Source organism: Nomia melanderi, chromosome 8 (genome assembly GCF_051020985.1).
Source record: "Nomia melanderi isolate GNS246 chromosome 8, iyNomMela1, whole genome shotgun sequence".
NCBI lineage: Eukaryota > Metazoa > Arthropoda > Insecta > Hymenoptera > Halictidae > Nomia > Nomia melanderi.
The window spans coordinates 8,958,003-9,534,718 of NC_135006.1; the positions used below are offsets into that span (position 1 = coordinate 8,958,003).

The window sequence follows — 576,716 nt, forward strand, 5'->3', positions numbered from 1 at the left end:
TCCACGTGTCGTTTTGTTGCAAGCACGTCACGTTTACTTGTATTTTATAACTCTGTGATTTATCACGAATGAATTCCGATTTGTCGAGCAGGTTTCTCTTCGCACGGAACCGCGTTGCGTATCGATATAAGTGCTGAATTGTAAAGAAAGCGTTTTCATTTGGGGAGATTGAAAAGTGTTCGATCCAATAACTTATTATGCGTTATCATGAACAATGTTTTTTCGTTTTATTTATCAATTACCAAAGTCTATAAGCCTGCAAAAAGGGTTTATTGAAAAGGTTATTCGTGCGTGGACGGGTTTGACAATTACGTTGCACGAAAAGATTGTTCTAATGTAAGTGGGAAAATTTAAATACTAGTAAGTCTCTTGCACTTGAGTTGTCTTGAAATTATCTTTTATCTGTAGCAGTGTTTCAAAGTTATTAATTACATGTTAAATATGAAAAAAAATTCCAGTAGAAATTTGAAATCTAAATGAACTTTATTGGCCCATAGTTGATTAATGTTAATTAATGTTAATTAATTCCTAAACTCTCAGCGCATGTTAATTGACGTTGAAAATAAATTGAACAGGACTGTGGATTATTTTATTTTGACAATAACATTTTCTATGATACAATTTCCAAAGAAACGATAACTGATGGTAAAGTGAATGTAGCAGATAAGATATTTATAGAAGCCAACAAACTGTCGTATTCTCTGTTCTTAATTTGTTTGTGCCATGACATGTGTCTCAAAATTACAGCTGTCAGGCGGAGGATATTTCACGGCACACGACTTTCGCTTGTCGCTGCTGCTGTGTTACGCGAAATTTGACGGTTGACGTTGGCTGAAAGATGCGAACAGGAGTTTTTATGACCCTGCCATGGAAGGATTAACATGTGCATTTAATTTGTACTCGATTTGATGACAGAAAATAAACCGATCTCTTATCCGAGTGTCAGATACTGAACGAACAGTAGTACTGTTATAACACGGATCCTCCTAAATAGCTGAATAATCAACAAAAAGTAGATAAAATAATATAAACAGGTATTCAAATAAAATACATAATATTTTTCTACGTTATCAACCAGTTTCATAGAATGAGTAAAAATAACTTTTACTAGTTGTTTTGATTTCTAACGCTTTAATTTCCATATAAATTAAATCGAACGTTATTTCTGTAGATTAGTTTCTAAATGTCTCAGTACTACACTTTAATAAATTCAATTTGCTATAATACATGATATTAATAATAATTATAAAAAGGAAGTCGTATTCCACAACACATTCTTCGAAGAAAATATTCAATCAGACTGAAAATGTATTACAAAAATTATCTGTATGAGATAAAGGTATAAAATGTAGAAAATGTAAACTAATTAAACAGTCACTCTTATTTAAGTAAAACGTTAACATAGAAATGAACGTTTCAGTACCAAATACTAAAACCCAGTTTCCGATAGTGCGAAAATGTAATTGTTTCCCACGCATAATAAGAATAACAATTTATGCTGCTTCATTCCCGTTGGTCGAATAATGAAGATTATTCATCCCAGATGAAAAAGCACGTGTTTACCCTCTTTATTGCAAATATATATTCATTTTAATTTCCCCGTGAGTCTTCCATGAATATGATTAATTGAAGGTGCAGTATTACGATTGCCAGGCGTCAGAATGGTCTTTGTCAAGATAACGACTGGAAGCCATGAGCTTTTAATCATCCCGTAAAATACACGCTACCGGTTAAGGGTTAACACTTCGTTATCCGGCAGCTAGGGCCATCTATCTCGTGGCGCGGAGCACAAATGTCTTTCCCACTGGAGCGATACAAGAAACGGCAACACGGAGACGCGCGTGCAGATACGTGTGTATCTGAGTTTAAGTAGAAACACGCCGGGCGTCGTAATCGGCATAAGTATGGGAATTCGCGTATAGACCTATAAAAGTCTTCGCAACGTTTAACTGCGGCGTCCCAAGCATAAACTAAAGATTGTATTGCTTATATAGCGCAGAAATATACCGTAGCTAAGACGACGCAACGCTTTTATACGTCTCGACCTGGCGTGGCTTTCCTGTGCTAAAATTTCCATACCTTTTTCTTTGTTTTTCCCATTCCCCCCTGCTACACACCGTTTTTATTTACCCGGCTCGCGTGTTTCTCCTGCTCGCATTACATGATTGCTCTGAAAAGCTTACGTCCTACGTAAACTATTCCTAGGCACAATGTGCCAGGCCCTCGATGAGCAAAAGTAATCCATACCCGGCTCGTTCGATCTTCGTTTCGTCGATTGGGAAAAGATATTCGCATAAACGAGTCAGTAATTAAGAAGAGAAGTTTAACAACGGGTGACCGCGAAATAAACCTCTGCTCTCGAAAAGTAATTAGTTTCGACTCCTCATCAAATAACCCTGATTTTTGTGTTTGCTCGCATTAGTATTTTAATAAATAATTTTGCTAAAAGACGAATACCTTATTTTTGCGAACTGTGTATCTCTCGTTGTAAATTATCAATTTTTCGGAATTGTGAGTGATTCTCGCGTTATACATTATTATCGTTCTGAATTATTCTAATGCGAAATAATGTTGAAAATGAGGTATTTAACGTCTACCATTGCACAACATTTTATTATAAGTCAATTTTAAAAAACAATGGAAAACAAGCATATTTATTAATTATATTTAAATATGTTCTATATAAACTTGCATCAATGTTGTTCTTTTATGTAGATACTCAATGTAATAGCAGCGATGAGAAAATAAATCAAAATTGTAATCTTGTTCGTACGGATGTCTATCGTTTATTAATGTGAGAACTGTTTCTCAGTTGCGAACGATAAAATCAACACTTCTGTGACTGCTAGCCACAACATCCGTCAAAAACGACGTCCGTCGTGGCGTCTATTATGAAAACGCTCGTGTGACCGCGGCGTGTAATGGCGTTGATAATTGTATCATCATATATGTATGCAAAGAGAACTGAATTCATTTTCGAAACGTGAGCATCGTTCTATCTTGAAATTAAATATGTAATACAGATCACTTACGAATATCAGCTCACGTAACAAAATCACGTTGCAAGTCATACACGCTCAACGGGTATAATTGTTAAATCTTATGCGAGTACAATCTTAGAGCTTCATAAAAATGAGAAACATTTCAGATTGTTAAAGATTAATTGTTTTCAAATTTGAAAACAGATAGATTTATCGATTCTGTCTCTCGAAACAGCTTCCAAAAATTTAGATATTGGTACTTCATCAACAGTGCACTGACTAATTCATTTATACCATTCTTTCTTCCTCGTTGACTGTTACAATTTTTGTTATAATTTAAAATAGTATAATAATGTACATTATCCGAATAAGTTAATTAATGATGTTTGACCAAATAATTATTTATAATAATTCCGAAAAAAGGGTATCATTTTTTTCATTAAAATCCTAAGTAAATCCACAAATTTCCAAACCCTGGGAAACTTTTCAAAAAGATGCAGTAATTTTCTCCCTTTGTAAAATTTGAATTTTCCTCGTTAGAATCATTGGGTTGCAACACTCTTCGTTGCCCCACGATCGTTGCACCAACTATATCAAAAATTAAAAATGCTAGGTACATAGATTACCATTGCACACGCGGATGAGAGTGAGAGAGCAACGGCAACTATAGCAATTTGTTTGATCGCGAGGTTTCGAAGAAGGTTTATTCCATGTATCTGAGAGCAATCCCTAATGTCCGTTATCCAGAAAATAACTGTCTTCCGCGCGTATAGGAAGTGACCATCTGTATCCTCGGAAGGTGTAAACGGTCGTATATTCCGCGGAAGTGTAACATTTGTCTCTCGACGCGTGTAAACACAATGGAAAAAGAATCGAAAGCGTCCCGTTCAACAGCCTGTTGTTTCCCGATACACGCTATATCTGTTGCATGCATATCGCATAGACGGGTAGTTGTAGATCGACTGCGTAAACGGTGCATTGCTCTATTCGCGTTTGCTTATATTCCGCCACGGGGCTGGTCAAACATTTCCAACGTGCCACGTACGCATACGGGGCATAAACGTGTCAGAGAAGACACGCGTGTCAGTAAGAAGTCACTTGCGACCATGAGAGGGCTGAACGGGCCGCACGAGGGCTGAAAATAACCTGCGGTGTGGCTGACCTCTTGCGCTCCGCATACATCATATGTAACCGCAAATATTTATGCGGATATGATATGTAAACGCGAATTGCTATTAGGTCGTCGCAAGTGGAATAACATTTTTAGCTCATCAGTTAATTTTGCGTTAGCTTAATTGTACAGCACGACCTCGAGGGCAGAACGGGTCTGGAATGAATGAGAATGAGAAAATCTATCCCACATTTTGCGCGAGTTATTTCGGAAACAGCTACTACGAGTATTGTTCATTGTTCCGACTAAGCCATGGGCCTGAGAAGATTTGAATTAAAGTTGCGAATAACGTACAAGCTGCTCGGAGTTTGAACGTTGGAACTGGTTTGAATAATAATTTATATCTCTAACAGTTGGAACGAATCAAACTGTTCTGAGTACGAAACTTTAGGTGGCTTTAACTGCTCGAAGTGTTTGAAATTCGAAATCGAACACTGTTCATTATTTGGTCAGATTGAATTAGTTTGAATTCGAATTTAATATTCGAAATTCGTCGTGCTCTGAGCACTAAATGTTTGTTGATATTCGAATGTGATTCTCGTGAAAATCTGCGAAAGAGTCGTTTCTAATTCATTGATTTAAAATATTCATTTGCATTCTTTGTTAATCTTTTTTCATTATGTTGAAAGTATATTGTGTTGATATGAATTCTTATCAAGTTAATTCTCTTCCATTAGAGCACAAAAATTATTTCCCAACCTTGAAATTTAAAAAATAAAAGATTATAGATGTATCTCGTATAACAAATAAAGTAAGGTGCTATTTTGGTAAAGAAATGTGAGAAAAATCTTTCTTTTAAAATGTTCTAAAATATAAAGTTACTAAAATTTTTAAACAAAGGAGAAGGATACCTATATCTCGACAATTCAGCTATTTGTGGTTTCTCACAAATCTATTGTTATTGTGCTTATTATAACTCACATAACCGAAGGTAAATCTAATCTAGACTCGATATATGTAGACTTAACGTAGATCTGTTGAAGAAATACCTGTTTATTTAACACTAAGTTTACGAAATACGTTAGTTCGGCGGATATTCAATTTTATAAACATTATTTCGTAAATGTTTACATCGATTTTAATTGATACAATTACACGAATATGTATACTAATTATCTACTTTTGAACTTATAATTTCCAAGATTTAAATGAACGAACATCAATTTTTCTAGGAACAATGGTATAAACAGTACAGTAAATGTTCATAAACTTAGTGTTACGAGATTTATCTATGCTCCAACAGGCAGAATGGCCGTTTTAACTCCTGCGTGTGGAATCTTGTCCTCAAAGCAAGTTTTTTATAATAAAAAAGTGTTAGAGGTTATACGGCTGCCTGTTTATTTAACGAGTGCTTTAAATCCCCTTCAAAACAAATGGAGATTGTGGGTGTAACCATTAGACTACAAATAGAAGAGCTCGTGCGAAAACAAAATATATCACGCGTCATTACTCGCAACTTTCACGCTGCCAAAAAGTACAATGAAACTAGAAGACCGCGCATAAAAGAAATGTCAACAGTAAATAATGAATATGGACAAGTAGCAGATCTCTTTTCTAGAACCCACTTCTCTGTTGACGAAATACATTTCATATTGAAAAATTAAAATCCTCAAAATGACACATTCTTCTAGTAACGTCGGTGGAAAAACTGATCAATTAATAAAACAAGGAGGTTAATAAATATTTGAAGAAAACATTTACGTTAACTGAAGGGTGCAAGTTAAAGAAAAGTTATAACTAATGATATAATATGATAACACATTCTTAGGTTTAAAAGAACGCATGACAACAAGAATTTTAAGAAACTATTTATAGTGTTAGCAAAATTCTCAGATACATAGGAACAAGTGCTAAAAGAATATACATTTGTTATATGTGATAACGTACTCTAATTTTAGAACTTTTCAGAAAACTATAAATTATTTTTTATTATATATAATTCTGTTTACATTACATAATCACACAAAATTTGAAACGAAAAACATTTTGATTATTTCGCATAGGAAGCTTGCTTACTTGCTCACAAACCTTGTCATTCACTTTCCTCCTCAACCTCCTCAATCCAAGCGTTTATGTAATTAAAGTAAATCGACAGACAATGAAACCTGACATACCTCTATGTAATTGCACATTGCCGGAACCGAGAACCATGCAACTGTAAAGAACGATTGGTTATAACCTATGATTTTGTTGTAGAAATATAATTTCGGTATACACTGTATTTACTACAATTATGATAATTAATATATAGACAATCTCTAAGTTATCAGCTGCAACAAAATACCTCAGTGTCCAAGCATTTATTATTCGAATTCATTTTTATATTAATAAATTCTTCCGAATTTTCAATAAACAAGAAGACGGAAGATACACAAAACACACAAACGACTATAAAGGATTGATTCATTCTCCCGGTTAACAGATTCAATAAATGAAATTTCATATAAGAAAAGTGTCCGATCAATTATACATAAATTAATATAAATTTTTTTTGTCTATATACGTATATTCTTGTAGCAGTTCGGATACAAGAGTCTCTAATGTTCTACAACCTATCACGCTATGAACTCCTAGTAGCAGAAGCGAAAGCTTTCGGGACTATAGCACAGAGGAAAAAGGAGGAGTGCTGCGTTGTAGTACTTGAGAAAACGAAAAACATGATGGCGGCATATGGAACAGGTTTATCGAGGTAAAAAGCTTTTTCCCACAATCGAGTTTCGAAACAAAAATCTCCTAGATTATTGTGCGCGAACAAGAAGAAGGGATGGTAAGGGGCCACGTAGAAAAACGACGAAAGAAACAAAATCCTTGCGAGTATGAAATACACGCATAAGAGAAGCAAACCAATAAAGATTTTTTCGTCAATCGCCGGTAACGTTGCTCCCGAGCTATTCTGCGGCTCGATCGACCGAAGATTATCCTGCGGTGGAACCAGAAAGGGGGAAACCGGTGCATAATCCTGGTTAACTGATCGCAGCCAAGATAAAAGGGCAAATTGTGGTTACAATGTTGTACGTACAGTCGGGCTTAAGAGATCAATTTTCTGGCACTGATTGTGTTAGATTATCCTTACCTACTTACATACACTTGGAACTATATACTATGATAGCTACTTTCCTAGAACCGCGCTTTGTTTTACTTCAATTTTTACGGTGTATCAACCACAGTCGTAATAATATAATCAACAACTTGATTTTACTTTTATAGCATAGGGCAGATAGATCTAATTATAATCACTTTCAAGATTATCGCGATCCTTATCAAATTTTTATTTAATAAATTCAAGTAATGGTGGTATGTGACAATGAAAAGAAATTACTGTAAGAATTTCGTTAATTCTGTACATACAATTGTGCAAAGTGCGTTAAAAAGGCCATTATTTATCATTCAAGTGACATTTTTATCAAGCCACGTAATTAATTGTTATTTCACGACAAAATTACTCATCGGTAAATATGAATAAAAAGAAATTTATTGAATAGATAATTTGAGATATTTTCTCCGATTAATTGAACAATACTTACAGAATGTATTCTTCAGTTTACAAGAAAGAAAGGATTTATTCAAGAACAATTTAAATAACAGATACGATATTTATTAAAATTAATTTGTTCTTTAATATTTATATGTTAGAGTAGATACGATAAATCGGAAAGTCTTCTTTACAATTAGTCACATTTGATTACTATCGCTATCATTAAAAATGCTTGAAAGTATGTAAGAAATAGATTGAAATGTTTCGAAGAATAACGGGCACTGTGACGAAAATCGGCAGCATCTTTGAAACCACTTGAAGCAGTCCGCATTGCGTCGAACATAATACCCGAGCATTTCGTGGTTTTACGAAGACGAAGTGGCACGTAAGAAACTGCGGTTTCAAGATCGGCATGCAATGTGTCTGAAGAATGTCTTGAAGGTCTGAGCTTAAGATTTATTGCTTGGGTCACTGGAAACAAAGTACGGGTTATATAGGAGCAATTGCATAACGTTCTATTTTCTATGCATGAAACGGATTGTGCACATGGTTTACTTTATCTCACGGCAACATCTGCCAAACTTCACATTCCTAAAACACCGAAAATTTCCTCTACACAGTACTTTATCGCACTGTCAATAAATATCTGCACTGTTCACACTTCTCAAAATAATTAAAACGTAATGTAGTGGAATAATTTGATTGCACTGAAAGCATAACATTTTCTGAATGATATAGTACTTACAATGTTAAATAGCTTATATTTTCATTTATTTTTATCTTAAGTAACAATTAAATTTTTTTCATACGGTAATTACAATTGCTTTTTTCACATCGTTTATACATGGATTATACAATTACAGTATACAATGTATGATCTTTCGACAATGAAACATATCATTTACATAAAATTTAATTGCGTTATGTGTATTATATTTAAAATTACAATTAAAACGTTAAGACGCGAATACTAGTTTTCGCTTCTCAAAATGTTAATAAAACACAATACTCAGCTGCATATATTTAATATCTCGAAGTATTTATTATGAAACTTTCATACTAATGTACTTATATCATTCTATACATTTCAATAATATCGTGAGTACGGTTTGTTCTAAAATATAAAATTAAATTTATTAAGTAAGAGCTCCATGGTTATCTTAATCTCTAGCATTGATTAATATTTTACTAATAGTACAAACGTAGACTTCAGTACATGTATAAAGTAGGATTTGAAAAATAAATTGAATTTTAAATAAACTAGTTACAAAACCAAGAGAAAATATTTGTCATTTTCAAAATCAGATTGTACTCATACATTTTTTATTTTTACCTTCCCCCGCTGGCTTTAATAGTAAAAAGAATAATTAATAATTAAGAAGCTATAAATTATCAACAGAATTTTATATTCAAATTTACATCGAACAAAGAAACAACCTGAGAGATAATTTTATTAAGAATTCCAAATATGTTTAATCTCCTTTAAATAAAGTTGTGATATCTTTTCACAAATATAATTGATAAATATTATAATACTATAAAATTAAGAGTTTATGTTGAACTCGCTTAAAACCTTTAGTTGCGGTGCAATAAGATGTTCCCGTGCGATAAAGAAGATTAAAATATTGAACAAATCCTGTTGATGAGAATTGAAAAGCATAATTCATACGATCGAAATGTTCTTATATCAGCTTAAAGTTGTTTTATTTATGAGCCAACAGTTTATAACAATTTCGCGTTCGTATGCATTAACTTTTAAAAATGTTTGTACAATAATATCCGTTCGGTGCATACGGTACCATATTTTAAGTAAACATTCAGAATGAGGAAGACTTCAATAAGGGTATTTGCATTTTCGGCAATTATGAGTATTAACGTTTCTGATTATTTATGTTATTATTTAAAACATATATAATCATTTTAACAATAAAGAAACAAACGAAAGATCAAAGAATTTTACTATCGTGAAAAATTGTAAACACTAAAAAATATTAATTTCTTACGTTTAAATAAAATACTCTGATTTCAATTTAGTATTACAGAAAATAATCCGAATCTTTAATACATTACAAAAGTGACAGTATACTGAAAATATTTTGTCATCAGTAAGCAACATAAAAAATATACATTTATTAGATATTTACTTACAACATAAAACTCAGACAAATACTATTATATTAATGCTCTTATAAAAATATTCACGTAATGAAAATGATTTTTACCCATCTTATTACCCATCAACAATGTGTAATTAAGTATATCATCTTCTATTATATTTTATTTTATAATCATACCATACATTACTAAACTTTTCATTATTGAACATGCAAAATATGTTAATATTTTATCACTGTTTATATCACTGATAGTAACTAAGAAATTTAATACGAAAATAGAAATAAATTGACATTGTTAAAGGTGAACATTATAAACTGAAATATTTTTTGTTATGATGGAATATTCTTCGCGTCCGCCTCCGCTTGAAGTTAAAGCAAATTCTAATTCTTGTTGAGGGCGTAAAATGAACCAGGTGGTTCGTAAAAACCTGTTATTACTGGAGAAGTACTAATTGATTTACGCCTGCATCTCGAGATAATTACTACACGAGTCACTCAGTATATGACACAGAGATAAAAATACATTACCGAGAGTACCCTGACGTGATACAATTAAAAAATAATTGCCTGAAAATGCGAAAAGTATTGTTGACCTTTCCATAATATTAATTTGATTTTATTTTGTTATATTCTTTTTCTTTTCTTATCTTTTTTATAATAATCAACGATACTGTCAAATAAACGATTAGCTGTTGATAGCAAAGGAAGTATTAAAAGAAACGACGAATTTCTTCAGAAGCTATTACTTTTAAATACAATTGTCTGTCTTTGGAAACTGTAACGACGTAATAACACCTCGTGATCTAAGGCACCGCGATAACATTAAATGCAATAGAAGCGAAAAATCTTAGAAAACTCAAATAAACACAAGTAACATATTCACTCATTGCACACTGCCATTTCAAAAGTTCGCTGGTAGCGCGACTAACAAGATTTAATAATTGTGAAAACGGAACCGATAAAATTCTGGCAGCGCGACGCCACGGAATAAACCCGAGTAAAATCGGAATCGATCTTAAACGAGGTCAGTTATCTCGCGACTGGAAAGAAACCGGAAAAAGAAAACGTACGAATAGCAGAAGGATGTGGTATATTCATCGGTCCTTACGCCAATGGTCGATATCTTCGTCCAACTGTAATTTTGAATGGAGAGTTTAGCTCCAAGGAAGATGAATGGTGTGGAAGAAGACCGACTGCAACATTGCTACTTTGTCGGCGTGGAGACATACGATGTGGAAGCACTGGATGTGACTGCATGAGGGCGAATTAGGCTCAGTTCACACTATGCGGGTCTCTGGCAACGCGTCGCGTCGCGTCGCGGCCTCAGCGGCGAAGCACCTCTAGCGGGATCCGCTGGTCCCGAATCGATCTATGGTTTCCGGGAACGGGACAGCACACAGAATGGTCTTATCAGCTAATCCAGATGTTAAATGATATTTTAACATTATTTGGAAGTTTAGAAACATAGTATGCTAGGTCGTCGGATTCGTCTCAACACCAGCTAGAGTATTACGAATTCAAAACTATATATTAACTTTCGAGAGATCAAGGTAATTTTGATTTTTTAAAAATATTTTACATTGAAATTTATGTACGATTGAATATCGATTAACTTTTATTTGAAACCTCTTTTTGTCAGGTTATTGGGAGTACCTGAAAAATCGTGTAGGTTAACAATGAAAAATGCTGAAACTATTTTGGAATTGGTATAGTTGTCCCGAACTATAATTTAATTGTTCAAGTTTCAAATGAATGGTATACTTCGCAAGTTTTGAAGTAATGGATTTTACTACCTAGCAATTGTGATTATATTGCAATTAAATAACAAATATATCTTTTGCGGTTTCTGCGGCAGGTACGTTTTACAGTAATGACTTGTGAAGTGGGACGAAGTGAGAAATGATTCTTTCGTGGTTTTATAGAGAAAAGTGTGCTGAAAATATCGTACTTCAATTTCTTTAAATAAATTCAAAACATTAAGTTTTGGTACACAAGATATATTTTTAATAGACGCAAATACTATTAACTTGAAACAAACATGAACTCATTATATTAAACGGATTCGTTGAAAACTGGTATTCATAAAATGCTGGCCTTTAAATGTTTCTTCCAATCACAATTTCTAACAAATTTAATTATTTTTGTCATTCCCAACTGTGACAGATACCTAAAAAGCAACTTGCGTTTGAAAAATATCGAAATGAAAAAATTGATTTTACACCAAACGAACAATTATCTTCTTTAACTTTGACCACAGTGCGTCGCGCGGAAATGTTCATCCCCGTGGCGACTCATTTTAAGTGGCGTTTACAACATGGACAGTATGAAGCGACCTTAAATCGACTAGAGAAAACCACGACATAGGAGGGGGCAGAGCAACGAAGAAACGCGCAGCGACCGTCCGAGCATCGGCAGCACACCCATTGGCGTAAGGAACACCGAGGCGTTAATGTGGCCGACTCTCGAGGCACGGCGGCCACGAGTAAAAGGACCGGTGCCGGGTTTGATACATCGAATGGCAACGATTACCATTTACAACATATACAAGACAGCGATCTGCTAAAGGCAACCTTCAAACACTATGGGACTTATTGCCCTTTTTACTCGTGTTTCTCGTGCGGCCGCCTTCTTCGCCGGCGAGCTCTTTCTCCTTCCCTTACTCACTCCCTTTATCTCACTTCTGATCCGCCTCCCATCTTTTCCCCCCTCTCTTTATATTCTTTTCGTTTTTTTCTTCAACATGACAGAGTACGTATAAAGGGTCTTGCTCGAGTCCGTCGCTTTCCTTCCCCAAAACCCTCTCCTGCCTTATTAAAATCCCTGCGCCAAGTTGGTTTGCAAGTTGTCTTGCAGCGATGCCGTTGCTTCACTCACTCCGGGAAGCAGACAGTTCAGACGTGGCTCTTCAAAATCAGGCGGATAAAAATCTCTCGTTTCGCAGCGGCCGCTTGGCGCACGGGAAACCGAAGAAATTGCAGCGGCTATTGGCCGTGACGGCCGTCGATAATTGAACTCTCGACGCTCAATGTACGTTCGTTTTACCACGGTTCGTCGTTCTACCCGGTTTATTTGTCATTTATGTTCGACTGTAGAGTTAGGGGTGGCGGGTAGAGCGGGCTGAGGGTGGTTCGAATCGAATGCGTGACGATCAACGGTCGAACAGCTCTGGAGAAGGGGAATGGGTGGATAATGCGCAAACAGGCGGCCGACAAATGGAAAAAAAATGTCGCTGCGAGGCCGGAGGGGAAGAGATACCGGTGCAGAATTTGTAACCCAAGACGGTGGCAGCACCGGCAAAAACCTCGATGTAACAGCGACATGAACGCATAAACCGCAATACGGTATTTTGTTCCAGGGCACGAAGCAATTTACGATGTTGCATGCGTGTTAGTATTTACACGCGCGTAATCGCGAAATCGTGGCGTGGACGCCGATGCGCTTCGCGCAAGAATTTGCAGTGCATGTGTGCCGACTGCCGTCGGGATATGTGGCCGGCGTGAACCACTTCCGCGGGGATCATCCTGAACGATACAAACTGACGTGAATAAAGAAGCGTAAAAGAAGGGAAGAGACGTTCTTCCTCGGCGAAGCGTGGCGATCGGCTCGGGACTTTATCGTGGAGAAGCTGTGTGCGGGAAGTACGACATAAGAGATGCTATCGAGAGATTCTTTTAGTATAGCTGGATTTCTTGACTGAGCATTATGGAATATTAGAGGCGTGTGATTTTTGGAATATTTACAAAAGAATGTTTCTGTATAATTCGCCATTGGATTTGTATAACAGCTCGATAAAGAGAACGGTTACGGGATAATTATTATGGAAGTTGGACTTGTTCTGATGGTCCCTTTGGCATATCTGTGCCTTGTACGCATCGTTTTGGGTACCGGTTATATCTGTTAGTTACGCACTGCTTATTTCCAGCGAAAATATTAAATAATGAGAGCAATTAATTACATGAATGAAGTTAACAAATAAGTGTATCTCAAAAAAGGGAAGTATATACGAGTATATATGAGTACAAATCAAGTATTTGCTAAGTATTTTATTATTTCAAATAATACGTATAGATCGGATATTTTCGACAATTAATTGGTCTCACTGTGTAGGTCCTCGTTACATGTCACACAAACTTTATGTTAGGAATTTTGCTGTATTTAGAAAAACTGTTGGTTGTAAGAGTTATAACATATTTACTATAACAGAAAATATGCGTTTCTAACAGAAGATATGTCATTACGTTTTATATGATTACTACACGTCTTATCATAATTGTTGAGTTAATCCTCCAGAATAAATATTAAGCCGTGCACTATAAACTAGCGATAAACCTACCGCAAATAAACTGAAGTTCATTTTAAAATCGACTTTCATAGTATAAATAATAGGCACAAAAATGGAATTCAAAACTATCGTACCGGTTAGTGTTCTGTTGAGTTCAAAAAAAAGTTAATAAAAGAATTTTTTTATATTTAACAGTAGAGATCACATTTAAATTTAGAAGAGCATGTTTTGTAATAACGGAACCATGAAAGTTAATGATAAAACAATTGCTTATGAAATTATTATTAAATGACTATTACTTCACTAGTAAATCCAATAAAATAGTAAAACATAAGAATTACGTTTATAAAATTTGCTGTATTCTGCATGTTCGTAGGTACTATACGAAACTAAGAAATAGTTCAAAAAATAGGTTTAGGTACATAGATACTACATGCTACTGCATTATATTAATTTCATAATTGCATTGTAAAAACCGTATCTGTTAAAATAATAATACTTATGAACTTTCTTTACAGTATCATTATTTCTATGCTCAATGACTTTTAACAAGTCTATTGTTTTTATTTGCTTCTTTACTCTTAACAAATTTGATTAAATTACGTAATACAAACTAACATAGTTTTTTAAAATGTTGTTTTAAATGATCTCCTCCTTTTAAATAAAAATATTATATCACGACATTTTCATAATTGGGGAAAGGGGATGACTTTATACACAAAAATTAATCAAAAACATATAATAAAGTTTTGTTCATTTTATACGTACTGTTTAAAAAAATTTATCGAATCTATATCCGATAGACTAACCATTGTCAGAACACCTGCAAAATAACATGCACGTTCTCGAATACAAAATTTTGAATGAACAAAATTTATTTTAAATTTCGTACTTGTATCAACATAAATAATATAATATAATTTTATTAATATAAGTATACATAATCGTTTCTTTCTCGAAAACGAGGTCTGAAATGAACAAATGTTATTCTATGTTCTGGACATATTTTTTAATGTACAAATACACTGTTTCCATAGAATTGCTAGTACAGGACAGCCGACATAGCTGCGCCACATGAAAACCGTGTTATACGAGAATTGTCTGCACATTAAGAAACATTTCGAACGACACATTAAGATTATATGAAGAAAGTTTTGAAACAAAAGACAAGTTACTACCTGCGCTCAACATTCCGCACCACTTTTTCATGAACTAGAAATTCATACCACGGTCTAAAAAAACGATTGACCATAAAGCCCGTTTCTTATAGTACATGCTTGGGCAAGCCTACGGGTTCTGAAAATTTTTTTGACGAGAGCGAGTCGACGAGCCGTGATTATTCCCACCGTACGCGGATCGGCAAATCTTTAGGGTCATCGGAATCATCTGCCGAGCACGAATGAACTCTTTGCCGAACGAATTCAGCGGTTCGTGGAACAGAGTCCCCGAACACACAGGTGCTGAGTTAACAATAAGCCGAGATCCCTTTCATTTGAGCCGTGCTACATTTACCGAAAATGGTCCGGACATACGAGCCAAGCCTGCACGAATGCGAGTCAGTCGTACCATTCTACGCAGCAAGTGTGATGTTTTCTCTTTTTAAGCAGATATAATTGAACTTATATAATGATATAGGTGTATTAAAACATATTATAAATGTATGAATAAAACATCCATTTGGATTCTTGGAAAATCATCTTGGAAAAAGTGACATACGCGTAACAGAGAATGTAGGATAATGAAATACGTTCTCCACTTTGAATGACATGGAAAATGTTTAAAAGGAAATCTTTAAATTCTGTAGTTACTTGTAAAATCGAAGAAAATGTGATTTTAAGTGTAAAAAAGTAGAAAAATACGTTTGACTTCGTTTCATTTGAACACACGTGACTAGTATGTCTTTCTATTTCATACTACTTCTACTTGTGATAAATGCTTTCGTAGAGTAGCACAGTATTTGTATTTTGTTCTAAGAACATTAAGCAACGTAGAAATAATGAGTAATAAAGGATACACATTATTTTCAAATTCTGTTTTGTCGAATACAGAATTTCGTATATAAAATTTGATTAGGTACTTTCTTTTTTCATTCTTTTTATGTGTTCTCCTTTTTATAAGTACAATAATGTATTTACAAGAAACTCTTTTAACATAGATAATGGTCCTCCGCGTACTAAAAATATGTTTGAAAATGATATACAAGATATGTTCCAATTGCATGAAAATAAAAAGAAATTATGAAAGATAATACATTAAGATAATACATTAATGATTTATTATAAAAATGTCCATTCGTTTGGAAGAAATTCGAGTCCTTTTGGTTCTAGTTGATACCAGAATGAAAATTTTAAGTATCGAACGCGTAATAAGCCGTTTTTAGAGATGATGAATCCATGAATTATTGGAAGTGCTTACACACTGAAAAGGATGTAACCGCTCTCAAAGCACTAACATTATCAAGATTAAGAGTGATAATCATTATCGTTCCCGACGAGTTTGATAAGAAACGTTTGCATTTATATCCCCCGAAAGGTACGGCCAATATCGTTTAACCAAACCATTATGTAAAGCGTTTGCATTAAACCGAGCTGCAGGAAGAGCTTGTTCAGGACGTGATATTACTTTGTTGTGACTAAAAAAATGTCAAGCCAGTCGTGCAACCTGTACAGTAATTCTTGATTATCGTACCAGAAGAACTGGCTATAATTATAACATTTACCGGAGATCGAAAGCTACTGCGATAAAGAGTGCACGCTACATTTATGTAATTTTCGCATATTTTCCGTCGAACGATCATTTTATCAACAAAATTAAGTTTGTAGATGCACTCTATGGATCAGTGATAGAATAAATTAGATGTAAAGAATTCTTTATACTATTCTGTGCTAATTGTAGATTTCTACATGTTTATAGAAAACTTACGGTTTTAAACGGTACGTTATAGTGCAGAGATTAATTTATAAATTGGTTTCATTTTAAAGATATTACGTCTGAGAATAGTTATTATGAGAATAAGTTATTGCTTTTAATATAGTACTCAATAAAAATCATTTATTCCTTTTATTATGAAGTAACGGTATAATTTGTTCAATTATAACACATACAATATCCATTCACTTTATCGGAAGAAGGTTTGAATAAAATTATTATAATAATGTAAAAGATTGTACAATAAATTACACATATATGCAAAAGATAATAAAATCTACGATTTACATACGTGGAGTTTTTTAAACGTTTAAGGTTGTTATAAATATTTATATTGAACCCATATTTCTATATTAGCTCTACTACCGACTATTTCTAGTTATATTGATTTTTATAAATATTTACAGTGGGAGTGTTTTTTTCCTTTATAATTTAATTTCAATTCCTAAGTAGAAGAAAATAAAATAATACCTTTTAATACCTTAAAATAAGATAGGCCTTTTTTTTTTACTTTTACGTACATTCTAAGTAGAAAAAATAAGCAATAAACGAGCACACAAGACTCTGTAACTATGTGTTAAAAACAACAATATTTAATAATAAGAAGAATAAAAATAATAGAAAGAACAGTGATAGCTAGTAATATTATTATTATATTATAAAGAATTAAAATTTAATGAAAATTTATGTTTCACAAACCCTAATGACAACACTATTATAAGTGTTGTGTGTAGACATACTCGTATAATTGCTCTCCATGTTGATGATTTTAATAAATACTGAATCCTATCTAAATTACCATTTTAGTCGCTCAGTATCGTAAAATCATTCTTCACGCATACAATTCCATAACACTATTGTACTGGTATCACTACATAACGAATACACTAAAATGAAATTATTATTTCCTATGAGAAAGGTGTTAGAAAAATGTTTTTATCAATTAGATACTTTACGAAATATTACTACCAGTAGGGCAATAACATGAATTCAGAATAAATTTCTTCTTATTTTAACTTAACAATTAAAAGATGTTTAATCCTTTATAGGATTTTGTATATTAACTAATTTCTTATTATTGAACCAGTTATAAAACAGCATATAATTATTTTTAAAAAGTGAAACACCTTCTATATATGCTGAACGAAAGCAAGCACGCTGTTTGCGTTACAGCAACCGACTTCTACTATCTAACAAAAGCTACCACTTATTATATATTCACTAAATACATTAGCATCTAATTGATTGCATATTATTCCAATGAAACATTTAGATATTCCCTAATGTATGTATACCTCCACAAATATTTTAATAAGTATTCTTATTACTTATTTATGAAAAATTATTTACACTTTTATAATATTTCGCACTTGTAACCATTAGCATATAAGAGAACAATCTTTTTTCGCAAATATAATTATTCAATGGGTTATAATAATCGTCTGAAATAAAATAAATCTTTATAAAAGTAACTACTAGAATTCTTACTTTATACTCTTTGAAATAGTATCCGCTGTGCTTCTGCAATTCGGGTAAACTGTAAATGCGCGCCCATTCACGGATATTCAATGGCGGGTATTCAAAGTGTATTTTACGCTCTCGAAAATGCTAGAGGAGACCCGAAAGGTTGGTGTTTGCTGTACTATGTAATAATCTGAGCACGTTGCGTTTCTCGCGCAAGTGTGTATATGCTACGGTACAACGAAATCAGATACGATCCGATCAGGGACCCGCTATTTCTGCCCGGTACAGTCCTTGACAAAACGTTGCCAGGCGACCACGGAAAGCGATAGTGGCCAGTTCCACTCGATCACTGCGGCGATCTACTACTTTGTAGCCAAACGGTTGCTGATTCCGATCGATGATTCTGTTGCCAGCTGGTATTTACACGATTCAACATCCCGATTATGCAAACCGATTGTTTCCAATGTATTCCTGCGCCGCGGCCACCTAAGGTCACCCGTTCAATTTGTCAAGAATCCGCACGTGTTTATAACTGGCGGCGATTTGAATTGCGGAGAACGCGTGCGCGCGTGCGTTACGCGTTAAGGAAAAAAAAATAATGGCGGTCGAGAGTTATATTAGGCTGCAGCATAAGTGCTGGTGATTTCTCATTGAATACAAAGTAAGGGAAATTATGATACTCAAAGATTTTACGGAGAAGCTGTTTAAAAATTTGGAGATTGTTTGATACTTGAAAAATATTGGAATGCGAAACAGTTGCGATTCCTCTGTAATTTGTTTATTGAACTGTTTCATAATTTTTAACCAATTGCTCCAATAATGTATTTGTTTGTTCTAATACAGCTGTTCGTGAATGCGAAATGCTTTATATAAGAAGTTTCGAATGACGCGTGTAAATTCTACGAAGTGTAATTTTGTATAGACGAAACAATATGGCTGCGAGATGTCGTCAAGTAAGATTGGATACAAATAATTAAATATGACGCGACTATCTTCTCGCAACACCATTTATCGTTCTCTCTTTATAAATACAACCGTTGTAACCGGTGCCAAAATAATACAAAGATATAAATGATATAATTGATACAATTAAATGTAAAAACCGAGTGAATCCGTGCCAAATCCACTTGCCAAGCACAGGTTGTTCTCAAAGCGAACTTGAGACACTATATAAACTCGACTGGTGACATAGTTGCGAAATTAGATACCGTATCGACAGAATGCTAGCGATACTTTATTCATGACTACCAGCGCAAGCTTCTAATAATTACCTCCTGCGCTATCGAGTTCTCTTTCGTTACATGTTTCCACCGTGTCTGAATGTTTATACATTTCAACTATAAAACACAGAATTATGCGGATGCAATTTACATTGGTTTATGACAACCCGTATAAAAACTCGTTCCATTTTTAAAAAGTTTCCTATCAACTTACACTGTTGCGTAAAGTCGCAAATACTTTTTCTTATAAACGTCAAGTAACTACTAAGGAATAATTAAATGACTTATTAAACATAATCGATAATACGATTAAGCGAGTAAAAATTACTCACAGTGGCACTGGTTGGAAATGCTACTATATATTTATATTAAATTGTGAAATTTTATTGGTCGACACACATTCAAAGCAGGAGAACAGAAACTACTTACGACTTGATCCAATAGTTAATGGCCAACCTAAAAGTTGGTACATTTCATTTCACAAATGATGCTGTGTATGTTTTAGTTTTACGTATTCCGAATACACGAGAAGAATTTTTATGTAACAATGGTAAAACTCCAATAACGTTGGTGTACACAGTGAACTCTGCCAGTGCACAGGCGAAGTCGTAACTTTTTGCGATGAGTCCCTCTTCGGGATTTGGATGAACAACGTAAACCGTAAGCGGGTAGTAAACCAAGTTTTATCATAAAATTTCGTTGTTAGTACTCGACGGACCTCTTTATTTCGTTTTGCAGCCTCCCTCCCCCAATGTCTCCCACCGTCCGCTTCCGGCAAGCCACGATTTTCTGATTTATATCAGTGAATTGGTCAAGTAGCGCAGTAATTACAGTTTGAGATTAATCACTACTAACCGTTAAATGCCGTCAGGCTTATTAAAAACCAGTTTTGTAAAGTCGTTCAACTGTTATATATTTATTTCCATACGCTTAGGTAGAAGTCTTATTCATGTACTGATTCGCAGCTTTAATCAAAGAAGTTTATTCAGTGCACGAGTTATATATAATAGTATAGAAGTAATTAAAATTATTATCTAATTCATGTGACCCTGTTACTCAGCCTCGCGTATTTTGTACTTCTGTAATACTTTTTACTAGTACTAAAAACTAGTTAATTAATAATTACTGTAGAATGGCATGTCAATTATTTTATATTATACATCTTCAGAGAATCTCAGGATCGGATACGCCATTTTGAAATAAGCGTTCATTGCACACAGTTGGTTTGCACACACTTCTAGTACGCTGACTTTATTATGTTAAATATTCTCAAAAATACAATATTGTAGGATGAGTAGTCGTCGAAATAAAACAAAATCAAAAGAATTATCTTTGCGTTATGGAATTTTTGTATTTCTCAAATTGTTTAAATTATAATTTGTAATGTAATTGTACATATTCAAGAAATATTGGCGTCAATAAGTAATGTTATATTCAAAGCAAGATTTATAAATGATTTTACACTTCTTAAGATAGAAACAATAAATTTAAATATTTTGTTTCGAGGGTAATTAATATTTATAAAAAATGATTAATATACATCAATCGATATGTTTTTCAAATTTACAACGTTCTACATACAAAATTGACGTCTACCTCGAATAAAAATGGATATAAATATATTAGATTTGTGTTTTACAAAATGACTGTAATATATATTCATTTACTTACTTACGGGCTTTTATACTAGTGCATTAAAATAAATTCGACAAAATACGTTCATTATGTCGTATAAATGTGATGTATGCAAAGACTTCGGACAGTAATATATGCAATAAATTTTAATAACACATATAAAACTACGAAAATATAGATAAAAAAGGAAAGTACGGCTTGAATACCTCAGTATTTCTTCAAGATATCAAAACGAGTTCCTGATGTAACATGGTCTCGTCGTTACAAACGAAACACCTGTTCTTCATTATTCAAGCTATTGTGAAAGAAAAGTATGAAAAATATGAAAAATACGAAATGATTGCTTACAAAAATGTTTATATACAGTTTACATGTAAATTAAAATAATAAACAGGAGATATTATAAAAGTGTCATACTAAATTTTAGAAGTACGTCGCATCTGCCAAATTAAACAGAGAATTGTATAATAAACACAGATCGACAGATCACCAAGTTATGAAGCATTAAACTTCTTCAACCAATGTTAATACTAAGCTCAAATAATGAATAGAAAATATTTACTGTCAATTAGGTAAGTTACTTGAGGTTTTTTAACGAATTTGATAATACTGGAAGAACTGTGTTTATTTGTGATTTAATTTCCTGTCAATGATATGAACTACATAAAATTTCATCAACACTTTTATGATATAGAAACAATCACTTTCTTAATCTATGTTTATGAAACATATTTATTTTTATTATATCTTGTCAAGTGTAAAAATCATTACAAATTTGTTTCACACTTAAATTAATCCACTTACATTCTAACGTTTTATAATACTACAAACAGTAAAGAAATTTCACTAGAACTCGTTAATTCTAAATATTTATTCGCAATGTATAGTGCATTATATATTATTCACAAGTGATTTGTTTCTTATTTTACATTGATTACAACTGTACAATTAAATTATAATAAATATATAACCAATATACAGGGCGATCCACTTCAATATTTCTTTTATTTTTAACAATAATACAGCTTTTCACACATCATGCGTTTTTAGATGTTAAGAACACTATTGTTTTCTTAAATAAGATCATACATTTTTATTTATATAATGTCGTAATTAACATTAAGAGAACTTCAATAATGTACGAGAAAAAAATATTAGAGAAAAGACATAGTACACTAATGTACAAAACTTATTTTCGAACAATGTAAACAATATGAACAACCGTATGAAGTGTTTAATGGAATGGATATTGAAGCACTTGTTTAAAATTTTCAGATCGTAGAACTCCCACTAGCAAAGTTTAAACCTTCACTCGTTTTCAACTGTTTGATATTCACAGCTATTCTCCAGATCAATAAATGATTCGGATGCAGAACAGCGATTGCCTAAGAACTGTCACATTTGGAGTGCGTCTAGGAACGATAGGGAGAAGAAAAGTTGCGCAATTTCGTAACGTCAGTTACGACAAATCGGTTCTAGTGTATCGGACTTCGATTCGGATTTGTATAAATTATACTGAAACTGAGTGCTACTCAGACTATCTTTCAGGGTGTATCACATTCATTTTTCAAACGTGTCTAAGGGAATAAAACACGTCGATGTGTTGTCAAAAATATATATTTGCACGCGATGTACACGATTCTGAAAGAAAAAATTTCGTTGCACGCGCGATACTTGGTATTATTGCATCCGTGCATCGAGCGCAAATAAATCGTTTCGCTTGAAGTGACTATCACGAGGGAAAGGTCTCTCCCACTCGAGAGACGGCTGCTCCCCAGTAAGTAGGTACTCGATGACTTTATTCAACATCTCCAACTTCACTAAACGAGTTAATCGTGTGAACATCGAGTGGTACACATCTTCTGCTTTTCATATTTCCCTTCTCAGACAATTTGCAACATAACAATGCAATAATTTAATTTGGTTAATGCAATTAGAACGACAAGCCACTATTACGATATGTCTTCGGTGCCTATATGAACGAGTGAATGTGAGTGCTTGATTAATATGATCACGATTTCATTAATGCAGCTCCTTTATTATAGAGTAAATAATCCTAACAGCTAATCTTGAATGTTTCCTTCCCTATTCATTTTAATCTCTCACTGAGTTTTAATTTAAAAATTATAATTCTGTAATGAAACAATTTGCTTAACATGTCAGAACTGTAGTTACTTTATCATAAGAATTTTTTAACGTCAAAAATAATGTGAAATATATAAGTACATTATTTCCTTTTTTCCATGAAAGATTATAATAATAAAGATCTATACGGAGAGTAGGGATAGATTCTAAAAATTAAGAAAAGTAGCATAGTTAAAATTTGATATTATCATTTACATTATTCAACGTTACCCTTAATTTGAATACACTGTAGAAATTATTATTATTAAAATGGTATTAGTATTAAATAAACTACACCAATTTTCGTCTATTTCATAATTGCTAAGCACTTTTATATATCATTTTTGAATATCATTTTTCTATGCTTCCTTCTACATTTTCTTTATTTCAAGGTTACCATTTTCTTAAAGTATTTATCATTTCTTCTGTTTACTTCTTCTTGATAGATCTTTATAAATTTTCTAACATGGAGCGCCGTATTTGTAAAGTCCCTTTCGAAGTTTATAAATCTTTCCGTGGAAATATCGTGTTAGAGTAAACGTACTGAATATGAGATATGTACTACATATAAAACCCCAGAGAATCTCCATAAGGAAGTAGTGAAATGTCGTAGCAGCCTTTATATAAGATTGGTATTAACACGCAAGCAACTGTTTCGAAAAAACCTCGCTCAGTTTGTTTTTTTATTCTTTCGAGCTTTTACAGTCATATACACCGAACCTCTGCACACCATTAAAGACAAGTTATTCAATGAATTTCATCATTAACTTGGAGTTTTAATATTATCAACTAATTCTTTTACTATTCGCATGAAACATTAACAAGCTGTTTCCAGATTAATCTAAAAAGATGTTCAAAATATGAGATTTTAAGCTGTTCCTACTATGAGACACTGATCTATGAACGTTCAAAAAAAGATGTCAACTACCAACAAAAAGAAGAACTCATTTGTGATAATTTAGGATCAGATTTTGTAGAACAAGCGACATTGTAGAATATTTGTTTTATTTTTGTTATTGATATAATGATCACGTTGGTGGTAAATGAAAGAGGGGGGGGGCAATACATCAAATATTATAAATACGTTCATGAATATTGTAAAGCTACAAATACTAATTTTCTGCCTCCACATTGCTTTAACCCTTATGTTTTTCAGTGTACGTATTTAGAAGCAAATTTCGTTGAAACAACATCGAGCAACTTTTTTGTTAATATTACATATACCTTGAAAAATTCACCGCTTGTTGCTGAATTTTCCTGTAAGTTCCTTAGCTTTCATATGAAACAAAATTTGACATTATAGAGTGCTTTGTAAATAAGATGCTGGTTGGAAACGTCTTGGAACACGCAACAACAAGAGGCAACAAAATGTTCTCCGATGTTGTTTTAACGAGGACATAGTTAAAAGCGAAATTTCTATTACAAGCGACGTGTAACACCCTGATCACGCGCATTGTTTTTAAACTAATATAATTTCGGTGCAGTCTGAGAGGAAAACACGGGAGGATAGGTGGAACCTGATTTCAAACGCTTAGGTTTAATCGGTACTGTCTTAAGCCACGTAGGTACAGATTGCGTACAATCCAACAAAGCATAAAAGGAACCATTGATGGAGGGCGGGGGCGCACGTTGAGGGGGGGCCGATTGAAGATATGATACTTCCGAAACTCGTCTTCGGGGGCCGTGCATGCACATGCCGGCGTACGCGTGCTTAACACAAATACCATGCATAAACTCACAGCACAATGCAATGCGTGTACACCTAAGGTATTGCGTGCCAGTCGTTTGTGGTAAAGAAAACGCGATGGTAGAGAAAGGGGAGAGGCGACGCGAGGAGATGAAAGAAACGTGTAACGGCTAAGAATCGCAGAAGATACATGTAATAGCCTTTTTGTTAAACGATTTTCGCCGGGAATAATTAAAGGTTCCATCCTCCATTCGAAGCACAAAGTGATGAAACGTGTACCTTAGAGCACAAAAAACGCGCAGCGTTTGGAAGAATGAACATATAAAAAATGAGTTGATTCATTTATATATAACGATATAGTTGCGAGCAATATTTAGCTTTGGTACGGCACTAGTGACTTGACTATGGAAAACTGAATAAAATTGTTATAAAATGTTTGCATAAACTCCATGATAATTTAGGCAGAATAATAGCAAAGACATTGTTGGCCTGATGACTTCTTTAGAAAAAATTGTTGTATGTGCAAACAGTAATATTGAGTAGCCAGGAATACGGTTGAGAAAATAAGAAAAGAATATACGAGAACTTTAGAAGAAACGAAGAACATGCGAAATGGAAGAAGATGATTACAAGCACGAAAGCAAATGTAAAATTGAAGCAATTTAAGGTACGTTCATGAAAAATTCGAAAAGTTTTGGTAGCTAAGTGCACATGATTAAGACCATAGATAAAAAAAATAAAAGAATCTGCATTTTACCTAACTTTTCTCTTACTTTAGTTCTTCTGTGAGCAGGCATGACTTTCGTATTGTATACGTGTAATGGTAATTTAAGACATATTGGATAGATTCGACTAAAATGTAGAAATTACGAATCTGACTATAATTTAGCGCTCGAAAGAATTTGTAGCCATTAGCGAGAATTGCGCTTTAGAAAAAGAAACAATATGTTAGTGAAACTACTCAGTGCGTAGGAAGCAGTTGAAGTAATAATATACGTTGTAAAGTCTATGTAAAGTGAATGCTATTGATAACAGAATACCAGATTTGATAACAAGAATGTAACAAAATGACAAAGTTGTGTAATATTTATGTAGATTATTTTACGTGCACTAATTGGGTACACTACTCAGCCAACTTACATGTATATTTGTAAGTAAAATATTTCGAGTGTGCGTATGAATTATTATCTTTAAAGAATATTTTAATCACTTTTCTTTGTTAAATACATATATAAGTAATGACTGCAAAATCATATATTTATAGAATCCGTTTATATAAATAAGTTACCTTAATCCAGTATTTTTCCCACAAATATCGAAACATATATTTTTAAATAATTCAAATTCGATAAAATTATATATACAGTACAATCTAACAAATTAAAACAAGAATTTTGAAATTTTATAAAAGAGAAGATATGTATTTTTTCATCTTAAATATTTAATTCTATTATAATTGCTTCGAAACTTGTAATTAAATTCAAGAATAACATAATAAATAGATTAAAGAAGTACAGTATATTAGGAATATGAGTCCGTTAAAGATGAATAAAAAATTATAAAAAGGGATGGAAACAAATAATAGTGCATTTTATTATTTATATAAATGCTAACACACATTTATATTTTGAATTCTCAGTAACAATAAAAAACTAGGAATTAGTGAAATTCTGCATTAATTCAAAAGTGACAGAGCGAAACGATTTCGTTACGGTATAGATAACTCGGAATAGCAGTTAACTTCCAATTTTGCTTCATCCTAGAAAATTAGAAACTAAGTGAAATAAAATAAGATTGCTTTTTTTATAATCTAATGTCCATCTGATTCCAAATACGCTGTATTTTCTTCAAATATTCATTGTGAGTGCATACTTACACAAAATTATCTGTAAATGAAAACCATACTATTTCGATAGATCGTAAGATACGCTAAATTACAGTAAAGACGGTAGCACAATCGAAGATTTAAAAAATTTCGAACCAGTTATTCGGGTATTTCGAAATGGAAGATCGTTTCTTATCTGATAAGAATCCTTTTATATTTGTGACTCGAGTTTTGCCAAGCGATCAGCGTCCAATAGGAGTTGAAAATGAGAATCAACGACGCAAATGCGCGATACAATCTGAACAGTATTAGGCAGACTGTATTTTAAATAATGAATCGATCTTAAGTAAACAACAAATAATGATTTTATTAGTTTATTTTTTAAATGAAAATTATTCAAAATAAAATTTATTTCATGAACAGAATTTCAACAAAATTGTAAGAAATTATGGATAAATGATATGATTTTCGCTGCTTTTTTGTCTTTAAATACATGGAAAAATACGTCAAATTGTTTATGATATTTATATTAATTTGCTTCGTTACGACTACAAAAATAAAAATAATTATGAAGTTATCTTCTTTTCTGTAATACATTTTTGCAGTATTGGTAATATCAAACTGTTGACACTTGGTAGAACGGTGGAAACGCTGGTAAATAAATTCTTCATTGAATACTTATAGTCTTAATAAATACATTGTAATATCAAATACATGTATACGCCAAGTTATTGCACCAACATTTCATTAAATGTCAGCTCTTCATAGAGTAGATTAACAATTTTTAACATCTAGTCATTATACAGTTTTTTATTCGGAAATGTCAATTGCAACTTGAAAACCTGTTTTATATTTCTTCTCATATGAGATTCAGCATAATGTTTTGCAAAAATTAAATACACTTGCGATAGTTTTATATAAACATCTAATTGACTCGAACATAAATAAAATAATTATTATCGAAAAAGTGGATTTATCATAACTGACACACTAACGCATATATACGCGTTCTCTGAACTATAGTATTTAAAAGATAATGTAAAATTGTTTTGAAAGTATTATATATTTTTAACATTAACAAGATTAAGAAATATAAAGAATGGTTTGTTAAATCTCGTAATCAGAAAACTTTCTTGAATAATCGTAAACGGTATTTATCAGTTCACATACAATTTTCAAGAACTTTTAAATTCCAATATAAGATGTAATCTCTTAAGTAAGGGGAAAATTAGAGGGTTTCCTACATGATTTTCTTCTCACAGGTCTCCATGGAACTAGAGTGAATCGAATTTTCCAAACTCACGCGAACATTTGTCTTAATAAGCATCGTTCGGTTCGTGTACATACTTTTAAGAAACACCCTCTCCATGCGAAGTCGTGCTGTTTTCTTCTTACTGCGTGTTTCACACTCATTCGTTTCCAAGACACAAACGCAAACTACAATTCGTGTTTCTAATTGTATGCTTCGATACGTGAACGTCAATCGTTCCGCGACGGATGGGTTTTGGAAGTAGTAATTAGTTTGTGGTTCTTTTTTGCCATATGCTTTCATGTTATTACACATTATACAATACGTTGTGAAGCCGGCACTAACAATTCTAGCACTATAGTTACTTCAGTCGCAATTAAGTATTCCACGTAGACGGTATTCGATAAAACTGCATGCAGTATATTCACAATATAATATTATTAATACATCTAAATATACTACACTAAATATACTACATCCACGTAGGTGTGTACTTTTTCTATTAAACAAACAGGATTACAGAGTAGCAAGATATCTAGAATGGATGGTTATAATTATAGTTTATTATATTAATGACTGTGGTTGTAGAAGCTTCTGAAATTAATGAAATTGTACTCACTAATTGGCATACTCAATTATAGGTAACGCGTTAAACGATGAAATATTTTAATTGGATGTGACTAAATGGGAATATGTTGTCATCATATTTTGCGCAAATAAAGTACAAAATATAGTATTTTGAAAGAATATCAACATATATTAACCAACTGCAGCTGAATGAAAATCTGTATATGTACAAATACTCATATTATAATTAAATAAATAATATAATATACTGAATATTATGCATAAAATTATTATTTTACAAATAATTGTTATATAATATATACATTACTTAACGATAAATATTAATCAACGAGCTTTTTAATGTAAACAATAAACAGTAGCCGCACTATCCTTCGTACATGCCCAGTTTGAAATGTGAGTATTCATTAGCGATAATAATGTGATACCAGTGTCTGTGACGAGATCCTACTTATGTGTACGTATTTCAATGGAACACAGTGAGGCGCATTGATTGATACCGTGATAAAGTTAAAACTTGGACTCTCTTCGTAGTTGATTCAAGCAGAGCGCAGAATTGCAAAAACTCGTTCTGGGCCAGCGCTTGTGATTTTCATTAAAGTGTATGAACAGACAACAAGGCTGTACATGGCACATAATTAGGCAAAACAATGTGTACATGCACTTAGTTAACTTAATTGCTATTACCATTCGTAATGATATGTCTCGTTTCTTTTTAGGAATGCAACATCTCGTAATTGCGACTTCATAGAATCCAGTTTTTCACCTCTAACTCTATCCTTCTTTCATTGTCTCCCCTTTCTGGCTATCTGCTTCCATCTCTTATTCCGAAATCAGTAAATGATACAATTTATTCTCGCACACCTTTCCCGGTTTCTTTTATTCCCTCGTATTCCACTGTTCCCCTTCTCTTTTTCTCGACCTTCCTCCTCGTAACTGTAACGCTCGAGTTCTCTTTCGATCCCTTCATTTCTTTCTCTCATTCGCTTCTTTTCTCTCCACCTTGGTAAACCAAGAATAACTTAAACGCAAGACACGATACTCCGTGATATTAACCTTCGGAGAATTCCCGTGGAAAAGTCGACGATTCCTTGACCACTTGAGGCATTCTTCACACCAACCAAGTATTAGCTGCTAAATCAAACCCTCTTTCTCCCAAGCGGACGTCTTTACAGCCGGGTATCTCTCTGAAGTAGGGATGCGCGAGTACCCGGGATCACGATTTCGAGTGGGATCGGAAAAACTCGTGCGAGATCTGACGAGACCCAAAACTTTTGGGTAAATACTGACCTGAGAGAATTTAGACGGGTGTTTAAATTGCTGCATATTTTTAAATAAACGTTGAGACAATTGACTCTTTTGCGTAATTGTGTAATAGACGAACTTGTACGAAATTTTGATACTCAGAAAAGTTTTTGAAAAAATTCATTTTCACGGGAGTAAAATAATAAACGCAATAAATTTATTCAAAACGGACTTTATATACCACGAGCTTATTATTAGATTGCGAATCTTCATGCAGATTCGAATTTTTACGAATGCAGTTAAAATTACGTATATAAAAAGTAAAATTACGATACATAACGGTTTTCCCCAACAAATTTATAAACAGTATTATACTTTAAATATTTTATATATTTTCTCATATAGTGTGCATTTTGTGCAAGTTTCGACTTTTAAAGTCTATTTATTACGTTCACTTTTAAATGAGATTGTTGCTTTCATTTGAATTTTTATCCGACGTAGGCTTTATATTTATATTATCCTATATTTACGCACATGAGTTCAACGTCTATTCTAACAGAATTGGAAAAAGAATCAAATAAATGTATTAACACTTCATATGTGGGCAATAGAATATTCTGTTCTCAAGCGCCTGTGATAGAAAATGAATTGTGATTTTTCGTTTGCATTCGTACTTATACGGAATCTCCAGTGAGAGGTGAGCAGGAGTAGAAAATAATCATTTAAACCATCCAATGTGGGTTGAAGAAACTATAAATATTTTAGCGAAATCCTATTAAATTTCTTTGAAGCTCGAAAAAACACTTTGCATGCTCTGATTTATTTTCGGGCAATACTTTTTTTTCAATGTGTATACCGAAAAAACTGTGGAGATACTATTAGAGGAAAACGTTCATTATTGGAACTTATTATCCCGCATAAAAATTTATCGTCTGTATACCCATAATCTATTTCTTAGAGTGCTGCACTAATCGCGGCACTAAACCAGTAAATATAATAAAATAAATCGCAAAAAGGGTAATAGAGAACGAAATGAAGTTTTGTAGAGTAGAGAATTAATGGTAAAGAATAAGTCGTACATGTAAAAAGAGATTTATTTAATGAATATCTGTTAAGTAGAAAGGAATGTTTTACTTACTTAATTTCATATTATATGAAAAGCCAGGTGTAAAGTAATAAGAAGTCCATTTTGAGTTGACAAGTATTTTATACTATAATTTGATGAAAAATAAAAAAATCAATGAAACCATTATAGTCCTAACCTTCATGGACGTTGGTGCTGCCATTGTTTTTTGTTTTTTTTGCGAATAGCTAACATAGTCGGAGGCCATTTCAATGGGAGGGTTGCACCAAGATATTCCTACCGTTGCGAGTAACTGTTCCCTTGGTTCGATCCTGGCGATTGCACTGTTCCACATTCACATGAATACAATTATTAATAATAGACATTGGCATGCCCATTTAAAGTGTTTATGTCCGATGTTGCTGTCAAATGCTGCCATTGCTACCATTCTTGGGGAGGGACGTTCTATAGACTGTTAACACAGACACCAACGCCATAAGACATTCTTTTTCACCGCACGACTATTCACCTAGGATGATGAATCGCTGAGGGAACATGGTTACTCGATTCTTCGATATCTCTGCACTTTTCTGCTTGAACCTGAGTATCCAACCAATCACTGGTCAAAATTCTTTTTTTTCGTGAGCTCATCCGCTTTCTTGCCGCACGGAATGCGCTGCGCCATCATTACAAGCACGAAGAACTTTTACTCAGCTATACCCTCCCAACGAAGCCTGTCTTCGCACTTTAGCCGCAGGCAATTTATAATTTCGTGTCGCGATTTGTGGCAAAACGAAATTTACTTCGTATGCTGGAAAATATTAGTTGCAGCTGTTATATTTACATATCGCTGTTGAATATACAAGTAGAATTCGTGGATTTATTATAGAAGCAAATTACGAATACAGAGTTTTTCAGTTTACCTTGGATTCTGTTAGAATTATTAAAATTACGGTTTCTGAGGTTAAAATAATTTTTATTTTTCAAACGTACATTATTATTTTCTTGGTATAATTGGTCAGAACCATATTGTAGACGATAAAGACATAAACTAGAATGTTGTACAAGAATGATAATTTATCTACAACATTTTAACGCACTTGTATCTAAGCAAATGACCATACGTTACAGAATTCGAGTAAAGGTAAACAAATTCTGATAATACGTTACTACCACTTGGTGTCAGTATTGACTTTATGAAAAGTTACATTTTAGATAATTGTCGAAGTAAACTGGTTTATTTTTGTCAGATATTAGAAGGTAACAGTACTGTTTTTATTGATCTTTAATGATCGCCTTGTGTAACATGGTGCCACACTACACAGTGTTTAATTAGAAAGTAACTACTGTATTGGACGAGGGTTACCAGTACTTCTATCTGATTATTGCTTTTCTAACTGATAGAAATATCATATTATGATTTAGTTCCTTTAATAAAAAAGAATAAGTCTTGACTATTAGATCGAAGGATATTTGAAGACAAACTATAAAAAAATGAAAAGATCAATTTTATAATATACGATTCGGCACAGGAAGTTAAATAACACATAAAATACATCGTGGTAGTTTAGAGAACTCATGTATTAAACCACTATTACAATATGAAATAGTATTCATTATTCCTAACGATGTAAAAAATGTTTAATTACATTCTCCGCACACCATAAAACTGATATCATATACATATATTCCATTCATTTCATCTAACTGTAAGAAAATGATATACAGATCACTTGATAAAACAATAAATCTACAACATTTCTACGTTTCACTCATTGTAATTCGAGAATCATGTTACAACAAATTGATGTAGAGAACGGAATTGTTTAATGAAATCGAAAACCTCATGAAAAGTATGTAATACATTAATGTATTAGATCTTTTCACACATTTCTTCATAGTATGATTATATTCTTTTTATCGCAGAAAGACATTTCAATGAACTAATGACGTATCTAAAATATAATCATAAATTAAAAAAGGATTTGAATCTGATTAATAAGCAATGGTCGTAGGATTACACTGCTGATTTTAAAAGCCACTTTTGTGCATCATCGAGTTCGACTCTTCCCAAATTACAGTAGTCATCTAACATTACAGTGTTCATCTAAAACCAAGTCTTTATTGCCAACAATGTCATAATGGAAACGTGATCACTTAACTAAAAATGCTTTTCGATGAAACTCAACTTCAACATAGTATAAATTAGATAATAATGCAGATTAGATCAGTACCAACAAATTTTATGGAATATTTATTTTTGAAAACGAACTTTGTTCTTGAGGTTCTAGAAATACAAAATATTTTAAGTCGAATGAATAACCTGTTTTCTTTCGAACTAATTTTCACGCGTACGGTATTAGAATTCAGCGAGTACATTATAACAAACTATTTAAAGATTGTAGGTAGAATTTTCTTAATAACAAACTATAATTCTTATTGCATAACATACATTTTTATTCGTTTGAAAAATGTATTACGATTTTAGTAAAAATTGATGATCTGTACCTACAAACTATGTTATAAGTAAAAAGTATATTAAGTATTCCTATATCTAAATAGGTTAATAGCATGTTCAAAAAACTTACCACAGAATGTCTACGCTAAATAAATCAAAACATCTTTCATTATTTAATGATTCGCTCTAATTGTGATCTTTGAATTTTTTTGACAATTTTTAATAAATCCGCTCCGAATCTCCACGATTATTGTTGTCATATTACAATATACCATTCCTATCATCATGCTATATCTGCTTTCTTAAAATCGCATTGTTATGCCCACAATTTGATAGGATAAGCCAACACTTGACGGATCTTGCTTTAATCTCATCGGCATGGAAACAGGGGGATAATGATGAGTAAGTAAAAGGGAACAAGACAGAGGAACCGCCAGGTAATGAAACGATCGTTGACTCGTCTTCACTGTTTAATCCCGAGTGGTTCGACTATAAAGAGGAAATACTGTACTTCACATTTTTTCCAATTCTGGCAGAGCCCAAGTTGTTCGCGTTTAGTACCGTACAAGAATATTTTAATTAAATAAGATCTCTCTGATCTGTTTGAATATTGAGACGCTAAAATAGTATAATCTTCGGTGAACAGAGTTTTGGTGCAATAATAATTCATTATGTTAAGAATAAATTCCGATGAATATTAACTGAAGATAATTCATAAAATTCATTCGTCACAAGGACACAAACCGCGGCATTTGAATAAAATCATACCCGTTGAAAACGGAATACCGTTCGGACACGTCATCAGGTACGTATTAATCCTGTTATCGATATTCCGAAACTGCGAATCGTAAAAATTTTCGATTTCTAGTCACCTGTTTCAACTCCGATCAGTTCGAGGGATTTACGAGCTACCTCGAAACAATTCAGTGCAGCTGCCCCGCACAGGGGTTGCTGCCGTTGCTTGGCATCTCCGGAACGCGTAAAATCCGTTTCCACCGCAACGACGACAGTTGTCGTGGTTCAATCAGTAAATTCAGCCGCAAGTAAAGTACCTCCGGGATATCGCGTGTGCACACGTATCTGTCGCTGACTATCGCACGATGAATCCACTCCGAGGACGTTTTACGATCGTCCTTCCACCCCCGGCTCTCCTAAACCCAACAGCCTCCCCCACAACTCCCTGTTTTCCCTCGTCAACGACTCAGTGTACTTTCTGGCTTGTCTCAATTATACGTAAGCGACGACCGTCACAACGTTCACCGAAAAAAAGGTGTGCAGACCCTTCCGCAATTTAACCTTTTTTCCTGTACCAGGTAAAAATCATAATGAAACAGCGTGCACGTCGTACATTGTGAAGTCTATAATTATATTTGCAATTACGGCACGCGCAATCTAGGAAATATTAGATAGGAATGTATTTTGACCACAGTACAGTGGTATAGCATTCATTCGAATCTGTTGGAGCACCAGGAAATTTAGATAAAAGAATTGCTCAAATAAAAAAAAATCTACTTACTTCTCCTTCCACACGAATACATTAACGGATTCTTCTATCTTCAAGTAAACGTCATATTTATGAAAAGTAAATTAAACATGTTTAGAGACAACGAATCAAAACTGTCCGTCATTGAAAATCATACAAGTCAATAAAATTGTAATAGTTTATACCGCTAAACAATATAAACAAATAACGGAATACTGAAGTGTATAATTTTAAATTGCACTCACTACATATTATGTTCAAATACATCTTTTCGTCTATAACGTCGCCGGTCCACTCAATGAAATGTTTGGGAGTAGTACTATACATAGAAGTTCCCAAAAAAGAAAGTACAACATAATCACGAACACTTATATAACTGTGTAACCGCATGGATGTGCAGTATGCTGATATGTCTCAATTTATCGCTCGCGTGCCACGTTTTCTCTCTAACTGGCGCCCGACTTGCAAATGTAGTCGAACGAAACAGTACATTCGCCCTCCATATTGTCTCGCCGAACGCGCGCGGCGAACAAAGAGAACATGGCACGCAAAATATCAAAATGTATCAAAGAGACACGCCATGCTTTTATAATGATAGTCACACACAAGGTCATGCACTGTTGTCCTACCTAACTTACCAATCGCTATTTTTTTCTTAGAAAACTTGACTAGAACTAACGTAACGAAACGGTAACTAGCAATAGAAATGGACGCTAAATTGCGTTCGGTAAAGCGCGAAGTTACGTGGGGAACAACGGTGTGTCTTTAGTCTTGATGTTCTAGTATGAGACGAACACAGGAGTATACATAAGGTAAATACCATGCAGCGTAGCCTAAGTTCGGATAATAACTCAGCAAGGTGTTCGTTAAACCGAGTACTGTGAGAAAATTAGTTCGAGTAAACAGAGTACAGATATATGACGTTTTACTGTATCTTGAAAAATAAAAAGCCCTTGTTAAAAAGGAGCAAGCAAAACGGCCGCGCACATTAATTATGCAGGTTTTAGGATAAGGAGGACGATTTATGCAGAAACTTGTAACGATATTTATCTCGCGGTCGGCATAAAAACTTCGGGTTGCAGCTCCATAAACCGAGAGAGAGATGTGTAAAATATTTTATTTCCCATCAAACGATTACCAACGGCGCTTCGGTTATCTATAAAGCGAGGACGTTAGGTAGGATGCAAGGCACTGTTTATGTAAAATCAAGGAAAGGGAAATATTAAATATAAGGCTCGTATACATATATCAAATCGTTTTTGCGTAGCGAGATTCGTTTTACGACTTGCAGGCTGTTTGCACAGGCATTCGCACTTACACTCCTGTGGTTGCGTTCTCCACTTTGCAACTACGGTATAGTCGTTCGAGAATGCGTAAATCGAATTATCAAAATGCTCACCGTTTGTAGTTTAGTTAGTTTACATAAAGAATGTCAATCATTGTTTGGGATTCTCTATAAACGAAAGTGTAAAGCATGACGCGAATAATATTCCTGTGAATCGTTCGATTTCATTTCTAACTTATTCCGTGACGTTCTCCAAGAAGAAATATTAAAGAGCAAAAATCCTTTACTAATAAATACATGTATAGTTTCTAAATCGCGATATCGTTCCGTACATTTAAAGATACGTATTACTAAGAATACATAGCAAAATGTTTATTTATAATGTCAGTAAAAATCAAATATGATTAATTTTTGCAAATCTTCGATAAAATCGTTCCTTAAAAAATACAATACTGCAAATATCGTTTAGTCTTTTCTTTTCTTTACGTCTTTCTATAGACGTAGATAATTCTTCACGATTCAACTAAAATATTCCAAAACCGACCAAATCATTCAGAACGTCTCTTCATTTTAAATAACGTACAATTCAATGAATAATCTGCACATTCTAATTACATGATGCAATAAATTGAAAAACAAATTTGTAGACGCGAATGTACGATTATTCGAAGAATCAAAAATCATTGTTTTCGAAGAGTAGGGGCCGTTTGTTGCTTTGTAGCATTAAGCAGATTCATGTAACCACATATTTGGATACCTGACATAATTGCACTCGTCTTTGGCGCGGGTAAATGTGCACACCATTTCCGGTTGTGCACTTGGCGCATCACGTCTACTATCCGGCTAATTTTATGTTTCCTTCGGTAACAGCTAATATCTACGTTAATCTACTACATATAAGAGGAAACATGGGCTACAAATAATACCGGGACATCATAAAACTATAATTACCACTATCGTTCGTTGTGATGTCTATCGATGAGCCCGACGACTCGTCGAAAGCTAAACCCGTAAAATTGATTCGGCAGTTCTTACTATTCCCTTTAAGATTATCCCCGATGACGGCAAATGAACGGGTTAGTCATTGTGTAATAGTCAAATCCGGTCGAAATTTATGCCGGTGATGATTCAGGCGATCATCGCGGCCACCGATGAATGGTGCACTCGAAGGCGCGACAGTTCGCGCGGACAAGGTTCTCAATGACAACGCCGTGCATCGTCCACGTAGGTACTTTCTACACGGCGGTCGGATGGATTCAATCGTAAAACCTCGACGTCCGTCTAAACCAGCGTGCCACCTCCACCCGTCCAACCACCACTCTTCGGCGAAAAACCCCTCGCCCTCCCGATGCCAGACTGCTCGACGTGTCTCCTCCCCGCACCAGGGACGTGCCCCCTCCCAGCCAGTGCCCGCAGGCCACCATGCATCTCGTCGGTGTGCCGCTGCTACCAGCACTCTTAGTGAGTTACGGACCGCATGCAAGCGCGTGTCGAACGAGTCGTTGGTGTCGCGCTTTTCCACATTTCACCGTTTAGATTCTTCTGTATTTTGCCACGCTGCTACGCCAGTTCCGCCATCGATGAGGACACGGTAACAGATATCACCACCGATAACTCTCTTATTCCCCAACGGTCTCGTGCGTTTTTATCTGGTCCCGACGAGCGTTTTATCCGTTCAGCCTGGCTGTTGTTGTTTCGCGCATCCCGCGGTCTTCTCCGCCGCCGAAACCTGGGATTCCCCGAAGTGCGTCGAGACGAGCCGTCAAACTTCTCTCGGCACGAACTGTTTTACGCGCGATCTAGCGTGATCCGACGAGAACCCTGAGACACAAGAGGGGGCGAAAACAAGATTCAACGCACGAGTTGACGTACTCCGATGGAGAGAACTGTCGTACCGTGCTACGAGAGGGGGAAATTGAAGAGTAGGAGGGGGTTAGAGTGACACGCGGATACCAGCTAAGTCGAACGGGGAGAAGAGGACAATTGAAGTGCGCGTGTGCGAAAAGTGCGCGCCACGCGGCCTGAACTATGGGTTATGTTGTGTTGTGCTTTTTGCGGAATTGTACGCGTGATCTTTCTCTCTCTTGGTTCACTTGACGTAGACTTGCCCACGTTGTTCACTTCCCGGGATAATTGCGCGTGTTCACTGGTGAGTACGTGAATTCTGACTGAAACCTTCTTTTTCGGGATTCCACTGACTTACGGGTAAACCGACTGGTATACACGAACAATTGCAAAAAAAAGGTACGGACGGAACTTAACCAGAAACAAGGGAACGAGTAATGATGAAGTAAAGATAGTCGCTGAAACAGTGACTGTTACGTTTCGTTGGCTGAGTGTGTTAATCGTGATGTGCACGTGAGGGGAAAAAGACAACGACGAATACGAACTCGTTGAATTGACTGCGCGCGCGCGAGCGTGGTGCTTCTCGCGCGCAAATACGACACGAGGTTGGAACTCGTCGCGTGGTAGAGAGTAGTGTGCTGCATCCGGCTATAAGGCGCGCGTAACGCGATAATTTCCCGAAGAAACTGTGCAATCTGATAGACATGGAAAACTTCGATATAGTGTAATTGTGTGTTCGCCTGCGAAAATTGTGGCTTAATGCCGTGATTAACGGTTACGTGAGTTCACTGATCACTGGAATAGACTCTATGAAGTACATTGAACAGTCCCCGATAAGAAAACCCATATCTTGTTCTTCTAAATGTTTAGGTAACAACTAACTACATTTTCTATTTTCCGCTTTTACGGATCTTCTTCTTTATCGCGCTACAAGCTGATTACGATTTGCCTACGTGTTTATTTACTTTTCTGTTCAACCGGATGCCGTACATGTTCAATGCACAAACAACAATCTCTTCCGAGTGTTTTGTTTTATCGAAAGCATTGGACATGAAGGTAGAATGTTACAATGGCAACTAGTCACCCGTTATTTCAAAAACAGGCGCGGTGAATATTTTCTGAAAATTCCTTTTCGCTTACTCGATTAAAAAATAATGCATGTTCTAACAAATCGCGAATAGTCTGATTCTTTTGTTTTTCTATATTAAAGCGGTGAACTATTAGTTAAGACTACACGAAATTAACGGTAATAGGGGAAGTTGAATTAATGAATTAAATAATATTTAAAAATACGTAAACAATATTAATTAATCAGTTTTTAAGTAAAAATAGATTTGCTTATATATTTATAAATTATTGTTAATTAAATCAGCCTTGTAAAGTTTCCTCTTCTTTGTTTTTGATGAATAATTTGTTTCTCTGCAACGGATTAATTTACTTACTTGAAAAGGCTCGATTAGAGTAAAACTCCGTTTCTGTTTGATGATTTGTAGAATTCATCTAAATTTGTTGGCTTCTTAAGATTGATATATTTTCCGTGTAACATTATATTATTTTAATCGCACTGAGAAAATCATGATAAAATTATTGTATGTTTTTTACTTGGTTACCAACATTTCTTATAAGTGTACATAATTTATTTATACTTAGAATCGGTCTCAGATGCTGGAATTCACTTATTTAACGTTCCAGTATCTGCAAATAATAATATAATTTCATTTACCATCTTTTCAACCTTATGTAATTGATTTTGTATAATTAAAAGAAAATATTTCGTATTGTTTGAATACTAAGTCTTTTGTCAATTTCGATTCAAACATCATAGTGAATACGCTCAGTAATTTTGTGAGGATTATCCGTCAGAAATACATCAATTATTGTTTCATCAAAGTATGGAAGTTTTCTTCGTGCATTCTTAACTGAACAAATATTTCAAATTGTCTACTAATGAAGTAATAAAAAAGATTATTCTTTAAAAGAATAAACTATTTCTTGCAAGAATAAAAATAATCTTTATGTAGTTCCTGAACGTTGTAGTTGTCTGTTAGCGGGGCTGGTATTCATTTGAAAATAAATGTTTCAAGTAATTTCGTTTTTTAGTGATTTTGTCGCGTTTTTCTGAAGTAAATACTGTACAGTTGTATAACTGCACAATAAAAATAATTTTGTGCAACAATATCATTCTAAACGAAAGTGTTTTATTAAAAAAAGAGTATTTATGTAAACGAATGCACATAGACAAGTTAATAAGTTGAATTTTTTTAGTTATTTTACACGTTAATTTGCAAAAGAACCTAAAAAAAATTACATTTGAAGTTTAGGTTGTAAATACAAATATATATATATACTGAGAGTTGTGAAATCTCATGCAGCCATGTTGATTCTGTGAATTTCATTTTAACACTTCTGCATTAGATTTTTACGCAAACGAAATTGATTTTTCGTATTCTTTACCTCAAGTAATTATTTATATATTAAATGATTTAGAACAACTTTTTTAAATATTTATAATCTATTATTTGAAAAATATTAAGCTCCATTGATGTTAAATTATACAATATTCAATATACATTACATACTGATTTGCATATGTAAAAAGTAATCGGCTTCAAGATTTTATATTAAGTACGTATACTGCTGTGACGGTAGCAGAAAATGTTTAGGACTTTATGATATGACTTTTTTTTTAATTTGGCGATAACATTTACACGGAGACCATTTTTACGAATGCAACGAATATATTCACATTTGCACACAAAAATACTTGCGCGGTTCCATATATGTGCGTCGCACAAGCAATTAAATTTCAACATTTCTGTCTCGATCACACAATTCCAATATACCACTACGGAATCGTTCTTGATAATAGATACGCACATGCATTTTTTATTGAAATATTCATGGTCGGCGAATACACGTGTAATATGAAAATGATCTGTATTGCCGTAACAAGTTTTTACAGTGTCGCAGTACTACGGTATCAGTAGGAAAACTTTGTTATCATTCTTGTTAGTAATCGATGACCTGGATACGCTCCGGTAATTAGAGTTTCAATTAGCCTTTAACTTACGATTCCTTTTTACATTCTCCATTATTGATAGGTTTTGAGTCGATTTATCGACTGGTTACAAGCCGATTGCAATACTTTTCAAGATTTATGCGAATTCGTAGTCTTATCAATTCTGCTTGCTCTTTTACGAGAACAATAAAAGGGTTTAAACTGGTCAAATTGACGTTTCGAAGAAACATGATTTTCGTTAAATATACAATAGTCCAAGAAACTGATGTCGTCTCTTCGCACTCTTAAAACTATACCACGTTTCAATCTCATTTCGATATTCATAATGCGATAACAATACAGTTTTTTAATGAAAAAAATTATAATATGAATTTTGCATTATTTTAGTCTGCAATATTATTTTGTTTTGTACCTTGCATTGTCTTGAGACGCACCCTTTGTTTATCTTCAAGTTTTGAAGGTCATAACAATAGGCAATTTCCAACGAGTTTTTAGAATAAAACCATTCAGTTTTCTCTACGCTATTCGAAACGTAAATATGCTAAAAGTAACAAAATATTTGAACATTTGTCGAAGTAAAGGAATGTAGATTAATGCATTTTTATTTTCCCAAAATTCATTCAAAAACAATGAGAAAAAGTAGTGACAGTTTTATTTGTTAGTATTTCAATGGTCAAGTGATCATTTATTAATAAAGCGATTTTTTTATTTATGCCTTATTTTGTGTGGTTTTAAACTTTGAAGATGTTCAGGTACGTTAACATTTACCTAAACATTCACATTCACTTTTTTGGCAGTATGCTTTGGGCTGTTATCTTGCTAGAAGGCAAACGAATTCTCAAGATTTAACTTTCCCTATTTTTGTGTAAACATTTCTTGTAAAATGTTTAAATAAACATTTTGGTCCGCTCTGCTATTAATGTGCAAGTAAAAACTAATTTTCTTACTCCATTCCCACTTATACACACTCGTACTAAAGAATTGCTATCACCATGTTTCACAGCTGAATACAGATCTCATGTTTTTATTTGTTCATTAGTCTTTCTCAATACGATCGCCTGACCATCTGATTCGAACGCATTAAATTTACGTTTGTCGCTGAGTAGAACAGGTTCTCTGAAGCTAGATTCCTTATTTCTTACTTTAGTAAAGTAACTTCTCCTTTAGATTACTTATTTTACTAATATAGGGCTTTTTCCAAGTTACGCGCTCATTAAACCCAGCACTTTCAATAACATTCTGAATTGTTTGAAGTCCGAATACGTATTAACGTTGTAATCACTTTTCATTATTTCAAGTACTTAGCTGCGAGATCCTTCCTTTCCGTTCTTTCTCGATGTCGATGTATAATATATTCATGAAACGAAATTTCATAAACTTCTCTTTTTCTGACCAATAGCTTTCTTTGTATCAGCTTCAACTATTTTTCAAATTGCGATTGGCAAATATCCATTGAATTAAGTGTTCTCAAAATACCATTGCCTTTTAAATATAATGCATTTCAAGTTGATAACTTCGCATATTCGCAATACTTTAACTAAATTTCTCAAATTTCTTGAGTTTATTACGAAACTGACGAGGCTATTCATCTTTCCTTGGACCACTGCCGCGCACGAATAATGAAGATTATCACGCGAATATTCCACGATCAACATTTTATCACAAACATATTCGTCGAACACATTCGATTATCCGCGCTCATTCTATTAGCCATTAGTGCATCGAACAGAAAAATAAACGCGAATTAATACGTGCACATTAAAAACTGTCATGGCGGTACCCGGTCGTCGGTTGGTTCCCGCCGCCTAAAACTCTTATTCGACGCGAATGAAAGCGTGTGCAACAAGAGAAAAACCCCGATTGACCAGGGTCGTGTCGTCGAAACACGAGAACTTGCCGAACCGATCATCGACGATCGTGCAACGTTATTTCTTGTCGGCGAACACGATCTCCAATAAAGAGTTTGATCTTCACGGTGAAGACTCGCCGCCGAAAAAAAGATGAAATGCGGCTTGGGAAGGCCTTCGACTCACGTTTCGCTCGAAATTGCTCGATACGGTCTGATATTGCAGAAAGAAAGGACAGGGTATGGCGATAGGGGGGGGGGGCGACGATGTCGGCGTGCAGGGGCAAGGGGGAGGGCCGGGGAGGAGGCGGAGTCGATAAGAAGAGCGCGTCTCGCCGGTTTTGCGTGCAATTAGATGTGGTCGCTTTAGCGATTCACGGTGCAGCGCGAGACGCGAGGCCATAAGATAACGATACGCATATTCGCGGTGCTCCCGAGGGAGGTTTCCGTTTTATGAATAGTATCGTATAAGAGATACATTGTTGTCGGCCGAAGATACATTCTCTTCAGCGCGGCTGCTGGTCGACCGTGAGAAAGGTTGCTGTCTTTCACCGGATGAAACGTCGCGGCACCTTTGATGCCGATAAACGGGCATTACGCTTCAATTCTATGAAAATGAAAACGTTGTAACTGCGGGGAGAAACAACAGAAGCTTCGGTTTGAAGGCCTGTTTCGGCACCTTCGCGAAATGGAGAACTTTGTTTCTTTTTCCCCTGTTGCACATGTACGTATATCGCGAATCCGCGATGTTATTACAATCGTATTCGAATTTAAGGCGTTCGAGCGTGGTATCATCTCGTCGACCGACAGCTTCTCTTCCATATTCTTCTTTTGTTTCTGTTTCGTTCGATATATTTTTTTTCGGGTCTTCTCCGTTTCGTCTTGTACGCGTAATCGCTTCGTTGCACTTTCCGGTTCATTGTTTTTTTGATCGCAGTAATTGCGATGTATCGCATGTTGAGTGTGCGAAAGAGAAGTTAGCGCGAACCGCGGTGTTTGTAAAAACGGAAGGGAAAGAATTTTACGATTACACGTATTTGATTGTTATCTCATAGTATCGAGGGAAGTTCTATTTTTACTGACTTCATGTAATGAAGAATGTTCACCGTCTAATGCTTTACTGTAATATTTGATAATTTGATATTATGTTTTAACCCTTTTAATGCCAGGGAGTTGATCTATCGATCCTAGGTGTTCACGCGAAAACTGCCACGGGCTGATTGCCTACGTTTGTTTACGTTCAGGATATCGCCCCGTAGCATTCTTCGCGTGTATAGAATAGATCGACTTGGCACTGAAACGGTCCATTTAATCAAGCTGGAAAACATTTTTAACAAATTTGGCGTTCATTGAAAATTGTATGTTCTGAGTTTGATATTTTTAAAGACAATTCTGTCTTTTGAGACGGAGGGGGAAAGATTTTTTCCTCAAAAGAACAAAGGAAAATAAAAAATTTACACTTTAATCTATAAATACCCATTATATATTATTATGTTAAACAAAGAATAAATTATTTAAAATTCTAAGCATAATTTTGAATTTACATGAACCAAATATTTTTCTAGTGTTTAAGGAATCCTTTAGAAACTTCCATGAGATGAGTGATTTCTAAATATTAATTGTACTGCTGAAATGATAAGTATTCATATATGTACATACATCGCGTAAGCCGTAACTAACAACCATGCGTTTTGTTACTTTGTTCAATCCGTGATAAGATATCTTGCAGGAGCTTTTTCAAACGCGATTTCATCAGTGATAACAATTTTAATTGTAAGTATTATTTGTAGATAAGATGTTACAGTTGATTTACTTGGAAATAAAACTTTAATAAATGTGACTGGTTTTCAGAAAAATTAAATATTTTTTAAACAACTTTGTTATCATTTTTGAACGGAATAACCATTGCTAATGTTATAAAGAACGATTCAATTTTAGTGTGTTGAATTTTGGTAATTATTTGGAATCGTGTGGTGTCCATGATTCCAAATAATTGTCTAAAATTTTCTTAAAATCGAAATGTTATATTATGAATAAAGAATGATAGTTCTTTATGCTTTACGTTTTGCAAATAGGTATAATCGTTAAATTTCTGAAATGTTTCGAAGATTGATTTTCAATCTATTCTACTAAGATTATATAATCTTCTAGTATTTTATAAGAAAATGAATAGTTCCTTGTAACAGTATTTCTTATCAGTTAAGAGAAATGTGCAGCCCTGATAAATTGTGTGACCTTCTGCACATTATAAGTTATTATCTGACAGAAAAAAATTGTTAGTTTCCTCTAGATGTAAAAATTCTTTTGTAATTTAGAATCTATAGATGTAGATAAACGTAATGGATAGTTGTAATTTTTAATTTCGATTTTTCAGCGGAATTCCCACTTTTCTAGTAATAGTGCGCAGTTAATGGCGTAATATTATAGTGTTACTGTTAGTGACTGAAGAGTTCTTAAGCGTTTCTACGACTTACTAATAATTTCCTCAATTACACATGAAAAACAAAGCAGTATACTAAAGCGATAATAGCTATATTATTAGTAGTTTAGTAGATTGAACTACTCGTCGTTCGCATGAAGGTTAATAATATTGATCACAAATTTATTCATTGTATCTATGTTATATTTATTTCGTTGTAGTATAAAAACGTATTGCTGAACATGGAGCGTTTATTCGCAATTTTATAAATCATTTGACAAAAATTTAAGAAAAATCTGTTTTGTCAATTGTTCCATAATATTTTACTAACTTGCGAGCTTTGGATGCGTAAAATTCGTATTCAAATAACCGTAATGATCATAGGATAATTTGTACATACTTTTTGTATATAAAATTAATAAGTTTACACGAAATTGAGTATTAGTATGTCTTTACACGGAAATAATCCTAGTAAATATTTGCAATTGTCGGAGATAATAATTTTTCTATCTATATAGAATATCGGAACTTAGGTCGTAAGATACTATTTTATCTATTTTCGTATCAAGGATCGAAGGAATCCTACAGGTATACTTAATCTTGGAGAGATCTCCGATTGCAGCCGTTGATTTTGTTTAGTGAAGCGGTGGTCTATTCCATATTTAATATAATACTTTGTCCAGCCGGACGAGGTTGCCACTAATTTAATTTCCCACCGAATTCACCTAAATTAGTGTCCCCTGTTTCCATTAACTTGTCGTGTAAGGTCCAGTAACAGGTTTTTCATTATGCAAGCTTTGGGTCTGTTCCTTCCCATTTCTGCATCTTCGTTTTCATCACTTAGTACCTGTCCTTCCTGAATAAATTTGCTTCTCATATTTTTTCAAAGTCACCGACGCAGTGTACCGATTACTTTTTAGATACTGTCTTTTATTATGCTTTCCGACGCATTAGGTAATTCATTTTTACTGCCTATCGGACAATCATTGTACTAACAACTGTTAAATAACAAACTCTTCATACATTTTTCATGTCCGAAAACTTTTTATAGTTATTTATTAGTACTCTTTCAAATTGTTTTGTTTCACAGAAATTTTTTAGCACATACGACGTATATTTTTATATACTTTCATGTAATTATAAATTATCGCGTTTTATTCGTTTGGTTTAAATATCATTACGATTGTACAGAAATTGTACGAATGCACTGATATGAATGAAACAGAATGAAATATACATTCCTGTTTGCTTACATTGGCGAAGTATTTTTTCAGTAGAATGTATGTAATATTAAAAGTAGTTCTTTGGTAGTTCTGTGTTGTATTTTATACATTTCTAAAGAATATTTCGAAGGATGGTAGTTTCAGCTACTTTAACGATGGCAGGAATCTATATTTTAGTTAATTGGCTAGTTGATCCATGCGATCGAGCTATACTGACCTGCAATTCACGTTGACCTTCCTTCCGAGATCTCGCTGATTTACAGTCTTTAACTACATTGAATGATTTTATAGTGCTCATCATTGTGCGTCGTAACTAGCAACATCAAATTATGGATTTCATTGCATTTCGCGTAAGAAATTAAATCCATCTGAAAATTCCTTGTACAATTTCATGCACAAAAAAATCTTTGTCCTGCAAAATGCCTTACTCTGTACTAAATAACATTTATAATAACAATTTTGCTATATTTTCAACGATTTACGAGGTATTCCCACGTTTTCAGTTTAAAAAGACCTTTACGCGTGTTTGTATAATTCGGAGAATTCTCATTTTTAGTGACTGCATATGATATCACAATGCATTCCGAAAATGAAACCCATTTTGTGTGGGTATAAAAATTACTTCTGTTTGCGAAATGAAGTTAGGACAATTTTTCAAAAATCTTATCTGGAAGATCCGGTACTCCGAGAGTTAAGTAATGTCTCTAAACTATTGAGGTGTTCTTAATTATAAATGTAAATTCCAACCCACGATTATTCACGGTTGAGTTGATCTCTCGGTTGAATTGGTTAGTAAGCCTACTGAACAAAGTTGCAAAGAGCAACCGAGATGCAGCGAGAAATAATCAGTTGCCAACGACATGTAACAACGTAAGCTTGCATAATCAGTATCTTTATTATTGAAAGATTAATATTTTTCTATCTTCTTATATCATTATGAACCTATCACAGATAAACTGGTATTTTCTGTGATGAAATTGTTCTTTAACCGGAGACTGTTTAACAAAGGGCTAATTCGTTGATACTGTTCATCGCACCTTTAATATATTGAATCCAATTGTACTGTAATGTCTGCAGTGGGGCTATTTACGTCGCATGTACATTTAGTACGATATAATTTCTTCCAGAATATTATTATTCATCTTTCAACACGTCCGTGTGTGGTTTCATGGTGGAAAAATGGTCTAGTTAGGAGGTCGACCTCAAGGATAGTCCGCGACGATTATTAACATACTATATGCGATTAATTGACAAAATTCGTAGATGCAAAAAATACTGTGATTTTAGTACTAGAATTTAGTATCGCATTAAATGAACAATAGTGGTACTATTACTGTCGTGATAACTATATATACAACGATATTGTGAAAACATTTATTGATAATATACAGGGTAGGGCACGTAAATGAGAATAGCCATATATTTCCGTTATTTATAGGTATATAAAAAGATTGTTTAATGCAAAGTGAGCTTGAGGAGATCTCTCTTGTTACGATTTTGTTCACCTCTTCGAATAGGTTAACTTTACCTTAACAGCTTTTTCATATATCTATAAACAGCGAAGATATTTACGTGTTCCCATTTACGTGCTCCACCTTCTACAGCAAGATCCGGTTCATTAAAATATGTTAACGTATCACTCAATATTTATAATGAACAAATACGGTTTTCCACGTCACTTGTTTTTCCATGGATACACATGTACACGCAAAATTTATGAAAGGAAATAACTTGAAGAATGTCGACTATCGAATACAATTTTGTTGTATTGATTAGTGTAGCTTCCTTAGTATTGTGTATCTTATTATTACATAACTTTCCGTTTTACAATTTTCTCGGGACAGTTTACAAATAACGTAACGTAAACTCATTGTCGTTCGCGTAACGTATATCAAATTTTTATTTTAATAACACTCTGCATGTCATGTTGTTACTCGTTTTATTAGATATCAACGTAATCATTTTCATGTTAGTTTCACTATATTTCGCTATGTGATACGTTTCGTCGCAATTCGTACATAAACCTCGAATTTTCTAAATAATGTTACATTCAATATTGTCATCTTAAAAGAAATGTTAAGAAGTCACGAATATATTTATATAATTCTTTTCAGTGTTGGGCGATACCCTGCGCGATTACTTTGTTATACTTTGCCGTCGGTCGCCAACCTATCTTAAGGGACGTTCTCGTGGTGCACGGTTGGGCGGCAAATGAGCTCGCTTTCCTTTGATGATGCTAATTCTCGATTCTGCGTTCTTTAGAGGCAATAAGCCGTATGCGGCAAGTCGTATACCACAGGTTGGCGCCTTTAGTTAATCACTTTTTCGCACTGAAGTGTTTCTAGAAATAGTAAGGTGACATTGGAAAAGAAAGCAACGTAGTTTCAATAGCTGAAAGATTCACGTAATTATTGTATTCTGCCATTTTACTATTTATTTATATATCTTGTTTAATTTGTAGTAACCATTATTGGTTGCATGACATGTATCTTGTTCGTTTTGCCGTAGGTTCGAATTTTATGTCATGTTTACTATTTATGCTATTACTATAGTTTGTAGACGCAAGTAGCGAAAATGTACACTTCTCAATGAAAAATCATATACTACGAAGTGTAAGAATCAAGATAAAGGGTTAACTCCTTGATATACAATCACGGTCAGACTCGCGATGAAGATTTCTAGATTAATTTAATCAAAATCAGTATTATTCATTTTCCACGAAGCAATTATAAATATTCTGCGATTACCAATTTATTGTCTTCAAACTAAATTCGCACTTGCAGTGGAATGGAAATTTTTCTTGCATTTCTTTCAAATTGTCAATAGTAAAATGTTACATGAGATTAGTAGCAAAAGTAAATAATACGGCAAGGGATTCAACAGTATACTTTTAGATCTATCTTTTTATATTTGCCAATTTTTCTGTAGTAAAGTAACACGTGAATTTGTGAATAATTTTTAGGTTACATATTTCATTACATATTTTACACACATACATGGTTTCCTTCGCATGAATTATTTAACACTTATGTTAATAATTGAAACGCAGTAGTAACCACAAATGGCATATCTCGCCTATTTTCATTAAATTGACAAATATTGGTAGAAATGCATATTTTGAACAACTTTTTCCTCTGACAAAAATGTTGCCCCTATTTACTTTCCGAGATTATCGCAAATATTTTTGCTACCGCTATATTAAATTCTATATACGCGAGCAAGTTTGTAAAAAAACTACTATTACCAATAGTAATTTCCTTTTAATAATTTTTTTTCAATTCTCTTTTAGTTTTTTATGGCATAATTAGTAAATATCCACGATGAGTATAATGGTAAGAAAATTATTATATAAATAGTTTGAAAAAATGTTCTTATTGAATAAGATGCTCAAATCTATTCAAATTTTTGGGTTTTACACTCGTGTAACTATAATTCGAGATTAATGATACAATGTTCACATTTGTTTTTGTTATAACCAGAGGTCATATTAACTTCCTTATGAAAATAAGTGATCTGATAGTATTTTTTTTATGTAAAATGATGAAAAGAATCTAGTAAAATGGAGTACAAATTTTTATTTAAAAAAAATGTAAGTGCAAATTCCACATGGATCATTGCACTTCTGAAAAAATTAATTTCTCTCCTTTTACATTTCACTGCAATTGCAATGGTAACGACGTTATAGCCTAAAACAATTGCGTGAACGATTCTGTGTAAGTACAATGTTCCTGCCTTAATGTCGCGCTTTGATGACATCTATAACACCCCGTTTCTGTACTCACTGTTTTGTGAAGCTGTCTTGCAGTAGGTATATGCTCCAGAAAGAGAACTTGCGTGCAACTGTTCACACAACTTATCTGAGAACTTATGGGGGGCGAATGTGGTATTTCGTCGAGCTGGGCTCGAGAATCAAATGCGTGCGAAAGAGGTAGAGATAGAGAGAGATAGAGAGAGAGAGAGGGGGGGGGGGGCACAGACATTTAGACGATAGAAAGAAACTATGTATCTCATTTACAAAGCTCTAATCACACCGTTTCAATTAAATCTAAAAAATACTTACTATTTACTACTTGAAACCGAATAGAAAAATGCAAAATTAACTGACATTAATTATGCATTAGCGTCAGCAACAGGTACCTAATTTATTAAAATCGTTTCGTTCCTTCGCTCGTGTCTGTGGGTTTCGTGATCGCAGCGTATCCTCTTATTCGCTCAACACTCCGCCTCTTCATCTTTTGCCAAGAAGCAACAGCGAGTTGCGAGCCAGTTGGGGTGAGGACAAAATAACTTCCACGATTTCAATGCTAGATCTCTCGAGCCATACGATGTTACGGGGGCTAAACTGTAGTTTTATGTTTCTTTTCTGTGTTAGATCGAGTAGAATTACGAGTCACATAGTGGATGTCAAGAATATTGTCTCCGGGCACATTAGAAAACTTTTCGAATGACTTCATGAATGAAGAATTAACTTAAGTAACTGATTTACGTATCAAGTTTTGTACACATATGAATACTTTTAAATAAAAAAAAATGTAAATGATCGACGGGATTATGTGAATAATTATTATTTAATTGTATTTTATTCATTTATTCTGTTTAACTAAGAATATCTGTCGACAACATTTATCGTCTTGTTTCACTGTTCAGTCGATAAGATCATAACCGGATGTGGCCCCGCAGGTCACTAATTGAATGGCTCTGGTATAGGCCTAATGCGGCCCGACGATGACGGCAATGTGATGAATGAATTTCTCGTATAGATCGCGGTATGGATTGTACCAGATTACACTGATTAAGTGGTTGCACACTATACCCAATATGAAAGCCTCTATCGGAATCCAGCCGCATATTGGAATTTAATTGTACAATTTGTCGCTCATTCACGTCACTATAAATAAATATTTTCTTCTATATAGATCCTGCAGCAATTAGATGGTTTAAAACCTAGGTAAATGTGGAAGCAGCTTTATTGTAGCAATCAATATATCCGAGCATTTAAAACCCATGTAATTTTTGTTTTATCCTAAATTATTTATTTTACGAGTAAAAATAAGGATGATGCAGCTGAAATTGATATCATAATACATTGCTGCATTACGCTGTGGAAACTCGTATCGCGCTAAGAAGACTTCAGTCCTAACCGTATTACTTTATGAAACTTTCTTTCCTGACTCTTATTTTTTGCGTGTAATTCTTTAATACTTTACAGCGGACACAACTGTTTTATTGTAATTCTTTTTGAGCTGGACGTAGTACATACGAATGAAGTTATTACACTTCCGATGTAAATTTTCCGATTGCAATTCTGACGGATATAGTATGTTTGCAAGACCACATCTGTTTTTAATTACACATCGACAGTTCATAATCGACATTTATCCTCGTAACTATGCGTATGATTCATTGAATTTCATTTATCTTTATGACAACAAAAATTGTATCATATAAGTACTTATTACCACACTCTATAAGAAAGAAAACTATTTTATTGGTTGTGGCTTCTGTAAATATAATCTTTTTCAATTATTTATAATCTAATATAATATGAAAGAAATGTATACAACACGTTGTAACTTCTTATCAGTGTCATTAACTAAAGTTTAATTTTATTCATCCTATTCACGTTCCAGAAGGACAAGTCTGAATTCGATGAGCGAAATATGCTAAAGATTGGCTCCCTCACGTGGAAACGAGACACATAACACACAGTGGTTCCACGAGCGCACGTGGAAGGTGGAAGGATAAAGAAATTCCGAGGCGGACGTGTTCGCTGAAACAGCTTTCCCAAAATTTATCCCGACAAGGAAAACATGGAAAACGGGGACGAGACTCTCTCTACTCGGTCAGAAACGAACGCATCCTCGTCCTCGACTACGACTACGACTACGAGCACGCGGACGCCGCCTAAATGCGCGCGATGTCGCAATCATCAATTGATAATCAACGTGAAGGATCACAAGAGGTACTGTAAGTACCGCTACTGTATCTGTGAAAACTGTAAGCTCACTGCAGAGAGACAATGTGTGATGGCGAGGCAAACGGCGCAGAAAAGAGCCCTAGCGCAAGACGAGGTCAAAGTCAGAGCTGTGGGAGAGGTTAGTCGTTCCTTGTTCCTTAGGGGTTCTTTTCACAGACCCTGTTCAATATAATTCGCGGCTGCGAGCTAGTTTCGCGATTAGTTTTTTCGTAAAGGTACGCTTGCTTTCAGGATGCACTTTCGTGGAAATTATCCACAGGATAAATACAAATATACATATGTGGAATATATCTTTCTTAACCCATTGCCTTATAACAACGTGTCAGCCTCGCGGTGATGATTTTCAGTGTGATTTAACAAACATAAATATTACTCGATTCATTCGAATTCAAAGTAAATATTATTCTTATGTAATCAATTGTTATGCTTAACAGCGAACATAGACATTAAAATATGTCTAACAATTTTCTCTTTTTCCAATAATTTATTAATGACATCATAGTGGTATCGATCAGAGTCGAGAAAGAAATCATAGGGCAAAGGGTTAACAGTTTATTCGTTACAGATGACGCAGGCAATATACAAATAGACTATACGAGAACAATCATAGATATACAGAAACTTTAACATTCGGACACTGAGATTTTTACAATAGTATACATTTTATTTACATAATTTACAACTAGGCTAATTTTTGTAATAATATGTGTTTTAATATCTTGTTGCTAATGATTTGTTTTAAATGTTCAGTATTTATATTGTCCCATTTTTCTTTTAATCGACGTTTCAACATTTCTTTTGAAGATATTGTTTTTCTGATACGTTGCTGTAGTTCATCCTATAAATTTTTAAGAGTGTTGAGATCTGGCGATTGAGGTAGTGGTTGTAAAACTTTTGGGCAATTGTACAGCAAATATTCCTGCGCAATGCATGCATTATGTTTCGGGTCATTGTCCTGGTAGAATTTAAACGCGTTTAAAATTCCCATTTGTGTAGCACTTTCGTGTAAATTATTTTTTAATATGTTCAAATACACATTTTTGTCTATAATATTTACAATAAAAACTAATTTGCTCGGTCCAAATGTGGATGTACAGGTCCAGGCAACTACACTGCCACCTCCATGCTTTACAGTCGGCCTTAGATTTTTAAATTTAAATTCTTCATTTTTCTTTCGCCATACCATCCTTCGTCCATCTGACTCAAAAATGTTCGTTGGTAAAAATGACATCTTTCCACCATGTTTCTTCCTTCAAAAGAAATTCTTTAGCAAAATTCAATCTCTTCTTTCGATTCTGTTCATTCACATGCGGTTTCTTCCTAGCCACTCTTCCATTGTAGCCGCTATCTTTTAAGGCCTGCGGATCGTTTGGGGGTATACCTTCTTCCAAGCCTTGTTTAAGAGCTCAGCTGCTAATTTTGGTGCACTAAGTGTAGGATCCTTCTTTATTTTTCTGATTAGTTTCCTCTTATCACGTGCATCCAACTTTTTTGATTGGCTCTTTTGGGATATGGAGTCTATACGGTTCTCGTATTTGAGCAGTTTAACGATATCTGCCATTGTACTTTAACTCATGTTGAGCATGGCAGCAATTTGTCTACATGATTTGCCTTTTGTGTTGTGAAAAATCACAAGTTGTTGTATATTAAAACTGGTATTACTTGTACTGCTGGTATTACTTTGCGTGACATTGCAGACGTATACTTAACGATTATCGAAGAGTAACTGATGAAATAAGGCTTGCTAATATTATTTGAACAGTGGACCGTATTTGTAAACAAACATTGCGTTCTAACTAAAAGTGACGCGACGTAAGCACTCAGAAGGGGTACTATACTACCAAGTGTCCAAATATTAAAATAACCTGAAAATGAGACACTGTTTTATTTAAATCGTGTTATTTAACAACTGTTGTAAGTTATGTAAATAAAACTTATACTATTGTTTCCTAGACATATGCCTTAATATAATACTTGATTATGTGTTTTGTTTGTTTTGTTAGGAACTATGTTATGATGTAACAAAGTAAAACTCTCATAGTGTCCGAATATTAAAGTAGCTCACTGTACATATAATAGACTACACGACTGATAACGACCAACACGACTATTTCGACTTTTATGAAATTCGACAGCGATTTGCCTAACTATAGTGATTTGCGTAATAAAAAAATGTCGCCGACGCTCGTATGTCCGTTTTTATATTGCCTCGCGGACGTTGTCTTCGTGCGAATCGTGGCTAGGCGTCATCCACCTCTCGACCGGGGTACAGCAATTTTTCGGTGGTACGACGTTTTTCGCCTAAACGTCGCAAACCATGCCCGTACTCCATGTCGATGACCGCGTAGCGTAAACATTGTTCGACTTTACATGAACGCCGATTATTGACTCCTAAACATATTTTAGAGGTAGAGTACAATATGTTAGGTTGTAATAAGTACGTTCAGTTATACTCAATATTTCTGTTTTTCTTTATTAGTTTCACGAATTTAAAATGGTTTATTGTAAATCAGTACACTTTTTTCAATGATTCGTAACTATGTCCTTAGAATTGAAACTCTATATAGTTGTAAAGAAATTGATTTGTATTACTACTTAATACATTGTATTATTATGTTTGAATAAGTAATTAATGAAAAGGCTTGAAACTAATATTACCTATATACATGTATTAATTGAATTTTATAACGGTAAAATATCTGATGCTGGAATACTCAGCACAAGTTTTCGAGAATCAAAAACAGCAAAGGTATTTACAGGCTTGTTCTCTTGGTGTTTGGAGGTAATTCGCTAGTGATATTGCTGTTATATACACTTCTATAAAACTGTAAAAGTGTCTGGAAAAGATTTGTTATTTGCATTAGTTGTACATTTGATATTTAATAATAAAAGGGTGTAGTGCTAAAAACAGGAAGGAGCATCTTTTGAATCGTGCCACTTTTTGAAACGTGGGACATTCGGCAAACACTCTAATAATAAGAACTATTCTTCAGATAGAATGTTATAGACGCGTCCGCATACGCTTCGAGTTCGATAGCAGATTGTATAATACATATTAGTTTCATTAATATCGGTGCTACAAACTTTTAAAGTTGAAACTGTGATACTTATTTCAAACTTTTTATTAGAAACTGACTGTGAGAGTGACGAGGAGAATGAAAATTTGTAGAAACGTAGATCTTCGTGTAAAATAAAATTCCCTTGTTAAAATGTTTCAAAACTGAAGTTAATCACTAGTTTGCTTCCTGTGTTAATGATTATAATACAGAAACTTTGAAATTATGACAATATTAAGTACAATCGAATTTTCCATTTTACCGCGTTTCTCGCATTCACACAAAAACATAAATTGTCTCTAGTCGAGTTATTATCAAACTCTTCAGTCGTTCAATGTTGCCGAGCTAAACGGATAAATCATAGATAAAAGTGATCATCCAGCGCACTTTTCTTCAAGTGGCAACTTTACTCGTTGATCGTGTTGGGATTCAGATGATCTATTGCATGTGGCAAAGAAATTTCATCTCTATTTAGCCGTTTTCTCGGTACGACTACCGAATATTCTACCTGCAAGTAGCAGTAGAACATAGGATACGACACTGGGCAGGAACTGTCACTAGTGGAGGCGTGTCGAGTGGAGATACTTGTTGTAGTATCGTGGTTTCGATATGTATAAACGAGAAAGACCAGCATATAACGTTTACGAACGCGTAATGTCATTTAACTCGCCTACTACAGAACCGTTGCCTAAAGAGAAGAAGTTTTGTACATCGACGATCACTATACTTGTCTAGCCTATTCCAATCACTCTAGGCTTCCGACATTTAGGTGGTCAGAGTGGGATAGGCAAGTATTCTGACCGTCGGGTATTCATGGCTAGATGTCTACTTACCGCGAGTTGAAACTTGTCCTACGCTCAATCCAGTTGTACAGCTTTACGATAAAGGCTTAGTCATTTTAGCGCTAGAAACTTCGATGTTTGCGGCTTCGAAATATGCTATCAGTTGCTTCCTTTTTACATATGACTCTATTGTTATACGAAATACGCATGGTAACAAAAGTATTAAGGAGTCTATTAGTGTTTGATCAAGTTTCGAACCACTAGAGATCGTCGACAAACAATCCGCTTTGTTTGATTGTAAAACGTCTTATAACCTAAAAGAAACTGGATCTTCAAATCCTCTTAAAATTGTTTAGTCTTTTACCGTTGTTAGTTTCTTAGAACCTTTTCGATTTTTTCCACTTGGTTTTATTTAAAGTTTGAAATGGAAAGTTTGTTTGCCGTGGAAATTTGTTCTGTAAAATGAAGTTGTATTTTACTATATGCACTGTGTTAGAGTTTATCCTATTTTATATTATTTAGAGGAAATATGAAATGTAGAAACATGTAGTAAAATATCGTTTCGCTGAACGCATTAACTTATTTTTATGATAATTAAGTCGCCACTTATATGTTTATGAAAATTTTATATTTAATTTTAATTGTCATTCTCTGAGTAAGAAAAGTGTTGAGTGATAAAATAGAAAAGTTATTTCACATTGTTTTGCAATTATACCTATTTATTTTTTGGGAAAAACTTTTACAATTCATTTGTGCCTGAACGTTTATGTTTTTCCAATAGTAAGAGATTTCAATATTTTCTATAAATCGTACATTTGCGATTGATAGTTCTGCGATACTTCCTTAATCATTAAAAGTTACAAGTCGTCATACATAGTTCTTATTTTCTATGGCGAAGTTAAGATTATTTTGATAAGATAAGTAGAATGAAACGTACTGATATAATGTGCAACCTGTAGGTATGGTAGATATACGAATGTAGATATTGCAACAGGATTGATTCGAGTTACAAATAATTTTATATAATAAAGCATACAACTTTTGAGATTTCAGTAAATTTGATGACAACCTTTTTTTTGTATTATATTCGTATATTGAAAAATATTCATATTACTATGTTGTGTGCATGCAAAATATTGATAATACTAATTTTAACGATATACTGGAGTAATATAAATATAAAGTAACAAAATCCTTAAAGAATGTATTATTAACGTCAATGATAATATTGGTATCGCATACTCAATTGCATCAACATATGCGACGAAGTATTGAACAAAATTGAACAAAATTTAGAAAGCTTGATTTTTAAAAATTTAAAAGTCCTATTTTCTTTTGTTGTATTTTTATATGTAGAATCAACGTCTATCTGGCTGCAGCGGCTGCGCTATTAAACATTCTGCATATTTCGTTGCAACGTAGTATTCGTAGGATAAAGTTTAACTCATTTGCTCGAGAAGCTCAGACTTTAAACCGTTGAATAGTATCTCGAAATTATCATATTCGTTCTACTTCTGACTGAGTTTCTTCAATAATTAGTGTACGACATTTTCACATTTTGTTTCAATTACGCACCTAAAGCGGCTCTTATTAAATTCATTTCTTCCCTCTCAATATCATACACAGGAAGCATAAAAGTTCAGTAGGCCTAATAATTCAAGGTATTGTGAATCTAAGTAGTTACGCCATTCCTTGCAAACAATGACCAAACTGTTCTGATTTACATATTGCGCCGTGCAACTGCATTCTATAAATCGGATTGTGCGTATCAGCCACGTAAAGTGTGCGAGGTACGCACGTGTTCACCAGAAATAAATTGAAGCATTAACGCGCGCTCGCGTTGATCACCGCTGTCGATCGACTTCGGGACGTCGATCTGAAATCGGCTGATACTTTAATTACGCGTATAAAATCACGTGCCAGCTTTGATTATTTTTGTATTTTACACAGTTAACACCGGGTTACCGGCTACGTAATGCAAGGTTGATTGCTGCTGTGTGTTTCCTGCGCGCCTCGCAGCCGCGATGATTTCAAACAAGATTTTCATCTCGGCCTGTCTGCGATCGTAATTGATTTTTTCCTAGCAGGTGGATCCATCACCATTTGGGATGGAAGGTGATCGACTTCCTCCCGCTTCTCAATCAGCCAAAGCCCTCGAGGGTAGCTACGACAGTAGCAGTGGCGGCTCGCCCGTCAGCAATCACAGCACCAATGGTGTCCACACCAATGTAGGTGGTTTCATCAGTATTCCTACTTCCAGAAAATTACCCTCGTTGCAGGCTCATACTGGATCAACGGCCCACTTACCGCAGTCTCCATCCGGTGAGTGATAATCAACCCTTTTTTTCCTTCGCTTGTTCTTTCACACTTCGCGTGCAGGTTATCTGAATAATGACCTGAAACCCAGTTTTAGTATTAATAATAACTGCCGGTGTATAAAGTATTGGCGTTGACCAAGAAGTTTTCTCGCGGTTTTCAAGAAAATTGGAAAATCAATTTCATTTTATTAAATTTAGCTTTATACCAGCGTCTTTTGGTTTGTTTATTTACTTAAATATTTATTTCTGTACCATGATGTAAATACGGTATCATTCATTGCTTTGTTTAACAGTTTTTGAAACCGCGACGAAAGTCTCATTATAAATCGCATAAAATCATTATTATTCGCAACGTTAAAATCATATCTACTAATTGTTTCAACATGGTGAAACATTGCAGTCCTAGTGTACATAGTCACCTAAATATCGATACAACACAGAAATCTAAAGGTTGAAAGAATCGTTAAATGAAAATTAAATTTGAAGTTGATTTAGGGCCACGTAATGACTCTATATCCGTAATAAATAATAAAATTAACATTCTAACATATTTCTCTGCATTGATACTAATACTGATGAAAGTTAGGTGTTTTGTATTATTGCTTTTCATTTATCTTGCATATAATTAGTCATCCGAAACTAAAGATAATCAGTGTTTGTACATATCCACTGTAAAAAGAAGTTTTATATACTTAAATATAATACTATGATACCGTATAGTAAAAGCGTGAAGAAATATTTGAAACAGTTGCTGATTTTTTACTATTATTGGCGCGCCATATGTACTAGCGAATTTGAAAGGGTGAAAATGATGGAAGATTGTCAAATTGAATAGACATGACACTGTATTTTATAGAGCTTAATCGCCCAGTAGGTGTAAAACCAATAATTATTCCACATATATTTGTGTAATTGGGGCATTTGTCATTTTTGGTAGCTATTACTTTAGCGATTCCTTTAATTATCTATTTAATTTTCGTCGAGATTTGATCGGGGTTCATCGATAAATGTTGGCCTTTCTTGGATCACAAAATATACCTTGCCAATAAAAATTAAATACCCTTATTAGCGTGATAGTGGCGGCATTGAATCGTGGCTGTTTAATATGCATACCCGTCGCTCGTTTACCCGCGTGCACCTGCTTGTTGATGAATATACATGCAATGTGTTTGTATGTACACGTTGAAAACCAGGATTGCCTACCTGTTGCTTGCTCCGATTTCTAGTCATCTCTCTCTTCTTGAACGAAACTCACTCTAACTGCGAGAAGCATCATCATTCTCCGCTGATATTAAGGCGGGCAACTTCCGTGCTTTATAGTATAACGAAGGATATCGACGTTGAGCTTTTTATCGGTATCCTGTAAGTAAAAATTATTGAAAGATTTATTAATATGAGTTCCGTTATAAAATATATTAAAAGTTTATAATAACAACGTTCAACATAATAACAATAACGCGGAAGTTTGTCGTATTTCATATTTTGCTAAGTTTTGTATTTATGAAATTATTACCACTTGGAAGTCGATGTGTATTACATTCATTACTCCGCTGTGGATATCTATGAAAATTCCAAAAGTAGAATTATATTTTGTATTTTAAAGAATTTTATCAAATGACAAATAAAATAGATTTTATTTTCGCTTCATGTTCTTTACGATTGCATTAGTTTAGATAACATGTTTCGACACGTTTTCAGCGTGTTATACAAATTTAAACATGTTAGAACAGTTTTAAAGTGAGTAAGATATTCTTCACGCATCAATTTCTTCGGGTATTTTCAGTTTATTTCGAAAATTCAAGGCCAGGAACAAAATCTGACTACATCACGCGATAGAGCAGACTCTGTTCACGCGGAAACCATCAAAGAAAGCTACAATACGGGTTTTGTTTTCGGTTAGGAAAATAAAATAGTCTCGTCAGACTTACACATACACGCACACACACAAGATACCGTTAGTGATCCTCAACGCCAATGATCTACTCAGTTCAATATAAAATGTTTCACACTCGCAATTGCATTACGCATATTATAATGTTAATATTACTTGTTTCTCTATTAGTATATTTATTATTTACGAATTATTCGAAGTAAAAAATAATACTTTGAAAATATTTCATAAGGTGTGATAATGTAGTTTGTAAAATATTTCATTTTACTTGGAAAATTAAATTTGTCATTATATTGAATTAATATTTAAATGTCATTTATACGTAATATAGTTTACTTCAATTAAAGTATTAACTTAATGGGAAACACATTATTTTTATGAATACTGTACTAGTAATCTTGCAGACTGTTGAAACAACATATAGTATACAATTGCAACATATAAGTGTTAGTCAAGAAGAAAGTAATTTTAGGGGTACTCAAGTAAATCTCTCTAGTATTATTGGCGTTGAGAATCACTGCTGGCGCTCCGTGTCGCATAGAACTATTTTATTTTCTCAATCGGAAGTAAAACCTTATATTGTACCTTTTTTTTATAGTTCCCCGTGAACAGAGTTTGCTTTATCGTATGGCATAGTTAACTTTGTTCTCAACCATCACAACATTAAAACGAACTGGAGAAATCTGAAAAATTAGATTGCAAAAATTATTTCATTCGCATTAAACATCGATTAACTGTGTACAAATGTTTATCATGTTACAGGAAAGATAATAGAATAATAATATAAACTGGAAAATATTGAATTATTTCCTGTTAGAAACTTTTGCATGACCTTTATACTCAATTTAAAAATAATTTGTAGTGTAATAACATCTATATTGTATTACATATTTTATGTAATATGATCTTTTTTATAAATTACATTTCTCAAACAATTAATAATGATAGAGTAGGTCTGCTTTCGAATTCGTATTTGAGATGAGAATCTTTATGAAAATCCTCTAGTGAATATTGCAAATAAAAGTTCACGCTGGACTGTGTAATCGATAATTACACAAGATAAGTGACAGCTAGTACTTTGTTAACGTCTTCTCCAATTTACACTTGTTTTCTGTCATTTTCGGACCGGCTTTGAAACGGTATTTTAAGTCGCCGTATCAAGAAAAATAACTAAATACTGTTTTTCCAAAGTAATTCATAGACATCAGCAGCAATTTGCCTCATTTTAATAAAAGTTTATTATTTCATGCTCCTACAAGTAAGACTTTTCCATGTGATACGAAATATACCGTGTAAATTCATTAAGTTTCTGTTAATTATTCCTTTGCGCTCTTTAATTCTTTCGCGGTAGTTTAATTTGATGTCTTAATTGTACAGGATCTTGAAATTATCATTTAAAAATTTAGTGCTATTTTTATCCGAGTTTACCTACTATCCTTCGCTTTCTAAATTTATTTATTCTTTTCTCGTTTATGACCTATTATATACTTACTGACGATTAAATCTGCCTTTCTGCATTTTAACTGATTTTTACTGATTTGCTATATGAATTGATAAATACTTCCGTTATCAACATATTTTCTACTTACTTCAGTTTCGACAATTGGGCTATGGACATTATATATTCACTGTAAATGCAATATAATAAAACATTAATAATTGGAAACTTTTTTTATCGAATTCGAATACTTCATCCTCTCCTTAATCTAGCGAAATCATATATCGAAGTGACAGATTTTTACTTCGTTAACCCATTCGACACCGATTGCACACCGTGTGTGCAATAATAATAATAATGTCCTTATGTCCTTCGCTCCTGGGGACCGGTGTCCGAAAAAAATCGCCGTCTCGAATGGGTTAATATATTTTTGCGTTAAAATGAGAAATTGTAAATTTATTATTTGTTAACGCTGTTAGAATTATAAATATTTAAACATTCCCAGTTACGGTGTACTTTTAAAATCGCAGACGACAATTCGATCGTACGAAGATCATGTATGTACTTATTGCGCGCACAAACTGGATTCAGTTCCGAATAGCTAATAAAGGCCAATAATTATGAAAGAAATTATAATTACCAGATAAGTAGACCTCCCTTGTTGCATTAGCTAGAAACAAAGGCAGGCATTCACCGGTTTTAATCGGGAGGTTATTATTTAGACTTGTATGTTCCTGCATACGGTTATATCGTTTGCAATTACCATACAAAATGTTGTTTGATGAAGACCGATCAATGAAAGATCATTATTCTCCTAAAGAGACAATCGCAGTACTGTTCGCGAGTTTCTTTATTCCAATGTTTCTTACTCATTACCTATAGTTTTTGAGACTTATGATTCCAAGTAACGATTAAATCATACACGAATGTTTTTCCGTGGGAAAACGTAGATGTAATCTGAAAATGTTTCGGATTTTGCAAGATAAAGTACGGTTATTTTAAAGCTAGTTTGGTCTGAAATACCATGTGACTTGACGTTAAGGTATAGATATATGCTGTGTCTCCAAATTAAGAGATCAGAAATATTACATGAGGATTGCACATGTTCGTATCGTATATAAAGTTACACTCTATTACATCGTCGGTTGTTCATTTATATAATTCAAAATAATCATGAATATTAGAATAATCAAATTCAAATAACTTTCCTGGCCAGTTATTACATCACAATGTAATTGGCCAGTTATGTGTTTCATATTAAATATTTTTAATGAAAATTTATGTAACATTTTCACTAGGATATAACCCTTAGAATTCTTGAAATATTCTTTGTTTTATATCAGTTATATATACATTTATTTTTCAAATATTAATACTTATCGAGCGTGTCATTGAATATCAAAGCAAGACTAAATACATTATAAAGTACAAGGGTTCTGAATGTAAGTGGATAAATGATCAAAATATAGAATTATGAAAAGAATTCTCATTTTTAGAAACTATGAGAAATTGATTTTTACAACAGTATTATCTTTTGGAAAACACTGTTTTAAATAAATTGAAAAAAATTGATTCTTACGTATAATATATTACATCTTTGTATAAAATAAGTAATTTAAAATTTTCGATTGAATCAAAACGATGTTTCCAATCCGCATGTACAAGTACCGTAAATTATAGGTAACGTATTGCGTGGATGAATGAAATTATAGTTTTGCAGTGAGCATCCATATAAAACTTTTAAGATATCTATATATAGGGTGTCTTGTATTGATTGTACAATCGGTTTCAGGTGATTCTGCATACATACTAAAAGAATCCGAGAACATTAAGTAAATTTTATTTGAATTGTAGCTTCAACATTTATTAATAGAACACCTCCAATCTCGATTTTCTCGAGAACGATGTCTCAAATAATAAAATCTCATTTTATGTATTCGACTCAGTTTTTCATATAGAATTACATCTTTCCGCGTAAACCACCATTTTTATGGGACACGCTGTATGCATACAACGAATACAAGGTAAAAGTTCTTAACTCGTGAAGCGTGAAACATGTGGATTACAGTTTCATACGAGGACCAAAGTAAAATCATGTTATCGCAAATGAAACTCTTAATTGTTCAGATTTTCTGAAAGTAAACGGAGTTGGTGCTGTGCCTTTTGTCGTAACATTTTCTTCACCATGGTATTTTTACGTTTTTTTCCATTCGTGTCATGAGAAGAAGGTTTCGAAATGTTTAAAACACGAAAGGTATGTACTTACGCGGAGCGGTTAAGTTCGAATGGCGACAAGTTTAGAAAGTTTTCGGGTTGCCTCTGATTGGGAACGTTTCGCAAATTCGGTTTAGTCGATTGCTCTAATTTGAGCGAAAGCTTCGGAACGCCCGGTATAACCGAGCGAATGTACTTATAACGTCGTTCACAGTGATCCTAACGAAATTCAAGCCACTCTTTCACTTGACAACCCGACCGAATGTTAACCCTGGTTTTACGAGCGTCCCCATTGGCCAGCGAGTCGTTCGAACCCGGCTAATATAATACGAACTTATAACCAAAGCCGAAACCTAGGAGCTCGCTCTTGCTTTTATGACCTGGCTCGTTTTTAAAAGTTATCGTTATTTTGCTCGCTTTCGGATGAAATAGTTTGTTCACGGACGTAAACTGTTCGAAGGAGGCTAAAGTCCTGTGCGCGGGCTAACCACTAAAAGTTGAATTGACGCAGACCGGCCTGTCCCCGGTTCATTTGGCCGGGCAGTCTGGCCGAGTTCTCTGACGATTTCCCACCGGAATGTCGCACGAACGACGCTAAAATTTTTTACGAGTACAGGACTGAATTGTCTCCTTTCATTGTTGTGTGCCCATTCATCCGCGAATTTGGAAGGGAACGATGACAGATTCTTCTCTTCGTTCATAAAATTCTCTTTTACGCTTATGTACCGTCTTACTAATCTTTCTTCCTCTTCGATGTTCACACGATAATTCGTTTCACCTTGTTCGGCCTTATCAAGACAGAATTCATTGAAACTGCCGACACAGGCTTCTTCGATGATGCTTCAGGTCGACTGAGATTCGCGGAAACCAAATTCGATCGTCGCCTGTATTAATATTTTCAGTGCTTGCTACAGAAAAAGGGTATATTAAAACGATGTACAAGTTTTTTTAATTATTATTTATATCATGTGTGTGGATCACGAATTATGTTTATTAATTATGTATTTGTTATGAATATGTGAAATTCTTTGCATTGGACGGGAAAAGAATTATTGAGTTTCGGAATGGAAGGGTATAACGAATGCAACGTGTAAGTTTCTGTTTATAATTTTAATAGAATAAAGTTTAATAGAAATTCTATGGCATTTTTGAAATCTCAGTGAAATGAAAGTTTTATCTATGTTCCGAGTGGATTTAAAATGTATACGTTTCATTTTTCTTTTAGAATTTATTAACGTAACTTTTGATATAATATCATTTTATACTTTCCAATTACTATTGTACCTGTTCCATGAAATTGAGTTTAAGAAAGTAAGGAGTTAACGCAGTATGGGGCGTGTTTTATAAAATTGACTGACAGATTATTTTCGTTATCTGCGCAAGATCTTCATTCTGTCAAAAGTAGTATGTGCTTTTGACACTTAATCTGTCTGTATCGTTTTCTATGTCTTTTTAAGTATTTCAAGATATCGGCAATTGACATAATTTATTGATATAATTAGGACTTAAGTTTATTTACGTTAAACACAGATTCTTATAACTTAATTGTCTTTAAACTATATAGATACTTTATACGCAGCTGTTGCCAACTTCATACAACAATTTTCTTTAACGTTAATTCAGGTAGTATAAGAAAATTTTTCGCAGATCGGAAGCGGTTAAATTTCTTTTTTCGCAGTTACGCAAATATTAATCCGCGTCTTTTTATTCTCTTTATAGCAGAGTATAAAATACAGAACATAGTTTGTTATTCGAACCCACCTTTTCGAGTTCAACGGCATATTTTACTAATCCTACGTACATGCAAAGGGATTAGCATTCTTGTTGGTCAGAATTGCTTCAAATGAATTCTCTTCGATCGATACAATATCCACAAATGTATCGAAAATTTCAGTGTCACTTGTCAATAGTAGAACAGTGTGTCCGTGATAGAACGGAGATAAGGGACGATTTAGTTTCACTGATCCGATCGAAACAAGACTGATACATTGTTACCAATTAGCGAAGAACACGATCAGGTTCATAAACGGAAAAGAATACCATTTCATCAGTCGTTAACTCATTAATTGCGATGACTGGAAACATGTTCACGGTAGACCAGCGGCGCGCCGAAGCAATAGAATTACACTAATAAAGGATTCACGACGATTTCAAACTCCTCTAATAATTGGTAATAACATAATTTCTTGAGGCTTCTGTCGTTTCTTCCGTAGTCCTTTGATGGGACACAGCTGATCCGAGGTTTACGATAGCCTCTCGCGTAAAGAGCCATAAACTCTTTAATTGATTTACAGCCCGGCGCATTTCCACGGATCCGCGACGATGAAATTAACACGGAGGGCATCTCCGTATCATCGTTCGTAATGGAAAAGTGGCGTGGCCACGGAGAATCCTGACGGAAGTACACGGGCATAGGGAATCGTCGGTGAACCCGGGGGTGATTATAGTGGGTATATGGGGTTGTAAAGTTCGTCTTTACGAGCTTACATTTCGAGGCATTGAGCACAGGCTTTTAATAACGCGTCGCTTGTTGTTGTACCGATGGGGAACATGGACAACGAAAACGTAACACCGGTTCCGTCGTGTTTCTTCGAAAACCGGACGTCGCGTTGCGGTCATTTTGAAACCCGCGCATCTTGATCAGCCGACGCGTGGCATTCACGAAAAAACTCGCAAAGAATCGCATCGTCTTCGACGAAATCTTGGTAGAACTTAGTTCTTACGGAAAGGATTAAGTACTTACTATGTATCCCTTTCTACTACTGTATGTTCATTAATTGTTCAATGTATAACTTCACATAGCTTAAAATGTGATCTATTCTTAACCTAACTCAACACGTGGTTTGCTCTGCACAAGACTGGCACATGCTAGGGGAACAAAAACAAAAGAAAGTGTAAGCTCAGCATAAAACAAACGACGCACGAAAAGAAACGCACGCCACTGAACTCGTAGATGGAGCAATTCGTCCCACGCGGAAGTTATTCTACAATATTTCAACATTGACGTAAAAAGAATTTCGTCGCTTTTTTTTAATTGTATCGGGAGTTATTTGATGTCTGTATATATGTGTGTATATGTACAAAATTATTTGTTAATGTTACATATTATATATTATATTTTTATTTTATGGTGGCGGTTGCAGAAATGATGATAGTGAAAAAAAGTATGTCTAATGCATTGTGTTCACGAAGTATGTAGTGGTCTTAATGTGTTATTCGTATATTCAGTATATAAAAAAAAGAAGAAAATTAACATAATATAAGTTAAAAAAAGTGGAAAATTCGTTTATTTATCCTTTTCAATTCTATGCATATTCATTTCTCGTAATAAAAATGCGTTTTGTTTACAAATTACCTAGGAGTTCCATGTTAAGGGCCATTTTTTAGATCACTGTTTTCGACATTTTTTACCGTAATTTGAAGGGATCTAAATTTTTGCATTGTCATCGCTCAGCATATGAATGTTTATTAATTTCTTCGTGTTTTGATGGAGGTTTCATTGAAAGAAGTATATAGATTTTGTTTTGCCAAGCTTTTCAAATCAGAAGGTCCATATTAGGTGCCGTTACTCTATACACTTGTATTTGTATTCGTGTTACACTTATTGTTAGTCACTAAGTCTGTTGGCAACTCGCTATGATTCTAAACACGTCTTGCCTCGGCGATGGCTTCGCGTAAATTGACGGTGAAAATGATACACACATACAATGATACACATTATTCACCATAATTACGTGACCATCGTTTTCAGTGCTATATTCCAAAATGCAAAAAATGCGCAGATATAATTTCCATTTTCATGCACTGGGTTTTAAATAATTGCCGCTTATTTACATACGAAATAGAATAAAAAAATCAACATATCAGTTAATGCACGGTACGGTTTACATCGCCATTCGATGAAGTAAAATTGTAGCGTATTAAGTTCTTACTTAGGCGCATATAATGTTATAGTTACGGTATTTAACAACGTTATTATTAAACTTTAATTTTACCTTTATCGCTGTCTTATTATTTGTTTTATGATCAAGTTCGTCCAACTTGCTTTAATTTTTAATTTTTATTTTGAAAGAAGAGTTCTGATAGGGGCTGTTCTAACAAAATTACACCTTTTAAAATTTAAAGCAATTCCTTGAATATTTACAAGTTCATTAATAAAACATACTGACAGTCTTACTATTGATCATATGTTTTAACTATTTTAAAAGTTTTTTATTTATTTACTTAAAGATTTTTATTTGTGGTGTTATGTTATAAGCGTAAGTTTCAAGTTTCTAAAAAATATTGTTATAAAGTGACCCATTCTTTTTGATTATTTTAATTTTAAAATAAAGTTTATTATAAAGTGACAATTAATTGCATATGACCAATATCTTGTAATAGAATCATAATTAACCCTTTCCAAGTGAGATGTGATTCTCATTCCAGTCACCACTTGATTGGATTCGATGAAAGTATAAAGTGTAATATTTAATATTAAACTTTGTGTATTGCATCCCTATTTGAAATATTGAAATAAAATATTTTCGCTCTTTAACTAAATCTACTTAATATTCAACGAACATTTCTCTGTGGCTTTCTATATTGATATCTATAGCGTGAAAGTAGTCCTTAAAATATAGATGAAAAATCTAAAGAAGATTAAACAACATTTGTAAAGATTGAGGAAACAAATAAATATTATTTAAGTTCACTTCTTAACCAAACATGATTATTTTAAGATAATTAACTACAAAAACTATTTAGGAGTGATGTGTTGTGTTATATAAAAAAGAATCTAGATTTGAATATTTAAAGAGATTTATGCTAACAAAACCGTAAAGTCGCAAAGATTTTCCTGAAGTGGTTTCTAAGAGCAATATTCTCCTATGAAGTTACCAACACTGAACTGAATAAGAAAGGTAACACGTTCCATTGTGTAGAAAAGCGAGTAAAATGAGTTTTCACTATTGATTCTCCGGAACTGAAGCGTCGGACATGAAAAAAACTTTATTTGATATTTTCATTTGTATTTTTGAAGAATGAAGGTTGGAGTTTCTCCGGGGTGTAACAACCACATCAAGGCGGCCGGTCTATGTGAACTATAGGTATTTCCAAGGGAGTCGTGAAGGCTCAATTTACGTTTGTTCTTAGTAATGTTTTATGACGCAGATAATTTTTTCGGCAGGTAATTAGCGTTGCGCGTGCATGCAAAGACATTCGGTGTGAACCGCGGGCGAAAAAGATCTGAAAACGAAGGTAGAAAAGAGAGGACCGTAGGTATCTTGATGGGTAGTCCGGTCGATTTAAATCTTCTAATAAAGCTGGAACATGGTTTTTAGCGAGCAGCAGGCGTTTGATTGGTTGTAAAGATTAATTTTGATCGCGCGAGATCTCCCCGGTAGCCTGCCAAGAAATATTAATTCCCCAAATAACATGCACGACTTGCGAAGATAACAGGCACGATAACAGGATAGATTTAGTGCTTTTTTTTAATGCTTCCTCCGGCGAGTGAGTTTTCTTCGTTGTACAACCGCAGTTATGCAATTCTGTCGATCGTGCACGGTAGAGTGGCACAATTAGCTAGAATTTATATGTGCACTCGTTAATCCCGAAGGAAGTTACGGTGCCTGACTTCGTTCGGTACGCGTTAAAAAAAATGAAATAGACCTTCAACTGTTCCAAGAAAACGCATAATCGATCTTTTACATCCACGCTGCCGATCGTAAATCTGCGGAGGCTTGATGAAACATGAATTGCAAATTTGCGGAGTAATTACGTATTTATATTTTGGAAAAATGTAAAAGGTCCAATGCATTATGTATTGCGCCACATAAAATGAAGTTTTTGGTTCATCAGTATTCATTGATTCGTATATACATCGGTTTCGCATTTATTCGAAATTAATATGTCAACCACTTTTTTTCTTCTGTTTACAAGTTTTCTCCGTACATTCACTTTTCCGCGGACCCATGTAGATTTCATTCGCTTTAGGGGTTCTTAATATATTAAATGTTCTTACAATTAAGAATACCAATTCCTATTAACTTATTTTGTATCTATCGATAGACTGAAAAGTTCTGTGAGTAAAAGAAAATATTCTGGCACTCAAATCCTTATACGTGCCTGAATCACTTTTAGTGATAGAATTGTCTTATAACACTTTAACAATGCAGATGTGCATTTTTTAATAGTAAATGCTGTTGAATAAAATCAAGTAACATAAAAGAACTCTAGCAATATGAAGCACAGGTTTAAGTATTCTTCTATACCTGATTTATTCAAGGAAACCAAACAATTACATTAATGAAAATGGCAAACTGATGTATTTATAAATGTGGGGTGCGCAAGTCAATAACAAAATATTATTTCGAAAAGCTTGTGATTTGTTCGCTAAACGCATGATGGTTATAAATAATGATAGAAAGTAACAAAGAAGCACTTTAAACCTATACAAAGGGCAAAATAAAGTTTTGCACTTCCAAACATTAAATCATCATAGTTTCTTATTTTGATTCCTAACATTGATCTACTTTCGACAATTACAGATTATAGTTTCCCTTTTTATAGGGGCGAATTTCAGAACAGTGATGATTCCTTATAGTAACGGTGCGTACGATTGTGAAAAGTAGCACGTGTTTATACCTAGGTCCTAGACGATCATCGTTTCCGGAACGATAATCGAAAGGGAGCCGTGTCGCGGTCTAGCCGAAGGAGATTGTCCTCCTCTGTCACGGGACACTCGAAATTTTTACGACTCCGGATGACTTCTCTAGTACCGGCCTTCCTGAAATTTCGACTCGTAAATCTTCCGAGAAACCTGGTCGGCTTTTCTTTATTCTTTAACTACCGCAATGGATGACGTTCCCGCTGATAGGTTTTCCACTTACAAAATCTCATCAGTTGCCCTTTTATGGACCCTTCGCGCCCTGGACTAAACGATGTATAACCTTTCTGGTTACACGATACCGGCGGGTGCGCACTATTTTCAGGGATCGCGTGGCCTTGTTGGGTGGCGTTTACGACTCTCTTGAGTTACAGTTTCAGAATCGCGCGCTGTCACAAGTAAATATTAAATACATCTGAGGGTAGGTCGGCTCGTGAAAATCGACCCATGGGACCTTGTTTCTCTCGTGTTACTTGTTGAACAAATTAATCTTTATACCTAACTGGCAGTGTTTTAAAATTAACCCTTTTTTCGAATCGTTGTTTCGCCGAGTCTATTAGAGTCTATCAGTGTCGGTGCACTTTGTCCGATCACTTCGCAAAATTATTGAACTGATCATTACAGCTGACATATGATACGAGCAATGAAACTAGTAAGAAAACATTTAATGTTTAGTTCTTTTTACTTACGAGTATATTTTTACTTATATATACTTATAAATATATAAGTATATAATATATACATTTCGTTGCTGCAATTAAAAATAGTTTTGTCAAAAGTGGCGTTTGGTATATTTTAAACTGATTCTGTGTGAATATCGAGGAAAATGGGTGGATTTTATCAGAAGTGAACAAATAAGTGTCGATTCTTAATTTATCACTTAAATAGAATTTTTTATGTAGAAATTACACAATTTTGTTATAATTGATAAAATGATACAAAATACTAAATGTCTGTCTATCAATATTTCTTGCAAGAGACATCTACTATACAATGGAAGATTATTATATTTTTCATTGCATCTTTATGAAATTTTCTTCCTTCATTGTTAATAATTTCTTAGTAAGATTATTAGGTGTATGACATGTTAAGTTTGTACGTGTAATCTACCGCTAAGGCGACATATTCACAAGTTAAATTAAAGCTAGTAGTCGGCAGCACAATGAATAAAGGATCCACATGTATTCAATGTATTCATTCTATATTCAACCTAAATATTCTGTAGTAATTTTTTATGGAAAGTTAAATAAGGCTTTCTGGTAAGTATAAATATATTATATCATTAATATGCAAGTCAAACATGCACTGCTAGTAAGTGCTTATATAAAGTCCACAGTGCACTAATCGATGCTAGTCTATAATTATAATAATATATTTTATGTCTCCAATAAGTGTGAATGAAAAAATTGGTTAGCTCGATACATCTGCCAGTTCTATTATTAACTAAGAAATCTGAGGTCAGTTTAATTTACGATCTTCATAACTTTGATATTAAGGAATGATTTTATGTGCTAACATGAGACAAAAATCAAATGTGATGAATTTATGATTTTAGTAGCCTCATTTTTAATTTATTAACCGCCAGAAAAAGATACTTGAACTACAAGTCAATCCATCAGTAGGAACGCGTGTGGGGCAGGTTAGTATAAGCGCGAGCAGTATCCTATAGGAAAAACGAAGACAAGGATTTGAGTCACGTGCTACGATTGACGACTTTTTATATGATGTGAAAATAGTGTCGAAATCATAATTTTCTGATTCTTAATTTTTTCCTTATGTATTTCGATTACACACTGTACAATTTTATTTAATTACATGATTAACTTTGCAATGTTTCTGTTGTTACTGCCACTTCTATTGTTTCTAAACTAGTATGGTACGATCGTACGAAAAAAAAGAATCGATTGATCGTAAGTCTTGATATTGCCGCACACCGTATGTTCTCACTTGTTTAGTTCACACGTGTTCTCTCATGCTTACTCAGATTAAAATATCGATTCAAACTAATCGAACCTATATTGTCCGGTTAACGTACCGCAGTACCGTGAATCGATCGATTGGGAAAAGAACATTAATAACTGGCGAGCCTCCTGCAAACTATACACCGTTTAAATTACCTCTAGATAGTCACAGTTACCTTTATGGTAATGGTGCGAGAAGATCAACAGATGTTTCGTTGATTTTATAATTATCATCGATGGAAATGTTGCGAAATGTGTTCATTTATTATCAGGAATGCTTTTAATATATGATTTATTGTGTTGGAGTTTATATAATTTAGACGAAAATTATATTTGTGGATTGTACGTAAAAAATATGATATTACCGTAATTCAATAATTAACTAGTTAACTGCGTTTGACGAGTATACGCGTCATGTTAAAGTTTGAAATGATCCTACATAATTCTTTCAACGATGAATTATTTATTTTTTCACATAAACATGTGATTCTTCTTTGTTTTACTTTTGTTTTTCATTAAAGTATAATCTATGTAGTTGTTAAACACTTCATTTTTTTATTTTATTGCACGCAAAACGAGGGATTTTTCAAACTAAATCTCACAGTTAACAGGTTAACTAAAATTCTACTCAAAGTAAGCGCATGTTGCATTAAGTGGACTACCTTTCTATGTATTTACTACATAACTGTGTTTGTGCTTTAGTCAAAAATTTAATATTAAATTTCTTATAACCTAATGATGCGTGGCAGACAGAGCAAGGGTTGTTTTGAATTACAAAGACAGGTAGAACCACTGATAAAAAACTAATTTCCGACAACGCAGAATGAAATTTAAGTTCGTACGTTCAATTAATTTGTAATCAAGCAATGACACGAACTTAAAAGACATTCGATTCAGAATAAAAGAATTTCATATCACGAAGTCGTTTTCAGAAATGCTGTTATCATTCCATTTTATTTTGCCTTTATCTTCAACTTTGTTCCTTTCCATTCTTCGCTGCTAGATTAAAGATAAATAGGCTCTCATAATCGACTCGATTATTTTGTATGTACGTTCCTTCATAACAAAGCTATGAAGTTCTACCCTATGCATTTACGCGATAAGTATGAATCTGCATAATTTCATTCAAAGAATAGGGTTCCGTAATCGTAGTTCTACGAATTTTCACCAGGAACGTAACAAATTATCGAACACAAACTAACCGTGAATACCGCGGTACACCCAGGCTACCGGCGTAAGGGTTAATACAGGCTGCCTGTATAATCATCTTTAAAATCTGAGGAAACTGTTTACCGTCACGTATATCGCCATCTGCTGACGAACAGGTCGGGCAGAAAGATTTTTTCGCGTTTGTCGAAACTCACGGGTAAGTTTAGTGCTATGACTTCGTTTCGGTGCCGCCTCTTTTCTACCTTCTAGACGAATTTTAGTTCCCCCCATAGGGGAACTATAACTCGAACTTCTGGCCTAAGCTATCCCAAGAATTCAGTTTATAACCGCTGACTCCACTGAGTTTTATTACATCTTTCTTCCCCTTTTCTCTGGCCGCCGCTTCGCATTATCCTTCTGCTTTCCGTTTATACGACCCCCCACCCCTCTCCTTCTCCCTCCCGGCGTCACCCTGCTGTCTTCCCCATCGCTATAACGGGCTAACTATTGGATTCGCCTTATTTTATTCTAATCGTCGGCAACGTTTAACACTTAACCGCCGACTGTTTCCCCATGTGTACCTGTTAAACAGTTTCAATAAATTCGTTGCTTCCTTTCAGAAGGTCGTACGCGCGAAGTGACTCGATGAGAGTGAGTGAACGATTATTGTTTCTCACAATAGAGGATATAATTTTTCAGAAACCGTGCGCGCCCATGTAAACATTTATTCATAAAGACGTTCGAGACATCCGTTGATGATCATAAATGATATTAAACAAATTTATGCAACGTAATGCCTATGTAGATCCTTCATTAACCCCGTATTTTATGATTTCATTAGTAACGATGCTTACTAGGGTTGCCTCATTGTTAACAATTTCCCAGGGCATAAAAGGAATTACCAGTTCATTGTAAGTGCCAGCTTATTTTTTTTGGCTCATGTAAGTTGAGTAATATGCATGTTTGTTGAATTCGATGCATATCTTCGTCGTAAATCTAACTATGTATAAATGAAAGTTAAAGATGGAAGATGATCAGCGGGTTAACATTCATTAAGATGTCTTTTGTCTTTTCGGGGGGTCGATGTTATTAATATACGTTTGAAAATTTACTCTGGTGAAGAAATGTTATTCTATACGCTTTACTTGTTTTTCATACATCAATCACCTGATTGCTATAGAATTATTAATGGTAATTTGTTTACCTGGTCTCAATTTCGTTCCGTATTAATCTGATTATAAAGGAATATTCTGAACTGGCAAATATTTCGTGACATTTCTGTCCTATTTTTATTCGTTAACTATATTGGCACCATGTTTTGGAAATAATTGAAAAGGCTGTGCACGTCACTCGATAACCATGATCGTTTTCTACGTATTAACTCAACAAATCCTCCATTTGGTTTTGTCATTATCAAATAATTGCACGCGAAATCGGGCATTTTACAGTTACATAAATACCTTTGCGGTTATTTTGAATAAATATGTTTGCGCTACTGTTAATGCCCGAGAACCATGGCGCCCTTCAAAAGTGACCATTACCGTATCATGAATGTTTGAGAAAAGGCACGAAAGTATCGCGTAAACTGTATCGCTTCAGCTGATACAGTCGGATGGATTACGATCGTGATGCGTCCCTATCTACGTATCTTCCCGGCCCGGCTTTACGACTCGATTTGCATATTTGTTAGACGAATCTTGTGCGTGTTATTGAACCGAACGCCTTTCTTCCTCTAATCTTTCTTCTGACTGGGAGCCATTCTTTATGATCCAACGATCATCGCAATTCGTAGAGACGACGACGTCGGCATGTCACTGATGCGAAAGTTACGATTCTTCCCTCTCCTCCCGTTTGGTGAACCGATACAATGACAGAATAGAATTAGAGTTTTCAGTAGAACTCTTTATTTTGCGTGTTAACGCAGGCATAAATACATAATACCTATAATATAATTTTATACAATATAAATTTAATATTATTCAGGATGATTCAGGCAACTATAAAAATTCAGAACATTTTCTTCCCTGCAATTAGAGAAAATATACTAGTACGTACGTTTAACAGTTGCATTATTTCTTTTCTCTTTTTTTCTGGCAGAAGCGTGGAATGTAAAGTGTAATAAAATGCATAAAATGGATCGGATGCTCTTGCGATTCTTCCTGAGAAAGCGTTTGGTTGAAGTAAATAGAAAACGATCATACAGTATTAATAATATACAACGATACAACAACTTTGTCATTAAACATTTATGGAAAAAAAGAGAATAATTCTATGCATATTCTAAGCCCACCTTTACTCCAAAATGCAACAATTAATAAGGGAAATATAAGATTCAATTTGGATACACAGAAATTGAATAATATTTATGTTCATTAAATTCTGTTTAAAATCTTCACCACGAGTTTCGCACGTTATTATAAGGCAAAGGGTCTAAAATTGTGATAAAAGTTTTCAGATAATTCAGTAATTCCGATTATGTCGCAAAATTATTCATTTAGTTATGTAAGAAATATAACGAAGTGCATACACATTAATGTATGTATACGTTTTGATTGAGACATTTCTTATTTTTAAGATTTCAGTGTGTTCTTAACCCTCGAAACTACCTAATTATGTTTCACTTTCCTTTTAAAGTTCATGTGAACTACACCACATGATAGTTCATTAAAATATCTATTTAATATAAATATTGATTAACTTGACTTGGAATGATTACACATATCCGGTTACCAAATCTTTAACGTGTAACAAAAATTGCATCGTAAAAAGTTAATTCCGCAGTAATGATTGACGGGTACATGGAACTGGTGGCAGGAGAACTCGACCCAAGCAACTATCTTAAATGTAAACAAGAATGTAAACTAGGACAGTGTTAACCACGACAGTATTTGAACCTTGTTGCTCGCTTGCACGTGATACGTGTCGTGACTGCAATTACCTGAACACTTTCAACTGAGATATTGATTGCATGAGTTTTCGCGTTGGAGAAAGAACATTTGTACGGTGACGTAAAAAGTGACGTGAAATGAGCTAAGTGTTCAAGTTACCATACAGGCCTGCTAATTGTTGTATGCATAATGTGCGTAATCACGAAAATAAAGATTTGTATTTCCACTTTATTTAATTTTTATTCATTTTTTTTCGTTGTTAAGTTATCTTTTGATAAACATTTGGGCCAATGAAAATACGATAGGTACATACGTGCATGTTTACATCCTGGAAAAGTTACTTTAACTTTACAATGTTTTTATGTTTTTTTAATTTAATTTTTATATTTTCTTCATCTCCGAAACGGAAAAGAAAGTTAATGTAGTTTAAGGTAGATATATACTGCATTTAATGATCATGGAGATGACCATTGATGGTCAATTAAATTTACTGCTACTGCAGCAATAATCCTCCTACAGACTGAAGGTCGTAATTTTGTAAGATCTAATTGTCAATATTACTGAATTCAAACTTCGCTTGATTATCTTTATGAGACATTAAACATTTTCTAAACACAAGTTCAATGCCGGAATTTGAATATACATGCATACACCTTTTCCGCTGTGTGCTAGCGCTGTCGTTTAACTTTTCACAACTAACAAGCTTCTGCTGAATTTAACATAAATGCACTCAGAATGAAACCAAGTGGAACCGATGAGTCTGCAGCGTATGTTTAAGATTTTCTGAGATGTAGCATGTTGTGAATGTCTGATTCTTTTGTGATCGAAGGTAAACTTCTAATCCATGTTTCTCAAAATATAAAGCTTTATTTTCTACAAATAGTATTGTGTGATTCAGAAAAGTTTTTTTTTTATATTAATACTAAGCAATAACGAACAAATATATATTTATTTTTCATTTTAGAACAAGACAAGAAAAATAATGACCTATGCAATTTGTTTTTTATTTAAATCATCCCATATACATTTTGTTAACAATAGAAGTTTAAAACGAATTGACATATTTCTGTTCTCCTTTACGTATTATAAAGACACTTCAATTATCTTTACATTTTTTAATTTTCCATAGTGTATGGCGTATAGTTCCTATATGTTATTCAAACAGTTGGACACAAATAGGTACAATGAAAGAAAATACCTATATTGTATTACTTAATGTAGATTTTTTTTGCACAGTATAATTAGTTATAAAATTTACTTATAGAAATTCTAGGAAATATTAGTTTTGATAGTTTTATATGAAATGTATATTCATCGGTTTCGCAGTTTCGCAGTGTCTCCTAACATGCAGGTTGACCTTTGTAATGACAAAGTTAAAAAAATGTATTAACATCGGCAATGACAGACGCATCGGGTACAGAGAGACGTCATAAGATCGCCTCTTACAATGCAAAGTGTTCAACACGCTTAGCCGTCACAGCACGTAGACGTCTTCGAAGTTGCGTGCTTGGCCGGCAGAATCGATCGATTTAAAGGAAAGTACTTGGAAATCATCAAAGCTTAAGTGTTCTCAGACTTGCATGCCCGCAGACGCGCGTGATACTGATGGAATACCATGCATTCGTATGAAATATAGAGGACTTACAATGTAAAAAGTTGGCAACCCTTTCGATTTCCTCAATAGACTTGCCCATTTAATTTCATACGAGAAATGGAACGAGTTGTTTCACGTGGTATTAGTTCGCGTACGTGATTCCTTAGCGTAATCAATTCTCCACGTAGTCGAGGTAAAATCAAGTAAAAAATGACGATAAACAGAGTTTGACGCTTAAAAACGTTGACTTTCAGCAAATCATTAGTGATAAGAAAGGCTCATTAAAAGTTTTAAAAACCTGAAGGTTAAACGGAAAACTATTACATAGTAATGTTGAATGATTTGCAATGTTAATTTGTTGAATTCTTAATAGTGTAGCCCGGTTGCGACAAAACCGGTTAACTGTTCTAAGAAACATTTTAACGGAGTTATAAATGCTATGAAAATAGTTTATAAACTCGTGTAAAATAAAACTCTCCTGTAATTTTTTATATATTAACTATATTAGAATTTTGCTTCTTTTTTAAGTGTCTGTAGAGTTATAGCTGCTACTTTGAATACATTGTCGACACAGAACTTATATGATATCCCGACGTTTCGGTTTCAAATCGAACTTTGAAATCCGTAAGGAAATATGGCAATCGAACAATGATTACACAAAGTTTCGAGAATTCGTGACGAAACAATTTGCGAAATAGACAGATTCCCTATAAACGGAAGAAACTTTGAAACCAGTTGCTTTTCATGTTACTCAAATAATCATGGTGGTCGACGGAATCTTTCGCGAAATTTTCGCAGAAGCACCGATCAGCTAAACGATCAATCGATTCCTATTTGCGCTGATGGAAGTTCATCGCCTGATTATATGTTTACTTCGCGATTTCGGATGCCGAACAATTTCGTAAATCGCGATCTCAATCATTCTCGATTATCCGAGGAAGTTCACAAATAACTGTTTTACATGGTTCTGCGAACGAGACTATAATTCAATTATAAACGACTGAAAATTGGCAGTCCATTATCGAGAGCCTAAATATTACTTTTCAACGATATGCTTTCTAAGTACTTTGCTACCTTTTACTTTTTCCCCGCCAAGTGAACAAGTGTGATATTTACCTTAAAAACTTTTGTATAGATTTTTTTTTAATAGAACTATCTATGTATTTATTTATAACATAATAGAGAGTGTTGAGGCAAGTTCAACAATAATATTACATCATTATACGCGGTAATGCACACACGTAGAACACACTTACGTAAAATTGTACGATTCAAAAATTTCGATTTCTAAAACAATAATGTTGAAGTTGATTTTGTTCTTTTACCTAAAAAATATGAAAGTTGCAATATAGAATAATGTGTGTTTACGTATGAGATTGCCGTGGTTTATATTATCGACAGCTCTCGTTCAAAAAACAGAGAAACAAATGGAACAAAATGTAGTGGTGGATTTTAGCATGATATTGCAGAAGTTAGCATATAATGGACATGGTCTGTCTCAACATGAACTAACTCTCGGTTATTGTCTATGATTGCTCATGAATATCGAATACCCTAGATCGTATGAGGACGATTGATTGACAGAAACACAATGACATACGTCGGGACAGTTGAAAATAACTACATGTTGATCGATCTATAGATCAGACCGGACGGTTTAAGAAAGAGCACAGAAGGTGCAAAGGACACTCTGCGGCTGGAGTGGTTAATTTGTACGTCTTGGTATCCAACGAGATGTGTGAATGCGCACGTGAGATCAACAGCACTCGCTGTTACAGGATGTCGTGGGAGTTGGTGACAAAGACGAGTGCACTCATACACAGTGCTAATGCTAATCAGCGAGTGTGTGAATATTTGCTCACGTCGCAGGATTCAGGCGGCTACAGATAGCACTCTCGTACACCGTGGGACCTTGGAGAGTGCAGATAGTGTTTATATATGTCGTGGGATTTCAATGAGTGCAGTTAATAATCATGGGATTCTAGCGACTGCAGGCAGGAGTTGTTCAAATCGCGAGTCGGTGGCTACGGGTAGCTTCCCCGCAATTCTTTTGGGATATTGCCATGTGTAACCAGCGCTCGGGAGTAGGTAAATACGTATTTTTTCGCGGTTGCTCAATGCGGATGTAACTATACAGGTAGCTCTCTTGTGTGCACTATGACATGTTCCTAAGTACAAGTAGCACTTGTCAATGGCGAAAAGACGTTATCGATTACGAGATATATGTAATTATCGTCGTATGGTTATCAGACCTTGGTACGGCAGGAGAGACCCTAAGGCAATGATCTTTAAATAGACACATTACACGACGGGTACAGTTGTGACATAGGAAAGATGGAAACAGTAACAGGGGGTGACAAGCAGGATGAATTGCAGCGTCGTCTCAATTTATTTCGAGCGTTTAAACTGTTAAAACGGCACACACCTGACATTGTCTAACGCGGACGAACGAATTATGTTTTGTCTAATGAGAGGTTAGGCTGAGATCAAAGAACATTTTAAGTGACTTTTCAACAATAGAATGAATTATCATAAAATGTAAAACATTTTTGTACTTTAGATACACAATTATTCGTTGTTAGAATAAATGTTGAAGAACTTAATGCTGTCGGTAACTGCATTTCTCAGTAATATTCAAAGAATATTCGAATGGGGTGAAAGTTTTTCAATGGTAAAACAAGAATGCCATTTGATTAACCTTTTTTTATCATTTAATTATGCTGTTTCTCTTATGACGATGGCGAAGAAAATTTCTAAGGTAACGTTCACATGAAAAACTAATTACTAAAGATGATTAAGAGTTGATCCGATTGTGTTTCTTCTGCGAATGTATCTGCGGGGTTTATGGCCATATTGTTCCACAAGTCAACAGTAGGAAACGTGCACAGGACCTTGTTCCCCCGTGACGTCTAATATTCAATGCGAACTAATATGCCCACATACTATTGTCTATTGTCGAATGAATATTTAACCCGCGCCCATGAATTCTTAAGATGGTCCGATTTTGAAAGGACACTGATATGTTAGTCGACGAACATCGCATGAACAGATTTCTAAAATTTTAACAGTATATGATCGGTTTTTATTATTTCATGATGAATCGCCTAGTACAAAATAGAACGCATATTATATCTAAACAATACATTCAGTAATTATTTATTATAAGTCGGATTTTTACTTCATGCTTTTAGTTTGATATTATTAAAAAATTTATTATTTTTAAATTTCTTTAGAAATCCAATAAATAACACTTAATTAATGAATTATTAAGGGTTAAGAATATGAACTATCTAAATTTCAAGTAATAAAGCAACTTCTATTTGGAAAGGACTCAACGAGATTTATTATTGGTTTGTAATTGGGATGGGTTGCGCAAAATTGTGTTTCTTGTATTGCAGAAAGGGATTTTTGACTATTTATCATTACTCGTGCATCAGTTTTAAGGTAAGGGTGGTAGTATTGGTGCAGGGATTCGGCTACCCCGTCTCAAGCGAGGGTGGATAGTAAAGTTGGTCACAGTCTAGTGACTCAAACCGGGTCTCTTTTACGACGCAACGGGGTTAAATGACCTGTCACTTTCACCCTCACAGTATCTTCTCTACGTGGACCAGCCTACCACTATCATAAGAATGTCATAAAATATAATACTCGCGCTGACGCCAGTTTCGCGCTTGCACATCATACAGAAGCTTCTATATCTTTTCATTTTTCCCTTTTCGTACATTTACTTTCTTCACAATCGATATTTTACTTTTGTCGTTTGCTTTAACTTTCAAGTTCCAAATGATTAGATAATTGTCTGATTAATGATTTTATCCTCTACAATTCAACTTGTTATTATAAATACAGAACGACGCATTGGTTGTTGTATCAACGTATCCACTATTGTATACTTGCAGACAGAATTTGTCATTATTTAAATTACTTCCAGCAGACACTACTTTAAAACTATAAGTAGAATAAATTTTTGTTATTCGAATACTTCATTTAGATAATAATTGTTCGCTACTAGCGGCAAATTATTTTGTACCTTACCGGTTTTATCTCATTCATGATTTGAATGAAACTTTGGTCAACATTGATTACAGGAAACATAAGAATTTAAGTAATATACGCTCATAATTAATAATATTATATAATTAATAATAATTATAATTAATATTAATAATATCACGATCGATGTTTCGAGCCCACTATTTACAAACTGAATTTAAGTTTCTGTTAAAACGTATTATATAACTCTGATGTAAGATGCTTAAACGAAAGTATTTATTGCTTCCGTTTTAATATTGATATGGAACCGTTGTTTCTACTATATTAATCTTAAATCTAATATGAAAAGTATTAGTAATACCAAAAATATTTAAAGTGTATGATTATTTATACACATAAATAGTGAAATATTTTATTAGAGCTTTTCTATGTCTAATGAATAGGAACTTTACATTTTTAATGAAGTGTTTCTTATGAGGCTCTGATTCGCATTACTGTAGTGATTCTTTTGACCAAGTTGTGTCTTGAGAAAATAGGGAGTGCACTTGTGAACGTGCTTTAGGCACGCTTTAGGCACGCTTGGCGGCCACTTTCCTACGACGCTCTTCTCACTAAAATATACAATCTGTTGACATTTCTAGACGTCTCGCCAAACGACTGTGCGTCGAGACGTGTATATTACAGATTTAACGCTACCGTTATTAAGATTTTGCTTCGAGAACATATAACCATGTTTAAAGAATATCCCTAAACAGATATTTTTGTGTAATTAGCACGATTTTATGTGAATCATAAGTTGTAAAATATTAGAAATAATTGTTGATGTTAAATCTGTGCATACAAATTTTTTATATCTAGGTACTTATAATAATTAGTAGAAAATTGTACAAACTACTTCGTATTGTTCTTATGAAATAATCCAAAATTGTCCAAAAATTAAATAAGAGACATAGAGATATCGAAATTCAGTAGGAAATTAGTCGATAAATTTACCTAATTATGCGTATATTACAGTAGTTTAGCAATTTTAATATTGACTCCTCGTTTTACGTTTTTTCTTTTGTAGCTATCGCTGTCAGGAATTACTGTGCTTTACTTATGTTAATTTTCCACCAAGGAAATAAATTGTATGTTCACTGTAAATAAACATAAAGTTTAAATGTTTTAAACAAATTTAAATTATTTATTACAACGAATTTATAAGTTTCATAGTCAGTCTGGCTCTACATTATAAGTTAATGAGCTAATCATACGTTTATAGAAAATATAATCGTTATTTTCATTTATAATAGTGTACTTTCAATTTGAAGGTATTTTTATTGCATAACAATTAAATTTTTTGAGGGGGGGGTTATACATTATATTACAGTGATAGTAAAGAGAAAGTAACAAAGTGTTATCTTACTTAGTTACAATTTTTATACCATTTCGTATTTATAATCTTCAACTTCCATAAATCTTACTGAATATCCAATATGGTCAAAATCAACACGAAACATGGCTAGCACTAGAGTAGCCAAAAACGGTGAAATGTAAATTGTTTATTACCTCCTCACTTATGGATTACTGATTAATTTATGTAAAATCAAAATGTTCCTTAGTTTAGACACAGTACAATCTATTCAAATTTATAGTTTTCTCAAGTTGCAAATGGTAAAGAAATTCCTAATATGGGTAATTGCTTTTAGACAAATAAAGAAGATCTGTTTTTGTGTATCTTTATCCAAGAAAAGTACTAGGGACATTGAACTAAAAGGATCGATTATTATTCGTGATTTGCACTATGCATTGTAATTTTCTCTACAGTAAAATAGAGTATAGCTTTCCCGTGACGTGTACCGGAAGTAATCGCCGCTTCAATGTACTTACAAGACTTTTCTGCTTCAAAAGATCTGAAACAACAGTGTAGTAAAAAATCAATTACATAATAAATAGTCTGGAACACTATACAAGCTGACTGAATAACGCCAAAGTATAACAAAATGATACGTCAGAAACTCGCTTCTAGTTTTTTTCCAAGCATTATACTGTCTAAAACTTCTAAACTATAAGTGTCTCAAATGTTACAATTACAGATGTTTATATTTTTCTAAAACAAATACTACAAACTGCAGAATATCCGCGGATATATTTTCAATCGACAAGTCGCGAAAATCGAAGGAACCGGAATCCCGAAAATCCATAGTTCTACGAACGAAAATCTCATGAAAGTATCGAAAAACGTCTCGTTCACCTTGCCGAATATATTCTTCCGAATCCGGCGATACGAAACAACAGACGTTCACTCGCTACTCTGTCAGTGTTTACGGCCTCCTGTTATCACGTTGCAACAAGCACCATTTCCCAGTGTTATAGACACGGCCGACACTTATATCAGGAGGAAATCGTTGCAGAGAAAACTGCGGCGTGTACGCGGTCAAGCGGCTCGCTTCATTTTCATTCCCATGAAGCGGCGCGATGCCCTGTGCCAGGCCAGCATCGCATGTCCAAAGAGTCCTAAAATCTTTACGGCCTTCTACTTCTACTGTGTGCTGGGAGGGCAACGATCTTCACGGTATCTCGAGCAGTCTCCTCACCGAGGGTGTTTATGGGCTCTGGGTAGGATTGCATTGTGCCCTGGTTCGTTTGTACGCGTGTCTCTACTCGTCTATGTAGGTACCTACGTGTGCTCCTCTTTCGCGAATGTCAGGGTGTGCGTCGGTGTTGCGTCGCGACGCGGACGCGACCCACCGCGTCACGTCGGTCACGTCGGTCATGTCGCCGCGTCGCGCGTGACGTCATCATTTTCGTTTCAGGAGACCGTTAATCCGGTTGCGAAGGTGTATGGTTACTCATTGTTGAGCATTCTATCGCGCGTGAATTATTTGATGGAAACCGATCGATGCGTGTGCAGCAACGTGCCTGTGCACTCGATACGTCGCTGCACACGCCGGGACACGAGTGTTCTTGTCGGGTAGGTAGGTACGTATACCGTTTTAATAACTTCGGAGTTTGTTGCTGGAAGAAACCGCGGCGGTTGTGAAACGCCCAGGTAAACGGGGATCGTTCCGTTGCTCGGAAAATTGCTTTCCGAACGTGTTCCTTTTAGTTAGTTGCTTCCTCTGCGGACGATGGTATTTGTTTGCTCGAAGTATTCGCTATCAGCGATCGCTTTGGTTGCAGTCTTCATAGTTGCGATGCTTCGTTGATTATATATACGGTCGTGTGAGATGCTACATTTCAAAGAAAATCTTGCCAGTTTCTTTGTACGTTGTGTCGTTTGATAGAATTTTCGATGGGAACACTAGTAAAAATAATTGACATTTATTTACGCGAAATATAGTACGTTGAACGTTAGAAATATGTGTCGTTGGTGGCGAACGTGTTAACGCGGCTGCTGCAAGACGGAATATTATGCATTTTCTGCGAGATATTAGATTTAAGGACGTCGAATGTAGGTTTTATTGCGTCGTTTCTGGAAAGGTATGATGCATTACGTGCTGAAGTTTGAAATTAGAGTGTTAGAAGCGGAATGAATAAATATAATTTCTGGTACCTAAGTTGAAGTTATCGCAAATTTTTTAAGAGATAATATTTATGATTTTTGTAATATTACACATGAAATTTCGTTAATTTTAAGACGTATAATAAACGAATTCCGTGAGTGTATTAAATCGCTTTCTCCTTATTGTACCGCATATGTTGCATTAATTTTATCTTATTGGAAAATAAAGAATTGTTCCTCTGTATATGTCGGTAGAAAACGTTCATTTTCATATTTATTTGAGCATGTCGATTGTGACTATGAAAGGAATATGAAATGAGGTATTCAGTAAATAAATAAGTATTAATATAATTGGTTTTACTATTGTTGGCCAATGTCTCGTTTCTATTATCGGGATGGCATAATCATATACATTAGGTAAAAAAACCTGATTGTTTGAACTAAATAATTTTCAGAGTTTCAAGTTCAGTTTCGAGAAAATGTCCAGCAATATTTAATGTAACACAAAACTAACTGTGCGTGTAATGGCTTCTTCAGAATTAAATCAATCGATAAATCAATCGAAGGAGAATTTTGTTTGAATAAATATTGATTTATTATTCAGAATATTGGTTTTGACTACAACATATACATACTTATGTGAATTTTGTAAAATATTGCGGTAGAACCTCCTTCAAAGCAATTCACATTGTTATTTAAATAACTTATTCGACATAATTCGAATCTAATGTTTAATTCTGATTCCAAGACACTTTTCTATCCAAGCCTCATAATAAATAACTCTCAATTAGTGTGAAAGAATCATTGCCAAGGGTGAACTATATCTGTCTTATAATAATTATAATTTCCCAAATTGTTTTCCAATCTGCACACTTCTTTTTAAGTAAACCGTTTATTTTTAAGTACGTAGAAATTGTTATATATATAATTCGATTAACAGAAATTGAAATTAAATAAATATTTGGTTCTTCTATCACAATTTCTATTAGAACTAAAATAATTATTATTAACTCTAAAACTACCAGACGGGTGGAAGTGATCCATTCCTGATTTCTTCGTTTTGCAGTTATTAAAAAGATAACAGATGTTATACTGAAAAAAAATATTTTAGAAAAATTATTAAAGAAATTATGTTGGCAATACGCAAATGGAGTTGTAAATCAATTAAAGTTTCAACAGATGCACTCTTGGAGTTTCTACAGAGGAATTTCAAAAAGTCAGTTTAATTGCTCGGTAGTTTTAGTGTTAAACTGGCACACACACCTGTTTCACAGGAATGAAATTACAGCTATGCCTATCGAAAATTACGAAATTTACAAATTTCCTGGTCTTAGAAATGATTTGAAAACTGATTTTACCATTGATCATTTCGTTCGTATCGGTAAATAACCAGTCACCATAGATCAATTATGGATTCACGTCGTTCTGAATCTTCAGATTATTACAGAGGTTCGCCACTTCCATAGGTGTGTACCACGTCCTCAATTGGTACTTGTGAAGCATGTTTATGCTCATATTCATCATATAGCTAAGAGGTGTATGCTGAATTGCACATGGACATACGCGCCGCATTTCTGGCTATTATATTTTTTCATACGGGTACAATTTCACGTATTACGCAGGGCGTTTCACATAACTCGGTTTAGAGTGGTATTTTAAAAACTGAACTTGAGATTGGAAGGTGGTTATAAGAGAAAATTATGCGAATTAATATTTTTTTCTAGAAATAATTTTTCCGAATGCATCTCTGTGCATTGATACATTCATGAACTTACAACTGTATCTTTTTCTCTTTTTAAATGAAACTTTAAACATTTGTATACGATGAACTATGAACTTAAAGGTTACTCGAACGAATAATTTCTTTAACTACGTTCACTTGTCAGCAGATGTCGTATATTTATATTACAAGAGGTACTTGAATGATTTTCTATCGTATTCTAGCTTTGTTCTGTAAAGCATTGTTCTTAATAATGACAGAGAGGAAAATTCAGGCGTTTGTTCTACATTAGTCCACAAAAATATTAATATTTAATAATACATGTACATATGATGAAAATGTTGTATTCATCGGACAATAGCTGTTTTGAAATTTCCGTATGCGCGATATTAGGGGTACATGTGAGAATAATGTGTATACATTCAATTAAAATCGAATAACGAACGTCTGAGATCCCATATCCATTTCTATTGCTAATGTATTGATTTTAAATACTTTCGCGGAGCGGTGTATGTAAGTGTGAAATTAATCTCGACGTACCGTGAACGTACATATAGGTGTATATATACATTTTTCATGAATCAGAAGTATGCCCGTCCGTTCGCGCGGAGTGCTTGGGTACGAACGACTGAGGATCAGATACGAACGCTTGACAGGATAGGATTTTACTGCTTCCGAAATGTCGTGTCTCGTAAAAGCCGTCGCGTTCACGACCGTTTCTTCGTTCGGTTCTTTGCGCTGAAACTTATTGTGATTTCGCGTTGACCATTTTTATAGGCGGGGAAGAACTGCTGCAAAGGGTTTCGGTTATACCGTTTTTATTGAAATAGACGTTGAAACATTGAGCACGGCGGATCGCGGAGACGTTACGTCCGCAGCTTCGGGCTACCTCTGTTCCGCGTACATAAAACGCCGATGTATCCGTGGAAATTGATATTGAGAAAGTTCCGATACAAAAGGCTTCCATTAGAAATGGTGCTGGTATTGAATCCTACCCGTACTTATTAGAGATCGACGACGTTCGGATTTCGAGTCTCTGCGCAGCGAGAGAAAGTCTTGTAAAACTACAGGCAGCATTGTGTTTTCTAGTTGGTACTATATAGTTACGACCAAGTTATTATTAAGACTTCGGAATGCTTCGACTAGCTAAATTATCGAACGTTGCCGTTTTAAGATCGCATAACACAATCAATCTTCGTACAATAAAAAGAATTCTATCGAATAATCAACGTACTTGTTACCGACAGTTGTTTCGGTTATCTTGTGGGTACTATATTTTATTCAGTAAAGTTAATTGAATTGAGTTAATAAATTCAGTTCAATCATGAAATCGAATAAATTAGTACAGACTTGAGCCTTTCGTTTATATTTACCTGTAAAACATTGAAACTCTTCTGACAACTAGAAATGAATAAGGTTCTTCGCACAGAAATTGTCGCGTCATGATCGATTAATTCATACATGTAACAACAATAGATGACTGCCACGAATCGATGATTTCACGATTTCACCGCTACCACACTAACAGTAACGAGGCGTTGTCGAATCGTATTGCAAAATGTCTGCTATTACACTTCATGTTATTACTTGTATTATTTTTTATTTATCTTATTTTGTATACTCTACAATTAATATTTCTCGCAATATACGGACGTCACCAAAATATTCTTTCCTATCTTCCGCGTTGAATATAATTGAATGTCACGCGATATTTTTTAAATTAATAATATTACAACGACTACACGCTAATTACTCAACACCGCGAACAAAACATTCCAAATCATGCGCCAGGCATATGCGATCGTCAATTCAGCACACCACGCTGCCGCGTCTTTCACGCGATGCAACGAACATCAATGTCTTTATTCATTATAGATACGTGGCTGTGGTTCAAAGTAGACACATTAAAACGCGGAACACATTATGTACGAAACCCTGTGTTTACCACGAATTGGTGGTACCACAATTTATTTTATCGTACATTTATTTTAATGACACGTTGCTTGATGTTCATCGATTTGCCCAGGGGATCCATTTCGGCGTGCACCGGAAACGATAGGCGTTGCGCGGGGACCTGTTAAACAATATGTTTAATGACAGTTAGGAACCTGTTTTTTAAGGGTTAGCGAGCATCCAGCTGTGCCGTACGAGATAAAATATCGCGGCGTTTTGAAAAAAACACCGTCGACGTGTTCGTGCAGGTGTAAGTCCCGCAGTTTTTGTTGAGCCGGCCGTGAGAGCACCGAGCGTTGCAAGTGATACCCGGTGCGAGGACCTACCTCTTGTCATCGAAACGGTCCCTCTCGCCCCAACATCTACGCTTGGGGTTTCGATTACGTAGCGACACAACGGTATCATTGCTACAAAGCTTGTCTCTGACTCATCCCCCGTGAAAGCAATGTGCCGCGCGATACACACGCGTCCATCGGCGTTGACCAGTGGTCGAAAACTACGGGGTTGGGGGGCCCCGCGTTCCTCTATGTAATGCGAGACTCCCGCTCAGGCATCGTCGCGCTCGGAAATTCGCGAATTTATCCGCGTTTCCAAGTAAAATTAGCTCTCTCAACGTACTTGATGTTGTTCGCAAAGTGAAGTCGGATATTCCTATCGAAAGTGTTTCTTCTGAAAGTTTTTTACGAGCCTTTGCATCCTCCCTCTGTGTTTTTGTTCGCACGCCGGATTAACGAGATTGCGAGAAGAGATTCCTTCGATCTTTTCGGTTGGTAAAATGAAATGGTATTCATCATTGACGCGGCTGCGCGAGAGTTTTCGGTTGGTTATTTCGGATTGTTATGGAGGCGTTTTCCGTAGCCTATTAATTGAAGAGTTCTGATAGGGAATATTGTGAATGGCGAAACTGAAAAATTCTATTTTTTTAGTCTTATCTCGTAATATACGGTTTAAGTGGAATTTTCCTTTTGCCAGTAGTTGACGGTAATAGCAGCCGTCCGTAATACTGATAATATTGAACGATGTCGTTATTGTGACATGAATAACGTAATGTTAGGTAATTTTCTTCCCGAAGAATTTGATGATTGCATTTACAATCCTTTCTACGAATATTCTTTATTTTAGTTTTAGAAGTAATTATTTGCAGGCACTGGGAGCTTCGATTCTTTTTAAGAAATCTTATGACATTTGATATACAACCATAGTTTCTATTAGAATTAATACAATTATTTTATACTGTGTTTCTAAATATATTTTTAGAATTGGAAAACAGGACTTGTACGTTAGATCGATTTTTTACGTAACAAAACCTTCTGGCCTGTGAAATTTGCGGTGATAATAATTTCTTATTCTTTTATGCTTCAAGTATTTTGCTTCCAATTAGGAGTCCATGTTATGAATTTTTGCGTAATGTTAAGTAAGATATTATACTTTCAAAATTAATAATGCGAATCAGAGATATACGTAGAAATTATTTTTATTAGGCGAAATAAGAAAGCGATGGAGATTAGTTCAGTAATTTGGGCGTATTATCAGTATTCGACTATCGGTACTTTTAATTTTTTTGTGGGGTATTTCTTCATTGTAATGCAAAAATATTTGTGCCGTCAGTGCTTATATTCATGAGCGGAATTTCGTGACTATTTCCATCTACACTTCATATAAATAAAATAATTATACAATGCGGCAAACTGCGAAACTTTAGTACATACGTGTATAGACTTGAGAAAATGTTCGGTTTTTTTACAGTTATATTGTTCGAAGGAATAAAGTTGTACTTCGCGTATGACTTTAGTAATCATCGGAATATCATTAAAAGGAGAAAAAAATACTTGAAACAAAATTATAATAAGTCGTCAGTCGAGCCTTTTGTATTTATAATATTAGAAATAACTAAAAGAGAAACATTCGTAAAACTTGATTCAGCTTTATGACGGAATCGAACGACTAATCTATGATGACGAATAAGAAAATTGTGACTTGTAGAATACTTTTATTTTTAACATAGTATATTCGTAAAATTGTTATGTAATTTCTTTGTACTTGAAACACCTGCATAAACATTCGTAGCCCAAAGATAACTCCGTCGCACTTAACCACATTTTTCAGTGCTATCTTGAAAACTACTTAACCTAATGCCTAACGACAAGGATAACTGTTAACCGTAAACTGCCATGGGTCGAGTATGTCTATATATGTACATATATATATATATATATATATATATATATAAAATTTGTTACATATATATGTATGTATAACAAATTTTATTACAATAGATTTTGTCAAATTAAAGAGTAATATCTTATAATCGCATAATTTACATCACAGGAAGTTAAAGTAATAGGAAAAGAGGAATAGTAAATTTTTGTCTCCTTCTCAACAAACGTATAGTTCTAATAAAATTACACAATTATTGGATGAATTTTGTTCCAATTACGTGAATGTTAGAATTAATTGTTTTTACGCCTAAATAATTAGTTACTATGAAATATAATCCTTTTATCAGTAATAATAATGGCATATTTTAATGTTTTCAGATCTATATATTTACATTTATAAATTCTAGTCAATGTTTTATTCTTTACTGTTTATGACCGCCGGTTGGGAACAATTTTCGGTGGTCTGTGATTCGCTGTATTGTTTAGTTCATAGGACCATATCAGCGGCTCAGTTACCAGATATCGGTACCTGAGTCGTTCTTTCTTTATACTTCGTGCATTGCTTGTTCCTTATGTATCGAATACGTTTGCTGGTGCGTATAGTCGGAACACGAAGTACGATAATAAAATCGTTGGACTGATAAGGATGGAGGGTTATGCGTGTTGCTGCAACATTTCGCGATGCTTGAGCGAATTCGTAAGAACGAATGGGATTACGCGAATCTGGTATAGATTGTTGCATTTAATTTTCTGCAATTTATGTTTTTGTTTGCAACGAATTTTGACTTCGAAATATAGTCTCTATTGGTCCTATTGAGATGATTATTCGATTGATCAGACGTTAAAGTATTTTTTAACCAGTTTACATACTTATACAGTGCATAAAGATTTTTTTTTTAATTGAAATATAGAAGTAATATATTTTCTGTGATCTTTAGTTACTTTGCGATTTTTTTCTAATTGAACTCATAAGAGTTATAATATCATTAATAATTTTTCAGTAGAAAAAAATTATTCATTCACTATAAGAAAAATATTCACGAACGCGAACATTATTTTCCTTCAATTTTGATAAACAGAATAATATTCTTACTTTTAATTCCAATATAAAATCTTTATTATGAGTTTAGCTTGATGTTTAAGGTAAGTAGCAATAAAAGAATATTTTAAGTTCTCGATTGATTGAAATAAATCTAGGTTATTGTTCGTGTAAAAATTTCAACAGCTTTCGACAATAAAGGAAAATGGAATTTCTAGATGTCTTTGGAATTTCAGGTTTGAAAACAGTTCAGTATGAATTTATTGCGAGCGGATACAATGCGTTATCAACCCCAACTGTTTCATATTTTATACTTCATATGAAATCAGTACAAGGGATTCGAGACATTCGTTAATTTCCTGGTAGGCGAAGTGTTATAAATGTTTGTGATATCAGATACCTCGATGCTCATCTTTCATCAGTCCCAATGATCTCAGCAGCACAAGCTACTTCATATACAGGGTGTCTTCTAACTAAAGATACAACCAGGGAAAAGGTGATTCTATATAAAGAAAAGTCAGTTGGATACGCAGCAAAACTTTTACATTTGAGTCTCCTATTCAAAAAAAATTTTAATTGCGTAGGTTTTGAGTGCACGTGCTGGCACTAATTTCATTGGATGTTATAATCGACAGGAACATATTGCACATGGAAAAATAAGTCAAGACTGGAAAGTATAATCTTTTCGTTTAAACCTTTGTTTTCGACGAACTCCAAATTGAAATCGTGTTGAGCGTATCTACATTCCGCTGATTGTTAATAAAACACGTTGATACTCGATTCTTTTGGAAACTTGTGCGTGCAGCCTGATTTATAAAAAATGTATTTTGTATTTGTAGCCTAAATACAGTTTTTACTTATTTTTACATGTACAGTATCTTTCTGTTGACTGTACCATCTGTATTTGATAAGGAAGAGGCAAAGTGACCATATCTTCAATCTCGTATTTTATTTAAAGAATCGGGTTAAAACTGAAAATTTTCGTTGCACATTTTTACTAATTGTTGCGGGTGGAGTCTAACTTTTCCTGTTTGAGTATTCATTTGAAGAACACCCTGTATATCTATCCACGTCTCTTACAATTATGTAGTATGAACGTTCTTCGAGGATAGTATATCTTCAACGACACTTCTGTTTAATGAAACGAGTTTCAGGAAGACAATTGTCGTTATTCACCCTCACATGAGATTGCTATATCGAATGAAAACACAGTTTATACGATTGTATACGCAACATATGAAAAGTAATCAATGTCAAAGAATTCATGAAATATTAAACATTAAACACAAAATACTAAGTACGCTATATAAAATGTTAAATAATATACATTGGTTACTAAACACTAAAATCGAAGGTTGTCTTCGATTTCATATTATTCCAAACTGCGTCAGCAAATTTCAGCAAGATAGCAATTAATCTTTTGTGTTTTATAGAAGAATATTCCATTTTCATGTCCACAAATGAGATTTTAAAGCGATATCAGTAGATTGGGATCAAACCGAAAGTTTTGAATAAAATTGTATTTTAAATAATATTCTTTATTAACAGTTTCACTGAGTGAAAAACAATTTGAAACCATATAAATTGCAATTAATTATACACTTATTGAGTTGTAGTTTAATTATAATATTGTGAGTGTTTAAGTTCAACATATTTCTTTATTTCGTCATTTATCTTATTACAGGCAAGTTCATAATTATATCCAGTAATTTAAATTTGCTGTCACAATAACTAGAATTACATATTATTGTTAGTTGTTAAATTTTTGTCAGCTGTAAAGCAAAGTTACTTCTGTTATTCTTGTAATTATATTTACTACTCTATTATTTAAAAAATTTCAAGAAATACGGGTTGGTTAAAATTAACTTGTCAGCGTAATTTATTTGAAATTATTTGTAAATATCATTAATAATCATAGTAAAACTAACGAAAAAGATATGCCATAAGTATATTTCCGGAGCGTCGTCCTCGCTAGACTTCTCGATAGCGAAAATCAATTAGACTGCAATTATCTGATGAACTACTTAGCTTCGTACCAATGATAATCTCTCGCGTACCGCCTCTGCATGGTATAATCATCATACAGGTGAGACACGGCAGATTGAGATAGATTGCTCGCACGACCAACGTTCAAAATGAGTTACGCTTACATAATGATGTAATATGAACATTTATGAGAGCAAATAGTCACATAAAGTTACAGTTTGCGACTAAGTTTCCTTTCAAGACTGCGTGATGCCAAGGTCGCCAGTATTATCTTCGTGACTAGTACACGTGATTTCGCGCTGTCTAAGCACGTGCAGTACTAGCATGTGGAATGAATAAGAAGCATAGAAAACTTGTTTTTAAAGACAATTGGTGTAAGGTAGATAATAAGAAAATGTTAAAAATTGGGATTTGCGAGTAAAGTGTTCTGTAATTGATGCAACATCTATTTTGCAACATCTTTTCCTGTCACGATCGGAAAAGTGACAGCACAATTTTACATGTAAAAAAATGATTCGGTAATGGGCATAGAAAAAATTTCTTTACTTGAAACAACTCTTTGTTTATAACAGTTTCACTAAAATAAGATAAAAATGTTTGATTATTTATTTTTCATTTGTAATTGTTAATGTTAGTGTCTCTGCTAAGGAGAAGATATAATTATAAAAGTAGGAATGTTACTTGACTGTCTCGTTAGTATTACATCGAATAATCAGAAGTCACGTTTTCCTCGATCATAGAACAATGTTTAATGACTTGTTTCGTAATCAGTTTGCGTAATTGTTGTAGTTTTTATTACGCGTTATTGTATTGGCCTTTACTACCTACTTAATATTGCAAAAATATACTAAATTTTTCACTGTAATGTGTGAACAGAAAAATATTATAATTGTTGTATGAATATTCTAAAATACGATTAGATAATCCTATGTACATTTACGCTAATAATCAGTTTCTATGTCTCACCGCAGTAGCAGTAGTAACAACGTCGGTATTTCTAATTCTTACGTAGCAACGTAATTGCATATTTCTAATTCTTATGTAGTATAATTCGAAATATTATTAATTTGAACCAATTTTTTCTTACAATACTGTACTATTATTATTGTATTTTTCGTTTGTCTCCGTACAACTGATTATAGGTTTGCTTTCGTATATTCACGAGAGGAACGAAACAGCACCATGCTCAAGTAACTTGACGATTGACACGGAACAGTCTTGTAAACTTGGGTCTGCAGTTATCGAGGATGTTTATCCAACACTCTCAACTGCTGATACTGATTACAACAGGGAATTTTCATTAGGATTTCGCTCTCTGTTTCTGATTTGCCGATATTCATTTATCGTTTGATTCATAAATTTACTTGTAATCGGTGAAGTTGGAAACGTGACTGAGATTCTGACATGAAATATAAAACTAATTTACCTATATATCTGACATATTTCTATTCGATTGGTTTTCATGTAAATGCTGTTTTGGATGAAAATTTTGTATCATTGCAGTATGAATTTTCCCTATCAAATGTTAACTCGGAAAATATATTTCTTCCTAGACCTTTTGGCTACGGGTTTTATGCATTTATTGAATTTTTAATCTTCTAAAACTTGATATAATAAAATGTTCAAAATAGTTGAACGATATTTTTATCTCTTTCGAAATATGATGGAACTTTTAATAGGATCTACTTTTCGAATTCAATTTTCATAATGCAGTCCATAAAAATCTATGTCTGTATGAAAATCCACAGTCTACTTGTTACCATACAATTACTTGTAGTTGGTTTAATAAATTAAATGAATTCAAAACTTCAAATTGTTCAATTTTAGTTTGTTTTTCATAAATTCGTCTCACTTCTCCGTTGATGTATTTAATAAACGCTGTTACACGTGATTTTTCAAAACGTGCACTGTTCTTCCTACGACTGAATTGACACGTCGTTGTTTAAATTAATGCGCTAAGAGAAGAATCTGTTACTCTTGAACGATTAAGAACGATTAAACATTTTTTAAATGAGAATTAAAATCACATATAACAAAATGCCAATACAATTTAAAGATTCAAACGTTGCGTATAAACAAAGTGGATAGAACATTTTAACAGTACCACATATTAATTTTGCATAGTACTACCAAACGATCCGTTTGAAGTTATTTGCAGTAGGAATATTGGAAGAATCTTTTCCAGCCTCTAGCGAACATTATCCAGGTATGATTTCGCTGCGTTCGTGTCTATCAGACCAAATTAATTCGTTATCATACAGTTATTTTCCACAATGGTACTTATCAAACCAATTTTAATGAGTTTTGTAACTTGATAACTTATTTGAAGAGTAAGAAATTCTGCGTTCATTGTAAGTTTACGATTACCTAGAATTTTGAATAACACCAACGGAAAAATAATTTGCAATTTCAACTACAGAACAGTTAACAGCGTTCGTGTCCGCTAAATTTAGTTTGAAACCTTTTCAACGGTATTAAAAGGCAAAAGGTTCAGGTACCGTTTGACCAAAAATATTTCGCTTTTGTACACACGTGATGTAAAAGTTTGCAGGAAAATGTCGTCAGTAGGTGATAAATTTTACAACAAAATGCACGGCCGTCAAAGTGATAATAGAATCCGGTTTGTGTCGCTAAACTCTCACTGGCGTTGCGTTTAACGACTGTCACGGCAGTCACTGTTTTCAAATTTGCAATGGTTAATCAGTAAAGTAAATCGTGAAAAGTAAGCGTTTGATCCTTCTTCATTGATCCTCTACGTAACATCGTAATACGATACCGCTGAGATTCTTAGCACGATAGGTCATGTGATAAATAGTAACATGTGCTCGTCGCTTACGAGACCGGCAGAGGAGTATCCTCCACGCATTCGAAATTAAGTCATGAACCGAGCGTGTCTTGTTGCAAGGCGGTAATTTCGCCGGCATCGGGTTACCTATATGATAACCAACCGTTTCATATACGTTCACGTTGAATTCATAATAAAATCACGACAATTGTCGACACGGAGCGGTTCAGGGAGTCGATGTCAGGTGAAGATCATAATGTTGACGAACACATTATATTTTCACGATTTTGCATGTGCTGACGCGATAAAATCTATTCGTTCGATTGGAATGAATTTTAACCACCCTAACTCGGAATTTAATCATTGTCTCTGCGAGTTACTTAATCCCTTGTTTTATAATAACGTGTCAGACTCGTGAAGATTTTAAGGGGAATTTAACAAACATAAATATTACTCAAACCTTTTGAATTCAAATAAAATATTATTCTTCTATTATCAATTGTTATACTCTAGAGCGAACGTGGACATGCAATATGCTTGAAATGTTTCTGTTTTCAATAAATTATTAACGGCAAAGCAGTTGCATCGGCCACAGCTGCGAAATAAATCGTAAGGCACAGGGTTAAGCTTGTGATACTTATATTGATACAGGTATTGCAATATTATTATGCGATGGGTATAGTTAATACGACATTAACATAGTGATGAATCTATGCTGTTTTCGCAGGTGCAGTAAAATAATATTCCATTGGATAGAATAAAAGACTACTGATGGAAGATGTGTAATGGATTTTTCGTCCTTGTCCTCGATACTAATTATTTTTTGGTATTACTTTTTTAAAGACATTTACTAGTATTTTGAAACATTTCCACATGGACGATTGAATTTTATTTCGACAAAGTCCGCGTTTGAGACGTTTCGCACTTGGTTCTGTGAACGAAAGAACAGAATGTTTTTATACAGTTATAGTGAATTAAACAATTTGTTAATTTTGTTAGGAATCATGAATTAAATCAGGTAGCAGAAAAGTTCATGCGGATGTAAAAGAGAGTTACAAGCCGATCCGTCAAGTGTAAATAGTGTGCGGTGGAAACCGCAACTAATTTACGCACGAGAAACGTTAAATTACAAGGTGCTGGAAGTCGTTGAACCAATGTATAAAGAGCTGATTTCTGATAAATGGTTGAAAGAGTTATCACACGCGTACACTAAACAACAATGATTCCTTAAACTTCTTCATATGATTCTTCTTTGTGAATAATTTATACTGTGAAAAAAACACCTTTAATATTATATTATATTTGCAGGTAGATATTACTATTCAGTGACGAATTCATTTTAATACTGAAAATAATGCATGTAGTAAAAATAAAGATTAGCAGAAAAACGGAAGGATTTGTCAAACATAAAGATTTCAATTGTCAATAATTTGAAACCACCACAGCTGCAAAAGTAATTACTTTGATGAACAAGCTTTTCTTTAGGTCTGAATACAGCAGATTAGTATAAGTATAATATTGACTGTATGTTTTTAAATTATTCGTAAAATTTTAAACACATTTCTATTAAAGCATATGTTCTTAACGTTATTCTGTACTTTCTTCAGAAACTAGTAACGTTATTTTCAATATATCTTTTATACATAATACTATTTTTTCGACAAAGTAATGAAAAGCACGACATTTGTTTATAAATAATTGCAATTGAAATCAATTTCTTTAAAAGAAATAATTAAACCATGGCCACAGTTATAAGGAATGAAACTGTCAACAGTCAACACTTAGCTGCCCCTATATATTTCGTTAACAGTCTTTATAGGTACATTATTTTAAATAAATCAATATGTTACAAACTTTGCGACAAAGAAACTTCACGGATTTAGAATGTTACATAGAGCTTTAAGTGAAAACACGCGTAAAGTGTTTCGACTTTCTTCCTGTAAAATATGAAAAAATGATCGTCGGAAGTATTTGACACTGGTGGCGACTTTGTTAACAAGGTATGGATAGGTTGCTCGGACTAAATCAGAAGACCTCTACGAACGAGTAATTTGCCTTTCAACGTGCATTACCATATATTATAGGCTTCAAGATGAAGCTATTTCAACTGATAGAAGCCAAGAGAATATTTGGCAACTTACAGGAGCCGTAACTTGAAACCGCGATCATATGGAGCAACATTTATTTTCATTTAGCAGACGCTTTCGAATCTTGAACACAATTCCGCCATACATCCGGTTGCGTCGTCAAATGAAGCCCGCAGCCGAATCCCAGCAAACGATTTAAAGTGATTCGAACAGGAACAAAACATGTCGGCGGGTTTAATCGTTTCACGCGAGATCGGGCCGAAAACTGTGCGCTGCAATGGGAACCCTCCGCCAGCGCTCATCTCCGCTAATGAAATCGATCGGAATGCTATTCGGGCTATAAGTTACGAATACTTTTACGTATCCCCGGCTCGTCCGTGGTGCCACATATTGTAAATTTTGCGCGGTTTCCCGTGTGTACGGGTTGGTTCTTCGTTGTGTTCGCCTTGCTGAAACCGCGCGTCATTGACGTCACGGACAAAATGGCGGCGAACGGTGAAAGGTTCGCCGAAGATCGCGACGAAGAAAGAATACCGAGTTTACAACAACAGAGAGACCAGAGATCGAATGGCGCGGTGAACAGAGAGCAAAACAGTTGGAGAAAGGGAGAGCAGGGATCATTACTTGACCAAAAGGGAGAGGAGAAAAGAAAAAGAACGAGAAGGGGGAGAGAGAGTACTATACGTCGAACGGAACCGTCAACGACTGGAGAGGACAGTAGGATAGCATCGAAAGGAGCGACCTAGGTCGGTTGCTCTCTCCGTCTTTCCTTGTTCATGGCCCCCGGAATAGACCTCCCTCAGCCAGAAGGCAGCAGTGGGTCCCCTCCATGAAGGTTTCCCGTTCTCTCTTCTCGTCTCCTCACCTCTCCATCCTCGTGGAATTTCGTTTCTCTCCCACTCCCGTATTCGTATTCTCCTCCTCACCTCTCTTCGCTCTCGCACACGCTCGTGGAGATCGGCGACGGCGCCGGTTGCTAGAGCGAGCGAGCAAGCGAGCGAGCGAGCACATGCGCATGTTCGAAGCGGAGCACGTGGTTGGCCGGGTTCACCTGCACATGGAAAAGGAGGGAACCAACGCCGAGCGTCCCGGCGGCACCGCGGCACCTGCTCTCTGCGTCGTGTTGTCTATTCGATAGAATGGAAGAGGGGTGGTTACGGGTGAGGGAGAGGGAGTAACGCGGTGGTCCGCACCGCAGTTAGAGGGAACGAGAACGGAGAACATGGGAATGTGTGAACGTGCGCGCGAAGGGGAGGAGGAAGGGGAAAGTTATTTCCACCTTTTAAAAACCATCCAGAAGTTCTCTTATAGGCGGAGCTGCGCCGAGCGGACGCGCTTACTATTGGCTGCATTAATGTTCAATATATCATGTCATAACGGCTGAGAAAATATTGTCCCCGCGTCCATATCTGCGGATGGTAAACACCACGGCCTCGCGTACCCTGTCGCGGACCGACTACCCTGCCGTCACCCCTTCGCGCGTAGGTATTGGACAATAATAAGTATTACCGATTATTATTTGTAATTATCACGTAAAAATTGTTTTAAGGGACAACACGGGCTTGACACCAGCTGCCGGACAATTGCGTCGAACGCACTTAGAACCACTGATGTAATTGGCAGATGGGTTATTCTTTATGTGGATATAAAGCCGAATGGAGTAAACCGGAGTTTCTTCGGTTGACCGTCCGTTTTGAAGAAAATCGGGTTTCAAAATCGCGTTTGCCGGTGGAGCGTGTTGCATTTTGAGAAGAGTTGGCACGATGAACCGTGTTAGACGATTTTTGTTTTGGCGTACGCGTTATCGGTGGATTGTCGAACTTGATTTTTATTCTTCGATTCGCTCGTATGTTGCAATTTTGTTTCTTTGATTTGTGCAGACTTTTGGAACGCTTTTTTGGAACTTTCCCTTGTTTTTTTTTAATATTATTGTACAGCATTGGGAAATAAGTTTTTGAATTTTGAAAATTTTTGCTGTTTGTAAATACACGAAGGGATATCGTTCACATGACAACCTGAAAGCAGAAATTTCATCGATACCTTCTATGCATTTTGTTCCTAAACAAATTAATTTTATCGGTACCTTCTATGAATTTTGTTCCTAAACAAATTAATTTTATCGGTAGAATGTAAGGACAGTAGTTTTTTGTAGATTGACTAGAAGTAGAATATTTCGGACGCATACAAAATTATAACTCTTCCAGTTGAGTGCCGTCAATCTAAACAGTCAATTTATATTATTTGTAATGTGCCTGATAGAGACCAAATACTTATAAACGTAATGTATTTTTTTATAAACGTAATGATCAAAATATATCAGTAAAATTTTGTATAAAATTAGTTGAAACATTTTACATGCATCCATAGCAAAGAGATGCAAAAAGCTTGAAATATGTTTGGTGAGGTGACATTTAAAATGGAGATTGTTCGTGTCTTTTCGGCGTAATTATTGTCCAACATCAAATTTCAGTATGTATAGTTTAAGGGTTCAAAACACGAAGGTGTTAAGTTACAGGTGTAAAATTTCAAATAAATTGAATTTGAAGTTATTCTATGATACGTATAAATTCCGATAACAATTATCTTAAGTAACATTCGCCTTTCAACTGCACTTTACGATTTTACACTACGAAAGAAGGATGGGTTAAAATTGGGGACTTTAACAGTTATACTTTTTGTCTAGCAATGTTGCAGCTAAACTTGATCAGTTGTGTTATAAGTACCAAATACAGAAAAGTTGTCACACAACTACAGTTTGTTTAAAATTTCATATAAGTTCTAATACAGCACTTAAAAAATCTAATTTATGACTTATTATTTATGTTTTAAAAGGGAAAAAAAGGAAAATGTGAATTTTTGAAGTTCTATTGATATGCTCGTACCTATTACCATAAGTTTAGTGTTCACATGCATTACATTTGTCAGTAATATCTTGCATGGCAATACAATTTCTTTCACCGGCTTTCGGTTCAATGTCCGTCATAAACTATAACAGGTGTTAGAAAGTTGCGAGAAAGTCCAATTCAGTTACAAATAAGGGGATTAAGAGGTACATCAGTATAAATATGAAATCGGGGTAATTAGTGCCCTTTTTACAATTACAAAAATTAAGACATTTTGCTAATGGGAATATTCTATTGAGGATTGAAGAACTGAATTTTTATATTTATATTTTCTCAGAGAAGTTTCAGAAATCAGTTTGGAATATACATTCGAATTTTTTAATTTTTCCAATAACTTAATGAAGACCTCGAACGATAACGGAAAACAGATTCATCTCAGAACTTTTTGTTTAATATGACCGTCTGCTATCTGAATATCTCATCAACAATATATTACAAGACTTAATTGAGCTCCTCTCTTTCCTTATTTCTTAGTACCTGAAACGACTGAAAAAATGATGGATGTTATTTACCATCTGCAACAACCAAGCTCGTACTACTTAAAAATTCATTTGCTCTTATAATATGAGTCAAGTAGAATTAGCCGAAATTACGGAAGGTATATAAACAGTTGTTTTAAATGAATATGTTTAGGCGCTTACTAAATATTAATTTAATTGTTTTCAACTTTAAAAATTAATTTTTAATGCGGAAATATTCTATATTTTGCAGAAGAAAGTATTAAAGCTAGGTTAATAAACGTGCCGTCATTATCATAAAGTCTTACGAAGTAATAAATAAAATGGAACTTGATATAATACCAGCATATGAGTATGATTGATGCTATTAATCATCTCTTGTATGAATTTCTGCCTCTTGGATTATATCTTTTTGTACGGAAACTACTAATTTGACAATTTAGCTGGAATTAACATATGATCAGATAATCGATAATAAATGGGCGCAACCAGTTCGGTCCATTTTAACATGACAGAGGTGATATTATGATAAATTTAGGTGTTGGATGACTTTTATTGTACATTTTTTTACTAAATTGAGGGAGAAGTCAAGAAATATCCAAAAGATGAATTACAATTTATAATTTTTTAGTCATACCAATAAGTAAAATTATTATCATTAATATTTCGCTCGGTAAAATAATGATATTATAAATAATTCCTTAGGTAACAGTTGATAAAGGTAAAGAAATGAGAATAAAAACTGACCAGATTATTAAATATCTTTTATAAAACATTATATTTATAAAACGTTTCAAAATGAACAGGCTGCCCGCGTACGAATACAATGTTCCTCGTTTATTCGACTAACGTACCACCAATTAATTTGAATAATTATAAGGTTCTACTGTACTTTCTGATAAAGGACTGCATGTTTTATTTTAAATTCAATTTGGAAGAGATTTTATCTGATCCTTGCATACATTAAAAACACAAATATGCAGATTAAAGTTAATGTACGACTATTAAGCGTAACATATTCTGGCAATGTTTGCGCTGTAATAGCGTTTGGAACATTTTCAAATAGACTGTTACGTGCGCATTACCTAGGCATTTCATAAGTTACATAACATTTTTAACATTTAATATTTACACTATCCATTAAATGATACCGTTTTCAGTACTGAAAATAACAGTTGTTTTAGGCGAGATTATTTACGAAAAAATAAATACGTTTCAACGTTTTGTTATATACAAGAAATATAAATTTGGCTCGATTTGAAATCACCAATTTAAAAGTATTGTCAATTTATATGCCCTATAAGTAACTATAAAAATTTGTAAGTTAAGTGTCTAAAATAAAGAAGCAGAAGTAACAATATAATGGTCTTGAAAGATGTATAAAAATCCAAACAAGTTGATACTAAATTAAGCTTAACTTAAGAAATTCTCGAATTGAACCAATTATTTGTCTTTCAATGATTACTTGAAATTAAATTTGAATGAATACTTAATATTGCACAAAGGAGTAATTCTAAGATTCTAAGAATCCTAGAGATTTATTTTCATTCTAGATCTATCGTTAATACACTTTAACCATTGTTCTGTTTTTATGCTACAGATGAGAGTGTAGAAATCCTGCTGGCATACAGTACCAAGCTTCTAGAACTGTTCCAGTATCCTTGGGTATCGCTGCCTTTGATTTACGTGATTTTGAAGGATGCAAGCGGCAATCTCGAAGAGGCTGTGAGGCGTATAGTCGAAGGTGAAGTACCTATATTATTTCAAACTTTCTATTAATTAATACCGTAATTTATTACAGTAATATTTAAGTTCGAAACTATTCGAACATAAGTCGCCTTCACAAACTAGAATACGATTATTTTTCTTGAAATGATCAACGACATTAACAAATGATAGGTACAGAAGTATTAAATATTTCCGCTGCATGGCATGCTTTAAAAACATGCAATGTTAAACAAATGTAGAATAAATTTTGTTCGTAAAGAGTTTCTATTTTAACAACTGAGCTTCGTATCCTATTACAATAGAATATTCTGAAATACTTCTGGTATTTTGTATATTATTAGAATATGAAAAGAGAAACTATAGTTTTACTTCCAAAGAATACACAGAGCGTCTTATACTCTAGTGAAAAATAATATTCTTAAGATCTTTGGTATCATAAACTATTTTTCATTTTAATTAATCCATCTTTCCTTGGAGAAGTTCTTTACGAAAGAAATTTAGTCTACGTTTACAATTTACTTCATAATGCGTAAACACTATATTTATTAAAAAATTCAATCTGTTAGACTACGATGATATGAGAAATAAAGAAACTAATATGTAGTGTTTTATAGTCATTTATAGGATTGTCCGAGCTCCGAAAAATAATTCAGAATTTTCTGTTTCTTGATCCAGTTTGTTATTGCTTGGAGAGTTCTCTTTGGGATACCCTTCTGGACAAGATACTTTCGTTTATTCTGACCTTAATACCACAATGAAGATATTGAATTTTTCATATTTTTAAATGTTGATCTTCGCAGAAGTGACAATCGGCGTGGATGATTTTATCCACGGTTCAGTACACATTCTTATTGTTCGTAGGATGTTATTTTCTCGAATTCAGTTCAAAACAACAAGATTTTCTGTTTTATGGGAATGAAAGAAACGTCAACGACACATTTAATTACGACTGTTCAACGATCGGAAGATCATTTTCTTTTCTGGAGACTGCAACGCGATGAAATTGTCAAGACAATCTGGGTTCGCTAATAACGTTTTGGAGTAATCGAATAAGCGGTGTTATGCGATTATTATTTTATAGTTTCTCAGATTAAATAGCTATGGTACCGAATTGTTAGATACCTAATTGCCCAATTTGTACTGGTCATTGTTTGAAGAACAGTTTTGGCAGCATAGAGAGACCGCAATAGTATACAAATATTCAAATACTTTGGGGACCATTATTGGTAGAACGTCGTACAAAATGAGTACAACATTCCTTGTTGAAATCTACTGTAATAAAATCGGCAACACACGCGTTATAAATCGCTACATCAGAGAAATATTTCCGCTTTGGCGACAGTCTTGACGAATAACTGGCGTAGGTTTATCCTCGTGCCTCTCGATCTGCCAAAATTCCGTTACAGTTCCTGGAATGGTTCCAATTGCGTTGCGTTTGCGGTTCTCCATACTCTCTGACAGAAAAAAGATCAATCGTCTTCGACCTCAAAAGTCATCATACTTGAAGATACTCCGGAAAGTACGCGATGATCGTGGACACGTTTGTCTCAACACCTGAAGATCATAGTTTTTTGGGTCTACATCGCATTTCATCATCTGGAAGATAATATACTTGAAATTCTCAGAAAAATGGATCGCGCGTGGCGCTAATGAAAAGGTTAAAAAATTATTTTATCTTTACTAATGATCCTTTGCTAACACTAGATTTACGAGAACTATCGATTTAATGAACTTCAGACTAAATAATGAAAGTCACGGTGATCGTAAATATTATTTTTCAGTAATTATATATTAATTTTGGATTGATACGACGTAAATACATATCTTATTATTCATATTTCCGTCGAACTTTTTTTTCTGCGAACAGGTTCATTTAACGGGTTAACTAATTTCATAGCAAGTGGTAATAAGCAGGTTTATAAAACCAGATTTGTAAAATCGTAAGAGATGATGCTTGGAATCATTGCGAAATCTACCGAGGCACGTTTAAACAAATGTGTCACTGATTTAGAACAGTGTGCGAATAGAATATTCTAAATCGCTGGTATTTCATGCATTTGTCGATTTACTATCGAGTAACTTCTTTGCGTAATCTTTGCGTTCTCAATATTTGATTGGCGTGTCTTCTGTCGCCTACAGGGTATTATTTCGACATATCATTTCTGTCCAATCGAGCAGCATATATATTTATTGAAACTCTATTATTTGAATTAATGATTTCAGTTTTTTTTTTAGTAATTCGAACATATTTGTGTCATATACGTTTGTTAAAGGACATAACCAGTTTATTTCAAATTTCATGTCACTCCTCCAAATTCTGAAAAATAACCCAGAAATTATAGTTGATGTAATGATGCAAATTGAGTTTAAATGTATCTATCAGTATGAATGGTTTCAGTAAGAGCAGATACATATTAGTGTCCGTAAATCTAGTGTTAACGATTTCATTGGTAAGTACCCAATTATACCATATCACTTCCTATTTTTCCTTTGCTTCGTTTCAATGCGAAAAATCGATCACGTCTTGCCGATTTATTATGGTTTTGATATAGCACGAACTTCGAGATTTAATTAGATAAAACTGAAATAACACATGGTATTTAAATTTCATGGAGTCTGGAGAATATTGGTATACATCAGAAAATACAAAAGCATTATTTTTCAAACTTAGTCATTAAAATATCTCCAGCAATGACAGTATTTTGACATTTCAAATAAAAATTTGAATTTTGGCTAACAATTTGACTTCACATATTATATTTTCAGTATACGTTTAAAACACTTTCGGCAATAAAATCTCTTTACCCATTACAAGCAGTAATACGCTTTTTAGAGAATGAAAACGTTTCAGAATATAGCAGTCAAAAAATTGTTATATTCGTTCATTTTCGATCGTATTTTTGTAAATTCTCGAAGAGTCATTTTGAAAACTGAATAATTTTTTATTTATCCAGTTTGGATATATCTTCACGCGGATTTTAAATCAAAATAAAAACATCTAATAAAATCACATGATTTTTCAGAGCTTTCTCGAAATAATCCCTTCGAATCAAATTGTCCTACTTCCCGTAGATTTAATATGCTGACTAGATAACACGAAAGTAATTAATCACGTCATTCAAAGGATATCTATGTTTAACGTATACAAAATGGTGGTTATAAAAGCACAATTGCAAATAGTACATTTATACGTAGATATCACACATACAATTTTTGCTGTGTCCTCGTATTATAATCACATTATTCCGTTCCTATTTTCCTTAATAAAAATGAAAGTAGCAATGCAACTTCGATGCAGGATTGAGTGGTACAGAAAAGTTTAATATAAACGCAATATATTTATTCGTGTAAAGCCGTTATTTCTAATTACCTCCTTGGCTTGTGGGTGTCGTGTGAGTCAGTCGCGGATTCTCTGTATCGGAAGATCCTCGTTATTTTATGGATTTTGCGCAATACCATGTGTCACGTATCACGATAGTATCACCTGTTGTTTTATTTTGCAATTTCAGCGTATGTTCTTTGTGATAACAGCAAAAAGGGGAAATGAATATGCGAAATAGGGTAAGCACTGCGTTTATATGACATGAGCAGGAAATGACTATCGTATTGATATTTTTCACTGCCGGACAGGTGAATGCAATCCGTTGAAATGGATTATTAAATTCAACTTCATCGTACACTATCATCCATACATATCCGTACAATCGTTAGATTGATAGTAACAGTACATGCATTTTACTGTCTGGGTAGAGAAACAGCGTATGAAAAATTATAAACTGAACATTAAAAATAATCTTTAGCACTCTGTTCAAGAATTAGCTGATTGTAATTGCAAATTATTTGTTTAAACAAATTTAACAATGTGATATTAAAATTGAATTTTGACTCGTTGATGTACTGGATAGTTTTACATATTGTCTGCCATTAATCGCGTTCTTACGGAAGTGTTTCTGGCTATACTTGCTTGTTAATTAATTAATTTATTTCTATTTTTTGAAGAATTACTTTTGTCTAATCTGTACTTTGGAAATTAAGCTATTAATTGCAATTTTTTGATTATGAATATTTATCCTGTATATACAATAAAAAATGATTAATAAAAGTTTGAAGGTATAATTTTACGATAATTATAGTAATGGTAATTTATGGTACAGATAATATGATACAATTACATGCAAAAAGCTTTAAATAAATGACCAACATAGATTTTGAACTATAAGAACAAATTGTTAGGAGGAACCTACATAGAATTCGTACGTTGATCTGGTTCTTCTTCTTTTTTTCCCTTATTTTAGTAACATTAAGAGCGCATCACTTTAAATATTTTTGTTTAAATATTACAATCATATTCTACTAATCATACTTTTTACGGGATTCTGAAATTAACTAGAAGTTCGAAATGTAATTGAATATAATTAAAGAGGAAAACACTTTATTCAGACATTTTATTATGATATGCTCTCCTGGTAACCATTTGAAAGGACTGTCCTTGTTAAAATTTTATGAGTTTTTCAATAATACACATTAATTATTTCTACCTTTGAAAGTTACGCATAGAATTATTGATCATTTATTTTTTACATTTACATAATACATCCAACGCTTCGATAAAAAATATAGTTAATTGATTATGGAAGCTAATGGAAAGGGTGTCGAACATTACTCAACAAAATGGTAATGCTTATTAAAAACACGTATAAAATAAAGATAATTATATATTATGTTAACTGATCTTGCATGCTTCACAAATCAACTAGGCATAACAATTTATCGGTAACAATTGATAAGATTGTTCACCAATTTTTTATTTACCATTTAAATTGTTTCCTGTTAGAAAATAATTGGACACTCAGGTACGTAGTTTCAAATGGTGAAATATGCGCGTTTACTCCGATATTGATTTAATTTATAGAAACTGATATTTAATAACTTATATTTAGGGTAATTTGCACATTCTAATCTAATTATTATACATGTTGTAAACAAATATTTCGTTCGTATCATTATCAGAGTCAGAAGTGCTCACTTTGATAATAAAAATTAATTACATAAAATCTCAATTTCAATAACAAAGTAAATAGCTGTTGAGGAATACGTAGCGCATGATCCAGTTTTGAGTACGTAAGATTTTCCTAGGACCCAGAAAACACACATGCGAGGTAAAAACGGAATTTTCCGCCGCCTTCTTATAAAGTGTTGAAAGCTGCAATGGCTCCGCACAGTGAGTCATGCAAAATGGAGAATATGTTATTTCAGCAGAGCTGGCTAGACAAGATTGGAAAAAAGATCTGATGATATAACGAGATCTATTTTCTTATGACATTACATTTCGACATAGTTATAACAGCGAAAACAAGTTTAACATGTTCATTATCCGGTAAGCGATGTGACGCACTGTCTTTTTTCCTGCTATAAAATGTGTTTTACTATTAAACATATGCGAGGTTGAGCTAATGGATTATGAACAGATCCTTTCTCAGTGGAATATTGAATAATAAGTAACAAATGAAATATGTTGGAAGAAATATGGAGCTGTCACGTAATTGTTTCCTTTGCTTCATAATAACGAGTTAGATTCGCGGCAGAGCTTCCAAATTAAAGGGTGTAGTTGAAAAAAGAGGACAAAAATACTCCTGAGCCAAATTAAATCAATGATCACCTTTCGATAGCGCGCTAAGAAAAAGCATTCTGTATGTGTTATGTTTTAGTCATCTCCTTGATCGCTGAGGTAGTAATTGGGATGATAAGATTTTCTTTTGTTTCCTACGTTTAATCGCATACAAACGCTCTGAAAATAACTTTGCTGCTTGCAGCTACGGAAATTCGTGTTTGTTGTAATAGTAATTTATAATCTTTATTGTAAGAAGCTATAAAATGCGAGTAGATACTTTTATCGAAGAAATTAAAATTTTTTATTGAAAATTAGATGAAGATTAAAAGTGAGGTCATTCATATATTTATTGTGATAACGTATTATTATGACGATTGACGAGAAAACAAATTATGAGAATTGAATTTTTTAACGTTCTTTCTGCGAAAAAGCAACTAATATTGCTTTGAGTTAAATTTCTGTATTACCTTTATTTTGTCTGTGCATTAACCGATATTGAATATCTTTGTTTTCAGGCAAATAACATAAATTTAACGATAAATTCACCCAATGAAAACTATCGTGCGCTTATAATTAGAAGCTGCATTATGCTATCATATAGTTCCATTGCTGTGTTTTTTTATTAAATTATATGAATTAGCTTTGATAAACGCAGCTGCGCAAAAATTCTTACAAGAAAGGTTTAATAATTGATATTGTCGTTCTAGCGATTTCGAAGTTTGATTTTGTAGACAGATTTTTTTACGAAACTGAAAGACATTGTGTCTTGAAATTGTTATGAAAGTAGCAATGTGACAGAATAAGCAGCATCGACTAACTTCTTAGCTGTTTCATAAAAATGTATATCTACATTGTTTCAAAATACCTTGTTTTAATTTCTACAAAAACTTTAATTTAGGTAACAGATCGTAATTTTCTCGTGTGACGAATTATACTCGTCATTCCGTGAAAAATTGTTGTTTCTTCGTGACGAGTATACTCGTTATTACCCAAACAATTACCGTTTTTGCGTGGCCAATGTACCCATCATTCACGGCTAAGAGGTTAATGCTTGATACACAGAAGTATCATACAGGTAAATGCGTCGCATGTTTTTACATTGTGGATGCAATGTATCGTGGTGTACTGCAACGGTTCTCTATTAGATGGGTGCTAATATGGAGATTTACAGTTATAGCTGCGAGCTATACCTCAATTGTTTTAACCCTCCTCGAACCAATGCTTTTTATGGCTAAGCAACAGCCGTGACTGGGTCGATACAGACCCACGTATATGTTGAGAAATTGTTTTCTTATAATAACTATTATTATTATTTGATAACATAAAACATACTAAAGTACTATATATGCAATAGCATACATTTAGTTAGATCAGTATATATTTATGATAATTATATAAATAAACAGTAAAGTGTAAAAAAACAGAAACAGTTTTTATAATGTGTAGGTATACATTATAAATGATTTCCAGATACGAATTGTAATAATATCCTATGTTTTTGGAAACTATTATACCTAAATATACACTTGTAGCAATTCCTGGTGTATAAAGAACATATACCATGTAAGTAATTTTGTCATTGAGATAACTTAATGGAGTACACTCGTAAAGAGCAGTGGGCATTACGTAAATAATTGAATAGGATAAAAACACTATACTAAATCCATTAGTAGCTACAGAAAACCGATATTACTTTCACAGTAAACCAAAACATTTCATTATGTATGGTAGCTGTTTCCTAAACATAATGATTTTCATATTCAATGATAACAAATATATTATCGTCGATTATACTTTTCAAAAAGTAATTCGAGATATTTCCCTCTAATATCTCAAAACATTTAATAGCTACCTGTGGGACAGAAATAATCAAATAAATTCGTATAATAATATTACTATTAGATTTTACGAAGTATTAAATGCGTTACATACAACGCGATTGTAACAGTAGAAGCAAATATTTAATCAATTAAATAAAAAAAATTATACTTTTTTGTAAATAAAACATGCAACCGCTGTAAATTAAATTACACATTCAATCGGGATCATGAAGATGTGAGTCCGCGATGAGGTTAAAAGGCGACATAACTCCGCGCCGGGACACATCAATCATTGTCTTTCGCCTTGTCCGATGCGATTGAAATTTACGAAGGTGAAGCAGTCAAGTAGGCGTGAAAAAGGAGGAAGAGTAATTTGTTATGTAGCCGGCGTGCTGGGCTACTGTTTACACGAGCCGATCATTATAAATCGCTTAAGCAGGCTATGGTCTGTTCGTCGTATTAGCTCCTGTTGGCGCCCTCAGGCGCGTATCATCTCGATCTCGATCGCTCTTCTTATAGAGCTCCAAATGAACCGACCAAATTACTGTTTTATTGTTTATCAAGGTAATTTTCACGTTAGGATGGTGTTTAATCATTTCATTCACGTGTGTACCGTACCCGTTGAAAGGAGTATGATCGCCTGAAACATCAGAAAACATATTTTGCGTATCTTTACAGTGACTCATTAACAGTTTTTTTTTATTCTGCCACTATATTAACAGAATATGATAAATTACTTGAATAAAAACTTTCAGTTTGAAAACATTTTTTTCTTTTAAAAGTTAGAAGAGCGTTCTACGAGTTTCTTTCTATTTTCGAACGGCTGTACGATGAATTTGAAGACGACCGTATATTAAAAGGAAAATTGAGAGATCAAATTTAATTTTGTTAATCGTGTCAGCAGCTACTTGTGTCCCAGATTTTTCCTATAATTTTCAGAAACGCAGTGGTTACATTTACCAGAACTGTAGTTTCAGAAATAATTCATTCTCGCTTGTTGAAATTAAAACATGGCAAATGCATAGTCTTGGTAGGAACTCGTACACACACTTTGAAGTTAATTGTTATGATTCGTTTAAAGAGATTATTTCGATTTTTTATTTCATAAAATGTGATTATTTTGTTTATTTTCAATTAATGATTCTTGACTCTCACAATTAGTATTCTACTGCTGAAGTAATTCCTTTTGATCCTTAATTTTGGCAAATGCGTAACAGTTTTGGCACAATTGTCTATAGTAACTTTTCACACACTAACGTTAGCCCGTATACGCATGACTATGTAAGTATTTACGCATACGACACATTTTGTACGTATTGGAGTCGATTTTGACATTCAGAATGTTTAATATATCTGCAAAGATTTTGTACTTCCATTGCTTTCTGACACTGAATTCTGCAATGCCGATAACAATCGGTTTCTTAAATATTTTGAAATGTTGTTGCTATGCCGAGTCAAGCCTCTCGGACATCGATCTAGTCAATTATCGGTATTTATCTCTTTGTCGATGAAACCTATTGATTCAGCAAATTTGCTCGTTAAAACAGGTTTATGTTTGTACGCATTTAATTTTTTTTGTCAGCTTTCGCCTTTCGCCACGAACACCACGAAGTATTTCCCGCAGAATAATTTTAATGTTACCGTTTATTATTCGTCGAAATTTTGCGAGAAAGGGTTGCCTAAATTTTTGTATTCGTTATTGAATACAATTCTAGTTTCTCGTAATTACTCTTCCACGATGAATCGCGAGTTCATCGATTAATTTTCCGGTGTGCTCGTTGTATACTTTCTCGCTGCACAGGTACTCAATTGTACTACAAATGCTAAAAGAATTGGCTGGGTTTATAAATTGGCTTCTTATGCTGGACTAATTAACATACCAGTTGCGAAACTGAGCGGTCGAATTGGATCATTCCATTCAAAATCTTATAACTTCATTAATTGTACGAATTTCTATATTGGACTTACTGTAGAATAGTTTTAACATGTCAATATACGACAGTATGTTAATAATAATCGACTTTCAAACATATTCTAAACGTTGCATTCCATTAATGATGGAAGTATTAGAAGTGTTAGATGTCTTCAAGATGAAGTTAAGGGTTAGTTGTTAATATGGCAAATATGAGTTACCCAACAATAATCATAATACCATAATGATATAGATTTTGTAATTTTTATTTCTTTAGCGTAATGCGTTTCGATTCAATTATTACGTACTTTCGGAAATGAATATATTAAACTTTCGACATAATAATTTTCTGTTTTGTACTCAGAGAATCCTTGATTTTAAATTCTCCACTTCAGATTGTTATCTAGTCCCCGATCAAACTCCCAACAGGAAAGCCAGGCTTTAATACGACACGAATTTCAGTGAATTGGTATATAAGGATTCGTATTTGCATAAAAATCCGCATTATACCAACATTTGCGTTTTCAACGCATAAAATCGTCTCGTATAGAGAATTTTAGAAGCGAAATAATAATTTAGCAACGACCAGGAATTTCTATCATACTCGTAAAACTGCCGCTGAATGCTCCACTTAAGAATATTATATCTTCGACCAGTCTCCGACAGCGCTGGCAAAAAACACCGTGGAGAATTCATGAATAAGATCTCACACAGCGGGATACGTACTTTTACAAGAGGAGAGAAATGAACTGAGCGTTATCGTAACAGCGGATAGTTAGTGTAACACAAGCTATTAGCTGGGTCTGCGACCGGTGACTAGTAATTATGGCGAAGACGTCGTGTTTCACGCGTGCTAACACCGTTTCAGGATAAATTTGCTCGCAGTTATCCGAGCCAGTTCGCCCAGTTGAATACTTTTTAAGTCCATGTGGAAAGTCACGTTCGTGCTGATCTCGATCGAACAGGTGGACGATCAACGGTGTCAATTCGCTTCAGATGGATACAGTGTTTCAAACGAATTTCTTCTACTTCTTATTCGAATCTGTAGTTTGTCATAAAGTAACGAGATTGACTCGCCTCCAGCTCCTTGCCTCATAATAATGCGTGAGACTCGTGGTGAAGATTTCAAATTATTATTTCAAGACTTCAAATTAAATACTATTCTTCTGCTATCAATTATTATACTTCAAAGCAGGCATAGGCGTCGAATATATCTAAAATTTTTCTTTTATCAGTAAATCATTAATGGTGAAGTAGTTGCATCGATCATAGTAAATTATTAATGGTGAACTAGTTGCATGGTTCATAGGTGAAAAATAAATCGTGGGGCAGAGGGGTTAACCTTTTGCGTTGGAAATTAATTCAGAGATTTGGCAAAGTCTAACACGACGAATTTTATTTTTACCTATTTTATGCAGATATGTACATTAATTCTGATTAGTAATAATTTTGTATAGAGTGATATATTTAAAAATAATGTATATGTAATGCAATGAGACTATCGATGTGTTTGAAATGACATTGGCAATTTTGGAAGAAAAATATCTCGTCGTGCGTGGTACGTTTTTTCAGCGCAAGAGATTAACGCTAAGTTTACGGACATTTATTGTACAGTTCATTCTATTGTTCCTAGAGGAATCGTCGTTTTTTCATTTCGGAAATTGGAGGTTTAAACATAGACAATTAGCATACATGCTGGAGTGATTGCACCGGTTAAAATTAGAAATATTTGTGAAATAATGTTTGTAAAATGCAATACGTGTCAAACTAATATGTAGCCATGCGCAAACTAAATTGAAAATCAAGTAAAATCCGAATAGATGCACTCTCGGAGTTTCTATAGAGGAATTTCAAAAAGTTAATTTAACTGCTCGGTAGTTTTATTCTTAAGAAAATTTGTTCATACTGCGAAAGAAAGTTTTACGTCTTGTGGTGGTCATAATACTATTTTTCATTTTGCAAGTTTGATCTCTTTTCCGTTAATAGTTTTGATGTTAGAATTACTTTTGTAGTTGCAAATTTTTAGTGACGTTTATAGAAGAATGCAAACACCAGCAATATTATGTTACAGAATTTTGCTTTGAACTAGGAAACATTTAATAAACTGAAGGAGATTTATAAAGATGAATTTCGAATTCGGGTACAAGCATTGTTCGCAGTAAATCATTTATAGGAATCCAAAAAAATAGTGTAAGGGGGTTTCACTGTAGACGACCAGACAGTGCATGAAACGACAGTAACATAAAAAATGTCAGGTGGTATCGATCAGAAGAAGTTCGTGCCTAATGATGAAAAAAGTTCACCAAAACTTCGAAACTCCCGAACAACTTAAAAAAAAGAATCGATACTGTACTCTTGGAAAACAATATTCATATGACAACTCACTCTGTTTTTTCCCTCAATTGGGTTTTACATGACCAGTATCTTTTTCAAAGTTCAAAAACATTAATTTTGCAGTAGCTATATTAGAAGGCTGTACCCGATTAACTAAAAGTGCTTTCAATTGAAAACTTTTAAAAACATCAATTTATAGTCTATGAAGATAAAGATCAACTGATAAAGTTGATTTGTAGATAAGTTGACAATAGAAATGTCCACACTACTAGTCGTATTACTTTCGTGGCAGTCCAATGTATTTATCATTAGGCATGTACAGGTGAATGTTTTGAAAATGCAATTGGTAAACTCGAAGAAAATATTTGTCAATTTACTAGTAGACTCGTTGACGCACGTATGACATAAGTAGTAGCTTTTAACCTTTTGACTACGGTGCTTTAAAATGAGAGGCTATTGGTATTGTATTTAGACACGCCGTTATGCTCGTTCTCAGAAACTGAATTGCGTTGTCAAGAACGGAAAGAGGCCTTGGGAAAATGATTTGATTAGTTTCTATGTGACACGTAGGAATATGCCCATTACTGTATCAGTTTCTATATTACATTTACCATTCCAAATAGTAAATGTTTTGAATCGGGAATAATTTACTGGGCAATATATTATGGCTGTAAAGTCTGGCATCGTTTTTAGTATCCAACGTTTGATGGAAGACGATGGAAAAAAAAATAATATAATTCACTATTATTTGTTTTTAATGGATTTAGTAAAGATTGTGTTTATAGTATTGTATTATTCGTCTTTTATTTCAACACGCAATAATGTTTTACTGCTTTTTCTATTCAATTCCTACATCTCGAATGGTTTTACAAATCACTCAGTTTTTCTGTTTGAAGTTATGTTACTGCCCAGTAGGAGCTATAATTCTTTTTGTTCGTAGTTAAATATTGGCGTTCCAAGACAAAGAGACGTAAAATAGTCTGATGTAATCATTTTAATTGAATATATATAATATCAGGTCTATTATATAATAGATCTAACATTTGATATGTATATCGTCTTTTTCACATAGATAATCAGATCTTTTTACATTAGTAGATCTACGAAATCGCGTTTATGGTTTCTTTATATTAAAAATCTCTGAGAACAATTAATGATCTTACGTGATATAATTCTTTACTGTCGTCTTTCATAAAACACTAAACGTCTGTAACGTAACGGAATTTCACGAAATTTGCAATTAAAAAAGGGTCTCGTGTCTCGCATTAGTCCTGTACATTTATATATTTTTTTTAGTTCCTTTTAATTTCTATTTCTACTCTATTAATTATGTGCATTGTTACGGTAATCAAATAATAAAAGTGAAACCAAATAATGAAGACATTACTTAAACAAGTAATTAGAAATCTAGGCACGCATTCTAGTTACCTTCCATAGAAGCCATTTTTAAGTTGTTTAATTAAGACATTCTATCAATGGAAATGTTAAAATTCCGGTTTCCATCGTTTATCTCCTATTATCACGTTGTGCTAGACGATAATGAACGCAACACGTCTTGGCACATAAGGTAAGATACGAGATGTTACGGAGTGCCACATGTGTGTGAGGACGGACGCGCTTAGCTGCTTGATCGTTTTCGTTCTATTTCTTTCGTTCGCTGCTATTTCTCTTCCTTGGAAGCCAACTAACTGCCGGGTAATGTTACGAGATGGTGCAAATAGAAATGCAATGGTAAAAAGGTCGCCAAGACAACTCCAAAAAGGAAATACTGCATGCGTTAACAATTGAATGTTTAATTACTATATTAAGTTCAGGTTGTTGTTAATATTTCGCAAGTTAGCCGGTTAACTGTGGAATTTAGTTTCGAAAATCTCTTATTCTACGCATAATAAAATCAAACAATGAAGTGTATGTTCGTCAACTGCCAGACAAACTTATAATATATCCCAACGGAAAACTAAAGTAAAACGAACAAAAATTGCATGTTTATCTGAAAAAATAAATAACTTATCGTTGAAAGAGTTAGTGTCATTCTGAATTTTATAATGACGTGTATACTCGTCGAACGTAGTTAACAGGTTCGACTGGACCAAAGTTGATGCTCAATTTAGTTTTTTGTTTTAATACTCACATGTTCATTGTTTCTGCAAAACTGCTTTGAAATTAATATCAGGTTAATTATAGCACATAAGTATAATGAAATATACAAAATCTGAATAGGTATGTAAAATTTGTTTTAAATTTCTGTAGGTTAAACTATATTGAAATAACTGCATACGTACCCATAATAAATTATAAGTTACAAATTTATTCTTTAAATAAGAAAGTGTATCCCATTATTTTTTTTCTTTAATGCTGAAAGAGATCATTAAAATGTCATTCGAACAATGTTTCTACACTTGTAGGGAGATTATGGAGCAACCTTACGAATTTGCAACGTTCGAATAAAAAATTTTTGAATTATTAAATTATTATATATTTCACATATATTTCATTACTTTCACTCTTTAATTAGATTTCTAACTGAAGAATTTTAACACCGTGTTCTGTAAATCCCAATGTTTCAATAAACAGAGACTGGTTGTTGGAAAAGTGTATTTTATTGTGCGAAACAAATTAACAATTTCGTCAGAAACACTGCGGAATGTCTTTAGGGCCGCTGGCAGGAATACTGGCAGTTGCCGCGAACAGAGTAAAACGTAATCATAAATTTCATAACTACTGGAAGCACACGTCAGAAATATTAATACTCGTAATATACATAACATGGTTCCGGAAATACTTAATGATAGGACATTCAAATGCTTCATAAATAACTGCCGTCTAATTAATACTCATAAATAACTCTTACCTAATTAATAATTACAAATGTCTGGTAATTCTCTGTTTTATCAGAAACTGCTGCGCACGCTTTAAAAGTACCGTCTGTACGTCAGAATTTTTAGAAATGCATCTTCCTCAAAATACGGATATATTTCGTTTAGTTATTGTTTTAAAAATATTGCGGCATATAATTACTTTTCAACCTCTAACCGCTGGCGAGTTTTTGATTTTTCGGTATGAAATCTCGGGATAGTTTTATTTGTTATGTAGATCCTGAGAATTAGATAAAAGCCAACTAAGTAACAGAACCAATAAATGATAGGGTAGGTGATAACTGAGAATGACCTGATAAAATACTGAAGAGAGGTTGATTATTATTAATCATTATTATTAATAATAATAATTTACAAAATATTTAGAACGCGAATTCCACGTTGTACGTAGTAGGAGGCTTAATTTACGACACTTAGTCTGTTATCCAGTTTGCTTGCCTTATCCTGAGTACCATGGGATTCAAATGTAATACGAAGAATATGGTAATAGTACTTGGAGTTCTATATTCAATTAATGTCCACACCAAACTCCGCTCTGATAGCCGTAATAGGCTCAGGATTGCGAAATGAAGTAACTTATTTACTTTAAATACGTTATCAAGGTATTAGCAGCCGTCTAAAATTCTTTCATTTTAGTTTACTTTTGATTTTCTTTGAAACTGTGCTACGTAAGTATCTATTTTGTTTTTTTTTTAATTAAATGAAACGGTGAGGCTGATTACTTTGTGTCTAACAAATTTTCCTAAGACGACTTGCTAAGGAAAGAATTAGACTTTATATCTGTTTTTAAATTCAATCTTTTTGACATTGATAGTGTTTATCGAATTGAATAACATTTATTTGAAGCATTTTTTTATTGTTCATCTCCAGAGTTTAAATGTCCTATTATATTATAAATATATTATTTTGATCATTCCATGTATGAGGTAGTAGAATAACAAATGCACATGTATTGTGTATTCTCATTTTGATATATTTCTTTATTTTAAGTTTTATTCTATTGTAACTCTTTAACTACGCACAATAAAATGTACTAAGCATTTTATTTGGTTCAATAAAAGTTAAACGAAGAAATAGGATTAATCTACCATTCTATTTAGAGAAAACTAAGTGGCCTCCTTCGTGTTCTTAACAGTCGCCTGAGAAAAATTTGTTGCGCACTAAATAATCAACTCCACGTCTCATTCCACTTAACAGAAAGTAAAGCCGATACTTGCTGAGGTTATGGAGATATGGTGTTGCACATGGAGCTTATCACATTTTACTTATAAATTCAGTTCAACTTACGCACAAAATTAACAAAATAGAAACGTCTGTAACTGGATCATGTACGTTTTGTAAAAATAAAATAAAATTTAATACTGTACGAATGTCGACATATAAATGACAAAATTATTAGTATCAGAAATAAAATTCTACTGAATTTTCTTTCTTTCAAAAATTAGCATTCTAAAATGTGATTTTGCATAATCATCCCTATTTATTATTTAACAAAATTTCTCTTTCTTCCAAATGTAAACTGGTTCATATAATTAATCATTCCATTATTTCTGTTCCATTGCCGGGGCATTTTCACCTCATTGTATTATCTGAAACAACTTGATTATCTTTTATGCACGGCGTCAGTTATTTACTGTTTAAATGGTATATATTTCGTTGCCACTGAATTTTAATCATACCGTCGATAATAAATCAAAATGAATTTTTTCCATTTCTAAGCTGTGATAGATTGAAATACAAGTAATAAATTGGAGAAATCGTTAACATCTTCCAGAGTCCTACCCCTTTATTAGATGTAAATAAGAGAACCTGAAATTATTTTATTATGGATATATATATATATATGCCAACCACTTTTTTTCATAAACAGTAAATTACTAAGGTCTCTTGGCGACACTTGCGCACATGTTCCTTTTGTTGAAAAGTTTATCTTCGAAATGAGAATGCTCGTGACTCGTATGTCAACTGGCAAGGTGGACGTCAATGAAAGTGATCATAAATAGAGACCAGAAGCGTTATCGTTAATATGGGTGTTTACACTTAAGGGGGCCGGGCGCAGGATCGCATGGAAAACGAGTCCTCCCGCCGTATTGCGTTATTCAACGTTCCGAACGAACGTGAATTAACATTACTGGACGCGCTCGTCGCTGTACCTGCGCACGCATTGCGCGCGGCGAAGGCTGCTCCAATTAATCGCGTGATATTTTTACGCTATTTTTTATAGTCCGACACAGATCATTAATTTATTACAGTGCGCAACGTTTCACAGAATTTGATCGAATCAAAATAGTTCCTCCGATATAACACGAGACTTCTACTTTGCAATTAACCATATCTTCAACGATGATTGAAATCGTGATTCAGCTTAAAATAGAACCGATGGGGAAATGCGTATGCCGATGAAAGCTCCGAGACTTAAAAATAAATTTATTCTCGCGCGATGATTGTAAAGGATTGTTGCCATATGCGGTGAATGAATAATATCGCTGAACTGAAGATTTTTGTGATATTTCAATTCATTTTTAATAGAAACAACGATAAAAGGCATAAAATTTACGTAGAGCAACGGTGCCTGATATGGAACACCACAATATTTCGGAAAATGAATAGCTTGATGTGTCAGTTACCATGAGAAACACTTCATTGGTAATAGAAAACAATCATATTAATAGTTAGACGTTAATGAACGATTTGTCATTAAACGACACGAAGCATTATTGTGGTTCCGATGTGTTACTCATCTATTTAGTGTATAAAAGAAAAAGAATTAACATAATATAAGTTGAAAAAATGGAAAATTTGTGTGTTTATCCTTTTCAATTTCATAAATATTCATTTCTTGCGATAAAAATGAATTTTGTTTACAAATTACCTAGGTGTTCCATATTAAGAACAATCTTCTTATTTACATTCCTTGCCGTAGTTTGAGGGCAGTTAAATGTTTTCATTCTTATCGGTCAGTGTACGAATGTTTATTAATTTCTTTCTGTTCTGATGCAAGTTTCACTGCGAAAAATGCGTATCTCTCATTTTGGCAAACTTTTCAAATCAAGTGTTCCATATTAGACGCCATCACCCTGCTGCAATTGACCAATAACGATTGATTTGAATAGAAACTGACCCAGAGGTTACTGATAAGACCTCGACACACAGAAAGCAAAATCACTTTCCCAAACGGCAGCGAATATCAAAGTTTTTTACTCAACTCAATCGATCACATTCATCAACGAATCAAACATCATATCGACACATTTATCCGTTCAAATCATGATATTACAAAATTTAATTCTCCTCGATGTTTACGCTACGATTAAGCTGAAATTAATATTAGAACTATCTACTTTCGTCACGTTTCCCTTACAATACGAATGCCCCCGACAGCCGTCGCCTGTTACGTAAGAAATCTCAGAATAGTTAAATAAAACCTACGTTGTCTCGAGTTGTACAATATAGATGTAGATACTTATGAAATGATATATTGGAAACCCGTACGCCTACGCTTCTGGCATAACGCATTACGTAGCGTAATAAACTGTCTATTAATATTTATGATTAAATACAGTTACCTTCTCAACGAGTCCCGTGTATTTGTAACATTTTGCGCGTACCCGTGGAAAGGACAAACGCGAGGTAAGTGGCGAGTACTTGGTTCTTTCACGGCGGGGCTCTAAGAAATCGCGAGTAAGAATCCGAGCGGTTCGTTTCGCACGAAACAATTAGCTAAGAAAACCAAGTACAACCAATTTGACACGGTACGAGTTATTCCGCCGCATGCATCGTCGAAAGAGACGTGTGGTATAACCCACAATCCGCAGGTGTATCGCATCGAGGCGCTGGAGAACCGCTGCACTCTGCCGCGCAAGGTCGTAAGTACATTCTTCGGGTGAGATCGACATGCATAAGAGACTAGACTGGGGGCCTGACATTTGTAACAATGTAACCGCCCGTAACAGGCTGGCTCCGGGCCGATAATCGCTCGCCTCGCTTGATATTTTTAAACCTTGGCGGTATAATAGCCTGCAACGAGATCGCCGATCGTATGCAATTCCTCACAATGAAAATCGTAAGGTATACTGGTTTAGTGAAATTATAGGGTTGAAATGTTAGGCTCTAGCTCATACGGTTGATAATACTCGAGTATTACGTGTGGATGGAATCGGGAACTGCAGTGATTCACAATGAAAATTCTGTACAGCTCACGCGAGTATCTACGTTACATTTGGCAAAGGAGCTGGCAGACGACAAGTGAGGCAATTATCATATGAGTCAATTAATAATTTGAACGACAGATTTGAGAAGAAAGTCTACCTGTTTTGGGAAATTTATAAATTAGAAATAATTTAATCATTTTAATACGTAACTAATATTAATGCTAATAATAACTTAATACTAATAACAAAAGAGGTGTATCTTCTGCAGTATGAAAAAACAAGGTTACTGTAATTTTTATAAATTGTTTTAAAATTTATGTAAATAAGAAATTAGTATTCTGTTACATAGCTTCAATTATATTCTATTAGGTGCAGTGATTTTTATATGCGTTTTATCGACTTCTTCGACAACTCGATTTTCAGTGTGATTTTTCATTAAAATTCTGTTTCAATCACTTTTATTTTTTCTTCTGTTTGCACGGACTTTTAATCATCATTGAACCTTCGTATATTCAAATTTAATGGAGTCGTATGGCTTTACCTTCGCAATATGGATGCTTCAAAGACAAAGCCCACGCCCACGCATTGAAGCTTTCATTATTGTTTTATTGTTATTAGTTCATTGTTATTACTGCAGCATTTCTCGGAACTGGTTATTAGTGAAATGCCTACGCGACTAATGGTCCCTCGACGCAGCTTGAAGTTGAAAAAGTCGAAAGTACATATGCGCTCCGATTATGCACGGATGTTGCATATGCTTTAAACTCCGTTCCTTTCACAAGCCTTTATCTTTACCAATTTTTCGAGTATGTAATAACGCCTTTTGCATACCTTCTTATTCTCAAGATTGCAATCTCTCGCAAACTATATCGTAGAAAAACTTATTCTTTTGTTCTATCTTGTGTTTTTAAACATTTCTTTTCATTGACTTCGTATTACTTTTCAATTCTTTATCTTATGCTTCGGTATTTTATAGAGAATCATTTTTAAATTGTATCCAAGAGTGTGACAAATTTCTTGAAAGAATCCCAAGAATATTCAAATATAAGATTTTATGCGCAAAATCGATTTAACTTGTTTTGTAGTTATCATTTAATTTTTGCAATAAAGAATAGTATTTAATTTCTCATTTTATGCAGACGTAATATCCGAGTACTAAGCTACAGATTAGTAATACGTTTCCGACCAAAATTCTTGTTTCATAAGTATACCTATATAAGTGCCCTAACGATTTTCTCCTTAAATGAGTATATACTGCAATGAAAATAGCTAGGCGGAGTTCCCCTTTGGTAGGTGGAACTCCTTTTGTCGGCGCTGAACTACCACAGCATAAACGCACCCTTCGCTTTTTGTTCGACATATCTTTTTGCGGCTGTCATAACATCCATACGTTGAAAAATTAACACATTAAAACAGTATTATCTTCTGTTAAAAAGAAGAAAAATTATATTACAATATTACAGTGGTGGACGAAAGAAAGTTTAGAGCGACACGAGAAAAAAAGCATAATTTTACAACGCAGATTATAGTTCACTATGGCAATGAAGTTTTTCATAAATGTAAAGACGTAACTTCTCAAGCGTCTTTGGGATCCTCATCGTGTTGGATGATAAACTTTATACCATGTATCACCTTCCCCAAATGATAGTGGTCTCTTTATGAATTTTTTTACGATACAATTGTCAAATCTATTTTTATTTTTATTCTTTCATATACATATATTGTCAATATTTAAATTTCCTTTTACGTTTTCGGCCTGATATATTAATAATAATTATTATTTTTTGCTGAAATTTCATCTGCCAGATTCCATTAAATTATTGACTATATCACATATTTTATATTCGTCGTGTATTTTTTAGTTCCTATCATTGGAATTTCATATTTGTCTCCGTTTTCCTTAAATATTAATTTGTTTCTTTTATCTTTGATCATCAACCACTTAATTGTAAACTGCAAATACAGTCAGAATATCGGTTATAAAATTATTAATACATTATATAATTGCAAAGGTATTGGTGTTCGCTGTATACGAGGAAAATAGTTTATTTATATAGTAAGAAGAACAGATAAGTGTTACCAGCGTAATAAAGAATGTTTAATATAGGATTCATTGACTCTTGCACGCAGAAATAATAATTTCGATCTTCCTTGCTATGAAACAGTGAAAAATTTTCTCGTAGACTTTTATTTTTTATGATACAATTTATAGTATCGCGTGTAAGTTTAACTTGATTATGCTGAAAGCTTATCCTACCCACCGTTCACAGTCGTACAATCGCAAAAAATCCGAGTGGACATACTTTTGTTTACATTTACATCTATAATGCAATTTCATTTAATTGGAAATTATCCAAGGGATATACTCGAATAACTGTTAACGCGAATCGTATGTTAATCCGGACGTATCGTAATTTTATTCGGCGATATTTACATAGACACAAAATATACGATACCATGTATAACTATATAATGACCATCTAACACACTGTTGTGAAACGATTCCTTCTTTAACGAGTACTATCTATCCCAACAGCTTTAAATCTTTTCCTTAACGAGCCACCGTTGCCTTGCGTTCTGTAATTTTTACAAGGTCCGTGTACATCAGTGTCTTTAAATGCTTGAAAAAACGCGTAATTAAACAACTAGTGGCAGGCACTCGCTGTAAAGCTTAGACAGACGGTAGTTATGTGCTTGATAATTAACGTAACGGACGGGGTGGCTACGGTGGGGGAATTGTATATGATTGAAAAGCGTTAACGAAGTTGCATTTCGTCGGTATCTGGGCTTTATCATCGTTCCGTCGATCATCGGTGTGTACGCCTCGCGATGTATGGTAATGACCGTGAGCTCATTACCCGAAGAACGAGCACCGCCATATCTGGATTCCACTTGCTGGTAAATGTTACCCTTTTTACAGCTGCTGCTCTCGGTCGCTCGCCCGTTCAGAAAATTTTACGCATAACTTACTGTTGCAAACCTATAATTACGATGGACTATAAAACGTGACTGGGACGTTATGGCAAAAACGAACGGGAAGAACAGAGAAAGGGAAAGAGGCAAAGAGAGAGATTGCGGGAGAGTGGGGGAGGGGGGAAGAGAAAGAAGGTATACGCGTAAATGGCCATTACTAAGCGGGGGAAGAATTCTTGTCAAATCGAGGAAAAAGAAAATTATTGTAAGATGGGGGGAGTTTGGTGGGGATTAAAAAAAGGAGGGAGGAGTAACGACAGAAGAGTTTGCGCGCGGAATTTGAAAATCGGGCCGGGATTCTCACGTTTCATTCATGGGACCCGATAGGAACGGCAAAACTGTGAATTAGCTTAATAATCGGTTGTTGCCCTCCAAGGAGCATTTTACGTGTAAAAGGTAAGACTTGCACCTGCCCAGGGATACCAATTATACTGTCAACGTAACGACGATGAGGCTTAGCCGCGGGAACGTTTACTGTCCTGATCATATCCCCAGATAAAGCTTCGGGAGCGGTTTCTGTGGCCGAACCGGCGAGCGACTTCGAATTCTCGGGCACAAAGTAAATGTATCGTATAATTAAAGCTGTGTTCCGCGTGATAACCTTGCGTCGCCGCGTTCGGCGAAATCATGTGAAGTCGATCGGTGTGAGCCCGTTCACCTGTTCCGCCCAGCGCGTTTCTTCTTCTTCATCTCTGGTCTTCTTCTTCTTCTTTAGTCTTCTTCTTCTTCTTCTTCATCCTCTTCTTCTTCTTCTTCTTCTTCTTCTTCTTCTTCTTCTTCTTCTTCTTCTTCTTCTTCTTCTTCTTCTTCTTCTCCGGTCTTCTGCTTCTTCTCCGTCTTCTTGTACTTCTTCTTCTTCTCCTCCCTCTCCTTCTTCTTTTTCTTTCTCTACTTACTCTCTCTTTTTGTTTTGTTCGCCAAACGTGAATCCACCAGGAAAACAGATTTTTAGTCGACACGCGTTGCATGGTCGAATGGAAATCAGTTCAAATTCCACATTGGCGCGGGCAACAACGGAAACCTGTTTCGCCCCGCGACAGGTGTCCGTTTATGACTTATTGGGATCCCTCCGTTGCCTCCGCCGCGTACCTTAATTGCGCTACTTTTTATTCAGCGACCGCCGCAGCAAACTTGTTTTCTTTCTTTAATTAATCCTCATTCCGTTCGTGTTATAAGTAATTGAGCGGTTGGGTATACCGGCGAGGAACGCAGTGACTGATAGTACGTAGAAAAGTCGCCTGCCGGCGGATCACTCGAGCCAGGGGCGGGAGCCGGATAAAATGTTGCGTGGAGATTTTAATTGAACCTTGCTCAGAAGAAAAAAAGTCTTTAATTATTTCGCCCGTATTCACGCGTTTGCAAAGAGATATTGGGCATAAAACGTTCTATCTGATGATGAGATAGGAGTAAGGTGGATATACTGGTCGTGTTTGGTATGTGTACAGGTATATATTTGATATGTTTACGTGTCTTCGATACTATCGTGTTTTTCAAAATGTCTAATTCAATTTCGGTGTATAGCGTCTGAGACACCTTATTCAGTGAATTGATGGTACTTACTGATTTCTGAATACGCCGATATATTTATCATAAACGCATCACATTGCATTTAAAAAAGTTAAACTGAACTTAACGAGAAACTCTGTATAGTTTCCAATGTTTTCTCTCTGAATTGAGGAAAGGTTTCATAGTTTATATTAATTTTTGTATTTTATTTCGTAGATATGTTCGCGGATGGTAGTTGAACTAATATTCTAATATTATTTCAATAGCAATAATTTGATATGTTTCGTATACTTCGTTTATCACGTAACGCAACATGTTAATGTTTATGAAACTTAGTTATGATTGCTTTCGGCTAATAAACAAATCGTTCGAACAGGTGAATGGAATTATTCAAATGAAACTGGGATTTGTATGTAAAACAAAAAAACTATATTGGTTGTCGAATTCAAAGATAGAAGTTATGATGTAAAAATTGAATTAGTTCAATTCCTTAAATTAGCGATGTGTGTCTCTCTGTTATACAATTACGTTGATGCGCGCAGTAGAATGTGGACAGGCGCGTACAAAATATTTCTATGATCTTGTCGCGCTATACCGTCCAATTAAGAGAAGTGCACACGTACATTCACATCGGCATCAATTGACATTAAAATTGTCATCTTCATTAGCTTTCGTTTACACGTTAATACACCTTAATTATGGTGGTGTATAAAGTTTATTTATAATCCACCTACCGGAGAAAGTAAACATTCTCTTATCAAAAATTACATGCTAATGAAGTTCATTTACTTCCGTTAATGGAGATGTCTGTAACGAGCATCTGCACAAATTTGAATAAGTATCACGGAACACGAACACTTCTTAATCCGTGGAAATCAGGGGGATCTCGAATCATTTTACGTTGTAAATTGCACACGGTTCATTGAGATCTCGATCAAATATACACGCGGACAATGCAATAATTAGCAATACATATTAAATCGCAGTAGAAGATAGATTCCAGATGAAACAATAAGTAGGCTTCTCTCGATCCAAAGCCAGCAGTAAATCTCCTCGGGTTCTCCTAGAAACACAATTTAACGAAAAAAACATTAAATCGATTTGCACACTTAGATTGAACGGCAGATTGAATCCATAAAACGGGTATCCATTACCGTAGCGTATGTTTACATGTAAATTCGTATGTAAAGGGAACAATTACCGATGGGGAATTTGATTGTGCCGCCCTTGAAACGACCTAGCAGACGACCGGGAAATACGCTGTACGTGACGGCGTTGAAATCGGGTTTTCTCTTCTTGTTTCCGAGGTTTTTCGCCTTTCAACAACCTTTACAGTTAACGTTTGAATTTATGCATAATTTATACGGTTAGCCGTGATGCATGACGTTTCCATTAAATTTTAGCTTTCTTAAACCACTGATAGATGCAAGATTACTGTTCTCCTTCCATATAATGTGATAATTTACTAATCATTTCTTTATTTTCCTTTTTTGAATACGATTCTAGATAGTAGCTGGTTCTAAGTAGAGTGTTTCGAAAGTAATTACATTAAAATGATTTCCTTTCTTAATGCGAATACAAATTCGTGATAACCTAAAAAACAAATTCGAGTTTCATTCACCGGTAATCTTTTTCAGAAAACATTACATGGAAATTAATGAGAATATTTTTTTCAAATCGAAATGAAAACATACCGATACAGCGTATTTTCTTATGTTTGAGATGGAGTTCCCGCCTTTGCTGTCGAAGGCTTATCTGATAATGAGTCGGTTCGCCAAAATGTATATTACATTAAAACGGAACAATGACGCGTCTCAATATTAAGTTATGTATACCCTGTTGTATGATTATTTCCCACGCAGGTTGAATGCAAATCTTGAAAATGTATTCAACAAAAATTACAATAATTACTCTTTAAAGCATTTAAACGGTATTCAAACGCATGAGACTGCATTCTTTTCTTGATTCCATGAATTTTTATGAATACTCGCATTAATGAGGGACATGTAGCTTCGAAGAATTGTTACAAAATTTACTTCGTCTATTCCCCTTGTCAATCTACGTAAATAATTCATCATTTTTTTTATTATATGAACAACATGAATTTTGATAGGTAATTTATTAACGTTATCACAAAAGGATCGACAATAGTGCGAGTAACGTATCATAGAATGCGCTGCTTACGTGAGAAATTCATTTTTTGTTGCATGAGAAGGTACAAACAGTAATTGTATAAAAGTGAAGTAACTGAAGAGCAAAATCATTTACATACTTAACACCAACAAATTGTTGCCGTTAATTGAATGTATTCATGTTTCAATAATTTAGTATCTAATGCATCAGGTACATGAAATTTCTAAATTTTCCTTTCTATTGGACTATTTGTCATGCAGGCGTTCGAGTAAGAAAAATTTGAATAGGAAACGAACACTGGATATCCATTTCCTATGAGAAAATCGACAGCGATTTGCAAACAAACTATTCATTTTTGTCCGATGGTTTATTTCGGATTATTTACTTGCTCAATCAATGGAATATGTTGCAACAATAACAAATTTTAACATTTTCTTCAAGGTTAGAATGAATCTTGCGGACATTTGCTCGTATATTTTTCCACCGAAAGAAAGGTGTAGCATTACACTGTGGTGGTCGTGGCATGAACTTTTGAAACACCCTATACGTAATGCACGCTGCAATAGATTTAAAAAGACAGTATGCCTAACGCGTCGTTCCATTTGATACGAGAAGTGTGAATAATTTGCTGTATAAATATGTATGTCTATAAAATAATTCAAAGTTATATCATTTTACTGGTTAAATAATGGCGATAAAAATAGAAGACCCAGATTTCTTAATCCAAGGTTCTTTCAAAGTTATAGCGTATAAAGTTGTTAAACTTACCGTGGCACTATTACTATTACTTAGAACTAAAATCGGCGACCTTGAAAAAACCTTGCAAATAACGTTAAAGAGGAAGTCTTCAATCTTGTCAGAGAGATGTTCGAATGTTCTACTTCTTATGATTCACCCTGTATATTTCAACATATGTAAGTACATTAATACGTTTCTCTAATCCACCAATTCCGCCACTGTTTCGTAAGGACCGTATAAATGTAGCTATTGTGCGAACTGAAAATGAGGGTTAACGTTTCAATTGTATTTGTACTCTCTCGCTCTTGCTGCTGACGTGATTTATAGTTTTGAACTAACCGCGAACCAGTGACATTACCTGGTTCTAAACGCATTCAAAGACTAGAATGTCGCATTTATAGAAAGGCAAGACTGTACCTTCCGGGAAATTTACGATGTGTAAATTTCATTTGCAGTTTTGTTTATCATACAGGTCTATGCCGTAGATAAGATCTGAAAGTCAGTAGGAAACGGGCGTAATAATAAAGTGACATAGTTTATAATAACTATGTTATTAGTAGGAAGACTATTTCCTCATTCGAATGTCGAATTGATTTTAATGAATATTACAATTAGGTATTAAGTATTGCAAACGAAAGGTATAAATATGAAAAGAAATCAATATTCTAACAATAGATCTTCTTTCCTTTCATTTTATTATTCATAATCGCAGGATACTATTTTCTATAAGCTACTTGGAGAACTTTAGGTACAATCCGTAATATGAATTGTAACGTGATAAGAGATTCACTATTGACGACTCCTTTAAACATCTGTCAGCTCTGCCGACCAATATTTATCCCAGCAACAGATAATTCGATCGATCAAATTCTGATTGTAACGACTCAGTGTAAGACTTTGTAGATTTTGTACGTTGAAAAAATTGGTACAAATTAACGACTAGAATTACAGAAAACTTTCAAATACTCAAGACAACTATCATTCTTGATGATACCTACACAGATGTACAGTGTGATTTACGCAACCGTAACAAGCCACATCTTTTTCCTGCTAATGCTAGAGGAAAATGTTACAAGAAAAAAATAAGTAATGTAAGGTTCTGCATATATTCACAATCACAGATTCTTGATACACATAATAATGTAGGCACATGGATTTTGCAGTCACATTATTTTTTTAAATTATTTACATCTTTCTCTGTTTAAGTCGAATATTTTCCCCTTTCTACGTAAAAAAGAATTAAAATAACAAGGTCGAAAAATAATTATTGATTATAATTTAGATTCGTATTATACCTCAATAAATTTCACAGCGATCCAAACATTATCACTTAAAGTTTCGTGAATAAAACTTGATCAGCGTTCTACACTCAGTAATTAATTATCTCGTTACTTTAATACATTCATAATATTTATATCATTGCAACAATCAAAGTCAACACAGATAACTAAAAAATAATATTTACAAAATCACTACCATTCCGTTTTCTTAACATTAACGACCGAATATCTTCGATTCCGCGGTCTTATAAAAAAAAAATCTATACAACCACTGCACGCCACGCGGATGCTTGAAATTAGATGATCAATAGGAAAATGAGTTACATCAATCAAACTCAACGTATATCGTTAAAAAAAGCACAATTCATGATTTCTGTAGCTTCACGGATGAAACTCGAGATCCGTCCAATTGACGAGTTCCATAAATCCGACGTTGAAAAGCATATTTCACAAGCAGCCCGCGCCTATGAAGACGAAGCGAAAATCGCAATTTCGTCCGGAGTGCCGGCACACGCACGCCAACCTGCCATGCTTCGATAAATTCAGCAGGCTAATAAATCTAACGCCGGCCTACTCGTTCCTGAGACGTCGTTAATTAATCGTTCATTAAAGTTTCTTTGTACAATGCGAATCCGGTGTTCGGACTACGGAGAAAGAGCAAGCAAGAGAGAGAAAGACAGAGAGAGAGAGAGAGGTAGGGAGGAGATTACGTGCAAACGGGCCGCAGCTCGTGGCGGCCGCGCACATAGTTTTCCGCGATTCATTGCCGCAAGTTAAACTGACGTATCTTCTATCGTTTAAAAATAACTTACGTAACACAATGTCAAACTACTTTTTGTTTGTGTGTTGGAAGCGGTGATGCCGGCGAATACACGTTTCTCTATCAGCGGACACGTGGACGGCCACGGACGACGTGGCGCGGCTCGACGAATCGATCTGTCATGTATTTTCCACGATCCGCGTCGCACATTTTGAAATCTATCGCTCGAACCTCTTCGACGGATTTCCCGCTCGCATCTGTACTATCGATTCTTCTTTTCTCTCTCTCTCTCTCTCTCTCTCTCTTTCTATTTTTCTTTTCCCTTTCTCTTTAAATTTGTTTTTCTTTGATTCCCTTACAGCGTTCGACTTCCGTTAAGTGACATACCGAACGCATCGTATAAATTACCGCGACACATTCGCGTGTCTGTTTGCAACGCACAAAGTAACTGGTGTTGCGTGACTACAATACTGATACCGTCGTTATAAATGTATGTACAAGGCATTAAGAATCATTAGGACGGTCCCGTCCGTCGCGTTTTCTCCTCATTTCCTTTCCTTTTCCGGCTTCGAATTCGCGGAAAATACGACCGACACCGGTTATCTCGTGGGAATTATGGTACTTAACGCGGAACACCGTAAACGGTGATGATGTTAGAATTAATGGAAATTTAGGAGTGAATTAAATTTTGTTCTTTTTAGGTTCTACTTATATTAGGCGTCTGTTCGAAATGTTATATTGGAAGGATTTGTAGGTTTTTTCTTTTTTTATTTATCAGTCTTTTGGGTTGTTAACGGCAACGGAGGGAAGATGATTTATAAATCATTGTAAAGCATGGTTTGTTTCAAATATTGTAGCATGCTTGATATTTTTACACTGTTTTCATGGTTGTCTGTTAGTGTGCGTTTGACGTTAAGACAGTTTCTTGTGTATAATCCGCATTGCAGTGTAGTTTGACTTGTTATGAGCACGTTTCTGAGCTGATAATTATTTTCGGACGAATAAATATACGGTGGACACTACGGAAAAGAAAAACTTTTTATGGTTGAACCTGTGAATCGTGCAGTATTATTTGGTAAAGCTACGGATATATTGTTTGCAGGAAATATTTGAACGGTTTATTTATAACGATGACATTATTTGGAATATATCTTCCTATCTCCGTAACGTCGTTTACGTTAATCAGAAACTGTTGTCAGTATTGAAGACTGATACGATTCATAGTATTATTTGTGCAAAACTATGAAGCATTTTCCTCCTCTGTTTTCCCGAACAGGAGTCGTGTACGAGAACAACGTGAACACTTTGTATATAATTATCGACAAGAGCTAGAAAACGTACATTAGAGTGTTAATTTTGTAAAAGTTTTTTTATGTCCTTCTAGAGTAAATAGTATTCATATTTCGTATTCAGTTTGATTTCACGTATCAGAAATATGTAAAATATTGTATAATACGTGTAAATAGTGAAAACGAGTTCTTCAACAGTTATTTCCTTTTGTTTTCGAAGAATTACAGGTCATTCGTTGTTGCATAAGAGAGCAACGTTTTAAACTGTACTGTACAGATGAAGATATCAAACTGATTCTAGTGGGACGTCTGATCTAATGTATCGATACTTAGAGGTTCATTTCTTGTAATCATAAGACGCAAAATCTTTGTTTCCTGTTGAATATTTTTCCAAGATTATTTCCTTGTGTACGCAATGATCTTCAGACTACGTTTCTTACAATATTGTGAATGAGTAAAGCACGATACGAGTAAAGTACATTACACGATAATACACAATACTAATACACATTACACAATAATACATAATACCAATACACATTTCACAATAATATATAATACCAATACGCATTACACAATAATACATAATATATTTTAATAGAAAAACGTATTTGAACTCTACGTATTATAAATTACATAAATGTTAAATTGTTTAGGTTATTGTTTAGAAAGAATATTAAATTGTATGCATTTTCCAAAATCTCATTGATTCATGTAAATTTACTTTCACATGTCTCAACTCTTTCTTCCTATTTTGGCCATCAATGAGTACACTTTTTTGTTTTTGCAATGATTGAATAGTTTTGGCATAAAAATCCTCTTTAGATAGTGATGCAACATTAGTGAATGAACTGTTCACACTTTAAAACAGATCACTCGTTATACTGTTCTAAATATTTTATCGAGTCCAAGATTTTCACTTTGTTTCTGTTTTTAACCTTTGAATAGAGAATTATCAATGCTTTTGCGCGCAGTAAGTTTTAAAACAGTTGCATTAACATGCCGCGATTTTATACCGCGTTATCACGAAGGAACTGCGTGCTTACTGAAACTTTTTTCGCTCACTGTATTTCAATGTTGCAGTTTAGATTACGCGCTTATGTAACGTCGACCGTTTGCTGTCCTAATGTACATGATTAGTTCGTTCATTGCGTACGTTTAGTTGAGTCCACTGGAATAGCGATTTGTAACCCTGGTCGGCAACGACGAAATAATGACACACGATACGATCGCGTCGCAACTAATTAGAGTGCTCGCTGCCGTACAAGTAATCGTCCAAGTGTCAAGGGTTTACTGGATAAGGCGGGGAACGTGTGCAACTGGTGCGAACACGTGGACAAGAATGTTCACATTTTTCGTTTCCTTTCGCACAATTTGTAGTCACGTTGTGGTAGCTCCTTTTTGTTTGGAAGTCGGGAATAATGTAAATAAAACACCTAAGTATTTAATTAACAGTTCGAAAAGTCAGATGAGTTGATACTCGATTACATATGTGTCCAAAGAATACTTTTTACAACAATAGAAGAACTTGAGTTGAAAAATTTAATGATATAATACAAATTGTAATAGTAAATTAAAATCGGAGCGTAAAAATGATAAGAAGGTATTTGAAAACAAATTTTACACGATAGGATTTTATTACCTATATACATAAGAATGTTTTTTAATTTTTTTTTTCTTTAGAATAATGCTGGTAACTAGTTCTACGTTATTTTACATTTTTTAGAAGAATTCGGTCACATAATCCTCCGTCATTTCAAAATCTGTAGTTGAGTACTGACAACATAAATGTATTTCTTATATTCATGCAAATTTATTTACACAATTATATGCGATTGCGATTGTATTAATTCACAGTCATTTCGATTCTTGGAATTAATTAACAAGAACAACTGGTAACCGCTGAACAATGTCATGATGTGTTTAGACTTTCATTGCATAGAAAGAACATGCTGACACGTGAAGAATACGTAATATGACTTTGCATAGTTGCAAATCGTGCTCTTAACTAAGTTTAACATACATGCATATAAAAACAAGAATGCAATAGGTTCGCATGTGAGAACAGTGTTCACGATCAAATGAACCAATCTTTTTTTTCCAAAATTAATGATAAATATTTGAAGAAAATGACAAATGATGAAAGGTTTTTAATGCTTTTTATAGGTTGAAGAATAGCTTGCAGAAATTTGTTATATTTGCATTGTTTTTCGAACCTAGATCGAGCATTCATCAATCATGCAGCATCCTATAGACGTTAAGGTCACACAAGGCCAAGAGTAATCGAAATAATTTGCCTTTTTTATAATATCATGTATTATTAATGGGATTAAATACCTCAATAATGGCCTCAATGGCTGTTAATGTTATTATGTAGTACAAACGTGTTCCTTATTCTAACTTCTTAGTTTCAATATTTATTCTTTCATGAAACAGTGACGAATATCTGAATCTTACCATGCACTCTTATTTTGGACATACTAAATGGATGACGTGTTGTGAATTTTTTTTAGTATAATGCATATAAGAGACAGAGTAAACTAATGTACAAAGAAAAATATCTCAGTTTATACATTTATAAAAGTATTTTAATGAAAATGGATCTATGTCGAAATAACGTCACGAAGGAATGACTATACTAGATGGTAAACAATTATGCGTGGCCAGAAAAAATATTAAAACCTTTTTTCCTAGGACAATTTTTTCAAATATTTCAAAACTATCGCTTCTACCGCGAACACCTAGTATAAAGTTAGCATTAATTTATCTTGCTTCGATTCAAATTACGATTCCACGATGTTTTATTTTTAAAGAGTAATTTATATTTTAAACAAGAATTCAAGTGTAGAATGATATTTTTTCATAACCAATATTCTCTAATTATCTATAGTTTAATTGCTATTAACATTTTATGTTGAATAATATGAAATCAATAGCACACATTTCAGACCAATAAAATAATCATGATAAATCGATATTATATCGTAAAATATAATAATATTTCACAAAGCCAAATGTGTTTTTTGTTTAAATTATGGTTGTATGGCATTGTCGCATAACGAATGGCATTGCTTAACATTTAGATTGTTTATATTCTTATTTCGCAGCTGCACTGTCGAACGAGCGAAACTGAACAAAACTATTTTAATCTCAAACTACTAATATTTGTATTATCTTTCAAATAAAGTTTTCTTTTAAAATAATATTTCGTATATATATATATATATATACTGTTTACTAATTCGTAAAAATAATATTCTCACTCGTTTCTCATCACCTAGTGTATGGGTTTGGGTTATTACACATCCGTTCTCTAGATTGATCGGGCCCTGATGAATCTCAGATCGAATTTATAGTAATTTGGTTAACGACGGAGAAAGATAATCTTTTCATAGAATAAAAAATTAATCATACTCATTGTTTTATAGTTATACGTATACTACTAAATATATAACAAAACAAATAAGAATGTATTTGAATAATCAATTATTCATTGTTCGAAGTATTCGTAATGGCGGTTACATGTGTCATCAAATAGACACTCATTAAAAATTATTTGCACCGTCATTCGAATAAATCATTTACACCTATATAGAAACTAAACTGCAAATTATTGATTTGTTTTTTTATTGTTTATTATTGATTGATTTTTATTATTCAATAATGAAAATTAATTTCCATAAGAAAATGAGCTACGAAACATGTTTCATTGTACAAGGTTAAGTTTTGTTTTAAATACACAACATTTAATCCACAATATTTAATTGAGATGAACCACGCTCATTGGCATTGTAAATTGCTCGCGGACAATTCCCAAGTCAAAATTTTAATTACGTTCTAAGACGCGTCCAGTTAGCAGTCTAAGGATTAAATAATTCTCTAAACGAGTATCGCAAAGAAAAGAGTGGAAATGTAAAAGTCATTCGAAAAAAAGATGTAACGCAAATAGTGAACGCGGGTCTAGGAGTCTAGGAAGTACGCTCCTGGCCGTTCGCAATCTTCATCAGTGTTACTATCTACCGAGCGGCCTTTATCGCGCCCGCACGTGTCGTACGCACACAGGCTCGCGGCAGACATGGCGCGGTGCTTTTGCAACAGTGTGCAAAAGTTGCAAGTGCCACTCGTCAGTGGGCACTGCATAAGATACCGGGAGAATCCGGATAGGCAAACGCGATCTTGTACAGTCCATCGAGAAAGTTCGGGTCGGATCTAATTCTGTCAATGACGCGCAGCTAGACGGCTACCACGAAAAATGAGACATCCAGTTATGCGAGAAATCACACGAGGAATTCTAGGTTCGCCGGAGTCACGAATTTCAATTACCGGGAGCAATTACCGGGTAAACCTTCCGACGAGTTGAAAGTGTGACTCGATGGTTTTTGTTGTTATTCGATAGAACAGGCTGCTAAATAATTTGTTAATATCGTTAATAAATGCAATAATGGCTGCTAAATAATTTGTTAATATCGTTAATAAATGCAATAATGGCTGCTAAATAATTTGTTAATATCGCATTCACGAATCGTGTTCCTTGATATTAATCTTTTTTTCTGTCGACCAACAAAACGAGGAAGTTCTTGTCTTTAAAATTTTTCTTCTGTTTTATTATTTCGTACGTTATTATGTAAACTAGAAATTTATGCATCTAGTATTAATATATTTTGAGTATTTAATATTTAATATTTAAAATACTGATGACAGGAAGATTGTGTTGCAAACTTTATATATTTTTAAATTGTTGTATGATTGTTTATTTGATACATCAGTTTATTTTCATTTTTCTTAATTTCAAAATTTTGAAAATTTGTTACAAATTGTGAAATTAAGCGTACTCGTTATAAAATTTATTTGAACTTTACTGTCATCGAATTGTTTCTTATGTAGGAGGCATTTTGTTACAGTTAATAGCGCCGTATTATTAATACGTTGGTTTCGTATCATGAGTATTATTATATAATAAGGCGCGTTTAACGATGCGTGGTTCGCTAGACATGATAAATGTGCTACCGCACAACTCCCCGTTGGAAGGCGTCATTAGAATGTATTACTTTGTGTGTACACCTTTTATGGTAATTTCCTAGCTTGATATTCACTTGCAAGCAAGAATATCTCGAGGTTTTAATTACTTAGTTGAATCTCTAAAATGAACTGCGATAGAAAAATTACATTTTCATCATTCATATCCGAAGATACAATAAATTCATTATTTCATCATTATTATTATCGTGCTATTTCGTTATGGATAACCGTAAGAAAAGTGAGAATTGAAATACTCGGTTCTGTCTGTGGAACTCACCTGGTGCTTTCTTTCTAGAATACCTATCTGGCAAAGAATGCAGTCGGTGGTTCATTAAATGCTCATCGCTGGTAAAAAACCACAAGCATTTCATTCATGTGAATTAAATTAGGGGACGAAATAGGTTTTTAACGAATTGAGATGGTCAATTATAGTAAGATGAAGGCCCGTTCAGTTATTCGAAAGGCAAAGTTCAACGGTCATAGCCATATCGAAGTTTATTATATTTCCGAAGGCTCTGGGATTATTAAATAAGCCAAATTAAAATTAGCCAAATGTTAATATCCCCGACACATCTTCAAATTAAACTTTCTTGAAAATGGGGTTTCGAACGAAGAAAAATATTTATTCATCTTCATTTAAATACGTCTTTACATATTTACTTATGTGGAATATTAGCCTATGGATATCAGATGAAATTAATTAAAATAAAATTACTCATTACACGGATCGGAATCACTTTCGTCGAATTTTCTTAATGCGCGAATACTTTGTACGTGAATTTCCTTGTGAGGATGTAATCGATTTAATTTTTCATAGCGAGCTTCGAAGTCGTTCTAATTCCCCTGATCAGTGTAGATTCATCCTTATTGTCGGACAGATTGTCTTGAGTCTAATAACAGATTGAATTCGCTTAGACACTAACTGCGTGAGGTAAATGAACAGGGTCAAGTGAAAAGGGAATGAGAAACCATGCATGCGTTTCCCAAAGAGAAACAGATGGAATCTGGTTGCACAAATAGATACGAAGGTAGAAAGGAGTATGGACTGAGACAGTACAGAAATACAGAGACAAGGAACTATCATACCGCGGAAATCTGACTAAATTAACATCAGATCATGCCGAAGTCTTCATTGTTTATTTTCCTGAAACATTATTATTACAAAGTTACAATACCAAAAGGAAATGGATACATATCTTTTTATTAGCTGAAGATTGTATTTTGAAAGAGGGTCTCTAAAATTCTTAATGGAAAATTATCAGTTATGCAAATAAATTTCAGGAAACTCGGAAAAATTCATTTTTGGAATCATTTTATTATTTGCAAATAATAAATTTGCAAAACAACGTGTATCACATGTGGACAAATTGGATTTTTATTTTTTTGTCAGGCAAATAGAAATTCTTATAAGAAAGATCTTTTACACTTTATATCTTATTCTTTATGAGAAATAAAGGAGATGTGGATTGTTCAGTGTAGAAAGTCTAGATGTCGTTTATTTATCGTAAATATATTGCTATAAGAGACGGAAATGTAAAAAATTAACAAAGGAAAATCAGAAATACAGGTATATAATATGATTTTTAATGTATTATTAAAAAGAAACATTTCTCGAAACTATTTACATCAATTATAATATCAATTTTTGCCTGTATTAATATTATAGTATCTGAGGTATTTAATGAAATAAGTTTTGCTCCACTAACATTAAAAAGTATTGTCAACCCCACAGTGTTGACCTTGACTTATAACATAACACGTGACTCGTATTTCTCAGTGTTCTGTTTCTTTATCAAAATTGATGAACATTATTTCTAAACGCGTTCGTAGAAACGTTTAAATCTAGAAGGAATAAATAGATAAGCACAAACGACACTGAACTCATTTTTAAATCTTGAAAGTGTCGATGCCCTGCCCTTATTGATAAAGTATTACTAGTTCTCGCTGTCACAGTCTTTCAAGTTTTATTTAAAGTATACAACTTACAGCCAATGTAACACTCCCTTCAACTTATCAATTATTTAGCAACATTGAAAAGAATTTGAAAACAGTACTGACAATAAGTTACAATTTCTTCAAAGTGATCTCAGAGCATCGTTTTATCTTTGTAAATTGTAATCAAATCAAAACTGTTTCTTACATTTGCAACTATAATATAATTAATAGATTGGTTAAAGTTACGAAAATCCATGTTTCAACGACCATTGATAATTATGACTTCATTTAAAATATGTTTTCGAGTTAAGTTGATATAATTATATTCTATAAAGCAACTAAGTTTAGCAGTGCACTGGGTCACTGTCACTTGTAAAAGAACGGTATTCGATCATAGAGATTGTGACTAGACAAGTGCTGCAAAAAGTACTACGATTGTAATTAGATATACGTGGAGAGTTGTTGAACTAACCTGAGACTGGGTGTTAAAAACCAGTTTCTATGTTTGATAAATGACTTTCATTCGAATAAACGCTTGGTTCGTATCGATACGATCACAAATGCTGTTACCAAATTTATTATACTTTTTTTTAAAGATTTTGATACCACTGATGGTCTTTAAAACTCCAACTGCATGCTGCCGGTTTGTTATAACTGTGGACAGTGACTGAAGCCTCTCAGGCACCTATGCACGTCAGACGACACTCGCAGTGTAAGCCAGACGTCGAGGCTCGAAGCTCGCGCGAACGAATCCATGGCGTATAATCTGATTCGTAGATAAAGAGGAGCGAGCCGGCTTGATCCGAACGTCGACGTAAGTTGCATGCGATAACGCGATGAAGATCGCATGGACGAGCATGAGGAGTCCAGCTCACGGACGAAGATGGATGGTATGCAATCGCTGCGTGGATCTATGTTAGCGAGATAAATCGCCCATCCAAAACTGACGTTTCGCCGTTGCGAGAGCCCCGTGAATTGCAACCGGCCGCAACAAATTGATCTTCATTTCAATAAACCTTTCTTGGTCGATCGGAGTAAATGGAATTATTTGCACGTTATATCTTTATTAAGAGTACGTTTATTAATTCGTTTGTTAATGAAATATGATTATTTCAGTTTCCTTCGTTTGATGGTTCTGTCGGAGGAAAAGAATAAAAAACTCTGTAACATCGTTATAATTTTGTTAACGTTGTTCTAACTTGTTATTTCATTATTTCTTTTTTAATTAAGGTTTTGGTATTCTTACACAGTCTTTTACTAAAAAGACTAGAATTATAGTTTTTGCATTGGCAAGTTTCAAGAAATTGAAATTAAATGGAATCTTTATCTCTTTATCAATACCTTCGAGTAGATTATAGATAATATGAAATTTATAGGATCCCATCAATTTTGTACTGATCGTTTGCTTGAATTTCATTAAAATTATCGTTTTCATGATCTCTCATTAATGTATTAATTTACAATATTGATCAGTAGATCGTGTTAGTGATTGGCATTGCATTGTAATATTAACGGATTCCCACAGTTGTATTCTTTATACGGTTCTGTGCTAGTTTCTAATTAGAAATTTTAATCTCGTAATCAAATTTTCTGAAACATGTTTCCCGAGGCTTAGTGGAATCTTCTTTTTATAATGCTCGGAAGAGTTATTGTGTTATTAATAATTTCCCAATAGGAGTAGGAACTCTATATTCATTATATAAATTTACTATAAACGTTAAATATTCATGAGCATAAAACATTTTATTTTCCTATTAATATGAACTGAAGAATATTTGCGTTTGTTAAATTCAATTTGAAGTCTTCATTACAAATCTGATTTCATATTATAACTCGAAGAGTTTAGTATGTATACTTAAAAGTATAGGTCACAGTCATTAATACAACCACAAGTAAAATGCATCTACCCTATAACTGCAGCATTTAGTTACTTTCGTAGAAAATATTTGGTTACTGTGTTTTACAATTTTTCTTCATTCCAAATTTCTTTTTTACAAGACATTTCCTGTAAAACACACAGGCTTCTGGAACAGTTCGTGATGGCAGTCGAGAAGGCGCGAGACAGCGCATCGTGACTAGAACACGAGTCGTGACTAGACACTTCAGAGCAGTTTGAACGTACAATTTTTCGCAACGGGGTAACGTTCGAGGTATTTCGTTCGTTTAGACGCGAATCAGACGGGGGCGAAGTTTAGATGAGAAATATTAAAGCGATGGTCGTTGCGCAACGATAGCCGCGAATTGGTTCGAGTACTAAGCTGCAGATGTACTAGCAGGAAACTAACGACGTTTTTTCTCATGACGTACACATTAGCTATTCATTGGACAAATTGATTAAATAATCTTAAGATTCTTGAAGTAATTTCTATTACTATTGCAATTGTTACATGGCCAAAAGACTTTTCAAATCCACAATGAAATTTATTTTAAATGTGTACAGTTAAGAGCCAATGAAGCGCGTTGATGATAGAATCTTAAAAAATTCAAAAACTGGAGTTAATCGATTTGGACAATGAGTGGCTGATATGTAAACGAATTACCGGTGGTAGGTACAATTGACTTCCGATATTAACACGTCAAGTGCTACGAAAATGAGCGTTTTACTTACGTAACATTTATTTTTTCGTAGCACAGATAAATAGAAACAATTACGAATTATTTGACATCGCATTCCTCACATTACACTGCTGTCAACTGACTTATGTTATTAAACATTTTTATTCGACATTAGTCTATCTTACATATTATAATTGTTTTCAAGCAATTCAAAACCGTCGGCTATCATGTGAATTGCAAACACTTACCCAATCCACTATCGGGAATTAATACTGACCATTAATACTGACACTTCGAGAGAGACACGAAGTTGTCTTATTCCTGTTTCTACGGGACAGAGGCGTTCGGTTTTGTGTTCAACAAAATTATAACTGATTAAAAACCCAACAGGTTACAGGCTCAGATAATGACATTTCTATTTTGTAATAGTTAAAAATAATCAAAAGCAATGAAATTTTAATAAAATACTAGTTGCCTGTGAAAATGTGAATATGGCGTCGCTGGATCCGAATCAAATTCAGAAGCTTATAGAAAAGAATTACGAATTTTGGAAGATTCAAGTTATAAGAACTCACGCAGCGGAACACCATGTCTCTATTGTTCTAATAGAATCGCCGCTGCGACATTTCAGCAAATCGCTTGTTTGCGTTTGGCCTTCTACTTTATTTTATTTTATTGCTGCAGCAAACGAACCTAACCCGCCGCCAGCAATTTGAGATGCATTTACGCTCGACACGAAAGTGGCTATTAGAAAAAAAATGTCACAATTTCTTGCTAGTGCACCTGCACCTTTAAAGAGTTAAACGGCGAGGATAGTTGAAACAAAATGACGCCGCGGCCGACGAATGGACTCATTTTACTTCTATTTCTGGTCTGCCGGGGACGATATCACAGTGATCCCGATGGGCCTCGCATCTTTTAAGTGTCGCTGGTTATTAAGCTGATTACGTGACCGTGAAAATAATCGGCGATTCGGTAGCGCCGCGGTGCATCTATGTTAAAGGAACCAGCGCATACAACGTTCTAAAATAGACACTGTATAACGCGAGTTGCCGCCGGTTGTTAGCGGATCAAAGTACAACAGTCGCGTGTTGCCAGTTGCAAGTCATATTGCATAAGTGAAAATTCAAGTCGGCGTGTTGGTGTGTAATAACAAACCAGCTATAGTTCGCGCGTGCAGATGCCAACGGTCATGCTTCTTTCAACCTTTACACGTGAAAATCAACCGGCGGATGCTTGTGCAAGCGGCGAGCACATTTTAAATAAAGAGCATCAGCTAGCGATTTCGATATGATTACGAAAGCTGCACCTTAATCCGTTTCACAAGTTCGTAATTTTTGACACGAATTTTACTGCGATAATATATATGTTCATGCTTAAAAGTTGTTTTTATTTTGTTTTTCTTTGTATGTGGACTTTCATTGTTCTTGAAGCGTCGTGTACTATACACAAAGAAATATGTATTATACTTCACCACGTAAAGATTTATATTCATTTGTCTATAAATAATTCGCTTTCAATTTAGTAACACTTCTGTGTTTACTCTTCAACTCGCTTGATACTTTCGTTGCATTCATCTGTTGGATTACCCGGGAAGCTCGCTTAGTTTCTTATATACAGCGTTTAAATTAGTTTAAGAAAATGAAAATTGCAGTTATAGGAGAAGCCAGTTGGTGACTGAATGCATTTTAACGTTTAATTCTGTTTCAGAAGTTACTTCATGAGAAAAAGTAGTCTATATTGTATTTAGAAATTGAATGAAAGAAGGACTTTCTTATTAACTCAAAGAAGTTTCATTTAATAAAGTAAAATTTGTCATACTTCCTTTAACATGCTAAAACGTTTGTTAAGTAATTTCGTACTACTTGCATAGTCAATACAATGTTACAAATAATATTTAATAATAAATGAATCACATTAAATTTAACCATTCTTCAATCAGATTCGTCTGGTATATTCGAATTAACATGCTTATAATTCTGTCAAGCATGATTTTATAGCTATGTTGTTCATAGCTCGGCCATCTAAAAATAAATACAAAATTGTGATTTCGCGCACGAGCAGAAAACGTACACTTTGGATACATTTCCTGAAATATAAATCATCGTTCCTTAAATTATCCGTATAACAAAATCTATTTATGTGCTGTTAAGTTTGTGCCACATCCGACAATTATTCATGATGTGGATTATCCAAAGGTTGAACGAATATAACGTGTGTCCGAATAGAAATAGAACATCTTGAAACGATTACAGGCCTGCGACGTTAATTGATCTACGCTGGCAGGTGAGAATTTAAAATCTTACTGGCCAATTGGGATAGTACGGGAACAGAATTACAAATTGAAGTGGCGCTGTGTTGCGTTGAGGAACGAGGTGTCTGTCAACGATACATTAAGGTGGTTTTCTTGGTTTATTCGGGACGAGTTAAATGTAGAAACTTGCTCTGCGCGATTTTCCCAGATGCATCGTTCTAATGCACCGGAAGTCGTAAAGCTGAGTTTCGACTGAATCATCAAATAATGAAGAAACCCCCTAATTTATTACTTTCCTGACAAAATAATTATACTATGGTATAATTATATAATGGTCGGATGTATTTGACGAATCTGCAACATTGCAGAAATGGAGGCATGAAAAGCGAAATTACTTACGTTAACCGGTAATTAGTGCCTTTGTGTAAACACATATACTATAAAGTGGATACATAGTGTTATGAAGTTGTTACACTGCATGTATTCATTATTGTTTATTTACGTTTGTATTTTATAAATGAAAATGATTACTAATAATCGTCACCATTTTCGTGACAAGTTAACGCATAGATTCTATATTCTACACAACTTTAATTCTATAGTCGAAGTACTCAAGTTTGCTAGAGGCATACGTTGTATTAAATTATTCTGTACCTTTATACTCGATGATTTTTTTTACAAATTTGAAAGTTAATTAAAGAAAACTTGCGAATACTTCATATTTTGGCGATACTCGAGCAGAAAAATTTGTTCAAGATAGAAGATACTCCTGATAAGAATAAAATTTCCATTGCCAAGAATGCTTATGAGATCTTTTCTCATTTTGTATAGATCATCTTGCACTGTAACATTTTTGTTCGTGATACTGACATAATAGTAGCGAAAGAACATAAGGTTGAACATTAAATTTATAATATTCAAATATTTTTTATTTACGTAATGCCATGTAATATCAACGTTCAGCCTCGGTTTTTGGATACGCGTATATACGTCAAGACTGTTTTGCTACTTTAAAGTATTAAAATTAAATAGTTTATTTATTTACATTTTTTGTGTCAATGTTGTTGAGTCGTAAAGAAATTTCATATTGCCGTATTTACCCTTCACTGCCATCTTCTGTTCGACGTATGTATGCACGTAAATTAAATACACGCCCGGCATAAAGTTTCTAAATGATTCTCGCATCATGAAAAGTTTTATTCTTTGGACGGCCAACGTAAATTTCAAGTGATCTCGTCTCGAGGACAACTGCTAAGATGCCGTGTACGATATAAATTTAATCCGAGTGAGCGTGCAAAAATAAAGTACTTCACCGAGCCAGCAACATTATTACCTTTTTTTTCCTTTCCTTTTCACTTTTACACTGCCACGCCTTACTCCCATCGCTCCAAACCACGATATTCAGTTTACACCAGGTTGGAGTTGTTCAAGGCGTTCCGCCGATTTTCTGATTATACGGAATTGTTCGTTTAAAGACGGCCTGCATTACAAATACCTGAATATCGAGCATAATTGGTTCGTGTACACGGCTTTCTTTTTCTCGTGATATTAATTGCAACTACGATGAAACGGTATCTTGGTACACGGTCTGTTCAGTACTTAAAAATGTTTCCCCGTGCCCGGAATGCTTGTTTGAAACAAAGAAAAGGATACTAATACGTATTCGATTGTACCTTAAGCTTCCACGATCGAATTCCGTCAAATGTACAACATCAGATTTCGTCGTATAAAATCAAACTTACAGCGGAGAACGAATAATTTAATCGTTTAAATAAAAACAATGTATTCGTTACTTAGTTTCCATTTAATTTGAATGTTACAACGGAACAACTTCAATTCGACGTGGATGGCATTCCAGACATAGTAGTACTCAGTCTTACGTTTCGCAGAATTATTCAAATTAACGATCAGATAATGCTTTCGCACCTCGAGATCAAACTATGCAACAGCAATCTTTAGCACAGTATTGTGCAGTGCAAATAAAATTCCACTCGACGCCTATGAATAAATATTGAATCGAACAGTTTATTGCGAGCAACAATCGATTTCTATCTGGATAAATATCCGAATGGTTGAACTTCATCCGGTTGAATATTTTAAGTGAATATTCATTCAAACGATTTCGAACACTGTTCAACTCCAGTTCGAAGACAAAATTCTCTCACGCGTTTGCTCCGGAATGCATTAAAACAACTCCCATAAATCGTCGTTGAAAAATAAGAAAATCGCGCGAAGTAACTTCACGGTATTCGAAATTGCGGGACTGCGATTGACGCAAAGCGTTTCCCCTTTCGCACGGCATTGTACGCGCAATAACAGTGTTCCCTACCTCGCAGAGGTGAATCCTCAATCATTCATAAGTTGAACGCGGTGAGCTAGGAAAAAAACGGACCGAAGTATGTCGCCGGTTTTATAAGCGTTTCCGGAACGTCGGCACCGATCGCTTGGCGAATCTCATTAGAATTACAATATCACGTCCGAACCGTGGTGAATCGGCCGGGCAGAAGGATTCCCCTGGTACCACGCACCGCGGCGGTGGCTAGGAACCATTTTGTCATGGACATGCGAGTTCCGGCGCCGTTTGATCCTCGCCGAAAAGGGGACTGATCTTCGAAGGCTCGGAGGAACGGACAGCTAATTCCGTTTATTACTTTCTTCATCCGTGTCGTGACAGTAGAGGGCCGGGAGTGGGGTTGATTATCGGTCGTTCCACAGGTACGGCCGATCACGAATGCAAATAGCTCGATCACGCAAAATCCTGTCGCGCAGCAACTCGATTTCAGGTGCACCATAAAATGGTCGAAGGCCGATGGCGGGGGTTATCGGCTGAACAGATGGGGCCCGGATAAAAAATCTTTTAATTCCACCTCGGACTGTGAAAATCGACGATACGTTCGCGGCAGGCTTGACCCTGAACCGTGGCGTTTGCGTGGGACTGGGACGGCGGTGCGGTGTGTGTTTCTTCATAGAAAAGGAAGAAATAGGTGGAAATTACGCGCGGGAAAAAGAGGGCACGACCGCCGAGACACGCAGTGCGAGGAGGACAGATTGTCAACAGTTGCAGAATCGCGCGCGCGGTTGGAGGAACGGAAGCAGAACGAGAGAGAAGATTGCATGGTTGTATGCTGTATGGACGAGTTAATGTGTTTAACTCTTAGTTACGGATCTGCTCGAGCAAGAAAAAGAACAGTGCCTTTTTATTAGACGAAGATTGACGGTCAAGGAACGGTTCGAAGGGGACTGGTGGAAGAGTTGCTCTCGCACTGGTGGCGGTCAGGGGCGGGTAGAAGTGGCTCGTTCGAGAATTGGCAATGTTTGTTATGGACTTGCGTAACCGCGAGATCTCGACTGAACGGAGGGGAATCAACGAATCAGACAAGATAAAAGATATACTCGCTTCGCACCGGAAAAGGACGCGCTGCGACGCGTGTAGTAGCACCTAGCTACTAGCGATGGAACTGAGTTTCTGTCTTGTCGGTGGAACAAGTTTAGGTGACTCGCTAGGAATGATTGTAACGAGAGAATGCTTACCACTTTAGAAATCCGATAATTCGCAATATAAAAATTTGACTGACAAATGATTATTTGATTGTACTATACGTATAATATTTGTATTCATGTATAACGGTAATAATGATGGACTGGCAACATAAGCCTTCATGAATAATATTTTTCGTTCGTCGCGGTGAAAATGAATGTTCCCTTTACTGGGAACAACAAATAGATCATCAAATTAGCTCATTTTTAGTGTATAAATGTCCCCACGTAATGAAATATTTAGTGACGTAGTAGAAACAGTTCACTCATAAGCGTCTCTATTGAAATTAATCAACTGGCCGTTGTGCAATAAATAAATAAAACGAACAAAGAATTGGACATGAGGAATTAGTCTATTAGTTTGTAAGTCGTTTCAATCACATCGCTGGCGCATCGTTTGCCAGGGGCGATCGCGTCGCCTGATCCCTGGTATGCGCAGGTAGGTTACTTTCTTGCGAGCGCCTTGCATGTGTATGCACACTTGTGTTGGACGTTGCATGCGGGAGGCGCCAGTTAGTTTTCCTTGACATCAGCGGCTACAATGTACGTAACAACCGCTTATCTCGTATACGTTCAGGGCCGTCTACGAACGTGCACTGCCGTACACGTCGGGCAGAAGAGTCGATCGTTCTGTCAGATTCGAAGCTTCGAATGGTTTATCGGGCACGTTCATCGACACCCTTCCTATGATTAGAGTACCCTGCGCGATGCAAATTAATTTTTTACCATAATGACACTGCGCGGCTCTCGCATCCGTTGCATTTTGTTAACCTTTTATTTTCTGATCGGCGATTTCGATTTGCTCCGATATCGCAATGGAATGCTACTCGTCCTCTTTTGAAATTTTAGAGGAATAGTATCACTTCATTATGAATTTACAAAGTTCGATTAAAATTCTATATTTCCCTATGATACTACCAGCATGATGTTTAATACGTCAACTGTTACTTATATACGCTTTGATGTAAGGTGTAAGATGTTATACATTATATGCTTGAAATTTCCAACGTTTTGTTCTCCCAGTCTATTAGTTACATTAATTAATATAACTAATTAATATAACTAATGGACCAATACCTAACGAAGACTATAACTTCTGTTACTGAATATCATGTTACATAAAAATTTCATGCAGTTAAGTACGAGAATTAATGTATTTATTCACGTACGCAAAGCGTTGATGAACTTCCTTGTTCGTAATTGAACAATAGTGAACAATAGGAGTAATATGATTATTATGTACTCTAACCCCATTATTATTATCCTGAAGGTATCGCAACAGAACAAGACCAACATATTGAAACCAACAATTTGAAATACGATTTTGCATTGTTAATAATGACATTCTGGTTAATCAACTTCGAAATCGCAGTGTAGTAGCACGTGCAATTGAGTTCTAAAATAAATGTCAACATAGTATTCTTCAATACAGAAAATTATGTAAATTCATTCAAATGGTAAGTTACGTCGGTGTTTCTCACAACCTCGTAGCCCTTTCTCAGAGTTGGAACATTCAATTTTAGATTATGGTGTTACTCCATAGTACGGGTTAAATGAATATGTCATAACGAGATTAAAAAAGAAACGCCCCGACGTTGACGTGAATTAAATTCGTCTTGAGCAATCTTTCTTTCATCGTTATTTTATAATGGAACGACCTATAAACCTGCTTTGGATGTATCCATGTATGATAATCACATTGTAAGGAGTGTATTCATACGTTATTATGAATACTATATTTTTTATATTACTCATATTTCTTGTAAAAAGATGTCGTGGCATGTGGTAAATGGTATCGTATTCTGCATAGCTTATTTTAGTTGTGGTATATCGAATCTTATAGATAAAAAGAACATGTAACGTATATAATCAATCTTCGCAACAGTATATTTATTATAAAATTGTTCAGTCACTACACTTACGTATAATATATTTTACTGTACGTATATATAATTTGTTAAAAGGAAAACATTACTTAATTTGTTAAAATATATTGTACACATGGATGGTAAAATATTTTTGTGAATAATTGTAAACAATTTAAAATGCAAGGTAATTATAGTTTCCCCCCTGTAACGTCTTTTCATTTGGTAGGCTCAATTATGTATGTAGATACTCAGGAGTGATATATATTTATATGCACACTTGATGTTTTGAGAGTAATATAATATTAAGGGGAAAGTTTCATCTAGCTAAACTGCTGAACCCAGTTTTTCTTATTCGTTGTTATTACTTTTTCTCGAAGATTTGCGCACTGCTGGATGGCATCATTAGACCGTGATGATAAGGTTGAGACGTTAAAGTTGAATCTAACGCCGTATACTTAATTAAATAATATATTTACATTCTTCAGTAAACAAAAGACAGTAAATGCTTAGTAAATATTAACAGGAAAAAGCAATTTGTTTAGGAAATATTTACTATAGTACTGTTCTTAATAAGTGAATGGAATATGTACATTAAATCGTTTAAAAATAATATCATAAATGTTTCATGTTTGGTTATATTTGCAAACAAAAATTTATTATGAATTTTATTACCTAATTCAATTTCATTTTTGTCACCTATTTTCAAATTTATCATTGCATAGGTTATCGTAGACATAACTGTATTATGAAAAAGTACAAAAGTCATACAAGTAATGATTTATTAAATCTGTGGAAGGTGGAATATACAAATTACAATGAATTTTATTTTATAATTTTCTGTAAAATTTTTGTGAATACGTTTTATGTTAATAATACAATTTTTTGGAGCTCTCAACATTTCTACTGAAATTTTAAAATACGGGATCTTACATTGAATTTGAACGGTGTTGGTATTACTAGTGTTCTTTTTCCTTCGTTCCTACTAGTGTTCGTTTCCTTCGCGTGCGAAAGCTGGTGATTCAAACCAGGTATTCAATACACTGTTGTTTTCTCAAGACTATGTTCCACGCAATATCATAACTAATTACGTTCCATTTAGTAAATGGCACTACTTATTACACCTTGCATGGAGTGCGTCTGGTTTCGTGACTCCTAGAACACCGGTTGAACTTCAATTTGCCAGTAACAGATCGACATTCATACATCTTAGATAATACTTGTTGCATTATATTATGGAAATACGCCGGAAACTTCTAAATGCACCGCTAATAATGAAACCATTATTTTTGTTTAATGTGTAATCATACGTCTTGCATAATATTTCAATATTTATGAAACTGTATTCAAATTATCGCCGCGTTCATTTAAAAGTAAGGCATTAATCTTGGCAAAGTTATTCCGTTTTTGATCTTGAAATCAGTGAAATTTAGCAATTAAGTCTGTAATCATAGTATGCATTATGAAGCCATTAAGTTAATTCATTTTTAGATTAAGGTGTCGGAAAGAATTTATTCGGTCCCTTTCGTACGTGTGTGAGCAATATTTATGACAGTGGTCGTGTTTCGGTAGCATTGAACCTCCAACGTATTTTCCTTGAGATTTTTGCTCTCGAGAAAGCACAGAGACAGTGTGGATTGGCCTTTACTCCGAGCGTCGAATTATATGGTATCATACATAAATCAAATTCCCAGCCATTTTGCAGCAGCACGATTTCTCTTGCACTGTTATATCAGATATTAAATGATGTCTCAATAAATTCAGTATAATTAATACGTTCGTGATTGGACGCAAGATTTAGTTTATTACGTTCGATATAATTGCTGGGGTTTCAAAATTTTTTATATCATATTTATAGACGGAAAAATAAAATGAAAACAAATGTTATTTTATGTCGTGTACGTGTTTCAGAACTAGCTCCTCTTCGTTTTACTTGTTTAATATTACTTTGAAAATAATGTCAGGAGCGAAGCGTAGGAGATACGAAGAGTGATAGAGAGATCAGATGGGGAGATATTTATACTAATGTTTATAGAAAAAAACAAATTGTTTTAGTACTGTAGATTGGGTAATAAACATATTCTGTTCCACTGTTCCACTTTGTTGAAATCTCTAAAGCGAATAATTACTTATACAATAAAAATTCCTTAAACTATATAAATTAAAGGGAAAGCGTACAACGCAACATTAGTATATTACATTGTTATACGATACGTTTTTGTCTAATGTCGTGTTTGTTTAATGTTGCAGCCTGAAATTGTAACAACATTTATTTATATTTAGAACCATACAATCGTAATAAAGATTCTGAAAAATGTATAAGTTCTATCAAATTTGTTAAGCAGTTGAAATATCATAATTATATTGTGATTTTCAAGGCACTGTAAGTTGGTCAGCTTCTGATATTTGGTGGTTCCTTTTCTTTTGGTTTAATATTCACCCTCTTTTTCCGAAATGATTTGCACACACTCGAATACTCATAAATGACTGTTTAATTTGGCCAGACGTGGAAAGAAATCAATGATCGTAATCATTAGCAGTGGGAATAATTAAACAGGCTATCGTGATCCCAATTAATGAAGTTATTTCTCGCTCATTATAATTTCTTTTCATCGGCACCTGCACCGTGACTGTGCGCCTATTACGTTTTTACACGGCGATCATTTACATTCTCGATTTACTTATTTCAGTCATAGAATAAATAGCTAAATTTTTATGATGCTTGCTCTAAAATGAAGTCATGACTGTTCCCTGCGTAATAAGCAAATTTTCTCTATAGAATTTCTAATTTTGAAATAAACCTTAGATAACCGGAATCATCTGAATCCAAAAATGCCGCTTGAAATTACGAGGATATAATATTGAAATGTTTCTGCAAAATTATAATTATACAAATTCATTATATACATAGTGATATGAGTATAGAATGTGCTTAAACAAGATTGTATTGGTGTAAAGAACAACACGTCTTTTTATAGTGTGCGTATCGTCACTTTCTGAATAATTAACCAATGTTACTACACAAAACTTTTAGCATTTATAAATGTATTTTTGTTATTTCTCTTATAAAAAGTTAACAGTAACTATTTATTTCCTGCACAAATCACTTACTATTCAAATGATTTCTTGACTGTGAAATTCATTACATTTATTACGTTTAATTAATCTTCTTTTATAGAATACAAATTTCTTTTTCTTCGCCAATTTCTCTATATGGAAATTGACGTAAAAATAACATTCTGTTCAATTGTTATTTATATTTTATTGGATTTCTCACGTTTGTATTTAATATAATCTAATAGAAATATACAGTCTCAACGTGAAATACAAAGATGTATTAATTGCATTGCTGTGCAAATCGTTTCTGTGCAAAGTTATTACGAGAAAATTAAATGTACAAATACTTCATTGACCTACTGTAAGTGAAACGGTGTTTACATTTCAAAAAGGAAATAATTCCGGATTTATGCTTACGTGACCTTCTTCAATCTTGAAATGAAAGACTTTTCTTCGTTATCGTCGATATTTCTTCGGTCTTTCGTGCATTAGACTGCTTCGCAACGAGCGGCACTAATTAATCGATACTCCACTTCCTTATAGCTTCATATGGCTGTTTCAGCGCATCCTTAACGTTACGTGTTACCCACCTTCCGGTCTAGAACAATGTGCAATACACTCAGAAATAATTAACTGTTGCTACTGCTATGAGCATAATTATCGATATATAATTGCCATAATCTTGACGCCCATCGAATGGTAATTAATTTCATATATTGTGTCTATTGCTTTTAAGTAATGCTATTTGCAATTTCAAGATGCAAATCGGAGATAGGCTGGTACTTTTATTGTAACTAAAAGGATTATAAGAAACGGTGAACACTACACATTGTTAAGAGAAAGAATCATATATTTCCTCTCATGCTTGATCGTTATAATTAATTTTATTTATAATTAAAGTAAAGTAAATGAATTGCTAGGTAAAAGTAAGAGTATTGAAATAATAAAAAGAAAATCTTTTATTCCTCATGAAAATACTAACAGATATGTAAAATTTATTTAAACGAAGATCAAATATTTTCTAGCCGATTTAAGAAAATATCCCTTATAGTTCCACAGAGCATTAGAAACCGTTAAATTTTCAATGCACGATTTTTTAAGTATCTATTACATTTGTAAGTATACGCGGAGAAATAAAAACACCCTACAAGTTTTAAAGTATTTCTCCCTATCAGATACAACAGCCGACGGTTCCCAAGTGTTCCCATTGAATTAATTGCTAACCATGAATCATTGCGTTCTTCGGCCCTTGTTCACTTCCTCGAGAATGCTATAAGAAAATTCTCATTACATATTTCTACTTTTTCAGTAATAGTTCAAATTCATAGAAAAACTAAGCACCGTGGCAGGGTTGACACTAGGTTTACGAAATACGTTAATTCGACGCATATTGAATTTCATAAACACTACTTAGTAAATGTTTATATCCAACTTGATTGCAGCAATTATTCCATTACCTATGTATATACTCCAATGATCTATTTTGAAACCTCCAACTTCCAAAATCCTAATGAACAAACATGAATTTTTCTAGGAGTAGTAGAATGAACTGTACAACAAATGTTCGTGAACCTAGTGTTAAAATCGAAACAAATTGAAACAACTAATTCCCGTTGACGTATCACCACCAGGCCAACAAGCTGTCAATGAACGAAGGACATCTATCGGGCGCGAGGGGAATGACTTTAAAGATAAAACTTTAATCACGGCTATTCAAGGTAAGACCTTCTTAGTTCCCTCGACCCTGTCCTCGTTTCAAGATTCCAAGGAGAATCGGGGACTTCGCGAAGAGAAAAGGAACACTAGGAAAGGGAGAACGAGACGGGGGAAAGCTCAAACGCCCCAAGAGCATAAAATGGTAAACGGGCCTTTGCACGCGGGAGACATAACAGCAGGCAAGCCGATTTATATGCGCTCCTTAGCTCGTGCACGCACTTTACGATATGTAAAACCATTGTAGCCGGCATTGTGTGACCGTCGTAAAAGCGGCCGTTCGAACCGCCTCAACTTTGAAAAACTTTCAAATAATATTACAAGTTTTGCGCCGTGCACGCTCAGCTCCGCCTTTTCCCCTCCCCCGAGCAGTTGCACCTTCCACGAATGCGGGAAGGGTTGGTTTGCATGGCGCAACCAGTCACGGTTACTCCCTGGCCGTCCGTTTCCCTCCTTTCACCTTTCAGAGACTTCTGTCGAATGGAGACCAGTTGCGATGAAATTAGTGGTCAAATCAAGGTACGAAGGTATACCCGGCGCACTTGCTGTAACGATACCTCAGCCGTGTACTTTTACTTTGTGATACGTTACTTGCATTAATCATTCTCGCATGTTCAACCATGTGCGCGGAAAATATTTTCACGTAAATTGTCGCACGTTAAGTGGCTATTTTAGCCATGGAAAATTGAGTAGAGGAAAGGAGATAATTTACACAGGGTAACTGTGAGTCATGGAAGTATCTAAACGCTTTCAAGTGAAATATTTCTTTAGAAATGTCAGTTGCATTATGAATGTTCAAATGTTCTAATTTCGATAGACACGTGTACACTGCCAAAGTTTGGAACCACTTAATACGTGACGTTACAAATTAAAAATTATGTGCCTTATAGATATATAAAATAAAATAACCAAAATTATATATATCTTTATATTTGACTAATACATACATGTCCATGTCCCTTTGTCGTACAAGAAAATTCTCCAATAAAAGTTGTTTACAAGAAAATGGATGTTTCTCTTTTAACCGATGTATTGGCTCCAAACTTTTGACCGACAATGTAGGTGTCCCGATTGTAATTGTAAAAAATATCTATTCAGTTAAAGTTTCGATATTTTATTAAGTTACCGTGATCTCTTTGTTTATAATGACAAGAGAAATTTTCTAAATAGAGAACAATTCTATTTTAAGGGATAAATATTGCGATGTAAAGGATTTCTTCTCGAGATCTTGATTCCCGAAGATCAATTCGTCTTAGAATCTCAAAAATTACGAATTTGAGCAAATATAATAGCCTCCCTTTAAACAACCTCATACAGAATTATTCTTATAAGATCGCAATTTAATATACGTAGACGGTACGCATGACTACCGTACCCAAATACAGTTTTAATAGACGGTATGATTATGCAAACATTGGAATCACTTTCGTAGCCGAGAAACTATTTTTCATTGAATCGTACGAATCCGAAACTAATGTATCCACCAATCCAAAGCTATTTACGAGCAGGATGCATTAAGTGCACTATGTAAATACGCGCGCTCACAAAATTGATTTAAATTTTTAACAATTTATTCAATATTAACGTACGTATTTAGTAAGGCAAAAATCATGGTTCCAGTCTAGTACCGTTCGCGTTGTACCGTAATTGCAACTGGCGCCTGACGGTCGCCATTTGCGCAGCGAATGATTAATTCAAGGTTTAGTTAAGAACCCTAACCGCCCCCCCTCCCCTTCTCCCTCTCCTGCTTATGCCATAGTTTCGCCTGGCTTAATTATTTATTGAAATTAGAAGACAGCTGTCGAAAAAAGATTGCGAATGACCGGGAAGAATTTTCCTGACGTTGAGAGTGGTCCAATAATTAAATACGAGAGCGCGCATTCGATCGGGCAACGGAGAAATTAATAACGAGTATTCGAATATTTCCTGGCATGGCCGCCGATACTACAAATATTGACACTCGAAGCCTGCCTGTACGTGCATGAACTAATTTCCATCTAACCAGGCTGTCGGGTACGCTTCTATCTATATCTCCGTCTGGATATGCCTATCGCGGGTAATAACGTCGCTGGTAACATCAATGCGGGCATAATGCATACCTTTCTAGGCGCCATTTAGTAAATACTGCCGCCGCCATTGCTCGAATCTGTCGTAAGAGGGACAGCGAGCGCGAATCGCGCGAGAAAGCTTGGAAAACAGCGTGGGGAAAATTCGAGGAATTATATATCACTTTTCGAATGTGTTCACGACGGCCGTAAAACATACCGAATTTATAATATCGTAAATTGCTGTCGCATACGGACAATGAAAATTTTTAAGGGGATAGCAATGAATGTATATCTTCACCTTAACTGTGTTGGATAGTATCCTTTGTTTGAAAACTGAGTTGTCGATCGTTGCCGATCGTTCGATATTTTTGGTCCGTTCACTGTCGTTCTTTACTTGTTTCGGAGCACTGAAATTCTTCGAATAAAGAGATTTGGTACATGCGAGGTGTTGCTTTACTGTAGTGCCTAGCTTTGCCATGCGGAGATAGTCGAGGCTGCTAACATTCGATTATTCATCTTTGTATCGTGGATGAAGAGACTTTCGTTGTAAGGACTTTGAGAGTATCGGACTCATTCTTCTGATTTATCAGTGGTGGAAATGAGTTTATTTCAAGCGAGATTATTAGAAAATAGAACAACTGGAGCAACTCTGAAAATCCATATATAAATTATTTCGGTTAAATTGATTTTCGCTGATAATAAAGATGAACAGTGGTGAGTTGATATTGCAAAAGGATGTAACTGTTCGAAAAAAATGTATCGACAAGAACAATCATCGAAACGGTGATTCTGCAGTTTTTATACTTTCAAATATTACGGAAGAGGTGATGCGAAATAATTGAAAATTTTAAATATGAAAAATTTCGCTTTATTCGAAGAATGTAACAATGATCGAAGATAAAATTTTGTTAAGATCTGTACGAGGAGCTCTCTTTTTTTATAGAAAAGAAATCTTAAGTGTAGGATGATGTATAATATTGTAACATGCATGATTTAACAAATACGTAAAGTACCGGGAAGAGTGAATTATATAAAGTCGAACGTTTCTAAAGCAATTTCAAAGTCATGAATTTACGTAAGCATTCCTAGTTTAGTTCTTTGCAACATAATTAACGTCTATGTTACTCTTCTAACACCTTTCAATTGTTTAAATTTTAAGTAAATTTATATATTCAATACTTGGCATTGGTAACCAAATTTCCATTTTGTGCAAAGCGCAATTCATCATTTTGTGTGCCCATTATTTATACAAAAATATGCTGATCAATGTATTAGTTAAATAAAATGTTCTGTTTCTACAATGAGTTATGGTATGCCTTTTCTATGTAAATTATCAATTTTATTATTAAAGGAAAAATTTATTGCACTTTTTATCTCGACCTCGGTATTTTTGAAGTTTCTGCTATTTAAACTATTTTATGTGACTGATAAAGGGGAAGATTTCTTGGCGCCATATCTCAGAAACACGATGGACAAAGAACAAGTTCGTATTAAGGTTTAATCATTATCTTCGAAAATTTAGGACGTTCTTTCTATTTATAAGAGGCCATTTTTTATTTACAACTTTTACATACTTCGAGGGTTTCATTGATTATATATACACAAAAGTTCAATTAAATGCAAGAACGTATACAAATTCAACAAATAAAGCGAACAACTTTAACGATAGATAATACTGGAAGTTGATCATTCTAGAGTTGAAATTTCACACAACAAAAGAAAATATCTTTACTTTTGTAATGAAGTCAAATGAGAGGCGCATAAATTTGAAATAATGAACAAATGGAATAATAATGAATGGTAAGTTTTCACATACCAGATAGTAGACATTTTGAAACTTTCGTATTTATGATGCTCGAGGATACATTTTATTGAAATCGAATAACGAATGTTTGATATATCTATCTCTATTATAAATATCTCCATGCGGTATGCGGTTCGCGTTGTTTTTCGGAGCGGAGCACGTGACGATAACAAATGAGCATGGTAAACAATAAGGAGTACCGAAGAATCAGAGGGGTGGGGGGAGGAAACAGTCGTTTGACGATATTTTACATTTAGAATTCTACCGGTGCTCATGACAAATCGCAGAAAAGTGACGTCACGCGATTGTTAGCGGTGCCGGAAGTTATGGCAGTTTCAGTAAACCGTGGCGACTGCAAGCGCAGCTGCGAGTCCTATTTTTGACCACCCTTGGCGATTATTTCTGTCCTTTTTGAAAATGCAACAGCTCCCTTGTACTATGGTGAACAAAGTTTAATATTAATTATTTCATTACATGTATTTTTCTTGTAAAACGAATTTTCCCGAATGGAAATGGGAATTACATGTACTCACGTTATATACAAAAATGCACTGACCTCCAAAATTAAACGATCATGAAATTTTCATTGAAAAAATACTCATTCAGAGTGGTATAAATTTACGAAGAAACAGTTTGTCTAGACTCATTTTACAGTGTGGAACCTCTACTTTCAGAATCCATACTCGTTATTTTTGGTCACGTTTTTGCGATGAAAAAGTTGCAAATTTAAATATCTCTATAGACACTAAATAATATTTTTCCAAACTAATTCTGTCACAAACTTGAAGAATAGAGTTTCCCCTTTGCAACGACTCTTTAAAACCTAGTGTAAAATTTATTCCACTGTTCGTTACTGTTCATGAAACAATCCTTCGGTATTTCCATACTAAAGTATTTAAAAACGATGAATCAGTTGTCAATTCAGACGAGACGGTTAATATTTACGACGTCCACGTTACATGAGTCTTTCACACGGGAAGTCGTTATTGGGAATCAAGATCACCTGTAAATGCTACTGGCATCTCAGATTGCAGGTTGGCGTTCAGACTTGATTCCTGTAAATTCTTTTCATCGAAAGCGGTACCAATGACTTCAAGGAAACCCATTCATGCGAATGCTAGTTTCGATCACAATAAAAGCAAAGCTACCACAGAACAGTATCATACGTCATTTAGGAACTACCGGGAAACAGACGTTCGTGTTTCATTCCGTGAACGCCTAAAGAAAATTCCTAGACCCGTCGATGCGTCTGATAGCATAGCAATTTTCGCGGTTACCTTATTACACCTAAAATCGTCGGCAAGAAGATAATTGCACTGGAATGAAATCGATGTAAGTGGCTGAAGTTGAAACGCGGGTCGAGTAATCAAAATGAAGGCGGTGAAATTAAAAATTTTGCCGCTGACACTGAATCATGCGCACAATACGAACAAGATAATTCTTCAACGTGATCTAAATTATGAATTATCGGAAGGTACAGCAAGTGTTCGCTTCGAATCAAATTACCAGTGATGAACATGACAGTCGTGGCATCAGAAGCCAGCAATTGGCGAGGGCCCTGCAAAACCTGCGATCCGCCGGCGTGATGCGGCGGCAGAGCATGCGAAGCCACACCATTAAATATAATTTACGAGTCGTGCAGCGTTTTTACGTCCGGTTTTCGAGTATGCCCCGCTCTCCGGATTCATCTGCTCGATTTGAACCAGGAATAAATCATTTGGTATCGGTCGGTGTATTCAGCAACGTAATCGGAAAGTCGGTGCGGTTCCAAAATAAAAAACTAGCCCTTCGTTTTCCGCCGCTGGGATCGCTCTAGTTTCGCTTTACGCGGAATCTCCTTCACCATTCCTTGTGTCAATATAAACAGCAATAATGCTCACTAACCCTTTACCCTATGATTTCTTTCTTAACTACGATCAATACAACTACTTTATCATTAATAATAAAAATTAGGAAAAGAAAGAATTTTGATGCTTGTTCCTATGTCTATGTTTACTCCAAAGGCTAACGCTTGATAATAGAAAAGTAATATTTCATTTATATTTAAAGAAAATAAATGACACTTAGATTTATCAAATTCAGTGAACAATTTTCTTCAGGAGTCGGAACATGGTATTGTAGGTCAACGGGTTAATACTAGAACTACCGCGTCCGCCTGAACGATGGATTTCAATTTACTTATTGTGTAATTATTGATAATTTTGAAGTGTTAACTAACCGTACCGGCACTTTATATATAGTTGTTCCTATCGTAACCAGTCAAACAACTGGCTACAAAAAGATGTGGACAAGTTAGATTATACGTTGGTTTTAGTGGTAACGGAAACAAAAGGAAAAACAAAAAGTGAAGAACTGATTAATTGAACAATATAGAAATTAATATAAATCGACATGAACGAAAGAGAATGCAGAATTTTTAATCAAATTTTAGAACAGGTAGTTTGACTGGTTCACGGTGCGGTTAGCGTTAAATGTCCGAAATGATTTTCAAAATAAATAGTTTCATTCGAATATTGTAATGAATATATGAAGAAATCGAAAAAATCTATTGTTACAATTTTTATAAGAAGTAAGTATTAATTATATTAAATATTCGGTTATTCTAAAGTTGAACTGCGGATTTTCAAGGAAAGTCACGTTTTTGAGAACGTAATTGGGAAAGTAGCATTATCATGGAAAATAGTTTTTTTTTCAGCGAATACTGCGAGAAGCACTACGCTTTGGATATTTTATATATTTTTTCCGCAATTTTGCACATCTAAATGTTATATGAGGTTATAAAAATCGGCATTCTGCTTGTAACATTTGTTGTAAAATGTAATAATCACCGGTGCGAGTAGCATAAGGTTTAAGACAATCATATGCAAAGAAAATTGAATCTCAATATTTTTCACAGGAATATATTTTGTTTTGATAAATCGAGGGTATGCATTGAATGATTCTAAAGGACAAAACTATGAAATAAATGATACATGGTCACCGTGAGAATAGCAGCAAATATAAAAATAGAGGTGGAAATCCAACAGGCTGAATAATTGTATTAGTGATCAGTTATTTATTATATTCCATTGGCAGAGACGTGCAAAGTTATATATTTGTCAAGATGTTACAACATGAAAGATAAAAGCATTTTACAAATGACTTCGCGTACTGTTCCTGTATTACAGATACCTATGTACAAAGGTTTTCTAAGTAAAACTCAAGTATCCGATGACTTTACCCAGTAAAGTAATAAATTTTTACTACTAGAATTCATGCGTTAAATTGATGATGCAGGCACTCAAGTGTTCGGAAAATACTATTTGTGATCGGTGAATTTAATGAACAGTCGTTTAACTTGATTGATGACGGATAGTAAACGAACGTCGCGTTTAACGAATTTCCATCGAAGTATTGTAATAGGAAATTGAAACTTCGACATTTTTCATTAAACACCTAATTGATTGTTGGAAGGTTTTATTGAAGTTTCATGGGTAGAACAGATCCCGATAATAGAAATCCATGTATCGGTAATGATCCTAACAAGTTAACAAACTGCGTTGCAATTGACGAAGTATATTGATAATACACGCACTGAACGGAAAGTGTAAGATCATGTTATTTATTAAAGACATACATTAAAATGACAGTTTAAGGTGCTTCCTGCTTTCTCTCGCTATAAGCGACTCGAAATAAGACCTAATTACACTTACATTTGTCAAATTATCTTCGATGAAAGTATCTTTGGGATGTACGTGCGCTTTGGGGCTGCATAAATGATCAATTTATCGAAACGGTAGTTTGTTGTTTGGCGTGTAAAGAGTTGTTCGAAGATATATCGAACTTGCTGAGTTTTTCGAAAGCAGAATGATACGACGTCGATGGTAATTAATTTGAGTACGGCGAATTGCAGGTTGAGTTGTACGCAATGTATATTATTAATCTTCATTAAGCACGGCTTTAACAAAACTCAAAAGAATTATTATTTACCTATAAATGTTTTTTAGTAATAGTTTTATTAGGTATATAAATGATTAATCTACTGTGTTCTTCATAATTAATTTTCTTAATATCTCTCCACCGTTGCGGATAGGTACTTCATGAAATGATATGTTATTAACTATGTATATTTGATCTTTTTGGAAAGGAATATTAAATTTCGAAAAAAAGAATATAATTACGGGCATGCTAAGAGATAAGCATAATAAAATTAAACATTCTCTTTATGGGTCTGTAATAAAAGATTAGAATAACAGCTATAAATATTCGACTATTTGTTTCAAAATCATTTGCGGTACTTTAAACGCGTTTTTATCGAGGTTTAGTTTTCAATCTCGTCCCAGATTTTTCTCAGAAACTGTTGCAATCAGGTTTTTCTTTTAGACGTGTATTCTGTATGTTCGTCGTTATCTCTAAAGTTAAAATTATTTCAATATAATATAAATTTCTATCATTATTGATTAATTTTAGTAGGAAGGTGCGATCAAAATCACTTCATTTGTTTTTATACAATTACTTGCAATTCCAATAAATCGTTTTGAAAGCGGCAACGTCTATGTTATTTAGAAGCACATTTGTAACGAATGAAATCATCGGTGATTTATTGCTGCAACCGAAGGCGATAAATAACTTGGCGTTTTAAGTTCATTTTTGTGACATTAACGATATGTATAACTGTGGACAAGCATATATAAGTAGTTAAAATGTGCTTCTATTAGATTATTTGTGAATTGTAAAAGTTACTTCAAAAAATACTGTTTGCTCTTTAACGAATTAATTTTCACCAGAATTACGTGAAGAAAATTAAATATTCTCAAGTGGAATATAATGAAACAGGATCAATTTATAGCAAAAATAAGAGCATTTAATGAAAGAGAGGTGTACAAGTAAAAGACTTGACTGACAAGGAATGATGTGTAACCGATTTTTCGGAAACCAGGAACATAAATCGGAAAGTGCCGGGTACTAACCACAAACTATACAAAATTTAAGGCGAATTATTTCGTCCTTGCGCTGGCCACATTATGGGAAATATTTCATTTTAAATTGATCCTTTTGGTAACAACCACTCTGACAGCAGAATAATGATAGGTCTTAAAGTGCGAAAGAGTTGGGAGAGTAAATACCGCAGATATTTAAAAATAAGGTATTATAGAACACGTTCCGGTGCAGTTTACGTAAACGAGTGACATGTTCAGACAATTATGTGACGAATTCTTTATGGTTGTGAATATTGTTAGATTCTCGCTCTAAATATTATTTTGAAGTTCTCATTTCGAATATAACATGCTGTATTTATGAACACGATTATCTTATTTCCTAGATATTCGGTTGACCGAAATACTCTTGTATTTTGTCAGAAATTTTATTAAAAACACTTTTGCACTTTTTTCAACAGTTATATACTGCCTTAGAAAATGTTAATAATTTTCTTATAACTCTTGATAATAATCTTTTGGACTAGACAATAGACTTGATGCTGAATATAACTTAAAATAGCAACAAGATTCAATAAAAGTAGGTAATGCGTTTTAAATACTATTAATAACTTTGTTTGAAACTTAAAATACCACGATGAAGCAAAGTAGCGCATATAATTTCATGTTTTTCGTCTACACTTTGAAGACCGTTGCTCACATATTGATATTGCACCTACTTTTTTTTATGTAATAAAGCTCTTCTTTGTTCTTTAAGAATGTGTGATTTATTGATTATTGGGCTAAACCAGTCTTTGACCTACATACGATGCAGTCGACTAAGAATATTTAAGAATAGTCAGTGCATCGTGACGAAGAAGCAATATGTATCACACAACTACTACATTATACAGAACGCAGAAAATGTTTTTAACCCCTTGTCCTATGACTTCTTTTACAATTGTACTTGATGAAACTACTTTATTCTGAATAATTTATTAAGAAACGTTCACTCTATGGGTTAACGATTGTAATAATAAAAAAGAACAATATATAATTCCTATTAAAAAGAAGTAAATAGCATTTAAATTTGCCTAATTCAGTTTTCACGAGTCTGGCACGATATTGTAAAACAAGACGTTAATAACGATAAAGGAGATAATAGAAAAATTGTTTTTACAAAAATACATAAAATCTTTATTTTTGTTTGTGAAGACAGAGTAAGCGAATGAGCATTGATTTGAAGAAATGCTTGTTCATTTTTAGGGACTGAAAATAGTATTGGATGTTAATTAATTACCGCCGTCTGATTTATTTAATCTATTATAAGCGTTGTACTATTTTTTCATGCTGCTAGCATAATCTTTCTACTTTGCAAATTCCAGTGAACAAGCAATATTTTATGGTTCATAAAGGAACAAGTACATTTACTGTTTTCTAAATATATCCATTAAGTATCGTCAAATCTTCTGATCTAATTTTTAATATACTTTTTAATAGAATTTGTTTCGACGGAACACTTTCTACCAGAGTCAGTACTTTTAAGAAGTCACCTAAATGTTGGAGAATCAGAGTGTGTAAATGTACAGAGTTATTTCATTATATTACAAAAACTCAGATGTAGAATGGGGTTTATTCCTGATTGTTCAGTTTTATCGTCTAACATCATTTTTCTAATTCAAACCTTAATTTTCTGTTTTGCAATAAAAAAAAGAGAAAGCAGAAGCTACCGTTTTTCCCCTCGAGCATATCGTCCTGTGCATTAAACTTTCCTTTAGCACAAAAGTGGCAATTAGAGAAAATGAACGCTGATGAATAAATGGCAGAGGATCAAAGCTCGAACGACAACGAAACCCGTGGTTGTAGGTTACAACAGGGTGGCAGATCCAACTGGGTCTGCCGTTTATATGTATGTATGGTCTTGTGAAAACCACGCCTCGAGGGCTCGGCCATCTTGGTGCGTGAATGGGTGAATTTCTATTGGCTATAAACCACGTGAATTCTGGGTGCACTGTTCTCAGAATCCCCTACGATGATACTCGATTCGTGGTCGAATCCCCATTATGTCGAATGAAACCTCGAATCGTTATTAATGAGTCCAAATTAAATTCGTTTCAAACGAACCGCGGAGCAGCGGGGTTTCTAAACATGCAACACTCACTTCTCCTCGGAAATTTGGCAAGGCGAGTTTTTATTTCGAAGTGAAGTGAAAGAAATTCTCGAGTGCTCGAAATTTTCGTTATGTGGAACGAGATATAACAATTATCTCTCGGAATTTGTTTACTGCTAGATGTGCCAAAAACCATTTGACTGGTTTCATCGTAAATGGAAGCATAGTTCAAATTTTTATTTTTATTGTAGTCAATTAATTATATAATTCATCATTTTTAGAATAATTACATATAACATTTCGAAACTGAAATAAAAATACAATATAGGATGTTTGTTAATTATTAGAAAGATCAGTTGATTCAGTAACTGATAAGATTGATATTTTCCTATTCAAGGATCACTAGTATCCCGCTCGATAAGAACCTATACAGTTACAAAATTTCCATTTGTTGACGATGAATAGGTCCTTCCAATGTTATTTCGAATGCGATGTCAACGTCATCTTTATTTTCTTATATTAATTGTTAAAGAATCCAATATTATAATCAACATAAAGGGGAGTTCAATAATCTCTGACTTTATGACCTTTAAATAACCTTGGATAAAATGTGCTCCAGAATTTAATTAATACAATGCCTTGATACTTTGGAGCTTCGACGAACACAAATTACAATTCGATATTTTTTTTTTATTGCAGCTAACAATGACATTCGTACGATGCACTTTTGGAAAGAAGTCAGAATGATCCAGTCTGGTCGGACGTATTGCTGTCCCGGATATGCTACTGGTCCTACTGGGGCACCAACTTATGAGGGACAGGTGCCCTACATAGGACTTGCACCGCCACCAAGTTCTGTTCACGTAAGGCCCCCTCTTCATCCACTGAATTCTCATATACCTGCCACTAGAGTACCGTCCAGTCCTGACAGCCCTCCAGAACATTCAGCTACGTAGCCTTGGTGAGTCTCCGTGTACTTTACTTTTTACTGTTTCTACAACTTTGAAGAATTCTTATTGGTTTCATATTAATTTTTCATTGGGCATAAGTTCTGTGAAACGAGGAATTATACACACTACCGCGGTATAATTACAATCAAGAGCTAATCGTTCGATATTTAACAGCAGCAAGTTGAAGATATACTGTTTTTGGGAGCTTTCTGGAAAGAGTATGTCTCTGCAACTAAATATATTTTTCATGTCCTTATTATAAAAATATATTAACCCTTTGAGGAAGATGTTTGGATTTATTTGACTAAACTTACAAAAATTCCATTCACCTGTTGAATTATGTTAATTCTTTTAAAAATACCCACAATATTTCGAAGAAGTTGTATCTGAAAAGGTTTTACAATTAGCAAGAAAATCAAGTGGAAACAGATAGTCTGGATCGTAAAGCTTTTCGTACTGCACACTGATTTTGTACGCTTTAATCCATTATACTTTTCTGAAATATACTATAGAAAAATATCTTTATTTTCGTTATGCTATTAAAACAGTTTTCTAATCATTAAATTAGTCCCAATTCTTTACGATTAGTAACCAGTCTGGGATTTTCCTTGAACACTGAAATTTAGATACTTTCTGCAGTTGCATTAAGGCGTTGTTGACTCTTAGAGTAGCTAGTTTTTTTCATAGTTACACTTTTCCTCGAATCAGAAGATTAAAAAATCTGAACTTCTAAACTGGAATATTCTGTAGAGACAGTCTACGAGTTCAGCCTCATCAACGGCGCCGGTCTTTAGGGGGATAATTTTATGAGTTCCCTATATCTTGTCTACCAACTATATGTCCTGTGTTGTACCTTTGCTTGGAGCAATCCATATTTCATTGAACTTTCACTACGTAGATGCGTGCTCTTGCTTTGATTCATGCCCGCTGGCTAACTCTAGCCCCCAACTGTACATTCATTTAGCTCTAATTGAGCTACGAGAATACTTCCCTCCACTGTTTATCATACAAAACACTATTAACAAATTGACAACCAAACCTATTTACGTAACGATCCTCAAATAGGCAAAATTATGTTTTCAACAAACCAAAAATTATTTTGTAGACTCGAGCGTTAGTGTTTTAAAGTTCTCTTTTAATTTAACACGTACAAGTCTCACTCTAATGACTTGTTTGCAACGGATTCTTAATTGGTACTCTGACAGTTAGTAGATACTCAAATTCCAATTAGTACACGAGTACTCTACAATCACTGCTGTCGTCTGCACCTAATAATTATTCTCTTATTTTTGCACTCACACACTTCATTTCAGGTAGTTTTATCCAGCCATTTTAACAGATTAGTTGTCGTTTCACGCACATGTACAATCGTCGATGAAACCGGCGTTATTAGTTAGTTATTAGTTTAATAAATTATCAAGTAGACAATGTGGAATATTTGAAAAGACTTCTAAATGAAAGATTCAAACGTGGCAGAGGGTTGTTTCAGTTTTTCTCAAGAATTAGATATCTGTACGGTGAACTTGATTCTGATGTTACTTCAAAATGGTAGTTATGCGACTTGAATTACTTAATTTTTCAATCACATGAATACAGCCTAAGCCTGTGTTAAATCAAAATTTTCAACTTGCTTCCCCATATTTTATAACGTGAGAAATTATTTTATTGGCTGAAGTATCCTTACAGCTGGTTTCTCCCATTCGTTTGTCACGCAATCTGTTTTCGGCAAGCAAAGAGAGAGAAACGATTGGCAGCACGCAAGCCAGATTATTACAGAAGCAAAAGTCTTGTGATGAGGTAATCTGTGAACGTTTCCTGTGTATCGAGCTCGTTTAACAAACTTCACTCACACTAAACCATTTCCTCCGTCGTATTCTACAGTTTCTGTTCTCCGGATTGTTTAGTATGCAGTCCCGAAGAATGCTCTTGCTCGAAGTCGGATACCCTTTCCTTAGAAGCAAAACATAATTAATCGAAATTCGTCGTTTTAACGATAGAAACTCTGACATGTTTATGGAAAGGCAAATGCTACATGTTCTAGGGAAACTACTTGTTGGCATCTGTGTAACCACTGGAATTGTTAGCATTTCATGAGGTACATTAGGATAAGACATAGTAAGATAGAAATAATGTATACTCAGAAATGAATCGTGTGTATTTAATTATAGAGTTATATTTCGATATTATCGTTTATACTAATCGCATCAATCGTTTTTGTGATTTCTGGAATATGAGAAATATTGTTGTTGTTGTTGTTGTTGTTGTTGTTGTTGTTGTTGTTACTATTATTATTACTATTATTATTACTAGTATTAGTATTTCCCTTAAAACTATTGAAACTATTTCTAATATAACATTTTTTTTCAATTACAAGCTTTGCGTGATATTAGTAATTGGCAAGAATGATAATTTTCATTTAGTATATTAGTAAATTATAATGAAAGATTAAAGGTGGAATGTTAAATGAACGAGAAATAGTCACGAAGGGGAGAAGTTAATCTTATGTTACGTAAAAAGATCTATCAGATTTGGTCTGTAGTATATCTTGTAACCTCTAGTTATGTTATTTTTGAGTTCATGAATTTTAATTATATTTATTAACATCGACAATTTGATGATTGTATTATACATTGTATTTTCTGTGTGAAACGAATTTACACGTTGAAGATTGCTGTGCAGGCTGTATCATAATGAAATGCATTTGTAAATCTCATTGAAAAACCATTTTAAAAAACAAAATATTTCAAAGTTTGTGAAAAATTACTTTCATGAAAGCTACGCTGATATATTTCTCGTGGGTTGTTAATGTTTTAATTTTTAAGTTTAATTTTGACATTAAAATTATTCTAAATAATAATATTAAATTTAAAAATAATTTCTAATATGAATACTTTTATAAGTTTAGTAACTGCAAGATATAGAAACTGGAATCAATCACTTTGATTGATGCGATAGTTCCAGTATTAATAAAGATAATACTATAAAAATGTTAAGTTATGAATATGCACTGCGGCAATAATTACTGCATAGCTATTAAATTTACGTAACATGCAGAATTTTCGTGATAATATAATTCATGAAGTGTCTCATATGCAATAAATATTACATTTGACAAGCGGTGGGTTGCTAATAATATAAGACGGATAACTTACTATGCGTTAAAGAATTGTCTGACAGAGTAAATGTTAGCAATACTTCAATTTATATGCAGTTCGTTACAACACAGTGTGAATGAGAAATGAGGATAAATATGTTATTTTTACAAGGAAGTAATTATAAGTCATTCAGTAAAGATAAAGGAATGTTCACATTAGCTTTTCAAAACATGGCAGAATAAATATTTCTCTTACGATATTAAAATGATAATGTGAAAGGTTTGATCTAAAGATTTTATAATACTGTTTTCATTACACAGTTTGAAACTTGTAAATATATATAATGTTTTACAGAAACATCAGAAATTTACATTACTTAAACTGAAAATAATTTTCAATAATAATTAATGAAATGTAAGCCTTGGAGATTTATAGAACTTGTTGAAAGAGACAAAAAATATCTTGATAAATATTCATTTCGGTCTCCGTTATTAAAATCACTTTTCCATGAACTTCCTAAACCATTAATACTTCTTAACGTTTAAAACATTTCCATAAAGTTCGTTTATTGCTTCAGTAACACCCATAACTTTCACGACAGTGTTTAAATCATTATGACGTCGTCGACAACTTCCTTCTTCATTTCTATAAACGAAATAAATTTTATGGTGATACTCACGGCAATCACAACATATAAATAATAGTAGAGATCGTTAATTTTAATAGTAGTTATAAATAAAATATTAACGAATAATAAATAAAGTATAAGGGTTGTTCTTTTAGAAATATTGACATTCAGAATTATGTGCTCTTATTTTATGGCATATAATAGATATATTTTGTAGAAGAAATTGCTATTCGAAACTTTTTGTAGACAATGTTAAAAGAACCTATAAATAACATTTAATTTCTTTTCATAAATTTGTTTTCCCAAATAAAAGTGCGTACCAGTGTGTATTACATACGGTAATTTATCTATTAAAAGAATAATATTTAAAAAATTAAAAATATTCCATCATTTGAAATTAATTTCAATGTCAATTTAATTAATTTCGTGTTTGATTACAAAAGCTTCCGAATTTAAATCGGAAGTCAATTGTAAAACGAAACATAAATAATTCTTCAGAAGAATACGGGTGAAGGATTAGTTTTCGTTTTAGGACATAAAGCTCTCTCTAGACGCTCTTCTTTCGTCTGAAACGTTCGAAGTTGGGGTCGTAATAGGAAATCTGGCACACATAAAACAGATTCTAACCTATAAAATGCCCTTCCTTTCAAGAGCCAACCAGACCGTGCCATTTCGACTAGTGAACTGTTCCTCAACTTCCGTTTATTTCCTTCTTCCGTTTCTTTCTTTTCTGATTTCGACTTTACGGGTTTCCTTTTACAGCTTTCTTTTTTTTATTGTAACTATCATTATTATTGTCGCTGACGAGTATCGTATAATTTGTTTCATAATATATATTGTTTCATAGTAATCATTCAAGGCACACGGAGAATTTGGAGACATAAACTAACTGAAAAATAATAAAGAAATAGTAAATCTTTATTCGAATTAATAAAACAGGTTTGTGCGTGTAAAATATAATATTGGTATTGTAGATCACATTTAAGACATAGTTCGATTTTACTTTTTAATTTCTTATATTTATATTTTTTATTAGCAGTTTTATATAGGCACTATTCTTAGAGGCTTATAATTAAACATTTTTTAATAAAGCTTGTAATCCATAGTATATACAAAAATGAAAACAATTTAAATTACAGTTCTATCTAATGTTAATGTCCATGCATTACAAAGATGTATTCTTTTTAAACATTTCTTAATCAAAAAATTTATTTCATTAAAGTCTTGCAGCGTAAATTTAATTATTAGTATCAGTTTTAACTATTAACAGGAATGTACTCCGTATATTCATTTAATCGAAATAGAATTATTTCTCTTATTTTGTAAATTTAGAATTCATTCTGTGATGAATTATTGTTGTTATAAACACTTCAATTCTTTCACGTTAAAGGTATGTAAATTAGACTGAATTTCCAGCTGTATGCATGCTATTTTTCGAAGACTGAAAAATTCACCCTGGGCATATTTTACTGTTACCTCCTAAAAGTTCGATATATTGAAACAAAACATGTCTCCTTTGTGGCAAGGTATTCCGAATCACAACGATTTTCGCTACTAACTTCATCAAAGCAGCCGCTGGTGACGGAGTTGGTACACAAAGGAGCTTGAGGAGGTAAATACGATCTCGGCTTTAACGATGACAACGCCATAAAGAATCGAATTTACAAGTTGCTCGGCCACCCTTCGTTCTTGTTTTGTTTGCGTTCTTGGACGATTACTTTCTTCGTTGAGCTTTTCTGAGGATTCACGTCAATGAGAAAATAAAAGCTAGACCTTCAATTGTCGACAATTATTCGATTATGTGTATCATATGGTTGCATGTGCGGTTAAATACTTTCTTAATTGTCTTTCTTTTAATTATTTATAATAACAATACCACAATATATTAAAGAATACATCCTAATATATAATATTACATAGTATATTTTATTTCTGTTAAAGATAGATTTTTTATTTACAAAGAATTTAACACGATACTTTAATGCAGCTGATAATGCAAGTCCTGAACTGCTTTGCACCGAATTCATTAATGCATGCCTAGTTCATATTTTACCGAATTCCACAACAATACTTAACAATATTTCTAGACAAATTACTTTATAGGAACTATGATCTTAAAAATGTGCACTTTAAGAATTACAGAGTTTATTAAATGATATGTAAAATACATATTTATATTTCTATCATTTCTGTTAAAAATGCTTCATTAAATAGTTCTTGAAACCATCAAATGATCAATTTATTAATTATCCACTAAAAACATATTTATTTGAGTAATACATTTTATGAATTGTGGAACGCTCAGAAAAACAAGTAATATCAAAATAAAAATAAATATAATAAATCGGACCTATTCTAATAATGTTCTTTTTCAATAAAAAAATGAATTTCTTAAAAGTTAAAAATTAATAATATTCTGAATATATTATAAATTTCATTTTCTTCATACGTATTGTCGAGTCTTTATAATTTGTCATTACTATAAAATCTTCTACAAACGATAAAACATTAATAAAGTATAATTTTCAATTTAAAAAAGAATTCTTGTCATCGACATCAACAAGTGATCGATTCAACATGAAACTATCCTATCATGATACACTAGCGTTCCACTCGGGATCCATCGCTGAAAAATCGCTTTCCACACGAAGCGTAATAGAGCAGTAAATCGCGTTATCATAAACAGTCGCTAATGTGTCAGTTGTTTAACTGCAGGTATATTACGATGTGATCAAAAGATTGATGGGTGAAAGTATAAAATTCAATGTTCCTAGAGTTATCTCGTCAAAATAAAATTCCGTTTTAATATTCAAGACTAGCGAAAGATAAAATCATGTTTGCAACATACAATCATCCAATGTTTCTTTCTATTCATCTTTCGATTTCTTCGATCGTCAAAGAATATTCCATTAAGGATGTGCGTTTAACAGTAATTAGAAGACAGCTACCAGTGCATTACATTAGCACTAGTTTACTGCGTCTATATTAACCGGCTTTTAGGTACGGGTTACTCATGTGACGCTGTCTATTAGTAAGTTCGCGGGAACTTGCGACGACGATGTAACAGTGGAATCCGTATTAAGTATTTTCGCCTGAAATTATTTCTATCGTGTACGCCGGCCAGATTTGATTTACCCTTGCCTGCGGTTGGCGATCTTGATTCGACGCTTCATGCGAAAAGTCAGGACCCGTTTATTATTGGAACAAAAAAAGAAGCAATAATAGTGAGGATTCCGCTGAATGCATTTAGCGAGTATAATAACGTGTAAACTTTCACGTCTCTCTGTTGGTAATCACGGCTCGCGATTAAAAACATGACGATGAAACAATTATTCACGATAGGAACACTAAGATAATCAATAAAACTTTTGCAGCTGCTTTTTAAATCTGTATTTATTTAGATTTTATATCCATGGAACCCAACGTACTTGTTTTTTAGAACCTCACAAATGAACACTTCAATCGAGAAATACAAAGTTCACTTAATTTCGTTATTAAGAATTATTTTCTCTCGAACGCAGATTTTCAATAATAGAGACCAACTGAAATTTAATACTCTTTTGTATCCACTGAAATATTCATTGATATTCATATAAGCTTCTGCGTAGACTTTATTTTGTATTATATAAACTTACGCGATCTTGTTGTGACAGAATATACATGTTCTGAATGGGGCTGAAAATTAATTGCTTCAAAACAACTGACCGTTGCCAACAGAAAACGATGCTGGGTGTTGTATATCTTGCGGATTAAATGAAAAACTTTCGATTCAAGGTTCACAGTGACTTGGAAATATAAAATGAAATGCAAATCAATTGAATATTCTAGTCGTTTCCGTTAACGAGTTGGTCTCATTAAATTGAATCGCATTTTTAGTTGAACAGTTTAACATTTTCATACGTAAAAGTAAATTTCATTGTATCATGACTTTCCGTTACATGCGAAAGTAATTATAACAAATAATAAAGTTATTCTAAATACTCTCGGATTATTATTTCTCTGTACTCTAGTCATTCGGTTAAACGATTGATTAAAAATTGTAACTGGCAGAAAGCTGCATGTTAGAAGTTGAAATGCACATAGCGACAAGTTGACATCAACTTTAGAAACTAGTTTCATTACGAAATTGTTGATGAATTGCATTAAACGATTCCACCTGACATAAGGACGATGAATCATGTAAGTATGTATGCGTAGTACACGGAGGCATCGTTGGACTGCGGCCAAGTTTAAAACTCTAACAGTACTATTCTGCCGAAAGATTCTGCTGAGAGATACGATAGGTCAATCTCATCTCGTTTATAGACGACATTGATGTTCTGTTTAAAGAGGGAAAAGAGTCGGTAAATCTCCGGCCGTAAAGGATGTTGCCGCGTTGGCATTTTTCCTTCACGAGCTAGGTACGAGAGGAAACCATGGTACCGCAACCGTCTGTCGAAAGGGGTAAAGGTAATTTTCTTTAATCGTTTGCGGTTCTATCTACCGAGGAATATTGTTGCCATTTAAAAGCATTAGAGTATGAGTTACAGTTGCGATTACAACCATTAAATAATTTCACACAGGTTTTCCCTCGATAATTACATTGGAATCGAAATTAGAGCAATTAACTCATTGCCTTTCATCATTTTAATTGACTATGACATTTACTATTTTTTTGTTCTATGATGAAAAGTAGTAATGATTAATAGTGATACGTTATAGTTAAAAACGAATTCATGCTAGCAGAGTAGATTTATAAACGTGCGTTACCCCTTCATAATACAGTATAATAAAATGTTAAGCTTACAACGTAGACTGAGATAAGAGTTGAGAAGATTCTTAAATATGATTAAGTTAATCTGCAGATTAACCTAAATTCAGTTTAGAAAATCGGGAATTAGAAGATTACAAATTGCTTCGAGGTACTAGATATTAAGGAAACTGTCAATTTAAAAAATAATTCATGAATTTTAAATTCGTCCCCCAATCCAAACTAGTTATACTTAAAAACTGGGACGATCGGTTTAATTGAATAACTTCCTTGAAAGATATTTTTCCTCCAGTATTGAAAATATGATGTTGTAAATAATATGTTGAAGAATTGCTTTCCAGGTTTTGGAGTATTTCTGGTGTTCGTCCAATTAAAAATGTTGTGTCACTTTGGATGGTAATTACTTGTTTACTTGCGTGCCAAGGATATATGTGTATACATATATTCTATTTATGAGCTCATAACTTGGAGAAGTTTTAGAACTTCGAAGAATTCTGTTGTAGTTGTATTTCGCACTGATTAAAAATGTTAGAAACTTTGGAAACGTGAATTGAAATTTAACGTCGCTGTTAAATTGGAATTTCAGCAGAATCTAAATTTTATTCCAGCTTCCTAGTATTCTCCGTGGTCGTTTCCCCGAGATTAAAAATTCAACTTTCAATTAAATACAATTCCTTTAAATAATTCTTAATGCAACTTGCCAAGTGTATTATAAATATAAAAATGTCTAATTTTTTATATACTTTGTAACTTCTCTCGCGACTGTCCTCGACAGAACAGCGTTACAGCTAATTATTTGTCAAGTGAAAAAGCAGTTCTAGATTTATCGTACGTCTATCTTTATTTTACAAATGAAATATTAATACTAATCAAATAAAATGCAATTAGAACGATACCTATTTAATTAGAAAGTATCTATCAATGTTCTTTTATTACTTTTATTTCTATTAAGTAATCTTTTATTACTTCTGTATACTCAATCCATTACTAAAGTCATGTCTACGTACTGTGGTAACCTTTGTGTACTAGCATTATCTCCCACAGAAATAAAGGAGTACAATAAAATAACTTAACACGTTGACCGACACGTCAGTCAGGTATGTATGACACAATTCTGTGTTCAGTTTTCAATCAGATATACAAGCAGTTTACCAAAATTTCGTTAATATTTCTAAGATATAAAAAGGTTAAAGAATTAATCACCCCAATAATTTGAACTTTTCAATTTCTCTTTCAACATATGAAAAGTGTATTTATACGGGTTTATTAGTCTGATAGATTAACAACTAACAGTCTAGATAAATGGAGACTCAGAAGAAATCGCTCAAAACTAATTTTATAATTCCATCATAAATTTTAAGAAATATATATCTTAGGAGTTCCAACATAACCGCGACTTAAAACAACCTAGATCTTTGAAAATGATGACGATACACGGATACCGTAATATTTCAGACATTGTTACACAGATATTAACAAATGAAACAGGTAAATATAAAAAGTCAGTCTCAATTTTGTTCCCACCGTCGCACCGTCGAGTGCTTGAATCGTAAAGCAGTCCACAGTCGACGGGTTGACCCCTTGCCGTACGATTTACTTCTCAACTACAATAGACTTCATCATTAATAATTTACTGGAAAAAAGAGAACAACTCTGGGTATATTCTACGTCCACTTTTGCTTTGAAATGTAATAATCGTTAACAGAAGAACAACATTTCATTTGAATTCGCAGGAATTCACTAATATTTATGCTCCTCGACTTCTCTTTCAACTCTCTTCGAGTCTGACACGTTATTACAAGGTAAAGGGGGGTTAAACAAATTTACTCAGTTTCCACAGGATTTTTACGGTCCCCGGTTCAGTAGCCGAGCGGGTCAACAAAGTCACACGCGGCGTCCCCTGCAGCAACTCTAACCTTCGTATCGGCATAATAGGTTGTACGTCACGCGCGATTAGCATGCTGCATTGGAAAAGAAGCGGCAATAATGATAAAATTTCATCGCGGCGTACACCGGTAAATCCTTCATCGCGACAGCCAATATAGATCCGAGGAGATTAGGATTTATCGATCGGTTTTAATGGGCGCGATATATCCGCGTCCTTTCGTTTCGACAGTGTTTCTTCTTCCCGCACGGTATACGAAACGTTTACGACCAGGACAAAGATGAGCCCGCCAGTTCCGGCGTGTTCTCGTGGGATCACGGTCCGTGAGTCGTGAGACGGTTTTGACTTTGCTAGTGTCTGTCACATAAACTCTGCTAGTTTACTACGGTTGGAGTAAAATAAGCTAGAGTCTGGGGTGCGTCTCACTTACGACTTCGCGATGACGCCGGTTGCCGGCGAGCGGTCGAGTATGCCGGGGACACGGGGAGAAGGAGAACAGGAAGACGTGCAAAAGAACCGGGGAACGGTAGAACGCTGCCAGAGAAAGGGAGACAGAAAGAGAGAAAGAGTGAGAGGGAGTGAGAGAGAGAATGAGTGGGGGGAGGGTGAAAGAGAGGGAAGGGAGAGAAAAAAAATACCGCGAGCTGTAAAGCGAACCACGTTTACGATCGTCGTTAAGTCCGCTCTAAGCGACCTGCCTGATTACATTGATGTTGCTCACCGCGAAAAGCAAAACCAACCCTCCGTCCGATGTACCGGCTAGTTTGAGTGTATACTTTGATCGACCGGTTGTCTCTTTCTTCGTTGATCCTCCGCTTTATTCCCTTGAAATGGGTTAAGATAGACGGAATTAGGTAAACGTTTGCGGAGGCTTATCGTGTGTCGTACCCCTGAAAGGCAGGGGCACAGTCTGTTACTCGTCGTAGAGCCTCCCGATTAACCGGCTTAATTGGGAGCTCGGATATATCGAGACCCAACAAATGATCGAGACCCGTGAAGAAATGATCATAGGCATATTTAAAATGCGTGCACCGCCTGCATACGGCTTCCGAGGGAAAGGAATTCGTGTTTCAGATTGTGACAACGAGTCAGTTCGGTTGTAAGCATAAATACGATGTCATTCGAAGGGTTCCGATTTATCGCTGATCTTTGTTGCCGCGGTTAACAGGAAGCTGTGGACATACTGGCAGCCGATTTGAAGCTTCGTTACCGTTCGCAACACCTTTTTCTTGGAAAATCGGAACAATTCTACACGTCTGTAATTATTGGCTTCGGTCGATGTTTCCCTTCGACTGTGTACTGTAATTAGCAGTGCAACAGGAAAAGGGATGATTCTATGCGCATGTAATATTTTTTTTCATAGGAAACTACGTTTGCGAGGGAATCGAGCACAATTATTCGTCGAATACCCTCTCGCGCGGATATGTAACTCCCCTGATTGAACACGCGGTTATAGGATTCTTCGTTTATGTGAGTGAAATTGAAAGTCATTTACTAGAAACTGACCTATCATTTCGAATTGCGCCTTTAATAAGTAGTTTGGTGTACGCTTTGACTAATTATTGCGTTTTAGAAGAAACATCTGCGGTGCGAGCGTTGTCTCAGTCGTTGCGTGCAGATATCCCGTTTCATTACTTGTTTATTGTGTTAAAATTACACTTGTAAATGATTTATCTTGCTAATCATATACTATTAACAGTTTTTCTTGGTGCATGGTCGTATCGCATGAAATATCGATGGATACGATTTGAAATTTGACACATCTTTTTGTGAAAGATGCTTTCATTTTTGGCAATTTGCCCCTGCCCAGCTCATCTTAAACATATGTGTCTTGTTTACTAGCCAGAGAATCGTAAAACCCGATCGTAGGGGAGGGTAGAGTAAAATGGAACAGTAATGTTTTTCATAGATAAGCAGCTCACATTTAACTGGTATCACATGACATGGTTCTAATAAGCCCTCGATGTGCACGGAAGATCACTTGATGGCTGGGCTGAAGAATGCAGGTCTGAGTGGCCGGAATGCAAGGAAGCTCGTCTGTTGTCTCACGCATTTTCGGCTCTAGCGTGCGATTGGTCGAATCAGTCGCACACACTAAGTCCGTCGCGTCACACAACGCACACGGTGAAAGACCCCTCTTGCTCCTGTGCCGTCCCGCTAGACATCAAGCGATCTCCCAAAGTAGTTTTCGATTGACTGCAGAGCAGTGCAGCAGTTATTTTTCAATTAAGAGCGTTAACAAGATATTCAGTGAAAAACGTTGTGACCTCATGTAGCTGTTTGAAGCATTTCTTTTTAATTTTCGATGAGAAAAATTAAAGAAGTTACCAAATTCTACGTCCCTTAAGCTGTATTTTTAATAATTAAGTCATTTCTTTACTTCACACTGAAGTATAGATTTAAAATTTTTTCGGATATTACAATATCTTTAAAAAATCGTATTTTTCTTCGTAACTATGTATTTTTATCGAAACAATATTTTGTTTCTTTATAGTCTAAGAATTTGTATGTAAGAGTTCCAAATAAAATTCCATGCATCTATTACTCCAGAAACTTCGTTATTATAATTTTTAAAAAAGCGTTCCATTTTACTGAGACTCCGCACAGTCGGGACCTTACATAACTGAGATGTATGATCGAGTCAGTAAATAAACTCGATTTGTTTAATTGTAGTCCGATTACACGTAAAGAATTCTTATGTTTAAACGTTGGAATAATGTATTCGCTTCTGTCTCTTGGGAAATGAAGTGTTTAATTAAATAGTGATCATGTTAGATTGGTGCACTTTGATATTCATGAGTATATGAAAAAAAGCATCTAGCATGTTAAACAGTTTGTTTTATTTGCGTGATTACACTTACGTAACTACGTGTAGTTACATAATTGTATGCCATAAATGAAGCAATTCGCGAATTTTCAAACACTTACCTTATGTCAAATATTTATTGGTACATAAGGTAAGGTATATATATGCTTAATTCGAATTGTTTCTTACATCATTATTTATAGCTAAAATACAATAAAATTGAAGAAGATTATATAATACGGTTCCGTTGTGAATGTCAAGTAGAAATAGCACGTAACACACAGGCATCTTGACCAGCCACAATTGAAAGTAAATACGCCTATTTACCGTCAGACTTACTTGATAAACAGATCGTATATAAAAAAATTCTATGCTCTGAACAATTTCCCTAATCCGATTATTAATTGCAGTTCTATCCCTTTAATAAAAATAATGATTATGAAAAAGTACGTGTCACACTTGGTTGATGTACTTTGCACTAAACATATTCAAAACAGAAATTCTACTGCATGCTCCGTAGACAGACCGTTCCATCCAGTTACACAGTTATTTTTATCTTATCTTCTGGTACTTCGATAATTGTGTTAAACATCTTTTGTAGTTCTTAATAGTACAATTCAATTATTCAATTTCGGTAGAAATATTATTACATTGAAAGCAAAAGTGTTCATCATTCTTATTCGTAGTAGAGTTATAATTTCTTCAATACAGATATTAAATCATCAAATACCCCCAAGAATTTCAAGTAACATTTATTTAATCCACCGTCATTGTATCGATACGATTTACCTCAGAACAAATACAATAGTAATTCGATTTATATTCCTACAAGCACACTTCAATATAATTTTGCATTAACCATACCGTGAACCGGCCAATGACCTATTTCAAAATTCTACGTTATCCTTCGTTCATTTAACTTTACATCAATTCCTATATTGTCCGATTAATCAGTTTTTCCATTTTTCTCTTTCCTTCTGTCTCTGTTTCCATGAACAAAAGATGTATCATCCAACTTGTTCACCTTTACTTTATAGTCAGTTATTTGACTGGTCACGGTAGAAATGCCGTGCCAGTATGGTTAGTGTTAATACCAAAATCTCAATGGAAACAATCAAGAGAACTACAAAAATCAATGGAAAGGAAAAAACAAACACTCTCGACGAGCGTGATCGTCGTTCCCGGTTAAATGAAATTAATTGAATGTATGGTGTAAAGTGTTTCGCTTCACGAGAGTTTCACGGTGCAAAAAGGCTGCCGACGCTCCCCGTCCGAAATCTCGTCCGGGGAGGAACTAAATATAAAACTATTATATAGGAACCTAAAAATTTCGTTCAATTACTTGGGAATAATTATAATGACAGGGTGGAAAAAAAATCATGTACGAAAGTACGGCCGGCCTTGACGGCGAACGTCGCCCCTATTCTCTAAGAATGGAGGCGCAATTCTCAAGACAAAGCAATAATTAACAGCAGCGAAGTGCGTGAGCCGACGCCGGCTCCTCTTCATCCTCTCCTCATCATCATCGTGTCTTCCCCGTACGTAACCAAGAACCGGAGAGCGTTAAGCAGTGTAACAGATCCGGCTCTCCTGGCAAACGGAGTTTTACTACTTTCTAACCACAGTCGCGGGCTACAATTAAACCCCCATAAAACCTCGTCGTAACTTTTTTGAAAGCAACCGACCGCTCTCTCGCACGTAGCCAGTTCCCTTCATTTGCTCGGCAAAAACCGTGCCATATTGCATCTTTAATGAAGTCTCGGGACGTTACGGGTACCGACGTCTTCCGGTGGATTCTAAACCTTCTCCCGTTCTGACCTCGTTGCCCAGTGGGAACTGAATTTCTTGAAAACGCTTATTTTCGGCACCCCAAACGCGCTCTTTGTTCGCGCGGCCGAAATCCAAGACAATAATCGAGCCTCTTCTCATCTCCCTCTCGGCTTTGAATTTATAGACATATTCATGCTTTTGAATGTCTTTCAGAGGTGCATTATTGAACGCAAGTATTTTCGAATGGTCGTTAATTTGTTGCCCTACAATATCCTGTCAGACTCATGGTAAAGATATAGAATTTAACAAATAAAAGTATCGTTTCATTCTTCCAAGTCCGAATTGAATATTATTCTTCTATTATTACTTGTAATGCTTATCAGTAAATGTAGACATAGACTAAGTGTAAAATTTTTCTCTTTTTATAATGAATTATGAACAATAAAATATCTTTGTCGAGCGCAATTGGGAAAGAAGTCATAGGACAAGGGGTTTAGGGCATATTCAAAGTATATACATAGAATATAGAGATTCGATGGTTCGTCAAATCAATTATATAAATTTTGTAACACAGCTTTAATTTTCCTCACAGTATAGAATGTTATTTGGCATTGACAAATGACCATTGGCTAGCGGAGCCACTCGTAAATGATACCGGCCGTTGATGTGTAAACACTTATCTGCTGGCGGCTGTTTAATAGTCTGTTCTCCCCTTGTTTTATAATATCCAGTCATTCGCTCGCGGTGGAAGAGTTTACTTTAAACGTAAGAAATGTGTTTTATTATTCGTTTCACATTAATTAAAGAAAAATACAGTTCCCCACTTATAAATATGTAACTTGTACAGTAAATTTACTCGTACAGTGAAAGTTAGTTTCTTTTTCTGTTGGAACGTTATCGAGTATGAAGTAACTTAGTTGTGAGATTTATCAGGAAAAGTTGTAATATAAGGGGTTAATGATTAATGATTGACTGTGAGAAATTTATTGACGGATCTTTTTATAGTGACGACAATTACGATCGTGAAATAACTAACTCTGTTTTGAGTAACACAATAATTACTTTGCCGTTATTATTTCAAGGGATTATTAAAATTTTTTGTTTATATAATACACTGATCGAGAAATTTTTTAATAAGCTTATTAGAAAAGTGTTAATAAACTTAATTGCAGTTTTGATATGAATTATCGGGCTGATTGTTTTTAAAAATGAGCGTATAGATAAATATATAAATAAGGAAATTGAATGTTCATAATGTTTTAAAAACGTAATGTTTTCTTACCGTTTTTTTGTACTGCGAAGTATGATTTTCGAAACGACTTATTATGATAATATCCAATATGAAAAGTGTAAAATTTTAAGATATGGAATTTCGAAAATGGTCTTCCATAAAAACTGACGGATTAAACATGTTTTCAGAGATACGAATTAAGATATATTAATTGCATTTTCATGAGAATATAAAAGTTCATATTGTTATTAGCACGTGACTCGTTATGAATCCCTGTTTTGTTGTCCAGTTACTGATCGTGAGAAGCTCTGGAATGCTGAGAAAGGATTGCTTTATCTCGATTTCATAGACAGTTAACCGTAGCATTTTCTAAAGTACACGTGTACGGACGGTCTCAGTAATTAAAGGATTGTGGTGCTTATATCTCACAACTGCTAATATAAAAGTTGTTTTAATTTTACTACCTCAAGTGTGCTACTCCGTCTTTACCATATTTGTAAACATAAAAACTTTCATTCAATAAATTCTGAAATTAGTACTTCTAAGAAAAAAAGATTAAGCCACGATTTACTGGAAAGAGCGAGAGAGATGGGCGTGGGAGGTTATCGACCTACAAATTAGAGATTCGAATGAAAAATTATTTCTCGTCTATGTAAACAGCCTTCAAATATTTGTTCCATTTAATATTCTCAGCAGAAAACTATGCATAACTTTAAAAAAGAACTTTTCTACATTAAAAAAGTTTCTCAGGATAAGGATGAGCGCAAACTAAAATTCAAAGAATTATTTGCTTAAAATTTGCTCTTTGCAATAAAAGAATATATTTGCTTAAATATATTTTACTATAAAAATATTCGCCGCAGCATCTATCAATGTTTATCGTTACTTCGATGAAAAACACGATATTCGTTTAGCTGCATTCTTAGAAAATGCTATTGGTCTCGACGCGGCATGTCAAAAATAATTATTTTAATTTGATATTGTAGATTTGAGGATACCAAAATTACATTTGCGTGACACCGAGCTGTAATAGGAGACTGGGAGAAGTCACGCATACGTGACACTGGTCGTTGAGTGTTAACTGTTCCTCAGGTTTTTTTGAACTTGACACATATTATGCTTAAAATTCGTCTATCTGTTTACAATTACAACGATTTCGTTTAATGTAGATACAGATATATCGCTTTAATAAATTTTATTAAAATTGAAGGGTTCAGGTTTTGAGATATTTGTTGTTAATCGGTATCTATTTCTTTGCTCTTAGGTCCAGGATAAAATATCATAAACAATAGATTTACGACTATCGATAGTATATTTTACGATATTAATTAAAAACATGGATAAACAAAATACAGAGATTGAAAATAAGCTGATCGAGAAAAGTGAGCAGAATGCCTCGTATTCGCATAAGAACAGGAATGCAAAATCAAGACAAATTCCCAAAGGATAAAGCACTCAATTCCGTTTTCAAACAGAAAAATAGAGATTGCTTCCACACCTAAGAAATCAGTGAGATAATAAAAACAAACCCTAAGAAAATTCATATTCAAAAAAGTCAAAAAATTCTTTGACTTAAGTTAGGTGAAAATGAATAAACATAATTTTCTCCTCATTCCCGTCAAAATTAAACAAATCGTGTACAAAGGGAAAGAAATAATTCCCGTTTGGATAAAAGCGGTATCAGGCGTATTAATAAAGTTTCTTCGTGGAACGGTCATAAGAAAATCTCGCGAGATCGAGATACACGAAGGGCTGTGCGAACCGTGCGACACGTGACATTCACCGCAAAATCAGGCCCACGGAGCATATTGGTCGGAAACGAGTCGTTCCTCAGCCTACGGCCAGAGGCTAAAGTTTAGCCGCTAAACCATCGGACGATTCTTGGCATTGGCCAAGAGGTTCCCGAAGTAGACGAGGGAGAGACGGTGCAGGCAAAGGAGAGGAGAGGTTGAAGAAGGAACCTGACAAGCAGGCGTGCGGGGCTTTAGCCGGGGACTGACGTTTACGGCTCAGAGCGGTCGACCTAGCGCCAGTAAAACTTGAGAAGAAATACAAGCGAAGTCCGCATCGACAGTTAAAGTCATATGCGCGAAAATACAGTCGGCCCTCTATGAAATACGACGTCTGTCGAGCACCTACCTCTGCCGAGCTAAGCCACCGGGGTCCACCCAGGGTATGCGTCTCGTTAATGAAAAGAACCCCGCCTCCTACTGATCTCCTCCATGGACTATAATCGAGTTCCATGACCGACCAAAAAGAATGGCCACCCGCGTTCAAGGAATCGCCTCGATTTTCCTCGCTGTTGTTCAGCATGGCCTGCGACTCGGGCCGATGGCCCGCCGATCGAACGTGAGCCACGACGATAAATGAGGGAAACATAAACTAGAGGGAACGCACGCGATTCGCGGATCGGTCTTCTGCGGGATTGTTTCTTTCGTTCGCGAAGTTAAACTGGAAGTAAGGAGGATGAGCAAAATTAACTAGGGGACATTTATTGTTCTCCATCCAGCCCCCCCTCCCAGGTCCACCCTCTTTCTCCATTTTTTTTACAGCCGCGACCGTTTCTTACAATTGCCCAAAACGACTTCGTGCATGACTGTGCGCGCACGCAGTCCTCGCGTAATTTACTCTTTGTTCTTGAAATTCTTACCATTTTTCTTTTTATCGCATTTTCATGGGGGCATCGACGATGCGCAACGCTGGGCGTTTCTCCGTAAAAGCGGGTATAAATACGGCGTCGCGCCGAAAACTTTTAATTGGATGTACGTTCCGAATTGTCGTGTAATCACGTGTCGAGCATCGTTAATAATTGATGGGATTGTTACTCGAATGAGGGCGTAAGGTTACCCGTGTTCTTTTTTAAGGATATAAGGTTCTGCGTATATTTGTATAAAGTATATTTGTATAACACGTTCAGTGTCACGAAAATTTTGAATATTTTGCATAGTATTTGTTATTTCGTATAATATTATTTAATTCAATTATTAATGATTTGGTGTCGCAATTCTTATATTGGGCTTAAATAATAGTTACTTATGTTGCCAAATATTTATATCCAACATCAATTTGCTTAATGTATTTTTGGAGGCTCCGGTCAGTAGGGAACACGATGACAGTCTACGTGTCAACGTGTACTTTAATGTAGTTGAAATTGAAAGAAGTGCGAGATTTTGAATTATAGGTTCACTGCTGTTGAAGCTGACGATGTTTGTCGCACGTTATATTTTATATAACAACGTTCGATTTTATTATTATTGTTGTTATTTATTATTGTTGTTAGAATCAATTTCTTACAGCTAGTTTCTTATGGAATGTCGTGTTTGAATGAACGTGTCTCGTACTCATCGTAAAAGACTCTCTAACCTGTTGATAAAGTTTTCGAACAGATTCTATTAGAAATAAGAAAATTTATATCCTTGTTAGTGCTTGATATATGGGAATAACAGTGGACGGTCAGGTTTGAAATTTTAGGCAGTGCGCCAGATATGACTCTATCTCGTTTAGTTTCTGAAAATCTTGGTGAAATACCGAATGGCAGATAGAACATTGTAATTTTATTCAGTGTTACGGATTCTTATCTGTGCTCAATAAGTTAACAAATTGAATATCAATTTTTTGTACTTACATTGCAGTTTATAAATACTATATACTGGATTATTCTTGATCGTTATATTTATATTTTTAAGTTATTTCTAAGAAATATAGAACAAGTTTTATGTATTAAATGTAATAAACAGATATTAAGTTTTCCCAATTTTTATGCTTTCGGTTGAATGTACCATTATTTTTTGTACCTCAACAATGCTCGTGTTAGTCCATTTTAAATTATTCTCTATTAAATTATTTATCAAATTTCTTGTATTTACCAGCAATATACATCGGAATTTATATTGCATGTTACATTAAATCGTTCGGATGTAAATAACTATTTCCAGCAGTTCAGTGTTTACAACTTTTCATACTATAATCTTTTATCGTATCGTCTAGTGACGTCGCGTCTGTTATCTACGTTCATTTTATATAAGTTTACTCTAACAACATAACAATGGGAAAATGTCGTATGACAATCTTGTATAACAACGGCTTATATAAATTTCAATCGTGACATAAACCTTATTCAAAATGTCAATCATATATGCGTTTAAGATACAAAACTGTACAGTACAACATCGACTTCAACGATCTCCTAACAGTCATGACAATATCGACTAGAAAAAAGACTGAAGTCGATCTTTCACGAATTTATAAATTTCACAATTTCAGATTTCCAGAACACCAAGGAAACAGTAGGGATCAGAATGATCCTCATTTCGGCCGAGTAAATTTGTTCCAATTAAAGTTCGCGGTGTGCGACCGTTAATATCACACGCAGAAAACTGTAATTTATTCCCGGACAGGCCAGTATTACGCTAAAATAAACAGAGATAACGTGGAAAAGATAAAACCCCAGACCAAGTGACCTTACCTTTGCCTGACGTGCTCGGCAGATAGGTATTATTTGAAGTATTCGCAGTGATTTTATGGCCCTCCCACCCCCGAGTTGGGAACGCGGACGGGGTAGAAGTGAGAACCTGCGAAGCACTTACCAGCAGACGATAAACTTCCACCCACCATGTCCGCAACGACCGTGGCCGTTTCCATTTTAGCTACGTGCCTGAATGTGTCTTCTTCTCCTTAGACCTCCTTTTACGGCTTTTCGAGCTGTCTCGGGACCTGCCTAGATCATCCGCCGGATGAAAGTTTCTGTCGAGAAAGCGGTTGACCAGGTCTTCGTACGAAGCGTATGAGTGCTCTGATTTTTCCTTGTTGAATTAGAAAGCAAGCGGAGTCGTTTAGTAATGTGTCGCCTATATAGAGAGCATAAATGCAATTTATTTATTCGGTGTCGAACGGGTCGCGTCTGGAAAGGGGTGGCGACGCGTTGCAGATGCGAGATTGCCTATCGCGAGCGAATGTGCCTGTGACCGGCTACCTCCTTTATAAACCGCACGCGATACTTGCGTTTTTCTTAACCCCCTTGCTTTACAATTTCTATTACGACTGCTCGCTCGCCAGAATTATTTTATAGTTGGCTACACTGGGGTTGGGTACTCTACTTTTACTGTAAGCCTGCTCCTACTTTGAACATTGAGTATTGCCGATAGAAAGGTAGCATTGTGTTTGTGACTGTGGAGAAATGAATGATGCTCGAAGTTGTTAACTCTTTCTCTTATAATATCCAGTGAAACTCGTGATGACATTTGGAAACTGGGTCTAATCAATGTAAAGATTGTTTTACTTCCTTGAAGTCGAAATTAAATTTATCTTTCCTTTATGAAAATTTAAGTTTTTTAGTAAACGTAAACTTGCAATGAAGGTAGGATTTTTTGTTAGTTAATCATTAAGAATCATAGTTATCGTAGTACTGTTAGAAATGTGCTGTAAAAGTTGCTTTTTGTAATTTACAAAATCGTAAGTACAATCTGCTCTTATCTCTAGTACAAAGTAATCAAGTAGTTTGTATAAAGCTGTTGCAAATATTTTTAGAATACGTAATAGTGAACAAAAAATACTGGATAATTAGAAGAACAAGAGCTTTTAGGAAAGTTTATGAAACGAATTGACCAGTGTCCAAATTGATGGTAGTATCGATAACATATGAGCAGAAATGTTTAAATAAACAGATTATGAACTTACTAGAAATTACTACATTGTTATAGCGCCTTTTAGCATTTATTTTTTTAATTTCTTCATAAAGAAGGTCTTCTGAGATAGCAAATTAGGGTAAGTGTCATACATATGTAGTTGTGTGTCGTAAAATCGTTTACAAAACTTTAAATGCATTTTTCTCGGTGCTTAGTTGTTCAACCTTGTGCTACTTTTTTTCCCAGAAACTATTAGTTTGATCGGTTTGTTCGCTTAATCGTATAGTCAATATACAGGTATGTATATTGACGTTACGACAGATTTATTCAAGAAAGCAATGAATTCATGGGAATAATTAAAGCACGGCAATTTTAATATACCGATATATCACGTTTTTATACATAAAATAAAGTACTACTTTTGTGAGATGCATTTGGTAAACACGTTTTATGCATTTCAAACATTTTTAAGCATGCTTTTTGTTGTTACATTTCAAATGTAAGGAAGGCATAAGAATCAATCTGCTGTCACTCGAATGTTAATAATTTAAATGTTTCTGTAATATCTTTCTTTTTAAGCGGTCGTCAATAATGCATAGCGTCGAGGTTTCTTCGACTGAAACATCAAAAACGTAACAAAAAAATTGTGAGGTGTCATAATTGTAAATCACAATTTTATGAGACACGTCATGGTCAATCGCGAGAAGGCCGCTTTGAAAGAATAGAATATGAATTATGAATAGGTACATACTTGTGCCGCTTTTCCTTTTACTCAGCTTTAATCTTTCTAGAATATTGTCTGCTTTGGGTTCACTACTGTCTCCTGGATCCGACTATTTCATCTTAAAGCATGGACATCGCCTTTTTAAAATTTTCTAATAATAGATGCAGTGTTTCATTCATTATTGCACCTTTCAAATTTTTATATAAAGATTAAAACTAAAATGCATGTATCAATATGTACGTAAAGGTTCAGTCTTTAAAAATAAGAATGTTATCGCTTAGAAGTAATAATGAAGTTGAGAAATATTATTTCCATCCAGGGACTAAGAAAAAGATAAATAACAAATATATAATTAACTTTTTTACTAGAGATTGCTTTATCATCTTTCATCGGCCTATTATGATTTCGAAAAAAGCGAATACATTAACAACAAACATTTGATGTTTATGTAATCTTCATAGTCTATAAAGAAAGGAAAAGATTTTTCAATCTGTCGTGTCATTATTTTAACTTTATTATTTTTTGTTAGTTATTCGTCACAATTTTAATTATACACGATGACAAGCATCCATTGATATTTTCTTTTACTAAGGACGCTAACTTCATAACATATCTACAGAAGATAATAATAATTGTGGTAACTGATAAAGGTTTTAATTCGTATAAAATCAATATAAAAATTGATCCAGAATCGATACTCGATATATCGTTATAAACATTGATTCGGAATCGTTTCTATGAGGATGTGAGTGTTTCTTGTAAATTACTAATTGAATTATTAACTGCTTTCTAATGTGAATATCAGCGTACCATATTATTGCTCTTTACTCGGTTAGCAAGTGAAAATGACACGTGTTTGCGATTAAAGAACCTGAAATACTGCATTGATATTTAGTTTTATCTGTTATTGTCGACGGATCGACGTAGAAATATTGATTAGTAATCGGCTGTCAGTAATAACTTGTCTATAGCAAACCTCTCTTCGATGCATGTAATAACAATTACCGATAATTACTCTGCTCCTTCATTGGAGGACGAGATAAACTAGTGAAGACACGATGCTTGTCGCATATTAATTGGGTCGATCTGTATAATTAAATAATGTGTCATGTGTAATAGTATTTGTTATAAGGAAAATTATCTAAATTAATACACGTCAATATCAAATACGAAAAAAAAAATGTTTAAACTCTCTTTCGTATGCTAATAATTTTATTTGATATCTTACAAAAATAAACATTGTATTTACTTCATTATTGTTACAGTTTCCTTAAAATGTGGAAATTTAAGGAAAATGTATTTGTTTAAATATTGAGATATTTTTAAAAAACATTTTGCGCTTACAGTTCAACACTATTTTTATTATTTCACTCGTTGTTACGTAAATACGCGAGAGAACTGATTTGTTTTATGGTAATGCGTTTGCTATAGAAGCTTTGATGGTCTGAATAAATGCCTAAAAAGCTACTGTTACCAGTTGTTACATTATTTATCTTATTGAAACAAAATTTAAATACAGTGAAGTTTCATCCGTGATGGCCTCAAAGGATTAAATAGTAGTCTTTTGCCACGAGTCCAGATCTAAAATTCAAATGCTCCAGGTATTTAAATAACGATATAAATATACATGTAGGTAATGGGGGCATAATTACAATGTGATTACAATGGAAAATAATAAAACACCCATTTTAATAACATCGGGTAGAAGTAAAAACGAATCTGAGGTCTCATAAAAATCTTAACTCTACTTTTCTTTTTTATTGAATTTTAACGTTACTTTAATTTCATGGGTCAAGTAATTAAGAATGTCATTAAGGGACATGATACATTATATACTCATAAATACATAAATAAATAAATATATATACATATATTTACACTAATAACAATATCAATTATTATATATTGCAATTTTTGCAACACATAATTTTTTACTTCGAAATTTCGTGAGTATGATTTCTTAAGTAATTAATGCGAGAGAATTATTTTTATAAACAAAATATATTTTTGTAACGATAAAATCATATAGCATGTATCACACCAATGTCCTTTTCAAATTAAATTCATATAACATGATGACAAAACGAGAAACACAGTATTAAACATTGACTATTCAACATTTATCGCGGTCGATAATATAATTTATAATTTTCAATTTCTAATATCTGACGGGTCATAATAAAAACAGCAACCCCGCAGTTAACTTTATTGTTTCTTGTTACGCCGCCGAAAGAGGAGCGGCGAGCAAAGGAAAGGGGGTAGGGTGAGCGTCTTGTGACTCTCACGATGGTGGAAAGTCATGAAAACGGGACGAATCGTAAAGCCGCGAGACAAGTTGGTGAACCAGAACGGGATCCGAAGAATGCGCAATGTAAATATATATATTCCGGGACGAACGGGAGAAATAATACCAACAGCCTTCCTCCCTCTAAACGAAAGCGGCGTCAAAGTAACAGACGATCGTTCGACCGGTCCACTTTACGAGTGGAAATAATAATCCGAGCAACGTCGATGGGTTAAATATGTGTAACATTTGATGGGGTCGTCTCGCATAAGCGTTACGAGTCTCATTATGAGACCCATTAACCGGCTTCCTTTTCCCTCGATGTTTTCCTTTCTTTCATCCCCTGATTTCTATTGCCTAACTGGCGTTCTTTGTTCCACGATTTGTTCGGTACAGTAAGACCTCGATTAACTCTTTCCGGACGAGAATTTTACAAATCTTTGAAAGCTCTTTCCATAAAAAAATTGAATTATGTATCGAAATTTTGAATATCACAAAAATAAACCGCGTAGCTATCGATTTTAGATATAACAGCTCGAAGTCGTCATTACTTAATTGCATAAAAACAATTATAATACGTAAGATGACTAGTGTTGAACAAAAGTATTTAATAACGTAAGTAAGTTGATAGTAGTGTAACGTAATCGTTGTGGTTTTAAATAATTAACAATTCTTTATATTTATCTTCGTTACGAAAGAATAAGCGTTATGTAAAACCTTCGAGATTTTCGTGGCAGTTAACCAAGTCAACCGAGTCGTTATTTTTCGTGATCTAGATTGTCCAGTCTTGGTTAAATTGGAACTCGGTAACTCGGATTCTTAACTTATACTTTATCGTATGGAATATATAGAATAGAATTTTACATATATATTTTGAAAAATTTCTTTTGAAATCTTCATTTGGCTGGAGTGTTCGGTCCGATTAAATTGGACAATTGAAATTGTACTCTATTTTGTAAAATGTGATTTTGGGAAAGTACATTTTTCAAGGATAGAAAACCGAATTATTTAAATATTTGAAATCTGCTGAATATCTGAAAGGGGGATGCAACATTTTCTTTTTTAATTTTTGTGTAATGGTTGGAATATTTAATGTATTGACATTACATGTAATGTTATAATAAATTATAGTATACAGCAATTAAATAATAAATAGGATAGCTAGATTTGAAAATGCTGTACCTTTTTCAGTTTGGAATGGGCATGAAACTTTGAAGAGTTGTTTTGTTTTTAATACCATTTTAAATCACAAATAAGAATAACTATATTATCATGTTATCCTATCACATATTTTGTTTATACTGAATACTGTAAATTCAAGCTTACAAATATGTACTAACAAACGAGGTATATTTATAGAAAAGATTGCAGACAAAGAATTTTTCGGAAAAAGGAAGAAAGTGTAATAGTTCATTGAACGTTATGTCATTTTCCAATACTATCAGTATTATGGATAACTGCTATTATTAATGACTACTTACAACAGCCCCTGCGGTAAGTTTCCACTTAAATCGTATACTAGAGAATACGAATGAAAAGAAAATTCTTCAATTTTCTAAGCTTTCTACAAGAACACTTTGAATATCCACATCACAACAATTACGCGCCTAACAATCAATAAACAAAACAATTACATGAACAATTAAATTCACGTTCCAATAACAATACGTGATCCCTCGAGTCGAACGAGATAACCCGATTATTCCCCAAAATCCGTAGTTGTCGCGCGCCATTCTCCGTCCGAGCTGGGGAACTGAAGCTGTGAATACCGGTCGTACTCGCATAAGTTCGCCGATGGATGAATGAAAATTCAATTCGATATTCGTCTCGTCGCAGTTGAAGATCTCGAAGATCCCCTTGTTATTACGCGGCTCGAACGTATCGTAGCTTATTCATCGAGAGGTTCTAAAAGCGCGGAACAGGACACGAAACGGAGAGGGTGAAATCGCCCGGAAAGATCAGCAGCAAAGCGGACGAGCGGGTGAGCGGAGCACCGTGAAGAGGAACCGGTGCGTCTAGACTTTCGAAAAAGTCAGTGGCAACCCTCCCCGCTGTGGTGGAGCAGGAAACCGGGACCTGGTCTCGCCGGGTGAATGGGGGGTGGATGCACGTATGAAAACTAAGTCCCCGGGTTTCATTTGACTGGCTTTACGAGGGAGACATAAAATGGATTTTACTGTCGGCTAGTTCGCCAGTTCTCGAGTTGGTAACATTACTTTAGCGAGCATAATATACCCCCTCGGCTTTCTTCCCCTCTCCTACGTCTTTCTCCTTTCTCCTTCACCCCTTTCTTCTCCTTCCTACGAGCGTACCGCACCGTCGTATTCCGTACGTCCTCTCTTCCTCTATTCCACTTCCTCTTTCCCATCACCTTCTAACAGTTTTCGCCTTCCGCTTTCGCCGACCTGCTACAGGTCCTTAAACCAGCCCCTGCGGTAAGTTTCCACCCAGCCCGGTGTAAACTTTTCGCATGAGAAATGTCTTGCCGCTACCAGATTTAATATCCGCCGGATAAACCGGCACGCCAGCCGTTAATTTTCTTTCGGATTCGTTTCCTGCCGTTCTTTCTGATCGCAGTTTCAACCCCCTGCGACGCCTTACTCTTGATTCCACTGCTCTACTGATCTTTCCTCGCGTCACGCAATTACTCTGGGGATTTTGGTGTGAAATTGTCAATTCTTGGCGAATTATTTCGATGAATATCATTTCAACGAAATCATAAAATCTGTTCGTCCGAGGTTTTCTTCACCTTGTAACTCTTGTGGGAGTATCAGTATCGTTCATTGATGCAGAAACTTTTGTATTTAAAATTGTTTGCATGAATGTTTAGTTTGAAAATGTAAAACGATGCGATTATGCACAGGGAATGGATATTTGATGCTGTTTTTCGATAATTTTCCAAGAATTTACCGAAAGAATTAATATAAATGTGTATTTAAAAATTGAAATGTTGTGCTTCATGCGCAAACAATTTTGTGAGGGAATTCTAAGAAAATTGAATACTATATTTTATTATTAATACTACGTTTTATTTTGAAAGATTCAAGTTCTATTAGCGATGATAAATTAATACTATATAAATTAAATAAATCAATTACTCAATGCGTATTTTTTTCTTTTCTCAAAGACATAAGATTCTTGTACAACAGAACTTTGCAGCCCAAGCGAAAAATATAACGTAACCAACAAGAATATCAATTGATACGTATACTTAAATAATCAGTGTCAAGTTGAGTTGAAGTTTTGCATTTTAAGATTTACAAACTCATGCATTTCAATTCCTTAAATTTTTACAACAGTCTCATACACTTGTATCCGAATTTTTCAGCTTTTAATCAAATTTACTTTCGAATTTTCAGATTTATTAATTTATTTAAAAATTCCTTTTAAAATTGACAGAAAACAATATCGAATTCCTTGGAAACCTATACCTCCGATTCCTAACAATAACCTTTTACCAACCAAATCCAAACATTTCAATACCTCTTCATAAAAAGAATCCATCGTAGCGTAACGTTAAAATTTACTTTCGACACCGCTTCCTGTCTTTGAAAAAACAGTCATCCACGATAGTGGCAAGGTAAACACATACGAAACGGACCTCTTAACTTCCTTCGAAGCCACGCGAGTCTCATGAATATCATGTTCGAAAGAAACTCCGCCGAGACCCGATGCAAATTTAAATATATATTCTAAAAAGCTTGTTCCCATTTCGCACACGCAAGGCGCAATTGATTAAGACGTTCGTGTCACCAGCTCGATGGTCACCTGCCGCTCGATGTGCGTGGATCGCGTTTCGGGACCGCCTAAGAGACTCCTCCAAATCTGCGAGCGTCACAGCGCGCGATTCCCAAGAGCGATACGCCGAATGTAACAAATCGCTAACCGCAAACCAAACGTTTTTTCTGATTTCAGATCGATTACCGACCAGTCGGTGAAGTAAAGCGACTGGAAGAACAGGTCGAATCCAAAGAGAAACGACGCCGAGTTAGATCCAAGAGAGGTGGACCAGTCGGTGGAAACGGCGAATAGAGGAAAGCAACCTTCTCGACCGTTCCTCGGCCGTTCGTCTTGGTCATCGTTCTTCGAATGTTTTCCAATTGGCGCGCGCTACGGCGTCCAGCGAACGCGTGCGCGCATGGCCCGTCCTGTCCGACCGTACGAACGAACGAACGAACGAACGAACGAACGAACGACCGAATTTGCAATTAACCAGAAACGTTGTACTTCTCGGAAATCGCCTCGGGCAGAAACGGTCGCCCGGTACCCTGAGCGTCGGGGGTAGAATACCTGCCGGTGAAAGAATCCGCCGAGTTCTTGTAACGGGGGGCCAGGGGACCGTAGAAATCGATCGGATGCGAGGCTGCGACGAAACTCGCTACTTCATCTTCATCCCGCCGATCGAGATTGCCTCGGAAATGGTAGCCGGATCCGTTGCTCTCGCCCGTTTATGGATGGCCGGCGCGGCGCGGCGCGGCGTGACACGGCGTGGCGCAGCGCACAACACAGTGGATATAACGCTACGTCAAGGTTTCCCTCACGAAACAACGGCGCGACGCGATTCGAGTTCACGCCCGAGACACAAAGGGGAGATCCTCTAGCCGCCAACAAATTAAGAGTGTGTTGTGTGTTCCCGAAGACTATATTTTATTTTTCGTGTTTCTTTGTCTGCCGAGAGAACAAGAAAATCATGAACGCTTTTGTGAGCGGTTCCGTGGGATGCCGGAGTTCACGGACAATGTACACCTCGGGCATCCCTCGTCCTTGCGCGTCCTTCGGTTCGTTGATCGAATCCGCCCCGTCGTTCGCTTCGTGCCTCTCCCCCCCCCCGCCTTCTTCCCTCAACAGATCTGTCTTTTCTTTTCCCCTCCACTTTTCTTCCTCCCGTTTACCCTCTTCTTTCGTTTTCTGCTTAATCTTCTGTGTTCCTTTTTCATTTCTCTTTTCCCTCCTCCGCCTGCTCCTCCTCCTTTTCTCGGCTTTCTTCGCTCGTCCACCCCGCTCTTATTTTATTATTATCCTCCTTCCGTACGGGTTTTTTGTTAAACGTTCCCCCCTCGGGGCCGGAGAGAGTCGACATAAAGTTCAGGCGAAACGGGACACGCCCGTGCGATTATAAGAGATGACCGACGTTGTCGACCAGTTGCTAAAATCCAGTCGCCCGTGAATGTGATCGCTTGACGGTCCTCTCTCGATGATCAAGTGTCGTCGCATGCGGTAAACCTCGCATGCATGACCGCGCCAGTCTTCTGGCTTAGGTACTTTGTAAATCAGTTAGGCCCAGTACTACTCGTGGTTTCGCTCGTTCGCCGGAGACCTCTCGTCGCCCGACGCGGACGGCCGTGCACCTATGGCTACCTTAATAGGCGATAAAACGTGGCTCGATGGAACCCCCCTCCCTCCCCGCAACCCCGCCGTTCGCCATTTTTCGATCCTGACCGATTCGTCCGCGCAGAAGAAAAAAATAAGGAACGAAAGAAAAAGGAAAGCAGCAGCGGGCCGCGCAACGCGACATTCCGAATCGAGATACATCGATGACGATGCTGATGATGATAATCTGGTCGCTTCTGACGTCGTGTAATGAATCGGTCTCCCTCCACCCTATGGCCATTTAGCCGATACGTCTGATGAAACGCGCGCGAGTGTTACGACGAGCGGGCGATCAGTCGCACGGTAAAAGAAAAAAAGGAAGAGAACAGCGGGGAAAAAGAATGGTAAAAAGAAATTGAAAGAAACGGGTAGAAAACCGACGAACGATGGCACAGGCGTAAATGAGCGCATTAACGGCGTTAACGGAGAGGGAAAAGCAAAACGTCGAGCGCGGCGATCGAATCGGAACGGACACGAGCAACCGATGTAATGCTTTTGAATTTCACGAAGGTGTATAGGTGAGTTTATGACACGGGCTGACATATGGATGATCGGGAGTTCTCTCTTTGCGTGAACCGCTCGATTAACGGGCGCGTTTCAAGTTGGATACACGCTTTCCTCGGATCGATTTCTGTTTGTTGTGATCGCAGTTGCGATCCATGTCCTTCTAAACGGAATTAATTTCGCCATTTTCTTTTAATCGACTGTCCTTCCTTTCGAGTACATCTAGAAATGTTCACATTTGTTACTGGAAGAAGATGTTTTTCAATTGCGACACGCAATTCGTACGATTTCGTTTGATCTTATTTGGAAAATTCGGTTCCGCGGTTGTCTCAAATGTGTATACTGGATCTGCGACGATTTGTACTAGGATTAGCGTGTTCAAGTAATTCTTGGATACGGATATTTGAATTTCTTCTTCTTCGTTTATGATCGGAAGTTCCTGAGATGCCGTGAAATGTTGGACGATTTTTTGTTATTGGGTTCTTGTTTAACCCTTTATGTTCTGAAGGTATCTTCGAGTACTATTTTTATTAAAATGCTGCTATGAAGCAGGCATTATTAGATTGTTTATGGTTTGTTTAGTTGCATGCCTGTAAGAAATTGTTTGTCTATTATATAATAACGTGCGCGAGTGTTCATACAATTTATTTTCCTATGAAAACAATTATGTTTTCTAAACTATTTAGTTATATTTGAATGTATATAGTGATTTATTGTTTTTTGTTCCTGCGTATTTGTTATTACAATTTTTTTTTTAAGAATAAATTATAATGTAATAAATCAAATTAGCGTGTTAGAAAATATATCATATAATTATTTTCGCAATAAAAAATTAATAGTTTGCGGATTTTGTGCTTTTGTTGGATATGAACTAAAAAGAATGTATGAAAAGTTATTGGAGCATTTATGTCATGAAATAACTCAATAAATTTCGTTTCCAAAAAGAAGTGTCTGTAATAAAGATCCAAATAAATAATCAATGTTACATAATTCAGGACATAAAGGGTTGTTGTGTTACATCATTGTTGAAAAGTTTGACATCATGTTGTAAGATTAAGACAAAGGAAATACAGTCCTCATTTAATTAATTATAAGTCGCCAGTTTGAAAAGTATGAACATTTATTTTCGTGACTCCTACATCATTTTCATTATCTATCTCTTTTCAGTATAATAGCTTGTTTTCTTTAGTAAAATTGACAAATAATTATAAGAAGGTAATCATACTATTTTTAATCTAGTTACTTTTTACTTCAAATGTATAGCAAATTATTAAATTAGAAACGTTTATGCCAAATACTTATCGCGACGGACAAAGGTATTCATTTATTAAGAAAATTACCGAGTAAATGTGTAACTTTATTTTGTGAATTTTGTACAACCCTTAAACTAATATTTAACAAAACAAATGCAAACAAAATTTATCTTATATCTCGTACCTTATTATCCAGTTTAATTACTACCCCTAACTACTGAATGTGTTCGATCGATATCACGACTGTGCTCTCTGAAGAAATGATTTGTTAACATCCTAAGTATATCGCAGAAATAGAACAGATAAATTCGACGATATTTAAAAAGAATTAAAGTTCATTAAACTTAAAAGTATACTTATTAAAGGTTCTTAGATTCTTACTTAGCATTAGGTAATACAAATACTATTACGCTCGAAGAAGACGATGAAAGGCAAACCTGAGAAATTTCCTCAGCATCTAGAGATGGTCGGACGTATTCTTGCGGTGCTCTTCAACTCCAGTTTTTGCATTTTATAAAGAAAATATTAATATTATACTTATGTGTGTTATATATCATTGTCTTTATTTTCACCATTAACGCAAATATTTTTCGCATCCAGAAAGTGAATAATTATTACGGTAGATGTATAGTTTGTTCGATCGAATACTTTTTACTAAAGGTGGTAAAAATTCAAAACAATGTATGTGCAGGAATGACTTGTTTACGATGCACTAAAATAAAATTCATTTAACGAGACAATATCAGGTATGAAAATTTATTATTGTACATTGAACGGTGTGTTTATTAACAAATTTGATGATGTACGAATATATAACATACTATAATACATACTATGATTTTCTATAAAAATGACTCTCAATATTTTTCAATATAAACTTTATCTTTACATGTATATTTATGATGAATATTGGTGTACATTGTATACAATGTTTATTAGAATAAAGTTATTCATTTGCAGACTACAATTATTCCATTGTATACTTCTTTCAGAACGAATACTTTAAACTAGATAACTAAGCTGAGCTAAATAAATACTTGGACACTGTAAGGCGATTTCCAAAATTTTCAGTTGCATTCGCTTATGCATTTTCTGACATATTTTACTACGTCTAATTGTAAAGTCAAGGCGCGTGAGAAACTTCTCATTAAATTTGACTAATATTAACAATATTCAGATCACGGCAGTTAAAAAAAAATATGATCCTTTAACTTCTGCTGCTTCTATGATGAATATGCGGAGTATCCCACATATGTAAATTATCCTAAATACTTACGATAGTTTTGATGGCACTAAAAAAAGTTTCAAATCGCAGTTGTGAGATCCAAGAGGAGTAATTTTATTGCCATAAAAATGTTTGGAACGGGGTCACATTTTTGGGGATTTAAAGGTCAATATTGCTTTATTAAATAGGATTAGCACATTTCTATTTGCACTCCTTGATAGGTAACATTAAGGCAAATTCATTAATGTAATAGAATTTGATCCTTGGTTAATCTTGAAGCAAAAATACTACGATCGACTTAGGTCTTCCTCATGTCGTGGTTATACTACTTATTATTTTAAGTAACAGCTCATGAGTGCAAAGTATCATTTACGTTCACGTAGAATATGAAAGCTTATTAAATTACTTACGAAATATCAAATCGAATCAAATCAAGACTAAAATTGAACTATTAAATAAACTAATAATCGTCTAGAAATCTTTCAGAACATACGCCTTGATGTCAAAACGTTTTGACACCTATAAAAATACAAATCGTACAAATTCAATTTAAAACTCTTTTATATCATCAACGCAAACGAAAATACAGAGGTGTCGCCAAGATATACGAATTAAGTTCTTTCAGTCGCAAGATTACCAAGAAACAAAGTAATAAATCAAAAATAAGTAAATAAGTAATCGGGAAACGACCTTAATGACCTTAACACTTAACACGTTCGCGACCAGAATTTATTTCAGTAGCAATCTTCATATTCACAATATTTGATTAACACTAGATTTACAGGCGTTTATTATAGAGTTTATTATATTCCTAGCAAAACGCATATCCATTTCTTTAAACTTTGAAAATAGGGGTTTGAAAAATAGACGATCAGGACCTGCAACTGCATCAATCAAAATCGACGGTAAACATATAGAAAATAACGTTTATAAAATCCAATATCTCTCAAATTGACACGTTCCGTGAATCTAGCGTTATATGCAACTAATGGTTTTTATAGAAGCGAATGAAACTCAAGAAAAACGATCTCGCCAACTTCCTACTACAGTGTACCATGCGTCATAGTTCAGACGAACACGTACGTGTGTGCAATTTCATTTTCTTTATATGAAACACAAAATGTCGAGCCTCGTAAATACTTGACATCGATCACGAACATGATAATACCAACCATACCAGGAACCGGTCAAATGATGGGATTCGAAATTCCGCGTTTTCTTTCGTTCATTTAACTTCATATCGGTTCGTATATTGCCCGATTAACCAGTTCTTTATTCTTTATCTTCCCTTTTATTTCCATCCGTACTAAAAAAAATTGATTATCCGATTGTTTTCTTTTATTTTGAACCAAGTCAACTGACGATAGGAAAAGTGTCGATTAAAAACGCCAAGCCAATTGAAACAGGCGAAGTCGTGGGCAAACGCGGAACAATGGCTGGCCGTTCCCATGGAAGAATGTCTGATACAGGTTCGAATATTCGCAGCCTCGCGAGACGATCTGCATCGATGAACTGTGTGCGCTCGCGCGCGCAATCAAGAAGTCGACGGATGTGTCAGTTGCACAACACGATGCAATAAAATGCCCGCTCAAAAACTGGTCGTTCCATCTCGCGGCAAATTAATTTTCAAATAAGAACACCGAGGGCTGTCTCTTCGATATGCTGTTTCATTCTTTCGTCTTTTTTCCCCTTGCTCGCTGGCTCCTCCTCTTTTTTCTGTCATGGAACCCCGTCGCACCCCCCCTCCCGCCCTATACGTTGCTCCCCCGCCCGCCCCTCGTCATCGCTTCCCTTTTCTCTCTTTACCGCCCTGTCCATCTTTTTTCGTCGTTTTCTTACTGCGAGAACACGTTCCGAGTAACAATCTGATGCGAAGCTCGATTGGTTATTACCGTACAGAGCTTAATGACTCGTCCGGTTTAAATGGATTTGCATTTCGGTAACGAGCACCCCGGCCCTCGAATATTTATTGTTCGCATGCCCGAGCTTCCGGTGTCTAATTTGCAGTAACAAGAATTCACTTGACGTGCCGCGGAGGAGCCCTTTTGTCCCATATTTTCATCCATCTCCCACCCCGCGAGGAATTCTTCGGCGGTATCGTTTGCGCGGGACCTGCACGACTCGACCCAGCACACAACGTTCGATCGTATCGGTGACGGTGACCGGAAATTGTTCGGGGACAGTACGGTGAGGTGTACAATGACGGACGAAAGTGTTCACTAGGAAGCATGCGAAGAAGATAGATACGATCAATGGATGGATCGTTCGTTTCAATGAAATTTGTTGGATTTTTAACACTTAACCTACCGAGTTAAGTGTTAAACTACTATTTTTTATAAACTTTCTTTAATAATTTTTCAAAGAAATATCTGTTGTCTTTTTAATAATTAGAAGAAGAAGGAATCAGAAATGGGTGATTTTGACTCCTCTGGTAGTTTTAGTGTTAAAGCTGTAAGAGTACTGAGACTGAGGATTTCTTAGGTTTTGTAAACTATGTTTAAGTTGTTGGAAGGGGTTACATTTATTTAGATATTTGTCTTTTATTGTATTATGCTCAGGAGTATGTGGTTCAGTTTATTTAATAATTTCCTGTAGGTGTGCACTGATTTTTATACAGGTCATCTGTAATGGGAAAATAAACAAATTTGAAATCAGTCGTTTCGACCCACCACGTAGTTGTAGTGTTAAACTAATGTTCGTCATAAACAAATGTGAACGAACGAAGTTTGTAATTACACGAAATTACACGTAATTACATGAATGGTTGGTTTATGATACACCCAATGGAAATTAATTTAGTGAGACAGCAGTGATAAATGAAAGCTTATTATTTAACGTTGCTTGTTGCGTTTGCCGATAAATTCGGTAATATATCTGTAGTTTTCTTCGTTTCAAACATTACTCTGCTATAAAGTAGTTCTATTATAATTAGTACGTGAAAGGTTAGTCGAGTAAATCAAGCGACAAAGTTTTCGGGTGAAGTTGGACAAATTTCGGTGAGATCCAGCGAGATATCAAAACTATATTTCTGCGAATGAATGTTCCAATTCTAAAACTTTCGATTACCCAAGATTTAATTGAAACTTGTGTCTGAAATGGGTCATATCATTTCATAGTATGGTTGTCATTATATTCACTTAGTTAATCTGATATTTCACAGAGACGTGTGAAATTGTCTATCTCTGCAACCGTCTAAAATGAAAAGTAACAGTTTCTGTTCACAAAAAATAATATTTCTTCATATCTTCATTACATTTATACATTACAGAGAAGTATTTCTTACAATATCGAAACTATGCAATGAAAATAATTTAAACAAAATTATTCTGTTACCGAAATATATTTAAAAATTTTATAAAGTAACAATCGAACTCATACACTTTGTATACATGCAGTTTAGTCGGCGAAGAAATGAAACATTTATAGAATATGCAGTTAATTCTCAGTAAATTTGTTATAAATATTGTTTGTCATTCTTTCGTCTACATTTCAAATATTTGCCGAATTTCAACAACTATGTTGTAAACGTAATACGATTTATTTCGAACGTAAGCCAGTCGTTTAACTTATTTGTAATATTCCTCTGAATATTACATAAAATTCATAAAAATAAACTATTGGGTCATCTGATAAATAATGTAATCTTTTAATACTAACTCCTGGTATAAAAAATTGAAACTTACATTTTATTTCAACGTTGACGTATTTACCATCGTTTTGTGACGTTTTCCCATTATTCGATTAATTTCGAAAATTGCATTATTTATGGAATAATCCAATATAATTAGAACTACTTCTGCTAAATTTCTTTTACTATGCAAATACTTTTGTCTGTCACTGTATATAGAATATACACCGCCGGATTATACCATGTCAAATATTAGTACGGCAGACGATGCACTGTACATTAACCCCGTCCATCTGATAGTCAGAGAGCCGATACAGGGTCAGTTGTGACCAGTTCCAGACCTCTTATTACTTATATTGTGAAAGCAGTTCTTAACCCTTTGCGGTCGAATGCCGCCATAACGGAGACTTCATATCTAAATGATCTTTGATATTTAAATACGAAAGCTAGAAATGAATAACTTAATTATTCAAATAATGAGAATTCGATATGTAGTTTTCTTTTTCCAGTATTTAAGATTTCGATGCATAACTCAGATTTTTCAGAAAAAAGATTTTCAACGGTTTAAAAAATTCTCGTCCGCAAAGGGTTAAAGCGTAGAATTTCACCGCACAATATTTCCAATATTTGGAAATACAAAATATATTTAACCTTTAGAGTGCTGTCGTCGCTATGAGCGACTCTTTATTTTTGATAGCGTACAGCGTAATCGTCAATGAAATTTTTCATATTTTCTGTTGTATTTATCGCTATAAAAAATAGAGCCGCTGACGTTGGTGCTCTAAGGATTAAAACGTACGAATATTCCTTTTCGCTTTATTTACGTGAACTTCACGTCTAAAATGGTATATTCGTGCGCGGAATGCAATTTCTATTTGTCCTTCGTCTATTGCACACATTTCGCTATATGCTTACTAAAGTAGTATTTATGATGCACCAAAACCGGTCAGAAATGTCCTAGTATCGGCTGGTTGAAAGTTAGAAATGATTTTCTAATTATTTCTTATGTTTTCATTTCCTTCTTTCTTTTTAAGTATTTTTTGTTACCTTCCGTATTTTGAAGAAGGTCCTCTATTTCTGTTATGTACATTCGTCAATGGGATTATGTACTCGGGAAGAAACGAAGGTTATATTATTTTTTTGCGTAACAGGGTATATCTTCTTTTTTAGAACAATTAATCGCAGATGTTACGACATGTTTAACAAATAGATATGGTTCTGTCACCATTCAACAACTACAGGTGAGCGCAGAAAAAGATTCTATTGAGATATTGAAAATAAAGAAATCAAGTGTAGTAACCCGTTCCAAACACCAAATGTATGACAAACCGCGCTTTTCAGAACAAAAAATCGCTCGTAGAAATTTGTTTCATCTTACATATAAGTAGCATTCGAATTGCCGGAAGGAATTAACACATCGTGATTCCATTATTGGAACGGAAATGAGTCGGTGCCATGCACGGCAAAATAAACGAATCAATTATGCTTTTTCTTTTACGGTAAAAAGCAGAACAGCTGCGGATGACATGCTACTGTGTTTCAATTAATGAACAGAGTGTATCTAAAATGCAGTATATTTCCTTTCGAAGGTAAACGTTTTCGATGCACTACATTGCTCAATAAATTTTGGAATGCATTGAAATTTGAAAAAATACATAGTTGTTTGTAGTATTATATAGTAGTATTCTTCTGGACGAAATACTATATTAAACTATTGAAATGTCATAAAAGTAAAGAAATAGTCGAAACATGCGAATAAATCCCAGATCGTTCTACTCGATAGAAAAGTAGTTTTAGAATCAACTGATTTACCTAACGTTATGTTCGTAACAAAAAAATATATATAATAAAAAACTTCCTTATACGTTTTTCGTGTTTCGGTTAAAAAATATATAACATTTCTTTATGTACTACTGAATACGCATATAAAGTGTCTGCCACCAATAAGGATAGCTTAATCTTTTCTGATGTAATTACAGATTTGTTGAAGGTGAAGAACTGTGAGGTGTATTTAAGAGTAACCTACTGAATTGTTAATAATAGCATATATTTTTAAACGAATATGTATTATTAATTTCTTTCAAATACGAAAAGAATAATTTCGTACCGAGTGTTAACAGTTTACTTACCAAAAGCTTATTTATAAGCTTACTTATAGGCTATATATTGAAATGACTGTGCTATGTGAAAAAGGTGCTTATTAATTTTCTATTAAATAATGATCTCGAAAGAAATGTCTATTCCTCATATTGTTAGAAATAACCTATTGATTCACGATTCTAATTACTATTAAAGCAACTGATCACGAAAATCCTTGGCTGTTGATTTAGGGAATAACCGCTGGTAGGCAAACTGAATTTGTCCTGAGACATTTTCGATAAGTTCTCGAAAGAGTTTCCAAGAAAGCCTGGCAGGTTCACCGTAGATTAACGCCTTGCATGCCACTCTTCAATGTGCAACCTGCTATTTTGTCGTCCACGAAACATTTTCTATCTAGCTGCGTACCAGGTGTTCCGTATGTAACGGAACACGGTAGTAATGTTCAACGTACACAATTTTGCACACAACAAAGACATTAATGTCTTGCTATTTCACGTTTCTGACCACTACTTGCGCAAACCATCTGTCTTACGTAGTCTTCGACTTCGATGGGATTGTACATGGCCGAAAAGAGTACAATGATGAAAGGAAAATGTTCAGTTAGAAACAAATCGTTTCGCATTGAGCTGGAAAGCTAGGAAAATTGAAAAGGGACTAGGTACAATCTTCGAAAGGATCGGAAGTAAGACTTTGCTTTCAATTTTTTAGCTTCAAACGCGTTCTTACGGTCGATACAAATTCTTACCATAAAATGCAAAACAACATATACATATCCATTAAAAACACTATGGTGCATCATAAGGTAAAATGAATAAAACACTTTACCAATGTTATATTTAGTACATCATTGGAAATATAATATATATAATTTCGTGCTTTTTTCCCTTAAACACACGCAACACATCGTACTTTGATATTGAATCGTATACTCCTTGGAAAATGACATGTGCCACTTGCATTATTTCGCAGTTAACATGTATTTCTGGTTTAAACTTCAAACGCCGTAAATCGTGACATCTTTCACATTGTTCCTTAAATTCGCGCCGTCTTTCCTAAGAATTGTCAATCTGATGCAGACTTTAATAAACTTCTAACTTGAAGATCTTTGAAAAGGACAAAAGAAATTCCGTTGCTTTTTGTATTATTTTTCGCTCATCGAAATTTCAATACTTGGCTGAAAGCAAACTTGCACGTACGTTCACAGTGTATGATTACGAATTTTGTACGTAAAAGTCCAAAGAATTTAAGTTAAGCTATTGAGGCAGTGATGCTACTACTTACATACCTATTTCAGTGATACTGTGACTGTTTTACGAACGGAGGGTATGATTCATTTACATATCTGCATATAGTGTTTTCTGCATTAATGCGTAGATGTACTTGTTAAAGTAACCAGAAACATCGGGACTATTTTAAAGCGTCCAATATGCATTGTAAAAGTTACATTTCCGAAAAATTTCAGATCTGATTTATAACTACTGAAAAGGTTCTTATTATTATTCGTGTACAAATATTCGATTATTTAAATGTTTGGTTTGTTCTTTGTCCTATTAATTCATCCCTGGTGTATTATAAAAGTATTTAATCATATAAAAGTATATTATAAAGTCATTAGAAGTTGTTTCAATTGTTACGGACTACAAGGACACACCTTATATGCATATTCTCGTAAAATTTCATTTCTACACAATGAATAACAATCTATCGTTAATAATAATCTGTGGTTAAATTTGATCGTTTAACACATCTTCCGATCTTATATGCCCAGAAAACGATTTAATATCTTCAAAGAATAAAATTGATGTTTACATTCAACCTTTTAATTCTTGGGAAATTTCCCATTAGAAACGAATTACTTCGAAACATGTTACAGTGACTGTAAAAATCTGACTAACAAGAACATTACGCGAAACGTTCTATTCGTGGAAGTGTCATGCCTATTTCGCATGAAAAAGATTAATAAGCCCGCACACTAGTGTGCCGATATGAAGTCGCCCGACGAATGCTGTCAGCGATCCCGAAAGATTTCTCGAAATGAAAATAATGTAACGCACGATTGAACTTCTTGCTTGCCGAGAAATCGAATCTGTCGTTAAGCGGTCATTATCGCTCCGTGGCTTGTCCACCCTTAACCAAGACGGGTGTTATTGGTCTCGTTTAAATTTTTCTGTTAACCAAACGATTTTCAAAGGCTCCGCTTAATTGTTGTCGTAAATCATGCACGGTGTCGCAGCTGTGCACGCCGCCAGTGCCTATTTTCTCTTCTAAAATATGTGTCCGCTGCAATGGTCGCGCGCTCGTTTATGCATCGAAACACGTGCATTGTGCATCCGAGACGAACCTTGTTTCACAGAACGGGCCGGTGAACTACTGATGCGTACCGAGTAAATTTCTGCAGCGGTCATTGGGGTTCCGAATAAACTTCGTAAAAACCTACAGAAATATTTTCGTAATCTTGATCGATCGCGTCGCGGCCAATTTCACCGCGCCGCAAATGAAGAGTTCTCGTAGAAAACACCCGTAAGTGCCGAACCAAAAATTGCTCTTTTTCTATTCCGATTCTGTAGTATACAATTTAAATATAATTTTCCTTTTGCGAGCAGTCACCAAGAATTGCGGTTATATGCAATACTCTTAATACTGATGCATGACGTCAATACGATAACGTTTAACGTAATGTCGGGTAATATTCTTCTTGCTCCTAAAACATTCATGTTGGTACTTGCAACAATTTCTACGAACACTCTTCAAATGTAAAACTGAATTTTCCATGGTGAATTCGTGAATTCATGGAACGATCGTTACGTACATCTAAGGTTTAACAGAGTATATTAACAGAGTGTTAACGAAGAGTGCTTTCTAAATCGGTTGTTGTTAGGCTGTAAGATAAAAGTGCTTTTATTGGTATTCACTTTAATTTCTTGTCAATATGTTTTTTATTCGCCGATGGTGGGCGAACTTCTGTCTTCCGGTATTTGAGAATGAATGTAATTGAGTAATCAATTTGATTGATGCAGCTGGAGAGCTTCACCGTCGCTCAAGAGTTTGAAGACAATCATTTTGTAAAAAGAAAAATCGGATTTTTTCTTTTAGTGAGAAAAATACTTTGTTGTTATGTTATAATTAACCTGTATTTTGTTTGAACTTATATTTTGTATGTTATTATATTATAAAAGACTAAATAAAGGAAGTAATAAATTATTGTTGTTTCCAGGGTTAAAAATCAAACGGAGCGAAACAATAAGAAAAAAGCTCTAATGAATCTATTGTAGACAAGGAGTGGTGAACGACACTGTTTTATATTTTATTTCCTTTCATGAATCGTGGCTATTAAAAGTGATCGCAAGCTTTTGAGCAACAAGGTGATTAACATATTGTTGGCGAGAACACGACAGAAGCTTATTGCTAAATTTCGAAAAGTATTTAAGTGTATTCAAAATAAACATAATTGGTCGTTCGAATCAACTTTGATGAGTATAAAGCATGGGCGACACTTTTATGTGACATAAAAGTAAGACTCATGGTGTACGTTTTTGAGAGAGGAAAAACAGAGAGCGGCCAATTAAATTTGAATTGATAATTGCATACTTTCGTTTGCCGAATAAACTTATACTTTCTTCGTAATCCTCGTAATCCTGTATCATGACTTTGTGAACACCTTGTATATATACAGAGTATGTACTGTATGTAATGTTATTCGAAGTTTTCAGGTCTGAGTTGTGTCCACTTTCATATGACTACGGGAATTTGACATGCGTAATTGTCTTCATCAAAACAAATGATGTTTTATCGTCTGTACCAATTTGCTAGCCTGAACCCATACTTATCCTGCAAGGACACAATTTGCACTTGTAACGGTCATCAACATCTAAAACCGGTGCGGCGATGTTATAAAAAATGTGTTTCGATCGTTCGAAGATAAACCGTTTTCTTTTTGTATGACAAAGCGTAATCAAATTGATCGTTCTTAACTGTGCCGAGAAATATTGATCCGGTAGAAGAGGAATAAATTGGAGCTCTGGTTTTGTATATACGATTCAGCAGTGAATGTGTGTAACTTTGCCCTGGAAGATACCAGAAATTTCGCATAAACAAAATACATCCTGTTAACCACGCAGACTTACTTATCATCGCCATATCGTTGAATCTTTTTACACATCCTTATCTGTAATGTATTCTATTGTGTTAAGTGTATACGTTGAAGGGGATGGGGAGTTTTCAATAGATTAACAATAGGATTTGAATTCAAGCGGCGTTGGATTCAAAGTGAAATCGGGTTTTTGTAATGTGATCTGTTTTTGCGATGGGAAGCGAATTCGACAATTGTAATAAGAGAATGTTCCTAATATCGTACAGTTATATGAGAAGTTCGGGATTCCTCGAGACAAATCGTGAATGACAAGGTTGCTCGAATAATCTAGCTCTGCACTACGTTTCAACGAGCTGCGTCGCACGAATCGCAAATTTAACAAAGTAACCGTTCAAGTAGAGAATCGATGTTCATACTGCGCTGATCTGTCTCTTGGAATGGAAAATATGTATTTTTAAAATTGTTTAATTCATGCAAAATGTTAAATATTTGTATGGACGCAATTTTTTGTGTGAATAAAATACACGTATAATATGTATGAAGTTCGATGCATCGATGATTTCACCCGGCTCACCTTGGTTGCTTTTTGTATTTTTAGAATTTACAGCGGCATTTTCAAATTTTAGTTTATAAGTTACGAAAATTTTACGGTCATAATATTTCGTCTTTAATCAGAATTTCTATTACTGGCTTTCCAATATACATGCAATGTTACTTAATAATACTTATAATATAGAAGAGAAAAGAGTATGTTAACAAATATATAATTAATTTATATAGTATATCATTTACCAAGTACTCTATTGATTGAAAAAGTATCGTATTGCGAATCTAATATGATCCACTTCAAACGCAAATCAAATCTACTGCAAATATACCATAATCGAATTTCAAATATCCGAAAATTTTGTGATTTTTAGCAAGAGTTTTTCTACATAATGCAAATACCTAACTTTAAGTATCCCTTATTAATTACAAAAACTGATTAAAAATCAGCTCAATGCTGACAGAGCGAGGTTCAAGCTCATACAGACAATAGAAGATCGACACGAGTGAATAAAATGAACACTGACTATCGTTTAAATAGAACGAGTTTCTTCATAATACCACAATCGTCCTGTTATTTGTACGAAAACCAGTAGGACCTCGATTAACCGAATCGCTATTTCCGAGGTCCAGATTATCCCGAGTCTTGGTTAAATTTGGACTCAATAATTCAGATTCTTGGATAATAACTTGAAACAGATGCAACCGAACTTTACAATTATATTTACAATTATATTTAAGCATCATCGAGATTCTACTATGGTACGCAAGTTGTTACAAAAGTTTCAGGAATTTATGTTATTTTCGTAATGAAAATACATTCACATTTTTGGGGTTAGGAAGTGCCGACACGACACAATTGAAAGTGCATTAATGCCGAAGGAGGATGTTTGGAAAAACGATAAAACCATTATTTCAAACTTACTCCTGACTCTTGTCGCACTATCCCGAAACTTTTGCAGCAACCCGCGTGGAAGAATGTGATCCGAAAAATCTCCGGTCCGGTCTCTGCTAGGAAAACCGCTCTTGTTCCGACATCCAGTAATAGCAGTGTTGGAACATAATATGAATATATACGTTCACCCCTTATATATTCGAATATTTTGAGGGGTACCATAATTTTACCGGGTGTTGGAAGATGGCGAACGGGCGTCGATTCGATGTCGCGTCTGGTTTCCTTCCCCTCCGCCGCCTTTGCCCCGCTGTTCCCAGTATTTACGTGGATGTAAACGATGACATGTACGAGTGGATGCACATAACGAGGCTTTTACAACCCTGTGTTCGGTGATAGTTTCAGTTTTTACAGCTTGTAACGTCTCGCATAAAAGTGGCCCTAACGAGACCTCGAAAAGAAGACACAGAACGGAATGAAAATCAAAGCAAGAAACAAAACGAAAAGAAATGACAGAGTGAACCATGTTACCCTGGATTTATGCGATTTAACTACTTGTATCTATCAATTATGTTGTTGTTGTTGCTCTTGTTTATACAACGATAAATAAATAAAGTGCATGGCATGGTACAGACTCGCTGGTTAGAGGAAATGGTGTGGGCAAACCAATTATATTAAATGCGCTGATAAGTATTCCACTATATTCTGTTACGTTTCACCGTTAGATGCCGGGATGTTTGACAGTCAGATGAAAGGCGGAGCTGGGTCACTTTCGATGCATTAGTGAACGTATTGTCAGCGTACTGGACTGATTTGCTTCGTTATATTGTATTTTGGTACATTGGATTTTAGTTTTTAATAATATTCCTTTGAAAAATAGTAACATCGGCTAATCGATAACTCTGCTCTTTCACATTGGAAAGTACAACATTATTGATTACGTATTAGTTTAATTAAAATAGTAAACATGATACTCGGAATTCCTTGATTGCGTATTTAGTGAATTTAACACACTGTTAACTGTTAATGTATTATGTGAAAGCAAATACTGACAATGTGGATTATTTATAGTTCGAGTATTTCCCTGACTTAATTTGTTTTCATTGTGTTAAGTATGTTAACAAGCAAATGACTGTATGTCGCTTCAATAATGTTGGAACATAACAATCCTTTCTAATTCTCTTTACTAAATATGAAAATGAATATATTTATTTATATGTTCATTTATTCAAATGTTGGATCATGTACTTTTATAAATTTTATTTTTTCTGTAAAACACCCTTCTACTAAAAGTGATATATATTTTATATTTTTCTTTCAACATTTTTTCCAGATATTTCGTTTTATGTTTCAGATTGTTAACCTCCTCAGGACCAAATTTTTATTTCTAAAGAACAGAAACGATTTTAGTTCCCGTTTTATTGCGGTTTATGTTCAGTTGCTGTCAATTTGAATAATATAAAGACAAACAAAGACAATTACGAAAAACGTACAAAAGAAAACTACTTTAATCTTTTAAATCTTTCTTTCTTTTGACCTTAATCTTAAACCAAAATGAAATGTATACATATGTGGTAATATCTTTGAAGAGGTTAAAACAAAAATATTTTATTCGTTAAAATTTCGTTTCCTATTTATAGTAATGCAAGCCTATAATTTTATATTTTATAACACTCGGAATAAACTTTGAAATATTTTTCTATAATTTTTTCTAGCTCGGGCTACGAACTGTATGTCATCTGTTGGTGTACTGCATACACTTCAGTCTGATTATAATAACATTTTCTACTTCACACTGTATCCGCCATATTCGGACGAGTATTTATTTAAATTCTTTACCACGATACTATTTAAGTCAGTGGTATCTGCAAACTTATGAAGACAGCGTGTGGTATAATTAAACTATACATATTAAAAATATATAACAAAATAGAATTCTATGCAAGTTTGAGCTTATTTTTTCAAGATCTTTATAAGCAATGTGTACATATATACAAAAGTTTGTATCACTTCAAAAAGTTTAAATCACTTACTTATTACCAAAATAATGACCACTTAGATATAAATTTTTTTACCGTAATGTATCTGTACATTCTATAACAACTCTAAATACATATTTATTCATCTAATACTGAAAGATCATATTTTCCATAATGAATTCCCATTCGCGAATTTCGGTGCTCCAATGAAAGCAATTCGTTACGCTGACAATGCGAGTACTTAACAATTATGCCCACTCTCCTTGAAACGATTTCGAAAGTACACCTTGTAAGTGAGTATTCATACTCGGCCTGATCGTGCCCGAGGCTGTATTATCGGCGAAAATAATAATTCAGTTGTAGGGTACGATAAACTTATAATATTTGCACCATCTCCTGACATAAACCTAAAATTTATGAAACTAGGATTGTGTTTAAGGGTTTTCGTCGTGTGTAAAGGTTTGTTTTATGGACTGATTGTTGCCGAGGAAAGGGTTAAAGAGAAAGAGAAAGAAATAAAGGAGAAAAATGGGGAGCAAAAGTTATGCAATTATATTTTGTCACTGAAGCTGACGATTGATGCTCAGAAATTGGTAGAAATTAAATAAATCGTGATAATCGTGATCTTGAGAAAGCTGGGGATATGTCTTCCATCTTACGACCACTTGTTGGTCACTTATCAACTCTTTTTAACGCTTCGAAGGTCAAATGTTAAACATACTGTCGTAACGATACCTCTCTGCTTTCCAATGTTAATCAGTATGTAATATACAATATTTTGCAACAGTTTTAAGTAATGTAATGGAGATCAACTGTGCCGGGTACACATGTATTTATTTTAACATTATCTTGAAAATTAATGATTTTTTAAAATGTTTATTAAACTGAATCTGCATTTAATAATCTGATTGCAAAAAATGAAATACGTTGTGAATACAGGTCACACTTCTCTGTAAGTTACAATATAAAACCAACGCCAGGTTTTCTTCGTCGTATTATAAAAATAAATTACCGATATTTGTCAAATTTAAATTTTCTTGGAACATATGTTAGTACATGTTTCTATGAATGTTTTGTATGTTTTGAATTTTTTTAAATTTCACCTGTTCAATATACACATGCTATTTAATCATTCAACTGTCTCTTAAACGAATTTATGATCGTACATACCACAATTTTATTATGTCTAAATTTACTTTTTTGATTAATTCTCCGTCTAGCAATTTCAAATTTAAAGAAAGACTGTAGGAAAAAATATAATATGGAAGAACTATTCCTTTTTATTGTGATTTTAAGTGAGTAATCCACATTTGTTGTAATAATATAATTTTTCCACGCTTTACATGAAATTTTATTCTTGAGTATTGTATTAACACATTAAATGCCGCGTGATTTTACCGAGCAAAATACGCGAAATGGAAAAAGATATAATATTGAATTATTGAATTGAATTGTGTTATTGTTATTGAACGTTTACGTTGCTAAATATCGCTGCACTAGGTAACATTATTAATAATATAGAAATATTTTCAAATAGTCACCGTTTAATTGAGTAAATCATAGTAATTCGATTTGGTTGGGGGTCACCGATGACTCCTATGGCATTTAACGTGTAAATGAAGTTTGAATCTGCCCGAAAAATATATTTAATATAAGTAGGCCACGAACTTTGTGTATTTATAGCATTCGTAACGGTTCACAGTTCGTTCGTTCACATTTAATACAATTTAATAAAATTTTGTAAACTTTGACTAAAAAAAGAATAAGAACTGTCTTACCGAAATAATGTACTCTTCAAAACAAAACTTCAAAATTTATTGCAAACGTGGCATTACTTTCAAGTAAACCCAATTACTGTTTTCACTAGAGTGATCGTTTGTCTCAATTTATTTGATAGATTCATTATAAATAAAGTGTTATCCTGTTGCAAATCAAATGAAATAAAACGAACGCGTGTTGTACTACGCGTTTCACGCGGAACGTGTTAGTAGGAAAATGAAATGATTTCAAGTTCCGTTCACCCTGCATTACTGACATATTTTTTAGATTAGTGGCATTTCAAAGATTCATGCAACTGATCATGGAACGTTCTCACAAGCTAAACAACATAATTTCCCTGCGAGCATCGATGGTACCAGGACGCACCAGTTATTCCAGTTTTGCAGGTAGAATCTGTAGACGTTCTCATTTTCGGAATGAGTGGAGCCACGCTCGGGAATGACGCTGTAAGCTCCCGGACTCGTTCACCGTCAAGGGATCTCACCCGTTATTATGGCGAACGTGGACATTTCGTGCCGGGAAAGGTTTCATGCACGCGATCGATTCTTCTCGGTTCGTTTTCTTGAAAACAAAAGACCATTTCTCAAAACGTTGGGCCCGCCTTTTGCGTGCACGTGGACATCACGCGATTACTTGTGCATGTCCAGGCCCCTCTTCGTGCTATGATTTGTTTAAAAGTAACAGATTAGAAGCCGAAAGAGAACTCGACTATCCCGCAAAAAAACCTATCCCAAGTCCGGACTAAAAAGTCGGACCCACCTTTTCTGGTACCTATATAACTTAGTTGCTTGATCCTTTCGTCTATGGGAATCCTTTACTCGACTATGGACATGCTACACTGTGTTCTTATATTGGTTTCCGGTGCAAGTAACTAGTGGGAATTCGATGCAAATAATATGTAAAATAATTAACTTTATTTTGTCATTTACATCTAAAGCATCAATACAGACAAACTTTTATATACGATGATTGCAGAAAAATAAACAAAATCTCCTTATGTTACATTTTGAATAATATAATTATTTATCTTGAAGCGCTTTGAATTGTAAGATACGTTGGAAAATATAGGCACTTACAGAGGGAGTGGCTAAAAACTGTAATTTTATAAAAATTCATATGCGCAAAACTATAAAACATTACAATAACTATAATATTATGATTGCGAACCGTCTTGTTTTTAGAGAGATTGCATTTTTATGCAATTGTAAACTTTATTAAAAATTTTATGAATAAATATTCAGTAACATGTAGCTTATTACAATTTTAAACAGTAAGTGATTAATAAGTAATATTCGTTGTAAATAAACGTCAAATTTTCCATGTTTTATAAACAACGGAATAATATGCTAAACAATTATTGGTATTCAACATAATACTGTTCATATAATCTATATGATAACATCGATTCTTTAAGAATGTACATTCACTATTGAACTAAATTATATCAACATTCTAGAAAATACATTAACAAAGATATTATGTATGTAAATGTTTGAATCGCATTACGTAAATGCATGAAATTTGCACATATCAAACTAATGAGCTTTGGAAATGATTGAATTTGAATCACATTCAACGTATAAATAAATTTATAATGCCTTGCAATTTATAATTCATCATCGAGAATGTTCAAACATATCGTCTACATCTGTAACTCTATTTCACAGTGCACATTGTTCCATTCTTCGCATTACTCAAACACTTTAATGCAATTGCGCAAAAGCAAAATAAACGGAAGCATAAAATAGACGCGCAATATGTCTTCAGCATATTTCTTTAGGGCCACAACGGTAATACACAGTTTTGACGTTTAAATAAATTCTTGTGAAATTCTTCGTGTGAACTTGTAAGTGTTCATTTATATTTTACATTGCAGAAAGCATTCCAGTTTGCCTGTTCTAACTCGTAAAAACCGCGACAGGATGCACATTGATAATGGCGAGATAACAAAAAATGATAGGAATCAATTGGAGATCACCGATCCAAGATTACGAATACGCAATGAGTAGTAGTTTGAACGGTTGCAGGACAGAGGCCGAAAAAACCGGTTCCACCTGATGATGGAGTACCTACTTTGCAGCCGCGCTTGGCAGATTATAATGCAGATTGCTGGTTTCAATAACCCTACAACAGACGTTTCTATATAGTGCTCAGTTGCATCGAGGGGTGACTATTTTCCATTACGGCGTGAAGTTTTGTCTGTCAAACGTTGTGTCGCCAAAAATCCGTCTGACTCGACTTCAGGGTAACAGACGTAATAAACAAAACGGAGAGAGAGAGAGAAGAGTGGAGAGAGAAGAGAGGAGAGCGATGGGAGGAGAGTGATGAGAGGAAAGAGGATAGAGAAGAGAGGAGAGAGAAGAGAGGAGAGTGCTGAAAGGAAAGAGGAGAGAGAAGATAGGAGAGTGATGCGAGGAGAGAGGGGGTGGGGCAAATATATAAATGAAAATATCTCAACTTTCGTATAGGCATTTCATGTAAATTTTTGTGTAAACTTTTCGTACCACAGCAACCAGTTTCGACTAACCCAAAGCCAACTGACAAATTCTTGTTAGAGTCGTAAAGGTTCTGGTCGTTTTTTATCCGTCGAGGCCCCGATTCGATTTTATTTTTCGAAGTCGTCACCGAAGCGTTCCAGGCCTCCGATTAGAGATATCTTTTGTGTCTCGATTAACATTGATGTCGGAACTTCAGACGGTAATCGTAATAAATTTGGCGACATTATATTTGGTCCGATCGTAAAATGTGGAATGTAAACGAGAGCGGATGGCGTTTAAGATGTAAGAAACCGAATCTGGCCAACATTGTGATATTCGTCGGCTGATCGTAAAGAATGGAATGTAAAGAAACGACTTGTCCTCAAGTGACCTGAGAACTTCGCCAAGAAGCTGCTTCGTGGTGGGTTTACAATTTCCATATTCTACGAACATGAAACTGATTTTCGCCAAGTAAAAATTTTCATTTATTTACACTAAATATTCACGTAGATGTTCACGAAGAAAAATATTGCATGCTAACATTAAAAATAAATAGTGTGCGTCAGTTTTTAAGAAATATATTCCTGGAATATATGAAGATTAAGAAATGATTTCAAATATCCCGGTACTACTAGGACATTATACATAACGAATTGAAATTACATTACAAAGTAAAATGTCATATTGTTTTGTGTTAGCGTATAATATTCTTTCTAATAAAATTTTGATTCTAAAAGTAATGTATTTTTGTAACAGGAGTTAAAGAGTGATACTTCATTAAATATAGAGATATAGTATACATTTGCATAATTAATTTTAGATTAGATGTTTTATATACGGCATATAATTTTAATTGTTGGATAACTCTTTCTTTACATTGCATACTTTGGATACCACCTGACACTCATGTCCCACATATTACACAAATAAAATACATGATGCTACATTTTTGTATATATATAGTGTAATATTTATAACAGAAAAATATAGAAAAAATTATTGGATAGAAATAAATGGTACTTAAGCGCTCTCTATGTATTCCAGTGCAAACAGAACGTACGAGTCAGTCGATACAAGTTCTACTAACGTTTGTTGAATCTAATTTCTGTCATTTCTGTTTGCTTTGTCGGTAATGTAGTTTATACTCAAACTTCAATGCTTGATATTCTATTATCGAAAATAATTAATCGGAAATACTAATCACATGATACGTTGTATTTCAATTATATGATAAACGAAATTTAACATTCAGTGCAACTTTTTATATTATAATCTGAAATACCGACCTAGATGGTTTTCTCACGAATGCAGGGCCATCTGTGTTATAACAAAAGTAAATTTAAGTTCCAATATACTTGAATGTTCAAATTATCTACAGATTTAAATCACCATTACCATTTTTCATGTTAACTGAAATGTTATCAACAGAGTGTTAATAATTAAGAATAAATAAATGTATAAAAGTATAATTCAGAGTAAATAAAACTTTTACTCACTTTCGTACATGAACATTAACTTTTTCTGCACATAATTGTAATATTAAATATAATATAAGCAATATTAAACATACTACTAGATACATAAATTAAGTATTCAATCATATTTCTGAAAATTGTAATCATTGTAGCCATTACAAGAATTATCCGAACATGGAAGATTATTTAAACTATACTGAAATCAATTAATATGTCTTATTTTGACAGGTTATTAGCCTTTATTATTTTATTAAAATATAAGAAATTTAGATGATGGTATAAAAGCAGTTTTCATTTTAATAAATGTTAATCTCGATAAGAGGAAACGAAAGAAGAGAATAAAATTAAAAGATACACCGCATACACTTACAAATATTTGTATTTTATTAAAAACTTCCGGCATGTTTACTCATACAAACCTTGTCAATTCGATTGTCATGCAAGGTAGAATTTAGTTGAAAATATTTAATTTTTATATACAATTATTTTATAATTAGTACTAGAATTTTAATTGTACAAGCATTAGCTCAGTATCATTGTAGACTTATAATATTTGTTTCGCTACGTTAATTTTGCTGAATAGCAATCTACAGAGTCAAATGGAACGCAATGCCATGGAAGTACTCAAAGGTAAGTACACTGAGGAACACTAAATTAAATTTTTTCTCCTTTCTTAACCTTGTAATCTTATTACAGATAATCTTATTACTTACTAATATATTAAATACTAAATCACCCGAAGTATGTCTCTTTTAAAATCTATATTAAAATGGAAAACAATATTTCTTGGCCATTAATCCATATCTTATTTCCGAAGCCTACCTTAAAATATACTTAATTATAACTTAAATTTCACGTAAGATGTAGTTGCAAAACGATATAGATGAATGGAATTAAGGTGTCACTGATTTTCCTGCTTAAAATGTGCCAAGGTGTAATTTCAGGAAAAAAGAGAAAGAGGGAGGAATCAAGGAAAAACCCCATAACATTAGAGAGACATAAATCGAAGAGGAAATGGTGATTCCAAAAAGAGGGAGAAATACAACGCGCAGCATAGTTACGAGGACTAAGGACTTGTCTTGATTCCGAATGTCCTTATCAATAAGAAAGATCCAGCGTTCCTTTGGACAGGTTCCCAGCACTCCCATCTTGTCCTATCCTCAGGCTACAACAAGCGTAGAGGGGATTGCAGACGGATTACCAAGAATACGATTCTGAAATGGAGGCACATGGTATGAGCGATCGCACGATCATGAACCATTCCAACGCAAACCTTACCCTTTGATTTGGGCATCGGTTCATGGAACCGATCATCGACGATTGAGAACTACGGATATCTTACATACATAAAATGCTCATTCGTCAAAGTGATTAACTCCACAAAATAAAATGTACGAAAATTTTATGGAATTTTGTGGAAAAGATGCAAAGAATCAGCTAAGTGTTTTGAAACTAAAGTTTGTAAATATTCAAAAAGTACCGTTCATTACGTTGACCTGTGAACAACTCAAATGACAAAGCTATCAGAAAAAAGAAGCAAAATGTTCCATCTCATGAAACTAAGATGAAAATCTTCGGCATACTTTACATCTATTTGTAGCATTGGAATATAATTTTTGTCCATTTTTACAAAGTACATAATCAACGTGTATAATTTCAATAATAAAAATATAAATTATTACATTCTATGATAATGTATAAAATAATACTAATTTGTAATATCACATCTGATGGATACCACTTCTACCACTCAAATACACGCGCTGCAGGTATTTGTCATTGTCGAGTTAGTTTGAATATTTTAATGTTATATTAAGAATCTAAAAATGTATGAATAAAATATACAGCTAATTTAATTTCTTTGAACAATTCCAAAATCTTGGGTAAAAAATCGGTAATGTCGAGTGCTATACTGAAATGGTACAGAATTCCTAAGGACCACCGACGAGAGACAGGATGGACCGGACATACAGACTGAAGATACATACCATAAAACTGATGTGATACATATCTTCGGTCTGCGGTGGAATTTTGCAAATGATCGGTCCGTTCGGACAGAGTGCGTTGTAGGATAATTTTGTACAACATCGGTAATACAGATTTATACACGGTAAATTCTCCACTTCATGAAACGCTGGTAAGTATTTCGAGTTTGTGTTCACAACGATCGATCGGTCTGGCAGAATTTGTGTTTACCGACAAAACTACATTCCATGAATGGTTTCGAGCACTTGGCTGCAGGTTCGCGCGGAGAAAATAACTGATATGCACTCGGTTCTGTGGGTACACTCAAGCATCTTTCTGAGGGTGAATCCTACCCTTGTTTTCCTTTCGAGATGCGACCCCGAGGAGGGTAGGAGAACTAGAAGGACCTGACTGGCGGTGACGAAGATGCGGGGCAGTCTGGTGTGAAAACGAGTTCATTGGTTATATATTTCCCTGGGCGTCGGGGCGTTAAAGTGTTGAAATTTCATTAAGGGTCTAATGAAGCACATCGCGTAAGGTCTCACCGGCGCTCTCTCCAACTCTCGGACCGTCACTCTCGCACTGGATGTTTGTTCGAGGGTGGATGGCCCTTAGAGATGCGTAAGCGAATTTACATGCTTCAGGGTGGTTCTTCTGCGCGCCGTCACTTGGAAAATCGGAGCCGCGCTCCGGGGGCTTCAGTCAGATCCGTCCTTTTCGTCCCGCGCGGAAAGAGAAAGAGACCCTATTCATCCGTTTCATTAACTTTACGCCATTAACATATTCTCGAAATAACGATCTAAGATGTACTGCCGCTCTAATTACACTTTCAGAAGTTTTTGTATTGAGCTTTACGCATCGCTGCCCTCGTGAAAGGGCTCGGTTGTCGAGCGGTGCCGAATGAACGGCGCTTGCCACCGCGCCGTTTCCCTGGACGTCCGACGTCGATTTAGCGGACTTAGCAGGCGCGAGACTCTTCTCGTTCCCGGCGACTTTTCTAAGCATCGCCGCCCCGCTTTCGTCCGCCGCCGTTGACACCAGCCGACCCCAACCGCGGCTGGTAGAGGGGATGGGGAAAAAATGGAAATTTAATTTCGTCGAGTTCACGCGCCCCGAATGAGCGCGGGGAACTTAAGAACCCGGTCCGCGGTGAATAGAAGAATACGGACTTCAACACTAATGAACATTAATTGCTGCGAGACCTGAATAAGATTGTAACGCGATCGCGGTAAATAAACCTGCATTTCCTTTTTCCGGTCCACGCCACGCGAAACGTTTTCGAGTGTTTCCTCGGTTTACGGACCCGTATAATAATGATTCGTTCTGTTGTTGCAGTTTATTAGTTTCGGGAAATTCTTCGCTTCGCGGTACTTTTCAATGTTTTGTGCGTTAAGAAAGCAATTAACGCCGCTCTGGAACGCCGTTTGTGAAACGCTCGGCGAAAATGTAAAACTGGTTGCCTGATACGGCCGAAGGAAACGCACTGATTGGTTGCCGACACTTTGCAGGGTAGAATATATGAAACTGAGCAATATTCTTTCATGAGATGCAATTAAATAATTATACCGACGGTTTTATCGCTGCTTTCCAGCTTTTTTCTAACTTGAATGTGATCGTATTATTACTTCTCCAACAAAATAATAATTTATTCTTGTTGTTTCATCGAGTAGAGCACAATTCGATAATTCTATATGTTAATAATTTAAATGTTTTCTTAATTAACCTGAAATTTTTGTTCTTTTATTCATTTTATAACGAAAGGTCTCGTATGGGACTAACATATTTTACGTAACGATATAGTACAACGATTATAAGACGAAATCCATCGATGTTTGGTGTAAGTTAATATTTGTCAGATTCATACTTCCCTAACAGTATTTCAGTTTGAAACATATATATCTGAAATTTGTACTAATATACATGAGAAGGTTTCATACAAGCGAATATTTCTTTAATTTCTATAGTTTATATGATGAAGTCGTAAGAATCAATTTAGGATTATGATTAAACAATAATATTAAAATCATATCTATTTCCATATACATTATTTGAAATTTTAATTTTGAATACTATTAAATAAGAGTTTAAACCTAATGCGCAGCCGAATGCAGATAACCCGCTATGCGAGTGAGTAAAAATGGTAGTAGAGTCGAATAATAAACGAAACCTATTTACGATAGTGTAGCTTTATTAACAGATTTTAAAAAAACTTAACTTCTTCAAGTTATTAACATATTATTTTTCCATTTTATTTACAAATAAGTATAAGTAATTGTTTCAATATATTCTGAATACATTACCGTTAGTGAAATTTCCAATAAAAATTACTGTGTTAAATCTGCTTTTCTTAATACAAATGTCAATACTGTTAAAACTAAAATCGTGAACTATAAATACTATTGGCTGTGACGTTAAATAATAAGATGATTTTAAGATCAAGAAATAGAACCGCAGACAGAAAACACAAATGTGCTTTTCATTATTGAACTGTATATACACAGAAAGACATCGTTATTGGATTTGAACTAAACTGTTAGATTCAATTGTCGGCACTCAAGAAGGATTAATTTAACAATGAGATCATTCTTGAATTACGGACATGTATCATTTACGACTTTTAAAATGTAATATCCTACACTGCTCTATTGCGTTACTACTTTTGTTACAGCAAAAATAGCTAGTTACAGTGTGATTACTCATATATTGTCTAGCGATTATTTTGTAACAGGAAAAACGGCTTAAATAATTCAGAACGTAACTGAACAATGACGCACAATTGAATATGTACCTATGTACAAAATTTGTTTTTATTATTCGAACACAAAGAAATAAAATTTTAGAATATGTTCATACATTTCAGGATTCACCCCTTAGAAACCTATGCAGTTTGAACTATTCGAATATTTTTAACATCAGGCACTTACCTTTACATTAATCGTCTTCCTATTACCGCATAACTTCGTACAAACAAATATCCAGCATCCATATAAAAATAGTAAAAACTATAGAAATTAAACGTACTTTAATAAATTCGAATAAAATATATTGTTTCCGGGTATAGTTTATCTACATTTAAATAAACAGTTGGAATAAGAGGAACGGAGGAATAATTTATTACTCAATAATAAATAAAAAGAATCTTACTTGCAATGTCTCAGCTGAATTTTATCCATGATAAACACAAAAGTTTACTTTCAAGTGAAATTCGCCGTAACGAAGAATGAAGACCAACTCTTTCGTTACTAAATACGACCGCAACTAATTTTCAAAATTCGTTTTCACAGTTAATTCGAAACAACAAAAAGAAAGCAACAAACAAAGCAATTTACGCAACGCCTTCGAATAACCAGAGGCTCTGCCATAACGACACGGTCGATGAAAGGGTATAAGGATCGAGCGAAGGATAAATAAAGACATGTACCGCATGATGTATTTTTTTATTAAGTTTATTTTATATATCGACAACAACACGTCATACATTAGAAAACAGAAGGTTTCTTGAAGCAAACTTGAATGAAAAGTTTTGTGGAACAATCCGAGAGACACTATGTGAGTGTGCCGCGCCATCATCTATGGAGTCGTATATATATAATATTGCGTGTCCCTGTGGTGTCGTATGTCATGTAGATGTACGATGTCGGATGTACGAGTCCGTGCATGTAGATGTATATGGGCTGTATGTGTACGTATCACCATGGGTGTATGCAGTATGTTCATGTGTGTACGTGGGTGTGTATCTCCGTGTACTACAATACTCTTGTGTCTTCACTCTCGTCTACTTTCTTTCGCTCGTTCGCTCTGTTCTTCCTTACGATCTTTCTTTCGAACCTTTTGTCCAAGTTTTCTTTCGTTCTCCCTGTCTCTCTTGGCAACCGTACAATACTTTCGCGCCGTCTTTCGCTCACATTCTCGCATTCCGCGCGCGCAACTTCCACCGATCCGCGAAAATAAAACGTTCCGATGTCTTTTTTCGCGCGCCGTTCTTCGACACGCGAGTGTGCAAGATCTCGGTGAACACTCCGAAGAACCGGGGCACGCGATCGTTTCGGAAGCTGCGACCGCTTTTTTCGATCGGTTTCCGTTCGAATCGTCTCATTTGCCTCCGTTTTCTCTATCTTCTCACCACTCTTTCTCTCTTTTTCATTCGTACATTCACGCAAGCACACGCTCGCTCAGCTTTCGCACTGTTCCTTTCTCTCCCCATCTTTTCCGAAGTTCAACAGTCTCTCCTTCATTCGCATCGCCATTGACTCCCTTGTCGTGAATCGCCTCCGGAAAATATTTCACGTGGAATCCCGTGAAACGGAGAAAATAAAAAACGGAGAACGAAACGTACGTACTGTATACGAATAGATATATATATATAATATATTCTTTTTTTGTTTCTTTATCTATATAATCGCGATGTAACGTCTAGAGAAATAGGCGGCACTCGTCGTTCTACAACAAAACGTCCGAAGGTAACGGAAAAAGGGGCTGAACGGAAGAACACGGCCAACAACGTAAGAAAGTTCGTTCGGCGGACCGGTTGAAAAATCAAAAATGAAATGGAAATTTTTCGTCGGGAGTTGAAACGAAAGAGATATTCGCACGAGGCGCCCTCCGCGATTCAGCCAGCCGCACGGCGAAATTTCGCACGATTTCCGTTCTGCCATTTTTGGTGCCTCTATCTATCTATCTATCTATATATAATATATTTATATATTTATATATATTATTTTGTTTCTTTTACTTCAAAAAGCGGCAGTGCATCGTCGTCGAATTCACTCTCGGGCTATGAGAAGGGAGGGCGATCGTTATTCTTTTCGTTAGTCTTCCTTATCCTCTTTTCTTTCATTTCTTTAATCTTCCTTTTTTTCCGGTTTTCTCATTTCTTTTTTCTTCCTCTTTTTTTACTTATTTACCTTCGTTTCGCGACGAGACAGCCTAAATACACTCTCTGGATTTTCTTTAAAAATTTCATCCCTTTCTTTAAATTTTTCATCGTTTTCACCTTTTTTTCTCTTTCCCTCTGTCATACTATCTTTCTCTCTTTCTCTCTTTCTTTCTCTCTCTTTCTTTTTCTCTTCCTCTCACTCTCTTTCTCACTCTCTCTCTCTTTCTTTTTCCCTTCCTCTCTCTCTCTCTCTCTCCCTCTCTCACCCTCTCATTATCTCGCTCTTTCTCTTTCTTTTTCTCTCTCTCTCTCTTTTTCCCTTTCTTTTTTTCTCTCTCTCTCTCTCACTCTCTCTCTCATTCTTACTCCCTTTCTCGCTCACTTTCTTTCGCTCTCCCATGTTCTCATTTGTTCACTCTGCTTCTCCCATTTCTTTTTCACCCTCTTTTGCAGTGTCGTGACACACACTTTTAGGAACGTACGAGGTCTCTTCGAACGGCGACGGCGCGCGCGACGCTACTATCTCGGGAGACATGAATTTTGACTCCGGTGCCGAAAGAGCTGTCTCCTTAATCTACAATTCGCCCCGAAGAACACCATTCCCGTTGTCCCGACTATTACACACCCACCCGTCAACATTGTCCGCGTCGTCTCCCATTTGTTTTTTTTCTCTTTTTCTATACAGTGCCAAAGATATACATACATACATACATACATACATATATATGAGGAAAACTAGCCACGTGCCGCGGTGTCAGCGATGCAACCCTCTGCGCCTCCTCTTGCAATAATTTATGTACAATTTTACAACCTACGACGCCGCCGACGATATAATTTTTTTTATCCCCTTAATAGTTCGCCTTTAAATACACGAATAGGACCTAGACATCGTTAATTTTCTTTTTCCCCGTCATCATCTTTACACTATACTAACGAAATCTAAACGTTCAATTTTCATTTTCACCACACTAGGAATAATAAATTTTGCCGTATCGTTAGTATACTTTTATAGAAATATGCTTACAAAAATAGAATTTTGCGAGGCGCGGAAAGCGCGTCGCTGCCGGGTCCGGACGAGTTTATTAGGAATTTTTTCGCATTTTCGTCGCTTTCTTTTTCATTTTTCCTTTCTCTTTTCTCGTTTTTTCCTCCCCTCCTTCTTCTTCTTTTCCTTCTGTTGTTCTTTTATTCATTCCCTGTGCATATAGCGTACCCGAACGGTTCCGAAAGAAAGTATCTGCTGTCACGCGACCGCCCACCCCCGTTGTCTATCCGTTGCCGAAAACGTTTCTTCGCCACGATGCGGTATTTTTCTATTTGTCTGTGAATATTTGTCCCCTTTACTCCGTCTCGACCACGTCCCGACCCCCACCCTCCGTTCTCCGCTAACACCCACCCCTATTCTTCTTGCCAGAAACCGTGAAACGCCATTTTATTTTACTCCCACCGTTCATCGTCGCGCCGATCGCCGCTCGTTCTTGTCCCCGTGCAACGTAATTTAACGCGTGAATTTTCTCCCTCGTTAATCGTAAATCTCATCATCTGCGCGCACACCCCCTAACGGACTATCGTCTCTCTTTCTCTCACACACACTCTCTCTCTCCCTCTCTCTCTCTCTCTCTCTCTCTCTCTCTCTCTCTCTCTCTCTCTCTCACTCTCTTACACTCTCTCTCTCTCTTATACACATTCTTTCTCTCTCTCTCTCTCACTCTCTTACACTCTCTCTCTCTCTCTCTTTCTCTCTCTCCCTCGCTCTCTTACATGTATACATTGTCTATCCCACCGACTTTCTCTTACGTACGTTCAGATTCGTCATGCACCGCGCGCAAAATCACGTTCGCATCCGTTTACACTTACCGAGTCACGCTAATGAACCAATCAAACGATTCGCACGCTCTTATTCATTCGCACAAGAAACGTTCACACTGTAAGCGCTCGAGTCGATATCTCTTCTCTTTATTTCATTTTTTTTTGTTCTTTATTCCTTATACTTTTTTGCTAGGTTTTGTAGTTTTCTTCCTCGAAACGTATATATGTGTCTCAAAATTGTGAACAACTGATTCCGGTTCTCGCTGTCGTTTACAATCTACAGTACAACAATGATAATAGTGGCAATCAGGTATACCATTAATCGTCGTAGTGACAATCATCATAACGTCAATAATAAGGTGAACAATGACAATGATAAAGAACGTTTCGTAATAGTCGCACTTGTTTTACTCTTTCCTTTTTCTTTCATCGTTTCCGTTTTCGTTCGCGTTTGGTATATCGCAGGTTTTATCATTCATGTGAAACGAACTTTTATTAAAGGTTCTCTTATCGCTTTTTCTCCCTTCTTTTCGCGTTCTTTGTCGCAATAATGACAAGTGACGGGGACGACTGACAATCGTTAATTGCAATAATAATAGTAATCGTACCGATAATCGTTATAAAGATGCGATTTTGTCATTCATCTTATCTTCTCGCACGTTTTTTTATTTTTCGTATGCACAATAACTTCTTTTTTTGTCATCTCTCTCTCTCTCTCTCTCTTTCTTTCTCTCACACACACACGCGCACACGCTCTCTCTCTCTCTCTCTCTCTCTCTCTCTCTCTTTTACTCTTTCTCTTTCTCTTTCTCCCCGTTTCTCTCTTTCTCTAGCTCTCACATTCACTCTTATTCTCGTTCACACTCTTGCTTTCCCTTCTTCTCTTTTGTCTTCGCGTCTGTTAAATTTTCATTCACGTGCACAATTTCTCACGCGCGCTTCTAAACTTCAAGTTAACATCATCATTTAGACTCGTCATTATAATATTACATTATTAGATTACATTATATCATAATACGCTAGCGTTTATTCAATAAATTTTACATACTTTGATACGCAGTATGATGGTTTCAAAAACGGTCATCGGCCAACCAAATTTTGTTCACACATCAATACACCTACGCTCTGTAGTCGAAGTAATTTGTACTTGTAGCCATATACTATAAATATTTTTAGTAGTTCTCGGCCGTTCTCTCATTTTTTTTCAACTCGCTTCGCCAAGTTTAGTTTATCGTTTTCCGTTTTTTCCTCAAAACATCTTTTCATTTCCCATTTATCTCCCTTGTTACGTTCGGTCGCCAGTGTATTTTTTCCGAGGCTCTACAATATTTTTCTTTCTTTTTTGATACGAATAATTAAATATTACTTTACCATCGCTTTTTCTCTCCTTTTTGCACGCGTTTCTTTCCCTCGTTCTCGTTCTTTCTTTCTCTTCCTCTCTCGCTCTTTCTCAATCTCTCTCTCTCTCTCTCTCTCTCTCTCTCTCTCTCTCTCTCTCTCTCTCTCGCTCTCGTTTCGCATACAACGCGCTCCTCGTCTCGCGCTCAAAAAAATTCGCTCGCTTTCACGCGCGCACTTTATCTATCTGTTTCATCCCTTTCTCACACGCATACACGCACACGCACACGCGCACGCACACATTCGCACGGTATCATTGTTCTCTTTCGACCTGTCGAAAAACTTTTCCTCTTTTTTTTTTTTACAAAAAACACGACAGCGATGCGCCTTCGTCTCTGTCGACCTTCGCAAACGTATCAATCTCTCCCGCGATCCACCTCGTTTCTCCCCCCCATTTTTCTTTTTTTTTGTTCACTTTGTTTACGCTTATAACCTTAAATAGTATCGAGATATCGTTGCCAAAAATATATAAAAAACCCATAATCGATTTTCGAAATCGAAACAAGCGTGCTCCATTCGAAATAGGCAAGGACGCCGAATCGCATTGATCTCGGAAACGGTTTCATTCACATCTTTCTTTCATTTTTTATTTCTCTCCTCTTTAGGCTTGCGTCTTTACTTTTTTTTTCCTGCAATTTCTCGCATCTCGTCCGCACTGTTTAGAGCCGAAATCCGTCCAAAATATACATGTATATATATATATATATGTTATTTATATATATCGTTATTTTTGTTTGTTTTATGTTCTTAGTCGTTTCCTTCGGGAGCGTTTCCTTAGGGCCAGGAAGAAGGAAAGTTTTATTACAGTCATCGAACGCGATCGCGGACGAAAATATCGATAGAGAGAACTTCCCGTTTTCGTGTCGTCGTCGATACTTCCCTCCGCGTGCATCGTATCCGGCGCCCATGAAATTTCGAGCTCGTATCCAAATCGAGGCGCGGTCACCGGGCGACCAAATCACCCCCAAGAATTTACAATAAATTTCTTTTCTGACGCATTCTTTCATCACGAAGCACGCACACGTTCGTTTCGCGGTTTTTCGATCGTTGTCGCACGCAACTCCTATCGTTTACATACTTCTGTCGTTTACGCGGTTCCGCCTCGCGTACGCGTGACGCGTCCCACGAAGCCGAAACTACAATATAATAGATCTTTGCTCACTTACTCTCTTTCTCTCTAATCTCGCATTCTTCCACTTTCTCTCCGCCGACTTCTCTTCTCTTTATTTTTTTACAATAATCTCTTTAAATTATCCTAAAAACCAAAAGAGGATAAGATGAAATCGTTATCGCTTCATTTCTCTTCAGAGTTTTTCGTTCATTTTATACACCTAAAAGTTACTTGCACCCGTTTCGGACGGGGCCGCCGGTGACCAGGCCGACAATCGCGATTTCAGATGCAACCTTTGTCAAGGAGTCTCTCGTCTTTTCCATTTCGCGTTTATTAGTCTCTTTTGTGTTTTCGTTTGAAGTTACTTTTTTAGCGTTTTTCTTTTCGGTTTCTTGTACCTCGCGCTACCACTTACTCTCTTGCATTATTCGTATGCTCTCGCGCACTCGGATCGCTCTCCGACATACACACGCACTCTCTCGCTCGCGCTAACCTCTTTTTTCCTTCATCGACTCGCATACCATATTTTTCACTCTCTCTCTCTCTCTCTCTCTCTCTCTCTTTCTCTCTCGCTCGCTCGCTCACTCTTTCACTCTCTTTCTGTTATTTGTTTCTCAAATTATTCATTATTATTATCGTGGATTTGCCTCACGACGAATCTAGCTGCACAATCTATTCTTTCCTTCCATTCTTCCACACTTTTTTAGTTTTCGCTTTTGGGCTCGTCAAGCTTCCCGTTTACGTTCACATCTTACTCTGTTCCGAAGCATCGAAAGTAGTTTCATCGAAAATGCAATCGCGACCATTTACATCATCATCATCATCATCATCATTATCATCATCATCATCATCATCATCATCAATTTCATCATCATCAGCTTCATAATCGTCATCATCATCATTTCTTTTTCACTCTCCCGTATTTTTTTTTTATAAAAATGTACATTTGCTACACATAAAGTTGTCGTCAATTGTTCGTTTACGTTTTTTCACCATTTTTTGCTTTTCTTCTGTAATTTTAAGATACAATATAACATACTATACGTATATGGCTCTACAGATGTTCGCTTGCACTGCAACTCAAACTGTGTGTCATGAATGTATCGTGGTCCGCCGGCGGCGACGCGAACGCTCGATCGATCGCGAGACGATGATTTCCCCGTTCGCATCTTCTCCTTTTCGATTTTTTCTGTTTTTTAGGCCCATTCGTTTGCCATTTCCTTTTGTTCTTTCCCGTGCGATTCTCCCCATTTCCTCCGTTTCTCGCATGATCGAACGATGCTCGCGCGCGACCCACGGTCCACGAACGCGGATTTAGTGTTTAATTATTATTAAATTTTTATTTTCGGAAAATTAGGACCTTCCCGCGACTTGAATGACGGTTTTCTTGGTCCGGCACTCGAGCGCCACGGGAATTCTTGATTAGAAACTCCTACCCGCGTTATGCTTCTATCGGGGTACCCGCAAGCAACACGACCCCTCAAGAACGAACGAGAATCGCTCGTTCTCATCTGCGATCGTTCCCGTTGATCGCAGCTGACGACGGATCTCTGGGTGTTGTTCGCTCTACCATCGCTAATCTCATATCTCGCTCTGACCTTCATCATCTTCACCTTTTTTTTGTTGATTGTTTTCGTTTTTGGACACGAGTTTTAATGGAGCTCGGTGGGTATAACGGCCTAATGCGAAAATCAGGATGTTAATTTCCATGGTGTTTAAAACGTTTACGGGTGTTGATTTTCTCGCGAATTCGTTTGGCCAATTCAGTTCACCTTCGGTTTTCCGCCGTGACGGATTCCCTAACCATTTTCTGGTCGATCCGGGAGGAACGTCGATTCCACGTACGATCGTCGCGATCCTACCGCCTGTACGCTGATCACGCGTGAACATTTTGTTCTCAAACTATTTGACGCTTATTCTTTGTTCCATCGTTCGACGATCGTATTCTCGGAATCGACTCCACCGGACCTCGGTTCCTGACCGATAATCCGCGTCGTTGCGAGCGGGCAGCCCCAGTCTGCGTTTTTGACCATGGCGTGTTTTGTTTGAACCCCCGTGTTTGCGATACCCGGGCGGGCGATACCGTATACAAATATCATTAAGTTTTACATTACAATATATCGGTCATCTGTATCTTCCTCTTCATTCTTTCATTGTTCATCTCTTTTTTTCCTCTTTTCATCTTTGTTCACCTTCAGTTTAAAGATTTATGTGGCATGTATATACGCATTGTATTCGTGGGAAATGAGAACCAGTCTTATGGCGCCTGACTGTAGTGCAGGCATATTCTGTAACGTAAAAATATATACATCATCTGTGTGGTATGTATAGTGCTGCTCTGTAACTCAAGATTGTTTATATCCAGTTTATGTATCATCAGTTTAAATTCTGTACAAAAACGTTTAGCTACTTTGCTTTGAGGCAGATTTCACTTGTGTTTCTTTCTTCTGTTACTTTTTTTTTATCTTTTCATTTGTTTTCAGCCCCGGACGCGCGGAGCCATGAGCCGCGCGGTTTCGTTTTGTCTCGCCGGAATCGTCCACGGGAACCACAGAGATGTCGGTTCGCGTGACGTTCGGGAGGGACGCCGCCGAACAGTTTCAATAGTAACAAGCGGTGGCGGACGGTATCTATTCGTCAGCGAATACGATTTGGTTTCGGGAGAACGAAACCGGGTTCCGGCACCGCGTCTCCATGCGTTGTAGGAATCTGTTCGAATCCTCGGTCGCGCATGCACCTTTCGCGAGAACACGCGCGGCTCAGTCTCGCGGGGCAAGAACGAAGCGGACCCGCGGGTAGGTCGGTTGGTTATCATTACTGCATTACTTTTATTACGTTTTTTATGCTTTTTTTGTTCACAAACTGCACGGCAACTAGTGTTTCTTGTGATCAATTTCTTACGTTTTTAGTTTACGGTTTGTTTGTTTGTTTGTTTGTTTGTTTGTTTATTTGTTTGTTTGTTTGTTTCTGTGTTCGTTTGTTTGTTTGTTTGTTTGTTTGTTTGTTTGTCTTGTTTTGTTTTGTTTTGTTTTTCTGTTTACGTCTGTTTATATTACTGCTTTTGTTATCTGTAAATGTGCGTGGCCGTATGAGTGTGTATCAGCTGCGTGTGAGTAGATTCCTGTATCTTGATGTGTCCGTGTACTGTACGTGTGGCGAAAGTGTCGGTCGAGTGTGCGCTGTCTCGAAATCCCTGTGTGTACAACCTGTCTCGTAATCGGGCATATGCGTGTTCATTTGATCGTGTACTTGTGTCTGTATAATGCGCGTAAATATGTGTATGTATATATTTATATATATATATATATATATACGTATATACATATATATACATATATATAAATATATATGTGCAACGTATCCCATTGTGTTCACTGTAACCGAATAATACGAGTATCGTCGCTGTGTCGATCGGAATAGTCGTGTGAGGATGACGTAATCCGTGTTAGTGTCCTACGATTTCTTTTTTTTATTTTTTCTTTGTGTGTGACCAAACGTCTCCCATACCTTATCGTCGTCGTATTATCATTAAATATCATTAGTATACTATATATAATATTATATCGAAAATAACGGATAATACAACACGTAGGGAATCGAGGGTAGCGGAGTTTCATATTAGGGGGTGGATCGATAGATGGGGTTGGGGACATAAGGGTTTTTGGTGTCTTCGCAAATTGTTCGTTTCTCGGGGTTGGGGTTGCAGGAGGGTGGGCTGAAAGAGGATGGAGAACAGGATGACGAGGGACACTGGTTACTTGGGGAATCGAAAAGGGCGCTAGCTGCTAATATCAGCTGTGTTGTTTCGGGGCGATCGCGCATCCGCGCTCACGATCGCTTGGCCGTCACGCGGCCTACGTGGCCCGAGTCCCGAGCGTGGGATCGACTCGGACATCTGCTCGATCCTCCGAGAGCCGCGATCGCCAAAATCGGGACCCGGCGTGACCCATCTCGGCCCGCGTGCCCAGCATCTGATCGCGCCGCGCGGACGGCTCGATGAGCGGCGGAGCTAAAGTTACATGGTCTCCCCACACGTGTGCGTATAATCGTAAAACGAAGTCTTTGCTTTTTTTCTTCCCTGTCTTCTTTTCGTTCCCGTTCCATATTTAATCTCGTTCTCTCTCTTTCTCTCTCTCCCTTTTTCTCTTTCTCTCTTTCTCTCTTTCTTTCGCTCTCTCTCTTTCTCTCACTCTCTTTTTCTCTTTCTCTTTTTCTCTCTTTCTTTCGCTCTCTCTCTTTCTCTCTCTCGCGTCTCTCTTTCTTTTCACTGTTCTCTCTGTCTACGGAAAAAACGCTAATGGTAAATATCATGTATTTTTTGCTTTCGTTTAATTATTCCGGCGGATCGGTTACCACTCAATCCATCTTTTCTCCGGTTTTATCCATATTTCATACTCGGCTGGGTTATACTGCGCGGTGTATTTTACTCTGTGGATTGCCGTGGAGGTGAACGGAGGGTATCACGGATAGGGGATGCTCGGGGTTGCAGGGGTTGCGGGAGGGAACGGTGAGGGAACGTCGTACGGGGAGGACGCATTCTGTGGGTTACTTACGTCGAAGGAGACGGATAGATTGGTAATTAGGTCGGGACAATTATCGGAGGAACGAGTTAAGTAATTGGATGATCCGGTGAAGGGTGGCGAGTGGGATGCAGAGAGGGGTCTGAGCTGCCGGGTTGGGGGCGGAGTGCGTAGGAGCGGGCTCTGGCGGGGGATCGGTTGGCTCGGGTGTCGGAGGCTGACGGAAGGGGGATCATTAAAACCGGGCGTTGGGATACTTTTAATCGTTTGCTTATTAGAACTGGACTGGCTGATACAACTGGTAGAATACAAGTTTTTTTTCTTTCGTTTTACATACGGCTATTACTTCGATATACGGTAGGTAGTTAGTATGTAGTTGTCGACACACAATTCAATGATTACTGGGCATTTACTGTTTATACTGCTTGTTTAATTGTTAATAATTAAGTAAGTTTAATTGTAGTTAGTTAGTTAGTTAGCTTCTTACGTAGCTTCTTGTCATTCATAGTTAATGTGGTTAAATTCTATGCTTGTATTTTGCTGGGCCAAGGGGACAATATTCGTGGGGTTTCGGGGGTAAGTGGGTGACCGGTTACCGTGGGGAGGCGGGCGTGGAGGATCGGGCGGCGGGAAGATCGAGGAAACAGGTGTTCGGTGGCACGTCGGGAATCCCAGGGTCGTTGGAGAATTGTGGGTGGGCGCCGCGCGCCGTTCCAGGCGTTGACGGACGATCGTGATAAGACGCTTCTCTGCCGCGTCCCCCCAATCGTCGGTCAACGATTTCCATGGTTCGTGATCCGCGCGCGACGGCTTTTCTCGGGATTTTCTGACTGGAAAGTGGGAGAGACCATAGTACACATATATATTATGTAAGTATACTTATCGCATAGTAATTGCATTTAATCAATATACGTGTGTGTTATCGGTGCATAGCAGCGTTCCGAACTCCTTGCATCAACCAAAATTATGTTTCTTTGGGGTGTGGTTGGATAGATTTTTGAGCTTGTATGTGTGTAGGCGTGTAAGTGTGTTTCTGTTCGTTTTAATCCCTGCGCGCGGTTACATGTGTCCATATGTGTTCAATTCCGCGCATGTGCGCGACAGGGCATTTCTTCCTTTCGGAGCAACACCGGATATACGGGAGACGCCTCCCGGATACCTGCGTCCCCATCGACGTCGTTTACTCGTTTGATCGCATTTGACATTGAAAAGCTTTTGGTCGTGGGTCTGAATCTTGGTCTCGGAAGTGAGATGTTAAGCATACATGTCTGTAGAGCAAGGTAAATAGTATCCGAGAGATACTAGTAATCTTACGCTCAACCTTCGGTCGCATTAAAATATCGCGGTTCGTGGCATCGATCGAAAACTGTTTGATTGAATCGTAGGAAATCCTCCGTTAACAACTAATACCTTTTCCCCGATGGTAAATGCAAAGTGATAAAATGCAACTCCAGAGGATTATTGTGTTATTTGAATGACGCGCGATTTACAAAGTCCTTAATGCGACGACGTCTGCCGAATTGCACGTATGTTCCACACCAAAGCCTCGTTAACGGCAAATTTAATGCTACAGGAATATGTAACGTCTCTTTTACAAACGTGGTCCCAGATACGAGTACGATCCTAAATCATCGGTGACATGGAAAAGGGGAATAAACGTTTTGCGGTGCTTTGGATCGCGTTACCGAGGCAGTTTAATTAACTCGCGAGTATTCGAGCACCAGTCGTAAAAATTGATCGTTTCTTTGGCAACATGAACGCGATCCGGACATTTTCGAATGTTCGATGGCAATGGGAATTTTCAACGCGATATTGATCGAACGTCGACGTCTCGTGAAGACGCTGGCTCCAGGCTGTGTCCCTCGATGATTACTTTCGTGTGCGCGTGTTCCTGTTCCTGTAAATGTATGATTCAGACCGGTGCGGAATCAGAAAAGGGCATCGGGCGAGCGCCAGTCAGGCTTTGGGTGGGCGTTCGGTCTATGTCGGGCCCCTTTGTATAATTTTAGTATTTTTTTCGTATAAAATCAACACTGAAGGCACATTCTATCGGACGAGTCGGCCCAGTGTGTGCTGTGAGTGAGATTGGGCGCGGGACCCGTTTCCACGCGCTTACGTGGCCGCGGCTAACCTGGCGATTTTTTATCCGCGGGCCCGAAGGGCGGCCTTATGCACCTCCCCTTTCTAAACTACCGGGCTGCCGCGTCCTAATTAAATTATCTGGATATCCTCTTGGGGTTCTTAGCTCGCGGTTGCTCCTTTCGCGGAGCGGGAAGGGGGACGGGACGTGGGACAGGGAGAGTGACGAGAGAGGGGGTAGCAAGGATAACCTTAATTTTTTCATTTCTCCTAAAACAGAAATATCTGTCGGCAGCCGCGGCCGGGCCCCGCGCGAGAAACTGTTGATTCGTGTGGCGGTATTTTGATCCGGTTGCCTTCCTCTATTGCGTCGGGTTTTGGGGGTCTGTTCACTTTTTTCGCTTTTCATCGAAATGGCTATTTCAAAATTGAGAGCCGGCCCGACGCTCGCCTGACATTGCCCGGGGGCGAACTCAACCATCTTCGAGGTGGATGTGCTTCAAGTCACATGTGGTACGGCCTGCGTCCGCGATCGCAACGAAGACGACGGGTTGCAAGACGGTCCGGACTCTTAACGGAAAACCTAATCGATTTAGCTTCTCGGGATCGAGAGTACTATGGCGCTTCGTCGAATACCTTGACAGTTTCATCCAAAGACCGACAGCTTGAAATTCTGTCAACGAAACGGTAATCGTGTACTAATTCGCTCGGATCATTCGAGAAGAAACTGTTATTTCGATTTCGATGGAAGTAATATTTCAGTTTAAATCGGTGCGATCGACGGAGTATCAACGTCGGATCGCTGACTGCACTGCAAAGAAATTTCTGCAGCTGCACGGCCTTTGGATCGGTGAGATGTATTTCCGAACTGAATTGAGTAAAAACAGCGTGGTCTACGCTGGATCGCCGGAACAGGCCATTCTGACATGGACTTCGAGCACCGGGTTGATAACGAGAAGAGTCTGCGTGTGGATCGCGTGTGTGTAGCGAGCGCTGTGCCCGTGTGTAAAGTGTTCATTCGTTCTTTGAACTTGACAGAATTTCGTCGGAGAGGAAAACATTGCTCACGTGTGCGAAAGCACGTATAGAACCGACAGGAACCCTTCGATCGGTCTTTAAATCCAGGCTGCGTTGCGTACGGTCCCGCGTCACGAGGTGCGCGTGTCCACGAAACCAGCCACGTTACGATTAATCGTGATCAAGTCTCGTAACCGTGACCAAAGTGTCACTCATTTGTATCGGATCAATGAACAACAAGATCGGTGTAATAGCTGGCGCGTTGTCGAGGAGAACAAAACTCGCCGAAACCGTGAACGATCGACGCGTTCGCAAGACGGTTCCACGAATAACCTAGCGCGGCTCCTAGGAATGCCTAATTCAATTTCACGTCATCCCTAAACTGTGGTCACCCTCTGATAACGGTAAAAATCTACGTAATAACACCCGACTGGACTGTTCCCGTGAGGATCACTTCCAATCGGTGGTCAGCGCTATCGTTGCCCTCCACTTCCAGCGTGCGAGATCGACGTTTCGTAGAATGTAGGAAAGGGCCCTACGACTGAACCTCGCGTTCGTGTCGGTTTAACGAGTCAACAGACGAAATAATCGATCGAGGTAAGCAGCGGAACATAACTACTTTATCACATACGGAACTGAGGCTCGTCGCGTCTGGTATATTCCCACTAGGCACGTAGGAAGTGGGGGCGCAATGAACGTCTGAAGAGACTTATTAGCAATAAAACAGCATCAATAAGGAAAAACGTATTATCGTTCCGATTCATCAAAGTGGTAACATACTGGTTAATGTACAAAGAACCTTGCCGGCCGCAAGACCGATTGTGCTCACTTTTAGAGGACACGAAGAGCGCAACCTCTCGTTCGATGGGGTTGGGATCGCGTGGCCGAAAAGAATGCCTAAACTCGATCGCGCGGCCGGCGCAAAGAATTTACTTGCTAGAATAAAACGTAAACTCAACAATCCTATCGGTCGGAGACGTCGATCGAGAAGAATGAAACCGTGTCAGAACGGGGCTAGCCGTGCTCAAACGTTTCTCGTCGATGGACGTCACGTGGCAGGCGTGATTTACAAAACAGAGGCAGAGGGCTTGGAGGAGTTTCCCGCGGAATTTGCTTTTCTTATACGTTTCTAGGCCTCGCATTCTTCTGCTATCTTCTGGTTTCCACGTGATGCGGATTCTATTTAAATTGTACTAGTGTCGCGTTCGCTTTCAGCTGGTTTAGCCGCTAAGTCCAGACTACCACGTGGATGTGCTCTGCTCGAAGGCTATTGGCAGGGGGTGTCGTACGACAGTCCCGGTTTCTATTGCATGTTCGTGTATTATTTGCGTCGTCCAGTTCGATTCGAAACTTAAAACCAGTTGTCCTCGAGTAATATTTGTGCTGAGCGGAGGTATGGTGCGGTGCGATCGGGGATCGCTCCGAATCGGTAGAAAAAGATTGATAAACTGAAATCCGGTTGTAACGAAGTTGTGTGCCTTCTGCGCATCCTTCCATGAAACATTCGTACCCTCGGCGAGATCAATTGAAATTTTCTCCATTTTTACTTTCACATTGAATCATTTCCGATGTGGTCTCGAAGGGTTCGAGCATTATTTCATTCGCTAGAATTGAACGATCAAGAGTCCTCGCACTTGCGGCTGGCAGGCTCCAGCATCCCTTGTTCCGTCTAGGAAGACGGTAAGGTTATATTAAAATGATTTAATCGTATCGTTGATCGAACTTCCAATTCAATGTTCCATTTTTTTTTTTAATTTCCTGATTTCGATGAATTTAGAGGGTCCAATTGATTTCTACGGTGCCATGTCCAATTGGACGCAGTACCACCGTGCGGTGAGTGCAGTTTAGTCGACGAATTTTTCAAATGATACGCGGTTTTCAATTTTCAATTCCGTTTTCTTTTTGTTTTGTCGTTAGTGATAATTTGCGTGGCGTGAGGGGTGGGAGGGAGGGGGGGATCGTGAAGGAATCGTCGAGAAGGATTCTGGGTAGGTTTCGGATTAAGGGTGGAGGGGGTGGGAGCAAAGCAGGGTAGTTGCGGGGTGCTCGACGTGTAGCATAGAGTTCCAAACGCTCTGTGATCTACAGACATTCAATATTAAACAGATCAATCAACTATGTCGTCATATAATACCACTAGGATAGTTCATAATCGTAAGTTTATATCAATAATATAATTATATCGTTATGTATCATTAATGGTTGCAATATAATGTATGTGTGTGTTTTACGCGTGCGTGTATGTTCGGTGTGTAATCCTCGTGTATTTTCTCTTTCTTCTCTTTCTCTCGCTCTCGTTCTCTCTTTCACTCTTTCTCTCATTCTTTCTCTTTATCTCTCTTTCTCTCTCTCTCTTTCTCTCTCTCTCTCTCGCTCGCTCATGTCTTCTCTCTATCTTTGTCTCGTTCGCTCATATCTCTCATTATACTTAAATCTCAAAGTTACAAACTAGCGTATAAATGATGGGTAAGAAACGACCACCTTGACGTGAAGGAATCCGACGAACGGAATGCGACGCCGACATGCGTGGGAGGGCGTCGCGGGATTGGCCCTTTCGTCCTGAGAGCCGTGAACCGGACGCTCGAAGGAGGGAAAACTCGAGCGCGCACGCCGCGGAGGAATCGGAACGACGCGACACGCTCGATCGGCACCACCCCATTCAGGCAGCCAGAATGTTCTAGGCCGGATGTCATTCCGTCTCGGTGGATTATTTGTTAGCCGTCATGTTCATTTTTATCTCTTCCTCTTTCTCTCTCACCGGGTTGTCCTTGTTTCACCGTTAATAACTATATATCATTAATCGTATTATCGTTATATGCGTTATTAGTCATTAATTATTTTAATTAATCGTTAGGTATAATTCAATTACTCAATTACTCTTAACCGTTTTATCGTTTAATAATTATTGTTAGGTAGTTTATAGTTTTTTTATTTTTATTAGGTTTCGATAACGCGTATGGATTATTAGTTTTTATTATTAATATTAATTATTATTTTACTCTCTTTTCTCTGGAAGCAAACCTTATTCCTGTGCTTTTTTTCTTCTTGGGAAGGATTTTGTTTACCGAGGGGTTTGGAAGGTGGTGGTTGACTCTTATCTCTTATTTTTTTGTTTTGTTTCAGCGGTGGTTACGGGGGTAGGGGTGGGGGCAGGATGGGATCTCGGAGGGGACGCACCAGTTGTCCCGCGCGAAAATCTGCGAAAAATCAGAAAGTCGAATAACGAATCTCCAGTGATTCCATGAATTTTTCGTAGCGTTTTTTACTTTTATTCGTGTTTCCATTTTACTTTTACTTCTTTATGTCTTTTTTGTTTTTGGATCTTCCGTGTTTGCATTCAAGTTAGTCTGTTCGCAGTTTGTCTGTTCCTTTCATTTTTATTTTCGTTTTTATTTCGTGCTCCGAAAAATATCACTCATTCCGTTTCTTCATTTCTTTCTTTGCCCTTTCTCTTTACCACCTCGCTCGTTGACCACCTATCCAAAAAGAAAGCTCTCCTTCCCGTTCATTCAATCGTGTTCTTGTCGCCATATTACCTTTGATTTTGGATCGTTCGATCATTCTCTTTCGCTCTTCCTCTCTCTCTCTCTTTCTCTCCCTCTTTCTCTCCCGCTCTTTCTTTCCCGCTCTTTCTTTCCCTCTTGTTCTCCCGCTCTTTCTCTCCCTCTTTTTCTCCCGCTCTTTCTCTCTCTCTTTCTCTCCCAGTCTTTCAGTCTCTCTTTCTCTCCCTCTCTATCACTCCATTACTGTCTCTCACTCATTCTCTCTCCCTCTCTTAATCACTCGAAGCGAAGAAGCAAAGAAGCAGCACGATATTTTCCTCGAATCGGCAGACGACTCGAATGAAACTTGGTTGCGTGCTTCTTCCTTGCGTTTACTGTTTCGTATCTCTCGTTTCGTCATCCCGTTACACGATCTTCGTGGTTTTGCATGTGTCGCGGGGCGACACAAAATTCCCGGATTTGGATTCTTCTCCCGTGGTTTATGACTTCGTCGAGAGAATTCGGTTTTGTCGGTCTGCGTTACCCGCATCCGCGGGCCAACGATCGTCTTCTCCTCTTTCCGCGTGGCTCCACTCTTCGTACCAAGCGCTCGGCATTCGCGGGCGTTCTCGTTCAGCTTTCTCGGCTTCCCGATCGTGGACCGATCGCCTGGAAGTACGATACTCGCCGCTTCGATTCGTAATGCTTGTCCCGTTAGCGAGTCGTGAGAAATACTTATTGCTCCTTCCTCTTTTGCTCTGTTTTTCCTTCTACTTGTTTACATATCGCTGCGGTTACTGAGGGGGGAGGGGGGCCGTCTTGAAGATTAATGATCGTTTAAACGCTATCCTGTTGAAGTGCTGCTTCGATCATCTTAATCCCTGTCTATGATTGATCCGAATTTGATTAGTAACGTGTGAACATCGAATTACCGCGAAAGATTTTGCCCGATACGTTTCTCTCAAAAATAAGATTCCCGTTTATCGTTCAACTAAGTACGTAAGTCTTAAGGACTGATCCGGACCCTCCGTTCCAGAGGCATCTGAGAATCAGCGTTTGAGGTAGTTAAGGAAAACCGGTCGTCGAATGTCAGATTCGACATTTGTCTGTCTGTAAACGAGCTTATTTATTAAAAATAAATCGAGGTATGGTTGCGGGCAATTCGATGGCTCGATTGCGCGAAAGGAAAACCGGGCGTCGATTCGTTCGACGTTGTGTCTGCCTGTAAATGATACGATACGTATAGAGTTCCTCGCTGCGTAAATCAAGAAAGAAAACAACGTTCTCGATAACCGGTCATGGTATCGGCAAAATATTAAGCCATCTTGATTGACCAGTGTCTCGACCGGTACCGGTCGTGATCTTGGCTATCGTCGGTACGCCGTTATTATCGCTCCTTAGGACGGGCATTATCGAGTACCTGTCCGAATAATCGACGAATTGGACGAACGAGCAATAATTGTACCCAGTGATTATTGCTTGTTTGCATGATTATTATTTATTATCTATTGGTGATATCGTTACTCTATGTACACTGAAGACTAATTCGGGGAAGGACATCGTCCTCCCTTTTCCTCTATACAAGTTCGTTCCTGTTTGTTTCTCTCGAAAGCAGATATCCCGAAACGCTCTACGCTCTTTATTATCGGGGCATTACGCCTCGTTGTGGCTGATCGCATTTCTTCTTCTTCTCTTCTATTCTTTTTGTTCTCGTCCAATTCCTTCTTTAGAACGTTTTTGCATTGTCACGGTTGGATTGCGGCGCGTGTCTGTCTCGCTTGTGCGCACGTCAGTTACGATGAATGCGCGGTGCGTTGTTCGGTTGCGTTCCGTTGCGTTGCGTTGTCGCGTGTCGCCAATGTTCTCTGCTGCTGCGGTTTGTGTATATGTATCATATATTGTCTCATGTGTCCAGCGTTGGTTTGTTCGAACGGTTCTGTTTGCATACCTGTCGGATTGGACCGGTTCAGTTGGATCGTCGCGTGCTATTCGAAGGGGTTGAAAGCGGGTTAAACTATTGGGGGATTCTGTACGATCGGCGCCCGCGCGTCCGTCGATCGGCGCGTACGAATTGCATCCGTGACGAATTTTAAACGTTTTAGAAGGCTTGCCGAAACGATCGCTCCTTGACGCTGCTGCTTTTTTGCTGCAGTCTCTGGCCAGGCTGCTGTCGTTGACTTTCGCAAACAATTGATGGGTACGGTGAGGTAAACGAGTTGGCCCAATAGCGCGGGCAATATCGATGACGTCGGCCGAGCTCGTGACTGAATACAAATATGACGGAATATTTCATTCCTCTTGATTATAATAGAGAAGACTAAGATATAATTTTAATAATTTATGGGTTCACCCGATTTTAATTTGACGATTCTATACTGATTTAAAACAGGTTAAATTAACATTTATTGAATACGTAATTTTAGCAATTCGAGTAATTCATTTACTTTTTAATTCGCTTTTATTTAGAAGCTGTTAATATTTAAAAAACGCAAATCGATTTCTCAAAATTTTAAAGTGATCAGCGCTTTATTTTTCACAGCATTACGCTAACCAACAAATACCTCGAATTTAGCTAATACAAATAGCGTTATTAAAACGAGTATTTTGTCCCTAATGGAATGTTTAGTTTTTATGAGTTCACAAGCCTAGTCGTCCATCGCATCGCAGCGCTACGTTTTCGAATCATATTTCGGAGCGAGTACTGGTGACCCTCACCCTTCTTCGATATTTTTGTTCTTTTTCCTTTTACTTTTGAGTCCTAGTTGGGTCTCTCGGAGATACGTTAAAAAACGGATGGCAAATAATACCGCAGATCTACGTGACGAGATAATACGTGGTTAATCCCTCCTAAATATTCGTTCTCTCGTCTCTCTCTCTCTCTCTTTCTCTCTCTCTCTCTCTCGCTCTCTTTCATCCTTCCTTTCTCTCTAAGTTGCAAGTTTACCGATTCTCTCGGATTTTTGGCAAATTTTCCTTCGTCCCGGCCGCGGGAAACAGCGAGTCGACAGTCGAGTCCTATGCACTTCTTTCACATTTCATCCCCGTTCGCAATTATTCCACATCCTCGTCTTCCGACCTTCTTCCTCCTCATCTTCTTCTCATCCTCGAACCGCTCTAGCCTTCACTGATCCAACAGTCGCTGCCCGTCCGAAGACGAGCGTCGTCAGAATAATTCCGGGTGACCCGTCCACTCGCATTGTCGCTTTATAATTTGTTCACATGCAGGAAGTGTTTTTCTTCGCTGACGCGAGAAAGGAAACGCCTCTCGTTCCATCGCTTTCTCTCGCCTGACGGATGGGTGTTTAACTGTGTTTTCATATTTTTCTTATTTTTTAGTTTTCAATTCGTTCTAGATCTCTGGTCGCTCGTTGCTCTCGAGCGGATTGGGAATTTCTGGGTTGGGTTAGGGTTTGGGGTCAGGGGTCGGATTCGAGGGGCTGAAATCGCGGGGGTTGCGGGAGCAGAGTGTCGCGGGCCGCACGATGATCGACTGGAGACCTTCCGACGATCGAGATTTCGGGGCATTGAAAGACAGATCTCGCGTCCACGTCGCGACCGGTCGGGGAAACGACATTGCGTCGTCGCTTCCGGTGCATTGACACGGCGGCGCTACCGTTTCCCCTTTGCCCAACGTACCACGCAGACCATAAGAATTTTGAATCCAGCCGGACGCGGTGGGAACAGAAAAAATTGTTTCCTTCTTCGTTCCATTCTCTCCTATCTCCGCCCTTCCTCCCTTCGACGCACCCAACGCGAATTTTTCCTAAAATCTTTCGATGGTTCGGTGATTTGCTGAGCTAGCTGCGAGGTTTCGAAACTTCCCACCGCCGGCGGATACAACGCTATATGTATACATATATTTATAATATATCATTTTATACAATCTAGAGAAAAGAGATTTCTTTTCTTTTCATCTTCTCGAGGGAGCGGGGGTGGGGGGAGGGCAAAGGGTCAGGGGTTTCGCGATCGTGGAAGGTCGCGCGTCGTCTGTCACCGTTCGGCCCCGGAAAAGTATATACTAAGGCCGATTTTGGTTAAGAATACGCTTCGCATTATTTTTTTTTCTTCCTCTCATCTTCCACTCTTTTGATCAACTTTTATTTTTTAACATTAAGGCGCAACGTGATAAACTTGTACTTTTTTCCTTGATGTGTCTTTTAGATTCTGGCCGAAACTGCGTGTACCTGTGTTGAGTGTCCAGTGTGACCGTGTGTAAGTGTGCGTGTCCCGTGCGCAACACGTGTCCGGGCGGATCACGCGTGCACAGTCGTGCGTTAGTGTGTCGTTGTACGCGTGTGTGTGGGTGTGCTGCTAGGCGATTGATGCGTCTCGCCTTGCCGAGCACTCACTGTTGTGTATTCTGCTGACAAACGGGAATGGCGCCGCGCGGCTCGGCTCGGCGCGCCGCGACGCGCGCGCGCGCGTTCCCGCCCGCCATTCGAGCTGAGTTTTTTTTTCTTTTTGGTGTTTGCCGAAACACGGAATTTTTTCTTCAGTCTCTGTCGCGCGGGTACCGTCCCGTTCCCGTCGGCCGGTGAGCAGAACGATTAGGGACGGTACCCGCGCCGTGAACTTCTCTGTGTGTTGTATTGTGCGCAACCTAGGACAGCAATGAAATCGATCCGAAAAGTTCTCGTGTCGAAAGCGAACTCAGTAAAACGCCGGTAAAACGTACGAAAGGAATGTCCATGTGTTGAAAGTGGTATATAGTCATTAAATATTGTATTGCGTGAAAAGTAGCCAGGTTGACGAGCCTGGAACCTCTGTCCCGTGTGATAGGGATGGTCGCGGGGGTTGACAGCTGGTCGCGAGGCCGGAGTATGCACGAACCTCGCCGACGGCTATTGCAACGAAAACCGGTTGAAATATCGAGCGAGGCGATCGGAAATATTTCTACAATTCAAACGATACACCGACTACCACCTAAAGAGTATTGGTCGTTATCGGTAATATTGGCCACTGTACTTTCTAGAGGTCATTCAATTTTTTCGATATTTGGTCGGAAGTGGTGGAATAATTAAAAATAGAATTTTTTTTAGTTGATATAAAATTTCACCGCCATTGCTATAAAATCTAACGACGAATTTTTTTTCGATCGTATCGCTCGTTTATCGAGTGAGAACATTTGAACGGCTCCGGTACCAGGAGCCACGCATGTGTGCCGCTGTAACCAAAAGATTCATAGTCGATTGTGGATCCGTTCGAGTGATCTTCGGCGGAAATGGAGAGACAGAGGTGCCAAGTCGAAAATGTGCTTGCTTGTGTAGGTTGCCCCGAGTCCGGCTTGAAAACTCGAGCCGACCGGGGCGCAGAAAAACAATTCCCACAATATTCCTACAAGACGTTCCAGCTGACCGGGCAAAAGTTAGTACCATCGTTCGTCGCGCCGTGTCTTGTTTCCCTCTTCCTTCTTATCGGTATACCTTTCGAAAAAAATATTTCCGTTCGAAATCTTTGTATCCCCTGTACGAGCTGCACGACCCGTCGTCCACCACGAAATTTAACGACTAACATTTATTTTATTAAAGTATTGTCTGTCTTTTTGGCGTGATACTTCTTCTTGTTTTTGCCCCTTTCCTTTAAAAAACTATACAAAACCCTTGTGCACTTTTGTCCCGGCACGACGAAGATGGCCGACACGGTGCCCTGGCTCTCGCGTCTCGTCTTTCACCTCAATCTGCGGAGGGTCTGCGCTTGTATATTATCTCTGAGGACTTCATTGGACTCAACGTGGCGATCTAGCTCACATCCTCACACATCAACGTAGGTATTTTTGCTTTGTTTTATTTTCTGCATGTTTGCTGCTAAAACACTTGTTTCACACTTTTTAATTCTCTCTTTCTCTCTCTTTGTCACTCTCTCGCTCTCTCTCTCTCTCTCTCTCTCTCTCTCTCTCTCTCTCTCTCTCTCTCTCTCTCTCTCTCTCTCTCTCTCTCTCTCTCTCTCTCTCGCTCTCCCTCTCTCGCTCTCGCTCTCTCTCGCTCTCGCTCTCGCTCTCTCTCTCTCTCGCTCTCTCTCTCTCTCGCTCTCTCTCTCTCTCTCTCTCTCTCTCTCTCTCTCTCTCTCTCTCTCTCTCTCTCTCTCTCTCTCTCTCTCTCTCTCTCTCTCTCTCTCTCTCTCTCTCGCTCTCTCTCTCTCTCTCTCTCTCTCTCTCTCTCTTGCTCTCTTACACACACTCTCTCTCTCTCTCTCTCTCTCTCCTCCTCGTTTCACTAAATAAGTTATCTTTTTCTCTCGCTTCTTCCACAAGTTCCTTTGTTTTATCTCTTGTTTTATTTCTGTTAATGTATCGTTAAACCTTAATACACCTACGATTCCCTACATACGATAATAAGTGTATAATCTAGCACGAGTTTCGCTGGCTGAGACATATGCGCAAGAAATACATATCGGATATTTAAAACATCGTTCCCTATTCCCAAATATCTTGTGTGTGCTCTTCTCGGGTACACGCAAGTACATTCCTTGTTTCCATCGGGCTCCTCGACTCGCTCACAGACACCAGGAATTGCAATAAAAAAAAAATCGAAAAAGTTCTTTGCGAAGGACGCCAACCCGAGTTTCCTCGAGTTCTCACTTTCTCATTCTTCCGGTATCGTCCCTGCGGGGAGATCGCTAGATGAGAGTGATGAAAAATTGAGGGGTGGGGGGAGGAAGTCGCGAATATAATCGTTCGAGAATGAAATCTCGCAACGCAACGAATTACGCGAAGATTACGCGCGATTAACTATTTCTATTTGGAATCGGGCAGGAGATGCCGAATTTTGATATTATCTATACTAAACTGGGAACGGGGTGAGGACAAAATATGTTCCACTGACAAGCAGGTTCTTGTTCAGCTTTAAAGTTATCTATTTTTTCCGGCTGGGCATTCGTTGCTTTCACAATCGGTGGTTGGGGGGTTTGGGTAGATAGCGACACTTTTCAGCATGTGTCGTACTCTTTTGGTGCTTTGTGCGTATTGCCTGCCCTTCTGCAATCGATTCAAACGTGGGCCACTTAATTCCCGTCTTTTCTTTTTTCTTTCTCTTAATTTCTCTTCGTTTCCTCCAAACAAAATGAAAATCCTTCCTATATCTCGCACCTCCTTATTCTTCACGCTCACGATTCTTAATTCATACCGTCTAAGCATCGTCACGTACATAAAATCTCGCGCTTCAGCTTTTTCTCGGATGCATTCATACGTTCGCGAAAGATTTGCCAAAAGTATCGTGCACGAAAAGGTTTGGGGAGAAAATTCTTCGTTAACTTACATTTACAACTGGTCTAATAATTTCTCGATTCACTCTGTCGCGCGCAATCACTCCCTCCCTTTCACTCCCTCCCATTCTCTCGCTCACTCGTATCCGCTCTCGCTATCATTTGACTAGTCTTGTATCTTTACAATACATATATGCGGACCCCCCGGTAGGCAAGGAGGTCGGCTATCTCTGTATAATTTTTGCTCAATTTTTTTCAATCTTTTCAAATTTTTCCCTCAAAGCATTCGTTCGTTGTCCCTATCGCGCACAGCACACGTTCGATCAATCCTTTCAGCCGATTTCCGTCCGCTCGTCGCTCATTCACACCCTCTCTCTCTCTCCAGTCTTCACTCTTTCTCTCGACTAGGATCGGTTTGCGCCGAACGTCTATCGCCCGTGGCTCCGAACTCGGTTCCGAAATCACGATTCGCGTGGATTTCTTTTCAGTCGTGACTTTTTTTTCTCTTCACTTTTCTTTCCTTTCTCTCCTATGCCCTTCTACCTCTTTCTCTTTACCTCTTTCCCTTTTTCTTTCTTTATCTCTTTCTCTCTTTCTCACTTTCTCCCTCTATCTCTCTCTCACATTCTCTCTCTCTCTCTCGCTCGCTCTTTCTCTCTTTCTCACTTTCTCCCTCTATCTCTCTCTCACATTCTCTCCCTCTCTCTCCCCCCTCTCCTTCTCTCTTTCTCTCTCTCGTCATCGTTTCTCCTTGATGGTTCCATGCTTTCACTCTGTACAACTTGTTCGCCACTAACCCTACTACCGTATCGAACACCGTTCCCGATTATTCCTCCATCGAACCGAAAAAATCACCTGTTGAGATCGCGAGATTTCGTGGCTTCAACGACGGTCGCATCAAGGACACTTGGCTCCCTACACGCTCCACTATACCGTTCCCGATTTTTCTTCGTCGGTATCCACCCCTTAAACGTCCACCCACCCCGCAGACTTCCGACTTCGACGAGTCCTCGGCCGCGATTTATGGACTACGAGAGGCACCGTTCCTTCGGGACAATTCCGGGGAATGTCCCGACGTGGTGTGAAATCTTTCTTCCGCCGACCAAGTCCGATTCGAGGCGCACGAGGATCGTAGCCTTGGGATCGATAGAGGGATAATAGTGTTTTGAGAGCTCGAGTATCAAGAGACTCTCGTTCCGTAGTTGTAAAGATACGTAAAGGGTGCGAGTTTACACTTTGCAGGTTGGTTTTGGCGATTGTTGGCTGCCGTCATTGGTTTTTGTCTAATTCGAGGTAGTTAAACGGCGATCAATGTACTCATGCAGGAACTAGGGGTTGTTCGTTCGAAACTGGTCGCCGAAGTTCAGCTAGAAGGCTAAGCGATAGGAACTTTAATTTAGAATTTTCGCTACCTCTATTAAAGATTTCTTTTTCTTCTCATCTCACTCTCGCTTCCTCTCTCTCGCTTGATTCAACATTCACTCGTCCTTTGTCATTCTCTCCCTCTCTATCTTACTTTCGTCACGAAATAGACCTTGGAAAGCAGCCAAAGACGTTACTTAAACTAATTCTCTCGACTCTTAGTCCCTTCATTTTGCGAAATTTCAGACTGAATATTTTCTCTTTATTCTCGTTCCGAACAAACAATCCCTGTCGAAAAGGAACGTTAACTTTTCTGCGGTGAACGAAATCTATTGCATAACTCACGGCGAACGTATCAACGGAAAAGACGAAATTATCGTACGCGAAGATAAATTAATCCTGTCGGAACATCGCAGCCTGCAAAGGGTGAAGTCTGTGCTCGGGGCAGGAGTATCGACTGCCTGTTGTACTGTAAACGATACCGAGGAAAGCGTCTCGAACCTCGTGGTCGCGAATGAAAGATTTTTCAATACAACAAGACTACGTTTCACCTATAAAATAGAAAGAAATTAAATTCCCTACATTAATTCGACGGACTGGAGTAATCGACGATCTCGACGAGTTTCCTGTAACTGATTCATTCGCGAATTAAACGGTAAGACAAACGCGATGATATGTTGATAGACGATCGAGGGATGCTCTTCAAACATTATAAGAACGGGCACGCCTCTCGGAATCCAGGACCGAAGGATTCGAAAAATTTTCTCATTCACCCTACATCAATCTCTCCTTTCGTTCGTCTCGTTCTTTTCTCCTCCCTTTTTAAAAAGTTTAGTCGCTCTCACCTAAAAATCTCCTACCGAAACTTATTGTAGACTTAACGTGCTACGTGTACTACGAGATTATCACACAGAAAGTTTTTGCTCACTCGGTGTCAACAATCAGTAATACTCCCCGTATCTCTTTCTTCCTCTTCACCCCTAATCATCTGCTTTCATTTTTTTTTTCATTAAATATTCCCTTTTAGTTTCTTCGCATACGCACGCGCTCCCTCACATAAAAATGTAACTCCTCGTCATTCTACGTTGCATGCATCCTGTTTCTCTCTTCCGCATTCATTTCTCTCTCTCACTCTCTCACTCTCTCACTCTCTCACTCTCTCTCTCTCTCTCTCTCACTCTCTCTCTCTCTCTCTCTCTCTCTCTCTCTCTCTCTCTCTCTCTCTCTCTCTCTCTCTCTCTCTCTCTCTCTCTCTCTCTCTTCTCTCTCTTTCTCTCTTTTACTTTCTCTCTTCCGCTTTGTTTCGCTAGCATACTTGTTGCTCCTCGTCGCAGTCACACTGTAACCGAATCATACTCGAATTTCTTCTCCCTTGCGTCCCTATACTATAAAGACTAACGTCGCGTTGCGCGCACGCGTGCGCCCAATCCGAAAGGCGCGCGATTATTTTACTCGGTTCACGATGAGACTCTACGGAGAAAACGCGGAAAAAAACATCTGGAATCATTTACTATACATATCATCATCCCCCCTTGTTTTCTCTTTCAATTAACTTTCTCTATCGCGCGCGTTCGCGGTCGTATCGCGTCACGTTCCGTCCACCGTGATCGCATGGCGATTTCGTCATTAATATGTATAACCTAATTACATCTCTAATAGTTTGAGGAATGATTATTCTCGATGAACGTACTTCGAAGTATTCTCACCCTTCTTTTCTTGTTCTCTCTTTTACTCTTTCTCTCCCTTGCACTCTCTCCTCCACTCTCTCCCTTTCTCTCTTTCTCTCTTTTTCTACAACTGTCACACTGATCGCACAAAACACACGCAAGATTCTCGTTTATCCTCATTCTAACCTTGAGTAAATCCTGCACTCGCTCACCATCCTTAATTCCTATTCGTACGGCTTTTATCGATTTTTAATCCATTTTCATTTTTTTTATCACGACGATTCTCGAACTCGATAGTAATAATCGTAGCAATAATATATAATCGTACAGTAATAATTAGTTAATTAGTGTGTGTGTGTCTGTTTACTTCATTTCTCTGTATTCCATTTTCTCTGTTAAATTCCCGTATTTAAAACTTCACAGATATCGGGGTATCTTCCGTCGTCCATCTGCAGCGTGATACGACCTTCCGCTCGGTTTTCATTAAGTATTTATACTTTTTTTTTTTTGGTATGAATTACCTCGAGTTTAATCATTTATATAATAATTAATAGCTTGCAAGTGTTTAACGTTAAATACTATTAACTAATTCTGCTTACACGTGGTTCCTTAAGACTTACGCGTTTAGGTATGTTACGTAGTGTCGCCTATTTAGCTTCTTCATCGTTTTAATTACCAATTCTCGTGATCCTCGGTCTCTTTCGATTTCTCGCGTTTTTTTTCATCCACATTTCCGTTCGTCTGTGTGTGTCTGTTAATTATCAAAATCGTTTCGCTTCAAGTCCTATATACGTTACTTGTTCCCCGTGCCTCGGCCCCGCTGCACGAAACGTTATAACGGCGAGTCAATCGGCTTTCGTTCGTTCCTTTCCCTTCCAATTACTTTCCTTGTCTTTTCTTTCCCTTCCTTTCCTTTCCTTTTCTTTTTCCCATTCGCTTTCGCGACCATTCGTTTCTTCGTACTTCGAACAGCATCGCGCGGACTCGTGTTATCTCCGTGAGGTTACTCCCGGCACAGGAACAGAAATATGAAAAATCCCTTTCGTTCTCTCCGGCCTCACACCCCCGCCCCGACTCCCTCACCCTCGCCCATGCTTTTCAGCGAAACCCTCTCAGGACCGCCCGCGCCTTGTCCTTGCGCGACATCCCCGGACTACGGACTCTTTTGAGACCGTGCCGGTCCGTGGATTTCGCGTCGCTCAATCGTTTCCCTTATAGGATCCGATCAATCGATTGATTGCAGCTTCGGAAGCGGGACAAAAGGGAGCAGGATGCGGGTGAACCATCGTACGTCAGACTCGTCACCTCGATCCGTGGCGGTTCATCCTTCGCGTCAGGACCAGTGATCATTGATCCCTCGATCGACGGAGAAAGAAATCGAAAGTGTTCTCTTTTCTCTTGCGTATATGATCTTTTTCTCCTTACCCCTTTGGTTCCGTGCCCTCTCTCTCTCTCTCTCTCTCTCTCTCTCTCTCTCTCTCTCTCTCTCTCTCTCTCACTCTCACTCTCACTCTTTCTCTCTCTCTCTCTCCCTCTCTCTCTCTCTCTCTCTCTCTCTCTCTCTCTCTCTCTCTCTCTCTCTCTCTCTCTCTCTCTCTCTCTCTCTCTCTCTCTCTCTCACTCTCTCTCTCTCACTCTCTCTCACTCTCTCTCACTCTCTCTCGCTCTCTCTCTCTCTCTCTCTCTCTCTCTCTCTCTCTCTCTCTCTCTCTCTCTCTCTCTCTCTCTCTCTCTCTCTCTCTCTCTCTCCCTCTCTCTCTCTCTCTCGCTCTCTCCCTCTTTCTCTCTCTCGCACGTTCTCTCTCTTTCTCTCTCTCCTTCCCCCTCTCTCTTTCTTTCTCACGCGAGATTCATCGTACGCCCCGACGAATAGTTTTCCTCGGTTCACGGAAAATCAACGGCCGGTTCTTCTCCCAGTTTCAGCTAGAACGCTCGCGAGCCACGCTTTGCCTGCGATGAGAAGTATGACTCGGGATTTTTCTCAGTGATGGATCTCGATCGGACGTTCGTCGAACTGTGGAAACTGAAATTTTTTGTTGGCCATATTATGCTTGTTAAGCGAACGTGCGCGATGGAATCGTGTTTCGGTTCGGCTTGAGTCGCTTGAACGAATCGGCACTGTCGTTAATGGTTTCCATTTTATTCTTCACGGCTATTTATCTGTTGGCGTTTCTTTCAATTTCTCGATGGAATAGACGGTTCCTTCTATTCGTCGCTAGAATGATGAAGTTTATGGATGGATTTGTTTTTTCGTGGTTGTACGAGAATTTTGCTGTTTTTCTTCAATGGTTTCCGGTTAGGCTGTTCAATGGGTTTAAGGAGGGTTTTCAAATAGATGTTGACGCGTAAAGTGGTTCGAAAGTTCCGCGAAACGAGCGCTGTTTTAATCCACGAATGCGTTTCGTTTTCTTGTGTGTCCCGTTGAAATCAGGAAGATTGTTAATCGTTGATTCGAACGAGCGTGCTCATTAGAATATTAAACTTATTCACCAAAAATAACATTACTATCTCGTTGATACTAATTTCCTCGATCCATTGAGTAACTTATTCAAACATTGTTCCCCCCCGTAACGTCGCGCTTCGTCTTCGTTCGCGTGACGGTAAAGAATCAGTATGTGACCTGATTCTGTAGCGTCCCGTTTCCAAACCACAGCAGCGTTACGGACGGATAATTATATTTATAATCGACTGATTCCATGACATCGATAAATTCTTATTTTCGTCGAATATAACCTTACGATCACTTCCCGTCGATCGGTTGTTCAAAGTGCTTTTCGAACGATTGAGAAGTATTCAAACGTTTTTCGGGCCAGATATACAGAAACGTATGCGACAAGTGTTTGCGGCATAAATGAGCGCAATTTGTCGAAAGCGGCGAGAATGCTGATCGCATAGCGCATTGGTAGATTAAATTTCCTTCGAAGTTCGATGTTTCCATCGAATTTTTCCCCCCGGCGTGAAGTGTTTCTGGATTACGAATAACGTGGCGATTCAAGGACAAAAAAGAAGAACACGCGGCTATGGCGCGCGATCAGGCTAGAAATCGCGGTGTCGAATCGTCGAGCCTCGACGCGACCCCAGGTACGTACTTACGTTTCCCCCGAAAATTTCCTACGGTTTTTCCCCCTTTAAACAACGAATACATCGTATTTCTTATCTTCCTCTATTCCTCCCCGTAAAACGTTTAGACCAAAATCTTAGGCCAGCGCCGAAGGAGATACTAACGTTAGGCCACTGTCTAGTATCTAAGAGTTGAAATTTTTTCGAATTTTCCTACGTATTTCCGAAACGATAATTTCCTTTTTTTCTCAACCCTCCCACCCCCACACTATTTTAATAACTATCGTACGGGTGGACACGGAGGCTCTTTCGTGTCTTTCGAAACGCTGCGATTCGACTCGACGATACCCGGTTTCCAGTCAAGGAAGTCCTTGTCGCTTTCTTCGTTCATTTCGAATAGAAGGTAGGCCAGGTAGCTGATTGACGAATTTTGAACATGGTTCGCCGAATGTTACGATTTTTGTCCTCGCGAAAAAAAAGGTTTTACATTAAGGGAATGGCGTGTCGGGTAAAAAGGAGTGGTACGTATCAACGTAGGAGTAAGAAACAGAATGACCGAAAATGAATACAAACATAAGTCCAATGTCTCGCTTTTATTGTCGTAAATAATAAATAAAATAATAATCAATAAATTGATCGTTAAAATTAAAAAATAGTGACTCGTGACTAGGTTAAGACTCACCGCTTACAAAAAACGTGTGTGTTTCGTGTGGTATTTCTTTTTTGCTTTCCTCTGCCTGTGTACATTGCATAATACATGCTTAATAATAATAATAATAATAATAATAATAATAATAATAATAATAATAATAATAATAATAATAATAATAATCGTCGTCATAATAAAATAACTAAATACAATAATAACTAAATGCCAGAACGTGGACGAAACGTTGTCGAAGACGTCGAGGCAGGGGTTGAAAGGTTTGATCTTCAAAGAAAAAGGAAGCAATTATTTACATTAGCCATTCCTCGCCGATTTGGATGACCTTAAAATTCATAATTGAGTGCTCTATCCGAAATAACCTTTGTCCATATACCATATCGCCATTTGATTTTTGTTTCTGGGATATTCATAAACAATTTTAACGGTTATATTGAAATTTTGGTCACTGATTTACATGACCTTAAAATATATTATCAAGAACATTGTTTTGAACAACTGCTCTCTGTAAATGTAATCATATACTCCGCACTTTATACACCGGATTTGGGTTAGATTTGGGCTGGTCAATTTAATTCGAACTGCCGGGTACCCGTTACTCTGAAATTTCCCAATAATAAATTATAGTTATCATTTTACTTATTACTAAATTTAAATACACAAGCCAAACTCATCTACATTTAACTAAAATTTAACCCAAATTCCTTAAAAAATGCGAAACAGTAAATACACAAATGTTAAAAATGTTTTAGCGTATATCTGGAAAACCAGGCTTAAACGGCGGTAACATGTATAGATAATACTCGTTCGTAATAATGACTTCGCCGACAAATTACAAAGTCATGCGAATCGGTGAGAAATCGTCCACGCGAATAATTACCAGAAAACGAAAAGAGAAACAGAAATTGGGGAAGGATTTCCGGGACGAGGGACAGCATATATTTGGTGAATGATCCAATATTTCCACGAAAACTAAATCGATGACAGACACCAATTATGCCACTAGACGTACGCAATCGGTAATTATAACTCGAGTGAAATTTGTCACGTTTCCGCAGAATATTTAAAACATAATGGTAATAGCGCTAATAATAATAATTGTAATAATGATTCCGATAATATTTAATAATAATAATAATAATAATAATAATAATAATAATAATAATAATAATGGTAATAACTATTAATAATAATAGTGCACGTAATAGCGAGAATAATAGTGATAGTGATAATGAAAAAGGAATGCAGGTTAAGTTACAGGGACTGGGCTACCATCCAAGATATATTTATAATCATAATTATTATACCTTTTACGATAAATTATCTACAAACCGTCTAGCGGAAACGAAATCTTTTCGCGGTGTGATCGCATAGGCGTCAAACATTGCGCTTTCTTCCCCTGTACAATGTACGACCGCGGGTGGCTTCTACATCGTTCAAAGTGTGTCACGTAATGTGTACGTATGCGCGCTTGTGTCTCCAGTGACTCTGCGTACGTGTGTGTATATGTGTGTCCGTGTGTCTCCGAGTAATAGATCGGGTACAAGAGGAATGAGGGAGGCGTTTAACCCTTTTGTCACACATTCTTTACGCAATTTTAATCGCGCCAACATCCGTTTTCCTTATTTTTTCTTTTCTCTTCTTCTTCGTTTCATAAGTCTTTAACATATATATATACATATAATTTGATATGCAATTACATGTATATATACATCCTCAAAAATTTCTTCATATATATATTTCTATATATATGTGTATATATAAGTTTTTAAAATAATCTACTTTGTATATAGTTACGCACCGGCTCGCGGTTATTATTTTCACGTTTACTCTCCCCATCGTTACGTTAGTGAATTCATCTCTCGTTAATCTTATTATCATAATTTGTGTTATCCTTCCCCCTCATCATTAAAATCTTCTAACGCTTTAGAAAGCCGCCGATGCTCGATTCGTTCTCTAAATATCGTTTCTCTGTCTCTTCCTATTTCACTCTCTCTCTCTCTCTCTCACTCTCTCTCACTCTCTCACTCTCTCTCTTTCTCTCTCTCTCTCCCTCTCTCTCTCTCTCTCTCTCACACACACACACACTCCCTCTCTCTCGTTCTCTTTCTCTTCTGCCCATCCCTTTTGTCGTTCCTGCTACTAGAGTACTTCTGTCACCGCGACTAGCCTAACCTCTCTCGTGTCTATCAATTATTAACCATTAATAAAAAACATTTCTACGTAAATGTTACACGTGGTTTCACGATTCCGTTGCGCCGTATTCCCGTCTCAATCCAACACCACGAAACTTATTATTCGCCCGTTAAAAGAATTTCTTTTTTTCTTCCCCGGCATCGTCTCGTCTCATCTGGCCGCCGAGACGGACCTCGCGAAAATATAATTGGTTAAGCGACAAAGCGTAATTATTTGTCCACCGCGAAAAAAAATGCTAAATAGTCCTCGGGTGTTGCGCGTCTGCGATCGCAACGGTCGGATCGCGTCGCGCCGCGTTTCGCGCGAACGTGTCTCGACGCGTCGCTGTTTATCCACCGTTGGAATTCGCGGCACTCGCCGAAGCACCGCCGGGAATTGCCCGTACCGTGTCGACGCGCGCTCGTCGCGCGTCTATTTTCCGCATCGAATCGAGGCAAGTATCGTCGCATCGATCTTGAACCCACTTCCTTTTGACTTTCGATCGCTAAGAAACACAATTATCTATGTACAACTTAAGAGAAATAATCCCAGGACCGCGTTAGCCCTGTCAGACGACATTTATAATTGCCCGTTGCCGGTTGTCTGATATATTCCATTCTAATTTCACCGATAAATAATTTGCCGCTTTTCTCGTTACGCGGATAAAAGAAACGAACAGACGTTTATTATTATATATACTTTGGGTCCGATTCGTCGATTCGCCGTGAATCGCCATGTTCGCTCGGTTGTTGAACGAATCGGTCGGGGCTCGTTGCCGAGCAAGCGGTTGGTTGCAGCCGTGATCTAGAAAAAAGAAATCTCTGTCGGGACGACGATCGATGGGTGTGCGTCTGTGCGGTGCTCGATCGAAGCACACTGATGTCGGCTTGGAGAAAAACGAAAAGAAAAAACACACACACACACGAGGTACACAGCGTGGCGAATGATTACCGCGAGCGCGCGAACGCACCCGTGAAAACTGACTTGATCGTTGTTCCGACACGGTCGAAACGACGCGGGACGGAGGGCAACGCGTCCGTCCCCCGTCATTCCCGAAGATCCACGAGATGGGTTCCTCTTCTGCCTCTCAATCGGAAGCTTGCGGAGGATCCGTCCAGCGGATCTCGCTCCACGATTAGACAACAACGGTAAACATTGGCTATCTTTCGATTCGAAAAATTGAAAGAAAAAAATGGACGAAACGACGGTACTGTGTGCACCTCGTTGTAACTTTTTGGTCGAACGAAAGCCACGCCCACTCGCTCGTCGCCGTGGACAGAATGTTGCACGATTTGTTTTTTCTACATCTACTAAATCTGACCGGGAAACGAGTAGTGTCTTAAAATTAGGCGGTATGATCCGTGGACTGTACGCAACAAATATCGAAACAATTCGCTCGACGCTCGAAGCGGTGTAGTATACACGTGAATCCTTGCCGTTTCATTGACCACGCTCTCTCTCTCTCTCTCTCTTTTTCTCTTTCTCTCTTTCTCTCGCTCTCTCTCTTTCGCTCTCTCTCTCTCTCTCTCGCTCTCGCTCTCTCTCTCTCTCGTCCTTATTCTCTTCGGAATTCTCCCAAGTCCGTCGTGATTTTTGATATCGGTGTTGCGCCGCCGCGGCGAGAACAGGGCGGGGCGACGCGTCTCATGGCCTCGTTAATAACGTAACTCGAGGTGCACCAAGGATCCGTGAATAGGATCGCCTGGTCAGGAATCTGTTCTTTCTGCTTTTCGAACACACGAAGCTCAGAGAACAACATCTCCGACCTGTCTCGCGCGCGGATGTCGTCTCGTGATTAGGTCACAGCCTGATCCTCTGTCGGCACTCCTCATCGTTTCTCTTCTTTTCTCTCCCTTTCTTTCGTTCCGGTTTGATGATCGATGTCTCCGTACATCGCGTACCTTCATCTCTTATCCACCTTCGATACGCGGTACTTCGTCACACATCCGTAAACGCTGCGCTTCTCCTTCTTCCTTGCGTTATTATTCTCCCTAACGTTAAGCTCTCCCACATCTCTCGCAATCTCTCTTTCTCTCTACCTCACGTTCGTTCTGCGATATGTTAGTTTAAGGATACCTGAACGCGCTTTACGCGAAGGACGTGTACCTCCTGGCGGATGCGATCCTTCCTCGCTGGGCCGTTCCATCTTCTTCTCTTTACTTGTTTTCTTGGTATTTACCGGGAGCCGACGAGCGCTGACGAGCCCGTACAGCACGAAGAGTAAGAGCCACGCGACCTCCTGATTCATTCGAGTTGCTCCAGGAAGTTCGGGGTCTTGAAGTACTCCGGCACCGGATCGTCCAGCCTTGAGATCACCTTGTAGATTGACTTCTTCCAGCTCTGCTCGGTGTCCTTGCCGCCCTGAATCGCCTTGAAGAATTCTTTTAACGTCTGCTCGACGACATACCTGAAGCTACTCGGCACCTGGAATTGTTAACGAAATTGTTAGATCCAGTCCGGCGAACGCGAGGACTTTGAAACGTGTCTTTGATGCCCCCGGCTCGTTGACAGTGTTCACACTTGCATGATGAAATCTTTATTCGTCAACGATCAAGTAAATTAATCCTTATAGCGGATAAAGATTCGTTTAATTATAAATATTCGATTTCTAAATATTCATGTATTTTCTAACAGAAACTCGCGTTGCTATTTGAAAAGCAAAATTTTTAAACAATTGTCAGTAGATAAAGCGTGAAGGACTGCATCGCTTCGTGTACGAGGAAATTGCAACTTGATAATACGTGAAAATGAAGTCGAAACTATTTTCGTAAATAAAATGAAAATAATACGAAATCGTAAAGAACAATTATAATTCATTCTGATTTATAATTCTTTCAGATAATCATTATAATCATACTTGTTGTATTTAATTCATATAATACTAACAATTCATGTTGATCTGCAATAACATTCATATGTATTTTGTATATTATTCAACGAAAACGATAGGAGGAACTATTAAACACTAGCTCTACTAAATTACTTAGTTTAACAAATTTTTTAAACGTCCATTCTTACTCCACGTAAACTATAACGAAATTCCATTATATATAATTTCACAAATCCTGCCGGCAAGCATACACAAACTGTTTGCACAAAATTAATTAACATATTTTTACGACGAAAAATGTAATTAGTAATAACGATTTGCTTTTCACCTCTGACGGTGCACGAGGGTTGAAAGAAAGTTCGGCGATGGTCCGACATTGCGTGGCGCGGGAGAAAAAGGTCCAACGTTTAATCGACAGCCGGTTCGCCGACGAGAGAACGCGTAAATCCAGTGCACAAACGAGAAAGATTACTCCTCCGCGTTCATTACGGTTCAACGAAGGAGCCGTGAATCCGCAGAATTAAAAGCGATGTTACGTATCGCTTAACGAGAGACGCGAGCGCGCGCGCTAAGAGTTTCCACTTATAATTAGGACGTTTGGGTTATTAACGAACACGAGTAATTAATTACACGTCAAGCGGGTCGCAATTGTGACCGCGTACGAAAAGAATAGGGCCTCCAGGTTTCACCGGAGACTCGTTAAATAATATTAAATAGCTGTTCCGCATGTGCACGCACAGGCAGCGCGGCTGAAAATACAATCAGCGTCATTACCTGTGGCGAAAGTAAATTGCTCTGCACAATGGAAAACAGAGATGTACGAGTGATTTGCGAGGAAACGTAATCGGCCACCGGTGTGAAAACCGGATGCATTCGAATTCGCGGCAGTTCAACCGCTAGAAGAACGAGACGTGCGAGGACCGGTTTAGTTGGCGAGTAATTACGTGGATTTCGGCAGCAATCTCGTAATTTTCTCGTTATTGTCGACACTCGCGTTGGACCAGATTTTATTGGAACGTCAATTGTAAAACTTCGAAAATGAAAATGGAAAGATATCGTAAAATTCAAAAAAAGCAAAAATATTAAGAACGTTGCCTCTTATGACTCCTAGGTTTGTCGTTAACTTCTCAAGACACTGTTTATTCCGAAATCAGATTTTTTTTACAAATTCAATGGGAGAGTATATAATAGCTTTCAAATATCCATTTGTTCGTAATAATAAAAATTTAAAAAACGTTCTTACCTCGAGGTGGTTGTTTCGGTTGTAATGAAGGTTGAGAACCCGATAGATTTCCGAATCTCCACAGACCCGAAGTTCATCGACGTTCTTCAGTCCTTCCGAAACCGCTTGTCTCGCGTATTTCTCCATTTGGATATAGTAAAACTCTCTGCAAAGTAAAAGCGAATTAATGAGCGGGTTGTAAAGCCAGCTATTTTTCGCCGGGACATATCGAAATAGTCCGACGATCTCTTATAGAAATATCTCAGACGACAGCGGAACGTAAAGCACAAATAAAATGAACAAAACCGATTTTATACTACTTCGCCGCGAAATTTCGTGAACTAGACGTTAATTAGTACACACAGACGTAGACATCCGATCGCGCTCAAAGAATCCGTCCACGCGATGCCTGACGACATCCGAAACACCGAGCGAGCGTACACAAAAAGCTGAAGCTAGGGGGTAGGAACCGCGAAAAGGGCAAAAATAATTTTTCTCCTTCGGAGTTGTCCGCCAGGTATCCACCCCCGACGTTAATTCTCGCGGATCGGAGAATGCTAATGCACTGCCGATAATTAATTAAGGGTCGATATTGAAAGTGGTCTGACGCAGGCGGGAGAAGATGAAGAAGGAAGAAGGGGCGAGGGTCGCGAAGAGGTGTGTACATCTCCTCGTCGGGATGGCAAGCGACGCGGTTCAAAGAGACTATTAAGAACGTGTTACAGTGTATCGTCCAAGAAGATCTCGACGCCCTTCACCGGGGGAGCCTCGGCAACTTTTACAAGGTTGTGTAGAGTATGCGGGGAACGTGGATACAGGCTGCGCTCGAACATCGCGGAATCACGCTTTTTCTCCTTGCCTCGGCAAAGGAAAAAATCGAGGCTCCCCGCAAGTTTGCCGTTCGCGTTCATTAATTAACGCGGTTAAAACAAGCGCAAATCACTAATTGGCGGGTAATTTGTATAGTAATAGTGACCCGAGACTTCATACAGGCCGCCGAAAGGGGCCAGTGCGATGGGGTGGCTCCGCTCCGGTGGATCTCACCGAAAACTGAGGAAAGGAGCGCGCCGCGCCGTTAGAGGAACGAGGCACTTTGAACGTCGCGATTCTTTGTGCGTCGTCTTTGTGGGCGGGACTTCAATGCGACTGCCACTGATTAAGAAATTAATTGTTTCTCTTTTAATTGAAACGTTACAATTTTCGCGCGAGCTCCTGGCGAGATTTTCAATGAAACATAGCGGGAAAGATCATATAACGTTGTTATTGCGTTTCTACTGTCAGCTGAAAGGATTTCTGTTTCTGTAAGGTGGTGGAAACGAAGAATAAGCAATTTAGAGAAATTGAGAATCTTTCAGATGTTTGAATCCCAAAATTAATTGAAACGGCAGAAGCTCATGCAGTTATTTACAAAATTTTAGACATTTTCAGAAATTGTCGCGTGTAAGATACAGTGTGTTTATATAAACAAACGATTTCAAACCAATCTAGTCAAATGTTGTTCGTGAAACAAGTTGTCATGTAGAGATGTAAGTGAATTATGTAATTCGATCAAGTTGGTATAAAGATAATTAAATGTTAAGTAGTTCCCAAACAAATCAATTTGGCGGACAATGAAAGTAATTGTGTCTTAAATTTAAAACTTCTCTATCAAATTTAAAACTTAGAACCCTAAGAAGATTAAGAGACCACGTACGTAGCCATCCAGAACATTTTACTGTCCTCCAAATAATCCTTTACTAAACCGTAGACATCTCAGACAGACATATGAGTTTCAATTGCTTCTAGTATTGCGGTAAAACATAGTTTCCAAACATCCCTACAAAACGTGACCCACCACGTCTAGATGACGGTAAATATGCACACTACTCTAGACTAGTTTTCTTCGAGCACCGAACCTCTCTAGACAAAAAAGGGGTGGTAGGGGTAAAAGACGCGGAAAGACGACGACGAAGCAGAGGACCGTCCTTGTATTCTTCCGTGCCGCGAGCGAGCAAGTCGAGCGAAGTAAACACGCGAACGACTTAACGCGAAGCCGAGTATAACAGAGAGAAATCGAGACGGAGAGAGAAAGGGAAACTTAGAGCAAAATAGAGACTCGGTAAGCGGAGTCTGCTACATGCCCGGATATTTTTCCATTCTTCTCTTAATCTTTCGTTCCGGGGTCCCTATCCTGCTTACCCTTAAACGCACACCCACGCACAAACACACACATACAGAAAGTGAGGCTGACGTCGTGGTGGTGGAAGTATCCTAGAGTAGCAAGCCGGAATGGCAGTGAGAATGGCAGTCAGGTTGATCTTGCACTTTGGATCCCGGGGGGACGGAAAGAAGTACGGTTCAGCGGGAAACCGGTAGTGCCAGCGCGGCTTGTATAACCCGAGATCCCTGAATGCTCGACAATGTGAGGCAACCAGCTCAACCTTCGAGTCTTGGCCTTCGCTCGGTGCCGTTGGGAGCAATTTTTAAGATTGCTTCCGCCTGGCGGGCTAACGCGCGGCTCGTCGCAGAATCGACGAGCGTTTTCCATACTCATCCGTGATTTCCGGGTGAATCGAGATACGCCGTCGACGTCGGATCATTCTATTAAGAAGCCTCGTCTCCTCCCCTTTTCGCGCGGATGTTAGCCGCACGGTCGTTCGCGTCTCGTCACGGGATATAGGTCGCTGGGGATAATTGCCGACTGAAATTTCTTAACGAACTCGCTAAGGGCGGAAAATGTTCGTCGACCGCGGAGTAAGGATCGAACAGCGTTGTTCGGGTACCATCGATAGGTTCTAATAACGTATAAGATCCGCGGGATGGAGGGTCGCAGGGAAACAAGGTAGAAACCGGACGGATGGCACTCGTCGATCGAACGGCACTCGAGCCAACGGAAGAAAACAATGGGATCTTTCGTGCGTCGCGTACCGATCTATACGCGGCCACCGCGAAGAAAGGGCGAGAGGAGGAGTCAGGTGGCAGAAACGCGAGAGGCTCTTCTCATTCGATCACTCCAGATTGGCTCTCTCGCCAATTAAGACAATTTCACGTGCTCTTATCAGCAGTCAGTCAGAGAAGGTTATGCACACGAGAGAGGAGAATTGAAAGAGGAGTGTGTCTCTGCAGAATCGTGTCCCTCGCCCTTTCTCTCTCCCTCCCGCGGCGGGGCGCGCGTTCGCGTTCACTTTCTCCCTTTCTGGTTGCTCTCCCTTTCGCGCTTCCTCTCTCTCTTTTCGTCTCTCTATTTCAACGTCTCCTTGAACCGTCACCGGCACCCACCCATCAGGACCGTGCCACCCCCGACTTCAGCCTCTCGGAGGTAACGTGTATGTGTCACCTGCGTCTATAATCCTTACTCAACCACCCATCAACCGCATTCAAGCTCGTCGGATCGCCGAGTATAGGCGGAATATGGTAGGTAGACTGGGCTAGGTCTGGGCTGGGCTGCGCTCGGCTGGGTTATGTACCTACGTAATACTGCATGGTAGATACCGTATATATATCTGCGAAGTGCCTAATTAAAACAGACACCAGGAGACAGAGAGAAAACGGGCACGGAGAGACGAGGCCGGCCGCATAATAGGGTGCAAGGGCGCGAGGGAGATGGCGCTAGTTCCGTAGTCGGTTTGACAAAAAGCGCGCGAGTGCTAGAATTGCCACTCTTCGACCACCAAGTGCACCGGAGAAGAGCAACGGTGAACGAGAAGAAAGGAGAAGAGATCGGGAGAGGGAGAGAAACGAGGAAGGAGGAGAGGAGCCTGCCGGGAGGAAGATAGTGAGAGTAAGGGCTAGAGGGTGAGCCGCGAAGTCATTCATTATAGTATTGTATAATTAGGATAATAATAAGCTCTTCAGGGGCTTGGGATTTCTTGCGCCCCGTTGCAACGGGGCGACGTCGGGAGAGGAACAGAGAGAGCTTGGGGAAACAGAAAGAGAACGAGGAAGAGAGGAAACAGAGGAAGAGAAAGAGAGAGAGAGAGGGAGAAAGATGGAAGCAGAAACAGAGGAAAAGAGTGTGATCCTCCTGGAGGGTGCTGATTATTAGCATCTAATTACGACCTGCTTTTGCTACCGAAAAAAAAGAGAGACAGTGAGGGAGGTGGTGGTTAGAAAGGAAATGAAGATGCGGGGTGTCTTCGAGGAGGTAATAATTAGCCCTTCCTACGAACGGAAATCGTTAGCTCGCGTTTTTCGCGATCCTCACCACCGCCGGAGAGAATCTTTTTTCTGGGGAAGGAAAAAACGATGAATGACCAAGGTGCAGAAGTATCTTTCTTTCCCGCGACTTGTTCGATCTTAATGGAGCTGATGCCACTTGAACGGTCTTAAGCGGACCCCACCCCACTAAACGTTTCCCTCGATATTCAATCTCGCCCCCGTATCTTTTTTTCCTTTCCTCGTATATTTCTGAATTATCGTCGACAGAAGAATCATTCTGCTCGAGGCTTTCTTAAATTTTAATTCTTTCTCACTCTTGGATCCCCACGTCACAAAGGGTCCGCGGCACTCCCATTCGGCGGCGCCCGCGAATTCGTGAATTCCTCTTTTGTGACGGCGATGCGTATTGCGACGCAGGTGAGGTAACAATGCGGAGCTTTAGAGGTGCCGTGTATTGAAGCGTTTAATGGCAATGATGGTTGTCGACGTGACGCCTCCTTCATACGTGATCTTTATCGTCGCGAGTTGCTGTTTCGACGCGTCGCTTTTGTAACGGATTACACGCCGTATAGGCGAGAGTACCAATTAAAAGGGGGAACGTCAGTGCTTACTTGTGTGTGCGTGTTTTTCCTTTTTTTTTTAATTTTACTCCACTCCGTACTCACTCGGGTCGATTCTTGTTCGCCAAACAAAAAAGAAACTCCAAGAATGTGCCATCTTTACGATACCTGATAATTATCGATATCTTTCTTTTCCTTAGCTCCTCCTTCCCCTTCAAAGGTTTCGAGGTTGGTTTGCTAACTCTTTCTTTTAGTCCCACATTTGCATTTTGACTCGACAAACAAGGCGTATGCGAAACGTTTGGCGATGAGGAAAAGCACGATACGGATTCGTGCATTTCCAAGCCGCAGAGTGACTCTGGGCGTAACGACGTCTCGCGTCTTCTCGCCTTACACACTCCCCTACCACTGCTTCTTAAGCCAACGAACCGGCTCCCTTTTAACGGTTATACCAAGTCGGTCGACCTTCGACAATACAGAACACCTCGGTTCCCCAAGACCGGGGCTGACCCTTAAAATCTCAATCCCTCGCCCGGCTTTCTTGGAGAAACTTTCCCACGGACGACTCCATCGGGAAGGGGAGTAAACGCTTAAGGAACGGCCGACAATCTGCTAAGATTCGCAAAGTGTCGGCTCCGGTGTCGATCACCTTGAAAGCTTTGTCCCCCTTCTATGAAACAGCTGTGACTGAACCGGGAGCAAGCCTCTGCTTCCTTTAAATGTATCCCCCAGGGAAAGGCGTTCGTGTTTCCAAATTATGTAATCGATTTGTGGGATCTGCGGAGATTGACTTATGCTCAACGGTAAACCTTTTTTTATGTGATAGTATTTTGCATTGAGATGTCAAATATGATTATTCGTCACGGTTTGTTCATTTTTGTTTACCGATTGTATATTGTAACAGGACGAGCATATTGTTTCAATAATTTTTGGTATTACTGGTAGAATATTGTAAAGCTGATTGAGATTCAATCATACTTCAGTAAATTTTAGATTGGATTACACTTTCAGGATGAAAATTTATGTAAAAGATTTAGAATATTATGCTTTTAACAATTGTAAATATTTTAATCGCACAAGCAATAGTTAAAAGTTAATCAATGATAACGCGATCGGTAGTAAATGTAATTTCGATGCTTGAATATTTTAGCGCGTATCAGGATAATGTGGAGTTATGTGAATGTTAAAAATTAAGCATCAAATATAAATGTATGAATGAATAAAAGATTTGAATTTGAAAGTGACTGAAACTCGTCTAATTCAATAAATCTTGTGACGCAATAGTTTCCGGCAATTCTTAATTAAAAATAGTCTTGAATACCAGGTTTAAATATAATTACTTTCATCTGCTTGATAATTACTAAGAGAACAATAAGTCATTTTTTCTTAAAACCATTAATTTTAAAGATTCTTGTAGATTACAACAATAAGTAATTACCAATATAAAATATATCTCCCAAACTAATGGCACGTCAGGAATAATGAATATTCTTGAACAAGAAATAAAGTGCTGTATCGATTAATTTATAAACCAATGAACGATGCTGCACAAAAGAAAACCAAATTCAATTTCACATGTTCCCCACGCAGATATTTAAAGAAATCGTATACAACTCAAATTTCATTCTTTTCAAATCCATCCAATTTTCCCACGACATAATTTTCCACCCTGCAAATAATACGCAATAATAAATGACAATCGCACACCTCGCGCAGACCAGGAGAAGCAACAAATGTGAACCCGAGATTGCTCTGCGCGTCTGAATGCCGGGCGCCTCGCGTCTCCAGGAACGTTCAAGGAGCAGTTTAATTAGTACTGAAAGGAGAGCAACAACGGGAGTCGCGGGTTTCTTTCTTTCGGCGGGTTGTAATTACTGTTGGGCAGAAACAAGTCCACTCGGAGAATGGCAGTGCGCGTTCAGCGCGATTAACAGAAAGGCATCGCGCGGGCGACGTTTACTGGCGCATTCAGCCGCCATCAGCGGAGATAAATTCACGCGTAGGTCGCTTTGTGCGAGCGGCCGATGGCGTCATAGCCAGCTGGAAAAACCGTGGAGAGCGGTCGCGCGCGCGGGCGGAGCGGCCGCGACGAGGGTGCGCAAGAAGAAGCTAGCAAAGAATTCGAGAGGAACGTCGTGTCGCGCTCTACTTTATCCTCACGGGTAACGGGCACGAGGCGTGAAAGTGCATGTAACGAGAGAACATTAAGCAACCGCGCGAGCATGTTTACGTATTTGCGCGCGTGCACATCCCGGTGTCTCCCTTCCGTGCGCGGGTCATGCTGGCGTCGCGTCTCGTCTCGTCTCGTCTCGTCTCGTCTCGTCTGGTCGTGTCTCGCCTCATCCCTTCACGCCCACGTCTCGCGCGCGTGCAACCGAGTAGACTTTCCACAGACGCGCGTTGGGTGACTTCTCTCCGGGCGAATCGTGGCTCCACGCGGGGGTGTGTACGCGCGTGTGTCGCCTCATACATCCCTGGGAGAGGCGTGCGTGCCTCATAAGCGAGGATGGATGGGTGAGTACACGCGTTTGCCCGTCAGGGCGTAAACGTCCATTCAGAGGGCGCGTTCAAAAAGGTGTCGCGCAGGGTCTTGATGCTGCACCCTGTGCACCCTTCTTAATTGGTAATTAACACTTTAACGCCATCTGCACTCGGATTCGCAGGCGGCAAACGCAACGACGCTCGTCGTCGGCTCACCACTGCCGGTGTTGCCGTTGGTCGCCCCGGGTACGCGTCTCATATGTTCCTCGCCCGCCCGTTGTCGAGACCCGTGCAATGCGGTGGCGCGACCGCGGCCCGGAAAATCAAGTAATTAAAATACAAGTTAACAAGTGATTACTTCATTCTTTTCCGTCATGGCCACTCAGCCAAGTACGATGCATTCTGTGGGCGCGCCGGGTTCCGAGCTAGCTTAAGGGTTGCTCGCTCGCTCGCTCGTTCGCTCGTCGCGTCGACGGTGTTGTTGATTGCGACCGGCGAAGCGGTGCGTTGGGCTAAGGGCGTCACGAAGGTAGGAGGAGAGGGCGGGAGGAAACGGGGTGATATCCGGTGCCGCCTTTCGGTAGGGGTGACGGTTCGTAGCTCGTGAACGATGAACTTTTCCGCGGAACATCTGAGGGCATCCGACGAATGGGTACGCGAATTAGATCATTTTCTCGGGGATGCGCGTCACGCGGTTAAATTACCGGGGGAACGTAATTGGAATTTCTTTCAGGACACTGGGAAACCCGGGGTCGTCCGCGTCACGGCAGACGCCCTTCGCGGTGCATTTGGCGCTGTCGAGGACTCGAGATTTATCGAATCCGTTGGGGTGATATTAAATAAAATATTTCGTAAGATATATAATTAACGTATGAGGAATTTACGGATAACGTCAATTCGACGGATTTTAAATGGTCGACGCTATGGGAATTCGAAGTGTTACTTCTTACCAATGTTGACTTTAATCGACGTATTCTAATGAATTTACGTGCATCTTTTAAGTTAAGACATCTGCACACTTGTCCCTATAGAAACAAATGTTTGAAGAGTACAAAACCTTATTTTTACAGAAATACAAAAAGGAATTCCACAGACTTTAAGAACACTATAGGTGATGCACAAGAGGCCCAATTATTCGCAATGAAAGGACTCGCTTAACTATCATTTGAAATCTTCAGCCCGTTATCGATAAGACACCCAAACGAAACTCCCCAAAAATTGGCCGCGACAATGAAATATGCACGGGCGTTCGTTCAACCCACCGAAACGGGGGCCAAATTGACACTCAGATAACGATCCGGTAAAAGTTACTTCACCGGTTCGAAAACAGCCGTCCCTCTGGCCATCTTGACAAAAGGGACACGCGTGTCCATGTCTCGACCGGCGTGCTTCCTCGACCCGCCGGCTAAACTACCCTCTTTTCCACGAGCGAGTTTCCTAAGCTTGCGAGACAATCGTTCGGCAATCGCACAGCAGATGTGCCCCCGACAATGAACTCCTGGGCCCTCGCCCTTCATAATAGAGGGAACTCGAGAAACGGCGGCACGAAAAGGTAGAAGGGGACGAGGAGGGGCCCCGCCGGTTCGAACACGGGGCTTCCACGGCAGGGCACAGACTTAGCCAACGAAGGTTCCGTGCGCCGCACGCGCCGATCTTACAATACACACTTCGTGTGTCCCTTTACTTTTCGACTCCCCTTCGCCCCTCGCCTTCCTCTCCCCTTCTCTCTTTCCATTTTTTCCCTACATCTGGCTGCCTTAGACACACGTTCCCACCCCTTCGTTGATCCTCTCTTTTTCTCCCGGCTAACTCGTTTTCATTCTCCCGACCGTCAACTGGGTAGCATCGATGCTTTCAAGAGTCAGATAGACAAATAATTTCTGCGGCAGTGACGTACGCACGGCGGATGCAAATTGTGCCCAAATTTATTATGCAAAGAGCATTAGGGCCGAAACCGACTGAGAAAACTTGTCTGCGGGCAAGCCGGTGTTCATTGAAATCGAAAGGCATTTGCATACCTAGACTGACGCGACACTGTAAGCGATAGCGTGCGCACGCGGGCCTTGCTCGGCTAAAGAAACCCTTTTTGTCTCGAAGAACGGACACGTTTTGCGCGCGCCATTTTAAATACACGGACATGTTTTTAACTTTCCCGCTTCGACGATTACAGTCCTAAAATCACGTGTTTCTCGCGATTCGGAGACTCCTCGGTATCGAGAAACGTGTATCGAGACGCAGACCCGAGTAACACGTGACAGTAGGATCAATTGGAGAAACGTAACCTGGTATCTCCTCCGCAGCAGCATGGTAACCTCTTACCGCGGGATTTCCGGCTCCTTTAAGGGAGCGGGGCATACCGAGATGGAGAAAAGAAATCCCAGAAGGGAGGGGGGTAATGCAGGACTGCATGATACGTCCAAGTAGAGAGAGGGGTGGTTTTCAAAGCTACGAGGAGTAAGAGAGAGTCGAGGTTCTGGGCTCGGTGGGCGCGCACGCCGAAGCAGTGCGAGGATCACGGGGCAAGGGGTGAAAGGTTGGACGAAAGAGAGAGAGCGAGAGAGAGAGAGAGAGAGAAAGAGAGAAAGAGAGAAAGAGAGAGAGCGAGAGAGGGAGAGAGAGAGAGAGAGAGAGAGAGAGAGGGGGGGTGGGGGCAGCTGCTTTGAGCGGTTTCACTCTTCAATGGTCCCGGACTATCCCTCCTTCTGCTCCCAGTACTAAGCCCCCGTCCGCCTTCCACCCCTCCTTCAACCCCGCCGGCGTCCTCGTCCTCCTCCGCCACCGCCTATCGGTCGCGATTCGCGTCCTCGTCACACGTCGGCATCGGTCAAGCATTTTTTTATTCGATCGATTTTTTCCCCCGGCGCGCGGCGCGGCGCAGCGGCCGAGAGCCGGTGCACCGGCCGTGTTGCACTATGCATGTGCAACCTCGCGTGCATAAGGTGCGAAAGCTGGACTAGACTATTCGGGTGGTGTGGTGCTCCAAAAAGACCGAGGCTCTAACGTGGATGCACTTTCAACGGCGACAGCAGGCTGCTGCAACGCTAGATTGGGGCTCGGCGGTGTGGGAGAAGGGACGTCAGACGCGAGCGCCAAAGTGCCCGATCACTTTGCTTTTAAAGTATTCTTTGATTATGGCAGATCCGGTGGATCGGATGAATTTTTAATGGTTCAATTATCCGGGTTGCAGCGCGATGCACCGTGATACGGAGCGTCTTAACTTTGCCGACGACCCGCCGATCCCCTTTCGGAGCAAATTCGAATTTAAGGTCGATGACCCCTTTCGATCGATTGGTAAGGATGTTTTTCGAGAGCTAATTGGAATGCAGCGTGAAACCGTTGAGTTGTCGTTGCCTTTTACGTCAATCGTTTTGTTTCGTAGTACCGGCTCGCACGTACAACGGAGAATATAACTTGAATTCAGTAAATGTTGTAACTCCTAAATTGAATTTTCAGGTACGATTTCTTTCCTTGCTGGAAATTTATTAACAATCATCCTTAAACCAAGGATTTAATAGAAGAATTCTCATTTTCAGTCAATCCTATTTAAGTAAACTATCATTATCTTCCTGTACGAACCAAAGGTGATACCGCAAGATGCATTGTAATAATTAACCAAGGATTGGTACGCTTTCCGTCGAAACGATCCACACGTCCAAGTAAAATATCGAAGAATTTATCCCGGTCATTGAGCAATGCGGGACACGCAGCTGACGAAATTCTTCCGTAGTGTGTTTACCAATCGTATCGTAGGAAACGTCGCCGGTCATCGACTCCCCATTCATCCGGCGATGTGGCGGGAACCGTTAACCGCGAGGCTGCGATGAAAGAGGCTGAACGAGCCGGATCCCCGGGTCCCGGGTCCCGACGTCACCGACGATTTCTCCGGTACTCTAACCTTAAATTTTGCACATCTGTCCCGAAGCTCCGATGCCTGCTGGGACGACAATGAGGCAGTTAAGTCCTTGGTGCATCGGCTGAGTACACACGGTGTGGCACGGGCAGCCGGAGACGAAAAAAAGAGAGGGGCAAAGAGGACAGGCGAAAGGGAGAAAAAGAGGGAAAGAGCAGGACGAACCCACGGCGGGCGCGCACGTCGACGCGGGGGCAAGTACACCCACGGACTCCGGGGGTAGCTCACATTAACACGTACACAGGCCTGGAGACGCGTAGGAGAAGGGTTACCTAGGTTAGGGACTCGGAAAACATCCTTTGTCGAATACCCTACCGGGACCGCTCAACCGCCCAGCAACTCGTTCAACTCGCTCAGAAAAAATCAATAATTCTTTGTCGTCAAGTTTACCTCCTGTCATGCCACGCTAAACCACATTACGAGCGCAGCTTGCAGCTTAAAAGAGCTGCAAGGCGAAACAGAGACGCGGGTCTAGGTCGCTGTTTTTCAAGGGAGACTCGGCTTAGTCCGATACGTCGACCGTTTGCCACAGAATCTCATCGCATCTTAATTTCTTGCCGACCGAAACGAATGCCACAGTATTTGCCAAATATTCCTCTTGATGCTCATAAAAGATCATTTTCATTCACTACTAGAATCTAACGTCTCTCCCTCTTCGAGTAATGAGCTCAATAAGTCGACGGTGAACAAATTGAATCGTGATTTACGCCAGAAAACTGTCGAATCGTATTTCACATTTGCTGCAAGGATTTTTGTGGGGATTAGTGGTGGAATAGAAGGGGCGCGTTAAGTATGGGGAACGGTTTCCGTGGCACGGTAAACCTTGGAAATTGTCGTCGACCCCCAGAGTTCGTTCTATAGGAAACGAGAATCGTAGAATCATCGCGTGATCTGATCTACGAAGGGCCGTTACGCGTTTGATGAAGGATGGTGACGTGTTGCGGCGCGAGGGGGTAAGCGAAGAGAGGAAAAAAACACCAAGAGTTCAACTGCGGCACGTGAGAACGAGGGAGACGAAAAACATACGAAAGACCGTGAAAGAAAGAAAGATACGAGGGACTCTTTCAGGGGTGAGACTCATGCCAGTAGGGCAGTAGGTTAGCTAGGGGCGATAGGCATCCCCCAGCATCTCTAGCGCACATAGTCGGTTGGGTAACAGTAAATAGGATTTGCTAAACAACTGTCGACCGCTAGGGATGAACTGAAGCTGCCGTAAATATTCGACCGACTTACGCTTATGGTCGTCTAAAACGATCCCGTCCTATCGGGTGCAGGTATACAGGCCCTTTATTCCAAACGCCCAGAAAAGAACGTCTAACGACGACTGTTCGTGCTATTACATTATGAATCGTAGTTTCCGGGCTCGAATTAATTAGCCTTATGATTCGTAAACAAGATGAGTCAGCTGACTGAAGTGTTTCCGTTCCTGACCCTCGCACGTTAATCGAGTGAATTTGATTTCAACGAAGATCAAATGTGAATGTCCCTGTTTTTAATTATATATCTTTTTATTATATATTGCGATTAAATTTAGATTTAATTGAATTCAGAAAATATCAATGATTCTCTAGAATGATTAACATGATAGTGCTATTAAGAGAAAAAAGATATTCGTTTCAATTGGGCAATTGTTGTTGTGAAAAGAATCTTTCTACGTGGGTTATTTATTTATATTTCAGATTTATATTTAAGAATATATTTACATATATTCTTCGGATATCGTTACTTGTACACAAATCAAATGTCAATACCTATAAAATTTGTTTCTTGAGGAACTTTGTAAAAGTGACCTTCTTAATCATTTTACAACGACGAATGAAATTTAAATAAAAATTTGAAAGAAACAAGAGCAAAATTTTCTTTACATGAAGCGAGGGAAATTCATATTTCAATCAAATGCAAGTTGCCATTCGAATACTAGTGTTACTATAATGTTTACTATTGTTAATGTAAGCAAAGCCATATTTCTGCAGATTAACACGGCAATATATAACAACTTCGATCCTCTAGACGTCATAGAACATGATTATCGTGACACGAAAACAGTCTCTTACATTTTTCTCTGCGGACACGTTCGAGGTTGCTACTCCTTTAACGACGCCGGCCTACTTGTCGCCCGTATGTCGTGTCGTAAGATAGTCGTGCTTTGCGTACTTCGTTTGCCCGCATGCTTCCAGTATACTCAAGAGTCGGCTCAGCATATGGGCGATTTACATACGACGCCAATAAGAGTCCCGTTCGACGGCCATTGCCCAGGGTATGCGGCCTCTGCGCCCGTTCCAATGAGTTCTTTTGGAGGAGCGCCAAATTAAAAGTACATTAGACCAGCGTTTACGTTGCCCAGACGAATTTACTACATGTTCCCGCGCCGGATTCGGGGATACAGCGATAGACGAGTGAAATGTTCGGGCCGGCACCGAACGTTGGAAATCCTAGAAGCGCACGGTATCAATTCAACAATTCGAGACGGAGAAACGTGGTAGATTATTCGATAAATCTGAATCCCCGAGCGTCTGTGAATTTATTGTCCGGCCTCGCGCGCCCTTTCTAGCGTCGAAAGGCACTCGATCGACGCCCAACTGCCGGATAGGAACGAGAAAGTGCAGCCCGCGACCGGCGATGCCGGGAGAAGAGTAATATCCTAGGACGCATACCGTTTGATCTGGCTCCGAGCCACGGTGTAAAGGACAGATGCAATTTGCCTGATATCGTTTTACTGACAAAAATATCGAATGACGTGGCACCGGGACCAGTGACAACGACCCTCTCCTCCCTCATCTTTGAATGGGCGATGGACATTATCGGCCGCGTACCGGTAGTTGTTGAATCTCCTACAAATATATTTCCTCTCTTTTTTTTACTAGCCCTTTCATTTAATTTCTCGCACCGCTTGACGATCATCGGTTCATTTTGCTCCTATCGGCATCATCGAGTCATTCACGTCCATTGATTTCTCTTTGGTACATGTAAGGTTCATTGATTACCAGAGTCCACGGACGGTGGCTCGTTGAAGTTTGAACTAACCGTGTTGCCGTATTACAGAAAAGCTTGTCCGATCTGTTATTCGAATGTTCTGATATCTGAACAGAGAGTTTCCTAGCAACAGATGGTTTCACCAATAAATAGCGATTAGATTGATTCAGCATTTATCTACACCGTTGTTTAAAGGTTTCAGTTCCTTTCTAATATTCGTGGTTTACGAAGGAATGTTGTAAACTCCAGGATAAAATGATAGGACATCTCTAGATTTTTAGAGTTTCACAAATTCAGTACAATATGTAAGCATTTTGTATGTACTTATACAAGAGTTAACTTTGTCCAACAACATGTGATAAGACCAGCAGCTGTTTACTCTCGTTTCTCTGAATTGGAGCTGTTTATATGAAAAACGTGCGTGACAAAAAGATAGGACACTAGGTTTAAAGTATGATAACGAGAAATTTACGATAGTTAATAGACGAACATTGAAGTAGTAGGATCTGTGCGTGATTAGCTTATATATTGTAATGTTTGTTTAGAGTCATTTGGAATCTTAAGTCTAGTATTAATCGTAAAATGGGTCACGGAAAACAGTTGAATGAAACAGGGAAGAAAACCATTTTAAAATTAAAGAAAGAACAGTTGAATGTGGCTAAAATTGTAAAAATTATAAATCGAAGTAGAAATGTGACCATGAATTTTCTTAAAAAACTGCTTTTACTGCTTGAATAATTCGTAACATGTTAAGAATTGCATCCAATTTACAAATCGCAGAAGAAACTGGTGTAAATACAAATGTAAGAAAAATACAACGAATATTTAATAAAGCAAAACACATTCAAAGAAAAAATTTGAAAGGTGAACCGCTGTTAATACCACAGCATGTAGAGGATGGAATGAACTTCTCTCGTGACACATCAGATGGAGGAAAAAGTGGCGAAATGTCATCTTCGTTGATAAAAAGATATTTAATTTGGATGGGCCGGATGCCTGGTCTTATTACTTTCACGATTTGAGAAAAGAGTGAGGTTGTTAAAGTAAGACGACATGCAAATAGAAGAGGTATTACGTTATGGACAAAAATTAGATATCGTGGTAATACCAACATAAGGTTTATCGATAAAAAAATGAATAGTGCCACTTATGTAAAACTTATACATGAAGAAATTGAAACGCATATTGTCCGCATTGTTGGTGAAATATTCATTTTTCAACAGGACAATGCAGCTGCCCATACAGCAGAAATCGTTAAAGACTACTTTTTTATGAAATAACATAAATGTTTTACGATGACTGTTAAGATCTTATGATCTAAATATAATAAAAAATGTTTGGAGAGAATTATCACGGAATGTATATCGGCATGGCAGACAGTTTAATTCAATAGATGAGTTAAAAATAGTGATATACCAAGAATGGAGAATAATATCCAAAAAATTTATAAAATCTTTATATAAATTTTTACCTAAACGTATGTTAGAAGTCAATGAAAAGAAGGGAAAGTGGACGCGTATATTAAAGTTTTCATATAAATTACCAAACCTATTCTATCATTTTGTCGTACATGTTTTCATATAAACCGATAAAATTGAAAGAAAAGAGTGTAAACAACAGCTGACTCTTTCACAACTTACCGAAGAAAGGATATTCTTTACATTAGTGCATATAAAATTGTTGTATATTGCATTAAACTTATAAAACATAAAAAATCTGGAGGTGTCCTATCGTTTTGTCGCGGAGTGTATGTTTCAAGTTTTCAGATGGTTCTTTGACGTTCTACTCCACTGCGTTGTCGGTCTTTCACTTGAAAAAGCTGTAATATTTTATTATTTTTCTTTAATAAAACTTCCTCATTAAGCGATGTTATAGTTCAAAGGAATTTCCCGTTTGAAGTTGTCCTATTCAAGAAAGGAAGTTGCTTCCGTGGAAGTTATGTAAAGGAGTCCGAAGGGACTATTTAAAATAAATATAAACTAACGACTGCAATTTTACCTTTCTACACTATGAAAATACCAACTCGAAATCTTATATATATGTATACCTCTTATCACAAATATTCCAAATTTACTTTCAACTGTCAAATATCCTAATGCAATGTGCTTGGGAAACTCTGGGGCGTCCTCTACACCGTGGCCCCGCGGTTTCTAATTTTCCCCTCGAATCGCGAAAACAAACCAGCGTTTGCACACTGAAATCCAAGCACCATGTGAAAACGCGTATCATGTAACGGTGTACGCACGGGTTCAGCATCGCATAAGCCCGTTGTTTCGAATTTAGGAGTGTTTAGACAGCAACAGGGGACGCTTTCGGTGCCGAAAGGAGGAACGAGAGCGCGGGATGAAGCTCGGCCGCGACTACTCTAGCGACCGCGGGCACGCATTGTTCCGCGATCGGTGGCTAAATTGCAGAAATTTCGACGAGTCGCGGAGTCCCGGGTAAAGCGCACCGTTATTGATTGCGGAATCACTTTCGCCGTTCGCGTGTATCGCGTGTACATACGGAGTCGGCTAATGCGTTCATCGTTTTTCGCGTTTGAAACGCGGAACTCCGCGCCTCGATGTGACCGATAGAAAATGGCGCGGATTGAAATGCATTTTGCCCGGTCTGAACGTAGACGTTGCAGACCCGGACGAGATTTGAAAGCGGAGAGGGCGGTGAAAAAGAGGGCGAGAGCGCGAGAGAGGGACACGGCCGGGCAGAGGAGACCGGAGAGAAGAGAGGAGCAGAGAGAGAGAAAGAGAGAGAAAGAGAGAGAAAGAGAGAGAAAGAAAGGGAGAAAAAGAAAGAAAGAGAGATTGAGAGAAAGAAAGAGCAAGGAGAGGAGAGGAGAGGAGAGAAAGAGAGAGAGAGAGAGAGAGAGAGAGAGAGAGAGAGAGAGAGAGAGAGAGAGAGAGAGAGAGAGAGAGAGAGAGAGAGAGAGAAAGAGGAGAGGAGAGAATGCGATGGTGTAAGAGCGAGAGCAGAAAATCGAGGGTGGCGAACAACGATCCGGGGAAAGAGAGAGAGAGAGGGATGGATACAGGGAGTGAGGGAAAGGGAGAGAGAAGGAGGGTGAATAGCGGACACAGAGGAGGCGGGTGAGACGTCGGGGGGTGGAGGGGGGATGGGATTTCAAACGAAATCAATTCAGAGTCGCTGTCCAGTCGAACGTTACCCCCCCGAGTGCCAGGGTAAATGTTGGCCGAAACAGTAATTTTACGCTCGGTCCACGTCGATTTCGGATCCCGACGTTTTGCCGCGAAACGTCACAAGAGAAATCGAACCGATTCCCCGCGGGATTAGCGGGAAATTTAAAGTTACGCTCAACGAACCCGTCCCATGAACGTTTCACGCGTCACGGGTCACGCGCGAGCATTCTTCTCGCTTAAACGGTCCGCTTTTTTTCCCCCCAACCGGCCACTCACACGGCACGTCGAGAGCGCAAGGATCAGGCGGTTAGGTGAAAAGCGATGTCCGTCGACTGAAGAGACCTCGTCAGCGACGAATCAAGACGATCGCCGGATGCAACGAGTCCGAAGACAAAGGGAATGAAATAACAGGCGCGAACGGAGCGGCGTAAACGGAATAGTTGGTCATCCGACGAAATAATAAAGAGAACACCCCGGCGCGGCACAATGAACGGCGGAGGCGCGAGCGTTCGCACGAGCTAAGAGGTTTTATTAAAAAATACTTAAGTGTTTTTTCCTTTTTCCCGTTTTTTTTTTTTTTTTTGTAGGAGTGGCGAATAAATGATGCACCGCCGCAATAGAGGTAGAAGAATGGACATGCACAGCCGGGAGAAAGAGGGAAGTCGGAGGGCAGGAGGGGGGAGACTAATTCGAGGGTATAACGAAGTCGACGGTAATCCATGCACGGACAATTTCATTTCTGCCGTCGTGAACCCTCTTTCTATCCCTCGTCCCCCTTTCACTTCGGCATCTCGTTCTCCTCCATATCTTCCTCGTCCACCTCCCCACTACCTTTCTCTTTGTCCCTCTCTCTGTCTATCTATCTATGTATCTGCCTCTTTGCCGTCGGAGCCTGCGCAGTAACTTTTTTGATAAACTGTTTTCCGCGTTTTTCGCCGGTGGATGTAAATTAAATCCTCCATGGAGGCCGGAGGAGACTTGCATCTCCCAGCTGCCCCCAGGATCCGACACCGCCGTCCCTCCCCCACCTGGCCGGAGCGAGCCGCGTCCCGTCCTCCACCTCCCTCGCTACCCGGCGTCCTCTCTCGCTCGGTTTGTGCAGTCCCCCGGTCCAGCAGCCATCACGGCGGATACAAAGCCGATTAGGGCGGGATACCGAGTACATTATCATTTCACATTTTTCGTGCGGAGTCTCCGTTATCTCGCGGATAACGGGGGCCGTCCTCTGCCGCCGCGCCGCTCGTTCGTGTTCACGAGATTTCGCGCGGACCGAGGGATACACGTCAGTTAGCCGGGTGGCCGGTACCGCTTTTCCGCGGAAATCCTTCGAACCCGGATGAAAAATGACGGCCCACAGCTGGCCGCGCCGCTAACCACGCCAGAGACTCGCACGGGGAGAGGGGGACCGGCAGAGTTGCAATAATAGATTGCGCGGGACTATTATGGAATTAATTTGGAAACCTTTTGCTATGTATTTGTTTTTTGCAGCTGTGATTCGCGAGAGAAAATCTGGGAAGATATTGGCGGAACTAATATGTTTTAGCTCGATAAAAGATTTTTATTGTATTGAGCACTAAACGCGGTGGTTACCGACTCTACGGTGCTATCAAATTTTGTTCGAAGTGATTGAAACAAGACAAATACCGCCGGACATTTTTTGGTACGATAGTAGGATAAAGCAAATAGTGCACCATTGAATGATTAATGTAAGTAAATTAATTGAAGTTTGAGAAGAATGACAATTTACGTGGTAGTTCATGTTTTAATCGTGCCCGCTGGAGGAGCAACTGGAGTGCAGTTAGAAGGTAGATGTCATACCTACTTAGCAGTCTTTAAAATATGAATTACTCGAAACATCCAATAAGTTCGAGTTCAACGAAATTGGAAACTCGGAATAGATTGAAAATATCAATGAAACTTACTCCTAAGAAGTACGTATTATTTCGAATTCCGACAGTGTTATTAGTTTCTATAAGATATAGTTTACGTCGCTCCGCTTAGGAAACTCTATTCCTCGCGCTTCCAGAATTTCCTTTTTCCACGAGCGTCTGAAAAGTACAGACTCTCGGTTCCACGGGAAACAATTACTCAAAGCCGGCGAGTCCGCGTGTACTTAACAACGGAAAGAAAGGAAGCGAAGGGGTTCAAGGAGTGGAATCAGTGTCGCGAGAAAACCGAGCCCGGCCCCGCTAATAGCTGATGCTTTCGTCTTAAGGCAGAAAAGAAGATATTCGTGTCAGTTGGCCTCTCCCGTTGCAAATGAAACAAAGAGGATTGCAAAGGAGAACGATCAATATTTAGTTACCCGTGGAGCCCGTGGTCAATATAACATTTTAATTCCGTAACAGACAAGAGCAGCCGTTCCTTTTATGCCCGCGACGAAGGCGATCACGGTGCACGGGTGAACAGAACAAAAAAAAAGAAGAAGAAAAAAGCAGGAGGAAGAAGAAGGAAAAAAAAGAGAAAACGACGCGGAGACGGCGCGCATTCATCGGACGATGAATTTTCTGGGTCTCTCTCTGCCCGTGCTTGTACTTGCCGGGCTAAGTAATGCATCGCAAGTAGCACATCCAGAGTAAAGCCGACCGGCGAGAGAGAACTAGGCAGCTTGCCAACTGTTTCCTTCGCGGATCGACCAACTATTTCCAATATTTCTTAGGGAGAACCGGATATTGTACACTAGTCGGGAGATGTTTCGGTGTAATTTGTGTCTGGCAGGAATGCATTCGCTGAACAATGGATAGGACGGATAACGAGCCCTCGGACTCTGTTCATACGGCCAAGACAATGAAATTCTTTATAACGTCACCGGCATTTTTTCTCGGCATGTTAAATACCCGCGGTACGATGCAACTGCCGGGCTTTACGTAATCGGGACACGGTGCAATATTACCAGCGCGGCGAACCTAATCCATCTTCATCGCGACTTCTCTTATCCGTGCAATGGTACAGCATTAAGGTCTAATGGGAAAAGCCATTCTAGAGATTTCCCATTAAACGGTTAAGTTTCTTTCCCGCGGGATTATATTCCCCAAGTACACGAAGACTTCAATGGGCAACATCCACCACAGCTTGGCGTAGTCGAAATCACTCGAGATCCCCGAGCGCACCCTTTCGCTCGTGGAAAGAAAGGAGCGAAGAAGCAACATCTTCCTTCGTCCTTCGGCTTGCATTCTCTCTTGGCAGGGTCAACGAACCATTCCGTTCGACCAACAGGACGACCGGAAAGGAGACTCCCCGGAGGGCGAAGTGGGGGCGGGTGGGCGAGGAGGGGGTGGCAGGAAAAAGGTCTTTGGCAGGGAGTGTACCGTACTCATGCTGCAAGTAGCAGCTCATAGTGGCGGATTAGCCTTGCAGTGGTGATGCTTACATCCCCTATAAAGTCCCCTGGTATCACCCTCTGCTGCCCCCCTTTTGCCTCCCGTTCCTCCTCCTTCCAACTGTCTCACTCTCTCTCTCTCTCTTTCTCTTTTGCCGCGCGGAGACTCGCTCCCATCGAAACCCCGTCAGCCAGCCCCCGCCTCCTTCGTTGTTCCTCCCGCGATAACCCTGCGGCCACCGCATTGTCTGCCGCCCAGCCAATACCAGTCGTAGTTCTCGTACTTGTGTTCATTATCAAAAAATTCGAAAAGGAACGATGCTGCTGCCTGGCTGACTGGTTGCCTGCTGCAACACCAGCAGGAACCCCTTACGTTACGGCACTGACGTTTCACGAGGGGTGGTGAGGCCGAGGTTCCTCGCTTTCTTCATCGTCCGCTCGATCGAGACTCTTAGTCCCTTCGAACAAGTTCGAAGGTGTTGCGCGATGGCACTCGCGATTAGGATCGTCGCGACATACATGTCTTCACTACATGGGCGCGTAACCAAGTTTAGAATGAAACATCAACGATGAACGATCAACGAACATATAGAAATTGAAGAAATAGTTAATAACGAGGGTATTGTACTATAGGTAAATCAATACGTACATGAATCGTTAATATTACCGGATAGAAAAGAAGATGGATGATTTTTTGAACGCGTTGTACGCCAAGTCTTAAAGATGACTCCTGGATCGTACGCTCGGCAACAAAAGGGTAATCCTGACGGATGCGGCCGGAGGGATGGGGATGCAACGAAGGGATCGTCGGTGCGTGAAAACCAGGAAGAAAACCGAATTAAAAGAAAAATAACGTTAACCGGAAGTTTACGGCGCTTCGGGTAACTCGTTGCTAGTCTGACTTCCGGCGAGCAGGGAAAGAAAAGGGGAAGAGGGAGTAGGGCGGATTGTTGGCGATGGCGAGGAGTGTAAGGGGTTCGCGGCATTGCGGCGGCGGAAGAGAGAAGAAGAATGCAAACCAAGACAGAGATTTCGCTGCCGGCTGGTTGTGAACGGAGTGTAGAAGCGAAAGAGGGTGTAAGAGGAGATGAAGGAGGCAGCTAACGGACGAGGAGGGCAAGAGGGTTGAAGGAGGTCGTGGTGTGGGCGGGCCGAGAGAGAAAGAAGAGGTGGCAACGGTGCGCCTAGCCAGCCGAGGCGCACGGGCGAGAGAGAGCCAAGCGCCACTAATTAGTGCCAAGAACGTAATTAAGTAATTTTTAATTAAGTGACTGCCGTTTACGCGCACAACCACCACGTGGGGTAAGCTCGCTCGATGCAGGGTGCTTCATCCCGGTTGCACCGCCATAAGTCAGATTACCCTTCTTTCGAAAAAATTCGGTTTCTCGCGACTGCGCGCTCACCCATGCTCTCTTTCTCAATGCGCTTCGAAATGTTCCCGCCTGAGGCGGACAAAACTAAAGAACATTTCTTGTGTCCGTTCATCATACACGTTTCACGTGGTTCTGCATTCAGCGTGCAATATCGACAATTGATACGCTGGAGTTGTCGATGAAAATTATTTCTTTCCCGTTAAGAAATTAGATATACTGCTACTCGTGGTTTCCAAACGGGAAGAAACGTAAGAAACATCGATCGGCCATGCGGATTTAAAATAGAGATGAAATTTTCCTGATCACGCATTCTCAATAATCGATTCAGAATGAGGCAACCCGATCTCCTCGGGAAAGAAGTAAAAGTCTGCTGACACGATAGGTCGGTACTGTAGATGCCTGTCTGCGGAAGGCCACCGTCAGCAGCGTTGGTAGTTCCGTCCAGCAATAGCAGCGGCTGCTGTTGCGCAGCGAGTAGCGGGTACCCAAAGAGTTGCCACTCCATTGTGCCGTGCATTGAGTTTTTAATTAAGGAGCTTGCGCGAATTCCTCGAGACCTCGAGTTGGAGCTTAGCTGTACAGAGCCGCGGCTTTCGCCGTTTACGTACGCGCGTGTATGTCTTTGCACGTAACTCCCAGCGCGCGGGACAACCGCGTACAGACACGATGGAAGAACACGAAGGAGGGACCGCCTTTGTGAATTTCAAGGGTCTCGGTTGCGGCTGAAGAGATCACCGGCGTCTTCTTCTTTTCCGTTCCTTCGTTCCCTTCGAGGACCAGGTATAGCCGTCAGCAAGGCCGCGGCCCGAATGTCAAAGACCAAAGTTTCCTTCTTTTCATTAGAGGGTCCTGGCTACCGGCGAGCTACTGCGATACATTTCCTCCTGTTTCCCTTCTCATTCCTCTTCGTGCTGCCTCCCCCCTCTCTCGTCATCGTCTTCTGCTTTCCCTCCATGTTTTACTCTCTCTTCAGCTTCTTGCCAAGCATTCCAGCTATCCCCAACTCTTTTTCATGTTCGATGTATTACCTCTGGCTCCGCCAGCGACCATCCTCTTTCCGTCTCTCTACCGGGCTTTTGTCTCAAAGAACTCGTGCTTGCTCATTTCGCGCAGGATCCTTTCTTCCTTCCGAGGCCCAGACTATTCCGCGCGGAAGGAGAAGAAAATCGAAAGAGGACTTTTCTCGAACACGGCTACGGGCATTCAAGGCAAAAACTAACGAGACTGAGAAAACTTCGACGGAGACTTGTTTCCCTCGGAACTGGTAACAACTGCACCGAGAAATTGAAAATTTCCAGTCTTCAGTAAATACACCTAATTCCAAGACAATGCCGCTACAAAATAATGGTTCAACTCGTCGGTGACAAGGGAATTATCCGACCGATTATAACCGTCTGCCGCGAGAATGGACGTTCCGCGCGGCGATGTTTAATGCCCCACCCTCCTCAAACTCACATTACATTAGAAAACGACCCCAATTAGGACCGTGCACAACATCCGTATAGTTTCAGCACGCGGTTTCCCAAAAAAAGGAAGGAAAAACGAACAAAAAAAAGAAGAGAACGGGTACCGACCGCGTAAAGAGACGAACCGGGGAAGGGCGAGAGCAGCCCGGAGACTCGTGAAACAAGGGAACAGCGAGCAGAAACTAGTAAAAAACTGAAAGAAGAACAGGCCGGAAGAAGCGGTGGTAGGGGATAGAGAAGTAGAAAAGATTACGAGAGCATAGTAATTACAAGGTTCGCGTTCTTCCGGCTCTACCCCGGAAGCTCACATACTCCACGGGAGAACGGTCCGCTACCTATGAACGTAAGCACGCGTTCACATCTCCTCCACCTCCAGCCTCCACCTGCGGACGTTTGCATACGTGAAACTGCTGGTCTCTTTCCTCTTGTCAACGTTTCCCTCGCTCTCTCGGTTCCCCTATCTTCCTCCCTGTTCCTCTCGCGCGCTCGGGGTATCGTGTGTGCGCTACCTCAAGGCTCGAATTTTCTCCGACCACCCTCTCCCCCTTTCTTTTCCCTCGGTTGCAGTCAGCTTATTCCTCACAATAAGAGAAAACCGGGGCTCGGTCGTCATCGTTCCCGTATGGGTGCACGCTCACGTGGCCCATGTGCATATGTATGCACCGGAGCCGGGCACACGCGCGACGCTCGCGTCTAGCCTTCTCGCTAAATGGCCCTCGCCCGCTCGCCTGTATACTACGCAGTCGCCTACGCACGCCTTCCACTGCCAACCTACCCCTGGCCAACATCACCGGGCTCCTCTCTCTCTTCCTGCGAGGCGTACACAATCTTGTGGGATTAAAATACGAGCCGCCGACGCCGCCGCCACTGCGGAGAACCAAACACACGCGGTCCCATACGTGGAGATTGCCTGCAGCCCCTTCGGCCCGCACATAGTCAAGATTCACAACGAACCTCGGGTGACTACTAGTACCGAAACGACTTGGAACTTCGAGATAGGAAGATGAGATGCTTAAATTTTCTTATTCGGATTTTTGAAATTTTATTTAGTTAATTTTGCTTATAATTCCTTTTCGATCAAGGGGAACACTTAGAATCTTTTCTCCGGATAAGATGTTTACATCATTGAGAATATTTCATGAATATTCGTAAACTAATAAAGATGTTTTGGATTGTACGATAATTTGTAATCAATTATGATTGTAGTATATGAAAAAATTAACGTTGTGAATTAACACAATGTGAATTAGTAATTTCTTCATACAATTTAAAAAGATCATGAAACGAGAATCTAGTATTTTGCATTATTTCTAGGGGTTGAATAATGAGTGCAGGCCTAAGGACTTCACACGAAGCAAGCCATCAGGGATAGCAAGGAAGCGAAGGACAGCCGACGTTAACGATCGGTCACGTGCTCGACCGGTAGTTGGGGGTTGAGAAAGGAATTTCCAGTTTAGAAAATTACCACGTTATTACCCTAACCACCGAGGGCGAGCGGGAACAGAGTGGGGAGCCCGTAATGTCCACTATGATGTAGATCTGTCTTCTTGATAAGAACGAGGTAAAGAAGAAATTAGTTAGAAGAGGTCACCTTCATCGGAAAATTATCGAGAATTCCGAGACGATAAGTAAGCTGCTGGTTAATCCACTGCTGGCTTCATTATTCTGTCACTTAAGAGCATTCGATTTATCGTTAATATCGTACGCCAATTTTCATTATTATTTTATTATCGGTGGCCCCAAACACTTCCTACGGTCAGCCAATACCTTACGTTCATGTTCATCAAGCCACACTTCTGAACCTTTTTACGGGATACAACTGCCGCATCCGTCCCCGTCTTACTTCAACCCTCTCGATTACGCGGTGTGAATATTTTAAGCGAATAATGAGGGAGCAGTATTACCGGGTGGCCCACTGAAGTGTGCCTTCTACCATTAACCAGCGACCTACTCAATATAAATTATTAATGTCGCCGAATGAATACCTACTTCCTATTTATCGCTTCCATTTCTCTTCGAAAACGTTTTAAGAACCGTAAGAGTATTCGAATATTGAAATGGTACTGAGACCGATTTCATAAAGGCATTATTTTGCAATATAAATTATTATTTTGCTGTATCGGTTTCTCGTTAATAAATAATCGTTTATGAAAGTATTTTAACCATATTTTACAACGCACAACCTTTCGCAATAAGGATGATGCTGATTGAAACTGATTTGTAATATATCCTGATGTATTAATTAATTTATGCTACTCCAATTGCTACGATATTATTACACATATCACATAACAAAGAAGAAAACTGGGAATAATTAAAAGACTCATTTCATCCGGTCATCGGATAAAGAAACTTATTAATTCTACACTCTCAAATGTTCATCCCTCTTATAAGACGAAAAAGATTCCATCGCGTTGGGAGAAGTGCGCAAATGGCAACGAGAACTTCGTTTCATCGAAATAAACTTATTTCGAGCGAGGACCTCGAACATCGTACGCGGAAAAATTCATTCTCAGATGAGCCAACGAATCGAAGGTGGTAGCCGCGAAACGAAGCGTCGATGAATCGCAGCTGGATTTTCCCCGGTCACGAAGGAACCATTCCCGCGTAACGCGAATCCATCGTACGTGTCCTGCACACCAGGCTGTCCATTATACGACATAAAATTCCTTCCGTCCGCGCGATAAGATCGCGCTAGGCCGTGTCGCATGTCCTACCGTGAGATCTGATAACGAACTAACCCGAGTTCGCGCGCGCGATTCTCACCCTTTCTTTCTCTCTGTCGCCCTTTTTTCCCTTTTTTCGCGCACAAACGGATGGACGGAGGCGGAGATGCAGGCAGATAGAGAGACACGCACACACAACGCGGCAACGCTCGGCGGTGGCAGGCCGCGCACACAGGCGTCGCAACCCTGTCATCGACGACCCCAATCATTCCCCCCGGCGAGCTTCATCGAATGAAGGCTGTCAATATCGGCGTCGGTATAAGCAGATCGGATGATGTACGCTCGACGTCAACGAGAGCCTCCGTAAGATATCGGACGTGCTTTCGATTCGTCGTGCGCGTGAGAAAATAGGGTGCGAAGAATCGCTTTGTGAATGCTCGTCCCGCTCGCTCTCTCCCGCGCCCGGTCTCCTTTCGTTCTATGCCACCGCCTCGCCTCGCCTCACCTCGCCACGCTTCACCACCGCCCTCCCGCCAACCCCTTGCTGTACAGCCGCCGACGCTCATCGCCATCCCTTTTCTGTTGCGCGTTTTCACTTCGGGACCGATTTTCTTGCTGCCGAGGGACCAGGGGCAATTCGCGGCAGACAACGCGGAAACGATCCCACGATCTCTATACCATCGTGAATTATTATTTTGATGGGACGCTTGTTTTTCTTGCAACGGCCGCGTCTCGTCTTCGCGCGTTTTCTCGCGATTTTCTTCGATAGGTATCAACAATGCGGATATATCATTTTATACATATTATACATGTATACATATGTTTGTTATACGTATTATTTGTGGCATTGTAATGTTATTAATCTGAAGCTTTTTTATTACCCTGTACAGGTACGTTTTACAAAAATTATACTGATGGACAATGGTTCGTATTGCTGACAAAAAACGGGAGAAGCGCGATCGCGTTTAGTTCGAAAATGTTAGAAATAATGTTAGTTAGTTAGAACAAATGGTTAATTTGAAAATTGTTCTCGAAAGATTTCGGGCCTATAGATGAATTTTGATTTTTAGCGATGTTGTGGCAAATATCTCATACTTAATCGTATTTTCTTCGTATCAAATTGGATTATTGGTTGGAGTTTCAATTGTTGTAGAATTGTGTACGAGAAAGTGGATATGAATGTTTGAAAAGCTTGACATTTTAGATCTTTCGATAGAAAAATTGATATTTCGAGGATTTTGATAAGTAGAAATAAGAGACTATTTTTTTTTAAGTTTCTACAGGGAATGACAACAGTTATGTTTACGAGATGTTTAGTCATGGGTTAACCGAGTGCATCTGAAATTATTCTATATTTTCAGTTAGTTTTCTTGCCTAGAATGATACTCTTTTGAATTTATATTCGAAGTTTAATTATTTTAATGATCAATGATTCAGATCGAATATTTATAATCACTTCGTTGGTCCATGCATATTAAGTAAAACATGTATACACATTGCTATTAAAATATCAGGAATTTAAGTAGAATTTAACCGCATGTATTTCAATCGGTTTGATTAAATTGTCAATAATCTATTTTCATGAAACACCTCTTATTAAGGTAATAAAATATTGAAATACACAATGAAACGAAGAAACATTAATATTAACCGATAATTTTAATATTTTGATAATTTAAAGTGGCACGAAACGATAATACTGGTGCTAATCTCGAATTTTCTCGTAGTTTTCAAAGCTTTATCAGACATTATCAATCACAATTCTAACCCTCGGATGATTCCCTGTTATTTACCCGATCAATCCAAAAATTCGCTCCCCGCGTTTCCTTATCTTCATCTGGACTATAATTTACATCGTCGGTGGCGATTCGACGATTAAAGTAGGAAGAGCTCAATATTTTCGTATCATTTAATAATTCAAATATCTATATATCGCTTTTAATCTTCAACAAACATGGGAACATACGGTAATCCTCATTTTTGGACTGCTCAGGAACTCCGAAATCAAAAAAGTTAGAACTAAACATAACCGATAAGAAAAACTCGACGGGAACGATTAAATAATAATTTCTAACTGTACGAACAAATCCAGGAGTGTCGTAAAGATTAATAACAATGTTCAGCTATTGTCATAAAATTTCCATGAGAAACGCTTTTGTGCTTTCCTCTATGGCAGCAAAATTTCTAGCCCCGTACGTAAACCCTTTGAACGTTAAAGTAGATCTGGAGATCGATTCGGTTGAATCTTCTTTGGGTGGAAACCGTTCGGCACAGCGGAAGATTGGCAAAGCATTGGGCCGATGGTGACGGAGCACGACACCGCTCATGACAAAAGTACAACGACAGCCGTGTTCGGTCGGGAAGGCTGAAGGGTGTCCGGTGGGGTACACGGCCAGAGCGTAGAATAATGTAGCGAGGCATTTCCGCATAGGAAGCCGTGCATTAGGCTATCAGATCGAGCACGCTCGACAACGACTGCTGTAGAGCCAGGAGGAAAAAGTGTCCGGGGGTGGTAAACCCTTACGTGATTAGTCGTCAAAGGAGAGAGGGTCCCCGTGGGGTGAAAGTGTGCCTAATGAGGCACGTTATTGGCACCTTCGTGTCGTCCTTTAATCGCCATTTTACGGGAAACTTGTACGAAACTGATATGCAAGGATTGTCAAGAGGAAAGTTTCCGTTTCTCCCTTTCGCGACCGTTAAGGATGTCCCTCCCCGGCCACGGGGGAGAGAGAGGTGACAAATTATTTATGGACGCAACGCCAACTAGAAACATTGAGATTATAAGCGGACATCGCACGAAGGGAGATCTTTTTTCCCTGTGGTTCATTCTTCACGAACGGCCACGGATAACTGTTACGCAAAGTCCCCTTTGAACATGTTAATTTTACAATCGCCGCGACCTGAAGGGTGGTTTCAACCTAGGGTTTCGAAAAATCAAAATATCTTGCAGTTTTTTCAATCACTTACGCGTTTATACAGAGTGATAACGATTTTTTGATAGTCGAAAAATTGTTCAGGGTCAAGTAGTAAGTTAAAGGGTTGCGAATTGTCTTGTGTCTTGTAATAGTCCAGCTTTGCTCCCCATTTCAATTGTTGCGGAAGTAAACTCATTGTTGTAAAATGAAACTAAAAAAGAGAATTTATTTTTATAGTCTAAAGGAATGTAACGTATTTCTGGTGACTCTAAACCTGGTTATTTACTCATCTTCACAATTCAATTACGATTTCTTAATATTCCGAAAATATCGCAGACCCGCTTCGGATCTCTTTCCATTCCATAAACATTCACGTCAATTCATGTTTTCAAAATAAAGCTTCAGCAGCCACGAACATCTTACTTAGCCATGCCAAAAATTCATTCTTTATTCACATTGTTCAACAAAAGAAGCAAGTAAATCTCAAGAATAGTTACTTCAAGAAAAAAACTCTCTTAAAACTAATTATCATTTTAAAAAAGGCGATTACAAGAGCGAATCATTCGCTTGAAAACCGATCCCAACGAAAATTCGAGGAACACGGGGGGTGATCGCGTCGCTCGGGGTTTTAATCCTTGGAAGGAATTCCAGGTGAACTCCCATCGTGTTTCGGCGTTTTCGTCTGATTCGTCATCCGAGAGGACGAGCCCCGCAAGACCGCGGAAAAGGAAGAGAGAAGAAAGCACGGCCGGCGGTGGCTGCGCTCGGTGAAGAGAGACCGAAGACCCCTGCGGCCGACACGACGAAATGTAGCGAAATATATTCAGCCGGTAATTAGCTTTGTGCTTAACGACGGAAGCCGGCCTCCGATGCAATTTTTGCTGGACGTTTCAAACTTTTGCTAACACGCTCCGCTGTCGTTCTCTCTTATCAACCACTCTAACCGATTCTCTTTCTCGTCGACTACGGTGGAAAATGTTTCGAGAGAGAAAGAGAAATGAGTAATAGAGATAGGGGGGGGGGGGAGAGAGAGAAAGAGAGAGATGAAAAACGAAACAGCAGCGGGGGAAGAGGAGGAACCGTGTGGCAGAGCAACGGCCGAAGAGACAAGTTGCGAATAACTGATCTGTGTACCCTTTTCTTCTCCGTCGACATGTACAAGCTTGTGATATACATACATATATATATATATATATATATAGTATATATATATTTTTTCATGCCGCGCCTATTTTCGCCGCGAACTCCCTTCTAATCTCCCTAGCCTGGCTCCGCGGCTCCAATTCGAAACGATTCCGCGATTCTGATAATCCCGGCTCTGCCTCATTTCGCGCTACAAATTTTTGACCAGCACAGGATGCGGAGGGGACGAACGGACCGCCAACAAAATTTTAAGTGTGCTCTCTCCTACCTCATTTTTACCGCGCGACCATTTTTAATGGACCTTTCCCTGCGTTAATTAAATTTTTGCGGCTGGCTTTCCTGCCGGTCGCTCGAGTGCTTCGAATATTTCGTAGGAGATTCGCGTATGGTCCGGCATGATGAACGTATTGAAAATCGATGGTGAAATTTAGTATCGTATTCGAGGGTGTCAAGTTCGCGGTACATTTCGACGCTTCTAATGTGCGGAAGCTCCTCCTCCCTCGCGCGGACATTAAAATTGCGAGTTATTAATTGGCGCTATGCAATAATAGAGCGCCACTTTTTCTCTGTGAATATGACTCCACGTACGTGTTTTAGTATACTGAACATACGCGTATTCTAATTTTCGGCGTATGCGTTTTGCGTATCTATTTGTTCCGAATATAATGCAATAAAACATGCAATTAACGGGCTACAACGTTCACCGGCGAAGCAGAGGATAATGGGGAATGGGACTCTCGTCGAAATTTTGATTACACGAATACTAGGCACTTTAAAATGATAAAATACAATCTTTAATATAAACATCTCGATATTTACTTCCAGCAGCTAGACTGTGAAAGAACGGTAAGTCAACAGTTGCAGCTGAAATAATTTCAATCTCTCGCTCATTTCGCTGGTATTGCGTAAACGGAAGAATAAAATTGACTTGATAGTTTAGTAAGAAATTTTTATACGTCGCAAATACGACGAAATAGGGGTTGTCGGCACAACTGACGCTTAAGGCCGCTGCGAAGTTATAGTTTCCGGGAGGATGGGCGTCTCTCGCGATAAGAAAACGGCAATAATGTAACGGCGTGACCAAGTGCGGCCTCTTTGACCGCCTTATATCTCGGATCTGTACTGTACTCAGGCTAATTATAATCAGGCTAATGCCTGCCGAGCTGGTATGTGTCGGTACCCACCACCTCCTACGCTTTATACCTGGCGGCAATGTAGCCACGTTACTTATCCTCGGCCAAAGGGAGGGTAATTAAGATTCGGACACACCCATCGTGACTGTCGTCTCTTGGGTTCTGACCGTTTCTCTGCGTAGGGAGTGGCCGATCCCTTGGAAAGCTCGTTTTCGTTTGCATACACGGAATGGGATCGCACACCGGCAACGTCTTCCACATTGCTCTTGTCCTATTTTTCAATTCGCGCAACGAACAGTCGGAATCACGTCCGGTAACCGTTATCGACCGGACCAAGGAACTGGAGGATTTATCTGCTCGATCGAGATCTCTCTGATCAGCTAACTGTGTTCTTGGACGTTACACAGCCACGTCTTGTCAGCGACTATACTCGCGAACGTTAAATGCAAATTTTCGGGTGGCATTGTTATATTCCTTTGGAAATGATACGATGATTCGGACGAACGACGAACATGCATTTATTAATAGACAGCGGATTTTTGCGAATATAGATTTTCCGTGCTATAATTCACAGGAACTGGAGTCAGAAGGAAGTTCGTATACACTAGTTCGTATTGAAGATTCCATTAGAGTTTGAATGAGATAAAGAGCTTACCAGGTTTTTCAGTACACAGAATTTGAAAAACTTGTGATTATGCAATATGTCCGTGAAATCTGTAGATTATGTATTACAAGGCTGTGTACTTTTATGCGAATATTCACTTTTATACTATCATTCAAAGAAACGGGGACCGAAAGGAAATTTCGCACTCTATTGGAGATTCTATCGAGCTCCAAGTGGAATTAAAGGTCTAGTATGTTTTATAAAATTCTGAAGAATGCCGGATTTTAGAAAATTATGTGTGTAATAAGTGCATAGACTTTGCGAGTTAAATTAACACACTGGGCATCTTTATCCTTATTCAAATTTTTATATACAAATTTAAGAGAATAGAAAACATTTTAAGATAATAAGATAATATTATTAAAGTATTCCGATGTTATGAATATTTTGTGATATATAACGAAGTATACTATAAACGCATAAAGTCTGCTGTCAACTTATAAATAAGAAGACGATGACTGTTTCCATGGCTTGATAATTGTTTTATGATTTTGATAATCGTTTACCGTTTTAATACATAGGATATCTTATTCAAAACAGGTAATTTAATTGTGCCCTTAAATCTGAGAGGGAAATACCATATCCAAATCATCTCTATACATTCTTAATACATTTCAATTATAGCGACAATGTTTACAACAATTAAGTGGTAGAAGTTATAGTACTACATTAAAAAATTTTCATGAATTATACAAAAGAAAATAATAGTAACCTTAAAGACTTCAAAAAAAAAAAGAATTTCAGAAGCAAAATTGTAGCACTATCCAATTATATATGAAATATCATTACAAAATAAGAAAATAAGCAATCATTTTATGTGAGATATCCTGTACGATATATCTAGATTAATGATTACAAGCCTGAAACAGTCGTCGGTCAACTCCCAGAATAAACATGAATAGTTAATTTCATAGTACTCACCGGAAATTGCTGAACCATTTAACCAGCTGGGCTGTGTTGTTCTTATTGAACTTGATATCGGGGAAGTACATCTTGAGGATGGACGAAGACGGGTACCTGACCCAGAAGAACATTAGCTTCGCCTTCCTCAAATGCATCGGCGTCAGCGTTGACGAGTTCACCGTGGTTAAGGAAATACTCTTTTGCTGTGTAATCGTTAACTGACATTTAAATCTTAAGCATTTCTATCGAACGGACGCTTCAACGCGTTTTATCATATATTATTCCGTTACGAGAAGAGCATGGACCAGAATAACCTAAACGGAACCAGAGACAGTCGTAAGAGGGTCGGTTCAATGCGACAATCGGTTTCTGTGTACGTAAATATCTCAAACTTAATCGTGTTTTCTTCGTATCAAATTGGATTAGAAATCGTACAAGCTGTGGATGTCGCGAGGGTAATAGGGGGTCTAACGTTCTCGCCGAGGTTGACCCACGATTGGCCGTATCCTCAGCGGAAGCCTTACCGACTCCTTATCGGTAATGGGATCTCTTCATGTGGTTTCATCGCATTCTTATTTGGCTAATCCGTGTGTTCAATCTCTCGCGGATCGTCTGTACCTTCGATTGGCTTTCAAGTAACCCTTCTCTTCTCCAAGAATTCAACTCGAAGAACGAATGAACATAACCGCGACCCCTTTATTTAACCCTGCTGAACCGACACTCGTAACAATCCCATCAAATCGAAATGGCTTTTTCAATAAAACAGAAAAGTTTTTAAATATCCTGCGTGCCGGAGATCCTAATAAAATGGAATTCATTCGATGTATCACTATCGAGATTCATTTTTAAGTCGCGACACAGAATTGTAAAGCGATAAACTATTAGGACAATACTTTCGACCAAAGAAGAGATTGAAAAAAAATTGTATTACCGTCATTGTGCAACAGAGCAATTTTTGAACATTGTTACGATCCCGTGGGACTAGTACAGCGGGTCATTCAAACTGTTCCCCTCTGATTTACTCGTAACAACGAGATCAACGAATGATCGCGGAAAATCCAACGTGCAACGTTCTCCTAGACACTCGATCCGCGTAAAGCCATCTAATTCCAGCAGAGACGGGGAAAACGCGGGGCGTTTACAATTTTTCACGAACGCCTATCGTTATTGGTGTTACTGTCGGCGCGCGAACTCTCTCAGCGCACAAGCGAAGTTGTCGTTCACAAGCGAACGAGTCGACAAGTGTAGCCGTTCCCATCAAACGTGCGCGCACCCCCGCGTCGCATTTTGCGTCCGCGGTAACGTCGATGGATGATAACGAGATACCGGGCGGTAATAAGGATTATTCTGACGCGCGGTTGTCGAGCTGGTCCTTCCTCCTGCACTCATAATGCAGGGCTCGTAACGTCAGCCTTCCGCGTTTTATGAGCAAGAGGTGTACATCGGATGTCAAAAACGAGGCAACGATTTGTAAACACGATACCGTGATAATTACATGCCACCGGAGCCTCGAAAATTGCTTTGCAAATAAAAATATTTGCTGGAAACACGGAGATTCGTGTGCGCTCGCAACAAGTAAAATCCCTCGAAATCCACAGTTTTAACTATTTAGTTCATTCGTTTGATGTCTACAATTACGGAAGGATAGAAAAGTTGTTGAATTATTACATTGATAAAGTAAATCAAACGATTTGAAATTATTAAACGGACAGCTGGTGTAATTTGAAACCATGTAAATATTTTAATATTTCTACCTACGAACTTTATATTATAAAATTGATAGTTAATCGACGCTTTTACTCGTGACTTGAACGCTTTTATTTTGTGACAACGAAATAAATATTACTCATAATAGTTACTGTTAATTATTCATCAGTGTCGTTTAGTTTCATATTGTTATCTAGTTATTTACCAAACAAATGTTTATTCAATTTTTCATTCGCCAAATTTTAATAATTATGACCAAAATTTCAGTCCACAGTCCACGCGTCAAGAAGTATCTTTCGTCTTTTCGTATTAAAATCGACTATTTTAATTCACAATCACGTGACACCGGCTGACAACACAGCTAAGAAACCTCACCAGACATCGACCGTCAAAGTATATTCCCAAATAATATTCTATCGCGAAAGACCAGCTCGATATTCGTACCAAAGTGGACACCGTAATTTTTTTGGTACGACACCGTTCTATATTTACGGCAAGTATCGCAACTACCACATCGACGTGAGTTTACCGCGCTTACATCCGCAAAACCGGGAAGGAAACTCGGACAGCGTGAAAAGCATATTCGAATACGTCGAAGGCCCAGAACGCGCGAACATTGGGAGACAAGGGTGAATCCAGAGGAGAATGGTGAACAGCAGGTTGTGCCGCGGCCATGCGCTCGACCTACCTCAAGAGGAGGGAGTGAAAAAATGCGCCATTGATTTTACATCAAAGGCCGGCTAAAAAGGTGGTAAAGAACGCCGCGCGGCCGATCGAGCGACCCGAACCGACACACACCGTTGCAGTACCGACGCTGCACCGTTTCCGACGCGTTTACACGTCCGCTAAACGTCCCTCTGCTCCTCCCTTGCCGCGACATACGTCTTTTTTTCCAGGTTGTAAGCCCGATATTTGCTAGCGCTTTCGGTAAGTGAGAAGGCCGCTGCTGCGAACTGCCCACGGCCGGGTCATGCGTGATAATCGAGCTGCTGAACTTCTCGCACCCGTCCATTGCACAGACAGCGCGGGGACATCTAACCTTTCTCGGTTTCCGGTCGCTACTAGACGCGGATCTTCGAGCATTTATAACGTACAAAAATCTACGGAAGCTTCCGAAATTTAAAAATGAAATTTGGTTTCAATACTTGTTCACAATTCGTTTCCTTTTTTATTTGTGAGTATACGAAAGCATGTAATCAAAGTTGAATGGTCATCTTCAATTTTATCCAATTAATGTCTGACAATTTTAATTAATACTGATTGTTGAGAATTTTGATTTCGTCTGAAAGAAACAATTTCGAAGGATAGAGCGTCGCAACGAGAGAAGTGCAACGGAAGAGCGATGTATATAGAGACGTGAACCGACAAGTAGAAGGAATCAAGTTGGCGGGAAATTGACCCTGTAGAAAGGGAGTCTCGTGGATTCTCCGTGCATCCGTAGAAGTAATAGAAGTGACTTATCTGCGATAAGTCGAGTATACGGCCGTGATAGGAAGTTCAGAGACCACCTCCTCTCTCCTTTTCGCGGTTAAATTCCGAAATTGCGGGACAGATTATTGGCTTGCGAAGTTGGGTGAGACTCGAGGTCGAGGGTGGGCCGAGTAGGCAAAGAACTTTCGACCTCGCGCGTTGTTGCCGGACAAACTCTACTCGTAGGTGCAGCCAACATTAGCCTAACTCCGTGGCAAACTAATCTAACATTCGTCCGAGCTTCCTCCCGCCTCCTGGTATTCTCCCGACTTCCTTCTGCTTGTTGGCGAGCCGGCTTTTTCTCCCGGAGAACTCGACGTTGTTTTCGAAAGTTATCAAGCTTCGCGTTCCCTTCTACAGGAGAATACATTCCTAAGTATCGTCATCAACTCTTTCGCTTTTCTACCGTTTTTAACGCTCGATTTTGCTCATCGCTTTATCCCCGGCTCATCTAGACCGTCTGGTCCTGTACTCTTCGCAGCTTAATATCGAAACTTCAACGATACTTTTCCTTGGAGAACGTTCAGACTCTGTTTGTCCTCTCATAAAATTACTTAACAGATAGAGAACACCGATCACCGGCTCCTGACCAGTTCTCGGTCGACTCGGAACCGTAACTTGGACAATTCGGTAACTATTACACGGAACCCGTGTGCTCTGCTTGAGGAACAAGCTCCGTTCTGGACGTTCTCCAAGTTTCAACTGGCGGACTTTTTTCCTCTGAATGTAGCATTAGAAAAGGATATTGTAGGCTGCACTCCGTCGTAGCTGATGTCGCCATTGTTGCATTCGCTGCCCCGCTCATTGCTGTCCATCCTCAGATGTCCATAGTCTGGATTGCCGTGCTGGGCAGCCGCCAATAAGGCAGGATGCAGTATAGCCGGCGGATGTGGCAATGGCGGTGAATCCCTGAGTTCTACACTTCCATCTGGAGGACTTGCAGGTAGATGATGCGATGCCCGGGGTGGTACCTGGCCCGCATGACTCGTGTGGGGGTTGAAGAACGGCGAGTACGGCGAGAACACTTGACTCTCGTGGAGGCTTGGGTTTGGTATCGCTACGCTGGTTGGCAGAGACACTGGCAGCATCGGTGGCGGAGCGTGGTAAGGTCTCGGTGGGGGTGGGGGCGGCGGACTCTCGCTGCCTCCTTGAGAACAGCTACCCTCCTGCGCCAAGATCCTGGATACTGTCCTCGGTGTGATCCTCGTATCCGTCACCTGTGAAGGAAAATACTAATTGATACCTTGATTTACAATGTGAAATTGAGGTCCTTATTATATATTCTTATATATATGTATATATTTAATTTAAGATGTTCAAATACTTAAAATATACGTAAGTATTTTCAAGGAGAGTGTATTTCGCTTTTATAGATTTTTTAGAAATTTTTTGTCAGTGTCAACATTTTACACTGAAAATCAAATGTATAAAATGAATGAGGTTTACAATTAGTATTTGAAGCAATACGTATTTAAAGATATTTTAATGATTATGTGTAACGCGAGACAACGTTCGAGGAAGCAGGCAACGTAAATATTTGTATTATATTTATATTACAAACAATGCACAAAATTGATATAGTTCCCAAACCGAGCGTCACGTGTATGAGCTTTTTACGATTTTTAGACTAATTTGTACTCGGAAATTTTTGAAGGACTAATGTTACGATGTAAACTCATTCATTTTGTTCGTGATTCTAGTTTTTAGAATATTCTTTGGCACTTATGTATATTAAAAATAATTGTATACGAAAGAAATAATTACCTTATGGCGTTTCTTCTTCGGTGTCATGACAAGCGAAAGAGCCTCGTTCTGTTCCGAATCCCTGTTCTCTCTCTCGTCATTCCGCACGTTGCAGTACTGTTCGCGTTGTTGCTGTTCTCTCTGCTGGTGTTCGCGTTGCTGTTGGTGCTGCTGTTGTTGTTGCTGTTGCTGCGCTTGCATGGAGGTCATGGCGTATATCGTCGGTGGTTTCGGCGTTTGAAATAATCCGCTACTCGGCCTGGCATGCGGCGGCAATTGGTTCATTTGATTAAGATTGTTTTCCGTGGGGCCAGAATGAGGACCATGGGGCCCACCACTCATGAGTCCGATTTGAGGGAAACCCGTAGAGTGCGTAGGAGGGGGCCCTCCATTGTGGGGCCCCCGTGGCCCGTTTGGGCCACCGGGTGGTTGTGGCGCTCCTCTATCGACTACTTTCGTCCTAGGTGATTTTCTTTCGAGTACCTGGCTCGCCAACAGCAGGTCCTTGTTCAATTGTTCGGCGGCCATTTGCGCCGCCTCGCTCTGCTTTCCAAGAAACCTTTTCTGTTGCGAGAATCTCGTCACTATACTGTCGATCAGGTTCGTTAACGACGACGTGATCTCTGTTTTGAGGATGTCCGCCAGGCCTTCCAGGTCCGCACCAGTGATATGTGGAACCGACGAGCCGACCGCGGCGGCGGCACCTCTGAAAACACTTAACCTCTCTTGGAAGTCCTTGTGCTGAAGATGCGCACTCGCCGATTGCATTTGCGGCGTTTGCGGCGTGGACGGCCCGGTATTGCTTTGACTCTGTTGTTGTATTTGACTCGGAGGGGGTGGCGGAGGGGTTTGCCGTTGGAGCTGTTGCTGCTGTTGTTGTTGTTGTTGCTGCTGCTGCTGCTGTTGTTGCTGCCTCGCGGCAGCCTCCTGATGCTGTTTTATTCTCTCCAGAGCGGCGTGTTGCTGCTCGAGGTAGGCTTTGTGTCCCATGTGGTATATAGCTGCTGAAGCGTGCGTATGTTCGGGCGGTATGGCTGGGAGCCCATTGTACGCCGGTGGATGAGGTCGCGGTGGTCTAGGCGGTGGTGGTTGAGGTTGAGGTTGTTGCTGAGGACTCGCGGGTGCGTCGCCGCTCTCGCTTGTGTCCGGATCCATTTTGCTCGATAGCTCATTGTATTTTTGCTGCATCACCGCCAGCTGCTCGTGCAACAACTTCAGCTGACTCTTCAGATTGTCCTTTTCCCTCTCCTTCTGCCTGATCGTCGAAGGGTCCTCCTCCTCCTCGCTCTCCTCCTCGTCGTCTATCATGCTGTCGTTGACGGTGTGTTGGAGAACGTGGTGCACGGTCTGCTGCTGTGGCTGGTAGAGCTTGCGTTTCTTGCAACCGTTCACCGCGGGTGTTTGGAGGGCAGGACTACTGCGCATCGTGCTGACAATGTTCTCGACACGGGCGCGCTTGATCTCAGTCGTGGGCGAGCTGGTCTCTGTCTTCGGCACAATCGGGCAAGGGGAGTTACTCGGACTCCGTTTGATATTCAACGAGTCTTGTATCTCCTCCTTGACGGAAACTGATCCCGACCTTGGCTGCGTGGGACTAGGCGGTAAACTTTGTTCGCAGTCCGACCCGTCCAAATTGGCCCCGGGCTCCATGCCCGCTTCGGCGAACGCCTCCTCCATAGCACGTGCAGCCGCGGCTGCGTCCTCCGCGCTATCCTCAGCATCGCCCGGCATCACGGTATCACGATCACTGTGACTCGCGTTGTTCACGATATTATTACCGTCGACACTCTCCTCGCCGCCACTCTGCACTGTTCCACTACGCGCACTATCACAATTTTGCTGCTGAGGGCTGTGCTGGTGCTGTTGCTGCGATTTAAGTAGATCCGTGGTATTGTTGTTGTTATTGTTGCTGTGTATACTGTTATTGTTGTTCGGCTGTTCCTGTACCGAGAGCGCGCCGAGCTTGCGCCCTTGCAGTATGTCACGAAGCATGTGCTGCGTGAGCTCGGCGGTGGCGGGATCGTCGCAATTAACCACAGTACCCGATTGCAAATTCGCGGCGGAATCCATGCCGGCGCCAGTCATCCCGTGGCCGCCCTCTGGCGGTGAACCACCGGCGTCACTGGCCTGCTTGACTTGTCGTCCGAGCAGCTCGTTCAACATCTTGGCGGGGCCGTAACCCGGTGCCCCGAAGAAACCGAATGCCGCTTGGGCGGAATGCTGCTGAACGGTGGGACCCGTCGTAGCTGTGCCTAAGTGACCTTGACTGCCGGCCGCTCCAGCCTGTTGTTGCTGGAGCTGTTGTTGTTGCGACTGTGGCTGGTGATGTTGCGGCTGTTGCTGTGGCGGTTGTGGATGCGATGGCCCGTTGCCACCGAAAATCGAACCGTATAGACCACCACCGTGGAAGGATGGCCGGGAGGTGAAGTGCGGTATACTCGAATAGTTGTTGCGCGGCTCGCCGGCGTCCACGCGCTGTCTGGTGCGCTTCTGCTTCTTCTGGAGTTGCTGTTGCTTGCTTTCCGTAGTTGCTCCGTAGGGGGCGAAATACTCGGTCTCCTCCCCCGATGACATCATCGGCCGTCTGGTTGGTCGGCCCCCCGAAGGCCTCCGCGTCCCCTCCCCGCCAGGGTTTCTTGTCACCCCTCCCCTTCACGCTCGAATAGCCCCTCGTGGCTCAGCGCGCTGCCTCGGCTTCTCTGCTCCGTACACTCGCAGTTTCCCCTACCACGGCCGCCTTTCCTCCTCGTTCCTTCCACCTTACGCTCCCCACTCTGACCGCCGGCACTCGTCCCTCTCCACTTTCTTCGTCTTTGCCGCTTCCTTCTCCTTCTCCGCCGTCGCCACCGCCTCCGCCTCCGCCGCCACTTCTTTTTCCACTTCCTCCTCCTCCACCTCCTTCTCCAGCCGCTACGCCGCCGCCGCCGCCGCCTCTTCTTCTTTCTCCTCTTCTTCCACCACCTCTTCCTCTTCCTCTTCCTCTTCCTCTTCCTCTTCCACTTCCTCTTCCTTCTCCTTCGCCTCCTCCTTCTCCTCCTTCGCCTTCTCCGCTGTCGTCGATGACGACGACGTCGGCAGCCTTCTCCTTCCCGGCGAACTTTTGCTTCCTCCTCGACTCCTTTTCTCGCGCCTCCTTTTCCACTTCTTCCGTCGTTTCTCGGTTTTTCTGCGACTTCTTTTCACTATTCTTCGCCACCCTCCTTCCGTCGCGGGGTTGACGCCAACAGCTGGGGCTTCGCGGTGACTCGGTGTCGGCGATTCGTCTTCGTCTCGATGTGGCGACTTCTTTTCGCGACACGGGACACGCCGTGGGGACTGTTACCGATGCTTTTGTTTATCAGCGAGTTCTTGCCACGATGGTGATTCAAGCCGGCACCGACACGGCCATTCGCGTTACCACCGTTCTTACGTTCCTTGGCGACAGTCGACGATACGTTACACCCGTCAACGATTACGGGAAGTGGTGCCGGTGATCTCGCGGGTGGAATCCTCGTGCTCCCGCCTGGGAGCTGCATCCTTCGAGCTCACCAAAGGGCTGGCTGCCCCTCTCTCCCTCGTCTCGATTTTCGTTACCGCGGTTCTTCTTATTCGTCTGCAACAGAAATAACGTCGGAACCCCCGTTTAGTTCGAATGCGAAAGTGGCTCGCCTGCACGCGGTCAATGAAGGGAAATCGATGTTAGACGCAAACTTTGAAACTGAACCGTTCGTTCATTCGTTCGTTCGTTCGTTCGTTCGTTCGTCCGTTCGCTCGTTCGTTCGTTTCTTTCTTTCTTTCCCTTTCTTCTTTTTTTTTTATTTCAGACGCGGTCCGTATATAGATGCTACCGCGCTTCCGCAAATAGATATATGTCTACGGAAACGTGTGTAGCGATTGTTAACTTTTACCCGTGACATAACCCTGCTTAACGAAATTTTAATGCTTTGGAAATAGGATCGAATGTAATGTTAAACCCTCATCGCATGATTTATTCCATAACTAGCTCCATCAGAACTTTTTTATCATTTGTTATTTTTTTGTCGTGGAGAAGGATCATGTGTATGTTCATTCGATATATTTAATATAGAATTTCGTTATTCATGATTATAATGTAACGTTACTTTCGAATTTATTAAATTTAATTTGAAAATCTTCGCGTCGTGTTTGGTTCACTATTGTAAGAGAAGGGGTTGAAGTAACGCTATTGTTATGAATTACGACTACGTTCCACATACTACGGAATTCTTAGTTAATGCAGATGGAAATGAAGGTTACATGCAAACAGAATGTGTTCATTCATATAAATACAGAAAATATTTTTATCAGTGTCGCTTTCAATGTTTACGTATCGGTTTCTATGAGAGAATTCCACAGGTCGAAAACTCTTGCAATCTTACATAGAGCTTATATTTGAATATTACGGGCAGTTTACTCCGGAAAATCATTCGGACAAAAATAGAGTTCCTTTCTTCGGTAAAGTGAGGGAAAAACGGGGAAATTGTATCGGTTCATCGCACGATCGTGCCAGGGCGATGTCAAGAAACGCAGGCCGAGATGCCGAGTGGTATCGATTCAAACATACGGTGATCTACCACCGCGACAAGGTGAACGATCGTCCTCGAATAGAATACTGCTGTCTTCTCGTCAGTTTCAGTGAACATTAAAGGTATAGTGAGCCGGCGGGATCGGTTAAAGAAGAAAGTGACCTGAGACCGAGGTCAGACCATAAGAAAATTACTTCCATTGAATTTCTTATTCGAAACGTAGGGCTAGTCTTGACGGGTCGACTCTTTACAACAGATTATACGTTGTCTTTGGTTGAAAGACAGGAATGGTACTGATCGCAAAAAAGTAAATTGACAGCGAAATACTCGGTCGTAGACCAGCGCACCATCTGCCGCTGTCAAGTGGTCTGCGTTTATTTATTTTTTTGCGAACAGATATCTATTTTCATACGTTATTACCTAGTTAAATCCAACAAAGAAAAAAGATTGACAAAACAACCCGTTGGTTCATGGGGTAACGTTATCTTGTAGTTTGCGTACATTCGTCTTAGGGGTTACAACCCATAAGAAAGATCGATTTTATCGCGATAGACGACAGCTTTAGTTTGACGTGTATTCAGCTTCGAACAGTCCTCTGCGTTTCGACTTTCCGAACTTACATCGAATAAATGATCGAACGGTAAAACGCCGATTGAGAATCGCGTGTCTAATCGGAGGGTGTCTTTGCAGAATCGTTTCTCACGGGGAACGATAGACGACAATCGGGCCGGCCGTTCCACAAATTCATTCAACGACGACAAGGCTCGATCGTTTACGATTCAATTGCCGATACGCAGAAGTGCGTGAGTACACGCGAGTCGACCTTCTGCATTTGCACGCGCGCAGTTTGATACGGCCGCGCGCCGTCTGCTTAGCGTGCACCAATATCGCCGCGATATATGTTTGCGTGAATGTGCATGAGATTCGAAGCAACAGCTGAGCAGCTTAAAGCACCTGCGCTCAATAGGCCGACATATTCCATAGTTTGCCTACGCACGAGCCGCCTGCGTTCGAGGACACGAGTACTCGTCCCTATATATCGACAGAGCGACTAGACGTATGTATACGCGCGCGGCTCATGAAGCAACAAGGAGGCTCAAAGAGAAATGCGTATATAGCAACACGTGGCAAAAGCGGCGAATTGGTGGAAGCACGGTATCGTTGTACTTTTTTCCCTGGAGCCGCGCATGAGCTTTCAGCCCCGACTGTTCCCGACCGTTTACACGATCGCGCGTTTCGAAACGGAATTCAAATTTATTTGTCATTCGCTTGCGTCTGTGGCCACGCATATAATTGAATATCGATCACCCGTGACTTTCTGTGGGGCGAAGCGTTCGTATTATGAGCTGTTTTACTTGTGAACTCGTTGATGCTTCGGATAAGTTTCTTTTTTTAAGTAATCGTATGTTTGATAGCACCGTCGAAGAAGGAGAGGAATTGACATCTTTTTAATCGAATAGCATATCAAAAGATACACGATATTTATTGAAAATATTTGTTAATGTCTTCATTAATTAATGAAATATGACGTAATATATTACACGCAAAAATGTATTTAGGAGAGAATAAATCTGAATACGTACTTACAAATACATAAAGAATTAACTTTGTCCTGTTACCAATGATTCTTAAGAAAACTGTTTGTAATATTTTATAATCTCAAATAATATTCTCAGAAAAGTTATGAGCTTTTCCCATTGTCACCGATATTCTAAAGCAAGTAATTCAGAAATACAGCGTTTGAAAGTTTCGATTATTTGACCAATTATAACTCCCACAAACTTTTATACTTTGTAGCCTTTTACCGTACAGGAAGATTCCATTCGAAGATATTGCTCCCTGGCAATTATCTTAGGCAACGTACGGGGGGTGTACTCACCGCTTGAAAATTGTGACATATGGTCTCGCTTTTGATAACGTCTACGATCGTACCTGCCTCGAAGAACGTAGCACTTCGAGGGGGGTCGGAAGCTACTGGCCATTTTACCTTCGATCGGAACTTCCCTTTTGGGCCGTCATGCGTGGGACGGGGGGAATGAAAAGGTGCTCCGCCGGAAATGGTTTTAGGAACTCTCCCACTGGTGCCTCGACTCGGAAGTCGACACGTCGGGCTAATTACAAGAGAAGAACATGGTCGAACAACGCTTTATACTGCGTCGATACTTGCCCAATAAAAACTACACCCAGTTTGGGTCAGAATAACATTGGGCTCTTTTGAAATAAATTAGACTTAATAAAAGAAATGAAATTTTTTTTATATTTAATATGGTATTTCTAACAGTTGTGAGCGATAAAATTCACATTTAGAAAATATATGCAAATGTTTATGCGATTGAGAACGGTAAATTCAATAAGTTACTCGTCCTTTATAAAGTAAATCCTGATAACAAATTTTACATTCATTTTTCATTCAATAACTACTTAACGAAACTTCCAAAGAATACTTTTATATATACGATTTCCCTAACTTTTGATTATAGGTGAATCTTGATGAAAGCGTACCGTAGAAAGTAGGTTTCCGATATTGCTGACTGCACATTACGCCGAGTAATGACATCGCATCGATCACTTTAACGAAGCGAAAACACTATGATGAACCAACAACAGCCATTTCCTGTGCGTCATGCGATATTTACCGTTTAAGCAGGTGACTTGATTTGAAGGGGTGATTACAGGTTATGCCGGTGGATAACTACGCCAGATTAGAGAACGACTGGTTAAGGCCGATCTGGCGAGTGCCGCGTGTTCAATACCATCGTTGGATTCCTACAAAACGTAATGAAAGCCAAGTCTTGAGGAAAGGCCGGCTTAAATCGGAGAAACATTAAAGGAACAAAGACATGGTGAAACAAAGTACAGTGGGGGAAAAAAGGAGGAAGAAAGTTAAGGCCGAGAGGAGGGTGCGCAGCCTTAAAAATTAACTGTTGATTATGAGTGGAAGTTAATGGAAGGCTAGCTCATAATTCTGTCGACTTTTCCCAGAGAATTCCAGCATTAAGGGGTTACGATCCAAGGTAGCCATTGTTTCGAGCTATCGACGCTGATAACTTCCACCTATAGGTCTGGGTAATTAAGAAAGACCCGAGAGCTCCGAGAAGCTCGAGGCGAAGAGAGCCGTTCGTTATTCTCTTACCATCGATCATGCGGTTTCCATCGGTAGATCAACCTTGTATGAGATTTCAAAGGGAATACTCCGAATCGAAATTTTTTAATGAATCCACAAGTGAAAAGAAAGAAATCTATACCTCGCAGCCATTCTGGTTCCCTTCTTTCGATGGATGCGACGACCCTTCTATGTTACGAGGGCAGAAAGTATGAAAATCGATAGGAAAGATATGAAATGTCTATTGACATCGTCTATAACTGTATCCTTTACTCTATTCGCAAACACAGACTAGTATTTATTAAACAGTAGTGTTTACTATTACCCCTGGTAACTCAATATTCTCGTATCAGCTAAATACTTATTTCTTCAATCTCAAAAGACGTTATCGTCGAAATTAAACTTCGAACTGTTTCATCTGAAAACACGTATCCTAAATAAAAAAATGAATTAATCAATTTCTCATAACCTAATCGCGTATTTACCCCTACCCCGCAATTCCTCAAAGACAAAGTCTAATTACCACGCCTTTCATACGCTATTTCCTAAATCGAGTCCCATTTCTCGAAAACCATGGCTACATTCATTTACAAAAATGAGATCACCAAAATCCTACACGGTGCGAGAGATCAGTCGGATCCGCAACGAAAACGAAACAATACTTTTCCTTCGCAGCCCTAACGACTTCCTTCCGGCGTCGGCGGGAGCGAGGCGTACAAGTAGGCAGACAACGGCAGCAGGTTTCTGCGCGGTGAATATCACATGGCGCGCGTATTCCACATGGCGTAAGCTACGCGACGCTACCACGGCATGTGCGCTGGTATTCCACCCCCCGTAAGTGTCATGTGGCGCGAGTGTTCGCAGGGGGTTGCATGGGAACCCGGCTATGGTCATCGGTCCGTGTCCTTCGTGCACCGGGGCAGCCGCCTATAGGTATGCACCGACTATCCCCTGATATAAAATTATTTGTAACATTCGTTTCATTATTATCCGCGGCCGAGCACCCTCGCCGGCATGCATCCGCAAACACGTAAACACGTCCACGGTTTCGTGATGCCTAATCACGTAACACATACACATTCACACATGCACGTACACGTACACCTACACGTACACATATACAGACGTACACAGGCATACACGAAGACGTAGCAGGACACAGGCAGGCTCAGACACACAGGGTTGAGTCCGCGTAGCACATAATGACACACGCACACGAATACCGAGAGGCCACGGTTGACTCGTGCGTATACACACACGGCTGATACGCGTTCTGCATATTATCGGGTTGCTCCGATGCAACAAGTTGACTGGGTGTCAATTGATGTGTTATTAATTGGAGGTTAATTGCGTTAATGCGCTGCAAACCCCCCGCCTCCCGCCACTCACCGACGTCGACGCCCTCTCCGTCCCACCCTCCGACCTCCGACCAACGTGCCGGCCCACGATCTGCCCGACTGTTTTATTATTATTTTGCATTCGAATTGTTTCGATTCACTGGCACGCGCCCAAACCAAACTTCGCGAGCGCGAGCGGGACGGGAGATGTTGGCGGATAGAGAGAGTGAAGCGCGAGAGGGAGAGAGTAAGAGGGATCATTTAAAAGCGGCGGCCTGTCACCGATTTTCATAATTCACAGCTCGTTAAATTTGTTTCGCTTTTTACCTCGCTCTCTCCGCGATTACGCGACCCAGAGCCATTAATCTACCTTCGGCCGTTTTCAATGAATTTAATCGCGTTTCAAAAACAATGTGGGTCAACGCCACCGCCGTGTTATTCCTGGCACGCGGAATATGACCTTTCCTACGTTTTCATTTCGATTTCGGTCGCCATTCATGCCGCATTACAGATAATTCCGGCGATAATGAGCATCGCGTCACTTTTATGAGCGGACCGCGCGCGCGCGTACACAACCGCTCCCTCGGTCGACGATTCCCGGGATTTTTCGGTTTACCGATGTGAATGAAACCTGGACTGGCCGTGACATTAACTGATACCTTTTTCGGTGCTGAAGATCTCGCGCGTTCACTCGCTCAGTGGCGAATCAATGGACGTATTAATCATACGAAACCTAAGTGATTTATTTAAGAAACATTTTATGAAATATTTGAAGATTATTATACTAACCATTAAATATTCTTTCGTTTAATCGATTCTAAGAAAATTTATTATCCTTACAAATTTCTAAGATTACAGATAAAGAATCAAATATTTCAAGTGTATCTATTACTGTCAGACAGATATAAATTACGTTTCGTGATGCAAAATATTTTTATTCTAACGGCAACGTATGAATGTTTTCATTAACCGTGGTAAGATTATCTGGTAATGTAGGCAATATTTACAAAGCGTTTCTTAAAGTATTTTTTTTTCTAGATCGACGCTATCTTCGATCAGGTAAATTCTCAGCAGATCATCCGAAGGTGATATTTTAAAGTTTGCAGTAAGAGGGGAGCTTGAAAACTGTAGGGCGATCATCTATCGGGGAAGCAGGATTTTAGGATGTGTTTCCTTTATATGAAAACGACGGCTGCCCGGGAAACTTCCCAAAGGTGCGATCGCAAATCTCCTCGGAGAATTTTCACGAGACGTTCCACGCCGTCCTTCCAGTGTGTTCCCATGACTTTTCTCTGTGGGAAACGCTAACGTCTAATATTGAAAGCTACAAAAAATCCTGCGGCGCCCTTCGTCCTCCTTCTCGAAAGGAAGTAGGAACAACGGTCCTTGCCCTCAACGGCGTAGACGTTACTTCCCAAAGGGGAACTTCGATCAGGCTTCACGAGGTATTTAAAATATGAATATACATTTTTAATTTCAACGTACGTTGTTTCCTTCCTTGATAGTTGTAAGATTAAATTGCCTACATGAACAATTTTTCTCAAAAAAATTGACACGTAGTGAAGCATAGTTATAATAATTATACTTCTGTTTAAAAATTTGACTTTCATGCCAGCCTCATATGAACCACATAATTATATCGAAACTAAAAATTGAAGTTTTATTTTCTTAGAACCTATAAAATATAAAAAATGAAAGAGTGCAATTATTGTTACAAATTTTGCTTCTGCATTCACTATTTTATTAAAAAGATTCGATATTGTAAGATTTTTATTATACAAGATTCAACAGTTAATACACGAAACACGAAGATCGACAGGAAAATCAAAGCTCCAGAAGGCCTCCGGCATTCGACACCACTGCAAGATCAAGAATGCCCCCTTGCTAGTATTCAGGTGGTTTAGCCGGGTGGCGTCCCCCGATTTAAATGTCCCAGGTATCCCTCGGCAGAGTTCAGGTAAGGTAACTTCTTGAGACGGGCTTCCCTCTTGGCCGGTTCCCCCAACGCGCAAGACGTTGGAAAAGGGCAAAGAAGGTAGTAGAAAGGTCTCCTTAGGAGCTGAGGAGTGCGCGTGCCAGCTGCCGTTACAAGGCGTAACCGACGTTTCGGCTTCTTGTTGCCATTGTTGGAGACCCCGGTGAGGTCGACCTAACGTCTTGGAGCACATACGGACCCCTACTTTTCCAGCGTCTTAAAAGTCGCGTGAGCCAGCCGGTTGACTCGTGCCAGGGTGGAGTAACTGTCTACCCGTTTCTTTTCTGTCTCGCATCATTCGCCTTGCCTCGATTCCACCGAGATACGCGTAGCTACCAAACTGTATTGCGTCTTTGGGATTGATAATAAATGCGGAACGGATTTTGACCAACACGTCGAAGACGAATATTGGCTTGGAAAATTTTGGTAGCATTTAGGTATAGCTTCTGAACCATAAAAGATACAGGAATAAAATATACACTAACAAATATTTCAAACAATCGTTTTCTAATGATAAAAAATAATATATTTTGTATTTGATTAAGCTTTTTCTGAATTTTTAAAATTTATTTGTATAAGAAGGTGTTAATACTTCATTCGATGATTTAAGAAAATTTATATCATTCGGTGGGCGAATTTTTCGTTTTCAGATTATAAGAATATTTTGTATTGTTTGAAATGAAATGAACTTTTACAAATTACAAATTTACAAATTTTAAGAATATTAAAGATATTTTGTTATGTAGTTTTAAGTATTATTACCTACTTTTTAACACCTTAATAAGACACATTTTGTTACAAAGAAAGATGCCGATTTATAGAACAAACTTATAAAACCAATCACAGTACTTGAGAAATCGACAGGTTTCTCAATCGGTGCACTTTAATAACAATTTTGTTACTACCCTTCTAGTTCACCTTTGACGAGTATTAAAATAGAATACGTTAATTCCAAAAATAACATTTATTCAGCATCATTCCAAAAGACGATAAATTGTTAAAATCGGAAGTGAAAACATTTTATTATTTCAAAAATATCAAATCCCGATGTTATTTATTTACATAACTCGAGTAGGGTTCATATTTATTATTAGAAAATAATGTGAAAATCGATTTTCTTACTAGAGTCGAATCTCGATAAAAGTTTTACATACTCCAACATCCTTGTTAATTAAATAATTTAAAACGAAGAATTCATTTACAAAAAATCCTTATCTCCACCTTTTTCAACATTTTATTCGCTGACTTTAATATCTTGAATTCAATATTTATAACATAAAAGAAGAATATTACATTCTTTAAATTCACGGCTTTTTCTGCTGAAAGAATCATGGAAAATATAGAACCTCATTTCCCATACAACAAACATTTATTTCTAATTTCTCTTACATTTATGTTTCTTAAAACTTCTTCTCTACTCATCTAATTAGTTGTTCCCATATAACTCAACAATAAGAAACAGCAGTTTCCATTATCTTCCTTCGATCACTCCGGGGAATTTCAACGTCGCTCCAAGCATCCAGCTTTCGGGGTAAGAGCAGGCTCCTCCTCCTTTTCCTGTGCCAAGGCAAGAGTCCCAGATTTGAGAGTCGAGTAATCAGTGAGAAGCAGATCGAGGAGGCTTAACGACAGATTCCCGGTCTTTCTCTGTTTGCTTTTTATTGGCCACGGGCTACTTTCCGCGGTAGTTATGTAGATACGTCCGCAGCATATTGGCAAGCAGGAGCGGCCAGGATTATCGGCATTATTGTCGTTGGCATTTGGAGGTGAGGTCTCCTTATGGCAGCCGGCCAACGGTAGTGCTCTTTCCAGTTTTTGCTGCCGCCGGCTTTTTCCCGTCGCCAGTATTGCCGGCCGTTTCGCGATTGCTTAATTATATTCAATTGCTAAAGTTCCATGCTCGCACGTTTGGCTCGCGAGACACCCGTACGCCCTCCGCGGTTCCGGAAAGTATGCCAGGTACCGAAACGACGGTCCTCGGTTCTTCCGCGCCGTTATTTACGAATTTATCGTCCCAACGTACGTCGTCCCACGGCGCGTAAGAGATATAAAAAGGTGACGCATTGTACCGCGGATGACAGAAGGTCTCCGCGCAACGCGGGCAACAGATAATAAACCCCATTCCTCCTTTTTCTCCATTGAGCTTTATGTCGCATCAACTACTCGCCGTTATTAGCGACAACTTCGCTATTTCAGATCTTGTTTATTAAGCCCGCCCGTTCTAGAGATTCTATTGCCCTCTTTGTGATTTTTCGGATGATCGATAGTTGCTTTATGTCGATGCTTTCAGCCATTTCATTGCCTATTCCTTGATGAGATGATGTTCATGCAATGATAATATGGTTACTATTATATTCCCGCGCGGTGTAGTGTTCTTGGATTGATTTGATTAATTCATTACTGTTATCTTCAGTTTCGACCAAGAGGATTGCACTTAGAGACAGCGAGTGTAACCGATTGTAGTATTCGATCGCCTTTTATCAGTTTTACAATTGCAAATGTAGTGTGTCCTTCTAGAGTAAATGTGGACGTATCGTATGACAATGTAAATATTTTCTTTTTGCTATGTTTAATTTTCTGTTGTCTAATGGAGAAAATGGCGTAGGTGGAATTTACGTTATTAAGGCGTTCATGTAGCAGTCAGTCATGATACTGATTCCAGATACGAAGCACGAACGCGAACCAACGTCGTTTCCTGATAATCTACCGCGGATAGGCGCAATAAAAAAAATATAACGGCACAGAGGAGATCAGACTAGAGATGGAAAGTCATCTTTCGGATCTAGTTGGAACAGATGCGAGAACAGATAGACACGGAATGGGGATCTGCGTGGCTCGGAGCGTGCCGTGGCTTTTGTTGCAGCTGGACCTTGGTCTACATTCGAGGTCCTGGAAACGGAATGCATAGGACACACCTTTGATCGTTCACGAAACACCTGGTTACTGCGAATCGATTTATCGACCGGATATTGGTGAATTAGGATCTCTGTGGCATTGTCTTCGAATAAACACCATGATTGTGACAATGTTTCTGTAATTACCACGTAATGGCTTGTTATACACACATAACAATGCAAATGTTCTCTATTGTCTTTTGTTCGACGTTAAGATAAAAGTTTCCGTGATTATTGCGAGCTCTTATCGTTTCCTTTAATTCAACAATAGCAATGATATTAAAGATTTTCCTTCTACTAAAATTAATTAGTAAAGAGAGACGTAAATGACCTGTAGAGAGAAAGTTTTTAATTTTGGTCTAATATCACAATTTTAAGGAAAATAGTTTTTAGTGACCATTATTTCTCTATTCTTAAGATTTTTGAAATAGTAAAAATAATGCTACTTATAGTATCAAATTGAATTAGTCGCAATAATTTTACATTATATTTAATAAGTATGAATATATAAAATATTTCTGGTGTATGCATATTTAAAATAACCTTTCCTAACGTTAATCAAAACAAATTCTATAATACCTCAACCCTAAGAAGTTAAGCATACCTTAATGTCTCAGACATATTCAACACATTTTGTTTAAAAAATAATTACAAGGCAAAACTTGAAAGCTAACTCATTATTTTCTAATATTCGAAACATTCCACTGACGTCCAAATGAAAAATTCGGGGGTGACAAATCACGTCCCTAAGATCCACTTAAACCAAGCGTTATTCGTCAAACGTCAGCCACCTCTTGGACGAAGGAAATTCAAGAAACGAGAGGAAGTGGTCGAGAGAGCCAGCGAAGCAGGATCTCTTCTTCTTGACGTTACGAAGTTGAACGCGGCACGTCCGCGCGAATCTCCGTGGAACGACGCGCGGCGAGCGGTAGTCTGATCGTTTGAGCCAATCACTGCGTGATTGAGTATAATGGACTTGCGTCTTGTCCCCCAGGCCAGTGGTTCTCGCGTCTGCTGGAACGATCCGGCATTCACCCTTTCGATCGTCGGGCGATCGGGCCGGCCTGCACTTGGGTTGAACACCCGCGATCCGTAAGTGACTAGGGCACAGGATGAAGGCTGTGCTCGAGTGAGCGAGCGAGCCTGTTGGTATGATAATGAGGAAGGTGACTTCCGACGATCCATATATCGCGGAGAGCGGCCACGAGAGAAAGACAGCCCGGTCGGGTGCAACGATAATAAGCGCGCCGGATCGGGCCAGGGGGATCGGGAGAAACAGAGATGCAGCGACCGTGGACCGACGGAGGAGGAGGAACACGGTGTTCGGTCCGTGCGCGTGTGTGCGGGTCGCGCGTAGGGTCCACCGGTTAGTCAAGGAACGGACACTCCAATCCACGCAACACTCCCCCGATCCTACGATTTAACGTAAGCCTCTCCGGGCCGGCCTCTCCTCTTCTGCCTCCTCGCTTCTCTCCTCCGGTGCCACCTACTCCCATCCTCTTCCTCCTCCACGCCGCCGTCTCTTCCTTCCGCGGCCCTCTGCCGTAAATTGACATGAGAGACAGGACAGAGGAGAACAACGTGCGTCACCGCGTCACGTGTGCACGCGAAACTGGCTCGAGGAGCGGAAGACTGCTCGTGGACCGGCGTCCACTGGTTCCAGACTCCAGCGCGAACCGAGTCGCACGAAAGGGACCACCGAGATCGCCAGCGCGTATCATACGTCAGGGAAAGAGATGGCCGAACGATAGAGAGAGACGGGACCACCTGGTCAACGAAGGAAACGAAGGGTCTCCTTGCGAGAATAGGCCCGACGAGCGGAGCGAGAGAGGGCGAACCAATTTTCCCAAACGCTGTCAATTTAGATTAACCAGCTGAATTCGCGAACGGGGCAAGGAGGGACAGCAGAACCGTCCGAGAAAAAACGTCTGGAAAAGATTCGGGATGGTGGGAGCCGGGGGGTTACCGCGGGGAGTGAAGGGGTCACGGAGCGGCGGAATAACGCGACGCGTATTTGCATGAGAAGCAAAGGACTGGCTCTCTCGCGGATACGGTGACGCCGGAACAGGCCGGTTCCCAAGTGTCGGATGAGCCACGCCGCGGTTAATCCAATTGAGTCAATTTGGGTTAACTTGAAGTCGTCTAAACAACTTGTTTAGACGACCCATGATGCATGCGTTGCCGCCCGTGTATCCGGCCCTCTTCCTTCCTATTTTAACAAGATCTTGCCAGATGCGAGACATCAACACCCTAATTGTGTTGGGCACCGCGCGGATCGGTAGGCCCTGTTGAAATTGTACCTTGGTGGAGACGGTTTTTGCTTGCGTCGATTGATTTTTGTATTCGGTTTCTTTATTTTCAGCCACGATTTAACAGTCATTGTTTGGGGAAATATTAGAGATTATTATGTGTTTAAGATACAGAAAATGATTTTTTGAATAATAGTAAATTTGTTTTAATATGATGAGTATTCGTTGGACGTATGAAAGTCGAAGTAATAATTACGAGATTATATTTGTATATTAATACTTTTTCATCGCGTTGGTCGGAAGATACCATTCTTCATTTATGAAAATTTAATCATTATAAAATTTACTATTACGATAAATGTAGAATTCCTGTTGGCATCTTATTAATAATCAGAAAAGAATCGTATAGCAAAAGGTTAAGTATATATTAACTTTTTGGTGATTTTATCTTGATGAACTCAAGCATATTATATTCTTTACAAACATATGGTACTAGAAGAAAAATAATTTTTATATCTTTGTATATAAATTTAATAATGAATGACGCATAATTTACGAAATGTTAAGCATTATTAAATGATCAAAATAATTATAAATAATAATCAAAATAAAACAAAAATGAATATAATTTTATTACATTTAATAGTTTTATACCTCTTTTTATATATAAAACGAATTCCATAATCCGAAATCAATAGTGTGCACTTATTCCAAAATATAAGCCCCAAGTAACTGACAAAAATCACTCGACTTTGATTTCTCGTTCCTTCCAGCAGAAACGATCAATAAGCCGAATATAAAAAAGACAATTTCATCGTGCACCTCGAATTGCATAGATGACTCGATAAGCCCCCGTGTAGAATCCCCGGATCTTTTCACATGCGTGGTTCACGGTTCCAGAAGTCGTTGCGCGCGTATTTACTATAATACCGTCCAGTATTTGCAAGCGAGCCGTTTATATCACGGAAAGAATCGATTTCGATGACTGTCTGCCCGGATGGGGCAAAGGCGCGTCTAGCTAACCACCACCTTCGTGGATGATGTAGTCATTGAGCTCTATGCTGCTCTAGTGCGGAGAACGCGAGTATTTGCTCAGGGTACACACTAGACTTGCCTCCCCAGCTGACGTTGATTGAAGGAATAAGGGAAACGGTGAGCTCTCTCAAGTGCCCGACCACTACCACCATTCGCCATCACCACCACCACCATCGGGGGCAACGGTTACGACCACCGGCGCCGGTATTACGAGTCCTCCCTGTTGCAACCCCTGCACAGACCGACCTCTAACCATTTACTCCTCCGCCGTCTCGACCAGCTCCATCACCCGCGCGGCCGGGTAGGATCATCGCAATGCGGCCGCGTACCTTATGCACCGGCGGCCGGTGCAATGCGCCGCTTACATCGAAAATTCCTCCTCTTTCAGTCCACGCGTTAATTAAACAGAGTTTACGTGGTTATAAAACGAAACCTTGCGGCAGGACATGAAAGAAAGGGAGCCCGGTCGGGCGAGGCGGACGGATGCCGACGCGGGGACGGAGGCAGAGAGGGTGGACGCGCAGAAAGAACAGGAAAAAGTTTCCGCTAACGCGGCTGGATACGCGTCCAGGAGAGATAATGCGCGAGGCCGAGATATCATCGTTTCGTGTCCTCTGCGCGAAGTCGTCCCTTGGCTCTCTCCGTTGAAAATAACGGTTTCCCGGTTCGCCGGAGGAAAACCTGTCGGGAACGCGGGGCTCGTCTAGACGGGATCAGGTTGGTTTTTAGATACGCGCTCGCGGAGAGGCATAGACAGAGGGAATGGGAGACAGAGGGCAAAGAAAGGAATCAAAGTGTATCGAGAGAGAGAGCGAGAAAGAGAGGGAGAGAAGAGGAGATGGAGGGAGATAGAAAGAGAAAGCGTGGCGGTGGTAACATTAACGAGGTTACAATGCGAACACCTGGGGCGTGAGAATAACAGGGAAATAAAAATATTATCAAACGCGAATGTTTTGAGTGCGCGGGACAAAGGGGAATATAAGAGAACGAGGAAAAGAGCCGGAGGGGAAGCGGAGCGAAAAAGGACTGGAGTGTAATAAACCTCATTAAGAAATTGAATGCACACGCTTGCCTGGTGCCGGTGTTGGAAAATGAATTGATCACGAACTCGCGCGACGGGGATCGCCGACAAAAGACTGGCGTGTATCCCCGAGATATGTAGGCGGGTATCTCAGATCCGGAACTTGTTGACAATGCTACGGAAGGCGATACACCTGGATGATCCCGTGGATCGGACATTTATTGACCCGTCACACCTACTGAACGCCGTTTACTCGGCGGGACTATACTTTCCCATAGCGGTCACGTGGTCAGTCAAGCTCGTCTCCTGAAAACCCGGCGGGAGAGAGAACGAGAGAGAACGAGAGAGAACGAGAGAGAACGAGTGAGAAGGAGAGAAAGGGAGCGAGATCCAGGCTAGGTTTGTTCCGTGTCCGTGTTCGCCGTCCGGCCGCGGATGTCGCGATTATTTACATTGCTTCCGAATTAGCAAATAAGCAGTCGGAACGCGCGGGGACTCGGGAACACGCCGTGACCGCCTCTTTCCGCAAGCCGTCCGCTTTGCTACACCCTTTGTGCTGGCCTCCTCTTTTTCGAGACCCGCCGTTCCCCGCGTTAACCTCGGAGAGAACTACGATCTCCCCCGCTCGCAGGAGAAAGGTCTTTTTCAATGAGAATGCTAATTAGCGATCTCCACGCGCGTGCGTGTGCCTACGCGTATAAAATATATGTTGCACATGTTTCGTTTCTATGTACGGTAGAACCTTGATTGTTCGATTTAACACTAAAACTACCAGACGAGTCTAAATCACCCATTCCTGATGTATTCCTTTTGCAATTATTAAAAAGATAACAGATGTTTCTCAGAGAAATTGTTAAAGAAATTGATTTACCAATACGTGAACTGAATTGTAAATCAATTGAAGTCTCGATAGATGCACTCTTGTACTTTTTATAGAGAAATGTCAAAAAATCAATTAAACAGCATGTTAAATTAATTCTACGTATTCGACCGTTTAAGAATTTTAATCATCAATATGGCGAGCGGCTGATACCCTGGAGGACTGATGCGCGGGAAATGATAATCCTGTTAATCGAGATGCTGTTGTACTTTGAATTTTAATATAAATTGCTACGTTACGTTGTTATTATTATCGATATTGTAGGCTGTTGATACAAATAATTAATTATGTGTCTAAGCTTGCATTCGCATTTGTAAAGTGTGCACTTAGGGACACGTTTACTAAACCCTCGACTTATGTAACCCGTTGAAATTTGTATGTATTAACATCACCGGCAAGCATTACATAAGACTTTTGTTCCATTTATCAAGGACTGGAGGTCTTCGTGTCAATCTTACTGATGCAAATACCGTAAAACAATGTGAACAGATGCAGGCAACTTCCCGTATATCTTCTTATACAATATAACAGTGGAATTAATATACTAAATACTATACTATATAAATACTAAATAACACCTTTAGTATGAAGTGTATTTAATCCTACAGTAGTTTCAAACCAAATTATTAAAAAAATAATTTATAATCCCATTAAAATATATCAGAACTACATAACATTCTTTTACAGATTTTTGTGAAGTAAACTTTTAAATCTGAACCGACGCAAACAAGTGTAGAAGGGTTAAGTGTCGTCAACAATTATAAACTATTCTTGGCAAGTATTTCAAAGTTCCGTTCTAAGGAAAATCAATTCACTGCTTCTGAAAAGTCTTAAGGAGGGTGAGCCGCGGTATAGAATATTATCTCTGAGCGGGCGTGATAAATCCGAGGCGTTTAACGGCACGACCATAATAATCAGGATAGCTTGGTCTGACAAGCAAAGTAGCCACGAAGACAAATGACTTCTTTAGCTAGATGCGCTCTCGCACCCATCGATCGGCCTACGACCTCCTTAAGCTAGATCCGTGCGGCCTCTTCTCCATCGTGCACCCTTTAAACTGATACCTTCGACGTCATTAAGCGCGTCGCCACGAACTTACCGAATGGCTCTCATTAAGGTTTAAGTCGAACATAAGTAAGACGCGGCAAATGATCGGCCGATGTTAATGACACGTCGTTTTCAGAAATTCAAATTACGAAGTAGACGATTAAATGGAAAGGTGGATGGGTCACGTGGGAGAGGGTGGGGGATAGTGCTCCTTCGAACGGGTTTAATCATGGCCGGAAATTCAATTCGACGGCCGACACATCTTCAGCTCGAGAATCTCTGCAGTCGGATATGCATATTATAATTTTCCGGTAGCAAATTATCTACTATCTAGGAACAACGAGAAAAGACGTCACGAGTCTTATCGCGATGCTAGCAGTAAACTCGTTCGCATTGCCTGGGTTCTTACGGAAGCCGGTCACATGTCTAGTTAATTATCTGACAACGCCAAGGCTGCTGGATAGCGTAGGAGGCATTATGTCATCATTTCGTGATTTGCTGTATCGTGTAATTTGTGTTCTGCTTGCGGGTGTCTTGGCCGAGCGGAGTACGCAAAATGTTACTTTTAGAAATCAAAGCGGGTAATTTGGTGAACCGTTTGTCGTTTAAATCTAAATATACTGTCACTGGATATTGTTATTTGGATATTGTCCTTCCTCAAACAATTTATCAATTTGATTTTTATATATTTTCAAATTATTTCAAAAGGTCGGAAGTTTCTTCAGTTCAATTAAATATTGCGTTGAGCAATTGTAATTACTATGAAATAAAATTGGATGCTAATTGTTTTGAAATGAACCTCAAATACTGACAGAAATGTGTTGCAGTATTTTCAAATAAAGTATACCTACAATGTTAATCGTAATTTCTATATTCACTAATTAAAACTATTCTCGCTAATCCTAATATAATTGCCGCACGTTGTAATCGCCACGTCTTCACATATGAATAAATATAAATATGAACTGCAAATTGACATATCAGTCTTTGTACAGATAGCTAATAGCTAACGATGAATATAAACTTCGTAAAGAAACCGAATAAAAATCTATCGAAATTTATAGTTCCCTTACACCGATATTTCTAGAATGAACACATCAATTCGAGGACTAGACGCATTATTTCCTCCCTCAGCGAGGAACGTTCAAATCGTGAACGTAGATCAAAGAAAAACGAATGATAATCGGACAGGGCGCGCAATCAAGCCGGACAATCGCAACGGCTAAGCGAATTCCATTTGGGAACGGCGTTCATCTTCCCATCCCTAATGGCCTGGTCTTCAGTGTTCACCTCGTAACCTCAACAGCCGAAACTCTTCGACATCATGCAAACCGCTTATGCCGAATTGACCGCATACCGCTGGCTTACCTATCGTTGCGCGCGCGTTCCCATTACGAATCTCCGATTTACGAAATAAGCCATTATTACCGGATCAGCCGGGCCGAATGGAGCCCGGCCAATGTTGTGACACGTTCGTGACACGCTGCGGTGTCTGTGTCCCCACGTATATGCGCAACACATATCCGGAGGTCAGGTCAGTTCTCAGGGCTATCATTGCCTGTCGGCCGGAAGACTCACTTAGACCCGTCTTGAGTTACCCCTCTTCGTCCCTGGCCATCGTCCCTCAGCAAACTCACGACCATAATCCCTCCTTCCCTTCCCATCTGACGTTCGTCTCTTTCTATCTGCCTGTCCATTTAACTCCCTCTCCCTCCCTCTCACTCTCTCACTCCCGCTCCTTCGGTTCGGCGTTCTCGATCTCCGGCTACTCTCACCCCTATCACTTCCCTCCTCAAGGAGAATTCACTTGTCGGATTCTCCTCGGCTCCCTGGGCTCTCCTTTTCTTCTCTGGTCAAGACACTTGTCTTTGGGATATAAAAAAGGAAAAGAAAACAAAAGGGTGGGAGAAGGACGGGGGAAGAGGAAGAAGAAGGAAAAGCCTCTTCCAGCGTAATCTTCGCAGGGGCTACCGGTCGGTCGCTTTGTAGGTACAGCCTTTGAACGTTTATGCTAATGAAAGCACTTCGGCGGTAGTCCGTGCAGGCTGCGTCTTTGAAGTTTTCGATGATAATTACGAAATGTAAGTGTGCACGATTAATCCGACGCTCCCTGCGCATCGAACGTCCTCGTTGAACCGCATCCGGCTTCTGCGTCCGCCCGTTTGTCGTGGCCCTGACCAGCCTGCTGTTCCGGTTCTACCATCGATCTTAATTGATTCTGTTCCGATACCGCGCAGACACCCTGTCGACACTCGACTCCCTGCGCCGATGAGATCAGTAATTATTATTATTCTCGTCTTGCCCAACAATCGGTTCGTTATCTCGTGTCAGGCACAATGCCATCGAAGCTTCTTAATTTATATATCATTAGTAGACTATCCCTTACCGGGTCTCGATACCTTCATTATTATTAGGCGGACGATCAAACGACCGGGATTCGGAGACTTTTGATCCGGCCAGTATCCCAGCTGGTTATCTCCGGGCCTCGTTCTCTATTGATTCGCGCGAAAACGCGTCGGATAATCGCGTCTCTGTCGCCCCGGCACGATGTATCGATAATTGAACGGTTTAAGTGCCGTCGCTACGTGCCCGTGTTTTATCACGCGCCTTTTGCTCTGTTCCTTTGATGATGTTCCCGCGGCTCCCGCCTCGCGGCTTATTTATGTTAAGCGCGCGCGTTTAATTAGCGCGACCGTTACCGGTATAATTGGTTTCGACTCGATTTTGAACCTAGGCTTGCACCGCTCCGGGAACAAATACTTTCGAACAATGACTGTGGAAAATATTTTCTCTGGACAACAAGCCACGCGACTTGACAATACGAATTTTTAATTATGTCACACAGTTGTTTGAGCTTTTCATATTAAAGCATATGTGACACGGACGAGTTTGGTGAGCAAATATTTGAGTGGAGTTTTGTAATGAAATTGAAATCTGAGCTTTTATTTTACTTTTTTCAAATTATATACCTATCTATTCTAAAATAAAGTTCCTTGTAGGGACTATGTAGATATTGTAATTGAAAGAGCTTATTCTTCGAGGAATAGTTGAGAATGTTGAAATACGTTTGTAAGAGAATTCTTTGCTATTATTCTAACGTGTGCGCAGTATCGTTTAACACTACTGGAGATTTATGAAATAGAATTTTCAAAATTAATTGTCAAAAAATCTAACTGAACCGCCTATCAGTGTATTATCCTTAGAATGCTTATTCATTAATAAAATTGCAAATATACGAAAATATACGTTTGAGATTTTAAGCGAATGTACTAACACGAATGTACTATATTAAGTAACTTCATATTTTGGTCAAGTTTCTTTTAAGAGCGCATTCTACATTATTATTTGATATCATCATCTGAAAAACAGAATGAAGTATTCTACTTTCAAATTCTGCAAATGTAAAACGGGACAAGAAACCGAAATCAAAAGATGAAAACGTTCAGGGATCCTTGAAAATATTTGGTCCGCTTGAAAAGCTTGCAGAATGTGAAGGAACCATAACTACATATTTTAGTGGCTCACTCATAGCCGAGTGACGATGACTGTCACAGAGTACTTTCTCGAGCGTTTTGTCGTTCTAAATACGTAATCACGTTACATTAAACCCGCCCAGTGAGCGATATGCGAACGCCCGTTGCGCAGCAAACTTGTTGCGGACTCACACCAGGAAGAAGAAGAGAGGAGATCGTCGTATGTGGGAGTCTGGCACGCTGTACGCTTCTGCACGCGAGCACACGCGTGACTCACAATCAGCTACGCATCACGATTACTACTCTAAGATGTCTACTTGCTGCGGCGGGTTCGAAAATTCAATTTTATATTACATTTTGTTATAGCTCCAGACAAAATTAATGGTTACTTATAGAAATATTACATGTTCTGAAAATGCACATTAACGAATATACTGACATTTTTTAAATGGATATTTCTAATAAATATTACAATTTAATAATACCTTTTATCTTTATCTCAACAATCATATTCTTTTCGACATAATTTTGTTTTCTTGGAAACGTGACAAAATTGATGAGAAGGTAACTGATTTATGTTAAAATGTTGTAATAATAAGGTTGTATAAATACAGATATTTTGGTTGCTAATGTAAGGGTTACAAGAATATTCCAAATCAATTATTTCGAATGAGCAAGAAGGAAAGAAAAACGTATTTATGGCAACATTCATGGCTTGCAACCCTCGTGAAGAAGAGATGCGACGCGAAGTCGAAGGGTAACTCGGAAACGAGTAAAAATTCGTTCACGAAACGCGCTTTTCCGGCAACAATAAAATGTTTTTATAATACTTTGTTATGTAGCCACTCGGATCGTTATGTTTCTCGTCTGCATTACGACCGCTCTTTACTGCCTTCAAGTTTCTCGCGGACAGTTTACGGCCGCTGCCGCGCGACTTCCACCCGAGGAGCGCGTAACCAAGTGACGATATTCGCATTTCGTTCCATAGATGGTAAAAATTTTTACCAGTCCCTGAAAACCTACATTCGGAATACCATCATGAACATTTTTCATACAACAAATCAACGGAAATGTTGTGCATATTGTAGTGTCCAGCACCGATCGAAACTAAAAAATTAATTCCATTTGGAATCAAGTATTCGTTTCAACAATACGCCACAAAACATTCAGCGAAATTTTTCCAAACTTTTCTCGTTTAGCCAAAACCAAACTGTAATATGAAATTATGAAGTGGAAAGGGATATTTACGTAGAAGTATGGTTTCCATTGGTTATTGCTGTAGAAATTTTTTTTTTTTCTGCTATTTATCGCGTACAAACTTTCGCAAAATGAAAAAAATTTGTAATAAAGGAACGACTCAGTTAATCACGTATTTACGATCTTATTCATAAAACCTTCTAACTATTAATTAGCCGCAGTAGATGTTCACGTATGGTAACTGTTATAAATCATAAAGTAATATAATGATCATCTCCTAAATCCACTTAATTGAACAAAAGAATATTCACAAGCATTCGCTACGGTATCAGGAAAAAGTAAATCGTACCACTGTGTTTTTTGCAATCTGCAAAAGCACAGCTCTGTAAAAATTTGAATGCAAGTTTACTTTCAACTGTTTGCCTTAAAACATTGAAATTGTGTTTGCAACAATTTAAAGTAAAATGATTTCATTCAAATTCAAATCACATCAATAAACGACTAATTCCACTTCCCCTTAACGAATATCTAACCAAATACACAAACTTCCCTCACAACGAACCCAAAATATTCAAACTATTAACACCAAAGTAACTCGCTCGATCGTAATCAGTAAAAAAGCTTGGAAGTCGAGGGGGTTAATTTCCCGACAATCTTCATAACATTTCCGTCTCGACATCGCGCTCGCGCGTTAGCCCGTCATTTTCCATTCCTGTCTACCCCCGGTCCTCCGTCAATGTCCAAACCAGTAATTCGATAACGGCCGACCCGATAAAGACTGTCCGGCCGAAAATTTCGAGTTCAATATCTGACTGGAGCGGTTCGATAGAAAAGCGGCGCGGTGCGACGCGGGTAGGTCGCGCCGGGTGACCGGCGAGGCCGACGAGAGCAACCGGCTACGGAGCGTGGGAGGGAGTCAATTAAGACATCATTTCCGGTCCGGCGTACAATGATGCGTTCATGAAGGCCGGAATATAGTGTTCCGCGCCTTTCGAGCGATCGCGAGGCTGCGTCCACTCGAAGCCGAGCCCTCCCGGTCACGGCTCACATCCTGCGCCGGTTCCTCGTGCCGGTATGTCCGCGCGCTCCGACGCGCCGATACGTGCCCGCGTAAAACCTACGGATACGTGATTGTAACAAAACAACGGACGTCCGGACGACAGACAGTCGCACAGGTATCGTTCCAGGTCCCCTTAGCACGACACTCCTCTCACGGTCTCACTCACCGATCGCTCTCTCTCTCTTTTTCTCCCTCCCTTCGTCCCTCTCTTTCCCTTCCTCTTTCCGGCTTTCTCTGCGGCGCGCCGCGCCGATCCGCCTCGCGTCGCGTCGCGGTTCTGTCTCATTCGTTCGCCCCTCTCTTTCCCGCCCATTGTTTCTCGATTCCTCCCTCCGATGTCTGTAGCCTTTTTACAGTCACTGATCAGATCTCTCTCGTCCTCTTTGTCCCTCACTGCCCGTCCGCCCGCGTCCGTTCCTTCTCTTTTTTTTTCTTCCTCCCTATACACCTCTCCGACCGTTCGCCCTGTCCTTCTTCGCCGCACTCTGAACACCGACGACAGAGAACGGAACCAACAACGGCCCCGTTTCCTCTGGGAAAGTGGAAGCTTCCAGGCGAGGTTACCTGGTCCAGCGCACACGAGTTTCCGGTCACGTTTCGTAATACGCCATCGGTAGGATCTTGTCGATGCCGGCCAGACGGGGGAGGGGGTCGGGGCCAGGAGGGAGGCGGCGGGATTTTCGGAAATGGTTTATCGCTGGTAATTGGCGCCGGTAATAATTAGTTGCAGTCAGGGATCAGGCTTCCGCGGGTTTCGACTGATCGATTATATAACAAGAGCCGACTGCCTCTAGCCTATCAGATTCGGGCGCAGTCGCGAATTTTATTTGCTCCGGCTTCTCCTTTTTTTAGCGTCACCAGTTCCCTTCTTTTCGGCTCGCTGATGAGGTACCTACTTCGGTATCCCGGCGTCTGTTTTTGTTGCGTTATTGGTATCCGTTTTCTTCGTCAGGGCATCGAGTCTTGATTAATGGGGCTGATCGGTGGGAACAATTGTAGGATCGGTCGCCTCTTTCGTTTACTTCGAGCCGTTGCTTGAAAACGGTAGCTTTTAGTGATTTATGATTTGGTTTGTGCAATGTAAGGATGCAAACAGAATTTAATAAAGTTTATGGCATATCTAAACTTTCAATTTTCGATACATATTTGTCAAACTTTATGTTTGATACTATGAACTGAAATTAATTACTATGTACCTGTAATTAATTGTTGACCATTTAAAATTATGAAGCCCATTAGAACAGTATTTTATCGTTAATAATTATTCTGCAAGCAATAAAGTTACATAGCTACTTTCTTGTCAATGTGCAGAGGGTGGAAATACTATGCATACAGTAAGAATAAAAAAATGGTCTGACTCTTTCCAAACTGCATAAATGTAATCTTCTGCTTTATTGTTCGAGACGAATTTTCAATAAAGTACGGATTCGTCTATTTGGTTTACCTCCCGGCAGCTGGTATTATCCTGTCATCAAATTACCATTGTTCGGGCGCGTTCGAGTGCGTTTGATTCTCTTGCACCCCCATCTCCCGTTCCAACGACGGCCGAGTAATGTTTTTCAAACATTCGTACATTCACTTTTGCAGTTACACACCGTCCGATTTCCAATATCATTTTTCGTCGTTTCCCGGCGGACAGGGAGCACGACATAAATATTTTTTTCGCGCAGGTTTCCTCCCTCGAGCGTAACGCGGCACGCCACGACGAGTTACTCTTTCAAGTCCATTATCCACTGCTACCTAGCCGGTAGTCGGCCGAAGAAATTTGATATAATGTAGCGTAATAAAAAGTTATACGTCGGCTGGAAAATTGAATGGTGCCAGGAAAATCATTTTCCCGTTAGTTTTTTCGTGCGTGTCCCGATCCGGAAAGGTATCGACAGCCTTTCACCTAACGAGTGTTTTCGTTCAGTGAAAATAAGTAGAAATATAATGGGAAGAAAATTTGTTTCGCTCGGCGAAATATTCCATGGACGCTCTCTCGTATCGAGATCTGATCGTAGCTGAAACGGAAGGAACAGAGCCTCATTTCCTCCATGAAAGTGGAAGCTTCCACTAAGGATACCTGGTCCAGTGCGTACGCACTTCCTGCGCCTATTTGTCGCGCTTCGGATACTATACGTATCACAGAAAATTATATTGCTTTTTCGACGTTTGAATATCGTCGGTGACACACCTTATAATATATTCTGGGGAACAGTCGTAATTAACCTTCGAATTACTTCCTTTTAAATTTTAAACGCTACGCGCTCCAGGAAGACATTCGCGTTTGAGTTGGCTTAATTAACCGTGGCAGATTGTGCCACGAGCTGCTTTTCGACTGAAACTTTTAAGTTATGTTGATGCTCTTGATCGTGTCGTTAATTAACCTAAGTATCAAAATTTGTATTTGAATTCTGAACGTGATATAAATTCGTTATTCATCCCTAAGTAACTGAGATATTCTGTAACTTCATTAAATTTTTTTGAAACGTGTTTTGAAATTTTTTACAATTATTTCATGAATTTTCATTATTATTTCCTATTCTTTACAAAAACAAATATTTTTTTAATCTATAAAATACATTTTCGTTGTTTGTGTATTTATTTTGGTATTTATATTTTCTTAAATATGCAATATTACTCGAAACCATTGTCTATTCAGACTTTCCAATTCGCTTTATCAACTGTTATAGAGATCTCATTTTAGTGGCTGTTTTTTCCATGAAGAAATAAGATATATGTTGATGTCAGTATACCAGTCAATGGACAAAACAAGTCACTAAAGTCCATTCATTCCCGTATCCTCAAGTGTGAACTCAGAACCTTGTAAATTAAGCGTTAAAGTCCCCTATCAGCTAATTGCCAGAAGCAGGCTCGCGACAGTTTCCTTAGGTGTGAAAAGACGTTTAAATAGGGAAAAAGGAAAACATCTGCTCGTCGGCTAAGCGTCGAATAAGAAGTTCTTCAGGACGAGGTCGGAGGAGTGGAGTGGCTAATAAGCTTGTCGGTCGGCGTTAGGATGAAGGTGGCAGCGCGGAGAAGAAAGAGACAATCCTCACTTCGCGGCACTCGAGCATATTAAGCTTTTCTTTGCCTTGTGTTGTCCCTCTCTCTCCCGCTTGCTCGCTTCTGGGCTTCTTGTACTTGGCTCGCGCGGTTGTCACCCGGACCCTCGGGGGGCGCAAGGCAAAAAAGTATAGGAAAAACGAAGAAAGAGGAAGAAGTGGTAAAAAGCGTGCCTTCTCGACGCATTCAGCGCCGGGAACCGGCAGCTTTCTTGAATTCCTGAAGGCGACGCCCGTCCTCCCTTCACCGTTGCCTCCCGCCAAACGAGGACCGTCAGGAAGTTACGCGAATGCCGCGCGGCGCGTCTACGTCCACGCGTGGGTTACTTTGTCCTTCACGCGGCTGCGTTCCTCCTCCACCTACGCGTCTTTTCTTCCGTTCAGAAAAGGAGAAGGAGCCCGGCGAGGAAATGAAGAAAAGCGAGTGGAGGACATTCAGAAGTCTCCTCTTTCCCATGATCCTCTCATCTTCCTCCTCCTCCTCCTTCTCCTCTTCCTCCTCCTACTCGCGTCATCGCGGAAGCCAACAGACGGAGTGGTAAAAGACCACTGAGGGGTTGTCGGAACGAGAGGAAAGTCTGATAGATGGAGAGGGAACGGCAAGAAGAGTGAGAGAGAAAGGGAGAGAAGACGAGGGAGCGAGCGAGAAGGTAGGAGAGTGTTTTTTCGCCATTGTCCAACGCGCATCAAGAACAAGAAAAGCTCTTCTGACGACGAGTAAGCGTCTACTCAACATTACCGTCGGAGTTCGAGGCTTCCAACGGGCTGCCTCCTTCCACCGGATACCTCTTTTCTCTTAGTCTTCTTCTATTTACGACGTAAGTAGCACGAGGATCCGTATACAGACCCATGCTCTGATTTCTGTAAGTAGCACTCTGTCGATAGAGTACAACAAAGGAGGGAACGTAGACCGCGATGACGACGACGACGACGACGACGACGACGTCGTCGACGGCAGACTTCTCTCTAAGCATCGTCGGCCGGAACGGACTTCCCTTAGAAACGGAAGAGGAAAGACGGGGAACGGCGCGGTGAAGTGTTTCGATAGGAAGTGACTGTGCTCCACGGCTGCAGCTCGCGTTCTTTGTACGGCAGCTTGCGTCGGGATTACTTGTATGTACGTTGTATTAGCGGCTCTGAAGTGACTTGATGCTTCCCTGTTCGCAGAGACGCTACCGGTGAATAGAGCATTTTAACCAAAGACCGAATTACACCGTCCAGAAGTAAGTATTTTATTTGAAGATACGATTGACTTGATGAACGGTCGGATGATGACGGACTAGAATTCCTGGCCTTTTAGTCCCAGGAAAAAGAGCGCAGTTCAAAAGGGACGCAGATACTTTTTGTACTCTGTATTCATTCCTTCGTAAATAGTTGCAGTTGATTCGAGTTGGAGACTGGAACTACGTGTGTCTAGGAAGCTTGTTACGTTTGTAGTAAATACTTTTCGTGCGCGTTTTAGACGTGCTTTGAATTTGTTTAGTATGACTAGCACGTTGTAGAAACAGATTTTATAATTCATTCATTGTACTGAAAATTGTGAAGAAAGATTTAAATTTATTGTAAAGTATGGTGTAATATTTTTTAAAATTTTCATGAATCTTGAGTATTAGTAGTTATTTAAAACTTTTAACCAGTTCTGAATAAAAAATCCATACTTAGATAAAACAAAGAAGCAAGTCCAATTACAGACTGTTTTGAAATCTGACTCATTAATAAATTAAAGACTTCTGATACTTATACAATAATCTATGAAAATGGTAACTTACGAAAACGCCTTTATTTAATAGTACTTAAACGCCAAGCACTCATATAAAAAAGTATAACCTACATTTAGAAGTCTCAATCAACGTTGAAGACGTTTCATCATCCCTAACAAATGATTGGAAGATTTAAAATATTCTTGTCAAGTTGTCCTACATACGTAGCTACACAAAGCATCCGGACGACTGAATTTCCGTTCGGATTCGGAAGAAGGCGGTCCCTCGCGCCTTGAAACTCTATCAAACTCCTCGAAACGAAGGAACATCTCGGAAGCGACCACGACTTGAATAGAGACGAGATGACCTAGTAATCTTTGAAAATAATTCCTCGACGCCGGTCACTGCAATTCACCGGATACAGTTGCGGGCGAACTGGGTCGAAGACGCGGGAAACTTTACGGCCGGCGAAGTTCTTACCGTGAGAGCCTGGCTGAATGTCTGCTCTCGCCGCGTCTAAATGGGGGCTCGATCAAAGACCGGGGGGAGTAGACGGAGACACGACGAAGACGACGCCACTGAAAGAAGACAGGGAATAATACACGATAAGGGAACCGGAGATGAGGGACCGTCCTCTCGAAAATTCGTTACCGTTACGACGAAGGGATTATACATACGCTGCCGGCGAGAGTGCCCCCTTCCGTGACTAACATCTTGAGGTAAAGTGGCGTAAGAATAAGGTTTACGTCGCTCTCGTTGTAGACGACGCTCGAGGATTTGTCGTTGAGTCTTCTTCGCCGGAAGAAGGATGGAGATGGAGACTGGAGAAAGATGAAGAGGAGGATGACGTTGGGCTGGTAAGCACTCTCGCAAACGATGACTCCACTTGAGCTCCAACCGCCCACCCCCGGCTACGCGCAAGGAATGCTGGAGTGTCGCTGGTGTATCCACCTTACAAGGGGTGCTCAAATAATCCCTTACAAGGAAACCACGGCCGAATCGGTTCACGACGGATTAAAAAATTCAGCGGATCAATTGCGTGTCGAATCTTCAACGACGCGTCTCGAGACTTGTTGGACGCCGTACACCGTCGTGGAACAATTAATTACGGTTGTAATTTCAATGCTCTATTCAGCTACTAAAACGTTTGCGTTTTTACATGTGCGCAATATTCAATAGATTATGTGGTTTCTATACTTGATTTATAGAACAATACTGCTATAAACAAGTATTGTTAAAAGACACTTGAAAATTTGGTCTGATAAAATCGGACAATGGCTATACTTTCTGACTAAAATTTACATTGCTATTAAGGACGAAGAAATCGCTGGCTTTTTCTCCCTTTACGTTGCAGTTAATTAGAATTTGAAAATGGACCGATCGCATCATTCTACGAATTTCTTGCAAGAGAGTCAAAGCCGTTAATCAGCCGCCAGAGACTTGAACCGAGCTTCTCATCTATCAATACATCCTACACACACACAATTTCGACCTGCCATTTAAACAATTGTCCAATATTAATTTAACAAAGAATGTGACCCACTATTCAATTTTGCAACAATTCAAGCCTAACTCTCGCGTCCAGCAACGAGAAAATTACCGCATCTATCATCACGCGAATAATTCTAAGCTTCTTCGAGCCGGTTATTTTTGTTCCGACAAGATCGCGTTTACATAGCGCGTTAATTATGCCCGTAACGTCGTAATGTCAGACGGCTAATGAGCATAGGACGGGGAGAAGAGGAACGAACATAGACAGCAAGGAATAGCGAAGCGGTCTATTAGAAACACAGTGGCCCGGTGGCCAAGCCGGAAGACCGGCAATTTAAATGAGCCGATAACAGGGAAACGAAACCACTCGGTCGGCAAAAGCAAACAGGATTGGCCGGGCGGGTACACGTCAAAGTTCCATCCCCGTTACGTGGGCTCCTTTCGAGGCCCATTAAACGCAATTACGTGTCCTGGCGTCGTCTCTGACGGCACTCGATCGGGGGTTGGTTCGCGTCCGGTGATATTTCTGGTGGAGGTATTGCAAGAGCGACTAAGATGGACATCGATGGTCGACGAAGAGAGTGGGATACAAAGTGTTAAAGGAAGAAAAGAGGAGAGGGTCGGATCGAGCACAGTAGGAAAGACGCAGTAGCGGAGGAGCAAGAAGAGTAGGACGATGAGGAAAGGAGGAAAGAAGATACGAGGGGTGAGTCCGCGCAGCAAGGACGTATTGAGCGGCCGAGTTTTCGGAATCTTCCCTCTGTACCCTTCAGCCCTTCATGGGCATTACTTGAGGAGCCTCGAGTACACCGAGGGTACGTGCATTGTACGTCGCCCATCTTATATGCACCACCCACCCGGTCCACCCCCAAACCCCGCTCCTCTCTCCTTCCCGCGACCCGTCCACCTTATACTTGCACTCTTTGTTCTTCGCGGTCCCCCTCGGTGTCCTGGCCCTCGTTCTCCTCCAATTCCTACGCCGTGTTCACGCTCATACGACTTCGCACCCCTTTACGTCTATACGTCTACGATGGGAGAGACAAGCCTCAGAGGCTGTCAGGGAGACGCTCGAAGGACAGGGAAAAAAGGAGTGCGCGCGGGATTCTCGAGGACGAAGGGGGCTACCGCGTCTCTGTCGAGGGGGTAGAAGGATATTTTAAGGAAGGCGGATTTGGGAAGGGAATCGTTATTCTTGTCACGCAGAAAGTCACGCTTTATTTACTGCGCTACGGCTCCAGCGGGTTCCCCTGCGTGATTTTTTGCCCATGTAATGAATTTCCGCCGATGAACACGGGTATCGAGGAAAACTCACGGCTCGATTTTCATTCTAAGAAAGCATATTCATTCCGGGCCGGGAATCGGGGATTCGTTCTTGAAAGGGATGTTGCCAGGTGGTGGGGGATAGAAAAAGAGGTGAAAAAGAGAGGGAAACCCAGCCGGGGAGCATCTTAAAAGAGTCTCCATCCGGTGTCCCGATTCCGCGTGTCAGAATTCACGAGGAGAACGGCAGAGTCAGCGTAGCGAGGCGTGATTAAGAGGAATAATGAAAGAAATCTGCAACGCAAGAAACGTCGCCTTCTCTACCCGTTCCTCCTGATCCCACCCGCCCGCCACCTTGGTCCCAAGCGCCTGGGCGAAAAAATGGAATCTTTGTTCTCCGAATCCGTCAACTCGCTGCCTGCTGCTGGTAAAAAGAGTGGGGTAAAACTCGGCTGATGTTCCTACCGAGCCGAGGATGAACCGGTTGGATGAGAGAGGGGCGACGGTAGGCGGCGGAGCGGTAATCGGAATAGATAAAGACTTTCCTAGAGACAGGCCAAGGAGAATGGGCCATTCATGCACGGGAAACCGAGTGACTTCGTGGTTGGAGGACCGCGGGATTGTAATACGTCTCCGGCTCCGTCGTGGAGATTACGTCTCTGTGTGTCCCGCGGGGCTGCAATATCTTGCATTTCCCTCCCTCGGGCGGCACCCTTCTCCGTCGCCCCGTTCCGCTACACCTTTTCCACCAACCTGTCCATCTCCACGTCCGTTTATGTCGTCCTTCTCCTTTGCGTTGCCCGTAGTCGTCGCAGTCGTCGTCGTCGTCGTCGTCGTCGTCGTCGTCGTCGTCGTCGTCGTCGTCATCATCGACAAGGACGACTTTCCCGTGGTCGTGGTCGTGGCCGTTGAAGGAAAAAAGAGAAATAGAGGAGAAATCCGGGAGAACTGAACACGGTGGAGGCACGGGGGATGAAGGTTGGAGGACAGTGGGGCGAGAAGCAGGAAAAACTGCATCCGTTCGAGTCACATCCGCGAACCCCATCGGGTCTTAAGAAATCAATTAAACGAAGAGAGCTCGCCCGCTGGTGGGGGGAGACCCGGCGAGGAGAGGGGAAATCAGCTAAGGGATGACGGAGAAGAAGATATGAAAGGGCGAACGAATGAGGAAAGGAGAGATAGGGAAAGAGAGAGATAGAAAAAGAGCAGGTTATCAGGTGGGAGAGAGACGGTGGGGCGAGTAGGAGGCAGGCCGCTCTGACAAGTGGATGAAGCGGGGACAGACGAAAAGACAGACGGCAAAAGACGGAATTCACAGTAATCAGGGGATCTCCAGATATATATACACTCTCTTCGCTTCCCTTCCACCGCTTGCCACGGTTTCTCCTCATCTATTTCGTCGCCTGCAATCCTATCCCTTTCCCTATTCTTTCGGTTTCTTTTAACCGCCGTCTCCGCTCTGCTCGTCGCCGTTCCTACCGGTATGAACCGTTCATCAAGAGGTTCAGCAAGGAGGATACACCGATGTTCGGGGTTCCGCGACAAGCAAAGAATAATATCGCGGCAAGAAACGCTGAATGCGACCGGTGAAGTGCGGCGCCGGTAAAGTATCAGAGCAGACTTCTGATATACGGCTGTACGATGCGGAGGTAAATGGGAGACGGAAAACTACAGGCCGAAAGCGAACGCGGGGTATTTAATGGGGCATAACCGCTTGAAAATTAAAGAACGTAGATTTTCTTTTATATAGTTTCGTATAGTGATATTTCGAACATTTTGTAAAGCAAGTTCGAATAAAAGTTGAAAATTATTTTCTTAAGAATAATTTTTCTTCCGTGGTGAGCGTGAAAACTCTGGCTACGTCAAACGGATGTTTATCAAATATATTAATTTATCAAATATAACTTTGTACTTGAATAGTTTTTGATACTGTATTAAATAAGTCGAAACTCAAAAACTCAAAAAGTTTCAAAGAATCATGTCTGATATGATTATGAAATATGTCGAGATGGGCTGTCGAACGCAATTGAATCAAATAGAAATCACTTACTTTCTACTTAGGAACAATGCAACATTACGATTTCAGAAACACAAAAAAAATTATTCCCCGGCGAACCATTAATTACCGAGAAAATCAACGCTCCACCCTTCGCCCACAATTAGAACTCGCGAAATCGAATCAGCGTATTAACAGGAGAACCACGGAAATAGCGACAACGCTTCATTAAATTCGCCTGAGTCCCACCCCCGCTGACCCTAACTGTCAACCTAACGTGAATATTTCCTCTTCCTTACGTGACCGAAAAGGTATCGATAAGGAATCGGTCGGAGTAAGAGGCGGAGGAAAAATCGAGGGAAACTGGTGGGGTGGCATTGGGAAAAGGGGTACAAGGGAGGCTAGCAAAAATAACCGAGTAAAATATCGCAAGAGGATCGGAAGAGAGTCGGAGGGGGCCGGGAGAAGGACGAGAGAGAACTGTGGTCGAGGCGCGTGCAGGGAAGTGAGGCAGAGGAAAAGGGATAAAAAGTAAGGGGTTGCCCACCCTAACCAACCGCGTCTAGTAAGAAGCATTGGAATCGATATCATTGCAATGTGGGCTCCTCCATCCAGTCTACTCCACCTCCCGACTACGCCGCCCGCCACCTTTTCCTTCCCTTCCATCCCCCTCGCCCGCCCTCCCTCTACTCCTCCGTTACGCTCGTCATCAAGCCGACTCTTAACTCTTTCCTTCTCCGTCTCTCTTTAAAAGGTTCTCATCGTCGGCGGAGGTCGTCGAGTCGGTAGCTGACTCCTCAGACCTTCTCTTTCCTCTCTCCTTCCTTTCCCTCTCTCTTTTTTTCTCTCGTTCCTCCGGCTCCTTTCCTTCTTCCTCTCTTTCGAATCCACCACCGCGTGTGTTTCTTCTCTCGCTTCTTTCGTTTTTTCTTCATCCGTCGCGACTGCCTCACGATTTCTTGTGGCTTGTTTTACGCGTGCACCGTTCTCCCTCTCCCCCACCCCTCCCCCGCTGCTCTTCCTTCCACCCACCGTCCGTTTCCCCTCCCTGCTCCTTCCCACTCCGTTTTCCGAGTTCTCCTCTACCCTTCAACCACCCTTCGAATCAGAGCTCGTTTTCGCTATTAAGAAAATTCCACGTCGCGGACCGATTTAATGCTCGCCGAGAATATCGGAGGAGCTTCCTCCACTCCTGGCCCGATGCGTTCGAGACGGTTCGGAGCTGCTGCTGCTGACGTAGACGATGGAACCAGCCCCGGCTTTTCTTGCCCCGATCGCTTCAGGAGAGGAAAACGTGTGGAGCGTGCGCGCGCGCGCAAGCGAGCGAGCTAGCCGCGATTTTTGCTCGAACGAGAACCGAGAAGTTTGAACGACCCTTATTAAAGTTCTCACTGCACGCCCCAGAGGGTTGAATTTCTCGGATCCAAATAACAATCCTCCAAGGGACGGGTTACATCTTGAATCAACCGAGTCGGTATTGGTGACGTATGCCGGTTTTTCGACCGAGTATCGAGCGGAATTGCGATTTCCTATTCAGACGAGTCTCGAGTGTCCGGGCCGATCCTTGATTCTTTTTCCTCGGCGGCGCTGCGCCGTGTGTAAAATTCAACTTTCAGAAGTGAATATCGATCCGCGAACGGACGGCGAAAACTCTAAAATACCGGTGCGTTTCGTCGTATCTAATTTCATTTCGTTAACTTTCATTCACTCCCGTGGCCTTTTATGACATGAAACGTTTTATCGGGAATTTATTTATTCGATGGTTAAGGTGTGTTGACTCGGAGATCGACGGTTGTAACGCGACACGTGTGAGTAGAGCAAATTATTTTTGCTAATATGAAACATAACATAATTGTTAAATATTGACGCAAATGATTATTATTATTGTAATTTCTGGTCACTGAATGCGGATTTCTTTACAGCTCAAGGATCCAATAAAGAAACACTTCAATTAAGTTTGTTGTTGGGAAGTTCCCTTTTAATCGAGTTTTTTGCATTTCATTCGAAATGTCTTAGCTTTAATAATTCTCTCAATTTCTGCATTATATTTACTGTATTATCAATAAAAAAAAATCTCTAAAATAAGTCAATTATTTTAATAGAAATAAATATCTAATTGAAAATACTTGAATATTGTAAATTGTAAAACAATAACATAGTACATACGATATTCCAGTATCCGTTAATTGTATACTTTCATAAATAATGTTTCGTCAGAAGTTTTCAATATAATATCTGATTAACGATAAAACAAGCTTCCCATTTATATGAAATTCATTATATCAATTTCAAATGAAGCAAACCTTACAAGGTTCCAATTCCTGGAACAATGTCCATATATAACGTGAAAAATGATTACTGTATTACAGGATAATTTGAAAATCTGAAAATTTTCACCGAGTGGCGTCGTGCATAGCGAAGGAAAACGATAGACGGTCACAGATTGCATGCGTTTTAAAGCATCGGGGGGCTCCGATAAATTTGTCAGTCTAACGAGTTTCCAAGGAGGCGAGGTCCCTTTCCCCACGGTTAGCCACGGCTCGAGACGAAGTTAGAGACTCGCAAGCAGTCGGCGAGAGCGAATCGTCGAAATCACCCCATCGAAACCCCATTCGGCTGAAGGACGGCGAGCTTTAAGTCATGTTCGCAAGGAGGGCAAAAGAGGGAGCCGGAAGGATTCAGTCGAGAGGGAAGAAAGACTGGAACCCTTCTTCTACTGCGGCTCGCGAGAGCCCGAAACAGCGTCGGAGGTAAGTAGGATAAAACTGAGTTTGAGCGAACGAAAAAGATTAAAGTGTGCCCAAACGTAGCCAGGTTAAGGTAGGTACAATTTGGTTTCCGCTGTCGAGAGACTTGAGGATACAGTCTCGCGGGAAGTATTAGTCGTTCGTTAACCGTCGAACTGCGAGCAGTAACATTTCCTCGAGCGAAAGGGGAAACTCGTGGTGTCTGTTTCTCTTAATTTGATTTGGTGGCCGAGTCACTTTGGAATTATACGGTAACAGCTCTGCGTAGCCCAAATTATTTTCGTTTTCACTATGTTCATTTTGAAATTTCGAATTGTAATTGCTTGATACAATGATTTAATGTCGAACGTATTTTCAATTTGTTCACTATTCGACATGCGAACTAATTCACGTTTTATTATTTTTTTTTCACACGTGTACATATATATATATATACACATACATGAGTATTTATGAAAAGTTTAATCTTATTATAAATATATTCAGGATTTCAAACATGTGAGCTAGTATCTTATCATTTTGGCCGCCAACATGTAAATATTCTTTCATACAATAACTGATTCGTGCTTGTGAAATACAGGCAATAACCTATCACTACTATTCACTGTTTTTTTTCAACGCTTAATATTTTATATACAAACCCATAGAAAAGGAAATAGGAATCGAGATCAGAGCGTAATTTAATAATCTTCTTAAGAAACAGATTAATCCGTTGATTCGTCTAACACGATAATTGGCCAGTAACATTGAGACGAATATTAGGTCATAATATGATCGGGATGCCAGATTTTTGGACCGAAACCGTATTAAACAACAGGGTTCGGCAATTAGACGAGCAGAGTTTCTTCGAGTGACGAACACATCGAAATTGCAGCCTAGCATGGGGCTGCATCAGCGATCGATAAACCCAAATTTGCAAGCAATGAAGGGTCAGAAGGGTCCGCAAAACTCGGAGGGCCGGTCGTGTGTGTATATATATATGCACGTTTAACCTAACATTCGACGGATTGAGCGGTCCGTGATAGCGAACACGTTTTCTATGTGCGCGGGAACGGCTACGAGGTATAACGGGGACGACTCAAAGCGGCCAGATAGAGCGGGACGTTTAAAGAGAACTTTTTCTACACGGCAATTTGGCAAACCTACGTGCACACGAACGCCGGTTTTCGAGGACCTTCGAAACTTATGTTTTACTCCCGTACCGGTACCTTTTTTCTCTCGCTAGTGACGCGTGTAAACGGTCCGCGGAACGTAATATGGCCATGTTAAAAAACTTATTCCAAGTTAATGTACTCATGCTGCATATTCCCAGCCCCCTCTAGAACCAAGGATAAACAAGCTACGACCGAGCTGTACAATGTGGTTTGATGATATTCATCAACTCTTCTCGATAGGTTTCGAGCTCACAGTTTATCAAGCAGTTGCTGGAAGACGATGGGACTACCGAGCGGTTTAATCGAATTCTCAAACATCGAATTACTTTGATGCTATTAATTTGGAGCACATAAAATTCTCATCGGCGATGAAGTAGATGTAAATCCTGTTACACGACGAGACAGGTGTCCTTGCGTCGAAAATGGCTATTGAACGAAAATAGCAATTACAAAAGAGAATCTCTTTGTGCAACGAATCTATGTAACGTGAAAAGTAAGAATAACTTTTCTAATATGCCCCTATTAATATTCAATTAAATTTAGATTAAGTTCATTGCCCATTTATCGTACGTGTAATTTTTCTCATATAGCAATTCTTTATTGTTATTATTATAAGAAATTGCAAATTCGAGAAAAACGAAAAGAAGAAGATTCTTGGAACGATCGAAAGAAGACGAACCGCGAGCTTTTCTCTCGGTGTGTACTTCTTACGTATTTTTTATCTGATCATGTTTCCGGGTCCCTCCTCTTTCCCGCGAGGTATCACGAGGCCGATCCCCGTCGCCGTGAATAAGGGTTGCATTGGACAAGTAAGGCACACCAAGAGAGGGCAGAATATCACCCCAACGGAGTCCGATGCCGCACTCCCTCCACGAGAGGATACTTCAAGGAGGGTCCCTACTGCTTATTTATTTCTCCATTTGAATTTTATTATCTTGTTCCGTCGTTACGGAGCCCCGGTTTGTTTCTTCGTTCTTACATACAGGAGGCGACATGATCTGTCGCGAGCAATGAAGAAGGACACCCCTATGTCCTGCAGAATAGGGATCCATTTTTCCGGGGGCAATTCTGTGAACGCAGCGGCGCGTTAATTCGAATATGATTGTGGAGCAACGTTTTCGCCGCATAAGATTCCAATGTCGCGTTTATTGCATTTTATTAATATCCTCTCGAATCACCCCCGAAAATTCCTGAAACAAGTTTGATAGTTACTGGCTTCGTGAGAAAGTTTATACCCATTTGTGGATGTGTAAGTAAATCGACCAACTCAGTGACTTTTTTTATTTAATTAAGTATCTGCTGCTCATTATTTTTGAACGTATTATCCCTTTTATCTGACCATGGTTTGCACTTAAGTCTATACTCATTCATTTAATTTTTCTTAGGATGATTATAAATTGTTATTAGTTTCTGTAACCAATAATATGCTTTAATTCTTATATATTATTCTGACCAATTGTGTCAATTTGTTTTTCAATATAATTGTGATGGAAATACATCGATCAATTTAATACCATCAATTCATAAATATTCAGTTTTCTTCCTGAATTGGACATCAAGTTTCATCCGATTCCGACTACAAAATCTGATAAATTAATTAATATGTTTACATACTTGTATCTGTAACTTCTTCCGACATTTATACGTAAACGGAGAGAACATAACGAGGAATGCCAGGATAATACGGAATTTCTGAAAACGTTCCTATTACATTAGCTCGAATCAAACGGTATACTCTAGCAACACTGCTCTAGAAGTAACGTTTCCTAGTGAGCTCTCAAAGACTTTTCCTTAGAATAGAGCGACAAACGAATCTCTGCCGATCAATCTGCACTTGGCTTTTCGATGCTGAGGCTTGTAACTATCAATGCGCCTCCCATAGAAAATCAGAGTTAGATCGGGTTGCCGACGATCGTGAGCCAGACGCCGCGTATTATGTCCTTTTTCACGAGTCTTTCTCATAACGCAGCTCGGTGGCGTTAAAAAGGAATCCGGTGAATCGCACGTTCCGTAATATTATGCGAACCACGAGGCGAGAGGCTCGAATGGCTCAGTACCACGTATATGTGTTCCTAAAGCTTATCAAAGCTTGCATGTGTTCAGTTCGGGGATTCGCACACACGGCACACCCCCTACTTCGAACCACGTGAGCCCGTCGTTTGTATATCTTCCAAAGCTCCTAACCTCCACCCCTTCGCCTACGTCTTTCTCTTTCTGCCGGCATCTCGCCGTCCAACCACCGCTACGGTTCAATTTAAACTTTGCCCTGCCCGGCCCCGAAAGCCGTGTTAAGATTTTTTTAAGGTCACGAGAGGGAATCTATTGCGGCATGTCCGCCATGGCCGGCCGCAAAACCTTTTTCCTGTCGCGTGTTTCGAATGTGTACGAATTTCAGATTCGGCGTGATGAATAAGTATCGTCCGCCTAGTACGAATTTTATCAATCATAAGAGACTTGAAAATGTAAAGAGAGATATTTGCATGTTGATTCGAGTGAACTCGTGATTGGAAAGTGATAATGTTATCTCAACATAAAGGCGTCTCTGTTTTGATTAGGTAGACTGCGTCGAAGTGAATTATAATGAAAATTTATAAGTTTATTTTAATTTTATGTTGATAGAGTTAACTGATTCTTATTTATTTTTAAATTTTTTGGTGACATAAATATCTATGCGAAAGTTTGAAATTTAATGTAATAGAAATATTGGGATTAAGAACATGTATTATCGGAAAAAAATAGTTAACCATAAGGATACTCAAAATTTGGATACCGAAGTAATTTTACTGTTAAATTCGAGATTCGATTAAAAAATATATGAAGTTTGAAGGATGTACAATAGTATTCCCTCTTTTAACGAAAAATCAATGAATTTAGTCCAGGAGATTTGTAGAAAAATACTTCGGTATTTTTTAAAAGAAAGGAACGTTACCGCGGCGGTGAAAGGCAACGATAAAAATTGACAGAACGTTTCTGGTTATCATTTCACGCGCGGAAAGTGTTGCAGGATGCGCTTTAAATAGTACGCACGAATTCGTAATTCCCGTGGAGACGAAACTCGATTAACCAGAACTTTCACCCTCGACCTGTGTTTTCCGTAGGAGAACCTCCACCCCCGCCGCACACCCTCTCGCCATCACGCCTTAACCCAACCTACCCCAAACCCGTACGAGGGAAGTTTCAACTCCAATTTGCCATTTCGTGACTGCAGCGAATCTTGCATTTTTCTTTCCCGAACAAACGTCTATCATTCTATCACGAACCGCGAAACTTTTGTTCCCGTGTCCCGTCCCACCTTCCGCTTTCTAGCCCGCGCGAATCGGCCCCGTATCATCCGATATTTCCTTCGGGTGAGATATATTCTTATCCGCTCGGCAACGCGCCGTTTAGAACGACTACGCACATAGAATCGACCTTAACTCGGACCTTTCAGCCGATCGTTCATTCCAATGGCGAAAACATTTCAAAATTATTTCCCCTTCATCAAAGGAAACATTTGTTTCTCAATACTCCTATTTTTATGTTCCCAATGTTGATATTGATTGCCGCCTATATTCTTAACATATTACATAACAGTAAACCCAAGATTATTAGATTGTCTTGTCACAGAATTGCATTCGCAAATCAATCGAACAGGATTATTTGGTCACTCCCAATTTCTCAGAACATACAGAAATTCTTATTTGAACAGTAGTATCTCGATTTCGAAAAAATCAACGACATTCGCATTCGTTAAATCGCCACGCGTCTCGCTCGGTATTCTAAGTCAAGGGGTTAATCGCGGCGCTAAAATGTCTAGTGGTACAGAGATCCAGCGGCAAGGACATCAGGCTGGTCGCGGGACTGGCGGAAAGTTGGCGACATGAAAAAAACGCTGTGCGCACGGTCGGGCGATCGAGGGACGACAGGGCATACCGTTGGAGGGTGCAAATTCGATGGAGAGCGGAGCCGATCGGAACGGAACACTCTCGGAAGGGAAACAGAGCAGGAACTGGTGGCCGGGAGAAAGGAGTAGCGGGAGGAGGACGGGCAGATTCAGAGACAAGAGGCACGCCGAGGGAGGAAGGGAGATGGCAAAAGGTTCCTATTTGGTCGTTAGCCAGTTGGCTAATTTCCAGTAGAAATCATGAAAGCGGGGTCCACACGAGGGCGACTGGTAGAAGCGGGCAGGGGTGGCCTCTGGTCATTTGATGATCCACTCTGCCTGCGTCGGGCTGCAGTCATCGCTTTTCAATGATTTTTACTCCCTTTTCTGTCCATTCAATGACCGCGCACCGGTAGCTCGTTCATCCTACACCACCCAGCAAAGCGCCGGGCTTTTCGATGATTCTTCTGCCGTTGCCTACACCGCTACGTTGCCGTGCAAGCTTTCCAACGTAAGCCCTCGATTGGGGTAGGTTAGGCCAGGCTGGAATTCTTTCCCTTTACCTCTCCCTTCACCCTACCACCGACTGTCTGTCTCACTCTCTCTCTCTCTCTCTCTCTCTCTCTCTCTCTCTCTCTCTCTCTCTCTCTCTCTCTCTCTCTCTCTCTCTCTCTCTCTCTCTCTCTCTCTCTCTCTCTCTCTCTCTCTCTCTCTCTCTCTCTCTCTCTCTCTCTCTCTCTCTCTCTCTCTCTCTCTCTCTCTCTCTCTCTCTCTCTCTCTCTCTCTCTCTCTCTCTCTCTCTCTCTCTCTCTCTCTCTCTCTCTCTCTCTCTCTCTCTCTCTCTCTCTCTCTCTCTCTCTCTCTCTCTCTCTCTCTCTCTCTCTCTCTCTCTCTCTCTCTGTCTTTCTCTCTCTTTTCCGCGAGTTGGTTATCCTTCCTCCTCTCCCTCTCTTTCTATTGGCTGCACTCGAGCTGCTTTATATCTGTATACTCTTTCCCTTGTCCTCTCTTACTCCTACGTTGCTTTCTGAATTGACTCGCTTTGGTTAGAGTTACATGCAGGCTCAAATCGGTAATCTGAACGTGATAGGGCGCGCCCCACGTTGACTCGCAGAGTCTAGGCCGATGGCAGCGCATGATCGGCCTGCCGGAAATTTGAGTTGCTCGTCGAACAGGTTGCGCGCGGGGATCGTCGGAAACGTTGGGTTCGGTGATGAGTTTAGTGACTTATTGCGAGACAAGGTGTCCAGAGCGGTTTCGCTGTAATAGAATCGAGACACGTGAGGCGTTTCATTTTGAACTGGGTCTTGTTTGACCATTTATTTTATGATATCTAATAGAAGTTTGCGATAAGGAATTTATATTGACCTTAATTAATATAAATATTATTTTTTGTTGTTGTAAGTGCAAATAAAATATTATGTTTTTGTTATTAATAGGTAGCTTTTGGTATAAATGTATGAACTTTTTGCTCTTTCGAAAATTGTTTGGTAAGTAATGTGAATAACCGTAGGATAAGAGGTTAGTTATTTTATCGGAAGGTGTACATTTGTTTATGCTCTGATCTGTCTTCCTTACACACGTTTATACTTTGTGTATTATTTCTTATCCCTTAAAAATAAATTTTCATCTTTTATAAATACTGGAATTCATATTCAATGTAATATACGGTAAATTCAACGGAGATATTTAATAATGATAATTCCAAACATCTAGGTTTAAGAAAGCACTCTAAATTATTAAAATGTTATGGTAAGAATATTATGATTTATATAGCACATGAATCGTCAAAGCTTCGCAAAAGAAAAAATGAAGAATGTTAATGAAATTATGTAAATAAAGCGACTATAAAGTGTTCTGTTACTAAAATTTTGCCTTTTAACTGGGTTATTTAACTTTTATCGAGTATTCCAGTGGAAATGTTATAGTAGATAATAATTCGTTATCAACAGGTGATGTCGTATGTAATGATTTCAAAATTTATGTAATGAACATTAAACATGTTTTATCGTCATATATAATCATTGTGTAAATACGTAATTAAAATCCTTCCGAACCATGAGAAATCAATAACAAAATTTACCTTCTGCATTACCAAAATATATAAGAAGATCTATGCAAATGCTTACACTTTATGAAATATATATTTAATGGAACATGTAGACTGTTATAAAAATATTTGTTTTTTTTTCTTTATTAATCTATATACTAAACGAAGTTTAACATTTCTGAAATTATAAAATGGTCAAATCTATCGACCTCAATTTTCAATATCAACGTTCGAATACATTCTTTAGGGATGTTGAACTTGAAAAAATATTAACAAATAGATCGTACCTCGCACATTCAAACAAAACTAAAAGTTCATATGAAACGGAATACCTTCTCTAAATTGAAAATATTTTGGTGAAATCCATTTTTCTCTTAAAAATATACTTCATCTCAGAATGCATTAAAATCAAAAAGTGTATGATCATAGGATCTCAATTATGTTTATAATAAATTCTTTAGACCTGTATATAAATTTACAATATCATAAAATAAAACCTGCTACATAAACCTACACAAATTATCTAATCACAAACACTGCAAACATTTATTTAAATACCCGAAAAACCTCCTTCGAGGAATTCGTAAAGCAATCCATTCTTCAATTGTACCATCAATTCTCGAAAGACGAGGAAACCATTGAAACTCCTCACGCGTGCATCGAGCCTCGGTTCGACGATTTCTTAAGGAACTTTGCTCTTATTTTACAAACAATTTACCCTGCTCCAAGCGTTAAGAGTACAACGTTCTTACAATAAATGAAAGGGTCGCTTTCCCGCGTGGACCTTCCCTTTTCAGGGGTAGATGCCGTCGCCTGACACCCCTAAAAACGAATATGCACGGATAACAGCATTTCTTTGGGGAAAAAGTGGGGTTGGTAGGACGACACGAGCGTGGCTCTAAAGGCCGCCAAGAACAAAGCGAAAATATGAAACCGTAACATCCTCTCGCGGCACGAAGAACCGAGGAACATCTCCGTTCCATCCTCCTCTCGCATGGAAAATTCGGTGTATAATGCCGCCAGCAGCTCCCGCCCCCCCTTAACCCTCCCTCCACCGGCCCCTGCCCTCCTACTCTTTTCCGTAGAATCGTCACCTGAGCATAGACGCGGGACGCGCGTAACCATTGAGCCAGGCCATTCGCGCGGAGGATGAAAAAGCGCCGGGCTCGAAGAAGAAGCAGAGTGCGGGCGAGCGGAAAAGGAGGCAGGAGAGTGGCGTGAGGAAACGCGGAAGGGTACCGGGATGGAAGAAAGAAGAGACAAGAAACCAGCGGATCTGGAGCGCGAAGTGCGAGAAATTTTCACCAGTCACGTTTACCGTTATTTCAATAGACACGACGAATATATACCGCGAAGGCAGGGGCGGCGCGGCGCGCGAACGGGGGGGATGATAGGGATGGACCCGGTACTTTCGTCCTGAGGACGGCGAAAGTTTCGTCCCGCGGCGGCGGCTGCCGCGACGCTCGCGAGACCCGCAACACTCGGACGACAGTTATCCGGCCGCGCTTAGAAACCCGTACACATTGTAAGGCTTTCTTAATGACGGAAGAAATTCTATCATACACACATCCGTTTAGGACGCCTCGGTGCAGAGGGAGCGTTTTGTCTCTCCGGGGTGTGAACCTAAGGATCGGGCGTCGAGTGTAGGCGCCGCCGCTCCGCCGCGGAGGAAGGGGCGCGTCATTAACGACCGTGACGACCGTGTCATTGGCGTCGAACTTCGCCCGGTTTCGCCCGCGGAACGCTTCGGCAAGGGTTATCGCTGATCGACTTTGCAGAGGTGCTCCCTGGGAAACACTGGATCGCAATTTACGGGGCCGCGATGAAGGGGGCGACTTTGAACCTGCGACAGTTCGCTTTTGCCGTGGCGCTTGCCGTGAAACTTTGGCGGTCTTTAAGGTGATATTCAAATTTGCGGGTGTTTCTGTTTGTGTAACTGATGTCTTGTGATGCGTTGGAAATACTGTAGGGATGAATCCAGAGGGAAATGAGAAAGATTTTGTTCTACTCTTTAAACGTGTAGATATAGATATCGGGTTGTGATATAGTTGGAGAAAGTAAAATTTGAAAATAAATAAGACAGTTTGCACCTATATTTGAGATGGAGGCAGTAATTTCGAGCAATGTCTCTAAAAAGTTATAGCAACTTAATAACGGCTGTACCTCCCGAACAAAGTCATATCGGTCATACGTCTACGCGACCTTATGTATTATTTGTGAACCTTGAACTCACACCTATTAAGCCTCATTCCATATATTAGAAGACTCTTTAAACAAATCTCAGGAAAAGTCATTTCTACCTATACTATATCTATGATAGGGGAAACTATGCCCTGTAGAAGCAACGAATAAAACAGTAGCTTTTCAAGTAGCGCTAATAACTGTAAACCCAATAAGGGCCCCAGAAACTGGAAAACAGCGTTCAGTCTTATCAAGGACAAGAAAATCGCATGCAAGAATCGAGAAAAACGAGAAATGAGCCTTGAACCTGTTTCCGGCGGACTTTACCGGTGTAGCACTTCCGTCCATCGTGGAACCGAATTCGTATTCATCCTCCCGACGAGCACGTGACAGGAATTATGAAAAACAGAGCATGGAATCGGCGGCAGCGTCGGCGTCGGCGTCGGGAGCGCACGTAGAAACGTAGGCTACCAATCGGGAGGCTACCGAACCCGCGAAAAGAGGGCAGAGCTGACCGGCGAACTAGTATACGTAAAATCATCTACCGTCATCGATTCCCTCCCGGCACCCACCCTTTTGTAGGTGGACGAAAAGGGGGATGGGTCGGGGGGTACAGGGGGAGGCCGAGAGGTGGAGGTGGAGGAGGAGGAGGAGGGCACGGGGGGACGAGAGAAACGGTACACGGGGGGTTATAGTGAGAGGAGGGTGTCGGTTTTCCGGCCGTTGGCCCTCGGGTGTGCACCAGTCGTCCCCGCCGTCGGTTGCACCCAGGCGCATAGGTTGCACTCTTCACCTCCCGGGCCACTCTTGCCGCCCCGAGGTCATCAAACACCCGACGTCAGCCTGGGCAGAGGCGGATGGGCTTCGAACCGGCCATTTTTTGTCTGGCCAGTCAGTGAGTCCCAGGGATCAGTGAATGTGCGCGCGGAGGGGGAGGATGGCCGGGAGGACGAAAGGGGTGGAGGCGGTGTATGGTAGTAGACGTCCGGGGGGAGGGTACCGGCACAGAGAGAGGCAGAGGGTAGTAGATGTAGGGGTGAGTGCAGCAACCATCGATCAGCCTCGAGGCTGGACCGCGCAATGATTTTTACCCCTTTGTCCCCCTTCCTCCGCCGCCCATCACCCCCGGTTGCCCCACGGGCCACGTTGGCTATAGTTAAAACGTACACACAGAGAGGGCCGTTCGGGTACGTGCGTGCCGGCGCATACGTAGCGTGCACGTACGTGTCATGTATGCAACGCACTATCACAGCCCCGTCTTGTCAGGCCACGTACGTGCACCACATGCATACTATGCGTCTATAACTTTTTCTCGTTGTCCCTCTCTCCGTTCTGCTCCTCTCGCGCTCATCTCCTCGCTCGCTCACTCTCTCTCCCTCTTTCTCTCTCTCTCTTTCTTTCTCTCTTTCTCTCTCTCCTCCGTTCTGCCTGTCTCTGCTTCTCCCTTTCTCTCTCCCTTTCTATCTTTCTTCTCTCTCCTTCCTCTTTCCGGCGTACGTTGTCTCTACCGGTCTGTCCTCCTCCAGCCATCTGTTCTCCATCCCTTTTTCCCTCGATCACCGCTTCTGTTCCCGGTCTCTTTCCCGCAAACCCGGCCGCGTACCGTCTCCCTCTATCTGGCTTGCTCTCGTGAGTTCTGGTACCCACGGAAACGCGGCGGCTCCTCTTTCTCTTTCTCGTTCGAAACCTGCCAGAGGCCGCCTGGCCACGCCCTCCACCCCTGATGCACCCCTACCATCCTCCACCCATTCGCCCCCCGTGCCCTCCGTCCGTCGCAAACCATCCTCGCCCATCCACCCCCTTTTTCCTCCACCTGCCTTTCTACTACGCAGCATCCGAGCACGAGTCTGCCCGGACCGGCCAGCGCGCTTTTTTGCATTATCTCGTTTTTGCAAAAATATGCGGACGCTAATCCGCTGGGCTAATTCGTCCTCCGCCGTCATTCCACCACCCCGCTCCGCCCAACCCCTTTCTTTCTTCCGTCCCCTCTCTTTCTCTTTCTCTTTCTCTTTCCCGCGGCCATCTCGCAGCACGCTCGGCCCTTCCTCCATCCATCCAGTCATATCGCGTTGTTTTTCCGCTCGCTGTCCTTGAGCGTGTTCACCTCTCATTAGAATACCAGTCTAGGATAAATCCGCGCTGCTCTTCGGAGCTTTGACGATGGTTCAGCATGATCGAGAATACGCTTTCAATCATGATCGACCGCAAACATTTTCTTACGCGCCATGCGCGCCGGGAATTTCGTAATATTTATGTTTCTAAGGAAATTACGCTGAATTCGTGAAACCGCAAACTGTTCAAACCGATTCCCTTTATCGTCGTTTGATTCGAGCAGCTCCGACGCGCTATTTATTTCCCGGCGCGGTTAATGTCTTCTCTTTTAAACGGAAAATCGTCCAGTTCCGCGAGAAGGAGGACTGAATACAGTTAAATTTTTAAAACGAGCCTGACGTACCAGCTTTTTATGCATATTACGCGCGCATGTTACATCTCGGCGACTCGCGCGCGCGGTTCAAGCATGCAGCGTCCGTTATTTTTTTATTAATTTCAGAAAAATATGCACTCGCCAGCGTATGGGGTTAATTTGTCTGCCGTCGTCATATAGCCCATCCATCATTCTCCCTCTCTCCCTGTTCGACTCGCGCTCGCTCGCTCACCGCATCTTTCAGAATATTTGATTTTTGTCGGAGAGATGGCCGCCCGGGCGCTTTTTTATTAATTCTCCTTTTTAATATGTCCACCGTTCCTCCGACTGCGATAAATTCCTCCTTTGTGAACAATCCCGTGCGAGGACGCTCGGCAATAACACCACCGATGAACGAAGAAACCTTTTTCGACAATTCGAATTAACGATCCTCCGACGCCGCTCGACGACGCTTTTAAACTGCCTCCCGTGATCGATATTTCGCGTTGGGCGTGTCTTTGATTTCCTGGGGGAGGAAAAAAAAAATCGTTGCCGGTGTGTAACAAAATATCAAGCGTTTCTGGAATTGCATCATCGGCCTGTCTCCCATTAATCCCGGCCCGGGTCGTATGGCGTCGTTGTCCCGGCGCGCAAACAACATATCATCCACGTTTCAACGCACGAAAGAACCAGCCGCACGGTGTACAAATGTAGCAAGTATTAATTAGAAACTAGTGCCGACCAGGGAACAAGGTATTAATACCGTCGCAACAACCGGCCGGATGTGACGTGCTTACATTTTTGCCATTTTTCGAGCACCAGACACGAGTCTGGGATTACACCCTCTTCGGCGGTGCTTCTAGAAGTCCCTCGTACAATGAACCACAAAGTCATAATTCGAGAGTGTCATTGGATCTTTATATTCTAGTTGAAAATCCGCGTATCTTTTTCGTTTTGAAACGATAAGGAAAGAAGATTTCACACATTATCCCTTTATTTATAAAATATGTTCTTTGATAAATAGTTTTTAAGGATTTGCTATTGTATTAGATTATGTAAAAAATACGTACCGTATCATTATTCTATTTTTTCATATATGAATTTCCAAATATAAAATATTTCTATGATTTTTATTGAAATCGGCAAAGTGACTGCCTTTGTATAGTGTAATGGATACGAACCCTATTTTAAGAGTTGCCTGGCAATTCAGTTTGGTTTTTGTCTCTATGGTGCATTTGTAAGTTGCTAACCTTTCAATATCGGTTGAATTTAATTTGTTTTAATAATGACTAGTAAGTATGTAGAATTTTATTTAAGAACGTGAAAAATACGTATCACACATAATGAATGGCGACTGCCGAGTGATAAGAGAATTCAGAAATTGTTACGTTAAAAATAAAGAAGAATGAGCTACAAGGAATTATTTGCACTTAACATACATCTTAAAAATGGTGTTAAATAATAATCTGTAACTACTTTACAAAAAATTTTCATATTATCATTTGCATATTTTTATATATCCGTTACCGTTAAATTGCTCTGCACAGTAAATATTTAAATGTACTCAAGAGACAGAACTATGAAAACTAATTAAGCGATTTACTGATTTCCCTTAACTTGTTAAGTGAGAAAAGTCATTCATATAAATGTCCAAATACACACATTGAAATATGAATAGAACAATCTGACTAATTTTCCGTCCTGACAAACGTATACAAATAAATAAGGGTATATGAAAAGCCAATGAAGAGTTATTCCAAATCAAAATCACATGCAAATAACAAATTGAATTTTACATACGATTTTCAACAGGTATAGATATATATGTATATATGTACGTTACTTCAAAGTTTCCAAAATTAATGTAATACATCAAGCTAAAATAATCAAAGATATTATATATAAAATTATAAAGTGTCATATAGAATTAATTATACTCTCAACGAGGCTCTTTCAAATATTTAGTATATACTGGTATCTAAAAAATAATACTATCTTTAAAACGATCCTCAAGACAATCCTATTATAAATATAGGAAAACCTACGAACTACTTGAATTTTTATTTCATACTAGAACTACCGAGCGTTTAATACGATTAATATGCAATTCTTACAGAAATTGTCACAACAGATTTTTTCCGATTTCTTCACATATTCATTATTTCGGATATTCGACACTTTTAAGATATCAATAATCGGGAAATAAAAAAACTGAGACCTCATTTTGACGAGTGTAGTAGTTCTACTACCGATTTTATTAATGAATTGAAAGTCCAACATCTCGAAAATTCTCACGAATCAACTAAACGTCAGTCAGTAACCGAAGCAACCAAAGAGACATACTAAATCACAAGTTCAAAGTGAAGCAAAAAGACGTCAATCGGCACTGAACTCGAAGCCGCGAGTTACACATTTTATTTCGAGGACCTCCAGGTCATGCTTAATCCAGCCGCGCGCTTAGTTCAGCGTCATCGAGCCTCATTTTCCATACATTATGTCCTATCCGCGGTACACGTACTACCCCGACCCTCTATCATCGACGCAACTCGAGCCTCTTGTCGCTCAGCTAACAGCGATAATAAACGTGTCTCGAAGGTTCGGCTTCGCGCTCGAAATGATTTTTCATCGCTACTTTCGAATTCTCTCTTTATTCTCCCATAATTTCAGTCCCTGTCACGTACAGACGGACACACGCACGCACGTTCGCCCTGGCGCCGCGCCGCCCTCTGCCCACTCTTTCCTCTTCCACCTCTTCCTCGCTTTCTGTCCCTCTCTCACTCTCTCTCTCTCACCCCCATCATCTCCATCCCTGACGCTTTCTCTTCTCCGCGTTCTCCTCTCCTATTTCCTCTCTGTTCGTACCACCCGATGACAACCGTAAAAAAGAGGGACGACAGATAGAAAATACGATGGGAGGAAGGGAGGACGAAGAGAAGCAGGGAGAAAGAGAGGAAAGGGAGGAGAAGACCGATAGGAGCAGGAGAGAGAAAGATGGGTTACGGAGACGGGAGAGGCAGGGTACGCGAAAAGGAGTGGGACCAGTGGGCGGCAGACTGGAGGGCGAGAGAGGGTCGGTGAAAAATACGCGGCAACGTGACATCTGCCACTCTTTCACTTGGCCGGCTTGGGCTGCGAATCGCGATCGCGGAAAGAGATTATTTTATGCAGGAAGCTCGGCCGAGCGTGGCCTGTGCATTATGCAGAATTCACGATGGTATTCTGGATTCAACGATGGTAGAACGACGAGAAATTCCTGGTTGGTTTCGCGAGCGCATAAATGCACACGCAGCCGTGTCTTTCTGTGTCTGTGTTTATACGTACGCTCGCGGGCGCTCGCGAATGCTCAAGCGCATGCGGTCGGGTCCGTTGCACAAATATATGTATATAAATATACGCGTGCGTGTGTATGTGCGTGTGCGAATATAGATATAGATTTATATGTACATAGATACAGGCATAGGCGACAGGACGCGCGCACTTGTAATAGCTAGATGGATATTCGGGTGAAGCGTGCGCGGTTCGGTGCGTGCGGATACGCGTTTTCGGGCTACGGCTTTGCCTCCGCGGGAAAAAAAGTCAGCCGTGGACGCATCAGCGGACGCGAAATGATGGGAAGAATGAGGCAACGGTTCCGGCCGCGCGCGAAACGCGTTACAATTCGACCGAGTAGCCGACCGGGGATACTTTAAACGGTGTTTCTTAATTATGGAGAACGCCGCCGCAACGGTGCGCGCACCATTCTCGGATGAACTCCTTACGAGTACGAATCCCAGCGGCAGGGGAGGGGAGCCGCTCGAGCGGCAACGATTTTAATCGCCTGACGGGTAACGCGGGGTAATCGCGGTGCTACTGGAACGTGCGTTTCCTTAACCCCTCCGTTGTGACTTTCACCCTCGCGGATGTACGTAGTTTGTTTCGGATGTTTGTTGACGGACGAGGATCGCAACACGCGTACTCCATTAAACGAATTTCTGATTGGGAATGTTGTTAACGATGTCAGACTTTTCACGTTTTACTTTTTACGTGAATGCTGTAAACTTAAAGCGCCCGTAGTTGATCAATTAAGAGAAAATTTCTCTTAACTGTAGATAATAGTAAACACTTGCTCCTTTATTAAATAGGAGACTCTATGCGCGAAAATGCTGATTGTACTTTTTATGTTATGCGCCGTAGCGAACTATTTCGAAATAGTTGTATTATCGAAAGATTATTACTTTTAAGAATGTTAATTTTCACGTTCCTCGAAAAATGATCATATACTCATACCAGATCAATTACTGATGCCTTTACTGTAGTTTAAATTTGTGACTGATTTCTGGAAACTAGTCTTTTATATGTTTGAATTGTACCTGCAGTATGTCAGTGGAGTACGAATATAGAATTACTACGTTATATGTGCGAGTAATGTAGAATAAAGGGAATTATTTAATTTTCATTCTATGTTTCAGATTACTTCAGAATTAACTCTTACTCTTGAATATTCTTTCAGACTTCAGTCAATTTATAGAGGTTGTACTTTATGAACTTGCTTGTTTCCAAACACTGCCATAGTCTTTCTATAGGCTTTTATAGGACTCATTAGCGTTAAGAATAAATTATAGTGATTACCAGTAAGAAACGTTGACTTGTTATTCCCGATATACTTATATATCCTCACTTCCAAATCTCTAGAAGATCAACGATTTACGTCTGACGATATTACTAAAATTTGTACGATATATAATCTAAATGACGATCTGCAACTTGTATTAATTTATGAAAGTATTAGCTTCTGAATTTTGTATACAACGGTAAATACAATCGAATGACAATGAAACATAAAAAGAGCTTTCTCGATAAGGGAACGAAATCGCAGATTGCAGCGTGAAATATGAACAAGCACTTGACGGTGGATTCGATTTGCAAACGCGACAAAAGCTCTTTTTTTTGCCTGGGATAACGAAGAGAGAGGAGACTTCCTGCGATGTGGCATGGGTGAATGCGTGCGGCCCCTCCGCATGTAAAATTCACGACTCGATTCCAGATCCGGCCGTGAGAACGCGCGTCGGCGTCGATCGTTGTTCGATCGAAACAAATGGAAAGAATCTGTCGGCCGCGTCTGTTGCGCGCTCCAAAGCCGCGGATAAAAAATGCGACACAAATTAGACGGCGAATGAAGAGGGAAATGCATTATCGGCTTTTTGAATCATTTACCACTGCCTTGCGGCCGGCTCGTTGATATTAAATGACTCTCAATTCCCCGCGGCTCATGAATCCCCGTGCCAAATGAGTACGTGCTAAATTACATAAGTTTTTAGTCGATAGTCGTTGCTTTGCGCTACTTACCGTCATCAGGAAAATGGTATCCGAGCACAAAGCGGATGAACAGCACAGAAAGAATTTTTTTCGATTCGAATCCGATCGGAAAGACGTTTAGAAAGTTTATCTGATAATGAATTACACAATATACATCAAATTAGTTGATAGAGCAGCGAATATTTTTATAAAAACTTATGTTACGGTCTTCTCAAATGTCTTGATGTTAACCTTTAAACATTATATAGTAGTAAAAATGAATATTGTTATTCTTTAGATCACCTTCTTTACCAAGTAAGGATAGTTTCAATTAAATAGTCGCCTGAGTAAATAATATAAGTTAATATTGTGTAAAACATAAGAACGCCAAATAGAGAAAACTTCACTTATAGTGGCATTAGTGAAAAAATAAACATTTATAAAAGTTTTTATCCATAAAAGCAATATCACTCCCATCAACTTAAACTTAATTCCGAAATCTCTCTCCCCATTTCTTAATGTAACACTATCAAAAATGTCGCAAGCCCAAAATTTCACCACGATCGACGGCTGAATCTCAAGATTTTCAGAAGGATATCGCAATTCACCCATCCCCTACCTCCCACCACAACAAGAGTGTTCGAGATCGCACACTTCTGCTTAATGCGTGCGATAATCGTTCGACTCGGCGTGAATCGTACACTATAATTACTATATATAGCACCTGTTATTATAGTTCCAGGAGTAGAGCATGGCGAGGCACACCCTAACCGTACAGCAGCCTCATGGGGTGTTTAGCGGGGTGCTCTCGCGTGGTGATCACGTGGCAAATGGTCCAATTTGACGGACGACAGTTGCCGTTTTCCAATTAAAAATTATAACAGTTTCTCCTTTATTTCTACTGGCTCCTGTCTCCGGGAATGGATAACGTAATTAGGACGTGCCTTCGAGTGTGCGGGAAGAGGGCAGACCGTTCTCGGCTTCCGCCACGGCTGATGCTTTTGATGTGCACGCTCGAAAGGGTTTTCGGGAAACGGCCTCTTTTTCTCGCCCCCTTCCCGCGCGCTTTCTTTCTCCGCTCTCCTTCTCTCGGCCTTTTTTCCTCTTTTTCCGTAACACGGCAGGCAGCAAACGTCCCGATGGAAACCGCCAGTCACAAATGCGGAGCCGGGTGAGACCGCATTGGCAGAAGTCAGCTTTTAATTGGCGACGCACGGCCGCGAGAGGAAACGCGTAAGTAACACGCCTAAAGCGCACGGCCACGATCTCGGGTACACGGGTTCGCTCTCCGGCGAGTTTCTTGTACTTTTAATCATCCGTTGAATAAAGCACGCTGAAAAACGTTCTTCCAACCTAGTTTTCCTGTAATTTCAGGTTAATAAGTAAAGTCCTCCTTTCAGGAAAGGAACGGACTTCTATAAGCTCTATTTAACGTTCCGAAGAATCGGCTCGACTGTGTATTTAATTTCGTTTCTCTCTCTCTCTCTCTCTCTCTCTTTCTTTCTTTCTTTCCGCGCCCTCTTTGAGCGTCGGTGTTCCGTTAATCGTATACGAAAACGCGAGTGTCTATATTACTTAACAAGTTACCAACGTCGGAACGAGACTGTTACACAAGACGTCACCGCGAATCGTCCTCATTAACTCGATGTTTATGTTATTATGTCAGCCACAAATTATCCCGGGGATCCTTATGTGGTCGGTCTGCCTTGCAGACACCGGTTCATCAATGAAAACGTAAACCCGATTTAAAGGATCAGCTTTCGACGGTATGATGGGCAGGCCCGATGCTCCGGCGTGGCCGCTGCAATTACTGCAAATTGCATTCACGTCGAATTATATCGAAAAAGAAAGGGATTTCAGGGCTAATCGAGTTACATGATGAAAACCACTGATGGTCAGCTAGCTTACCGCCGGCTCGGAGTTTGAGTTCCGTACCCCGGACCAAGCCTGTGCCGCAGAAGGGTTGAAATAAATCGCGATGCCGCGTTCCTGCTAACTTTGTGCACGGTCACGTATTGTATTTTATCTCCGCGTTTCACGCATGTCTATAATTTACTACACGTTTTTTACGGGAAATAATATGTAAATAGTTCCTCGTCGTTCTTTTTTCGAGCTTTCATTCAAGAAACGTCAACGTTTAAATTTTGCTGGCGAAGGAGTAGTTTATAGTGGCTCACTGGAGGATTAGATTTACGACTTCTAACAAGTGAGATGTGCGTTCTCGTGGAAAAGTTTGTGATAGACTCGAAAAAAGTAAAGTAAAAGTCGATAGACAAGAAAATTGGAACACGAAAATGCGAATAGAAAACAAAACTTGAAGATGAAAAACTGTATAATGAAATTGCGAAATATTTAAACAACGGAATCTAGTTCACAGCGTACAGCGTTGCCAAAGAAAAGTTGTAAGCGCTAAAAATGCTACGACAAACTATTAATATGCGAAGCGTTCAAGTATTTTCGTGAATGATTTCGTAATGCATTTCACAACGAATGTATAAGTGCATTATTGAATTCCTTAATCTCTCCTATACAATGTTAAACTCTCTGCAACGCTCCAGCTGCCAAATTATCCTAAAACGCTTCGGTTCAACATACTCATTCCGCTTGCAAAAACTGGTGAACGCATTCAGCCATTTACGCCACTACGCGTATCTGGACGTTTTCCAGTCAATTACAAATGCCTGTTGCGCGGCCCCGATGATCGGTTGGTAATTACCGCGAACTATGAGCCGAAAAGCGTGAAGGAAAAAAAAGGGTAATAATATCATCGGTGCCGATATTTGTGTGGAGTAATAAACCGGTAAATAGGCGCACGGTCAACGGGATCGCCGGCGTGTTCAAGCGTGTTTGAATGGGAGCGCGCTGGTGGAGGCATTTTCGATTGGCATCCGCGGCCGCCCGGGCCCCGGCACGACACAGGAGCGTGTCGCGAAAACCGGAAGTTAGCTCGCAGCTACTAAAGCTCGGTACAAAAGTTTATGAGTTGTACACAGGATGGGGTTGAGTGGGTGGTGGTCAGAAGGGCAGCGAAAGGGGGTAGTTGGGCAATGTGGTGGTTCACGGGAATGGGTGGTTGGGTGTAGGCGGCGGAGGGACGGGTGGACGGGCAAATGGTGGGGGACACGAGCTGAGGGCTCGGCAGGGAAGCGAGGGAAAGAGAGAGAAAGTGCAAAGGGATGCGGAGAGGAAGGGCAGCAACAGCAGCACCGGCAGCAACAGCGGCAGCAACATTCGAGGAGGAAGATAGACGCAGGCGAGCTTTGATGTACGAGCTTGCGTCGCAAAAAGAGAGGGAACGAGAGAGCCAACGAGCAGGAAAGAAAGAGAGACAACATTTTCGCCGGCAAGGGGATGAAATACGATTTTATTTGCCGCTCGTGCTCCCGGGCTATCCTCCACGGGGTTGGCAGTCCAATTGTCCAGCCGACTACTGTCCAGTACTGTGCGTCCAGGATAATGAATAAACTTACGTCTTTTTTAGAGGGACAGGGGGCTTGGGGGTGGCAGGGAGGTAGGATTGGCGGCGGACGGGGTGGAACGAGGGGAGAGAGACGGGAAATTGCACGAGGGGGATGAAGCTAAAATTATAATTTTTTTTATGTTCCCTTTTTTTCGCTCTTTAGATGTTAACCGGACGCAAGCGTGTCGCGATATTCGCGAGGACGTAATGCGTTATAAATTTTGCATTCGCTGGTGCGGCGGTTTCCAGGGGAACGGTTTTTGCGGAAGTCGGTCGTGCCTGCGGTGGAGCCCCGCGTATGATATAGAAGTACCGAACACAAAATTCTGAAGAATAACAGGGCGGGCATGCCGCGCGGAGATAAGTGAATCTCTGAAAATATTGAAATACCGATACGCGTGCACGCCGGTAATAATTTCCCGGAATTTGCATATCTTTCCCCTGAATATTCTAATACGTGCCGGCTATACTGACAGCGAATACTTACAATTAGCGATATCGGCGCTGCTGTATCGTGTAACACCGTTTATATATTTCATTCCTGGGATAAAAATAATACAGTAGACACTTCCTCTCACGGTAAATTCGAAGCAGAAATGAATTGATTTTTCGATCTCGCAACATTATTTGCTCGTTATTCTAAGACGTATTTGCAGAAAAAATTCCTGTTTCACAAATATGTAATGTGGTTTCTAAAATTGAAAAAAACTTGTTTAATTAGCTGCTTTCTCGGTAAGAATAATAATGAATTGTGCACGCAAGTGTTTTTATAGGCAATATACCATATGAATTACAATTGAAGGAAATGTATAAGCTACCTTAAATTTTTGGTTAACAATTTCGAGCTACAAATTGTACATTGCGCTTAATGAGTATTAATATTATACAGTTATTGATTGATGGGAAATTATTTTCGAATCAGAAATTTAATCTTCATAGTCAATTTACTCTTACACCGAACATACAATTCTGCTGTCTGCTGGAAAATTATTATCAATGAATGTATATCACCATAATGATGAAAAATATCATATTGTGAAGAATGAGGTTAACATATTTATCTTCGAGGATGAACAAATATAAATTACTATAATCGTAAATATTAAACAATACCATTACTGTAGCAAAATAATGATTACGAGTATTTACTCCTGTATTAATATTTTATCTATCATAACATTTTGCAGTTATAACATAGATCTGAAATCATGTTCATTAATCAAGAATATAATCGAAGTAAATTATCAAGAATAAAATACTTTCGTCAAAATCAGATAACAAAAGAAGTCGCAAAACAAAGTGTCAAGAATACCATAACATCAACACGACCACATCAAGAAGTCAAGAAGATTTCCACCCGCATTCTCGCGAATAATCCTGCGATTTTTATTCTCCCCGAAACCTTGCGTAATTATAGAAAGTCAAAAGCCCCCCGCATCCAGCATTGTTCTCCTCCCTTGCCCATTGCACGTGAATAAAAATTGTTTACCGGCGATTTCTGCAAACCCTGAAAAAAAGGAAGTTCCAACAAAAACCGTGATCGATCGGTATTCAAGCGGTGATTTCGACCGTTCCTGCCGAAAATTCCTCCGCGTGGAAGATTGCAGCCGCGGACTGCACCGCGCCGACGGAGGGGGTGATGTGCGTCCATTTCCCGCGATTCCCGGTTTGTTTACGGGCTCGCGTCTCGCGGAACGGCTCGCGATATTACCCGAAGGTGCGTCCGTCACTTTATGTGGAAATTCGCATTACCCCCGGAGGCCTTTGTCGAAATAAAAGTGCAACATGAAGGAAAAAAGAGGCGAAAGCGGAGTAAGGGGGGAAACGAGGGAGCCGAACTAGAAAGAGGGACCGAGACGGCGAGAAACGGCAGCGAAACCGAGAGAGAGATATATGTATATATTTATATATATATATAAAGCTATACATATATATATATACACACACACATACACACATACACACACACATATATAAATCTTTATATATATATGTATATACAGATACGGGCGGAAAGACAAAACGCGTACACGGCAAAAGGCAATGTTCCTCACAGCGCATGCACCGATTTCTCCCTCTTTCCTTGTTCCTCGCCCCGTCCTCTGCATTTTCGCCCTCGCCGTTCTCTGTTCCTCCCGCGTGTAAGCGAGATTTATCTGGCGATGCCAGATCGCGGAACGAGCTCTCCCGCACGTGTGTGCAGGTGCATGTGGGAGATGCACATGCATCGGGGTGACCGGTCGGTCGTGTGTGGGTGCACGCGAGGAGAGAACGGGGAATGGCGGACGAGCGAGGGAGCGAAAAAGGGGGCCGGGCGGGCGAGAGGATGGTGAGTGTAGGAGAGGCTACGTGTCCGGCGAGTATTGAAACGAGACGGGCAGAGGGATAGGGTCAGATAGGCCGGCCGGAGGAAGAGAGGGAAAGACACGGGGCCGATCGGGGTGCAAGCGGGACAGCTTCCAGTCCGTTTCTCTCGGCTACGGAAGGGTGAGTCGGATGAGGAACGAAAAGGATCGGAGCTGGACCGGTGAGAGAGTGCGCCGGAGGTGGAGAAGGACGATAACAGGGAGAGGCGAAAGAGGTGGAGGAGGAAGAGGAGGAGGAGGGCACCAGCCGGGTATAGAATGAGATACGCGGATAGAGTGGTCCCGAACGAACCGGGTACGACCGCGCCGCGCCGGTAGAGAGTTGGGTAGAGATGTTGAGGAGAGAGGGACCGAAAGAGAGAAGGAACGTCGGTGCAGGAAGAGGAGGACCGTAGGGTGCAGGAGAAAACCGGGGAGAGGAAAAGAGGAAGGGTGAAAAATACGAGAGGGAGAGATGGTCGGCTCGCCGCGGCCCCGGACGTTGGAGGAGGAAGACGGTGGTTCCCGCGCCAGGGCGGAAAAGAGACGCCGATGCGGCCGGTAGTGCGTCGAACGAGGAGGGGCAGGGAACTGACCAAAAAAAAGGACGAACGCTTCAATTCATTGATCGGCCGACGGGTCCGAGCGGCGACGCGCGGGCTAAAATAAAAAACGCGGCTAGGCTAGGAGGGTGGGAGGGAAACAGAGAAAGAGGGAGGGAAAGAGACGGCGAGAGCGAGCCAGCGCTGCCAGTAGCACAGGTGGAGGTGGAGGACGAACCGAAGGGCGTTGCGAAAAATCTCCGCGAAAAAACGTCCGCGCACCGTCATCCCGCCGATCACCCGACCCCGCCGCTTCTGCAGCTGGCACTCTCGTCCTCGTGTCCTAAGAGCACGATCCTGGCGAGGGTTAAGGGCGGCAGGGGCAGCGGAGACGCACGATGAAAAAAAAGAACGAGAAATTTACGTACGACGGGAAATCAGCAAACTCGATCTAACGCGCGCGCTCTCTTTTTCTGGACCGTTGCATATAACGTGTCTGCTCGGTTGAGTGGCGTGCCGACTCCCTCGTTCACGCGTGCACGCCCGAGCGCGAGCGCAACCGTGCACGGTCCTCTCCTTCGTTTTTCCGCAATTTCAGAACTGTCAGCTAATACGCGCCCATACCCGCGGACTGAAAATCTTTTTTGATCTCGATAATGGAAATGCCTGGATGGGCATTGTTACTGACCCATTCGTTTTCGATATTCCCGCATTCTTTTTTCCTCCTTTTGCTCTCCTTTCTGTGCTCGACGTTTAGTTCAGCCTTTTTACCGTTCCTTTGCTTCCGGATCGTTTCTTCCGGCGAGCGTGCCGGGCAGACAAACGTTAATCACGACCGCGGGTGCGGTAAACAACGTTTTCCGGGAATCGACACTCGACACAGAATATTTTAACGATGATAAACGCGACGACGGTAATCACCATCGATACACATACGAGTGCGTGATTTAACGATGGGAATTGCAGGTGTCTGCACGAAAGTCGGCTGCAATCGCGGCTCGTTTGGAACGCGGGACATTTGTGATTTGGTAGCGGATGTGTCCTGTTCTTGATCACCTCAAGCCGTGAAAACGGATACGTGGTCTAATCGAAACATTAGATGAATAATAAAAATGTATTAAAATCAAATTTCGTGTTTATGAATCGCCGATGATTCTATGAATACCACTTTTCCGCGTTGTGTTGTTTTATATTTCTTCGAGTCGGTTTAGACCGAGAAAAGAATTTTAACTTAATTTTTCAATCATTCAAATTTCTCCCGATGAAAGCTAAGCTTCGTCTATTTTTAATATTATCCGTCCTCTGTTATTTAGACCGACGATGTCAAGATTCCAGAAGTAGTTCAATAAAAGTGATTTCCCATCTTGAAAGGGGGAAGCAGGTGATCCGTGGGTACACCTGGCCCGGTGAGCGGGTTGTGATGCTATGAGTCGAAGAAATCCCCAAAGGTGGAAACGACAGTTCGTTTGAATCTTGGAGGAGGCCGAGAAACGCACAATATCCTATTTTCCGTTCCACTCGAGCGGTTACGGCCGCAACCTACGCCAGGGAACATCTGTATTTTGGAAAAGGCCTTTTTGCATTTCGGAGACAGATGCAAATGAAAGGGTTCTTGCCGGATGGAAGAATGCAAAGGAATCGCGGCTTTGCTCGACTGGGCCCTTTTGCGAATCCTTTTCATCGCGCCAGCTCACATTTTCCTCGTATATGATGCATCTGTCTCGCAAACAATATCCAGCGATTTCGCTCTCAAATTCACTCGTGATTCGCCGCGGTCATTGTGCTCCGGCTCCTCTGTTTCTTTCCCTGCATATCTCGGAATTCTGTCTTCCAGGATGACCCCTTCGCTACTCTTGTGTAATTCTTTTACTTTAGGTACATGGCGGAGATATTTAAAATTATTGCAATTACATATTTTGCTGTGATCGATTGAGCTGTTAGAATGAAGTATTTGTTAAGGTGACTGATAGTATAAACAGGTATTCCTGTTAAAATTATGTTACTTTAAAAATTGGATTAAATCGCTCTATAATACTGTATAGTACTTCGTGTTGACTTATATTGTCAGCAACTTCAAAAAGTGTAGCGAGAAAAGCGAATTATCCATTGTGAATTGTGTTATGTTCCCTCAACTATGGAAAACAATACACGATGGCAGTAAAGCAGTGCAATTACTTATTCTTTGTCGACCATATTATACAATTCTAGCATCTGCAGACTTTTCGCGTCTTCTGGTCATATTAAGTTAATTCAAATTTGAGAAATTTCAATAATTTTGAGATTATCAAGTAAGTTATCTTCCTTTTGCTTTAAGAAATTATTTTCCAAAGACAGTTTCTAAAAATAAAATACTCCAAAATACTAAATACAGAAGTTCCTTACCAATTAAATATACATTATTTAATTCGGTATTAGTAATTGAGAATATTGCATTTTTTTAACAATCTACCAAAAGATACTAATTTGAGAATTTAATGTGTTTAATTAAATATTGTTGAACAAGCATTTTCATATTTTATATCAAATGTATCTTCCACTGAAACGCTTTAATTGATTATTTCTGAGAGAGAAGTGCAGCTTGTGGATATGAAATTTTTTTTCTTTTGATGCTTCGTCTTTCAAGTGTAAGAGCGATTCGCGTGCCCTGACAGATGCGAGGAGATTGGGAGGGGTGGAGCACCCTTAGTCAGGGGAGCAGAAGAACCATCAGGTAATAATAAGGATCCCTGAACACGATTTTTCGGCCAGCACGTGAATTTTACCCCGAATGTGACTCATTCAAATGTTTACCCATTCATATGCACTCTTTCTTGCTGATTTCGTTTCCATGCATGATGTCTAAGGATACCCCTTCGCGCTTGGACTATTGAAACCGTGAAAATATCTTTTCTGACCGAAATGCACGTACGGCATACGAAAATGAAATGAAAGCAAAATTTCTGTTGTAAAAGAATCCTTTGTAATTGCAAATTTAATGTAAAACTAAGAAGTTAATAGAAAGCATGTCTCGGTTACTTATTATTTGATAACACTTCTTCGATCATAATTGAAATTCAAAATAAGAGTGCAAGAATATTTAATCTATAGAAATAGAAATTAAAGGATAAAGAATAAAATGATCTACAGCCGTTCATTGAGTTTTCACTGTTTCATTCTGTAATTGAAGGAGTACTTCAATAATTAACGGAATAAAAATCAAAAGCTTTCTATCGAAACGTGATACAAATAGAATACTCATTGCGATAGTATCTTCAATGTAGTATTCGGTTGAAAGCGAGATAAAAGCTGTACGTAGCTGGGCAAGCCTTGAAAAAAATTGGGAAAGACAGTGGCATCCAGGCTTTCATTAGCGTGTCTACTTGGGAGATTAGTACGCTTTACCGCGTGCCTCTGTCTTTGTCTCTTTTCCTCGTTCGTTTTTCTCTTGAGAAGAAAGACATGCACTCGGCCGGCTCGCAGCTTTGAGGATGGACTCTCGGACTTTGCTTGGTCTCTCCCGTGCCGAGCAGGGAAGCAGAGTGAAAGTAAGCCGGATCGGGGTTTAGAGAGGATCCAAGTGGATCGAGATATTTTTGCAAGTTATGAAGCATCTAAATTAAACACTTTTCAAGTATTCCAGGATACCTTGATTACGGGCTGCATCAAGCCAATTTTTATTAAACCTCCATTTTGCTACGAAATTAAATTGGAGACCTTTATGTACACACAGTAAAACGAGTTTCAAGTAACTCTCAGTGCAAATAATTCAGACTGAGAAAACAATTTGAAGCTTTAGAATCACGTACGCTAATCAGTACCGATTAATTTTCAATATTTAGTAGGATTAAGTGGGGCAGGTTTTATGAATTTAGTAGAAAGGAGCAAATATATCCAAGTTTTACTAAGAAATCTAGTAACAATAACAATATTTATTTTCTTTAGAATTTTATGTATATATGGGACAAGTAATCGTGCAGACTACCATAAAATAATTCTCTGAAGTCTTTAAGAGACAAAATAATCATTTAAAAAATCTTATTATCCCTTTCTTTGCCATATCAATCTTCATTATCAATAAGAATTGAATAAACTCTAATTCTTTTACCTCGAATCGAAGTATGTTCTTTCAATCAACCTTCAACATTTAAAATACATGCAGACTTGCAGTAAAAAAAGTATCTCTATCGCCACAAGGCTACAAAACAAGGAGTCAATCCTCATTTCTACAAAATGACACACAGAAATGTCTATTTGCAAAAGGAATCTGGTAACGAGGCAGGCCTCAGCAAACATTTGAATCATCGTACAGTGACCGAGCTCGGCCATCAATTACCACCGCAGTTGTGGCTGCGCGAGGGATCACGGATGATAAATCTTTGATTCAGCGAGGACTCACTTTAGGTGATCGGGACTTCTGCGAGACAGAAGAGCGGGGGGGCCCTACGTCACCGTGAGCGGCAGCTGCTGGTACGTCATACTTTTTCTTTGTCTCAAAGGACCCTTCTCTTCAGTCGGTGCTCTTTGGGGCACGGACGGGGGCCACGCGCCCGCGGCAGATGTTCCGTAACGCATGCCCCTTCGCTCCTGTGTATTACGTACTTATACTTGGAGCCCGTCCGTGCAAGGCGCGCAACACGCGACCGATCGATCGATGCATATGCACGATTCTCGACGCGCGCCTCGAAGAATGCGAGTACCGATTGAAGGAGGGCCGACTCTTGACTCTTTGATATATTGCACGCATGCGAGAGCCAACCCCCTCCTGCCACGCGCGGACCCGCGTTTTCTGAGCGCGGCAGAAATCGCGTTCTTACTGCAGACTGTGATCCATCTGTTGAGATTTTCGAGACGAACTGTTACGAGTATACCTATTGTATTTGTATACAGCAGAACTTCAGTTAATCGTTTTTCTTATTACATTGTGTCAGTTTCGTGAGGATTTCAAACGGAATTTGACAAGTAACTGTTATTGAATTTCTTTTTAATTCAAGTTGAATACCATTCTTCTGATATTAATAGTTATACTTTGGACTAAATGTAGACATAGTATATGTTTCGAATGTTTCTCTTTTCTTCAATAAATTATTAGTGACAATGTAGATGCATTGGTCATTATTGAGGAATAAATTGTAAGGCGAGGGGTTAACCGAGTGGAGAGTCTTAGTTATTCGCAAACGATCATTTCGATTCTTGGATTATACCTCAGGATATATACGATCGAATTTTGTAAACATATTTTATAGAATTTTAACTCGCGTCACTATTTATTTGAACCGTTAGTTCTTCAATTAAATCGAATAATCGAGGTTCTACTGTACTTGTATTTATTCTAACAATATAATTTTTATTTCATGTATTTATTCTTGAGCAGTTATTCGATCATTTGCTAATTTCTCCGAGGTAGTTAATTTTTAAGAAGCTATATGATATCATGAATGACTTTGTCTTGTTGCTTTTCTTATAAAATACAATGTTGTTATGTTTGGTTCTTATCTGAATAATTGAATCTTTCATTAAGCGTGTAAAAGATATTTCGCTTTCAGCTGAGTTGGTTGCATGTTAATTTCAGATGTGTAAAAGTTTCATATTTCATCGTTCTATTAAGATGGATCGATTAGAATATAAATTGAAACAGCTCGTATGTTTTGAATGTAAATAATTTTATATTTCGCAATTTTTTGATATCTAAAATATTACTTTATACTGTATTTCCAATAACTGAGACTTAATTATGAGTTGAAATTAAAATTTCAAGAAATTCATGGCATACACAAAAAATATATAAATATTTATATAAATTACTGCAATCTATATCATTTCATTGGTCAGTAAATATCATGTTTTAACGAATTCCAGTAGTTTTAAACGCGTTTTATGTGTATATAGTTCTTTTGTCGCTCACTTAACAAGCTTTGAGGTGGCTGTCAACGCGTCAGGAGTCTGGTTTTCGTCTCTTGGATGTAAATGGTCTTCATAATCAGAACAGAAGTCACGTGCAGGCTTTCTGGGCGTGCTGAGAACAAGTAAATGTGCGTGCATATATCTCCAGAAGCCGCCCAGCAAGATAACACCGAACCGTGCGATAAAGAACAATTTAACGGTCTTGTTAAAGATACGAAACACGCCTACTCTGATAAATGTGAGTCGCGACACAATGGGACCATTTGGAATATTAAAAGAAACACATGACCGATTAATGCCTGTGGAAGCAACTTGCATTTGTCAAATTTATTAGTAGGATATTTTTTGACATAACGCATAATTATTGAACTTTATACTTAGTTACTACTTTCCCAAACTTTACACTAAGAGATATGAAATCATTTTCATTATATAATTTTACAAATCGTAAATGTCCAAATAGATATATTTTTATCTATTACTCTAGGATCGATATTTTTACCATAAATTCCAGCTTTTACAAATTATGACACACGTCTGAAACGATTCAATATTTCTAATGAATTAACAGAATGAAACATTCCTAAACGTGATGTAACACAGTGTTTAGTATTTTTTAACCGTCAATGCCACCCTTATGTTTCAAATAACTTATATCAATAATCAAAATAATTTTGAATGAATATTAAAAAAAGGTATCAAATATTTTTGTAAAAACTACTTCCCACCATAGTTCCTTCACAATTGCCGAAAATCGCTTTCCAGTTTAATGGTCAAATATTTTTTTGATTCGAAGTTACTTTCGCGTTTCAAAGAAAGAAGGTTACATCGAAAGTACATAAATAGTATTCGAACCTAAGTCGGGAAACTCGGTACCAAATATCTTCGTCATTCATGTACTTTGCGGAAGTTTATACGTACCGAAGCATTAAACAACCATAAGGGCCGCGCTATTGCTAGGGTTGGCCCTCCACAGTTCACGACTTTCAAATTTCTGGCTCCGTACCCTAGACCACTAAAAGGCATCGACATCTCCGGTCGAGAGTTTTCGTGCTATTGCGTTGAGACCATTTACCGAAATAATTAATGCCACGAAGAATTTCTGTACACGGGAATGCATTTCCATTTCGAGTCCGCTTTGAGACACGACGGAAAGTTCCGCGGTTCGGATCGATCGGCATCCAACGAACGTAAACTTTTCAATCAATATGGCTGGACGCGAGCTCGTGCGAAATTAATTTCGCGAATTGAAAAGGCGACCCTTCAGACGCCAATACAATTAACCGTGAAACCGAACTTCATATTTTATACGGTCGGGTGCGACACCAGGGCAAAAATTGAAAGAGACAATTTTTGCGGCGGGTACAATCGCGGCAAATGGAAGCCGCGGAAACGCGGTGGGCACGAATCGATGAATTACCGTGACGATGTTTCCCCGCGCGCCTGTTATCGAAACTAGCGTTGTTTGAAATAGGCTTGGGAGCCTCGGTTCCCTGAAAACTCGAATCATGGTTCGAGCTGTGAACGGTAGAACTATACAGACTTGAACCATCAAGTATAAGAGCTTGAGTTTTCAACGCTGCGTACACTTAGAAAGGATTGACTTTTCAAATATATTTTCGTGTCATGGTATACTATTTTGTAACTACATTCTTTGGAAACTTTAGGTATTTCAATGCTTCTGGGACTGATCAAATTATAACTATCAAATATATTTATAATACTTTCTCTGGTATCATAATTAAAGGTTCCTTCTACTTTACGTAACTATAGATCACGCGTTTGTAAGTCTCTTACCATAGTTTCACTGGTAATTAAGGTAAAGCCTATTTCTCGAGAGATAAAGCTCAACAGAAGCAAGTTGGTCTCTGTTTCTAGAAATAACAGTATAAACTCTACAATAAAAGTCTGTAAACCTAGTGCTAACACTTAAACTACCGAGCAGTTCAATGGACTTATTGAAATTTCTCTATAGAAACTCCAAGAGTGTATCCATCGGGACTTCAATGGATTTTCAATTCAGTTTGCGTATTGGATCATTTTGACCCGTCCGGTAGTTTTAGTGTTAAAGAAAAATGCATCACTAATTGAATTTAGAATGAAGTGACGTCGAAGAGTAGTGGTGGGAGTAAGTTGGACGCCCAAGACACATCTCTGGTCCCGAGGCACACGTCGTCACACCTGACGTCACATACTCGTTAGGGGGCAGATGGCCCCCCTCTCGAGCGTGACGTTGGGCCCACGTACCTGGTGGCGTCTACACATGAGGCCTTCTTCCTCTCCTCGTCTCCGCAGCCCCACTTCTTCTTTCACCCTCTCGCGCTCCCCTCGGCTGGTGGCCCCATAAGGTAAAGCAAAATAGAAAAAAAGAGCTCCTGCCAAGGGAGTCCCCTTTTCCTCGCACACACGCGCAGCTGCTCAGGTAGCACGAGCTACTTCCACATTAGAGGACGGAACTGCTGTGGGGTGCCGTGGCGTGCCCCCATTGAAAATTCCGTCTGGTCAGATGCCCGGCTGCTTCCTCACGCGGTGTGTACAACACCGTGAAGGGGGCACGGGGAGAGAGAAAGAGAAAGAAATTATTAAGGTGACGAACGTTCGATCGATTTGCCGAGGCATTAGGATGCGCCCTCGGTGCCCCAACTTACTGCTCACCCATCGAGATCCTAATATTTTATTTTTGAAAAATGATTCGTTCCGAGGGGGACGAGAATTTTCTTTGATATGGATGATTTCCAAAGATTCGATTAGCGTTTAATTTAACGTGCTAGCGGCATCGTGTGTTATACATAGGAAGAAAATTGAATTTTATCTATGATGTTTTACCCCTAAAAATCATTATCGCAGGAAAGTACTTGGGAGGACTTCAATATATGTTTTATTATTTTGAAATTTAATATTCAAACGATAAGCGTTACCTGCCCTTGCGTTAATAATAAAACGAAGTTCCTACGAGGTGAAATTTCATCTATAATTAAGATTGAAGTTATAATATACGACGTGATGTTCAGAGAAGAAACCTTTTTTTATTACTGTATTTAAAATATTTTATTAAAAGAATCCACTGAATTGAATGAAATATAGTAACCACGGGAACTGTAACCGAAATAAAAGTATGGCAAGGAACGTGCTAACGTCGATATAGTAACAATTATGAAAGAACGTCGACGCTACAATTGGAGCTATTGCGAAATCCAAGCTAAAAATGTATTTCCTAAAAGCGACAAAGATGTCGCAGGTTTTAACAATAACATTGTGCTTTTCCGTTCAGTTGGGAGTTAGCCGTTTGCTACACTAATAGCCCACAAAAGGAGCGAGGGATGTTAAAGAAAATTTGCTGTTCACGATCCCCGGCACCCGTTTCCCCGACTTGAGGAAAGATCCGAGATAATTATGGAAGGGAGCCATAAAGGTGTACAAAGCGAGAAAAGCGAACGAAGTGAAGTTCCTCATTGTCCGGTGTATTCCCGTAAAGTGGCTTTGCCGTCTTAAACGGTTTCAAAGTGGCCAATAACGAGAAAGCCTCGACCGCTGTAGCTGTAACGCCCCGGATACAAGGGAAGAACTACAGGCCAATTTGTCGCCGCTCGTAAATCCGTTCTGATAATTCTCAGCACGAGACATCCGGTCTTCCGGCTGGGCGTTGCGGGGGTGTTCCGTGTGGTAAACATAATGTCTGGCCGTAAAATCTTTTGTCTGCGCGATAGACCGTCTTTACTTTTCTGCGCTGAACGCGTGCCGATGCAGCGCCCTTTCCAAACACTACACCTGGAAAGTTTGCCAAATTGTGCCCGGACAAGCTGAATTTCGTAGCTATTTGTACACGCTCCGATTTTTTCTTTCCTTTTCGTGTCTACTTTTGTTGCAGTCGACGTAGTGACATTATCACTTTGTGTCATTTGTGACAAGAATGCTATCAGTACTTCATCTGAATTCATATATTATAGAAAAATGATTTGTAATTCAAATATTAATAGCATTAAGTACTTACTGCGAACTGTATTAAACAGCAATTCACAACATCGATATGGATTACACTAATTAATTTATCAATTTCTACAAACACACTGTATTAAATGGTTTACCGATGAGTGATATGAATCAAGCATATAAACAACGAAATATTTAAGTTGCACGGAGTGAAAAGATACCCTGCAGCTATTAAATGTTATCAATATGATATAAAGTGTCTAGTATGAAGTTATTACTGGAATGATGACTATAATATTCATATATGCGAACACCTATTTGAAACTTTTGAAGCTATAATATAGATCATCGTTCTTTTGCTAAGCTTTAGTACCTACAGTTATCTTAAAACAGCAATCGTATACAAACAAGAACCATTCAACCTCGCATCAGACTAACATCTGCCCCCGAAAAGTAATCCAAGAAACATTTCCAGACACCGTTTTACGCCTCTCGACATCGAACCCCGTTACGCTTTCGAATCGAGGACTGCACGTGCCTCTCGGAGCTCATCACGGGCTCAAGCGGGCGCAACGGACTATCGAACAAAGTGGTCGGCGGCCGAACGAAGGAAACAAAATTTGTAACGTTTTCTATCTTTCATTCAACCGCCCCCGCGTTTCATCCAGCCCAGGTCATCATGACATATTGGCGGGGCCTCTCGACGATATCCGGCCCTAATTTCGGGGCGGGCGTTCTCCTCTTTAACGGGAGCTTAAAAACGGGCCGAAAACGCATTTAACGCGTTCACGATGCAGAAGCCGCAACCGCATTTTCTCCCCGCGCACAATGACTTCAGAACATATGTCGAACGACGGAGTTTCCACGGCTGCATCGAGATGCGTTATTAACGCGTGCCAAGGGGCGCAGGGATCTACGGTTCGTGGAGGAAACTATGGAGACGGTGGAAGTGGAGCAAAGTTGGATGGAGGCAGGGGAGGAGGGAAAAAAAGAAAATCCATTTTCATGTCGAGACCGGTTCGAGGTTCCAGACACGTGGGTGGAAGAGGCAGAAGGACGAGAAAGGTGCGGTAGGTCGAGCCATCTGGTTCCTTCCCTACACACGATCACCTTGAGGGCCTTTTAAATCCACCAGAGACATGCACCTTGAGACCTGTCTGGGACAAGGACCCTCGAACGCCCGGCCCTTTAAAAATCGACCCTGAAACGAAGACACCGAGACTGTACCCTTACCTATGGCTCACCTTAACAACCTCGAGGGTAGCCGCACCATGAATGGTCCGGCTTTCTTTGGTCTTCGGTTAACTTGCTTTTGCGTGCATGATCCTGATCGGATCGGTATTTTGCCTAATCATAATAGATACGGTGAATTTTCATTGTATTTCGCTGGTATGCTGCAAATTTTTATGCAAAATTTTATAAAGTATTTGCAAAAATTGATATTATATGGAAATTAATTATTTTTTATCCAAAATTTTGATACCATACAGGTAATATAAAAATTATTTGTACATATTGAATTGTAAACTTATTCATGTAACGCAATATGAGTCGAATTTATGTACAGGTTTCATATTTACTGGAGTTTTATTTAGATATTAAACATATCTTATATAACTCTGCTAGAAGTAAATATCTCTGTCGCGTTGCCATTTATATTATAACAGTAACTTTGTTTCTACTAATTTTTTAAACGATTCATATTTGCGCACCGTTTCCTTCGCATCTGCACCCCCAGAGCACACCAACAAAATTCGATCATAGTAACTCTACACCTAATATAATTCCTAACATCACAGGGCCAAATCAGACCGACGTTGGGAAGGCACGCGACCGGTGCTCACGTTGCACAACGATAGGCTATTAATACCACAAGAGGCAAGAGAGAGTTAACCTGGGTCGCGCTGTTTACCATGAAAATCGGCGCATCGTTGACGGTCTGCCGACAAAGGGAAATTAATTTGCAAATCGTTCTTGATACGGATCACGAAAGGATGGTCCGTCTCTGGTCGATACCGCACGCTCATCAGCGTAAGTCCTTGGGTATCGAGAACGTGACGAGACGGGACGAGTCGACTCGAGACGAGACGACGACATGCGATACGAGATGAAGGCAACGGGACAAAGGGGGCACAAGACAAATACGAAACGTGAATACGTAATCTTCGAGTGGATATTGGGAGATGAAAAAAATTGCAAGTTCAGATGCTGCTAGAGCAAGCATTTCTGACCCGTATCTCGCCGCCCGTAATTCTCTCCTCGTTCAGGCCCTCCATCCTCTGTCCCACCGTGTGCGCCCTCCTACTTTTGTCTTCTTACACACGCGAAGAGACAGAGGGAGAAAGAGGTTGCACCGGTCTCTGTCGCGGGACTCCTCCGCAGGGGTGCATCCCGCGGACCCGGTTAGTACGCTCTCTGCGAAGCGCACACATGCAGTTCAGTGCGACGCGTGTGCGCCGATTTCCGAGCGCGGAGAAGTTAGCCGAGAAGGAGGCAGTGTATCTCCGTGCGCCGGTGGCCAGGGACGGGAAGGGTGGAGGTGGGATGCGACCCGTGGGGGATGGGCTGACAGTGAGACTTTTATTAGGGAAGGAATCAGCAAGCATGATTATGTACCTTAGAGCGTCTCCACCTCCGTTTACCAGTTCCGCCCGGACCCCCATCCCGCTCCCCGTCCTCCCCTCGTTCTCGTCTACCCGCTTCTCGTTCCCCCACCCCCCACGCCACAGCTGCACGTCTAACCGCCCTTCTTCCTACTCCGTCTCCGGCAGCGCGCGCTATCGCCACTGACATTGCACGACGACGACGACGGCGAGCGACTCCGAGGCTGCCACACCGTCGCAGCTGCATTGTCAACCCCTTCCCTCCGTCGACCCGCTCCCTGCGCTCATATATGTATGCATTGGCGTAGAACGCCGAGGAATCGACTACGATGCACAATGCAACGACGCTGCGAGCTCCCTTCAAGGTGAGCTTTGTGAGCTTCCGTTTACGCGATGCTTGGATCCTGTGTAATTGTCGCGGAACCGTCGTTCGATCGCGGGAAACAGGCTCCGCGCGGTTTTCTTTTTATTAGGAGATTAATTTTTTTGGTTGTCGGTACTTACGAGGAACGCTGCCGTGGCGATGCGGAAGATGCTGTCCCCTGAAACAGAAGAATACGTAGAAATGAATATTTTTGGGAATTACTGATGAAGCGTTGTGTCTGTGTGTGGATATTATTTTGTCGGGGGTTGTATTATTGTTATTTAAGGTTTAGCAATGGAATGAACAGAGAATTATTGCATGCGCTTTGAATTAAAGATGTTTAATTTTAGAAATTATTTATTTGTAACCTATGGATTTTTTAATTATTAGTTTTCATTGTGCCTAATAGTTGAGTATTATACTATAATAGTGTTAAATAAATGAATGATGAAAACGAAAAGATATATTGAAAACCCTATTTTGTTAGTCATTCTTTGAAGATATACTATAGTTTAAAATATACATAGGTATTATTACTTTTCATGTTTTCTGTTTTTATAGTACGTACATTGCAGTGTAATAAGGAAATATTTTAATTTGATATTCATTCGAAAGTTTAGGGAAACGTCTTCACATTTTAGTCGTGAAAGTAAAATAAACAAATTGTCGCCATTTGACGGTAAATCTCGAAGAATCGAGTACTGTTGGGATCACTAGGAGATATATTCGTGGCTTGGCGGAGAGAAACGCAGAGAACTGAGCCGTCCTTCACGAAATTTGCATCTCTGCCTCGCCAATGCCGCCCAAGGCGATATTGTCGTTACAATGAAACCACCCCGAAAGCTCGCCACCACCCTCGATACACGCTCCGGCACAGCCGATGTCATGTGCGCGTGTCGCACTCGAACTTTTGCCTCGAACCACAGGCGCGAAACTTCGTGAATTCTGATCACGCATACATCGGCACGGCGAACAAAATTTTGCCAGTCTTTTTTTTTCGATTTGCGCCTCCGATAACACTGAAACCCTTTCTGACGCCACGCCGATTGAACTTGTGTTGGAGAAAATTTTGGCGTAGATTCGACGACGCTCAATTTTTTAATTCATGATCGATAAACCGGTAAAATACTATTCTGCGATACGTATTATTGTGAAAAACGTTATATATACATTAGTCTGTTGTATAAGATACTCCATCTTCGTCATTTATCTAATGATGAATTGAATTAAATGAAAATATTTGTATAGAAGTAGGTTTTCTTTAACTATAGGATGATTTTAAAATAATGATTCTATTAATTGAGTGTTAATAAAATTTATAATCATAATTTATAATGTCATTCATAATCGCGTTTTGTAATATTATTACCATTCTGTCTATTTTCAAACTACTTAAGAATAATGAATTTTCTGTTTAAGAATGTATCGAATTAGCAAACTCTAAATATCTATTTTTATGAATAAATTTTATTCATACAGATATAACAGATAGTAAGTACTTAGACCAGGAATATATTCATCAATTCCAAATACCAAGACAAAGTATCGCCGAGTTGGCGCACAGAAGAATCAGTTACACGAATCCGGTATTTCATTCGAAACTCTTCCGTTCGTATCCCGACGTAGTTGAATTCTCGTGTATCATCAATTTTCCTAGCCGGGGGACGAATTTCACGAAACAGAGTGCGTCTTTGTAGTCGCTATTCAATGTTTCAGCAAAGGATGCACCGAGACAAGGCATCGGAGAAACGGCGGCGAGGGTTAGGAAGGAAGAAGGATGGGACTAAGGAGGTCATAGGTGTGAGGCATAGTTCGACGGCAGTATCTGAGACAGTTTCGGCGTGCAAGACTTAACAAATAGGTAAAGTTTTGTCCCGAGGATAACGGGAACCGGCGGATTCCCCGGTGCTACCACGACATCCTCTCTCCTCTTTGTTCGCAAGTTTATGATGTATTAGACGTCCCCCGTCGTCCTATCGCGTTCCTTTCCTTCGTTCCTCGGCCGCGCTTTTCGGCTGACCAATTTATACGGCACCGAGAGTTAAGATGAAATTTCCCAAGGCGAAATTAACTCCCATGAACGCGCCGCGGGAAAGTTTGAAACGATCAAAGGTACACTTCATACAATGGAGTCTCGGCTATCCGATTTATTGTGTGCAGCAAAAAGTACTTCCCGATTTTTCGGTAAGATCAACATTTTCTTTAAAATAATGTACAAATGTTTAATCGTCGAAATAACCATTATTATCTATGGCTTTCGTGAAATGAATTCATGTAGTCAGCTGAAGTGTATCGGAAAGAACTGTCTACTACACCTAATAATAGGTAACAGCCCAGATAAATGGAGACTCGAGTGGATATTTTGTATTTATATAAAAAGAAATTATTAGAATGTTTTACTGTTTCATTTATATCAATTAACGTTTAATGTTTATAGCAAATACATTCCTCCAAGTTAGATGTATGTAACTTCCTTTGTTGCTAACAAATTTGTATACCTTTCTCATCTCACTTCAACTATAATGTGACATTAGTTCATAAAGCAAATGTTTCCAACCTTACATCCATACTCTTTAACATGTTCCGTGCCATCGGAAATTTTGGTTACACTTGCTTATGAACTGTATTGATGTTTTAAATAAAGTATTAAATTATATTTAAATTTTTGGTAATCTCGATATTGTTTTTTTTACGTTTTTACTACTTTGTAATGTGTACCGCTATCCGTGACCAAGTATCTTTGAAAAATATATTCTTAAAAAAATTGGCGTGTACCATATGCGGTACAAGTGGCACTAAACGTGTTAAACACATATTTCCATTTATTAGTAAAGAATATATTAACGAAAAAAACCATAAAGCAAAAAGAACGAATTAAATATCAAGACTTCGTTACCGACATTTCATTACAAAATCTTTCCGTCCCAATTCCGCGTGCGCGATGAAGCGGCCAGTCTCGAATTATTCAAATTTCCCTTACATTTCAAATCCGTTTACAATCCCTCAGCGCAGAGGATATCGTCGCCGTCTCCGATAGAAAAGAATTGAAATTTTCCGGTCGGCCGGCAGCTCAATGTACGAATTCCGGTGCGGCGGCGGCGGCCACGAGCCGACATCAAAAGTTCCGTGTCCCCATGGAACACGAGTCTCGCCGTGACCGGGGCCACGCAGACGCGCTCGCTGCCCCCAGGATTAATAAACTTTGTCGCGTCTCGGCTTACCCCGTTGGCTTAACTCCATACGGGGAAAATCAATACGCGATACACGCGTATATCCAGGAGGACCGGTTCGACTTGTCGCGCTATCTCTCTTTTATCTCGATCGTATATTTCATTGTATCGGCGTTGCGTGGGAATACACGCGTACCTACAACTGGGGTCTCGCCCGGGCCAAACGGGAGAGCCGGCGATCACGCGTTTACGAACACAAGTAGGTCGTCTAACGGCGTTACCGTGACGCCCACGCGCCTCCCTCTCGAGAGACGTTGGCTCTTCGGGGTGACAGATGGCTCGATAGACAAAGAACCTGGCCGGGTGCCTTGCCCGGCGCCGCGTAACTCGATAAAACGAGATTCAAAGTCGATCGTCCTTCGCGGTCCGCGGCGAGCGGGACACGATGGGGTTGAAAATCAAATATACCGATACGATGGGACCCGATCTTCATCTCCTCGCCAAGATTTGCCTATATAACTTTCCCGCTCTGTTCTCCGTGAATCTTATCTTTCTTCTCATCGTCGATTAGGCGCTCCCCTCGATGACACCAGGCCAAACCGCGTCGAGGACGATCGGAGGGTACTTCCAGCGTGTTCCAGGACGATTAGACGATTACTACGGACCCCCTCCGTGAAACCTTGTTACGACGCCCGCTATTGGACGGAGAATTAGCCTCGGGGAGCTTTGAATATTCGGATGTTCCGCGGATTGGTATACGGATCGTCGTTTCTTTCATCCGAGTGGTTTTGTAGCAGTGGTCAGAATTTCTATATTCATATTTGCCTCGGTTGTAATTGATAGTTTGTTTCCATTTTGGCCAATTGTTCTGTGTTTGCACGCGCGTTTCGCCGGAAACGGATCCGCGGGGGTGTATTTACAAATGGCTCGGTGAAATTACATTTTGTTTTGGATTCTATTTATTCGAGGAAACTTTGGAGAGAATCGAATTTGCAATCGAATTTCGGTAATTCTGGGGATTATGATCTAGAATTGTTTGCTCGTGCAGGTTGGATTGTAAAGGTTAGAGAAGTTATTGTGTATCAAGTATATTTGTACAATCATTTCGACGAAAATCATTTTATTCGTTGGTGTTTTATTAAAAAATGGAATTTTTGTTAGATGAATTTTATGGTAGAAATTTATTTTCCTGTTTTTGTGGAGTGTTATCAATATTATTGAGAACGTTATTGGACAAATTTGTGGAAAGTTAGTGAAAAAGTTTCTTCAAGTTAAATTTATTGTTTATATCTTCATTTGTATTTATATTTTCATTTATACATATATTGTATTTAGTTATAGTTTTATTTAAAATTGACGATACTGTCTAATCACAAACTGATGTTAAATGTAATCTCGATCTATAGTATGCAATGCGGAATACATATACAGTTCTGTGTCTTACGGTTCATGTCGATTAAGGCACTGCATGCATGAACGACACGCACACGTGCGCGTATACAGAAAGGGGCGTTGCGTCGATGGGTGGCACAATGGGCACGTGGCAGAATCTAATCATCTCACAAGTCTCAGGGACAGCTTGTACTTTTTTTCTAAGTTCTGTCATTCATCGTGTTAAGTTGGTGGAAATTCATTAATTCGTGCTAGTCGATGAGCCATCATTTCTATGCCATGAAATTTTTTATCTTTGACAACATCTAGATAAAGAAAAACAATTCCGGTTTTACACATAAAAAATTACATGATTTTGTAAATTGAAAATTATATATATTTTTTTCTACAGGTTAGGGTTAAGCTGTGTATCATTATTTAAGTTGTTATTTTTCTTCTAAAACAGATTTAAAGCTAGATCAAAATTTCATATAATAAAATATAGATTGTTTTATAAATTTTATAATTCTTATTAAATATTTACTGATACTAGTTTAGATAGTATAGAATATTTATTTGTAGAGTATTTATATAGAACATTTGTGAAACTTTATTATCTAAATTTGTTCCAGAAACTTCTATGAATTAGCTTGTCTCTATATTTAAACACGCATTGAAAAATGTATGGCTTCTTCCGAATTTTATATTCAATCTCTGAATGTAATATACTTTCAGCAAACTTGTTGTATTTAGTAATGATGTATCTTTAAGGCAACAAACAAATCTATTTGCACTCATTGTTTGTCTGTACCATAGCCAGTATTTGATATATCGTGCAATTGATTGAACCGGTGTCATGCTTGTAGCTCGTGCATGTGTCTGGAATTGTGCTACAAACACGTGACCCCTGCCTCAAGAGACGCCCCTTTCATCTAATCGTTGCAGTGGTAATGGATTATATCAATCAAAGAATTGCGGGATCGGCACCGTTCTCAGCAAAGTTGCAATTATGCATATATCTTGTTATCGAATATATATGAAAAGTTAAATGAAATTGTTTAGTGATAATTTATCGAGTTAATGCCTATTGTATCAACTACACTGTATTTTACTATATATACATAATCAAAATATATTTGAACGAAAATAATATGTTCAAATATTTTAAAAGGTTTTGGTGAACATTTTTATGATAATTGCTATACTTTCTGAGAAAAAGATAGAACCAAATATACGTATTCTCTAGATTTAAACGATTCAGGCTCTAATGACCAATTGTGAGTATCAGGGTTCATGGTAGAACTTGCAGAAGATTTATCTAGTTATTACAGTAAATATCCTGAAACGGGACTGTCAGTTCCTTACAGGAAGGATGAAGCAACAAGTGGCTTCTTAGGTCGAGCAATCTTAGTTCGATGTTCAACAAGTGTTTTCCAAATGGATGCATGTCCTCGGAACTCCTTGAAGGAAGTTAACGGGTCCACCCTCGGTTGACGTAAACTGTCTACACAGGGTCCCTATAGTTTTCCTTTAGGAAGGCATTTTATGTCTGAGGTATATTATATTGTATTATGGTCTGTCATAATCCCTATATCCTATTATCTTCTTCTTATAATTATATCATTTTATGTTGCTTAATAATTCCAATGAAATAGTTTCTTTGTTTTTTTAAAAGTCCCTCGTTTCATTCCGTACTTTATAAATTGCTATTTATTTATTTTTTGAAATAATTAACTCGTGGTGGATGAACATGAAACGTTAAAAGATTCGATTTTCTCATATGAAAGGAATAATACACATTTTTTAAATATACCATATTTTAATTTCTGTTATTTATCATTTGTTTTATGACTTCCACCAATGTTCTACCGAATGAGTTTAATAATCTTCACTATAATATCAATTATTTAATGTTAATTCAAGAAGCATTTTTAATTATTATACAAACGTATGAATTTTGATGCTGATTTTTATTTGTGTGTCGTGATGGTAATGTTGATCTATTATATTGGTACTTTCCACGTGAATACAATTTATGTCAATTCTGATTGTTACCTTAATTTGTTTAATTTTCAGTTTTCGCTAGTGAAGCATTCACAGAGAAATAATTCGTATTTATAAATTTTCATTATACGGGTTCCGGGAACTGCGGAGGCGTAGAAGGAAAAGTCGATAATATCCGAGCGACAGAACTACTAAGAATAGAATTCCTTTATCATGAAATCCAACGTGCGTCATTTGTTCTGATAACTATTCCGATCATACAAGGGAAGGCACTATGATTCCGGTCGTAAAGTTTCATGTAATTCAGTAATACAGTTATACTGTAATTTCTATTATCCAACCATGCATTTCATATTTGCCAATAATTCTGGCAATACACGAATACTTTTTTTCCGAATATCAGATAGTATAAATTTCTATTTAAAGTACTCAGTAAATCCCGGCACGTAAACTTGATGTTTACATGTTTGCTTGTGTTATATTTTCGTGCATATATAACGTAATAATTATTTATAAATATTTGCTTACTTTTGTCAGATGTTTCTTACTCTACAAATATTTTAGCACAGTCCATTAACAAACGAGAAGCTCGCCTTTTTATTAAATTTTAAAGTTACTTTAACTTTTCAGGCAATAAACACTTGGTAAGTACAACTACTTTTATTTCGAGCATAGCTATACTTTCACAAATACTATACCAATACTAATTCTATATATACCCTCATGTTAGTATCAGTCACTATATACCATTTGTCCCTATTCATATCTTCCCTGTCATATGGCAGTTCATAATTCTTTACAGAACCATCCACCACGACATATCTCATTCACGGTTACATTATCGTAGTTTTTTGCGTTGATACGGGACAAAATGTTCCTAATCCACGAAAGGGGGAGAAACGTGACGAGGGAAAAGGGATCGGCGGATTCGCGTGCCGACTCTAAATAATAAAATAAAAACCCCGACCCTCTAGATCCTTGGCCCACACTGAATCCCAACAGCAACAAGTTGATATCTTGTTCCCTCGAGGGCGCCTCGGGGGTAGGAGGACGCGGACTCGAGGAGGCGTGGGAGGGTGAGGTCGGCCCCGAGTATCGTCATAAGAAAACGCTTTTCGTTTCTTTTCCCTGCCCCATCCCACTGTTTGTCTCTTTTCATCAACAGGTTTCCTCCGTTACCCTCTAGCCCGGAAAATCTTCGAGGGAAGTTCCTCGTCCGTGAAGGGGCTAAGAAAACCGCCTGAGTCGAGGGAGGGTGGACCTGCTTGAGAATCAGGAAGCGACTAACTTGTAAGATGTAAAGGGATGGTGTTTCCTTAGGGGCGGCAGCCGCGAAGACGATTCAACCGGGGCCGACGTCTTGAAACCTGTTGGAGTCACCCCCCGTGGAATAGGATGAATGATACTTCCTTATTGGGAGCAGGGGCGAGGAACGTTTTACGGTTGGTGAACAAGCGGCAGAGCTGTTAAAATCGTTTTATCATGTCTCTTGGTGTAATAATATGATGATGAGTTGTTCAAATATATGTAAATGAATATCATTCGACTGATACACTCTAATCCGTGGTTTGACGTTTGACTATATATTGGGTATTAAAGTAAAATATTTTATTTAATAATATTATTTTTATAGATTGTTTATAGAACTACTTCTTTACTATGATTTCTGAAGTAATATTTCGTTTTCTGTTAGAGTGGTATACTTTCGAACGTTTTGTAAGTAATCTGTTTTATTCACTGAATTTTAGTCATTCTTTTGTCATATTTGGAATGCTTATGTCAAAGGAAAATAATTTCTGAGCAAACGGTTTAGTATTTAATTAAAAGAATGGTCTATTAAATATTGTATAAAAATGTGTAGTATATAACTATATTGAACTTACTGATATGTTTTAGAACAGTACTATGTAATAAAACGAGCATATGAGTAGTTATTTTAATGAGCATTCATAAATATTATCTACACAAACGTTTCTTTAAAAAACAAAGGAAATGAGGCAAACTACTTCTATGAAAATCTCCATTCATTTTAATTAGTGATTAACGAGCTGTGAAAATCAACGCGGAGGGCAGCGTAATTAGCGAACACTTTCCATAGATTAAGAAATTCTTTAGAAAGCGAGGGGTGAGATTTCCTCCGGTATAGGCGCCTCTAAGAAACTCCGAACTCTCGAAGTCTTGTAACCTGTTGGAGCCACCCCCCCGGCAGATAAAGTGCTTTCTTGGCAGAATAAAGAAGAGCGGCGAAGTTTGGTAGGGTTGAGGCTAAGAATCTCGAGATACTTGGGATAAAATCTATAGAGTGACATAGATAGATCGTGGAGTAGATGGAAGCGAGAGAAAAGGCACGCGATTGGAGATGTTTCCGGGCGGAAGGACGCGAGAAAGCGAGCCCTTAAAGCGAGAGAGGCGGAAGGAGATACAGAGCAGCTAAGAGCTCTTTGAAGAAGTGACACCTTTGTTTTCCCAGAGGGCGTTCAGACGTGCGACGAAGGGTTAGTAGTCTTGAGGAAAATTGACGTTATGAGGAAATTACGTGGAAACGGTGAGAACACCCTTCGCTACGATGACATGAAGAGTTACGTGATCTACTTGACTTCGTGAATTGATTTCATGGGAAATTTTCTCCGTACACATCCAAACTAAATTAAGTTTTTCTCTACAGTTATATTATTTTCAGATATTTCTTTAAACCATAATGTTATATATTTTTTTTACTTTGGAATTTCCAGTACTAATACTTTTATATATTTAGCACTTTACAAGAATATTTCGAAATCTATTGAAAAATAAGAATAATAATATGACTGTTGCAATATAAAATTTAATTTTCGTTCAATATTTTAATTGAAATATACATATTAGTTTGCTCAAAAATATTTCCCAGTTACCTTTCTTATTTTATTAATATTCGAATTTTCAATGCGAACAGAGAATATATATAAAATGGAACTGTCAATGCTAAATAAATAACTATAAAACAGGTTTCAAACAATTATAGTTCAACACGTTAGCTTAAACTTAAGCTAGTCAAACCATTACAAGGCTTCACATCCCTGAGTCAAACATACAAATAAAACAAAACATACGAATTATCCCAGTAACCCAAGTTCACATCCCAAAAGAACCAGAATCTCAGAAGCATCTCATTGTCGCAGGACAATCCCCAATCGAAACGGATCATTTTCGGTAAACCCTCGTGATTCGCGGTCATCTCCGAAATTAAATCGATTATCCTTACAGCATTGTCTCCGTGTCGGAGCAATTTCGACATCTGCCGAATGGCAGCTGAGAAAGAAAAAGCATCATCTCGAATTACTGCAGCGCAGGGCGCCCCGTCATCGTTCTCTCCATCTCTCCTGCCCCTGCAGCCACCGGTCGAGGTAACATCCGTCTGTCACTAATCCGAAAAACCTCGAAGAAGGTTCATCATCTGCTTGTAGGTGGACGTCTGTCTACGACGACTGTATAATGCCGGTCGTCTCGTGTTTACGGTGTTTTGTGGGCAAACAAAATCGGCGATCTCTTCCACTTTTCCTGCTGCTTATTTCATCCACTCGCCCCCGCCCGCCACCCTTTCTTCCGCCACCCCCGCCCAGCCGGCGGACCACGTTCCAAACGAACGGGGAGGCCTTCCTTTATCTCCGCGGTCGGCGTGTCCTTTTGTCGGTGTGCAGCCGAGCGACGCGCCGGTGTTCTGCATATTTTGAATATATCCGAATGGATCTGCCGTGCACCTTTCCGCCGCCGCGGCTTCCTTTTCTCTTCTCGCGGAGGGAACGTGATCGAGTGCATCTACGCGCGGCGGCTCCTTCCCGGCCGGAAGGACACATCGGTGTATATTGACGCAACATCGCGACCGTAGGCTTGTTAAATATTTATTCCGGTCGGCGACACAATGCCCTGGTCCTCGAGGTAGAGGATACAAAAAGAACAGCAGCCGGTTAAAAGTCACGCGCCGATGAAAAACGCTGGGTTTCGCGACCCACTGGGGCCCGATTCACTTCACGGCAGCAATAGGATCCGGAAGTTCCAGGTGAGCACCTATGTACGACCGATACTGTTAATCGATGTGGCGTGGGCATGATGTGGCTTGTTAGTGGTGCTTTGTGTAACTCGGTATTTCGGAGACGTTTCGGAATTTTTAATCGGGTGACGAGCATTGTATCGATTTTATTGAAAAACTAGTGGTAAGAGATTATTTTTTAGTCGAGGGAGGGACATTTAGAATTGCATTTTATTTGTACTTCGGAGTTGCTTGGTGTGCAATATTAGAATTTTTGAGAAATGCCTTTTCACGTCAAGTACAAGGAAAATTGTGGTTTTAAAAATAGTACAAATATTCAAGTTTGAAATTATAAGATTGTGGGAGCAATTAGTACTAGCATTGACTTTAATCTTTAAAAAATATTTTCGAAACATTGTAGATTTGTAAGTTTGTGGATGTTTATCCAGATGTTAATAAATCCTTAATATGAGTATTAAAATGAATGAATAGTTATACGTAATAAAACTATAATTGAATTATTACAGTTTATTATTAGAAGGTATATTCTGTGTGCATTATTAGATGTTTCCTCTTTTCTTCTTTCTTTTCACCCCTAGTTTCAAATTAATAGTTCGCTCCTGTCTCATCTGTTTTATTCAGGAACTGGGATCTATAGCAGACTTATAGTGCAATACAGAAGTAGTGTATTGTATGCCACAAAGCAGTCTATGAATGGATCGACATATTTATAAATGGATGCACAAGTAAATGGCCGAAGATTATCTATCGATAATCAACTAAAGGGAACGCTACATACTTGGATTGTCTGGTTTTATTCGAAAACAGTTTATTTACCGATTAAAGTGAGTTTATGCATCAATGGACTATATATATTGAAAATTAAGCAAAGTATATTGTTTCATACTCTAAAAATACATAGCCTACTTAGCGTTCGATCAGGAACTTTTTTCATATGTTTCACTTTATTTACCTTCACAATTGAATAAGAAAATTGATCTGCTTTTTTTATAAAGATACCATTACTACCACTTTGGACAAACATCCAACAAATCTGTGCTGTCAATAGTTATATATTTTAATAAAGTTCAATAAAATTTGCTTGGTCTGGAATTTCACCTTAAATTTTTCCAGCCAAAATGAATCTTCATTAAGGCATGCATCGTCTATTTTTTTTGACAATTTTCTATCACGTTTCAATATTTACTTATCACAGTATTTAATCCTTCATTATGACACACATGCGTATACGAAATAAAACGCGATGACTTTTCGGACAACTATCACAGCTCCACTGAGCAGCACACCTGCATTTCAACTAATCACTGCCTCACCCCGTTTCTCGCGAATAATATTTCCTGTATCCCTTGGATTTTTTAATTTACCAGTCGATCTTAAGTGGCTGTTACCGTGATGACGGTAACAAAAGCGAAGATAACCTCTCCGACGACCGAAGACCAACGAACCAGTGAACGGAAGAGGTACCTAGCCTCCGGTTCCGTTCCAATAACATCAGCCCTCGAAGAATCGCGGTATCGCTCGGTGGTTTTCTAAAATCGCGGGAATTTCGGTCGCACTCTACGTACGAGAGAAAAAAAAACGAGCCACCCCCGAATGCGATTACTCGACTGTGTATATGTTATATGAAAAGACGCGAGCCCCGTTGCCGGGGCTGACTCCGTTCCGCGTGGCGCACAATCGCGTGGCGGATAAACCGAAGATATAATGGCACGTAGAACGCGGCAGAACTTCTGTGCCACTTCAGTTAACTTCTGAGGGAAGGCGGAGCAAACAATTCGCGGAATTAAAGTCACGGCGATCCTGCGGCTGTTTCAGCAGGCCCGGCGCAGCCCGCCAGTCAGAGTCAGAGAGACAGAGTCAAAGGATCTCGTCTGTTGCGCCCACGAATGTTTGCGTATATGCGTATCGAGTCCGCGGATGCAACCCTCGCCCGCGTTGTCGCCGCGGTTATTTCTCTCTATTTACCGTCAGAGAAGAGGAGCGCGGGCATACGGGCGAGTTAAGGGAAAGGAGGAGCAGGAGGAGGAAGAAGCGACGCAGCGCAGGAGGGCCCAGGGTGGGACGAAGACGCGACTCCGGCCAGCGGAAACGAGAGAAAGAAGCGGGCCAGGGAGAGAAAGGGAGACGCGGCCCCACTTTTACCTTCGGCTCTTTTCTCGAGCGCTCGTTTTTTCCCCCTTTGTCCCGAAGCACGGAAATTAAGAGACTTCTCCCGGTAGTACCCAACCCCTTCTAAGGATCCCGCGTACGTGCATGCCACCCACACGGGGTCGGGAATCACTGAACGCGCACACAACCCCCTGGATCGGCTCTATCCGACACGACGGTGCACGGGGGTGTAGTGTACACGGGCGCCCGTCAGAGACGCACAACAGGGACGCGAGTCATTGTCCGCGGACACCTGTGGACTTACGTGCCATGCACGATGTAGCCACTTACTTCTGAGGCCGGGAGGAGGGAGAGGAAAAAAAAGCTCTCTTGACGTTTTTCCTCCGCTTTTCACGCCGCAGCGCCGCGCTGCCCGGGAGAAACTAAGCACACCCCTAGCACTATGTCTACAAGACTCGTCATCTATCCCTCTTCAGCCGGCCCAACTGCCCTATCACCTCGTCCTTCTCAGACACGGCGCGCGTTCGCCGGTTCTTAGCTCTCTAGCATCGCCCGTGTGCTTCGTTTCACGCCCCCGCCCTACGCCGGTAAGCTGAGGGAAAGTCGTTCAGGGCATTAAATCGCCTCCGCTTCGCGCGTTGCTTTGTAAACCGTTTCACCCTTTTAAGGAGAAGATAATGCAAAGTGCGCCGAGCGTTGCCTTATGTCACGCGAAACGCCGACGCGCTGCGACACCCGGCTATCCGACATTGATTCCTCCGACGTCAGAGTGGTTCCTTTAATTAAAAGAGTTATTATCTTCGTGGCGTGAGTGGGGACGCAGGCGTTGCCTTTTTGATTCTTGCTGGGAGTACTTCGCCGAACGTAAATGACTTTTGAGAACCGGATGCGGAATGAATTCTTGCTTAGAATATAATTATGTTGAATTATTTTGCGTTTGTTGTTGGAGTAATGTTGGATTTTATTTGAACGAAGTGTAATGGTGTACTGAATTTAGACAAATGATTTGACGAGCAGTGAAGTGGCTGTGAACAAAGAGCTATTGACGGGGATACAATTTTTGAACGGTTTAACGTAAGTCTTATATGTCTGACGAATTATACGATGTGCGACTTGAATTGTGGGTTTCCTTATAGATCCTTCATTAGTTTCTCGTAAGTAAACCAGCCGTTTGACGACATTCTATGCTACGTGAAGCCCAAACAGGAAGTAGTTTCTATCGAACCACAAAGTTACCTGGATTACGCCAATTCAATGTGAAGTTCACAATGAATAGGTACTATAAATTTATTTTAGAAATCTCAAAAGTCTAAGTATCATTCCGAGAAAACTAAGATAAGAGAACCTTATATACAATACTTTCTCAAATAGCAGATACCAGGTATATAAATTACACGAGATTGAAAGGTAGAAAATAAAATGGTGTAGAATATGCAATCATAGCATCGATCAAAACGAACATAGAAAATATTCCACACCCTCGAAACTCACGCCTACCTATTCTCAGACGTGTCGTCCAGTAGAACCTGAATCGGGTCTTGTCGAAGGCAAGAATCGTGATTTTGCTATTCTCAAGTATCTCCACACCATCAGCCAGTGTATTTGATGAAATGCGAGAAACTATTGCTTAACTATCCGTAATATCTGTGGCAACGAGTATCATGGCCCGTTGAGTTCGCACGGTTTGAGAGAACGGTGAGTAGTGAAAAAAAAATTCGTGCGCGTATATTCATACACGCTTGTGCACACCCAAACACACGCCACATACGCAAACAGGGGCGCGTGTGTACACGCATACCGGCGAGCTATGCTTTATACGTAGGTGTATTGAGAAATGGGCAGAGCGTGGCGGAAAAGGGGTGGAGGGCGGGGGACGGGAGGTGTGCAGTCGATCTGGTTGGCCGGGGTAAAAACAAAAATCGAAGCCGAACCCACAGATACGCGGTTTTTGCGAAATTACGGGTCCCGCCTCGTACCTTCACGCTCCCCCGTAAATCAATCGCTGCTTCGACGTTCGTATATATTTTCCGTTAATTATTTTTATTCACGGACCCGCGCGTAGGAACGCCCCGGCTGCGTGTCCATGAGGGGTCGATCGGTGTGCCGACACGCGCACGCACTTGCTGGATTTTTCTGCGACCTCGCGAACCCGTCTATACGTATTGTGCATACACGTATGCATACGAAAAACAGAGGCAACAAAAAAACGAACGAGAGAGAGAGAGAGAGAGTGAGAGAGAGAGAGAGAGAGAGAGAGAGAGAGAGAGAGAGAGAGAGAGAGAGAGAGAGAGAGAGAGAGAAAGAGAGAGGGAAAAAAAGTGAGAGACAGAGAGAGAAAGAAAGAAAGATGGTGGGAGTGTGCACGCAGCTACGACGCGTCCAGGTAATTCCGGAAAATATGGAAGCACTGCTGTGCCGAGCATAATATCATCTTCTTCTCGCTATCTCCGTCCCGCTCGTCAATTTTTTTTTATTTTCTTTCGCGTACACTCGTCGCTGTCAACGGTGCGTGTTCACGCGTTCGTTCTCCCCGATAGACGAAGAGGAGAGGAGCAGAGTGACGTGAGAGCGAGGCGGCGGCCGCGGGGTTGGGGGGACCGAGCGTGGCTGGTTCGTCAAATTTGCACATTTATTCGTTTACCGACATACAATCGAGCTTAAAACTTGGCTGAGTTCGTATGAATGCGTGGACACTGGCGGCGTGTGTGCGCTACCACGCAGGAACTTCATCCCTTATTCATAACCCTTCGAAGGGCTTGATGGAGCTCCCGAGGTTCGTGCGCCGCGCACGGACAATCTCTCTTTTCTCCCCCGCCCCTTGGTTTGCTCTCTCTTGTTTTCACGCACGATACCGGGGTAGCGAGAGAGAGAGAGAGAGAGAGTGAGAGTGAGAGAGTGAGAGAGTGAGAGAGAGAAAAAGAGAGAGAGAGAGAGAGAGAGAGAGAGAGAGAGAGAGAGAGAGAGAGAGAGAGAGAGAGAGAGAGAGAGAGAGAGAGAGAGCGAGTTTCTCTTGAAACGCTTCATTTGTCGCTCGGCATTGTGTAATTCTTAACAATCTTGCTTGTTCTTTCAGCTCCGGCGCAGGGACGATTCGTGTCCGAATGCCGGCGGATGAGCAAATAATTTGCATTTACGGGTCTAGGAAGCATCGAAGGGCGGCTTTCGGTCGAGGACTTTATTCAATGCCTGTCTTTGTACGGCAATCGAGTTTTTATCTTGTTCCGTACGGTTTGTTGTTCCTTTAAATGTATCTTCAATTCATCTCGATTTACCGATAACGGTCAATACCTTCGTCCTGGAGTGTAAGAGGGATGCTAGAAAAATCGTACGGGTTGCCGATAATCTATTTATTTGAATGAAGACATTAAGAAGTCGGACCGTTTCAGAGGAACTCGAAGACAATTAATTGACGAACGCGAGTTTTTCTTTATTCTAGGTCTTGATAAAGTGCTCGGGTGTCTTAATAAAATTATTTATTTTCTTGGCATGCGTTATTCATAACTGGTTACGAAATGAAATCGGAGTAATGTTTTACGAAATAAAACTTATCTTTCCATCTTATTCAATGAACCACTTATATCATGGTAAAAGAATGGTTATTACGAATAAACACAACGGTATCAGGAAATTGTTGAGTAAAAAGAGTAACCATCTGATAAAGATGAATTCATTAAAGTAGAATTCGTTTTAAACCTTATTTAAGATTTCTAGTCTGTCTAAAAATAGAATAAGTTTAATTTGAAGTAGTACAAGTAATCGATATAATCTTTCTTCATTTGAACATGTCAAATATTAACGAACAAAATACAAATAATACAGAACAGGAGAACGGAAGCAGTGTTCAAGAAGCGACACTGAATTTATCGACGCGAAGCAAGTGTAAATAAAGGCTAGGACATGCTGGTTGCCTTAATTCTAGAAGGGAGCTCGGCTACACGAAGGGCAGCTGCTAATTAACGATTCAATCGCACACTCGGTCGCCTCGATAGTTTAATTAATTCCGAAATAGTTGTAGGGCGCGGGCGGGTTGGGCACACTTCGGAAATGAATCTCCGGAGCCACCCTCGTCAGGCATCCTGTGGTCAGGAGATCCGGCAAGAAATAAATTACCAAACTGTACACTGCTCGCAAGAATGTCCACCATTCTTCCCTGAACATCGAATCGCTCACAAAACAATCCCGACACGGATCGAAAGACTGGTCGTTCTTCCGATCCCTTCTAGCCCCCGTAACTACGTCGATGGGGCGACGCCGAAGACGGGCTTCGATTGTCACTTCCGCACTTTACAGTAGGGGAGATGCGAGCGGTATCGTGTTCGAGGAAAGAAATCGATTTAGTCTGTGCACACAATTTTGATTTCGATTGCGGGGGATTTCTAAACGATTGAACGGTACAAACAAAAATGTTATTTTTTGTACGGAATGGTGAAAAGTAGCGATAGAAATATAATAATGCAAAGATGTAATAATCAATGATGGAAATAGTAAATATTGTTTCTTAATACTTTATTTTATTTTTATTTTTACTTTTTATGTATTTTTTGCGAAAGATACGAGTTGGATATAAATAATCATTTTAGTGTGTAATATATAGTAATATTATAACGTGATATAGATTATAATGAAAAGAACGATAATATAAAGTGAAATACTTAAGGAACCACAAAAGAAAGGGAAAATAAAAACATACTACACAATTTACTAAATCATATCTATTAGAAATAAGAAGAATGTAAACATATTCTATCATTCGTATATTAGGGAAAAAGTAATAATCAGTTACGCTCTACAAATAGATTACTTCTACCTAAAGCAAAGAAATAATTTTAATTAAATAACGAGCGATAAGTACTTTCGCCCAAAAACAACGGTACAACCTTTCATCCCTATAAACATTCTAAATTGACAAAAAATAATTTAAGCCACGATAAATCAAATATTCTGCAGAGTACCCTATTAATTCATTTAAAACTGAATATAATTTCAACGTGAATTTGGTCGTTAAGTAAACGGCTACATTTCGGGATCTAGGGGGAACATGACCCCACTCCATTTCAGAGCGGACGATCGCGACGTTAGTCGGGATATTCGGGAAATCTGACGAGCCCTTGAACGATAGCCGCGGTAACAAGTCTGAAGGAGCGAAGTTGGTCATAACACACGTGTATCATTACATGCTCGCGGGAGTTTCTCGAGTTTCGACTTTTTCCGGTATACACCGCCGCGTGGAGCACACCTTGCCGCCGATTCCTCTGACTTTGCTTCATACGTGGGGGAGGGTATCGGGGAGAAGCGCGAAGCAATCGAGGTTCATAGAAGCCTTTCTCGTTTTCTGTGTACCCTTGGAGTCCACTTCGTCTACCTGGCAGAGAAGTATCGCGGGCCAGGCCTAGAGTTATCGTGTGGCTACACGATACTTGCCCGTACCCCGGTTGAAAGCTATTTCCCCCGTGCCGAGGAAAGTAGATGCGGTTTAGGTTCTGCTGCTTTTCAAAGTGAGTTCCTTGAAGCCCGCGATTCGACAAACGCCGTCCTCTGCCCCTCTTTTCTGTTTCTCTCATATATCGCGTACCATACTTTGTATTTCGAAAGAAGAGCCCTCAGACCTGTGCAACATAGTTCCGCAGCGTTGCCGCGTGCCGGGTTAATCTGCAACGCCTTGTCAGCGCGGACGCATTCTGCTTACTGCGTCTTGATCGATTCGCTACGAATGCTTTTTCCTTATCACTCATATATTAATCATCAGTTCAGTCTAGGATGTTGTTATACTATAACTATGTAGACAGGGTATAGGGTTTTATTGGGGATCACCGAGGACACGTATCATGTTTAATCAATGAGTTGTTGATGTATTTGTCAACGATGATGAGTTGTTGGCGTATTTGAGAGACTTCTGTGACAAGTTAATCACAGTTAAAGTTTATTTTTAACTGAGCTATTGAATGCTTTGATTCGAATGTTTATATTCTCTTGTCACCTAGCTTGATATTAATTATTGTTCTTTAATAATACTGTCAATTTGATTAAAAATCATCGGAAATTTATTCTTGAATACTTCATATAAAAGTGATTTCCAGGTTTACATAAGAATACTTCCAAAAAATCGATTCTTCCATATTAAAATAGGAAAAAGTAAAAACTTTTAAACAGTTTTGAAAACTTCTAAAAAATGTGAATTTCTTTTAAACACAAAAATCTACTTTGTAAGACCATTGAGAGTGTCTCTCTTTGAAAAAGAGTAAGAAATATCAATGTGTCTCGGAATGTCACAACGTCGCAAATTCGCGTTAGGCACAGAGCGGTTTTTTGGAAATACAAATTATAGTAGAACTTCGATTAACCGAGTCGCTATTTTTCACGATCTAGATCATTCAAAATCTTAGTTATCTAAAATCTTAGAACATATAACTGCATTTTCCATTCTATCGAATTTTGCAAATATACTTGAAGGAATCTTTTCCAGAGTTTTCATTTGTCTGCACTGTTAGTCGTCTAATGAAATATACAGTCGAGATTTTATTGTGTAACTATCCGACGTGATCGCGTCTCGCTCTTCGCTCGTCCAACGCCCTCCTGCCCCCTCCCTCCTCTCTGTACCCGATTTCTTTCTCTTCGTCGCCTTCAGACTTTGCGTCCATGATCCACCGCCGATCGCATCGGCCATCGTCGTTTAATAAAGCCGCAATAAAGGCGCTGCCTGAGAGGAGTCATCTGATCTGCGGAGCGTAATTGCGAATAATCCAAGTGTACACAACGCGTGTGTTTGCTGGTATCTAAAGAATGCGCGTGTATGGGTGGGAGAAACGTATGCGTCGTGTCGCCGAGCGAGGCCTTTGTCGGCCGCTCGGTGATATTAGTTTTCAAAGTTTCCGTATACTGTCCGAGGGACCGAACGGTCTGGAGTTTTAAATATTACTAAAGTTGTGTAACACTTGATTTCGATGAATAATTGGTTTTCCCTGGCAGCCCTCGCCGCGAGTACTATCGAGGGCCACCGGATTTTTCCTGCGAGGAAGGGAATTTTCTGTAATAAATCCTGTTACCTTCAAGGAAATACATTTCTATGAAATGAAACGTTTTCGCGATACGACGGGATTGATTTTAAGACGACACAATTGATTGGTAAAAGTGATAATGTTGTAGATTTATCTTGATTCGAATATCTGTCTCGCTATATTTATTGTGCACTCATTTAACACTACTAGAATGAAGTTTCACGATTTTGCATTCATGAATTGCAATTAGAAGAGACATAATAGAATTTCCTTTTCAGTCTTAGTTATATCGTTTTGTTGCTAATAACATAAAAAGTACTAGTGTATGTGAAAGTTTCCATCATAATCTATTTTTGAATTTTATCAATTGTATCTTTCTGATACGAATTCTCAAGAATTCAACTATTACCGAAAACAAATATCCAGCATTCCAAACGCTATTCACGTAAACGTCTAATACAAATAATTTCAAATATATTATATTCACGAAAAAATCAATTATCTTTCCCACATAAAAATGAGCAATTGAAACAACAAAAAATTTCCTAAAACAATTTCAATCTTCGAGGTTTCACGTTACAAGGTTCTCCTTTCCCCGAAATGCCGGTGCCCCGAAAAAAATCACGACTCGATCAATCACGAAATTCTCGAGTTACCGAGCAGGCCCCCGGCAATTAACGCTCCACGATTCACATGTCAGATCTTGGATTGTTCGACGGGGGGTGAAAAAAAAGTGCAGAAATTCGAAGAACGCGGCGGCGGCGGCGGCCATCGGGAAACCATCGAAATCGAGACGAACTGCAATAATTATTGGAGGACGGAGGAAGAAGAGAAAAAAGGAGTGGGGACGGGTGTGGGCAAAGGGAGAGCGAAAGGGCAACAAGAAAGGAATAGGGAGGTTGGCGCACGCGGACGGAAAAAGAGAGAAATGCAGGAAGAGAGAGGCTGCGGGGGATGATGAAAAGTTTGACCGGACGCAGCGAGCACAATGCACCGTGGTCCACCCTCCACTCCCTCGACCCATCCACCCCATAATTCCACCCGCATTGTACTTCCAATCAATATTGTTTTATACCGCGAGTCATGAGACGAGCTCGATGGTTCGACCGTTCGATGCTCCGCATCTTTCTCCTGCAACGGCCGATGCATTCGCGGACCCCCCGACCCACCCCCCGGAAATTCCTTCGTATTCGCCGGATTATCTTCCTTGACCGAACGCCACGCTTATACTTTAGCATTTCAAGACTTTCTGAATCGCGTCGTTTTGTTCGATATTGCCCGATGAATGCTCCTTAACAGCAGCATCGGGATATACTTAATTCTGTTTCTCGTTAACCATCGATCCGGTTTTCGTTCCTTTTTATTGAATTCCGCTTATCCTTTCATTTATCGTTTCATTCAGCCGCCCGTTATCTTCGTTCATCCTCCCCTTATTATTTATTGCGAGGAGTGCTCGACGGGACATTCCATCGTGACTTTTATAACAATTGTTTATTCAACGGTGGCAATATGATATACGGGATAAGAATTTCGCAAATAGAGGATACGGTGATGCGAGTATGGAAGATAGAAATATTAAAAGGGGAAAGGAATTGGCAAAAAATTGAGTAGAGCTGATATCGATTTTAAGCAAGCTTTGAAAGTGAAACTTTCCGTTTAGGGTACAGAGGAAAGTATTTTGAATTTCTTAGATGCATCAACGAAATATTATCTAACTGCTACTATTCTGGTTATCAACATTTACTATTATTGCGAATCCGTTTAATTATTATTTTTAAGAGAATCTTCGCGAATATTGTTTGCATTATCGAATAATCTCCAAACACAACACACGGTATCAAAATACTCGTATGTTAGCTCGAAATAAAAACATTATATAACACCTAATACTATTTATATTTTCCAAGTAAGAACCATTCCATTTTAACACTAGAACACCCCAATTTCACCGATATTGAATTGTATAAACATTATTTGCTAAACCTATACATCGATTTCGATTGACGCAGTTTCGCGAACAGGTATCCCAATCTGTCCGTAAACCCCAAATGTCCAAGATCTAAACGAACGAACATCAATTTCTCTAAAAACAATAGGGTAAACCGTACAATAAATGTCCGTAAATCTAGCGTTAATGCGTTCGAGCGCTTCCGCGTCTGGCTGTAAGTAATTGTAACTTTCGCCGGACAAAGGACTCCTAAGACCGCTGATGGGTCGGAAAGTATCGCGAACAGTTGGACAGCTTTTCGATCGAGCGGCTCGTTCACGCAACTGGGGATCTATTCAGCGATCTATACCCCTCGGCTATGTAGCCATGGCTTTTCCGCGGTTACACGAGCGAAAAGAAAACACGACAGGCGCGTGGAAACTGGTCGATAAACGCGGCGACGTTGACATTGGGTTTTCTCCGTCGACGCGTCTCAACGCGAGAGCTGGTTGTCTTTATACGATGACGAGAGAACGCGCGCAAGAACGGCGCACAATGTGCATCCGGTTGGCTCACTCGACGAGGAGGATACGTTTCGCTCGCTCGATGACGCTGATTCAGGATTACCCTCCCTCTCTAATTATCTTGCCTCTTCTCCTTCCCTCGCCGGCCGTTCCAACATCAACGCCGCCCGACATCGTCGTCTTCTGTCGTTCGTTCGTGCCACGAGAACGGACAGAAAGTCCGGTGCCGCGGCGCGATAATAAATTATCTTCGGCAGCACACTTCTTGAGCAGGAACCGGAAATATCGCTGGACGATAACAGTGATATCTCGCAAGAACCATTGTGGTCTCCGCGGCGATACTCTTCTCTCGGGAATTTTTCAAACACCTACGACTCCTCGAATCTGTTCGAGTCGATGCGTTGCAGTCTGCTTTTTCGGGGAATGGGCTTCGATGAACAGACATAGATGATTCTTTGCGAACGTGGTTGGCTTTGAATTCTTGAAGTTGATGAGTATGATGAGGCATAGAATATTAACAGTATGCGGTTACTTTTTTTGTAGTAAAATTAGAATTTTTTAGTTAATGCATTTATTTTATATGTTTATTGCATTTAATGCTTGATTTGTGAATTATTTTATTGTTAATTTTAAAACAGTTGCACCTAATTTTCTATAATGTGAATAGCCGATAAATTTAGAAAATTCTGCTCTGACTATTTAGTTTCTGTCAGAACGCACTTGAAAAGATTTGTTGATGCTAGAACAACATTTATTAGTACTCTTCACTGAACGTGTTATAATTGTAAGACTAGAATTATTGAGCAGAAATACTGATATCGATGATCAAGAAGTTTTATTGATTAACTTCTGGTTAACTATTGATTAACTTCCACCTGCTCAATTTGTTGACAATGGGAGTTGTGGTTAATTGAGTGTACTTCATATTTTTTGTATTTATACGCGAAGAGGTGTCACTTCTCCATTCTCTAGTCAAACGTGTTGAATATTCATATTTGCACATTTGCAAGATAAAAGTCATGTGAATTGTTTATGTATAAAAATGAGAAAAATGACTAAGTCAAAAAAATGAAGAATAAGTATTCTAATCTGCCGAAAAAATGAAGAATTATATTCTGTCTGACACATTCCAAGACTTTTCTCGAAAGAACCACATCAGTTGAATTAACGAAAATAGAATTTCATAGTAATTACCCGCTTTCGAGTACATGAAGAGCACGACAAATATTGCTGTACAGTGTAATAAGAAAAAAAGCAGATTTCGGTCCTTAATGAGCATTGTGACTCACAGACTGTATCCATCTTCATCATACAATTAATTTCCTGCGGTAAATGGCTAGTTATCTACATTTCGGAGATGAGTAATTTGAATCGAATGCTGAAGACATCGGACACGGAGTTATCTTCGTGTGTCTCATTGTGACGACTCATAAACCTACCACCGTGCCACACACGCGTTGCGCAGTGTCGGTATTGTGTATAAGTAACTGTCTACATGTGAACGTACTTCACCCTCGTATCAATGAAATTCTCCGCTCCCTTCCTCCTAAACACACCCTCGGTTTCTAGGTAAATAGGCTCTCCATCTACGGATATAATCTGTGTTCGACATTCATTAAATCATGACCTAAGCACTATCATCTTACAAATGATTACCTACAATTTTGCTTTGCCCTTTCTCGATTATCCATGAAACGCAGCAAACTACTCGATCAGGAGACAAATTGATAAGACTGAATTCACAATAAAATACAAAAATACTAAATAAAACACTAAACGCATCGATCATCAACTTAGCATCCAGAAACATCAACGATACATAAAAAGTACTGCTATTCGAATTTTCATTCAAATAAAAACAGAAACTAACTACTAGAACGATAACGACAAGCCCGTCTTATTACTACAAACAAATCATCATCATATCATTCGCATTCTCAATATCTTCGTCGATTATAACTACGTTGCTACAATTCTACAATACACCCCCTCCCCCTACAAATTTACACTCGCTATTCAATACCCTAATCGAACAGCCGTCATTCTACGAAACGTCTTGATTACATTCGTAACGAGGTGAAATTCATCCGTAGGATACCGCTGAACATTATATCCGGATTGAATCTATTGCTCGTCAAGAAGGGCTCTATCGGCAATCAATGCGCAGGAAAATGGCCATTAGCCGGCTAACCGTGCTCAAAATTACTGATCAAATAGCCGATACCTCATCTTTTGGAGTAATGGCTCGTCGAGTGTCCGGTCGCAAGCAACACCGGCAGCGAAGTGACGCGAACGCGGCGGAAATCGATGCCTCCGGCGACCATCTCGAAAAGAATCGGTTATATCTGGCAAGCAGATTGCATGCAAGCCGTGGCCGCCGCAATTATCCGGATTCTTTATCCGGCGGTCGTTTCGAAAGTCGCGACTGGCGGGGCGGCCGTCCGGGGTCCAATCGACTTTATGAGGGCCCAGAGAGCGAAGATCCGGCCCCGTTCGCGGGAATGGGCGTACGCGCAACGCACAACCGCGCGGAAAACGGCGATCGCTCCGGAAGAACGCGCGCCGATCGTCCATTGTCGTTCGCCATTCTCGACGGCCATTCAGCGTGCATTGGCTCGCCTTCGTTTCCACCGATTCGACGCACTTACACGCCTTCGTGGCCTCGCCGTTTTGTTCTCTTTCCTCGGGCAATCGCGATGCGAACCGAGCCCCACCTAGCCGGGCCGAGCCGTGTTCGACGGAGCCACGACTTCTTTTCGCTTCCGGTGTCACTCGTATTCCATCGAAAGGCTCGATCCAGGAAATTAATAAGATTCGCTCTATGCGTCATGCGAATGGAATTCAGGCTTTACGATCCTTTGTTGCGTAAGGTTGCGTTACGAAATAGCGACTGGCTGGCTGGCAGAATTACAGGTGTATTCGTGACGATCGTTGTTTTCCATTTTGCGAGCGAAAAGGATATTTGTCGTGTTTCTATTTAAAGTTGTAACACGTGTTGTTACGTGTTAGATTTATTGGATTTGTTTATTACTTATTTTAACCCTTTGCGGACGAAGATTCTTTGAAATATACAAGATCTTCAGCGCGTGAAACTAAATTACATATCAATTGCTTAAACAATAGAAAAAAAGGAAACTACGTGCTGATCTCTTGCTGTTTGAGTAACTGAATCATGTATTTGCGACTTAATTTTCGAAACATGAAAGTTTCATCTTGGCAAACTGTCGATATTCGTGTGCAAAGAGTTAATCTGTTAACCGTGAAATTCGATTCCAGAAATCACTGATAATGCTCGCAATGAAATAAAATACTCGTCTAATGCAGGCCAAATGCACCTATAATATATTCTAACGGAAAGCTAAAGCAAAGCAAGAAAGAATTACACATTAATTTGGAAAAATGAATAATTTATCTTTGAAAGAATTAGTATCATTTTGATTCTAAGATGACGCGTATACTCGTCGGGCGCAGTTAACTGGTTAATATTAATTCGTGAAGAGGATATATTGGATTTAATAAAATGTTGCGGTTATAAAGATTGCCATTGAATAGATTAATGTTGTGATTAATGTTGTATCTGTAAGTGGTAATGCTTTGTCTTGTAACGAAAAGTAAAACTTGTGTTTAAGATTTACACTGTGATTTTCAGTTCCAGCAAAAATTTGAAACTTTAAGTTTAGATTTCTTCCTGTTTCATGAAGATTGTCAATGGTTGTTCTGGACAGCGGTCATCTTTCGGATGAGGAGGGAATTCCAGATAGGGATTAATCCTACCGTCTCGTTAAACGGAACAAAATGGGCAATGCGTTATGAGTATTCATTCGCTTCGTTGTTTTACGATACATTTCGCGCCGGGGAATAATAGAAGTATAAATTTATGTATTTAGATATGTATCTGGAATTACGATCGAAGCAAGGTCGTGCACTATTCGAACTATTATATTCATATTCGGGGTCACTGTCGAAGTCTATGACCGGGTATTGACACGTAACTCTACGTTCAATTTTGAACCAGCTTGTCTGGGAGTTTATCTTCTTTTAATGTATGTTAAGATAAGAACTAAAATCCATGGATATATATGCACTAAAAATGAATTCTTTTTAAATTCCTAACGTCTTTTTTATATATCAAATTAAAAATTCTCAGTTTCATGTGAAAAGAAGGAATTAATCAAAACTCTGATTACTCTATTAAACGTATCATTAAATTCAAAATAATGTAAAAAATGAATGCAATTTTACTGAAATTAGTACTGTATCGTATTTTAAACGCCCTCTTCTCTGAAAGCGATTAAAATACACAGTTTATAATTCTAAACCTACGAGAACAAATTTCTCAACTACTGTAGTTGTCAAAATATTAAAAAGTGACTCTAAAATGCATATAGGGGATGCTCCGTAGTTACTGAAATTATAAATTAATTACAGTATAATTAAGGAATCCTCGAGAGCAGTTGAAATTGCAGTTAAAAATGTTTTAATCGCGCATACGCGTTATTCCAATTATAAACCGAGAATTCATTAACCTCTTGTCACATGAATTTCTTTGCGAATAAACTTAACTGTGTACCTACTTGTACTATCAATAATTTACAAGAAATGCAAAGAAATGCTTCATTTATTGCTAAGTACATATTAACTTCAAAGGTAAAACATTGAAAAGAGCAAAGATATCCCTTCACCACCATCCATGTATTACAATTTTCTCTCCGTTGTTTATTCATTGTTAATTGCGCGATACAGAATCAGTTTTACTAAAATAATCTGTAAATGCTCGCCACAAGTTTCATTCATCAATATCGAGCAAGGGGTTTCGAAAATAGTAATACAACAGGGTGAGTGCTCTAAAGCCTTTCACCCTGTCTTCTCTGCACTTACTGATTTTGGTAGCCTACCAAGGTACCAAGCCAACGTTCCCGGAATTTCGTCGAGGGCACTCCACGATCGCTATCTGTTTGGCTCCTCGTAATAAAATTTGTAACGGTTTCCGTGGCTCATATGCATAATCGACGTAAATCGCTTTTACCGCGAGCGCTGCGTTAACGTCGCTCAACAACGCGTAAAATCAAGGGTGATAATTTGGAATTAAACGAATTAGTATGTTATGGCTTTGTAATTGTGTTACAGCGGGCCGGCGGTGTGCGCGGCCGCTTGTAAATTCGATAAAAGAAAGTGTTTGTGAAGTCGCTCGCGCAGCGGATTCTCGCTGTTCAAAGCCTCCCCGCACCCCCTTCCCCACGGTGTATGTACATACGTGTTTGAAATTCGCGCGACCACTTCGTTGCGGCGACGTATATAAATTAATTATTTCATTAACCTCGTTCAACTTCCATTTCAATTTGCACCGGCGGCGGGACCATGAGATTTTTCAATAGTACGTCAAGTCACATTACATCTATGCAAATATTGTCTAATCAACTATGTACGTATACTAGTCTCGGGAATTCTCACTTTCCTCCGCGATACGATGGTACTCCTCTCACAGAAGGATTTGCATTTGCTGTTGAATATTTCATGTATGCGATTGTTGGCATTCTTTCTGTGCTTTCGAGTGCATCGAGATTGCATGCTACGTTGATTATAATAAATGTCTAATGTCTTGAACTCCGTGGACAATTTTTTATACAAATGTAGAAAATTTAATTCCATTCTGGAATTTCATATTATCATTCTAGAAGATTTAGTTGAATCACAATGAATAGAATGACGTAATTTTAAAAATAATTATAATATTTCTGATTTTTCATTTTGTAAATTCATTAACTATGTCCTTTTATACTCGATATTCATTATTTTTCATTTTTTAAGTACATAACGTATCGTTTAATATTTTTTTATTACCCTTATTTCATCACCGTATACCAATAATGAAACAGGTAGATGTAATATTAAATGTTTACCTTTGTTTACGTTAACTATTTAACTTGCTTATTGGTTTTCACTTATTGAAAGTAATATTCTGACACGTCATCTGTTGATTCCTCGCTCGATAAATATAACTCGACGTAGAAATTACTTTCCGTGAATCATGTTTCTTGTAAGGATATTCGTTCCCAAAATTGCGAGCAACATTCAAATCAAGAAGTTTCAAAGTGTCAGGGAAATTTGGGAGAATGAGATGCGACCAACATCGGGTGCGTAATCGAGTTTGGAAAGGACTGTCGATCTGTGAACCTCCTGGAGGGAACTCTTAACGAGAGTTTGAGGAATGGTACATACGCTGAGGTCAATCGAAGGTGAAGCGTTTCATCTTAAGCAGATGTCGATGTGTGATGCGAAGTTGTTACGCTAATCCTTCGTTTCTGGAAACTTCCTGTAACTAATCGAGGAACAGAACTTCCATCATGGGAAGAACCAGTACCATATGCCTCGTGAGTTAGATTAATTGAATTGGTAAGAAATTTCCATAACATCGACTAACAGAAATTATGCATTTTTCACAATTCCAATGATTTTAATCGGACGAAAGATTTAATTTAATTCGATTTCATTGAAAACTTGTAACTTAATTCAAAGTCTCCAGTGAACAATGAAAGAAAATAAACAATTTGAAGGACGAATAAAACAGTATGTTCGTCTTTTACTCAAAACAACACTCATCGATCTCTTCGTTACCATTTGTTTAAAGAAAACTGTACATACCAATAAAACAAAACATTGATGCAACAAACAACTTGCACATTTTTCATAGATACTTTCCGCGTAAATTTGCTCTGTACATTTTAAACGAACATAGTTATCTTCAGAATGAAATATTTAGTACGAAAAGAATTCATGGGAACGCCGAAAACGAGGACCGAATACTGCGTTTAAACGAAGATTCCGCGCGACATTAAATAACATTTTATCCGAACCATCTAGAAACATTTTTCACTGTGCATAAACCATTGTTCATCGGACCGTTCTCGTATAAATGAATTTCAATCACAGACAGCGGCATCGCGGGTCACCTAGCAACGGGGCATGTTAGCTCTCGAAACGTTGCGTGGAGCGGCGGCGCGCGTTGTGAACCGACGAAATATAAATCGCGGCGCGGACAACCTGCAAGCGGATCGTAACGCCGCTCAAATGCGAACAAAGACTCGGCGAAACGAAAACAAACGAACGGAAAGGGGCGAAAAATGGAAAAGGAGGAACAGAAGAAAAGAAAACCGGCGCGGAACCGGAGGAGTTTAATGTATTCATCGCGCCGCATTAAGTGGTCGAAACGAGCGCCGACGCGCCGCGAACGCTGACACCTTCGTCCACAGCGCGGCGATGCAAACGAGAATCCGTTCCGATAATTGAAGGCACAAAGATCCCTCGACACCTTGGCGCTCCTTTAATCAGGGGGAGCCTCAAAAGAATTCTGCTCTCGAGTGCGAAAGCGTTAAACTCGCGAAAACCGATTCTTATTCTCGAAGGGTGGTCTCAGCTGATGGTTTCGCAGCTGAGGCGCGAGAATATCTTTGTCGGGGAACGGTATCGGCAAGGTGCGGATGATGGCGTTCGGGGGCGTAGAATTCGGTGGCTGACGAGTGACCACTCGTAGAATCGCAACGAGTGTCTGCTCAAAGCGAAGGGAAACACTCTTTCCGCGCGGTTTGGTTGTTTCGCCCGTGTGATCGGATAGGAGGGAGAGGTAGCCTGGCGGCCCAGGCAGGCCGTAGAGGCGGGGGAGCTGGAGGGATGGCAGGGATGGATCGAGAAACAAGAGAAACGGGGGAGAGAAAGGGGTGGAAAACAATTAAGGGAAGACGAGGAGAGGTCCGCCTTGTATGATAATGTGGTGTAACCTCCGGCAGAGGAGAACGATACGATGAAGGAGGAGGTGGAGACGACGACGTAGGAGGATGGAGGAGCAGCTCGCCGGAGGATGAGGTGGGAATGGTGGGGGGCCAGCCGCGAGAACGGGGTTGGCGGAGGTCGTGGTTCTTACTTTGCATTCCTTTGTGTGTCCTCCTGGAGCCCTCCATCTACCTACCCTCCTACAACCCAGTCATCCTCCTTCCTCTTGAAGCTTGAACTAACGCCCGAGGTTTTAATGCACTTGTCTACTCCACATACCGTTCATAAAGACATATATGCCGTCTGTTGAACGAGTGGGCAAGAGGACTGATTCTTGGAAAGAGGAGCGAGACAGAGAGACCAGCCGTTGGGAGGGGCTTAGGGGAAGAGAGAGGTTTGCCAGAGGAAAAGGGAGGAAAAGGGAGACGGACCACGCGCCTCTGCTCGAAGAAGAGAGAGACGGTGCCCCGCAAAAGAAGAGCCACGGGTAAGGGAAGGGGAGAGCATAACGATATGAAATGCATTTTAAATTCTAAGCATTCGCTCCGCGTCATGGAAAGACCTCAGCTCTTTGCTCGCATAATCCTGTCGGTGATGTACAAAAGTCGGAAAAGAACGGCGGAGAGGTCGGGGAAGAATTAAAGTGCACTGGTCGAATCAGACCTTTACCGGATGCCTCGCGGCCTAGGGGCAAGGAACTTTAGGTCCGGTGTTGACTTCATCGAGCTCTGAAGTAAGCGAGCCGATTGTCGTCTTGCGAGAGATTTGTCTTTGGAAGTTGATCGCGCTGGTGGGCGGTAGTGTTCGTATAGTGAGGTCAGCATGGCGAAAATAGTTGCAGCCCAGATATAAATAATTTTATTCTGATGAAGGCTGTGGCATGTTTGTCATTACCCGTGTTCGATGAAAGTAACGGTGGGAGAATGAAGTTTGATGTACGTAACGTGCTAGGTTCTTTGAATGGACATTCATGATATTGTAATGTTTTTTGTAGATATTAATTAACGATACGTACGATATCAAATTAATTGGTCAGTATAACAAACTAGGTTAATAGTAGACTATCATCACGCTGCTGTCTCTATTATAATTATACGTGTAATTATACCGTTATGAATTTTCATTCAAATTAGTGAGTGAATTACAAATGTTAGATGCTGATACTACTGAAATTATAAATAAAATAAAAAATGAGTAAAAATACAAGAAATTTAATTAGTTTTTTTTAGTTCTGAATTAATACTGTTCAACGATAAAATAATAATCTTCTTGTTTTTCGTCAAAAAGAATTTCGACTATAAAACGTTAAATAAGGTATGTTAATCTTTCTACTAAATAAATTTTTTGGAATAATATGTCCAAATGTACAAGTCACCATGGAAATTCCAACAAAAGATATGTGTTTATAAATAAACATACATAATAGTAATAATAATAATGATAGTGAGTCGCACCCTGATATTGTTATCAAAATTTAATTCTACATAGTAATATTTGTAACATTACATTGAATTACGTACACCAATTGTTTTAATACATTCTTTTCAACCTCATCAAAGTGCGTTCCATTTAATACGATTCAAACAATCGAGCTTTATAATTAATCTTTGACTTACCTTTTGTGTCCCGTTATTTGCGCACCGACCAACTGTCAGCTATGGCGTCATTCGTTAATCTACAAAACAGAGGAAATCGTTTAAAAACACATGTTATTTCCTTTGCGTATAATTTCAGAACAACGCACTCTATTTCCGAGAAGGTTCAAAATCCGCAAAACATTTAACGCGACGTGACGCGACGCGACGCGAGGTCGACGAAGTCAAGAGCGGCCATTATCGGAATTCATAATAACATCGATTTTATCATGGACGCTTAAATTAATTTTAACCATTCGTTCACGGTAGTTTTAATTAATTTCAAGTAATTTCTATTAAATCTCCCGACCTTCGGTACCTCGGCATTATGCGATCCATATAATCTGCCCCATTGAGATCCGCAAATATTTGTACAACATTATAACAAAATATTAAATAGCTGGCCAACGGGCTGCGCACAATGACTCGGATAAAATGACCCGATCATCGAACCTTAATTAGCCAATTAAACGCGACGTTTCGTCGATCACCGATCCCGCGCGCCGCTGCCTCTGCGCTGCGCTGCGTTGCAGCGACACACGACCGGAAGAAGAAGACGGGACAAACGAGAGCGAGTAGTTCTTTTTTTTCCTTTCTTTCTTTTAAAGAGACCGTCTCACGTGCGTTGGCGATACAATGAGAGCAAGGTGGGGTTGAAACCCGTGGATGTACGAGCCCGGTACACGTCGATTCAGAGGAGAGGAGAACAGAGAGAAATCCTTTTCATTCGAGGAAAAGAAAGCGGGCGCGAGATTCGCGCTTCATTCATGGCCAAGTCTATGGAGCGAAAAGAGAGACTTATCCTTCGAAATGTAATTAGCATGTCTTCGCACAACGGGCCAGACAATGATGTCCTTTAATTAGTATGCGTCTCCGCGGCGTCGGCGTCGGCGGCTGCTGCTGCTGCGTTCCTTTCCACCAGCTATACCCCCTACCATTACTCGTGAACCCGTGTCCCTTAACCTCACCCCCGCGTGTAGACAACAAACACACGCACCAGAGACCCGCACACCCTATCCCGCGAAATCCACCAACGAACCGTGCTCGTGTGTGCGCGCGCGTGTTAACGTATCGCACGTTACCGCACACCGCACGAGTGTCAATACGTGCACCCGCGGACAGCAGGCGTGCATGCGGCCGCGTTGCACTTATCCGCAATATGGAAACACGCTGTAACGCCTTGTCGGAAAACTTTGAAATGATATTTTTAATAAATTCGTGAGCTATGTGGGCTTACCTGGAAATATGAACGTTGAGTCATTTCGAAAAATTGAGGAGAGATTGTCCTTAGTTTTTTAATCATTTGATGGAGATTTTAATAGTTTAATCATTTGAGCTGTGATTATCGATAATGTTTGATGGCGAATTGTTTCTATATTCAAATGTGATTAATGTGTAGGAAATATATAGATGATGTTGAATGATTAATCGCTTTTATTATTAATATTCAGCTTTGTTATTAGTCACAATGAGTTAATAACCTTTTGTAGACTACAGAAAGTATAGCAATGCTTTTTAGTATACTTCTACATGTTTCTTTAAAATCTTCTTCAATTTAAGTACGTAAAACCAAGATTTAAATTCAACAAGAAGCTTAACAAATTTTATTGAACATGTCAAGTTTTGTGAAAATTCAATAATATTAGTTTGTTTGTATAGTTTCGAATATGTGCAACTTTTAAATGTAGAGAAATGCACAATTAATCCATTCTAAACTTAAAGCTTTCAATAAATTACTATTGTTTATTAAATATATAAATATCGAGAAAAAATAAGTAAAATTTCGCTACTGGATGTATATCTCGAACCCCTATTTATTCCACACTCAATGAAGCCATTCGCTAGTCAAGAATTAGTACTATAAATAATCCAACATCATCTTCAATGTCTAAAACAAAGGATAATAAAAATAACCGTTTCGATCACGTTTGACGCAAAATTTACCAAAGATAATCCTTCAGTGACTGTCCCGTAAACGCGGTGAACCTTATCGTTCACGTCAAACATAGCCAAACGACGCCAAGTTAAGTCATATTATTATTAACACAGTCTTGACGTAAATATGCTTATAAGTAAACCGCGTTGCCGCAATGTATTTTTCTCTATTCGGTTAGGTCGAAGGTCGTTCTAGCGGGCACGTGTTCCCACGCCTCGGAGACCGTGGTCTATCGTCAGACTCTGGACAACGCTAGATACGTGACACGACTATGACGCATTAACGCGACACGTCGATTCGCGATTGCCGTGCGAAAATCCGTTCGCATCCTCGAGACAATTGCAAGGGGTGATGAAGGACACCAATTGCCGTTGAGCCAGCGGCAGAAAGCTACGCGACTTCCGGGACAATAATGTCTGAGCGTCAGATCGTGCGGTGGGCGCAATCGCACGCGATAAACAGCGTCGTTATCAAAGGAAAACACAGAAGCCACTTCGGAGACAATTAAAGAGGGAATACCGGCAGAAAGGTGAATAACAAATCACTCGATCCGCAATTTCAATCTTGAATTTCCTGGATTTTCAAACCCAGCGATCCTTCATCTTTTTCGCTTACACCATAATTGTGTTTTTCACGAACGGTTTCGTAACCATACGTACAAGTAATTTAATAACGTTTTAGATTTTAGGCGGGGCTATTAGAGAAAATTGTAATGAAAAACTGTTTTAAAATAACGATTTTACCTGCGGCCCTTTCTGTGGAAATTGTGGTTAATGCACTTACGCTACGCAAATTTCAATTACGTTTATAACTTGTTTATGTACTTCCTCGTTGTCGGAGTTTCCCGGGATTCTACGAATCACAAAGTCATCGAATGAAGAACTGATCCAATGTGGCTATGTAATTAAGCAATTTGCAGACATCATTCCGTGTAACTCAATGTAATCCTTCGCGATTTGAAGTACTGGATTCAATGATAGTTTTGTTAAAAAATGTCAATGGTTTGGCAAACAGATTATACAGAAAATTGTAAAACAGCTTTTACCATGCTACTTCCTTATTGAATTTTTACTCCTTCACTTAGCTTGCATTTAATTGGTTAAAATTAAAACTTCGAGAAAACTGGCTGAAATCGATAGTAAAATCAATAATACAATACGTTAATCTAAGGGTACATATTACGTTTTTTATACAGAAATATTGTTCCAGAGACTAACTTAAGCTCATAAGATATGAAAGACAGTTATTTACTTCATTTTTTAGTGAATTAAAGATTAATTAAGAATTGCATTAAATATTTCTCAGGCATTAATTTTTAATTAATCCGTTTAGTTTACATACTTTGTAATATCTGAAGTCGAAATGTGTTCAACAGGATTTGCCTTAGTATTAATTCCATTTTTTGCAGTGAATAATGAAAAAGAAACTAGCATTTACGACTGTAGTTTTTTGAACAAAGAATAAGGTAAAGATTTCATAGGCTTATTGCAAATAAATCGTGAATTGTTTAAACGCTGATTTTTGGTAGAAAAACACAAATGACCCAGGAATGACGTTGCAACCGGACTTAAAATTGCCCGATCTAGGTCAATGCCGCGATTTAACGCGACCCGCGAGCCGTTCAGGGATTGAACGAATATTGAAATTACGGGAACGCAACGAATTTTTGCATAATGAGTTCGCGGGTGGCGGAGGCTGCCGCGATCACCCGTCTGGCTGTGCACGTACGCTCACGCACACGTCGCGGCCACATGAATATTTTCATTTGATAGCATTAATTAAACTGGCTGCCAGCCGATGACCTTTGAAGTTCACCGGTCGCGACATGTGTATACCAATTACCGATATTATTAATTGCAAAGAGTTCACCGATTTCGATTGCTGCCCTCCGTCCAATGTTTTTCGTAATCCGCGGAAAGATAATTGACGAAGCACACGAGATTCCACCTGCAGCTAATAAAACGTAACTTTCTTCATTCGAGTCTGGATCGAATAGTCTAATTTGCTTAGCGGGATTTTTCGATGGTTTCGATTTACTTGTGATTTCCGACCCTTTGTTTTTCCGATTTCGTGGTATTCAGAGAAATAAAAGATGTCTATCAAATACGGAGTGCTTTTGGCAAGATGTTAAGTGACATAAGATAATAATAAGATAAGTTAAAAATATTTTAGCTATAGAATAATCTTATTCTCCTTTTCGATTTGTTAAGCCATTGTGTCGCGAAGAATTGAGACATGGTTATCAGCGACATCTAGCGATGATTTCCATATTTCATCCTACATTTTGATACATCTAAGTACTCATTCTTGTCTTTTTAATCGTCATAACAGAATGATGTTTAATATTCTTGACTCTATTGTACTTTCTAACGTAATAGAAAATTGTTAAAACATTCTTATAAATAAAGACACTAGAAGAAATTATTTTATGTAAAGAACAGACTTTTGAGAATCTCGTGTTTTAAAAAGCATAGAAAACCATTAAATTTTCATTCTAATAATTCTTCCTTTCAATCGTAGTCTTAAATCCTATACAACATAACGTAAAAACACGCATTCACCCTGAAGTAATGTTTTCATTCTACAGAATCAAACAGTAGGGAAACGTTGACATTTCCTTGCTCGCCCAAAAAGTAAAATATATTATTAGTTGTATAAATTTGATTTAGTGAAAGGACGTTTTTAACTTCACGAACGGGAAAGATTTTAAGACAAAATGAATAGCCGAGTGACAGTCGCGCTTTGCAAACACCATTCTGGAAGCCGTAGCCGTGAAAATGAAATCGAGACAATAAAAGTGGTGGAGTGCAAAGGGCAGCTCCCCTTGTTTTTGAAAGATTTGAGGCTATGTGGTAAACTTTTATGACCCTCCGCGAAGGAACCGCGCCGCTCCTAAGCTCGTTGAAACAAATGTAGCCGAATGCCGGCCTATTTGCATACTCATTGTACCGTAAGAGGTTCGCCCTAACGTCGCTGGTTAGCTGGTCGCATGGAGAAACAGGAAACGATGGCGTGGGAGCCCGAAAGTAGCGACGAAAATTGGGTGTAAGCGGCAGCGGCGAAAATCTCGCGACGAAAGAATATTTATCACCGAAACGATCCTTTTCCGCTGACTCTCATTTAATCCTGCCTTTGTTCCTATTTCTTGAAACATAGAAACTGCGCGTCGACATTGATCGAAGTGTTATTTTACACTGACCAAAATATCGGATTTCGGACAGAATATTATTCAACTGGAAAAGTCATTTTATTGTTACCGTGGGTGAAAACGGAACTGAAACCATACAAATTCTTACACAATATTCATATACAGATATTACGCGATCGATTTACTGTTTTCCCGAACCTGACGAATGAAAAGTTGAAAGAATATTCACTTCGATTATACCGTTTCTCTCTTTTATGATTTTCTATGACTTCAAAACGAAGTCACTTATTCTGAAACAGTTTTGGTACTTGAATAGTTATTTTTTTTTTATTTATTGGTTCTGTGGGTTACAAGACGTGTAAAAACTGCCTTTATTATTGTTTTTAAAATTTAGCTGCTATGATCTTTGCTGTTTCGCTGAAACTGTTGCTTTTTCTAAAAATTTTCTTTCTCTTTACTATTTATGAAGGGAAATAGGAAATAATTTTTTCCTTCTTTAGTTCAATATTTATGGAATAACATTTATTATCGACATTCGGTAAATTAAATTTTCAATAACGCTTGTGCATTTTAGTATTGTACCTAAAGTTTAGCTTCGCAGTTTTTCGCAGATAGCTTAAAGGACTTCGTTTCTAAAACACTGTAAAACATTGATTAACATTTTTAGATTTTTGCACGTCTTATTATTCTAAGTCTTCAGTTTCTTTATTCTCAAATAAAATATATACTTACCCTTTAGACATACGACAGACAAAATAATAATAAAGTAATACGGATATGTACTCAATCCTGTTTAAATATTTCGTTATAACATGATTTCGATCAATAGTATTAACAATTTAAATATACGGACAATACCATATAAAATCCATCGCTAACTAAATTTTTATTACTTGATATCCTACTACAAATATAATTGCTGTTGCAAAATATAAATCTGTCATCTCAGAGAGAAATGCCATTCTAAGTGTTAATCCTTTCCTTACAATTAGAATATTGAATCTGACTCGCGATGAAAACGTCGCATCGAAACAAACAAACTTTCCTGGCAAATTATTAACAAGAAACTTTTTTTAGTCCAGAAGAGAACAAAAATTACAAAGTGAAGGTTTAAATGACACGATGTGACAGTTTTAAATTGTTTTGTATCTTCTTAACATTTCTCTCTAGCATTCAAGACTTCGTAGCAAGTGATCACCATTCAAATTGACAGCGCACACTATTCTCAGAACAAAAGCTGTCTTCCTTGAACCTAGCGGATTCGTATGCTACCTAGGTTGCGACTTCTTTATGTCCCAAGAGATTAGGCTCGACAATCATACCACGAGGAAACTTTCGGCTCGCGTCTCGCGGTGTTTACTACGACGATGACGAGGATACGTTAAGATACGTCACGATAATCCAAAACTTAGCAAATCCTGACAATGGCCGCCATTTGGGAATGCTTAGCAGTGGTTATTCCCAACACTTGCCAAGATATAACCGAAATAGCAATTTTGAAAGCTTGCAGCGTCCTGGTGGTGTGTGCCGCGTTTGGAAGCTCGCCTAATCGTTCGATCCCCTGTTGATGGCAACAGGGACATAATATTGGAATTAAAATTGCAAAAAATTGAAAAATTGTGTTTTAGAATTAAATTCTTGATTATTGTGTCAACAAAAAATATAGTTTATCATTTTATTTGATATTTTTTCCGTTTACGGTTCGCTTAAAAACAAAATTAATTTCTTTAAAGGCTGTCACACTGTTATTTCAATATCAGAAATGTCTTGAACGTAGTAAAATATTAGATATCGATATGAATATGAAAATTAAATATGATATATGTCATCATTTGTATTACTATCTGTATTTATATTTTATAAATAGCAACATTAGCATTTAGAACACAGTGCTTTATGTAATTAAAATTTTAAGAAAGGATATCAGAAACATAAGTATAAATAGAGTAGGAGAAGCATTTATAAAATTTGCATATTTATCACTTTTCTGATATTTTCAAGCTGTAGTTATGCATATTTAAATTTCACTATACCTTTGCAGATCCAGCCCCGATAAAATACAATGTGCCACTACAAGTTACTTTTAATTTGACATTCCTCAGAACGTGATACAAGTTTAACCAGAGATTCGGGATGCGCGGTATCAAGTTTCACCAACAAAGTGAACGAGAACTTTGAGAAACACGTCGCCTCCCATAGGATTCCAAATCCTGAGATTTCATTAAGCAATTTATTCTATTATACTCGTCCGCTTTTAAACCAGCAATACCTGCTAGCGAAAAACTTCTCCTACTTCGGCGGAACAGAGATTTGACGTGATCCCCTTCACAAATTAGTTTTCGGTAAATTAATTAAGAACCAAAGCAAATTCGGAGAAGTAAGACAACGGGCAATGGAAACGCGAAGTTTAATTCCAAACAGGCTCACACGAACGAGTTCGACTTCAATTCGCGAACGAAACAAAGTTCTGAAGTTTCTTTTTGTTTTAAATTGTATAAAAATACAAAAACTTTTAACTTGGAGGAACTCGAACATGACGTTCTCGAAGAAATAAAATTATTGGATTCCAATGAATTTCATTCGTTACTGTTTCGAATTATATGAATTAAATAATTATAAATTATATTGTTTTATGTCATTCATGTTAAATATAACCACGAGAAATATAAACTGAAGAAAATTTTAGAAGTATTTAGGGAAGCTTAGTTTCATTGTTTTAAAATTCTTTAAAAAAAAAGATACAAATGTCTAAACTTCTCTGATTACTCAAGTCACAGTAGTACAAGATATGCATATTAATGAAGCAATTTATATGGTATCCTGAAAGGTATTTGCCATTTTTTAATTCGAAATGAAGAGATTGATCAACGTCCGCGTTTATCGAAAGATGTCTACACTGACGAGGACGAATTGTCGGAATACTAATGGTTTCACAGAAATCAATACTTCAGGGTTTAAAATGCTCGCGAAAATAAACAAGCATATACTCTGAGGTTTCTCGTGAATTAACGGAAACGAATTCCTTATACGAGATCGCAACACGCGATTCTTCATTAAAACTACACGAAGCGAAATCTTTTTTCCGAAGCAACAAGTAACGGCAAATAAAAATGGATTATTTGCAAAGCACAATATATTGTTCCGAAGCTGGATAGATACCATTAAGAGTTTTCACCGTTCCCTTTTTTTCAAGAAAGCATCATCGTATAATATCACGTGAAGCCAAGAACGAAAAGATATCTCTTATTACAGATATTGAAACTGTGATGCACATTTCAGTTTTAAGTTAAATGCATCAACAACTGCGTTATAAAAAACATATACGAAAGTATAAGAATTACTTTTTTACGACAACTTTTTTTAAATCAGAAGAAAAATGTAATTCAATAGCAAAAAGATAAAAGAAAATTTACAAAACTTCACTCAGATAACTACTCGGCAAATACCTATTAAGTTATTATCATCTTCGCGATAATTTAAAAAAATATCCCTGAAAAGTTGTAAATATTTATGCGTAAAAGAATTTACAAGCAATAAAATTAATTTTTTCTTCAACTCTATTTTTGTATATCCTTGATCAATTTATATTCTGAAGAAGATACAAGATTCAGCTTCAACCGTTATAAATGAATTCCATTATATTAACGATAATTCGGTTTATAAAATAGGGAAATAGAAAACTTCATTAAAACATTTATTTCTATCACAAATAAAACTTCCTCGCTGATTCGAAGTATTTGTCAGACAATACGGGTAACACGTTGACAGCCGTTGACGTTGACTGCAATATTCACCAATAACAGATGCTTTCGAATTGTTTAAAAACAATTACAATATACATGACATTTGATGTCGAATAAAAAAATTAAATACCGTAAATAACTATAAATACCAAATAATTAACTTTTTGCACTCGATAGGCGATTTACAGTTGCCATTTAATTTGACATAGCAAAATGATAAAATTCGATATTCAATATCAAATTCGATGTAGTGTACGTAATTATACAAGCAATATTGAAATAAATTATATCCCTTGATTCTATTATCTCTATTCAATACGATCGAAAAAGTAATCAATGTGTCATTGATAATAAAACTATCAAACGGGTCAAAATGACTCATGCCTGTTTTCTCTTTTTACAATTATTGAAAAAATGACAGATACTTTTCCTAGGAATTATTAAAGAATTTGATCTAGCAATACGTCAACTGAATTGTAAATCAATTAAAATCTTAATAGATGCGTTCTTAGAGTTTCTATAGAAGAATTTCGAAAAGTCAGTTTAATTGTTCGGTAGTTTTAGTGTTAAAAGATCATGAGTATATTTGCCGAAAAATGTTTCGAATGCCAACAATACTTCTCATTATTAAAGAATTAATAGTTGTTTCTATGTGTCTTCGTAAGAGAATAAATGATACAACAGAAAGCTTCAAAGTTCTTATAGCGGTGAATGTTTTAACCTGTTAACTGTGGAATTTCATTTCAAAAACCTCTGATAATGCTCGCGATGAAATCAAGTAATGAAGAACGCAGGCCAAATGCACCTATAATATATTCTAACGAAACGCTACAGAAAAACGAAGAAGAATTACACGTTTATCTGGAAAAATGAATGATTGATCGTTGAAAGAATTAGTATTATTTTGATTTTAAGGTGACGCGCATACTCGTTGAACGCAGTTAACTGGTTAATGAACCCGCAGACGATCGCAAGCGTCGAAGAACCCGTTCTCCGTGTGAGAAAAGCGTAGCCGATTCTGCGGCCGATAGCGTCGCACATCCATTTGATAAAAGTCACTCGGCCCCCCTTTCGCTGGGGAACAAATATTGGAAGTAGTGTCCTGCGATAAGCGTGAAACTCTGAATTCGAATCTGTCGTAGATTATGCCGGGCCGCTGTTGTTTACGCGCGCGTCCGCATGTGTGGATGCGTGCACGTATAAGTGATCGGGGATCGGTCTGCTTTACGAGGCAGATGTTGATAACGGGCGACAGCAACAGAGACGGGGACAGTGACAGCTGGCCCGTATTGTTCGACACGTTCGCTGATTATAGGTCAAAGGTCCCTTACGAGTCGGAAGAACCATCGAAGAAGCGTTTGATATTTTTTCCTGCTTTGACTAAGTCCCCATCTAACTCATCGTCAATTTCCATTAAATGAAATAACGATTGCTTAAGATGAATAAATCGAAGGTACACTGAAATCTATCGAATTTTGTAACTTTTTTTAAAATCATTTCAGGAAATTCGTTGTTTCCTACGAATAGACGGAATAGGAAACGGTTCCAAGCAAAATTAATGAAATTTCATTTATTGTCTATGCTTACGAATGTTTCAGTCAATAATTTGCGAAAATGTATTTCCTGTCGAAGCTTTCGGAAGAATATTTCAAATTCAATAGTCATTCCCTAAAGAGACGTATGTCCATTCGCAAACGATTTAATTGAGATTTAGCTTCGGAGACTTGATTAGTGGTAAGTGCCTGTCAAAACTATGATACGTCAGAACCAGATAAGGAGGTCGGCGGACGAATGTATAATGAAAAGCTGAAAAATAGCTTGAATATTCCCTGTTTGCGATGAATAAACCAACCGAGGAGAGTATAGCCAGTCGACTATATTTGACACACGGCGAACAAGGGATATCGATCACAACAAATATAAATCTGTTTAGCGGCACTTTACCGTCGAGGTGAACGAATTGATTAGCGGCGCGGTGTGTCTTGTCAGACAACAAGCGTCTGACTTGACACGTCTGATACTACTAAGATGCCGCTATGAGTGTTCTGTCTTGCATACGGTTTATAATTAAAAAGTCACACTTATTTTAACACTAAAATGAAGACCGCGATTTCGTATTAATTTCAGAGATAAATAAAATCAGTTTCATAGAGATTTTTACTGAAAGTTAAAACACGAGAAATAATATTCACGACACCAAGAACTCTCTTCTACTTGATAATTTTTTAGACATTTCGTTGAAAGGGTACGTTGCATTTAAGAGACGCATTGTATTGTCAAAAATATTGTCATTTAGTAAAATTTGAACAAGAAGATTGTTTTTTAGTAATGTACTGTCACAATGAAAATGATTATCAAAACAAACAGTGACAGCGAACGCATTAATTTAATTAAAAATCTGTTTTAACTGATCTCACTGGTTGCACAACGAAGATTATTTTTTATTATTACGCATATCAATCGATGCACTCGACGAATTCAGGAAAGCACCGTGTCCTAATGGATCCGGACGAACAATCTTCATTGACAAGTCGACGCGAATTCTATTGCATCAACGATTATTCGGAGAAGTTCACTCTGCGACGGACGAAAACCGAGCCGACAATAAATGCATATCGAAGACCGAGACTGCGGCTGAATGCGAAACACTCCTGGCGCACGGAACACGAAACGAGATTAAAATGTTTTACCGAGTCGTCACGCGTATCTATTCTTCTCGGTGTCGCGACAAGGCGCTTGTTCTCGTGCTAATTAATCGTTATTACGGTCGGTTCCCTTATTCCCTGCGTCGTGTTGCATAATGCTTTTCGTCGTCCGATGCTAACTACTGAAATTCCTGTGGATCGTTGATTAGATAAACGAGTAATAACATATAAATAAATGGTAACATAAGGATAAGAAATATTGTGGTCGTACAAGTATTCTTTTTGTATGAGTATTTAAATTTCTAATAAATATAAAGAATGTTTATGATTTTATATAATTATTCATTTAACGAGAGTAAAGTATTGGTAAACCATTTGCGGATCTTTGCGCAAATAAAAATTGTCCAAGTTTTTTCCTTAGTGATTGAAATGGATGAGAAATATACGATTTTCACAAAAAATCGTACGCGATCACGAATAAATGAAAAAAATGCTTAAATCTTCATTAAAGTTTGCATTTCGATGCATTCGATACACTCGCGCAGGCTACAGATGCACAAAATCCGCAGTCGGAACGGTAACTTGTACGATCACCATGCAATAAGGAAACTAAAGGATAATGACAAGAAAATAAATAAATGAGAACACAACACAGAAAGCATAAATTATATTTCGTAATAAGAATCGGATGGATAAACGAAAGTGAAACACTGATTGCGCACACCGTATAAACCGCTCATTGACAATCGCGATGAATAATGGAGGGATCAATTAAATCTCAATTAAACACCACCGAATAATACGATCCGCTGCTCTTTTCAGGACACAGTCCAACAAGTAAACGTATTTTTTTTCCCCTCTGTTGAACGCCCCCGAAACGTGTACATTCAGCATTGGAAAACGGCACGCAATCACTCCCGAATGAACATCGGTTCGTGCGCCGAAAGGCGACTTCATTAAAATTACAATTCACAGTTATCGGGGACACCAGGTTAAATAGCTGATTCTTTCATCAACTAGATGTCGACAATCAAAATTCATGGGGAACGAAATGAAAAAATGAATCTCAGATGGATCCATTTCGTAGCACCAAATTCGCGGCTAGCCCGCGTTCGACGAATTCGTCGGTCGTTGGTCCCGAGGCGAATAATTCCGACGCACTTCTATAGAATAACAAACAAAGAAGAAAACCGTTCGAACTGAAGTCACGATCAACGTCGGCGGAGCTTGCAGTTGGAGGACGATCGGCGAATTCAACGAACGGAGCTCGGCGCAGCCGAATTTCTGAGGATACGGGTGTAACACACGCTCGTGACGTTTCCCCTAAACTACACACAAGGCGATTAGAATCCAAGAATCAAACGATACGTCTGGGGACATCGATCACTGAAATCCGGCAGACTCGGCGGACACATGCCAACAGACACCGTCACGGTGAATTACCTTATTCTCGAGGCGGCCACGTTATCCGGATGATAAAACTGCACGTGTCACACTGACTCACGACGTTATGTTACGCGGTTTGTTCGGCTAGAACAGTCGGGTGGCACGAAAGAGGAAGTTACGTAGCAACACAACAGTCTTGGTCGAAGGTCGACGAAGCACTAGACAGGCGTGACGAACTGGAGGGATCTGCTACCCTCGACCGGTAGCAGCCTCACAATATCTTTCCGCACTGTACCCGATCTTCACAGTACCGTTCCGTCATCTTAGTTTCATGTTCGAATCCCAAGCGTAATGTTCAAGTTCACAGGAAAACCAAAAAAAGATCAAATAAAGTTGAACGTCACCGGTTGCTAAATTATCCACGAGCGTTTGTTCGTCATTATAACGAACGCCAACGATGACCACGATATTATCGGCGCACAGACTATCCTCCCACTCTTTCTTTCTCTTTCTCTCTCCCGCCCCCTCTCTCTCTCTCTCTCTCTCTCTCTCTCTCTCTCTCTCTTTTTCTGTTGTCCGTCTAGATTCACGCTAGGTCCAGCACTAACAAGTATCACCGGGCATCTGCAATCATCCGAAGGAACCGGCGGCGATTAGCAGGTCCATTATCGCGTACCCCGGCTCACACGCACCTCTATCCTGAGCCCTCGTGTGCACCAACTTCACGCACGCGTTTTCGCACGACGTTTGCTCCTTCGTGTCCTTAGGGCCCGGGTATATAAGAACGCCGGGAACTGCGTGTGTTGCTCGCGGCCGTACGCGTCGGTGTGCACATGCATTTATCACCAGTTATCCGCGTGTGTCACACAGCGAACCGTGCTGGCGGATCAACGTGATGCGGATCGGGCTGGATGATTTCGCGGTTTTCCGTGAACGCGTGCCCGTGCGCCGTCCGCCGTGTGCGCACGTATGCGTGCGTGTAACAGTGTCTCGTGATACTCGTGACCGGGGTTCTATATACATACACGATCGGTCGCGCGCGCGCCTGTGTGTTTACGTGTCCGTGTTGTACATATGTGTACATGTAGAGGTATGGTCGGCTCGATGTGTACGCGTGTATGTATGTATGTACGCGTGTCGGTGGTAGGTGCGAGCGACGCGGGAGCGCGCGCGCGCCGCCTCTACGGTAGTTATGTTACAAGGTGTACGCGTCTTAAGTGATTTCGGCCTGGCTGGTCAGCCCGGCAGCTCCGTATGATGAGGCCGCCGCTTTGCTACTGACAGACCTAAAGACCACCCTAACCCTGCAGTCGGGGACGAGGGGTTCCCCACCCCCGTCGTCAGCGGGCGAGAGAGAGACCACCCCTCCGCCGCCAGGGACTGGGGCGAATAAGCAACCCTTAGCAGCCGATGCCACCTCCACGGTGGCGGCGCAAACGCACTCCTGCCTCCGAGGGTAGTCTTATCCCCACCATTTCTTCCGTAGGAGCGAAACTGTCACCCCCACCCACCCCCAACCGGTCCAGCACTACCACCACCAGAAACCTCTATACCCCGTGACGCACGCCGCCGCTGATGCCGACACTGCCGCCGCCGCCGCCGCCGCCACCGTCGCCGCCGCCGCCGACGCCGCCGTCGTCGCTGTCGTTTCTACCCCTCCAGTCAGTCTCCGGCGTCGGGAAGAACCCCTTCCAGAACCACCCGAGGATCCCCTTCTTCTCGTCTCCCACGCTGTTTCTAGTCGGAGAGTCGTCTTAAGATAAAAACACGGACGATCGGGTTTTGCAGTTAACCCACTCACCCTCGCCCCCACCCTCGCTCCGGGCACCCCCGCGCCTCCACCCTACCCGGCTAACTTTTCCTTCCACCCCACCCCTTTCGATCCTCTATCCACTATCCCCTTCTCTCTTCGATACAAACCTCTACCCCTTCCTCTCGCCTTCCGTAACCTCTCGCTCGTTACGTCTTCCTCTCTTTTCTATGCGCTAACCCTTACAAGCAGCCACGACTAACCCCCAACCCTCTTATCCTTCTACTTTTTCTTGTTCCTTCGATCCCGTCCTCTCACGCCGCTTCTCGCTCTCTCTCTCTCTCTCTCTCTCTCTCTCTCTCTCTCCGTCGCTTTTTCTCTCTTCCTCTCACTCTTTCTCTGTCTCTCTTTTTCTCTCCCCCCTCTCTATCGTCCTCTCTCTCTCTTCCTCTCTCACCATCGCTTTTTCTCTTATTCTCCCCACCCCCTCTCTATGTCAGTTCCTCTTTTTCTAGATCGACGAGACTTTCGATTCTTTCGTGGGCAACCTTCAATCCTCCAACCTCCCACCCCCTCCGCCCCGCCAACCCCTTTTTTCCTCTCTTTACCGACCGATACGTCGCGTGTCGACCTGCTCGACGGTATCGTCCCGTTCACCCTCAGAACACACACGTCCCCCACTTTAGACCGACCAGACTCCCACGAAACGGGAGACAACAACGACCTCGTGTATTTTTTATAGGATTAGTGTATATTGTTGTCCGTGTATTTTTCTGTTCGTTCGCTTCAGACTTTCCACGGCGGATCGATCTTTGATGTACGGAACGTGTCGCTGCCCAGTGTGACGTGACCGACAAGATCACTTTCACACCCCTGACGATCGGACCTGGCGAGATCGTGACGTGTCTGAAGATTTTTCTCTGGATTCAGTTTTCAAGGTCTTTGTGATGTGCGATCGGGGAAAAATCCGGGATTTTCGGGTTTCGAGTAGGATCGACAATGGGAATTGTACGTTGTGTGACAAGTTTAGGGAATGATCGTTCTAGTTTTTTATACGTTTCGGACCGAATTTTAAGAATGTCTGAAAGAAGGTTGGTTTCAGTGGAAATATAACCATGCAGTGCAAACGAAAAAAAAGATTAAATTGAGGATGTATGATAAAGGGACATGAAATACTGACCATGCTCTACGTTATACTTTCTATCGCCACCCTCTGTGATTTATTCGGAGAGGACGAGTTTCGTTCCGATTTAGGTTTCGAAATGGCCTATGAATCTGTAGAATTTTGAAATTTATACTCCGTTAACTTTGAAAAATAGATTTTCGGAGTCTGAGGTTATAAATTTTTATAATTCTCTAGAAATTCAAGGAATCTGAAGCAATTGAATACAATTATTCGTGATTCTTGATATTCCAATAAATCTACAATTGTGCTTTCGAATTTATGAAATTTTGATATTTTTCTAATGCTTCCAATTACTTTATAAAATTTTATAATTCGAAGGATGTACATCGCGAATATGTTCGTGAAATTTCATAAATGTACAGAAATGAAATAGAAACATTCATAACTGATATGTGAATATATTTGCAGCTCTTAGTATTATGTCTGAATGTATAAAATTCTAAAATTTTCCTGTTCCTTTTAGTTAGCTTGCAAAACAGATTTCCTGATTCGGAGAACGAAAATATTAAAAATTTTCGCGAAACGTCGAAAACCTACAGAAATAAACACAGTCCTTCCTAATTGGTGATACGAGGTAAACGTGTGATAAACTTTCGAGTATCCTCAAAACGTAACCGACAACATGCAAGAGTGTTTCGTATTGCGTTTCACATTTCCACTGTGTTGCGGAATGAAACGAATAAACGAGGCACGGCCGCTAAGTCCGCGTTGCCGAACGTCCTCGCGCAGTTTCCGCGATGCGTACAATCGCTTCTGCCGATAGAGGATTTAATACAATCGGGTGCAGCAACGAAATCTTTGAATGTAGAATTGCTATCCAGCTTTTCAAAGGAAGGACACGGCTGGCCAACTACCCATTCCACTGCGCGCAAGGATTCAATGCAACCTACGCAAAGTCTGCACGCACACCATGACTCAGAACTCCGGCTGCTGCATGCATCTGAACAGCGTCCGATTTGAAAACAATGAAATCTTCCATACGAGTTAATCAGTGGCTGACGTCAGCTTTCCGAACCTGTTGTTCCTTTTCCTAAGTTTTCCAGCAATACACGACGTAAAGAGATGAAAATCAAGATCATGGAACAATTCTGAACGAATCCTGTCAAACTATGCTGATCGAGGAATGGAAAACACTCAAGTGTCATCGTAGAAGAAATTAATCGAAACAACAACCGTTCTTCTTCTTCTACTTTTTCTTCTTCTTCTTTTTCTTCATCTTATATATCCTACAGCCTTTGTCTTTCAAACTGGTGTAGATGTACTACGTTGAACTATTAGTTGAATAAAATACAGAAAAAATATGACCTTCGTCATTGTAGAAAAAATTAATTTTCTTCTTCATGAGTATCCTACACCCTTTGCTGTTCGTACTAGAGAAAACGTTTTCGACTATTAATCGAATAAAATGTTGAACAAATCAAATCTTAGAAAGTAGCAATGTGCACTAGGTATCGAATGTAAGAACAGTTGAACGCAATCGGCGGTCGGTGGAAGATTTTTATGCTAGCCCGGTTTTGTCCACGATTTTCGAAGCGGCCACCCCACGCATGACCGTGCACCCCACTCCCGATCGAAACTCATTTATACTTTTACCACCACTCCACCGGCCTGGCCATGGAATTGTTTATGACACGATTCGTTTGATTATTAGCTGTTTATACGCGGTCATCGATCGCGTCGGTAACTGCCACGCGGTATTTCGACAACAGAACGCATCCGAGCCGTGTTCCGGCAATAACCCTTCCCGTACGACTGCTTACCCGTGCATTTTTCCCCCCGACCCTTTCGGACGGACCGACGAAACTGGTTCTGCCGGGTTCACGATTCAAGCTGGATACTCATTTTCGGGACCCTCAGTTCAACGGGAACGTTCGCTAGGATCAGGGATATTTTAGCATCGTGGAAGTGCTTAATTCCTCGTACTCGATGCAATTCCGACGATTACACCGAAGAAAATTATTGTGCGCTCTTCTCTTTCTGCCTGGGCGCGCAACAGATACAGGATCCTTCGAATAGTTTACTTAACGAGCGGTCACGAAGCTCGTTGCTTTATATTTCCCACTAAAAAATGTTTCGGTTTATTCTAGATTTATTAACTTCGGATAGTTTTATTGGATTTTGTCGTTCGCGATACGTGGTATTATATTAGTATTCAATTGAACGGACTTCAGAACATATTCTTAGTATAGGTGCCGAATGTATCTTATTGATCGTGTTTCGTTAACATTTTATTTTATAAGGAAGTACTTTTATATTTATCTGAGAAAATTTAATTATCCGTGTATTCTGTATTTTATTAAGCGTTTTAGAACACATTTGGGATTACCGCGACTCTTTGCCTTGCAATATGAATATCGTTCACGTTCCAGTCAGATGTTTTTGATTAAAAATGTTCAATTACGTTCATCGAGTTTTTAAGTGTAACCTTCTTTTGCACTTAATTTTTTTTGTTTCCTGCAACACGTGCCATTCTATTCAGCTACCGTCGCGTCGGGAGAGAACTTTGAGGGAATCTACTTACGTCGCATAAGACCTGACCAGATCTACTTCGACGGAGAAGTGTACGGATGATTCACTAGTTTTCACGTTCCACGGGTTATTTACGTTACAATGTCCATATTGTTTACGATCCGTTAATTTAAACAGTTTTTTTTCTTTTTCCTGTCTGAAGATACCGCGATCAAAGTATTCCGACTTCAAGAAACGTTAACCGTAAAATTTGATTCATTCGATTGTGATATTATTCGAATGAAAAGAAACATATTTTTTATTTTTACAAACTCCACTAACCGTACGAGATTACGCTTAAATATCATTCACTATCGCACAATAAGTCCAGGTTTTGTTTTCATTAAAGCCGGTTTTATTAACACGCGCACATTAACGTGACACATATATAGAAATGTTAGTAGATGACGAATAAAACATTCGTGTCATTGATATTTTAATTAAGCGGCCACGTGACTCCGACATTCATATTATCGCCACCTCCGCCCGCCTTTTAATTTAATAATCGTAAATTAATTTGTAACCATCACTTTATTAACGATCGTTGTTCCAATCGGATTCTTTACACTTGTTTTACGCACATTCGTTCGATAAAGTTCCGTAAGGTAACGTATCACTTTTCCACTTTTTTAACGTCACCCTTATCGTAACATCGCGATTCCTCGACGATACAGATTCCCGCGCGTCATTTCGCAATTACGTTTCTTAATTATGTCGTTCGTTCCACAATTGACACCATCACTGCACAGTATCACCGTAAATGTCACCACAAAGACGTGCCTTTGCTTGGTAAGTGCCTACGACAAGGAGAATGTATCCGTAGATGACAGACAAGGAGCTTGGACTGAAAGAGAATTACCTAAACGCCCAAGAAATTTACCTCAATCTCACTGTAATAAACATTTTCTAGACGCAGAAGGAAATAATTCAACGACAAGACAAAGAAATTCAACAATACTCGAAAGAATGTTCACGATGAAGAATACATTCGAATACTTTCCACTCGAAAAAAAACCTTCGAATTCAGTTACTAAACTATCCCTTCGAATCCTGTTTCCAATATTATTAGAATCATCGAAGAATTTCGAACAATAAGAATAAAAGTGAAAAATGAATTTTCTCAAGAGAATTCGGAAAAAAGAATGCTCGAGGCTTTACGAGAAATGACACTTTTAGTAAGACGAGATCAACCTTCCATTGAAAACGGTAAATGGCTACTGAAAGCTGTTCCGTTTCAAAAAATTAAGAACGATCGAAAATGAAAAAAATAGAAGTATCCAACAGAAAACGACACACTATTCTTAAGAAACACCATAGACAGCAATTTGCGACTCCTTTTATCGAGGACCGAACTTAACGGAACTAAGGACGAAACGAAAAATCCACGAAACGAAGAAGAAATTCCTCGGGAGTTGTTCTTGACGTGGACTCACCTGTGTTTCCGATTCCAAGCAGAGAAGCGTTCGAGACGTGTTCGAAAGGTGTTCATAGAAAAATTCTCGGCGCACTCGAAGGGCGGTCCGTGTAAAATCCTCTTCTTGGTTGGTCACGGTCACTGCAAGCTCCGGAGATTCCCTGAAGACGGAACTCGTGGTCACCGTTTCTTAATTTCAGTCGAAGGCGCGCGCGTTCGAGTGTTCTTGTTTGCCGACACCACGTCGTCGAACGGTATTTTTCGAGAAAACCAGTAATCTTTCTTTATCCCCCGGAACAGAAAAGAACGATGATCGTCGTAACGGTAAGATCGGTGTGATAATGTTTTGCGTGTGATAACGTTCCTCGCCCCGTCCCGGCCCGTTCGTACAATTTTCTTTCTTAGGTTCTTTTTGCGTTTTTTAGTGGATTTCTTTACTACTTAGTCAAAAATTTAAATAACAAATCGTCCTGTTCTTCTCTCGGCTCGCGCGCGGCCCCGGTGCCTTTTTCCGTGGGGCCCGGCTGACGAACGTGGCCGATCAGCGCGCGGGTAGAGAGAGCTTGGGCTGCGTGGCGGAGCGCGAACTTGCGGGCTTGCGGGCGCACTGGCGCACACGGCACACTCGCACCGCGTAGGCGGAGAGAGGAGAAGCTCCGACGGATGCTGTAAGCCGAAGGGAGAGAAACACGCGCGCCGGCCAGCAGCGGAGGCAAGCCGGCGGCCCCTCTTGGCCGCTGCCCCGGACGGTGGCTCCTCTACCGTTCGACGCCGAAACCTCCCAGACTGCTTCTCCTGACGGCCTATGAAAGCTGCCCCCGTTGGTGCGACCGGACGCGACCGACCGGACGACAGAGAAAGTGAACCGGCCGGACGCGCGACAGAGACTGACTTATCCCACGAAGACTCGGGCACGCGAGAAAGAAGAGACGAAATGGACGGTCCGAATATCAACGCTTCACGCTATTGGCTACGCCGGAACCGTGGATGCATCTGACGAGTCAAAAATTTAACGAATCTAATGATCCGGAGATCGATTACCGACTTCTTGTTCGAATTAAACGAAGAATCTTCGCGATGCATTACGATGGGTTAGGGGTAGATTTTCTCAGGGTGTTCAATTATTTAGTTTCCTCTGATCCTGAATTAGCCTGTCGATATATAACGGTATGTAAAAATGAAAGAATTTAGTATTTCTCAGTTAGCTTGAAAGTTAGGCGGAGGGGGTTAAAGATTGATTCGGGAAGAATGTAAACTTAACGTTGGAATAAAGTTCAAATTATTCTGCTCTTGACACGAGACGCAAAATTAGAAGAAGATTGACGTGGAAGTGAAGTGGTTGGCGCACCGAGGCATCTCGGTTTAAGGGAATCTCCTTGGATAGGGGCAACGTTGGTCCAGCAGCCGGCACTGAACGAATTCAGAGGAAGACGATATCAGCGAGGGAGTCGTTTGTGCGACGAGGAGGATCTCGATCGTGGAAGCTTACAACGGAATCGTCGGTGGTGGGTGAACAGGTTACGCTGGTAGAAGGGGATAAATTGCGAGAGGAAGATGACGCGCCGTGACGTCCGGAGGCGCGACGAGGACGATTGCAAACGACACGAACATCCCCGAACTCGTCCGAGACGCACTCGACTGGCCTGGCCGTTCACGGGACGGAGACGGAGTTTGAGCGCCGGCCACGGGAGAGCGAAAGACGGCGAGCCGCGCGGTTGGTGTTGGATAAAGACGAAGAGGACGATAGAATAGACACCGTTAGAAGAACAGAGAGGCACCTTCGCAAGCTGACCACGCGCTCGTACGCTCCGCGACGTCGGAAAGGGACGGATAGATGCGGTGCTGACCACGCTGGACAGGGACGGCTAGCTTTTTTACTTTATCACGTTGCCGACGTGTGTGTACGTGTGCACGTCTGTGCGGGTACGTCGAGGTGTAACGGAGGCTTTCGAGGTGATGATACACGCTGATATTGGCGGGGCTGGACGCACGCGAGCTTCGAACTGGTGCAGCGGAAATGAGAAAGGCTAAGATGGATTCTAAGAACCTTGATGATACTCCAGCCAGCATTTTTTTCCGTTCCAGCGAAACCCACGGTTACATCTCGCTTAGCGAGGCTAGTAATATCGTTGAATACCTTGGGTTGCAGGCGATAGTAATGGAGGAAATATATTCTTGGTCTCTTTTTAATTCGTAGAACATTTTTAAGGGGTACGTGCTCGCTGAATACGCGAATACGAACAATGCCGAATAATAACGATGGCTATGGTTTAGTAATTTCATGCCCGTTGGATAGAGTAGTCTATTCCGTGTTATTTCAATGAAAGGCAGCGCGAGAAAGAGCCCAAGTGATTTTGGTCATGCGCGATTTCAGAGAAAAGAGAGGGTAGCTACCCTTCCTGGCGCGCCAAACGAGGATACGCGCAACCCCTCCGATGCACGTCTATATCGGGTCCCGTCTTCGTGGTGGTAGAGACGCCGCCGAGCTATGTTAGTGTTCGAAAGAAAAATCACCCCTCGTCTGTGGAGTCGTGTCCGCGTGTGCTAAGGGGCTGGAAGGTTGTTTGTGGTGGTGAAAGGGTTGCTGGACAGTGGCGAACTCTTGCTTAGACGGCTGATATCGGAACTAACGTGGAAGCAGTTTGAATCAAAGACTATTTGCCCCTAAGAAGCGTTATCGTTCGTATGATTTTGTCTTTAGCGTTTGGTATTTTTTAGGATAGAAGGCTAGTTTAGTTTGCTAGAGATTTAAAAATCGTGGATAACTTATGAGTCCTGAGGACAATTAAAAACTGAGATTCATGTCCGTATTTGATTATAGATTACTGTTTTATGATAGTGCTATGAAAAATAGTTATTTCTATTTAATTTAGGCGGTACCGTGGTTCTAATTATTAGTTCAAGATTTTATGAGAATTTTTATGGAAATGCTCATTCTTTGAGCTACCTGCTAATGACAGAAGTAGCCAATGAAGAAGCGTGACGTTTAAGCATTTATCTGTCTGAACTGTATACAATTATTTTACCTCATATTTCATTCCACCCCTAAATATACTTTTCCAAATTATTTTATGCTTATCTTCAATTTCATTTGAATTCGCATGTTACTGTTTCGTTTAGTACACCTGACCCTCGATTTACGCGGACTTTTTTCACGCGAACATCTTTTTACGCACTAAATTGGAACACTATTTACAAGGTAGTTTTTACTCGCGATCTAAATTTACGCGATCTGAATTTAGTAACAGCGAATAAAATATACTGTTGTTTTCTAAAATGTCATTATTATTATTTCTTTTGTTAAGCTATGTGAAATAAATATGTATTTCTAACACTTATACTAGCTTTTATCTTTAATATTTTGTTTTCTCTTGTACCGACAGGCTCTATTTACGCGGTTTTCGTTCTCGTAAAAGGAACCCACGTGGAACGGATTTTCGCGTAAGTCGAGGGTCACGTGTATGTGCTATTGTGCGAATCATCATGTTTCATAGCAAACACACGAAGAACCTATACACTGCTTGCGAATTAACTTACTGAATATTAATATTTTTCCTCTCAGGAAATTATTTCAGTTTGTTACAACATACTTTAACCAACTGTTAGAGAAAATGAAATTTCTTTTCAAATGACATAGTAATATAAATTAAACTTTTGCATTTATCAAAATCATTATCAATCAGACATTTAATGTTCGATAAGACAATTGAAATTTATTTATTAATTATTTTATGCCTTCAATACATTTACTATATCCAACGTAAGTATTTATTTAAATAAAATTTAAGTTACATTTGTTTAAATAATCTTTTATGAACCTTATATCGCGTATTATAATTCAGGCATCGACACCTTTTTTTTAGAGAAAAAGCAATATCCAACACTTAAAACATACTAAACACGTTATATTGAAATATAATTACTTAATACTTGCTGAAACATGAAACCAAGGTTACTCTAACATTTTTAATAACCTACACGATAGCTGAACACATAACACCTTAGAGAACATAACATATTAAAAAATATTATAGATAAACCAGCTGGCACCAAAATAAACACAACACGCGTAACGGGACACAACAACTCAACTGCAACGAAAACATTTATTCATAATCAGTTAATACGTTAATATAAAATTAATATAAAATCGCGAATGATAAATATCGAGTAAAACCAGGAGACAAATTAATTTCACTTAACATTCAACGGCCGATGCATTAAAACCGGCGCGCACCGGTAAAAGCGAAAGTTCCCGTGAATTAATTTCCAACGTATCAATAAATACTACAAACTCTCGAAAACAAAAGTAGTGTCGAATCCCGCGCGATCTGACGGTCGAAACGCTATGCAGCGTCGCGGCGAACCGCCGCAGTTGACTGGAAAACGCATTTCATTTTTACATACATATATGAAAGACAAAAAAAAAAGAGGAGGAACGATTCGATGTAACCATCAGTTCAATTGGCAAGAGTTTCCTTTTATTGACAGAATCAAGGGGGAACGGAGGCGCGCGGGGGCCGAGATGAAGGGAAAAATAGGAGAACGGAACTGACATTGCCAGGAGAGAGCGAGAGAGAGAGAGAGAGAGAGAGAGAGAGAGAAAGAGAGAGAGAGAGAGAGAATAGTGGTCCTTTTTTTCTTTTCAAAACTACGATCGCAGTGTTTACATGTAGCGACGGGTTGTTGGTGGGTTCCTTGGCACGGCCAAAGTACAGGCCGAAACCCCTTCGCCCCTGGCCCGGTCGCAGCTGCGCACGATACCCGATCAGTGGCCGGTATTTTTATTCGCAGATTTTAAGGTCACTTGTTGCTTGTTTAGTTATGTCGGCGTACACACGTTCGACCGACACGCGCGCACACAATCGAGCCTGGCGAACGTGTATTGCCCGTGTGGACGCATCCGTTCAACGTATCGCGATACACGCGGACAAAGCGGCGGCGGCGTCGTGTGGGAGGCGTTTCCGTGTGATCGCGCGTTGTATACGTGCCATCGGACCGATAGGTGGACGTCCTGTCGATTTCATTTCCCCCCCCTACCGAACTTAAGTACCGAGCTGGGAGGAAAAAAGCGGTGGGGGTACGGTTCACTATTTTTTCCCCGGTTTTTCCCTTCTTTTTTCACGGACCGCCCGGGTTTCGCGTTGCGGTTTTTTTGCCCGGCTTTCGCTAGCCATGCGTTGTGTCGTTCTATTCTCTTCCAACTCGTCCCATCTCACCCCTTCCCGCCTGGGCATACCTTCGTCGAGTATCCCCGCTTCTTCTCCTTCGTGGTTTTCATTCATAATATTGTTTTGTTTTTATGACGGATATTTTGTCGTTGGGTAATTGTCCGGTGACGTCATCAGCGCCGATCGTAGGGAACATTTTTCTAGTAGCAGAATTTCGTTCGTAATGGGAGCTGTGAAATTAGAGAATTGAAGTAGCGACAGTTTTTACAAAAATGCGAAAGCATTGGGAATATAGATAATTGCTATCGCTAGTGATGATTGTAGTGAAAATAATTTTCATCGAAACAACATTTCCTTTTGATAGAGACAGCCCTGAATGATGAAATTTAGGTAAATTTGTAACAATAATTTCTAGTGGCTAATGGTATGGTAATGCTTCGAAAATCTCCAGTAGCATTGAAGTTTTTAATAAGAGGATTTTTTTAAAAAATGAAATTTCTATTTGTGTTTTTGAAACAACAAATACATGTTGTGATTTCCTATTCGCATGGTTCTTTTTGAAACACTTATTGACCAGACAAGATCTAATATATATTAGATTCAATGTATTTTATATCAATTTTGGAGTGTAAATTGAATGGACGACGTACTTAATCAGTATTATATGTTACACAATTTCAAAATTCATCTGACCCGTGAACACTTGACAACGAATTCCGTTCTCCACTTACGCGTCTGATCATTACAGATTACATCTACTCATTTTAATGTGCATAATCATTTATAGTCATACAATCCTATTCTCTACAAGTAGATGTGAGTACTCTGTGGAACTTCATGTATACAATGTAGGTATTTATAAATTAATTTATAGAGAAATTTAAGATTTTCTCTGCTTTGTTAGGAGTTGAATTACATTTATCAAAGAAATTTAATGTTTCTTTATAAAATATAAAGAACAGTAAATAAATATACAAAATAAAATTTATTGCGACGTGTTTTAAAAGATTAAAAGAGTTATAACTGACAATTTTTAACAGTAAATACATACACTTTCCTTATTAATCGAAATATAATAGTAATGTAATCCATAGAAGAGTACACCTAAACATTCTATTTTTTATTAAGCAGCTCTAGGTTTTCGATGACCAGAAAAATTGTATTACATTGGTAGTTTCCTTTTATGACCGACGAATTTAAAACAAGTGACACTAAAACTATTTCAATCTCGAGTTTCCGTGAAGGTAACAAAAACAGAAACTCCACCATAGTTTGAACAAGAAATACGTTGAAAAATTGGAGAATTAACGGGAGAACAGGGTCCCAGGCTATTTATAAGCTCGTTGATATTAATTAACTTCGTTCTGTTTTTAATCACACAGGAATGTACGTTAAATATTACATCGCACTGTTTTTAATTATACAGACAGTGCGTCGAGAATCCTCGTTAATGCACGAAACGAAAATTGTTTCTTTTGGTAAGGTACTATTTGTATTGCGTCTATTCTATAAAATTCGATACTTCCGTATCATGTGGTGATTATAGTTTACCAATACACGTTGCAGAATGTTTTAATTAAAATTTGTATTCCCCGTAGTATTTTATTTTCTGGTTTGCGTTGTTAGATCGGAATCAATGTCACATCAGATTTACATTTGACCAACACGCAGAAAGTGTTAAAGGTTAGATACACACATAATTGCTGGAAACGCGCGTATGGGTTGATTTGTAGACATCCAAGTTTCATAGTATCGATTGATAGCATCGACTCCCTTGAGCCTATCTTTTCCACCTTGCTACACTATCAGGTTGATAGTGTATAGATAATGTATAGATTTATATAATTTTTCTATTACTGATACAATTTTTTCATGTTTCTCGTGTTTGTCAAGGTGGAAAAAATTCAGAGAAATTGCAGTTCCCAAAAAATGTATCCCCTCATTTTAACCAAAAACACTGCATTAATAGTACGTTTCAAACTCTTTTGAATGATGTCTGTCAAATTATGGAGAAATTATTCATTTTTGAGTTATAATGTGAAATGTGACTAGAAGTTAAGGCGCGCGGTCAACTACTGGACCTAAACATTTCCTATGATTATATTTACACTGTAAATAACACAGCTATGTTATTGTCATCAATTTTACTGTTTTGAAACAGTGAAACACATTGGTTATATTTTACAATAATTATACCAGCTTCGCGACAGTATTGAATGAATTGAAACGAGACGTACAGTATTTTAAGATTTTTCCAGACATAACTATTGACCCTCCTATTAATATTCAGAATCGAAAGACTAACAGAAACAGCATTTTCTTGGACTAAAACCGTGTATCATTTCGACGGAGAAATCAAGTATTGACGAGATGTATGATATTTTTATACTGAATCGGGAATTTTCCTGTCGTAGCCGAGAAGTCGTGGTGGTCTTCTGATAATGGTTTAATGTTTAATTTTTTTAACGCGTCCTTCTATATGAACTATGTCCTGCATTATATTAGGACGGTTTAAGTTATTTAATATTGCGGATGCTATTTCCGTATCATCGTTATCGCTATAAATGTGTCTGTAATATGCGTTATATATGACAGCAGCGATTTTAAAATCTTCAAATAATTTTGGCACATACACTGAATTTACATTGTTTTTAAAGGATTTTATTTATTATAATCATTATTTACTAATTCTTGTTTAATACTGCAGAATCCTCGGTTCAGTATAAAAATATCACATATCTCGTCAATACTTGATTACTCCGTAGAAGTTCTAGACGGCTTCAGCCCAAGAAAATTTGGTTTCTTTTAGTTCTTCGATTCTGTGTATCAATGGGTAGGTCAATAGTTACGTCTCAGAAAAGTTTAAAATACTGTCGAGTTGTAAAGTGCAGGTCGAAATTACAATCCAAAACATTTACTAAAATAATATTTCACAAATATTATAAATGTATGATCATAATAACTGATTGCTATCGTTTCAGTTATAAATTGTTCAACTATGATCGACAAGAATCATTGAAAGGTTCTTCATAATATAGATAAATATGCGTAATTGTTATTATTGAACATAATTTTAAAAATAAGTTGGAATAAATATGAATTGCCTCGTTAATGGGAATCGTGATAAAATTAAACACACTTATATAATAGTAATTATACATTTGCTTTTCTTTCGTTAATTTGTATCGAACGATGCCGACCATTCGAAGCCTATGGATATAGATAGGGGAAATAAATTATCCGGCGGGCAATCGATACCGGTGACGGAGATGTTCACTGATTTCTCATCGGCGATAATCGGAAACTTTAATTGGAGGCGTCTGTATCGGTTCTATCTGCGATACCAGTGTAACAATAAGCACGGTCCCGTTACTATCAGATACCTTTAATCTCCCGCGTGCGACTCGTCCTCTGATTTCGTGAAACTTATCTCTCCGATACTCGACGATTACTCAATTAAGATCGATCCCGTCGCTCAAGCCTTCCGGTTTCTTCTTTTTATCGAGGATTACTGACCTGTCCACTATAAACCAGATTTTCATTGATTCACTTCTGATCATGGAGTAAGCGGTTCATCAAGGATTACGATCCAATAAAGCAGATTCGAAATATTCTTAAAGACTTAGAAAGCGAAGTAATTAACGTTCAGTTGGATTACACGGGGCGCGCTTCAAGTTTCATTGCAAACAGAATTATCCTTTCAGAAATTTCACTAGTAATTAAAACGTAACAGAAGTTATCGAATGGCGAATGAGACGAGGAGAATTTTAAATAATACAATTGAAGGTATAATTGAGAATATGAATATATAACTAATGATTCTTATAAACCTCCTTCTTTATTTTAAAGAATATTACTTATGTACAATTCGCATGATTTAGAAAATATTGCTATCTTTATTTAAACATTAGCAAACACTGTTTCAACGAAACTTCAGTTTCAATATATATATACAAATACTTAATTCTTTGCACTCGAAAAATTTTTCATTATAAATATTCATTACTTTCCAATGAAATTTCAACATTTTTCCAAAGTAACGTACAAAAAACCCTATACAAATTAAGAAGCAGAATTATTTCACGTGTCAACGTATTGTACAAAATGTAATATAGAACATCGAATTGTATAATTTCTCCGCATCGAAATACTGACCGAGAGTCCTTTCTAACGGGTGAAAAACTACATACGTAGATATAATCCGGGAGTCTTCGGATGATCGAGCAACAGAAGTGACGAACCCCGTCGGGGTCGACCGGAGAATAGACCTGCCATTTAGCCATAGGGTTTAAATAACAATTTTACGGGAGAAAATGAGCCATCAAAAACAATGCGACAGTTAAAAGGTTTAATTCGACTGGTCAATTCAAAGGTGGAGCGGACCGAGTCTGTTTGACTGTAGACCTGCAAACCGAGGGAAAGCGAGAAGCGGTGTGGGCGCGCAGCGCTGGGGTGGACGGCAGAAAGAGAAAAAGAGCAACCGGGGATGAGAGAGGGCGAGAGAGTCAGAGCGAACTGGTCGGCGGGGGGAGGGTGGAATGGAGAGAGAGGCGAGTACAGAACGAAGTTGAACTGGTACCTTTCAACCGACGTAACCGACCTCCGTGCAAACGTAGATACGCGTGTACTTGTACGTTGGCGAATTATTATGGTAAAACGGGTACGAAAGCACCCCGATATCCTCCGTTAGCGGTCCCTGTTCAAATGTACTGTGGAAGTTCGCGTGTGTAGGCGGTGGGTGGAGGGTTAGGGGGGGTCAAACGTGTAGCTGCGTGTGCGTATTTTCTCGGCATGGCGTATATCGCTGGCTATGAGTAGTTACTGGTCGGAGCAGGAATGTTAATACCGTGGCTGTCACCGACAGAGCGCAAGGCCCACCAATCCATGAGAATGGGTTCAGACTTTTCCGCTGATTTGCCCGGCGGAAATCAATTGTCTACCCATTCGGATATTGACATCGGATACTTGATCTTTTTACTATTATTCGGTTTAGGCCGTGATCACTTTACGGTTATTCTTATATGTGTCGATAAATAGTTCTCTGTACTCGGTTGAAGTATCTTTTCTTTTGCTTTTGTTTTTGGAAATCGAGTGATGATCGTATCACTCTTTTGATATTTTCTTTTTTATTGCTATCTAAGGAGGAAATGGACGTATGAGAGTTTGATTATATGTGGACGGATTTGATAAAACTCTTGTAGAATTTGTTTTTCTGTTAAGTGTGTAGAATTTTAATGGTAAAATATGTTATTTGTTGGAATTCGTTTCTGAGCTTGTTTTTGTGTTTGCGGAAAACAAGGTCTGCCGACGGATTGTTGAGAGATGTACTGTGTTATACACGAAATCTACTTGAATTAAAAATAAATACGTTTACTTTGGTAAATATATAGTCGTCGCTTGCTCTTTGTTGTCTTTCAATTTACTGTTATCCACAAATATTTGAATACTTTTTATAAACAGTAAACAAGATAATAGAGAAAGTTGTATGATTATTAATGAAAATGTAGGAGAAAAATAATGAAATGAGAAAATTACTTATTTTCTTTCATGAATTAGGACTAAGTCAGGGTTCGGCCTATACTATTCACAACATCAACCGTGTATTCAGTAATGGTATGGTAATTGTACCACTAATGAATTGACTATATGTGCGTTTCCTTGTCAATGATGAGCGCTTCCAGGCAGATGTTCATCCCTTTCGAATTTTGCCATCACTCACAGAGGAACTTAGGGTGTATTGTGAATCCACCGAAAATTATCCCAAGAACATTGGACTGACATCTCCTTTTGAGTTCGACACTTAAAATACTACAAATGTATATAAGTAATAGGTTTAATTGGACTCATAGTTTAATATTTTCTAAATATATACCTTAACACATCCATTCTTCAGCTTCATATCTATCAATATACATTACTAAAACAAGCTGTAGCACCGATAAGTCAAGTTTAGTAAAATTTAATAAAGTTCAGTAAAAATAAAACTAAAGCATTATCTAAGTTTCTTTCATTTCGCAGTTATTGATATTTTCAAAGTATCCAATATCCGAAATGATTTTGAAACTAAATAGTTTCACTTAAATCCTATAACAATCTGAAAAAGTCAGAAAGAAATGTATTGTTACAATCTTTATAAGGATTACATATCAACCTCAATAAATGCTCGATAGTTTTAGCGTTAATAAAGTACTATTTAAAATATTATCTAGTTACCTTATCTAGTAAAAGAATAAAAGTACCAAAACACATATTTCTTAGAAAGTCCTCCATTCCACCTTACAGGATCCAATTTTCCTACCGTAACATATGTTTACCGTGTTTATCTCTTCAGTTTCGTTCAAATCATCTCTCCACATCCTCATTAGGTAGCTGTCGCCGGCAGCGAGTCTGCAGTGACGCAACTTGTACATCGAATTCGCGGGAAGAGTATTGGAATTGGATGCAGTTCCTTCAGGACTCGTAATCGCCGCGCGCATTGTATCGGTCTCCTTCCCGATACACGGTGACAATCATTCGAGTTCTCGCGACCGTTCTTGCGGTCCAAACCGTAGCGAATTGGGGTTGGCATGAAAGCTTTCAGAATAGGCACCGGGTTTGCGATATTAGCCCGCAGTTAGATTTTAGTTTAATGATTTCCGCTGGACAATGTCCGCGGTAATGGCGTCCAAATCCTGTTCGCCTCGTTTTGCCCGGACGCATTCTCCGAATGGTTCTGCGGCGCGAATCCGCAACACGTTCCTCTATGCACTCAGGCACGCGAGTATGCACGCACCCGCATACACGCGTCTACCGCTGCGGCCGTGCCCGTAAGAGGTGCTACTTGTCCCACTCGAAATACAAACGTTTCACTTTCACGTCCTCTCGGTGAAAAGATCGCGAATTTTCAACGGCAAGTGGCCTTCAAGTAGAATTAACGATCGGTTCGTCCTATTTACTGAACTATACTCTGTTTATGAACAAAACAAATTGCAAATTATCTGGGAAATGAAAAAAATAATTTAATGATCCGACTGATAATCTGAAAATGTACTATAGGCAGTTTCTTAACCTCTTAAGTGTGGAATTTAGTTTTAGATATCTCTTATTGCACGCGTAATAAAATTAAACAACGAAGCGTATATTCGTTAAATGCAGGACAAATGTATTTATATATTCTGACGAAAGACTACAACAAAACGAAGAAGAATTATTTATCTAAGAAAATGGATGATTGATTGTTGAAAGAGTTAGTGTCATTTTGAGTTTTAAGATGCCATGCACACTCGTCGAACGCAATTAAGAACATATAATAATTTTTTTCACTTGTATAGACAATTTATTTTCAATACTACAGTCTAATTATTTATTCGGTGTGCTAGTATTACTTAAGAAATATTTTTAATATGTTGATTGCCACTGAATTTTTCTGGAATACTAAGAACTCTTGCATTCCGAAGTATAAAAAAGATCATATTACGGAAATAACTCGATATTGCACATTTTCTCTTTGCAAATTCTTTTAGTTCTAATTATTTTATTGTCACCAATGGCAAGTATATGTATGTCCAGTGTTAACGTGAACCATACCATATAGTTATCATTGGCCAACGATTGACGGTTATTTAAACGGTTAAGATTGTCTTAAGACAACATTCGGGCTTTTAAAGGGAAGTGGTCGTCTTCGATACGGTCGACGAACGGAATTAAAGTGGCGAGTTGAACACAATTGCGTGACTACCTCGGGAGCACCTGTGGGGGCCCCCCCTCAAAGTGTACCGTACCAGAACGTAACGTATCGTTGTCTATTTACCGATCACAACGAAGACGTTGCACATGTCCCCTTAAAGGTCCGTCTGACGTCTTGGATCAGTATTAGACTATTTAATTCTTAAAGGACCACACAATAGAATAATCAAACTGACTAATAGTGTCCAACGAATCCATGTTCGAAAAATTATTTGAAAAATAATGTGTATATATTTTTTATTATTATCTCATTTATTTAACGCATTAGTTTATTCGTTTATACACTTCAACTCGGTAGCTACGTTCCATGCAAAAAAATACACTGTATCTATAAAGTAAAACAATGATTGAATCCAGGCCTAAGAAATCAGCAAAATAATGTAAATTTGTATTAAAATTTGGGTAATTGTGTTAAATCAAACCAAATTGCATAAAAAGAAAGTAGATCTTTTCCAATTAGAATTAACAAAAATCATGATTTCTATGAAATCAAAGTCGGGTATAAAATAGTTGTGTAAAAACAGAATTGGGTGTACTTCGTGACATTATTTTTTAGGCTACTACGACCGGATTTTACTTTTGTTTAACCGTTGAAACATTCGATAAAATCGTTAGACTCCAGTGAGACACACCTTGAGGGGCCCCCCTACAGGTGCACCCCAAGAAAGACACGCATGGTGGTCACCCCGACACTTCGAGGCGAGCCTCCACTTTCTTAACGGACTTCTTCGCCATCACCTTGTCGGTAGTCCGTTGCGTCCGTATCTTCCGTATTATCGCTGGTTTCGTTTCTTCGTTGGATGTAACGGTTTTACCGGTTTTCTGCTGACCACTCGTTAAATATTGAAGCGATTATAGCTCGCCTAGCCGAAGTTAGGAAAGTTTGACGCAGTAAATTTTACTGGCTGTTTAGTAAATTTTACCGACACAACGTGCTTCGAGAAGTTTGTAAGGTTTTAATACGCACACAGTTCCGTAACTATTAAGCGTTTAAAATATGCTGAACGCACAATACAGATAAAAATGTTTAATATAGCATTTTTAGTTTGATACTCGGATTTTATGAATCGAATTATAAACAACTAATTTGCTATTATCAATTTATTATCTTCAAATGAAATTTCCACTTACAGTAGAATGGAAAATTTTATTGCATTTCTTCGAAATTGTCAGCAGTAAAATGTTATACGAGCTTAGTAGTGAAATTGAATAGTACGCCAAGGGGTTAAACCTACCTGTTAAGAAATATAAATATTGTAGATTAAGTAACTCCATGAACTATTGTTGTATTTGTAAAATAGAGTGGAAATTTGGATTATATTATTTTAAAATAATTATGATTAATATTAATGTTTCGCTAATCAAAACTTGAAGTGTCGTAAATAAATGTCCGAATAATGAAAATGTACATTGAGAATAATGAAGAAAAATCCTTAAAATCAAGTACTGTATTTCGAAAAAACTAATTTTAATTTCTTGTATAAATTATTTTAATAAGAAATAATAAAAAATAAAACTAATGTATCAGTTTATATTAAAATGTCTTGTAAAAAGGGTCTACTGTATGTACTAATCGAATTATTTCGTTCCTTTCAAATGTACTGAAGTCTCATCTAACGTCTTAGGGTTAGTTTTTCCTTCTTATGAGATTTCTTGTGGCATCCACTAAAAAACAGCAATCTTTACGCGGCGATAAACCGTGACCGGACTCAGGCACGGATTAATATTCAAACAAATAAATATTTATTTAGCAATCAGTCAGCAACAGGTAGCAATGTAATTAAAGCGTTCAGTTTAAACATTATTTTAACAACGCTCCTCGCCGCTGACAGATATGCGATAATTATTGATGGCAATTAGAGCACGTGCGGTAATGTGGAATTATGTGGATTTATAATGTAATTAATAGCGGCGCAGAAATATTAGTTTTTCTGTGTCGATCGGAACAGCGAGAGTAAATTTTACTGAAATAACGTGCTCATTCTAGACCGTAAATCGGAACTCCATCGGCCGACCTCGTTGGCTTTTCACTTGTTGACTAATTCATTGTTTCATCGAAGCTTCGATGAGCCGTACCGGTGTGACGCAACAAATGATACGATCATTAAGTAATAAGTTCATTGCAGCTTCAAACTTGCACGTTTTCGTGATTATATATTTTTTTGAAAATGATTTTATTCTGTTTTATTTTAATCATTCTGTTTAATGAATAGTTGGCGGTCTAAATGTGTGACGTAAATTTTTGGAAGATACATTTGGTGAACAAAATTCGGAACACATGTTAGTAATAAACTAACCTTATTGTTACTATAACATTATGGCAAAAAGGTGAAAGATAACAAAATATTGGGAGAGGATATAAATTGAACTTATATTCTAAGTAAGTTTTTAATACTGTATATTGTACTAAATTTTCAACTTGCTATGGCTATACCTGGGAATTTTATTAGTAAATATTTTTTAAGAGCCTATTGTGTTTTACTTTTTGTAATATGAGTACACATTACCTTCCATTAATAATAAACTATATACGAAAATTTGGAATTTACAGTAAAAAAAAGTTCAGACTAAATTTCAATTTTTGCAATAGTACGAACGAGGTTTATATGAATACTGTTACTAAATAATGAATTTTTGTCAATTTTCAGTTTATTGTATATTGTGCAAGCACATAAAGTACGGAAACTACTGCAATGAAAAATGAAGCCGAAAGAAAATGTTTCCAAATCTCTTAACGTGAGTTGTGTAACATTGTATATTTGATTTTATAGGGAAATGATTTTTGATAACGGAAAAATTGACCGAATGAGTATTATTGAAAAGGGTAGCGAACAACAGAAATAAAAGTATGAGGGAAACGAAATTTTAATTGAATATAAATTTTTTATGCACGGTAAAGTATTAAAGAAAATTTAATGAAAACTCTCGCGTTGTTATCACGCCTTAAATTCCATCACAGTTCATCACCTGCCAATCATTGTTCATATTTTAATATAAATTATTTTACTATTGAAATCAACGGAAACTTGAAAAATTCTTTGAACCTCTAATCCAACTATAGATCCTTATTCAAATTAAAGTATTCTTTATTTTATTTATAAAATTGATAGTGAAAACATTCCTCTACGAATAATTTTAATATCTGGGCATTGGAATTAAAATAACGTCAGACTGAATTATGCTTTATCTTTTAGTCTCGTTAAATTACACTAATATTATTAAAATGCTTAAAAGAATCCACCATCTATTAATTACAAATGCCTGATCATGGACACATTAATGTGATAGCAATTCAATTTGAGATTTTGTAGGAATTGTCGAACATGTCGTTACGACCTATGACTTACGTACGTTAAGTCTGCTTCGTTAAGTCTGACATGGCAGCGATAAATTATCGAATGCTTCTATTTCGAGGAAACGGTGAGCGCGGTTAATCTTGATACCCGACATCTTCGCATGAATCTTGCGAGTAGGAACGATAGAGCGACTAAGTAATTGTATACGGAAGTGTAATGGCGTGATGGCCAGTATGATAATTAAAGGGCGTGACGACCGGGGAGCATACACGCACGACACGTTTACAAATGTGGGCAAGTTTTACACGGACAAAGGCAAAATTCATTCGTGCACATGGAATCCATCTATCGCGGCAGCGATAAAGAAAAGAACGGGCAAACTAAGTGATTCTTTCTGTAGCTGTCATTGTTAAAAATTAACATTTCTTATCAAGCTGTATGACCACGTTCGATTTCACCTCTTCGTAGGGGATGGACATATTTTCATGCTAAATATATATTCCCGCACAGCACGACACATTACTCGGAATTCATGTGAAAGCAAATGAATCCAGATTATTATTTATGTGTTATTATTCTTAATGACTCTTAATATTAATGATCGTTTGCATCCAAATTTACTTTCATCTGGCATATTCAAAGCGGCTTAAAAATATAGACCGTTGAAAATAATTAAATTAAAATAATCTGTAGGTTTAATTTACAGAAGTTGATGATAATTGTTTCAAAATGATGATTTTTCTGTGTTATTTCGAAATTGGGATATTTAAAAATCGACTACTGTGAGACTTGATCGATATAGTAATTATAAAATGAAATACGCTTTGCATTGACTAAGTAGTCACTGAACATTCGCAAGGAATATTCACGTTGATGGAAATAATAATGAATATTTGTTCTGGATAATATTGATAAACGCCATTTAACATGCAACTGAGTAAGATACGTGAAAGTAAAAATAGAGTAGTACTTATTACTCTCGACTAAGCTGACGTATTGGTAAATTATTTTGACAGTTAGCGACACTTTCTGAGCGGACCACGTGTGGTTTGATTTTGGCACACGTATGGAAAGTTTACGCCATTAGAAATCGAGTGGCACCAAACCCTTTACTTCAGAACTCACTGGAATTAATTTGGAAATGTAGTTTAAGTTAATGTGAGCTTGTGAATACTGTTTTTGTTAAAACAGGAATAAGTTATGTTGTTCCTGCTTTTATTTTTACATTTAGTGGATTAATTTCAGATAGTTCTTTTGTATGAAAAGTTCTTCCGAGACGAAATCCTATTGTCCAAAACTAAAAGAAATATACTATTCTCTATATTTAAATGTACTATGTTCGAAATCTTTAATTATTAAAATTACAATTAATCACGCGAAATTCCAAAATGAATAAAATGTGTTTATAATTCGGAAAAATAAATACTTCTGTGTCTCTATTTGCATATCCTTTTTCTATTTCTAAAAGAGTAAAGTACAATATCTATGCCTCCTTAATCACTATTGCTAATTTGTCAAAGACAACAATTCAAAATCAGTCAAAATTACCCCAGACCGATTTTCCTGAAACATTGCATATTGGTAGCCCTTTGGGTCTAACATTGATTCCGTGCAAAATCTTTTTCACTGGACTTCTAGGTTACGGGGTAGGAGGTCAAAGTACCTATTTTACGAAATCTATTATGCATTGTACCTTTTATTAAAGACACGATATCGACCCGAGACTGAAACCAAAAAATCGTAAAAAATTCAAGCCTTCCGACGGTGTATAAGTTTTTGTAATAAAAATATCACACATCTCATCAAAAGTTGATTTCTCCGTTGAAGTTCTAGACGGCTTCGGCCCAAGAAAATGTTTACTCCTGTTAGTTCTTCGAATCTGAGTATTAATAGTGAAGCTGATATAATTCGTGAAGCTGATATAATTCTTGTAAAATATAACCAATGTGTTCCACTGTTTCAAAACAGTAAAATTTACATCATAACTCAAAAATGAATAATTTCTCCATGATTTGACAGACATCATTCGAAAGAGTTTGAAACGTACTATTAATGCAGTGTTTTTGGTGAAAATAAGGCGATAAATTTTTTGGGAACTGCAATTTCTCTGAATTTTTTCCACCTTGACAAACACGAGAAGCATGAAAAAATTGCGTCAGCAATAAAGAAATTATATAAACCTATACACCATCGGAAAGTTTGAATTTTTTATGACATTTTGGTATTAATTCCGGTTCGATATCGTGTTTTTATTACAAGTTGCAACACACAATATGTTTGGCAAAATACGTACTTTGACACCCTCCCGTTGTAATCTTGAAGTTTAGGGAAAAAGATTTTGGACGGAATCAATGTTAGACCCAAATGACGACCAATATGTAAAGTTTCAGGAAAATAGGTCTCGGGTAATTTTGGGCCGATTTTTCTACGTACTTTATGATTTAAGCAAATGACAATTGCGTACATCTACCCTAAAACCAAATATTCATTAATATCCTTGACTTCCAAAATGTCTGTATAGGACGACAAGAAAGAACAATGATAGTAATGTTACACCATTATTATAGTAACGATGAAAGGCAGAAGATATACAATTTAAATGATCTATTTTCAACCTAATAAGGCATTATTGTGATCAGATCAGCGTGTGTGCTCAATTATATGAAAATTCAGAACGCTTTTCTATTCTTTCCTTCCGTTCAGTTTCTCGCTTTCGCGTTCATTCATTTTCGTGTTTCACACTGAAAACACGAAAGCCCTTTGCTCCCTTACCGATGCAGAATTCTCTCGTTTCGAAAGGCCTCCGCCGTGCAAAAATATAAAATAACGGCGGATGCGTTGCGCACTCTGCAGGTGTCTTTTATGTTCTCATTACCGGCCCGAAATAAATGACTCCGCAGGACAAAGTGAACGTCACCGTTCCGCACGTTTCGCGCGGGAATTCATGCAGTTTTAACAACGGAATAGGAAGATGACTCGCAAAAGGTTCGCTGGTATCTCAGGTTAATTAACATGACGATTTATCCGCGATATTTGGTCCTCATCGAAACCATTTAAGTATTATTTCACGTTAACCTATTTACTCGTGGATAATATTATTAATTTATAGTGGCCGAACAATTGAAATATACCGACGATCGATGAGTGATTACTAAACACAAAATGAGTACATACTTAGTGAAAAATTCGGATGGTGATGCAGAACTGTTGAAATTGAAGACAAAAATATTCCCGTGTTTTTCTGCCAATGTAAATACTTTGCTTATTGTATGGATCTTTTATTATAAAACCGAATACTTATGTAAATTAGCCTTTAAACACTGATTTAAAAATGGAAATTGTATAAAAGTAATAGTTACTGACAATTTTATGTAGTTTGAAACACGATGAAGAGATTTAAAACGCTTTACTTGGAATATTTGCTTACATAATATGAGTGCATTTAAATATTTATTGTTTCTTCATTACTTATTATTATTTCATTAAGTTTGTGAATATTTCATAAATTTTATTTGAGTAAAAAGTGTTCATTATATAATATAAAATACTTTTATTAGAAATTTTATAATAATGTTGGAACAATTGGGGAATATCAATTATACTTATCGATCCAATTCGACAATTTGAAGTATAATGAACCGTCGAATGAATGCAGAGTGTAATGAAGTATTCAGAGAATAATTTTTTCTTCAAAAAATCACTTTGTCGAGGTAAAATCAAGTCCGAACATTTTTTTGTCTTTTTATGTTCCCAATGTAACTTAGTAATAGTTTTGTGATCAACATAGAACGAAATTGAATTGCTTCAAATGATTTAAGCTGCAATTATTGTAACTCCTATAGATTGAGAAGTGAACGTACTCCGTTGTATTTCGTACGAAGCTGCGATTTGATCGAAACAATCGGTTCTTACGCACAAAACGAGAATCTTCTGTGCAACGACTGCAAGGGGTGGATATTGCTAGGGTTGAAGATTCCAATCAAGATACGCTACTTGCTTCGGAACTACGTTATCTTAGTAGTGCGTTATCAAGAAGGGACCATCTTTATACGCAATATCCTTCGAAACTCAGTGTATTCATAGCCTAACAGACATTTGAGCAACAGTTGTGGAGGTGTCCAAGAGACTTAGTAAAATGTATATTCGAATATTTACTTACCAATGCATTATCCACTTACTGCCGATATTATAAACGGTTATATTTGCATTGGTTAGACAAATAATCAATTTTCAAAAAATACAGTTACTCAAACACGCTATCTTTGTAACCTTTTCCCTCGTTTCATTAAAACATTTGTAAAAGTTCCTTTTAGGGACCTCCGATCAGCACCTTTTTTAAAATGTTTATTTTGGGAATAGTAAGCCTAGGTTTAGCTGGAATTTTGTATATTTATTTTTAATACAATCTCATTTGTATCTTTCAGCTGCTTACTGCGGTTTTTCACGTTTATTATGCTTTTACGTTTTCAGTCCAAAATAATGTAATTTACATAATCTACAGTTTACTATAATCGTTCTACTTCACAATTACGAAAAAGATACCATCTTTTACATCATTAAATGACCCTTAACTTTATATTTTCATCAACCTCGATTGTTTCTACGTCCGTTAAAAACCTATTTACATATTTGAGCTGATTAAATGATACACCCAGTTGATCAACAGGTAAGATTAGTTTGGCGACAAAAGCCAAGTACCATTCACCACGAAATGATGAATCGACATTGAAAAATAAATCGTCGCAGGACAATTAACTTATACATTATATTCGCAATTGGAAATTCCTTTCGCCGCGGCCGATTTCACCGGACCATTTCATATTTATGCTGATTATCCGAAAACACTTTGTCATTACATTCATTGATATCGGGACGATTTGATAACGGAAGCGGCGATACGTAATTGTTTCGACAATCGCAAATATTTTGTTATTCCCCAAAAACGACCGGCGCCGCGCGCCGATTGATTCGTCGTACGTGGGCTAGCTGGTGCTCGCTTTAATGCGCGCGAAAAAAAGGGGAAGGAAATAAACCGATATAGAACCGCGGCGCATGCCGGGAAAGTGTCGGCGACACGCGTCGGTACAATGAGATATTAATACTCCCATTTGATTTTGATTTCCTGGAAAAACGTTCGATGAAGATAAAATTACCAGCAACAACGGTACGCCGTCACAATAAATCAACCGCGTGCACATATTACCTGTATATCGCGTGAAACTCGAACAATTGGATTTTGTGGTTCTCCACTGCCAGACGTCTTTCACCTGTCTTTCTTCAATTATCGTTTCTGAAGTATTTTTTGAAAGACTGATTGCCCTTAAACAAGACAAAACTTATGTAAGCGGTTTCTGCGGACCGAGGTGGAAAATGTGAAACGTTTCCATCTGCTAAAGGAACTCCGTTTCATTAACACATTGAGCACTGAGAGGACTATTAGTTGGTCGCGTTAGATTTTCCTTTCAGTCTGTCTCGATAATTTGCTGTAACAGAAAACACTTCATGTTTCTTTAATCACGTATTTTTTAAACAGGAGTATTGTTCTATTACATTGTAATGAATATTGTACATTAACAATTCATTTGAAGTATTTTTGTAGCCAGAAGCAGTTTAGAGTATATCGTACCAAATATCAATACAGAGGTTGCGCTTATTGAATCTTTTTGAATAGACTTTGCAAAAAGATATAAAGGTTTATAATAACGTGAATCATAAATAGACCATGCCTAGAGAAACTAGTAAAAACGAATACGGGTTATATCGCCAGAAGTATCTATTTCCCAAGAGTGAATTAGTTAGATTATATAAACACATTTGTCATATTTATTGGTAGTAGCACTTTCTTAATTAATACTGATTAACATTGATTAATATTGAAGGTGCGAAGGAAATTGCATCACTTACTGCCTAATTGTCTAGTCATATCTTTCAGTTGTTTCATATCCTTTTCATACTCCAGACTCAGGAAAAAGCAAAACTATTATTTGAAGTACGTTGTATCTACGTATTATGTTAATTAAAGGAAATGAAGAAACAGTTCTAGCTCAGATTATATTTCGAACTTCATCGTCCTTCTTAATTAAGTAAAAGTTACTTTTATATTATAATCATGTTAATAATATTATCCCAAATTTAGTAATACTCAAGTTACCATAAAATAAACAAACAAAAATACAGATAAATAGAATAAACTCACAGAGGTAGCTTAGACACGATTTAGATCTATTCTAGCCAAATATGTACAAGAATTATTTGTAATCATAATGTTTACTTTTAATTTCCTTCAGTTACTCAAAATAAATTTCAGACCGTATATATCGTATCCCGTGTACTTCATGAAGTTTACCAGAATAACATTCATTTTTGGTTATCATGAAACCTCTCGGTTTCGGATAACGTCGATCTTAGACTGGTAATAAGCAGAGGTAACTTGAACGAAAATTTTGTTGGGCACCTTGCAATACACATCGAAATACCAAAATCCGATCGAAATTGAAGCCTAACCTTTGGTTGCCCTATACAGAATACCGTACATTCAATAGGGTCATCGTATCAGTGGGTCGCGTACCACGATACACTGATGCAGTGGTTCACCCCGTGGTACACCCCTTGATAATAGTATTATGACTCGGCTGATTGTGGAAATAAACAGGGGATGTGACGCGCGGAGTGTAGCGTGTGTTGGTGTATATATTATATGTACAAGTGTATATGTAATGTTACGTGCACAAACATACGTACACACGCGAGTGAGTGCAAGTAATCGAGCGTCACACACGCGCCCTGTTCGTCGGTTTCGATAGGTTGTACATATATGAAGTGAATTTCATATCGATGCACCATCGGTCGATCAAGATTCGTTTACAATTAATTGATTGAGCGTAGTAGTTACACATAATCAATAATTTTCAGCAAGGTAATATTTACTTACATTCTGGAAGCGTAATATCAGATTACTGGAATCATAAATCACACATCGTACGCTCTGTACACATACATCATGTTTTACACATCAGCTGATTCTTCATAAAGGAAATAGGTTTAAGGGACATACTAACTACAATGATTATATAAATCAATGTAAATCTTCAAATCGAAGGTACTTTTAATACCTTGATTGCCACGCGACCCGAATTCGTGTGACACCGTTTTCAACGTAAGTTTAAACATTCATTTTCTTGGTGATATATTAAACGCACTAAGTTTTATTGGATGTATGAGACATAAGAAAGATAGTAGATCGTTACGAAGAATCTTGACTGCTTAGTTTCTGGTTTATTAAGAAAACTGTTTCGACTGCATACGAGTTTTGACGAGTTACTTGGCACTCAAAGCACTACTAAAATCCAAAGAAAAATATCTAACCCGAATGCTTCGAAACCCAGCTCAATACCTTCTTCCAAAGTAAGACACACTGCATCCACACGAAACACGCCATCGACAACCAAACAATTTCGCATAACACCCAAAAAAACAGCAATAGTCAACACCCAACCGTGGCCAACACTCGGCAAAAACATCACAAACCACCCTACGGAACCGAACTACCCTTTGAACGCGGCCGCGTATCGCAGTGCTGCTCACACAGTCCAATAAGGAAAAAATTGAAAGAGGGTTTGAATCGTATTGAAAACGGCGGCATGTGAAGTGGCCGAATTGCGTGTCTATTCAATAAACGTGTTACTCGGTGAATCGTAATCCTTTGTCAGTCAACGAGCCCGGAGGCCTTCACCCGCATATCCCATTCGCGGAAAGTTTGCGCGGGCATAACGGATCGGAGGGGGACGTTCCGGTACGCGTTTTCGGGCGAGCCTGGTGATCGGCGAGCGGCATCGGGGGGCGCGAAATCCACGAATATTTCGTGAGGAAGAGGTGACGAGCAACAGGCGTCTCGGTCGAAGGGCACGTGCGCCGGGGCTGCCTCAGAATCTTCGGTATTTGATCGGTATCGACGAGGCCCGATACGTGCGTATTCGGTGTACACACGTCGGGGCCGGGGTCTGCGGGGGCGAACGCCTCGCCGCGGCCGTGAACCGTCGACGCGTGTTTGGCTGGGAATGCGTTCGCTTGTGCAACGGGCAACAGGGTCACTGTGCCAGCGGGACACACTTTAGGGGTGTTGCCGTGCGCCCCCTCGCAGCCACGATAATACGGATACGCAATGGCAAACGGTTGATCATATCGTCAAGTCCGATCGATCAATCGCCGTTCGGCCACTTCGCTCCGTGGTCACGGTTTAGTATCCATAAACGCGTCATTCTGAATTTAACACTAGATTTACGGACATCGATTCTACGGCTATTTTTAACGGAGACCCGGAACCGTGGAAACAGGTTCCTCTTTTTTCCCCCGTTGGAATCTGGGGGAAGGATGTTTGAAGGAAGGAGCGAGTGAATGTTGGGAAAGCGATGTTGAACGAGATTTTCTTGTTATGCCGTTTGATAAGCTGCGGGAAATCGAGATTATTCAGTTGTTTGTTATTTTCGTGAAGCTTCTCACGTTTTTAACACTAAAACTACCGGGTAGGTTAAAACATTTAAAAAAATTTCTTGGTAGTTTTTGTGTTCCGTTTACGAAGTGCTGAGACACAGTGGAAATGTATTAGTGTTGAAGGAAAATGTTTTGACAAATAATAAAATTATTAATTCAGACGTATTCGTGACTTTTCTCATTATTTTCTGAAACTTTTATAGTAACCTACGCAGTAGTCATTGTTTTGATATGTGTAAAATGATGTGGTATTTTATAAACTGTTTGAGGTCGAATGCTGTTGTAACTGAGAAAAGAGGTTTGATATCTAAAATTGATAGTAATGAATGAGTAATTTTATTGTTCAAGTAACGAGAGATTAATGTGTGGTTTTAATTTCTAGTATTTCAAACTTCAAACTATGATATTATAATATTATTGTATTTTAGCGTTTGTGACTTCGTTGTTCTTCCGCTGCGCCATATATTGTGAAGATTTTCATGTTTGCTGTCTGACAATTCGATTTTGTTATTTTCATCGTATTCCGAAAGCTCAGTTTGATTCTCACTTCCGCATAGTTCAATTTATATCGGAATTGGCGTTAGAGTCTTTATTTACGGCGATAACTTTTTCTAAAGGTCAGTATTTTTCTGCGACTCGACCACAAGAGTTTTATTCAGTTGCGGAAAAAATAAATTTACAAGAAAATATTTTTTAAGGGAAAATAAAATCTACTTTCAAAAAATAAAGTTTCAATTATATGTAGGAATACAAAAATGACTTGTTACAAGGAAATAAATTATTTTTGTTGTCCTTTCAAAAGCTATATCATTCAAATATTGAAATCACGAGATGTCATGATAGCGAATTGACAAATAAGAATGTGTTTGATTTGGAGCATATTTTGAACATTATTACTTATGATTTTACGCATGGAGCCTCTTTAATAAACTTAGCTATAAGGTTAGTTAACTCGTCAGTTTGACGAATATCTGAAAAAATTAATATATTGCACATAGATATCCGAAATTAAGGAGTTGAGAAAGAAATTAGATTACGTATTCACAATGTTACATTAATCAAATTCAGTATAAATTGATGAAGAATAATGGTTTATATAGCTTTAAACGTGCAGATTGAAATACAAGTATTAATATAAGTCAGGTTTATAGATTAACAGTTATCGTGTAAAACACAGGATAAAGATATTGATTTTGGGAGCATTGCGTTGATAATGTAACAATTTTTTCTAAAAGTCATTGACATTTTTTCATGAAGTTCATCTATGAAAGAAATATGTTTATAAGTTTCGCTATTTTGATAATATTAAACACACAATTAACATAAAAATTACTAGTACCGTACTTTATATTTACCATAATGTAAAATATCTAGAAAAATATATACCTACATCTAAGGGTCTTTTTCAGACATTTAATTTAACATTAATATAAAAAATTACCAATACAATACTCTGTATTTATTACAATTTAAAATAATTTTGTGGCATGTCACCTGGTTCAGTGAATGCAACACATACTTTTAAAACATGTATTTTTTAATATGTAGAATATGAAAAACAGATGTCTTAGTGCTTTAATTAAATACTTCTTATTTATATACATTTTTCATTTATTATAAGATACCTTAAAAAGTACTATCTCTGTATACACAATTTTGAAATTTCATAGGTGAAAGTAAAAATATTTTTATGAAGTATTACATAAAATACTCTGCTAACCATGATGAAACGATTCATGAGTTTCAGTGACTTCAGTCGTTAAAATGCTTACATTTTCCACTCCCTGTGTTTTATTAATTATGTCAGCTTGAGGTGGATTTCAAAAGTCGCCTCTCGCGTGACAAAGGCAGGGTGTGGTTGTCATCCGGTTAGTCGACGGGTACCTGATATTAAGACGTCACGCTCCTAACGTTTGTGTAAAACCTTCGGCGAGCTATCGTCTCATTTGCTAAACGAAGGTGAATAATACGTTTGATTAGTTTTTAAATTTTAACCACGTCACTAGATGATTCGAATATTTTTATATATCCGGAACTTCACGTAACTAAAAGATACATTCATTAATAATCTTATTTCACAGTCCACTGAAAGTTTCCTCAATTAATCTAATTTTTTTACATATATTACAATGTTTACGTTCTTCCAGATGTGTTGTGTGTTATTATAGTTATCATCTATTTCTTATATTCATTAATACATTATGATAATTGCGTTACCTGTTCAGAGAGATACGAATAATCAATATCAGAATAGAAATAAATTTTCTAGTCAGGAAATTAATTTCGTTATGGATGCATTAATAATGGTTGTATGTAACACAAAGTGTATTTAGTGACTGTTAATGATATGCATATAGCTAGATCAATTTACACTTCTGTATCACACACAAACATTCAAAATTACCTGCTATTATTCTAGTAATTCAATTTCTTCTGTGACTAAAAATCTCAATTAACAAATGAAAATCTTTTTCATTCAGGAATGTTGAATGTAGTAATAAGAAAAATATTATAATATTTGTATTTTGTAAGGTTTTCACTTCATGGCGACTATTATGAACATTAAATAAAACAGGTTTTATAAATCTTTTTGAATTACAATATTAATCATAATAAAGAAGAAATTATATAATGAATAAAAGGTGTGTAATTTATTGGTGTAATTGTATCGTTATTACTTCGTATGTTGTACACTCTTATAATATGTTTTTAGATGTTGCAATGAAGGTTATTATTTTATATATTATCTAGAGCGTTCAATTGAATATACATATAAATACAACATAGTGTATATTTACGCATTGAAAAGAATACACATTAATCGTTTTCTCTAAATAACAAAAACTACATGATATAATTAAGAAATACATAAACGAATAATTTACAGATACGGATACGACTAAGGTATTTAATACTACAAAACGATAGTGGTACCTTTTAAACCGACTTTCAGCAAACAAAATTACATAATTAATACTCGTATGTCCAACCGGTTACCCACTCCAACATTTCAAATAAATATTCTTTACCAAACAACCACAAAAATTCCACTTTCCGACCACAGACACGCGATCCGCATTTCGAAATTAAAAATTTATTCAAAAACTCTCGAATAACTATTAAAGCACATCAACAACGACGAACGTTTCGTTACGTCGTTCGGTAGTCACCATCGAAAAGAAAAATTCCATCGAAATCAATTACGAAACGTTCGTCGCAGCAGGCAAGCGATTCGAATATTTAACGAGACATTAAAGCAACCCTCTTTCGCGAAGCCCCGGGATCGAAACCGCGCGCGGCGCGGCGTCTTAAAGGAACGGTGCAGCCAGGGGTCGAAAATCGAGTCGAGTCGAGTTCGGGTGGAATCAAATGAAAGGCGGACAACCGAACGGGGTTCGGAAGGGAAGACAATTCACGGGCTTAGCCGCGTAATAAGAGACCAGTGTTTTTGGCTCGGCATGGGACGATGTTGTCCGGCCGCTGGATCACCGTGCACAGGGGGGTTGAACGTAGGTGGAAGCGGGTGGGATGAGGGTGTCCAGTGACGATGGGTCGCCATGGTAACCGACTGCACCACCTCGCCACCCTGTGCATCCCTCACGGCCTGCAGTTTGAGTTTGCGAGCGGAACTGCATCCTGCAGAATGAGGGTGGGGTGACGTCGGAGGGACCCTGAATTTCGGTGGATAAGTGCGGTGCTAGCAGCCAGGTGGAGGGACGCAACCGACCGGCGGAGGGGGCAGGGTGGTAGAGGGGTAACGGACAGTCACCCCTTTGCGAATCTATGTCTAATGATTATCGCGTATCCTCAGACCCGTCCGAGGCCCCCATGAAAATTCAAACTTTTGCATTCATTAAAAAAAATGTCGGCGTTCCCCCGGATTTTCTGTGCAGCGGCAGGGGTAGAAGATCGACGAAGAGACGCGGGACACGCGTGCCGGCGTGCTCCCGCCCTGCCCGGGGAGACTCCTGAAACGTTGGAATAATTCACCGCGATAAAATCGTTCAGCTACGTTTCAACGATCGCCGCCCGCACCGGGAAAGGAATGCGAATTTTTATCTTCCGCCGTTACGGGCGGCGGAGTAATATAGGAGGACTCTTCATTATCGGAACGTTTTGCTGTTATAAATTGTTGCGCGTAACTGGGGATTAGGCGGAGAGGATGAACTCGCGTGAACCTTCGCGAGGATCCTTCGAGCGCGATTGATTGATTGTTCGTTTGAACGTGGACTCTGCTGATTATGTATTTCGGTGCTTTTTGTTGGAGAGAAATGTATGTTGTATGTGGTCTTGTTAAATGGAACCTTGAAGAAATGTCCAGGAAGGAAGTTGGGTAAAATATTCTTTCAAGTATGGAGATATGTAATACGTGATTCGTATATATAGATTATAGTTAGAGTATAAATATAAATTATATAATCTTGTTAAATTGTAGGGAAGAATAAAATGTTTTGCAAAATTCTGATTAATTCACTTTTCGGTAGTTAAACGTAAAAGAGTATATAAATGGTAACACTTGAATATCTTTGCTATTTATTGATTTATGAAGAATTTATTTGAGAGAATATAAACTTATTTAAAAGCAGAATTTCTCGGTGTTTAATATAAAATTCGAAGTCTCTTCCTTTTGATCTGCTAAGTTAATTGTTATGTATTATTTGGTTACATAGGAAAATAGATGTATAATTCATTATATCTTCTTTTAATGAAGTTAATACAAAGGTAACAAGACTACTGCATACGTTTAGACTTCTCTTAAATGGGTATGAATATTTATACAATTTAATTAGAAAAATGTTAGTATAACAATTTATTGAACACGATTCAAAGATAAGCGAGGATTATAATTCATCGGGGTGCTGATTTCTGGGTGGTTAACAATAATATAGGAAAAGTTCTAGCAATATTTTCCAAAGCAGTAGTGTTAAACGCGTTCTTCGCTTGACAGAATACATTTATCACAACAACCGGTGAAAATGCTAGTCATTTATATGTACGAAGTCCATGTGAATCTATCGTGTGTTGAATTGGTACACAGTGAAATACGTGAAAAAGTGTTTTTCTAGTTGTTACCACATTTGTTTCGTGATTTAATGGCTATCGTTTACTTATTCAATTGCATTCAAGATATTAACAATAAAGTAGAAAATTGTAATGACAAAGAGAACAAAAACTATAATATCAGAGAAGCTATAATTAATTGCATTACATACGTTTTTGATGTAAGCACCCTTCCTGCTTGTGATGATTAGCTATTATAAATCTTCAAATATATTAAAATGTTCAGACAAATATAAAAAAGAGAGAGCATGCTATTCTTTTTATTAGACAATTCTTACAAATATTTTATCAAAAATAAAAAATAATTAATACTAAAGAGTGTGTAATTCAAGGAATAATATTCAATGTTTTACACCATTTTTATTTAATTTTCTAGTATAAAATATTCATTTTTACAATAAACCAATACCCTATACTTGCACCAATTTATGACTATCTTCCATAGAGTATTCTAATTTATGCTACTAAATGTAGTTCACACTACTGATGATACAAGACATTACACATTTCTAAACGAAACAACATATCATATACTCTTAAATTCAGCGTCAAAATATCGCGGAATATAAATATTGCAGTAAATATTACATCGGTGACTCAAAATTGAGAGATCAGATATTACAACTAACAAGGAAACGTTTTCCAAAAATTTACAAAAGTCAATATATGAAAGCAGAACACACATGATTCATGCGACAACTGAGTCTATTTTTCTAAATCGCAAGAATAATAATATATTAATTTTTCATTAATTGCGAAATCTGATTTTGTCCTTTTACATGAGCGTTCGCCTGCAGAAGAGATTTACGGTCGAGCAAAAGATCAAAGTTTTGCATAAATTTTCAATAACGACAAGCGTCCTGGTGCATACGCGGATCGACAATGGCCGCGGGTGCGCTCTTTATGGGATTAATAAAATATTCACTCGGCAGACAGACGGCAAAGTAAGGCATATAATAATTTTCTGGCACGCCACCTTGTGTGTTGTCTCCGTCGCCACAGGCCGTACGTGACCGCTATCGCGGAATCAGATCAGAAAATGGCGCAAACTCCGATAAATAAGATAAATAATGTAACGCGCCTTCCGTATAGGTCGTCCCATTCCCGCGAAAAACTTTGAAAGTCGCGTGCACGTCCATCAGTGCCAAGCCCTAATGCCGTGTTTCGCGTAAAATGGCCACGATTGGCCTCGTTCAAGGAGATTCACTCTGGAACATCCATTATTGGACTGCTTTCGCCATGGAGTAAAAGTCGTTACTCGTCTATCATCCCGATCGACTGCGTAAATTGACGTTGGTCTAGTTTTCCTTCGTGCCGTTTACTTCGACGATCGCAATACTTTCGGGCTAATGAAATCATGCTGCGTGGCTGTTTCCGGTACAAATTGGGCTGACTGATACCGGAAAGGCATACAAGATGTAATTCTTTCAAAAGCGATGAAATTGTCTATTGATATTCATCAGAATTTATCGTTTGCAAAAGCTTATTTGCGATGTAAGACCACAGGGGAAGACTTCTTTGTGGTAACATAAAGTAATTCTTATGGGCTTCGTCACAAAACAAATCGTAAGAAAAGAAAGTAATAATATGAAACTTCTTTACTCGTTCTACACGATTTATGAATTTCCTACAAGAGTGACTCTTACCAGTTTGATACTAGTTAGAGCACTTGAAGTCCTACAAATATTTGCAGTTTAATCATTCTTTATGTTTCCCTTAGAAAAAGTGGCGCATGCTTAAAAAAGTAAGGAAATGTTAGTTAATGTGTTAAAGGGTTACCAAAATGTACAGTTAATGCAGTGTTTTCTACCTGAAAATCGAAATTAAACAAAACAAGCTGTCTTCGGAACAATGGTGTTTTAATTAAACCAAGAAACTTGAAAATTACAATTTTACGTGAATGGTGATGAATATACGAAAACATTAAATAGACAAGCTACATGGTTAATCCCGAAGAAAAAGCAAGTTCCCTGGCGAGAATGAGGTCTTCCGATGTCCTTACGTATAAGGACCTAAGCCGCAAACTATGAATTTATGCAAATTGCGATAAGACTGCAAGTTTCTATGACCTCGGACGACTCTGATGGCCATTCGGGTTGCGCGGCTGGCTTACAGTTCAGAGTTCATGTCCTTCGGACTAAATAGACTAACTAAACGACCCGTACTAACCTCAGACTTAACCGTCTGTTAAGTTCGATTTGAGTTACTCCAAGAACGAGGCTGTGTAATCCGTAAGATCGCAGGGAAGTGCGGCAAGCTGGGTATGCGAGTGTCACGCAGCAGCACCGGAGGAATTCCACTCCACGAACGTGTTTGAATCGAAATCTTTGAGTATGACGGATGTTGACGCGATGGCTGCGGACACGAGGGAGACGAGATTCCATCGGACATAACAAGAATCCCTTACGTATCAAATCAACACGTGTCTTTGTATGCTGTACGCTTTGACCGTTTCAGGATCAGTGAGTTTCAGAGAAGACGTACTACAATCTTCCGAGAATTTTTCTAACGATAAGATTGACGTCTTTGAAATTTAATAAGAAATTTGTTTCCGCTGACAAATAAAAGAAATAAGTTTCTATGGAATGTAGTGAAATTCATTTTGATTAGTTTTCTTACTTGGATGATTAACTTTGAAGGTTATCAAATTCGGAATATTATAAGATTGCGAATTTTTGTACTGTTACATTTTATAGAAATATTTACATCATTCACAAATTCGAAGCAATATCGCCGATCCTTTTAGAAATTTGTAAATTTTTAAAATTTTTAAGTAAGTTAAAATTATTAAGAAAGTATATAAGATTTTTATTAAGTTTATGGGCAAGGACGTATATTTAATTTAAAATACTTTGTATTCTCACTAAGGAAAATGGATTATTCGTTATTAGATCTAATTTAAATGTTTTTCCAGTAACGCCATTTTTAATACTACGTTTAAAAATAAGAGACCCACATGCGAAAATACATGGCCAACAGATGTGCAGCAGTGAACGTGGGTCCTCTTCTCCAGGCGCAGTTGCTGGTGGCTTAGGAAGTACAGATATCCCGAAGACGTTAAGCATAAGAACAATATTTATTATTAACTTTTCTATTGAAATTAAAAATGTAATGTTACTTTTATACAAAATGTTCAATAAATTTTCAAATATACAATAAAATCCTAATTGACTTATTAAAATTATTTCTTGATGTATTTATATCAAGAAATAATTATATATTACTTATATTTTATGCAGTGCAATATATATTATGGTTTTCGCGATTAAACTGTTTCCATTCGCACAGTCGTACATGGAACACATGTTTCCCAGTAACTGATTAGACCATTAAGCTACCGTTATTAATGGAACACTTATAAATGTGTAATCTCCGATCACTGATCCAGTAAGTATGGATGACTAATACTTGTATACTTAGGTTCGATAACAAGATAAACTTTTTTTTAAAGCCGATGTAGAAAATCGAAGAGATGTTCGTTCATTTTCATATCGAATACGATGAAATGGAGCACTTGTCATTGTAACAATTAAAATCAACAGTGCCATGCAACTTTAAAATCTACTGATTTCTGAAAGAAAATACGGATATGTTAACTTATTTTTATTAAATAATATTTCATAAGTTGTTTCATTTGGTGTCTGAAAGGCATCAGTCTCACATTATAATGAAATTTCTTATCTCGTCACCTTTATAAAAGTATCATAACTGACACAACTTTATCATAAATAATCATTTTGTTATGCTTCTTATTTATCCCACTTTAAATTCTTATTATCTTCGCGGTATCAAAGTTTAACCACTTTTCCAGTGTCACGCTAAATATTCCTATCATTTCGGATTGATAGCTTATCCAAAAGCTTCTGCTACATTCATGCTGAAAAGTAATAAAAATCATCAATGCTGCATAAAAAGTTATAAATTCACTAAAGTATTATCTTCTATATTATAAATATCTCGTTCAAGACTTACACACGAATATAACCGTAACTTAGATTCCAAACAATTTTTCTTTAACGCGCATTATAGAGATATGATCGTCGTTAATATTCCGTTGTACGGTTAATTGTCACGATCCGTGGAACAAGGCCTGCCGACAGTGGGTTGGGTCTCAGGAAAATAACGAATGCAAGAAATCAATTCCGCACAGAGATAGCTTCTTGTGCATGTAGAAACACGCTGTAGAGTGACCTGTGTGGGTGTGCGTGTACGTAACACGTATCCCGAACGGGACGCGACTTGGCGAACGATAAGATCGGTCGCGTGAGCCAACTCAGGGCTAGTTTGCCCCAAATGGCTAGTCTCATTTCCCTCTTCTCTAAGTAGCTTGGTATTTGTATTGTCCGCCGGGTAGTCGCTTTCGACCCCCTATCACCATTCCTATCAATACAGACCCGACTCCGTCGAGGCCTACACATATTTCGTAGGGTGAGCCCTTTATTTGTATTCGTCTGATACGCAAATTCACCACTTAGGACGTATACAAAAATTGTTACACTTAAATGCGTAGTTGTAGTAATTCTTTAAAAATACATTAAAGATTTCTACAGTCTATCTAATGCAGGCTTCTATGGCAAAATTCTCAATTGGATATCGTAAACATCTTGAAACTAGTCAATCATTCCATGCCTACAATCAAGTAATCTTAGCAAATCTTCTTGATGAATTCATATCATTCAGTCCACTATTTAAATTACTCGTCAATGAAACATGCTTGATCTACAATAGGTCAAAATCGTCAAGACAGATATCAATCATCTCAAGTGTCCAAAAAACTTCTAGGCAATCGTTTGCCCAACATTCGGTTCCCGCTCGAACAGACGTCGACCCGACAGCGTTTCAATCCCGCTTGCGATACACGAGATCTCGATTATCCCCGAATTTCCCGCGGACTTCCCGCCGAGTTTAAGGAACAATCTCGGCAAAAACTCCGGCGTCAGTTTCATCAACTGGATTCAGCGGTTGCGGGCGCGGGCGCGCACACGCGCCGAGCCCGCCAGCCCGTCCCGAAAATTCCGCATATTCTCCTTCGGCGTCGGCCCTTGTCCTTCCACCCTGCCCCCGAAAGCGCTTTTGCGACCACGTGAATCCGGCGAACGAGTACCTGCCTGAAATCCTGACATCCTGACGTGGCAGTGCAGTACAGCGGTGGCGGACTGAGAGGTGGCCGCTGCCGGCGCCGCCGCCTCCGCTGCCTCCGCCACCGCTCGCTGCAGCGCGAGGCAGCCTAGCTAAGCTCAGCACATTGCTGTGTGCCTTCCGGCTTACCTCCGATAATGTTTTCATATTGTGCCCGCGAATGTTTACGGCGTTGCCAGCCGCATTATCTCGTCCTCCTTCCCGGTTGTCGCTTGTTCGCGGTTCTCCTCGGAGGCTGGGTGGCGAACTTAAGTCCTTTCGACATTTTTCCAGACCCGCCCCCCGTCTCCATGCACTAACCGGTCGACCCCGGCCTGTTTTCCGATGCCGCATCTGGTAACGGCCTCCTAAAGGCATTGTGCCGAAAAAACGTGTCTCTTGGCATATCCGAGCTGCCACAGCTTCTCGCTCTTCGCGGCCGAATGAGAACGAGCTTAAAAGCAGTGGAGGACTCGGCTTGGCTCCCGGAAGAGAACTTGAAAGGAACCACGAAAAGGGACACTCGACTCGGCTCGAGTGCTTTCCTCGGCTTACCGTTTGTCTCCAGCGCCGTTTCCTCTGTTTCCTCCCGCGCTCGCGCGCCCACCCGAACCCGTTATATCTGTTCTTTGCCGCGACGACGATTTCGGCTGCCGGCTTTCGCGCCGATTCGCTCACCTCGCGGCAGGACAACTTTAGCGACCCTGTCTGCGCGCCACGGCGTCGCCTACGGATTCTTGCTGGATTAGGGATTGCGTGATTGGAGTTTTAGTGGTTTTCCTGTTACGTGCTGAACGTGTACTGGTGAGATTTGGAAGGGTATTTGAAATTGGAATAAAATTTTTGGGTGATTTATTGGATCTAAGAAGACTGATGGTTCGTCTTTATTGCTATTGTTTACTATGTTATTGGAAACGAGATTATTTTTATGTTATGTGTAAATATTAATATAATTGGTTTTAATTAGAGAAAGTCAGAGGTATTTGCATTTCTTTATTTTTGAAATGTTCATCGTCATTTTGGCGACTTCGCTCTACCTTTGGAAGAACAATGTCGTACCTTAAAATGCCAGAGTAATGTTTAACTTCGGAATTATAATATTAAAATAGTAAATATCGTTCAAGTGTACAAAACTGAATCAAATCGTTCTTGTTTGAAACAGAAGTTGCTGAAACTTAGATTGTTTATAAATTGTTAAAGAATTAAATAAAATCTGTATTTGTGTGTAAACCTTTCCTTATGTGTAAACGTATTTTTTATAAATCGCCTTGTATAATATCACCAATGTTTAGTAACTAACATGAATCTCCGCAAAATTTCAATTAATCTGCGAACCAAGCGGCAAACGGGGCGCAGAAATTTAATTTCAAAAGCAAAGGATGATCGTTAAGGAAGTATAACTGAAAGGAGCTTAGAATTAATAGAACGACGGTGTTACTTGAAATTAAACATTTTACGTGGTCGAGCGTGCGTCGTATCTAACTGTAAGACAGAAGGTGTTCCATAAAGTATGAGAGTACAACATATGGCAATTAAGCTGGAGCATGATAATGTATATCGAGCAAATATTTGGATGGTGATGCCTTTGCCTCCGATCCCTCAGATAGGACTTTTTCCACCTTATCAACGTTATGCGATTAGAGATTCGAGAAAATTAAAATTAAGGGATCACCTGTAAAGAAAGTGAGTAAAATACGAGTGTCGTGTTAGGAGATGCCTCAATGAGATTTAAATCTTGATAAGCGTTTGATTTGCACTTATAATTCAAGACTGTATATAAAATGTTATATTTATTTAAGTTATTTTGTAGATTAACATTAACCCTCATGTGAGCTACTGCGTATCCATATATACATTTTCTTTACTATAATTTGTTACGTTTTCGTGAAAATTTGATTAAATTACTTGGATTTTCTACTTCTCGAATCATTTTACGTTGATTTGCGCTTTGAAAATAAAAAAATGTGTGTAAAAATATTGTAACATTAAAGTTTGAAGAAATGCAAACGTTTCAGTTGTCCCGAAGTATTAAGACGACCAATTATAAATCGCTATGCGCAGCATTAATTGGAAATAACTTACTTTCAGTTTTGAAAACTTAACGGTTCGGAATTTTCTGTTACAATATATAAAACGATAAAAAATATAGAAGCTATGCCAATGATTTGATAGACCTTTATTCTTCACTTTAACTTAAATAATTATTAGATTAGTAGTTAATAATCGACTTAAGCAAGAAATTAAATTTGTGTAAAAAGACAAATTTCCCTTCCTGCATTTTAGCAGAATATGAAAGTGTTGTCGAATGTTGAATGTATATGGAGAGCACGGCTATATATTCGTCCATTAGCGTTCTAAATTTAAGTACACCATCTTTGTGTCGTGTACCCGGTTTTTTCGAATATTAGACGTGTCTTTTAACGGCGAAAAGAACTTTGTCTGAAAACCCTACGATGGTTAGGGAACAAAGACGACACGGTGTAAAAGAGTCGAGGCGCTTAACTTTAAGCTGAAGTTAATGAGATTGAATCGCAGAGGAAATAGCGTATAACGAATACAAGAAGCTTTCAGTCCTTGAATCAAAGTCCACCTACTTTTTGAAATTAGTCAGGCTCTTAACGGTCGATGAGGTAACGTTTTAGGAGAAAAGTGACCAGTGTTTCTTACTTTACACGAGTTTCAAGCTAATTGTAAATAATGGAAAATGTTGACAGCTTACAAATGATCCGGGACGCTCTTTTCTCTTATAATTGAATATTTAATATTTTGCATAATTGTTTTATGAGTGTTGAAAATTATTTGACTTTCAATATTTGAGTTAAATCCTTCTGTACTGTTCGATGAAAACTAAACTTCAGTAATTAGCTTAAATATGAAAAATTAAGAATAATGAAAAGGAAATAGGAATGATATTTGTTTCAATCGAAAATTTACTTTTCGTTAATTTTCTTAATTATTATTAACTGCTTTAAGTTCTGATTGATTAAAGAATCTTGATTAGGGGATATTCTCCAGTAAAATCTGTACAGAAATTCTTTGAAATAAAATTTGAATTACATTATTATAAATACGCAAGCGCATTTTCTGTTTCCAGAGTCTTATTGAGACATACAGTCTTATCGTAAAGAATTTTTAAAACTTTATATCCCACTCCAACCCTTTCAGGGTCAATAATTTTTAGGACATATTCGACAATTAATTTAAAGAAGCTTCATGACGACAATATTGAAAGCATGAAAATTCCCTAAAAATTATTTCTTTACAGAATCTTTAAAAAATACAGTTAGTGAAAACGAACATTTCCTCAAACACGAAGAAAACCGTTGAATCGGCACATCGAGTATAAAACTTACGTAATTAAAACTAAATCTGTCCATGTTTTATAAAAAAAAAGAAAAAATCCATCTGAAAAAGGTCAAGAGTTCCAAGACTATCTGCCCGGAAAGAATCTCGAGACACGGAAAGACATTATTCCCGACCCTAGCTTCAATCAAGCCACATGTGGTCGATCGGGGTGCGAGTTTATCGAAAGATAAGTCGAACCGATTAAACCCGGCCCTTTCCCTGCCCCTCGCTACGGCGCGCGCGCTCGCGCCAGTTTTATTTAACACATTGGATTTTTTACCACGGCACTGGTGACGTAGTAGGTGGACTCTTTTTATCGAGCCAAGGATCACGTTTTAACGGACGACCGTAACGCCGCGCGCAAGATAGGAAATTTAAAGGCGATAGCGAATTTGAAATGCGACGCGATACACGCGATCGAGCAATATGGCACGGAATGCAATTGAACGCCGCTTAATTTTCCGACGAGCACAATTACAAAGGCGGATCGTCTGTAATTTTTGTAAAATGTTTATATTTTAAGTATACGTTTTCGTAGCGGATGGAACGGCCGGGTTTCGTCGTGTAACAACGAAAGCGTCGCGGCAGCACGGCATTATCGTGCGATGCGTTTGAGCCACAGAAATAAAACGCATTAATCTCGTACCCGGCTGATAATAGTAATCGCGAACCTAATAATCGTGACCTCTTCCCTCTGCATGAGAATTCCCAGTACGTTGTGTCGTTCTCGTTCGATTTCGTTTCCCGGAAAACTGTCTTCTATCGTGTCGGATTGTCGACACTGAAGCGTTGTGGAACGAGATAATTCAGCTACTAATTAAAGGAATCGGTTTCTGATAGTTTCGATGGAAATCTCCTTTAGTTCTTCTTATGCACTCATTGTAACTATGATATTTAACTACTGGCAAAGGTGGATAATCACTTGTTAGTGTAGGATTTTAGTTTGGATAATAACGGTACGAGTACAAGGTGCTGAAGAATATGTTTGTGCGAGAAAAGAAACAGGAGTGATAATGATAGACTCCGATAAAAAATATTTTTGAAATGATTCTTTTTTGATCGTTTTCTCATGGATTTTAACTTCGTGTCAAGTATATATATTTACTTCGCAGACTTCGTTTTTATTGTTTTTGTCTTTTTATTATAATACTTTATTTAATATTTTAACAATTATTGTACTTTGTACTATGTGAAAAGTAACTTCTATAGCAGCGACTGAAGTTCTTATTTATTTTTACATTTAATTATAAAATATGTAGTACAGAGGAATTATAATTTTTAATTATGAATCATTTTGATATTTCACGTACTTAGAAGTTAATTTTAATATTATCTTTATTGTGTGAAATTTGAAAAAAGTGTTTATCAGATATTGTAAAGTGCTTCTACGTTAATGTAAAACATGTATTTTTAATATATTAAATTATGGAAAATTTTTATCTACTGGATATTATTAGTGCCATATTCAATTTTTATAATAGATTGAGCATTTCTATTGAGAACATTGGAGTCATCGAAATTGATATATTTTCATGTCATGATAGTAACTAATAAATGGATAAATAATATTTATTCAGATTATATAGCACAATTTAATAATACTATTACGTTGTTGAATCTATAATTTTTATTAATGTAAAAATCTAATTTAAATTATTAAGTACTGAAATCGAAACAATTGAATTTTGTAACTTTTGAATGAATAAAAGAGACAAGGTGGTAAGGTATGTGCAAGTCAAATTAAATTATTCTCCATATTACAAATTTCTTTAATCTTATATATTAATGCAATTGCATAGTAACAGCTACAAAATATCACTTTTATCGATTTATAGTATGCAAAATGATAAAAACTAATATTTATAGGAAGTTCTAAATACACCAGTGATTAACAAAAATTCTATCAATTTTTATTGTACGATTTAGAAAAAAACATATCGAGCTACAAATGCATTTATATTTCAGATCAGATGTGTTCTTCAGAACAAGAACTTTAAGATGCACCGACAGTCACAAATATATGATTCCCAATAGCTGTTCACTCTACCACAGCCACGGTGCTGACATTTAGATGTTCAAAGTGAGATGAATAGCTAGTATACCTGTCGATGTATATCAAAATTCCTCTTTCAAAGAACAGATTACAATATCTTCCTACAATTATTATTAAAATCTTCGTTGGTTACGTTCCACTTGAAAATTGGCAATGTTCACGATAGTTCATGTTCTGAATCGGATCTCCGTTCAGTTTCGATTCTTGCCCTTCCGACCTAAGATCAACTCTCGCTGAGCCATTAGCTCCTCCGCCGTGATCTGGACTTGACACCTGTGCGCATAGATGTGACACTTTATCCCGGAACAGCATTGGCTGTCGCTGACACACTGAAATGGACAAATAAATTCGTTAGTATTTATTATACCGCGTAAACAACATCGTGGGGTAGTCCGGAATTATTACAACTGCTTCAAAATTCTATTTTAAGCCAGTCTACGTGTGCTTACAGTATGCAGGATGGTGCCGCTGGATGACATCATTATAATTCTCTCTTTTTCTCTTAAAATTTTGATTTGCCGACAATGTCGACTGATAGTTTTATAAGCATTTCTCAGTAATAATGGAATCAAATTTTTTACTTACAGAATCGCCGTGGCGACCGCATGAAGTGGTAGCTCCCATCACAGCAGTTATAGCTAACATAGCGACGAACATGCACACTATTAGCTTCCTCATTTTGGAATGAATTTCTATTCTGGAAAAGAAAGTTTAACGTTCATGCTTACCACTCATGCGCTATTCCTACTTAAAACGACTCGTGATGATAGTTTTCCTTTCACTTGATAATTCTTGTTATACATGTAACTCATTAATCGAGTTTATTTTTCGGCCGAGACGTTATTAAAGAAGTATGTCAGGTTAGGTATGTGATGCCCGAGTTAATTTTGAATTTTTAGAAGCTTTAATTTATATATGTAAATCAGTTATTTTGCCTGCTGGCTGGTAACTTCACCTCTGTTTTTATTTCTTTATTTACTTACGTTACTATATATGTAAAACGATACATTACATTACATTTACATTGATTTCAATATAATTTATTTCGGACTATTATCACTTATTTTTTACTATGTTTTTGTTAATTTTTATCATGAATTCCACTAGGAAAATTTCGCGATTAATAGGTTAATAAAAATACTTGATTTAAGGCGATTTTCATTAGCTTACTGCTTCAAATTCACGAACAGAGTCTTGATTTGATTAACATATAAAATAAATGTAACTTGTGTTTGTACGTGTCCCTGATTTCCATCTTACGTTCAATAAATATATTTTAAACATAAGTGTTGCGTATAATGATACTTGTAAATCCCAGAAATTTTTGTAAACAGATCAAGAACGTAGAATTATCGGAACATGTAGTAGAATGTTAATAACGAGTTAATTAGTCTATCATGGGAAACATGTTAATGAGCCTTTCAATGAGCAATTTCGAAAGCTTAATTTAATCAGAGTGCACAACGAAATATCGTTCAAAATAAAATGGAAATGTAAGAAGAAGAAACGGACTGTTCTTAATATAATTATATTTTGTCTCGACGATATAACGGCGTGAATTTACGGAGGTCATCTGAGATTTAATGAAATTCCAGCTGATTACGCAACCTGACGAACGAACATATACGAGTGATTTGTACAAACGTGCTGCATACTGGTGTCCGTGAATGAGTCATTAACTACTGACCTGACTTGTTCTTGTATTACTTGGCCGTATATAGTATATACATACGTTTACACATGCACGTATATCAACGTGATACAACTGTCAAAGATATGGCGCGAACTAACATTTTTAGCGTTCTGTTGAAGATCAGTAAATACATTATGAAAATATTATATAATTCTGTAATTCTTTCGTAATCGGAAAATGATTCAATAAATTTTTGTCGCCACAGAACAAAGTATATTGATCTGTTTCCAACAAATTAACATGCTTGTATATTATTAACAAAATTAAGTTTAATTTGGTGCATGTATATTCACAGTAATTAATTCTGGATAATATTCTGGTTAATCTGACTATAGAATTTACGATTAATACGAGTAAGCCACAACATCATTTAACGAGTGTAAGTTCAAAGTTCACTGTATATCACACTGCAGAGAGTTAGAAAGTTATTCGAAATGTCTTGCAGTTTGAAGGAATAATTACATTTATTCAAATACTGTATAAATTTTACGAATTCAGAACAATCCCGAAGTGAAGTTTATTTTCAGGATTTTTCGATTACTATTAACACATGAAATATTACCCCGATTATAAAATTCATTCGTGTATTACACTTAAACACTGGAGTTCTTTTGCATAATCAAACAGCATGGTAATGCACAAATATATTGTAATTTTATACAGACAATTAACTGTTCCATGTCAGTATCTACATGTAAATACACTGTTTTCTTTTTTATAAAGAAAGTGTCATATTTTTCTTTTACGTTCTTCGATAAAATATAAAATTTCTCCGGAGGAATTGCGCAGATCGTGCGTACTCACCAGAAGCAACGAACAAAGAAGTACGGAGGAGCTCTTTCTTAAGAGTGCTAGTCCCAAGAGATCGACCTTAACTGACTCGTCGATGTGCTATATTCTACGCTTTTATACTACGACGTCGCATCATGTTGAAGCCTTTAGTCTGTATATCACATGTACATGCATATGGACTAGAGTGCGTAAAAGGTAAGAGTAAGAACTGCTACACTTACTCCGATACGTGACTCAGATTATATCGCGGTTAAAAGACTCGTGTTTGTATTTTGTTCCTGGTTGAGTCTGCGGTCACTTTTTTAAACCGATGAATCAACAAATGTGTTGCGTTTTCCCTTAACTTTTTGCTAAACGAACGATTGTTTCAAACAACTACTATAAGCGCTCTGTAATATAATTTATTGTTTACTTTTATTTCTCCGTTTAATTTCTCCAGTTTCATTCGTCCGAATTTAATAAGGCAGGAATCCATATTATATCATTGAAGTTTATGATATAATATATGGGTCAACGCAATTGATTGTATCAGCAATTAAAATATAATTTTGAAAAGTGAACGAGATAATTGATGTACAAATGAGATTTTGCTCTGCTTTGACTAGGCCATTCATGTATTTTTACACAGGTGTACGTATTTCCTTTATTACGTTTTGTAGTTGACATCATCGTGCAAATAAACGCGTTCACAGTATCAGCACATATTCCATGTAACGTATTTCAACACTGGCACATTCTTTTAAGACGAATAACGACTAATTAAACAGTTGTTTTAGTGATTTTGGGTTACGTTATATAGATAATAGATACATATATAATTACATACATTCAACCATGAGCAGTAACAGTATATGTTTTAGTGACTTATTGATATTATTACATCTATTGTTGTTTCAACATGGTTGAAACATTATAAAAATCTTGTAAAGTTTACTTGCAAATATTAGTGATTACAATTACCTTCATATTCTTTTTCTTATGCATCTTTAAATGCCCAATTTTACAATCGTGACAACATTATTCTAGTTATTAAACACTTGGAAACCATCAAAATGCTACACAAAATATTTTAGGTGCCACTATTGCCGGAAAAGGTAGTTACACATGTTTTAAGCAGCAAATGACACAATATATTTTATATTTGGATTTAATTGTAATTAATCTTATTTTTAGGTTACATAAATCCATTTCATTTTTGTCATATCAGCTTTCCATTTGAATAATTATCTCATTATATACTACTGTTTGAAAGTTAGTATGTTGGAATACCGAGAAAAGTGAAGGAAGAATTCAAATCGGTAAATTAGAAGTTGCATATAACTGTGATTTTATAAATTAAAACGAAATAGCATTTGCAATTATCATATTGTGAGATAACGGTAACGCTTATTCTAAAAATATAGAAACGAGCTAATGGGAGGAACTAAAGTACACAAAAATTAAAAGAAATTTAATGGATATTGTTATAGGCATTGTTTAGGGAAAATGCTGTTGCAGCAAAGTTGTAGGAATAGCAACTAGGAAATCAACGTGTAAAATAATAAATGAGAAAGTTAAAAAGTGTTAAAATTTGACCCTGAAAAGCATCATATGAATATTACTCTCTGCGCAGATATATTACATGCGCTTTACATTCTTGGAAACAAATTGTATACGTTCTACGATAAATTTTTATCAGTTTCTTATAATTTGACGTAAGCGAGCAAACAAGTACCTCGCGAAGAACTATTTTATATTCGCCCTGAGAAAACAAAATGACCTTGGAATTTCTCTTTAAAAAACACATCAGATTGACAACGTTCCCAGAATGCCAATTACTCTCGTCGAGAAGTTGAATCCAAGAATTTCCTTGTTATCATTCCTTTCAGTATTTTTTGTTAACTGATGGATGTTTATTTTAAAAGGTTTATTTATAGTAAAATTAATAAAAATAATAAAATAACGCATTTAATACATTTTTTCAAATTAGGATGAGTATTCGTTGAAACTAAATACGAATTTTAATAGAAAAAAAATCAATTAAGAAACGTCAGCTGTTAGTGGAAAATTTGGTGACTATTTAATATTTCTGCACAAATAATATAGTCGATCTCAATGATACTAAATATTCTAATATACCATCATTTACGACATTTAATTACTGTTTTAGCATTCTCAACGAAATACTCTTAAATATTGGTATTGAGTATACAAACTATTTCTTGAGTTGCTTAAACTACTTAATAAAAATTGAACGGGATGTAAAATTAGAGATACCATGAATATAGGTTTTCGTCGTTATTAATTTTCATTTTTAATTCATTATTAATATTTATTTATTGGCAGAAGCATAATACACCTTAAAGCACATGTAAACAAATATATAAATCCTGAATGAAACAGTGGCTTCAGTGTTCCGGCAGTAATGTAGCAAAACAGTGTCTCTCCTGGCGATTTTAACCGGAAGATCGGCGGTAACGTAAATTTATAATTCACATCGGAGAAATGTAATATTGCAATTAGCAATAATGCAGTGGAGAGATCGATGAAGTAAAATATTCCATTAACTGGTGTTAGATTTTTCTATTTTACACTCAGAGGGTTGTACGCTTGGACGTCATTTCAGCGCTGGCATATTAACGTTCGAATATAATTTTACAATTTTATTGCCGATACGCTGGTTTGCTTTTCTTTTGCCGAAAAAAGCGCACGTTCTATTAAATTACAGTAGGTACAGTATGGTTCTGGGTCTGGCGTTTAATTTTGCAGAATAATGCCTTCGGGACGCGTATCACCGGCGAACATCGAGAAAGTCGAAACCTACCCCCTCCTCTTCTCTTCGACAATTATAATTCGCAGCAATTATACTGTAAACCGTGAAACAATTCAAAAGAGACATACATCGTGAACGTTCCTTTTTCCATTCGTCGGTATGAAAATGTCGGTGGCCACTTTTTGCTTTCTGCACCGATATTTCATTGACTGCGTACTGGCTTTATACTTTCCATTAATCTCCCGACAAAGCCCTCTTGTTCTTTAATTCATTTCATAGGAAACAACAGAAAAGAAAACCAAATCATCCGGTAATATTGCCCTTTTGTCCGTAGACGATAGGCAAGAGGAAGCACTGATCGTTTTCGTTTATAGGTTTTACATACATCGATGGATTTTACTGTGCAATTGAAACGTATGGTCGATCGCTTACCTGTGCCGGCATTTTTTCGACAATGGAACAACCCGACGATTTTGTAACGCTTGACATTTTTCGCTCTCTAATGTGATTTCATTATTATGATGGCTGTTGTTTCGAATCGATCGACCGAATTGTTATACGTCAAAGCATCGCCGAGAAAAAAAAGTTTTGCGTGAAGCTAGAAACCGGAAAACACTTTACACGTGGACTTTTAACGATAATTGTTTAGCAATACTAACTGCATCTATAAAATAACAGAATATTGATTAAATGTAGAGAAATAATTGACAGAACTTCTAATATAATAAAATAGTAAATATATCTACAACTAAAGCAAGTGCCACAAATAGAATTGCAAACAACATTTTTTTATATCGGAGCTTTTTAGTGGATTCAGTGGTACGTTTCGACTGTTAAGGGTTAATGTATTATACTTCCTCTTTCAGTGTATATACTTAGAAGAAAAATATTTCTTGTAAATGAACAAATCAAGCCTTTTTTTATAATACCCTGTGTCCCGTTAACAGTACAAATAACACTGTTAATGTTATTGAAATAAAAATATTAGGCTAACAATCAGTGCAAAATGGAACGCAAACGATTTATACTGTGTTTAGTCCAAGTCCAAGTGGTCTTTCATCCTATTGTGGGGCGGTAACACCACCCGTTGCGACACATTTAGCTGCATAAAATAAGCAAATGAGATTTTCGCAACAGTCTGCTGTCTGGGAACACTGAAATAGTATTTAATGTATTGAAACTGTAAAATTGAATATGTTGAAAGGTATACTATTACGAAATTGGTAAAATAAACTTACTGGTCCGAAAATTGGGCTACATGTTCCTTCTTGTGCAGAAGTGTAGGAATTACTATAAAGAGCTATAGTAACGACCACAAAGAGTAATAGCAGTTTCATCGTAGTAAAGTCTTCAAAGCTGCAAAGATTATTGATAAAACACAGTAAAAATGAAATATATTACATAAAACAGTAAATAACCAATTTTACAATTCAAAATATCGTAATACAATAACATTAGTATTCACTTGTTTGTATTTAGATATTTAAACGATAAATATTTCAAAAATCACTTGCAATGAACATAAAATAAAATACTTCAAGAAAAGATTCAAAGTTGGTAATACAAAGCGTATTATACGTAAAAATTTACTGAATGTTGTATATTTTCACATTAAAGGTGATTCGGGTTTTTACTTCTGTTTCTTTAGATTGATAAATGATGGAGAGATTTGAGAATATTTAAGTCCCATTTAAATAATAAGAAATGAATTGTTAAATTGTTGAAAAATGATATCTAATTATTACATAAAAGTTTACTGTATTTATGTGTAAGAGATATTTTTAATAACTTTTTTAAGTAATTATATTATCTGCTGCAAGAATCAACCAATAAGTGACACTTCGTACGTAAATTATTCGGCAAAAAAAAAACAGAAACGATGAAAATGTGAAACTTCTAAAATTTTGTATAAATTTTTATTTATAGGTTACACGTCAATTTTTATAAATTATGCTCACCAGAAGTTGAATGTCGGACATGGAAGAATCGGCAGGACTGACTTGAAGAAACGGGTACATCCTATTTATACGTGTCGCATAAATGTGTTGGTAATCTTTCCATGTACACTCCGTGATAAAACTATAAGACACCCTACAAAATCATATATATCAGGACTGTACGAAGGAATTCGCTCCTCCTATCGGTGGATTGTTATTGTCTACTTTAGGACATATTCTTCTACAAAGTATTAGGCTTACGGTTCTCCGAATAAATGTAGGATTATAAAGACACCTGTAATGGCCCACGACAAAACTATAAAACAGTCGTTTAGTAATTACAGAAACTGTAAACTTCTATCGAAACACACAGACAGTGTTTGAAAAAATCAATTTTGAAAGAGGCTTAATTTTTCAACTTTGAACATTTGCTGCACCCTGATCTTGTAGAAAAAGTTGTAATTATATTGGCAGAAATAAAAACGACGAACTCCGAAGGCGGCGTGGCCTTCCAGAATTGTAGACGTAAACTTATTCATCCATGCCCGGTTACATTATTCGCGCAAGCGAGAAGAGAAGCGTGCAAGAGAGAAAGAGAGTGGCAAGATCAGAGTTCGCGGAGCACCATGTTGGCGGAAACAATGACAGAAAGTAATCTTTTCCGACGGAAAATGTTCCGGTTTGAACGGGTCGCGAAAGGAGAAGATGATGTTGCAAAGGAGGCAAATGAGTGGTGGCGGAATTGTGGGAATATACATTACAATTTATTAATTGCAAAATGAACAGCTATAATTCTGTGAAAATCATCGGCAAATAGCAGACGGTATGGCCAGTATGCCAACCAAATAGCAAAACAAAAATGGATTTTTCAATAAAATAATGCAACCGTCCATAATTCATTGAGAATTGTTAGGGCACACTTCGCCAGGGATGTTGTATATGAAATGTCGGCAGTTCAGTCTTATAATTTTATCACGGGTGATCAAAGGTATTTCTATGAGCGTACATGTATTCGAAGAGCTGTAAGCCTAACACTTCGTAAAAGAACATCTAAGGTAAATGTTGACAATCTACTATCAGAAGAAACAAATTCCTTCATACTGATATGTATGATTTTGTAAGGAGTTTTATAGTTTTGTCGCGGAATATACTTATTTCCATATCTTATCAGGAAAGTTATCACCCTTTCTTTATATTCAGTAACCACTTATTAAACTACAAACTAAAGTAAATAAAGGCCTTAAGTAGACAATGTAATATTTTTTTTATAATGTGTTACTTCTATTATTCTATATAAAGTTTTCGCAAAAATTGGTTTTTATCTCAAACTATATCTTACTCATCAAATCTTTTAAACAACAAAATCATACTTATTATATTATAATATAATATTATATATAAATTAGATTATATAAACTAGAAAATATTATAATCGTGTAGGTTTTACAGTATACTACATTATGGATTTCGTATATTTCATTTTAAATAACTGCATAATGACAAAATAATTAATACATTCTTTTAACTGGGTGATAATAGATTAATGAACTGTAGTAGAAACAGAAATATTTTTCATCGCTATGAATTTCATTTTAAACAAAACTTACACGGTAGGTAATAATCGATGTAAACAGAAAATGTTATCGATGTAAACAAATACCACATGATCTGACGCGTATTGTAAATATTGATAACATATAAGTATTTAATATTGATGTTTATTACAAAGTCTTAGGTTACACTTATAATTAGGTATAAGTTATATCGTCGTGGTATATCATTGTGTATGCAATTAAATTCTCAATGTACGTACATAATATTATAGGATTCAAACACTTTTCACTAATAAAATCGATTTTATGTGAATTGGTTAACGATAAATGATATGTATATTTAATGAAAGAACCGAAGCTGCTGCGTAAAGGTGTTCAATAATATTTATCCATTCGAATAGTAATTAGTAATTAATATTGTATTTTATTGGAAAATATGGTTTTCCGTGGACGCTCTTTCACTTTCAAGCTCATTAATATGGCTATTTATTTTATATAAATTTCAATTCATAAAATATTGTATATGTTTAAATCTGATAATGCGTATATATACATATAAAATTATCAATAAATTGACACAATTCAATTCGATTAGCGAATAATAAATTTTCGTAGAAGTACTTACAAATATCTACTAAAATGAAAGCAATACTAAACTACGATTATGACGAAAAATATGTAATTATTCTTTTGATTATCTAAATTATAAAATTCCATCCTTCTAACACCAGTTATAAACAAAGTTAAACATTTGTCAATACGCAGGAGTTAATTAATAGTTAAATATAAAAAGTTAATAAAACAATAATTGTTATTTCGTTTGGACTAATATATTAAATAATTATTCATAATCTTTCACACACTATATTTCAAGGTGTTCAAGACAGCTTCTGGGACAAGGAAAAGACTGAAGACAACGAACGTGATGAATATGTTTAACCAAGTCGTAAAAACAGATATTTCAGGAAAAAAGAAATTAATATATTTATTCCTTCTCTCAAGAATATTAAAAAGTTCAAGGTACAATGACAACACTTACATTTTTTTTAAATTTGCATCACTAATTATTGTGCAGCAACATAACTATTTCACTCCTTTCTTTCTGAAGTTAAATTATTTCACTCGTCGTTAATACATTCCACAGATGGAGAAAATGTTCGAACACACCAAGACACTGCAACAATCGTTGTCCTTTTTGCACTGTGTGAACATGAAAATCAAGATCAATTACATTCAAGATGAACATGTAAAATATACAGTACTTACTTTGCGGAATAATTTGCCACATTTACGTTCGAACTCTGTGTCTGAATTGTCAAACAGATCGTTTGACGAAACATCATCGTTACTTATCGACAATGCGTCGATAATAGATACAGTGATTAAGACGATTAAAACCAATATCAATAACTTTCTCATCTTTCACAATCGTTCCTCGTCTAAATATCCTGAAAACAAAGGAAACGATAAAGACAGATAAAGGTAAGAGTATAAAATTCAGTAATTTTAAACTGTTTTAAACTGTTTTACTAACATTGTCCAATAATAAAATATTTAACACATTCCTAATTTTATTTAGTTAAGATACATCTAAATAGTATGTACACTTGACTTCGAAGTAATAATATTCTTTATTCTTTGTGAAAAATAATATGTTAAAACTTCAACCGATTTTAAACTGTACAGAGTTACCAAAATTTATAGTTATAACTATTTCGCAGTACGTAAAATTCTTAATAACTGACATCGTATTAATTAATTGTTAAATAGTAATGAAGTAATAACATTATTATTGCTACTTTTTGCTCACCGAAAGACTGGCAGATATGCTCTTGTTATTCACTTATTATGGACTGGTACTGGATCGTCATTTTCTTCATGTATATATATCGAAGTTGGCACAAGTGTTATGCCAGTAAAAATACACTATCACAAAATTACAACACAACGTTTTTGTAGTTGATACTACGTTCGCAGGTGCTAAATCATCCAACGATTGAAAATGAGAAAAACCTTGGAACAATGAAATTGATAAAACCGAAGTTTTATGATTTGCTAGTTAGCAACTTGTAAAAGTTACAAAAGTTAATGGTCATCAAACGCCAATGAAATCTCTTTGAAATAATCCAGAGGATATTCAGAGTTTAATCAGAAATTCAAATAGAGTTGATCTCCAAATAGAGATTTCGACACGTTTATGCTCGTATGTGACGTAAATTTGTCGATGGTTTTTGTCAATTAATTTGGTACACATCATTTAGGAATAAATATTATAATTTGAACAGATGTTGAGATTATAATCTTATTTTTTATTAATTAATTATTAACGACAGAAACATTTACCTGTTTTTAAGAACATCATTGAACACAACGAACATTCATAAATTACCAAATTTTAAATAAAGTTAAACAATTGTATTTTTATTCTCATTTTTCCAAATAATTTAAACATTTAAAACATTGAAATTACGGATCTTGTTGTATCTATATCTTTTCACGCTCTATCTATTATTTTTTGTTAATGACAATTAACACATTCCTACTCGATTGAGAATTTTACGCGTTATTTCTTAATCTTCTTCTGAGAATTTTTAAACCGTAGGATATTTAAAACTAAATTCGAATAAATGGGACTATAAATGTGGAAGGAAGAGAGTAAAGTGCAAAGAAAAGTATATTTCTTCAATCGTGTATTGTAAATGCTGCGTTAATATTGTAAATATAATGCATATATTCGTATAAGCAAATTATAAAGAAATTCGTAGGCCTACGAAGTACAATCAATATGGATCAATCATTTATTCACATGGCATCACCAGCAGGTGGCTCGGCTGGATCACTGGGTGGGTTTGAAGAGCTTGGTGGACCGGGTTTCTTAGTGCACCGGCCAGCCCATGGGTTGCATTGCAACGTTGGACAGCAATCTGCGTCACTCGAGCACTACGGCAATTTAAATATTACTATTAATAAATTGTTATTAATTACTGAAATACTAACTCTGTATAAATTAAGTTACTTATAAAATCAATTTATATATAAATTTAAATTAAATTACACAATTTATATCAAACAACAAACAAGTTATATATAAACTGTATTTAATTATTATAGAATTAAAGTATCTACTATTAAAATTAATATTCTTACTAATTACCAACGTTGAAAAAATTAGCTGATCAAAATTAATAATTTAAAACTTCCAATAGGTAATTTTTAAACATTATTCCATATTTTAAATTTCGTTAGAACATTCATGCTATGTAAAACTATCTACTCTTAACCTACGTACAATGACAGTCATTTCATTTGGTAGCCCTTTTTACAGTTTAACATTTTCTTCGTATATTTTCAATTGATTTATGTTTACATAACTCCTTTATTTCAATACTTTTTGTGCCTCAGCGCGATGTCATCAAATTGGCGATGCAACTCAGGGACGATTTCACATAAAAAATAGGACGGAAATGCAGTACACATATAAATTCGTTTGTGTAAATGTTTTGCCTTCGAATTATTCGATTTTGAAAATACAACGGATACACGTGCACTAGCGCGTCACTTGTCTCACGTTTCTGTTCATTGTTTATTGTCCCATTTTTGTTATTGTTCATAAATACTGACAATAGTATGATATTATTTGTTTTGCACAATAACTTGATATGAATCAGTAGTTAGGAGATAACAAAATCGGTCGAAAACGATCGATGTCGTATCATCATCGATGTTTATTTCGAATATTGTACATATAATGAATAATAAACTAATATACTTCGATATTTAAAAAAAAAAACAGATCTGATCTACGAATTTGATTTTTTTTAAATGCCAAGCTTTATAAAACGTTATTCCATAGTCGCAATTTTTTTATGTTACGATCGCATAATAATTACTTTACAATTTTTGATCTTTATTTGCAATATGTTCAAGAATGTTTATCCAGAAAATAGAGAAACCGATATGAATGTACATGTATGTTTTTGAAACTTGTATAATTAAGAAATCTTTTATTTCAACAACTTCTGATAAGTAAGTTCAATACAATAACGAATGTATTGAATGCAATAAAATAATATTTTCTTTGAACTTTATTTAAATTTAATGAAATAAATGTTGTAATTATACAGTTACAAACTTAACTTTAATATTAAATTTAAAACAGTGGTAATTATTAATTTTTCTGATATAGTTGCCCATTTACGATACTTGATATTATTACATTTATGATACGTATTATTTATGATATGCGATAACATGTGAACACCTTTACACATATTATTAATTATTAGTAAATTTACTTACAACTACGCCTGGTGGTTTGCAGACTGATGCAACGGAAATAACTAGAAGGGCAATGCAAAGGACTGCGAAAAATTTCTTCATTCTTGATGCACTTGTAATTTCTAACAAGAGTAATGTACGTTAACAATTTACTTTTCATAATGAGCATCTTTTTGAAGGGATATTACTTAAATCTATAGCTTACCTTGTGTATGCTTTGATCGAGTTCGTGGTTTTCTGATTCGATCTCGTAGAAGTTCGGTATTTATAGGAAAGGAAATCGCATGCAGGATAAAATTTTCACTTTTTATCTATTTTTACGGTGTATTATACCTTGAAGCTTCATGAGAATGCACCATATTTGCGATTGTAACTGATAATATGTAGTTTATCAAGGTTCGTCGGCCAGGTAAACACGGCTTGGAACGAACATGCAAACAAATTACGCAAACCTCAGTGTTTTGCAGTCATTTAGAAAAAATTGAAACCCCCCGTCGATCCGTATCTTAATCCAGAGAATAATCGCTCGCCAGATAATAGGTTGTAGGCGTTTTCCAAGCACAATATAGATTTACAAAAATGTGAAACTACATATTTTCTACGAGAATAAATTTGTACAAATAGTTTCTTATTTATTACAGGACACATAGGTCCATTTAAGCAGCATCTATTTTTTATTCATGACACTTTAAAGAGTGCTTAAAACTAAATGACAATTCCACTTTACTGCACTTCATATATCTTCTTTGTTTAACATGTGAATCATTTTCATATTATAATTTTATAAGTAAATAAATGTTACTATTATCAAGTAAGTAAATATTCTTGTTATTCTTACAATCAATAGTGTAAATTTTGCTACGTCGCAAACTATGTTTATATTTTGAAATTAACGTTCTGTTTAAATCCATATTATATTAATTAAATCGTTTTACTGTATGGTATCGAAATAGTTCTACACACTATACCTACGAATTATAATTAATAAAATGTTTCTGTTATTAAAGAAGCTAATATTAACGTCAGTATTAATGAATACCATTAGTTAATAAAACAAAGAAGACCAGTTTAATTCTTCTTTTTTTAAATAAATTTATCATTCTACACGTCTGTATTTGTTTAGATTTCTAAAGGCCTTTAAGAATAATGTTTCTATGCGTCCATTAGGTTCGTCAAATTCACTAAACCGAATGCAACAAATCTGCGGGCGAAATTTCGATACGTGCAATCATGATTCACGAGAGGACGATAATTCCATTCCGAACATCCATAGCATCCCTTGCTGAAAGTATACCCACCCATTTGCAATTATCTAGAATCAGTTGCACAAATTTACGCGAATAAGTTTTCGCGTTGCGCACGCGTTGAGAAGCGCGTATAATAATCCGCAATGGGTCATGAATCCACAATATAGTGATTATTAACGATCGTTCTTGATTATCGTTATTTTCACCGACAAACTGTGAAATTGAATCGGATTCCAGGAACGTGTCGTGCTCATTTTCGAAAGCGGACTCCTTTAACGCGTATCGTGAACCCGACTATTGTAATTACTCGCTCACATATACCCAATCATTTGGGGTTGTTCACCATTAACGATTAAAAGTGATGTTAAGCCTTTAAGATAATTAGATTCAAAATACAAATAATTAAAAGGCACTATTTTTGATAGCAAAACGGACGAAACATGTTTTCAGTTATAAATAAAATAACATTGAAATCAAGGCCCTAGTAGTTAATTATCTTTCTTATTTAATATATCACATACCAATTATTTATTTCTAATCTTTTATTAGTAAATTTTTTCAACATTTTTGTTAATTCAGTGTATCTTTCTATTGACAATTATTAAGTTTCCATTGAGTTACTTGTTAGTATAAAACATTTATATATTTTTATACCGATGACATAAAGTATTTGGTCGTAAAATTTGTCTTCTTCAATGTAGAATCTACATGATGCTGTGTTTATGGGAAACGGCGGTGTTGACTGTTACAGTTTATTAGATTTCCGCATGTTTCCTATAATAATTGGCGTAACACCAGCGTAGTATTTTTAAGCACCTGTCGTGTAACAGGGCCACGTGTCAGTCGGTCTATCAAACTGTAAATTGATTCATTTATCGTGTCCCGAAGGAGAGACCTCTTCGTCCAGATATTTTTGGGAATACGTTGGAAACCGTCGACCACAACTGCTATTACCATTTTCCCGATCCCACCGTTGCTCTTTCCTCCAGGCGAAAAATTATTATTACACAATTGTGACCGGATGTTCAACCCCTGTAGGTGTTACTCATCCAATCTACCCAAGAGCAGAACTTAATATACTTTATGGTAAGAATTAAGGAATTGGAATTATTTTCACACTTTTTATTAAATCCAAATAAAAGTTTCATTGCATTCAATGTTTACGTGAATATTAGCTAAACGGAGTATAATACTGTGAATACTTCATTATTGTGAATACTTCATACTTCATTAAGAAATCAAACATTTAGGTGTATACAACATAGAGTAATTTCGGATGAGACGGTTCGATCTCATTGACAATGTCAAATATTTATATTCTCAGTTGTTTTTAATGATATATTGAATCTTGCACAGAGGTCTTTCATAAATACATTTTCTTTTTGTTAGGTATTAATGATATTTATTTGCTTCGTTAATGTTATATTTATTTTGTTTTGTTTCTATTAAAATATGTATTACTTTTGTTGAGAAATAATATACGAATAATTGCTATTACATTTCGAAATTGCGTATCTTCTAATTTTACAGATACACAAATAAAACGTATTAAACACATTACAATACTTTGTACATTTTTCTATTTGATATTGTCGTAATAACCATTCAAATATGTGTAATAAGAAAATGTAGATACATATATTTACAATATTAAACAAGAGGTTTATAAGTGATGTTAAAATATTATTAGTAAATCATTTAATTATTTATTGTCACAACAATAACAGAAAAGCAATAGCGAATATTAACACTAGCTGAACATTATTACACGCTGAATGCAACTATCAAATTGTATAAATTAAATATTGCTAAATAATTATATAACTTTATGTAATAATCAAGTAACACCTTCCTGTAAATACATAATTTCTACAGGAACAAGTGAATTTTGTTACAATCCATTAATTTACCAGTTATCCTATTATTACAAATTTCAAAAGTACAATGCTCCAAGCAACGATATCAAAAACTTATGTTTTAACTGAAAATGAACGGTAACAAAATTTCTTCGATAATAACGCAAAAGTATAACTCTATCAGAAATCGAGTGTTTTGGATTCTGTTCTCGAAGTAATATCCAATTGTAAAATACAAATTGAATTTTCCATAGAAAATGTCGAATGATATCGGGTGATCCGATAGGGTTTTTCATAAAATTAAACGAGGAGATAGCAAAGGGATTTATAAAAAGCACAGGGTGTAACTGAAAATAAAATTAATGAACAAACAAATTGTTGCACGATTTGAATAAACGTAATTTACTGTGCGCGCGGTCCTAAAGGTTTTATGAAACCAATTGCGCGAATCGATATTATTTATATTAGCGAAATTTGATCGGGGCATATATTTGCGTTGTCCTGGGAAATGCAAATATCGAACTATCTTTTATCTTCAAGTGTCGGATACGCGTGACCAAAAATGAACCGTGATCGCAATTTTCTGCGTGCCGCTTCAATGGGCCGCTTCAATTGATAATTACATGCGGAACGCAAACGTGTATTTGTTATTATAAAATGTATGTAGCCGGAACTCCGTTGACCGCGAATAATATTTCCCTCTGACTGATAAACAGAACCGATCAAGTGCATCATTGCCTGCAATTTAATACAATGAAGACAGTTAAAACATTTATCGAGCGCGGTTTTGATAATCACCAAACAAATGAACGATGAGTCATTTTATTATCTCGATAATTAAATGGTCGTTCCAATTATTTCGCTGCACGGAGAAGTTGATTCGCTTTAAAATATTACTAATGATTATCGATAAGATATCGATTACTAGTATACACGTTCTGACTTTCTGAATATGCCGTTTAAGTATCGATAATGGGAGTAATAATAAGTGACATAAAATACGATTATTTACCACCTCGATAATTACCCGTTCGTAGCTTTATCAATCATGACAAGTAAATGATCTGTTCTATCTCTCGAATCAGATGGTATGTTTTAAATATTCAATGAAACATTATGTAAATTAATCTTTCATACACTAAATATACCTAATTTAAAGCACCATTTCTATTAAAATTTTGGGATGAATAAAACACGTTTAAATTCTTATTTAAACGAGTACAATTAATTTTGAATACAATTAACTTTAAATCGAAATTAAATGGAGAAGAATTGTTTCAGCCATTCCATTTCCGTAAAGAGACATAGAATGTTCTGTTTATAAAATTGAAAGTCACATAAAAAGTGTGATATGTGAACGGTATTGAAAAAAAGTAACAATTGTTACCGTGTGCTTCGTTTGATATCACGTTGTGCTAATATCCATTTGATATTACTCACGTTTCAGTTTCTTTTTCAATAATCAATCGTTTATTAGTAATTGTGCTATTCACAATGGAAATGACTGACTATTCATTTACGGTTTTAAAAAATTGAGTTTTTTTTTAGTTCAACTTCAAGGGATTGATTTAGTACTTTTTATGTTAGTAATATTTTGAGCTTTTACAGTCCTAAACTTCTTTGATAGAAATCCTTCTAATTGATAATTACACTATTCTTTGTGTTATATTTCTACTATTATTGAAAATACAAAAATATGCTTCTAAATCTCTAATTGAACAAAGAAATTGGGTAATGTATTATATATTACATTCATTATGTATTTTTTCATTTCAAATAAAATAGTAAATAATAATTTTTCATTAATATCTAAATGAACTTAGGAAATACAATATGGAATACAAAATAACATAGCAATATAAACAACATTTAATAATAAATTATAAAAAAAATTCTTCCATTTATTCTTTCGGATATTTTATAGAAGCATTTTCGTTTTTGTGAAAAAGCTAGGTAATAAATACTTATGTTTCAATTAAACATATAAATATCCACGCTATATATTCTGTAGGCTTTTAATTTATAATTGTTAGATTACGGATTTTTATGCATTTATACCATATTCAACAACAGAAAACAAAGTAAAAACATCGTGACGATAAAGCTTTATAAAATTTTTAGGTAACTTTCGATACATTAAAGATGTTCGTAATGAAAATAAGTTTCTATTTCACACGCAGCTTTGGAAAATTTTCTTTAAAAATGTGTTGTTGTGTATGGATCCGTAAATTAGTTATACAATGATTCTGTGAGTCAACGTGCAGCTGACGATGGATACATAGAATGTGACTTATCAATATTTCTTGATAACACTGGAGATTTCCACTTGAGTTATGAGGTAAAGTGGAGATTCCAAATTGTTGTTGTCTTTTCCACTTGCATCTTATGTATAAAACGATGCGATACGGTTACTGGAAGCTCGAGGTTATCTCGAGACGTGTAGAGTGCACTCGTTGCACACGCGTTGCATGTACGTCTATTAAATTTAAGAGAAGATTATGGTGTATATCGCCGACTAGTCCGATCGAGGTGATGACTATCAATCTCAGGGTCGGTTTCGAAGAACCGTTAAAGCGACCAAGTGATACCCCTTCTAAGAATAATATTACGCCTGTTCTTCGGAAAGTTATTAAATGACAAAAACTGTTTCAATTACAACAAGGGAAATAGTAAATTATTCTACATTATTGTTCTTTCAGTGAATTTAGAATCATTTTGAATTATAACTTTCATTTATTTTTTGCAGTTTCATAATTTTTAATGGTGGATATGAAATTTGAAATATAAGTTAGTGTATTTAAGATCATCATTGATCTTTTGTTTTATAATTTGTTCATAATTACAGTCATTTGAATTATTTCCTCGTTGACGGTTTGCTGAAAGAATGCAAATATAAGTTGATGACTTAAAGAAAATGATAAATGTTTATATATTTTAAATTCAATTTGAAATCTCCAGAAACATAATTCAATATTGTAAGGCGCGGGGTACAAAATTTGAATGAAAGAGTTGATAATATTTGAATGCAAATTTTGCAAAATTTCTTCAAAAATAATTTGTTTAATTACTGCATATAAAAAGTATTCATTTACATACGCGAATTATACAAAATTGATCTTATATTGATTATTATGGCTGAATGCATTAAACATTTACTTGAATTATTCGCCCCTTAGAGACTTGTTGCTGGTAATGATTAAGTGCTAATATCGCGTGTACCGTAACCAAATTAATTGGGCTCCTAAGACGACGTCTGTATTAACATTGCATGTCGAGGGAGGTGTATGCCTTCTACACGCACATCCGGTTTGCATTTCCAGGCTAACGACCATTTTCCGGCGTATGCGCCCCCTTAACCCTAAGGAAATGTCTAAGTGTCCAAGAAATTAGCGTACACGGTTTTAAATGCGAAAACATTATGCTTTCCTTCGATCCATTAAAATTGACAACAGTTCGTGATCTAGTCACGTGTAGATAGGCTATTTGTTACGAATTCCTACGATATGTATCGGTTAAGCTAAGTAGTCGTTGGTATTAATGCAATTTCCATAGCAATATCTGATAACGTTCAACTTAATTTAGGGCAAAGTTCTTCAGATAAGTCTCAATAATTTAGAAAATTACAGGAACATAATATTCTAAATTACTGAAATGTCGGTCTATTGCTACCTATTTCTACTATGCAATCAATTAATTGGTCAAAGCATGTAAAGTATACAGTGCGACTAGATAAATAAGTTACATAACCTTTCTTATATTACAAGATACAATTTCTTACTTTCATTTTAAGGAGATTTGAGTTCCCAAAGTTTGTGAACATTTAATCCTAATTTTGAAATAGAAATGCTTGACAAGAATTTGTCATTAAGTAGAAGACATAAAGTTTATAATGATACTTCATGAATGTTCATTTTCGTTCAGCTTCACGTAACAACGTACTGAGGCTTCCAATAAAAATGTTTGCAGCGGTCACTTCACAATGCCCGTTAAATTTAGATACGAGTATCGCAAAAAATATCACACTATCTTGGTACGTGGATTATTTTGATAAGTACAGGAACTAAGTGGCACGATTTATTTACCGCGATGAGATATGAGTAATCCAAAAGGATTCCATTTGACCTGATTTCACAAGCCCCGCAATCGCGATTCTTTTATTGTTAATGTCAGTTGCGAACTATTGGAAACTAGCACAACTACCTGAGCACAAACAATCGTTTTCTCAATAGAACGGACCAGATCATCTTGTTGTCTTTCGATCGCCGTTATCGCTACTGAATGTCTCAAGTGTTTACAGTCAGTACCTTCACGGCTCTCCTTATCGACCGATCACCTTATCTGCCTGCGAAATACTCCCTAGGGTTCGCGTGCTTCCTACTCACTTAAGTGATAAATTTTCGCCAGCGACGTCGGGCTGTCTTTAGCGGTTTTGCCCTGCAGGATCTATTGCTCTTTTAGTTAGCGATCCTACGGCACTTAGCTTCTACCATCGTCTCCTCTGGCTGTCTCAGAATTGGGGGTGTTTCAGAATTATAGGTATATATATGTATATCTAGTGTTTGGATTTAATGTGAACAACAATATCACTTTTAATACATTATACAATTATATATTTTAGTATTTTATATTAACGGATGCCAGTGTTCATCTCTATGGTTTTTGACCAGATCACCAAACATTCTTAACATCAGATTTGCAATGTATGTAATCAAATTGCAAAGTATGGTATTTAGAATTTTCGAAAAAAAGTTGTATGTACAATTTTCCGTGTTTTGACCATACTACTGATAAGAACGTATATTTATTGAGTCGTAATTGAGAACATTGTTTACTTACGTGTTGCTTTATTTAAGATTATAATACTGAACCTGTCTAACATCATATATTTAACGAAATTATTTATTGTGCTGGTCACTACTATAGTTACCATAAACAAATCATATATTCCACTAAGTGATTCAATCCTTCCAACGTCTCGTACAATTCTAGTAAAACATTTCTCATCATCCACACACATTTTCATAACTTCTACTAACTCTTACATCACGTACTTCCACTATGACTCTAAAGTTCTGCTCAACAGTTCACTTCTGCATCCTCCCAAATTCTCATGCAATTCTACCAGATTTCCATTTATAACAACAAAATCATTCTCACATTCTTCTTAGCTCGTTCTCAAGCGACCACTGCGTCTGTTTTGATCCCGGCTCACTTGGCTCCGTCTTCGCCTCAAATTTCCAGGTTTTCGCTCGGGTCTCGATTGAAACGATATCGTCGGGACTCCTCTCGTTCCGTTTCGAATTCTGGTCGTCCCTCTCTTTCTTCGACACTCCGGACGGTTCTCGTGACTCGACTGAAGTGGCGGACAATTTGATAATTGGATCTGCGGCAACGCCGTGATTTACGTGTACGAGGGTCCAGCTGACCATTCGGCCGAGGGGCACACGATGCATCCAACCCTCGAGTGGCAAAGTGGAGACGATCGCCACTCGAGAGACGCATCTTCTCCCGCGAATTAACTAAAACTATGTTGCTAGGACGGCTAGACGGTGTTTTACGGTCTCACGCAATTCCGATGATAGAGCAAATTACCGCGGCACATGTTACGCACCATTGCCCCTGGCTTTGTTAATCCTGTGCGACGAAGTGTTTGCAGCTTGCAAACATCTGATTTTTCTATTACTGTAGTACCCTCTATAACGCTATTAAAAAATCGTCGACAAGTAACTGTGAAAGTGAGATTTTCAGTAAGAAATTGCTACAAGCAAAACCAACTTAACACTTTCGCTGCCACGAATAATTCATAAGACTACTGACGTCAAATAGAAGTGTACAATAGTGTTAATAATTAGATAGTATTGTAACGTAAGAATTGTATAGAACATGATGACGAGCTGAGGTAAAGCGTGCGGCCGAGTCCCCTTGCCCCTCTTCACTTTTCTGGTACTGGTCGACTGGGTTCACGTCAGTGAACGCGCTGTACTTTGAAATTTTCATATACATGCTGTTTGGAATATATTTCAGAATAATGTATACAGACTTCATTAAGATCGAGTAACACAAGCCTGAAATATCCATTCCTATTACAAATATATCGATATTAAATACTTTCGTAGACCAGTGTATCTGATTTCAAGGAATATTTTAAAATTACATGCATTTTCGAAGAAATTTTTCTGTTGCAGTTACGCTCGACACGTGAGGTATTTCACTATCCTCGATATTTTATTTGTTACTTAGCCGATAGAATGCAATAAAATCTTCGTTGCAAATGTTTTAATAAAATCCATTAATACCTTGACTCTCATATCACTCGAAGAATGGTGACACAATATTTTTGCATATATAGATTTGAAAATTAATTTTCTTAATGGCATATGTGACTAACGGAATCTTCTTGGGATTCATGAGGTTTAAAAAGGTAAAGGGAATAATCACTGTAGAAGTAGCTTCACTTTGTAAAAAATCGTAGGTACTCTTTCCAACGTTATATGAATTATGAGATATTATTTTTCAATTTAATATTGACATTGTTTAAACGGAAAGATAGGATCAGTTTTCATAGACCGTTTAACGTGTCAAACAAACTGAACATGCCTCTATAGCATTATGTTCAGTTTTCGCCGTAAGACCATCGCGTTCCTCTTGCGAAATAAAATTTTTTTACGATGCCGTTCTCCTCGTATTGATGCTTCGACTGCCGCATCGATCGCGTATGGGTATCGCGATTATTTGTTCGGACTTGGAAACTAATTTTTATGGTGTTATATCGGATGAAGCGAATTTTTATGGCATTTATTCTGGCTGTATGGTTTCTGATTCATTCAATAATATGTTTTTTTTTTACTTTAGGGGATTCTCTGGATGCTGTTTCATTAGACAACGCCATATATGTTATAGATTGTTCCATAATTCTGTCTTTCCTTCACGAAATCGACAATCAATAATTATTAATGTTTAACACTTGCAGAGATATTTAAAAGATCTTATAAATTTTGTTAATGATATACCACTTTGTATTTTATAATATTTGGTACAATAATGCTGCTATGGAACTTAACAAGAATAGATCTAATTATAAAAATGTTGAAATTTATTTATGCAATATTTTCAAATAAAGAAACTTCCATAGAAAAGTACAACATACGACGATCATATAGAATTTATTGGGAATTTTCATTCCATTCTGCAAAATTGATTTCATCTGATTTGTGTTTCATTCACCTGCAATTATCAGAATTAATATTGAGGCATATAGAAGACTAGTCATATATTTTTAAGAATAATGGACTGGTAGACTTTAATAATAATGTACGGTAAATACAAAATTCCGTCGTTCGAAGCAAATAACTTCTTGCATCGTTCATTACGTTTTTGAGGATAATAAATTGGTACAGCGTATCCATCGTGTATTCTCAGCCTCAGCCTCTTTATATGAAAACCACCTATCTGTACGAAACTGCAGCAATTACTACACTTACAAGCGTATTATTTGTAATTTTACGTTCTACCCTTAAAATAGTGTCCTCCGTTTAAGAATAATTAACCTCTAGAATACATGTTTATTTTATATAACATTTATTCTAGAGATTAATTATTCTTAAACGGAGGACACTAATCTAATTCCAAAGTAAATGCGTTTTATATTAAAAAATGATTAACAATAAAGTATTTGGTACAAGTTCAGTCTCAAATCTTCAACAACAATTTTACAATCAATAATTCGCGAATATTATATCATAAATTTGCAACCAATAAACACCAACAATCGATAGAAAATACAATTTAAAATCACTGTCTATATATTCTACAATATTCCTATTATTATTCAATTCTTATATAATTATATTTCTACACAACATTCAATCTATATACCCACAAAATACCGAACACAATTTATACCCTTCAAATGCAACGCGACCGCTAATGACCTCGATGTTAATACGATATTCTCGAAAACGAATAAATAGAAAAAGCCAAACAACGGGAAGGAAATTGCTCGGTAATTCGTCGCGGTGTTCGACGTCGATAATAAGAGTTCGGTTATCGCAGTCGTACGGAGGGAGGAGCGGATATAAAAGAGCAAGCACGAAAATTGCCTGTGGCTCGATAGCGAGCCTCCGGATGAGCTGTTCGTGTTGAATCAAATCCGCGTCGCAAGAAGAAGGCGACGACCCGTAAAATGAAACGACGAAGCGGCAGAAAGAACCTCGTAAAGCTTCCCTCCCTGTTGGGCGAAAGCTGCCGACACGCTCCGCGCTTTTTCTCTTTCTTTCCGGGCTGACAAGTTGCTCCAAGTACGGTACATCGTATCGCGCTAACCATAAAAGAGAAACGCGAAAACGTGCCGGCCGAGAAATAAACTTCCCGGTAGTTGTTTCCTCGTTTATTCGGAAGTGGCCCCGGCCAAACTTAGATGCTCGCGAGGGATTTTCGTCGCGGACAGGGGCGTGCGCGACGAACCTTTATGTTTCGGGCATTACTTCCAGATCGATCCTTCTTACGGTCTGCCGCCGCTCGAGAACGAAATCTGAGGGTACTGTTCTTCTGGGCTATCTTATCATGCTGACTACGTTACACAATGAAATGAATTCTGATGGCAGGAAATGTTCAACGCGTATTTTTGTGTAGGCTGTCCTTTATGTTGGAGGGGGGGGGGGGGGGGTGGAAGCAATTTTAATATAAGTGTAACATTTGACGATTCTTGGGTGGTCTTTTGATGCTTAACTTGTTATGATTAAGTGATGGACACATTTGTAGTTGAGTTATTTTGATAATATGAATTTTAGTAAGTTTTATTCGGTTTTAAATACAGAAATTATTGCATGTTATTGTAAACATTTAAGGAGTTTTAAAATAGAATTTATGGATACAAGAAAAATTTCACTGTAATGGTTTCTATATATAACAGTTTATCTGTTTCATGCTTAATTAGAAAATTGATTAAATACACAGAGATTTTTGGAATCTGTTTGTACAGCTGGCGAAAGAAACGATAAATTACGAACCAAGACACTGGCAGATAACCTTATATAACATTGGCAATTTCGTGAAGGTAACGTGTTTTTCTATGTAAAAGTACTCTTACTGGTTATACTATAATTTCAAAGGTACTTTGTTATTTGTCATATAAGTAAAAATGTATAAAATTCGCAGGATCCTTCAGGTTCAATGAATATTAGTAGAAATAAGAGGCAGTGATAAGACTGATTATACAAATTAGTTATAATTATACATAAGCATAACGAATTTTTAAATAATACTCTCAAAGATATAGAGTTACAATTAAAAAATGTTTCAATCGACTTAATAGAAATAATTCTGGTATTCATTAATTTTATTTACATAAGTGGGCGGATTGATACAAGTAAAATTTATAGATATATGTATAAATTTTATTTATTTTAAACTTTGTATGGTAAATGTGTAGGAAAAACAATTCAGTAAATATTAGAAACACCTAGGAGTATACTTTTATGTAATAATTAAACACGTTTATAATTTTTATAAAAATGTCATGTTAAAATTCAAGATTTTAATAGAATTAGTCAACAAAGTTTATTCAAAGAAATTGATTTTATTGTATCATTTCCATAAGAAGCGAAAGCATTTCGATTTTATCGAGCAAAATTGACAAAATTAGTCAGTATACGATAAAGGAAAAGTGATGATCCATTGAATCTTTCACGGTAATATCCGTCAATTTGGATAGCATTATTTAATATTCTCGGCCGGACGAAGAGTTATTAATATCAGTCGGAATAATAAATTAATAACGCGGACACGTGATTAAACTGAAACGGTTAATTAATTACCGCAGTAGGGAAATGATAAAAAAGACAGTAATTTTCAGTATATCAGATAATAAACAGTAATTTTCTTCGAGTACACTGAAGCCATCATAATGAAAAGTAAATTGAGCAGATTCCATATTGGTAAGGATTAAAAGTACGGAAATCAATCGTTAAATGTAAATAACGCTTGACGACTAAATTCAATAATTTATTAATCATCATTTACGTCTGGCTTCGATCCGAAACAATTTCCACGGATGACATTTCTCACAATTCTACATTGTAAAAGTTGTGCATTTGTAGGATATGTTATTCTAAAAATTTACAAAATATATCGATTATATTTTACACGAATTAAGACATACTTATAAGAAAACATTCTTTACAATAATACAACTTACGTATTGCTTTAATCTGCCATCATTAAGATTGAAAGGATGACAACAACCTTTTAGGTTAGGTTCAAAAACATGAAGAACGATGTCCTTACTCGTTACTGTAATAAAATAATAACTCTTTTTTCTAAATACTTAGATATGAAAAGACAAAAAGTTGAAATTTAGATTTCTAAATTACGAAGCAAATGCTTATAATTGTACTTTTGTAAGCTTTCGCAAAGTAGAATCAAGCAAGCAATAAACTTTTATCGCATTCAACATAATTTAATTATACAGTTACATAATAATATAATCATTCTATTGTGATGATTATTAATTACAGGCTTCTACAACATTTACATAAGAATTACTTGGTGACCGATTCTCATAAAAACTGCTACGCATTACAAAATAAATACCTTGAATCTTAGCCTGTGCAAAATAATATAAATAATAATTCTCATAAAAAACCATGAACCAATAGGCATAAGCTCACCGAACGTTCCCCACCGTGACACCGTAAGCAATTAATCGACACGTTTATGTTACATTAGACCCTTTAACTCGCGTTGCTCGGCTGACAGAAACGAATAAAACTGTTAACCGAAGGATATAAAAAAGGAGGATGAAGGTGGAGTAGTAGAGAAAGAAGTGGTGAAAAACGAGGGGCAGGTTTTATCTGTTGCATAAGAGGATTTCTCGACTGTAAAAAGCTGGGATCGAGAGCGTGGCGTGGCTTTATTCTTGCAGTCTCTTGCGGTTACGGGCTCCGTACATAAATCTTTCCTTTTGCGACAGAGACGGAGCGAGCGGGTGTTAAGAAAAGAGAAAGCAACCGTCTTCTTCCGTGTATTTACGGATCACCACCGAGAGAAGTGCACCCGGGGCAACGCGCCGCGCCGCACCGCGCCGGCCAAGAGTATATGAGGTGAGTTCGGTAGAGAATAAAGTTCCCCGACAGAAGAACGTTTTCCCGCTCCCCATTGTCGTTACATCGCCTTTGAGGTGTTTTAAATATTACACGTGCCGGGTGCGTTACCATTTGCATCGTTCCCCCCAGCGTCGTTCTTTCCTCCGCTGTTCGCGCGGAGAACCGTTTCTTCTTAATTCTTCTAATTACCACCTGAGAAATGGAATGCGAAAAATTACCCTTGGGCTCATTAAGAAGCGAGAATATACCTAATTTACTTTCCTTGTAGGTGTAAGACGGGCATCGACTACTTTCTGACGCGGAGTGTTTGTTCTTCGAGCTGGGAATTTTCATGCAGTTAATGACTCCTTTCGGTATTACCTTTTACTATCGACATTCTTAGAAAGGAATTTCCTTCTGTGGCAGAACTGTAATGTGTAGAGTCCTGAAGATGTGAATTTATATCTAAATATCGTATTGTAATTATAATAAATGATTATAAATAAAGGGAAAGTTTTATAAAGTGAATATTTAGTCGACTTAAAAATAGTCATGGAAATGTTTAAGATTTTCATTACACTATTTTATTATACAAGAGTTATTTACTATTTATAAAATTCGCAATATAGTTGTAATTATGATATCACTAAGATTTGGTCGTAAAGAAAAATGAGTTCTAATAGTTTAGAAATATTCTTTAACATTTGAGGTTCAGTCTATTGCTGTCAATGTAGACACTCAATATTTCTTTCAACTCACGTGATACTGTTCACCATGACGGAAGTAAGAATAACATGTGAAAAGATAAACTATAGATATTAAAATGACGGTCTCTGTTTAATTCGTCGTAATGGGTTGTTCGGCAGTAACAACTACGGCCACAATAAAATAAATCGACTTTGCACCGAACAACTGCCAGAAATGGCGAAGTAAAGTCACGAGCGAACCGTATACTTCATCCTGTAATCTCAGTTTTACTGTTCGCTTTAAACGGGGTATGGTAAACATAAAAATCGGAAGCACGAAGCACTTTTCGAAAATTGGCTCGAGTCGGATTTCACAATTACGCTTAGGAAGTATATAATATCAAGCATTTTATTAACTATAAATTTGCATGTTTATAGAAAATATATTTTTAACTTTTAAATAGCTATTATAAAGCTTCGAATTCAGTAACATTTAACTAATAACTTCTATCCATTATGTCTACAAGGAGCTATCTCATAAACTACCAAATACACAAAATTGAAAAAAAGCAATAATTCGAAAAAGTGATTTATAATCGAATCCTACGTACATTCTATAATATATTAATTTATTTTTGACAGATGCAACGGAGACCCTATTTCTAAAACCACAGAATTTCAAATGTCTTACATGTGACTTTTACTATATCCAAATAATAGTTTTAGATTTCGTATAAAGTTCAGAGGTATCGTGTAAAGAAATTAATGGTATTTAACACAAAAGGTTTCTTCGATATAAACGGGGACTTCAATTTCCTTGAAAACAGGATGTTCCGAGTCCACGAATAGGCGCGAACCTTTTGTAAGTCCAGCCGATGAACTGACCTTTTAAAAGCTCTTCTTCCAACTGTTTAGGCTATTATTGTCGTTGGAAGTGGCCGTCCACACCGTCCATTTCCTGGCAATTTCCTGACGCTGTTTTTCACGTGAACTTTTGAACCTCTCCCCTATCCTCCGTTTGCCATCTTCTGCTGTAAAATATCTGCTAAGTAGCCGAGGCAAGAGTGGCCGATTATAAATGGTCACAAGTAAATACTAGGGTTTTGTGTCCAGATGCGTCCTGTATATTTAATGCGAGCTGGACAACGCCCGGCTGTCCGTGTCTCCCGCCAACGAAAGTGAGCCTTTTCAAAAATTAACGAGCTGTCGCAGGAAGTTACATTTTTTCTGAAGGAATCTTCCAGTGTCTGCTTCTGGATAGTCACTATTATTAATAAAGTCACTTAGGCAAATTTTATATTCCTGTTATCATTTTTAATCTCTGTCTACGTACTTAGAAATTATTTATTAGAATTACTAGTTAAACTTTAGTAAATGCCAAGTGAGCGAAAGAAAAACCTTTAGAAAATAAATGTATAGTTTTGTTATGGTTCTATAACTTATTTTCTCGTACAACAATCACACCTTTAACTATTAATTAAGGGATGTTGTTCTACACCTATATTCAATTTTTCCGTTTTTTCTAATTAAGACTTCTTTGTGGAATATTTGGTTCCTACATACTGCAAAATATAAGTATTGAATTACTAAACTCATTTTTGTTCTTTTTTAAATTACGATCTGGTCGTATAACATTTTTATTACGGTGTAATTTTGAATCTGTTAGTTAAATTCAATTAATAGAGTATTACGCTCCATTATTAATTTTTTGTTCATGAAGAAACAGAGAAAAGAATACTTATTCTTACACGTCAAATTAATTTAATATTGATTTATTCAGCAGTTGTCTCTTAATTATTAAATAACCTAACTTATTCAAGTAATATTTTCTGCTGTTGAAAATATTTAATATACTTAATCATCTATTATTGTAAAGCGATTTAGATTTTCATTATCACTTATCATCAATATTAATATCTAGAATCTCGTCTAAGGTGATTACTTATATCGAAGCTAACAAAAGAGAATATTTGTTGTTTCTTTGCACGCGATTCGTGCTTAGAGTTGTTAGAGCTGAGTTAAAATATTCATCCTCTGTCCAAGAATCGTTAATGGGATCGAAAAGAATAGCGTTATAGCGACGAGTGTAAATCTTGGTCACATTACTGTTGCAATGGAAAAGCTTGTAGAACTGAACGTCTCTTCGTGAAACATGCCACTATGGCATCGAAGATCGTAAACAGACAGGCCAGTTTTACCAAGCTGCACAAACGGTTATCTTTCATCAGGCGTGTTAGCCTGAATTCATGGGCAAAATAGATTCTAAGACCGACAGTAATTTTACAAGAACAACAACACTGGTAAATAATAATGCTCCAGAATTTAAAAATGTTCAACAGAGAAATTAAAACAAAAATAAGGATAGGTAGAATTTTATTCCAATAAAAAATTATTGAAGATGTATAAAATGCTTGGCAGTTGAGTTTCATGTATTCGGGAAAAATTCTGTTAGTTCACGTTTGAATTGTCACTTATTCCATAAAAATTCTTGTCTATATTTAATGAATAATGGACAGAAAGTTTTTTAATATTTGTTCGTTGTTTGAAAACTTTTATATAGATTAAAATGTTTCCTTTTTCTGAGCGAAACGAGTATTGCGAGTACCAAGAAGCTTCACAAACGATATAATTCCTGCAATAATTTTATTCACCGAACGATAACAAATTTTCACTTAATCATGTATTTCAATTATGAAGTAGAAGTTAATGACTACCGATCGATCCAATTATAACACATTATAACAATTAAATTACAATCGATATTACACAAATAAATTGTAATTTAAATTTGAATCAAATAAACGCGTGTTTCTGCCCTGTAATTTGTCATTTTTGCCATTAAATGTTCCCCGTTGTCTCTTTTGTTCGCAACAGAAATATTTATTCTAATCTTTTTGCATCGAAATAAGAGTTCAATCTTTTCAAAGACACTGCTTAGGATACCTTTCATTAGATCATTCAAGATTTGTTTTAAAATTATAATTTTTTTAGTTGCTTTCGATGAATTCGTTAAGCAATTTATTCAATTGATTTGATATACATGTTGATAAAACATATATCATTAGAAACGCATAACAATTTTTCTATATTTCTAAAAAATGTATCTTGCAAATTATTTTACAGTTTCTATTTTTCCAAACTGTTACCTATATAACTTGTATATTGCTAATCATGAATTCTAGCGTTTACAAACATATATAGTTCCTTCTTCCAAGTTTTGTTCAGGTAACGGATTGTCGAATAGTCGATTATAAACAAGTTATAAATTTTCGTTTGTTTTTCTTCGAGTTCAATTTTTGCAAAAAAGTCATCACTTTTTCATACAGATTATATTAGTAGCAGATCATTTTATTATTCGATACATGTGTACTTCCTTCTTTCCTCCTTAAATACTTACTCTTCTGTGACGTAGAAAACTAATTGCAGTATAAAGAGCGGAAAACTGATTTGTAATTAACTTTAACATTCATTAGTATAAAAATTCAACGACCCTGTAAGGAAAAATGTGAAACATTCCTAATTACCACAGCATACATTAACTGTTATGTTAATGAATTATATAAGGAAGAACCATAAAATGATAAACTATTCAGTGAAACTAAGAAAATATGTTGCATAATTTTAATAAAAATATAAAAGGAAATGATAGATAATTTAGAATGGAAATGGATTTTCTACATTTATAATGTACTAAATCACGCGAAACATAAGCATATTGTAATTTCTGTTGTTTAATATAATTTTTCATAAATATATCTGAAACGTTCGTAATACGTCTATGAATAAATGCTTTCTCATTACTATCGTCAGTAACAAAAATCACATATTATTAAAATAATGAATTCTAAAGTGCTAATGTAGACGAGCTGCATCGTAAAAACTAAATGGTGTATTATTCTTGAAGTATAAATTTAATAATTAAAAATATGACGCAAGGATGTCTAGGAGATCGTAGAACCAGCCAAAAGATTTGCCGCGGCAGCAATTCCGCGTATTTAACGGACAACACTTTGACCGTTATTTAAGCAGATCGCTGGTGCCATCTCTCGTCTCATAGGAGAACCAAAGGGCTTTGCGCACGTGCATTGCGCATAAAAATTTCAAAAGTCAGGAAGGTCGGTAACAGGGATTCCTAATGAAATCGATAGCACGAAGAAAGCTGTGAGTTTCTCGTGCAATTCATGCTTCGAATCGCGTGAGAAAAAAGATGAAAAATAAAAAAAAGAGAAAACCCACAAAAAATAAAAAAATTCGTAAAACTACCATGAAAAATGTGAAAAATGTGGAATCGCGTGGCGAGGCTGTTTTTATCGAAGATTTTTTCGGGCACTCCCGCAGGCTGTCTCCTTTCGTGACTGTTTGTTCGATGGGTTGCAGCCTGTAGGCGTTCATTGACTCGCAGTATTTGCAACACTACATTTTGAAATGGAATGTCACGATCGTTGATATTGTATCCCAGACAAAAATACAAAATATCGAGGAACTTTTCGTTCCTTCGTTTAACGCAATCTAATTGAAAAGTGTTTCGTTTGCATATACATGCAGCATAACTATTACATTAATTTTCAACATGGACATTTTAAGTTTAGAAGTTTGCTCTACACTCGCAACAGATTGGATCGGTTTCGTTACACCCTGATCGTCCTTCGTCAATATCACTTTTCAATTTATACAAAATATTCACATAACGGAAGAAAAGTGGTCTCATGGTTGATCAGATTCTTCGTCGTCTCAAAATGTCTAGTATTAAGAAACACTTTCAATACCCGAAATGTCTGAAAGTATCGAAAAATTGACAAATTTTCTTCTCCGAAACCTGCTGTGTAAAAACGGAGTAATTATGGTCTCGTGAATCATTTAACCAAATCCAACCAGCTTTTCTTCAACTATTTACTACAAATGTAAGAAATACATTCATAAATGTATCTAGTTTACTATTTTCAACACACAAATAATTATTATTTCCAAGCAGATAAACAATGCAAATATTTCTGCATAATAAATATATCGAAATGCTTCATTTATAGATTCTCAGAACTACTATGTTCATTAATAAAGCATTTTCAATTTAAAACGTCCAGAAATTGAAACCTACAGAACACTTTAAGCAGTCTCAACCAAAACACGACGAAAAGAGGTGCAATTACATTTTCGCGGAAATGAAAATCACCAAAAATATTAGCGATACCTGTCGACGATTTTCCGCACGTCGAATCCCGTAACAGACAAGCAGCCGACGCGTTTCACGTGATATTGAAAACACGTTACAATACAATACAATGATCCGTCTATTATCTAAACACCGTGACAAAGAGCCTGTCAACGTAATGAACGCCGAAATTTTCCGACGGTCGTTACCGATACTCAGGTCGGCAAAGTCGTGTTACGGACAAATTAGTCACGAAGAGCATTGGTATGATTGCAGCCGCCGCCGCGCCGCGCCGGTTGGCAACGAGCGAAATTAACGCTGGACGAGGAGCAGCGGCAGCAGCAGCAGCAGCCCGGCGAGTCTAATATCGATCATTCACCGGGACAACGGTGAAACGCGTCCTAGGAGCCAGAAGATCTCGAGGATTCCTCTTCCTCGTTCTCTAGCTCGATATCATCTTCGATCAAATTGCCGGTGATGGGGAGTGGAAACACAACCGGGAGCAGGTTCTGTGGACGCGCAGGTAAAACGAAGGGGGAGACAAAAAAAATAGCTGTGTAAAGTGCATGCTGCGCGAGCGACCATTGGTCGAGAGCGGGGCAACCGATAGGGTTCAGTCTTTCTCGTTTATTCAATCGATCGAGCTGAAAATTTCCAACCCTTAATTAAGATCGCGAGGGCACTTGAGTTTTCAATTAAAAGGGAACTGTCGGTTTTCTCTTTCTTCCTCCCTTTCTCTGTATTTTTCTCTTTCCGGTACTCAGCGCCACTCTTCTTCTCTTGTTGTCACCATTTTTTCTCTTGATCGGTGTACCTTCGGTGCCTTCGTTCGTACCCTCTCTTTCCCACTTGGAGCACGCTTGATTCCTGATCCTTCCAGCCGAATTTTGACCCCTATCCGCCGCTGATTCGTCGGTTTGCCTCATCCGGTGACAATATTAAATGCAATTTCGTGCATCCTCCGCGACCACTTCGGCTCTGTGCCGAACGATTCGGCGTTCGTTCTCCGTCTCAATCGGGGTTCGATCGGTCCTTGTCTGGCCGATATCGAGAAATATTTGTTCGGCCAGTACCGGTTGGAGGACTCGGCCCGCGATCCCGATAATATTCTATTGCCGATGGAGCCCGGCCCGCGGCCTGCGACTTTTTCATCAGCTTCTACGCGGCGGACCGCGAAAATTGAAATTCCTGCGCGCCACTTCTGCCCGCTGCTTTCCACTTCACCCCGTTTTCGAATTCTCCAACGACGCCGCGGTCTCTCGCGTCGAAATTCGCCCCCTCGATCCCCCGCCGTCGTGTTTCCAATCTACCGCGGTGATTGCTGGGAATCCGCGTAATATTTAGAAAATATTTCCTTGGGGGACGGGGACACCGCGGCCTGATTTTCTTTCACACAATCGGACAGGATTTATTAGGTCCGCTTTCTCTCTCTTCCACTCTCTCTCTCTCTTTTTCTATCTTTCCGTGTTTTGGTTGCTTCATTGTAAATCGTGCGATCGTCACCGGAATAAAAGGTATTTGTATCAATGAAGTGTGTGAGAATTATATTCCTTGAAAACCTTTTTGTGGTCATTACAGTTTCAGGTAAGTGGTGAAAGGCGATTGATTTTCTGCAGCACGGGTTTTCTTGAAGAAATATGACAGTTTGATGTCTTATAAACGAAAGGCTGTGGATGATTGTTGCGTCGCATCTTAGATTGATTTCTTAGAATGATCTTGAAGTTGTATTGTAGCTACTTATACGTGTTGGATTTATTCATCCTTACGTTGAATGAAACAATGCAGTTTTGCATTCTTTCAGCGAGTTATACGCTTGTAGTTGCAAGATTTGTAGTCAACTTATCTGCATAATTTTCGTCAACCTATTTGCATCAGATCTTCAAAATGAAGTCCGTGCTATGTATTTTTTAATCATACACTGCTTTAAATAGCAGTGCAACATAAATAAACGAAATAATCTTCTTATCAGTGCAAATTGCTCAAGGAAACTAGTGAATAATTATGCATTGTAAAAAATGCATATAATATAAGGACAATATGTCAATTACATTACAAAATTAATTCAATCATCCTGCACGTGTTCTAGATACATACGATGAACTAAATCCATTCAGACTTCGCAATACCTACACACTCAGTTTTACAAACATCATCACCCTCACTATATCCAAACGAGACATCAATTCAATTGACACATAATATTCCCACACAAACAACAATCAACAACCTCAACAATACCAGCCCCTTCAATCATGCCTCACCATACTGACTAAGACAACAAATACTTACGCATCCCGAATCCTTAACCTTCCCCGCACAAGTGGTGTCCGCGTCGTCGCTCGAAATCGAATAATTCAGAACACGCGATCGGCGCAACCGTTAGATGAGAGGGGAGCAACCGAACAAAAATGGGAAAAACGAAAAACGCAAAGAGAGCAGAGCGTCGCGCTATCAGGTGAACGATAGATACCGTGATAGCGACAGCAGCGACGGTAACGGAGGGCGCACGCAGGGACGACGCGTAATCGCGAAAGAGGAGTGGGTGGTATTTTTGGTGAACTGCGGGGCCAGCCCCGGCTGTACCGGCATAGCCTATGGATGGTAACCCTCGCGCAATGGCAATTTTTGCACACGCATGGAACCGGTGAGCGGGATAGAACGAGAGGAAGAGAGTGCTGACAACGGGTGAGTGACTGAAACAAAACGAGAGGGTGGAGAGCGGTACGCGTGCCTTGCTGGATCCCACCCACACACACGCATGCAAACACCGCTGTTCGATAATACTGCACGATGACCATGGGACACGGAGCTGATTGGGGTGTGCAGGCTAGCTATGCAGTTTAATTTATGTTGCATCACCAGTCAGTCGTAGCCGCATCAACTCCTACACCGTGGATCGGGATTTTGTTCCGCAACTTTCAGTCCGTCGCGGCAGGGTAAAGTTCTTGCCATGCAACGTCTTCGCAGCCGATCTCGTCGTCGGTCCGTTCGTAAATGCGGACCTTCCATCTGTGTGCGGCTCGTCTGTGCAGTACGCGTGTGACCGTGTTGCGTGGGTGCGCGTGTGCACGTATACACGGACCGTGTGCGAGCCATACCGCCACTGGACGTACGTCGACCGTGCAGGTTCGTAGTCGGCCATATTTGTTAAGCGCGTCTGCGAGACGCATAATCGATCTTGCGGTTGATCTGAATTGTAGCCGGCCAGTTGACGTTTATTGGTTTACTGTAACACCGATCGACGCCCCCATCGAAGGTTTCACGATTTCTCTGACCGACGTTGTGCGGAATTTGCTACACTTGCCAGACCGTTTGTGTTGACTCGATGCTGATCAGCTGACCGAATCCACGTAGTTTTTAAATGAAGGGTGCGAATCATTGTATAAGGTGTGTCGTTTGTCTTGACTATTGCAGGTGTTTTACGGATTTTTCGTAATAGAGTTGGAACGTTGTGGAAGGCAGAGATGATGTTTGATGTTTGTCGACATTTTTGGGTGGGGGTTTTGTGCTTTTGAGGTTTCTAAGATCGATGTTGTTTTTGGATAGAGGTAGTTGGTTTTGTTTACAATATCTTGTGGATGGTGAAAGAAATTCTTGTGTTGCGCTGAATACTTTGCGGCAGATTATTCATTGGGATTAACCGAAGAGGGTTGCGACAAGTTTCTTATTGTAGTTATCTTGTTTCACTACGTTTTGATGATATATTAATATGATCATCCTTTCCCTGTAGTTTTTACGTTGCAGACGCTTGTAACAGTATGTTTGTTATTTAACGGTGGACATTTCCTTTAAGTGACATATAAATCTAAAATTTTGTATCAAGAGAAAAATGTAATAGACTAATAATAGTAAGATTTAAGAAATGTACGTTTTGTATTGAACAGTTCGATTAGGATAAGAACAATACACGAATTTTTTATCGGTTTCCTTAATAATAAAACTACCGAGCGTTTAATAGGATTAATATGTAATCCTTATAGAAATTGTAACAATAGATTTGTTTCAGATTCATATTCTTTATAGCATTTAAATGAAACTATTTATTTTTAAAATCATTTTGGATATTTAACACTTTTGAGATATCAATAATTGTGAAATAAGAAAACTGAAACTCGTCATTTCGATAGGTACGATAGTTCCAGTTTTAATAGTTGAGTAATATGATCCGACTAATTGATAACGTGTCTATTCATTTCAGTTTTGCACGTCATATTAATCTAATCAATTTGATTCGAAGAAACCGTTTTCGGTTATTACTATTTTCCTTTGCCGATAGTGTGTCGCCCCAATGGATTGCAGTAAACATGAGGATTGATGGGTAGTCGATTAGACGTCGCGATTTTAGAGGGGGGATAAGTAGGTATAATTCTCAGTGATTGAAACGCTCTAAATTAACCGCTGCACAAACTTACAGATTACCTCTGAAGCCTATGACATATTAAGCACCTCTTTTATTTCTGATTGAAAAACTTTTCCGAAACCTTCCACCTTAAGTTTTATCTTAAAGACAGTATGATTGATTTCTGCAGCGGTGACTGCTTACAAAGCATTTTCTGTTGTTTTGAAAGTGATAAATTCAATATTGAACATTAAATACAATGTTCTTTGAGCTCCAATTACGGACACATCAATTTGAATATTTTACTTTACATTATGTTTTAGCTTTACAGTTATCAATTTGAAATAGATCTCAACTACATTTTACAGCAAAGTGTAATTTTATTGAGAACATGTTTCATTTCTTGTATCTAATAGATATATCTGATAGTTGTGTGTCTATATTATATTTGATGGTTTCAAAGAGGGTTAACATTATACATATTGACAGTTGAAATCTAAGGAAAATGATAAAATATAAACAACATAGTATTATTAATATTATTAGAAGAATAAACATTATATAAAGACGATCCTTCCGAAATTTCAATTTGCTTCTCTACATAAACATATTTTATTCCTAATAACCCATGTAGATACGTTGAAGCGATTAGTAAAACTCTCAAAGTGTAACTAATAAGAAATGAAATCTGATATTACTGACAATATCGTGTAAGTGACTGACGACAATAATATCAAATTGATCAAGGTACTTGAAAATTTTACTGAATGATATACACTGATAATGTATACAACATATGACGCATAAACAGTTTGAGATAATCCGTAACTCAAAAGTAATCTAAATACAGTTCCAGGGTAGATTCTACATTATCAAAAAATACATCAAGAAAGTATTCAATACATAAAAAACACAACGAACAAGCGAAGCATCCAACAAAATACACTTCGATATGTTTCACCAGTCGAATTACTCAATAATCAAAATAAGAATAATTGGATATAATTAAAGTGACTTTTATATAATTCCTCATAAAAATTACAGTACATTCCTTGAGATTTAAAACATTCTTCGCATCTATATAAATACACGAATTTCTGTGTCGACATCCCACAAAAACATCTCCTCGATTTTAATAATTACCAGACGGAAATTTCCAAACGGATCATTTCGTCCTGTCTGGTAGTTCCAATATCAACGTACACGTACACGAGAAACGGATGTTAAAGACTCGAATCCCAGTAAGATATTGATCAGCAGCTGCGTTACCGTGAATTCTTTCGCGTTCTAATTAAAATCTATCGATGAACGCTAATTAATAGCGGTGCTGAATGGTCGGGTGTCAGGCAACGGAAAGTTTTTCACGCGTACAAGCCCCTCCCTCCGCGGCCAACCCCTCCATCGATATCAAATACATTCGCGAGACAAAGCCTACTGCTTATTGCCGCGTGAATGCGGCAAGATCAAACGACTGATAAATAAAGGAGCGTCACACTGGAGGCATCGACCAGGCCACTGGCTCGGAAACGGAATCCGGGATCGAGGAGGAAAAGCTAATTAGCGAGGATCGAAGCCACGCCGCTTGATAAATGAACGGTCAATATTTGAATTAAGGACATTGTATGACCTCCTCCCCCACCACCAACCTTCCTTGTCGCTTTTTATTCTCGTTATTTGTACCGGAGTTCTTTGCAGGCTGGCGTCTCGACGAAGTGGCGGCGGAACTTGCGCCTGTTCATCCGAATATCTCCGCGATATTTACACGAGCAACCTCGACTCCGAGATAGCCGATGATTAATGGCCCTCCTTCGGAGTTTATTGACGATCTGTCCGCTAGCCCGCGCCATCGTCCTGACTTGACCACTTTTCGGAAATTTCACGTCACGCGAGGCCCAACAGAAAAAATTCTTTTCTGGTAGGAGGTAGAAATATTTCTTTCGTTGTACTTGTAACTAGCTTTCATTTGAAAAACAAAATTTGTTCAAATTCTGTTAAGCAATGAATTCTGAATATTGGGCATATATGGTTCATTCTATTCTAGTGAAATGTGTTATTCAATTCTAGGATTACGGAGGTTTATGTGAATGTAATCGTTTATATTATTCCGAAATTGATGGTGTATACGAGAGGATGAATATGTATGAAAAGGTTAGTGGAAAAGGCGTTCATTCAAAATCGACCAAAATGATCCGAGACCGATTTTTCTGAAACTGTGCATATTGGCAGCCCTTTAGCTGTAATATTGATTCCGTGCAAAAACTTTTTCTCTGGACTTTAAGGTTGGGGGGGGGGGTCAAAGTATGTATTTTGCGAAATTTATTCTGCGTTGCAATTTTTTATATAAGACACGATATTGACCAGAGGCTGATAGCAAAAGATCATAAAAAATTCAAGCTATCCAACAGTGTATAAGTTTATATAATTTATTTATTGCTCATGCAATTTTTTCATGTTTCTCGTGTTTGTCAAGGTGGAAAAATTTCAGAGAAATTCCAATTCCCACAAAAAGTATCCCCCGATTTTAACTAAAACCATTGTATTAATAGTACGTTTCAAGCCCTTTCGAATGGTGTTTGTCGAACATTCGGGAAATTATTCGTTTCTGAGTTATAAAGTAAAATGTAGCATGAATTTTTAATGATTTTTTGGTATCAGTCTCCGGTCGATATCGTGTCTTTATTAAAAATTGCAACACATAATGGATTTCGTAAAATACGTACTTGACACCCTCTCCATAGCCTTAAAGTCCAGGGAAAAAGTTTTTGCACGGAATCAATGTTATACCTAAAGGGCTGCCAATATGCACAGCATCAGAAAAATCGGTCTCGAGTCATTTTGGTCGATTTTGAATCAACGGCTTTAGAGTAATCATGTTATTGAAGAAGATGAAATAAGTTTCTAGTATACTATAGTATTCGTAATTCAATGTGATAGTTTTAACTTTAACTACTGTTAATCATTTTCTTTATACAAGAATCAGTTATCGCAGTTGCTAAAGCCAATGCTTTATGTGAATTAATTAGAATGATATAATAAAAAACGAAGCGTTCAATGATTATAGATAATAACGTAAATCGTAAATCGTTTTATTATAGGAGTTTTCTAATGATACTGACAGATGGAAAGACTACAAGTGTTTCCATTTGTTTTCATGGACGTTATTTTTGGTTACACTACTTATCTTCGATTTATTTAGGAAACACATATTCGGAACAAGAAAAATAATAATCGCTTGTATTGTGTAGAACGAAAATATAGAATATCTGAAATAGATCAGGTATTTGAGAATTTCATTACACGGAGTTGCCTCAAATTACATCTACCGTCCGAAAGTTTTAGACGCTTCAAAATTAATCGAGTTACTCAAAATTAGCCTTAATGGTCTCTCGTAATCCATCGGATTTTCTGCAGTCAAGTAGTTGTCCATCCAAATTTCAAGCTGCTCCGAATTCTAAGCAGTTTCATGAATTTTTAGTACGTACACTGCCAGTTATGAATGCTCTTTCGTCCATGAAATGTGCGCTTATTCTGTTTTAAGTTATTCTTTGAGAACCCTTGATGAATGATCATAAAATTTACTAATATTATGCTTTATCACAAGGATAATTAGTTTGTTCAAAAAACTCAAGACATATTATATTCCTTTGCAGTTGTGAGTTGGAATTAGTTACACGTGATTCTGTTTCTTCAACAACATTATTAATAAACGTTATAATTGTTGAAAATTATGAAATGATGTATCGATTTAATTTTGCTACATCATTATTTGCGAATAGCATTTCACGAAGAAGAATAATAATATTTTTGAAAGATGAATATACTATCGCGCTATATGATCGCCTTTCATTTTATATCCTTACAATCTTAACCGACGATCACTTCACACATTCTTAACAGTGTAAATCTGGAGATATAGACATCTTCTGAATATCAAGTTTTTGACTGATGTTTATAAATTCATATTGTTTGTCAGTTTTATATATTTCTTTCAGTTTCATGCAGGAATGAAGATATATTATCATACTGATAGGAAGATAATATCAACTTTGTACATGTATACAGAAATCTATTTACTATAATAATATAACTTCATTGGATCAGTTTCACATAATGGGATTATACAATGTAAAATTATAGAAAATAATGGATATTATATAATTAATTAAATGAAACAACAACTCTACAGGAAATTGATTTTCTCCACAAAACCGCTATTATTTTCCCACTAACTCAGTACACACTGTTCCCTTAATGGTTACCTGTACAACCATCACTAACGATATTTACTAAATCCGATAACAATAATAAAATGAGAACAGGTAACCAAATATTCTATACTTCCGTTGCTGTGCTACAAAACTCAGATTTCGTGAATGTTTCACGCACATCGAATTACATAGTTTGCGCGATTCAATAAAATAATCTTAAATTATTAATAAATCTTTGTCAATCAAACATACTGCCAATCAGTTTTAAAAACGATAGACGCGGTTACGAGTTATGATTTAATCAAACTGTATTATATTTAATGAACGAGGGATTAAGATGTTTTTACTGTATCGCTCCTTGACTTTGACGGTTAACTTTATTTGCGAAGTAGATGAATCCGTGTAGATCAGACTGATCGCCTTTATTTCTTTGATGAAAGTTGACTCAGGCGCGTGAGACCGCATAAGTACACGGTAACCCTATCCGATAATAGTCGGACAGTCAATTAAGATGTCCGCCATAAGAACCAATTAAACGTAAGTGGCTGACCAGACCGACTCGTGTTACATATTTACGATCTGAAATTATGCCCTCTTGTCATCCGATCGACCATTATCTGTCGCACGATTTCTTTCGATTATCGTCTTAATTGCTGAATCCACCTTGAACAGGGCACATTTCACGTGTATACTGACACGAATTTTTATCTGTGCCCGAGTAACTTCTAATTGTAGCAGTGTAATGATTTCTAAGGAAGATATAAAATATAATTCATAATTCTTTGAGTTGAATCAAATGCTTAGGAGTTGGTGTTCCGTCCGATGCTTCGTTCGTAACGGTTCTTTCAGACAGGAAATTTCCAAAGTATCGGCGAATCTTCAAGGATCCCCGGCACGTGGCCATTGCCATCACCCTCGCACCAAGAAGGCTGGCCAAAGAGTGTCATCCAAAACGCCTCCGACTTTTTGAATTATGCGCTAATTGGAAATTCGAAAATACCCAATCAGCGCACTCGATGCGACCTGAATGTGTCGTATAAAAACACCTACAGGATCGCACTCTAGACACAATCTTTCGTGACACATTCCAAAACACTTCGTAACACACTCCGCTTTATATAAAATAAGTCCATCGTTCGGGACACACACACTTCAGCTTTACAGTCCGAAAAAGCATCTGGTTCGAAATTTGAGAATTTGTTCGTCTCGAAACGCGCAACATAAAAATGGGTTCTCAATATCGTGAGAAACCGGTGGTCTGATCTCAATCATTCGGAGATCAGAATCAGAACATTCGGTTTCTGATTAAGTTCGGAAATCGAAGCGTCGCGATCATCAACGAGACCTAAAGTTAAAGCTGGGCTTTACAACCCCAGCCAAGGAATTTAGTTCGTGCTAACGAGGTTACCACACTACCGAACACAACAGTTGGAGTATTACACTTAAAAAAAAAGATATCGTTTTATGTTGCAGGTTTGTAGATTTCAAAATGATGTTTAATATTTATTATTTATTAACTGTAATAATAAAATGAGAAAACGTTTAAGAATATGTTTACATTGAAAATATTTCTAGTCAAAGTCAAAGTATGTAAAAATTATTCAGCTTCATTTTTAACAAAATAAGAAAATTATTAATCTAGTAAAGAACTTCGTTTCTACTTATTTTTAATGCAAGTCAAATGATCAATTTCATAAGAATTGAAACGAACAGACACAAGTTCAAAAAACTTCCCGATCGACACATCGCCAGATATATCCAGACAAAACGAAACAATTAATACCAATACGTTCTAATTTTAATTCATTCGATTACGTATTAATTACTTATACGGCACTTCCGGCGGGAACATAATGTTACATTATCGTCGGATATTACGGTTGATGCGGTGCAGAAATTGTTTTCAATGATCGTTTGAAGTCTCGCTTATTTTCTGGGTGGAACGCGGGCTGCATTGTAAATATGACGGGCACCGTCATCAATCGGTGACTTTGGTAATTAATCACCATGTTAATCGAAAACGGTTTGCTTAATAAGTACACCGGGAAAAACAAGAATGCGATTCATTTAGCAATTATTTTATGCGATGCACGCGTAAATTCAGTGAAACGCGCGCGAAACAAGCACAGCCGTACGACAGCAAGCGCCGATCAACAAAGCGGAAAATTTCGAAACGAGTGGTGACCGTCAGTAATCTGGGTAATTTCATGATTAATTGTGAGTCAACGGAACGAAGAAAACGATTGGTCGTTTCTGAGCGAACGAAGAACCTTTCGAAGAACGAAGATGTTTTTTTTTTACTGACAACTAATGACAATGGGTTTTAACTGGTTCGCGACGAAACGTGTGCGTCCCTCGAGAAGTTGGTTTTTTCAGCTTCCCGACGACCTGGTTTCTCACGGTCAGAAGTGGTCACAAAACGAGTTTCCGCAAGGGTATAAAAACGAGGAGTGGTTATTAAATATACCTCGAAGGGTGACCAGAGGAAACGTGTCCGTTACCTACACGTTAATCGTACCCCGAGTTAAACGCTGCCCACGTGTTCCTCTCGCTGACTGGCTTGTCTTTATACCCGACCTCGATTTACCAAACATTTTTCAGATTATAAACTTAAATGGTCGTTGAAAGGGATAACCAATTAAGTCGGTTTGTTCTGAATGTTGTAAGATTGTTTAGCTAATTACATTTACGGCTTGAAGAAACAGAACAAATAATTGTGATTTCAAAATTTATTCACTTTAGTCTTTTATTTGACTTGCCAGTGAAGACATAAATTCAATAGCTCATTGGATGTAGTGTACTTCGTTATTATGAATATCGAATTTTATGTAATAAACAACATAAAATACAATTATTAGAAATTACGATAAATTCCTACGCTTTGTATAGAATCTAAATACTTTATATACATTTATTTCATTGAAAAGTTTCATCAGATAAATTCATTTATGACAAAACGTTTTGCTTTTAGTGCTTTTATTTGCTTTCATATTTGAAATAATATAATGTTTAGGATATTAGTTAGAGACTAAATAAAAATGAACTCGTAAAGTGACGATTATATTAGATAATAAAAGTTAATTGGTTTCCATATAATTGGTATAGTTTACATTATGAAATGTCTCGAAATGTATTCAACATGAGTGTCCCTCAAAATCGCGAATACACGCAGCTCTTCATAACGGGCTTAGATAAAACGCTCAGTAAAAGTTGTCTGATGTAAAATAAATTACTAACAGGAAGCAATCTCTTTAGAGGTATAAACGAAGGAACGACAGAACAATAAATTCAGGAATGCTACAGGATAAACGAGTGTTTTATTGGCTTTATACACGAGGTTGAGTCGCGTCGATGGACACCAGGAAGTTCACAACTTTAATTTTCCATGCTCGCCAATTTCGGATTTCAATTTTGACCGACCATCTGGATCCGCGTGGCGGCCAGGTGACAAGAATTAGTTACACCGTGTTCCTTTAAGCCGCGGTTTCTACGTTCCTTCGTTCACGACAATTTCCCAACTGACAATTTTCGCTTGGCAATACGCACAAGTGCAATGCAAATATAGTGGAATTCGGTAAAATGTCTGCCGCGGTGGATACGCTTTCCGATGACCAGTATTCGAGTGGATTCGAAGGGGATCGTTCATTCTAGTAATCGTTAGATGAACAGGGGCGCATTCCTTTTTGTTCAATATAACGCCTTCATAGTATATACGTATGCATCGGTGAGTCAGTTTAGAAATATTCACTACCACAAACGTATTTCGTGAATGTCATATGTCAGAACAAACTGTTGCATTTCATTTTACATTTATTATAACAAAGTGTTCCATATGTGTAAACAGAGTTTCAAATAAAAGCTGATTTGAAAATTTCTGCAAAAAATGTTCAAGAATGAAATGGATGGGACAAATTTTACAGTTAAACTATTTCTATTCATATCGTTCTATAAAGAATTGAATTTATTGTGTATAATTGTACATATAAAACTAATCAGTGATAATAATAAAAGTTATACTTTGCCCACATGTATAGATAATTTAGCTATACGTTTAAACACAATACGGTACGATTGTTGTAATAAAAGTAACAATTGAAAAGATTCCGGTTCGTCATAAAAGGGAAAGATATAAAAAAGGAAAAGGTTAAATCTAAAATTCGAAACTAAGAATATTGTGAATTTTTCCGAAATTTTTAAAGGAATAATACCAATTACAGTTGACCACAGAATAATGTGAGAGTGTGAGACGAGCAGTTATCGGGCCGTTCACGGAAACTAATTCCGTGCAAGCAATAATAACGAGTAAGGGGTTTAGATTACTGGCGGTCCAGTCATCTGTGAGTCGATTAATTGAAAAACCAGCTGCTGGTGGTAGACAGTTTAGGACAGAAAACAACATTAATTGTTTTCCGGCACGACGACCGGTCGGAAATTGAACAAGCGGTTGATCGATACACAATTTTATTGCATTGGGATACATTACTTTCATATTTCACGGTGTATCTTCGCTTGAAAACTGATGTTACGTGAACCCGCGTTCCAAAAGTCCTATAATATCGAATAAAAGAAGAGGCATGTAAAACTTCAACTAATCATCAAGAACACATCGAAATAACAGATTGATATCTCGTTTGATAGGTATTTTGCGTCTTACGTACCATTCTGTTATCTTTATCTCGCATTTAATCGCACGTGATCGGGATTAATGCATTATGTATCACGCCTTAAAATTCGGTAAGGAATCCTCTTCTTATCCCATGAGAAATCGAACTTGATCATTATCGAACATTATTGTCGATTAGTTATTTCCTGACTATTTGATGTACACGTTACGAAAAACATGACGTTAATTTTACTTATTTTTAATATTATCATACAATTAATCTGATTGAAGTGTTTACTGCTGGGAATGTACGGCATATTATAAAAAGTTTTTACATTAATTATGAAATATAGAGATTAAAAATCTTCAGGTGAACTTTGTATCAGAATTTCAATGTGGGAACGTCAAGTGTATTCCTGTTTGGGACACTCAACGCGAGGTTGTCTCAGGTGAAGGTATCCAAGTTTGGGACCCTGCCTGGCACAGGTGTTGCAGTCGTTCTAAAAGTGCCTAACAACAGGTCCTTAATAATTCAACTGACACAGAAATATTTATACTAGTAAATCATTCCATAAATAGTTCGTTGTTACTTTAAAAGTTGCGTCGTAATATTTACAAATACGTATCAATGAAAATTCCGAATACTGTATACACAATTGTACAACTATAAAAAATAACGTTAACAGTTATAAGTTTCATTTTAAAATTGCATTAAAAACTGCAACTTCGCAATAGCTTCTGTTTCCTATATATTTGTGTTACTTATTTGTTACATATTCTTACGTAGTTTTTCCTTTATTAAAATATAATAAAATTCTGATAGGAGCCATTAATTCGATATTTTTGCATACCATCTTTCTTCCTTCTTACTCCTTTAGCATCCTTTCAGTAATATTTTCTCTCCTAGCCTTATCCTCTTTTTGTACTGCAACGTCCACCTGTCAGTTCTAATACCTTACCAGTCCCTTCCTGTTTCCTTCATGACTATCTAATCAGGTGTGCGTCAGTCTAACCCCAATGTTTATTTTATACGTTTTCCCTGTAACTTTTCGTTTTTCCCTTGCTGTTACTACTCTTGCATTTTGTGAATGCAACCATCTAATTTTCTTTATTATTTATTCTTTGCCACCCTCGTCTTTTTACACCAAAAGAATGTCCTCAGAATTTTACTGCCCTTATTTTGTGTACTCCATTTTCTTCACGTTTTTCTTTTTTCTGCTCTTTGTTTTACCCTTTTCCTTCATAGAATATGTTACTTTTTATTTCTTCACTTTTGCTTCTAATTTAATTTTCATTAAACTATACTCAACCTTTTTAGTGCCCAATTTCCATAAAAATTTGCATTTGCCGAAAGGAAAATAACTTCGTTAACTTTGATAAAATTTTCTATGTTATTATACTACTTTATATTTCACATAATATAATTATGTTATGATTTTCATTAAATTGCTTCAATGAAAACGATTTTGTAACAAGTTAGAGAAGAAGCGAGAAAGTCAACGTTGCATTTTACTACTTTTGTCAGTCGTGTGTCTGCCAGTAACATTGATAAAGACATTCCACACGAAGTGGTTCTGGAGGTTTTTGTTCTTCGCGCGACTACAGGCCGACAAAAGACTTTGAAGCCGGAACCGGTATTTTTTTGAAACGGCATCAGGTGCATTCCTGTTTGGGGCGTCCCGTCGTAGGATATTGTTTCACTCAGTATTAGTGTTTCAAGTGTTTTCACTGTCATTCAGCACCCCTGTTCACCTGAAGAGGCTCACGTATTTATTGGCCACCTTTAATCCCCTCTTTTCAAACGCACCATTGACGACACGTACTGTCTTCAGTAACGTTTAACCTTGTCTCTTGCAAAACACAGAGACCAGTAATTAACACGTTCCCGGCTATGTTGTCGAGACGGTTACAACTCAATCAATTACATCGATTTAATTACGCTTCAGAAGAATAGAAACTATTGAGTACATTTAATAATCTATACGTACAGTAATATCATTTTGAATAACAAAGTGCTTCATTTAATTATATGAAAAGTAGGTATTTAGTTTTCAGAGAAATAATAAGGTTGTTTTTTATTTGAATAAAATCTCAGAGGTTGATAGAGTTAAAAAATATTGTTATTTATTTAATTGAATATCTTATTAGCGAAAATAATATAATTGCATCTTTTACATACAAATCAATTTATATTATCTTCATTTTTATACATTATTTACAATATCTAATAAAATTATATTATACATATATAATGATATTACATAGAAATAGTATGTACAGGTAATTTCTTATTTCTCGGTAGAATATTCTATGGTTACTGTTAGTAGATCTTGATGGAACACTTTCACTTCATTGTGTAATATTGTCGGAATAACAATATTGCTTTCCACCCAAAAGTTTTACGAGTTAGTGTTACAATTTAAATGTTCTAAACGGAACTTTAAAGTGTCAATTTAAGAGTTACTCTATAGCAAATACTTTTCAAATATTATCACTTCTTCTCATAAAAATGAGACCCACGAAATTGTTTTCAAACGGATACATATCATTCAAATCTACGTATCTAATCCAATTTCGAACTATTCGTGAACTAAATAAACATTAATGTATTTCAAGCTGTAATTACTCGTTCTTTCTTTTATAACACGTCACTGACGTTCATTCACGATTAATGCTCCAATTTAAATGGCACCCTGAGCGAACGGTGATCTCGAGTTTGTTTTTAAGAAATACGTTCCTTTGTCATTGAAACTTGTTTTTAGGCCTCCCATAATAGCTCTGGCATTCGATCTGCAGGCACCTTTGAGGAAATTGTTGTAGCTGTTGCAGTTCAGCCCCCAAAATTTCACTTTGGAGTTGATAGATTCCGCGAAGTACTCAAACGATCGTGGATGAGAACAAACGCCGCCTACGTCCACGACGCAACCAACCTGCGAGGTGCCACCATTTGGATAGAAGTCGATGTCCCCGATCGAGGTGTTGTAACCGAGTACACCCGCGTTCGTGTGAATCACCTCCACGTACAAAGCGTCCCCCTTGGAAACCCTAGCACCCCTGCCGGCGTGAACGAAATTGGGAAGAGCGGGGTCTAAAGCTGCGAAAAAATTGATTTTTGAATTCTAAGAAACTCTGTCATTCAGAAATCTTCTTTTGGGCAAGGGGTTATTTCACATGAGTAGCTGAATCGAAAGAAAAAAATACAATTTTATTGATCGAGGATTTGTTTCTTCTAGAGAAAATTGTGATTATACTGAACAGAACTTGGTTATAGTATCTGTTTGCTATTTATGTAAACGTATCTGTCAATTTTTTAGATCTTATTCTCTTATAAATGAAATTCTAAAGGAATCGGTTTTATTTTCTTGCTTCCAGTCAATTTCTTTATGTTAAACAGTCTGTTATCTAATTTTAGTTTTTATTTAATGTTAATGTAATTTCAACAAACTATGACAAATATGTTCATTAAAATTATATCAATGTTAAGTAACGCATGCTGAGTTTGTTCATTTATATGCATCTTTTTTTCAGTATGTAGGCGGTTGTTTTTTCCTGCTTTGTATAAATGATAACAGGCAACAAAAAATGTGTCAAATATTTCTGTAAAACGTTCTTAATGGAGATGGTTATCAACAGTGGTCAAATTTTTTTACGTGTAGATGATTATCAAAGCTGATCGATTTGTTTATCACGCGTATTATTAACATGAATCGTTCAGTGGTCAGCGATCATTCATAAAATAATCATGCGAGGATTTTATGAAAAAAATAACGTAATCGTTATTTAAACGAGTATTAAGTATATATTTCAATCAAGTTTAATCTCTAGGGGAATTAATTTTACCACGCTTCCAAAAGCATTTTGTTAAATGTTACGCCACGTGATCCTAGCTATGGTCAAACGTGCAAAAGAAATAAGAATGAATTCTGCACTTATTTTCAAATTCATTTAGCAGAAATCGGATTTGTCATTAAAACTAGTAGTTTATTTAGGAAAAAAACAAATGAAGATCTCATATTACTGAATCATTACAGTAAACTTTTAATATAGCCTTGAAACAACTGTGGTCAATTCCAAGTTGTAATAGGTTACTCTATTAAGATCAAAGAGTGTTTCTCAAAGAAATCGAAATGCGCTAACACTAGAAGAACGTTAATATGTGCTCTTTATAAAAATTGTAACAACAGATTTTTGTTCGGTTACTTCATACATTAATTATAGTGATTAAATCTTTGACTTGAAAACGATTATATGATTAATTCAACATAAATCTATTCGACTTACCGACAACATAAGCTACTGTGCCTTTAGCATAGTGAGCTGATAAACCGGCTACATGACCACCAAGAGAATGGCCGACAATGGTTACTTTTGATAAATTCATTCCTTGCTTCTGAAGGAAATCGATCATGCGGGAAGTGTATTGCGCGACCATTACCACACGCCTGCTAGCCCAGAGATAGGGCCTAATTGATATCGTGCTCCAGTCGATCACAATGACATTACAATCTTCGCTTTTGATGTATGCTGTATGAGAGCAAAAAAAGTGACATAAAAATGGAGTTACCATTATTGACAAATTGGGAATGTTATTATTGTTTTTGAACATTATGTTTGATGTGATTGATGATTGACATCAATAGTGATAAATTATTGAGACCGATATTCCTGTAGGTTTTATAAATATGTTTATAAATACTGATTTTTATATAGATTTCTATAGCTGATAATGAAAGAAAATATTCTAATCGAATTATTGAAATATCGATATACGTCTTCACTGATACTTATACATTTAGAGATATACGAATTTCAGAACACTTATAAACAGAAAATAAAATGGAGCTGTATTTATTTGTTTTAGATTTATAGTGTAATTGCAAGTTCAAAAATATTTCTAGATTCTGTCGTTTTCTATACTGTTGATTTGATTCTTTGTTATGGTTCTCCTTTTCGTTTTTAATCATTTTAAAGACACAGTTAATTCTTGTTACATCGGAGACCTTGTGTAATTATGAAATACTTATTAAAAAATAACAGACAGCTTGTGCAGAATACATACCATCACGGACCATCTTGATTGCTTTACTATCGTGAGAGTTTACCCATCCATGTGTAACAAATTTTGTCGGTTTCATTGAATTAAAGTGGCTTTTTTTTAATGCTTTGAGGTCATCGAGATATAATTTTTCCGGATTATTTGGAGTAGCTTTCGTATATAGATAGAAGAACACGCGATTATGCAAATCCTTCTTCGTTTCTTCTTCAGTTTCATCGTCATTGTCGGTTAAGTCAATTTTCACTAAATTGCCATTATCATCAATCACTGCACCATCCATAAGGTCACTTATCTCGGACTCTTTGCTCTCGAGACTAAACCCATTATCGCTGTCTTTAGAGATCTTAAAACCTATCAGATATTAAATAATTTCATTTCGTAAATATATTATCTTGTATCTAGAGAATAAAAGGTTCTTCCTACTGTTTCCTAATGTTTAATGTTTTAACCTTCCTAATGTTTTTGATAACTTGTCAACATTGTATTTTCGTAAATAAATGAATAAACAGTAGTAAAAATAATCGAAGAAAGATATATATATTATAAAATATGCACATTTTATTTTATTATCAATTATTTTTTATATTGAGACTTTCTTTGTAAACTCTTTTTCAATGTGAAAATCTAAGATAGATTAAATCATGTTTCGAGTGCATATGAACAACGATTATAACAAGAAATATTAATTGGGAATAATTATATTGAATGGTTTAAACAATAATTCGAAATACACCGTAAAAGTTTATATTGATATATTTTTTTTCGAATAAATATCACAAGATCTGGTGTGTTTACCGTTGACACTGCAAACGAGCAGGAAATTAATAAGAGCGTATGGCTTCATGTTCAAATCGACTGTACCTGCTGTATTGATTTGTCTTCCCTTTATAAAGGCATCGATTGAGAAGATTAGTTAAACCGATAAGATAAAATTTATCACGTTACTTTGCACGTTGCAGGAGGTCAGAATGTAAACACAGAAAGGATGATGGATGAATTATGGTCCAGTCAATTAATTTGTTATTTATAAACAACTGTTATATATAATTCATTCAATTTTCGTGTGTGCAGATCATTTTTTATGAAATTGATATATTAATAACATTTTATGTTAGAAGAAACAATATTTATTTCGTTTCTACAATTACTTTCGCTCGATATTAAATAACATAAAAATTAATAATATTATGAAATAAATAATAAATATGCTTCTTAACGAACGGAATGAGTCGATCCATATAATACTGGAAAAGTACAAAACTTAATGAAAAGATTAAAAGCATCACACATAGAAGTAGTAACAACAATTTCATATCTTTCTTCATAAGTAGAAAAACAAAGTATTTAAGCTCGATAGGAAGCAAGTAAACAATAACAAAAAAAAAAACTTAAAAAACATGATAATACAACATACAAGTATATCAAGAAATTATGATAGGACAAAGCTGTTAGAAAGTCAGCTACTTGGATAAGGAGACTTAGATGAACATTTTTTCGAAAAATCTAATAATCGGATTCATAATAATATGAACTTGTCGCTGTTACTTTTTCCTGCAACGATCATGATGAATTCAATATTACATTTAAATGTAAAATTTTGTAAAATCTTTTACTGTATGGTAATAAATTAAAAACACTGTTGTTGCAAAAATGATGAGATCGTTCTTTTTGTACATATTTGACTCTCTTAATAATATTTTTTATATACCCTTCTTATACGTATGAATAATGAGTTCAATGATTTCACAAGAACGAAACTTATAGATACAAAACAATGTAAATATTTAATATCATGTTTCAAACTTGCCAAAATGGTAATGATATGTTTGCCGAATATTATCATAATAACAGAAGGTACAGAACAATAAAATTAATATTCTGTAATTCTGATCTTGCTTTCATGAAATAGTATTTTCATTGTACGAATAACAGTCAATTTAACGAATACAATGAATTCAATGTTCCGTATTATCGATATTTATATATACTGTATAGTAGTAAGTATTCATACCGAATAATTACATAATTCTAATTAATGACGCGATGCAGTTATTGATGTATATTACTAAAGTTACTTGTCTTTCATTTTATTTTCTCATAAGTTATTGCAACATGTCTACAATTACATTAACTCTGACAATAAGTTGTAACTCATTTAACAATCTTTGACAATTCTGAAACATGTGTCAATTGAAGACAAATACATAAAAAGTTAAGAAAACTTATGAGAAAGGTAACAGGAAACAGCATGTTTCATTTAGATTAAAAATTTAAATAAGACGAAAATCAGTTTAAAAAATATATATTAAGTAAGCAATAATATATTCCAAAACATTAATTTCTTTAAAAATCCACGAGTATTAGCTAAAATACTTTTACATTAACGTAACCTCCATATAATTCACTGTCATGTATATTTAAATATCCACGCATTAATTATTAATACCCTGGTAATACGACGTCATTTATATATTACAACAAATTTAAATAATTAAATACATCCAGTTAACAAGAATTAAAAATCCAAATGACAATAACATTACATATAAAATTACATACACATCAATCGCAAGTATATAAAAGGCTCAAATCTGTTCTATTCTTCCTTTATTTAAATATCGAATGTTTGCTGTTAAAGAGTCTCTTCCTTTTGCACGATCAAGAGGAAACAAGTTTTCGAAGAATTTCGCGCTCCGCCATACTGTCGAATAAACCGCAGCTTATTTAACGCGTTTTTATATGATAAGCAGACTTTAATTCAATTATTTTAACTCCGTTATGCGGCGGGTAGGTGTAATACCCTTCAGGGTGTGAAATAAACGACCGAAAGAAAAAATCTCGGAGTTAAAGGTTTAAGAGACGGAAACCTGTTGTGCCAGCTAACTCCGGCGCTCCCGTATGCTTTTTTCCGTGGCCGTCGCAAGTTCTCACCCTCGGCAAGCGTTCGTTTCTCAGACAGAATCAAACAGGTTTGCACCGGTTACAGCGAATAAAAACCAGTTTCACAGACTCCTTTGAAAGCTTTTATTTTTCACGTTGCTCTTCGTTGCTTCCGTATTGGACTCTTCTTCTTCTTCCTTTTAGTTTCGCCTTTTTCCGATACGCTTACTTTTTATTTCAATTGAAGACATATAGACAGTATCGTTCACTGGTTGCTGGATATTTAAATTAGCGAATCACGCAACCAGAATAACATGATACTACCGAATTACGTAAACTATGAAACAGCGTTAACACTTATAATCTTGACAGAAAATTACAAATATTTTTATGTATATTATTTTTCAGCGTTTACAGGCGATAGGTAATTTTAAAGACAGTAAAGTATAGATATAAATAGAATTTGTTACTGCTTGAGGAAATCATTGTTACAAGGAAGAAAAGTCTAGAAAATTTTATTTTAATATTTATGCAAACCGAAATTTGCTAGAATATTCCTTTTTTCAGATTTGAGTACACTCATTTGTATTTTTACCTCGAATCAAGGCTGTAACTATCAGCTGCATAAATTTTTAATAAATATTTAAACTATCAGTTATAATTAAGGATTGCGCAGTTTGCAGAATATTAATATTGAAAATTCTTATACTAAGTTTTAAATATTAATACACAATCAGTTTCAGTATATTGAAAACGATACAAAAGTAGCTAAATTATAAATTCGATCAAATATTTAATCTGATCCAAATTTAATGAATAAGGCAGTGTCATGAAAAACTCCGTTGTCTTCGATATAATTCAAGATCAAATCACGTTAAATTCAACAGAATTATATTTATTCATTAATTCTATGCCCTCAAGTTATTTTTTAGTACTTAATTAAAAGGCGTTACACTCTGCGTTAGAACCGATACGCCAGCACCTCCCTGTCCATGCAGCAGACTATCGAATCGCCTTGGGTCAAACATTAATAATTCACCGCGAACGCAAAACTGAATTTACCTATACACCGTAAAGAACATAATCGAATCATATACACTAAGCGCACAGCTGAAAATACAGTTTTATTTCCAACCTCTCCACTTTCACTGTTTCAAAACGACGACGCATCGGAACCGCGTATATCCATCAGAAACGTAAAAATAAAGTCGTCGAAAGTGGTTTAGAAACATGACCTGGCCAAGTCAATTTTCCCTCGTACCTTCCCGATCGAAGATAATCCAGTTTTCCATCGTTTAACACTAGAACGACCAGATGGGACAGAAATACCAATTTCGAATTACTCTTTTCGCGATTATTGAGAACGTAAATATGTTTTCATGAAATATTCAAAATAAACTGACTTTTCCTTATAAATTTATCCACTTTCTATTTTCTATCAACCCGAACACTTGAATGAATTTACAGAAAATTTTCCATAGCTCCTCTTACGAACCTTGCAGAAAACATAAGCCACCAGGAAACCCGAACAAACCATCCCCTCGTTTCTACCCCCTCTTCCCTCTAGACATATTAAATTTGACCGACGTAATATTCAATTACGCAGCTGCAAGATTGATTTCCTTCCGTTTTACTTTAATTTTCCAATTATTACCATCAAAGCTTTCTACAACGTACAACGTACACAATAAACACTGCTAACATTGCAATTAAAATCCCCTTAACAGTCTCAATCACTGCTCCTAAAACTCATAGAAGACTGTATAAACCAGTCACGTTTGACTATTCGATCGTCCCGCGTTGAAAAAAGATGAATATTTTTTAATTCCAGAAGAAAAGAACGTGACAAAGAGGATTGAAACGGTTTTCACGGAGAGTGTACATACATAGGTCATCGGTTGGAAAATGATTCTTAGGCCAGCCGAAGACACCGTGGCCAGGGTGCGGGCGCTTGCGTGAAGCTCGAAAATGAGGGGGCCGCAGAGGCGGCGGGGGTCGGTGATGTTGGCGGTGTGGCGGCGGCACAGGGGGATGAGTTTGGAGATTGTGAAAGCGAGGGCGCCTGCAGTGACTAGCCTCCATCGATTTACCGTGCGCCGCCATCTTGCCACCCTTCGCTACGGGGGTTGACCACCCACCCCTCCCACCCCCTTCGTTCGTCGGTGTCGACCCTCCACCCACCTCCCCTCGAGACAGAGGCAGACATTTTGAAAAATGATTCCGAAAGTCATCGCGCGGCCCGGCCGTGGCTCGTTTTTCAGTGCGGCCATCTCGCCCGGCCGAAGCCCCCTTTCCTTTTTTCACACGCAACCCTTCCGACCAGGAGGGAAGAAAAAGCGTTGCGTGCGCAAAAAGAAGGTGGATCGGAACGCCGAGGAGACAGGGAAATAAATGAAGGGGACCCCGGCCTTTGCCGGTAATTTCGCGATACTGGAATACCGTGGAGCCTCGATTATCCGAAAGACGCACGGTTTACTTGACGTTCGTCTGCTCGGATGAATGTTTCACCGCGTTCGTGCTCGTTCGAAGTTCTCCGAATAATAGCAACTGCTGTTCCTGAGTTCTTGGGGAGATGCTTCTGCGAAATGGTTTCAGGTTAATTAAATGTAATATGCAGTAGTGTTACAATTACTGCTATTAATGATTGATAACGTTATACATGATGTTACGAAATTAGTAGTTGATTTCAAGAGCATTTTACGGAAGTTTCTTTCTCGAGAACTCGGGAATAGAGGGTGGATTGTTATTATTCTGATTATTGATTAACACTGATCTAGAGAATTGACACTGATCAAGTTATTTATACAACCGGAATAATTGCTAGCGAAACGGAAACTGTGAAGTCAAGATTTTTTACAAGGATTATTCTCTGAATTTTCTACAGTATGTCATCGAGAAAATTAACTTTTAAATCTGCCTGAAAAGTTATGTCGTCTGAGTTGTTTGGATATATATTATGAGTTTTGAAGCTATAGTTTGTTATTAGAAAACTGTTAGCTTTGGAATAAAGGTACGAGAACTAATATGCAGGTATTTATGTTCTGAAATGTCATTTTTTGTAAAAATATTATTAAACTATTTTATATACTTATAATATGGCTTTAGATATTTAATTTACTGAAAAGATTAGTTCTTTTGTTAATTTGTTTATTTATTGTTAGTCAGTACTTTTTTTGGACAATTTGTAATGTTTTAAAGCATGAAACGTATAGTATTGTACTCCCGCTACAATCGAACAAATTGTAAAATTTTTGAATACCGTCTCCAAACAACCAAACAAACATTCCTTTGTCTACGTTCTGTAATTAAATTACACGGTTATTAGCATTCCATACTAATACTTATATATGAATGCACAGAAAGTTCAAACCAAACAAAATATTTCTCTTATTCGTATAGTATGTAGCGAACTGTAATATTTATTTCAAATAGAGATACTGCGAATAAATCGTTTATAAATACTTTGACATCAAATTTTCTTACACACGATGATTATTGGATGCTGTATCTATTTGTTGCAAACATTTGTTATGTTGTACTACGATTGTACAAAACTGAATAAAAGTGTACAAGATTTTAAATCTAGAAAGTACTTTAAACTACTACATTCATTAATAAATTCCTATGAACGTGTATTATTAAATTTTAATAATTTCATACATCAAATGTCATATCAGCCTCCATACAGTAATAAAATGGAAATCGTACATGTTAAAATTAGTATTAAACTAATTTTAATACAGAAATTAAGGTTCATAGTTCAGTTCGAATCGATTATTGGCCCATCCTTTTGTCCTCTGTTCAAGGGAAAATTGATTCGATGTACGGAGCTAAATAGGAAGTACAACAATGTACTCTTCTGCCTATCAGTGGAGCAGCCAACAAAAGACAATCGTGTTTATCTTGATCTTTCAATTGATAGATCCAATCCGGTTTGAACGATATCGGAGGCGAGCTTTAATTGCATCAAAATCACGTCATCTCAGATTTCAGTGGGGACTGAATTTGCGCTTTAAAGAGGCGGTTACAGGTTGTGGTCGAACATCCTGAATGAAAAGAGACCGGGAACAAAAGGGGCGCCAGAGAAAGATTTCAATCGCGTCTACCAATCGGGAGATAAACAATACGGGCTTTCGAGAATTCACCGTGCGGTTGATCGGCTCTCGATTAACCTGAAAAAAAGAATTTTTGTTTTCGTGAGCACGTCGGTGACCTCTGTCGCCGAGATATCGAAGGAAATCGACCGATGAAAAAAGATACAATTGGAAATATGCTTGTGAGCAAATATCCCGGATTTGCAATGGAACATTTTGACTTTGGCTTAATGTGCGACTATTACTCCCTATGACCGAGTAATTGAACCTGTAAACAAATATGAGCAACAATATTTTCAAACTGTCATTGCCGATAGTACTTAACAGAATAATCACTTCATAGTATTTAAATAGACAGGGTTATCATGAAACATCATAAAATTAAAATTCAACAAGCATGTACACTAATTAGAAAACTAACAATTTTAAGAAATATCAGCAATAGTAACATTGCTTAAAGAAACAGTGTTAATAAGTAAATACATAATGTTTAATAAACAGCTGACTTTTTAATAATTACAGTTAATAGTACTCAACAAATAGTATTTTTAAAATCGTCTACTAAATCTATGTAACAAATACCATTTTAATCCTCTTATCAATATAAATTATCGATCAAAGAAAATATAGAATCCGAGTTTATCATTCTTATCATTCATTTTTATTAAAATTCATAACGAACAGAAATGAACAGAACATTCAACATTTATTCTTTAATCACTATACTCACCCGTCTAGACACTGATGAAGTTTATTACATGCTAAATTTGTGACTGTGGGCCCATAGGTTCTATAATCAAATGGCAATACATTTTCCGAAATCGATGCGAGGAACAAATGAGGTACACCGTTTCCTCGAGCTATTCAGTTCACACGGAAAAATGTAATGGATCCGTCGAAAGGAGGAATGCAATTTCACGGTTGGCAGTGAATCCTGAAGAACGAGGATCGTGCCGCGCGTGAATAAAATCGGAATAAACACCGCCCCAAAACAACTTCGTTCGTGTGTACAGGCCGCGACAAAAATGTAGAACTCCAACTACCACCACCCCCTTTTAGCTCGGTATCGGTAATTGAATTTCAACGAGAATAACAGGAAGCCGACAAATTTACGGGATTGCGTTACATGGTTCCCGTTCCGTGATTATATCTTGCCGCTGATCGTTTTCCATACACTTTGCATTTGATTAAAAAGAATCGCATTGCAACGCGCCAGATGATGCTACTTTCACTTTTCAATCGTGCTTACTGATGAATAAACCGTGTTCAATGTTACAACTGAAAAATGATCTCGACACTTCGACGAAGGGAAATAAATCGATGCTGTATCATCGATAAGACGTATAATTAATCGCAATTCTCATCCTACGTTTTTACATCTACCTATCTTTCATTTTTTCTCTCCTGTGTTGTTGATTCAAATGTTCATTCATCATTGACTTTTGCTTGATGAGTTCCGATTTTTGTACTATTGTTATTTATATATTGTGAATACTATTTCTTTCCTTGTAAATATTGTGTATAAATATTGCGATTTTTGTAAAGAAGTTTTTGAAAATATTTTTTAGTTGTATTATTCCGAAACGTGGTGGAAGTTCAAACTTAAAAAAACTCAGCTGTAAATAGAAAATATTTTTAACTTGTTGAAAAGAGATTGATCAAGGTTCTAATGAAATATTTTTGAAATGGAATCATTTAAGAAATATCTCAATTATTTACAGTGTTCAGAAAGTATATAAAACCAAATATCAGTATCATGGTGTCATTTGAATAAATTTCCATTTTGGTTATGTATTATTAAATTTTAATTGCTTATTCAATCATTCGTCGTTAAACTTTAATTTGGCATTATTTTTTACACCTAAAAATTAAATCTTATACTTGTATGCGTACAAAAATGAAGTCTAATTAAAATGAAGAAATTTATAGATGAAACAATTTTGCTCGATATTTTCAAATTAATGTATAATTTCAGACTGTAAGATTATTGTAAATTTCGATAAATATATTACACCTTATTGACAGTAAAAATGTTGCGAGTATGATTCGTATGGTTTCATAGTTGAACCTAGAAAATAACATTAGTTCACATTTTTTAATGTTGCGCATGTATATAATAAATTGTTATAGCATGTCGTATGACACACAATTAAAAGACAGAAAATAAAACCCCTGTTGCGTTTGGAGTTTGTTCGGTCATTAGTGGACCAACTAGTTGACAATCTTCCATCCCAAAAGTTAATGATTTTTCAGTCAAATTTAGTAACCTCTCCTGTATTGATGAGTTTTACGTGCTCTTCGTTCTTTAAAAATAACAATAAGATAATATTATAACGTAATAGCTACGTAACGTAATAGCTAACGTAAAACGTACAATGATTACTAATCGACATGTTGCGTTGAGTTTTCAGGAACACTTATGTTAATCCTACTTTTTACTGTTATCTTTACCCTTGACACTTTATTCTGTCTAAATAACGCACCTGATAACGAATTAAATACAAACAATCTCCTAAAATTATTAGATTATATAATAATACTGTAAATTACATTAGAATAACTTTTTTTTTGACTAAATATATTTCATTCATAACAGTTCCTCAATAAAAATATTCATTTCATTAGATTATTTCCCATAGCATTCAACGTTTCATTTAAACGATCATTTTCAAAACTAAATACACTTCAACTGTTGCCAAATTAAATTAGAACTACACAATATCGCAAACATAAGTTATTAACAACCACCCTATCAATCACTCCTACCCTCTCAACACTCATCTCAAATTTCATTCAAATTTATTAAACTTCCACAAGGATTAAAATTTAACTTAATAATTTCACGCGCACGGGATTACAATCAAATCAACGAAATTCGATTCCCAATTTATCCCTTTGTAATCGAATAAAATTCGCGAAACAGTCAACAAAATTTCAAAAACGAACAAAACAGACAGAAAGGAAAAGGAAGACAACAAATTAAGGAAGGAACGCCGAGTGCGATTGAAGGGGTGCCTAAGTCGGGGGCGACGGTGTACAGGTGATCGCAAAAATACAATCAACGCCCGCGCACCGGTAATTGAATTTGGACGAGGATAATGGGCGACCGACAAATACGCGCGCGCGGTCGCGTTAGATCATTTCCGATGTGTGCCGTGTGGGCATTCAGCCAGGCCAGGATGGATCCTTGATGGCTAGATTTAAAAAACCATCCCCGTCCAACGGCGGCCCTCGTACGGCCGGCCGCGTCGCCATGTGTTACGGTTCGCGATGATAGTTGACGATGCCTGCGCCCCTGGTGGTGTTGGTGTCACCGTAGGTGACGATGTGCTGGTTCAGTCGGGGGTCTCTGTATAACTGATGGTGCTTCTGAGTGTCAGGGCCAGGCTGTCCACTTCTTTGCGAGCCTGTGAGCGTATGCCTGGCGTGGGAGTACGTACAACGTCCGCCGGACCTGTATTGTGATTCCCGAGCGAGCTCCGTCGCGTATTTACCTCCTAAGCATGATCGGTATATTGGCACGCTGATATCGGGGCATTCTTTCCCGTGGAATTTTTTTTTTTCATTCGGTGTGACAAGGTGAGAAATTCGTACGTTGGACAGGGTTTGAAACCCGATGAATGCACAGGTGAAGATAAAGTGGTAATTCTTGAAAGACGGGAATTGATTTTTAGATTCACCCCGGTGTCTGTTGGCGCGGGGATTGTAATGTCAAAGGATGGGGAAATTGCAGCAGCTCGTGCGGTGTGATCGATAGCGGTGGACGTTGATTTTTGTGGGAGTTCGAATAATTGTTTATTGGATCAGTCTAAAAATTTTACTGTACGTGCCACGCTAATGAAGAAATCTTTTTACTTAAGCGTTTGTAATTTTTAAACTGCAAAAGATGTGAACAGATATTATATACTATTATATATACACTACTCTTGTACTGTTACGGTACTGTTATACAATTATAATGATATTACCGTAGACTCCTAAATTAAATAAATATTTAATCGCTGTTATATATTTATGTAAGCATGTAACTTTCGTGAGAATTATATTTGCTACTTACTAGGGGTCTAACAATTACGGTAATAGATAGATATTATCGATACACATAAAGTTACGATAACAATTATACACTTACTTTTATCAATTTTTATACATTCTCCGATATAAAATAAAACTAAGCACTTGTATAAGGAAAGTATGAAACTTTTAGGAGGGGGAAGAGAACTTCTGATTCTCGAAAAGAAATGATTTTTCTGAATATTTTTCTCTAGAAATATAAGTTACTTAACACAAAATTTACAGACATTTATTGTACAGTTTATTCTCCTTAGACAAATGCATGTCCATTCATTTAGATCTTGAAGATTAAAAATAGACGATTAGGATGCATATTGATATAATTGCATCAATCAGTACCGACGTAAACATTTACCAAATAACATTTATCAAACAAGAACCGCGCTAAATCGATGCGTTCCAAAAGCTTAATGTTAAAAGTAGACAACAAACCTAGCGTTAAACATGAACACTATTTTTAATTCCCATTTAACGCCCCTGCAACAGCATAGGTAACATTCACGGAAAGTCGAAAATGATAAAAGGAAATCCATTCACGAGATCATTTCAAGCGATTAATCACGCGGGCAGGCCGCGTCCGGCCGCTGCAGAGAATAAAACGCTCCCCTGCCCTCGAGATTCCCAGTGGAGTCGCGGGACTCCGCGGGATTATTTCGTTAGACGCGGCGCGAAGAATCCCCGGTTTACGCGCACAATGAAAAACGAGAGGCCGGCTCACCGCGAGCGAAGCAATTAAGGTCGATCGAGGAAGCCGCCTCTTTTCTATCGGCGCGACCAGAAACACATATCGATCCTATGGAGCGCGGGGGCGCAACAGGGTGAAACGAGACGAACGACGATATGGAAGATCCAGAAGAAACGGGACCGGCCGGAGCTGCGCTTGTATAGATGTATAGGTGAAACGTTAACACGTGTAGAAAGAGGTTGTGCCAGGTCCAATCCCTTCTAACAATAATCGAGTTGATTAAAAGTCGCCGACCTGCCGCGGCGTTCCCTCCCCTCTTTCCCTCGCAATCCCTTCAGCTCCGAAGCGTTCACTCGTGACGAGGTGTCTCTATAAGCACCGATCTCCATCTCCGTGTACAGGGTGTACCGAAAATCGTACACACAGTCGTACGGTGACATTATTTGCAAAATAGACAGTAAAACCTCGATTTACTGGTTTAATAATAGAGCTTCTGTACCTGTGAAAATTACGGGTTTTTGCTTTCTTATTTCACAATTGCTGGTGTTTTAAAGATATTGAATACACGAAATGATTTTGAAAATAAATTGTATGGCTTGAATACTGTTACAATTGGCTGAAGAAATCGGGAAAATGTATTGTTACAGTGTTTATAAGGATTTCATGTCAAACTCAAGTGCTCGGTAGATCTAGTGTTAATTGGCAAAGTAATAATCTTAATTATTTAAAACATGGAAATGCTGGTGACTTAATTAAATGAATGTATTATAGAAATTTAGTGTAATAATGAATTTTCAAGTTGACATTGTTTACGACTGTAAAGAGCGTACTCGCGAAGATGCTTTTCGTTACTGTTCCAGTACGTATGTACTTAATGAATTTTTGAACATATTTCTCTCGAGAACGGAGCTTTAATTCTAGAACTAATAATACTGAGAGTTTAATAATCTTTCTAAATTTCTAATATTTACTACCTCATGTAAGCAAAATAATTAATGTTTTAAATAACTTCGAACATTTGTATATGATCATTAACATAATTTTGCGTTGACATTAACTTTTAACATACTTCTGATACAAGCAAATATAAAATAACGGCATTAAAACTATTCAATTTCAGCCTGTGAAATGAAAAAATGTTGTTCCGTTCCTTTGTACCTTGATTTTCGGTACACCCTGTATGCGTTCGTGTGACTGTGCCACGCGTGAACGTAGAATACGATGACGTGTTCAAATCGCGAAATCAATGAGAGGCTTGCGTTGTCGCGCTTATCGTTAATGAGCTGCTAATTGTACGTTACCGAGTTGTCGAGACGGGCGGAAAAATTTACTCGATCACGCGAAACGTATTAACGGCTCCGAGCCAACGCGACGATAAGAACGAAGAGATTTCGTTAGACGAGTACCCGCAAAGAGATAGCGAATTTGTGACACGCTGTTTTCGTTTCGCGAATGGCAGAAACCAGCGTGAATTGAATGTTAGCTTCGTGTTTGTGCCATCTCGCGAAACCTGCGAGTTATTCTATTCTGTTGGGTTCAAGCTTTTCGCATTCGTTTTTCCACCTGTTTTTCCTTCTTTTTTTTCCATTTTAAATTTGACACTGCGGATCGTTGAGTTGATAAATATGAGCATTTACGGGTGCCTTCTGTTTTTCGAGCTTAATTTAGATTGTACCGTATCGCCGTTTGCTCGAATTGCCTCCGTTTAAACGTATTTGATCGGTTTGTTGATAAAGAATGATATTTGCTTATGTAATGGATGGAATGCAAATAAACCTTAATGCAGTTAAGATTAACGTTTTGTTTCTTTAGATTGCGATTACTACAATTCAAATCTGTATACATTTATAACAAATGTGGAGATTATAAACGTATTTAGAAATCAACCTAAATTAAATTCGTAGAGAGATGCGTATAAAATGTGTCTCTTAACACATTATTGAACGGTAATTTCACGAACAAGCTATTCCATGTCACCGATTATCATTCCGTAATTAAATAAAAAGGTGAAACAATCGAAATAGACTTCAATATATTTTATTTATACATAACGAATTGAAAGGAAACTTTGGACATATTTTTTTATATAGCTTTGAGTATTTTGCTTTTACAATATTCTATATTGTCCTGCATTTCACAAATTAAAATGACTAATGCAACTGCAAACAGCAGTTAACTCGCGAGCGATCAACAACGTTTGAACATGAAAATGCACACGTGATACTACATTTTTGCGAAATTACGTAAGGAACGACACAAATTTTTTAGAAGATTTAATATTACAAATATCCATAAATCAAAATCCTATAGTGGTTTCAATGTTAATAAGATCATTTTCCCGTGAGAATTCTTAAGAAGTCTCGAATACTTGTTAATCTCCATTCAAAAGCGATAAAATTACAATCCATGGTGTAGAATTTACTAAATAGGACAATGTATCCGGAGAACAATTCACATTTCCGTCGTACTCATTAAGCAATCTTGTAATTATGCGTCGCGAAACGCCACGATATCAAAGCGGTGCTGTAATTCCATTAGGACGGAGCAAGATAACCGTGATTACCGGGAGTTTGAAAAGTGACCCGCTGGAAAGGTGGAGGGATAGATAAAATTCGAGGGGTATGTACCGAAGCATAGGTGCGTTGACTTGAAGAGTTGGCGAAGGATTGTGTCGGTGAAGTCAAGGTGAAGGATCAATATTTTTGCCTGCAATTTAGTCTGCGTTTAATCAACGTTTAATCACGTCATCAATGGACCAAATTAATCCGAGCAAACTACCTTAGGCTGGCCAGAACCAGGACCTGTCTACATATCCGTACAGGACGACGCCATGTTTAAACTCGTCATTATTCAATGCACTAATAGAGTTACCCCAAGGAAAAGGCTTCTGGAAATCTAACTTTGGTAAAAAGACAACCATATCACATTTCGTGGTCAGAAGTCATCGTCAACGAAGTACAACACTCGTTTCTCTTAAGTTTCTTCGTTAATTTGGTTATTTTAGTAATTTCTTTTCTGAAATTTGTATATTAGCCAATTCTGACAAACCTCTTCCATCTGACCTCATAACACCATTTCTTTTTATTTTTAAACATTTTTAATTATTTACACGTCACTCATTAAAATTGTTTGAAAATGAAAAAATTAAGATGTATTTTTCCAGAAAATGAATTATGTATTTTTTTAAGTTTTAGGTGTCTTGTTTAACGAGAATTAGGCAGTTAGTGTTTTCGGTCAGTTAAAGTCAACTTTATCGGATGTGTAAAATTGTCCATATTCAATTAATTTCATTTAATACTTCGCTATGAACTTAACGTATGGTGTTGACGTGGCATTCGAAGGGTTTGACTAGAAAATCAAAATTGATAATATCGTAATGCGTAGGAGAAAAATTGCACGATTACTTTCATAATCGTCTAAAGGAATTAACGCAGGACAAGCCTTTCCACATTTGGCCCTTTACGAGGGCGAGAGTCGTTTCGAAGATATAAATTACCATGGGTACCTTCGAGTTTAGAACCAAGCCCCATCTCAACCAGCGTTCTCCATTCCCTTCGGCCTCTTACCCCTGTCTCTGCCGACCTCTATAAATTCCCTTAGGATTTTTCTTTCCTCTACTTGCCTTAATTAAAGCCCTGCCATACTGCTCTTATGACTGCGCCTACGGACCCGCCCTTTCGGTCGAATTTACCACACCCACGAAAGTTTCTACCCCTGACAGGTATTCGTTTAACGCTAAATGTCAACCAGAACAAAGTCGGTGAGTACCATCAAGGGGATTTAAACATCGAATGGTGACAATTTAATGTTGGTGACTGTCCAATCCCCTTTCAAGCGAATTCATATGACCATGACTTGAGTTAGAACGCGCACCTAGACACTTAATTGTTCTGCTGTCCCCAAGTTATTTACATATTTGAAATATTATTAAGAAAGTAGGGATATAGGGATTAGCACTAATACTGGTATTCAAAGACTTCTCAAATTGAAAAGTATTCTTTAATAAACGAAAACGCAACTAAACTGAAGAAAGACTAATAATTACTCAGGATTTAACAAATTGTTATCTTATTTATATGAAATACTTTATAAAGAAAATAACAACTACTTACAACACCTAAAATTGTTAATTATTACTTTCAATTATACGATGATTAAAGAATAAAAGAATTTTACTTCCTATATTGAATCTCAGTCTAACAACGATAACTTATAAATTAAAACTAATTTATTACTTAGCACCTACGACCTCTCACAATTGTTTCGTTTCCAAGGGATGAACCCGTGCGGAGAGTGAGTCTTCTTTCGCGCGGCAACTTTCGTCCCGCCGCACTCGCCAGAAAACTTTCAACCTGTCGCCGCGTGTGCGCCGTCGACCCGGCGAGAATTTCGAAAAGTTTTCGCGCGCAAAAAGTCGCGACTTTTTCGCAGGTCTTTTAAACGGCTGCGCAAGAGGGTGCGCGCAGTTTCACAGAGGAGGGTAAAGTCGTAGGGGCTGGTGGTAGTTATGGAGCGAGCCGTGCCGTTAGTGGAGGTAGTGATGTTGGGGGTGGCATCTGAGGGTTCGAAGAAGGAGATTTAGGAGTGGGGAGATCGACAGATAGGAGAGAATGCGAAGGAGGGAGAGATGTATAGCGCCAAGGAGGGGGATTTTCATCCCTCTGTGATTATAAGCAAGTACATTAGAATCCTTTAGAGAATGGAAACTCGTTTCGTGTCTGGGATGAATTATCAGAATTCTATTTGAAGAATTATTTCGTAATTTAATCCACGTAATTTCAGTTAAATGCAGTACCATTAATATATGTTGTATATTTCCGTTTATTTATTAAGCGGATGTTTATGCAAATTCATCTTGTATGAGCCAATCTACAAACGCGGATAATAAAGAGCAGGTTAATTCATTTCAAATGTAAACAATTTTGTTATGATAATGATTATATCAACTCTTCCTTCAAGTTAGATAAACCTATTTATTTCGCTATGTTCTACAGATGTAATTTAGACAGAACTAACAGTCTAATTATAAAATTCTTTTGGTTTTTATTTCGTATATCTAAATATGCGGGAGCAGTTGTTTCTGTTTTCATTAACCGTCAGTTTTTAAGTGTTATTGCAGGTAAAAGTCTTTAAAGCGTTACGAAATAAAAGATTTAATAGAATTTAAAGCATTCTGATTGCATTGAAGGAAAAAAATTTTATTTCATTAAAATTTGTTTGAACTGGTGAATAAATGTGTACGCTTGCGTAGTTTTCTGTGGTTTATTTAAAGTATTTTATTTTGGCATCCTTATCAATATTATTATTGATAAATAGAGATGATTGCTTCGAGAAAGGTTTATTACCTTTGACAACAGTTCCATTCATATACGTAAAAACGATGCGAAGAAAAACTTTGAAGCGACACGATTCTTTTGCGCAGTATGTGATACTGTCATTTAACCTGTTGTAATAAAAGTCGGTCAATAATTATGTACAATTACGAGGAAAGTGTATTTCTTCCAAATAAAATGTTAGAAACTGTTCATAATTGTTATTTTTATACGAAATTTCTTGTTTGCAAATCTATTCAATTTAAATCTGCAAATTAATAACTGTTCTAAATTAGTGGATTCCAATTCTAAACGATCTAATATTGACGATCTGAGATGCTTTGATGAAACAATCTAATTTTCATTACATATATGGAGTTCATAAGATAAATTCCATCCTCTAAACGACTGCAAAGTAAATTAATTCATGTAATTGTAGTAAATCAACATAAAACGATATCATAGATCTAAATTCTCTCCACGACGAAATGGAGAACTATTTCAAGTTAAATACGCTATGCTGTTTATTCTCTTAATACAGTCAATTTTATTTAACATCCTGTAATTTTCCAATTCTGCTTCAAAGATAGCTCATTAACTACATCAAAGCATTAGCTTAGAAGAATACTTATTTAGAATTACTTCTACAATTTTAAATACATCGCAAGGACATTCGATCGTACGATGATCGTTATCTATGACATCGCGTATTTATTGTTTTTCTAAAATCACTTCTCTCAAGAATCAAGCCTCGAATACAAAAGGTACCTTCCATTGGGATGCAAACATTTTGCTTCTTTGTACGTGGTTAAGAAAAACTTTTCTCTTCGAAACAGATAACATTTCTTTTGAAACTATTATAACATGTATAAAGAACACTTCTATAATTATATAACATAATTAATATATTATTATATAATACAATATCAATATAATATAATATATTAAATAAAAAAACGTCAAAACTTCTGCATCAATCCAATATGTTTCCTATTCACTTTCCCTCATAACATACTTTCTCCCCTCCAATCTAATTCTTTTCGCCTACCCCCAAAGGTCCACCACCATGCCCACTATACTGCATGCACCCTAGATCAACCACCACGGTTTTACATCTCCCATAACCTGCGTTCGACTATTTGCCACTATTTCCCTCAGAATATTCCCTCTCCTTGTTTACTCAAACGCAAAGCATACGTTCCCGGAACGACAATAGGAATACGTTCCCCGGAATACGTTCAAAACGAGTTGACCGCGGAGTACAAGTCAAAAACATGTGCGGATACCCGTACAAAACCAGATGTAGCTTTCATCAGTCGAAGCTGCCCCGGTATCTTACCCCCTGATCCCCCTCCGATTCCCCGCTCGCAGCATGCACCGGCGAGCTTTCAAATCTCCCGGCCGGACATACGTACAACGTACAGGTGCAAATGAACCTTTAAGGGTAAACGGAGGAAGAAAGAGGGGTTCAGCCGGGTTTGGGTAGCGAGCGTGGCCGTGGGAGGGGTGTCAGTCTGCAGTATCTCGGACCACCTAACGATGCACATATAACCCCGGTAAAAGAGGATCCCGAACTGGGAATAGAAGCGGTGGCAGTCGAAAGTAAGGGAGGGAGTCGGGTGGAGGTGAGTTGGTCGGTGCGGTAGAGGGGTGCGTCGGGTGGCTCGGGGGTGGCTCGGGAAGGTGGGCCAGAGCTAGTATCCTCGAGAAGCTTTTGCAAACTGAGTCGAACTTGTCGCTCGCGTTGTGTGCGGTGCTGATGGTGGGGAAACTGGTCGGTCGATGCGCTCGGTCGCTGCCGGAGCTGCAGGGGGCTGTTTTTGCGGGTGTGGCTTAACGCACCCCCTGTCGCCCCACTGACCCTCGCTTCCTTGCCCCAGGAATTATCAAGCGTTCCTCGTTGCCCCGCACCCGCGCGCGGCCGGCTACGCGCGGTACGCGCCGTTCGCCTCTTTCTCGCCACCACAGCTTCACGTTCTCCGTCCCTTATCCTCTGAACCCGCGGCCCGCTCCTTTGGCTCTCTCTCCTACGCCATCGCCTGACCCTCTGCTGCCTGTCTAGCGCCCGAGGGGCCGGGAGCGTGAGCGCGAAACTAGACCCACGCCACGGCCCGATCGTGTCTCTACGTGATCAGGAGGCACCGCGCCGCGCTGCTCGAGAACAAACTGTAAATATGGAAATTCACGCTTTGAGACTTTTTGCTTTAACGCAGACGCGCCGGGTTGCCTTCTTGAGCGACGCGGTGCCGGAGACCTTCCCCTTGTCCGTGTCCCGGCGATCGGGTTTTGTTGCGTTTGCGTGTTAACGGTGAAAGGATACCGAGCTGCTCTCTTTGCCCGAGAAGAACGCCCTTTAATTTCTTTGGGAAACACTTTTACCCGCGACTTTCGTTGTTCGACACGGCGGGGGCGGGTTCTATTGACCGGAGCTAATCGAATTTTTAGCGACCTTGCTTTCCCGTGAAACAGCTCAGCGTATGTTTCGTTTTGCTTTTTGTTACTATTTGTCGCTCGTTGACATCTTTGCTTCTCGGTCTTTGTGGTCTCTTGGTGGTTAATCTGTTTTAGCTTCTTTGTTAGTTGATTTTTTAGTTATTTACACATTTATTGGCCAAGATTGTGTTTATACATGGTAATTTTATGGGGAGATTAGAATCTTTTATTTTATTTTATATAATCAATGTATCGACATTCATAAATTTTTCATGCTTGCAATGTGTTTGAAAACTAAACTTTGATTTTAACAGAACAATGGCAAACCCTTTTCTTGTCGCTTTTTTTATTCCTCCTCACGTTCAATTTCGTTCTCAGTTGAATGACTTAATCGTTGAAAATGTTTTGAAATGTGTAATTTCGGTATTTTAGAGTGCACCTTAGATTAGGGTTTGAAAAATGTGGAAGTAGATATGAAACACGAAAGCTCTTTAACTGGTTAAATGTTTGAAACGAATAGTGAAAGTTCAGCGGAATACGTGAATCGTTTATTTCTCGTATTTCAATTGTAGAGTTTATCGATGTTTCTGCAATAATATTCACAATTAACAGGAAGATTCGAATCGTTTCGCGAACACTGTGCTCTGCGTATCGTTAATTAACTCTTCGACTAATCGATCGGAGATAATATGAAGTCCGTGGAAAAGGATATACGTTTCGCAAGATTCGATCGTATAAAAAACTTTCAGGAATCAACATAGAAATTAATTAAATAAGCATGACAAATTCCGATCCCATCAGAAAGCATAATCGTCGTTCACCAAACTGGCCAGATCAACGGGAATAAATAACTAATTAGACAATCCTGAAAATAAAGTTTGATCCGGACCGGAATTTAAAACTGTCTTCGTTGCCTTTTTGGATGAATGAGAGAACGGTAATGCACGTCGTACGGCGTTAATTAAAAATTAGTTAACAAAATAAAAACAACGCGCAAGTACATATGTCTTTCAGTTAATGTCATTATTTTGCTAATTATAAGTTATTTAGTTACATAGTTACAAAGTTACGTATCTATGTGCGTGCAACATTCGATAAAAAATAATATGGAAATAAACAGCGAAGTTAGTGATGAATACGAGCACACGTATAAAATATATTACACAACAAAAATTTGAATCAACTGGAAAGTAATAAGGTTTTAATTAATAGAGTTCTTTCTTTACTCATCACAACATTTAGTATGTAAAATATTATTATAAAAGAAAATAAATAAATCTGTTTCCTTCTAATTCTCATTTAAACGAATTATATTATAGTGTAAGATGAGATGGAGTAATAACATAATTAGTTCAAAATTGTTACAATAGTAAGACTTGTATATGTACATATATTGCACATTCTTAATGCATTTCGAGAAACAGAGGTAGCACTTAATGCGCCTACAATTTTTTCATAGTTATTAATCCTACTTACAGTTACACAACTAAAATCGATATTATTATCTGCTAATTACCGAATCAAACAGAGGAACATGAATGCACCAAGCTATCTTATATTCATTGATATAGTTTCCAATCCAATTTCCAGTCACTATTTTAATGAGCAACGCGAAACCGACGGACATAAATACAACCTCAGCTCATTATTCATAGCAAGAAGAAGTCCTTGAACCGGACATTCATGTAGCATTTCTTCACAAACATTTGCCTCGCGTACACAAACATTTTCTTGTACGCAAATATTTAGATTGAACAACTTCCTCGAAACTCTCTGTGATTCTTGGAAAACATTTTCATGCACACGTACAAATGATTCATATTATCTACACGAGTACGATAAGGCACACCGTTTATGTGTCAACCTGATAAAACAGCTAAGACTGATTGACGCAAATCGAAAGAAAACATCAGTAACAGTGCGTGTCCAGAGGAAACAATTCTCAGTGCACGCTGACTGTTACGATCAATGTTCCATGTAATTTATTGTATCCATATTTAATTACTAATTTTTAAATATTCATTCCATCATCAAATAATCATTATACTTAAATTACATCAAATTTTATTGTTCTCTAAACACTAAATGTTCCATATAAAATCGTTCGAATAGTCGTTTCACAGTAACTAACAATAACTACTATCGTAACTACCTGAATGTTTCAATACCTCACATCAATTCACCCATTCTCCTCACATTTAATAAATACAAGCGCCAATGAAAAATATTCGAATTCAGTCCTTGAATTCCGATAATTATCACTTAACGCAATTCCGATGGTAATCCGGTCCTTCTCATCTCACCTCTCTTCCTTTCCTTTCCTTTCCGCCCCCGTTCCTTGGGCAAACCAATTATCATTAAAGAAGACCCCACCGCGCTCTTTTCCTTTTTCCGACATCACTTCCCGCCGGCCCTGGTAGAGGAAACTAATTACTACTGCAAAGAAACTCCCCTTTTTCTCGGGACTCTGTTCTCGCTTAACTACTTCTTCCTCCATCTCTCCCGCGGTCTTCGACTAATTGATACTTTCCGAGCCATCTTCCGCTGGTTTCGTCCCCGTTGCGGTTTCCGGATGAAAAATAAATTTTCGCTGGCCGACCAGCCGTGGCGGCGCGAGGAGAATGACCGCGATGAAGTACGGCGACATTGAAACAGCAACAACGGGGGTCCATTTGTGAAGAGCCCGCGCGCGGGCCACGGTCGTTGCCCGACATGGTTTCGATTGTTGCTTTACTCTTCTCCTCCTCATCCTCTCCCGGTCCTGCTGTTTCCGCGCTCTTTTTCCCCTGCCCGCTTCTGGCGCCGTTACGACACACGAGAAAACAGCTGTTACTTCGCCAACTCCCTCGCCCACACGGGGGTGGCCGACGCGCCACGCAAACACGCCGTTCGAATTCATTCTTTTTCCGTGGCGCGGCCGTGTCCGGGGACTTCGACCTCTGATGCCGCGTCGACCTCCATTTCCGACTAGAACTTCGACGCTCTAATTTATATCGGGCTATGTTAGCCCCCGCGCAGCCAATCAAGTGCACATTTTGATATTTTTATTTTAAAACTGTTTGAAGCCCTTGTGAGTACGAGGAGTTTTCGAGGCTTTTGCGTTGATTTATATTTTTGAAATAAAAATTTATATTATATTACAGTTTTAAATGTTTGAAATAGAATAAACTTGGATATTCGGTTACTTGTACAAGGGGTACAGAGATTTTTATTCATTTTGCACACCATTCATTTTGCGCGTTTTAGGAATTCTATTTCAGGCAGAAAGGTTTTCTCTGTTCATTGTTCACTTATCAGTGGTATTGAAAGTTGTTTGTCTTTAACATAACTTTAGACAATTATATGTTATTATAATGTGCTTCGAGGGGGTTACGAAAATTGTTCTTTGTAAAATAGTCCTTAAAGACAGCTATTTTTTAGTTGCCTAAATGCCAAAAGAGCTAAACTGTTATCTTGTTTACTGAGCATGACGAAATTGTTCGTTTTCTATATTTAACTGTAGTAATTTTATATTTTTCATCCTTTTTAAACACATTTATGCTTGATTATATTGTAATATCTGTAACATTATGAATTATATCACGTTTATGATTGTTGAAAAATTTTGTTCTTATTTTTACTCAGTACGTTCTTTCAAAGATTCTGCCGCATAAAACAAAAACTAGACATTTTTTTATACACTTATCTATCGATACAATTTTCATGACACCAAGGAAAATCGCTTAAAATTATTATTGCTTGTCTAACTTAAATTGTAACTATACAGATTCGACCAAATTCATAACCCAGGCATGATATAATAATTTTGCAAAGAAGAGGGGCAATATTAGAAGCATTAAAACCGTTAGAAACATCGAAGTACATAATAATAATTTACTAAATAAAAAATATTCCAATTATGAAATGTAGAAATATAAATTCATTCACAAAAAAATTAGTTATCATATTTTTTTCAAATATGATTCATTAACATTCTTAACAAAATTTACTATTAACAGATTGAATGATTATTCTGAAATATTCTGTATATTTCCATATTAGCACGCAGTGTGAAAAACATGTCTGGCCATTGTTCGATAATTCTACTTACTCTACTATCTCCGCACCGTTCATACTCCTTTCACAGTAAATAAGAAAAATATTTGATGAATTATTTATACCTACGAAAATTATTGGAACAAGAATTTAAACTATACAATCTTATTTTCTCCTTTTTATGTGCAATTTACTGTGAAATTATTCTCAATGGTAAATAATGGGCACGAAAACAAATCACGTCGTCACCAGCGGTCGCAACAGCGAACGCAAACAGAAGTGACAAAATAAGTAAATATAGAACCATTATTCTGTTGGTATTCCATTGAATGTGTACTAAAGAAATAATTAAGTTCACTACTATTTGTAAAATGAGATAATAAAAGCTAAAAAGCAGAATGGAATTAATTTTAAGATATGAAATTAGGATTCTTATACGCGGAAAGTAGAAAAGAAAGACATAAACGAATTATATATATATGTATATATAAAACGACTATTGGCTTAGGAAATAAAATAATTATCGTAATTATATATATTTATATTATATTGTATTTAAATTGTAATTCTGTATGTATATACATGTACAATAATTATTATATTGTTTAATCCAATAGTTTTTGCACTCAAATTTGTAAAGAATGACAAATTTTTCTTTATAAAACCATCAATAGTAGTGAAAAGCGAAATGTCTATTTTCCAAAAATAAACCTTCTTTATCAAATCTTGTAAAAATAAAATGTCTCAGTTATTTTTAATGTCACAGAAGATTTCTGAGCAAAAGATATTTAATTCAATTTCACCCATATTTAACATATTAAATTAAAATATTATATTTTTATTTTTGTTGAAATCTTGGACGTGGAAATGAATTTTTAAATTTCATAACTTACCATTTTCCAGGAAACAATTTCTAAATAAATGCTCGAAAATAAACACTCATATTAATGCGTAACAAAATACGTTTATTAATAGACAGTGGAAGGAAATGTTCATAGAAGCTTAAAAAATAGTTTTATTTTGAACTTATTTAAACTTTTAAGATAAAACATTAAATTTTACTTGATTCTTTATATTACTTCAGGAATTTTTTATTTTCCAGAAAGACCTTCCGTGTAATCATTAATCAGGCGACACCGTTGTCTTGGGCGCAAAACTGGCAGCGCGCGAGCCTCCTATTTCCGAATCGTGTGCAGCAGATGGAAGAACGGGGACGAGAGAACGCACGTTTCCCGTACGCGCGAGCAGTATGATTAACCGAGTGACTAATTAGAAGAAAAAAGCGCAGGAGCACTCAGGAGAGCAAACATAATTAGGGGGCAGCCGGAAAGAAATAAAGAAAAAGGGGTAGATTGTTTGAGGACACGCGATCCACCGTGTTCCTCGGCCAAAGTCCACGATGACCGGCTAGCCATCGCTAATGGCGACGGTAAAAAGTGTTTACACGCGTTTACAAAGACCTCGGGATCCGCCCAAGATCGGACGCCGCGCTTAATTCTCTGCGTCAAAACAGAAAGTCGTCCAACGTTTTTCGCGAACGACCTGTGGCATCCTATCGCGGCTCTGTGACACGGAATATGTTCCGACATGTAAGTACTTTACTTGTACAGAATGTTTAAAAATAGAAATGCGTACGTATAGAAAATGTCCCATGCAAATGAGACTAGTAGTATCTTTGAAACGGTTCAACATAAAACAAATGCTCAGAAAACGAAATAAAAGCGTTTAGAATGCAGTATATTTTTGAAATAATTTTGTGCATTCTTATGCATTGGCCTTTATATGGCTACATGTTAATCAATACACTTTTTTTATTGTGTATAAAAGAAAGTATTTGGGGATTTATGTTTCGAACTTGTTTGATTAAGTATTATTTGAATGTATGGAGAATAAACTTTTGAGTTACAAGAGGAACATTTGAAAAATCTCCGTAACTTCTATTCTGTTCCCATTTTCCTACCTTTAATAATAATGAAATAGTTTGAGAATCTTTCTTTTTTTGTTGGTTGTTTGAAGTAGATATTGTATAAGAATTATCCTACATAAATACAAATAAATTGAATACACTACCTGTAACAAGTCTTACATTTGTTGCTCATAACAAGTTTCTAGTATATATGAATGAATATGTTAGTTAATTTCATAAATCACACAATTATTAATGAAATATTTAATATTTAAGTAACAATAAAATTGTAAATCGTAACAAGAAGAATCTATTGCAATAATAGTATACAAAATATACGTAGATTCGACGATGCGAACGCAGTATGTAGACATTAATTTCTACTCAACTCTAAATTTGGCCAACAGAAATTGATTTCAAAACACGCCAATGTTCGTTGCAAATACAGTTTTCGGTGCCAGTGAGTAATTAATTCTCAGAACTTTTCAATGTTTGCCAATTGTTCATGCGCTTCTCATCAATGGGCATCCTGATGAATTTAACAACGGACACGACACAATAAAATGTTTTCCGAAGCGGCTGAAATTCATGAAACGTTAAAAGATTCTCGCAACAAGTGAGTTTCATTAATTATTGCAACAACACTCGGACATGTCTGGCACGAGAACGTAAATTATGGTGCTGCGTGTTATTTGCAACCGTTCCTAGAATTGTAGTGCACAGAGAGAAATGAAAAGATGTTAGCAATAGGACAATTTTTTTATTACAAAGTACGTCTTTCAATGTAAAGGAATTCTTCAATTTTTAATAATTGCCATTCGTAGAAAATTATTCTGAGTTACACTACTGCACGTATGATAATTGGAAGTTATCTACTTTCCGTGCACCAACGGTATCCAGATCGAACAATAAAGTGCTTGTTAGCGAACAACTATTGAATAATAAAAACTCTAAGTACCACGTGTAATAGTAAAATATTTAAATACGTGCAGATGTGCACCTGTGGATCTACAAAGTTAATTTCCGTGCACTCGAGGAACATACATTAACGTTGTGAAACATAGATTTTCTCTACAGTGGTTTCCACCGTTTAAAACAAATCGAAAAATTCTGTTTACCTTTTTTTCTGAAGATGAGTTGAGATTTAATCGCATTTCTGTTTTTGGATTAGAAACCTTTTTCTCTTTTTTAAAGGTGGTATTTTATGAAACTTGATTAGGAACTTTTATTGACACTACTGAATATATATGAGAGAAATGTTAAATATTTTTTTGTCTTTCAAATACAATACACATCATCCAATACACAATAAATATATACATTTATAGTCATCTTCAAAAAATGTCCCAACAATAATTTATTTTAGAATTCTGACCGAACCCTTTTCGCCAAAAATGATATGAATCAAAAAAATAGTATGGATTAATATTAACAATTACACATACCGCATGTGGTTTAATATCAGAAATAATTGATATTGTTATTTAATACAATAATAATAATACTAATAACAATATTATTAAACCATAATAGAGATTACTGCCATTACATTAAATTACTCAAAAGTCGGCAACCATTGAGGTACTTCGATACAGAAGTAGTCCAACTTCAGTGTACTGTAATTAAATCATCTTGCGAAACGCGTCAATTGCTCTTTCGCAGGACGTCAGGTGCACGTCCTTCAGAGAAAGGCGAAGTTTCCGGCCACTCAGACTGCCAATTTATGAGGGGCAATTTAGGGGATCACCGTGCCCACGCAATGATGCCGGCCACGCTCTATCGGAGATACCCGATCAGCGCAACAGCTGATGGCTCACCGCTATCTATCGACCCATCGACCGGTATCGATATTGTAATAGTTTGCTAATAGTCGCACGATTGTTCGACCATTGACGCGATCTGTAAGCGTGGCCATAGCTGCCGCGGCCCCGCCAGAGGAAAGCGGGGTTAGGGGATGATGCCGGCGATAGAGTGTCCGTGCTTGCCGGTTAAAAGAGAAAAGGGGCCAATAAGCGGAGACCGATTGGCCAGCCGCGAAAATTTTAACGTACTATAACATGCGGTAAATTCAATTACTCTTGGCCGTGGATTCCCACTTTTTGCTTAGACCGGGAGATTCGTTTCCCACGGTCCGGCACAGGTGTCTACATACAGTTTTCGTCGAAATTGTGTTCTCGTGGCTATTTGAAACCACGATGCGGAAAAAATATTCCCGAAATTCGAGGAGGATGGGATTAAAATAATAGTTGGAAATATTGACGGATTATTGAAATGTATATTTTTTATGTGTTTTTGGTTTATACAGTTTGATTTATTGTTTATTCATAGTTTATATAGCTCATACAAATCTCCTTTTCACATTGTGTTTAATTCACTGAAACCATTTTATAAATAATGATATTTCGTTATTAAACTAGTGGATTCATTGATGTAGGAAATAATGCTTTCTTTACTTTATTATCGCGGTTATTAACTAAATATATGTATTTGTGTAAAAATCAATTCACAATTGCTGTAATACTTAGCTATGGTTGTTGATAATAGCAAATGTAGTATTAAATAATTGTTCGTACCATACTTTCTATGCCATGGTGATAATAATATTATATATTTAAAGATGTTTCTTTATGAAACAGTAAAACTGTTCTGTGTTTATTAGAATAATTTTGTAAAAGTAGAAAAGAATGATCAACATTAAATTGTACGATGCTAATCACTAAATGTTTTTAATACAGAATACAATTGAATATTATAAGTATTTTTAGGCGTCCCAAACATATCAATTCCTATGAGACAAGCGAAATAAGATTATTCTATTGTGCCTAACAAATCAGTTCTTAATTTTATACCGTTGAACTCCCTGCTATAACTCGACTTCCGGTGATAAGGGAGGGTTGCGACTGAAAAGTTCCATTACAACCAGCCGATTAATGTCCCCCACATTCAAGACAATTTTATCGAGCTGAATTCCTACGTCATACTGCACCGTGAAATGGTATCGCCGTAGTCTCGCGTTTTTATTGTTCCTCGAGTGCGCGGACTGTAAAATGTTGTCGCGAAAAGGAAAGAAAGAGGTGCCGGTGGTGAATACATCGGCGAACCAACGGTGGGACAGTCCGACTGCCGTGGGAGCAATTTATCCAGTAATTTATTTCGAAATGAAAATGCAACGAATTAAAAACTCCGAGCATCTATTTAATTTAATGTTCGTTACGTGAATCACGATGCTGGTCAAGAAAATATACTTGTGTTTATGCCAGAGAAAATATTAAAAACGTATACATTTAACGGTGGGTCATTTACAAACGTGTAAACTGATTTGAATGAAATTTATGCTGTTTTTATATATTATGGAATTATGTGCCTTTAATTCCTTTTTTTTTTGACAATAAATATTGAATTCCACAAAGCTTGTCGACTCCTTATGTATTAAAATTTTATCTATAACTATGAGGCATAAAAATAGGTAATTGTTGGTGTAAAAATGATTCAGAATGAAATATAAGAAACAATACGTATTTATATGAAAGATATAAATTGCCAATTAATAAAATAATGAAAATTATAGTAGCAACAAGTTCTCATTTTAAGAATTTAGAAGGAATTCATTTTAGCTTAAGTAAAATACAATTAGACGGTCGGACAATAGATATAAATGTTTATATATCGAATATTCCATGAAAATGAAGAAAATAGTAACGTATTACATACATACATATCCCTAAAGTATGTATAAATTGCAACATATGATTTTTATCTTTAATAACATAAGAATGATCGACGCAATTTATTAAAATTCTTTTACAAATCGAATGCTACAGAAAAATTAGCACGTAATCTTCACACTTAAAATTAATATTTTTAATGCATGTGCTTATCTCCGATGCAACATGAACTTCTACGTTGTCCGCCATAAATTAGCAATTCTTATAACCCAAAACAACACGGAACCAAAACCAACTCACCATCCATGTTGCATTATTTTTATTGTCCTATCGAGTCGACGGATTATAAAATATGAAAAGGCGAAAAAAAAGTGGAGCGAGCGTATATAAATGTAACCCCGACCTAGGGGAACATCCACAGTGGGAAAAGAGGCGGAGAAGGGCGCGTCTGGTACGCCATTCAAAATCGATTCCACAGCGCGGCGTTATAGCCTTCGATGAACGGGTCACGACCGTGGAAATATGAATGAAAAACGGCTCTGTGCGGTTCTTCGGAACAAGCGCCGCCTGGAAAAAAAAGGAGGCAACCCATGCTGGTCGACCATCGATCGACCACGTGCTCAGCACCTGTTCAACTCTGCCGCCCTTTTTCCTGTGTTCTGTAAACACTTACATTGTGTTTGTTACTATTCCATCGACGAACATTATTTTAACAACATTCTGCTACAAGGTACCGGTAAGTTAATTGACGATCACTTGTTCTATTGCCCCTAGCAATTTATACATAACATCTTCAATACTGTCTTATAAAGATTTATATTAATGTTATTCATGTTCAGTTCATACTTTCAGTTTATAAGAAATTTGAATGAAAAAGTAAGTAGAGTTAACTGGAATTCTTTATCCCGAACAGTCAAGTATTTCATACGATTTAATGTTCATAACGACTGGCTTATGTAAATGAAAGATATACAAAATTCTTATATCGTTTCATAGAATAATTCAAACATTTTTATGTAGGAAATATTTATTTCTATACTGTTATGTTAACTGGCCTTTAGTAGTATATTTCTTTGCATGCTTAATTATGCAAGATTCACGTTAATTTCGTTATATTGCAACAGTATCCCACGACTCTAAACTACAAAGTAATTCGTTACTTTAATATTCATTTCCTACAAAATACTTTACAATATTACCTCGCAATCTTCCAACCCACGTAAAATACCGTCATTTCCGTCAATATTCCAACCTGCTTTCCCAATCTTCTCCATACAGCCGAGCTCGCAGTCACGAGAGGGCAAAACCAGTCCGATCCCGTTCCCGTGCCATTCAAAAGAATCCCCTAAATTAATCTCATTCAGTTCTACATCGAAACACGATAGGCGTACAATTTACGCAATATCCCGTTACATAACCGCGGCCGGCATTCATTCGCGTTCGGGTCCCGGCGTCGTCCATCCTGACGTTTAATCATACTTAAGACCCCCAGGCCGCGGCGATGCTCCCATCCAGGATGTCAGCCAGGTACACGTCCAGCTAATTATGAATTTCTGTAGACCGCAATCAATTTTCCCCGGGAAACGAAATTGCCAGTAAATTGACGTCGCCCGGTAGCCTCTTCCAGTAGCGCCAACTATACTTCCAGACTATCCGTTACCCGCGCCCGGTATGCCTAGACGTTCAGGGATCACGTTGAGCCTTTGTACTCCGATGGTTACCATTGAGCAACACCCGGGAGCGACCGAGACGGTCAGATCAGCGCGCGTGGGCGGGAGAAAGGCGATCGGTCTGCGAACGGTGGAGAGACAGAACGAACGATAGGATGGACGTAGACAGGGCGACACAGCGAGGCCGAGGGTGGGAGAGAGAAGCAGCGAGTAAAGGTGGTTTTTGGTAGGTGGGCTACAAAGGCGAGAGGGTGGACCTAAGCGAGGATAAAGGAGAAGGAGAAAGCATGCACCAGCATGGTGTATGCCCCCTTTCGGTAGGTGGGCCGGAGGACGATCAATAAGGAGCATCGCTGGTGGGGGGTCTTACCAGGACCTCAAGCTACCCCCTACGTTGTCCTGCTTAGGGTGAGGGTCCGCAAGAAAGAACCGAGAAAATATTCTGAAAGGGGTCGTCGAGCTGGCCGAGTGTGCGTGCACATCCGACGCTCAGTCCGTGAACTTTGGCTCCCATCCTCCCTCGCGCTACCCTAGCAGCCAAAGGGAAGATTACACGAGAGCATCCGACTCTCGCCGCCTCGCTTGCTCTCTTGCTGGTCTCTTGCTCTCGGCCACGTGCATTAGCCGCTACGCGGATCTCGTTCCTCGAGCTTGAAGATGGAAGGAAGGATAGGGGTTAGAGGAGAATTTCGGGGTGAACGAGGGCCGAGGAAAAAATTGTACGAACAATTACACTCTTTCTTTCTACTCCCTTTTCGTGGGTAAACACGCTTCCCTTGGACGGATGGATTCTTTTTCTGTGTTTTCTTTCTTCAAGGGGTCAAACGTTTGAGGAAAGATGGAATTACTTGATTTCGAACTTCCTCCTTCGCGAGCGAGATTTTATTAAGATGTAGGCAAGCTCTTCCCTATTTTTTTGTTCTTTTTTTAAGGGAGGTGAGATGCTCAACGCTTTATTGAATGACAGATGGAAAAGAAGGGGAACTGGGATCAACGTTAATTGCAGTTCAGATGCTTACGGATTTTCTGTGCTTTTTTCGACGGCCACGTGGCCGGACTTTTTCGCCCCGGAAAAATACCGTGCACCTGTTTGAATGCGCTTGTCGACCGCGTTCTTCGGGACGCTCGATGTAATTTGTACAATCGTGTACACCACGATACTCTTTTTTCGGGGAAATCGAATATACTGGCTCTGTGTTTGTTATCGTTGGAAAGAAAATTGATTTGATTGGTGGGAGGGAACAATTGGAAATAGTCGATTGTTATCACTAAAATATAAATATTGGATCATAAGAGTTAATTTATTGTTCATCTTTTAATGAAGAAAATTTTATGTTGATTGCAAAAAGAAATTGACTTATTAGCAGGATTTAATGATATTTGTTCTTATTAAATTCGTTGAAAATTTTAGGTAATGTATTTGATTCAACGTAATATTTTTCAAAGTAAAATATATCATAAGAATTAATAGTGTAATAAGACTATAGTATAAACTAAATATATTGTATTACCACCCTTGTAATAAGTATTATTTGATTAGAAGATATAAAATAATCTCTCGAAGAATTATTCACACACATATTACAAATGGAAAATAATACTTTGTATACATTAAAAAATTACCTTACAGTCTTTTCGCAACTGCATTCTCGAAAATTATTTTATCATTAATATTTTATTACAAGGACAGAGAATTCGACTCGCTATGAAAGTCATCGTTTACGTATAAATAATATCATGAGGCATTAAAATGTTTGTAACGTTCTGAATAAAAAACAGTGATAATAGAAGTTGTCTACAATTCTTTATTATCGCAGAAGATGAATTACTCTCTTAAATTCTTATTTCATTCTCTTGCATTATGCTTACAAATAAATATTTCTTTCTAATCCTACAATGTAGGTATCACGTTATCTGGAATCTTACCCCACTCCCTTCTCTCGCAACAAACCATTCAAGTATAATATTCGAGTATTTACCACAACAGAAATATAGTTTCCATTGCTCGCGCAATCCGCGCGGTAGTCGGCACGAAAGACGCGGAACCGTCGACAATTTCACTCGGGCCCGTAGCGGCCCGTAAAAAAATCAGCACCCGTGGGATCGATGGCCGCGACCAATTCCCAGAATCAACAAATTTCGACCGACCGACCGATCGGGAATCACGCGAGATAATTACGCGAATCCACCGGCCCCGCAGACTCCCGGGGTGGTTCCCAAGCGGTGGCGCGGGGCCGGGATAAAAAATTACCGCAACGAGGTTACGTCTCGCAGATCGATTTAAATCTAATTTCCCGTCGTGTAGAACGACCGCGCGCCGCGCCGAGCCGAGCGAAGCCGCGCCAAACGGGGCGTCAAGGAATCAGTGTCAATTAATGGCGATGAAAGCAAAAGCTCGATGCGGAGCTGGTAGTCGACCATGAATATTCATCCCCTTCGGAAAATTTAATAGCCGGCAGGCGTCTGCCGGCCGTGCGGATACAAGTGTCGAAGAAAAGAAACGACGAGGAGAGGCATCCGGCCTGGTCACGCCGCGGTGGATCTCTCCGGTCGACGTTCGATCGCCTTCTCCGCCTACCCGTCTCCACGACTATAACAACCGGAGCCCGTCGAAGTGAACTCTCCGGGACTCGCACGCGTGTTCGTGAATATGCTGCCACGCACACGCGTGCGTGTTTATACGCGCACGCCGGAAGCATCTAATCCTTCGGCCGGGCATTGTTGTCAGACATATTGGGGTTTGTTCTTGAGGTGGCTCAGGAGAGGAAGAGACGTAGCCAGCGGACGGGAAGGAGACGACGGCAGGTGGTCAGGTGGGTGATTCGAAGAGGGTGGACCTAGGAAAGAGAGAGGGTGAGGGTGGTTAGCTTTATTGATCTGTAAGACTGCCAACATAGAGACTCTGCTTACCCGCCCTCCCCTTCTCGTTCTCCATATTCACCAACTCCGTCTTCTCTTCCGACGATGCACCCTAACCCCCGTGTCTCTCTTTCCACCAAGTCTTCCTCCTCCTTCACCCAGACTCCTCTATACCTCCTCAATTCTTTCTCCCACTGCCTCTCCTATCCCTCCCTTCCTCCCTTCCACCTTTCGTTCCATTTCTAGTCTCTATCCGCTGTCTGCCTTCCTCTTACCAGCCAAACGCTTACAAACGCGCATACAGCCCCGGCATTGTCACTCTCTCGCTCTTCCTATCTCCTTCCATCTCTCTTTCATGGTTCTCTCCCCGTCCACCTCCACCCCTTTCCCATGGCTCCTTCCCTCACTCCCGCCCCCCTACCTTTCTGTAAGCTCTACGTACATACTCCAAGCCACCCTTAACGCTGGCTTAGCAAGGGACAACCCCCGACCACTCGCTACCGCCAGCCACGCCGCCGTCCTCGCACCACCCTCTTCCGACCCACCTCCTACAGCCCACCCCCCGTCTGCACCACCCCGCCTTCCTCCTTCGGCGTTCGTGTACTATCGCGTCGGTCTTCCTCTTCCCACATCACACGCCACCCTTTCGCGTGGCCCCCTTTTCTCTCCTACTAGACAGACCTCCCGGATTCACAAGCAGCTAACCAACACGCAAGTCGCTTAAACCCACGCGCTGAACCCCCCAACGGTTTCCATTGTGTTTGTGTAACGCCCGAAGACCACACACCGACAATGCACGACCGCGCGCCCGTAACTTTCTACCCCCCTTCTACTCTTCGCCGACTCTCCGGAGGAATTTTTTCTCGTTTTCTTCCGGCGAACGTTTCTTTTTCTACTTTCCCGCTCCTTTTCGCCGACCTGTTTTTCCTCTGTTTGCGCGGCTACCTTCTGATTCCTCTTTTTGCTACGGCCGGCCGCGGACAACTTGGCCACCCGCTTACCCGGGACCTCGAGGAAAAGAATTTAGAGGTTTTTCTTCGCTGCTCCGTTCGCTGAGGGTCCGCCGCGAGACTTCGCCGGCTAGAAGGATGCTTGATCGAAGCGCAGGATTCGGCGAACGGCGTTAATTTTTTCTGGTTTACTTGTGAGAGAAACCGTGGTGACTGGAATGCTAAAAATTGTAATGGCGCGAATCGGGTGATACGTATATTTCGGGAAATTAAGTTTTACCTGTTTTATTAAGAATTCAAAAAGTATTGTGTTCGATAAACGTGTCGCATCTGAAGTTTGATTGGAAACTATTATATTCTGTGAAAATTTATTTATTATGAAAACAAAGATAATTAGTTTTAGACTTACGCCACTATAATTCCCAATATGCCAATTGGAAAATTGCAAAATGGAATAATATAACGGAAGAATTACTTATTAAATAAATATATGTTTAAGTTAAGTATTCAAATATGTACAACATTTATTCTATTTTGCGTCATGAAAATCATGGAGATGATTTTCTTTTAAATGTAAGATCAGGAAATCTTTTCCTTTTTTCTGAGAAATTTTTACGGTTTGCAGCGTTCAAAGGGACGTAGATATTGCGAATTTTCAAGACTGGAAAATATGTCTTTACTTATTTTATTCTTTATTCCCAATACTTACATTAATTACTAATATACAAAAATACATTGCACTGATGAATTGTTTTGTTTTCCAAGTAGTAAAAAAAACAAACTATTTATGTCACTATGAAGACATTTGGAGGATAATTTTCAACGAAAATTCAAAAATTGATGTTTTTGGATGCACTTATTAAAATTCTATTTGGAAGAAAACAATAATAAATGAACAAATAGCAACAAAATTAAACAATATATTTAATAATAAACTACAACCAATAATTTATCTTTACGTAAATAAACCGAGCAAAATTTGCAAATAAAATAAGTGTTGCGTTCCAACATTAACACAGACTTCACATTCTTTCCGGCATCATTTGTTAAATTCAAAAACATCTATTCCTCCGAACAATACAAGGCAACCTGCATTCAAGACCTAACATAAAAATCCTATAAAAACATAGAATATTCATAACCCAATAAATGTAAGATGACGAGAACCCCGTCGCCGTCTGCGAAAGCGTTAACCCCCATCACCATCAATTAATCTCAATTCCATTTCACACTCTTTCCTTTCCAGCATCTACACTCACATGCCCAAATCCTTCTCCAAGAGTTACGTCAAACGGGATATCAGCGATTCTGGAGCGACCCGGGCTACTTTGGGGGTTGAACCCTCTTTCATCCCCATCCGTCCTTTTCCCCGACCACCTCTCTCTCCGTCGCGCATTTTTCTTACGTCGCCCTTTCCTCCAGTTGTTCTCCGCTTTCTGTTAGTCGCCCTCGTCGACCAACCAAGCACGAGGCGGTCGCTGGTGTGCGTCTGCGTCGCCCGCACACAGCCTCGCGCGCCGATGAGCAGCCCTCCTATGACGTGAGATTAAATTCTAACGGGCCAGCTCCCCAACGTACAGGCATTTTTCTTAGCTCGGCTGGTAAAGGACTACGTGCCTAAATTAATACCCACTCCCCCGCACACGGCCAGCCCGGAAGCACATGCACACGTGGTACTCGACGTCCGTGCGGTCGCACACACACGCGTGCATACATACGCAAGACCGTCCGGTTAAGTATGTTTTACGGGGATGGAAGCGGGGCGTATGTTAGAACACACGGACGCGCGAACACAGACCGGCGTGGTTGGAATACTCGTAGAGCCATACGGGCATTTCGACCTACCCCGACCCCCCTCTCCATCCCCCGTTGAATTTCTAGCGACCATTATTTAGCGCGCTTAGAACTTGCCGGCCGTGCGGGGTAATGGCACCCCTTCCGTGGGCGTGTGTGCGCGAAGCAGTATATACGGACGCCGGGCGTCCGGGCGACGACGATGACGACGACGACGTTGCCCTAGGGGCACCAGGGTCGAGAGCCTGGGCTCCGCCAGCAATCTGGGAATTCCTGTTACTTCTTTGCCCGTAATGAGTCAACCCTTCGTGAAATTACCAGAAGAGGGTACTCCCGGCTAGGCATTCACGGACGAATCGGCCGGCTTATTGCTTACGAGGTAGAAATTTCGTTGGGTGGTTCCTTTAGGTAGACCCGGGAATTTTTCACTCCTTTTTGAACTTCGGAGAAAATCACTTTTTTTGGTCAGTGTTCGCGACCATTTTTTTCGGGATTTCGATCCCTTGAGAACGGATGTCGTGGAATATAGACGGTTACATTGCATTTACGCATAACATCTAAGGAGTCTTTAGATAAAATATAGATTATATTTTTAGCGGAAATCAATTTTATTCGCACTTTACTTGACGATCGTACATAGGCTTTTACTAAAGAGTGTTTTCTGAAGATAACTCTAAACGTAGAAACGTGTATTAAAATTTCTTCAGTTTAAATGTACCTATTGATCTATTTACAAAGAATCATATTTATTGTTCTATTAATCAACGTAGGTTTCAAAATACATTGTTGTAGTATTCCGTGCTACCCATACAATTTTTACAATCGTTCAAAGTACCGTCGTTAATAACAATATATCAGTAGATGCGCGCAGCCGCGTCCTAAAACGGCCATCTTCAGTCTGATATACTGCAAACCCAAATACCTGGCTTGCTATTAACGCTCGCTGCGTAATCCTTCCCGGTATTATTAGACCAGGAAATTCTGTTGGGAAATGAAACACAAGGTCGATTCCGTATTATTATTACAAATTACAATCTCCATCCATGCGACATCCATTTCACCGAACCACATATTACGATTCCCCAAATAAAATGACCCGCTTTATCCGACCGGAAGAACGTCTCCAATTTCTAATCGCTTCGTTCATCGAGACCTCGTTTCTGCAAACGGGAAACGTTCGACCATATACGACGTATCCCCGGGGGTTCTAAGCGCGATGGCTGGGCACATCTGCCTCCTTACATACCTCCCCGTTAGCCGGTATACTCCCTTTTTCCCGGGACTGTACCGCTCCGACGGACTTAGATTTAGGGGCTGCTAGTTGGAGGTAGTTCGCGGGGGGGTGGTGACGAGAAACGGTGAGTCAAAAGAGGGGTAGGGGGCGAGGAGGGGCAAGGTATATGGGGCTCGACGAAAAGGGAGGGTCGGTTGGTTCACATTTACATAGCGGACCCGGCAGGACTAGATGACTAGGCGGTGGGATATTAAGAGGGAGAAAGGGGGTAGGTGGTGGCAATTCTGGCAACATGGCCGCGACCGAGCCGCGCGACGTACACCAAGTGAGTTCCGGGAAATGGTTTTCCGGGGGTGTGGGGGACTGGATTTCCTATGCCACCGTCACCTTCTCCCGTCCGACCTAACCCCCCGCTCGCCACCAAACTCGGACCACCCCCGACCGTCTGCTTAGATGCGATTCTCAGAGCCCCAACTTTATTCGATTATTAAGGACCGCTATTGGATTAAGCGCGATTCTGCGACTGATTTCGCGCTCTGTCCTCGTCTGACTAATCCCGCCTTTCACGCCGCTTTTTCTCCGACGCCCTGCCCGATCCCCTTTCCGAACGCTGAGTTGAACGTCCCCGGCTGATTGGTCCCGGCCTCCGTAACGGATAACTTTTCTCCACGGAAAACATTGCGGCGCCGGGCGCCGCTGTCCGCTGGAAAACGGAGACAGTTCGGTCAATTAGATCAACGAGTAACGGCGGAACCGACAAAGTCGGTTGCACACGTGCGGCGTTTGATGAGCCGAGGAAGCTTTTTTCGGGGTCTGTATTGTACGAATTAGTGGGGACCTTTTGTGAAGAAGTAGAAAATTAGAACTTGTTTAAAGAGGAAGCACCTTTTGAAACTGTCTGGGTTAATTTGGTTAGAAATGTAAATTTAACTTTTGGTACTCTTTTAGCTTTTCAGGGACTAATCTAAGAGCCACAAGTTGCGCTATTATAAATCTCAATCGTGTTCATACAGGATGTCCCTATGAATCGAGTAACGTAATTTCCAGCTACATCTATTCACTCTATAAATAAACAATTGATCGACGTTTCTTGCTATATTTCTACGGTCCATTCGAAATTTCTTCTACATCTTCTGCCAATAACAGAGACTGATAAAGTCCCGTTTACGCAACACAGGTGACAAAAATTAACTGATTTATTAAGCACATCGTATTTTAGTTTCATTGCTTCACGTTAAATTCAGTTGTTCATTCAAGGTCATTTCCAGGTCGCACTTGGAAAGGTCGTTAAACTTTCGTAAATACCCGCTGCAATGTCACATTATAACACAGTTTTCACTTTGCACTTTCAACATCAGACGCCAAACTGAAGTGAGATACTCTAAACTTCTGAACACGCGAGATGTCCAAAATGCTCCCATCGAATCAGCCACCTTTATTTATCAGTCTGAAGGAATCGAACGGACGCCGAGGCCGACGTAACTCTTAACGGTGGTAACTCATCCGATCAAAACCGTGAAACTTGGGAGCTACGAGGCTTAGTCCTAATTTAAGGGTGGAAATGAAAACCACCCCTACCGGCGCTAATTTAAGGTTGGTGCTGCCCGCTCATTTGTTTTAACCGCTCTCCCGCGGGAGAGTCGGTGTCGAGGGTGGAGAGGACGATACACACGGATCTACTTGGGACAAGGGGGGTCAGGAGGGTGGGAGAGGAGGAGAGGGCGGTGGAAGAGAACGGCGGTCGGCCGGCGGGGCACGGTGGTGGATAAAACGCGGTTTAGTTTAGTTGCAATTCGCATTAAAGCACCGGCGTAACAACGGGCTTTAGCTCGGCTTCCAAGAATGCGGGGATACCCTGTAACTTGTTCATTTGCTCGTCGCAGCAAGCTTTCAAGTTTAGCCTCTTTTCAGTATCATTCGGTCAAGGCCGTCTTGTCAAACTCCGAAAGAATATACCGCTCCCGCATGCTACAGGGTTCTGCGTTCGAAAGATTGCCGTGTAAAATCGTATTCGTGGTAGAGAAGATCCTAACCGCACATTCATTAACAATGGATATCTTCTGCCGTTGTAAATATCTAATAATTATGTGTATACCCTCTTTGTTTGATTGAGCTTTGTAATATTGTGGGTGGATGTGAATGTTCATTGAATACTGACCCTATGGTCTTACAGACATGTTTGTTCACTGAGAATTGTACGTTTAATTGCTTGAGGATTGTTATTTTGTCCATTTACTCAATAAGTGATTTTTATTAATTGTCGTTAAGAAAGTTCACACTTTATGCAGTAATTTATAACCTTTGAAATGAATATGATTTTTTGATTATAATGTTTACTACTTCTGACCAAGCATCGGCCATATTCATTTCACAGTTGCGTAAGGATTGAAAAGTCACCCTTACTTGACTGCGAAGTATGATGCAAAGTTTCTCGTATTCAGCTGCAATATACCAAAATAAAGTTCGTTAGTTTTATTCTTATACACATAATTTCGCTGGGCAGTAGTTACCAACCAGCTTTGCACAAGCGTAACTTCGTTGTGACAGCAATAACCTTTAAACATCACAGTATTCCGCGTTGTGTAGAAACATAAGGTAATATTATAAATCTTAAAAAGTTCTGATATCTCTCTCAGTAAACATATCGCAATTACATGTTGAATTTACGTCAGTTTGATTTCAATAATTGCTCTAGGTAGATTCACCGTTCCCCTGGTTGTACCGTCAGTTCAGAGACATCCTGTATATTCGACACGCCATTAACCCTGACCTCCTGAAGTCGGTAGCCATTTTTCAATAGCGAGCCGTATCCGCGCGTTTTTCTGATAAATCAGTGCCCGTTTCGACGAATGCTGACACGAATGGAAGAGACGGATGACGTTGCGAATAGGAAAGAGGCTCTACCGGGATAGATGAAATTACGTGTACACGTATGAAGCGTTAAAGGGGAAAAAGGGGATGGAGAGAGGCAGGCTGCTAATAAATCGGTAAATCGCGAGTTAATTCCGTTACGTCGAGGTGATTCCGAGCGATTCGTCGAGATGAAAAAAAAGGAAGAAGAAGCATCGGGGTGCGCGCGGCCACCCGACCCGATACGGAAAAAGAAGGCAGCCGGAAGAGAGGAAGAGAGTGGGAAAGGGAGAGGACGCTGCAAGAATGCCAGTGAAAGCGGCTTTAAAGCGATCTCGACGAGCGGGGGTGAAAAAAGAAGGCACGACTGCTTGATAGGGGTGACGAAATAAAAAGAAGAGGGACCGAAGGATTCGATAAACTCCTGAGCGGACCTGGCTTGTTTTAAATTTGGATACTGGATTATGGCACCGACTCGTCAGTTTCTCCCGTGTCCGGGTAATATTGTTTGATGAAAAATTAATAGGACGTAGCATTCCGGAGTATTCGTGACCAGTTGGAAGGAAAACTTTGAATGGTGCCGGCGATCTGTCTCGGGGATTTTGGGATTTTTGTATGTGTGGATTAACTGGGATATTGAAATCCAGGTGTTGGACTATTGGCATAAATATCACGTAATATGAAATAAATGTTATTTGTACTAGGTAGGTTGCTTATATTCGATAAAGTCAATGCCAGCTATGAAATCGAAATATTTATGTATAAAGTGGATTGTTATGTAATTCAATGTCTCAAATTATGATTATAGCGTAAGTACAGAGTTTATGGTTTTTATAAAAATGTTCTTCTATAAAATAATATAGATTAATAAATGGAAGAGTATGCAAAAGTATCGTTAAAAAAGTAGGAACTTTCGATTTGTCTGAAAAAAAAACATAATAGCCTACCCATTTGTATTAATTGAGAAATATTAATATTATTTATTTATTTATTACGAATTACTATTGTTGTGATACAGTTTTCTTATTTTATGTTCTTATAACTTTGCTCGCTATGAATTTCAATTTTTAGAAATACGAATGGGAAAGTTAAATGTTTGAATTTGTACAGAGGAAACATTAGTAACTAAAACAACTGAGGTAGAACTTTCCCCAAATTTACAATATGCAGTTGAAATATTATATATTTAACAATATCGTTCTTTGAAGTATTTTATACGAAAAAGTAATATTGTAATTATTTTCAACAAAAGAATTAGATACCTAAGACAAAATTTCTTTTTCAATAATTAAACGTGAAAAAATGTATCGTATTATCAATTGTGTTTCTGTAGAAAGCATCAACCAGCAAATTGTATTTAGTAAAATAAAAGTGATAATGGCTTGTCAAAATTACTATTTAGTTAGGCTTATTAATCATAGCATTACTGTTAATATTACGACATTATGCACGTAATGCAACAAATCTAAATAATAACAGAATGCTAACATAATATATTACTTTCATCTTTAACGCATCAACTGTTGAACCAACACTTACAGCAATCCTACATAATCGGAACAATTTAGAAAACAAGAACTAAGAAACCAAGATTTTCCACAGTGATTACACTTTCAATTCAATTTCATCTCTGACTCTAATAAAAGTGTGAACTGTTAAGTTTAAATAAACAATCACATGACCTATAAATAACTGATTTGACAGCGAAAAGTGTTTCTAACACTAAAAGAATTAATCAATGATCACATTCCAATGAATCAATACAAGACCATCTAAAATCAATCATAAGATATCATACCAAATCAGAAAATCGGAACATAAAATTGACATAATCAGCTCTATCATAAATTACCTCGTCACACATCAATCAGTAATGTCAAACTTACATTACTGCAATGTCTGTCGGATTCTCCAGCGGTTGCATTCAGCGCACAGCACCACACGAAATTCGAAACAGCACACTACTAATCACTTCTTGTGCATCAGTACTGCCGACTCTTTGTGCCGTGGACCTCAAAGAGGCCAGCCTCCTTTATTCTCGGTCGGAAAAATGTCTCGTGGCTCGTCTCATTCCTTTGGCAGAGAATCGCAGTTGACGCGCGTCACGAACCGTACACGACACTGAAAGCCCGGATGCCCGGGCAAAAGGTGATCATCACGATCGCGTAAATCCGGGTACAATCTAAATATGAAAGGGAACTCCTTGACCAAATGAAAACCTGAATGACGGCTGGGGGTCCTCTCGGTCCAGGTGGGGTCTGCACCGGTTCATCTGGTTCATTCCGAAAAACTTGATCACCGTGATCTCCTCGGGCAGGAGGGGTCCGCATCACGTTGCGATCCATCCGTTGAATCCCAGCATCCCCACCGAATGGTCCAGCATCGGTCTCTTTTGCAGTGAAACGAGTTTCTTCTCGGACGAGACGCGTGTAACCGTCCGCGGTGGTCCATTCAGATAGAACTCGTTTTGCGAAAAACGGTCCGTTGGTCCAGTTTGATCGGGGAGAGTTAAACACTAGCCTGACTACGCTTGCTCGTCTTCTAGGAGATTCGGTACTGGAATTGGACCATGGTCATTGTAAGAAGCTGTTCGTCGAGGATTTGAATTGTAAATTTCAGAATGAGCGGAGGGAGATGGACGATGAAGCATGTATAATGTTGGCCAAGAAGTATCATGTTTGTTCGAAATAATATATGAGTAAGAGTTGTAGTTTTTAGTAATTAAATCTCATTCTTTCTGCTGATTATTTTGATTACGAATTAACGAAATTATAAATTTCATTTTTTCTACCGAATTCAATCTTCCATTGAATCGCATTCAGAGACTTTAACGAAAGCGATCAACTTTTCCGAGTTACAAGTGAGTAAGAAAAAGGTGTTTATAATAATTCTTTTTAATACTATTTTCCATAAATATTTATAATTCAAACGAGGACATAATTTTATATTGAACCAATTCTGTATTTGACTATTACTCATCGACATACCCTTACGCATCGCGACCGAAATGATCGCTCAACGCGAAATCCTCAATAAATTAATTACACCGGGGAACAAGTAATGGATATCCTTATATTTGATTTCCTTCCGTCAAACGGCGACAGTACCTTTCCACAAGCTAGAAGGTCGTGACGTTCGATCATAGTAGAAGTAACGAGGAAAGATCGATCGGTCCTGTTCAAAATTCCGTCACAACAACCGGTGAGCATCGTTGTGATTTACCATTAAAAAAATGCCGGTGACGCGACACGCCGCCACTTTGGCGTGTATCAAATATACAACGTGACAATGCACATCCATACGGGGAGGAACGGCGAACAGAAAAATAATAAAAAGGAGAAAAAAGGGGGTGGTGGGAGACGGGGAAGCGCGAGTGTGAAAGCGGGAACGAGAGAATACGCGGTGAAGCTTTTCGCAGCGGCCGCGTCCCGGGAGAGACAGAACTGATCGGCGTACGTGATCAGCGGTGCAAATAAAGGCGATACACCGGGCCTTATCCAGGAATAATAAAAAGAAACGACTGCCGGCCAGCATAGTTATTGGATAGCAATAGGTCAGCCCACCACAAATGGTTAATAAACCCTCGAAGAGCGCGCGGATAGGGCATAAGACACACATGGGGGGTGGTTAAGGTTAGCGTTAATGATACCCGCATGGCCGTGCATTCGTAGGGGTTGCAGAACAAATGGCGGACACTCTCGCCATTGCTCGATCGTTAATATCTCTTCTTTTATTTCTGTTTATCTCTATAGCCAAATATTTTGATAAACACACTGTAGACATGAACGAGCGACAATCCATTGCCGGATCGAATACGAGATTTCGAATTGAAGTTTCTGATTTAAGTATGAATATATACGTATCGAACATGTTTTATACGAAATAGTTTCCTTTTATTTTCGTATAAAATATTTGTATACATTAATCGAGCGGAGAAGTTACTTTATTAACTTCCAAACGACAAATAATCAATAATTTCACTTTTGTTGTACTTTAAGCGAATCGAGCTGGTCTTGTGCGAACTTTACTTTTTACTAGGATTTCATATGCATGAATTGTTTCAATGAATGCAAGGAGCGTAGTAATTATGTGTATAAATAATTGAATTCTTGTTCTAAATTTCATTATTGTAGGATTTACTGTTTTCTCGGATATTGGGAATCACGCAACTATCTTCGAATGAAATATCTCTCAATATCTTGATTTTATTAACATAATTGATGACTTAATTGACTTATTACGGAGCTCTTTGTACTTTTGCAATTCAAATTATTGTTCATAAAATATGAATACAGTGCTATATTTCTATAAAAGTTGCCTTTTCCGTAATTCATATTTTAGATTATTAATCGTGCAGTGTATAAAAAGTATCGGAAGTATTAATGTCATAAAAAATAGAAAAAAAAATAAAAGAAAATAGAAGACTTAATACTTGGGTATAACAAGACCCACTAGCCTAAATGCAACCTTGTACAGAATTACAGGAGTAGATAATATCACTCCGATAGAATTACGCAAGTGATTACAATGTTGTCGGATGTAAATGCAAATTGACCCGTTTGATTGTTCCTTGGTTCATTAGAGCGCATATGATTATTGGATGTTCGACGAGTAAATCGGATTAACGGTTGGTTACAAGGAAGAATAGCGCGCGCGTAGCTCTCGATTATTTTTCAAATGGTATTATTTTATTTCTATCGGAGGAAATTCATTCGTATCAATTCTGCGCGGGACGCAGCCTATTGCGAATTGTAACTGTCTGAACAAGATGCGCGGGACACGTGACTTGAAATTTTTTTTTCTTTTTCCGTATCGTCGATTTTCCTTTTTTTCCTGGTTCCATCGCAACGCGTTCAACACATCGAATGTATAACACGAATAATTGTTGTACAGCCAGTTTCGGCAAACGCTCGTGTAAAAGAGCGAGACTCGAGTGTACCTCATAAAACATCACGAACATTTGAAAAATATTAAGATGTTTTTTTATGTCTTTTGCGCGTTGTTGGCAGCACGTGTGGCGTATCGTATTAATAGAAATAAATCGTGCTGCTCGAACCGCGCTTCCAATAGCACCGCGAAAAAACAATGTTTCGAAAATGCAATGTCCAGTGAAAAGGTTTGATAGATTTCATTTTTTAACTTTGTGCATCGGTCCGGAGCGAACTTTTCTCGATTTACTTTTTAGCCACGCGAGACGCGAGATGTGAAACATTGAAGAATTCCTGTCACAGGGATCAAACTATGCAAGCCATTTTCATTTCGAGGCGAATCTACAACTAAATTAGAAAATAACATTTTTCTAATTAATTAAATATTGAAAGTGTTTTAACCCTACTCAAGTTCTATGATCTCTTTTGCTGTGAACTTTTTAAAGGGACGGGCAAAGGTTGATCAAATTTTGGTTTTTGAAAATTATTTTATAATTAGTTTAATTACTCTTAAATTTTTGCTTATATTATGCATACCTAATACTTTTTAAAATTGCTTTAACTAAAGGTTCCATTTTTATTAATTTTCTATGGGTATGATCTGATGAAAAAAAGAGACAAAGAAGATTTCTTAAATGCCTAGGGCATGAATTATTTTAATAGTTATCAGATTCTTTGAACGATCAATAATATACTGAATGAAGTACCGATGAATTACGCCATTCGGTTGGAACGAAAATTAAATGAATATTTTATACGAAAATGTTAATTTTAATGAATTTACCGTTAAATTCAATTACGTGGAATCGAAACATCGGTAGAACGTGAAAGCTGTGTTATGAATTTGAAAGACTTAAATTTTTAAGACATTTTGCGCTTCATACGGCACGATTTTTCAAATTAAATATTCTTCCCCTTTGGAAAAGCATATTTTCACATTGAAATGCATTTATTAAAATCGGTAGAATGGCATTAATATTAAATAATAATAGCTTATGAGAAACAATATTCTGTTATTGCATGAGACATAAATAATAACGCATTATCAAAAATGTAATTGCAGCATTATTTAAATAGTTTTGAAAATTCTAATTATTAGACGTATTGAATAAATAACTAAGTTTCTCTTGTTATCAGATATTCGATTAGCCATGAATAGAGTACACAAATCTAATTGAAATTGAATTATTGAATTTCAAGATCGCTCACTCATTTCTTTCTAATCATATTTTATAATATTAAAAATTCTTTCATACGTTGTGGCAATCCTTCTTAATTATTCAAATTTTTCTAAGCAGTGTATTTCTAAAAAAAGTAATTACTTTTCTGGCTTCAACATTACATGAGAATTCAAAAAACATGAAGAAGTACACAAATTTAAGGTTACAATAAAGGGTAAATACATTACCCCTTAAAGTTGAAAATGAAAAACAGGTGAAAATCTCATAATTTTCGAGGCGTGTCTTACGCATCTCGGGAAATGAAAAGTTTGAAAATTAAAAACTTTTGGCAGGATGTTGTAATCAGTCCGCGGCTGGGATCAGGGAAGGGTAGCGTCAGAGATGGTAACCGGGGTTTGCAGCAACGCCAGGGTAGCGTACGTGCAAGTGAATAACCGCGTGAAACTCGTGTGATTTATGTTAATTCATGTTAAATTACTTTGTTCTGCGTATGCGGCACGGGCCGTTTTTAAACGTTCCACGAAATTCTACTCGCCAGACTCCGAGAAATTGTGTCAAGGAAAATGACGAAGAATAGTTGCCAAACATCCCTCAAAATATTTGCGATTTCGGTACCGCAATCGATGAAAAGCAGTAACTAAAAAAGAATACTGAAATATAGAATCATAATCACTCTTAATTTGCTATTTATTAATTTTAGTTAATCGATAATTAAGAAAAATCAATAAATAATCAACGAGTCGCAAAATTGTGCAGATTACAATAAGTATTTCTTTTTAAACCAATATACCTATGTATTTTAGATTTTAAGAGGTATCATTCTATGTCATTAAATATTAATAAAAGCATTGAAAAAACTTTGTTCCTGAATCGAATTATTATAATTAATATCATTTAGAAAACATTACATTGAATATTATACGCAATTTTAAAAAAATGTTTAAACTTATAAGTATAACAAAAATATCTACATTTATTATCTTAATAAGTCTGAAAAAACGTCTTCAGTGTTTAATAGAGTATATTATATCGTCCGATTAGATTTGTTGTTTCACGAACGAAGGCATCTATACAGTCCCACAGTCATTATTATTTTCGATTTATGCGGCTAACACAGAGCGTGTGCAACTGAAGGAACTCATGGGAAGTCGATAAAAATGGAATTTCTGTGGGGCGAGTATTTTATGGTCTTCATGATCATTAGTCTTATCTTTTCTGCGGAAGGCGAGGGGATGGGTTGGAAGGGGACGGAGCAATTCTATAAATTTCGCGGGGATTTAAAATTACGCCATTGGAACGAAAGGGCAAGAAGGAAAGCGGATATATATTTTCTGTGCTGGACGCATTCCGGATTTCCCCTATTAATACCAAACTTTATTCGTTCAAGACTTTTTTCCCCCTTTGTTGTTACGCTAGCCCCGACCTGGCCTAGCCCGGCCCGGCATGTATTATTTTCTTTCTGAAATTTCGCGAGCTCACGAACGCGAAACACGAGCCACGCTAAGTATTCCCTCCTTGACAGTTCATTTGGAAATACAATAACAACCGCGGTGTTGTTTGTAATAACAATCGAAAGCGGAATAATATTTTGACGATGGAAGTATCGATTCCGAATGGAATTCTTCGTAATTGATTAAACAGCTGTTCATCGGTACGGTGGTTGCGTATTAATTTAATCGGCAACACCGTGGCCGCTTTTGCGTTTTATATCCCGATTAATTAAAAAGGTAATTTGCCCATTGTAATTTTCGACCGAGCCGAATATTGTGACGGTGAAATATATCAATTCAACAGGTAAGTGTCTTGAATAATTAACACGATTCGCAAATATGCCCGTTCGCGCGGCGCAAAAACAAATTCTTCCATCGAGCAACGCGGCGCGCCGATGAGCGCGGCGATAAGAGGAGGATAAAAAGCGAAATTAATCCATAATTAACAGCATTCCGCGGTGGAATCGTTAATGCCGTTTGATACGCCGAGGTCCGGGTCGAAATTGGACTAACAATGCGCTGGTATGTAAAGACACGAACGCAAATATTTATATTTTTCTGTTTTAATGGGAATTCATGTTCACACATGGCCAGGCAACCGTGGATTAACTATTTGTATTAACCAAATGTAACGAGAGCTTCATTTCTAGAGATGTATCCGTGAAAATGGACCCGCGTAATCATTCCGTATACACACGGCCCGCTAATATTTTTACATTTTTGTAAACCTCTTTCATCGATAAGCCCTTCAAACGTGTAGTAACTCGTAATATCATTCGGCTGTGGAAAAATCGATGTGACGAAGGTTCGATACAAACCATCCCTTCTCTTTATTGCTCTCTCAGGATCCAGTCGAATCACGCCGCAACGATTTATTGCTTCCACTGTGTATAACGAAATAAGGGAAAAATAGAAGATTCCCGATGCGCGTAGTAAATGTGTAATATGGAAATTGCTCTTTCAAAGTTTATTGTTGTCTCGCTCAAATACTGTTCAAGATACGTTTTTGATAACTTTGTTTTATGCATTCCAAACGTTGTAGAATTAATACCGTGCTTATTGGTTAAATAAAGTTAGAGGCTTCTATTTTTATATTCTCGTTATTCTGCAAGGACATTACACAGAAAATATTCAGTTGTTGAAACACAAATTTCCCTTTTTTTTTAAATCTGAATACTTTTATTTCATTATTTCAGTGGCAATTGTCGATCCGAAAATAACGAAGAAATGAATTTCTTTCATTTGCAATGTTTATTAGAATTTTTAATAAAAGTATGGATTAATCTGTACATTATTATCTTTAAAATTGCCTAGAATTAGAAGAAGCCATATTCAGTTTCATTCGCGTACAAAAGCCGTATAATCACGGTAAAAAACATGTCTTTAACACAGAAAACCGTAAAAAGGAGCAATTTCACGATTTGCCGCCCTCCTTTCTGTTATCGTGTCGCCATTCACACAATACCATGGTTTCCTTTCAAAACGAGGGAAAAACAAATGGCGAAACAAGAAAAACGGAAAGAACAACGCGCACGCGTTAAGGGAACAGTAACGCGTAGCGGACGTCCGAGAAAGTTGAAACTATCGTCTAGCAACGGCGAGGCCCCTATAAAAAATACGAAAGTTCCGCGATAAACCTCTCTTTGCGGCGTGTCGTGTCCATTTTGCATTTGGACGCACACGAACGGAAACCGGACGATGGTGGGAGCGAGAGAGATTCCGCGGTGGACGAGGCGCCGTGTCTCTTTTCCGTTTAGCTAGTGTAACGTCGATGTAAAGCTGTAACGTCACGCGCCAGTGCAGCGTGCCCGGACCCCGTTCCGCTGTAACTGTGTGGAACGGCTGCCGCAATATGATGAACGATGAATAATAAACGCCGCTACCAATGAACAACAAAACGGCGCGAAGTATACCGCAAATAATAATTGGCAATACTTCGATCGGACGCGGCGACGAAGCGGAAGGCCATGCACGGAGAAACGGTTAGAAGGCTGGTGAGACATTGATTGACGATTTCGGATGTGAATCGCTTACTCCAACGTCGATACTGTCTTCAATTAGGCATGTCTGTCCACGATCAACTCTGTCTCAGTATTTCTTTTTCGAAATATCGAAGACCACTGTGACCCCATGCTTTAAATTGAATGTGGGTTAACGTATGGGTTATTGGAATATGATGGTTCTTGTATTTGCTGTTTACTTCCTTGAATTGTTGGCAAAGTGAGAGGAGTGGTTTGTTTTGTGCCAATATTATCGATACTGATAGTTTAAACGAACATTTGAAGAATTCGGATCACCAGTTTAGAGTGTTGTTTCTGTATTTAGTACAATTAGGTTATTTGAAATATTAGAAATTGAAAATATTTGCAAATTATATTCAGTAGTACAGAATTCATCTTGACTGGCGATAATCTGGAAACCTACGTAGTTAGGTTCATAAATCTTTCTTAATCGGCTTGCCTGATATTTTCACCAATAAAATTTATTTTTTGAACTCTCCCTATGAGATATATGGTTCGTGGCAGCGTTATGAGAAATAAAACTGGAATAACACATTTTTTTCGAATGCTACTTCAAACAGTTAACTTTTATTACAAGATCGAACGACATATTATTTCACGAGAAATAAAAAGACATAGAGAGTACCGAAAACCAAATAAATCTATAATATTCGATTGCTGGAAAGGTAGTATCGGTTTTATGAATGTATAAATGGAAATACGGTGTGGTTATTGTTTTATAATGCTATTGTTGCTTTCCTAAAATTTTGTTCTATTGTCTAGTGAATTTCTTACGTTATAATCAAACACCAACCCTTTCCCTTAGGAACCTACATCGTATTAGGCTCGTAATATAAAGGGTAACGACGTAAGGGGTGATCGTATTTATTAAATTCAATATAATATTTTACCACGTGTCTGATACCATGTTCTAAAGTAAGGGACTAATATAATCCAATATGTAAATAGTATTTTTGATAAAAAGCAGATTGTGTAAATACCGTAGCCTGCACAATCTAATTTCAGTTTGCCGAACTATTTTCACGAAAATTTCTTAGGAAGGTAGTGTGCTCTTCAACAATAACATAGGTGGAATTCATTAGAAACTACATAATTCTTATGAAACATTTCAAATGCAGTCAGGGATACTTGAAGTAGTACACAGTTCTTTGTTAGAAAGACGTTGAACACATTAAAAGATAGCAAGAGTATACCCAGAAAATTGTTTATAATCAGGAGGAGAAGAAATGCCAGAGTAATCCACTGACATTATACAACATCGTTCCTCTGGTAGGAAGTGGAACAGCTTAAATATCTTCAAAAACAATCGTTTTTTCACATACGTACACAAAACCTTATTCCTCCATTCAGCACTGTCCACCCTCAAACTATCAACTCCTTTCATCGATTACCCTTCATACCTCAAGATGGCACCAAATACCGGAGTACCCAAACACTATCATCCCAATCACAAAAAACGAAAAGGAAAACACACTTCTGCCGGTGATCTTGGAGCATCGTCAAACCCTGGATCCTAGGCAGCAAAGCAAAGGGGAAGATGATCTCGCGAAGGAACGGGGAAATAGAGTCCGATAGGAACGAGCTGTCGAAATAGTAGAAACTGCAGGAAATAAGGACAGACATAGAATGGAGGAACGAGAGGAGAAGAGAGGCAGCACACGGTCGGTGAACCAATCGCATGCTGTGCCTGACAACCGGGCGACTACTATACTGCACTGTTGCGACCATTTGAGTTTCCTACTACATCGTTCGTCCTCTTTCTCTTTCGCCCAACCGCGTCCCGCGTCTAGCCTCTGTCCCAGGGTCTCTCTATGCAACCCTCTCCGTCCCACGGGCGACGCTATCGTTCCTCTATCTATCTATATTCTATCTCCGTCCTCTTTCCACCCCCTATCGCGGTCGTTCATTCGGCTGGGCCGGCCTCCCTTTTCCTCTTCGCGCCATCTCTGTCTTCTTCCTCCTCCGCCCTCCACCTACCGCCCACCTCCTACCTCCCACCCGCCCCCGCAGACCCGGCTAGCTCGTGCTTCCACGAACCGTCGGAGCACCGGCCGATTTTGCATTTAAATTTGGTAAATTTGCCGGAGTTGGCAAATGAGCTGTGGGCATGGTGTCTAATACTCGCGCACGAGCACGGTCGCCGATACACTGCGTCTAATGCCTCTGGAGAGGGTACATGTGTACGTGCGCGGGTACAGTCCGCGGTAAAACTCGGGGTCAGCCGGCCGCTCCGGGGACCGGTAAAAAGGTCAGAGAATTGTTGCGCGGGGTGAAAAGAATGCAGCCGGAAACAGCGGAAGCAACAGGACGTTCTATTGATCTAAATACAACGCGACTTTTTGGCGAACCGCGTCGGTGTCTTTTTTCCGTTACACTGGAATGTATCGTTGTTTGGGATTTGGGGTGGTATTTGCTGAATGGATTTGTTTGAGAAAGCACGATACTGTATTGTATATACTATATAATTGATAGTAGTAAATTGCCAAGTAATTGCCTGGTGATTTCTCGCACAATCCTAAGAGGCAGAATACTATTATAGTCGACACGTTGATTTTTATGTGAATTTTATGCGGAAGCACCATTTAAATTAATATTAACTGAAATGTATAATATCAGTAATGATTGCGGATTATTGAATATTACTGTTTTGACATCCGATTTGTTTCACCGAAGAATGTTCATCTAATGATATTTATCAAATTGTAGATATCTATTCTTGGAGAATTTAAACGGTCAATGTCCATCACTGTAAGCAACATTTCAGTGATGCAATAAAAACAATTCAATATTCACTGCAATTTACATTTAATCTAAACATTAACCACTGATGACAGAAAAACATTTTATGCTGAACGTTGAAAAATGAATAATAATTTCTTAATTGAGTTTGATGACTCCATCACGAGTCACGCTCAACATTATAAGCCAACGGGTTAACGTCCCGTCGCAGTCAACGAATCCGCATGCAGCGATGATTGCTTAGACAGATCGCGTCGTTAACCGAGAACCGTGTAAATCAGAACTGAAAAAAAAACAGAGTGCTGCACGCTCATGTCCCTGGGACACGTGTTAACAAATCGATTCCATAAAATATTATGGATGCGTAACAAAGAGAGCACAAGAGCTAGCGGGGCGGAGAGGGGAGGGTCGCGGGAGGACACAACACCGACACGCGGGCAGCTTGCGGGAAAAAAACGAAAGCAATTTCACTCGCGGATTTCATTCATTTTTTCCCCCGCTTCTTTTTGCTCGTCGCTTCTTGTATCGCGTGCGGTGTTCCCGATATAAACCAACCGAAAATTTTCGGTAACCGGTGCGCCCGACCGCTCGTCGGATTCCCGGCGCGCTTCCAACCGGACTGTACGCACCTACACGTGGGAAATAGTGCATAGGAAATGCAAACGTGTAGCAGAGAAGTTCGGACAGCACCCTCTAATTTTAGCCCGCAGAGGGCGCCACCCTGTCACGCTGGGTACGTGTCTGTCTATGTTGTAAAGTTGCGTTCCATTTTCATCGTACAGTCCTCTTTCCAAATTCGACCGGAACAACGCCCGCAGAAGGTCGCGGGTACGGGGACCCTGGGACAGGCTGCTGCGGAGACGGGGGCAAGCGAGATCGGTGCGGTTTCCGGCTCGTCGCTGAAAACTTTTTGCATAGTTTTAGCCAGGGCACCTGCCCCTGCCACACCCCTCGGGACCGCAAGTGGAGGGAAAAGTCTCTTCGAAGCTGATTGTCCTCATTACCAAATTTCTCACCGAACAGCTCCCTCTTCACCTCTTAGCATCCCTCGGCCCCCTATCAGCCGGAAACCGAACGACCGTTCCTTTAATCACTTTTTATCGAAACTTCCGCGGTGCGAGTCGAACGTTTTCGTCCGGCGCAGCGGCCACGCCACACCATGCCGGGTGGCTGGCCAGTCGGTCGGGTCGCCAGTCCGATTATGTAATCGCGAGCACGCGAAATCGGATTTTTACGATGCCTGAGAGACGCGGGCGATCGACGCGGCGGGTCAGCGGATTGATGGACCCGCTGCTATGGGAAATTTATACGATCGTCGCCAGCTGACGTAGATGGAAAAAAGGAAGAACAGGCTGGGAGGGGGAGAAGGGACGTCGGTTTAAAAGTGAAACGATGGAAGAGCGGCCGAGCGCGTGGCGTTCGCGCCGTAAACGTCACCGCAGCCACGGGGGTAGATTGTAGCCCGCGTTGTAAATAATTAGCGCGAACGTAAGTGTTTCCGGATTCGACGTGAACGGGGTTTAATCGCTGTCGTGATCATGATGGGGGACCAATTGTCGATTAATTTGATGCACTTCGGCCCGGAATTTATGGTCACCAGAGTGATCACGCGGGATGAGCTTCGATACAGTGCGCCGCTTTTTTTTCGGAAGTTGACTGAGACCCTGGTTTCGACAACACTGATGGACAAAACGATAATGGATGAATCGAATAAAATCGCTTTTCTTGTATTATCTATAATTTGTGATTGGTCCTTAAACATTTGTATTACACTAAAATATAAAAATCGTTATCTTCGATTCATCAATGTTGGTGTCACAAAGAGGTCACTTTACGAAAAATTTGTAGCAATATATTTATATTGTGGATCAAAGACAAAATTTAAGTCCATGCGAATATATTAAATCTATGAAATAGAAATAACAACTTGGGAGTTATTCAGGAAAATCGACAATATTTGATTTAATAACTGTTTAATAATATTAAATATTGTTTGACGATCGCACTGTCTGAACAATAAATTCATTTCAGTCAAATCTTCCAAAATTTAAGCAAAATAGGCAGCTGAAAAGAGATGTTCAGAATATTGTATTCTTACATTACGAAGAAGAACGAAATGCGAAAGAAGAATAGAATAGTTGTAACGTAAGATTAATCCATAATCAAATTTCTGGATCCTTCGAGAATTCGTTATAAGAAGCGTTGTATTCCTACTCGAATATCTGACCGACAATTGAATGAAACCAAAGGAAAAATTGGAGATAAACACGGTGTGTGGTGCGTGTACGGGTAGTGATGAAAAAAGAGGAGGCCGCTGCGCGGGTTGAAGGAGGTCTGGGAGAGAGCAACTCCGCTGGTCTCTCCATCTCCTTTCCTTGCCGGTGTTCTATCTCGTAATTAAAGAGTTCTGCGCGTAATATCTGAAAACAGAGAAAAATTAGAGGGGAACGACCGGCAGTGTGAAATTTTCGTTGACGCAGGCCAGACACGAGAATGAAGAAAGTTTCGACGTAATTATTTTCCATGCATTTCTTCATTCCCTAATGTTTTTGTATTGTTTCCAGAGGCATGTACGGGAAAGATGGCGGGATAAATGTAATTTTTTTAAATAACGTTGCGATGACTAATTGTGGGGATAACATTCTGTGCCATGTGGCACATAGTCTGATAAAAACGCAAACTTTCAAGCTTGATGTAAAAAACCTGTGAAATTCGAGGCAACTTTGACTACTGAGGACTTTGAAAAACTCAATACTTTACTTGAATCGTGTGAAAGTCTCTTTAAAATAGCCTGATGTTGTGCGTAGCTAAGTACTAAGTTGAAAGACAAATGCTTTCTACGCTTTTCAAAATGTCAAGGTATAATTGCTCTTTCATAGATCAAAAATAATATAAATTGCAAACTGTATATTTAATCATCAGTCCCATATAAACACACTTCTCTACCTAAACATAATTAATTTTCCCAACGACATATTAAGTGAACACAGTTAAAATTTGAGAGACGCAGAAAGGGTCGTATACATTTCAACTCTCTACATCATGACATCGCATTACTCTAATTTTACAGTACACTTATAGGTACCATCTCGACAACATCAATCTTCAACTCTAAAGTATCCCATCCCCGAACCACAAATCAACCTTAACTCGCTTCCTCCACAACCCCAGAGCTGCCAACGCGTACCCAGGAATCTCACGCGTAAAACTAAGTCTAATTGTAATTATTTTCTAGCCAACAGGCGAGCAAAAGATTCAAAAGGGCCGCGGGTTCCAGGCTGATGAGACGACGCACGGCGACGTAAATTGTCGACGGCCGGACAAAGACGCGTCACAGTTCGAGGCTGACGAAGCGTCGTCGCTTGGTCCGGTCACCTGTCCTCGAGCGTCCCTCTCGCGCTCGCCCATCCAGTATCTCGGTCCTGGTTTCGCGCGTTCCTGAACAAGCCGGCCTTTTTTCGTGGGCAGCCGCGTGTCATCATTTTTGCTATTCCGACGAGAGGCTCGAACAGCGGCGCGGCGCGGCGCGCACGTAACGCAACGCGACGTAACGTAATACGGAGAAATAATAGGTTGATGAGGGGGATGGACGTGGTTACACGAAGAGGTGGGGGGTGGGAAGAGGCGGAGGAGGTAGCGGGATATGCGAGCGGCGCCTACGGGGAGACAGGGGCTCGGAGAGGCACGGACGGAGGCTCTAGAGGGTGGCGGCGTCCTGTTCATTATGCAACGACGCGACTGTATCCCCCCGGTACAACGAGCGCTGGGTTCTCTGTTGCACCGGAGAACCGGCGCAAAGTACAATCGGGAGCCCCCGTGGTTAATGAGTCGACCGAACAAAGCGAAAAACCGTCCATTAAATAATGCACGATGCAACGTCGGAGCACCACGCCACCGGGATGTGCACCGAGCCGCGGCCCCGGCGAAACGGGATCTCCCTTTTTCCGGGGAAATTTTGGCCCCGGGGCTGCGGAGGAGGAGCCGCGGGCCTATGCACGCGGTGATCTTCGAGGATAGGATTACCGGTACATCGGGCAACCGCGGGGGTCGATTTAAGAACCCTTATTCTCTGCGTGGTCTGCTGGTAAAATTCGAAATATTGCTGGATGCGAAGGTGAAATGCACGTTTTCGTGATGGGTGCAGGTAATCTGTTTTGTTCAGGCAGATAGGAGTTGGTATTCTTGAATTTTGAGGCGAGACGATCTAAATTGATAGATTGGTAAATACTTATTAATAAAATTATTTTATTTACTCACGAGCTGTACGGAAATATTTTTGAATATTATCATTTCATGTTCCCCATTTATTTGTGGAAAAATCATAAAGTACATTGGGACGCTTTCATTGAATAAAGTTATATCTCTGTCATTTCCGAATGGAAAAGGTGAATAAAATAACTACTTATTTTACGTTACTCCATTAAGAGTATTATTATAGAAATGGAAAGTGTCATTTAGTTATGAATTTAGAATATTAAGAAATGTTCAATTGTGAGAATAAAGTAACTTGATATATAAAATCGGATTAAGCGATATGCATTTAATTGTATATTAACGATGAAATGTTACTTATTAATTATAATGTTCCAATTTTAATTATTATATTACAATAAGGATGGAATAAACGATTGATTCGGAATTTACCTTTGCAATTAAATTGTTCTTTCACATCACTTTTCATTTTGATACATTTTATTTACAAAAGCACCTGTAACGAAAGAATACATTTTGTAATTAAATATTTCCATGGGACGCAACTAAAGAACCCGCAATTCCTGTTAAATTATTATTTTAAGAAAGTATGTTGAAACATTGTTAAACATATTTTCCTAATTTATGTTTGTCATTACACTAATTATCCTATAGGACATCAAATACCAGAACATTTCATATATATATATATATATATAGAGAGAGAGAGAGAGAGAGAGAGAAGAAAGAAAATATTTTCCAATAAAATTGTTTACTAAGAAAGTATAATGAATTATAATTTAAATTGTGTGTTTATTTATACATCCAAGCTACAAATTGAACAATCTTTAATAACAAATTAACGTAATAATTGTAAATTCTAAATGTTTGAGAAAGTATATCCAAAGAAATATGCAAGAATTGTTAAAAGTGCAAAATCTTCGTTTACTGAATTCTTTTTGTACAATCATCATGTAATAACAATTCAATAATTAAAAACATTAAACGTTTATTAATATATTCACATCATAAATTTATATATTACCTTATATTCTATACCTCGGAAAATGTCTTCTATCCTCACATTAAGTACAACCATTCATAAACTTCGTATCCGTATTGAAACATGAAAAATAAACACGAAAGTATTTATTAACATCCTTAATAATTTCTGGCAAGACTAAAATATTTCACGAAACCATGAACGTTAATAAAATGTGTAAAATATTTGCGTAAACATGTGCAAGAGACTATATCGGAACCTTCGACGCCAAGTATAAAGTCGGTCGATTCACATCTGTGCGCGTACGCGTAGGTTCCAGCTAACGCGGAGCTGACGCACCCTGTATTTTATCTAAACTTTCATCTAAGCTCCCCTATGCATCTAATCGCGCCACCCCACCACGACATTCTATGAAAGGGATAGCAAAGGAATTGGAGTGGGGTTGTTCGACGTTGGTGGGGAAGTTGCACACACGCAGATGCGAGCGAATGATCGTGTATGGATCGTTGGAAGGGGTAACAGCCCTTAATAAATGCGCACTCGAAAAGGGCGCAGCGTTTCGTGAAAGAATATTAAGAAAGACCGTCTTACAGGATTAACCCATAATTTCACAAATCTTTTATAACGCGGTGGTAATGATAATTGCGGCTTCCGTCACCCTAACATTTTGGTGGCGGTCGTATCACCCCAATTACTTAAAAACGTAATTCAGATCCGTCGAGACCTCACTTTTCCATATCGAAGGTGGAAGAATATTTTATCTTTAATAAAATATAGTGTTTGTCAAATTGTTGCGCAAATTGTTGTTTATTATATGGTTATGCATTATTATTGAGAACAGTAATTACATTTATATGTATTTATAGTGTATTTCAAGTTAGATGCATCTTCCTCCTTGTTGTATTGAAACAAGAAAAAGAATTACGTTGGTATATAAATTTCAGTAAAATATACTGTTGTTATTGGATTACGAAAATATTATTATACTTCTTAAGAAACTTTAAAGACTAGATTAACTTTGTATTAAACTAAATCTTTTTTAAATGAATATTTGTACACTTTAAATGCAAATGCTACATGTAAAAAAAATAAACCAAATTTTTTATCGTGAGCAAATAAAAACGATTTTATCGAAATACGTATAAATGAAGTATAAAAAGTAAAATATCAAAATACAGTGTTAATGCAATTAGTTTATAGTGTTACAATGTGTTTTCCGAAAACTGAAAATTAATATTACAATATTGTAATTTATTTCTCCGAAGTTACTTAAGAGTCAAACAATATTAAACACGTTTATTAATGCACAACGTAAACAATTCCATTAATTAGTACAAAGTATTAAGCAAAGCATAAAGTAATTGGCAAAGAGAAAGTAAACTAATAATCCCCACTACTTAAACTCAAGCAAAGAATACATTCATCTCTCTCGAACCGTAAAAAGAAGGGTAACCATTGTTCGCACTGATCCAGTAATCTAATTCGGCGATCAGCGATAATTGGCTACTTGATTGGCGTTAATAGTGGACACCTTCGGGGTTAAATCGATCTTTTTACCTCCTTGCGGCCGCTATATAAGAACCGGTCGGTCCCAGCGATTTGTATTCCTAGGTCCAGCGGCGACATTAACCGGTGTCACGAAGAATAAAAACTCATTTTCCAGTGAGGCGGTAGAAACGATGCCGGTGAGAG

General features: G+C 38.1%; 7 protein-coding genes and 4 long non-coding RNA genes across 32 annotated transcripts; 2 read left to right on the forward strand and 9 right to left on the reverse strand.

The window, feature by feature from the left end:
- Window positions 1-29,110: 29,110 nt before the first annotated feature.
- Window positions 29,111-31,884, reverse strand: LOC143174815 (uncharacterized). The gene is made up of 2 exons (XM_076370069.1): window positions 31,251-31,884; window positions 29,111-30,033 (listed from the first exon to the last, which is right to left on the reverse strand). Exons 1-2 carry the CDS (start codon window positions 31,404-31,406, stop codon window positions 29,878-29,880), a joined length of 312 nt encoding a protein of 103 aa, XP_076226184.1. The 5' UTR covers window positions 31,407-31,884; the 3' UTR covers window positions 29,111-29,877.
- Window positions 31,885-38,275: 6,391 nt separating this feature from the next.
- Window positions 38,276-211,469, forward strand: dsx (transcription factor doublesex). Of its 6 annotated transcripts, none has more exons than XM_076370063.1 (6): window positions 38,276-38,426; window positions 52,260-52,724; window positions 58,529-58,766; window positions 104,711-104,854; window positions 167,714-167,877; window positions 196,677-202,769. In XM_076370063.1, exons 2-6 carry the CDS (start codon window positions 52,440-52,442, stop codon window positions 196,791-196,793), a joined length of 948 nt encoding a protein of 315 aa, XP_076226178.1. In that variant the 5' UTR covers window positions 38,276-38,426; window positions 52,260-52,439; the 3' UTR covers window positions 196,794-202,769. The 6 variants fall into 6 exon arrangements, with proteins under 6 accessions (XP_076226178.1, XP_076226183.1, XP_076226180.1 ...); XM_076370068.1 differs by lacking the exons at window positions 38,276-38,426; window positions 196,677-202,769 and adding exons at window positions 38,845-38,992; window positions 203,121-211,469; XM_076370065.1 differs by lacking the exon at window positions 38,276-38,426 and adding an exon at window positions 38,845-38,992 and having other exon boundaries at window positions 167,714-167,975.
- Window positions 54,217-54,708, reverse strand: LOC143174816 (uncharacterized). The gene is made up of 2 exons (XR_012999199.1): window positions 54,547-54,708; window positions 54,217-54,471 (listed from the first exon to the last, which is right to left on the reverse strand). It is a non-coding gene; the product is annotated as an uncharacterized LOC143174816 (long non-coding RNA).
- LOC116433718 (uncharacterized) lies at window positions 125,338-142,054 on the reverse strand. Of its 11 annotated transcripts, XR_012999190.1 has the most exons (5): window positions 131,251-131,548; window positions 130,923-131,150; window positions 129,716-129,896; window positions 129,223-129,614; window positions 125,338-129,084 (listed from the first exon to the last, which is right to left on the reverse strand). It is a non-coding gene; the product is annotated as an uncharacterized LOC116433718 (long non-coding RNA). The 11 variants fall into 11 exon arrangements; XR_004236342.2 differs by lacking the exon at window positions 131,251-131,548 and having other exon boundaries at window positions 129,223-129,348; window positions 130,923-131,245; XR_004236341.2 differs by lacking the exon at window positions 131,251-131,548 and having other exon boundaries at window positions 130,923-131,245.
- A 15,551-nt stretch (window positions 211,470-227,020) lies between the features above and the next one.
- LOC116427547 (uncharacterized) lies at window positions 227,021-303,388 on the reverse strand. 2 transcript variants are annotated; one of them, XM_031978010.2, is made up of 5 exons: window positions 300,235-303,388; window positions 299,217-299,687; window positions 295,312-295,466; window positions 262,538-262,682; window positions 227,021-260,888 (listed from the first exon to the last, which is right to left on the reverse strand). In XM_031978010.2, exons 1-5 carry the CDS (start codon window positions 302,788-302,790, stop codon window positions 260,709-260,711), a joined length of 3,507 nt encoding a protein of 1,168 aa, XP_031833870.2. In that variant the 5' UTR covers window positions 302,791-303,388; the 3' UTR covers window positions 227,021-260,708. The 2 variants fall into 2 exon arrangements, with proteins under 2 accessions (XP_031833870.2, XP_076226286.1); XM_076370171.1 differs by having other exon boundaries at window positions 299,217-299,702.
- Window positions 303,389-303,752: 364 nt separating this feature from the next.
- Window positions 303,753-426,218, reverse strand: LOC116427527 (uncharacterized). Its single transcript, XR_012999217.1, has 4 exons — window positions 425,561-426,218; window positions 405,808-405,866; window positions 374,438-374,475; window positions 303,753-303,805 (listed from the first exon to the last, which is right to left on the reverse strand). It is a non-coding gene; the product is annotated as an uncharacterized LOC116427527 (long non-coding RNA).
- A 39,417-nt stretch (window positions 426,219-465,635) lies between these two features.
- Window positions 465,636-468,454, reverse strand: LOC143174770 (omega-conotoxin-like protein 1). Its single transcript, XM_076369727.1, has 3 exons — window positions 468,298-468,454; window positions 466,386-466,497; window positions 465,636-466,129 (listed from the first exon to the last, which is right to left on the reverse strand). Exons 2-3 carry the CDS (start codon window positions 466,476-466,478, stop codon window positions 465,992-465,994), a joined length of 231 nt encoding a protein of 76 aa, XP_076225842.1. The 5' UTR covers window positions 466,479-466,497; window positions 468,298-468,454; the 3' UTR covers window positions 465,636-465,991.
- Window positions 467,806-493,422, forward strand: LOC143174769 (uncharacterized). Of its 5 annotated transcripts, XM_076369726.1 has the most exons (4): window positions 467,806-468,480; window positions 472,964-473,049; window positions 473,993-474,029; window positions 475,402-476,059. In XM_076369726.1, the coding sequence occupies exons 1-3, from the start codon at window positions 468,420-468,422 to the stop codon at window positions 474,014-474,016; spliced, it is 171 nt and encodes a 56-aa protein (XP_076225841.1). In that variant the 5' UTR covers window positions 467,806-468,419; the 3' UTR covers window positions 474,017-474,029; window positions 475,402-476,059. The 5 variants fall into 5 exon arrangements, 3 of the variants coding, with proteins under 3 accessions (XP_076225841.1, XP_076225840.1, XP_076225839.1); XM_076369725.1 differs by lacking the exons at window positions 472,964-473,049; window positions 473,993-474,029; window positions 475,402-476,059 and adding exons at window positions 492,878-493,007; window positions 493,279-493,422; XM_076369724.1 differs by lacking the exon at window positions 473,993-474,029.
- Window positions 472,368-476,489, reverse strand: LOC143174771 (uncharacterized). Of its 2 annotated transcripts, XR_012999082.1 has the most exons (5): window positions 476,338-476,489; window positions 475,794-475,975; window positions 475,567-475,727; window positions 472,996-473,128; window positions 472,368-472,393 (listed from the first exon to the last, which is right to left on the reverse strand). It is a non-coding gene; the product is annotated as an uncharacterized LOC143174771 (long non-coding RNA). The 2 variants fall into 2 exon arrangements; XR_012999081.1 differs by lacking the exons at window positions 472,368-472,393; window positions 472,996-473,128 and having other exon boundaries at window positions 474,488-475,727.
- On the reverse strand, window positions 477,213-479,169 carry LOC116427535 (uncharacterized). The gene is made up of 3 exons (XM_076369717.1): window positions 479,011-479,169; window positions 478,827-478,927; window positions 477,213-477,467 (listed from the first exon to the last, which is right to left on the reverse strand). Exons 2-3 carry the CDS (start codon window positions 478,905-478,907, stop codon window positions 477,330-477,332), a joined length of 219 nt encoding a protein of 72 aa, XP_076225832.1. The 5' UTR covers window positions 478,908-478,927; window positions 479,011-479,169; the 3' UTR covers window positions 477,213-477,329.
- A 20,726-nt stretch (window positions 493,423-514,148) lies between the features above and the next one.
- Window positions 514,149-517,900, reverse strand: LOC116427501 (pancreatic triacylglycerol lipase-like). The gene is made up of 4 exons (XM_031977922.2): window positions 517,826-517,900; window positions 517,034-517,381; window positions 516,256-516,498; window positions 514,149-515,068 (listed from the first exon to the last, which is right to left on the reverse strand). The coding sequence occupies exons 1-4, from the start codon at window positions 517,872-517,874 to the stop codon at window positions 514,656-514,658; spliced, it is 1,053 nt and encodes a 350-aa protein (XP_031833782.1). The 5' UTR covers window positions 517,875-517,900; the 3' UTR covers window positions 514,149-514,655.
- Between the last annotated feature and the right edge of the window lie 58,816 nt (window positions 517,901-576,716).

Bases quoted from the DNA above. Each gene is read 5' to 3' on its own strand.
- LOC143174815 (XM_076370069.1), bottom strand. From the start codon at position 31,406: ATGTGGAACAGTGCAATCGCCAGGATCGAACCAAGGGAACAGTTACTC. The intron at 30,034-31,250 runs GTTAGGACTATA...AAATTCTCTCAG, and splicing joins CAGCACCAACGTCCATGAAG to GTCAGTATTTACCCAAAAGT.
- dsx (XM_076370063.1), top strand. From the start codon at position 52,440: ATGGAAAACGGGGACGAGACTCTCTCTACTCGGTCAGAAACGAACGCA. The intron at 52,725-58,528 runs GTTAGTCGTTCC...ATTTTTTCCTAG, and splicing joins AAGTCAGAGCTGTGGGAGAG to CAGGTGGATCCATCACCATT. The intron at 58,767-104,710 runs GTGAGTGATAAT...TTTATGCTACAG, and splicing joins CTTACCGCAGTCTCCATCCG to ATGAGAGTGTAGAAATCCTG.
- LOC116427547 (XM_076370171.1), bottom strand. From the start codon at position 302,790: ATGATGTCATCGGGGGAGGAGACCGAGTATTTCGCCCCCTACGGAGCA. The intron at 295,467-299,216 runs ATATCCTTTTCT...ACCACGGTGAAC, and splicing joins ACGACGGAGTGCAGCCTACA to TCGTCAACGCTGACGCCGAT. The intron at 262,683-295,311 runs GTGAGTACTATG...TTTACTTTGCAG, and splicing joins AAATGGTTCAGCAATTTCCG to AGAGTTTTACTATATCCAAA.
- LOC143174770 (XM_076369727.1), bottom strand. From the start codon at position 466,478: ATGAGGAAGCTAATAGTGTGCATGTTCGTCGCTATGTTAGCTATAACT. The intron at 466,130-466,385 runs GTAAGTAAAAAA...TGTCCATTTCAG, and splicing joins GCGGTCGCCACGGCGATTCT to TGTGTCAGCGACAGCCAATG.
- LOC143174769 (XM_076369724.1), top strand. From the start codon at position 468,420: ATGTTGAAGCCTTTAGTCTGTATATCACATGTACATGCATATGGACTA. The intron at 468,481-472,963 runs GTAAGAGTAAGA...TTTTATTTATAG, and splicing joins TGGACTAGAGTGCGTAAAAG to GTTACACGTCAATTTTTATA. The intron at 473,050-475,401 runs GTACATCCTATT...CTATATTTCAAG, and splicing joins GGACTGACTTGAAGAAACGG to GTGTTCAAGACAGCTTCTGG.
- LOC116427535 (XM_076369717.1), bottom strand. From the start codon at position 478,907: ATGAAGAAATTTTTCGCAGTCCTTTGCATTGCCCTTCTAGTTATTTCC. The intron at 477,468-478,826 runs GTAAGTAAATTT...AAATTGCCGTAG, and splicing joins GCAAACCACCAGGCGTAGTT to TGCTCGAGTGACGCAGATTG.
- LOC116427501 (XM_031977922.2), bottom strand. From the start codon at position 517,874: ATGAAGCCATACGCTCTTATTAATTTCCTGCTCGTTTGCAGTGTCAAC. The intron at 517,382-517,825 runs GTAAACACACCA...AATATCTGATAG, and splicing joins GCTCGTTTGCAGTGTCAACG to GTTTTAAGATCTCTAAAGAC. The intron at 515,069-516,255 runs GTAAGTCGAATA...ATTTTTTCGCAG, and splicing joins CACAGTAGCTTATGTTGTCG to CTTTAGACCCCGCTCTTCCC.